At 37.8% G+C, this 506,624-nt stretch overlaps 3 protein-coding genes and 1 long non-coding RNA gene across 12 annotated transcripts; 1 reads left to right on the top strand and 3 right to left on the bottom strand.

The window, feature by feature from the left end:
- The first annotated feature begins 58,100 nt into the window (after positions 1 to 58,100).
- JMJD1C (jumonji domain containing 1C) lies at positions 58,101 to 321,136 on the top strand. Of its 7 annotated transcripts, none has more exons than XM_042961151.1 (27): positions 58,101 to 58,283; positions 124,662 to 124,826; positions 236,994 to 237,107; positions 277,184 to 277,289; positions 279,160 to 279,225; positions 279,866 to 279,990; positions 281,941 to 282,009; positions 282,105 to 282,297; positions 282,415 to 284,102; positions 287,532 to 287,704; positions 287,980 to 290,189; positions 294,693 to 294,894; positions 296,983 to 297,197; positions 298,094 to 298,246; positions 300,489 to 300,578; positions 301,072 to 301,199; positions 301,389 to 301,602; positions 302,127 to 302,341; positions 303,029 to 303,307; positions 306,296 to 306,464; positions 307,022 to 307,112; positions 308,112 to 308,242; positions 308,625 to 308,747; positions 310,811 to 310,950; positions 312,693 to 312,869; positions 320,502 to 320,633; positions 320,941 to 321,136. In XM_042961151.1, exons 1-27 carry the CDS (start codon positions 58,110 to 58,112, stop codon positions 321,028 to 321,030), a joined length of 7,632 nt encoding a protein of 2,543 aa, XP_042817085.1. In that variant the 5' UTR covers positions 58,101 to 58,109; the 3' UTR covers positions 321,031 to 321,136. The 7 variants fall into 7 exon arrangements, with proteins under 7 accessions (XP_042817085.1, XP_042817083.1, XP_042817089.1 ...); XM_042961149.1 differs by having other exon boundaries at positions 281,862 to 282,005; XM_042961152.1 differs by lacking the exon at positions 58,101 to 58,283 and adding an exon at positions 102,765 to 102,784 and having other exon boundaries at positions 281,862 to 282,005.
- Positions 169,906 to 170,157, bottom strand: LOC122232089 (dynein light chain 1, cytoplasmic-like). The gene is given in 1 exon segment (XM_042961162.1): positions 169,906 to 170,157. A coding segment is annotated over 1 exon segment (243 nt). The 5' UTR covers positions 170,149 to 170,157.
- Positions 321,137 to 322,325: 1,189 nt separating the features above from the next.
- On the bottom strand, positions 322,326 to 333,370 carry LOC122231759. The gene is made up of 2 exons (XR_006208994.1): positions 332,710 to 333,370; positions 322,326 to 322,445 (listed from the first exon to the last, which is right to left on the bottom strand). It is a non-coding gene; the product is annotated as an uncharacterized LOC122231759 (long non-coding RNA).
- Positions 333,371 to 336,017: 2,647 nt separating this feature from the next.
- Positions 336,018 to 371,283, bottom strand: NRBF2 (nuclear receptor binding factor 2). Of its 3 annotated transcripts, none has more exons than XM_007095782.3 (4): positions 371,065 to 371,283; positions 352,791 to 352,875; positions 347,791 to 347,831; positions 336,018 to 337,543 (listed from the first exon to the last, which is right to left on the bottom strand). In XM_007095782.3, the coding sequence occupies exons 1-4, from the start codon at positions 371,092 to 371,094 to the stop codon at positions 336,833 to 336,835; spliced, it is 867 nt and encodes a 288-aa protein (XP_007095844.1). In that variant the 5' UTR covers positions 371,095 to 371,283; the 3' UTR covers positions 336,018 to 336,832. The 3 variants fall into 3 exon arrangements, with proteins under 3 accessions (XP_007095844.1, XP_007095845.1, XP_007095846.1); XM_007095783.3 differs by lacking the exon at positions 371,065 to 371,283 and adding an exon at positions 348,301 to 348,361 and having other exon boundaries at positions 352,791 to 352,866; XM_007095784.2 differs by lacking the exon at positions 352,791 to 352,875.
- Positions 371,284 to 506,624: the final 135,341 nt, after the last annotated feature.

Here is a 506,624-nt window from a genome sequence, read left to right as displayed (position 1 = left end):
GCGGTGGGTGTATTGATACCAGTGTTCTAGGCCTTTCACAGCACCTTTCCCATCACAACATCTGCAAGGCCTGTTTTACAAACACACGTCTGAGCCTGCCAGATACACAGAGTGAAAACTGGGCTTAGGATTCCTGCCTTGCCCTGCTATTTCCATTTGTCTTTTTTCAGGGGAGGTTGGGTTACTGCTTACTTACACCTTGAGGTTCTTGTAGATAGCATAATTTCAAGAGATAGAATATAAAAACAGCTTTTGGTGGCGGTACCAAATTGAGAAAATGATCTTCAGGTTTAGTCTTGTCTTTTTTTCCTCCTCCAGTTAAGAAGATGGTGAAAGGTAATTCTAATATTCAGTTGGTACGAAGAATAAAGGATGAAATGTGGGCTTCAAGCCTTTAATTAAAGTCCAAGAAAATAGCTTATTCTTTGACCATGTTGTAATTTATTCTTTTTGTTCCTCAGTTTCCCCATAGTAAAAACAGACAAATTATACTGTAGCCTGCCTCTTGCCTTTCAGAGTGACATGAGGCACTGCTAAATAACATGTTTAGGAAGTTCTCCAAATTGCTTAGAAGAAGATCGGGGACATATATAAGATCCTGACTTCCTTTAAGTTCCAAGGTTCAATAAATTTAGTAGTATTTTGATTATTTAAGAAGTGAGCTCAGAAGCTGCTTTCTACTTTTAGGTTAAGTTCTTTTTCTTATTTACTCATTAAGAATATATATTTTAGTTTCAGGGATCTCATTAATGAAAACTTGTATTTGTTTGGAACCTTTTATTTTTGGCTGTTATTTCAAGCATTCTTTGGGGATCAGGTGTGTCACATAAGCACCAGTTTTCTGGAAAACTCTCTTGCCCAGTAAAACTCAAACTCATTTGAATAGTATTTAAATCCATCCATGAACAGGTCCTGAAATGTTTTTAAAACTTGGAATTTTACTGCCTTCCCAACCCTTTTGGACCCCTACCCTTTCCCTAGTTCTCTTTTGGGAACCAAATTATATTTACATGCCCAGTACCTTTGCCTAGATTTCATTTTTTCTTTAATGATTTACTCTCTATTCTCTACCTATTAGAATTCTTGTTTTTCAGTGTCCTATGCCATGAGGATGTTCTTGATTTTCCCCAGTGAGAATTATTCATAATTTTTCCTAGGCCCCTATGATTTATTAGGTGAATTTCTATTTAATGCCTATTTCATTCTGCTTTATATTATGGCTATGTTTTACTGATGTCTAATCTACTGGATCGTAAAATGTTCGAGGATAGATATTGTATATTAGATATTTTTTGTGTTTTCCAAGTCTCTAGGGTAATTGCCCAATGAAAGTTGGAAAGGTTTGAAAAGTTTGTTAGTACAGTTACTCTCTTAATTATTGAAGCTTTATGAAATTTCAGCCTCATACCATAGAGGTCTCTTAAAGATGTCTTTTTTGCATTCTTGGTTTGGCGGTCATCATTCTGAATATTATTTTACTGCATTGTAATATATGCCTTCAGGGGTTGCTGAGATGTGTAGGACTGTTGGCTGCTCTCTGAAATGTCCCTAGGCTGCTGTGTGTTAAATTTCATTTTGTATGCTTATTGTATCTTCGGCCTCCTTCACATGTCACTTTTTGCTGCTCTCAATCTGGAACAGCCTCCTTCTTTATATATCTCAACATGCCATGTGTTGGAAACCACCTGCCCTGTGTTAAGCACATGTTGTTGAGTCAACCTGTATAACCCAAAAAACATAGGTTTATCCCCATTTGATAACATTGGAAACTGAGGGTTAGAGTACTCAGTGCCAATCACCACGTAGCTCACAGGTGGTAGAACTGGAACTCTAATCCATGCTTCCTGAGTGTTCTTCACATTATACTGTGATAGTTGAGTTGTGTCTAAGGAAGTGGGTCTAAATGGGAGGTGCCCTCTTGGAGGAAGTTGGGAGGCAAATTTTTTGTTGTTGGAATGACTGGGGCTAACCACTAGTATTTAATGGGTGGGGACTAGGGATGCTATACTTTTTGCAGTGCATGGGCTATACTGAACAAAGACTGTTCCCAGTGTCCTGTGTGGTTTACCAATATTCTGCCTGACATTTGTGTATGTAACATTCATAATTATCTGAATCTAGAAACTCCCTTTTACATAAAAACTCCTAGTTTTAACTGAGACTGAACTTTGCAGTCTCTGTTTCCACGTGAAAATGTTGCGTGGAAAGGAAGATTTGTTTTGTTCACAACTTGACCAAGGGTTATTTACAGTTTTGGAAAATTGCATCACAAACAACTTTGTTGTCACATTCACCTGCTAATTACTTTGATATGTCTTCTAGTTCCGTTTTGTTTCAGGATTAACACTGAAATACTTATCTTATTATAAATTATTTTCATTTCCCTTTTACATTTTTATTTAGGGTATAAAGTTTTGTTTGAAGTAGTCTGTAGGAAGATTGTTACTCCTTTCATTTCAGGGTGATAATGCAGAAATTGGAAAATATTTTATGCAGGGGAAACACTTGAGTCTGATATGGTTGAGAATTCTTGGTCTAAATTAAGAGTAAATTAATCTGATGAGGAGTCTCTTATGGACAGTGCCCAGATTTAGTAGTAGGTGTTTCTCATCTCTATATTGGGCCAAATCTTGGATGGTAGAGATCTAGTAGGTGGCCATTAATTAAGTGCTTTATGGTGTGAGGCAAGGCTTTAGAGACTTGGGAGAAAAGGAAATACATTACCTCCGACCTAGAAGCTTTTAAAGTGTTGCCTCATTTGGCATACTTGAGACATTTCTTGTATAGAAAATATAAAATTTTTTTTTTATTTTTTTTTTAACATTTATTTATTTTTGAGACAGAGAGAGACAGAGCATGAACGGGGGAGGGTCAGAGAGAGGGAGACACAGAATCTGAAACAGTCTCCAGGCTCTGAGCTGTCAGCACAGAGCCCGACGTGGGGCTCGAACTCACAGACCCCGAGATCATGACCTGAGCCAAAGTCGGCCGCTTAACCGACTGAGCCACCCAGGCGCCCCTAAAATTATTTCTTTACATACTAAATTGTTTCTTTTATTTTTAACATATATCACTAGTATTCATTTGTTGTGCTGTGGAGTGCCTCCTTCATTGCACTCTGCAAAGACCCTTTGGGTTTTGAAATTTAACATGGTGGGAGGCAGTATATTTAGGTCAAAGGACTTTCTATGAGGAGACTCGTTTCTACTCTCAATAGTGTGATGTATGGCAAGTCATCTGGGTTTTAAATGGGGTTGATAATGTTATGATCAAATGCAACGTGTTTTAAACCTTAAAACTAATTAGACTCTATTAAATAAAGAATTTCTTTCTCTTCAGCATTTCACTTAGTGTTCCTAGGAGATGTATAGAATGTGCATCTTCTACATGTTAAAGGAGTTCATTTATCAGGGGAAAAAAAAGTAAGAAAGTACATAGGAGAGCAGATAGTGAGAGCAGAATTACATGGTACAGAGATAGTATCTAATTTGTGTAATTATTAATGAGTATACCAATGAGACTAAATACTAGGTCACCTTCCCCTCTCTGTTGGGGGAGTATTTTCACATGCTTGAGAATATTTTATTTGGAGGAAGGCTAAAATTACTAAATGAGTCTATGTTAATAGTAGTTTGAAAATAGAGTGAGGGAAAGGATTCTAAAGAGAATGACTTAAAAGATGAAACCTGTTCTTTTTCCATCTCCTGCTAGATGAATATTTCTTTTATCTTAGCCAGTCTGTTTATATTATAGTGTCATGGTGACAACAAAGGTCAAATTTGCCATCTGACATTGAAATGAAATTAAAAAAAAAAGTAATATTGAAAATACAATAATCAGATTGCAGGGGAATAGAAAGATTCTGAAGAAGATGAAAGCAAAATATGTCTGTGATGGCTGGATCTGGGGAACTCACATAGTAAGGAATTGACCATACATGAAGTTCTTATACATTTGAAGTAGCTTTACTTACAACAGTTAGGGATTTATGTAGAAGAACTTTTTTCCCCCTTCAGGTCATTTGTTTGACCTTGTTAAATGGCAGAGAAACACAAAGCTCAAGACTTTTGGAGCACTTTCACTATTCATTTAAAATAGAATAGATTAGGGGCGTCTGGCTGGTTCAGTTGGTTAAGTATCCGTCCAAATCTTGGTTTTTGCTCAGGTCATGATCTCATGGTTTGTGGGTTTGAGCCCCGTGTCAGGCTCTGTGCTGACAGCTCGGAGTTTGGAGCCTGCTTTGGATTCTGTTTCTTTCTCTCTGTCCCTCCCCTGCTTGTCTCTCTGTCTCTCTCTCAAAAATAAATAAATAAACATTAAAAAAAAAAAAAGGACAGATTAAATCATAGTTCCCAGTTTTATTTATTATTTTAATGTTTATTTTTAAGAGACAGAGACAGAGCACAAGTGGGGCAGGGGCAGAAAGAGAGGGAGACACAGAATCTGAAGCAGGCTCCAAGCTCTGAGCTGTCAGCACAGAGCCCACGCGGGGCTCAAACTCAACAGAACACAGATCATGACCTGAGCCGAAGTCCAACGCTCAACTGACTGAGGCACCCAGGTGCCCCTGGTTCGCAGTTTTAAATTTGAGGCAGACCTATGATTTCAAGAATTGTTCAGGTACATACAGGTGTTATGATATAATTTGCAGAAAGCTGAAATATTTGATAATTCTACCATGTGTATTAAGCAGACCTTAAAAGTTTTTTTATTGATGTTTTTGAGTGGTAGCTCAAGGCACATGGAATAAAATTCAAAAAGGCTAAACAGTGAAGTTAGTCTTTTATCACCTGTCTCCAGCCATCTAGTTCCTTTCACAGGTTGTCTCTGTTGGTAGTGTTTTGTTTTGTTTTGTTTTTGTTTTTTGCCAGAGCAAAGTCTAGAAACAGACTCAATTATATATAGGTAACTAGTCTAAGATAAAGGTGGAATTTTATATTAGATGGAACATGATATATTTAGTAAATGATTTTGTGACAGCCAGCCATTTAATAAAAACCAAAGAAAAAGTAATTTATGGAGAAAGAAATGTAAATGTGAAAACTAAAAGTACCATGAAAGTACAAAAAGAAAGCATGTGAAGGTAATAGGATCTTGATAGTGGAATCAGAAACCAAAAAGGCAAATTTCATAGACATGATTACATAAGAATTTAAAAATTCTTCTGCCTCTAAAAACAGTATAAATGGGATTTCAAGACAGATGACAAACTGGGAAAAAATATGTGTAAAACCAGACAAAGGGTTAATAGTCTTACTATACAATGCACTTAAAAAAAATCCCACTAATTAAAAATGTATCTCAAAACTCAGAATCTCTGGTTTCCAGTCTAGCATGTAAGAAGTTGCTTAGGAGTTGCCTCTGTATTCTAACAAGTAAAAAGCTGAACAAATTCAAAAAATCAACTCTTCTTAGATTCTTCAGGGAAGTGAAGTCACAGAGTAAACTGCCGTCCCCAAATTGGAGCAACAAGAAGGCACAGAGAATCACAACTTACCAGACCAGAAACCTCTGCAGCAACCTTGGCCAGGGTAGGACCACCTAAACTGTAACTGATGAATCTGGAGGCATAGTGTGGACAACTCTGAGAGTTGAAAACTGCAGGAGAATCTAGTCACGGGAGACCCCCACACTTTGGTGAATTTTACCTTCAGGAGCTCTTACCAGGTGCTCACAGTTAATATTGGAGAAAAATACCCAGTGTTTCCAGCAGGAGGAGGGGAAAAGGAACTATTTCAACATTCACCAGAGAATTCTGCTTTTCTTAAGAAGACAGGCCCTCAAGAGAAACTATTTCATCAGAGCCTAACCTTAGTGGGGGAAGGCAATTCTCAACATCAGCCAGCTCTAGCCTTCCACCCGGGAGAAGGGAAAACACCATTTGGAGCTCATTTAGCCATGTAGGGAGAGAGAAATGCGTTACTCCAGCTATCCTGTCCCATCCCTGGGGAGTGAAAAGGTAGGGACTAAAAAGCATTGGTGAAGTTCATGGCCCAGAGCTACCAGCTCACTGAGAAACTGAGCCCTAATCATAGGACTGTAGGATGCCTCCCCCTAACAACCACATACCATACCACTACATTACTGAAGACCTGTTTACCAAACTTCTTTAGCCTAGTGCATCATGCCTGCCTTTCAACAAAAAATTACAAGGCATGCTAAAAGACAAAAAATACAGTTTGAAGAGACTGAGCAATTATGAGAACTAGAGTCAGATATGGAAGGAATGTTGGAATTACCAGATGAGGAATTTAAAAAAACAACTATGATTAATATGCTCAGGATTTTAATGGAAAAAGTAGACAACATGCAAGAATAAATGGATATTGTAAGCAGAGAGGTGGAAAATCTAAGACTAAAATATTAGGTCAAAAATACTGTAACAGAAACAAAGAATGTCTTTGATGGGCTCATTATTGGACTGGACACGGCCGAGGAAAGAATCTCTGAACTGAAGGATGTGACAATAGAACATTTCAAAATTGAAGAGTAAAGAGGCAAAAAAAATGAGAAAAGCAGAACAGAACATGCAAAAACTGTGGACACCTACGAAAGCATACATGTAATGTGAATACTAGATGGAGAAAAAAGAAAAGAGAAGCAATATTTGAGGCAAGAATGACTGAGAATTTCCTCTAATTGAAATCAGACAGACACTGGATCACAGAACCAGGAAGCTTAGAGAGTACCAAGCAGGATAAATGTCAAAAAAAAACCCCTCCTATGCCTAGGCAGAATATATTCAAACTTCAGAAAATCAACGATAAAGAGAATAATCTTGAAAGAAGCCAGAGGAAAAAAACACCTTACCTATAGAAGAGCAAGGGTAAGGATCACATTCTTTTAACCTTTCAACCTTGCAGAAAGTATGGAAGCAAAAAAGTTGAGTAGAATGTTTAAAATATTGAGGGAAAACCCCCACCAACTTTGAGTTCGGAACCTTGTGAAATTTCTTCAAAAGTGAAGGAGAAATACTTTCTCAAACAGAAATTAGCAGAATTTGTTACTAATAGCCCTGCCTTGCATGAAATGTTAAAAGAAGTCTTTAGAGAAGAGGAAATGGTACATATCAGAAGCTGATCTACATAAATAAAGGAAGAGCTTTGGAGAAAAAATAAGTGAAGGTAGAATAGAAACTTTTATTTATACTTAATTGATTTAATAGTTTTTGGTTCAAAATGATAGCAGTAGATTCAGTTTGTGTGTATGTGTGTGTGTGTATGCTTAATGTATGCTTATGTATAAGTGAAATGAATGAAGGTAATGATATAAGGGATGGGAGAAAAGAATTAGGAATATTTTTATTCTAAGGTATTTGCGCTGTGAAGGAGTACAGTATTATTTGAAAGTGGATTTAGATAACTTGTAAATATATACAGGCCTACCTTAGAGGTATTGTAGGTTTGGTTCCAGACTGCTATAACAAAGCAAATATCAAAAAGTGATTTTTTTTATTTCCTGGTGCATGTAATCATTGTGTTTAAACCATACTGTGGTCTATTAGTGTGCAGTACCATTATTCCTAAAAATATATACATACCTTAATTACAAACTACTTTATTGCTAAAAAATGTTACCATCTGAGCTTTCCATGAGTTGTAATCCGTGATCACCGTAACAAATATATTAACAGTGGAAGTATTTGAAATGTTAAGAGGATTACCAAAATGTGACAGAGAGACGCAGAGTAAGTAAATGCTGTTGGAAAAATGGTACCCATAGACTGGCTCAAAATACAGTTGCTATGAAACTTTAATTTGCAAAAAACACAGTATCTGTGAAGTACAGTAAAGCAAAGCACAATAAAACGGGATTTACCTGTGTTGCAAAGTCTAGAGTAATCAGTAAAGTTAAAAGAAAGTATCATTGGTAAGAGCGGAAAGGGAATATAAAGTATTCAAATTCACAAAAGGCAAAAAAAGTATGGAAGTCAAAAGTGAGAACTAAGACAAGGGCAACAAGTAGAAAACAGTAACAAATATGGGGCGCCTGGGTGGCTCAGTCGGTTGGGCGGCCGACTACAGATCAGGTCATGATCTTGCAGTCGGTGAGTTCGAGCCCCACATCAGGCTCTGTGCTGACAGCTCAGAGCCTGGAGCCTGCTTCCGATTCTGTGTCTCCCTCTCTCTCTGCCCCTTCCCTGCTTGCTCTCTGTCTCTCTCTCTCAAAAATAATAAACATTAAAAAAATTTTTTTTAGAAACAGTAGCAAATATGTGTAGAAGTTCATCTATAACAATTCCCTCTAAATACATCATTTAAAAGACAGATTATTAGGGTGGATCAAAAACAAGACCCCAGTATATGTTGCCTACCAGAAACTCACTTTAAAAACACATGTAGATTGGGGTGTTTGCATGGCTCAGTTTGTTGAGCATCTGACTTCGGCTCAGGTCATGATCTCACAGTTGGTGGGTTTGAGCCCTGCCTCAGGCTCTGTGCAACATCCCAGAGCTTGGAGCCTGCTTCGGCTTCTGTGTCTCCCTCTCTCTCTGCCCCTCTCCTGCTCACACTCTGTGTGTCTCTCAAGGATAAATAAACATTAAAAATTTTTTTTGTAAAGAAAAATATGTATAGATTAAAAGTAGAGGGATAGGGGCGCCTGGGTGGCTCAGTCGGTTAAGCGTCTGACTTCAGCTCAGGTCATGATCTCACGGTTTGTGAGTTCAAGCCCCGCGTCGGGCTCTGTGCTGACAGCTCAGAGCCTGGAACCTGCTTCAGATTCTGTGTCTCCCTCTCTCTCTGCTCCTCCCTGCTCACTCTCTCTCTCTCTCTATTAAAAATAAATAAATGCATAAAAAAATAAATAAAAGTAAAGGGATAGAGGAAGGTAACAGCATACTACCACTAATCAAAAGAAAGTGAGAATAGGTATATTAATTTCAGACAGAAATTGAGAGTGAGGACAGTTACTAGGAATAAAAAGGGGCATTACATATGATAAAGTGGTCAGTACTCCAAAAAGATGTAACGATCCTTAATATGTATAAACCTAACAGAGTGTCAAAATATGTGAGGAAAACTGATAGAGCAGCAAGTATAAATAGATAAATCCACTATTATTGGAGACTTTAATACTCCTCTGTCAGAATTGGACAGATCCAGCAGGCAGAAAATCAGTAAAGACCTAGTTGAATCCAACAGAACTATCAATCAACTGGATGTAATTGACATCTATAGACTCCTTTATCCAATAGCAGCAAATTACATATTCTTCTCATGCTCACATGAACATTCATCAAGATGGACACCATTCTGGTTATAAAACACACCTTAACAAGCTTAAAAGAACAGATAATACAATATCTGTTCACAGACCACGATGAAATTAAACTAGAAATTAATAACATGAACAGAGTTGTAAAGTTCCCATATATCTGGAGATTAAAGAGCATAAGGTCTAAAAAACAGATGGGTCAAGGAAGAAATCTCAAGAGAAATTGAAAAATATTTTGAATTAAATGAAAATGAGTTTTATAGTTTACCAACAAAAGCAGTGCTTAGAAGGAAATTTATAGCATGGAATGAATACGTTAGAAAACAAGAAAGTTCTAAAATTAGCCATTTAAGCTTCCATTTTAGGAACTAGAAGAACAAATTAAATCTCAAGTAAGCAGATGTGAAGAAACAGTAAGAACTAAAGCAGAAATCAGTTAAATTGAAAACAGGAAATAAGAGAAAATCAAACCCAAAAGCTGGTTCTTGGAAGAGATCAATAAAATCAATAAGTCTCTAGGCAGGCTAACTAAGAAAAAGAGGAGGACACACATTAGTGATCAGATGTGAAAGAGGGGACATCACCACAGATCCCATCAATATTACTATGATAAACAATTCCATGAAGAACTCTATGCCTACAGATTTGATATCCTAGGTGAAGTGAATCTACTGTTTGAAAGTCACAATCTGCCAAAACTCACACCAGAAGAAATAAAGTCTGAATCAACCTATATCTGTTTAAAATTTTGAATCAATTAATAAATACCCTTTTAAAACAACGCGTCAGGCCCAGACAGGTTCATTGGTGAAGTCTATCAAGCATTTAATACCAATAGTATCTATACAGTCTCCCAGAAGATAGGAGAGAGAATAATTTCTATTTAGCATAGTCAGTATTTACCCTAATACTAAAACCAGACAAAGACATTATAAGGAAACTGCAGACCAGTATCTCATGAAATTGGGGGGAAAAAAACCTCAACAAAATATTAGCCAGTTAAATCCAACAATGTGTAAAAAGAATTATACATTACAACTAAGTGGAATTTATGTCAGGTATGCAAAGCTGGTTCGGCTTTTGAAAATCAGTTAGTGTAATCCATTATATCAGTAGGCTAAAGAAGAAAAATTACATGATCATAACAAAATCCAACACCCATTTGTGATTAAAAAACTCTGTAAAGTGGGAATGGAGGGGGGGAACTTTCTCAACTTGATAAAGAACATTTACAGAAAACTTGCAGCTAACAGTTGATGGTGAGAAACTAGAAGCTCTGAGGCACTATTGCTTTTCAAGCTCATATTGGAAGTCAGAGCTAATGCAGTAAGGTTAGAAAAGGGAAAAAAACTATATGAATTGGGAGAGAGGAAATAAAACTGTCTTTGTTCTTGGTTTCGTTTCTACATGATCATTTATGCAGAACATCTGTAAGAATTGGCAAAAAAATTCCCTGAGAATTGGCAAAAGAATTCCCTGATTATGAGGGATTATAGTAATATTGTAGGATGTACTAAAGGTAATTGCTTTCATATAAATTTGAAATTGAAAGCTCAGTACCATTTATGTTAATACTTCCAACCCCAAGTGAAATACTTAGGTATGAACCTAGCAAATTACATATGAGATCTGCAAGAGGAAAACTAAACTGTGAGTGAATCAAAGAACTAAATGAGAGATATTCCATGCTCATGGTTAGGAAGACTCAATATTGTCAGGATGTCAGTTCTTCCCAACTTGATCTGTAGATTCCATACAATCCATATCAAAATCTCAGCAGGTAATTTTGTGCATGTTGGCAAACTGATCCTAAAGTTAATATATCATGGTGCCTGGGTGGCTCTGTCGGTTAAGCGTCTGACAATTGATTTCAGCTCAGTTCATGATCTCACAGTGAGGTCGAGCCCCTACTTGGGATTCTCTCTTTGCCCCCTCCCCAGTTCACGCACATGCATGCATTCCTTCTCTCTCAAAATAAATAAGTAAATTAAAAAAAAAAAAAAAAAGCTTATATGCCAAGTCAAAAGCCCCTCAAAAGGCAACTCTGTTTTGAAGAAGGACAGTTAGAGCACTGACACCTCACTTCAAGATGTACTGTGAAGCTATGTTAACGCGTTGTGGTCTTGGCAAAAGCATACACAAGTAGATCAATGGAATAGAAGAGAAAGTTCAGAAATAGATCCATGTAATTATAGTTAACCGACCTTTGACAGAAAGGAACAAAGACAATGTATTTGAGCTAATAGTCCTGTCAACAAATAGTGCTTGTATAACTTGACATCCACATGCAAAGAAATAAATCAAGACTTAGATGCCTTTCACAAAAATTAAATAAAAATGTGTCATAAACCTAAATGTAAATTGCATATCTCTAAAACTCCTAGAAGATAACATAGGAGAAAACCTAGGTGACCTTGGATATACCAGTCATTTTTTTTAGATATAAAATCAAAGGCATTATCCATAAAAGAAATCATTGATAAATGGGAATTCATAAAATAAAAAAAAAAACTTCTGGGGGCGCCTGGGTGGCTCAGTCAGTTAAGCGGCCGACTTCGGCTCAGGTCATGATCTCATGGTCTGTGAGTTCGAGCCCCGCGTCGGGCTCTGTGCTGACAGCTCAGAGCCTGGAGCCTGCTTCGGATTCTGTGTCTCCCTCTCTCTCTGACCCTCCCCCGTTCATGCTCTGTCTCTGTCTCAAAAATAAATAAACATTAAAAAAAAAAAAAAAAAAAAACTTCTGCTCTGTGAAAGACACTTTCAAGAGAATGAGAAGATACGTCATAAATGGGAGAAAATATTTGGAAAAGATATATCTGATAAAAGACTGTTGTCCAAAATATACAAAGAACTCTTAAAATTCAGAAAAAGAAAACAAAACCTCATTGAAAAATGGGCAAAAATGGTGAACAGACACATCCCCAAATAAGATACACAGATGGCAAGTAAGCATATGAAAAGATGTTCAACGTCACATGTCAAATCATTAGGGAATTGTACATTAAAATGAGATGTTACTACACACTTAATAGAGTGGCCAGAATCCAAAACGTTAACACCAGCAAATACTGGCAAGAATGTGGAACAACAGGAGCTTTCATTCATTGCTGGTGGGAATGCAGAATGGTACAGCCACTTTGGAAGAAAGTTTGACAGTTTCTTAAAAAACTAAACATACTCTTAGTCCAGCACATCCACCAATCACACTCCTTGGTATTTACCTAAAGGAACTGAAAACTTACGTCCACTCAAAAACCTGCATATGGATGTTTAGAGCATCTTTATTCATAGTTGCTTAAACTTGGAGACGACTAACATGTTCTTCCGTAGGTCAGTGGATATATTTTGGTATACCCAAACAATGGAATATTATTCAGGGTCAAAAGGAAATGAGCTATCAAGCCATGAAAAGACATGGAGGGAACTTGAATGCATATTACTTACTAATTAAAAAAAAAGCCAATCTGAAGAGGCTAGATACCGTATGAATCCATCTCCATGACATCCTGGAAAAGGCAAAACTATGTGGACAGTAGAAAGATTTGTGGTTGTCAGGAGTTAGGAGCAAACTAGGAAATGAATAGACAGAGCACAGAGGATTTTTAGGGCAGTGAAAATATTCTGTAAATACTATGCTGGTATAAACATGACCTGTAGATAATCTGTGGATTTGGGGTGATAATGATATGTCAGTGTAGGTTTTATCAATTGTAACAAACGTACCACTCTGAAGGGGGATGTTAATAGTGGGAAAAGTATGTTTGTGGGGACGGTAGTTATATAGGAACTCTCTGTCCTCCTCCCTCCAATTATGTGAGCCTAAAACTGCTCTAAAAAATGGTTTATTAATGAGAAATCTAAGTAGAAAAAATGTACAAGGACTATCAACAGGCAATTTACAAAATCAGTACAAATGGCCAGGACAAAACTGTAATCCTAACTAATTTAGAGATACACATGGTCCAAATTCAGGACTGGGTCTTATTCAAGAAGCATAGTTCAGCACCAGAAGTTATTAAAAACGTAAATCCATTTGTCCTCAAAGAACATTAAAGGGAATTTAATTCATAACCAGATTAATAATTCTTGCAGGATCTTTTCTCCTCCCCATTTCTTTTACAGCCCTGAATCTTTTCACAGGTCAGGCTCTAAAGCTTTTTTCTCAAATGCCAGGTAACAAGGTCACTCCCCCCTAAACATTTCTTTCTTGTTTCCTTTATTATGTTGATCAACTTTGTATCAGCAAGTCATTCCTTTTTAGAAAGGGAAAAATAAGTGGGGGGGAGGAGGGCTGTGGATGTTCATATGTTAATAAATTTTTCCAGGTTACACTAAGAAAATACTTTTGGTTTCACTGATTATTAAGGAAATCCAGATAAAAATTTTCCTCCTTACTGCCACATTAGCAAGCATTAGAGTGTTACTGCTTTCTGTTGGTGAGGGCGTGTGGTACTCCCAAGTCCCTGTTGAAATTTTTGAGGGAGAAATTGCACACGTTTACCTGTTTGTAGACACCAGACCTTGAATATTGAGGCCCACCTCCAAGAACTTATCCTGGGCCTTTTGGTTTGCCTGGGTGTGAGGTGGCCCATCCAGTATGTGTTTAAAAGCTATTTTCATTTTCTCTGTTATATTCTCAAAAGCGATTTCCATATCATATATCTCAAAGTTGTTTGTAGAACCTGTCTTCAAATCACCTGTAATGCTTCTGAAAAGAACAGATTCTCGGTTCGATCCCAGACCAACTAAATCAGAATCTCTGGGTAGGGCCCAGGAATCTTTTTAAACAAGCTCACCATAATTAGATATAAAAGTAACTGGGTAAATAATCACAGCCCTTCTTTCAGACTCTAAAGTTTGTGAACTGCTGCTCTGATAAAGCTTCAGTCTCATCTAGTTTTAACCCTGGAAGGACTTGACCAGAATACTTGTCCATCTTTAATTCTTTGTGTTTCTATTGTATTGTCCTTACTTTGAAATTCTTTTAGGGGCGCCTGGGTGGCTCGGTCGGTTAAGCGTCCGACTTCGGCTCAGGTCATGATCTCACGGTCCATGGGTTCGAGCCCCGCGTCGGGCTCTGTGCCGACAGCTCAGAGCCTGGAGCCTGTTTCAGATTCTGTGTCTCCCTCTCTCTGTGACCCTCCCCCATTCATGCTCTGTCTCTCTCTGTCTCAAAAATAAATAAACGTTAAAAAAAAATTAAAAAAAAAAGAAATTCTTTTATATCATTTACCATTCTTCTTTTATTATTATTATTTTATTCTTGGTTCTAAGAAAACATGTTACCCCTTAGTGCAAGGAAACTCGATCCTTTTTTTTTTTACACCTCTTTCCAGATACTCTGTGCTCTTCTTCCTTCTCTCTGTCCCTACTACTTTTCCTTCTTTATTTCATTCAGTGTTTTTGCGATTTATCCAGTTGTTACTTGTGACTGTCATTCGTGGATTCCCACTACTATGTAATATTCCAATATGTGTGTGTGTGTGTATGTAAATATATAAATATATTTAAATAAATATTATATTTAAATAAAAATGTATTTAAATAAATATATAAGTATATATAAATATTCCAATGTGTGTGTGTATATATAAATACACACAACAATGTATTTTTCTTTCTTTATTATGTTTATTTATTTTTGAGAGGGGCAGACACAGAGTGTAAGCCGGGAAGGGGCAGAGAGAGAGAGAGAGAGAGAGAGAGACACACAGAATCCAAAACAGGCTCCAGGCCCTGAGCTGTCAGCACAGAGCCTGATGTGGGGCTCAAACTCATGAACCGCCAGATCATGACCTGAGCCGAAGCTGGATGCTTAACTGACGGAGCCACCCAGGTGCCCCTACAACAATGTATTTTTCATTCTGTGTAAGGATATTCTGGAGGTTTGAAAAAAAAATTTTTTTTTCCTGTAGCTGTCTTTCTTTGTCAAGGTTTACCTAAGGTATGTGATTTTGAAAGCATCATGTTTCAAAAATTATAGACATTTTTAGGATTATCATCCTTTTTACTAGATTTTAAGCTTCTTGAAAGCAGAGATTGTATCTTATACATCCTTACCAGCATTGCCAACACTACATAAAATAGATAATAAATGTTTCATTGAATTGAATTTTGTTTTTTACTGTTCATGCAATACCCTCTTGAAAACTTAGCTTTCTACAAGTTATTTATGTATTTATTTATTTATTTTTAACGTTTATTCACCTCTTGAGATACAGAGAGAGAGCATGAGCGGGGAAGGGGCAGAGAAAGGAAGACACAGAATCTGAAGCAGGCTCCAGGCTTTGGCTGTCAGCACAGAGCCGGATGAGGGGCTCAAACCCACAGACTGTGAGATCATGAGCTGAAGCCGGACGCTTAATCGACTGAGCCACCCAGGCTCCCCACTTTCTACAAGTTTTAAATCTCATGAGAGAACTATTGATAAGCTACCTAGGCATGTTATAATACATGAAAATTGCATAAAAATATCTCAGTAACCTGATCAAAATGAATGCATGAGCAGGACAAATGTAGAAAATTCTTAGGTTTTTTTTTTTTTTTTTTTTTAGTTTATTTATCTATTTTAAGAGAGAAAGAGCTAGAGCAAGAGTGCTCGGGAGGGGCAGAGAAAGAGGGAGAGAGAGAGGGTCCCATCCAGGCTCTGCCATCAGTGCAGAGTCAGAGGTGGGGCTCTATCCCACGAACTTGAGATCATGACCTGAGCCGAAACCAAGAGTCAGATGCTTAAATGACTGAGCCACCCAAGTGCCCCCCCAAAATTTAGTTCTTGTTTGACAGTTTTAAATTGGCATATCCTTGAGAAATCTTTTGAAATATTATTACTTTAGTTTCTCTTTCTGAAGATGGAAATAATCTCTAGTAAGTTGTATAATATTTAGTGTTTACAAGAAGCTTTCATTTAAAAATTTTTTAATTGTTTTTGAAAGAGAGAGAGACAGAGTGTGAGCAGGGGAAGGTCAGAGAAAGAGGGAGACACAGAATCTGAAGCAGGCTCCAGGCTCTGAGCTATTAGCAAAGAGCCTGATGTGGGGCCAGAACTCATGAACCGCAAGATCATGACCTGAACCAAAGTCAGGTGCTTAACTGACTAAGCCATCCAGGCGCTCCAAGAAGCTTTCATTTTAGAGGTCTGGAGTAACATGAGTAATAAAAAATTCTAGCATAAAAAGAGAAAATCGGCTGTAATTTTAAACATTGAGTGTTTAGCTTTATGATAGGTTTTTATTATAGTACTTGTACTATTGTAATAAAAAAACTGTATAGTTTTTTTTGTTGTTGTTTTGTTTTACTTAGAGAGAGAGAGAGAGCATGAGCAGGTGAGGGGCTGAGCGAGAGGCACACAGAATCCGAAGCAGGCTCCAGGCTCTGAGCTGTCAGCACAGAGCCCGACGCGGGGCACGAACTCAAAAGCTGTGAGATCATGACCTGAGCAGAAGTCGGATGCTTAACCGACTGAACCACCCAGGCACCCCAAAAAACCTCTATTGTTAATAGGGTCATATTGGTACTACCTTGAAACGATTCTTGAGAGAAGTTCTCTCGTTCTATTTACTCACCTGTCCTGGGCCTGACACAGTGGCTTTAGTTCACATCAAGAACTACACCAAAGAACGTGGGATTTATGAATCAAGCTCCATTTCTCATTAAATGATTAGACCTGGACAAGTCCATTGATCTCACATGACTTCTGTTTCCTCATCTGCAAAAAAAATGTAATACCTTAGACTGCTGGTCTCTATAGGGTTTTAGGGTAATACTTTGGACTGTTTATCTTCACAGGGTGATTAAGAAGGTTAACTCTTCACAGGGTATTAAGAGAATTATTGTAAGAAAATGCATGAAATCTCTTCATAAACTGAACACTGAAATGGGTATAATAGATACTATTTATTTTGAGATTAGTAAAAATCCAGCACAAATATTCAAGACAGCCTTTTGTAGCAGAACACTGAATTTGAGAGAAGCATACTGTCATGTGTGGGGAAAAGAACGTATATGTAGATAATGACTACAGCCCAGGATAATGTGCCAGGCAAAAACCTTTACTAATTTGCAGAGATTCATAGGAAAGAGAGAGATTTCTCTGGAAGAAAAGAATCAGATGCTTTCAAAAATGATGTTTTGGTAGTCTTGTGCTAGTAGAAGAGAGAAAAGAGAACACAGGCAGGAAATCTAGGAAGTGCAGTGTAATGCTGGAAATCGAGTTAAAGTACTGTATTGGAGAAGCAGATCCTGAAGAATGTAGCTATCAATGCCGTGCTGTCCCAGAAGCTATGAGGAACCCTTGCAAGGACTTTAAGCAGGGGAGTATTGTTGGTAGATTGGCCTTTGTGATCTTTCATCAGGATGAAGGATAGATTTGAGGAAATACTAAAGGCAGGGTAATCAGTCACAAGGGGGCTGGCTACAGTGGTCCTGACTCTTCTTGCCAAGGGTACGCCTCTTTGCTGGGTTGCTCCTTCAAGTATATGCATGAGATTGTTCAGAACAGTTAGACTTCCCATGTTGGGGCAGTTTCAGGAATTGTTTCTGGCTAGAGAGACTGGTATCCTTCCAAATCTAGCATTTGGGGTATGGAAAATTGTGGTGTGTGTAGGGCTTTTGTTTTCTTTTGTTTTTGAGTTTTTATTTTTTCCTTTGGTCTCTTGGCTTTTTCCTAACCCTTTCCTTTCTCCTACACTGGCCAGCTTGGGCCTTCTCTCCATGTCATCCCTATAGGAAGGCGCCTACTCACCCTCTCTGTCTGCCTGGAGCATGCATCCAAGGCCAGAGCTCAGGACCGCCGGGTTGTGGAGCTGGGAAGGGGCTTTTAAGAAATAATAAAAGGAAAAATAAAGTCTTTGGCAGTTTCCACCTACTCAGGTCCTCAAAGGCTGCAAGGTTTTGATGATGTAGATTCATTAGGAATGTCTCCTTGCCAGTCAAGGCCAAGCTCCAGGTCTGCTCAGAGCAGAGGCCCCACAGTACCCAGGTTGCCACCACCCCAGGGGCCCTGTTTTACAAAGGCCCAGGCCTGAGGCGCAGAAATCTGGGGCAGCCACCATCGAGAACCTGGGGAAAAAATGATCAGGGGTTTAACCAAGGGCTTAATCTGGGGTCTGCAAATTAGGTGATCCTGGATAGAATTCAGGAGGCCATGAATTTAGAAGGTGAAAAATTGCATTTTTTTGGACTAAGCTTCTTCTAAAATTTAGCTTATCCTTCAGTTATGAATGTAGGAAACAAAGCACCACAGTAATTTTAGTAGTACTTTTCACTTTTTGCCAATAGAAATCACACATTTTTCTATAACATTAAAGTTGTTGCAAATATCTTGTGCTATTGCTTACACCATGTATCATTACTCTGGAATTATAGTAGTAATGAGATCTGCTATGAGGTCTTATTATTTAAGGAGTTGATAAAGAAATACACATAGTGTTAATAAATCACTTTTTTTTTTTACTATTTTGATAACTATATTTCAGTACAATTGGTTTATTTTGTAATTCCATCCTTTAAAACTTCTTTTTAAACTAAATCATTATTTTGAATCCAAGCTTCATCAGCCTACTAAAGGAGCCTATGGCACAAAAAGGTTAAGAATGCTTGGTGAACTGGGCTCCTGGGTGGCCCAGTCGGTTAAGCATCTGACTCTTGATTTCAGCTCAGGTTTCGTCTCACAGTTTATGATTTCGAGTCCCACATTGGGCTCTGTGCTGACAGTGCGGAGGCTGCTTGGGATTCTCTCTCTCTCCCTCTCTCTCTGCCCCTCCTCCCATCACAATAAATAAATAAATTAAAAAAAAAAAAAAAAAGCTTGGTCAACCGAGAGAGTGGCTCTTCCAGAGTGTACTTTGCCATTTTTGGCAAGTTTGAGTCACTGTTTACTTATCTAGAATAAAGTGGTCAAATAAATGATCTATAACATCTCTTCTGACTCCACAATTCCCCTTTTAATTTCCCCTTTTCAAGTCAGCATTTTCCATAGCCTTCCCCAGCTCACTAAATTGTACTTGTGGCTTTTCCCTTCACTAAACCCAACATCTTCTCTTGTCTTGTCTTCCCTATCCCACTAAATGACATCACTCCATCCAGTTTCTCAACTCAGAAACATAAGATTTATCCTTTTTCTTTTTTTCTCACCTACTACACCCAGCATACCGCCAAGTCTTGTCAGATGTGCTTCCTAACCTTTTGAATCTGTCTGCATCTTTCTATCTCAACCACCTTTCTCAGCTGCAAGTGCCCTATTTCTGTTCTTGACCTGTTACAGTCTGTTTTCTGCATAACGACCAGAGTGGCCTTTTTAGTCCACAAATGATAGGACTTTGTTAACTGCTTAGAACCCGCTCCGGTGCCTCTCCTTGCACTTGAATTAAAATCCCTGTGTGAGCTGGCCCCTGCTAGTCTTCCCGCTTTGTCTTGTAACACTCTCCTCCTGGCCTACTAAGCTTAGCTACCCTGGCCTTTTTTTCTGTTCCTATAAATATGCCATCTTACTTTCTGTCATAGGGTCTTTTGCATTTGCTGTTCCCTGCTCCAGAATGTGAGCAACTCTTTTCCCTGGATTGGTTTCTTAATGCTATTCAGATTCCAGGGTGCCTCCTTCATTTATCATCCCAGTAGCCTGGATCATCATTCCGATTCTCTGCAGTTCTGCTGCTGTTCTTATTTTCTGTATCCTCCTCTACTTAGGATGTAAAGTCTATTAGAGCAGGAATATTGTGTGTTCTGATTTCGCTGTTATATTCCCAATGTCTGCAATAAATATTTACTGAAATAATTTGGACTACATTAAGTCTTTAACATTTTAATTTTTTTAATGTTTATTTTTGAGAGAGAGAGAGATCATGAGCAGGGGAGAGGGAGAGGCAGAGAGAGAGAGGGAGACAGAGAATCCGAAGCAGGCTCTCCAGGCTCTGTGCTGACAGCAGAGACCCCGATATGGGGCTCGAGCTCATGAATTGTGAGATCATGACCTGAGCTGAAGTCAGACGCTTAACTGACTGAGACAGCCAGGTGCACCAAGTCTTAATGAATGAGTATTTGGGACTACACTAAGTGCTGTGACACTATTCAGACTAGACAGGGTTTCAAAATTCAAGGAGTTAAGGAAATCTTGAAGAATGAGAAAATGTGTCCAAAGCAAGTAAAATGGGCAATAAGAAAGAGTTTAGAGTTATCGTTGGTTTGATAATGTCATCATATTGCAAATAAAAATAACTTCTAAAGATCCCAAAATGAGTCCTAAATTATTTTATTAAGGGGTTGGGGGATGGGGAAGATGTGAGGGTAGCTATATAACATCCTTTAGGATTTTGAGTGGATAACTAGCCGTAAAAGCACAGAAGTAATAATTTTATACACTGGGTGTGATACTATATACTTCTTGTCCACAGGCTGCCCATAGTATTTTGTGGAACATGCCCCCAACCAAAATCAGCCATAATATAATGATCATTTTAGAGTGTCATGGTAGAATGTGCCTTGCAGCGCTCAAGTGGAACTAGCAAGGAAGTACAATGGGGAAAACAGCACTTGTGGGACACAAGCATGTGCACACTGGTGGAGTGAGATTCTTCTAAATCTGTCAGAATGATCCAGATCCCAGAGAGGGGGGCTAGGATGGAAACTTCAGTGACCTACTAAGCAACTGCGGGTAAGTGTTCAGTAGTTGAACAGAAAGTAAGTCAGTCAGCAAGTAGCCAGGAGAATCAGGGGAAAAAAAAAAATGGAAGAAACCAGGTAATTGAGAGAAAGAATTGCCCAGGATTCACAGCAAAGAATAAATGTTGAGTCAATGCCAGCTGCCTTTGGTCCGCTCATCCCACTGAGAGCTAATCTCAGAGTTTCCTAGGCCAGCTAGTGATAATAGAAAGCAGCTGGTGGATGATTGTGAGATGTGGAGGGAAGGAGGTACCAGAGTGAGGGTGGAGCAAACATATTTCTGGAGTAGAAACATTTGTTTGACAGACAATCAGATATTGTTTGAGCCATCCCAGAGCATTGAGGTCTCCGCAAAGTTTTACACAAAAGATCTCTTAAGTTGTTTTTCTATTGTGAATCCCGTATTACTCATATTACAAAAATATTTTTCCTCAAGGCCTTATTAATAATATGCTTCCCCATTTTTAACCAAAAGATTATAATTAGAACAGCATATGCTATCCATACTGAATTGATGTTAAGTTCATCTAAAGGCAAAAAAAAAAAAAAAAAACCTACAGTTTTTAGCTACCTTGTATGTATGCATTTTTAGTTAAATGGTTGTTTCATTTAGATTTTTATGTGGACTTCAGATTGGGAGCTTTGGAACTTGGCCATTGAAACCCTAAGTTTATCTCTCAGGTCCTTTGATGTCAAATCTTTGTTACTTAGAGCAGTGCCATTTTGCACTCTGGTTACTTTGCTCTAAGTTACTTTGGTTACTTTGCTCTAAGACTTAGTTTCTCCATCTGCAAAATGAATTTAACAATATTATCTCCTTCAATGAGTTATGTTGAGGATCAATTACATGAGCTAATGCCTTTAATCACTGGCATATTGCTTGATAGCATAGGATGACCTTAATAATTATTAGCCATTATTCTATTTTTATAAGTGTTACTGCTGTTTAGAGCAATGCAGCTCCATTTCCTGGAATTGTATTGTAGGTCTTGGATTCAAAGTTTGATCTTTTTATCCATAAGAATTGATTCTCTTTCCTTAACTCCAAGAAAAATGGAGTTGAGCAAAGGATTTACTATATTGGCAGTTGTGGGTGGAGGGAGAATTAAAGACCTGGCAGGTTTTTTTAAAGCCTCCAGCCTATACAAAAACCCAGCTGTTCTTCATTCACTGAGCACAGGATGAGAGGAAACAGGCTTCAACTTTAATCATAAAGGATTACTGAGGTGACATGATGAGCTGCTGGTGATATTTTAGAGGTCACCTTATGTCAAAGTAAGGAGAGGGATAAAAATTGCAAATTGGCAAAATTTGTAAAAATGCTTCTGACCTTAAATGTCTTTCATGCCTTCCCTTTTACTGCAACATATTTCATCATTGGAATCAATATGAAGATGACTGTACATAAATGAATAAAGTGTATTTCCTTGGTTAGCGATGGGCATGTTATTTTAATATAGGAACAAAAATATTTCCCTTTGAAGTTATAATTTAGTCTTACTAGTTTTAGAAAAAGATTATCAGTGGTGAATTTAAATATAAAAATGTAGTCTTTCCCCTCTCCCTGCCTCCCTCTCTCTTTCCCCTTTTCCTCCCCAGTACCACTGCTGGTTTGTTCTCATGGTGATCTTGCTGGAGATTTAGTAAAACAGTCACCTGGCAGAAATAGTGGTACTATTCTTTATAAAATGATTTTTTTTTGCCTTGAAAATAATCTTATATTTAGTACCTTCTAAGAGTTAAGTATAGGGAGAAAGAGCTGGAAAATGTGTGACACAGTACTGTAATTTTTTTACTTTAAAATAAAAGCACAATTACCATTAGTACCTTTGGTTCAGTCTTTTTCAATGAGTCACTTCTTTGTCTTATGCAATACCTTTGTAGGTAGTGTAAAATTTACTGATAGTATACAGTTAAATTTCATGCCTCTCAGATTTTTATAACTAACGTGTTATAAACATTCATAACATCCAATAAAGTGGTATTGAAGTGAGCTGATAATACGGGCTCATGTGTCCTGATTAAGCTACAGTGTCCAGCAGGTCTAGGAGCCAAGACCTCAGTTCAGACTCTGACCCTACCTCTTATTGACAGAAAATCTTGGGCAAGTTACTTAGTTTTGTTAGTCTTTTCATCTTCATGCGTAAGATGGGAATTAATGAAATCTATTTCATAGGAGTGTATTGATTCATATGTGCTATAAATTCTGAAGTGCCAGCTGAGGGGATAAGTGTTGTTTATTTTTAAGATACATTACGTTAACCAGGTTGGTGGTTCTCTACCAAGCCACCTTTGATAGTTAAATATTCATTTGTTGTGGACAGTTCCAAAATAACACATGAAATATATGCCTGGCATTTCAGTGGGTTATTTTTTTTTATCCCTAGTTAAACCTTAAAATATGACTAAGCCTACTCTACTTAATATGTTTAAATAGTCCAAGAAGAGGACTACTAAATGTTAAGTAGTAGAGTTCAAAAGGATGATAGCATTGTAATAGGTAAAAGTGATTGTAAATACCACGTGAAACAATTTAAAATACAGGGTAGAGTTTCACTTAAGACAAATGAGTCCACTTAATAGTTTTTCTGAGGTATTTAACACGTCTCCTTCTATCTTATTAATTTGCTCTTTAAATACTTTCATAAACTATATTTCAGAAGTTTGAATGTATAAATTTTTAGTGAACAGGGCTTGAGATTTTACCCTGAATTTGTTTTGAATGGATTTGATTTTTCCATTTTCTTTCTTTCTTTTTTTTTTTTTTTTTTAGTATTTGCATGTGTAACCTGCCTTTCAGCTCGCTGAAAGGATATCCTTTAGCATTTCTGAATTGCTGTTTTTCCATGATATATTTACTATAGAGACTATTCTAAATTTAGGTCTTTTTCAATTGACATGAAAGCCAAAATTGACATTAGTACATTGGTGTTTAATCAGTCTTGCCGATAGATTTTACATAAGTTTATAAGTCCTCTTGTCTACTTTTTTATAGATTAAAAATTAAAAGTTAATAGCTTAAGACTTTTAACAAACTTGAATAATAATACATCTTTTTATCTGTTTCATGCAGGTGTCTCATAATAGCTGGGCATTGTTTTTCCCAGGCGTGTGTGTTTGTGTGTGTTTATCACTCTATTTCTTAATAGTTATCTGCACTTAATACTTTTTCTTTAAACTTTAAAAAAAAAAAAACTTTCCTTTTTAATGTTTGTTTACTTTTGAGTGAGTGAGAGAGAGAGAGAGAGAGAGAGAGAGAGAGAGAGAGAGAGTGTGTGCCCACACAAGCGGGGGAGGGGCAGAGAGAGAGGGAGACACAGAATCCCAAGCAGGCTCCAGGCTCTGAGCTGTCAGCACAGAACTCAACATGGGGTCGAACTCACAGACTGTGAGATCATGACCTGAACAGAAGTCAGACGCTTAACTGACTGAGCCACCCAGGCACCCTTATACTTTTATCTTTTAAAAATCTAGTTCCTTTGCTTGAATTGAGATCAAAATGAGATCTGTAGTAGTCTGTCTCTTAAAGTTTTTTGATCTCTAAATTTTGCCTCCTCCTGCCCTCTTTCCCTTTTGCTTTTTGTTGAAGAAATTAGGTTATTTATTCTGTAGAGTTTCCCTCAGTCTTGATTTTGTTGACTGTATACCCATGGTCATTTAACACGTTCTTTTCCTCTACTATAAATCGGTAGTAGATTTAGAGGCTTGATCAAATTCAGGTTTGACTATTTTGGCACAACTGTCTCAAAAGTTGTATTTTGTCTTTCCATTAAGAGTGTTTAATGTCTGGTAGCAACTATTGATGGTGATTACATAGATCTGTTAATTCACTAGATATTGTAAAATGACGATATTCTTTTTTAAATCATTTCTAACTCACATTTAATAACTAAAATATTTTTTTTAATTTTTAATGTTTATTTATTTTTGAGAGATACAGTCAGAGTGCAAGGGGGGTAGGACAGAGAGAGGGAGACACAGAATCCAAAGCAGGCTCCAGGCTCTGAGCTGTCAGCACAGAGCCTGATGTGGGGCTTGAACTCACAAACCATGAGATCATGACCCGAGCCGAAGTTGGATGCTTAACCGACTGAGCCACCCAGGCGCCCCAATAACTAAAATATTTTTAAATAAATTTTTCCTTTTCAACAATTTATTACCCTAAAGTAAAATTTAAATGTGAAGGATAATGCTTAAGTATTTCCCTTTATTTATCAATTTTCAAATGAATGAATTGGTTCCTTTGGATCCTCCAAATATGATAAATGAATTAACTTTAGATTAATATTAAATTTAATAAAAACATACATTAATATTAATACACTAATATTAACTTGTGGATTTAAAGATATTTAATGTTTCATTCCATTACTCCACTGGTGCTCAAATTGACCAGTGAAAGTTTTTTCAATTTGGCTATTATATCCTCTTGACAGGACCCTAGTATTCCTTGATTGCTTTTTTGATTTTGGTGTAAGATATCCCAGGATCATCTTGTAAATGTGTTGACCCAGACCAAGATTCAGCCATTTGCTTAAAGAACTTTGGTATGTAGAGAGACCACAGTCTAGGTGCTAGGGGTGCTCATTGCTATTTGGATTTTCGATGAACAGAATTTTTTGTTTGTTTTTTATTTTTTTAGAGAGAGAGAGACTGCAAGAGTGGGAAAGAGGGACGGAGGGAGGCGTAGGGAGAGAGAATCTCAAGCAGGCTCCAAGTTTAGTGTTGAGCCTGACAGTCCCTCAACCCTGAGATTGTGACCTTAGCTGAAATCAAGAGTTGGACACTCAACTGACTGAGCTACCCAGGTGCCCCACTTTGTTTTTGTTTTTGTTTTTGTTTTTTTAATGCATAGGCACTGTGCTTGGTAATTGGACAAATAGATCTAAAGCATGATCCCTGTCTTTGTTAATAATTAAATGATGACGTTAAAAATGCTGAAATGTTTGGCTTTTGGTATGGAAGCGTTATAGGGAAAGGGGAGGTCAAGGAAGGCTTCCTTAAGGCGATAGCACTTGATCTTAGCTTTGAGGAATATAGTGAAGCAGCGATAATTTCAAGGGTTGTTTATTTAGGTCATGTATTTGATATGCCTTGTCTTCCCACCAGTGACCTGACCAGGATGAGGCTCAGTTTCCTCTGCTATAAATTTGACACTTATCAGCATATACTTTGTCTTTTTCCAAGTTTTCTCTGTCAGCAATAATATAGCAATACTGCAAGACACTGTGTGTCTACTCTTGTGCATTTGTCATGTAATTTGATAGGACAAGATTCTTAGAAGGGAAGTTACAGAATCCAAGAGTATGTACATTTTAACCTTTGTTATAGATACTGTGAAATCACTAACAGAAAATTTTATAACAATTTACAGCTTTTACCAGCAGTATACTCGTGCCCATTTCTTCACACCTATGATGGTAAAATCTTAAAACTAAATTTTTTTCATTTTTTCAGTATCAGTTGTTTTGATTCCTTCCCAGAATATCAAAGGAAGTTCACTTAAATATGTTTCCTTATAATGGAACTTGCTAATATTTTATTATGAATTAATAACTTTTTATATTTTGTAAAGTAACTCAAAGTTAAATACCCAGTAATCATATACCCTGTTTCCCACCAGCTACAGGAAGAAAAGGCTTTCTGATTTCTCTCTCTCATTTTTTTTTTTGTTTTGTATTTTGGAATATGATCTGGAGATCTGGATTGGAAAGAAAACATTCTTTTTTCAATTGATTGATTGATTGATTGATTGAGTGGGAGAGAGGCAGAGAGAGAATCCCATGCAGGCCCTTCACTGTCAGTGTAGAGCTGGAAGCAGGGCTCGATCTTACTAACCATCAGATCATGACCTGAGCCAAAATCAAGAGTTGGACGCTTAACCACCTGAGCCACCCAGATGCCCTGGAAAGAAAACCATTCTTGAAGTAGTTTGGGAGCCTTCTGATTTTATCAGCCTCTTTCTCCCTTTATGTGACTTTATTAGCTCAGTTTGTGGTGGCCACTTTTGTGGTCTGTGAAAATGGCTAACCCATAAATTAATTTACGTGGGAAAATAGAACATCGGTGCTCTTTTAGGTGCTGTTGAATTTATTATCTTAATCTTTGTTAATAATGTATTAATAATACATTAATAATCAAAATGTATAATTTTGTTTGTCTACTTAAAAATAGACTGTGGTTCTTACATATGTGTCAATCCAGATTTTAATAGTATTGTATTTGTTTTAATTTTTCTGCTATAAATATATAATTCTGTCAGGTCTCCATACCCAGATAATTTTTTGGAATTATGAATGATACTGAAAAAAATGAAAGATCAAGGAAGAATAAACAAAAGAAGGCAAGGAAGTTGGAGAAAGAAATCCAGAAAATTTAAACTCTTTCCCTTTAGTCAGAACCTCACAGCTCAAAGTGAATACTTTAGGATGGGTGTCATTCAGACAGAATGGTGGTAGGTTATTTGTCTGATTTTCAATTGCTTTGATTCTCCCTCCCCAACTTCATTTTGGATTTCCCACTTTGAGTTTGATATGTAAAAGTATAATTTGTTTTCTTTTTCTTACATTTTTAATGATTTGTTTTTATAAATTAGCTTTTTAAAAATGATCTTTTAAGTCTTTGTCATATATTAAAAGTTTTTCTTTAAATGTTTAATTTTATCAGACTTAATTCCTATTAGAAGGAACCTTTTTATTTTGAGATTCAGCTTACCTTTCAAAGAAAAAGTGATAATTCTATGTTTTTTAAAAAATAATTTCTCTATAAGGGCAAGGAATTTCTACTAGATTGAATGTTATTTTTCTTTTTTAACTGAGAATGAATTATCTTTTGTGGTGACAAATAACTGTTTCTGAGGCTGGCAAGAAAGCTCCCTGTTGGGACTCACAGAAGTGTTGTGGCAGCTATCTGATCCAGCTGCTTAGAAAACGCTCTCAAGGTTGCCTTATTTGTCTGGAAAGAGTCTGGAGCTCAAACTTGCTTTTTCCCCTGAGGAGGATTGTAGCTCTAAGCTGTTATGGGAACAACTATGAAAGATTCTGTGGTGACAGTATAAAATAGAGCAGAACCAAGGCATAAATTCAAATTTGTATTCCAAAGCAAATTTTCAGACACAGTAATGAAGGGGCTCTTTACAGGTTGGCTTGCACAATATTTATATTCATGTTCACTTTCTTAGGAGACCAAGAGAAAAGAGAGGAAAGAAAAGGAAGCCTCTCCTTTTCTTATTCTTTCCTATTTATTCTAACAGTCCACAACCAAGCTGATTGCTGTATGAGAGTCACTGTGTAAAAAACAGGAGAGTCAAGAGTATCGGTGCAGATGCCTCCTCCTTCCTCCTCCTCCTCCTCCTCTTCTTTCTTCTTCTTCTTCTTCTTCTTCTTCTTCTTCTTCTTCTTCTTCTTCCTCCTCCTCCTCCTCCTCCTCCTCCTCCTCCTCCTCCTCCTCCTCCTCTTCTTCTTCTTCTTCTTCTTCTTCTTCTTCTTCTTCTTCTTTTAATGTTTATTTATTTTTGAGAGAAAGCTTGTGGGAGGAGCAGGGAAAGAGGGAGACAGAGGATCCAAAGCAGGCTCTGTCTATGCTGACAGCAAAGAGCCTGAAGCAGGGCTTGAACTCACAAACCATGAGATCATGACTTGAGCTGAAATCAAATGCTTAACTGACGGAGCCACCCAGGCGCCCCAGTGCATTTTCCTTCTTATTAAAAAATAAAATTGTAGATCTTTGTATAATACTTTAGTGAATATTAATTACCTTATGTTAAAATATTCTATATTAAAGTACATCATGAAATTATTTTGTATCAGATAAGTGGAACAGAGAAAAGGGTCAGTAATTAAAAATGATTGGGGATCAGGAGAAAAAGTATTGATGACAAAAGCTAGATGAGAAAGGCAAGAGAAAGAAGGAAGTAGAGGAGTAAAGGAGAAGAACAATTCCAGTTTTCTCCATCTAATGAGTCAGTTCCTCTCTGCCAACTTTGGGGCTGTTCTGTGGAGAGGCCCACACACTAAGCTGTGTGACTTTGGGGCAAAGTAACTTAATAGCTCTGTGTCTCCGTTTTCTTATCTCTAAGGTTGCTAAACTAGTGCTTCATCTGTAAATTGCTCAGTAAGAGTACCTGGCAGGTGATAAGTACTCACTAAATGTTAGCTAATATTATTACCATCACTATTGTCGTTATCCGTACCTTCTGTATTCCTGTATTCAGCAAAAATATTTATGAAGCTACCTTATTGGAAGTTGGTGATTAAACAAGAGGAGGTTCCCTGCCCAAATGAAGCTTCCATTCTTGTTAATGAGACCAATGCAAACTAGTAAATAAGTAATTATAGGTTGTGCTAAGGGCTCTGAAGGAAATAAGTAGAAGGGTGAGAAACGAAGTGTAACTGGGGAGGTCACTTTAGGTGAGGGTATCTGAGAAGGTCTTCTGGAAGAGGCCTGAAGATTGACAACGAGCCCATTAGGTCAAGAGCCTGGGAAAGTGCATTCCAGCAAAGGGAGCTGCACATGCAAGCTTGAGGGTTGGAGGCACCTCTGCACATCTGAGGGTAAATAAGTAAACAAGTGTGCCTGGACCACAGAAAGCAGAGAAGGGGGTCTGAGAGGGCCCGGAGCCCCATCCTGCTTTTTTTCCTCAGCAGGCTCTTGCTCAGCTGTTCAGTGCCTCTTCCTGGTGAACTCTCAGTGCTCCCTGAGGCCCCGAGGGAAGGTCACCCCTGTGGATGCACTGGAGCTTGAGTTAGAGGACCTCCAAAGCCATCTCTTTCAGCCTGGTCGGGAAGCCAGTTATGTATTAAAAGCCCTAAAATTTCAGTGCTGAACTTCCTTAAACTCAATCAATTATTACTGGTTGTTTCAGAAAAGACATTGTTTGGCTTTAGTTTTTTTTTATTTTAATTTTTGTTCTTTTTGGTTGTGCTGTCCGTGGCTTCTCATAATTACCGTGTTAAATTTATTAAGTTTTACAATAACTTTAACTTAAAGTTGTATTTTGTGAAAAGAAGACATGAGTAGGTAAAAACTGAAAAACAATAGGAGAATAGAGTAGGAGGGAGTGAATGCGTGGGTGTGGTTTTAGTTGGGAAAGACATGAGCATTTCTAAATGCCCATAGTAAGGTCATTTGAGGGGGAAACATTAAAGTTATAAGAAGAAATAGAATAAGCTAACTTGCTGCAACAACTTATTTATTCTCTATCCATCTTCCATGCTGCAGTGGATTAATCATTTTAAACACAAATCTGATTCTTAGACTTCCCTGCTTCAAGTCCTTAAATACCTCCCCTTGCTCTTAGTCCAAAACCCACACTTCATAACGGTGCTTCATACTAGGTCATGGCCACTTGGTCGCTGCCTACGGGTCCCCCCTCAGCTCTCGCTGCCCGGTTTCTCTCAGCTTATACTTCCTCTGCCCCTAAACATCCACTACCCCAATCCCCTACCCCTACCCCTACCCCTACCCCAGGCTTTTGTCATGTTGTACAGAATTTCCCTCAGTTCCTCAAATATGCCATGGTCTCAAGCTCTGTTTTTTACATTTTGCCCGAAACACTTTACTTTTCTCTTTCTTTGGCTGACTTTCATTTATTCCTCAGGCTTCATCAATCCTATCATTTCTTTCTGCTCACTGCTCTGACTCCAGGCCCGGATTAGTTGCTCCTTCTGTGTGCCGCCATTCATCTGTCCATTTAATATCTTCTCTTGGATTTCTCATACCTTAATACCAAATGGTAAAGGTCTTTTTACTCGTTTGTGTGTCTTCTACATACAGACAAACTCTGTGAAAGTAGAGAACATGTCTTTTCCTGTTCACTTTTGGATCCCCATGCTAGTCACCAGTGCCTGGCATATGGTAGGGCCTTGACAGATGTTGTTGAATAAATTAATAGATTTAATTTTTAGTTAAAATGAGAAAAACTTTGATCCACTTATATAACACTTCTACTTAACAGTCTGTGCCAGGCATTGTGTTAAGTGCTATGGGGGATTCAAGGGTCCCGGTCATTGTTTTCAAAACACTCTGGTCCAGTTCTAGAAGTAAAGTTAGTGCACAGTGATGCTTGTCCAAATACAGGTTCTTGTAATTTGGATTTTGAGAAGTTTGTATATATTTGTAATACCACTTTGTCAATTGTGAGAATTTTTTTGTAGGATAAGATGTCACTCCTCATTATTCTACATTTAACTGTCACAGGATCAAAAAGAGAAAAACATTGGCCTTGAGAAGGGGAGAGCAAATACCTTCTTTTTTTTTTCCTGCTACTATTTTGTTCCATTTGAATAAAGATTTGTGAGGTAAGATAAGGTTGTAAGAACAACTTGCATTATTTGAGGATAACCCAAAACAAGGGAATTTTAAAAGAACAACTACAGAAAGGGGAGAGCACAGAGGTATTTCAGGAAGGACCTTGAACACTAGGACCTTTATACTAGGGGTGCCTGGGTACCTCAGTGGGTTAAGTGTCCAACTCTTGATTTCAGCTCAGGTTGTGTTCTTGCAGTTCGTGGGTTCAAGCCCTGCATCAGGCTCTGTGTTGACAGTGTGGAGCCTGCTTGGGATTCTCTCTCTCTCTCTCTCTCTCTCTCTCTCTCTCTCTCCCCCTCTCCCTCTCTCTCTACCCCTTCCCTGCTTGCGTTCTCTCTCTCTTAAAATAAATAAGTAAACTTTAACAAAAAGTCTTTGTACTAACATTTCCTTTTAACAACAACAAAAGTTACAAATACGTATCATTTACTGAGTATTTACTCTGTGCCTGGCCCTTTGTGAGTCGTTTTACATGAATTATTTCACTTAATCCTCATGGGGCTAGTGTTTTTATTGTCCCTTTAGAGAATATACTTCTGTTCCTAGAGTTTTCTTAATTTGTGCAAAGAAGAGATAATTCTGAGCAGTTTTTTTTTTTTTTTTTTTTTTTTTTTTTTTTAAAAACAAACCTATCATGTTAGATCTTAACTCATCTTCCAAAGAATGAGGGTAGAGGAGAGCAGCATGAACCCTAGCTTTACCTCCGGGCCTTGTAGCAGTGGGGCCAGGAAAACGGAGGAAAAGTCGTTTCCTTTTCTTTTCCTGTATTTTTACCACGAGTCTGGGTCTTGTAGGAAATGTGTCGTTATTATCTTCAAATCAAAGGTCAATACAAATTAAGTGTATGGGGCTTTTTAGATATATTAGTTGGAATGGGTGTTTTCTTTATTCTTGCCATCATATATACATTATATATATCAACATAAGTTACAAATAAATATAAAAATAAGATTGTTGTTGCTTTCGTTGTTTTGATCCAGATCTTATTATTATGTTTGTCAACACAAAATCTTAAGTTCTTCAACTACAAATTCTTCTATCACAAAGGCCACTACTGAGGCTCAAATAAGTGTTGTGCTTGTTCTGAGGAGAGGGGACTAAATACTAGGGAAAAGGTATTGTTCATTTAGAAAAGTTGGATGCACTAAAAGTTATATATTCAAAAATTGTTGAGTGAAGAAGAAAAGGCAGTACCATGTCGAAAGGTAAGGATTGATTCAGTATTTTGAAGTGATGTTTCCAAGGGTCATTTATTCCAATACAGAGAGTGTGAACTCTGGTTTAGGAGACTTGCGATCTCATCCTGATTATGTCACTTACTAGCAGTATGACGTAGGAATGTTGTTCTTTCTTAGCCTCCGTTTTCTCATCTTAAAAATTGGCGGTAATAATATTTCTAAAGAATATTGTTATGACTAAATGAAGTGATACATATTAAATGCTTATCACAGACTTAATAGATTTCACATGCTGATAAGTCTAAGCCATTCCTTTACTGAAGTATTGTGTTCATGATTGGCAACATAATGTGTCTGGTTTAAATGGAAGCTATAATTAAAATTTGCAATCCAAATGCCTAAGGGGAAAATTTTAAATGAATCATAGTTTTAAAAAATGTATTAAGAATTACATCTTTCTGGTTTCTGCAGAGAATCAAGTAAGTGTAAAATAGACACCAGCAGCAATCTTATTTGCAAGTATTTCAAGATACTAAAATGCATTGTGGGTAGATAATTCATCTTTTTTGTGAAGTTTTCAAGGAAATAGCCCCAAAAAGGGGGGGGAGGGGAGAGAAAACATGGCTGTTATTATAACGTTAGAATTAAAAGAACTTCTCGCATAATCTAGAGCAACTAGGGGCAATTTTGCCCCTCAGGGGTCATTCGATAATGTCTTCAGACATTGTCACAAAGGGGTAGGGGGTTAAAGAGTTGAGAGGGGAAGGTGCTGCTCACATCTAGTAGGTCAAAGCTAGGGATGCTGGTGAAACATCCTGTGAATGCCCAGGACAGCGCCTCCTCCAAAGAAGAATTACTTGTCTCAAAATGTTAGTAAAGGCTTAGACATCAGCTTACCTGGGAGCTATTAGGGTGTGTTTTGTGGTGAATATTTTGTAGAAATTACTGGATTGTTTTAATGTTTCATGCTTTATCTGTAACTGAAAATAGTGGTTTATCCTCTTTACATAGTGTTAGTTTTTATGGGGGAATTAAACTAGTAAATTTCTTTTTTTATTATTTTTTTATTTAAAGAAATTTTTTTAATGTTTGTTTATTTTTGAGAGAGACAGAGATAGAATGCGAGTGAGTTGGGGGCAGAGGGAGTGGTAGACACAGAATCCGAAGCAGGCTCTAGGCTCCAAGCTGTCAGCACAGAGCCTGACACGGGGCTCGAACTCACGAGCTGTGAGATCATGACCTGAGCCAAAGTCGGTCGCTTAACCAACTGAGCCACCCAGGTGCCCCTAAACTAGTAAGTTTCTTAGGTAATCACTTCATTGTTTTCATGAGGAATAATAAGAAACAATCCAGTTGACCCATTTTAAAGATGATTTTCATTGACTTATAGTTCTTTTATATTAGATTTTATGATTACTGTAATTTGAGTTCCTTTATGAAAATAGTTATATGGACTAGAGATAAGATTTTACAAAATGATCATAGTTGGATTAGATCAACTGTGTATGGCAATTAGGAATTTAAAAATTTTTTTTAATTGGAAGCATTTCACTAATTTCAGAGAATAAACAAATGGGCAGTTACTGACCTTTCTTGGCAATATCCAATACTTACTGAATTCTTCCTTTGTGTCACTCTGTTCTAAGCTTGTGACATGTATTCACTCATTGGATCTTCACAACCATTTCTTTATATGCAAACTATTATAATTTCCATTTACAGATGAGAAATTGGGGCACAGAGAGATCAAGTTACTTGTACAGGGTCATACAACTAGTAAATGGTGGAGCTGGGATTAGACTTTAGACAATTTAGCTTAAGGTTGCTCACTTAACCACTATGTTACATTATACTACTGTCAACAAAGAGTATTAAAATATTTTTCGATTAATTCCATCTCTCTAGATCAGTAGAGAGAACATACAGGGGTTAGGGACTCCCACCCCTGCACATTTGAAAATCTGCTCTCTATAGAGAGAGCCTGGGTAGCTCAGTTTGTTAAGCGCCTAACTCTTGATCTTGGCTCTGGTCCTAATCTCAAGTTGGTGAGATCAAGCCCCGCCCGCATTGGGCTCTGCACTGACAGCACAGAGCCTGCTTGAGATTCTCCCCCTCCCTTCTCTGCCCCTTTCTTGCTCTTGCATGTACACACACTTTCTCTCAACATAGATAAACATTAAAAAAAAAAAAAAAAGAAAATCCACTATAATTTTTGATTCCCAAAAAACTTAAGTACTAATAGCCTACTCTTGATTGGAAGCCTTACTGATAACATGAATAGGCAATTACCACATATTTTGTATGTTATATGTATTATATACCATACTCTTACAGTGAAGTAAGCTAAGGAAAAGAAAATGTTTTAAAGAAAACCATAAGGAAGGCAAAATACATTTACAATACTATATTTATTGAAGAAAAAAAAATCCGTGTGGACCTGCACGGTTCAAACCTGCATTGTTCGAGGGTCAGTTGTATAGCCAAAACTAAATTGAAAGACATAATTTAAAAATGTACTTGTGGCATTGGAATGTACTGTATCAGTTTATATGTTCTAGATTAGGATGTGAAAGAATGGAAATTTGGAGTTTTTCATCTCCATGCAGTTTCTAGTGTCTTTAATCCAAAAGACACCTAGGATTCTTTCTCTGATTTCAGTTTTTCTTTTCCACATGTCTTTCCAGTTCCTTTTTGTCTCTTCCTCTCCTATGTTTTACTACTTTTTTAGGTTTTGTTTGTCCACTGAATTTTATCTTTGTTCTATCCTTAAAATGGTTTGATAAACCAGAAGTTAGCTACCAGTGGGAGAGTCTGCATTATGCAAATGGAGGTCTTGGTTGTTTTATTACTTCATTTTTTTTTTATAATTTTATTTTTTTTAATTTACATCCAAATTAGTTAGCATATATATTACTTCATTTTTTTTTAAGTTTTGTTTGTCCACTGATTTTTACTTTTGTTCTGTCCCTAAAGTGGTCTTAATAAACTAGAGATTAATTTATTCTTCTTTAAATCTTTTTTTTTAATGTTTATTTATTTTTGAGACAATGCAAGAGACAGAGCACAAGCAGCAGAGGGGCAGACAGAGGGAAACACCGAATCTGAAGCAGGCTCCAGGCTCTGAGCTGTCAGCCCAGAGCCCAACGTGGGGCTCGAACTCACGAACCGTGAGATCATGACCTGAGCCGAAGTCAGATGCTCAACCGACTGAGCCACTCAGGCGCCCCAAGATTAATTTATTTCTAAAAGAATTGTTTATGCTACTAAGTGAGCTCATGGGAAAGGTCTAAAAATGTACTGATTGGCAGGAGAAAATATCAGAAATAGAGAGTTAATAAAACATGAATGGATGATCTGTAATTGGCTAGTTTATTTCAGAAATGTCTTAAGTGAAACTTCTAAGTGAGCTATCAAAGCCACAGAATTAAGGACTATTTGTTCAGTTTGAGTACTCATATTTTTATTTTTAATTTTAATTTTAATTTTTAAGTTTATTTTGAGAGACAGCACAAGCGGGGAAGAGGCAGAGAGACAGGGAGAGAGAATCCCAAGCAGGCTCCATGTTGTCAGTGTACAGCCCGACCCAGGGCTCGATCCCACAAACAGTGAGATCATGACCTGAGCTGAAATCAGGAGTCAGGTGCTTAACCGTCCAACTTTGGCTCAGGTCATGATCTCACCTTTCATGAGTTCAAGCCCTGTGCTGGGCTCTGTGCTAACAGCTCAGAGCCTGGAGTCTGCTTTGGATTCTGTGTCTTCCTCTCTTTCTGCCCATCCCCTGCTTGCATTCTTTGCCTTTCTCTTTCTTTCACAAACAAACATTAAAAAATTTTTTTTAATCTTAATTTTTTTTCAAATCCTAAAATACGAATTACCTAAAGTAACACTGAAAACTATTCTATTCTACAGCTTTTTTAAAAAAAACATTTTTTTTTAATGTTTATTTTTGACAGAGAGAGAGAGCATGAGCAGGGGAGGGGCAGAGAGAGAGGGAGACACAGAAACCGAGGCAGGCTCCAGGCTCCGAGCTGTCAGCACAGAGCCCCATTCGGGGCTCAGACTCACAGACCGCAAGATCATGACTTGAGCCCAAAGTTGGACGCTCAACCGACTGAGCCACTCAGGCCCCCCCCACCTTTTTTTTTTTTTAACGTTCTTTATTTTACTTTTGAGAGAGACAGAGTGCGAGCTGGGGAGGGGCAGAGAGAGAGGAAGACACAGAATCTAAAGCAGGCTCCAGGCTCTGAGCTGTCCCCTACGCGGGGCTCGAACCCACAAACCGTGAGATCATGACCTGAGCTGAAGTTGGCTGCTTAACCGACTGAGCCACCCAGGTGCCCCTACAGCTATTTTTTAATGTGTCAGCATATGAATGGCATTTGTAAAATTTATAAATGTGAGCCTCTGTTGTTCTGATGAGTCTACAGTGTGGTCATAGTAAACATAATTTATCTAACATATAAATATGAATTATGGGCTGGATGATGAAAATGCTTACCATTTCCGCCCCTGAAAATTAATATCCTGTGATGAATGAAAGTAAGGAAAGGACTGTTAAGGCTCACAAAAAGGGACTTTTTGTGTGTGTGTGTGTGTGTATATATATGTGTGTGTGTGTATACATACATACGCACACATACACTGGTGCCCATGGTGGTCCTGGGCTTTCTCATTTTCCATCTATCCATTTTTTATTGCGTGATACATCAGGAATCTAGGGCAAGAAACCCACTTTGAACCAGAAACATTATCAGAAATGGTGCCTCTGCATATAGGCATTCAAACTATCTGTGAGCAGTAATTATTATTGTTAGGTAATAATATTTTAAAATTGTCAATAACTGCACTGAGGGAAGCTTGAGTGCATCCATTCCATAACTCTGTGTTCACGGCTCTCAGTGCTAGTGTACTAGGCTTTTGAGTGGTCCTGGCTTATAAAACTACATGTTAGGCTGTTTCTGAAGGATTCATTATTGCCCACATTGAATATACCCAGTTAGGGGTTGATCTTGCTTCAGAAGATGGGCTCTGTGTGTCTTTTACATCTTTTTTTTTTAAATTTTTTAAAAAAATGTTTACTTATTTTTGAGAGAGAGATAGAGGCAGAACATGAGCAGGGGAGGGGCAGAGAGAGAGGGAGACACAGAATCTGAAGCAGGCTCCAGGCTCTGAGCTGTCAGCACAGGGCCTGACGCGGGGCTCGATCTCACAGACCATGAGATCATCACTCAAGCCAAAGTCAGATGCTTAAAACTGACCAGGCCACCCACGTGCCCTGTGTCTTTTACTTCTTGATTAAATTTGATTCCTTCCCAACTGGATCACAACTTGCATATTGGCCATAGAAAATTGCTGAATGTTTGGACAACCTCTAGAATAAAACTAAATACTGTAGTTTAAAAAATACTATTTGAAAAAATACTATTTGTTGAGATGATTTTTTTACTTGTCAAAGAAACAGATATTCGTTCTTCCATAGTACTTTTCCACAGTCCTGTGTTTGGAAGATCCAGAAAAGTAGGAAGAAGAACGACCACAAAATCTGGTAATCCTACTTGAAAGAAACCATGGATCTTGTTTAGGCCTTTTTTTTTTTTTTTTCTTTTCAAGTTTTTATTTAAATTCTAGTTAACATATATGGAAAAATTGGCTTCAGGTATAGAATTTAGTGATTCATCACTTATATATAACACCCAGTGCTCATCACAGTAAGTGTTCTTCTTAATCCCCATCACCTATGTTGCTCATTCCCTGACAACCTCCCCTCCAGCAACCCTCAGTTTGTTCTCTGTAGTTAAGAGTCTCTTATGGTTTGCTTCCCTCTCTTTTTTTTTTTCTCCTATATGTTCATCTGTTTTGTTTCTTAAATTCCACATGAGTGAAATCCTATGGTATTTGTCTTTCACTGACTGACTTATTCCACTTAGCATAATACACTCTAGCCCTATCTACTTTGTTGCAAATGGCAAGATTTCATTCGATGGCTAATACTCCATTGTGTATACATACCACATCTTTTTAAAAAATGTTAAAGTTAAAAAAAAATTTTTTTAGTGTTTATTTTTGAGAGATAGAGACATCGAATACAAAGCAGACTCCAGGCACTGAGCTGTCAGCACAGAGCCCAACGTGGGGCTCAAACTCATGAACTGCAAGGTGTTGACCTGAGCTGAAGTCAAACGCTTAACTGACTGAGCCACCCAGGCGCCCTTTTTAAATTGTTTTTGTTTTTTTTTTTAATGTTTATTCATTTTTGAGAGACAGAGAACGCAAGTGGGGAAGTGACACAGAGAGAGGGAAACACAGAATTTGGAGGCTCCGGGCTCTGAGCTGACAGCACAGAGCCCAACGCTGGGCTTGAACTCACGAACCACAAGATCATGACCTGAGCCAAAGTCAGACATTTAACCGACTGAACCACCTACGTGCCCCTTTATGCGTTCATCAGTCTATGGACTGTTGGGCTTTCTGTATTTTTATAGTTGATAATCCTGCTATAAACATTGAGGTGCATGTGCCCCTTTGAATCAGTATTTTTGTATCCTTTGGGTAAATACTTAGTAGTGCAATTGCTGGGTCATAGGGTAGTTCTATTTTTAACATTTTGAGGAACCTCCAAACTTTTCCAGAGTGGCTGCACCAGTTTGCATTCCCATCAATGGTGTAAAAGGGTAATATCCTCCGCATCCTCACCAACATCTATTGTTTCCTGTGTTGTTAATTTTTGCCATTCTGACAAGTGTGAGGTGGTATCTCCTTGTGGCTTTGATTTGTATTTCCCTGATGAAGAGTGATGTTGAGCGTCTTTTCATGTGTTTTTTAGCCATCAGAATGTCTTCTTTGGAAAAGTGTCTGTTATGTTTTCTACCCATTTCTTCACTGTTTTGTTTTTTGGGTGTTGGTTTTATAGGTTCTTTATAGATTTTGGATATTAACCCTTATCAGATACATCATTTGCAAATATCTTCTCCCATTCTATGGGCTGCCTTAATGTTTTGTTGTTGTTTCCTTCGTTGTGCAGAAGCCTTTTATTTTGATGCAGTCCCAATAGTTCATTTTTGCTTTTGTTTTTCTTTGCCTTTGTTTCTCTTGCCTTTGGAGATGAAAAAAAAAAAAAAAATCTCTTCTTTTTTTGTTACTGGAATCCTCTTTTTCTTAATACCCCAGAGTAGAAAACTGTGGTTCATCTTTGGTTTGTTACAGTTAGTAAATCCTAGTAGCTCTGTTTCTGCTCTGGCTGTTAATTTGTTCAGCCCCTCAACTCCTGATTGACTCCTTTTCACAGTCTTTGTCTTAGGCATTAAAAGTCTTCTCTATATAGTCATTCTGTTTCTATTATCTTTCCTCTTTTATTCTTCACATTATTTGGTTTATTTCTTTAAAAACCAAGTGTGATCATGCCAGTAGACTTAAAAATATACCGTGTCTCTAAATGCTTTAAAGAGAAAGTATGGACAACATATTATAGCATATATAATGTGCTAGAAGCATAGGAAACATAGTGGCTTCATTTATAGTGGCTTCTGACTAGGTACTTTGTACGCGACTTATACAAGTTGATTATCCCCTACATGCAACCCATATTTCCAAACACCAGTGTCATCTTTTGTGCTATTTCTTCTGCCTTGAAATCTTTTTTCTTTTTACTTTCCCCCAGAAATGCTTCTTTCAGAACAACTTGGATGTCATCTTCCTTGGGAAGCATTCTTAAACTGTTCCAGATACAATTCCTTATGCAGGTGTTCCAGGAGGAACTAATTATACTGCTTTATAACCCTTGCCATGTCCTCTTATACTTAGTTGTATGTATCATGTACATTTCTGCTCTCTCAGGCAGTTAAGGGAGGTATAGATACCCTGTATTTTGGAATCACAAGATGCTTTTGACTTTTAGAAACTAATTCTGGGGAAGTAAATTTTGTTTCTCACCTATGACTTTCTCTATTGCTTGAGATATTTTATAATGTTGCCTTTACAGTTTATCTGCCATATGCCTATAGTATTCTCATTGTTTTCCTATATACATCCATGCTTTATGCCAAAGATATCCAGAAGATTTGCAAGACGTTTTTAGGGCAGGGGTGCCTGGGTGGCTCAGTGGGTTAAGAGTCTGACTTCGGCTCAGGTCATGATCTCATGGTTTGTAAGTTTGAGCCCTGCATCGGGCTCTCTGCTGTCAGTGAGGAGCCCCCTTAAGATCCTCTGTCTCCCTCTCTTTCTGCCCCTCCCCCCACTCACATTCTCTTTCTCTCAGAAATAAATAAACATTAAAAAAGAAATTTTTTGGGGCAGTGTTTTGAAATAAAAAAAAAAAAAGTCCAGGACACAACCTCCAAATTGCTTTGATTTTCTTGATGCTACTGATTGTCAGTTTCTGAAAGAAGCCCTATTTTTGTTAAAATTACTTAGTACATCTTTTCAGTGTTAAAAGTTTTCAGTACTTCACATTAGCAGTCAGGAATCTGTCCAAAGAATTCTGAATATATTTATTTCCATAGAAGTTTATTCCATAGAAGTCTGTTTATTTCCATAGAACTCTGCAAGATAATACAACTTAAATGTTAGTAAGAAGGACAAAAAGAAATTGATATTAATAAATAGATATCATAACTTTGGAAGGTGCTAGATCACCTGTTCATTATTTTGAGAATTTATAAATAGAAAGAGTCAATAATTCATACAGTCTTTCCTGTGTAAACTGTATTGCAGGGCAACCAAATAGTTAATTAGGGAAAGTCCTTTTTAGAAGAATTTCAGGTAATAAATGCAGATGGAATGTTAGAATTAGCAAATCCCATTCAGGCAACCCCTAAGTAAATAATGGAGAATGACCACTGAGTAAATAAGACTGGCAACATTTGAATACAATATCCAATATGAATATCACTTTAAGTAGGACAACCAGACATCTTATGAGTCTTAATGTGATGGATTGGGAACATAGATGTATCACCCATGGAGTATTCTTGGCAAAAGACATGAATCATGTCCCTAGATCTTACTAAATTTACAGGAAATATGGGGAATGGAGGAATAAGTCAACACCAGGAGGAAACAGCTAAATTAGGATGTGATAAATTCTACAGGACAAATGACTTGTTGTTACAGATTAAATGAGATTTAAAGAGACGTGTTAATCAGATACAGTGTGTAGTTCTTGCTTTTGTTCTTGGTTTAGAAAAGCCAACAGTAGAAATTTCATTTTTGAGATGATTGAAATGTGGACATAAAGTACATATTAAATGATTTTGAGGCATTATTGCTAATTTTGTCAGATGTGATAATGGCATTGTAGTGTCAAAGTAAAATCTTTAGAGTGGCTCAGTTGGTTGAGCATCTGACTCTTGATTTCAGCTCAGGTCATGATACCAGCATTGTGGGATTGAGCCCTGTGTCGGGCTCTGAGCTGAGTGTGGAACCTGCTTGGGATTCTTTCTTTCTCTCTGCCTGTCTCTAAAAAACAAACAAACAAACAAAAAGGTCTTTAAATGATAGTGATACATTCTTTACTACATATGGGTGAAATGATATGATGTCTGGGATTTGCTGTAAAAATACTCCATTCCCTGCTCCCCAAAAGAGAGAAAAGTTGTAGGATGGGAGAACTGAGATAATGAGACATTTATGAGTTGCATGGGCATTTGTTCTACAGTTATCTCCTTATGTGAATGTTTGAAAATTTTTAGACCAAAAGTTGAAAAAATCAAAAATGTGTAGCATGGTTTCTAGCAGTCTACATAGGAAGAAAACTGGGTCAGTAACGTAGTGTCTATATGATGAAAACAAACACCTGCTGGGAAAAAGCATGACTCTTCCTATTAAGACCAAAAAAAAGTTTTCCTTGATAGTGTTCTTGAGGACACGATGTAATATATTGTTAAAAGCATTTTAAATTATATTCCTTCTATAAATTGAGTTTTTGTCGTTGTTGTTTTTTGGTAGCATTCCAAAATGGCTAAATGGCTAGTGGAATACAATCCATGGTTAATTCCAGTGAAACCAGCTTTATGGCAAACCATTCTGATACATTCTAGAAACCTTACTTCAAGCTGTGTAGGGTTCCCCAAGGAGAATTCATAAGAGGTCTTATTCCTGTCTTTTCAAAGCTTAGAGAAACACGGGCACCTGGCTGGCTCAGTTGGTAGAGTGTGTGGCCCTTGATCTCCTGGTCATGAGTTTGAGCCCCATGTTAGGGGTAGAGCTTACTTTTAAAAATTAAAAATAGGGGTGCCTGGGTGGCTCAGTTGGTTAAGGGTTTGACTTTGGCTCAGGTCATGATCTCACAGTTTGTGAGTTCAAGCCCCACATAGGGTTTTGTGTTGACAGCTCAGAGCCTGGAGCCTGCTTCAGATTCTGTGTCTCCCTCTCTCTCTACCCCTCCCCCTCTCGCACTCTATTGCTCTCTCTTTCTCTCAAAAATAAATAAACATAAATAAAAAATAAAAACTACAAAAATAAAATAAGAGCTTAGAGAAACATAAAAACTTCCTATCCCATCATCTCTCCTTCGTTCCATTTCTGTCATGACTTTTTTATGTAACCCACCATTGCAAAATTAGTTAATATAATAGATAAAAGGGAATTTTCCTTATGCCTGTTTCTTTCTTTCTTTTTTTAATGTTTATTTTTGAGAGAGAGACACACACAGAGTGCGAGCAGGGGAGGGCAGGAAGGGGCAGAGAGAGAGAGAGAGAGGGAGACACTGAATCTGAAGCAGGCTCCAGGCTCTGAGCTGTCAGCGCAGAGCCTGATGTGGGGCTCAAACTCACAACCTGATCATAACCTGAGCCGAAGCTGGACGCTTAAGTGACCGTGCCACCCAGGTGCCCCATCCTTATAGCTGTTTCTGTTGGCAAAGAAAATCTTACTGAATTTTGTTTTCTCTGGTTTGTCTCAAAAACAAGTCTTTTAAAGTAAAAGTGTTATATTAAAATAGGCATTTAAAATACCATAGCCATTTACTCCCTCAGAGATTTTGATATTAAATTCCCCTCCAGCCTCTCAGAGAATCTGTGTTAAGAGTAACTAGATGGACTGTATAAAGTATCCTGCAGACAGTTCTCCATAAACATTGTTTCACATGGAGCTTTTCCTGAGTATTGAGCAGCAGTGAATTTGAGATTATATTTCCTGGCAAGTGTCTGAAATACAGATCTTCTGTGTTATTGATTAAATATGAACCATTATTCACTGAAGCTCTGTTAAAGTGCACATTCTTCTCTGAAAATAGGAATGACTAACAAGAACAGTACATTAACTCTAATATGACATGAGCCAAAGGAGTACCCAGGTAAAGCCAAGATTCTCCAAAGAATAATTTTAATTACTGGATTAGTTTTCTAATGCTCTGTAACAGATTGTGACAGTTAGCAGTTTCAAACAACACAGATTTATTATCTCACAATTTCCATGGATCATGAGTCTGGGCACAGTTTAAGCTGAGTCCTCTGCTTAGGGCCTCACAGGCTACAAATCAAAGTGTTGGCCAGGGCTGAAGTGTCATCCAGGCTCTGGATCTTCCAAGCTCACGTGGTTATTGGCTGAATTCATTTCCTTTTAGTGGTACAACTCAGGGCAGCTTGCTTTTCCAAGGCCACAGGAAAGTCTCTTATCTCTCGACTCTCTTTAAAGGACTCCGCTTTATTAGGTAGGCATGTCCAGGAAAATCTCCTCTGATTAATATAATGCCAATTAGGGGCCTTAATTGCATTTGCAAAATTTTTTCACCTTTGCCATTTAAAATAACATAATCATGGGAGTGATAGCCCATTTCCTTTGCCCTGTTCCATTGGTTAGAAACAAGTTATAAGCCCCACCCACACTCAAAGAGAGAGGATTATACTTGGGCATGGGGCCTTGGGGGTTGCATTTCAGTATCCTGCCTACCAAGATTATACTATTGCCTGTTAAAAAATATTTTAAGTATCTTATTTTGTTTGTTATTACACAGATGACATTATGAAACTTAAAGTAGAATAGAAAAAAGTCACCCCATAATCCTGCCAGCCAGTGTATCAAAATGTTTTCCTTTGGCTGTGTGCATGCATAATTTTTACAAAGTATTATGGAGCAGAGATACAGTTTTCCATTGCTTTTCACTTAGCAAAGGCATTTGTCTGATTGCTCACATAATGTTTATATGTACCATATTTAAGGGATGGGATTGCTTCAGGTGAACATATCTAGATTATTGAAATTGCTGCGGGTGAATGAATCTGTATTAGGCTAATAAAGGTATAAGTCACAAACAGTAGAAATCATTATTCTGTGAGCTTTGATAAACACACATATTTGTGTAACTCCCATCACAATCAAGATAAAGAATATTATTGGGATGCCTGGGTGGCTCCATTGGTTAAGCATCCATCCGACTTCAGCTCAGGTCATGATCTCACCATCTGTTGAGTTCAAGCCCCGCATCAGACTCTGTGCTGACAGCTCAGAGCCTGGAGCCTGCCTCGGATTCTGTGTCTCCCTCTCTCTCTGACCCTCCCCTGTTCATGCTCTGTCTCTCTCTGTCTCAAAAATAAATAAACATTAAAAAAAAAATTAAAAAAAAAAGATAAAGAATATTATCTTGTGCCCTTTGGTAGACAAGCCCTCCTCCCACAGTGCAGCCTTCAGTCAATGTATTCTTACTATTTCTTCAGTGTCATATGAGTGGAATCACACACCTTGTATACCTTTGGGTTTGGTTGCTTTCACTTAATATAATGTTGTGCAGTAAAGGCATAGCATTCCTGTGACACAATAAGAAATACATATTTGGTCTGTGTCCCTGGTTCCTGGTACAGAGCTCCTAAAATCCTTGCAATTTCCTGAAAGGAACATCTTTTATACCTTTATACCACGTGAGTTTTACTACCTTTTTAAACCTTTATACCACGTGAGCTTATGCTAATAAAGTTACTTTTGATAGGCCCCTAGACAGCTTCAGGATGGTAGTTGGTTGTCACATGGTTACTAACCCTGTGATTAGAGGGTTGGCACTTGCAGCCCCACACCTGAACCTTCATGGAGGGGAGAATGGTTGGAAATTGAGTTCAGTCACCAGCGGCCAATGATTTAATCAGCTGTGCCCACATAAAACCCTTGAAACAATGGGGTTTGGAGAGCTTCAGAGTTGCTGAACATATCCACTTGCTGGTAGGGTGGCATAGTCCGACTCTGTGAGAGAGAAGCTCCTGTTCCTAGGACCCATTTGGACCTTCCCTGTGTACCTTCTCATCTAGGTGTTCATTTGTCTTCTTTAATAAACTGGTAATAGTGAATAAAGTGGTCTTTGGAATATGATGAGCTGTTCTAGCAAATAACTGAAATTGAAAGAGAGATATGGTTTTGGGAACCCACCACCTTGTAGCCAGGTCAAACAGAAGTATGTGGACCTGGAGATCCAATACTTAGGACTGACATCTGAAGTGAGGGCAGTCTTGTGGGACGGAGCCCAAAAGCCCAAGGAGTCTGATGCTGACTGAGTAGTTATTATTAGAATTAAAATGAATTGTAAGATATCTGGTGGCATCTGTAGAGTTAGAGAATTTCTTGGTGTGAGGGAGAAAACTGACACATTTTATGTCACAGAAGTGTTGTTTTGAGTAAAAATACCTTAGTTACTCAAAGAATAGGCAACCGTGAGCTGCCTAAGGTTTGGCCCTTGCCATCTCCTGGAAGGTAACCTCTAAGTCCTTGGGATATCTTGCCTGAGAAGAGTGTCTTTGTTTACTTGAGGGCCTTTGGCCACCCCACGTTGCCTGTGCCGACAATGTGGCTGACAGTGTGGTAGGAGGCTTTGTGTGGTGTGGTATCAGCTTGACCTCTGGAGGAGTTGCAGGCTAAGGTCACCTATGCAGATGGTCAGACCTGCCTGTGCGTCAGACCCCTGACAAAAATGCTTGACACCAGGCCTCGGGGAGGTTTCCCTGGTTGCCAGTACTCCATGTGTGCTGTCACATTTCTTGCTGGGAGAAATAAGTGCTGTCTCTACAACTCTACTGGGAGAGGACAAGTGAAAGTTTGGTGTCTCCTGGACCCAGCCCTATACCCCTCTTCCCTTTACTGATTTTAATCTTTTTTTTTTTTTTTTTGCTATAATAAACTGACCATGAATAAAATGGCCCTTTTGAATTTCATGAGTCCTTCTAGTGAATCATTAAACTTGAGGGTGGCTTTGGGTTTAATGATGCTGAACTGTAGAGGTTCATCCATATTACTGCAAGCATCAATACTTAGTTGTTTTTTTTGTTGACTAGCATTCGAAGTTTGTTCATTCTCCATTTGCGCTGGTTGTTTCCATCTATTGGCAATTATAAATAAAACTGCTATAAACATTTGGGTACAGGTTTTTAAAAAAATGTTTGTAATGTTTATTTATTTATGAGAGAGAGAGAGAGCATGAGCAGGGGAGGGGCAGGGACAGAGGGAGACAGAGAATTTGAAGCAGGCTCCGAGCTGTCCGCACAGAGCCTGACTCAGGGCTTGAACTCTTGAACTGTGAGATCATGACCTGAGCCAAAGTCGGATGCTTAACTGAGCCACCCAGGAGCTCCCAAGTACAGATTTTTGTGTGAACATAGGTTTTTATTTCACTTGGATAAATAACTAATAGTCAGATTGCTTGGTTATATGAAGGGTGTCTAACTTTACTAGAAACTACTAAATTGGCTTGCAAAGTGGTTGTACCATTTGCACTCCTCCCAGCTACCACTGTGTGAGAATTCCAGCTTCTCTTCATACTCCTCAATAGTTGGTATTGCCAGTTTTATTTTTCTTTTAATTGTAGCCATCATGATGGATGTAATAGTATCTCACACAAATAGTTGTACTTTGCATTTCCCATAATGTTAAGTGTCTTTACATGTGTTTATTATGCCATTCACATAGCTTATTTAATGAAGTGTCTGTCTAAATCTTTTGCCCGTTAAAATTTTTTTTTAAGGTTTATTCATTTTTCAGAGACAGAGAGAGAAAAAGCGTGATTGGGGGAGGGGCAGAGAGAGAGGGAGACACAGAATCCAAAGCAGGCTCTAGGCTCCGAGCCCTCAGCACAGAGCCCAACGCCGGGCTCGAGCTCACAGACCTTGAGATCATGACCTGAGCTGAAGTCGGACACTTAACTGATTGAGCCATCCAGGTGCCCCTAAAATTTTTTTTTTATTACAGAGTTTTGAGAGCTCTCTAAATATTCTGGATACCAATCTTTTATCAAATAAGTATTTTGCAAATATTTTCTCCCAATCTATAACCTTTGGAGAGGAGTTTTTAATTTTAATAATGTTTAATTTTTAATTTTATAAATTTTGTGGATGTTTAAAAATCTTAAAAAATTTTTTTATGTTTTCATCTAAAACTTTTTTAGTTTTATATTTTACATTTAGGCCTTTCATTTTGAGTTAATTCAGTAAATGCAATTTGAGTTAATAATGGTGTGAGATATGGGTCAGGGTTCATTTTGGGGGACATATGGATGTCTGATTGTTCTGAAACCACTTGCTGAAGAGGCTCTTCTTTCTCCACTGAATTGCATTTTTACTTTTGTTAAAAATCAATTACCGATATATGTATGAGTCTATTTCTGGACTCTATTTTGTTCTATTTATCTATTTTTGCTGATGTCATGCTAAGTTGATTAATGTATTTTTATAAGTATAGTCCTCAGATAAGATAGTATGAGTCTTCTGATTTTTTTCAAAATTGTTTTTGGCTGTTCCAGTCCCTTTGACTCACTTTGCTGATTTTATAAAAAAAAAATTTTTTTTTTACATTTATTTGAGAGACCGAGCACCAGTGGGAGAGGGGCAGAGAGAATGAGACACAGAATCTGAAGCAGGCTCCAGGCTCCAAGCTGTCAGCACACAGCCCGATGCGGGGCTCAAACTCACAAACTGTGAGATCATGACCTGAGACAAAATCAGACACTTAACCGACTGAGCCACCCAGGTACCCTTTACTTTGCTGATTTTAGAATCAACTCATTGATGTCAATATAAAAAGCTTTTGCTTTTCTTTTGATTGACATTGCTTTGAATTTTTTAAAAAATGTTTTTATTTATTCTTGAGGGAGAGAGAGACAGAACGTGTGACTGGGAGAGGGACAGAGAAAGAAGGAGACACAGAATCTGAAGCAGGCTCCAGGTTCTGAGCTGTCAGCACAGAGCCTGATGTAGGGCTCGAACTCATGAGCCGTGAGATCATGACCTGAGCTGAAGTCATAACTCTTAACTGACTGAGCCACCCAGGCACCCCTGATTGAAATTACTTTGCATTTGTAGATCAATTTGGGGAGAACAAGTCTCCAATAAATGCTCATGATATATTGCTCTGCTTATTTAGGTCTTTTTCATCTGTACTTTGTAGTTTTTCAGCATAAATATCTTGCATAAATTTTATTACATTTATACATATTTTTATGTTTTTTGGCTCTTTTGTAAATGGTATTGTTTTTTAAGTTTGGATTTTCAACTTCTGTTCCTAGTATATCGAGATATAATTGTTGCTTGCTTAATGATCTTATAGTTTGCAACCTTGCTAAACTCACTTATTAGTTCCAGGAGCTTTTTTTTAAAGATTCTTTGTCATTTTCTACATCCAGTCATGCCATTTGCAATCCGTATGCCTTTTATTTCTTTTATTTCTTGTCTTACTGCACTTTCTAAATCTTGAGTGTGTTATTGAATAGGAGTGGTGACAGCTGATGTCCTGAATCTTTGGGGGAAAACATTTAGTGTTTTATTATTTGATAGGATGTTAGCAGTAAGTTTTTAGTAAATGCACGTTATCAGGTTGTATAAGTGCCCTTCTATTCCTAATGTGCTGAGAACTTTGCCATGAATAAAGGTTGGATTTTCGTAAATGCTTATTTTTTTTGCATTTGTTGATGCCATCATATTTTTCTTCTTTAGTTTGCTGACCTGGTGAATTACACTGATTTCATCTTTCAGTGTTGAATCAACTTGTATTCCTGGGATAAATCCTTATTGGTTTTGGTATTTTATCTTTCTCCTAAGTTACTGAATTTGAATTTGGTTTGCTAACATTTTGTTGAGGATTTTTGCATCTGTGAGGGATAATGATCTATAGTTGCTTTTTCTTGTGATTTCTTTGTCTCATTTTGTTGTCAGGGTAATGCTGGCCTCATAAAATGAGTTGGAAACTGTTCCCTTCTATACTGTTTAAGTTGATTTTTTTCCCCCACTCTTTTTCCTGGTTAGTTTCAGCTTTATGATCTCTGTTGACCTACCTTAAAGTTCATTGATTCTTTCCTCAACTGTCAAGTCTGTTGCTGAACCTGCCAAAGGCTTTTAAAAATTTTGTTACTGCATTTCTCATAGTCTTTATCATTTCAAATTGTCTCTTATAGGTTTTTCTGTTCAACTCTTATAGTTTCTATCTCTGATGTTTGCCACCTTGCTCATACCTATGGTTTACCTGTTCCATTTGATCCATTATTATTAGTAGTAGTTACTTTAATTAATTGGCTGGCTGAAAGTTCCAGCATTTCAGTTACGGCTTCGTCTGCTTCTTTTGACTGTTTTGTCACCTGACAATGATTTGTTTGCTCTTGAGATTTTGCATAGCTTATAATTTGGACAGGGAGGGGATGTTACCAAATTATTTACTTGAAGGAATGATGCAACTGAAAGAACTTCAGATGTTTTCATACAACTCATAGAAAAGGTAATGGTAACCTCAACATGCGTGCACTGCCTTCAAGACCACGGAAATCACCCCTATGGCCAAGCTTATACTTTTTGTTTGAATGCGAGCCGTCGTTTGCAGGATAGGAGAGACTGAAGTATATAGTATTTATGTTAAGAAATGTGTATGACTCTTGTTATATTGAGTTGTTCCTATGCAGGGTTGAATTAGTCTTACTTGATTAGGGTTTTGTTTGTTTGTTTGTTTGTTTTTTCCTGCTCTGGTTACATTCAGTGCATCATCAATTTTAAATACTTAATGGCATCACTTTGTGCTTAAGGGTGGGGGATGATTTGTTGAAAAGTTTTTACCTTTAGTCTTAGGCAGGCTTTGTTTCCCTAATAATTTCCCTTTTCCTAATAGTCCCACTTTTTCCCCACTACCAGTAGACCTCTATTGTTTGGGGCCAGGATATTTCCTGTCCCTCCATCAGAGGTGGATATTATCATCTAATTTTGAAAGAATTATAAAAATTTGAATTATAAAACTACTAGAAGAAAATACAGAAGAATACCTACATATTTTCTTTTTTTTTAATAATTCTTTTTTTTTAATGTTTTATTTATTTTTAAGAGAGAGAGAGAGAGAGAATGAGCAGGGGAGAGACAGGGAGACACAGAATCTGAATCAGGCTACAGGCTCTGAGCTGTCAGCACAGAGCCCAATGCAGGGCTTAAACAGATGAACAGTGAGATCCTGACCTGAGCAAAAGTCGGATGCTTGACCAATTGAGCCACCCAGGCTCCCCTACTTACATATTTTCTAAGCATGACTTAAGGTTGAAATGTAAAGCTACTAGCATGTTTGTATAAAAAATTAAAACTGGTGAATATCAAAACCAAATTACCCGGGGGGGGGGGGGATAAACATTCATGCAAATGTAGATATAGAAGCAAATGAAACAGTTAATTTTTTTTAAGTTTGAGAGAGAGAGAGAGAGAGAGAGAGAGGGAGAGAGAGAGAGAGAGAGAGGGAGAGAGAGAGAGAGAGCATGAGCGAGCTCATGTGCTTGCATGTGAGCAGGGGAGGGGCTGAGAAAAAGGCAGAGGGAGAGTCCCAAGCAGGCTTCATGCTGGCAGCCACACGTGGGGCTGGAACCCATGAATTGCAAGATCATGACCTGAGCTGAAACCGAGAATTGAGCTTTCAACTGACCTAGCTACCCAAGCACCCCAAAAGAGTTGATTTTAAGATAATTTTCACAGTCATAATAGTTGAAAAGAAGGACTTTTATGTATTATAAACAAAGAATATAAAGGCATACAAGGTAAAGGTTTCACATATAAAGGTTATTTGTAATACAGAGAATCTCAGGAATTCCTCCATTTGAAGTTATTTCTGACAGATTATTTTAATGTGATAGCTTTAAGAGCAAATTTGGAGAGCAGACAGAAGAAAGCAATGCTACAGTGTTGTTTAAAATTGTTTCATTGGGAAGTCCTTTGGCCTTTACTCTTGGTATGTATGTATTAGTGTATATATATATATGTGTGTGTGTATATATGTGTATATATATATACGTGTATATATATATATGTGTATATATATATATATATATATATATATACATATGTATTTATATATCTTCTGTGAGACCTTTGAGAGAGAACCTTTCTGGCTAAACATGATTGTTTTCCTGATGCAAGATTACATTCGTCTGTACTTTAATATTTTTCAGCTTTGAAACTAGCATGTGACAGGAGAGGATATTTGCTATTTGATGAATTATTCAGAAGTCTTAGATGTAAGCTTTTAGGAACTTTCAAGATTATATCGGCCTCTATGTGCTATATATTATTTAAAAAAATTTTTTTAATGTTTATTTATTTTTGAGACAGAGAGAGACAGAGCATGAATGGAGGAGGGGCAGAGAGAGAGGGAGACATAGAATCCGAAGCAGGCTCCAGGCTCTGAGCTGTCAGAACAGAGCCCGACGTGGGGCTCGAACTCACGGACTGTGAGATCATGACCTGAGCCGAAGTCGGATGCTTAACTGACTGAGCCACCCAGGTGCCACTATGTGCTGTATATTGTTATTCCTAGAGCAGCAAAATGGTTTGCCCAAGGTTAGTGGTAGAAGTAACCTAGACTTGTTTGACTCCTGTTCTTTGATTATACTGTGGTGTGTGATTGCTGATTTCTAATTTGATACATCTGGGATATACATTGTAAACATCCATTTGTAAACGGCTGTATGGAATGGGAATTGACCAGTTTTAACCTAAGTATTTGTGCACTTTGTGAATAGTGAAGCTGGTTAGCCTTTTGAGTATTTCTCTTGGCCATTTGATTTTAGGTAATATAAAAATGTGCCCTGGAGTAACAGAATGTTTGGGGGGATGTTGATTTCAATTTTAAGTTTGTAGTTAAGGTCTTTTTTTGAGGTCTGTTTTTCAGTTGTAATTTTTAAGAGAGAATTCTAAGGCCTCTTCTCCTGTGAGCTCCTGTGAACATAGGCCTTGGAATTGGAACACTATTTTATACACACTCTTTAATTGAATAAATAATTTGTAGTAGTGAAGCACATGTGGAGCCAGAAGACAATATTTTCCTTTATATGGAGTAATTTATTTTTACTGCATATTTATATTTTGTAGTATGTTATAAATCTTATTATATGTAACCATGTGGCCTTTTCTAGAATGTGCCAAAGAAAAGAATGACTAAAGATTCCCCATATTTTACTGCTAAGTCTTGTTTTGTTTGGTTTCTTTGAAGCCAGATGCCATTAATTTGAGAAATGTGCCTCCGAGCTGTGTGTTCTTGATCATAGAGTTCCTTCATTATGTAGAATCTAGTTGCATCTGTGGGGAAGAACATCGATGGAGTATAGGTAGCATGCTGAGGTTTTGAGTATTACTTTTTAGCTTAGATTTTACTTTGAATTCCCCTCATTTATAGCTTTGAATGTATGTAGAGTAGCTCTTTAACTTAATTAATTTTCATGGACATGAACAGAAGCATTCTTTAGGACTTTTAGCTCTGCTACAACTAATGTGGCAATAATGAAACCTACCCTGTTTATACATAAGAGCACTAATATAACAGTTGAAGAGGAAAAATGCAGACTGCCATCTAGCATGTTTTAATAGTAGTTAATAGTTGAAGCATTTATGAGAGGGATGATGAACAAACAGTTCTCTGGGACACCCTGGGAAAACCTTGCTGAATGCTCAGTGGCAGCTGTCTGGTTCCCTGTTGCTTGTAGTTCCTCATTCAGCAGATTAGGAAAATTCCAATGTTATGTGTATTCTAAGTTAAAAAAATTTTTATCATTAAAAATCAGATTTCAAGGCTCATTTTTAATAGAAAATGTTGAGAAGTGGCTAGGTCCCTGTGCAGCCAGAATATAAATTGGAAACTGGGTAACAAATGTGCAGAGCATACAGTTAAAAGGCTGAGGGGAGATTGCTCTTTTCCTCTTTCCTTCCTTTACTTCTGCCTTCCGTTCTTCTTTCTCTGTCCTCCTCAGTCCACATGGGATCAAGAGGACAGTGAGGAAATTATGTTTGTATGTTGGCTTCATCAAAGACATTATTTGAGATTGTTCTCTTTAGAATACTAAGAATAGACTGGTGTTTTGGATATGTACTCATAGGATCATTTTTGGGTTTGCATCAAATTGGTAGTTTGGTAACGAAATGAATGTTTTTCTTGTCAACTGTAACTCTTTCTTTGTATGTGTTCTTTAGGAATTATCCCCAAGAACAACCTTGCTTTTCTGGGAAGCTCAAGTTTTATGAAGGCTTTACATTGTACCTCTATAATGAAATGAAATAATGTGTATAAGCCATTATTTTAAAGGCAATGAATAACTGTAGAAAGAATGTAAACTCATATTTATGACTCTTGATATAGAGATTTGAAGTTCTGCTTAACTTGGTTGGATTTAGAAAAAGGTACATTTTGATATATTCATTACTTGATTTGATAGCATTTACTGAGTATCTACTCTGCACAAAGTTTAGTTGATACTGGGGGTATAGTTAGGAAAAAGATACATTGTGCTTGCCCTTATTGGAGCTTATACCCTATCAAGAGACACAGATATAAAGCAATCAATTATACAATTAATGGTATAAGTGCAGTTGTGGTAAAGTACTAAGACAAATAGGGAATGTTTTGAAAATCCATAGTTGGGGGGGGGGGTGGGATTCGACCTAGTCTGGGAATCAGAGATGGCTTTCTTTAGGAAGTGACATTTGAGTTATATTTTCATTAACATAAATATGATCAAGGAATTCAGTTTAAATAAGTGCTTAGGGAAATACTTAAATGGAAATTATTTAAGGTTTAATAATAACCACAGTAACATAAATTTATTTCCATTCTGTTCTTGGTCTTCCACTTGTGTAATTCAGTTGTAATTCTTGGATTCCTTCATTTTATTTTTTTATTCTTATTTTTTATTTTTAGATTTATTTATTTATTTATTCATTTATTAATTATGTAGAAGAAGTACTTTATTAAACACATTACCCTGGCTTCCTTCATCGTAATATTGACTTTCACAGTTCGTAGATGGGCTTGTGTATAAAGTCAGTGACCCCATAATTCAATCCAGTCTTTACATTTGACAATTAATAAAAGCCTCTAAGTTATAATAGATTTGAAAATTATTTGTTAAAATACACTAAACTTATCTTGTATGCCATTCTATTGATGCTTCCTTAAATAAACAAACTGAAGCATTTCTATTGTCTGTTTTTCCACATACACTATGAGCTTCTCAAGGACACAGGACCTATCTCCAAAACTTGCAGGGTGTGAGACACATAACAAGTGCTAAGTAAGTAAATAAGTTATGAATAACTTGTGTTAATAAGGAGGTAGCAATTTGTTGACTGACCTTCATGTTTCTTTTAAGTGACAATTTAGCATAATGCAGGGTGCTTTGGAATCGTAAGGCCTAGTTTTGTAATCATCCTTATGTGTATGCTTAGATGAGTAACTAAACTTCTCTAAACCTCATTTCCTTCATCTTTAAAATAAAGTAAGATTATAGATGTAAAGTACTTAGCATAATGTCTGACACATAGTGTAAGTGTTCCATAAATAGTAAATATTATTATAAGATTCATGCACTCAATTTTTTCTCTCTGTGTTTTTTCTGTTGTCACTTATAGTGACACAGAATACTGGTATTTAGGAGAGCAGATAATTGGCCTTTTCTATAATTACACCAAATCAAAAAGTGAAAAATTTATAGCCGGTAGGCTATTTGCTTACTGAAACTAAGCTTCATGAACTACTAATTATTGATAATTAAGTGGGTAATTATGACCCTTATCATTGCAATGAATATATTTCCTTCCTTTATAAGTCAGCTTTTAAAAAAAATAAAAGAAATAGTTTTTATGAATAAATTTTTATGGTTTTTTAAAAAACAAAATAATCTTGGGGCGCCTGGGTGGTTCAGGTGGTTAAGCATCTGACTCTTGATTTCAACTCAGGTCATGATCTCCCGTTTTGTGAGTTCGAGCCCCACGTAGGGCTCTGTGCTGACAGCGGGGAGTCTGCTTGAGATTCTCTCTCTCTCCTCCCTTCTCTCTGCCCCCTCCCCTGTTTGCATGCTCTGTCTCTCTCTCCTCTCTTTCTTTCTCTGAAAATGAATAAATAAACTTTAAAACAAAACAAAAAAAGACCAAAGTAATTTTGCAATGTATCTTTTATATAAAAATATTTGATGTATGAGGTTTGCTTGAATTGAGGGGGGTGAGTTTACTTAATGTAAACATTACATGGGGGGATGGAAAAAGTAGAAGATCAAGTTTATATTTTTGATTTTTGAGCTTTTCTAAGTAAACCTAGTCATTTTAAACACTTCTGTGTCACTCTTTACCTATATAGTGAGAGGTACTATAACTTGAAGTAAAACGGACTAATGCATTTTTCTGAGGATCTTTATAAAAGTAAAGTATGTAAAGTAACAAAATTCTGAGGTTTCAAATCTGACTTTAAAATTTATTTTAATTCCATATTACTTACAGTTACGAGTTGCTTGCAAAACCGTATCAACACTCCCTGAAACAAAGCAAAAAATGCCAGCAAGCAAACAAAAAATCCTTTAAGGCCTTTTTATTCTACATTAAAAAATATATACACTTCAGTCTTCTCAAAAAGCAGAATATCCACAAATTCGTGATCTTTTTTCTTATAAACCATAGACACTGGCCAGAGTCAGGGACTTCATAGAATACTATTTGGAATGTAGTACTGGGAATATAAGACATTTGATTGAAAAGGTTATGAAACATAGGGCCTTCTGCCCTTGAAATCCTTTGATTGATTTGGTGGATTTACATGTTTTTCAGGGTACTTAAAAGGATAGCACTCAACATGTTATGAGGGTTCTTAGGAGTCCATTTAGAAATTCGCCTATAAAAATGAAATCAGGTGGCAGTTTTATGTAAGGCAACCTGACAATCAGTACTCCAACTACATAATTTAGTGAGTGGGATTTATGTAATAAGAATGTTATTTTCATCTCTTAAGTGACTATTTATATTTTCTCACTTGCTCCTAGAAAGTGAGATTGGGAAGCAAGCAATTTCCATTGGAACAGTTGTGTGGTGCCCAAGATGCCAAAGCAGATCATTGATAATTTGGTATCTGAATGTGATCTTAACTCTTTTTTCCTGCCATGTTAGGTAATTTTCACCAGATTATTTTACAGGCTCCTTAATTCAAGTTGAGATTTTAGACATCTTAGTCTGTAGTTCTCAAGATGTATGTCTGAAATCGAACTGCTCAGTGACATGTATAAGATACGTTTGATTTAGAAGAACTCGAGGATTGGATCAAAGAAGGAGTAATTATTCCAAGTTTGAGATCTTTGTGTGTATAGGTTAAAAGTCTTGTGATTGGACGGGAAGTAAACATAATATATTTTCCTGAATTGTGATTGGCTAAAAACCTTTTCTTTCCACAGTATTTTCTAATAACTGAATCCGGAGCCTTTCCCAGTTTTTATTGTATGACTAGTGAGTTTGAGGTATGTGCTGGTACTGAAAGGACTCAAATTGGCACAGAGACTGTAAATATTAGGGGCAGTGACAGAAGCCCTCCACGGGGCGTTTGGCATTCTTACAACAAAGCTGTAGCGAGGTGTAAATCTCTGAATAGTTCAAACATGTAATTAGTGTCGTTGCAGACGGGAAGGATGAAAGGATGACAGTGTTTTCTTCATTTTTTGTTTAGAATTGTGGACTGTTCTGCAGTGACTGTTTTCAGTGGAAAGTGTTGCTCTGCTTTGCCGCTGTCACTACAGGACTGCTGTTTCGGGCGAAATTCGGGCTAACTCAGGCAGCAGGCGGCATGTGTTCCGAAAAACAGCGCTCTGGAGATGCGGCATTTAACCTGGGGTTTATTTTGTGACCCAGAGTGGAACCGGCACGCCTCACTTTTGGGTCACCTACCCCCTCCATTCTGCGGGAGCGGCTATTAGAGAGGTGAACCTCAAACGCTCTTCCTAGTGCCACGGAAGGGGAGCATTCTTTCTACCACCGCTCCCCTTACTTCTTAGACTGGCTCGTCCCGCGGCCTCCGCGCGGCAGCGTCGTGGGGCACTACTTTCCGAGTGGGGTTGTTCCTCCGACCGTCTCCCGCGGCTCCCTGCCCGCGCCGGCGGAAGGAGACGCGGCGCTCGCAGCCTGCGAGTGGAGGGGGAGGCGGAGTAGTGCTGTCCACGACGAGGTGGCGGCAGTGACCGGGGCTGCCTGACGGCGACTGGTGTGGGGATTTCTGTCAGTTTGTGTGTGTGTGTGTGCGCGCGCGCGCGTGTGTGTGCGCGTGTGTGTGCGCGCGTGCGCGCGCGACTACAGTCAGAGGCTGCGAGTCGGGAGTCGGGAGTCCAGGGGAGTGTTGAGGACTGCCACAGACCGAGGTCGCTGTGCCCTTCTGGGCAGAGCGTCCGGTGCGCCCCCGAATCGACGCTCGCTTGCTCGCGGGGCTGCCGCGGTCCCCCAGTCCTCTCTCCTCCTCAGCATGGGCGGCCGGTAGGAGCGGGGTTTCACCGATTACCTCGCAGTGGAGGAGGCAGCAGCCGCTTCGGCAGTGATGGCTATGGCGGTGGAGACGCGGCTGGAACTGGTGGGGAAGCGGTTCTTGTGCGTGGCGGTCGGCGAAGAGGCTCGGCCAGAGCACGGGGAGAGTGGACGCTGTTGGCGGGGCTGGCGAGCAGGGGTCATCCGAGCTGTGTCACACAGGGACAGCCGAAACCCGGACCTGGCGGTAAGAGAGCGAGTGTCCCTCAGCCTCCTGGCCCACGCCTGCACCACTGGTCCCTGGCGGCAGCAGCACCTTGCGGGGTTACCTCTGGTACCTTGCGCCTCCCAGCAGGCTGGCGGTCACGCCCCTCTTTGGAGCAGTCAGCCGCTTAGCCGTCATCCCCTGCCGGGGTCTCTTCGCAAGTGGCTCCCCCGTGGGAGTGGTGTGTTGTCCAGTGTCCGGAGAGGGAGACCCGGGCTCCTGCCCACGCCCCGCCGGGTCCCTTGGCTGCTGTCTGGGAGAGCGGCGGGGCGGGGGGGGGGGGGGGGTCATGGCCCGCGGTGGCCGCCGGGGAGACCTTACCGAAGGCGGGGCTGTGAGCCGGAGCCGCTGGGGCAGGTGGGGGTGGCGGACAGAATACAAGACCACTCATGGCGGTAGGGGGCCATCTTCACCAGCATCTCTTTCCTTGCAAAAGTCTTAGTAGTGCAGGGGTTGGAGACTTAAAACTTAGGCAGTAAGGCTGCTGAAGGGGAGAGAGAAAAGGAAAAAGACAGATCTTTGGTTTTTCCGGCAGTCCTGGGATTGTGTATGTTTTCGAGGCAAACACTGTGTAGTGGCGACGTCTTGATACAACCTCTTTATACAGATGCTTGCATTTCTAACTGGAAACGATGAAAATGAAAATTTTTGATTTGACGGGTTATAGAAATTAACCCACCCCTTGTTTTCATTTTTTTTTTCCATAGTGTTGTGGTTTTTTAGAAAGTGAATTGTGCTTTAAAAGACATCCTGGGTTTTATACGATTTTAAATAAAGCAAGGAATATTATAAATTAAAATGCTACTCCCTGCCGAACCTGAAGTGTCCTTTGGTTTGCTTTCTTTCTTTTCCTTTCAAATGATCCTGCCAATATTTTCTTTCAGTAGTGTAGGAATGTACACCGTTTCAAGACGGGATATGCTGTGTTAGTGTTCCAAGCACGTTTTCACTTGGGGACAGGTTGGAGGTAAGGGGCGGAGTAGAGGCTAGGCATTGACTGACTAGCCTTTGCAGGGTTGATTTACGACTGCATAATCCATGAAATTTATTGGTAGTGTCCTGCGGTATTTAATTTTTTATTGATAACTTCAAACGGTAATATTTTTCCATTTGTATATCTTCGAATTTACATTTCCAAATTCACTGTCTCTATACATGTGCATACCTATTTTAATATTTACATTGGTCTGTGTTTTTGTAAACCACTGTTTAATGACTGTAGTCAATGGTTCGGTTTTGTAGGGCATGTATTAATGTTGACTTGATTTTACAAAATAGGTTTGTTTCGCCAATAGGTGTTTCTAATAGGAAATAAGCAGGATAATGGTAATTTTGAAGATTTTGGTTATTCTCATTGGAAAGAAGAAAAAGAATCTTTAAAATTTCTGATCTTAGTGATTCTACAGATTGTGTCTATTCAGTAACTTTTTTGTGTGTAAAAGGCAGGTGCTAAATTTATTTTTCCTCCTCTTAACTGTGATATGATTTGGTTTTTATGTGGAAGCTAGTTGGATTATGGTTTAGCATTTTAAAATTATTTCACAGCAAACCTGGAATAATATTTTGTTTTCCACAATATTTTGTTTAAGTAGATGCATGAAAATTAGGAAATATAGTTTTAAATTATGAATATCATTCATGACAGTCAAGTCGTCAAAGTTAAATATACTAAAAACCTTCTTATATGGAAATTTAAATGATGCAAAGAATGGATTTACAAATAATCACGTTTGTAAAAGGCCAGGTATTAAGCTGGGTATTTAAAAATGAGAAATAGAGGCACCTGGGTGGCTCAGCTGGTTAAACATCAGGCTCTTGGTTTCAGCTCAGGTCAGGACCCCATAGTTCATGAGTTTGAGCCCTACATTGGGCTCTGTGCTGACAGCACAGCCTGCTTGGGATTCTCTCTCTCCCTCTCTCTGCCCCTCCCCTGCTCATGCTGTCTCTGTCTGTCTCTCTCAAAATAAATAAAGAAACTTTAAAAATATGTATGAATGATGGGGATCAATTACCTATTACTATTTATTAATTTTGAGTGTCTCTTTTTTTGTTGTTTTTGGATTTTTTTTTTGTTTTGTGACATTGTGTACCTTGGTGGTTATTTCCGCAATATCCATTATCTATTGTGTGGTTTGGCTAAACTATGGGCCATGGCATTCCTTAGATAATCAGGCAGTTAAACTCCTCTGGCTACACTGATGGTTGCAGGCCTTAACTAATTATGTCCAATCAGAATGAAATCAAGTATAGTGGTGTGTGGGTATGACGCTGAAATTGCTACAGCCATTTCCCTGCTTTAAGGTCAACCAGTTTGAGGGCAAAACTGACAAACAGATCAAATTGTTTTCTAAAGCCCAAATACTACTGTTGGATTTTTCATGTATGGGATTTTTCATTTTGGGAGAATACATTTTATTTTGTCTCTTTCTGTTGTTTTTTCTGTGGAACTAAAAGCATTTTAACTGATTGATATACATGGTAATATTCTATTCCATTTTTTTGGAAAGCACATATAAGAAGTATTTTCATGACATTCTTGCCTTGTTTGCTATTTGATATTGAGACATTCAGACTTTTGTCATACTTCAGTGATGATTTTCTGAAATGATGATACATTCTGCTTTGTGTCTTCATGTCTTCAAAGCTTTGAAAAATTGGTTTCAATGTATGTAAGATACACAGATATCTAGGTTCCTAAATAATGGAAAATAAGAAATAACATTTGAATATTTATGTCAGGAAGTATGCTATAAACCCCTTGTAGTTACAAAGAAATTTCAGGAAAGAGGTATTATTAATATTTCAGAAATTAACAAGAAATTAACCTTTATTTTTTAGGCTATATACCATAAATGTTGTATGTTTATTGTTGGCCAGATAAATACCTATAGGAACACTATTCTTTATCCACAGTTCTGAAATTCAAATACTGTAGTTTTGTACCAACAAAATTTTTGTAATGATTCATCAGGAAAACCTGACCAAATGAACTTTTTAAAAAGTAAAACCTAATATGAACTGAATATTCTTATTTTGTAAGAGAAATGTTAATGTGTTTAATTTTAGGATGCTTCTCTAAACTCCACAGGTTTATGTACAACATAGATACTTTTACGTGTAATGTACATATGACATATGGACGGCAGTGTGTCACTATTTAGCTATCACTATATATGCCCTAGTTAACTTTATAAAATTTTGAATTCTAAAATCCATCTAGTTGGAAGGGTTTGGGATAAAGGATTGTTATTTAAAAATTAATATTGATGTTTTTTAATGGTGATTTAGTGATAACAAACATTACTAGTTTCATTTGTTTCAATTTGACAGTGATTCTATTTCTGCCTGATGTTCAGGTAAACAGTTGTTTTCAATGTAGATTTTTTTTTTTTTAGTTTATTTATTTATGCTCAGAAAGAGAGAGAGAGAGAGAGAGCAGGGGAGGGGCAGAGAGAGAGAATCCCAAGCAGGATCTGTACAATCAGAGCAGAGCCCAGTGCAGGGCTTGAACCCACAAACTGTGAGATCATGACCTGAGCCAAAATCAAGAGCTGGATGCTAACAGACTGAGCCACACAGGTGTCTCTTCAGTGTAGATTTTTAACAAACTTACATTTTATTTGATAAAAAATTCTTAATCTGCTAAATCTTTAAGAATTACATAATTTGCCCTTTAAGATGCTTACTGAAATATTAAAAAGTTTCAAAATGTTGAAACATTCTTTGAAATTATTTAATTGGATGGAATCTTTTCATGTAGAAAATTTTATATTCTAGCTATTTTATAAAAGTATTCTAGTAAACCATTGATGAAAGTCTTTATTTTATAATGTAGAACCTATTGATTTAATAATGGAATAAGTGATTAATTAGTAGAAAACAGCTTGTTATCCTTTCACTGTTGGACACAGGGCTTAAAATTCTGAGATATAACAGTCTAGTCCCCATTTCTCAACCATTTGGGACTGGGAGTCATATAGGAATTCATTTATTGAAATTGAGCAGGGTAGATAAATGCTTAAACCTTTTAATAAAAAGTATGAATATGGTAGAATCTGACTTTCGGGATTGATTGGTGGCAGACCCCTTTAGAATTAATAAAAGTTTTGGATTACATATTTCTTAATACATTACAAATTTCGGGTACAGTATTTCATCTGTATTTGTTCAAAACAGCCCAACAAAATAGGTCTTAATAGAACATTTTTTGAAATTAGTTTGAAGAGATAGGAATTGCTTGTAAGTATGTATAGATAAATCCATGTAACTGAACATGTGGAAGATCTTAGGTTTCATTGAAATATTTCTCAAAAGTACTGGATTTATAGTTTATACGTTTCACTTGATTTACAGTTTGGTTCTCAGTTTTCTCATTTATCTAGTGAGTGAATGAAATTAGTCTAGGGGCTCCTGGGTGGCTCAGTCAGTTGAGCATCTGACTTCAGCTCAGGTCATGATCTCACAGTCTGTGGGTTCAAGCCCCGCATCGGGCTCTGTGCTGACAGCTGGGAGCCTGGAGCCTGCTTCCGATTCTGGGTCTCCCTCTCTGTCTCTGCCCCTCCCCTGCTCATGCTCCATCTCTCTCTCTCTCTCAAAAATAAATAAAAAACATTAAAAAAAATTGGTCTAGATTCAGAGTTTTTTCTATTCTGTAATTCCAGAATTATGATATTAATAGTTTTTACCTGGAATGTCCTGGAATAAAATGTTTATTAAGCAGAAATAAATTTCAGATTCCTCCCAAAAGCACTTAATTCTGAGTCAATGAAAGTTTTCATTATGATACACTTTTTGTGTTACATTCCACAAATCTGTTATAAGATAATGTGATTTTGTGTTAAAACAATGTGATTTCTGTTGAGGATTTTTTAAAGTTTATTTTGAGAGAGAGAGAGAGAGAGAATGCGCACATGCAAGCAGGGGAGGGAGTGGGGCAGAGGGTGGGGGGTGGGGTGGGATGCAGAATTCCAAATAGGCTCTGTGCTGTTGTGGGGCTTGAACTGTTGGGGGCTTGATCTCACAAACTGAGATCATGACCTGAGCCAAAATCAAGAGTCAGATGCTTAAGTGATTGACCCACCCAAGCGACCCTAGTATTTCTTTTGGATGGTCAAGATGAGTTTATAAGATTTGAATTTTTATGATTGTAGAAATTGCAGTAGAATAAATATCCCAAAGTTACAATAATAATTGTATAATTATTCAATAATTAATTCAATAATATTTTCAATAATATTGAAATAATTCAATAATATTTTCTCATACACTTGGAATGTTTTATCAGCTTATATTTGATTTTTTGATGAAAGTAGTCTATAGTTCAAATTGATTAAAAGGAGTGAAAAATTACTTCTTTAAATGATTAGTAATTCACAGACTTTCAAAGTAAAAGCAACAACAAAACACAGGCCTCTTCTATTGCTATGATAAATGTTCTTCCTGGGGTGCCTGGCTGGCTCTGTCCACGGTGCATGTGAGTCTTGATTTGGGGTTGTGGGTTTGAGCCCCTCTTTGGGTGTAGAGATTACTTAAAAATAAAATCTTAATAAGATCTCCCTGAACCTTTGCTCTTTTTTAATTTTTATAGCCCCATTATTCAAGTCCTTTTGGGACTTCCTCCTTTTTTGACTAGTTTCTTCCATCTTCTTAATTTAGTGGTAGAGATTCAGTTCTTTGATTACTGTTTTCTTCTGTCTTGTTTTGTTTGTTAACTCGTGTTCTCTTTAGAGAATTTATTGCTACTTCTTTGCATCATGACTCACAGGTCTGCCTGCAGCTTAAGCATTGGAGTTCAATTTGAATCCACCATTTCTGCCTTCTTCTTTGATGTCTTTACATGAATGTCCCACCTTTGAGTATGATATAATGTCTAGTGTTCATTATCTTCATATGGAACGAGTGCCCCTTTTGAGACTTACCTTAAAGTAGTCTCATACTGGCTTTAAAACTGTCATTTACTTTCACCTTTCCACTTAGAATGTAGGTATGAGTTCTGCAAATTTCTTCCTTCAAATTGCAATCTGTTCTCCCTTCTTGTTCCCTCTGTTTTTTCAATCTGTACTGCCAAAGGCTACAACTTTCACTGCCTTATGCATATAGTAAGTGATCTTTTCACTTTCAAGTTTCTTCCTTTTCCAGTCTGTTCTACACACTGTGGACAGATTATCAGACTGAGTTTCCCATTAGCTCACTTAAGTAGTTTTTCTTTTGCTCTTCCAATAAAGTCCAAACTCCATTACCCTAGTGTTTATACCTCCTCAGTCTTGTCCCCTATCTTTTGAAATTTAAAATTCTCTAATCCCTTATGCAAACTGTTGTGGTATTTAGTAAAAGTCTTTTATTGCAATTAAAAAATTTAATAACCAACTATTTATGAAATAATGAAATGTATTTTATGTTTACTTTCAAATTTCATTTGCTGGTAAAGATTCTCATGTCAAACTGATAGGCATATTCTTTTTTTATTAAAATTGGTATTACTTTGGTATTGCATGAACTGAATCAAATGAGAAAATAGACTCCTAATCAAATTATACATAAAGTGTTACTAGTTATTCCACTTGTTTTTGAAAGAATCCAATTTGTTATTCATGAATTTGGAAGTACTACTTTTCTTTGATTTTAAGATATACATTTTCCACATTTTAATGTTTTTGAAATTAAGTCACAGTTTGTAGTTCATGTCAAAAGTGACTTATCACTCATCAGGAATATCAAATGAGATTCTGGTGACTCAGTCGGTTGACCGTCTGACTCTTGATTTCAGTTCAGGTCATGATCCCAGGGTTGTGGAACCGAACCCTACCTTGGGCTCCATGCTAAGCATGGAGCCTGCTTAAGATTCTCTCTCTTTCTCCCTTTGCCCCCCCCCCCCCACCGCTCTCTTTCTCTCTCTTTAAAAGAAAAAGAAAAAAGAATATTAAGTGATGATATACTGGTAGTAGTCTAACTGCAAAGTGTGTGAACTTGTAGAACTTTTCAGTCTTAGTATCCCTTTAAACTCTTAAAAATTATTAAGAATCCCATAGAGCTTTGGTTTTTGTGGGTTATATCTGTTGACATTTACTGTATTAAAAATTAAATTTAGAAGTCAGGACATAGAAATAGATATTCCATTACCTGTCAGAACAGTGCTATTATGCTACATGTAGCCTGTAAAAAATTGCTTGTACACTGATGAGAGAATAAAAGTGGAAAAGGCAAATAATGTCTAAGTATTATTATGAAAAGTTTTAATTTTACTAACCCCTTGAATGGGTTTAATTATAACCCTTGAAAACTTGTAATGAAGATGCCTGTTCATCTGTTTCCTTAGTTAGAATTATTTACATTGGTATAATGGCAGGTGCTTAAAAGTTTTAGTTGAATTTGGCTTCTTCATCATCATTTCAGATGTCTTCTAGTATTTGCTATGTTGCTATATTGCTGTGAACATTATGTATTTTAAATGTAGAAGATTTCCTGTCACATGCCAGAGAATATAAAAACAGTAGAACATGCAGTAGAAACTCACTATTCCTAGAATAGATTTTAGAATTTTTCAAAGCTAGAAGAGGTCTGTGTGACTAATTCATGTGTTGTGAAAGACTGTCACTTACGAGCTGAAACATCTGATCCATCTGTCAAAATTATGAGTTTAAGTATGATTCAGAAAACATCTTTAGGCTCAGAGGAATGTCAGAGAAAGAAGTAGTATGGCAATGTGTGGATAAAGTTATGCATTGCCATTTAATGTAAAATGAATTTATATATATTGAATATAGAATTTATTTCCTCCCTAAATTGTCATTGCTTAGATTGAATACTTTACATCAAGGCAATGTAAGTACTTGGTAAGATATTTAATTTTGAGACAATTTGAAGTTGATAAAGTGTTCCAATATGTTATATGGCACCACTATTAATTTAGTCTTTCTTTTTCAGAGTCACATTGATGAAAATATGTAGATCATATTTTAAAATGTTTCCCTTTTTCCCTTAAATGTGTAATTGCCTTAACTTTCAAAATCTCTTATCATATATTACTACAAAAGTGAATGTTTTAAGGGAAAACATTTTACATTGTTCATATGAATAAAGGAATAAATAATGAATATGAATATAGACTATGTGTGTCCCATCTTTCCATAATGGTTTTGAAATCTAGAAACACACATACATTTTTATGGAAATAAGGATTAATTCCCCTTGAAATATAAAGTTAAAGCTGCAAAAAAGGAAAAAGGTATAAATTTGCTTATAAAGAGGGCTAACATAATATTGCATAAAGTTTGCTTCTGAATTTCTTAGCTTTCAGAGCCAAAATGAGAATTGATTTTCCTTGATAGCATTGGTTTTCAAAGCAGTTTTCACTAAGCCTTGCTTACTGGCTTTTTGGATTGCTTTCTGCTGTCTGTTGGAAAAGTGAATGGCCAGATGGTGCAGGAGAAAAGGAGGAAACTGAAAGGTGCTGAATTTTGGTCCTCAAGCCTTTCAATTAGAACAGCTTTGATTTTATCATTTTTATTTAATAATGACTTTCAGGTCAAAAAAATTAGGTTATGCCGTTCTTTTACCAGGGAAAAGAAAGTATGCTATTTTTAAAGAGAAACTTTTCCTCACAAACAATTCTGAAACTGGTAACTTATACAGGAGAATTAAGTAGCATACAAGTTTTGTTAAAGACAGTGAATATTATTATAGCAAATAAAGAGTTCTTTTTTTAGTAATTAAGGACCAAAGGTATAATTATAAAGTGGCACTTGATGATGATATTTCTGCAAGAGATTAATGAGGTCCAGGTCTATAATGTTTTAGTGATCAGGAGAACCTGGAGAAGAACCTAATATTTATTTAACTTAGTATAATGTTTTTAAGGTTCATCCCTGTTTTAGCAAGAATCATAACGTCATTCATTTTTATGACTGAATAATATTTTTTTGCATGTACATACTCCTTTTTCTTTATCCACTTATCTATTGATGGACATTTAACAACTCAAGTTACACCTTTTGGCTATTGTGAAAAATGCTGCTCTGAACATTGGTGTATAGATACTTGTTCAAATCCATGCTTGTTCAATTCAGAAGAGGTGTTGCTGGATCATATGGTGATTCTATGTGTAGTGCTGTGAGGAACCACCATAGTATTTTCCTCAGCAGCTGCACCATTTTTACATTACCTCCAGCAATGCATGGGAATTCCAATTTCTCAGCATCCTAGTCAGCACTTGCTCTTTTCTGAGCTGTTTTGTGTGTATTTAAATAGCTATCCTAATGGGCATAAAGTGGTATATTATCATGGTTTTGATTGGCATTTCCTTAATGATTAGTGATGTTGAGCACCTTTTCAGGTGCTTATGGCTATTTGTATATCTTCTTTGGAGAATGTTTGATTTTTTGCTCATTTTTGGATTAGGTTGGTTATTTTGTTTTGTTGTGGAGCTCCTTATATATTGTGTATATTAATGCTTTCTCAGAAAGATGATTTGCAATTATTTTCTCTCATTCTGTGGGTTTCTTTTTTGTAGTCTTACACAAAAGGTTTAAATTTTGATGTAGTCCAGTTTATCTTTTTTCTCTTGTTGTCTGATTCTGGCCTCATATCCAATAAGTCACTGCTAGATCCTATGCTGTGAAGCTTTTGTGTGTGGTGTTTCTTTCTTTCTTTTTTTTTTTTTTTTAAGCGTATTGTAATTTATTTATTTAGAGAGTCAACACACATAAGTGGGGGAAGGAGAGCAAGGGAGAGAGAAAGAATTCCAAGCAGACTCTGCAGTGTCAGCACTGAGCCTGACATGGGGTTTGAACTTACTAACCCATGAGATCATGACCTCACCTGAAATCAAGAGTTGGATGCTCAACCGACTGAGCCATCCAGGTGCCCCGTGCTAATGTTTTCTTTATAGTTTTTTTATGTTTATTTATTTATATTTTTCAATGTTTATTTATTTTTGACAGAGAGAGAAAGAGAGAGAGAGAGAGCGAGCATGAGTGGGGGAGGGGCAGAGAGAGAGGGAGACACAGAATCTGAAATAGGCTCCAGGCTCCCAGCTGTCAGCACAGAGCCTGACGCGGGGCTTGAACTCACCGACAGTTAGATCATGACCTGAGCTGAAGTCGGATGTTCAACGGACTGAGCCACCCAGGTGCCCCAAATGTTTATTTTTCAGAGAAAGGGCGTGAGCAGGGGAGGGGCAGAAAGAGATGGAGACACAGAACTCTCGAAGCAGGCCCCAGGGTTTGCATTGTCAGCACAGAGACCAACACAGGGCTCAAACTCAGGAACTGTGAGTGAGATCATGACCTGAGCCAAAGTTGGACACTTAACTGATTGAGCTACCCAGAGACCCCATCTTTTATAGTTTTAATTCTTGTGTTTAGTTCTATATATATATATATATGGTAATATATATATGGTAATATATATATAGTAATATATATATAGCAATATATATATAGTAATATATATATATGTGTATATATACACATGTAAGACAAGGATCCTTCATTCTTCTGAATGTGGTATGGTTTTCCCAGCACTATTTGTTGAAAAGACTGTTCTTTTTTCATTGAGTAGTCTTGACACTCTTGGCAAAAAATCACTTGACAGTATATGTGAGGGTTTATTTCCAGGTTCTCTATTCTATTCCATTGGTCTGTGTGTCTATATTCCAGTACCACACTGTTTTGATTCCTTTATATTTGTAGTAAGTTTAAAATCAGGAAGTATGAGACCTCCAACTTTTGTTCTTCTTACAAGATTCTTTTGGCTCATTGAGTCCTTGAGATTCCATATGACTTTTAGGATTGATTTTTTTTTTTGTTACGGAAAAAAATGGCATTGGGATTTTGATATTGTATCAAATCATAGATCCTTTTGGGTAGTGTCAATATCTTAAAAGTATTAAGTTTTCCAATCCGTGAACACAGAATGTCTTTCCATTATGTCTTTAATTTTTTTTTCAGCAGTATTTTGTAGTTGTCAGTGTACAAGTCTTTTGCCTCTTTAGTTAATTCTTAGTATTTTATACTTTTTGATGCTACTGTAAATGGAATTGTTTTCTTAATTTCTCTTTTGTATTCCTCATTATTAATATATAGAAATGCAGCTGATTTTTATGTGCTGATTTTTTATCCTGCAACTTTTCTGAATTTTATTCTAACAGTTTTTTGTTTGTGTGAAATTCTTAGGAGTGTTCTACATATGTGATCATGTCATCTGTAAACAGATAATCTTCTTTCCAGTTTGGAGGTCTTTTTTTTCTTGTCTAATTTTCCATCTACAACTCTAGTAACACACTCAATAGAAGTGGCAAAAAGTGAGCATCCTTGTCTTATTTTTAATCTTAGAGAAAAAGCTTGCAGTCTTTACTGTTGAGTATGATGTTAGTTGTGGAATGTTCATTTATGGCCTTTATTATGTTGAGGTAGTTTTCTTCTTCCATTCCTAGTTTGTTGAGTGTTTTTGTCATGAAAGGGTATTTAACTTTGTCAGATGCTTTTTCTGTATCAATTGAAATGAGCTTGTGGTTTTTCCTTCCTTCCATTTTTTTTCTTTTTAACTATAGTATATGTTACATTGATTTTTGTATTTCAAATCATCCTTGCATTCCAGGAGTAAAACCCACTTGGTTATGTGTATGGTAGATTTTATTGTGTTTAATTTAAAAAAATTAAAAAAAAATTTTAATGTTTATTTTTGAGAGAGAGAGACAGAGTGTGAGTGGGGGAGGGGGGGAGAGAGAGAGAGAGAGAGAGTGAGTCTCACAGAATCTGAAGCAGGCTCCCGGCTCTGAGCTGTCAGCACAGACTGCGAGATCATGACCTGAGCTGAAGTTGGACACTTAACTGACTGAACCACCCAGGCGTCCCTAATTTAAAATTTTTTAATGTTTATTTTTGAGAGAGAGCACGTGCTCATGAATTGAGTAGGGGAGGAGGATACCAGTCAGGCTTCGCAGTTGTGAGGACAGAGCCCAATGTGGGGCTCAAATCCACGAACCATGAGATCATGACCTGAACCCAAATCAAGAGTTGGACGCTTAACCCGTTGAACCACCCAGATGCCCCATTGTATTTAATTTAAAAATAGTTTTGTAATTGTCATTTTCCCCTTTCTCCCATAGATACTATGGTTTAATTTTGCTTGGAATTGTATACAATTTTATTATAGACAAATTTGGGAGGAATGAATACCTTTCCATTATTGAGTCTGTAGTTCAAATGACGTGGAATATCCCTCTCCCTATTCAGGTTTTCTTTTTTTTTAAGTTCTACAGATTTTCTTCATGTAGGTCTTGTGTTTTTGTAGGTTTATTCTTAGACACTATATATTCTGATTTTTAAATATATGTGGATATGTCCTAAGTCATTAATACATACCTTTGTAAGTCATTGATTTGATTACCCATGCACAATTTTTGGACTACAAATAGTGTCCCCTCTCTATTCCTCTGTGTATATTTTTAGCTTATGTAGAGGTTATATGTAAGAAAATGTTTTAAAAAAAAAGTTGACATAATAATATTACTAGCATCTTATATCTTATCTTGCCTTAGGTTTGTAATAGACTGTTGAAGTTATTTCCTTTACATTACTTTCATTTTATAATTGTAATCAGTGGAAATGTATAGAGTTTTCCTTTTAGATTAGGTGTATAGCAGTTTGTCTTTGAGTAAAATTGCATCACAATTTTCTGTATTCAAAAATGTAGAAAAAAAGTACAGATATTTTGATGGTGGTTATTTACTATACAAAAGAGGTACATATCAGAATACTTTAAATTAAAATTTTTAAACTGTATTTAAATTATTTCATGAGGTATCAATTCCTTGTAGACACTACTTTTTCAAAGTTTTATACTTATGACGTAAAATTACAATCTGTTAAGGATGGCATGTATATGTGTAGACTTTTTATAGGGTTTTTTCTTTAATCTCCTCTGCAATTAGACTCTATTCTCAATTGATTCCTCATATATATTTTAGAAAACTGTTCTGTTTTTCTCTCTCAAGAAATCTTGTTTAAGGAAGGTTAAAACTTAGAGAATAAGGGGTGCACCTGGGTGGCTCAGTTGGTTCAATGTTTTACTGATTTCCACTTGGGTCATGATCTTGTGGTTCATGGGGCCGAGCCCCTCATTGGGCTCTGTGCTGACAATGTGGAGCCTTTTTGGGGTTCTCTCTCTCGCCCTCTCTGTCCTTCTCCTGCTTGCACACACTCTCTCTCTCAAAATAAATAAATAAATAAATATAAACAAAAAAAAAAAGCTTAGAGAATAAGGAAACTGACCGTATGTACCTTGTAATTTTATATTTTATTTTAATCTTTATTTATTTTTGAGAGTGAGAGAATGGGGGAGGAACAGAGAGAGAGGGAGACACAGAATCCAAAGCAGGCTCCAGCCACTGAGCTGTCAGCACAGAGCTGAATGCGGGGCTTGAACTCACAAACTGCAACATCATGACCTGAGCCAAACTTGGGTGCTTACTGACTGAGCCACCCAGGTGCCCCCTGCCCTGTAATTTTTTAATATGTTTTGTTCAAGTTTTAGTATTTTGAACCTTGGCAGAGTTGAGGAAATAGTAAATCAAAATGTATTCATTTTGAACAAATGTCTATACTTTCTGGATTCTTGACTGAGACAATTACTTGTGAAGTTAAAAAAAAAAATTTTTTTTTTTTTCAGTTTATTTACTTTGAGAGAGAGAGAGAGAGAGCAGGGTAGGGACAGAGGAGATAGAAAGAGAATCCCAAGCAGAGTCTGCACTGTTAGCCCAGAGCTGGATGCGGGGCTTGAACTCACTAACCATGAGATTATGACCTGAGCCTAAATCAAGAGTTGGACACTTAACTGACTGAGCCACCCAGGCGCCCCTTTTCATTACTTTTTTTTTTTTTTAAAGTTTATTTATTTTGAGAGAGAGACAGAGAAGGAGAGAGGAGATCCCAAGAAGGCTTCACACTCAGCACCGAGTCCGATGCAGGGCTTGATCTCACAACTGTGATGATATGACCTGGGCTGAAATCAAGAGTCAGATGCTTAACCGACTGAACCATCCAGGCACCCCACTTGTGAAATTTTTATATGTATGAGGAAAACGTTTAGTTATAATAAAATCAAAAAATGCAAAAATAGTGAAGGGATCATAAGTACATTAGATACTAACTTATTGTCTAGTCTTTATTTTTTTTTAATGTTTATTGACTTTTGAGAGAGAGAGAGAGAGAGAGAGAGAGAGAGAGAGAGAGAGCGTGCACATGCGTACAAGCAGCAGATGGGCAGAGAGAGAGAGAGAGAGACACACACACAGAATCCGAAGCAGGCTCTAGGCTCTGAGCTGTCAGTACAGAGCCTGCTCGAACCCACGAACTGCAAGATCATGACCTGAGCCCAAGTTGGATGTTTAACTGAGCCACCCAGGCATCCCTAGTCTATATTATTATAATTTTTTTTACATACATAGGTCAAAAAAAGAGAAATAACCCAGCTTTTTACTGTTAGTCTTATAAAAATTAAAGTTATTTTACTAGCAAAAAATGGGTTATTCAGGAATGGCAGACAGTTGCAATTTGAAACATGCAAGTTGTGGAAAAGCCATAGTCAAGTCCAACAAATGTAAGAAAAGTTATTCTGTGTAAAAGGAGGAAATTGGGAGGGGTTGTTTTGAGCTAACGTCTGTTAGAACAAGATTTCAGTGTGATGACAGTTTCTCATTGGCTGAATTGCCGGGTAGTTGATTTCTTATAGGAGGTACAATGTACATCTTTCCCTGTTGGGGCCTGTAATCAATGATTGTTTCCTCTTCAGGAATCTTCTCTTGGGGTCTGTAATTGACCTCAAATGTATGACTCCCATCTTCTATCCTTATACTCCACTTTAGTGAGATTTTTTTTCTCTTATTTTGTTTTAGAAAATATGACAAAACTTTTATTCAGATTTTGTTCCAGGGAAGTTCTGTATTTCTTTTAATGTTTAATATTTTTGAAAGAGAGAGAGCAAGCAAGCAGGGGAGGGGCAGAGGGAGAGGGAGACACAGAATCTGAAGCAGGCTCCAGGCTCTGAGCTGTCCACGCAGAGCCTGACACGGGGTTCAATGTCACTAACCATGAGATCATGACCTGAGCCGAAGTCGGACACTTAACTGACTGAGCCACCCAGGTGCCCCTTGTGTTGTTTTTTGTTTTTTTTTTTTTTTAAAGCAGTTTTGATCTTGACAAAATTAACAATCAATGGACACTTTTAAAAACTCTTAAATTTTTTTAATGTTTTATTTATTTGAGATAGAAAGCGCACATGTGTGCAAGTAGGGGAGGGACAGAGGAAGAGAGAGAATCCCAAGAAGGCTCCCTACTAACAGCACAGAGCCTGACGTGGGACTCGATCCCATGAACTGTGAGATCATGATGTGAGCCAGAATCAAGAGTCAGACACTTAACTGACAGTCACCTAGGTGCCCCCAAAACCCATAACTTTTCTTTTTAATGGTTATTTATTTTTGAGAGAGAGAGAGAGAGAGAGAAAGTATGAGTGGAGGAGGGGCAGAGAAAAAGGGAGACAGAATCTGAAGCAGATTCCAGGCTCTGAGCTGTCAGCACAGAGCCCAACATGGGACTCAAACCCATAAAGCATGAGATCATGACCTGAGCTGAAGTTGAATGCTCAACTCATTGAGCCACCCAAGTGCCCCAAAAGCCCTTAATTCTTATCTTAATATCTTCCAGGTGAGCTTTTTTCTGTTGTAATAGTACAATAAGCATAGATTTTTTTTTTCTCTTGCACCTTATCCCATGTTGACATATTAGAATTAGATGGACAGTGCACTTATACAGGTGATTCTTTTTAGTTGCAATATTAATGCCACAGAGACACAGAAAGATTTAATCTCTTCAAATTATAATCTATTACCTTTTTATTTCTGTCCCGTAAATTAATGTGTGATATTATCATTCAGGTTAGAGTGCCCTGAAGGTTAGAAGGAAAATGTACAGGCTGGGTAAAATTTGCTCACTTAGTGCTGCAAAAGGAAATGAAAGAGGCTGGAAATATGTTCACTTTGATTACAGGGAAAAAAAGGAGAAGGGTATCGACATCAATCTTGTACCCTTTAAAATTATGTATTTTTTTCTTTTTCTGTTTTGAAGTCTCCTTTTTATTCTGGTGAAAAAGAGGAGGTTTCTGAGAAGCTTTGTAGATATAATGTGGGAATGTAGGGAAAAACTGAGTTGAGGTCAGGAAAGCTATAAACCTTTGAGTGCTTTTGTGATGTGCTGTGCTCTATGGGAGAATCTGTACAAGGTCAGGCTTAAGAAACTTGCTCGTTATGAATGTGACCATTAACACTTAGAGTACCCTATTAATGTTGAGTTTTGGGGAAGATTGATTTTTATTTAAAAGTTTATTGTATCTTGTTTTTCTATTTAAAATGCTTATAAACATTTTGTCCCTAAAGTTCTACCAATCTCTTACAAATAACCTGGAACATAAATGTGATGAAAACCGAGAAACTTGTGTTGCAAAGGAAAGAATTTTCTGGTTTGGAAGGAAATTGGAATCCCTACTTTGTGCAAAAAGTGATCTTTACTGTATCCTTGGCCCCTTGACCATATAAGGTATATGATGTTATCCAAACTGTTCCCAGTTTCTTGACTCTCATCCCTTGAATGCCTTCTAGTAAGCTTTTGGCCCCTCCCCCATTCGTCCAGGAAAACTCCTGTGATCAAGGTCACAAATGACCTGCTACTTTCTAAATCAGATGTCATTTCTCAGTCCTCTTCTTATTTGACCATATAATATGGTTAATCACCCTCTCTTCCTTCAATATTTTATTTTGCTTCTAGGACATTATGATCATGTCATTTTTCTCCTACCTCTTTGCCTCTCTTTAGAAGTTTTCTTTGCTTTTTTCCTCGTTTCTACACTCCATTAAGGGCTCAGTTCTTAGACCATTTTTCTTTTATATGTACACTCTTGTCCCTGTTTATCACATCTGTTCCCATCACCTTAAATACCATGTATATCCTGGTGATTCCGACATTTATACCCTAGTTTGGACCTTTCCCCAGACTCACATTGGAACAATTCATTCATTGTCTCCATTTGGATGTCTAAATGAGCATCTCAATCTTAACATGTCCACAACTGAGCTTCTGATACTAGTCCCCTAAACCTGCACTCTTCTGTGTTTTCACCATGCAATGAGTGACAGCTCCATCTTTCCATTTCTGGTACCCTGAAGTCCACCTTGACTTCTTTCTCTCACATCCCATATCCAAACTGTCAGCACAGTCTTTCTGATTGTACCTTCAAAATACATTCAGAATCACAACACATTTCACCTTGCATTACTACCCCTCTGATCTAAGCCATTGTCATCTTTTGCCCAAATTTTCCCGTTGTTTCTAACTAGTTCCTATATGCTGCTGATAAAAACCAGGTACTTAATCAGCCTCCTAGTTAGTTCTCCTTACCCATGAAATTGCCTGCCTATAGCAAACAGATTATGTCAGTCATATGATCAAATGCTTCCAGAGATACTTAACTTGATTCAGAGGAAAAGCTGAAGGCCTTTTAGTAGCTTGAGAGGCTCTACATTATATTCTGCCCCCATCAGCCCACTTTGACTCTTCTTTCATTACTCTCTGATTTATGTATTCTTTTCCAGCCACAGTGGCCTCCTTGCTGTTTATTGAACATTCCAGGTATTGTCCTCCCTTATGGCCTTTACACTTGTTTCTCTTTTAGCTAGTACTGTTCAGATGTCAATATGCTTGCTTATTGGGCAGAGAAAATCTCAAGCAGGCTCTGTGCTGTCAGCACAGATCCTGACAATGTGGCTTAAACTCATGAACCGTGAGATTGTGACCTGAGCTGAAACCAAGATTCGGATGTTTAACCAACTGAGTCACCCAGGCACTCCTTGATTTTTAGATATGTCAAGTTTGAAGTGTTTATGGTACATTCAAGTGAGGTAGGCAGTTGGTTAAACTATCGTGTCTCTTTGTTCAAGAGAGAGGTCTGCCTGGAGGGTCTGCCTGGGAGTATTCAGTATATAAACAGTATTAAAAAGTATGAGTGTGGATGAGTTGATGCAGAGAGTGAATATAGATACAGACATTTAAGGATTGAGCCCTGGAGTAATGCTTAAAGGTTGGATAGATGAGAAATAAGGGCCAAGGAGGTAAGGAAAACCAAGAGAAAGTGATGTTTAGAAAGCCAGAAGGAAAAAAAAAATGTTTGAAAGTGGAGGGATTGATCTGTTGTGTCAAATGATACTTAATATTTCTCAGAGGGAAAATCTGATAATGAATTATTTTAGTTCATGCACATCTGTGAAAGTACTTTTCCACCATTTAAACAGTTTATTTATTTTAAATAGCTTATTTTTACTGGAAATAGAATTCTAAGCTGACAGGTTTTTTTAAATTTTATTTTATTGCTTTGAAGATGTTGCTCTGTTGTCTTCTTATTTTCAGTGTTTCAGAAAACAAATTACATTCCTTTGTACATAACTTGTACATATAACATGTACATATTCTTTTTTGCTAGCTACATTTAAGATTTTCTCTCATCTCATCAGAGGTTTTAAGCAGTTTGGTTATATGATTGACCTTGGTGTTGATTTCTTCATGTTTCTTGATGCTGAGTTTAAAGAGCTTTTTTTTTTTTTTTTTTTTTTTTTTTGTTAAATTTGAGAGAGCACATGCGAGTTGGGGAGCAGGACAGAGGGGGGGAGAGAGTATCTTAAGCAGGCTCCATGCTCACCATGGAGTCTGACTTTGGGATCAGTCCTACAACCCTGGGATCAATGACCTGAGCCAAAATCAAGAGTTAGATACTCACCTGACTGAGCCACCTGGGTGCCCCTAATTGAGCTGTTTTGATCTACAGGTTTAGTTTCCATCAAATTTGTAAAAGCATTCATCCTTAGTTTTCAGAATTGTTTTTCTCCCTTAGTTCTCTACTTCAGGGATTGCAATTATACATACATTATTCAGCTTTTAAGTTGTGTCACACACAACTCAGTGACACTCTTTTTTCCCCCAGTCTTTTTGTGCTTAATTTCATATAGTTTCTGTTGCTTCTTGTCTTCAATTTCACTAATACTTTCTTTTGTAATATCTCATGTTCTTAGATATCACAGTTATCCTTGTCCTGTATTGGGGATGTATAGATGTCCCCTATTCTTTGAGAGTGTTGAGGTGATTTTAGTTAGAAATTGAGTTTGGTTTCACTTAACCACAATTCCAGGTAAGAGTGGTTAGGTACTTCGTTGTCCCCCGCCATAGGAAGAAGTCTAGAAGTAGATATTCCAGGGTTGATATGGTCACTTAATAAGGATGTTGCTTTTGAAGATAGGGCAGTTCTCTCAGTCTTTTTCTCAGGGTTACAAAGTAGCTGATGCTGTTGCCTTGCTCAGTGTAGCTCTAAATAAGAAGGAAGAGAAAGTGGAAAAGAGCAAAAAGGTTCACATCTGTGTTTGCTCTATTTAAGAATCTTTCTAAGAATTTTCATCTCGGGTCACCTCAAATCTTACACGCTTATATCTTATTTTCCTGAAATCTGTCACATTGCCATTTCCAAGGGGCTGGGAAATGTAGGATAGGCCTTTATTGCCCCTAACAAAAACTCATGTGCTTTTCTTAGGAAAGCAGGGGTGGATGGATATTGGGTATACTGCTTGAAGTTTGTGCCTCAGAAATCATGGTACTTTGGTAAAAGGCTCTTACAGCTATAGGCTGGACCATCTTATTTCTCATAATGATGCACTTCTGAAACAATAAACTCAATATATCATTCTTCTTTTCCCCCATTTTTTTAAATTCTTTTAGCCTATTCTGTAATTAATTTGGTCTTTTAGAATACAATATAATGGTAAACACTTTTAAATGCTTTGTTGAAAGGTTGAGAAGTGATTGTTGTTTGCAAATCAATATGCAGTTAACCCTTGAACAACACAAGGTTTCAACTGTACGGGTCCATGTATACATGAATTTTTTTTTTTTTTATAAATACAGAACAGTATTGTAAATGTATTTTTTCTTCCTTTTGATTTTCTTAACGTTTTTTTTCTTTCTAGCTTAATTTATTGTAGGAATATGGTATGTAATACATATAATGTACAAACTATGTGTTAATCAAATGTTTATGTTATTGGTAAGGCTTCTGATCAATAGTAGACTATCAGTAGTTAAGTTTTTGAGGAGTCGAAAGTTATACATGGATTTTCAACTGTGTGGGGGTTGGCACCCTCACCCTTGTGTTTTTCAAGGGTCAGCTGTACAATTTATTTGAACATAATCTTATATCTGTCTGACTGGGCTACTCTTTTAGGGTTCCCAGACCCAATTCCATTGAGGGAGTGGGGGGGCTCTGCTACACACAACACCTAGCACTTCTTGGTCACCAGTGGGGTGTCTGAGAATTCAATTCAGTTCTGACACTTCTCTACTTGAATAGCATCAGATTCCACAGGTTAAGGGTTCAGTCCTCAAGATTGCTGCTCCACCCCCACATTTTGCATGCCAGTTGCCAACCCCAGGCTGTTACCTGTGCTTCTGACAGATCAACTACAGATTGGCAGTCCCAGCTACCTCCTCCTTAGGTTTGTTTAATTTGCTAGAGCAGCTCACAGAACTAAGGGAAACACTTAAACGTTTACCAGTTTATTAAAGGATATGATAAAGGATACGAATCAACAGCCAGATGGAATACACAGGGCAAGGTCCTAACAAAGGAACTTCTGTCCTTGTGGAGTTTGGGACCTGGCTCAGTGGTACATGAAAGTATTCTGGTTTCCCAAGTCTAAAAAAAAAAAAAAAAGATGTCCTCTTGGATTTTACTGTAGGTTTCATTACATAGTGATGATTGACTGAGTCATTGGTCATTGGCTCATTTAACTTTCTGCCCCTCTTCCCTCCGGGAGGTTTGGGGACTCAGACTGAAAGTTCAGACCTTCTAGTCACATTGTTGGTCCTCCTGGCAATCAGCTCCCACCCTTTGGTGGGATCCAAAAGTCAGACCTTTATTAATGACACACCCATTTCATTTTTATGGCTCCAAATTGTTTTCAGGAATTGTGGATAGAGACCAAATATGTCTGAGAAATGACCAACTATATATTTCTTAGAAATCATTTCTCTGCAGCTACAAATTAGAGGTTCCCATGACCTCCTTCCCTCTTTTAGGTCAATTAATTTGCTAGAGCTGCTCACAGAACTCAGGGAAAATTTGCTTATCTTTCCAGCCAGATGAAGAGTTACATAAGGTGAAGTCTGCGAGGGTCCCAAGTACAGGAGCTTTCATCCCCCCTGATTGAGGTTCATCTCCCTCCCACTGTGGATGTATTTGCTAACCTGGAAGTTCTCTGAACCCTGTACTATCGGGATTTTATGGAAGTTTCCTCATACAGTCATGATCAATCATTAATGCCAATTTTAGCTCCTCTTCCATCTCGGGAGGATGATGGATGGGACTGAATATTTCAAGCTTCTAATCATGGGTTGGATTTTCTGGTTACCAGCCCCATCCATCTAGGAACCCACTCAGAGTTATCTTAATAAAACAAAAGATGCTCCTAGTGCACTTAACCATTTAGGAATTTTTTAAAATTTATTTTTATTTTTATTTTTATTTATTAAGTAGGCTCCATGCCCAGTGCAGAGCCCAACACAGGGCTTGAACTCCTGACCCCAACATCAAGTCCTGAGCTGAGATGAAGAGTCAGACACTGAACTGACTGAGCCCCATCATTTAGGAATTTAAAAGGGTTCTGGGAGAACTGTGCTAGGGATAGAGTCAAAGACAAATATTAGAACAAGAGATTGTCCTTGGTTTTTTATCCCTCAGGAAATTACAAGGGTTTCAGGAGTTCTTTGCCAGGGACCAAGGTCAGAGACTAATAATATTTTCTGTTATCTCAGTCATTTAGAAAAATTTGAGCAAGCCTCTTTAAAATGACCCTAATCTTTATATATAAAAAATTATTTTATATGAGAAATGTTATTGTGTTCTTCATTTCAAAAGTATACATGATCATTTATCTGATAGTGATGTAGTATCCAAAATATATGAAGAATTTCTTTTTTTTTTTTTCTTTCAAAATTTTTACTTAAATTCTAGTTAGTTAACATACAGTGTGATACTGGTTTCAGGAGTAGAATTCAGTGATTCATCACTTACATACAACACCCAGTCCTCATCACTACTAGTGTCCTCCTTAGTACTCATCACCCATCTAGCCCTTCCCACCTCCCTCCGTCAACCCTCAGTTTGTTATCTGTTAAGAGTCTCTTATGGTTTGTTTCCTTCTTTCTCCCTTACCATATGTTCATGTGTTTTGTTTCTTAAATTCCACATATGAGTGAAATCATAGGATATTTGTCTTTCTCTGACTTACTTTGCTTAGCATAATACACTCTAACTCCATGAAAATATATGAAGAATTTCTAAAACTCAATAACAGAATGACAAATGACCCAATGTAAAAAATGGGCTAAAAGACTTGAATAGACATTTCTCTAAAGAAGATGGTTTAGTAATAGCCAATAAGCACGTGAAAAGTCCCAATATCTTTAGTTGTTAGAGAAATGTGAGTCAAAACCACCATGTATTACCACTTCACACTTAGTAGGATAGTTATAGTAAAAACAAAAAACAAAACACCAAAAACCACACACAACCAAAACCCAGAAAATAACAAGTATTGGCAAGGATGTGGAAAAATCGGAACTTTTATATATTGTTGGTAGGAATATAAAAAATGGTGCGGCCAATATGGAAAATTGTTTGGTGGTTCCTCAAAAATTGCTAAAACAATTACCATATGACTCAACAATTCCACTCCTAGATATATCCCAAAGAATTGAATGCTCAGACTCGAACTGACACTTGTATGCCTGTGTTCATTGGAGCATTATTTACGATAGCTATAGAGTAGAAACAAGCTAAATATCCAGCAAAAGATAGATGGATAAATAAATTGTTGTATATAGATTCGGAAAGCCATGAAAAAGGAATGATACTCTGATATACTACAGCATGAATGAACCTTAAAAATATGCTACATGAAATAAGCCATACACCAAGGGACAAGTATTACATGATTTTACTTATATGAAATATTTAGAATAAACAAATTCGTAGAAACAGTATATCAGAGATTACCCCGGGCCAACAGGAGAGCAAAATGGGGAGTTACTGCCTATGAATAAAGAGTTTGTTGTGCTAAAGAAGTCTTGAAAATAGATAGTAATGATGGTTGCACAACAGAGTGAAAGTAATTGTCACTGAATTATACTTAAAAATGGCTAAAGTGACAAATTTTATATTGTCTATATCTCATCACAATAGGAAAAAAAGGCATGAATACCTTTTCACTAAACTGTCCCACTGTAGTATGCAATAGCAAAATCTTATATTTTCTATGACCGGGATTTTAATTACACTCTCAAGTTTCAATGTTTCTTTTTGTGGTTTTCACATTCAGGGGGTCTGTCGTCCATCTGCTCTCTATTTATTGTGGGAGTTGGGTACAACATTTATTCTCATTTGGCTGGTTCATCTGGAGAAAAGTGCTTAGACTAAGTGGAAAATATTTCAGGTAGAGGGAATGCTGTAAGAAAAGTGTGAAAAGGGTAAAATAAATCTATCAGTGTGTTAGGCTGGGCAATTTGCAAGTGTTTCTTTTACAATATTGTTACAATTAAAATTATTTTACAATAAATGGCTTCTCCCTCGCCCATGGTATCCAAAATTCTATTTCATTTTTAACACCTGTCACCTTCTATTTTTTTACCTTTCAAAATATAAAACATAACTATATTGATCTGCTAGGGCTGCCATAACAAAATGCCACAGACTGGGTGACTTAAACAACAGAAATTTACTTTCTTATAGTTCTGGAGGTGAAAAATCCAAAATCATGGTGTTGTTAAGATTAGTTTCTCGTGTGGGCTCTCTTCCTCGATTGCAGATGCATACCTTCTTGCTGTGTCCTCACATTGCCTTTCCTCTGTGCTGATGGTGGTGGGTGTGGAAGGGTCTCTTGTCTCTTCCTCTTTTTAAGGACACCAGAACTGATGGATTAGAGCCCCCCCCCCCCCATATGACCTCATTTAATTACCTCCTTAAATACCCTGTCTCTGAATATGGTCGCATTGGGGGTTAGAGCTTCTTTTTTTTTTTTTAATTAATTAATTAATTTTAATATATGAAATTTATTGTCAAATTGGTTTCCATACAACAGCCAGTGCTCATCCCAAAAGATGCCCTCTTCAATACCCATCACCCATCCTCCCCTCCCTCCCATACCCCCCATCAACCCTCAGTTTGTTCTCAGTTTTTAAGAGTCTTATGCTTTGGCTCTGTCCCACTGGGGGTTAGAGCTTCAACATCATGAATTTTGGAGGACACAGTCAATTCCTAACAATAACACATAGAGGAAAGTGTACAAAGTAGAGATTGTACGGTTTAATTATGTAAAGCAAATGCCTGTGTACCTACTCTCCAGATCAAGGAATAGAACACTGCCGGGACCTCAAAAACTCCACCAGTTTCACTAGTTATCTCCACTCTTCTTTTACTGAGAGATAACTGCCATCCTGGTTTTTATGGCAATAGATTTTTTTTGCTTTTCTCTATAGTTTTGCCATCTAAGTTTGCATCTCTAAGCAGTAAGGATTTGCCACTTTGTTATCTTCTTTTTCATTCTTATTTGTGTCTGCCTTTTTTTCCCCATTAGTCTTATCAGAGGCTTATCAGTTTTGCTAATCTTTTAAAAATGCATGTTTTGTTTTTGTTGATCTTCTTTATTGGATTTTTTTTTGTACTTTATAAATTTCTTCTCTTAATTTTCCTTCCTTCCATTTTCATAGAATGTTTTGTAATTCTCTTTCTAATTTCTTTTATATATGTGTGTGTGTATTTATTTGAGTCCAAGTTAGTTAACATATAGTGTAATAATGATTTCAGGAGTAGAAGTTAGTGATCCATCAGTTATGTATAATACTCAGTGCTCATCCCAACAAATGCCCTCCCTAATGCCCATCACCCATTTAGCCAATCCCCTTCTTGAAATAGATTCTTAATCATTATTTCCCAGCCTTTCTTCTTTTTCAGTATATGTATTTAGGCCTTTAAATTTTCCTCTTAGCAGCTCACTAGCTGCATTCTACAAATTTTGATATGTGGTGCATTTATTGGCACTTGTTTTCAAAGAATACTTTAATTTTCATTGTTCATTGGTTCTGCTAGTTTTTCATGTTACCTTATCTTCTCATGTGCTTGGTTATGTGTAATTGCATGCTGAGCTCTTCATTTGAAAAGTTAGTTGTAGGAATAACTTAATGCCAGGAAGATACTGTCTTTTTCCATAGAGAATTTGTATTTGATTCACTCAAGTGCCTGGTGACAGGAATAATCCAGTAAAGTGTCTTATTCTAAGTTTCATTTGAGATTTTTTGACCCATCTTTATACTCAAAGATAGCCTTCAGACCATGCAAGAAGTGATTTAATTCTGAGTCATTCTTGTCCCCAGGATATAGACCTTCAGAGTTCTAATCCATTTAGGGGAGTTACCATGATTCTTACCTTTGGTGGGTTCTAGATGGTGGACTTTGTTAGATGTGGCCTTAGGGAGACCACCAAGTTAAGTTTGCTACTTGTATTGCTTGGACTTTGAACCTCAGGGCAAAAGTTGCTGATAGTGCTTTATCTATGGGGGTTTTTAACCTCTTCAGGTTCTTAGTTCAATAATTCTATCTTGTTAGCATTAGCAGTTTGCTTTAAAAAACCCAGACTTGAAATATATTTTATGTAGCATTTTAATTAATACAGAGATGGTGATGGTGATATGAATTATACAGGAAGCAGAAACCACTACATGGCATTTTGATTATTTGTTTACATATATGTCCTTTAGTTAGAGGTAGTTTTTACTCTTTATAACTCTGCTCCTGGCTGTGCCTGATAATATAAGTACTTGGAAAATATCGAGTGATTTTAGCATGGCTTTAAAAAATATTATGTAGACAGACTTTCCTTTTAGCCATCAAAGAAAAATGAGATTAACGGTTTAATGGCTTTATTTCTTGTAACACCTTCAGTGTTAATGAATGAACTAGTCTTAATGAATTTAGATGGTATGCTGTGTGCAGTGGGAAATCATGGAGAGATTTGTGAAAAGGTATTTAGTTCTTTTCAAGTGTTGTTAAAGAGAGATTAATTTGAAAACCGTGTGCCAGAAAGATTAGATAGTTTATAGGGATGCATGTTAACGGGTATCCTCCAGTATGGCAGTTTTCAAAGTGTAATCCTTAGATTAGTAATATCAGCATCACTTGGGAACTTATCTTTTTATGATGATAATATTGGAAAATATTTAGCATAGACCTAATATTAGTCTTTCTTTAGAATTAGATTATAATCCTATATAAAGTAATGAAGGTTATTAGAACAAAATTATAAATAGTTGAGTTCATCAAAAAATAAAAACTCGTCTGTATTAGGAAAATGATGTAGTTCTAACTTGACAACACCCGTCTTTAGTCTTTTGTTGAGATTGGATTGTTTAGGGCTCAACTTTTCCTTAACAGTAGTCTCTTTAGAAGTAAGTTACCTGTTTTTCATTTTTTGGAAGGAAATAATTTATATCTATAATATGATAGAAGTTCCCTAGTATGTGGCATTATCACAGGCAGGGTTTTATGATTCATCTCTTTCCTAGTAGCTTTAACATATTTTTGAATGAGAAAAGATTCCTATGTTACATAAAAATATTAACATTAAGCTTCTGAGAAAAAAAAAAACTTCAAAAAGTCACTTGATCATTTAAGTTTTGCTCACTAATTTTCTGAGAGTCTTTTGGCAAAGTGTTTTAATCTAAGATTTAAGACTGTCCATTTGTAATTGGGTAGGCTTATATAAAGGAGCACGTTTCTATATTTAAAAATATATTTCATTTTATGGCTATTGTGTAAAACTTTGGCGGCAATTTGAGTATTTAATGGAGTGCATGGTACTTTGAAGGGGAAAGTACTTCAACTGGGTTTTTTTTTTTTTAAGTTTATTACTTTATTTTGAGAGAGAGCAAGTGAGTGTGAGCACAAGTTGGGGAGGGGCAGAGAGAGGGAGAGAGAATACCAAGCAGGCTCTGTGATGCCGATGCTGGGATTCAATCCCACAAACTGGGAGATCATGACCTGAGCCAAAATCAAGAGTCAGATGCTCAACCAACTGAGCCACCCAGGTGCCTGAGTACTGTAATTTTTATTTTAGCTTTAATATTTCTGTTCTTAAAAAATAGAAAATTCAGTAAAGTAGTACCTCACCTAAATATGTACATTGACAATGCTTCTTGTAATATTTAACTATAATTCTTCAGTAACCTATTGCATTTCATTACTTTCTTTATACAATTGATCAAGTTTCCAGAGTTGCAGAGTATGGAATGTGTTCAAGGTGATTCGTATCAAAAATTTTTTCAAAGTAACTGACACCAGTCTCTGTGATCATAGAAGAATCTGAATGTTCCTATGACAAATTTGGTTTTAACAATAAAACTTCTTGTAAACTCAGTCATCTTAATGTGAATTAGTTGCAAAATCAAACACCCACTGAAATAAGTGGCCTACTATTATAATTTTCATACTTGTAAAAAAATACCTATAAATATTGTTTAAATTATCCTTAAAATTTCATTTGGATATAGAGTGCTATTTCGGAGTATAAAATTAAAAAATTGATTATGTAGTTTTTTTACCAAATGGCAGGTAGTTTTATAAGCATACTTCAAGAACATAAATAAAATGCAAATAGAATTTTATAACCATGTTTTAAATGTATGAATTCTGTTCGGAGAAGCAGATAGACTTTGCTACAATTTAATACAAAGCTAGGGTTATGTTTCATTACTTATGTAAAATAGTGTTCTTTGTTTAGCTTCCTTTAGTGCTTGGAGAATTGTGTAGTTCCATTGATTGCTTCCATGCAATAGAAATCTGACCTTTAGCAGATGTTTGAGAAATTGCCAGCACAGCATGATCAGCCGACTAGACAGTTTTCCCCCTTATTTGACAGACCATTAGTGGTGTAGTAACACCAAAGACATTTTAAACGTTTTTTTGTAATATCAAAAGTTTTCTAAAATCCTAAGAACATATTAAAATATTGACAAAACAAGATAGATTACTTTTCTCAAATCATGGATTACAGTTCAGGTAGTTTTACATTTTCATTTCTAAAAAATACACTAAGAAAATACTGTTGAGTGGAAGATATTGTATTTTGTTATTTAAAATATTTTTGCTTATGACATTGTCATTAAGGGTTGAAGTATGTAATTTTTTTCCTCGATCATATTTTTTTTGTGCAGTTTAAACATTGCAGGTTTTTTCTTATTTTAGTGTTCTTATCTAGTTCTTATTTAATTGTAAGTATCTTTTAAAATATGGACTCTTTTAGAGAGGTTAAATGTATCATGGAGCAGTTATCCTCTCTGCAACTCCTAGCTAGAAGCAAGATGCTGCACTGTTGTGTGTTTAAAGCCTGTTCTCTGAAGGACATTATTTTGACAGGATGTACAAGAGTCAGCTGTGTAGTTGTGGGAGTTCAGCATGAACACTCTAAGCTCTGTTTTCTTGGTTTCATCAACTGAGTGTACAGGAAGGGGGAGAAGAAGTGCCTTGATGTGTGAGAATCAAGTAATGAATTGATAGTATCAACCGTTGCTAGACTGGGTCTTTTCCTGCAGGTGCTGCTGTTCCATAGGGCATTGCAGTTGCTTTTTATTGTGTCACATGAGCAAAAAAAGATTTTATTTGAAGGAAAGTTAAAGTAATATAGTCTTACATAGTTCCGTTTTATGGTTTTGTAACAATTATGTATGCCTTAGGTTTTTAACTGAATTAGTTTTTCTAAAAAGAGGTTTATGATTTGTAGTTAAGTGTTGGTATGTGCTTATATGTCACCTTAAAAAGTAAATAGGTGTTATTTTAAAGTTACAGATTCAATAGATTCGGTATCAGGAATTCCACAATAACTATGCTAAACCAAAACTTAAAAAAAATCAAACATCTGGGGCACCTGGGTGGCTCAGTCAGTTAAGTGTCTGACTTCGGCTCAGGTCATGATCTCATGGTTCCATGGGTTCGAGCCCCGCATCGGGCTCTGTGCTGATAGCTCAGAGCCTGGAGCCTGCTTCAGATTCTGTGTCTCCCTCTCTGTCTGCCTCTCTCCCTTGCTCTCTCTCTAAAAAATAAACATTAAAAAATAAAATATATAGATAGTTCGGCCACTAAAGTTTGTAGGCAAAATTCTAATGAAGTCTATCTCATCTGTCTCTAATACTTGTGATATTACATACTAATATTAAAGTTTTAGTTAAGTCATTTTATGTGAAGAAAAAATAGGTTCTTAAGTGAGATTTGGTAGGTAACCATATTCTTACTTATACTGTTAACATTTACTTATTTTCAAAACCAGTGTAAAAGAGTTGCATTTTAAGAGGAGATTAAGTTGTAGAGTTGGCAACAGCAGGGGAAAATGCATGTAATCAAATTTACTCTTAAAACCTTTTGGAGAAGACTAACTTGTCATTTTACACCTCATCCGACACAGCTGGCTTTTTTGTTTGTTTCAGAATGGAAATTTTTTTTTGTACATTAGATAAAGTGATTTTCTTACACTTACACCTTTCTTGCATCTCTAAATGCTAGACTCATCTTTTGGGCAGGGTGCTCACGTTATGAGAGCCCAGAGAAAGCGGTGAGGAAAGAAGCTCTAGCATTGAAGATCTGGTTAGCCTTGAGATCTCTAAATAGAAACTTCTAAATCAGAAATTCAGAGACTCAGAGTATGCTTCGTTTTAATTTTTTTTTCTTTTTTTATGTTTGTTTATTTATTTTGAGAGAGAGGGAGAGAGAGCGAGCAAGCAGGGGAGGGGCAGAGAGAGAGGGAGACAGAGAATCCCAAGCAGGCTCCGCACTGTCAGCACAGAGCCCAATGAGGGACTCGAACTCACGGCCATGAGATCATGACCTGAGCTAAAATCAACAGTCAGACTCTTAACCAACTGAGCATTAAGTGTTGAGGCGCCCCTCAAATATGCTTTTTAAAAAAAAAATTTAATGTTTATTTAGTTTTGAGACAGAGAAAGACAGAGCATGAACGGGGGAGGGTCAGAGAGAGGGAGACACAGAATCTGAAGCAGACTCCAGGCTCCGAGCTGTGAGCACAGAGCCCAACGCAGGGCTCGAACTCACGGACTGTGAGATCATGACCTGAGCCGAAGTTGGATGCTTAACCGACTGAGCCACCCAGGTGCCCCCTCAAATATGCTTTTTAAAGAGAGAGGAAAAAAAAAAAACTTTCCTAGTGAAGATTTTCTATTAAGTAAAGTTTTATAATTACTGATAGTTTTGGAAGAATATGTAGTATTCAGCTCACATTTTAAGAAATCCAATTATCTTTGTTAAAGTATATACTTTTTAGTCTTTCAGTATTTGTCATTCTTTTACTCTGGTTCTCTTTCAGATATGGATAGAATCAGTCAACCTGTTTTCTTCATTGATGTGGAATTCATTGTGTTTGTAATTTTGAAATCCTCTGATTGCATCACAAAAATTTGTGACTGTCTTCCGTTCAGCTTTTAATTTGACTTGAGGGAGAAAAGTTTTAATGCTTGCTAAAGTTAAAAGAATTGCTTTACTTAGATTTCTTTGCACATCTCCTCTCTCTCTCTCTCTCTCTCTCTCTCTCTCTCTCTCTCTCTCTCTCTCTATCCAGCACATGCACAGACTTGCAAAGATCCTCTGCCATTATCTCCTGGTATCATTTTTTGTCTCCTACCAAAGCAGGAAAAAAGGTTCAGCTTAAGGCAGCTGTGAAGGAAGGACAAGTTTAGCCAACTATTTTACTAAGTAAATGTAAGATCTCCTCCTTGTCAATAGTTGAAACTGTTTACATAAAATTTTTCTACAGTATGAGATTGTGTTTTTATTTTGTAAGTCTCTGCTCAGGAAATTCATTATTAAAAATCTGCATCTTGAACTAGAACATGTCATTTAAAAATTTTATGTAACAGACATAAACTTATTTCATCACTAATAACGTATATTTAAGATGACAAAGCACAAATCAAATAACCTGTTTTGGTATTCACCAAAACTGTTTAAGTCCAAACAATGCTGTCAGATTAAAATATTGAAGAGTACTTGTCTTTTACCTTACTTTCCTGTTAATTTCTTTCAGATAAATACATAAATACGTATCTTGAAAGATGAGACTAAGTATTTGGAAATTATATATCTTTCAGTGTGCCTGATTACAATGGCTTAAGTCTTAAGTTAGCTTTGAACTACTAGTAAGTCTTCAATCACATTTATTTAGCAAGTTTTTTTTGTGATTATTATGTAGATATATGTATCTCTGTGTTGTGGTCTTTTTCTTATTTTTTAAAATTATACAGAATATACACTATTCTTTAATTTAAAAATTAATTAATTTTATCTACTTATGTACCTACCACCCAGATCAAAATACAGAATGCTTCTAACACATCATCCTGTTAACCCTTCCCATTCTGTCTATACTGCTCATTTATTCCACTAATTCTGTCACCATAAATGAGATTTGCCTATTGTTGAACTTCAAATAAATGGAATCATGCAATGGCTTTTTATTTACTTAATTTTATTTTTTATGCAGTAGCTTTTTAAACTCTACTTATATAATCTGTGAAATTCCTGGTATTAGTTTTCAAGGGCTGCCATATAACATTACCGCAAACATGGTGGCTTAAAACAGTAGAAATTTATTTTCTCGATACTGGAGGCCTGGTTTATGAAATCAAGGTGTTCAGGGCCACTCTCTCTTTGAAGACTCTAAAGGACAAGAATTTTTCCTTGCCTTTGAAGGGAAGCAGGACTCTGAGGACACCTGATTTCATAGTTCTCATCTCCAGAAGTGTGAGAAAATAAATTTCTGTTGTTTTAAGCTACCAGGTACTTTTGTGTTCTGTTAATACAGCCCTAGAGAAATAATATATTCATCTGTATTACTAGATTTACCAGAATTTCATTCTTTTTATTGTCATGTAATTTCCTATTATATGAGTATATCACTCTTCAGCTGTCCTTCAAATGATAGGTTTTGGGTTGTTGCCACGTTTTGGCTTTTGAATAAGTTGGATTCACCTGGAAATTTTAGCCATTCCCATGGGTGTCTAATAGGAGCTGTTGTAATTTTAATTTGCATTTCACTGATGAGTAATTTGCTTAGTACCTTTTCATATGTTTATTGATGAGTGTGTGCATTCTCTCTAATTAAGTCTCATGGCCATTTAAAAATTTGGTTTGTCCTTTGTTTAGTAGGAGTACTTTATGTATTCCAGTTATAAATTATTGCTAGCAGGATTTGGGACTAGAGTGAGGCAAATGAAGCACCAAGGGTGAAAATTTAAGGAGGCACCTACTCTTAGGGTTGAGTTTCCTGTGTTCCCAGATTGCATTTCCTCCAAAGCATTCCTGGTGGTCCCTCTCTAATTCAAAACACTGTTAAAATGTTGCCTCATTAGAAAGGTCATTATATCTAAATTAGCACCCCACTCTTCTGCCATTCTGTCATCCTGAACACTTCGTTTTTCTTCATAGCACTTACCACCAACTGACATATACTTATATATACTTATGTATACACTTTCTTATTTTTGGTTTATTGCCCTCCAAAGAAAATATGCTCTATGAAAATTGAGGGTTTTCTTTTTATCCCCTGCTGTTTACCGGTCACTGGAGCAGTGTGTGCATGTAATGAAGCCTTAACAAATACTTGGTAGATCTTAATAAAATAGGGAACTTGAGATGAGCAAGTATCCAAACAAAACAAAACAAAGCATGAGTTCCATTTTAAGCATGCTAAATATACATTGGGGGATAATACAGTTAGATTGAAGTGGTCAGCGATTGGCAAATATTTTCTGTAAAGGTCCAAATAGTAAATGTTTTATGTTTTGTGGCCCTTAAAGACTATGTCACAACTGCTCGACTCTGATATCCATACGAAAAAACATCCATGGGCAATGCAGTTAATGAGAATAGCTATGTTTTAGTAAAAGTTTGTGTGTAAAAGCAGGTGGTTGGCTTATAGACCATATTTTGCTGACCCCTGGACTAGGTAATGGAGAGCTATAAACGTGAGACTTGGAAGCTTGATCTTGATTCAGAAGGTAGTCATGATATGTTTTACGTTAATAAAGTGAAATGACCAAAGAAATTGATCCAAGAAAATTAGTTTGGCAGTAGTAGGTAAGCTGGAAAAAAAAGCAATTAGAGGCAGAGAAAATAATTATGAAACATTTAAGCTTATATAACGCTTACTATATGTGAGGCACTTGTACTGAATGTTTATATATGTTAATTTATTTAATCCTTACAAAACCATGTAAGGTAGATACTGCTATTAATTCCTTTGCACAGATAAGGAAAATACAACATGGAGAAGTTAAATAGTTTATCCAAGTTCACACAAGCGTTAAGTGATAGAGCAGTATTTGAACAAAGACTGCTCCTTATCAGTGTGCTGTTTTATTGCCAACTTACAAAGTAGTTAAGAATTGAACTAGAATGTTGACAGTGAAAAGGGACAGGCCAATAATGATGAATGTGAATAAACTGTGGATTGATTGTGGAGACAAACTAAAATGTAAGTGAAGGAGAATGATTAGACAAAGAAGATTAGGGGGAAAAATTCCCATACATTGCACAAAGAAGACCAGAAATACTATTACTAGTACAAAAGGAATATGAGAAAGAGCACTTACTAGCAAAGGATGATGTGTTTTGTACCTTGTGTGAGATGGGAATGAAACACTATTGCATGAAGCTGTATCACTAAAAATAAACACCTGAATGTTGGATGAAAATATGTCTAGAGATGCAAATCTTGGAGTAGCATTATTTTAACATATTTTGAGTACCTGTTTTATTCAAGACTTTGAATGGGAGATGAAAGAATAAAGATAATAGTTTAAGCAATGTGAGAAGATGATTTCTCTGAAAGACTGGATAAAGAGAACTTAAAGGGCTTGAGTAGAAATACACCTTTATTGGGGCACCTGGTGGCTCAGTCGGTTGAGTGTCTGGCTTGCGGCTCAGGTCATGATCTCACAGCTTGTGAGTTCGAGCCCTGCATTGGGCTCTGTGCTGACAGCTCAGAGCCTGGAGCCTGCTTCGGATTCTGTGTCCCCCTCTCGCTGTGCCCCTCCCTCCCTCATGTTCTGTCTCTCTTTCTCTCAAGAATAAATAAAACATTTTTAAAAATTAAAAAAAAAAGAAATACACCTTTATTAGTAGAGAGATAGGAAGTGAGATAGATAATTAAGTAGGTGGGGGAACATGCTGAATCCAAAGTTATGAAAATCTAAAAGGGGATGATTTTTAAAAATTTTTCTTTTTTAAAAGCACGCATGTGAGAGGAGAGAGGGGTAGAGGAAGAGAGAGAATCCCAAGCAGGCTCCATGCTCAGTGCAGAGCCAGATGTGGAGGTTTGATGCCACAACCCTGGGATCATGACCTGAGCTGAACTCAGGAGTTGGATGCTCAACTGACTGAGTCAGCCAGTTGCCCCTAAAAGGGGGTATTTTTTAATTAGAAAATATTCGTTACAAATATTCCTTCCAGGATTTGAAATTTAAAAATTTTTTTAATTTAAGTTTCTTAAGGAATTAACTAGATAAATTTTAGTATACCCTTGCATTGGTATTAAAATGGTTAGTTGATATGATGAAGATACATTAACCACTGAATCATATAATCTAGTAGATTTGCTCAGAGAAGAAGAAAAGAGAGCAATGAGAAATCTCTCAAATCCAAAAGCTAATGGAGAGATCCACATTTCAAGGTAAGAAACTAAAATGTGCCATGACTTTGAGCAGGCATTATGAAAAATAGACAATCCATTTTATCTTGATACTTGATACTTCTTTAAATGGTACATACAGTTGATTAGTGACAGGATTTACTTATCTTTATCCATTGGTTATACAGTGACCAATAGTTTTTATGTTGTGATCATTGAACTATCTAGCCTATCTGGCTGAAAGTTGACTATTTAAGGACCTGAAATGTTTGGCATTGTTTCATATTGGGAAAACATGGCTCATTCTGACTCACTTTTATCCAGTAGAACTCTAGTTCTCTTGGTTCTGAAAAGGAGGAGGTCTGATCAATATACTCTGAGGCAAATATTATAAAAATTTTTAATAACCAGGGTTTTATAATAAGAAATAAAAATTATATATAATAAAAATCTATATAAAATTACCAGATTGATTCCAGTATATTCTTTAAAATTTTTTTCATCTTATTTTATTTAAAAAAAAAATTTTACTTCCAGTGTAGTTAACATATACAGTGTTATATTAGTTTCTTGTGTACAAAATAGTGAATTCAACAGTTCCATATATTACTTGGTGCTCATCAAGATATGTGGACTCTTAATCTCCTTACCTACTTCACCCATCCTCCCACCCACCTCCCTTCTGGTTACCATCTGTTCTCTGTATTAAGCGTCTGTTCTTTGGTTTGTCTCTTTTTCTTGTGTTCATTTGTTTTATTTCTTAAATTACACATATGAGTGAAATCATGGTAATTTTCTTTCTCTGGCTTTTATTTCGCTTAGCATTATGCTCTCTAGATCCATACATGTTGTTTTAGATGGCAAGATTTCATTATTTTTTATGGTTGAATAATATTCCATTGTGTGTGTTTGCCCACGCATGTGTGCGTGTATACCACATCTGTATCAATTCATCAATCGATAGACTGAGCTGCTTGGCTATTGTAAATAATGCTGCAATAAGCATAGAGGTGTGTGTATCCTTTCAAATTAGCATGTTTGTATTCTTTGGGTAAATAGCCAGTTGTGGATTATTGGATCATAGTGTGGGTAGTTATATTTTTAATTTTTTGAGGAACCTCCATATTGTCTTCCATAGTGGCTGCACCAGTTTTGTATTTCCACCAAAATGAGGGATGCATGAGGGTTCCTTTTTCTCCACATCCTAACCAACACTCTTGTGTTTTTTATTTTAGCCATTCTAACCAGAGTGAGGTGATACCTCATTGTTTTGATTTGTATTTCCCTGATGGTGAGTGACGTTGAGTATCTTTTCATGTGTCTGTTGACCATCTGTGTGTCTTCTTTGGAGAAAGAAGTGTCTATTCGTGTCTTCTGCCCATTTTTTAAATTGGATTATTTGTTTTTTTGTGTGTTGAGTTGTATATGTTCTTTATACATTTCGGATACTAACTTTTTATTGGATATGTCATTTGCAAATACCTTCTCCCATTCAGTAAGTTGTCTTTTAGTTTTGTTAGTTGTTTGCTGTGCAGCAGATTTTTCTTTTTTGTAGTCCCAATAGTTTATTTTTTTAGTAATCTCTACACCCAGCATGGCCTCAAACTCACAACACCGAGAGCAGGAGCCACATGCTTTTCCAACTGAGTCAGCCAGGTGCTCCCCAATAGTTTATTTTTGCTTTTATTTCCTTTGCCTCAGGAGACATTTCTAGAAAGATGTTGTTACAGCCAGTGTCAGAGAAATCACTGCCTGTGCTCTCTTCTGGGATTTTTATGGCTTCAGGTATCACATTGAAGTCCATAATCCATTTTGAGTTTGTTTTTGTGTATGGTGTAAGAAAGTGGTCCAGTTTCATTCTTTTGCATGAAGCTCTCCAATTTTCCCAATACCATTTGTTGAGGAGACTGTCTTTTTCCCATTGCATATTCTTGTCTCCTTTGTCAAAGATTAATTGACCATTGTAAGTGTGGGTTTATTTCTGGGCTTTCTATTGTGTCCCATTGATCTCTGGGTCTGTTTTTGTGCCAGTACCATACTGTTTTGATTACTACAGCTTTGTAATAAAATGTGAAGCCTGGAATTGTGATACTTCCAGCTTTATTTTTCTTTTTCAGGATTGCTTTGGCTATTAGGAATCTTTTGTGGTTCCCTGCAAATTTTAGGATTGTTTGTTCTAGTTCCATAGTAAATGCTGTTGGTATTTTGATAGGGATTGCATTAAATCACTAGATTGCTTTGGGTAGTATGGACATTTTAACAATTGTTCTTTCAATTGTTGAGCATGGAATGTCTTTCCAGAGTACATCCTTCACCTCTGTTGTTAAATTTTTTCCTAGGTGTTTTATTATTTTTGGTGCAATTGTAGATGGTATTGTTTTCTTAATTTCTCTTTCTGCTCTTCATTATTACTATACAGAGATTCTGTACATTGGTTTTGTATCCTGTGATATTACCGAATTCATTTATCATTTCTAGTAGTTTTTTTGGTGGAGTCTTTAGGATTTGCTATATATATATAGTTATATCTGCAAATAGTGAAAGTTTGACTTCTTCCTTACCCATTTGGATGCCTATAAATCCTTTTTCTTGTCTGATTACTGTGGCTAGGACTTCCAGTAATGTGGTGAGAGTGGATATCCTTGTCTTATTCTTGACTTTAGGAGAAAAGCTCTCAATATTTCCCCATTGAGTATGATGTTAGTTGTGGGTTTTTCATATGTGGCCTTTCCTATGTTGAGATATGTTCCTTCTAAACCTACTTTGTTGAGGGTTTTTATCCGGAGTGGATTTGTACTCTGTCAGATACTTTTTTTGCATCTATCCTTTCTTTTGTTGATGTGTTGTATCATGTTGATTGACTTGTGAATACTGAACCAGTCTTGAATCTTGGGAATAAATCCAACTTAATTGTGGTGAATGATTTTCTTTTTCTTTTTCTTTTTTTTTTTTTAAGATTTTATTTTTAACTGATCTCTACACCCAAACGTGGGCCCAGACCCACAACCCTGAGATCAAGAGTTGCATGCTCCACTGACTGAGCCAGCCAGGTGTCCCTCTGAAAGATTTTCTTAGTGTGTTGTGAGATTTCGTTTGCTAATATTTTGTTGAGAATTTTTGCATCTATGTTCATTAGATATACTGGCCTGTAGTTCCCGGTTTTTTTGTGGTAACTTTATGTGGTTTTGGTATCAGGGTAATGCTAACCTCATAGGATGAATTTGGGAGTTTTCCTTGCTCTTCTATTTTTTGGGATAGTTTGAGGAGAATAGGTATTAACCCGTCTTTAAATGTTTGGTAGCATTCACCCGTGAAACCTTCTGGTCCTAGACTTTTGTTTGTTGGGAGTTTTTGATTACTGATTCAATTTTATTGCTGGTAATCAGTCTGTTTGAATTTTCTGTCTCTTGCTTCAGTTTTGGTAAGTTACATGTTTCTAGGAATTTATCCATTTCTTGTAGGTTGTCCAATTTGTTGGCATATAAGTTTTCATAATATTCTCCTACAATCTTTTGTATTTTTGTGGTTTAAGTTGTTATTTCTCCTCTTTCATTTCTGATTTTGTTTTACTGAATTTTGTCTCCTTTTTTGTGATGAGTCTAGCTAGAGGTTTATCAGTTTTGTTGATCTTTTCAAAGAACTAGCTCCTTGTTTTATTGATCTGTTCCATTGTTGTTGTTGTTGTTGTTGTTTTAGTTTCTGTATTATTTATTTGTGCCCTAGTCTTTATTATTTCCTTCCTTGTGCTGGGTGATTTGTTTTGTTTTGTTTTGTTTTGTTTTAGCTCCCTTACATGTAAGGTTAGGTTTTTATTTGGGATTTTTCTTTCTTCTTGAGATAGGCCAGTGTTGCTACAAACTTCTCTCTTAGAACCACTTTTGCTGCATCCCAAAGATTTTGGACTGGTGTGTTTTCATTTTCATTTCTTTCCATGTAATTTTTGATTTCTTCTTTGATTTCTTGGTTGACCCATTCATTGTTTAGTGGCATATTATTTAACCTCCAAATATTTGTGCTCTTTTCAAGTGTGTGTGTGTGTGTGTGTGTGTGTGTGTGTGTGTGTGTGTGTGTGTGTGGTTGACTTCTAGTTTCATAGCATTGTGGTCAGAAAAGATGCATGGTATGACTTTGATCTTTTTGAATTTGTTCAGTCTTGTTTTGTGGCCTAATATGTGATCTGTTCTGGAGAGTATTCCATGTGCATTTGAGAAGAATGTGTATTCTGCTGTTTTCAGATGGAATATTCAGAATATATCTGTTAAATTCATCTGGTTCAGCCACTGTTTACTTGTTGATTTTCTGTTTAGAGGGTGGCTGGCCAGGGAAGATCCACAAAGTGTGCATGGGCGGGGCACGCAGTTTTAACAAAGTATGCACAGGTCTTTTCTGGGACGGGTCCTCCACCACCAGATTGAGATCTCATAAAGCACAGGGCTCTGGAGATGTGTTGGCAAGGTTTGGGCTAGTCTTCCAGGTGAGGGACCTGCAGCTCTGGGACTGAGGCAAGTGTAACTGTAAAGAGCGGATCCACCAAAGTTTGGGGGGCGGGGCTTGGTTTCAGCAAGTTAAGTAATTGAATGTTGGTGTGCTGATTCCTGCAGGTGGCTGTTGTGTTTAATGTTGGGGGGCAGGGGAGGGAAATGGCGCCTACCAGCTCCTTTGTTCCTCGAGGCATCTCCCACTGATTTCTGCCCCTTTGGGACAGGCTTTCAGGTTAGTAAATAACTTTCCCTCCCATATGCTCTAGGCCTTTTTTCAAACTACTGCTTCTATGCTATATCTCTATGGGCTGTTGTACTCTCTTTAATGGTAGGTACTCAGCTTCCTATTGCCTTAATTGCTTTTGTGTCTTTCAGTCCTTACGGAACATGTCTCCCATTTTTTATATGGCCCTTGGTATTTGCAGTGGTTCCCAAGTTCTCCGATACCATCAATTTCTTACCTCTTCACATACTCTTCTTACCTTTAGGAACATTGAACCTTTTTATTTTCTTGGTACATTATTACTTTACAAATGTTAGCTTATGTTAGACTAAGTTGAGATTAATGAAAGATGTGTTGATATAGGAAAGATTCATAGTTGTGTTGAGCTGTGGATGCTTTTTTGTTCATTACCAAGTTCATTTAACAAGTAATTTCCTGGGTACCAGAGCCATGAAGTGCATGTGATAAAATTTGTGCCTGGGTGAAAGCATGTTGTTTTTATGTCATAGACTTTTGGGGTCATTCATAAATGGTTAAAACATACTAAATCAAGAATAGTTAGGCCTATTGCTCCATTGATTTCTTTGGTAGATATTTGACAGTACTTCCAGGCATTCAGAAAGGGGGTTATGAGACTTTTTACTATTTCCAGAGGGTAAGATAGTTCCTTATGTGATTCCCCCTGCCCCCAACCCCTGTTATTCAGACAGTATTTATTGATGACATATTGTGTGCCAGGTACTATGTTCCTAAACATCCCAGCTACAGTTCTGTCAGGCTTAGAGCATTCTGTCTGTGGTATTTTCATATGTAAGAAGATTACAAGTTACAAGTGGTTTCTCGATGGCCATTCTTTTGAAATGCTAACAATACTTATTAAACTTTAGGAATTCCTGAAATTAACATGCATGAGAGGGAACATTTAAAAAAGAAGATATAAAAGTTGTTTCCATGGGTACCTGGGTGGTTCAGTGGGTGGTTGAGCATACAACTTTTGATTTCAGGCTCAGGTCATGATCTCACAGTTCATGGGATCCAGCACCACATCTGCTGTCAGCACAGAGCCTGCTTGGGATTCTCTCCCTCTCCCTCTCCCTCTCCCTCTCCCTCTCCCTCTCCCTCTCCCTCTCCCTCTCCCTCTCCCTCTCCCTCTCCCTCTCCCTCTCCCTCTCCCTCTCCCTCTCCCTCTCCCTCTCCCTCTCCCTCTCCCTCTCCCTCTCCCTCTCCCTCTCCCTCTCCCTCTCCCTCTCCCTCTCCCTCTCCCTCTCCCTCTCCCTCTCCCTCTCCCTCTCCCTCTCCCTCTCCCTCTCCCTCTCCCTCTCCCTCTCCCTCTCCCTCTCCCTCTCCCTCTCCCTCTCCCTCTCCCTCTCCCTCTCCCTCTCCCTCTCCCTCTCCCTCTCCCTCTCCCTCTCCCTCTCCCTCTCCCTCTCCCTCTCCCTCTCCCTCTCCCTCTCCCTCTCCCTCTCCCTCTCCCTCTCCCTCTCCCTCTCCCTCTCCCTCTCCCTCTCCCTCTCCCTCTCCCTCTCCCTCTCCCTCTCCCTCTCCCTCTCCCTCTCCCTCTCCCTCTCCCTCTCCCTCTCCCTCTCCCTCTCCCTCTCCCTCCCCCCTCCCCCCTCCCCCCTCCCCCCTCCCCCCTCCCCCCTCCCCTGCTCATGCTGGCTCTCTCTCTCAAAATAAACATTTTTTAAAAAATAAGTAAATGAAAATTGTTTTTCTAAAATATCAAGATTAGATAAAAAATGTAAAAACTAGATAAACCTGTATCCTACCATACTTATGATAAAATTATAATTTTGATTAGATGGATACCTGATATTTATATTATCATGACGTATAAACACTGTTTTTGGTTGCCTACTTACTATATATTGACTTAATCTGGGGGGAGATATTTTATATATTACATAGTAATAGTCCTGCATTTCCTTTATTTAGTTTCCAATGTACTTGTCACTAATTTAATTACAGAGTCCTCAAATTATGTGAAGTATTTTTAGTACATTCAAGTATGTATATTAGGTATCCTATCCATTTTATCTTCTTTATGTAATCTTTTCTGGTGACTTTATATGTGGACTCTCCAGACCTCTTGTAATCTTGTTTTGCCATCATACTGGTATTTCTTTTTTTTCTTTTTCTTTTTTTTTAAATTGGATTCTTATCCTGTATTCCATGTCTTGGTTTATTCTCTAATATTGGTGGAATATATCATTCATTAATCTCTTTAAAAAGTATTGCCTGCTGGGGCACCTGGCTAGCTCAGTTGGTAGAGTGCAGAGCATACAACTCTTGGCCTCAGGGTCATAAGTTCAAGGCCCATGTTGGGTATGTAGCCTACTTAAAAAAAGAGAAAAAAAAAAAAAAAGATGGCCTGTCTGCACATTTTTTGGTGGCCTGTTCATTTGAAAGGGTCTATATATTTTTTTTTTAAGACTTTATTTTTTCAAGTAATCTCTACATTCAACATCAGGCTTGAATTTACAACCCTGAGGTGAAGAGTCACATGCTGTACCGACTGAGCCAGCCACACTCCCTGAAAGGATCTGTGTTTTAAGCTCAAACTTGACTCATATGTGAGTGGATATAGAATTCTAGATTAGAGATTGGAAGTGACTTTTCCTCAAAATTTTGAAAGCACTCATGTATTGTCTTCCAGATTCTGTTGTTGCTTTGAGAAGTCATGCAACTTTACTTTTTAATCTTTTATATGAAAGAAGTATGTGGGATCTTCTCTTTTAATTGTGCTTTGAAATTATACAATGACATTCCTAGATGTACATCTCTTCATCTGAATGCTTATTAGCTTTTTAGGAGTTACTTTTTAGTTTGGGAACTTTGAGTTTCAGTTCTGGGAAATCTTGAATTGTTTCTTTTTGTTTTTTTTTTTTCCTCTCTCTCTTTTTTCCAGAACTTTTGTTTGGGATATGGGACCCCATTGGTCCCCTTTTTATCATATCTTTTCTCTCCTATATTGTATTTGTTCTGGTTAGTGGGGAAATTTTTACAAGTCTGTATTCTTTTTTTTAATGTTTTTATTTATTTTTGAGAGAGAGAGAAAGAGGCAGAATATGAGTGGGGGAGGGGTAGAGAGAGAGTGAGACACAGAATCCAAAGCAGTCTTCAGGCTCTGAGCTGTAAGTACAGAGCCTGACTTAGAGCTGGAACCCACAAACTGTGAGATCATGACCTGACACAAAGTCAGATGCTTAACCAACCGAGCTACCCAGGCGCCCCTACAACTTTATATTGTAAACCTTCTATTGAGTTTTTTTCATTTCTTCCATCACAGTTTAATTTCCTAAAATGTTTTTGTTTTCCCGCAAAGTTATTTTTTGATAACTTCCTATTTCTGTATTTTGATTGTTACATTTATCTTATTGAGAATATTAATATTAAGGTTTTGTTTTCTTCTCCCTTCAGAATCTTGTCGTCTTCCAGTTACTTTTTTCTCTATGTGTAATTTAGTTCCTGTGTTTTAAATTTGACATTTTCCTCACATGAAATATATGATGATTCTTTCTGACTTCTCAGATTTAGTAGTTTAACACTTAAAAAGTACACTGGGAACTCTGGGCCACATGAGCAAGTTTTGGTAACTGTATTTTATAGTTTGGAGATCATGCTGCTTTTTTAGGAAACATCTAATGTCTGTATATTTAGCTATGTTGTATGTTAAACTGCTCCAGTTTCCCAGAGGTATCTACCAATCTTTTCCTTCTCAAAGTTTGTACCTATTGAGGTAAACAAACAAAACTAGGTGTTGCAGGAGGGGTTTGGTTCTCAGCATATTTCAGAATGTAAACTTCCACTTGATTTTCCTGTCAGTAGTAATCTCTGCCTTCAGTTTGCTTTAATATATGCTCCTCTATTCAGAGACCCTGTAATAACCTTTTTCTAGGAGAAAAACCTCCCTTTTCTACAAAGAGAGAAAGGAGGCAGTTGCTAGCCATGAAGAGATCTGTGTGTCTAGCTGCTGCTTAAACAGACAGTATCATTCTTGGTAGCCCTACTTTCCTGTCAACCAATATTGAGCCATTGTCGGTTTCTGTCTTATAAATTGGAGTGTTTATCAGCTTTCCCAAATTTTGACCTTAGCTTAGCCTTCTTTTATTTCATGAAGTCGACTATCACTACTATTGCTATTATTTTAATATTAGTTGATTCTGCTCATTTTTCCAGTCTGTTGAAATTTTTTGGAATCTTAATTTTATCATCCAGTGTGTTATTTTCCTTTGCATCCTATTGAGTCAGCTAAGTATCTTGATTGAAGTGTGAGGTTAGAGCCCTATGCATTACTTTTGAAGGCATTCAATCAGTTTTACTTTAGTTCTTGGTTAATACTGTAAATTATGTTTTTTTAATCCAGCTATGAGTTTATATATTTTTTCTTTCATTCAAAAGTATATTCAGGATCTTTTTCTACAATATTATAATTTTAAAAATTTAGTGTATTAGTTACACTAGCCTCCCTAAAAAGAAGAACTTTATCAATGAAGAAAAAATTTAGGATCACTGTAGTGAAATAAAATTTGCTCTTGGTGTGACCTTTTTCTTTTTTAGTGCTTATAATCCAACTTGTAAATAACAATTTTTGTACTTTGGATATAGATCAACATAAATGGATTGTCAAGAGCCTTTTCAACTCAAGGGTCTTTCTTTGATAAATAATTTTCTTAAAAAAAAAGTTTCTCCATTTCCCAAACCAGTGCATTTTAGAACTTATTTTCCTATGATGTTTTACATATTACACACATTAGAGTTGCATGTCTAATTCAGACCTGTAGACAGCAGTGTAGGCAAAAACTAATTTAAAAAGTTAGCTAGGTATTCTCTTACTGTCTTCTTTTCTCATTTCAACTTCATTTACTTTTTAACTATGTTTCTTCTACCTTTTCCAGTTTTCTACTCAATTCTCCTTGGTGGAGAAGATGGATGCAAAAGAGGAGGTGTGAGTAGTTCTTTATTCTCTCTGCATCTGTTAACATTACATCATCTTTCCCATGCAGTATTCTTGTTTCTTCTTAGTTCGTCCTCTTACATTTATACAACCAGTAGGCTTGTTTGGTTTTCCTTTGTATTACTTATAAAATTTAGTCTATTCTGCAATATTATAAATAAGGTTTATGATATTAATTCATATATATTAGTTACATTTCCCTCCTTCCATTATTTATATATGTCCTTTAAAATCAGAAAACTCTGTAATAGCCATATTGTTTCTCTCACTCATCAACTTCATTTATTCAGTACACTGACATTTATTAAATTCCCCAGGTATTTTAGGTCCTGAGAAATAAGATATTGATATTACTTTTACTAATAGAATTCATACTTTCATAGGTAATATCTCCCATTTCTTACTAGAATTATCCATATTTATACAATTAAAAACTGTAACTTTGCTTTTTGGCCTCCCATCCACATTGTTGAATACTCTCTTCCTTTTGAGCAGTGTGTGATATTGCAAAAGTAGACTCAGGTTTGAGTTCTGGCTCTGCCAAATGTTAACTGTGTGATATTGGATAAATCACTCAGTCTTTCTGGGTTTTACCTCTCTCAACTATAAAATGTATGTAATATCTACTTTGTTGGGTGAATTGAGAGAATTTAGATGTAAAAATGAAAGAATGTATATACATATATTATGTAAAAATTGAATTTAAGGATCCATACTGTGGTATTTTTATAAGGATTACTGTCTAGATATTTATTGCAATGCTTTTGAAATATGATTGTAAGTCTCTTTGGAAATAAGAACTATATCATATTGATCCTGATCCATTGCAACTAATAAATAGCAATGACTCATACTTTTGGATTGAATTTCCTAAAAAACAGACCTAGAACAAGTGTTAATGTAGTTGCTGTTTCTTTTCATATCTATGTACTGCCTCTTGGTCACAATTCTGATATAACAATGACAAATATGTGTGCACCTGACAGTATAACTTCAAAATACATGAAGCAGAATTTTACAGAAATATATAAATTACATATAGGCAACTTTACAGCCATAGTTGGAAATTTTAACACTCTTCCCAAAGCGTTGGTAGAACAACTACATAAAAAACCAGCAAAGACATTGAAGATTTGAAAAACATCATCATTCATCTTGATTTAATTGACATTTATATAGCACTACATTTCATGCTGTAATAATACATGTTATTTTCAAGTGCGCATGGTATATTCATCAAAAGAGACCATATGCTGGGTCACGAAACAATTCTAAATAAATTTAAAAGGAAATAATACAGGACTATTTTCTTGAACCATAGTGGAGTTAAATAAGAAATTAATAACAGTATGATGGCTAGGGGAAAAATTCAAATGTTTGGGTATTAAACAGTACGCTTGTAGACAATTTGTGGGTCAAAGAAGAAAAGGGAAATTAAACATTTTGAACTGAATGATAATGAAAATGCAGTATATCAGAATGTGTAGTTGCATCTTCAGGGTTGAGAGAGAAATTTATATCTTTAAATGCTTCTATTAGAAAAGAAGGAACCTGGGGCGCCTGGGTGGCTCAGTTGGTTAAGCGTCCGACTTCGGCTCAGGTCATGATCTCACGGTCCGTGAGTTCAAGCCCCGCGTCGGGCTCTGTGCTGACAGCTCAGAGCCTGGAGCCCATTTCAGATTCTGTGTCTCCCTCTCTCTCTACCCCTCCCCTGTTCATACTCTGTCTCTCTCTGTCTCAAAAATAAACGTTAAAAAAAAAAATTAAAAAAAAAAAAAGGAAAGAAGGAACCTAAAAATCAGTGACCCAAGGGTTTACCTTAAGAGAGAAAAAGAAATGCAAATAAAACCCAAACTAAGAACAAGGCAGGAAATAAAAATAAGATTAGATCAATGAAATAGCATATAAATGTGAATAAAACTGCCCTTAGGTGATAATCTTCATCAGATTCTTTCTCCCCTATCCTTTTTTTTTATATAAATTTTTTTCTTAATATCTGTTTATTTTTGAGAGAGAGCGAGTGAGTGCACAAGCTGGGGAGGGGCGGGAGTCGGGGGAGGTAGGCAGAGGATCTGAAGCTGGCTCTGCTCTGACAGCTGTGAGTCTGATGGGCTCAGACCCACAAACCGTGAGATCATGACCTGAGCTGAAGTCAGACCCCCAACTGACTGGGCCACCCAGGTGCTCCTCCCCGCACCCCCCCTTCTTTCAAATCAGCAACATATCCATTTGCTGAGACTGGAGGAATAGGCACTCTCTCACACATTGTCTATTGGAATACAAAATATTACAACCTTGTGTATTGGGAATTTGACAACATCTAGCTAAGTTAAATACTCATTTACTCTTTGATCTAGTAAATCTCCTAGGAATATATCTCAAACATAGATTGGCATAAATACAAAATGGCATGCACAAGGCTATATTCATTGTAGCACTGTCTAAATAGCAAAAGACTGAAAGGACACGGTATTCATCAGTAGGTTTCTGACTGAATAAAGTGTGGTTCATTTACCCAATAGAGTATTGTGTGGGTGTAAAAGCAAATGGGGAGCATCTTCTATGCCATGATGGCCAATACATATTATGCAGCAAAAGTAATAAGATATAGAAAAGTTCATAAAGAATGTTACTGTGTATCTAATTAAATATATGTGTGTGTGTGTACCTTTCTACTTTTATTTATTTTTTAAGAAGTTTTTAAAATTTTATTTTAAGTTTATTTATTTGGAGGGAGAGAGAGAATCCCAAGCAGGCTTCACACTGTCAGCACAGATCCCGATGCAGGGCTTGAACTCAAAAACCATGAGATCATGACCTGAGCCAAAACCAAGAGTTGTACACTTAACCGGCTGAGCCACCCAGCCACCCCGTCTACTTTTATTTTTTAAATTTAGGAATTAATAAAAAAAACTAACCCATTTTAGGGAACAAGGATAGAGGGAATAGCTAAAGTTCTATGAATATACAGTACCTTGATTTCTAGGTATGATTTTGAAACTATGTAAATGTACATAATTCTAAAACAAGTTTTAATCATTAAAAAAAAAAACAACAAAAAAAAACTAGGGATGCCTGGGTGGCTCAGTTGGTTGAGCATCCATCTCTTGATTTTAGCTCAGGTCGTGGTCTCATGGTTCAGGAGACAGAATCCTGCATCGGAATCTGTGGGGAGTGCAGACCCTGCCTGGGATTCTCTCTCTTCTCTCTCTCTGCCCCTTCCCCCGCTTGCTCGCTCTCTCTCAAAATAAATAAACTTAAAAAACTAAAAGTGAAAGCAAAATGAAACAAAGAAGCCTAAGTGGTATAATTATAGGAAGGAACTATTTTAAGTGACTTTAAAACAAGTAATTTGATTATACATGCCTGGTGGATTATACCCTGAAGATATAAGAACAATATAAAAACCTTATATGGTTTTCATTAATCATAGTGTTGGTATTATTATTCCTAAACTGTTGTATGTATATTGTACAACAAGGCAAATGAATTTGTGTTGATGGCATTGTATAACAAGAATTACAGTATGGGAGAAGAAAGACATAGAAATATAAGAACAACACAATTTAAAAAAAATACTATAGAAGTTTTTCAGTATCAAGTCATACTATTATCACTATGTAAGGTCTAGATCGATAAAATGACAAACCCAGGAGTAATGAGCACTCCTTAGAATCCAGACTGTTGTCTCTGAGTAATGCTGATTCCCGTTGAAAAGTACAATGTTCCTTGGGTATGTGGTTGGTTTCAGGTTTGGGTCAGGAGATGGATAAGATGATCCTGGAATATTTTGTTATACCAGAAGCAAGAAAGCTGTTAAAGACTGCTAAGTCCGTGTCTAAAAGACTCAGAAACTAATTGAAGAGTCTCTCATTGGTCAAGATGGGAAAATTTGACACTAATAGAAATAACCAACTGCAGTTAATTTGAAGCATACTACATTTATTTAAATCCAAAAGTTTGTAATGATCCCTCCCCTAAAAAATGTGTTCTCATTGTTTACCATTCTGGGAGGTTAGGATACCAACTCATTTTTTTTCAAAAACTCTTAAAAAACAAGCATTTATTCTTTTCTAAACAAACTACCTTTTGGAAACCAAAGATTTGATGAGAATTTTCACTTAATAGGCACATTACAGATAGTAAATAATGAAGGAATAATAAAAGTAGAATGTCACTTTTTTGTAGCTCTCAATGAAATGTATTTAGGCATTGTTCATCATTGGCTGTTATTATCACAGATACAAGGCAATATGTGTATGCCCCTTAATGAAAAACACAGTACCGTGTATGAGGTTGTCTTCTTTATCAATTCTGAATTTGATTAAGACTCTAACTTCGACAATTACAAAAAATTACATGGACAGAGAAACATGTTTAAAAATGTCACAGGGTTATAGTCCACAAAATACAGATACTTGAAGACTACATGGGACAAGCGACTTCATTTCTTTAACAAAGAAGTTTCAGGAGGAAAAGAGGTAAATGAAACCTTATAGATAAAAAGAAATGTAAATTTCATGTCAATGAGTTGGAATATGTGGTACTACTATGATCTTAATTTGAACAAATGGAAAAGGAAAAAAAGGCCCATGCTGGGAAACTTGAATGCTGACTGATAATGGATTAATAATTTTTTTTTTTTTTTAGTTGAAACAAGATTGACCATGAGATAAACATTGTTGAAGCTGGGTAATGGGCACATGGGAATCCATTATGTTATTGTCTCTACAAAAAATTAGATTTTTCAAAATAGCTTTTCATATATAAGCATACCTCTCAGATATTGTGGGTTCAGTTCTAGATCACTACAATAAAGTAGATACTGCAATACAATGAATCCAATGAAGTTTTTGGTTTCCCAGTGCATATAAAAGTTATGTTTACTTTATAGTCTAGTAAGTGTGTAATAGCATTATGTCTTAAAAAAAAAAAAACAATGTATTGCCTTAATTTTAAAACACTTTATTGCTAAAAAAATGCCTACCATCATGTGAGCTTTTAGGTAGTTATCTTTTTGCTGGTAGAGGGTCTTGCCTTGTTGTTGATGGTTGCTGACTGATAGGTGGTGATTCCTGAAGGTTGGGTGACTGTGGCAATTTCTTAAGGTAATGAAATTTGCTGCATTTATTGACCCTTTCAGGAATGATTTCTCTAACATGTGATATTGTTTGATAACAGTTTACTGATTGTAGAACTTCTTTCAGAATTGAAGTCCTCTCAAACCCTGCTGTTGTTTTCTTAACTAGGTTCATGAATATCCTAAATCCTTTGTTGTCATTTCAGTAATCTTCACAGCTTCTTCACCAGGAGTATATAACAACTCAAGAAACTACTTTGCTTATCCATAAGAAGCAACCCCTCATTCATTCAGTTTTATCAGGAGATTGCAGCAATTCAGTCCCATTGTCAGGTTTCCCTTGTAAGTTCTTTTTGTTTCTGCCACATCTGCAGTTAACTTCTTCAGGTGAAGTCTTGAGCCCCTCAAAGTCATCCATGAGGGTTGGAATCAACTTCTTCTAAACTCCTGTTAATGTTGATATTTTGACCTCTTTCCATAAATCACAGATGTATTTAATGGCATCTAGAATGGTGAATCCTTTCCAGGTTTTCCATTTACTTGTTTAGATTCATGAGAGCAATCATCATCTGTGGCAGCTATAGCCTTATGAAATGTATTTCTTAAATAGTAAGACTTGAAAGTCAAATTGACTCCTGGATTTTATGTTAACAAGTATGAAAACAACATTAATCTGGTGTTTCTCCATTAGAGCTCTTGGATGACCAGGTTCATTGTCAGTGAACAGTAACATTTTGAAGGGAAATTTTTTTCTGAGCAGTAGGTCTCAATGAGTGGGCTTAAAATACAGTAAACCATGTTGTAAACAGATGTGCTATCATCCAGGCTGTTCCATTTATAGAGCACAGGCAAAGTAGATTTAGCATAATTTTTAAGGACCCTAAGATTTTCAGAATGGTAAATGAGCATTGGCTTCAATTTAGTCACTAGCTGCATTAGCCCCTAACACGAATCAGCCTGTTCTTGGAACCTTCTGTAGCTATGAAAGTCTTAGATGGCATCTTTACCAATAGAAGGCTGTTTTGCTTTCATTGAAAATCTGTTGTTTAGTGTAGCCACCTTCCTTAATTATCTTAGCTAGATCATCTTTAAACTTGCCATATTCCTCTACATTAGTTCTTGCTGCTTCCTTTATCTTGTACTTTTTTGTTATGACTACTTAAACCTCACGAACCAACCTCTGCAAGCTTCAAACTTGTCTTCTGCAGTTTCCTCACTTCTCTCAGCCTTAATTAGAGTTGAAGAGAGTTAGGGCCTTGCTCTGGATTAGGCTTTGGCTTAAGGGAATGTTGTAGCTGGTTTGATTTTCTATTCAGACCACTAAAACTTTCTTCATATCTGCAATTAAGGATGTTTTGCTCTATTGTTAATGTGTTCACTGGAGTGGCATTTTTATTAATTTCCTTCAGGAACTTTTCCTTCGCATTCACAACTTGGCTGACTGGCACAGGAGGTCTAGCTTTTGGCCTGTGCTGGTTTTCGGCTTTCTAGCTAAGCTTAATCACTTCAAACTTTTGATTTAAAGTGAGAGGTGAGGGGCGCCTGGGTAGCTCAGTTGGTTAAGTGTCCGACTTCTGCTCAGGTCATGATCTCAGTTTGTGAGTTCGAGCCCCGTGTCAGGCTCTGTGCTGACAGCTCAGAGCCTGGAGCTTGTTTCAGATTCTGTGTCTCCCTCTCTCTCTCTGACCTTTCCCCATTCATGCTTTGTCTCTCTCTGTCTCAAAAATAAATAAACGTTAAAAAATAAAAATAAAGTGAGAGGTGAGTGACGTCTTTTCACTTGAACACTTAGAGGCCATTGCAGGATTATTATTTGGCCTAATTTGAGTATTATTGTGTCTCAGGGAATAGGGGGACCTGAAGAGAGGGAGAGAGATAGGGAAATGGCTGGTTGGTGGAGCACTCAGAACCTACAAGACATTTATTATGTTCGCTGTTTTATATGGTGTGAGTTTGTGGTGCCCCAAAACTGTTAATGCTAGTGACATCAAAGGTCACTTACCACAGATTGCTATAACAAATACAATATTAATGAAAAAGTTAGAAATATTGAGACAATTACCAAAATGTGACAGAGATGTGAAGTGAGCAAATGCTGTTGGAAAAATGACATCAGTAGACTTGTTCTTGGGTTGCCACAAACCTTCACTTTTGCTTTACCAAAAAAAAAAAAAAAGGCAATATCTGTGAAGTACAATAAAGTGAAGTGTAATAAAATGAGGTATATGCCTATATGTATATAAAATTGGAGGCGTTAATCCAGCATACTAAATAATTGACGAATTGTTTATGAATTTATATTTGTAGATTTCACTCTCTTGTGGTAAAGACCCATAGATTAAAAGGTGAGATCAGGGGCTTTTGGGTGGCTCAGTTGGTTAAGCTTCGACTTTGACTCAGGTCATGACCTCGTGGTTCCTGGGTTTGAGCTGACAGCTCAGAGCCTGGAGCCTGCTCTGTCTCCCTTTCTCTGCCCCTCCCCCGCTCATGTTCTGTTTCTCAAAAATAAACATTAATAAAAATAAGTAAATGAAAGGTGAGATCAGTAAATAGTAGTGATTTTCATTTGAAGGACTTTGTGTTATTTATTAAATTCATGAATTACAGTTGACCTAATAAGAATTAAGAGATCAGAGCAATTCCTGTTAATAAGGTTTGATAGAAGGAAACACTCATTCCATGAATTTGATTGCTGAAAAAATGTGTACATTTAGATCCAGTTTTGTAAAGTCTTTCTTCAACTAACAATAGAAATTTTATGAAATGGAGATATAGTATACATTCCAGCTGTCTCCTACCCCCTCCATAACCCCCCAATCCTAGGGTAAGTCCTGAGGTATATTAGAAGACATACTTAATACTTTGTGCTTCAGTGCCCCCTTGTGCCTATTATGAAAAGTCACCATTAATTTCTCATGGAAAATTTGATATACATTCTAAGAGATCCCTGGAAATAGAACATTTGCAAGCTTAGAGATAGGGTTCCATATTCTAAACTTTCTGGGACCCAAGATTTATGTCCTGCTTCTCTGTTAATATATTCTCTTCCCACCAAAGCTGCTTCATTAACAATTATATGGCATTTAGGGAGTGAATAGTATATGTATATTTAATCTTAGTTTTCAGTGTTTTTATTTATTGTTTAGTGATTTTATATGTCTTTCCTCACCCTTACCTCTATTCCCACATTTTCCTTTTAAAAGCAAAAAGGAGGGAAAGCTGAAAGTGGATATGTCAGAGGACTCCCTAACTGGGGTTTTTCCTTCCTTTCTCTCAAGGGAAAAATCCTGGAATCAACCTGTGCCATGATAATATGGTATAATTATAGAAATTTTTGCCCTACCAGCATACTAGGAGGTGGCCTACCTTTGAGATTGCTATTCCATTCTTCTATCTTTTACCCTAAAAAGCATATGAGACTTTATAGGGGCATCTGGGTGGCTCAGTCAGTTAAGTGTCCACCTTCAGCTCAGGTCATGATCTCACAGTCCATGGGTTCGAGCTCCACATGGGGCTCTGTGCTGACAGCTCAGAATCTGCAGCCTGCTTTGGATTCTGTGTCTCCCTCCCTTTCTTTGCCCCTCCCTTGCTCATGCTGTCTCTCTCTCTCAAAAATAAATAAACATTAAAAATTAAAAAGAAAAGAAAGAAAAGGAAGAAAGAAGGAAAAGAAAGGGAAATAAAGAAGATAAAAAAGGTTTGGGGTGCCTGGGTGGCTCAGTCGGTTAAGTGTCCAACTTCAGCTCAGGTCATGATCTTATAGTTTGTGAGTTCAAGCTCTGCATCAGGCTCTGTGCTGACAGCTCAGAGCCTGGAGCCTGCTTTGGATTCTGTGTCTCCCTCTCTCTCTGCCTCTCCCCCACTTACATTCTGTTTCTCTCTCTTTCTCAAAAATAAATAAACATTAAAAAAATTTTTTAAATGCTCCTAGGAATTGGAATTATATTTACATTATGGGAGCTTATGCATTTGACCTCTTTTCTGTAGAAACAGTATATCCTTAGCATAATCTCTAATCATGCCTCAAAAGATCAAAATCAGAATTTGAGATTTTTTCTAAATAAATTATGTTGGGGATTTATTAACAAGCATTTGTAATATTCAGGACTTTGCATTTAACTTGGATTTTTCTTCCTCAGATTGTTTTTTGGTTGCTGTCCCACTCCTTTAAACTCTTTTCGTTGCATCCTCATGCCTTCAGATTTGTAAACTACTCCCCAGGTATCCCTTTTTTCTTATATAGAAAAGCTCTATTTATTGATTTTACTCCCGTGCTTTAAAAGCATTCTCAGAATTTGAGATTCTGGAAGGCTCTTTCCTTCTTGTTTGGTCAGGCTGCTTCACTCCTTCACTTTTTCAAATGTCTAGAAATTACTGTTTTGTCTGTCAAGCCACCTTACGCTAAGAAAGAACTGAACTTGATGGTTTTCCTCCTCCTGAGCCATTCAGCAGTTCTTAGTTTGTTAGGTGGTGCTACTGAAAAAAAGAGAAGTCTAAACTTAGGTGTTTTCATGTGTGTATCATTATTTACATAATTGCCCAAAAGCTGTTAAGTTGCTCAATTTCTCTATGCCTTAGTATTCCCTTCTGTAAAACCTTGCCTGACACATTGTAAGTACTCCCAATGACAGTTTATGCTGCCATTACTGTTGTTATGGACTCAGTATTTCATGTTACAAAATTCTAACCCCCATTGTGATGGTATCTGGGATGGGTGTTTGGGAGATAATTAGGGTTAGGAGGGAGGGGCCTCTCTTGATTGAATTAGTGCCTTAATAAGAGACAGCAGAGAGCTTCTCTGTCTCCCCACTTCCAAGAAGAAAAGGTTATGTGAGCACAAACTGAGAAGACAACTTGTCTGCAACTTAAGGAGAAAGTCCTCTCCATGAACCCACCACACTGGCACCTTGAATTCAGACAGCTTCTGAAACTCTGAGAAAATACATTTCTCTTGTTTAAGCCAACCTGATATATGGTATTTTGTTATGACTGCCCAAGCCGAATAAGACAATCATCATCATCAATGATATTACATTAAATACTATATATAATTTATTCAAAAGATAGCAGTGTGTATATATATGTATATACGGATATATATATCTGTATATATATATATATATATGGATATATATATCCATATATATATTGATTTTGTAATAAAATAGGAACTTTGGTGACAGGTCAGGAATATAATTCTTTTCATTAGATGTAAAGAAGGTAATTGAAACTTAAACATCTTTGAATAGTTTGTAATTCTTGATACATCTTATTGTTCACCAAGTAGTCTTGTAAAAAGTTATTAGGCAAGTGATTCATAGAAAGGAGTTCACATTATGGATATTGAAATCAAAATTTAGTCTCTCTTTTTAATTTTGCTGCTTATATCTTCATATGACCATCATTTCCCATTTTTGCCCTTACCGGCCCCCCCCCCCCCCCCCCCCCCCAGGAATCTAACTTACAGACTCAGTGTGGAAAATCTCAGGGCCATTTTAAGTGTGTGGTCTTTGACCTTTAAGCCGAAAAAGAATCAGCTATTCAAACTTTATATTCAGTAATTTATCATATGCTGTGTATATGCTTTGGGGACTATGCTGCTATGACTGTTAGGCCTCTTATGAGCTATTTCAGTGTTTTCATTGACTCCATCATTTATTAGTTGCTTGGCCTTGGGCAAGTAATTTCTATATTTTAGCTTCCACATTTTGAAAAGTTGTTAATAATAACTATTTACTGGGTATATGTAATGATCAAATAGCTTAATATATGTACCTGGCATATAGTAGGCACTATTCACATGTTAGCTGGGTTTTTTTCTTTTATTGTAGTCATTGGTATTACTTTTGTTACCATTATCAATAATACTAGTAATCTTATAGGTGGTTGTGTGATGATCAAATGATTTAATATAGGTGCCTGGCATGGGAAAAGATATTTGCAAATGACACATCGGACAAAGGGCTAGTATCCAAAATCTATAAAGAGCTCATCAAACTCCACACCAGAAAAACAAATAACCCAGTGAAGAAATGGGCAGAAAACATGAATAGACACTTCTCTAAAGAAGACATCCGGATGGCCAACAGGCACATGAAAAGATGTTCAACGTCACTCCTTATCAGGGAAATACAAATCAAAACCACACTCAGATACCACCTCACGCCAGTCAGAGTGGCCAAAATGAAGAAATCAGGAGACTATAGATGCTGGAGAGGATGTGGAGAAACAGGAACCCTCTTGCACTGTTGGTGGGAATGCAAATTGGTGCAGCCGCTCTGGAAAACAGTATGGAGGTTCCTCAGAAAATTAAAAATAGACCTACCCTATGACCCAGCAATAGCACTGCTAGGAATTTATCCAAGGGATACAGGAGTACTGATGCATAGGGGCACCTGTACCCCAATGTTTATAGCGGCACTCTCAACAATAGCCAAATTATGGAAAGAGCCTAAATGTCCATCAACTGATGAATGGATAAAGAAATTGTGGTTTATATACACAATGGAATACTACGTGGCAATGAGAAAAAATGAAATATGGCCTTTTGTAGCAACATGGATGGAACTGGAGAGTGTGATGCTAAGTGAAATAAGCCATACAGAGAAAGACAGATACCATATGGTTTCACTCTTATGTGGATCCTGAGAAACATAACAGAAACCCATGGGGGAGGGGAAGGAAAAAAAAAAAAAAAGAGGTTAGAGTGGGAGAGAGCCAAAGCATTAGAGACTGTTAAAAACTGAGAACAAACTGAGGGTTGATGGGGGTGGGAGGGAGGGCAGGGTGGGTGATGGGTATTGAGGAGGGCACCTTTTGGGATGAGCACTGGGTGTTGTATGGAAACCAATTTGACAGTAAATTTCATATATTAAAAAATAAAAAAAATAAAAAAAAAAAAAAAAAAAAAAAAAAAAAAAATAATATAGGTGCCTGGCAAAAATTAAACACTGTTGAAATGTTAGATGTTTTTGTTACTGGTATTGCCTTAATTACCATTATCAATAATAGGTTTGAATGCCCCTTGGGAGATGAAAGATTATGCCTGTGATCTCCAGACTTTATAACTTTTAGAACCTAGACTTATATGCCATCATATGTACTTTAATTTCACTTGTTATGATTATCATTCTAGTAATATATTGGTGTGAATACATACTGGATTCCTCTATAGAATTGTACTTACATTTTTAGTTCACCACGGCAAATTTAATATAACTACATAAAATGCAAGATTTAGTTATTAAAAGGTTAAATTACACCTGCTAGGATGACTATAATAAAAAATAAAAAAAGAGAAAATAGCAAGTGTTGGCAAGGATGTGGAGAGATTGGAACCCTCATAGATTGCTGATGGGAGTGCAAAATAGTGCAGCTACTGTGTAGAATAGTTTATTGGTTCTTCAGAAAATTAAACATAGAATTTACCATATGATTCAATAATTCCACGTTTAGATATATACCCCCAAATAGTTGAAAACAGGAAGTCAGGGAAATATGCCAGTTTTCACTGCTACATTATTCATAATGGCCAAAATGTAAAAACAACCCAAGTGTTCATCAGCAGATCAATGAATAAAATGTGGCATATACATGTAATGGAATATTATTCAGCCATAAAAAGGAATGAAGTTCTGATATATGTTATAACATGGATGAACCTTGAAAACATTCTGCTAAGCTAAATATTCCAGACACAAAGGGACAAACAGTGTATGTTTCCATTTATATGAAATATGCAGAATAGGCAAATTCATATATCTGAAAGTAAGATTAGAGGTTACCAAAGGACTGGGGAAGAGGGTAAGGGGATTTATTGCTTAACAGATAAAAAGTTTCTCTTTGTGATGATAAAGTTTTGGGTCTAGATTGTAGTAGGTTCTATAACATTTTGAGTGTAATACCACTGAATTGTATGCTTAAAAAATGCCTGAAATGGCAAGTTTTATGTTATATATATTTCATCACAATAAAAATATTACTTAGTTGAACTTTAGTTTTGTTTGGATAAGCATTTCTAATTAATGATGTGAATGGCAAATAAATGTCCTTTGTTAACATGTTTGAAAGACCTTTCCTCCTCTGTACTTGGGAGTCAGAGAAAGGATGGGTGCTGCTTACCTATTTAAAGATACATAATTCTTTTTTGTTGTTATTATTTTTAAAAATGTTTTTAAATTTACATCCAAGTTAGTTAGCATATAGTGCAACAATGATTTCAGGGGTAGAATCCTTAATGGCCCTTACCCATTTAGCCCGTCCCCCCCCTCACAATTCCTCTAGTAACCCTCTGTTTGTTCTCCATATTTAAGAGTCTCTTATGTTCTGTCCCCCTCTGTTTTTATATTGTTGCTTCCCTTCCTTTGTGTTCGTCTGTTCTGTGTCTTAAAGTGCTCATATGAGTGAAGTCATATATTTGTCTTTCTGTGGCTAATTTCGCTTAGCATAATACCCTCTACTTCCATCCATGTAGTTGCAAATGACAAGATTTCATTCTTTTTGATTGCCGAGTAATACTCCATTGTGTGTGTGTGTGTGTGTGTGTGTGTGTGTGTGTGTGTGTATACACACACACCTACCACATAAATATACATAATTCTTATTGCCCTAAGGTCTCTAGAGAGAATTATGGGGAGCTATGATTTCCAGAGAGCGTGTAGCTACCTTCCTTATATTTAATGGAAAAAGCCAGTAGAACAAAAATCCAGCTTTTTATATCTAGTCACTAACCTCCTTCCCTTGCCCCATATAAAGTAGAATGAGACCTAGGTCAAGGTAAATGCTTCTTAAGCCTCCAAAGGATGTCTGTCCTTTATTCTATTTGCTTCTTTTCATCTTTTGAGGCTTTTTCTAGATTGCTGCTGCAAGGTTTGCAGCCTTGTGCCTATTAAAGGTTTTTGTCTTCACAGACATGGATGGGATTGGGATCTTCCACTCTAGTGTTTGGATCTTTGATGTTTACTATTTAGGACTATTCAGAGATGTTTGTGCTTGCTTCTGAAGTTTTGGCTATGCAGCTGATAGTTAAGTAAGTAAGTGACCTCTGGATAAATGAAGAATATGGTCCGTGCATTCCTGAAACCAGATTACTGTGAAATATATGCCAATTTATAGCACCTACGCTGTGTAGGCCCCTTCTGTATTTTGGGGCTCTCCATGTACTCATAAAGTCAAATGGTGTTGATTTTTATAACTAAAGGAGACTCTAACACCTTCTGAAAATGTTAAGAAAATATAATTTTAAATCTTAATCTTAGGGCAGAATCATTAATTCAGAAGCCACTTCTATTGTTTCAAATTGTTTATACCTTGGATTATACCAGAATGTTTCCCAGGTTTAATTTCAGACTTTTAGTTCATTATTTTTTAAGATCAACCAATTAAAAAAAAAAAAGAGCAACTAGTTTCTTTAGAATAATTCTTAGAATTGTTGATTATTGCTCAATGCACTACTTCTGCTTAAGCTTGGGCTAGTTCATATGGGTGCCTTTTATCTTTTTTTCTTTTTCTTTTTTAAGTTCATTTATTTATTTTGAGAGAGAGCAGGGGAGAGGGGCAGAGGGAGAGAGGGAGAGAGAATCTCAGGCAGGCTGTGCACTGTCAGCACACAGCCTGATGTGGGGCTCGAACTCATGAACCATGAGATCATGACCTGAGTTGAAACCAAGAGTTTAGGGGAGCCTGGGTGGCTCAGTCGGTTGAGCATCCGACTTCAGCTCAGGTCATGATCTCACAGTTCGTGAGTTCAAGCCCCGCATCGGGCTTTGTGCTGACAGCTCAGAGCCTGGAGCCTGCTTTGGATTCTGTGTCTCCCTCTCTCTCTGCCCCTAACCCACTCACATTCTGTCTCTGTCTCTCTCAAAAATAAATAAACATTAAAAAAAAAAAAAGAATCCAAGAGTTTGATGCTCAACCAACTGAGCCGCCCAGGCACCCTTTGGTGCCTATTAATTTTGACCGTTTTAATTTAACAAATGATTTTAATTTTATTTAGTTTTCAGAATCTTTTCCAAACCCTGTAAAACTTAAGTATGATTCTAAGCCATTCATAATAGCATTACTTAAAGTGTGTCAATTTATCATATTTTCTCTATTTGATTACTTTTATATAAAATATCCACTTGCAGTTTGTTTTTTATAATAAATATGCTTTATTTTTTAAAGCGGGAGTTAATTTAATCTGTCATATTATATTTTTAATTTGGTAATCTGATTTTTAACATGTATGAACTTTAGGCCATGGTTAAATGTTTCTGGTTTTGTGAAAGCATAGGACAGTGTTTATGTTCTCAGTGGAAATGTTTTGGAGTTTACTGTACTATATTCTAAACCCCATAAATTTTGTATCGTATTTTAAATTTTTGAGTATTTGGGCAGCAATGACCAGATTTTGGACATTTCCCCCCCCCCCCACATTTGTTATCCACCAAATTCTTTATATAGATTTGTAGATAGGTGAATTTTCTGGAAAAACTAGTCCATTTTTTCCTATATTGCTATTTTATAGAGCAATATTCTGTTAGGTATCTCATAATGAAGATTTTATGGACAAATAAATTGGGGGAAATTTCATGGTGTAAAACGCTTACTAATAATGCACAGGGAACATTGGCATCATTAAAAGCCTTGAGACGACTGACCCTTGATAAAGTGAGACATTTGTGACTTACTAGTTCATGATTGTTCATAGCTTGTTTGGTTTCCCTAATGTTTATTTATATACAAACAAATGACATTTCTATATTGGGGTACCTGAGTGGCTCAGTTGGTTAAGCATCCAACCCTTGATCTGGCTCAGTTGGTAAGATTGAGCCCTGCACTGGGTTCTGTACTAACAGTGCGGAGCCTGCGATTCTCTTCCTCTCTCTCTGCCCCTCTCACACTTGTGCGCGCACACACACACACACACTCTCTCTCAAAATAAATAAACTTTAAAAAGAAAAAAATGAAATGACATTTCTATAATGTAGACTATAATTTGAGGAATGCTAATACATAGTTCAGTGCTTTTATTTTTAACACAAAAGATTCTTTAGAGTCTAGAGGTTTTAGCACATGGTTGGTTGTTGCTTTTGGCAGAACCAACCCTAGGAACTCTTCACAGTTCTCACATGACATCATGTAGGTCACGCTTATTTTTAGGTGCATAAGAAGGTGAGGCTCATCATGCACCACGTTGGTATGATAATATTGATACCAAGGTAAAAATAACTAAATTTGCTTTTATCATTTGATTTAACAGTGACAATAGTGTAATTTTAAATTTCTTTATAAATATAAGTGAAAACAGCATATTGTGAGAGGATACAAGCTTTCTTAGTCATTGGTCATTGTTTTACTTATAGTTCTAGAAAAATAAGGGATTCTCCTAGGAGCTTTCAAAAATTTTGTGATAATTATTGGTAAATTTTAATTCCCAAAGTGTTCCATCATACCAATCTGAATATTTTTTCAAATTGGTACATTAGTAGAGTTTTATATAGCAAATATCTTTACTATTCCTGCTTTATTTCCCAAATTAAGTGTGTAATTTTGCAGATAGATTTTGGCTTATTTGGAGGCCCTAAAATAAAGTGGCAGAGCTGAAAGTACAATTTAGACAAAAATAATAACTCTGAGCTTTAATATGCTATTATTTTGATATATGTAAGTTGAATATAGGTCTCCAGACCAAGGGACCATAATCTATTTGCCACGTTCAAGCAATCAACCCATGCAGGAGAAAAGAGACATTCTTCATTTAGATGATACTTGTGTTTGAAAAGTTTAAAGGTTATGTTAATTTTAATGGGACATATAGCAGAAACTGCATCGCATGACTACTGCTTATACTTTTTTCATCTTGCTAGTGATCCCTTTGACAGTCTGACTGCTTTTTCTTCTGTTGCCTGTTACTGTGCACATATAAAACTGAGAATTTGTGCGTGTTGAGATCTGTTGTAGAAGACATGTATTAAAAGAGATATGTGACAGTCTTTTAATTATCTAGTGACCAGTTCTTAGAAATCACTGTTTTATATCTTGGGCTAAAAACTGCATTTACCACATATTTATTATGAAGTAATTTAAAAAAAATTTTTTTTAACGTTTTATTTATTTTTGAGACAGGGAGAGACAGAGCATGAACAGGGGAGGGTCAGAGAGAGAGACACACAGAATCTGAAACAGGTTCCGGGCTCTGAGCTGTCATCCCAGAGCCCGACGCAGGGCTCGAACTCACGGACCGAGAGATCATGACCTGAGCCGAAGTCGGCCGCTTAACCGACTGAGCCACCCAGGCGCCCCTGAAGTAATTATTATTTTTTTTTTTAACATTTTATTTATTTTTGAGACAGAGAGAGACAGAGCATGAACGGGGGAGGGGCAGAGAGAGAGGGAGACACAGAATCGGAAGCAGGCTCCAGGCTCTGAGCCATCAGCTCAGAGCCCGACGTGGGGCTCGAACTCGTGGACTGTGAGATCGTGACCTGAGCTGAAGTCGGACGCTTAACCGACTGAGCCACCCAGGCGCCCCTAAAGTAATTATTTTTAATGATTATTTTGCTTAGCCTCTTTCTCACATCATATTCACTCATGGTAATTACCCCAATGTCCACAGCTGTTAACTCTTGATGTATGTCTCTCATTTCTGAATTCTTCGTGTTCACAATGATAGGCTCTAATATGCAATCAGAAGTGTGTACTGAGTGAAATTTTCCTTTTCTTTTTCTTCATAATTATGAATGCAACGATTAATTAGTAAGTGAAGCAACTGTATTCATATTGCATGTAGGAACTTTCCTTCCTTCCTCCCCCGCCCCCCCCTTTTGCAAATTAGCCATTTAATTGTACTCATGATATGTTTTACATGGTGCTGGGTAGTCAGAAACATTTACTGAGCACTTTAGTTTGTTAGGCACCATGCTAAGTACTAGAGATGCAAAAAAAAAAAAGGCGAACTAATCCTTGCCCTCAGGGATCTTGTATTTTTAGTTATTAAGACAGGAAAATAAGCAGACAGAAGGACCCAATAGAGGTGAATGAGGAGGGAGTCAATATAAAGTAACATATAAGTAGAGGTGCCTGGGTGGCTCAGTCAGCTAAGCCCCTGACTCTTGATTTCGACACAGGTCAGATCTCACAGTTTGTGAGTTCCAGCCCTGCGTTGAACTCTGCGTTCACTATGTGAAGCCTGCTTCGGATCCTATGTCCCTGTCTTTCTGGCCTTCTCCCGCTCACGCACACTCTCCCTCTCTCTCCCTCTCTCTCAAAAGTACACATTAAAAACATGTAACATATAATTAAACAACCAAGTATGTACAGTGTTTATATAGGTTAGGTTTGCAGATTGATGGAAAGAAACTGTGTCTCCCCAAACCTTACCCTACATACATACCAATACATCATAAGTCTAGATTACTTACTTGGTTAGCCAAGATACAAAATCGTATCTGCATTGGTTCAGAAAATCCAATGTGGGCACTGATCATCCCTGCATGTTCTTGTGAGATATACCAAGAATGGAAAAACCTGACCACTCTTTACCAGGGCCATTTCTTAGAGTTGTGAGCAGCAATGAAGGGTGAGGTAATAACTTCAATAGCAGGCTTGCTTCTACTTATTATAAAAGCTGGGGTGGGGGAGTGCCTGGGTGGCTCAATCAGTCAAACCTCAGACTCTTGATCTCAGCTCAGAACTTGATCCCAGGGTTGTGAGTCCAAGCCATGCATTGGGCACTGCATTGGGCTCCATACTGGGTGTGAAGCCTATTTAAAAAAACTTTTCTTCCTTAGGGATGCCTGGGTGGCTCAGTTGGTTAAGCGTCTGACTCTTCATTCCAGCTCATGATCTCATGGTTTGTAAGTTCAAGCCCCATGTTGGGCCCTGCACTGACAGCACAGAGCCTGCTTGAGATTCTCTCCCTCCCTCTCTCTCTCCCTCCCTCTCTCTCTCTCTCTCTCTCTCCCTCCCTCTCTCTCTCTCTCCCTCCCTCTCTCTCTCTCTCCCTCTCCCTCCCTCTCTCTCTCTCTCCCTCCCTCTCTCTCTCTCTCCCTCCCTCTCTCTCTCTCTCCCTCCCTCCCTCCCTCTCTCCCTCTCTCCCTCCCTCTCTCTCTCCCTCCCTCTCTCCCTCCCTCTCTCTCTCCCTCCCTCTCTCCCTCCCTCTCTCTCTCCCTCCCTCTCTCCCTCCCTCTCTCTCTCTCCCTCTCCCTCCCCCTCTCCCTCTCTCTCCCCCTCTCCCTCCCCCTCTCCCTCCCTCCCCCTCACTCCCTCTCCCTCTCTCTCTGCCCTCCCCCCTCACATATGCATGCAACACTCTCTCAAAATGAAAACTAAAATATAAAAGGGGGAACTCTCCCCTCCCCACACACATACACACACTCACATGATCAGCATTCCTCTCCTATGGCACAACTCTCTGTGTGCACAGGTGTTCATCCTTTGGTGCTTGGCAACCTTTCCATGGGTCTCGGGAGGCATGAGGAGCCAGCACAAGCAGCACACTGGATTTTGCTTTAAGTAATAAGTAGGTTTTGCTTTAAGTAATAAAGTCCTAGGGGGTCTCATGTATTTTGCCAGAATCCATGTAACAATAATAGACTAGCTTATTAGTGTCTGTCTATCTATGTATGTATTGACATTCAAACGCCTCACTGTCCTGATAATATGAAGGTAAGTTGGCTACACAGCAAAGGAAAAGAATTTCATTTCCTTTTGTCCCCAGGGTCCTAGCAGATTCCCAAAAGTCTGTGATACTGTCCATGCAAGATAAACTATGAGTTTAGAAAGTTCACTCCATGCTGAAAATTTTAATTTTATATCAAAGACTTTGCATCTGGAAGAATTTACATTGAATTTATGCCCTTTAGATATGGAAATGTTTAAAACCATGGCTCTTTAGGTTTTTGATGGAAATATTTTGTCAACAAGACCATATTATTGCCCATGTGGGGAAAGCAAAGATACTACCCAGGTTTCCCTGAGCATTGTTTCTGCTTCAGTTTTCTGTAGTTTTCGGCAATGTTTTTTTAATGTTTATTTATTTATTTTGAGAGAGAGAGAACAAGAGGGGGAGGGGCAGAGAGAGAGGGAGACAGAGAATCCCAAGCAGGCTCTGCATTGTCAGTATGGAGCACAGTGCAGGTCTCAATCCCATAACCTTGAGATCTCAACCTGAGCCAGTATCAAGAGTCAGATGCTTAACTGATTGAGCCACTCAGGCGCCCCAATTTTCTGTAGTTTCCAAGAACTCATTTATACCACAATTCAGTAATTAATTACAAGACTCTTGCAAGATTTCAGGTGATAGAGATATTGGTATATAGTTTAAAACTTCTGCGTAGCACCAGGTGGACCTCAGCTCAACCCCTTAGGATGTGTTTTTAGAAGAAGCCACCAGTTTTGTTGGCTTCTTTCTTGTTGGGCTCCTGCTCTGACTTGGCATAGATAACTAGGAATAGATGTTAAGTCCTTGAACAGTATTCCTTTTTCCCAGTTGTAACAGGTAAGCATGTCTAACTAGCTTCCTAATGAGCAGCAACACAAAGACCTCAAAATCAAACATACACCAGTTTGTGTCCATGTTTAAAAGTCAATGATTGCAAGAGTCAGGAGATATTTAATATTATTAAGTACTTCGCATGTATGCAGCGCTGTTCTGGGCACTGTAACAGCTGAACCCTCAGTGAGTTTGCACCCATAATATAATAATAATCTCATTTTATTTGAATATAGGGCAGAATTTGATTATACACTAATATAAACTATATGAAAAATAAGTGCTTGTAGGAGTTCAAAAGTAAGTTTGAGTCAAAGTGGGGGTTATAAACATTCCGGAAGAACTTGGGTGAGGTCTGAAGAACAAACAGGATTTAAACGAGGAGGAAGTGAAACACTTCACATATAAGGGAGCAGAAGATGGGTGGAAGAAGGGTAAGACCAAGAATGCCTCCAACAAAAGTCATAATGTGGTAGAGAAGACAGCTCTATGAAGACATCTTCTTAGGTAGTGAATGGAAAAAGGATGAAAATGGGAGAAGAAAGAGTTGAATGAATGAATGTAAAGAGTCTGCTTTGGTTTTCCAAATACAAACATTCATGTTTCTATTTTAGAGGAAAACCTTTCAGGCTTTCACCATTCAGTATGCTGTTAGTTGTAGGTTTTTCAATATTACCATCATTGTGTTGGAGTAGTTTTTTTCTGTTCCTAGTTGGAGTATTTTTATTATGCAAGAGTATTAAGCTTGTCAAATGCTTTTTCTGTGTCAAGCAAGATGATCATGTAGTATTTTTCCTTCATTCTGGTAATGTATAGTACACTGATAGATTGTCGTATGTTGAGCCATCCTGGCCCTGCTGCTTGTCTTTTTAAGTAATGTTTTATTGGAACAAAGCCAAAGTCATTTGTTTACATATTATTTATGGCTGCTTTTGTACTTATAAAATCAGAGGTAAGTAGGTGTGACAGAGACCAACCATATGATTTGCAAAGCCTAAAATATTTATTATTTCCCAACCTCTGCTTCTAGAATCATCAGTATCCACAGTCTTTTCATATGTCTTTAGTAGATGCCAGTCTGGACTGATTAATATTGTGTAATTTGCTTTTCTTAATAAACTTCTTGATATACAATAAGTAGGGAGTTCTAATGAGGTTAATGAAAATTCGTTAAATAATGATTTTAAGAGAAATGTTAATTCAAATAATGAATTTGTTGATGTCTTTTTTAATTCAACTTCATGGCTTGTATTTTAAAATATCATACTCTGTATCCACAAACTTAGGGAGTTTTATTATTTTTTTTTCTATAGGTGTATGTGGAATTTGATGATCTTGAATGGGATAAACGAGAGTGGGTTAAAGTTTATGAAGATTTTTCAACTTTCTTGGTGGAATACCACTTAATCTGGGCCAGAAGGATCGACCCTAGCCAGACTCAGGGATCAAAGAGCAAACAAATTCAGTGGCCTGCATTGGTAAGATCTATTCCTGTTTCATTAAGCATTTTCAGTTGTTTGTTTTAAAAGAACAGTTACTGAATATAATTTCATATTTATCTTGGTGATTATAGATTATTGCTGAAGAAGCTCTGTAGTATCTGGCAGAAATATCCAAATACAGCTTTTATTTTGTTAAACAATTTTATATGTCTTTTTTGTTAGTACTCTTTTAGCATATTTAGTCTACAGATAGTTTATTCCATCCAATTAGGAGAAATCTATAAATTGCGTCAAAGGTTACTTACTAACAAATAGTTGACTAGTTTGAGTGTCATGGGGAGCAGTTTTGCTGAATGACTATGTATGTGGACGATAAGAGGATACTTTTTATAAAGCATTCAGTAGCATGTAATTTTCCTTGGTTAAATTTAGTAAAAATTGAGTGAATTCTTTGTGGACGATAGCAGATATTTAATGTGAAATTATATGTTCATGTAATAGGTAAAATTCATATCAGGATGTGTTCTATTTAAGAAATAATAGGTTTCACAATATTTTCAGCTAGAGTTTGAAGAGTTTTGTAAAAGAAGCATACTAAGGATACCTGGCTGGCTCAGTCAGAAGAGCAAGTGACTCTTGATCTCAGGGTCGTGAGTTTGAGCCCCATGTTGGGTGTAGCGATTACTAAAAAATACATAAATAAACTTAAAAAACAACAAAAAAGAAAGATACTAACTAAATAAAGTAATTTTATTAAGAAAAAAAACCATATCATGTTTAACCATTTTGCTGTATATGTTCGAATGAAATAATGTTTTTACATTGATATTGACATATTTTTAAAGCCATTGAAATGTCATTCTAGGTATTTGGTATAACTACCATCAGGGTAGATACTTTCATATATTTTTTGACATAAATATTTACAAGAATGGATTTTCTTGTTAATAATTGTAGTGCCTATACATTTTCTCTTTTAGTTAGACCTTATAAGTCTGAAGAGATAAGTGGTTAAAAAGAAAATGTAGGGAGAGAAAGAGAGAATGAAGTGAGTTGTATAATATTTTTAAGAGGAAATACTTACAATATCGAAAGATGAAAAATGATATCCATGAACTATAGTTTTCCATGAACTATAGTTTTGGCCAGATACTTTGAATACTCTAGCAAAGAAGATAATTTTATCTATGAAAGATTTTAAGAAATACTTTTTGCATGAGTATATTGAATTGTTAACATGAAGATTTTAAAGCCATGACTAACATGTTTATTATTTTATGAATTTTTTTTAATGTTTATTTATTTTTGAGAGACAGAGGGAGACAGAGTGTGAGCAGGGGAGGGGCAGAGAGAGAGAGAGAGAGAGAGAGAGAGAGAGAGAGAAAGACACAGAATCTGAAGAGGCTCCAGGCTCTGAGCTGTCAGCACAGAGCCCGTCGCAGGGGTCGGACTCACAAGCCATGAGATCAAGATCTGAGCCGAAGTCGGACACTTAACTGACCAAGCCACACAGGCGCCCCTATGTTCATTTTATAAACTTTAATTCAAAAATTTGTTAAGGGAAGCCTGGGTGGCTCAGTTGGTTAAGTGTCCAACTCTCGATTTCAGCTCAAGTCATGATCTCACGGTTCCTGAGATTCATCCCTGGGCTCTATGCTGACAGTAGAGACCTGTGTGGAATTCTCTCTCTCCATCTCTCTTTGCCCTTTCCCTGCTTGCACTCTCTATCTCTGTAAATAAATAAATAAACCTAAAAAAAAAATTGGTTAAAACTTGACATGTGAATTTTGTATGAAAAGTCTCAAAAGTAGGAAGCAGTAAAAATAATACTAAAAAGTATGCTTCAGTATCGTAAAGAATAAACAACTTTAGAAAACCTTTGCCATGTCTTAGAGACAGTTATTAAAATCAAGGTGAATTCCTAATGTATATTCATAAATTACTGACTTTGGAGAAAATATATCTTAGGAAATATTGTTTAATGATAATTTTTGTCAGGGGCACCTGGCTGGCTTAGTCAGTTAAGTGTCTCACTGTTGATTTTGGCTTAGGTCATGATCTTGTGGTTCATGAGATCAAGCCCCATATTGAGCTCCCTGCTTGGGATTCTCTGTCTGTCTGTCTCTGCCCCTCCCCTGTTCTCATGTGCGCATGCATGCGCGCTCTCTCTCTCTCTCTCAAAATAAACTTTAAAAAATAGTTTTTGTCACTATTTTAGAAATTTATTTTGAAAACCTTTTATTTTCTATTTTTTTTAGTGTTTATTTATTTTTGAGAGTTTGTGCACAAGTGGGGGAGGGGCAGAAAGAGCAGGACAGAGGATCCAAAGCCGGTTCTGCTCTGACAGCAGCCAGTCCAATGCAGGGCTCGGACCCAGGAACCATGAGATTATGACCTGAGCTGAAGTCAGACACAGCCACAGAGCCACTCAGGCGCCTCTTTTGAAAACCTTTTAACCTCACATAAGTAATTAATCATGAGGCCTCTTTTTAAAATTCAGTTCATTTTTTTCTTATGCAAAAAACCCTGCACATTATTTAAAAATTTGGAAAATGCTAAATGGTATAAAATAGAAAATCATAATAATCATTCTGTTTTCATTACCAAATAATAGCCAGCTTACTTCTTTGACATATTTTCTTATAAAGTATTTCCCTGTTCTTTTTGCACCATAGAATTAATGAATTTTTTTAAATTGTGGTAAAATATGCTTAATGTAAAATTTTCCACCCTAATCATTTTTAAGTATAAAAGTTCAGTGGCATTGAATACATTCACTGTGTTGTATGTACAATCATCCATCTATAGAACTTATTCCATCTTACAGAACTGAAACTCTGTACCCATTAAACAGCAACTCCCCATTCCTTCTTCTTCCCAGCTCCTGGCAACTATCATCTTCGTTTCAGTCTCTATGATTTTGAGTACTCAAAGTACTTCAGTATAACCGGAATCATACAGTATTTGTCTTTTTGTGACTGGCTTATTTCACTTAGCATGATGTTTGCACGGTTCATTTATGTTGTAGCCTTTTCAGAATTTCCTTCATTTGTAAGGCTGAATAATATTTCATTGTATGTATGTACCACATTTTATTTATTCATCTGTCTGTTGAGGGACCCTTAGGTTGCTTCCATCTCTCAGCTATTGTGAATAATGGTGCTATGCATATGGGTGTACATACATCTCATTGAGACCATGCTTTCAATTCTTTTGGAATTGCTGAAGAAGTGGAATTGCTGGATCATATGGTAATTCTGTTTTTAAATTTTTTGAGGCACTGCCATACTGTTTTCCACAGCAGCTGTACTATTTTACATTCTTGGCAATACTTGCTGGTTTTAATTTTTGATAATAGCCATCCTAATGGGTGGTACCTTCTTGGGGTTTTGATTACATTTATCTAATGATTAATGATACTGAGCATCTTTTCTTGTGCTTATATGGTATTTGTTTATCTTCCTCGGAGAAATATCTATGTAAATTTTGCCCATTTTTGAATCAGGTTGGTTTTATGTTTAGTTTTAGGAATTCTCTGTATGTTCTGAATATTAATCCCTTGTCAGATGGGATCTGCAAACGTTTTCTTCCATTTTGTGGATTGGCCTTTTACTCTGTAGACATTGTCTTTTGATGCACAGTTTTTCTTAAATAGTCATAAGGTCCAGTTCAGTTTGTCTTTTTTTTTTTTTTTTTGGTCACCTCTGTCTTGGTGTCATATCCAAGCAATCATGTCCAAATCCAACATTGTGAATCTTTTCTTGTATGTTTTCTTCTAGGAGTTTCACTATTTTAGGTTTTACATGTAGTTCTTTGATCCATTCGGAGCTAATTTTTACTTATGGTTTTAGGTGAGTGTTCAACTTCTTTCATTTGTTTGTTGATATCCAGTTTTCCTATTTTTATTTATTGAAAAGACTTTCCTTTTTCCTTTGAATAGTCTTGGCACCTTGTGCAAAAATTATTTGATCATATATGCAAGAGTTTATTTCTGGGCTCTCTGTTGTAGTCCCATCAGTCTGTATATCTGTCTTTATGCCAGTACCGTACTGTTTTGATTACTGTATAGCTTTGTAGTAAGTTTTGAAATCAGGAATTGTGAGTATTCCACCTTTGTTTTTTTTTCAAGACTATTTTGGCTACTTGGTTTCCCTTGAGATTCCATATGAGTTTCAGGATGGATGCTTCTTCAGCCAGAAACTTTGGAATTTTGATATAGATTGCGCTGAACTTATAGATTACTTTGGGTATTATTGACATCTTAACAGCAATAAGCCTTTCAATCCATGACCACAAGATGTGTTTTCTCTGTGTTTTCTTTAAATTCTTTTAGCAGTGTTTTATAGTTTTTACTGTACGAGTCTTTGACTTATGTGGTCAATTCCTAAGTAATTTACTCTTTTTGTGATGCTGTCATAAGTGGAGTCGATTTGATAATTTTGTTTTCACATAGTTCATTATTAGAGTATGGAAACAATTCTTTTTTATGTGCCGATTTTAAATCCTTCTACTTAGCGAGCATCATACTCAGTTATGAAAGACTGCAAGCTTTTCCTCTAAGATGGGGAATAAGACCAGGATGACACTTTTCTGTTCAACATAGCATTGGAAATTCTAGCCAGAGCAGGTAGACAAGAAAAAGAACAAAAAGGCATCTAACTTGGAAAGGAAAAGTAAAGTTATTTGTTTGCAGATGATGTGATCTTATATACAGAAAATCCTAAATAATAAAGATGGTATGCGCCCTCCTGCATATTAAAACTAATAAACAGCAGGATATAAAATCTCTGCTTTCTAATCATAGTTTTAGCTAAGTGTGTATTAAAATTGTAGATCCTGCTTTTTTTTACTTGATATTTGATTCTATACATTTCTGTCACAGGTAGCAGTTGTAACAGTTTTTAATGGCTGCATAATATTTCATTCTAAAATGATCCATTTCCCTAATGTTTGGTATTGTTCCTAATCTTTTTGTGATTATAAGTAACTGATAAATATTATTGTGATAAATATGTAAATCTTTGTTTGCTTCTCTGATTATTTTAAAAATTTAGATTCATAGCAGTAGAATTACTGGTCAGAGGGTATGAACTTGAAAAAAAGATACAGAAATCTCCTGATACTCTTCACAGATTGTTTAAAAGGTGCACTTACTGCCATAGTCCCCAATGTATGAGTGTTTCATCTCACCCCAATCCTGACCCCCCCAACTCACCCCTGCACCCACAAACACTGATTACTTGCTTCAGACCATCTTGTTTTAAAAACCCAAACATTTAAAAAAGGATTTTTACAACTTGAGTGCAGAATTGAATATTATAATTTTTATATCTACTAATTTCATATTTTAAAATACTATTTTATTATTTTAATTTGCATTTCTTTAATGGATGAATACTTTTTCATATTTATTAGCAACTTGTATTTTTGTGATTGTGTTTTTTCAAATATTATTAGGATTTTGTGTCTTTCTAATATTTGTTCTAAGCTTTCTTTATATTATTAGAGATACTATAACCCTTTTTGTATTTGTTTCATGGTTTGCTCGGCTAATTTTAGCAAGTCTTTTTGAATTGTATGTTTATATTTAAAGAAAGTCTATAATGAGATATCTTCCTTAATTTAGATAGTCAGGATGTGTTTTCCTTCTTTTCTTCCTGTTTTCTTTCTTTATTTCAGGAGGTTGTCAAAATTTATAGAATAAGTCATTGAAATGAGAGTGCTTGGTATACTTTAGACAATCATTTTAAGTTTCATAGCCTTCTGCAAACACTCCTTTATGTTTTAGTACATGTAACTGAGATTATTGTTTCTCTACTGTTCATTCAAATGAGGCTTATTTAAGGATATCTATAAGCAGCAGTTATGAATTCAGAGTTTTTAAATTCATTTGGTAGAATAAAATGCTGTATCTACAAATTTGAGAAATTTGAGGGATACATGAGATAGCCGTGGAATTAAACAGCCAGAATTGTCTTTAATTCTCTACAGATTTAATGTTTCTGATTCTGTGTACATGATACTTGATTTCATGTTCTTTTGTACTGAAACATATGTTTGTATTATCTTCTTTGTAGTTGTTTCACCCCTCGTGTGGTACCTGTTAAATATTATATATTGGTTATATTATCTTGCCTACTTACTCTAAGAAATCAGTAGAAACTGGCAATGTACCTGCTGGTTCTTGAAGTCATGACATGACACACACAAAAAAAAAAACCCCTGTTGTCTTATTAGCCTTTTCTAAAGTTTATTTTAAATTTTTAAAAAATTGAAAAAAAGTAAAAATTTAAAAATTAAAGTCAACAAAATATGGGATAGTATGATACCAATTCTCTGGAATTGTCTCTGCATCTTTCCTCTCAGTGTATCAATAGCAAAACATGTATTGGAGTACCCACCGCCTATAAACCTGCTGAAGTGGTATCTTTTTTTGTTTTGTTTTGGCTTGGTCCTCTATGATCAGGGTACCACCTGAGGCTATTCTGATGATGAAAGCCAAAATATCTTACATTTTTATGTAAGTTACTTAATACATTGTTAAATTTCATTTTTAAAAATAAAGTAAGATATTCATGAAATCACATTTATCTGCACCAGGGAAAGAAAGTGTTGGCATTCATAATTGAAATCAGCGAATAACCTACCTAACTGGATTAGGGCCCTGGCTCCATCTCCTTTAGGAAAACCTTCTGTGGGGAGTGGGGCTTCGACCCTAACCCAGCTGGGCTGTAACACTGCTGCATTTTCTAAGGGGCAGAGTTTTCTACTACTTTTCTTCTGGCTCAGCCTTCCAGATCACCCCAACCAGAATTAATCTCACCATCCTGTGTTCCTGTAGAACTTTGTTTGTACCTCTGTTTTAACAGCTAGCACTTCTGCTTTGTATTATACCTATTTGTTTGCATGTCTGTCTTTCCCTACTAGATTGTAAGTTCTTTGAGGACAGGAATCATGTCTTAGTCATCTGTGAATCATTCCTAGACATCTAGCACAGTGCCTTATCCATCTTAGTAAGTGCTCATTTTAAAGTGATGAACTTATTCTACCCCAGCTAGTGAAAAAGAATTTTACTGGGACTTATAGCAAGTTTTCTGGCTATTACTTTATACTCAGATAAAAATTGACAGGAAAGCATAATCAGCCAGTTGTGGCAAAAATATGCAACTAACCAATTTTAAACATGGCAAGTAGTCAAAGACAAATAATAAAAATGTTTATAATAGATACCCTCATTCTAATCAAATACAAGTATGAGATTTTAAATTGTTATGGAGGAGAGGAGGTGATGTAAAATTACCCAAAATAGGTTATTTTCAAGATGTAGAGGGAAAGAACTTATATTATTTGCTTGGTGAAAGTACTTTTCAGTTGTTTTCTGTTCTGAAAGAAACCCTCTCAACGTAGAACAGAATTAACTGCTCTTTGGGACAAAATACCATTACATCTGGCTGTTACATTGCCAAACTTGGTTTTTAGATTAGGACCTCAACCAAAGTTTACTGAAATGTGAAGCTATGCCATACTCCAACTATGAATTGAACTTTGAAATAAATTCATTTAAAGAATATTTGCATATTGATAATTGAGTTTCCAGATTTAGAATGAGTAGTTTTACAGTTCTTTGTGCTTTGGTAAATGATGAAATGGTAATAAAGACCTTATACCTTCATGATTATTATTTCTCTGCAAGGTAAAGCATTTTATGAGATCAAATTAAGTGTAGTAAAGTATCACATTTTTTAAATGATAAAAGCTAATGTTGAGAAAGACTGCAGTGAATGAGCACGCTTACCTTTTCTTGTGGGTCACAAATTACATTATTTTGGGGAACAGTATATTGTAAGAACCATAAGGAAGTTCATACTCTTTGATTCATTAATTCTACTCTTAGGAAATTATTCTAACAAAAAAAAATTTTTTAAGTAATAATTATAGATGTGCTTGGGTGGCTCAGTCAGTTAAGTATCCAACTCTTGATTTCGGCTCAGGTCGTCATGATCTTCCAGTTCGTGAGATCAAGCTCCAGGTTGGGCTCTGCACTGACAGCATAGGACCTGCTTGGGATTTTCTCTCTCCTTCTGTCTACCTCTGCCCCTTCCCTGCTTGTGTGTGTACACACACGTGCGCGCGCGCTCTCTCTCTCTCTCTCTCTCTCTCTCTCTCTCTCTCAAAAAGAAATAAACTTAAAAAGTAAAAATTATATTCAATTCAGTTAATGTTTACCACTTTATGTGAGCCAGATAGTGTGCTAGGCCTGCACATACAAAACTGAAAGCCAGAATGTTACATGCAGAAAGATGTTCATTGTAGTCCTGTGAAAAAAGGAGACAACTTCAGAGCCCAAAAATTAGTGAATATTTTGAAATTAATCAAATATTATGCAGCTTTTAAAAATTAGAATTATGAATACTTCAGAGAAGTGTAGACAAATAACATTCAAGTAAAAAACATCTTGATTATAGCAGTGTCAAAATCACTTATAAAATAATATAAAGTATTTAAAATAATTGTTTGAAAGAGTGGGATTATGTCTGACCTAATTTGTCTTTTCAATAGAAATAGCTATTATTTCCCAAGAAATTGGAAATTTCATATAATGACTTTATCATATATGTTTTATTTTGGAAATGATTTTCTTCAAATGAAGTCTTTCAGTAGATTTGTTTTAGTCTTCTGTTAATATACTTTGACATTTGCTTTTTAAATTTTGTTAATATAGGAGTGCCTGGGTGGCTCAGTCAGTTGAGCGTCCGACTTCAGCTCAGGTCATGATCTTGTGGTCTGTGAATTTGAGCCCCGCGTTGGGCTCTGTGCTGACAGCTCAGAGCCTGGAGCCTGCTTTGAATTCTGTGTCTCCCTCTCTCTCTCTCTGCCCCTCCTGAACTCATGCTCTGTCTGTCTGTCTGTCTGTCTCTCTCTCTCTCTGTCAAAAATAAACATTAAAAAAATAAATAAATTTTGTTAATATAGTTTTTTTAATATTTTTTCTTTATTAGTACAAAGAATTAAAACTTTCTAATAAAAATAACAGTTCAAACAATGACAAAATATAATGAAGCTTATTTAAGGTTTGTTTTTAACTCTGTCTGAATTACTGCTTACTCATAGATTTACATGGCTTGATGTAACTTTAGAGATCTTCTAGTCATAGATTTAGAGAATGTAGTTGCTGAAAAAGAGAACCTTAGCAGTCATCTTAGGAAGGCAGTGTAATATACTAAGAATGCAAGTCTTCATGTTGCATTTCCTTGTTCAAATTCCTACTGTGCCATTTGTGGCTAATAACAGGATGAATTTGGGCTCCTGGGTGGCTGAGTCAGTTAAGCGTCCAACTCTTGATATCAGCTCAGGTCATGATCTCACGATTTGTGGGTTTGAGCTCCATGTTGGGCTCTGCTAATGGTGTGGAGCCTGCTTGGGATTCTCTCTCTCTGTCTCTCTCTCTCTCTGTATCTCTCTCTCTGTCTCTCTCTCTCTCTGTCTCTCTTTCTCTGCCTTCCCCTGCTCATGTTCACTCTCTCAAAATAAATAAGTAAACTTATATACACACACACACACACACACACACACACACACACACACATATTTGTATATATCAGGATGATCTTGAGTTATTTATTCTGTCTTCACTGTATTCTTAATAGTAGCACCTACTATATAACGTTGTTGTGAAGGTTAAGCAACAAAATATATAAATAAAAGCCTTAGTATAGCACTACAGTGAGTTTTGTCAACTGTACAGCTTTAGGGGAATCCCCAGAAAACCACCTTCTCTTACACCAATTGTAAGTTTGAGGGTTTCCCTGTCCCACTCTCAGGGTTGATAGTTCACTAGAAGGACTCCTAGAACTCAGTGAAAACTGTGATACTAGTGCCTACAGTTTATTGCAGAGAAAGGATGAAGATTAAAACCCACCAGTAGAAGAGATGCATAGGCCACAGGGAATAGGAGGGGTTCACAACGGGGGGGTTATGAAGTCACAGAGAGTATTATGTCCTTCCAGCCACAATGTGCAACAATATTCTGACTTTTACCAACCAGAGAAGCCCACCCATGCTTTTGCTGTTCACAGTTTTTAATGGAGCTTAGTTTATATACTGTCTGCATACCTGAGCTTTAGTCTCTATTTTTTCCTGGACATCGGATTGATACCTATAGTTACAACTTCCTCTGGAAGTTGGAGCTGATGATACTGAAATGCCCAAAGGGCCTATCAGAAATCACATTGTTAGACTGTTTAGTAGGCAAACCAAGACTCTTACCAAGCGGGACATTCCAGGTGGCTAGAGATCACCTCTCAGTAGCTGACATCTAGGCCAGATCTCTCTTTGGGAAGGGATGCTTCTTCACCGTACAGGCTAGTCTTTGGCCTGTGCTCTCTTACAGCAAAACAATCATATTTGTCTGGATATCTATACTTATAAATATACTTATAAATAGCATTTATGTGATGGTCATAGCACTAGCAACATTATGAATATGCTCAACATTTGGAGGAGCTAGTGTGGAGTAGGGATAGATATAAATAAATAGTTGATCTGACTTATAAAGCCATTTCATACATTTTCATATTCTTGTACTAACTTACCCATTTACTTCTGTGATTTACTGCTGTTTGTAACTTACGATAAATTTATAACTTGATAAACTTATTTAGCATAGAAATTAGCTGATGGCCAGCTAGATGTAGTTTTTCCTCAGGCCATTCTTTTTCTATCAGCATTGTATCCCGAGAAGGCTTTTTACTCAATCTCCTGATACATATGATTATCATCAGTATTATTTTTAGTTTCATTAGAGAATGATTTTCAGTTTCATTACAGAATAAATTGCAGAGAAATTTGTCTCCTCAACAAAATTGACTCTTGCCCATATACCATTGTCTTAGTTACAGTTGGCCCTTATTCCATTGTTTCTGGGTCCCAAGTCAGATTGGAACAAAGCCAGTTCACTCTGTCTCAGTTCACAAGCTTGTACTAAGACTGGTTTTGACTGTGTGTTGTATATAGTAGGGCCCACCTCTCTCATACGGGGAGGATTCAAGTAGTGTTCAGAATAATTCCTGCCCCTGTTAGGTTATACCGAAGGGTATGCCTTATTTTGGTTGTTTCATGGGGGCAATGGCAGTCATAGTACATTTATGTATATTACAAGTACCCCAGAAGAACTTCCATAGGTTTGGAGGTCCATAAGATCCTCTTAGTTGTGCCCCTTGAGCCTTAGCAGCTAAGATGGAGGGCCATTGTCCCATGGCTACTTTAGCCCGCATCTATATTAAATCAGTCCAGGGGCCCTTTTAGGTCAGAGTACACAGTTCTTTCCCAATGTTCATTCCTAGCCTTATTTGCTGAGTCTGCCTGAACCATTTCACTACAGCCGCATTATCTTCATAGACTGATTCTCCTCCCTTGCTTTCGTCTTAGAAGAGAACTCCTTCTAATCTGCTTATTCTAGTTAGTAGGTCTTTATCTTCTGAGTGCCACTCCTCATTAAAAGCAAATTCATCTTGTCCTACAATGCCTAGATCAGTAGCAATACCTTCTAAAGTCCTTTTCTGTTTTGTGTGCCTGTGTTGTTTAATTTACCATGCATTTCATTACCAATGGAGTAGTTACTCTAAACTCTAAACTCTAATGGAGTTTTTTACTCTAAAATGTTGAGTCCCCCATACTAGGATTAGATGAGTGGTAATCACACCTAGATGTAAATTAGAGTGTGCCATAAAGCCTCCCATAGGCCTTCTTTCTTCCTTGTCTCAGGATGGAGGTGTTTCCCAGGGGGTTTCAGACCCACCATGTGATGCTTATTGCTTTAATCTCATGAGAAACCCATTGTTGTTTGTTTGTTTGTTTTTTATTTTTTGTATTCCGTGTAATAGCTTTCCACCGACAAAAACGATATGGGTTTGTGCATAGTATACTGTAGCATGTTGGATATGCCACTGCTATGTTTTCTGTTATAAACAGGGAACTTCTTTAGCATTTAATCAAGTTATTTTGTGGTCAGTTTGTCAGACATTGTATACCACATAATCCAGTAGCCCAATAGGACCAGTACCCAGAGATTCTATTCCAAATGGTATCCTTTATAATTGATGTAGCCTGAAAAATAAGAGCCAAATGATACTGGCACTTAAAAGTCCTGTTCACAGAGCTATTGTACAAAGAATTTGTCTAACTTTTCTATACTGTTTGAAATTAACTTGTGTGGTTTAGAGCATTCTCTTTGGTTCACTCTTAACCAACTGCCCTTAAAATGGCTTTATATGCCATCTGTTTTATAGTACTAAGTAGGAGAAACCTTCCCCAGACATAATAAATAATTTTTGTAATACTTTCAGGTAAAGGAGATGCAACCACTTTACGTAAAGTCTGTTCAGACACTCCAGTTTTCATCTAAACTTTTACCTTAATCCTATCAACCTTTATATTTCTGTATCCCCTTAATCTACCTGTAGCCTCCATTAGATTTATATACTTAGTGCTTGGGGCTCCCATAGCAAGGAGTCCCAGAATCATCTTTTTTTGGTCTTATTTTACTTACTTAATGCCTCTGATCTTTGGATCCCAGCTGGGGCTTAGCCAGGGGTCTCAGGCATTCTTATCTCTAATCTTGATTAGATTGTAGAAACATCAGCTCAGGAAATTTGAAGTTAAGTTTCGTATAGTCATCTTCCCCCTTTCTGGTTTTTAAGATTTTTCCAAACTTAGAGTGAATAAAGCAGATCTGTTTAGCTCTTGTTAATGTTGGGGAGACTATCAGGGCCTCCTCTCCTAAACTCTGAGAGTGCTGCAATAAGATCTTTGTTTTGACAGTCCTCAGTGTCTGCTTCAGTCATCTCATTTCTTTAAAATGATTTAAAGATTTTCACTCAGCCAGGATGAGTCTCTTGACTCTTCTCTTTCCCTGTTCTCCTACAAATCTTTATTATCTGTTATTTCAGCATAACTTTTCTCTGCAGAAATGGATCTGTGGCTAGTGGTTATAGCTGGATCTGGCCAAACCCAGGCTTGGCTCAGCATCAGGATCTTCCCCAACACTCTCCCTTACTTTCTCTTTAGCTATTAAATATAGCAATAATTAAGAGATTGTATAGTTAGCTCATTTTTAAAATTTTGCATTTTTTTAAATGTATCTAATGAGCTAACTCCTTAGGAGTTAGATCCACCATCTCTAAGTTCCGTTGGTAAATTTCACCTCTGGTAAGTGATCACAGTAGAGTTGTAGTTTCATACCATGGATTGGCCCTGTGGCCACCCAGAAATAAAAGGTTTGTCATTTCCTACCTTCTCATTCTTTTTCTTCCCAAACCACACAGTTCAGCAGGTTAGCATCTGTCTTGCTGATACCAACTGCAGTGAATTTAGCAATCCATACAATTTGAGAAAACCACCTCCACAAGACTGCCCTCACTTCTGACACCATTGCAAGTTCAAGGGTTTCCCAAAACTACCTTCAGGTTTGATAATTTGCTAGAAAAACTCACAGAGCTGACTGAAAATTGCTATGCTCACACCACAGTTTGTTACAGACAAGGAATACAAATTTAAATCTGTCAAGAGAAGAGTCCTAGGGTACAAAGTCCAGTAGGAGTTCAAACATAAAGCTCCGGGTTCATCTCCTATTGAGTCATCGACAGTATTCCCTTTTTTTAGCCACAGTGTGTGGCACCATGCAGAATAATGCCAACCAGGAAGGCTCAAATCAAGCCTTTTGTGTTCATTGTTTTTATTGGGGCTTGATCACATACTGTCCACATGACTGACCTTTAGTCTTCAGCCCCTCCCGGGTTAGTCTTATACCTTTAGTTATCACTTCTCTGGAGGTCACAGCTGATACCGTGTATCCCAGAGCTCCCATCACATATCAGATTGTTAGACTGTCCAGTGGCCAAAGCCTCTAGACAGATAGACATGCCTATTAAGCAAGACATTCCAGATGCATAGAGGTCCCCTCCCAGTAGCCCAGGGTAGAGGCCAGACTCCTCTTTGGATCAGGTTAATTCTTTACCATACAAGCATATATCATATGTAAAACACTTTATAAAAGTCTCTTGTTATGGTGTTATCATTAGTCAGTTTAATGTCCTCTATTTCCCAGCAAGAAAAAAAAGTGGGGGGGGGGGTGTTAGAGTAATTATGTTAGTTGATTTGTTTACATTTATTTTCAATTTAACTAGCACAATGGAAATGGAACCCCAAACTCCTATCTCCAAGATAGTGCTTTTTTTGTGTGTGCAGTAGAACATACATCCTGCTAATTATTGAATCTTACTGAGGAAAATCATGGGAAGAGCATTTATATTTTTCAAAAAATAGGCTAATTTTGGGAAAACTCTCAGAAAGAAAATGACCTAATACTCATTGTACTTTATTTCTGATCACGTAATTTAAAGTTTTGCAGATATAACCAAGACTAACCTGAAAGAAAACTTTGGTCAGGAAGTCCAGAGAGTAAGGAGAGAGACAGACATAGGTATAAAATGAACCAATCAGTGATACAATCAAAGTTTATAAAAAAATGGGAGAAGTGGGAAAGCTCTCTAGCTTGGCAAGGGAGCTAAGGAAAAGCTACACAGAGGAGAGTGATCCTTGATGTGACTTTATATGCTGAATTGATTATTTTCTGACTAGAAAAGGGTAGAAGCCGTTTTATGGGGAAACAGGTCCTGATTGAAAAATTCCAGGGATTTATGCCAATTTGGAACATAGATTGTGATGGAATGGCAGAAGATGAAGTAAAGAAGAACAAGCAGAGACTAGATCATAAATGGCCTTGCGTTACAATGAAGATTTTGGACATTTCCTGGTGTACAGAATGTACAGTCACCGAATCACAACGTGTAGGTTAAACAGTCACTTTTGTATTTTAGATAGATTATTATAGCAAGAGAGTGAAGTGATGGGAAAGAGACTAGGACTTTGTCATTTATCCCTTTGTTTAAAAAATCTAAGTGAGACTTGGATAAATGTACCTGGTGGAATATATGTTTATCTTCATTCCTCCAAAATTTCACCAAAATAACAACAAAAAATAGAAGAGGACAAAGAGAACAGGAGACGACAGTAACAAGGTATTAATAACGTTTTAGAATATACAGTGGATGAGAAGCAGTGACCCACTTAGCAAGATTCAGGAGAACTGAAACATAAATGTCAGCAGAGAATGCTATCAGATCACAGAAAGTTTCAAAAATTGGAGCACCATATGCTTTGCACAGTAGAAGTAATGGATGGGGCTGAAAATGGAGGGATTAATTGAAAGGTGGTAAGAACAGAAGTAGCCTCTCTCAGGACCTTCCCCACACTCCCATCCAGGCAGCCAACCCTTCTCACTGTATGGGAAATGGGGGTGGGAGGGTACATTATCAAGAATCTGAGCACTAGAGGTTTTGGCTTCAAGGACATTTGCATCGGTATTTCTGGTGTGACACGAGAGGACTACCTTAAAATCCTTTTACTAAGTGGTGCATCTTTTCCTTCAGCCCTTTTTCCTACATTCTGCATTTTGAACATTGTTAGCCCCTAGGGAAATGAATAGAGGATTGACTTCTTAGGGAAAGTGAAGGTCCCCAGAGAAAAAAAGCGACAAATACTATTAAGGATCCTCCAACAGAATGGTCATATTTCCACCCATTCAGTCTATGGTGAGACACACCAGAAATCCCACTAAAATTGCAGCAAACCTGCAGTGATTCTCACTAACCCAAGGTCACTCACAAAGCCTTTTCTGTACGTTTTTAGTGCCTCATGCTTAAATGGATAGTCAAGGCTCACCTTGACCAAGGCTCACATCATAGTTTTAAAATAGTATATAAATAATAGATATTAACCTAATGAGATTTATAGTTAACTTTTTGCCTGAATGCGGGCAACAATTATGCACTTAAATGTATTCAGTACAGGCACAAGACCTGATACTGTTATTGAGTAACAATGAATGAATGAATGAATGAATGATACTTTAGTGTGGTTATGAATTGAAAGGTTTTCTTGTTTTAAATGTTAAACATGTTCTTTCAAACTAGTAATGTTAATATATCAGTATTTCTAAAACCACATGAAAAAAGAAGTGAACTCTAGTATTCCAAGTATCCTTAAATTTTTTTCCAGAATTGAGTACCTTTGACAGACCTAAAATTTTTTTTAAGTTTATTTATTTTGAGAGAGACACAGAGTGAGTGGGGGAGGAGCAGAGAGCGAGGGAGACAGAGAAAATCCGAAGCAAGCTCCTTGCTGCCAGCGCAAAGCCCGATGCAAGGGCTCGAACTCCTGAAACTTTGAGATCAGGACCAGAGCTGAAACCAAGAGTCAGACACTTAACCAACTGAGCCACCCAGTCACCCCAGATCTAAGTTTTTTCTAATCCACAATTTGGATTTTGCTTTCCATGTTTGTTGAGTGGGATCAAATTGAGGAGCAGGATATGTTTACTGAGTCATAAATATAAGACATGCCATAAATGAAATTAAGAAGGAGCCAGCAAAGCAATTATATATCAAACCCCAGAGGCATTTCTTCTTTTATCTGTTAATTTGTTTTTCCTAACTTCAGTATGCCAAGTTCTAGGTATACAAGTACCAAGTAATAATGTTTCTTTCTTAAGACATTTAAAAAACTCATTTAATATTAAAATCAGAAAGGTTACATAAAAAGAAACAAAAAATAATTATAATTTTAAGGCAGTAGCTACTGTTAATGTTTGAAACAGTTTAACATTTAAAATCATCAAAAGCAATTTAAAAGTATTTAAAAGAAATGATTTTTTTATACAGATGTGGATTTTTTCCATTTTAAAATCTTATTTTTATGGAGACTTAAATTGGGGGGAAGTTACATATTACTGAATTTGCACAGTTTTTTTCTTTCTGCTTTTTTCCTCCTTTTCTAACCCTAATCCATGATCTGTCTTACATTTTTTTCTGTGTTTTATTTATTTTTAATTGTTTTTAATGTTTATTTATTTACTTTGAGGGGGGAGGGCAGAGAGAGAGGGAGACAAAGAATCCCAAGCAAGATCTACACCCTCACGCAGCGCCAGATGTGGGGCTTAAACTCACAAACTGAGATCATGACCTGAGCTGAGATCGAGAGTCAGATGCTTAACCAGTTGAGCCACCCAGGCGCCCCTTTGTGTTTTAGATTGTTGTCACATTTTATTGTTTAAACCTAAAATGGCAGTTAGTTGCAGTTAACTAGAATTTATTTTTCAGAATGGTAATTTTTCTCAGTAAGGGTATTCATGATGTGGTAGGGCTTTTTGTTCTTGCCATTTTCTTAAGCCACAGTGAATTATTCCTCTCAGGATATAATTTGTGAAAAATATCTATACACTGAAATTATTTTGGAATCATTTACTTGATTATTTGACCTTTCCAATTCTTATATCTATTAATTATTTCTTATATCTGTTAATCTTTTTTGTTATACTTGTTATACTTGCTATGGATTTTCATTTTGTTGCTATTATAATTTGAAGCAGCCAAAAGCAGCTAGCCATGTAAAATAAAGATGGGAGAGTGTTGATTCCATTTTCTTCCTGTCTAGAAATGTAGTCGTCATGTCTACCATTTGTTCTAATTTGAAAAAAAAAAAAAATTTAGCTTTTAATTTTAATTTATAAATGGTTACAAATAACTTAAAATGCAGTAACATCATATATGTGTTGCATGATAATTTCATTCATTACATATTCTTTGCCATTTACTGTGTGCTAAATAAGAATTATGTGAGTACTGTGATCCTTGATTTGGACACGGTTATTTAACTGCGCTTGTGAAAAGTTCTATGAAAATTAAGTACAGATTGGGTCACCTGGTTGGCTCGGTCGGTGGAGCATGCAATTCTTGATCTTGGGGTTATGAGTTCGAGCCCCACAACTGGGCATAAATCTTACCTGAAAATAGATAGGTAAACATCTCTTCTGTTACTGTTTTGAAGTATTTATATTTACCTTCTGAAAACATTATTTGTATTAAGTTTTTATTATTTCATTACATATACTAGTACCAATAATATAACATTATTCAATTTTTGAAGTCTTAATTTCCAGGCATTTTTTTCAGTGTTTTGTATCTTTTATTTGAGGTAGATACTTTTATTATCCTTGTTTTGCAGATGAGTAAACTGAGACATGTAGTTATGTAACTTACTGAGGACAGAAGCAACTATGTATTAGAAAGTGGGGGAAGGGAGAGAGAATCCCAAGCAGGTTCAGCACTGTCAGCACAGAGCCTGACACAGGGCTCAAACGCACTAACCGTGAGATCGTGACCTGAGCTGAAACCAAGAGTTGGACACTTAACCAACTAAGTCACCCAGGCGCCCCTGGAAAGTTTAAATAATTGTGAGTTACATAAGGTTAAAAGTGATAATTTTCTCTTATTCTCATCTATGTATTTCTCATAGATATCTGCCGTTAACCAGTTGTTACGTGTTCTTTTAGATTTTCCTACCCCACTTTTCTTCTTCTTTTTTTGGTAAACATGTAAATTTTTTCAAAAAAATCTTTTAAAACTAAATAGAAAACTTATTATTCATGTACTACTTTATGAATTAAATGTGATTTTGAATATCTTAAGTTGAAGTAGATGTATGAACCATGAAAGAACCTGTCAAACCATTGTAATATCTTCTAAACTGGGTAAATTCAAAGATGATTGTGCTAATCTTGGGCTCAACTACAGATTTCTAGGAATGTAATTATTAGCAAGTTTTTTTCTGTTCTTCAGGGAAGGTTTAGAGGTAAAACATATCAAAGTAATTCACTTTCAGAGTGAAAAAGGAAGTGCTTACCTTTTCTGGTGAAGAAATAATTACAGATTTGGGAATATTTTTATCATTGGAAATGGTTCTGTCTCCCACTTTTTAGTGAGTAAAGCCAGTAAATCTCTGGTATTCTGACATATGTCGTGTTTGCAGACAAATGTTGTCTTCTGTTTTGTAATCTGTGAAGTGTAGTGGTAAGGAATATGTATGTAGTGGCGGTATGTGTGGGTTTGGATAAAATCTTCTGCAACCCTTTTGTTATGATATAGCACTGCTATGCACTATAATATAGATTGTGTAAATCTGATACTATTATAATTTTAAATGTGAGATAAATGGTTTTTAAGCTTAGTTTTTTTTTTCTTATTGAAGTGCAAGGAGTCCTCATTTAAATATAGTGTATTTAAAGAACATATGAGTAATTTTGGAGTACCAGATGAGTTTTATTTTAGAAAATAGTGATGCATGTAGCCTATTTCTGCTAAATTATGGTTTTATTGGGCTTTAAATGAGCTAGTCTTGAAACTTCATCATCGTGTGGTCCAAATAAAGCTGGGTCTGCTTGCCTCTTAATGTGGTACCCATATCATTATTTAAATATGAGCATATAGTATCTTTTTTAAAGAAGTTACTGGAGAAGATAGGACAGAATGTGGGACAAAACTACCAGGTCTTTGCATATCTTTGTCTCCAACCGAGAGCTACTCTCACACAGCTGTTCCTCGAAAAATCTTTTTTGCCTTTTCTTACACCTTTGATCTTTTTTATCTTTTCCACAAAGTGCAGGAATCTTTCTTTTTGCGGAGTAGCTCTATACACTTTCTTATGTAAATCAATTTAAGCTTCATTTCAAGGTTTTTGTAAAAGGTATGAGGGCAATAGGGATTCTTATGGCAATGGAACAAATTCCACATCATGGTTGTGGTGGTGGTTACATGAATATACACTAAGGATACAGTCGAATAGATTGTGTGCACATGTGCACACACATATACACACGGCTATGAGTGCATGTAAAACTGGTGAAATGGGATTTGTAGTTTGTACCGCTATCAATTTCCTGGTTTTGACATTGTCCCATAGCTATACTAATGCATCTGTTAGGGGAAACTAGGTAACTATGTACTTGTTTCCTTTTTTGCATTTTCCTGTGAATCTATGATTATTTCAAAATAAAAGGAAAAAGTAAGTAGATCAACTGGATGACAACACGTGAGAAAAATCAAAGAAACACTTGCTTTTTTTAATTTGTTTTTTAAATAAGATCTGCACCCTCGACAAAGTATTGAAAGGCATTTACTTTTCATTAAAGTAGATTAAGCTTTAAAAAATAAAGATTATTGATAAATACAAACAGCTAAAAGATATAGGAAGTGATAAAAATGATAGAATAAACTAAAAATTCAAATAGAAAATACTCTGAAAAAGAAATAAATGTAAAAGATAACTAAAATAGTGGTTGTTTTTAAAACTGGATGGAAAATGAGGGACACCTGGCTGGATTAGTCAGTGAAATGACCAACTTTGGCTCAGGTCATGATCTCACAGTTCATAAGTTTGAACCCCACACCAGGCTACTTGCTAACAGTGTGGAGCCTGCCTGGTATTCTCTGTCTCCGTCTCTCTTTGTCCATCCCCCATGTGTGTATGTGCTCTCTCTGTCTCTCCCTCTCAGAAATAAATAAATAAACTTCAAATAAAAAGCTAGAGGAAAAGTGACATATACAAGTTTATGTAAAAGTCAGTGTTAAACATGCTCAATTGTAATAAAATACAATTAAATTTAGAGATCTAAAAATACATAAAAATTTAAAAAATGGTTGAAATAAAGAAATGATTAATAAGAAAGATCCAGCTAGTTAAGCACAGTAAATAATAAAATTAAAAATTTTAAAGTTAAATGGAGAAAAGATGTCAAAACAATGAAAAACAGTTTCAAAGCAAGGAAATTAAAAAGTTAAAATTTCACTGGCATAAAAGAAAATGAAAATCTGTTGATCACCTTTCTCCCATCTCTCAGTGACATGAGGGAAGTCTTTAATCTTTAAGCCATTTGTTGCGGTTGTGGTTGTACAACTGATTATATTATACCTTATGTTAATTATATTTATGTTTATAGTTAAGTTCCTGATTACTATAAAATGTTAATGAGGTAATAGATTTAGCAATAATTCCCAAAGTTATTTGGTTCCCAAAAGACAATTATTATGAATATTTTCCAAGTGAGAATCTAATTTTTCACCTCCTTTGCTTAAATTACTTTAGCATTTTCTCATTAATCTTATTAGGAAAAAGATCAAATTTCCCCATTTATAAGATTTTATATGATCTTGCTCTTCTAGCTTTATGAACTACCCAGGTACCCCTACCCCTTGCCCCATTTGTTCTTCATTGATCATCCCTATGATTTCAGGTTCTAGGAAAATAGCATATTTTCTCCTGCCTCATGCCTTTGCATATACTGTTCTCTATGCTTAGAACACTTTTACTACTTAACTCAATTCGTACCTTAAATATTACTTCATGTCTTCATGGAAGGGCTCTCTAAACCCAGGGTTTAAATTGAGGAAAGTACTGCAAGGGGCAAAAAAAAATAAATAAACTGAGTAAAGTACTTAGTAAATTTTCCTAATTTGATTTTTCACAGTATAATTTTATATATTTTATGTGACTATTTGGTGAATGTCACCCTTTCTTACTGGAATCTATATCCAGTGAAGACAGGGTCATATTTGTTTACTATCAGAATTGTAAATTCTCTCCTCGGTTAGTGGAATTCTGAATTAGACTTAATGTAGACTTCATCACACTTTCCTCTTCCTATCTATAATCTTTTTTCAGTTTGTTGATGTTTCTCAGTATTGCATTTCCTCTGATCTGACTTCTAGTCTACTTATTCTTTTCAGTGGTATTTAATAAGCTTTTTTTTTTCATTTTTTTTTTCATTTATTTATTTTTGAGAAACAGAGTGAGACAAAGCGTGAGCGGGGGAGGGGCAGAGAGACAACGAGACACAGAATCTGAAGCAGGCTCCAGGCTCTGAGCAAAGGTCAGCACAGAGCCTGATGCTGGGCTCGAACCACCAACTGTGAGATATGACCTGAGCCGAAGTTGGGTGCTCAACCGACTGAGACTCCCAGGACCCCTATATTTAATAAGCCTTTATCCATCCATTGTGTTTTCAGAATCTTTCAATAAATCTGGCTTTTTTATATTTAGAAGTTTTATCTGGTTCTTTTCCAATTCTGCTTGCCTTTTTTAAAAAAAAATCTGTTTTCTACACATATTTCTAAACTTGTCTTTCATTTGTTTAAACATACAGTACTCATGATTATTCTGTATTAACTTGTGTCTATTAATTATCATGTCTGAATTTTTTCCTTTTTGTCTCTGCTGGTTCTCAGTAATGTTACCTTATTTTCTTGTTTTCAGTTACCTTTTTATTCTTTACACCACTCCCTCCTTTTCCAGACTGAGATGGTTGGGGGAGTTGTGTGAGGATGTTTTGAGGCGTAGAATGAAGGTAGCTTTCTCCAGAGAGGAGAGGCTGACATATATTTAGGCTGGCACCATCATGATAGCCTTAGATCTCTTTACATTTAAAGCTTGAAGGTTTTTTTGTATCATTAAGGTGATGTGAATGAATCCATATGAGAGCTAGTTTGTAGTTACAACTCACAAAGAATTTTTTCTAAACTACATTTGCTTACTGCCAACCTACCTTTCTTTGCAGACCCAAGAAAGTGAAAAGAATGGAGTGAGTCTATTCTTATCTCAAGGTATGCTTAGTTAGCCCTTTATGGTTCCAGGTTTCTGAGGGGCGAGTCTCTTGTTAGCCTTCTTGCTTTGAGCTGACTGTGGCATTCAAGTGTTGTTACTCTTTTCCCAAAATCTCAAGTTTGCCTCCATTCAGCAGATGCTCTTAGGGTAAGGCATCTGTGTGTGTGTGTGTGTGTGTGTGTGTGTGTGTGTGTGTGTATATATATACGTATATATGTATATATATATATATATATATACACATACATACGTATATATATACATATACATATATATATATATATATGTAGTTTCTATTTTTTAATATGAGCATTTAGAAGTAAGTGAAATTAGTATTTCCTACGAATTGCAGACCCCAAATTAGTGTTGTCCTGATTTAATCTATGAACTATTCACATGTAGATTATAATTGTAAATTTTATGTAATTTTTTTAATGTTTATTTTTGAGGGAGAGGGAGAGAGAGACAGAGTGTGAGCAGGGGAGGGGCAGATAGAGAAGGAGACACAGAATCCAAAGCAGGGTCCTGGCTCTGAGCTATCATCAGCCCAGAGCCTAATGCAGGACTGGAACCCACGAACCGTGAGATCATGACCTCGGCTGAAGTTGGACGCTTAACTGACTGAGCCACCCAGGTGCCCCTGTTTGTGAGTTTTAAAAGCAGTTTCTTATATAGAACCCTTCAATAAATTCATGGCATATGTTGGTGCTATTACTATGCACCTACTATGCAGCTATTACTATGCTATTACTATGCCTTTACTTGACTTTGTAAAATAAAAAGTTCTGAAACAATTGTTGGTAGATTTGGGGTTTTATTTTTGTTTTTTTATTTGTTAATCATAAGTAAAATGGTGGAATAATTTTCAAGTTAGTGCATCAGGTTAGATAATAAGGTTTTAAAACATATGGAAAAGAAACATAAGCACTTATTACAGAAAAGATTAAGTATTCATTTGTGAAATTTCATTGAAACAAATGGAGAAATCTTTTCAGATATATAATGAATAAAAATCATTCTTTTTGCATGATTTTTTTGGTGGAAATTTTTATTGACATTGTAAGATATTTATGATATAGAAGTAATAAGTGCTTCCCTTGTTCGTTATAAGCCATGTTTTGTATTTTTGGGGGACAAAATGTTAAGGGTTCTTAAAACCATGTACTTTTATTTTTAAGTTTATTTATTTATGTTGAGTGAGAGAGCAAGTATTAATACTTTACCCAAGTATTAGAGCACAGTATCTTGAATATCATTAACATGTAGTATATGACAACACAAATACATTATTGATAACTTTTTGCTCCATACCAGAGCAAAATCACCTTTGTATCATCTGAGTGAATCTTTACAACATCCTTTTCATGTACATTTTGCACGTGAGGTAACTGAAGTTTATGATGTAAGCAATTTGTTTATGTATTTGCAGTTTTTGAGTGGCAGACCTAAGATTAAAACCTAGACTATCCTGACCCATCCTAGAAATCATCCTAGTAAATGAATAACACCTAGAAAACATCCTAGAAATGTATAACACCTATTGATTACATAAAGCTTCTTGTTAATCATATTTTAAGCTCTGGGTCAGTCTTAGTCCACAAAGTTTGTACATCTCCATACTTTCATGATCTGTGGAGATGACTCAAATTCTTATGGATGGTACCTATGTAGGATATGTCTCTTGGTCAAATGCCGAGACTTTGGTACCTTAATGATACTTGGAGGTTTTCTTAACTTTGTTATCATTAGTAAGCAGTGTTTGCATTTCCATGCTTGAAAAATAGGTAATACTTAGTAAGTTTTAGATCTTAATTTTGTATTTAATAAAACTTTAAATATTTGTTTTTATTATACTGATTTCAGGATAAATGCCTTGGGCTCAAATTAACAGATAGAATTTGCCTATTGAAATTATTTTTACAAGAAGACAAAGTTGAAGGTGACATGAATCCAGGCTTCATTATAGCTCAAACAATAGAAAGTTTTTTGTTTCTGTCCCTTGACTGAATTTAAAAGCAGAAGAAAAATCCCATGGCACAGTTTCTGGGGTTTTTATTTTAGATTTTATTATTTTTTTCATTATTTATTTATTTTTAGATGTTTACTTACTTATTTTGAGAGAGAGCGAGCAGGAGAGAGGTAAAGAGAGAGAAAATCTTTTTTTTTAATTTCTTTTTTCAGTTTTTATTTATTTATTTTCAAAGAGAGAGCAAACAGGATAGGGGCAAAGAGGGAATCCCATGCAGGCTCCACACTGTCAGCACAGAGCCGGATGCCCTGCTCAAAGTCACAAACCATGAGATCATGACCTGAGCCGAAATCCAGAGCTGGACGCTTGACTGACTGAGCCACTCAGGTGCCACGTGTTTCTGGGTTTTAATGTTGCTGGTTCTTTGTTTTGCTACTTTGTGCCATGAGGAAGTAAAAGTTGTGATATGGTATTATCTATTTATGAAATGTGTTTTCTCTGTTCAGTTGTATGTTTTTAGCCACTCTACCTAAATAGCTGCTGTGCTGAAAAATTTGGAAGTACCTGATACAAATTTAGTAACTATCATTTATATATTAAGTATAGGCAGGTTAAGCTTTGAAGTTGCCATACTTTAAAGAGGCATTTTGGGATCTCACTAAGGTTAATGTTATACTGGCGATAGGGAAGCAACCTCAGCTAACTCCCAATGAGTCTTGCTTCTCATTTACAGTTGTAGAAATCATTAACATTTTCTTAATATGTTTCACCTCAGCACTCCTGATGGCCTTGAAACCTAAATTTGTGAGTGTATTACATATTACATTTCATTGTAGGACTTTTATTGAGCCTTATATTTCACATTTTGTTTTTATTCTTAGTACTTAAAAGATATTAACAATTGAATATAACAATGCTATCTCATATTAGTAAGAAAAGATGTGGAGTTCTACATATGGTTTTCTGCTTTTTTTTTTTTTTTTTTGCAAAAAAATGGTAACACAGGTGAGAAAAGTCAATACACATGCTTGTATTTATTTATTTACACATCAAGGAACTTGACAAGGAGGCGAAAGAAACCAATAATCCTGGTTACCTTTGTGTGTGTATTTCAAATGGGGATATTTGGGGAATAGAAATAGATACAGGAAAAGGGGGAAAAGGAATGGAATATTCTCTGTATATTGTTTTAAGTATTTTGAGAACTATTTGAAAGTATAGTCTATTAAAAACCTTTTTTTTAAAAAAGCTTTTTTATATTTATTTTTGAAGGAGAGAGAGAGACAGTGTGAGCGGAGGAGGGGCAGAGACATAGGGAGACAGAATCTGAAGCAGGCTCCAGGCTCTGACCTGTCAGCATAAATCCTGATGCGAGGCTCAAACTTACAAGGCGTGAGAGCATGACCTGAGCTGAAGTCGGAGCTTAACTGACTGAGCCACCCAAGTGCCCCTAAAAATCTTTTTCAAGCTACTTGCTGACTTCTGTGCCTTTCCTTAGCTGCAATTAGAAAACTTACTTCCTTTGTTTATGATTGAATGTTCATATATGAAAAAAAACAGTTAAATCAGAGATGGCATAAAAAGAGAAGTTACACACTTGTATAAAAATGTAATTTTCACTTGTTCCTTTTATTTCTATATTGTGGAATTGTAAAAGTTGATTGAAAATGTCACCCGCAGGAGCCAGCTTTACTATTGGCATGATAATATAGTTGGTGCGTCCTCTCATGAAGAAACACCTAAATCCTGAAATTTTTGGACGTACCTCTTTTCACCAAGACTAAAGTTCTCAGTAGCAGATGAATTTTAAATTCGTTTTTTAAATTGCATCTTAATTGAGTTAAATTATGATGTGAAGTAGAAGGGATAATATACTGTGACACTGAGTGATACTCTAAGGTAATTAAAAATAGCAAAGTAGAAGGAAATACAAATAGACTGTTGTTTATCACAGGCTTTAATGCCTCCTCTTCATTTGATTTCTTTTTTATTTTTCCTCTTCCATGGTTTGATTTTAGTTGTTTTTCAGCTACTCAAAGAAATTTTATAAGTGGTATATAATCCCACTTTTTTTTTTTAAGTTGATTTTTGAAAGAGAGCATGTGTGTGAGCAAGGGAAGGACAGAGAGACAGAGAGAGAGAGAGAGAGAGAGAGAGAGAATCCCAAGCAGACTCCCCTGTCAGTCCAATACAGGACTCCATCTCACAAAGGATGAGATCATGACCTAAGGTGAAATTAAGAGTCAGTTGCTTAACTGACTGAGCCACCCACATGCCCCTACAATCCCACTTTTTAAAAATGGCATATAATTCCTGATTTTAAAGTAATATCCATTCTAGGACTTTTGAAAGACAAAGCAAGTTGTAAGGAGTAAAGTAAGTTATTTTTAATATTTTGTGGAAAATAACTATTAAAGAATTGGATACATTTTCTTTTAATCTGTATGTACTTCCCCCCCTCCTTTATGTAAAAGTAAATAGCTTCACTTTTATAAGTACTTGAGTACAATTTCTGAAAAAATTGTTGGATTATTAAAAGGCTTATATACAATAAAATTTATTTTTTTCACGTATAGTTTGTGAATTTTGGCAAATTTACAGACACCTGTAAACAACACGACAATAAGTATATAGAATGGTTTCCTCACTCTCAAAATTTCCTTGCACTGCTCCTTTTTTCCTATTCTTGACCTCTGGCAACCACTGAACTGTTCTTCATTTATAGTTTTTGCTTTTTTTCAGAACATCATGTAATATATAAATGTAATCGTATAATATGTAATTCTTTCAGGCTGGCTTCTTTCATTTAGCATCATACTTTTGACATTCATTCGTACTATTTCATGTTAGTAGTTTGTTGCTTTTATTAAGGAATATTCCATTATATAGGTGTATCATAGTTTATGCATTCACCCATTGATAACTTTGGTTGTTTCTTATTTGGGGGAATTGTAAATAATGCTCCTGAAGACATTCATACACACATTTTTGTATGAATGTAAATTAAAAAAACTTTTTTTTAACATTTATTTATTATTGAGAGACAGAGCGTGAACAGGGGAGGGGCAGAGAGAGAGGGAGACACAGAATCAGAAGCAGGCTCCAGGCTCCGAGCTGTCAGCACAGAGCCCGACGCAGGGCTCGAACTCACAAACCGCGAGATCATGTCGGACGCTTAACCGACTGAGTCACCCAGGCGACCCGAAAATTTTTATATCACTTGGGCAAATACCTAAGAAGAAGATTGCTGGGTCATAGGGTAAGATGATGTTTAATTTCATAAATAACTGCCAAACTCTTGTCCAGAGCAGTTGTTCTATGTTGAATTCCTACGCGAAGTGTTTGAGAGTTCCAGTTGCTTTTTTCTTCACTACGTATTGTCAGAGTTGGGTTTTGGTGATTTTAGAAATCCTGTCCAGTGTACAGTGGTCTATCATTGTGGTTTAATTTGTTTTTACCTTATAGTAATAATGGGTGTTGAGCTCTATTAATTGGCTTATGTACTGTATATTTTCTTTGGAGAAGTCTCTGTTCAAATCATTTGCCCATTAAAAAAATTTTATTTGGGGGGGGCACATGGGTGGCTCAGTCAGTTGAGCGTCCAGTTTCAGCTCAGGTCATGATTTCATGGTTTGTGGGTTCGAGCCCCACGTTGGGCTCTGCGCTAGCAACTAGGAGCCTGCTCCGAATTCTGGGTCTTCCTCTGTCTCTCTCTACTCCTCCCCCACTTGTGCTCTCTTTCAAATATAAATAAACTTTAAAATATTTTGAGAGTTGAGAGAGTTGTTTTCTTTTAAAACCTTTGGATATAAGTCCCTTTTCAGATATGTGACTTACAAATATTTTCTCCTGGTTTGCAGCAACAGGTTTTAATTTTTGTGAAGTCCAGTTTACCAGATTTTTGTTTTTAATTGATCAGAAATTTGGTATCATATCTAAGAACTGTGCTTAACTCCGTGTCATGAAGTTTTCTTCCTTTGTTTTCCTTTAAATATTTTATAGTTTTAGATTTTCCATTCGAGAGAGAGAGAATTGAGATACTGATCGAAGTACGGCAGAGATAAAAACTATACATATTGATAAAATACTTATGCTTAATATATTATGTATGTATGTTTATGCTCTATTAATGACAGTAGAAAAACTAGTGAAATCACCAGCCAAACTCAGCGGTACATCATTAGCCCATATATTAAGTTAAAATTTGTAATTTGTAAATATATACTCTTTTTTTCCTGCTTCAACTCCAGTCATTAAATCAGCCTGGAATGTTATTTCTTAATTCTTCTATTATCTTCTCATCCTATGTATATGCAAGTTTTATTTCTTTTAATTTTTAATTTACTTTTATTACTTTTTTATTGACCTATAGTTGACATACAATGTTATGAGTTTCAGGTACGCAGCCTAGTGATCCAACAATTTTTCACGTTATGTAATGCTTACCACAGTAAGTGTAGTTACCTTCTGTTACCATAAAGTTACATTACAATTTTTATTGACTGTATTCCCTATGTGTACTTTTCATCCCCATGACTTAGTATTTTATAACTAGAAGTTTGTACTTCTTAATCCCCCTCACCTATTTTGTCCATTACCCCACCCGCTTCTCCTCTGGCAACCACCCATTTGTTCTCTGTATTTATGAGTCTCTTTCTGTTTTTGTTTGTTTTGTTTTTTAGATTCCACATATGAGTGAAATAATATGGTAGTTGTCTTTATGACTTATTTCACCTAGCATAAGATCCTCTAGGTCCATCCATGTTGTCAAGATTGGCAAGGTTTTTTTTTTTTTATGGCCGAATAACATTCCTGTGCGTGTGCGCGCGTGCGTGTGTGTGTATACCACGTTTTCTTCATCCATTCTTATATCAGTGGTCACTTAGGTAATTTTCAAATCTTGGCTGTTGTAAGTAATGTTGTAAGACATAGGGATGCATATATCTTTTTTTTTTTTTTTTAGTGCGCTTTTTTTTTTTTTTTTTTTGAGGTGGTCGAAATATCCAGCAGTGGAATTAATGGATTGTATAGTATTTCTGTTTTTAATTTTTTGAGGAACCTGCATCCTCTTTTCGTTGGTGGCTGCACCAGTTTACATTACCATGTTCATATGGTCAATTAATCTATGACAAAAGAGACAAGAATATACAATGGACAGAGGATAAGTCTCATCAATAAATGGTGTTGGGAAAACTTGGCAGCTACATGAAAAGGATGAAACTGGACCACTTTCTTACATCATACACAAAAATAAACTCAATGTATTAAAGAGCTAAATGTAAGACCTTAAGCCATAAAACTCCTGAAAGGAAACATAGGTAGTAATCTCTTTGACATTGGCCGTAGTAACATTTTTTTTTGGATAGTTCCCCTCAGGCAAGGGAAACAAAAGCAAAAATAAATTACTGGGATTACATCAAACTGCAAGTGTTTTTTTTTTTTTTGTTTTTGTTTTTGTGGTTTTTTTTGAGAGAGAGAACATACATGGAACAGAGGTAGAGGGAGAGAGAGAGAATCCCACGCAGGCTCCATGCTGTCAGCACAGAACCCAATGCGAGGCTCAATCCCACAAACTGTGAGATCATGACCTAAGCTGAAACCAAGAGTTGGATGCTTAACCGGTTGAGCCACCCTGCAAGTCTTATTTCCTAATAAGTTTAGTTGGGATTCTATTTTCTGATCACTCATATTTTTTTTTAATCCTTTGCCTAAGAATGAGAAAGGGTTTAGAGAAAAATACAAGGATAAAGCTGGTATATAGTTGCTTGCAGTATGAAATTTCCTAAAATATCTGTACTTGTTTTAGTGTGATTGGCCTCCTTCACCAAATATATATTAGAACAGAGGTTGGCAAACTTTTCTTTATAGGACTAGACCATATTAAGACACTTTGATGTGGAATTAAGTTAACAGAAACTTTGCAGACTTAAGTGTGTATTGACTCAGTTCAATTCAAATATAGATAAGCCAAATGGATCTTTGAGGGATATCCAGTACAGATTTAAAGTCTCGGGTGTCTTTAATTTTATTGCCAAATCTGACTCTTTCAGTCTTTTCTTCCTATTCAGGAAAACACAATTACAGCAGGTTTTCATAAGATCCAGTTAACACTAGACAGTTGTATTGCTGCATCATACTATCGTTGTTCTAGGTTAATTATTAGGCCAGAACAAAAATGGATTGATTTTAGACATGGTAGTGACCTTAAATTTAAGGCGGTAGGAAAGTGTCTAGGGAGATCAGAAAATACTGTGTTCCTTGTTTGTTTTTTTAAGTTTTGTTTTTGTTTTTGTTGAGAGAGGGAAAGAGAGAGACAGAGACAGAGTGTGAGTGGGGGAGGGGCAGAGAGAGAGGGAGAGGGAGACACAGAATCCAAAGCAGGCTCCAGGCTCTGAGCTGTCCGCACAGAGCCTGATGTGGGGCTCGAACTCCCGAGCCACAAGATCATGACCTGAGCCGAAGTCAGATGCTTAACTGACTGAGCCACCCAGGCACCCCAAAAATTCTGTGTTCCTTGAGCTATTCAGTGTATTACATTTAATACAAACCAAAAAAAGTAATTTTTTACCTTCATAAAATTTAACATATTTAATATGTAAAAACAGTAATAACATTTCATAATTTGCCTATAAAATATATCCTAGCCACCATAATGCCAAATATTTTAGCATAGTTATTTTGTAACTATGCTAAAAATTATCCTCCTTGCTGAAGGTGACACACTTTCTCTGAGAACTGCTTCTTTCCACTTTCCCTTTGGAGAACCCCAGTGGCTTACTTGGGAACTGCAGAATCCTTCATTATTCTTTTTCCATACTTCATGATTGTTTCAAGGATGAATACCTACTCTATATAGTACTAAACCCAATAACAGGTAAAGCTGGAACGAGTGACCCTCTTTGAATAGGTACAGATACAAAAGTTCTTAAGTTTTAGTTTGTCTCTAGAGATAGAATAAAGCCTCAGATGTATAAAGGGAAGCATCATTGAGAAAGATCAAGAGAATGGTTTTAATTTTTAACAACTTTCTAGGTTTCGGTATAGCCTTGTGATACCCAAATTTGCTTTTTGGTTTCTGAGATACCTGTGAAACCTTACAATTCTGCTTTTTGTTCTCAAGCTTCTTTTTTGTTGTTTGTAATCAAAAATACTTTGTGTTATATATACTACACAAACTCATTCCCATTCTTCAAGTGACTGGCCAGAAGAAACAAACTAGTTCTTAAAACATCTGAATCAAATAAGGAAAAAGTTCACAGTACCTCAAAATGGAAGTGAAGAATTACAGTCTTTTGAGTTCAAAAGATCAAGAGAGAACTGAATGATTTATGGAATGGTTGAATTCTTCAGGACTCCGATCAGAGCTATCTCCTGTCAAGGTTAGGTTAGGTCAGGTACCCTAATGGCACTCTTGGCACCTCTGTCTTATTGCAGTTGTTTCAGGATATGGAAATTATTTTTACTTTTATTTTTTCTATAGCCTCTTAGGAAAATATCATAATTAGATTACATGTGATACACCTGGTTGACTTTTTTCTGAAACAAAACCCTACCTATTTAACTTGCAGATTTGCTTTCTGTACCTAGGCACTGTTTTGTTAAACTCTTATCTTTTGAAAATAGTACCAAACTAATCCCAGATCCTCCAAGTTCTCTTCTAACCCCTTATTTTCACATATTCTCTTCATTTTCACTGTATTCATTCTGTCTGTTTCACTTAAAATCTTACTATCTTTTATGTAGGTACAAGGAAAGACTGAGAAGTAGATGAGAACTGTTAGGAAGGTGTAGAGGTTAGACGCCAGAGAATAGTTACTCTTTAGCTCCCCTCGCCCAATTTCATCATTCTTTGCAAATAACATCATCTTTATTTTATCTTATGAGCCTATCCCACAATGGTTGGCATTTGGTGGGTATTCAGTAAATACCTTTTTGTTGTTTGTTTTGACATTCAAAATGTGTCCTTTATTTTTATTCTTACAGATGCATAAATCACATTAAGTAAAATTCACTCCATTTAATTGTGTAATTGGATAAGTTTTCGCATAAAATGTTTTCATCACCCGAAAAAGTTCCCCTCATGACACTTGTTATCAGTCAACTTACCAGACACCCAGATCATAGCAAGCACTGATATGATTTCTGTCCTTTTTGTTTTGTGTTTTCTAAAATTTACATATACATATATAAAACCTTTTGTGTTTGGCTTCTTCCATTTAGCTTTTGAGATTTACACACACACACACACACACACACACACACACACACACATATAAAAATATAATATTTATGTATATGTAAGCAATTCCTTTATATTGCTAGAAGTATTCCAATGTATGGATGCACCACAGATTGTTTATCCGTTCACCAAATAATGGACATTTGGGTTGTGTGCGTTTTTGATTGTTACAAATAAAGTCGCTGTAAACATTCCAGTACAAGTCTGTGCATGGATGTATTTTCATTTCTTTGGATAGATACCTAGGAGTAGAATTGCTGGGTTGTATGAATGCATATTTAACTTTGTAACAAGTTGACAAACTGCCAAACTGTAGTTGATGATGAGCATTTTATATGTTTATTTATTTTTCATGTATCTTTTTTTGTAAAATATCTGATTAAATCTATGCTGTTTTTTTTTTTAATGTTTATTTAGTTTTGAGAGAGAGAGGGAGAGAGAGACACAGAGTGCGAGCAGAGGAGGGTCAAGATAGAGAGGGAGACAGAATCCCAAAGCAGGCTCCAGGCTCTGAGCTGTCAGCATGGAGCCCCACATGGGGCCTGAACTCAGAAACAGTGAGATCATAAGCTGAGCTAAAGTCACACCCTTAACCAACTGAGCTACCCAGGTGCTCCACTTTGTTATTTTTGAAATAAACTTTTTATATTTTAGTAATTTAAAGTGGTAGAGAAGTTGTAAGTTAGGAAAAATAATGTTCTTATTTTTTATTTTATTAAAAATTTTTAAATATTTATTTATTTATTTATTTATTTATTGAGAGACAGAGTATGTGAGCGGGTGAGGGAAGAGAGAGAGGGGGAGACACAGAATCTGAAGCAGGCTTCAGGCTCTGAACTGTCAGCACAGAACCCAACGTGGGGTCTGAACTCAGAAGCCAAGCCATGAGATTATGACCTGAGCTGAAATGTGAATGCTTAACCCACTGAACCATCCAGGCACCCCAGGAAAAATAATTTTACCTTATACCCCTCACTCAATTTCCCTCATTGTTAACATCTGACAATACCATGATGTGTTTGTCAAAATTAAGAAATGACTTTGAGGGGCTCCTGGGTGGCTCATTCGGTTTAGCATGCGACTTCAGCTCAGGTCATGATCTCTCATGGTTTGTGAATTAGAGCCCCGCGTGGGGCTCTGTGCTGACAGCCCAGAGCCTGGAGCCTGCTTCGGATACTGTGTGCCCCTCTCTCTCCACACCACCCCTGCTTGTGCTCTGTCTTTAAAAAATGAATAAACATTAAAATAACAAAGATGCCATTGATACCTTATTGCTAACTTGACTTTGTTTAGATTTCACCAGTTTTTACATTGATGTCCTATCTGTGTTTTAGTCCAGGATACTGCATTGCATTTAGTTGTCAAGTTTCCCCAGTCTCCTGTGGTTTTTGACAGTTTTTTTCAGAGTTATGGACTAAATGTGTGTATCCCCCAAGATTCATATTTTGAAATCCTGACCTCTAGAGTGATGGTAGGAGGTGGAGCCTTTCAGAGGTAATTAGGTTTTAGGTTAGCCTCCATCCTATTGACTGGGGTTAATGCTCTTATAAAAACAGCCCTGAGAACCTCCCTTCCCCCTTCACCACATGAGGACATAGTAAAAAGGCACCATCTTTGAACAGGAGTAGGCCTTCACACACTGAATCTGTCCACATCTTGATCTTGGACTCTTCAGCCTCCTGAGGAGTGAGAAATAAATTTCTGTGACTTATTTATCAATTTATTTATTTATTTAAAAAAATTTCTTTAACGTTTATTTATTTTTGAGAGAGAGAGAGAGAGAGAGAGAGAGAGAGAGAGAGAGAGAGAGAATATGAACTAGCAGGGGAGGGGCAGAGAGAGAGGGAGACATGGAATCTGAAACAGGCTCCAGGCTCTGAGCTGTTAGCACAGAGCCCGACGCGGGGCTTAAACTGACAAACCATGAGATCATGACCTGAACTGAAGTTAGTCGCCTGACCAACCAAGCCACCCAGGCACCCCAATTTATCAGTTTATTTAAACTAAAAGGAAAACCAAAAACAGTTCACCCATTTTTCCCACCCTTCACTCCTACATCTGTCATTCACCAATCTTTTCATTGTGTATGTGGTCTTGTTGGATTTTTTTTAGATTCCATATAAGAGAATATACAAAATTCGTCTTTTTTCTTACGTCACTTGCCATAATGACCTTGAGATCTGTCCAAGTTGTTGCAAATGGCAGGATTTTATTCTTTATGGCCAAATAATATTCCATTGTGTGTGTTTGTGTATACACACGTATATACACTACAGTTTCTTTATTCATCCATCAGTGGACACAGGTTTTTTCTGTATCTTAGCTGTTGTAAATAATGCTGCCGTGAACAAGGGTTACATATATCTTCTCAAGCTAGTATTTTTCTTCAGAAAAATAACCCAAAAGTCGCATTGCTGGATCATATGGTAGTTCTATTTTTAATGTTTTGAGGAACCTCCATACTGCTTTTCGTAGTGGCTACAGAAATTTACATCCCCACAAATAGTATACAATTCATGCTTTTTCTTCACATCCTCACCAACGCTTGTTATTTCTAGTCTTTTTGATAATAATCATTCTCATAGGCATGAGGTAATATCTCACTGTGGTTTTGGTTTGTGCTTCCCTGTTAATGATGTAGGGCATCTTTTTATGTACTTGTTGGCCATCTGTTTGTCTCCTTTAGAAAAATGTCTGTTCTGATCTTGATTGGGAGTTTTTTGTTTTTTAATGTATTGGGGGTTTTTTGTTTTGTTTTGGTGTTTTCCTATTGAATTGTATGGGTTTTTAATATATTTTGGATATTAGCCCCATATCAGATATATGATTTGCAGATATTTTCTCCCACATAGTATGTTGTCTTTTCATTTTGGTAATGGTTGTTTTTTGCTGAACAGAAGCTTTTTACATTTTTTTTTAGGTTTATTTATTTATTTTTGAGAGAGACAGAGACAGCATGAGTGGGGGAGGAGCAGAGAGAGAAGGGAGAGAGAGAGGATGCCAAACAAGTTCTGCACTGCCAGCTCAGAGCCTGACGTGGGGCTCAAACCCATGAAACCATGAGACCATGACCTGAGCCAAAACCAAGAGTCAGATGCTTAACCAACTGAGCCACCCAGGCGCCCCCAGAAGCTTTTTAGTTTTATATAGTACCACTTGTTTATTTTTGCTTTTGTTGCTTTTGCTTTTGATACCACACTCAAAAAATCATCTCCAAGATCTGTGTCAAGGAGATTTTTGCCTATGTTAGAAGTTATGGTTTCAGGTCTTACATTCAAGTTTTTGATCCATTTTGAGTTATTTTTGTGTATGGTAGAAAGGCATGGTCCAGTTTCATTCTTTAGCATGTGACCAATTTTCCCACACCATTTACTGCAGAGACTGTCCTTTCCTTGTTGTATATTTTTAGCTCTTTTGTCATAAATTAATTGGCCCATATATGCATGGGTTTATTTCTGTTGCTTTAAAGCTTACCAAGAGTACAGTATTTTTGTTATAGCAGCCTAATAAACGGACACTTAGCCTTATACCTCGTTTTTCATGACTTGACAGTTTTGAATTACTGATTTTGCATATTTTTGTTGTTGAGTTGTCTTAACTGAGTTTGAAAAGACCTGTTAGTATTCTATGTCTATTTTGATTTTTTAAATTATATCCTTTTCATTTTCTTAATTTCTTGCAGAGAGCAGATGTTTTATGTTAGATGAAGTCTAATTTATTTTTTCAGAGATTTTGTTTTTAAGTAATCTCAACACTCAGCATGGGGCTCAAACTCACAACCCTGAGAGCAAGAGTCACTCACTCTACTAACCGAGCCAACTAGGTGCCCCTAATTTTGTGTATGGTACAAGAGAAGGGTAGACATTTTTCTGTTCTTGGCATATGAATGTCTAGTTGCTCCAGTACCATTTATTGAAAAGACCTATCATTTTTCTATTGAATTTCTTTGGAATATTTATTGAAAATCAGTTGATACATATGACTTGCTCTATATTTGGATTCTCAATTCTGTTCCATTAACAATAAATGTCTTGGAGCAGCTGGGTGGCTTAGTCGGTTAAGTGTCCGACTCTTGGTTTCAGCTCAGATCATGATCTCATGGTTGGTTAGATTGAGCTCTGTACCAGGCTCTGTGCTGAATTGTGTGGAGTCTGCTTGGGATTCTCCCTCTCTCTCTGCTCCTTCCTTATTCGCACATGCTCTCTTCTCTCTCTCTCTCTCTCTCTCTCAAACTCAATAAATGTTTTTAAAAAATAATGTCTTGATTTGAAGACAATAGTATGAATTCTGTACTACTCAGTAATCTTATCCTGGCATACCATATCTCCTTTTTATGTTGTTATTTTACTCACCTCATTTTTGTTTTATGGTCTTTTTTCCCCCATATTACCTATGTTCTACATAATTGAGAGTTAAAAATAGTTTATGTTTACTTTAAAAACAATAACACTCTGGGGTGCCTGGGTGGCTTAGTCAGTTAAGCCTCTGACTCTTGATTTTGGCTCAGGTCATAATCTCCTCAGGCTCTGCACTGACAGCACAGAGTCTGCTTGGGAATCTCTCTCTCCCCTCTCTGCCCCTCCCCACTGATGCATGTGTGCACGCTCTCTCTCTCAAAACAAATAAATAAACATTAAAAAAATTACTAAAAAATATATTTTTAAAAATAACACTCCAGGACCAATTCTGTACCTTATGAAGTATGTTTATCAGTGCGAATATAGTTTCTCCAGTAGTAGCATGTTGTACAGCTGTTGTAGTATAATATCACAGTCAGCAAATTGACATTGATACAGTTGCCAACTTTTTCAAATTTCATGTGTGTGTGTGTGTGTGTATGTGTGTTAGTGTTGTATGCAATTTCATCACTTGTGTAGATTCCTATGACTACCGCCACAGTCAAGATTCAGGGAAGTACCATTGCAAGGGTTCCACGTTCATGCTTTTATAGCCATGATGACCCTTCTCCCCAACCCCTGGACAACACTAATCTATTTTCCATCTTTTTTTATTTTATTATTTTTTTTAATGTTTATTTTTGAGAGAGAGAGAGAGACAGAGCATGAGCATGGGAGGGGCAAAGAGAGAGGGAGACACAGGATCCAAAGTAGGCTTCAGGCCCTGAGCTGTTAGCACAGAGCCTGGTGTGGGGCTTGAACTCACAAACAGTGAAATCATGACCTGAACTGAAGTCGGACGCTTAACTGACTGAGCCATCCAGGTGCCCCTCTTTTTTCCATTATTATAATTTTGTCTTTTAAGATTATTGTATAAATGGAGTGATACTGTATCTTTTTGAGAATGCCTTTTCACTCAGCATAATTCCCTTAAGTTTCATTACAGTTGTGGGCCTCAATAATTTGTTCCAATTTGTTGTTGAGTAATATTCCCATGGGATAGATGTACCCAGTTTATTTAATCATTCATCTGTTGAAGGACATTTGGATGGTGTCTGGTTATTTACTCTTAGGAATAAAGCTGCTGTGAACATTCACGTACAGATTTTTGTGTTAATATAAGTTATCTTTTTGGGGGGATCAGTGCCTGAGAATGCAGTTGGGAGTCATATGGCAAGCATATGTTTAGTTTTGTAAGAAATTACCATATTCTTACCCTGAGTGGCTATACCATTTTTTATTATCAGTAATGTATGAGTGATTTAGTTTTTTTCATCCTTGCCAGTATTTGAAGTCATCAGTGTACTTTTATATTAGCCATTCTGGTGTGTATGAAGTATCTCACTGTATTTTAGTTTGTATTTCTCTAATGGCTAATGATGTCGAACATCTTTTAATGTGCTTATTTGCCATCTTAATGTATCATCTTCAGTAAAATGTCCATATCTTTTGCCATTGCATTGTATGGGTTTTCTTTGTTTGTTTTGCTTTTTACTGATGTACACTTGTATTCATTGTTATGGAAGTGATTGCATCTGCTGTTAGGTACTACTAAAATTTCATTTTGGTTAATCACTTGTCTCAGCAAGATGGAGTCCATTCTTTTCCTGTCAATCTTGATGCCTGCTTTTGTCATTTGTATCCATATATGTTTGGCTTTATTTGGAGGCTTTTTCTTTTTTTCCTCTGTTAGTCCCCCATATTACTATTCTTATACAAACTTCATTACTGTGGTTTTGCTTGGGGTTTGGGGATTTTTTTTTTTTTTTTTTGGAAGTTTATTTATTTATTTATTTTAGTTCTTTGAAGGTTTTTGGTTTTATTTTAAATTTTTTTCCTTTCTTTTGTGTCTTTTTTTCTCATACTGTTTTGTTACTATGGCTTTATCACATGACTTGGTATCTGGTGGGACAAAATATTGTGCTGCTTCTTGTCCTTTTGTTCTCACATATACATTTAGAATCTTGTCAAGTAGGGAAGGTATTTTGAAGCAACTCTACTATTGAAAACAACTGTAAAAGATGAATCAAAATAAAAATAAAGAGCTTATCTTATAAGATACCACAGTCTCCAAGGCTGTGAAGAATTACAGAGCCAAAGCCCTGGGGTGAAAAGAAAACCAGTCCACTGAGAAGGACATTTGAGACCTTCTTTCCCCCTGATGGTGTACAGATTCCAGAAAAGGCCACTGAGAGGTTGAGAAGCTAAGCAGTTGTTTTGACATACTTACTGGACTAGGGAGACAAAAGTTGGAGCTCAGGACCTCTAAGGACAGAGCTGTTTGCTAAACAAACCTCTCTGGTTTTATGCTAAAACCTCAAGGAGCTGTACTCTACATCAGGGTTTCTCAGTTTTACTACTGTTGACAGTTTGAACCAGGTAATTCTTTGTTGTCAGGAACTGTCCTGTGAACTGAAGGATGTTTGGAAGCATCGCTGGCCTGTAGACTCAATAGATGCCAGGACCCACTGTGACAATCAAAAGTATCTCCATATATTGCCAAATGTCCCCCGGTTAGCAAAAATCACCCCTATTTAGGGAAGATAGCCCTAAAAGTATACTTGAATAAACTAGGCCTTACAGGGATTAAAGCCCATTTTGAATTGAAGCACCTAGTGCTCATCACAAGTGCCCTCCTTAATACCCATCACCTATCTAACCTATCCCCCGCCCACCTCCTTAACCACAGCTTACTCTCTGTGGTAAGTGTGTCTTGTGGTTTGTTTCCCTTTCTCCCCTCCCACCCCCCACTTCCCATATGATCATCTTATTTGTTTCTTAAACTCCACATATGAGTAAAATCATATGGTATTTGTCTTTCTCTGTTTGACTTATCTTGCTTAGCATCATACCTTCTAGTTCCATCCACGTCATTGCAAATGGCAAGATTTCATTCTTTTTGATGGTTGAGTAATATTCCATTGTATGTGTATACTACATCTTCCTTATTCATTTGTCGATGGATATTTGGGTTCTTTCCATAGTTTGTCTATTGTTGAAAATGCTATAAACATTGAGGTGCATGAATCCCTTCAAATCTGTATTTTTGTATCCTCTGGGTAAATAGCTAATAGTGTAGTTGCTGGATTGTAGGGCAGTTCTATTTTTAGTTTTTTGAGGAATTTCCATACTGTTCTCCAAAGTAGCTATACCAGTTGGCATTCCCACCAAAAGTGCAAGAGGGTTTCCCCTTCCTCCACATCCTCGCCAACACCTGTTGTTTCTTGTGTTGTTAATTTTAGCTGTTCTGATAGGTGTGAAGTGGTATCTCATCATGGTTTTGATTTGTATTTCTCTGATGATGAGTGATGTTGAGCATCTTTTCATGAGTCTGTTAGCCATCTGGATGTCTTCCTTGAAAAAGTGTCTATTCATGTCTTCTGCCCATTTTTCAACTGGGTTATTTGGTTTTTTTGGGAAGGGGGTTGTTGAGTTTGATAAGTCCTTTGTAGGTTTCAGATACTAACCCTTTATCAGATATGTCATTGACATTTCTATATCTTCTGCCATTCCATAGGCTGCCTTTTAGTTTGGTTGATTGTTTCCTTTGCTGTGCAGAAGCTTTTTATATTGATGATTTCTAGATATTTTAATAATGCTTCTTTAAAAAGTTTTACTTTAAAAATGATTCCAAAAATTAGAAGAGGAAGGAAAGCTTCCAAACTTACTGTGCAAAGCCAGCATTACCCTGGATACCAAAACTACAAAAAAAGAGAACTACAGGCCAGTAACTCTCATGAACGAACAGAGATGCAGAAATCTTCAACAAAACGTTAGCAAACTGAATCCAATAATACATTTAAAAAAAATCATTCACTCTGATTAAGTGGGATTTATTCCTGATGCAAGGATGGTTCATTATTTGCAAATCAATCAACATGATACAGCACATCACCAAGAGAAAGGATAAAAACCATATGATCATTTCAATAGATGCAGTAAAAGCATTTGACAGAGTACAATATCTACTCATGATAAAAAACCCTCAACAAAGTAGGTTTAGAGGGAACATACCTCAACATGATAAAAGCCATATATGAAATACCCACAGCTAAGTTCATATTCAATGGCAAAAGACTGAGCTTTTCCCCTAAGGTTAGGAACAAGACACAGATGTCTACTCTGACCAGTTTTATTCAACATGTTACTGGAAGTCCTGGCTACAGCAACCAGACAAGGAATACCTTCCATATTGGTAAGGAATAAGTCAAACTTTCAACTATTTGCAGATGATATGATAATATACATAGGAAACCCTAAAGACTTCACCAAAAAACTGCTAGAACTGAACAGTGAATTCAGTAAGGTCTCAGGGTACAAAATCAATGTACAGAAATGCATTGCATGTCTATACACTACTAAGGAGAGGGCAAAAAGAGAAATTAAGCAACAGTCCCATTTATAGTTGCACTAAAAATAATAAAATGTCTAGGAATAAACTTAACAAGGAGGTGAGAGACCTGTACTCTGAAAACCATACAACACTGATAAAAGAAATTGAAGACCGGGATGTCTGAAGGGGCTCAGTTGGTTAAGCATCTGACTTCAGCTCAGATCATGATCTAATGGTTTGTGAGTTCGAGTCCCTCATTGGGCTCTCTGCTGTCAGCCCAGAGCCTACTTTGGATCTTCTCTTTCCCTGTCTCTCTGCCCCTCCACTGCTCGTGCTCTTGCTCTCTCTCTCTCTCTCTCTCTCTCTCTCTCTCTCTCTCTGTCTCTTCCCCCACCTCAAAATAAATGAATAAACTAAAGAAAGAAATTGAAGTCCACACAGATGGAAAGACATTCCTTATGCTCATGAGTTGAAAGAAAAAATATTGTTAAAATGTCCATACTATCTAAAACAATCTATAGATTTAATGTAATCCCTATCAGTATACCAATAGCATTTTTCACAGAACTAGAAAAAACTACCCTAAACTTTTTATGGAACCACAAAAGACCCTGAATAGCCAAAGCAGTCTTGAAAAAGAAAAACAAAACTGGAGGTATCACAATTCAAAACTTCACAGAGAGAAAGCACAAGTTAGGGAGGGGCAGAGTGGGAAAGAGAGAGGATCTCAAGCAGGCTCTGCACTGCCAGCACAGAGCCTGACACGAGGTTCAGCCCCATGAACTGTGAGATCATGACCTCAGCCAAAGTCAGATGCTTAACTGACTGAGCCACCCAGGCAACACTGAACTTCACATTTTAATTACAGATCTGTATTAATCAAAAGAGTATGGTACTGGTACAGAAATAGACATAGCAATCAATGGGACAGAAATAGGAAGCCCAGAAATAAACCCACACTTATCACGTGGTCAATTAACCCTTAACAAAGTACGCAAGAATATGCAGTGGGAAAAAGTCTCTTCAACAAATGGTATTGGAAAAACTGGAGAGCTGCATGCAAAAGAATGAAACTTGACCACTTTCTCACACCATACACAAAAATAAATTCCAAATGCATTAAGGACCTAAATATGAGACCAGAAACCATAAAAATCTAAAACACAGTAATGTCTCTGACACTGGCCATAACAACATTTTTCTAGACGTGTCACCTGAAACAAGAGAAACAAAAGCAAAAACTATTATTGGGACTACATCTAATTAAAAAAACTTCTGCACAGCAAATGATACAACTAGCAAAACTAAAAAATGGAAGATATTTGCAAATGACATTTATAAAGGGTTAATATCCAAAATATGTAAGAAATTTATACAACTCAACACCCAAAACCATATAATCCAATTAAAAAATGGGGAGAAGACATAAACAGAGATTTCTCCAAAGGAGACATCCAGATGGCCAATAGACACATGAAAAGATGCTCAGCATCACTCATCATCAGGGAAATGCAAATCGAAACAACCATGAGATATCACTTCACACTGGTAAGAATGGCTAAAATCAAAAACACAATAAACAAGTGTTGGTTATGATGTGGAGAAAAAGGAACCCTCTTGCCCTGTTGGGAATGCAAACTGGTATAGCCACTGTGTAAGACAGTATGGAGGTCCTTAAAAAAGTAAAAATAGAATTACCGTATGATTCAGTAATTACACTACTGAGTATTTACCCAAAGAAAACAAAAAAGATAAATTGGAAAAAGTATACACACTCTTGTGTTTACTGCAGCATTTTTTTACAGTAGCCAAATCAGGGAAGCAGCCCAAGTTGCACTGATGGATGAATGGATAAAGAAGTGATATATGTATACAATGGAATATTGTTCAACCATAAAAAGAATGAAATCTTGCCATTTGCAACAATATGGATGGATTTAGAGTGTATAATGCTAATCAAAATAAACCAGTCAGAGAAAGACACATTCCACATGATTTCACTCATGTGTGGAATTTAAGAAACAAAAGAAACAAAGGAAAAAGAGAAACCAAGAGACAAACTCTTAACTATAGTGAACAAATGCATGGTTACCAGAGGGGAGTCAGGTGGTGGGATGGGTGAACTAAATGAATGGGATTAAGAGCACACTTACCTTGATCACTGAGTAATGTATAGAATTATTGAATTTCTGTATTGTACACCAGAAACTAGTATAACACTGTATGTTTATACTGGGATTAAAAAACAAAAAAACAAAAAAAACCTTGGGGCTCCTGGGTGGCTCAATCAGTTGAGCATCCGACTTCACCTCAGGTCATGACCTTGTGGTTTGTGAGTTTAAGCCCTGCATTGGACTTGTCAGTGCAGAGCCGGCTTTGGATCCTCTGTACCCCTCTCTCTCTGCCTCTCCCTGTTCATGTTCTCTCTCTCAAAAATGAATAAACATTTATTTAAAAAAAAAACTTTTACTTTCTAATAGATGCAATTAATTAAATGAAATTAAATTTTTACTTCTGTATCTAACAACCTGACAAAATTTTCTTAACTTTCAACATGGAGGATATATCCATCTGCAAATAATGACAGTATTTCTTTTTTAGTCTCTTGTGTTTTTAATATTTCTTTTTCTCTTTTTTCTTTCAATAATTTTGGACTACCATTTTATATTGAATAGATGTGATTGTGGGCTTCTTTATCATCATTAAAGTTGGTCTTTGTTGGGGCGCCTGGGTGGCGCAGTTGGTTAAGCGTCCGACTTCAGCCAGGTCACGATCTCGCGGTCCGTGAGTTCGAGCCCCGCGTCAGGCTCTGGGCTGATGGCTCGGAGCCTGGAGCCTGTTTCCGATTCTGTGTCTCCCTCTCCCTCTGCCCCTCCCCCGTTCATGCTCTGTCTCTCTCTGTCCCCCCCCCCAAAAAAAAAAAAAAAAAGTTGAAAAAAAAATAAAGTTGGTCTTTGCTGTAGATGTTCTTTATCAAGTTAAGGAAATTCTCTTTTCATTTTGCCTGATTCTTTTTATCATGAGTATGTGCTGAGTTGTATGGAATACTGCATCTGTTGACTGTATTTTTCCATGTATTAAAAAAAATTATATGTAATACTGTTTTCCTCCAACAAATTTATTAATTTTTTGAAAGGAATTTATTTTCAGAAGAAAAAACATAGGGCAGAGATGAATGGAATGGAAAATAAATACAAGATATTTTGCTAATATTTTAATAGCTACAACAAATTAGTACAGAGAATGCCCTGTACAAAACAACACAAAGTTTCAAAGATTGAAGTGTTCCTTTAATCAAGGTTGAAGATTTCAGGAACTGGTGTTGGGAGTTTAGGCTGTGGTCCTTGTTTTTGGATGGATCACTGGGTCTAGAATAGTCTATGCTTTTTTGTTTTAATTTTTTTTTAATGTTTATTTATTTTTGAGACAATGCCAGAGACAGAGTGCAAGCAGCGGAGGGGCAGACAGAGGGAGACACAGAATCTGAAACAGCCTCCAGGCTCTGAGCTGTCAGCCCAGAGCCCGACGCGGGGCTCGAACTCACGAACCATGAGATCATGACCTGAGCCGAAGTTGGACGCTTAACCGACTGAGCCACTCAGGTGCCCCTAGAATAGTCTATACTTTTAACCAGTTTTAAGAAAGACTATTTGGCCTTGATAGAAGTAGATGAAGTATTGGGTTTCATGGGTGAGGTAACTACCAAAGTTCCTCCCAACAATGTAGTGCCAGGTGGGGTTGAATTCTTATTACACTATTTCTTAATAGCCATATTTCTTAATATGGGCCACAATGCCCTTTTCTATATCATATTTCTTCAGTGTCTCAGGAACATACCTTACAGAGTCCTGTTTCATCTCCTCCAACATATTGGCGATTTTTAATCATGGTTTTTCATTATTATGGTAGAGCAAGGACTGGCATATGCCTACAGTCCCTTGGAAGAGGGCCTGACAATGCCCAGACCATGAGACCCACTGTTGCTGTTGAAGCCGTGGTGCATGTCTCACTATTGTACTATATTGAGTGACATTTATAACATTTTCTAAGAGTACTACCCCTAGATTTCTTGGGTTAACCCAAATCAGTTTTAATGAATGATCTTTTTTCATATTGTTGGCCTTAGATTGCCATTAACTTTTTTCAGGAATTTTTGCATCTGTAGTCCTGAGATTGGCCGGTAATTTTTCTCTTATATATGTTGTTGGCTTGCTTTTTGTCTGAAGGTTATGCAAGACTCAAAAGATGAACTGAGAAATACTCTCCCCTTTTATTCTGGAAGATGTTTTAAGGATTGGAATTAAGTTTCTTGAAAGCATGGTAGAACTTAACTGTAAAGCCCTTTCAGCATTCAGGCTGAAGGAAAATCATTCCAGATAAAGGCATGTAAGTGCAGGAAGGAATGAAGAGTGTCAGAGGAGTTATAGATAATATAAAGATATTTTATAAAATACAAAATTGAGGTAAATACAAATATAAAATGTAGGTAAATTTTAAAGTATTGCCTTTAAGAAACTATTTACTGTGATCTATAGAGTTTAAATCATAAAAGTAAAACATATGACAATAATAGCACAGTGGGTGACAAGGAAGGTTAATGGGATTAAACTGCTATAAGTTGCATTATTTTTAAAATTATTAAACTGCTAATTATGGTAGGTAAAAATAATTCAGGAATTTTTTTCAATCTATTAAGGTAAACACTAAAATACTTATTAAAATTGTATAACTTAAAAGTGAATAAAATAGGAAGTAAAATAGGAAAAAAAATGGAACAATAAAACATCTGTTTAATCGAAAATGCATTTAAAAACAGGTAAGCTGAGGGGCGCATGGGTGGCTGAGTTGGTTGAGTGTCCAACTTCTGCTCAGGTCATGATCTCATGTCTCATGAGTTTGAGCCCCACATTGGGTTCTCTACTGTCAGCCCAGAGCCCCCTTTAGATCCTCTGTCTTAATGCTCTCTCTGCCTTTGCATTGCTTGCTCGCTCTCTTTCTCTCTCTCTCTCTCTCTCAAAAATAAATAAACATTAAAAAAGAAGTAAACAGAGCAGATGGGACAAATAGGTAACAAATAATCAGATGGTAGACCTTCACCCATTTATACTAGTCATTGTATTACATTGAAATGGATTAAGCAGTTCAGTTAAAATCCAGTGATAGGCAGACAAAATAAAAAACAAAACCCAACTCTGTGCTGTTTATTAGAGCTATACTTAAAATATAAAAGAGATTGAAAATAATACAGTGGAAAAAGGTAAACTGTTCAAAGGCATCATTAAAAGTTGATATAATTATAGAACTATTCTACAAATACTCAAAGTAAGAATTATTACTAGAGATTTAGAGAAACATTACAATGTTAAAATGCTCAATTCAATAAGAAGATATAAGAACTCTAAATCTATATGCTTTCATTAAGATTAGCTTCAAATTCGCTAATACAGAGACTTAAAAACCTAAAAGGATATAGATAAAAATCCATGGTCACTCATGGCTTGTGAGTTCAAGCCCCGCATCGGGCTCTGTGCTGTCAGCTCAGAGCCTGGGGCCTATTTTCTTCTCTCTCCCCTCCCCTGCTCATGCCCACGCTCGCTCGCTCTCTCTCTCTCTCTCTCTCTCAAAAATAAACATTAAAAAAATTAAAACAAAAACAAAGATTGCAAGCGTTTTTAAATTATAAAATTTACTTTAGTATGAAATGATTAAATGTAGAGCCGTACAGTATTTGTGTTAAAAAGAACCAGAAAAAGTTTAAGTTCAACTGCCTCTTTAGACAGATGAAGAAACTATCCTGCTATGGTATTTCCTCTGTACTCCTCTGCATTATGATTTTTCTCATATGAGAAAGTTATCATAGGTGTAAGGTAATTATCATAGGTAAGGTAATTATCATAGGTAAGGTAATTATTCTTAGGGATTTTAGAAGAGACAGAGAGGGTGCCAAAGTCACATTAGTTAAATATGGCCAAAGGCACCTTTCTTTCAGGAACATTAGGGTGGCTGGTTCTCTTACTAGTTTCTCTTGCTTATTAATTTTAAGAACTGTTAAAGCTTCTGCACAAATTAGGACATACGCATTCTAGGTTTATATGACTTTTTCTTTCTGTTTTTCTTTTTTGGAGTTTTTTTTTTTTTTTTTTTTTATTAGAGGCTGAAGTGAGTTTCCACCAAGGTGTCTCCAGGAAGCAGAGAGGCTACCCTCCCTCTACCCCTCAAAATAAACCCGGATAGCAGAATACTTTGAGTATAAAGAGCCTGAGGGAGAGCTGTAAAAATGAGTCACAGAGGAGTCCACAGCACCACTGTGCTTGGTGTACTGTTCAGACAGGCTTTAAAGCATACTGTAGGACTCTTGGCCCAACTTCCAAGAGGAAGGAGTTAAGAATAGAAGCACCAGGGAGGTAGCAGAGGATAAGTACTAATTAGCTGCCCTTTCCCTTCATTCCATCTAGTTGCAGAAAAGACAAATCTTTCCATTTAACCTTTATATCTTGTATTTTTTACATTGTCTTGTAAATTGAGACAATGGTATCTTCCTTTGCTAAAGTAGAAAAATATAGTAGAGAATGTAGTTCATCTCCTTGAAATAAGAGGGAACTAGAAATATGGTAGATAAATTTTATAATATACTTACTTTAGTGGTTTTAAATAGCAAGTGGAACTTTAAGGCATCCAAAGTTAATTCTCCCCATTATACTAAATAGTCACCTGTTCACTGTAGATCTTCTTACCAGTTCTTTGTTAAAATAGTGAAACCAACTAAGACAATTTTAAGCAGAAAAAGGACTTCGGTAAAGAACTTTGGAACACAGGTTCCCAGCAAGATCTGAGACCATGCTTGCAGACTGTGCAGGAACCAATATAGACAGGAAATCAGATCACAAAAGTGGTTCTGTGCTGGACAGAGGCACTATAGCAATACCATTAATGCTTATATAGCCATACATCTTGGTTTTTCTTGGTAATAATTGATGGTTCATTTCAGTCTCAGAAATGTCCCAGTTTGGACAATAAATTACATCATCACTATTCTGATGTTGGAACATTACTGCCTCTGGAAAGCAGATGAAGATACTCCTACTTCTTGGGATACCTGGGTGGCTCAGTCAGTTGAGCACCCAACTTCGGCCCAGGTCATGATCTCACAGCTCATGAGTTCGAGCCTGTGTTGGGCTCTGTTCTGACAGCTTGGATTCTGTGTCTACCTCTCTTTCTGCCCCTCCCCTGCTCTGGCTTTCTCTCTCTCTCTCTCTTTCTCTCTCTCTCTCTCTCTCTTTTCTCTCTCTCTCTCTCTCTCTCTCTCTCTCTCTCAAAATAAACAAAACAACAAAAAAAGATACTTTTACTTCCAGTACCCTTGCCAGCATTGACTTTACTTGTCCTTTGCTTCTTCCTACAGGCTTTCGATTCAAATTCTGGGGCAGATTTGTCTGAACGATAGACTTAGTTGCTAAGGAGTCTGGAAATGTATTGGCATTTTCCAGTTTCTATAGGTGAGAGACTGCCTGAAAAGGTAGGGGTTTCTCCCAAAATAAGAGTTTCATAAGCTAGACATTCAAAGAATGCAGATATTGAGTGTATTATGTTTCAGTGATTGTCCCATTTTACTTTGTCCCATTTTTTACATACCTTTCCTTTGGTATGTTCATTGCTGTCCTCTTACTGTGGGGCTGTCTAGATCTGTTAAGCAGTTATCAAAGTGAGTTATGTATCTGTTCAAAGAGAATGTTACTGAAAGTATAAACTAGTTTTTTTGTTCTTAATTTTTTTTCCTATAAGCAAGGAGACTCCACTGGGATGAAGGAAATAATATTTGCCCATTCTCATGTCTTAATTATGTGAAAATATAACTGGTCCCACTATAAAAGATAGAGAATTTAGCTTAATAAAAAGCTAAAACATCAAAAGATTATTTCTTCAAATTTTTTAAGTTTATGGAGTTCATGTAGCATATGTAGTCAACTCTTAAGCATCTCTAAAATTATGCCATTACATCTGGGTCTATCTTGGCAATAGATACTTAAATTGTATCTGAATAACCTTTAGAAAAACTCTAGGGGCGCCTGGGTGGCTCAGTCGGTTAAGTGTCCGACTTTGGCTCAGGTCATGATCTCACGATCCGTGAGTTCGAGCCCCGCGTTGGGCTCTGTGCTGACAGCTCAGAGCCTGGAGCCCGTTTCAGATTCTGTGTCTCCCTCTCTCTCTGCCCCTCCCCTGTTCATGCTCTGTCTCTCTCTGTCTCAAAAATAAATAAACGTTAAAAAAAAAAAATTAAAAAACAAAAAAGAAAAACTCTAAACTCCCAATCATATTTATATCTGTTTTAAAGAGCTCCAAATAAGCTTTTTAGAAATAGTATTTCTGGGGGCGTGTGGGTGGCTCCATTGTGACTCTTCATTTTGGCTCAGGTCACGATCTCAGAGTTTGTGAGTCTGAGCCCTGCATTGGGATCTATGCTGCCAATGTGGAGCCTGCTTGGGATTCTCCTTCTCCCTCCCCCTCTCCCTCCCCCTCTCCCTCCCCCTCTCCCTCCCCCTCTCCCTCCCCCTCTCCCTCCCCCTCTCCCTCCCCCTCTCCCTCCCCCTCTCCCTCCCCCTCTCCCTCCCCCTCTCCCTCCCCCTCTCCCTCCCCCTCTCCCTCCCCCTCTCCCCCTCCCCTCCCTTCCCCTCCCTCCCTCCCCCTCCCCTCCCTTCCCCCTCTCCCTCCCTCTATCTCTTTGCCCCTTCCTGGCACTGTTCATTTCTTTTGGTTTTGAATTTTTGCCTGGATAGAAAGAACACTTGGGTTAGTTGTAAGATAACATGTACTTTATAAACCTTATGAGTTTATATATCTTTTAAACTCTATCAGTTTGTACCAGTTTCATTGGAAGTTGTTATGATTAAGTAAAATAATGAATGTGTAGATTTGTTTTTTAGATTATCGAATACTTTTTAAATGGGAAGTATTTCCTTACTTAGTAATAAAACCTGCAGAATGTCACTAAGTATACTTTATGTCTAGGAAAACAGGGCAGATGCCTCTGGCTCATCTGCTTTCTGTTCCTCCTGTAGCTAAATGAATGAAGCAAAGCAGGAAAGAGACTTGAATAAAGGATGGCCCAGGGAACAGCTTTGCCACTGTAAGGGGAATACTATAAGAAAGAAGGTGGGGGCACCTGACTGGCTTAATAGGTAGAGCATGTGACTCTTGATTTCAGGTTGTGAATTCACAACCCCACGCTGGCTGTAGAACTTACTAAAACAAACAAACAAACAAACAAACAAACAAACAAAAAAAGATAGTGGATTTTCTACGACTTTACAAAGCATCTCAGAAGGATATGAAAACTAAGGGGTTAGGATCTAATGCAGTGGTCACTAATTAGGAATTCGTTTTTCTAAGGTCCTCTTAGCATTCTTCTGTTGTGGGGCTCTTCTTGTGTGAATTCTCAAGGCCTCCTGACAGGATTTGTGTAAAACCAAGGAATCATGGTAACATCTTGATGATCACATTAAAACGCATTGTGCTGAGAACTTTTATGGTATTTGTCCTTTGTATTCTAACCATTATGACTCAAATTGAATTTTTCATTCTTTTCCTTTTTTTTTTTTTTTTTGTGCCCTAGATTTTATTAAATATCGCAGGAAGTAGCTCTAGGAATAAGATTCTTTCAGATTTCTTCCTCACATACATGCCTTCTACTTCCTTCCCCCCAGCAACACATACAGTTGTTTTTTCCTCCATGTTTCTTTACTGGGAAGAGCAGTGCTTCAGAACTTTTCAGTTCTAGATGAGGTTTAAAATATAAGCAAAGTAAACATTACTGAGGTTAAAAAATTTTAGAGGCAGGGTGCCTGGATAGCTCAGTCGGTTAAGCACCTGACTCTTGGTTTCTGCTCAAGTCATGATCTCAGGGTTGGTGAGTTCAAGCCCCACATCGGGCTCTGCACTGACAGCATGGACCCTGCTTGGGATTCTCTCTTTGCCTGTCTCTCTCTGTACCTTCTTGCCTTATGCTCTCTCTCAAGAAAAAAAAAAATTTTTTTTTTTCAAATTTAGAAGCATATGTGCAATACCATAATATCTTACCTGATCTTACAAATGAAGTTGAGGGGAGCCTGGGGGGCTCAGTCAGTTAAGCATTTGAGTTCGACTCAGGTCATGATCTCATGGTCGTGAGTTTGAGTCCTGCATTGAGTGAGCTTGAGCCCCATTTGCATGAACCCCACCTCTCTCTCTCCCTCCTTGTCTCTCTCTCTCTGCCCTTCACTCACTTGTGCCTTCTCTCTTGAAAGAAAGAAAGAAAGAAAGAAAGAAAGAAAGAAAGAAAGAAAGAAAGAAAGAAAGAAAGAAATCTTTAAAGAAAATCAAGTTGAAAGGCATTATATAGTAGTAACTTGTAAACTTGGTAAGTACATAGTTACGTAAACCCAGATGCCTAGATTTGATTCTACTCTTATATGCTTACTAAAGACGTTAACATGGTTTAGATATTTCTATCCATTATTTTTCCAAACAATTATAATGGTTCAAATTGCATGTCACGATCAAAATGCCAGGTTTCAAGAGGAATTGTATTTAGAATTAAGTGTCCTTTTAACTGAATATTAAGTAGAATATTTGGTTTTATACAGTACTGTAAAGGCCTTTCTTGTATTTCATTGTTCTCACAACTAGATAATCATCATTTTTGGATAAGTATCCAGTTGGTTGTCTTATAAATTTTATTTTCAAGGTTGAAGCTACCTAGAACAACAGTCTCTGATAGCAACATTAGAGGCACTTTCTCAGACTGCTGTACTGACCTTATCCTCTGTGAGGTAGTGTCTCCATTTTTCTGGGTCAGTTCTTTTTGTGAAGGACTAGAACTCCTTAGCCTAGGGAACAAGACTTGAAAACAAAAGAAACCACAGTTTTAAAAAAAGATCCTGGATTGTATGCTTAGCATATATAATTATAGGTTATAGTAACCTGTGTTAATTACTATTTTTATGCAGGAAATATAAAATTGATACAATTTAATTCATTAAAGTGGTGAAAGCTAAGTTAAATTTTTTTCCTTATTCTAAAAAGAGGAAAGTCTGTCTTTTTTTAAAAAAAAAACAAAACTTGTTTGAACACAAATTTATATTCAGAAGGAATAGCAAAGACCATGTTTCATTTCTCCTTTATTAAAACTTTTGATGCCAATAAATCAAATTTAATGGTACTGAAAAAGTGGTATATGTTTAACAGTAATGGAATATGTTTATTACCTTTTATTGGGTCAGCATCTAATGTATTCTGTGGCTATACTTTTATATCAGTATTGTCTGTGAAGGCTTTTTAAGGGTGCTGTGAATCACTGAAGTTCCTTCCTTTGCTTTTTATCAGTTACAAAATAGGCTCTCATTTTCATACATTTTTTAATTAAAAGAAATTTTTTTTAAAGTTTATTTATTTTTGAGAGAGAGACAGCGTGCAAGTGGGGGAGGGGCAGAGAGAGAGAGGGAGACACAGAATCTGAAGCAGGCTCCAGATTCTGAGCTGTCAGCGTAAGGCCGGATGTGGAGCTCAAACTCACAAGCTGTGAGACCCTGACTGGAGCTGAAGGTAGCTGCTTAATCGACTGAGCCACCCAGGCGCCCCTTAACACATTTTTTTAGTTGTCTTGAGGAATGGCTTTGTGAGTTCATTTTGGTATTTGACTTTAGAAAATTTTGTCTATCTTTATAAATTAATTTTGCTGAAAAAAGTTGTACTTAAATATCTAAAATTCAACTGAGAAAAGACATCAAGGTGAAGTGACCTTTATGCTTCATTTGCAAGAATTGAAAAACTCTGAGAAAAAATTGTGAGTGCTCAAATGAAAAGATTGTCAAGAAACATTTCCTCATTTTTAGAGCAGGGTAATTGTATTCTTAATACTCTTAAGTTTCTGCCTCCTAATTGGTGATACAACTAAGTGGGAAATTTTTGCAGGGCGGATGGTAGTAGCATTTTTATTCATTGAGATTTGTCCTTAGGAGAAATTTCTAATAGCAGTATTTTGCCTTTCACATATGCAGGAAAGGGAGTACAGATACTGTGTTTTAGCTTTAAAAACTGTGTAATGTGAATCATTATTTCAAAAAAATTTGTCCTACCTTTTAAGGTCAGTAGTTTATCAGTTTCTGTATAGATGGTAAATGCTAAGGTTCCTAAACCTTGTGAAATGTAATTAAAATATGTGTTTCTACATATTGTCTGTTTAGATTTCTTAAATGTAACCAAAATCAGTGCCTCAAATTAATTAAATTAAAACAACCTCTTTTTAGCAAGTTAAAATCTATCAAAACTGGATTAAACATTTTGATATGATTCTATTGTTTAGCCATTTATTAGATTGTGTTTCATGGTAAGCACATGTTATGTATTTGGAATAGAAAAATGCAAAAGTATGCATCTATGCCCTCAGGAGATACACAGTTTAGAAGGGAAAACATTTAGTTTTAGGTGAAAATTATTCCTATATTTATGTACTTTTGTATATATGTGTGTGTTGACTTTCAATTTTGTAAAGAAAAAATTATATCTAATATGAAACAGCCATGACATTAAGTCTTTACCAATAAAAATATAGAAATAAAGCCAACTCTTAATGTTATACCTTTCCACAAATATAATATTAAGTCATTTATGAAAATGTCCATATAGGTATTTGTAATAAATTTGGAGCAGAAACTTTTCTTTTCCTATAAGTATTTCATTTTATTTTTTATTATGAAAATTTTTGAATATACACAAAAGCAAAAGCTATCAGAGTACTTTTTCCTTAAGCCCCTCAAATCTGTTTGTTTATTGGTGTTTGCCTAGATATCTCAGCATTTTCATTACTTTCTTAAAAATTTCAGAATGCTTTAAAAAAAACAACAACAACTTGGTTTAAAGATCATGGACAGCAAAATAAAAATCGGAAACCTGGAATCTCTAGTGGATCTTTCCTTAATTTTGTGATTAAGACCAAATCATTTACCTTTTGTAAGCTTTTTGAGCTGTGTGTGTGTGTGTGTGTGTGTGAGCTTCTTAGAATATATAGCTAGCCCAAAATTTATTCTTGTAAGGCACTAAAAGACTTTAGGTACCTGGGGGAAAAATATATACACACATACATGTAGACATATTTATATATTTATTTATATCTGTCTGTCTTCTGGCAATGAAGTAGCTTTCCATTTGTTCCACCCTTTTACAAATTAGGTTACAGTTGATGAAACTGTAGTTGTATAGGCTTATGTAAATTCATGAAACATGGTAGTGGCATGAAGATGAAGCATCTTTTTGTAGACATGTGTCTTCGCTCTAGATATTACTGTATTCTTATAAAGTTTGTCCTTTTTCAGGTTGGATGCTCCCTGGTTCTTTTAAGGAATCACTACATAAGTTAGTACAGTGATTCCTAACTAATCAATTGCTGTTGTGTTTAGGTTTTTTTTTCTAATTTTTTTTAACCTTTATTTTTGAGAGAGAGAGAGAGAGAGAGAGAGAAAGAGAGGGAGTGTGAGGGGAGTAGGGGCAGAGAGGGAGACATAGAATCCAAAGTGGGCTCCAGGCTCTGGGCTGTCAGCACAGAGCCCAATGCAAGGGCTCAAACTCACGAACTATGAGATCGTGACCGGAGCTGAAGTTGGACGCTTAACTGACTGAGCCATCCAGGCACCCCAGTGTTTAATTCTCTTTAAACAGAACTTTCAATGGGTTGTTACACTTCTTTGAAACCTTCAGATTTCTACCTAGTGCCTTCTCTGTCAATTACAGACTTCTTTTCTTAGTTGTCATTCATTCGTGTAACCCGTTGTTCTCTCATATGATCATTCACTGTACGAAATAATGTTGCTTTAGTTGCACCAGAATGTATAATACATCTTTGCCTTCTTATATATTGCTGTTATTATTGAAAATAATTTTTTGTAATTCAGTAAATAGCTATAGTGTAACTAACTTAGCAGTTAACATGTACAAGCTACATGGGATGAGCACACTTACAGTGTGTTAATCTACATCGAATACATACTGAAGTGATGGGGACAGCTGTAATATATGGCTCTAAAAACTTGGAAATATGATAGTTCTCTGAGATGTAAACTAATATAATTCATCCTAACAAGGATTATACTTAACGGTCTCTGGAATCAGCAAAATATTTTATGTAAATTAACTTATTTGTTATGTAAATGAACTGTCAAAAAAATACTCTAGGGATTTAGGAGATAGGCCTAAAATGAAATCAGAATTTACTAAGTAGATATGTTATCTAATGAGTTATACTTGCTCCTATTTAGAGATTGGAAGAGAAAAAACTGTTCAGCTTAGGTTATAATAGAATCAGACAGGGGAAATACAAAGAGCCAAAGTTGACATTGCCCATCCAAGTACTGTCTGCCGTAAATGATATCCTATGTTACTGTTGTGGCTGATTATCCCCCTATTTTACATCATTCATGTTTATCAAGTAAAAAATTTTTATTATAATTTGCTTTCTTAAGTAGCTTTTCTTTTTTTTTTTTATGTTTATTTATTTTACTTTGAGAGAGATAATGAGAGAGGAAGGGAGAATCAGGGCTTAATTTCACAAGGCATAAGATAATGATCTGAGCCATGATCCATCACTTAACTGACTAAGCCACCCAAACACCCTAGGCTTTTCTTTTTTTAATGTTTATTTATTTTGAGAGAGAAAATCCCAAGCAGGCTCCATGCTCAGATTGGAGCCCAATGAGCCTGACTCAGGGCTGGATCTCATAACAGTGAGATCATGACCTGAGCTGAAATCAAGAGTCAGATACTTAACCAAGTGAGCCATTCAGGCACCCCTCTTAAGTAACTTTTCTAAGGAAGAGATCATACTATTGCTTATCCATGTATTCCATAGTAACTGAGAGCTAATGTTAATCATTTTTAAATAATAAATTTACATTGTTTTATATGTAACTGTTAACAAGCTTAATTAATGTCTGTCCCTAGGTAGTCTCAGTGTGCTTATAAGAACACATTTGAGTTTGTAACACTGAGAATTATCTGTGCATTTTGGTCAGTTTGCTGGGATAAAGACCTATGAAGGCTCAGGTAGATAGCCAGCTTGTGTTACGTGGTAAAAATAAGTGTTTGGTTTGCAACCCTAAAATTTGTACAGAACCACAGAAGATCCCAAATAGCAAAAGCAATCTTGAAAAAGCAAAGCAAAGCTAGAGGCATCACAATTCTGGACTTCAGGTTACATTGCAAAGCTATAGTAATAAAAACAGTATGATCCTGACACAAAAATAGACCCATAGAACAGAATAGAAAACTGAGAAATAAACCCATAATTATATGGTCAGTTAATCCTCGACAAAGCAGGAAAGAATATCTGATGGAAAAAAAGACAACCTCTTCAACATATGGTGCTGGGAAAACTGGACTATCTTCTTATACCACATGCAACAGTAAATCCAAAATGGATTAGAGGTGCCTGGGTGGCTTAGTTGGTTAAGCATCTGAGTTCAGCTCAGGTCATGATCTCATGGTTTGTGAGTGGGTTCAAGCCCCTCATGGGACTGTCTGCTCTCTGCACAGAGCCCACTTTGGATCCTCTATCCCCCCTCTCTCACTGCCTCTCCCCCACGCATGTGTGTGCACCGTCTCCCTCCCTTCCCCCCCCCCCCCAAATAACATAAACACTTGAAAAAGTGGAATAAACACCTAAATGTGAGGGGTGTCTGGCTGGCCTAGTTGGAAGAGCATATGACTCTTGATCTCAGGGTTTGAATCCCACATTGTGTGTAGAGATTACTTAAAAAAAAATAATAAAAATTAAAAAATTAAAAAAAAAGACCTACTAAATGTGAGACATGAAACCATAGAAATCCTAGAAGAGAATATAGGAAAACTTCTTTGGCATTGACCCTAGCAACTTTTTTCTAGATATGTCTCCTGAGGAAGGGAAACAAAAGTAAAAATAAACTATTGGGACTACATCAAAATAAAAAAATTCTGCACAGTGAAGGAAACAATCAGTAAAACTAAAAAGCAACCTACAGAATGGGAGAAGGTATTTGCCAATGACATAGCCAATAAAGGCTTAGTATCCAAAATAATAAAGAACTTAAAAATCTCAACAGAAAACAAAGAATCCAATTAAAAATGAACAGAAGACTGACTTTGGCTCAGGTCATGATCTCGCAGTTCATGAGTTCAAGCCCTGCATCTCGGGCTTTGTGCTGACAGCTCAGAGCCTGAAGCCTGCCTCAGATTCAGTGTCTTCCTCTCTCTCATTTCCTCCCCTACTCACCCCTTGATTTTGGCTTAGGTCATGTTCTTGTGGTTTGTGAGTTCGAGTCCCATGTCAGGCTCTGTGCTAACATCACAGAGCCTGCCTTAGCTTCTCTCTACCCCACCTCATCCCCCACCCCTCAAAAATAAATTAAAAATATTTAAAAAATCTTTTTAAATGAATATACTAGATGGTGTTACTTGAGGACATACAAAATAGTTTATTTGAAAATTAAATATGTATAACATGGTTCATCTTATGTAGTAAGCTTAATAAAATGGAGATGTTATTGTCTAGATGATAAAAGCATTTATTCATTACTTTTGATTAATTTATATTATTTATAAAAATTTTCAAAAAGGAAAAAGGCTATCTATTATCTCATTTTATATAACATCTAAGTATGCCAAGATATACGAGAGGTTATTTTTATTTTATTTTTGTTCCTAACCTTTTTATACTCAGTGTGATTTCTGTTTTATGAATGAATAATATTTTTTTTCCAACTTGTGCTTCAGGACACACAAGTGCAATCTCTAGGCTTAGTTTGTGTGGCCAGCATGCTTCCCCGTGTTTGGCTCTGACACCTGTCCTTCATGAGTAGGAGTACAATTTTCTGATTATCCTTTCTTTTTACTCTCATCACAACCCTACTTAGGTCTTACCCAAGTAGCCATTTCTGTCCTGTTCTTCCATCAGTATTATCTAATTTTCATATCCATTAAATTTTCACATATATAAAATATATTTTTCAAAACCCTTTTCTCCATTAGGAATCTCATACCATTTTTTTTGACTGGGTATGGAAACACATCATATATTCTGTTCTGAACTGTGCTGTAACAAATATAGAAATTTTTAACTGTTTCAATAAATGTAAAGGTGAGGAAACACCTAAAGTAAAAAAAAAAAAAAGAAAAGGAAAGAAAAATCACAAAAAACTAAAGTATCCTGACTTTAGGTTCTTGTAATTTGTAGTTTAGAATCTAGCAACTTAAAAATTTTTTTTAAACGTTTATTCATTTTTGTGAGACAGAGACCCAGCATGAGTGGGAGAGGGGCAGAGAGAAAGGGAAACAATCTGAAGCAGGCTGTAAGCTGTCAGCACAGAGCCCAATGCAGGCCTTGAAGTCACAAGCCCTGAGATCATGACCTGAAGTTAACTGACTGAGCCACCCAGGTGCCCCGAGAATCTAGCAACTTTAAAATCTTCATACTAAGTAGTGGGAGTTCCTTCCCCTATGCTATTTTCTATGGCTTCTTCCCGGAATACTGTTGACTTTGGCATATACCTCCTAAGTAAGAGATTGGAGGGAGGTTTCTTCTTACAGAAATTACAGTTTTTCAGAGAAGAAATACTCTGACCCTTAGGAACCCTTCACTACAACAGTCAGCATTTACCTAGTCATTTTTAGTGAGGCGGACACCCACTCATTTTCCAGCCAGAGTTTTCATTTCTCTTTAATATAAATTAATAGTGAAGAGTGCTCAATACTTGAAAAGAGCTTCCCAACATGAGGGCATACAAACACAGGGGGAAAAAATGATACCCAAGAAATTGCAAGGAATAGTTATGAAAACTTAAGGGGAAAAAATCTAATATACTCAAGAGATGAGAAAATATTTTATCATTAAAAAGAATGTTCACATTCTTACAAAGATGTTCAAGTTGTGTGACTGTTGGCTCCCTTACCCAAGATCAGCTTCAGTAGTCTTATAAAGAAAACTAAAGGTTTAGAACATATAGCGAGAAACTTCTAAGATGGTGGAAGAGTTTTGAATGGGTGTATGGGCTGGGAGTTTTGTTTGAGGGCTAGAAGCAACTTACTTTGGCTTTGTGAAGAAAAATTGGAAATGAACTATTGGAGTTCTGCTCTTGCTTCTCCCCATTAAACCCAAATTGCCTAATCATTCCATATCTGCAGTGTCTCAGAACCCTTGTCCTGGTATCCTCAGGAAATGAAATCAGGATGGTGTTCTTTGCCTCTTAGGGGATGAGAGAGAGAGATGGACTGTTGCTTCCCTACCTCATGCCCACCACATTCCTAGTACTGATAAATTATAGTCTGAAGAGAGTCTCCCTTGCATGACATTTTTTCCTGTGAACAAAGAGTGAAGCTCCCTTCCTAAGGAATTGGTTTTTGTTTTTTGTTTTCTTTAGATTTTATTTTTTAAGTAGTCTCTATATCCAGTGTTCAACGTAACTTGAACTTACAAAGCCAGAATCAAGAGTCACATGCATGGGGCACCTGGGTGGCTCAGTTGGTTGGGCGTCCAACTTCAGCTTAGGTCATGATCTCGTTGGAGTTCTGGCCCCACTGTGGGCTCTGTGCTGACAGCTTGGAGCCTGGAGCCTGTTTCGGATTCTGTGTCTCCCTGTCTCTTTCTGCTCCTCCCCCACTCACACTCTGTCTCTCTCTCTCTCAAAAATAAATAAACATTAAAAAAAAAAAAAAGAGTCACATGCTCTGCAGACCAAGCCAGCCAGGTGACCCGCAAGGAATTGTTTTTTGAAAAAAAGAAGAGAGATTAACTGTAGTTTTCTGCTGCCTAAAACTCTTTACTTTAGGTGTTTGCCACTTCAACATCCTGAGCTCACTGGGGCTGACAAGTGGTCTGGCATTGTCCCATATGCATTGTTTGAGTGAGTTTTCTTAGAAGAAAATGAGCACACAGGCCAAAATAATAAGATATTTCAAAGAAAAAAATAGTGTACTCAGTTACAGATTCAATTCATAGTAGAAATACAAAAATAGATTGAGAATATAAAATTATCCTAATACTTATGCTAAAAAAATTGGGGAAGAAAGATTAATAATATAAAATAAGAAAATATAAGAGAGGAAAAGTTATTCAATATAAGAAACATAATAGCTGACATGAATACAAACAATAGGATAAATAACAGAATAAATCCTTTGAAGAGCAAAAGTATTAACATCCAGATGATAGGAATCTGAGGAGGGAGAAAAAAGTGATCAGAAAATACGTGAAGGAATAAAGGGGATAGAGTTTGGTATTTTTAAAAATTTGAAGGAAAGAGCTTGGAATTTTTTTATACATCCAAACTGTCATTCAGATATAAAGACAAATGCTGAAAAAGATAGATGAAGTAAAGGTAATAAAACACGTTGGTAAAGTTTTGTTTTCTTCCTTAAAAAAAAAAGTAGCTAATACCAAAGAATAGAGATATGTTCATACTAATCCTAAAATAAAAGCCTAGTTAGTTCTTTTTATTTTTATTTTTTTAACGTTTATTTTTAAGACAGAGAGAGACAGAGGATGAACAGGGGAGGGGCAGAGAGAGAGGGAGACACAGAATCTGAAACAGGCTCAAGCTCTGAGCAGTCAGCACAGAGCCCGACGTGGGGCTCGAACTCATGGACCGCGAGATCATGACCTGAGCCGAAGCTGGACGCTTAACCGACTGAGCCACCCAGGCGTCCCTAGTTAGTTCTTTTTAAACTACGTTGAAGGAATATTTAAAAATTTATTTCAGTTTCATACCTAACTTTTATATATTATAAAAAATTATGTGTTGATGTCCCAACAATATCAAAGTGGTGTAAAAATTTTTAGATGTATATTCTTAGTTCCTGTAGTTTATGGACGAGTAACAGGCTATTCGAACAGGCAAACTGTCAGCAGAAACAGATGCAAGTAATGGCAGAAATGAAGTAAGTGGCAAACCAAGACAGTAAAACACTATTATAAATTTACTCAATATTTACAAGGATTTAAAGGAAAACATGAATATAGAAGAAATCTAAGATATATAAAAAAGAACCAGGTAAACATTTATAGATAAAAAATACAGTAATTAAAAAAATTCTTTGAGGGGCGCCTGGGTGGCTCAGTCGGTTGAGCGGCCGACTTCAGCTCAGGTCATGATCTTGCGGTCCGTGAGTTCAAGCCCTGCGTCGGGCTCTGTGCTGACAGCTCAGAGCCTGGAGCCTGTTTCAGATTCTGTGTCTCCCTCTCTCTGCCCCTCCCCCGTTCATGCTCTGTCTCTCTCTGTCTCAAAAATAAATAAACGTTAAAAAAAAATTAAAAAAAAAATTCTTTGGATGGGCTTTACAGCATATTAAACATAGCAAAAGAAAAGATCAATGACCTTAATGTAACAACAGAAACTATTTCATAGTATATTTACAAGAACTTTTAATGTGATATCAGTTCTTCACCAAATTCGTTTAGAGATATAATGCAATTCTGATTAAAAAACCTAGTAGAATTTTTCTTGACAGTTGATAAAGAGACTTTAGGTTTTATTTGGAAAAATGAAGACTAAGAATAATCAAGATACTTTTTGGAAGAATATCCAGATGTGGACGGTCATTTTTCCTACCAAGTATCAGGACTGCTGTGAAGCTTGAGTTATTAAAACTGTGTGGCTTTTGTCACAGGAATAGACAGATTGACCAGTGCAGTAGACTAGATTTCTCCAAAACAAAATAGGGCGTGTTGTGGAATTTTGATTTCTGCAATGTTCAGTAAAGGTTGATAAAGCTGACTTTTTCATGGTTAATTTTTCTTTATCTTAATGTGCCTTTAATTTCTACAAATTAAGTAACATACAGACAGAAAAATGGGGTAAGAAACAAGAGGGAGAATAAATGACTAGACATTTCACAAAAATACTGCATGGCTAATAATCACATTAAGAGGTATTCAGCATCATTATTGATCAGGAAAATGCACATTAAGTGATAACTATTTCACAGAAACATTTTTGACACAGATTTTAAAATGACAATACCAAGTGTTTGGGAGAATGTAAATCCTTGGGATCTCTTTTACTTTCCTGGTGGGAGTGTAAAATGATGGAATAATTTGCTAAAATAGTTTGGTATTATCTTCTAAAATTGACTATTCACATAGCTTTTGTTTTGTGAATGGTTGTTATATTAAAAATAAAATAATAAGACTAAGAGCCAGGGATAAAGCACATTATCAGAAATTTGATTTTTATATTTTTATATTGTCAGAAGAGCACATTTCCTAAAATCTAATCCCCCCCCCGCCCCGCTCTTCATCCCTAAAAGAATTTTGTAGTCTTTTTTTCTTTCATTTCTATAACATTCTTAGGTTTCTTTTTTAAATGCAGGACATAGCTTTTCTCTTTATCGTATACTCAGTAAGTGGCAAAACTACTATTCAAATACCTTGTCAGTTTAGCACCAGAAGTTTATTTGTACTCCTTGTGGCCAACCAAACTGTTGTTAAGAGAATGCTTATGCTAGTAAGAAAAGCACTTAGAAAGCAGTCATCATTTTTATTATACTCATTTGAGGAGAAAATATTCTTGACTTTTCTTTTCTGCAATTTGAGTTTCTAGGTTTTCAATCTTGTAAGCTATTCTGAAATGCTGCAAGATAGAAAAGTTGGTGTGAAGAAAAATAAATTATTGTCTCAGATTTTAAGTAAGTGATTAATTAGCAGGAGAAGTAAGTATAAGAATGAGAAAAGAGAAAACTCAGGAATTAACAGTATTGCTAGATACTATATAAGGCATTTAGAAAAGTCTTCCTGCAAAATCATTTACTTCACATTTCACTTCTTACAAACTTTTTTTTTTTTCCCCATAGGCTCCATGCTTGGAGCCCAACATGAAGCTAGAACTCATGACCCTGAGATCAAGCCCCGAGCTGGGATCAAGAGTCAGATGCTTAACCAACTGAGCCACCTGAGTGCCCCGACTTCTTACAACTTTTGAAATATATATCTCATATAACACAGGTTTTTCTTTTTAAAAGCTTGTACTTTGAGTATATTCAGTTCAGTTCTTTTAAGAAGATATTTTTATTTAGATTTCTTTATAGAGTTAAAAAAATGTTTTAGCTCCGATTAGGTTAATTCTTTCTTTCTTTTTTTTTTTTTTTAGGGTTAAAAATTTTAGTACATTATAACTAGATTCCATAAAACACTGACACTAAGCTAATTACAATTATACACAAGTATACAAATAAGTTGTAAAAACAATATTTAACAAAAGTCGTCAGACAAAAAGAGTACCTGCTCCATGATTCAAACACAGGCAAATTTAATTTATAAAAGTCTCGAAAGTCAGTATAGTGCTTATCTTTGCAGAAAGAGGAAAGAGAGGTAAGAAAAGATAAAGAGACACTACTGGGTTCTTTAAGCTGCTAGTAGTTCTCTATTTTTGACTGAGATTTTTATTACCTAGATTTGTTTTGTGTTAATTCATCAAGCTCTACAATTATTATGTGTGAAGTTCTCTGTATGTATATATTAATTCAGTAAAACTTTTAAAAGTTCTAAGTTCATCAAAAAGAAAATACAGAAAAATAAACATAGAACAAATGGGACAAATGGAAAATTCAAAGGAAAATTATAGGGAGATGTAAATATAATATAGTAGTAATTCCATTAAATGTAACTGTACTAAATTCATCAGTTAGAACCAAGCTTGTTACACTTTATTAAGTAGTAAAACATGTTTGTACAAGACACACATCTAAAATAGCTAAGGAAAAAATGTAAGTGAAAGTAAAAGAATGGAAAAACAAGTCAAAAAGTAATAAAAAAAAATCTAGGATATGTTAGATCTTAAGGCAGAAAGCATTATTAGAGTGATATATACTACAAAATTACAACATTCAGTTCATGAGAAAGAAAGAAATATCCTGATAAGATTAGATTATATTTAAAGCAAATACTGAGAAAACTACAAGGAGAAATAGAAGAATCGACAACAATTCTTTGAGTGACAAAAGATAAAGCAATAAAATAAAAACAATATAAACAACACAAGTGACAGCTCTAAAGTACTGGATATATGTTGAGAGAGCATTACACCCAAGGATTGCAGAGTATATATTCATTTCAAGCATATATAGTACCTTTATAAAAATAATCCTCATGATATTATTCAGCACAAAGTTGGGAATGATAATGGATGACCACATAGGGTAACTTTTTTTTAACAATGCTTTTTAGAAGCTATAGATGAAATGAATATTTGTATGTTAATTTCTAGTTTATAGGACATGGTAGATATTCAATAATTGTTGAATCATTTTTTTATTTTAATGCTGCATTTATACATGCCTATATTTGTGTTTTCTTCTGTGCTGACAATGAGATACGAATCTTGATGTGTAATCAGTAAAATTTTTAATCTACTTAACTTGAACTTCTAGTGATTATTTTATGATCTTTATGGGTTGAAGTATGTATTCTCTTCTGGACCTCAAAATCAGATTTTATATGTCTTTTATTTCTGTTCACATTGTTTCAGGGGTTTGACATTACAGGGTGCACAGGATAGGCTTAATGTTTAGATTTTCTGGAGTAAATTAGTGAGAGATTGGAAATAGTCCTTATTATGAGCAATTTTGTTTGCTTTTTATTTTGTTAAAGAATTGAACTTAACTTGGTTTTTAATAGATATATGGTTTAATTCAGATTTTTTTCAAATTGAAGGAAAAATGAGGTGGATTAAAAAAAGCCTGCAGCAAATAAGAATAATGTAATATGCCACTGTGTTCATACAGGGCAGCTGCGTCATCTTAATGGTTTGCCACGTCTGCTCTAGATTTTTTGACTGAAATAAAAGTGTTCCTCAGATACTTCTTAATTTATTTCTCCTCTTTCTCTGCAGGTAATCACTATCCAAATTTGTTGTTTCTTATTGTATGTGCTTATATCCTGTGACTACATACATAGATATTCATAATAATATGTGGTATTATTTTTGCATATTTTAAACTTGACATACTAGGGGTACCTGGGTGGCTCAGTCGGTTAAGCGGCCGACTTCGGCTCAGGTCATGATCTCAAGGTTTGTGGGTTCGAGCCCCACATCGGGCTCTGTGCTGACTGCTCAGAACCTGGAGCCTGTTTCAGATTCTGTGTCTCACTCTCTCTGACCCTCCCCCATTCATGCTCTGTCTCTCTCTGTCTCAAAAATAAATAAATGTTAAAAAAAAATTTTTAAATAAATAAATAAATAAACTTGACATACTATATGTCATTTTGTAATTTGCTTTTTTCATTTAACTTTGTTTAACTTACATATAGTATTCAGTTATATGATTCTTCAAATTTATTTATCCATACCCTGAGAAATAACATTTAGGTTGTTTCTTACTTCTCTATAAGAAATAATGTTGTAGTGCACGTTTTTGTGCTTATCTCCATGACGTACAGTAAGACCTTTTTGAGGGTATATTTCTGGAAGTGTAATTGTTGAGTTTAGGGCATACTTACCTCATTAGACATTGCCAAATGGCTCTCCAGAGGCAAAGTGCTCTCCATATATTTTCCCATCAGCTCTTATTGAGAGTTCCTGTTTTTTTCACATCTTTTTAACATTTAATGTCAGTCTTTGTAATTGCTGATGTCGTAAAATACCATCTTAATGTTTGCATTTGTGCTTCTTTGATAACTAAGAAAGCTTAATATCTTTTCATACATTTGTTGACCCTGTAGGCTTCTTCTTTTTGCAGTAACTTGTCCAATATTTTTTGTCCATTGTTCAGTAGGAGGATGTTGCTTTTAAAAGATTGATTTGTAGGATTTCTTTATATATTCTAGATACTAATCCTTTATTGATTCTACACTACATATGTCATCTCCCAGTAGCTCATTTTTTCATACGTGATTATAAGGTTTAGTGAATAAAAGCTTCAGATTTTAGAGTAGTAAATTTTGTGTATTTTATGAGGCAAGGATCAAAATTTTTCCATGTAGTATATTAATTTTCTAAGCAACATTTTTTTTTTCAAAATATTAAGTCATCCCTTTCTACAGATATTCAGTGCAGTCTCTTTTAAATACCAAGTTTTCTTAATGAATAAGTCTCTTTCTGATTTCTCTAATCTGTGCCAATTGTATTTCTTGGACTTATAGAACCCTGTCTTCAATATTGTAATTTTATTATAAGTCTTGTTACCTGATAAAGCATGTGCTCATATTTTGTTGTCTTTAAGTTCTATCATGGCTATCCTTGGCAGTTTGCACGTTTAGCTTGATATGTAGAAAAAAGAATTCCTTTGACATTTTTTATTGGAATCATATTAAATGTGTATATTAATTGAGGGGAGTGTTTGTTTTACCATATTGAATCATTTCCTCCATGAATGGTGTATATGTCTATTTATCTAGGATCTTGTCTTATGCTTTTAGATAGAGTTTATAGTTTTTTTTCATAAAAGTCTTGATAATCTTTTGATAACTAATTCCTGTACTCTTCTAGTAGTTACTGCTATTGCAAGTAAAATCTTTTTATGCTGTACTTTATAATAGATGCTAATATATAGAAATATGATTTTTTTTAAGTTTTTAAAATTTATTTTGAGAGAGAGAGAGAGAGAGAGAGAACATGGGGGAGGGGCAGAGAGGAAGTGGAGGGAAAGAGAGAATCCCAGGCAGGTTCCGTGCTGTCAGTGCAGAGCTTGATGCAGGGCCTGAGCTCACAGCCTGCAAGATTGTAACCTGAGCGAAAATCAAGAGTCATATGCTTAACTGACTGAGCCACCCACGCGCCCCAGAAATATGATTAAATTTTGTGTAACCAGGAGACTTTCTGAACTCTTTCAAGTGTTACAATGGTTTGACTATAAATTATGTTGGATTTTTTGCCTACTGATCATTTTACTCTTCTTCTCCAAGGATTATACTTTTTTCAAAACTTATTTTTCTTGTCTGCTATGTTCACTAAAACCTACAGGTCAGTGTTGGATACAAACAGTCATCGCAGGCATCTTTGTGCCATTTGTAGTAGGCATTATTATATCATTCCTTTTTTTTTTTAATGTTTATTTATTTATTTTGAGAAAAAGAGAGCATGTGTGAGTGAGGGAGGGACAGAGAAAGGGAAAGAGAGAATCCCTTCGCTGCACTGACAGCAAAGAGCCACATGTGGGGCTCGAACCCATGAACCACATGATCATGACCTGAGCGAAAACCAAGAGTCAGGTGTTTAACTGACTAAGCCACCCAGGCTTCCCCATCATTATATCATTCTTGATGGTAAAATGGAATACTAACTTCTATGATGAAAAGGTTTGCAGTAGCTTTTAAAATTAAAATATAGGCTGGGCACCTGGGGTGGCTCAGTCGGTTAAGCCTCCAACTTCGGCTCAGGTCATGATCTCAACATTCACGAGTTTGAGCTTCGCGTCGGGCTGAGCTGTGCAGACAGGTCAGAGCCTGGATCCTGCTTCGGATTCTGTGTCTCCCTCTCTCTCTCTGCCCCTCCCTACCAATGCTCTCTCTCTCTTTCTCTTTCTCTCTCAAAATTAAACATTAAAAAAATTTTTTTAATAAATTAAAATATACTGTGTCAGCATTGATTTCTCAACCTTGTTCATGTCATGGCATACATAGAAAATGTCAAATCTGTATATAACACATTAAAATAAGCTAAGGCAGCTTCTTGTAATTGGGGTTCGCATTGCCTTAGGCCTCATCCACCTGCCTCAAAGGCTAAATAGAGCAAAATCAGCGCTTCTACCCTGATAGGTATTGCAGGCATTGCAGTTGGAAATCTGTCCTCTAATCTTGTACCACTAAAGTGCTGTTAGCCCTAGATTTTACATAGATTTATTTGATTTATTTATTAGTGTAAAACTCCTTGTTTCTTTTATTGCTTAAAAGTTGTTGTTTGTTGTTCATAAATGATTAAGCTTCATCAAATGCTTTTTTTTTAATCTAATGAGATAGTTATATAGTTTTCTCTTTTAATATATATTTTTTGAGAGAGTGTGCAAGTGTGCACACTTGTGCATACCATCAGGAGAGGGGCAGAGGAAGGAGAGAGAGAATGTTAATATCTTAATATGGTGAATTACATTCATAGAATAGCCTGCATTCTTAGGAGAAGTCTGCCTTGAGCATTTCTAGATCAATTTAACAGAAAAGTTTTTATTTATGTGACTCATCTTGTTGCAAGCTCAGGAAAATAAACATTATTTTTTTAATTGTGAAATGCACTATAAAAATAAAAACATGTATAAACATTTTTATGTAATATTTTATTTACATAAATTTATGTAATTGAATGACCAACTCTTTAATTGCCCCCGAGGTTAAAAAGTAGAGCATTACCAGTGCACCTCAGTTGCATTTCTTCCTCCTTCCTCACCTCAAAGGGGGTAACTAGTATCATGACTTCTGTGTTACCATTCCTTTGCTTTTATTTATAGCTTTAGAACCCAAATATGTATCTATAAACAGTTATTATTTAGTTTTCAAAAGTTGAGTAAGAATACAGATTTAACTCTGTATAGAGCATATTATTGCTACCATTGGCTAAAAGGCTTTCAGAAGCAGATATAAGCAGAACAGTTTCTAGGTCATTGTGTGTCTTCACAGTCTCTTTTGGGGGAGATCGTAATGACTCACTCATAAAGTGAATAGTGTTGAGTGGTGAGTCCTCTTTACCACCATTGAGGCATCTGGTGGGCCCTTACTAATACAGATACTATATAGAGTGAAATCAGAGGGAATGGGCTACTATCTGCCTCATAATTCTAAACTCACTATGGTTTACCCCAAGTTCAGAGGAGTAAGTCAAAGCAGAAGAGTTTTTAGCATGAAATGCATGTTTTCCATTGATAATATATCCAGCACAACACGGAGGAGAGAGCATGAGTTTCATTACCACATAATCTAGACATGTCAAGTATATATTAGACTTAAAACCAGGAATTCTATCCTCAGACTACAGAAAGTTATTTAGGCAGAGAGGATCTCATTGATAATAGATCTCAACAATCTATTTCTTTTTCTTTTAATGTTTATTTTTGAGAGAAAGAGTGCCCATATGCGTACCTGCACACAGTGAGGAAGGGGCAGAGATAGAGGTGGACGGAGGGACCGGAATGGGCTCTGTACTGACAGCAGAGAGCTCAATGCGGAGCTCAAACTCCCAAACCATGAGATCATGACCTGAGCTGAAGTCAGACACTTAACTAACTGAAGTCACAGTATGCGAGTGTGGATTGCTGTGTTTTTTTGTTTTTTTTTTTTTTTTTTTTTTGTTAAAGATTTTTTTTTTTTTTTGAGGGGAGGGTGCCTGGGTGACTCAGTCGGTTGAGCCTTCAACTTCAGCTCAGGTCATGATCTCGCAGTTTCTGGGTTTGAGCACTGCATCAGGCTCTGTGCTGATAGCTTGGAGCCTGGAGCCTGCTTCAGATCCTGTGTCTCCCTCTCTCTCTGCCCCTCCCTCCTCTCTCTCTCTCTCTCTCTCTCTCTCAAAAACAAGTAAATATTAAAAAAAAAAAATTTAAGTAAATAAAGATTTTATTTTTAAGTAATCTCTATACCCAACATGGGGTTCGAATTTACAACCCCGAGATTAAGTGTCGCACTCTCTACCTACTGAGCCAGCCAGGTATCCCCTAGATTCTTGCTACCTTTGCTCATAAAGGTTGCCTTATTCTCCTTTGTGTGCTGGCTCACTTGTTTTCTTTATTCCTGTCTTTCTTTTTCTTCATTTATTTTGTCATTTTGGTGGACATACATCCTGAATAGCTTTTTGAGTTTGGATGCTTGAGAGAGATATTTTTTGGCCTTTTTCTTTTTTCTTCTTTCTGTTTTTTGTTGTTGTTGTTGCTATTTGTTTTTTAAGATTTTGTTTTTAAGTAATCTACACCCAGCATGGGGCTTGAACTCATGTCCCCAAGATCCAGTTGCATGCTCTACTGATTGAGCCAGCCAGACCCCCCTAGTCTTTCTTGATAATAGTTTGTCTAGGTATTTAATTCTAGCTTCAAAATAAGCTTTTTTCACTATTTTGAAGATACACCATTTTATTTAAAAGCTTCCATGCCAGCTGTTGAGACTATGCCCCTTTTTTTTTTCTTAAAAACTTTTAATATTTATTTATTTTGAGAGAGAGGGGGACAGACCATGAGTTGGGGAGGGGCAGAGAGGCTGAGCCCTCAGCACAGAACCTGAAGCAGGGCTCGAACTCATGAACTGTGAAATCATGACCGGAGCTTAAGATGGACGCTTAACAGACTGAGCCACCCAGGAGTCACCTTTTTTTTTCTTTCGGGAAGCTCGTAGAATTTTGTCTTCTCCCCAAAGTTTCTGAAGTTCTACTGCGAGGTTTCTTTTTATCTGTTTATTTTCATCCATTGTGTTTAGACCCTTTTAATCTGGTAGTTTACTTTCTCAAATCTGGGAGATTGTTTTTGGTTTGTTTTGTTCTACCCCCTTTGATTATAGCTTTCCCTTCTTTGTTTTTGTTCCCGCCTAAAATGGACATTGGCCCTTCATTTTTCTTCTGGTTCTCTAATTTTCTCTCCTGTTTTTCATTTCTCTGTTTTTATTCTACTTTCAATTTCTAATTTCCTAAGAAGTAAATTTCCTCAACTTTCCTTTCATTATGTTGTTGTTTCTTTATTTTGAAAGAGAGAACCCATGAGTGGGGGAGGGGCACAGAGAGAGAGAGAGAAAGAAAGGGAGAAAGAGAATCCCAAGCAGGCGCCATGCTCAGTGTGGAGCCCAACTTGGCACTTGATCTCATGACTCAGATCGTGACCCTAGCTGAAATCATGAGTCAGACACTTAACTGACTGAGCCACCTAGGTGCTCCTCAACTTTCCTTTTAAGATTCCAACTGATTTTCTTTTACAGCATCTTGTTTTTGTTTCGTGGACGAGATATCTTATTCTGAGAATATAAATTTTGGTTTTGTTCATGTTTTAGTCTCTGTTCCTAGCTTCTATTTCTTACATGTTATGCTTTCCCTTTCATCTGTCTATTTATTTATAGACTCTGTCTTTTAGAGGCTTTCCAAAGATAACCAAATATCACTGACTGGCTGCTCGTGATTGAGAAGGAAACCAAAATGCTGATTGGAAGTTTCAAGTGCATGGATAGGGTTTGTCTGTTTTAGGATTTATTGGATGGTGATCTGGGAAGACTGTTTATGGGCCAAATTCGTGTGGTAGGATTTTGAGTTATCATTTCTCAGATTGGTTACTTTCCCCAGGGAAGAGTCACTGTTCTGCATGCATGGTAAGGATCTGAGTGTAAGGATTCTGGGTTCCAATTGGAGAAGAAGGCTGGATTCTCTGACTTTAGATATTAATATGTATAGTCACTTAATTTTCCTGTTTTGGTTTGGACAAGATGATGAAACCCTGAACTGAGTTTGTGTTCTTTATCCAGAGACCCTCTGTTTTAAACTTTTTAGAGAAAAAACCTTTCAAGACAGCATATCTCCCTAGGCATGGAGGGGATTGAGGGATCTGATTTTATTTTCTTCTTAAATGGCTCTCACTGACATGCTTCTTGCTTTATTAGCCCTGTACTCCCTTTACCCTTAGTTCCATTGTTACCTGATACTGCCCATTTTTGAAAATTCTATGGTGTGAAATAGATTGGTTTTCACCTTCTTTCTATCTCAGCCTGGAACTTAGCTTTCTCTAGTCATTTACCATTGGTCCATTTCCACTCTAACTTTCAAAATGTCATTGATTTTTCTACCTCTTACCTATCCTTTTTTTCCTATCCTTCTAAAGTATATTTCCTTCTAAGGGAGTTCCCTGATGTAGTTTTTAGTGGAATTTCAGGAGGGACTGAAATTAAATTCATGTATATCATTCTCCATCTTAACCCGGAAACCTAAACCTACTTTTTAATTGTCCTACTTATTTTTAGTATGTACAGTATTTATGTTGAAGCATTGAAATATCCTGTAAAGGATAATATCTAGGTGTTCCATATATTAAAAAAAATAATAAAACATTAAGATATTAATTCTTTTTGTGACTGTCAACATTCCTACTTCCCTTTTGGAATAGGAACTAGATAAAAAGAAAGGACATACTAGGAAAAGTCAAATGAATCTGTCAAATTATTCAATGTGAATGCCAACCACTATAAAATATTGAAATAAAAATTACGTATTTTATACTTTCTTTTCAGATGCAGCTACTAAGAGGTAATGTCAGAAAAATGTATTTTAATTAAATTACTTATGGTGCTGTAAACTTTGATTACAAGCATAGCAGTATGCCTTTGAGAAAGACCCTCTAGTAAATTAAATTCAGTTAATTCAGGGATACATAAGCCATGAAAAATGAAGAGCAAATGATTGACCACACTGAATAATGATCTTTACATATGTATTGGAAAGTACTCTTGTTTTACATGGTAGTAAAACTACCCACAAAATTTATCTTATTGTGGTGCTTACTTGAAAATTTGGAAAACAGAAAAATGTCTTTCTGTTAGCTTAGCAATGCATCTGGTGTTATTAATAGGTTATTGATATTTAAAATTCTTATACTTCCTCTATAGGCTTAATGATGGGGACACTTAAAAGTCATTGCTCATGAGGGGTGTCTGGCTGGCTCAGTTGGTAGACCATGCGACTATTAATCTCGAGGTTGTGAGTTTGAGCCCTGTGTTGGGTAGAGATTACTTAAAATCTTAAGCGGCGCCTAGGTGGCTCAGTTGGTTGAGTGTCTGACTTCGGCTCAGATCACAGTCTCTCAGTTCGTGGGTTCAAGCCCTGCATTGGGCTCTGTGCTGACAGCTCAGAGCCTGGAGCCTGCTTCGGATTCTGTGTCTCCCTCTCTCTCTGCCCCTCCCCTGCTCATGCTCTGTCTCTCTCTCAAATAAATAAACGTTAAAAAAAATTTTTTTTGTAAGTTAAATCTTAAAAAAAAGGTCATTGTACTTGAATATATATTTTCAAAGTATTTTGGATGTCTTTAAGATTAAAAAAAAAAACATGGAGTAGGTAAGTCAAGTTACATAGTTTTTCAAAGAGTAGTCTTATGTCACATACAACTAACTAGTCCCTATGAAGTTTGGGGATCTAAATCATAGAAAAAGATCTAAAAAATTATGTCAAAGTCAAGGCAGAACTTAGTCCTTAGTGCATCATGTGTACTTTTAAAATTATTTATTTTACTATTTACTGTGAAGAGACACTTAACAGTTTTTATGTACCACTATATTCATGTTGTTCTGTTGAATTAAACTTAGAACTTATACAGTATCCATTACTTAAAAACATGTTGCTCTGCATATCAGAGCTTGACTAAGATAGTCTCAGTCTTCTTGAAGAATAAAAGGGAAGAAGGAGCAAATTGTTGTGTGACCAAGTCCTTTTTTTTTTTCTTTCTGCCATAAAACATCCTACCCAAAAGCCCTGTTTCAGTGGAGGCTAGAATTGTTTAGTGTGAGTTTTACTCAGGATATAGTGACTCATTGTGAGATTTTGCTCAGAAGAAAGAACTCTGTGGTGATAGCATATACATTGCTCACTTTTTTTCCTGAGTTCCCTGTAGTTTCACTAGAACTTTATTTTGTGAAGTATGTTAAGTGATAAAACACCTGCTATATTAGTTTGGCAGGGCTTCCATAACATAATACCAGAGACTGAGTGGCTTAAACAATGGAAATCTATATTCTCAACAGTTCTTGTGACTAGAAGTCCAGGATCAGTGTGTCAGCAGAGTTGGTTCCTTCTGAGGGCTGTGAGGAAAGGATCTGTGCCAGGCATCTCTCTTTGACTTATAAGTGACTATCTTCTTCCTGTGTCTTCACATCATCTGCGCTCTGGACCTGTGCCCAAATTTCCTCCTCTTATGAGGACGCTAGCCTCACTGGACTATCTCCCACCCTGATGATCTCATTTTTAACTTAATTACCTCTGTAAAAAAAAAAAAAAACAAAAAACCTGTCTTCGAAATGTCCTATTTGGAGGCACTGGAAATGAAGACTTTAAACATAGGAATTTAAAAAATGTTTTTTAATGTTTGTTTATTTATTTATTTATTAAATATTTTTTAATGTTTATTCACTTTTTAAGAGACAGAGACAGAGTGTGAGCAGGGCAGGGGCAGAGAGAGAGGGAGACACAGAATTCGAAACAGGCTCCAGGCTCAGCTGTCAGCACAGAGCCTGACGCGGGGATTGAACTCACAAGCTGTGAGATCATGACCTGAGCTGAAGTCGGATGCTTACCCGACTGAGCCACCCAGCTGCCCCAAATGTTTATTTATTTTTGAGAGAGAGACGGAACACAAGCAGGGGAGGGCAGGGAGAGAGGGAGACAGAATCCAAAGCAGGCTCTAGGCTCCAAACTGTCAGCACAGAGCCCAATATAGGGCTCAAACTCACAAACCATGAAATCATGACCTGAGCCAAAGTCGGATGCTTAACTGGCTAAACCACCCAGGCACCCCTAAACATATGAATTTTTTAGAGGGGATACAATTCAGTCCATAACACATGCTATTATAAAAATGTCTCTTCAAAATAGAGGATATATCTTGAGAAGTGAAATAATTTATTAAAATGTGCTTGGATATTATTATAATCAATGAGAGCTTAGTTTGCCTATTATCAGAAACCTGTTTTTTGGTTTTTTTTTTAATAAAATCTATTCATTTATTTTGAATGAGAGAATCCCAAGCAGGCTGACAGCATGGAGCCAGATGCAGGGCTCCCAACTCAAGAACTGAAGTGAACAACCATGAAACCACGACCTGAGCCAAAATCAAGAGTCAGGCGCTCTACCAACTAAGCCACGCAGAAGCCCCTACAAGCATGGTTTTGAAAGGGAAGCAGCAATGAAATCTCAGCACCAGTTCTGGGAAGAGCCAACTCCCCGTTAGATAGATCCTCTTAGAGGCAGCTTGATAATCACTTTTTTGTTACAGGAACTCAAGCCAAGTACTAGATTCACTCAATAATAGTCCCAATACTAAACACTTTACAAATGCTTAAATAGATGATATTTTGCACTTATCTTTACCTAGATACCTTTCTTTATAGGATACTGAAATCTTTCTTGTTTTAAGATTTTATTTTTAAGTAATCTCTATACCCAGTGTGAGGCTTAAACCCACAACCCCGAGATCAAGAGTTCTATGCTCCACTGACTAAGTGGCGCCCCCCCCGCCCCCAGTCTTTATCTTTAGTTAGGTATGCTGAGCTGCTAAGGTTAATTGTTAATTGGAGTATAAGAAAAGCTATTATTTGAGAATTTGAATAGATTTCTTACCATGTTTGAGTCCTAACTGTGGCTTAGCTTTCTGTGTAAATTTTTTTTAACGTTTATTTATTTTTGACAGAAAGAGAACATGTGTGGGCACACAAGCGAGTGGGGGAGAGACAGAACCTACAACAGGCTGCATACTTTCAGCACAGAGCCCAATGTAGGGCTCAAATTCACGAACCTTGAGATCATGACCTGAGCTGAAATCAAGAGTCAGATGCTTAACTGACTGAGCCACCCAGGCACCTCTTGATAGCATCTTTTTGAAAAAGGTGTGGGAAACGGCCACTCATTCATTGATGGAATAAGATATAGAGATAACAGCTTTTATGGAGAACAGTTCTAGTTATATACTCAACTCATTTTTTTTCCCTAGAAATTTGTTCTACAGCGTACATGGGTTTGTAGGAAATGACTTATGTGGGGGTTTCTTCCTGTGTTTATAATAGCAAGAGATTGGGAGCAGCCTAAATATCTATTAAATAAATTATGAGGAGTGCCTGGTTAATCAGTTGGCTCTTGACTTTGGCTCAGGTCATGATCTCATGGTTCATGAGTTTGAGCCCCATGTCAGGCTCTTTGCTGACAGTGCACAGCCTGCTTGGGATTCTCCCTCTCTCTCTGCCGTTCCCTCTCTGGCACTCTTTCTCTCTCTCTCTCTCTCTCTCTCTTTCTCTCTCTCGTTCAAAAAATAAATAAATAAACTTAAAAAAAATTATGATCCATCCATCTAGAGGAATGGAATGCAGCCAGCCATTAAAAAGAATGAAGTCGCTTGGTATATACCGATAGGGAACAGGATGACTTCCAGAACTTCTTAGTTTTATTTCATTTTTTATTGTTTTTTATTCGAATTCCAGTATAGTTAACATACAGTGTTATATTGGTTTCAGGTATACAATATAGTGATTCAACTATTCTGTATATTACTAGTGCTCATCATAAGTGTACTGAGAGTAGCTTTTTAAAAAATGCAGTACAAGGTATATACAGTTTTTTAAACCATTTGTTTTATATGTGGTCTCTATATTGTGTATACGTGTATGCATGCCTGAATATACATACAGTATCTATGAAAGAATTTGTGATAAAACTTGTTGCATCTGAGCTAAAGAAATTGGATGTGCTTACCTGGACTGAAAGGGTAACTGGTGTTTCCCTGAATATATTTTAATATTGTGTACCCTGTGTGTTTCTGAGAGATAATGATTCTCAAGCATTTTCCTTTATTGCTCTTCCTATAAATTTATGCTTTAGTGGCTATTAAGGAAATTTGCTGAGGTCTTTAAATTGAATATGCAGCCCTTGTAGATGGTACTTTCTTAATGTTTTTTTTTTCCTTAGGTCTCAGTTTTCACCCTGAAAGCAGTGCTGTGCTGTTTAAATGATCTACCTTTAACATTTAGAAAAGAAAACTAGTTGACCAAAGGTTTTGTGCATGTAAGAGGGATGGTTCTGTAAAATTCCCTTCCTGTGATGAAACATTTTCCTCTTTTCAAATTCTCCAAACTATTATCATTTCCTAAAGTAGTAAATTTGAAAGATGTACAAAGTTGTTTTATGTCTAGACAAAGAAGGATAGCCTCCCATTCCCTGTGGCACAAATATTTCATCAGTAATTTTGTTGTGCTTTTAATCACAGTGCTGACCTATTATTTTAGGAGGTAGTTTGTGGCTCTGAAACCAAACATCTATTTGAGATAGAGTCCCTAACCTTGGCCTCATTAGTAATATAATTACCATAGCTTTCCAACTGTATTGAATTAGCATATTACCTTAGATATTTGATTGGATGTTATAGTCACTGAAGTGTGATAAGGCCTAGTAGAGTAGACATTTAAGAAATACATTTGTTTAATGTATACTTCTCTGTTTCTTTAGACAATGCAGTTTATCAGCAATTCTAATAATACATACCCATTAATTCAGACATTCCACTTCTAGGAATTTATTGTACAGTCTACATGTATTTGTTAGAAATAAAGGATCATCATTGTTACTGTAAGTGACATAATTCAGAGGCTTAATCATCCACAGAAAACTGAAAATTCAAGAAGACTGGGTTCTTTGAGAGGCTTTCTCTGTGTTTCTTAGGGAGATGACTTTTAGGATGGTCTTGAAGTTTGACCACAAAGATAAGGGCATTCATGCAGAGCCTCTTGGAATTCATAGGAATTGACCTTGTTATCTGCAAATCATTTTATTTTTATATTTTTCTAAAGATTGTAAATTAATATTTTATTTAAAAATTATGGGCAGCAGTAACAGAGTAGGTATGTATTTATAGGGTATTTAAAACAGGTGAGTTATTTATTTTAAAGCGGACTTACCAATATACTGTAATACAAAATCCAGTTTTTGTGTTTAAGGTACAATAATTGAAATATATTAAGTTCTAAACTTTTTCCAAATTGCACATTTTCTAGAATGGTTCTTGACATTATAGGCTGTCTGTAATGTTTATTTAATCTGTAAATCATTGATTTATGATTTTGAAAGATTATAACAAATACAGCATTCTGTCTTTTTTTGTTATAATGTGTGGAAAGAACACTTCAAATATGTAAATATTTGGAAATAATATGTTTGAGGTTAAAATGTATTCACCAAAAGATATTTTGAAGCCCTAACCCCTGGTACTTACAAATGTGCCCTAGTTGAAAATTGAGTCTTTGCAGATGTAGTCAAGTTAAGGGGAGGTTATTAGGGTGGGCCTAAATCCTCTACAGCTAGCGTTCCTTTAAGGGAGAAAGGGAGGCAGATACACAGACAGAGATTGGAGTGATGCAGCTGTATGGCAAACAACACAAAATTGCCAGCAAACCACCTACACAGAGAGAGACAAGGAAGAAACTCCCTTACAGGTTTCAAAGGGAGCAGTAACCCTGCAGACACCTTGCTTTCAGATGTCTTCTTTCTTTCTTTCTCTTCCTTCCTTCCTTTCTTTCCTTTCTTTCTTTCTTTCTTTCTTTCTTTCTGTCTTTCTTTCTTTCTTCTTTTCTTTCTTTTCTTTCTTTCTTTTTTAATGTTTTTATTTTTGAGAGAGAGTGAGCGAGTACAAGCAGGGGAGGAGCAGAGAGAGGAGACAGAGGATACGAAGCAGGCTCTGTGCTGACAGCAGAGACTGATGCGGGGGCTCGAGCTCATAAACCATGAGATCATGACCTGAGCCGAAAAGTCAGACACTTCTTACTTCTGACTTCTTACTTCTAGAACTATGAGCCAGTAAAGTTCTGTTGTTTTAAGCCACCCACAGTACTTGATTGCAGCAGTCCTAAGAAACGATAAAACACAAGTTTAAAATAATTTTGTTTTTATACTTTATATCATATTCTAATGTCTCATTTTTAACCTTTCCTTGTTTCTTGTTTTCTCACCTTTTCATATTTCCTTATTTCCTTTGCCTTTTTTGGTCATATACAGTTGACCCTTGAACAGTTTGAGAGTTGGGGCACTGACACCTTCCCGTGCACACAGTCAAAAATCTGCATGTAACCTTGGATTCCCCCAGAACCTGACTTCTAATAGCTGACTGTTGACCAGAAGCCTTAATAACATAAACAGTTGATTAATACATATTTTCTATGTTATATGATATAAACTGTATTTTTATGATAAAGTAGGCTAGAGAAAATACTATTTAAAAATTTAGAAGGACGAGAAAGTACATTTATAATACTGTACTGTATTTATTGAAAAAAAATCCATGTATAAGTGGACTCACGCAGTTCAAACCCATGTTGTTCAAGGGTCAGGTATAATCTCATTCTCTTCTCTAGCTGAGGTTGTAATTGAAGTCCTTTTATCCAAGCTTATCTATCAGGGCTATAAACTGAACCTTTTTTTTCTTCAGACACTGAAGTCTGTAATACCTGGGCTTGATGAAACCCTGAATCAGTCACCAAAGATATTGCAGAGTGTGCCTTTATGGTCTGGTCCCTAATGGTCTTAGTGAGAACCTTAGACTATGTAGTTGTAGAGCAGTATAATGGACTTTCAAAAGTCATCTTGTCCAACTTTTTCATTTTGTGAATAGGAGAAAATTTTAACTGTCTCATTTCTTTCTTTATTGTGCTCTCATTTTCTTTTTTTTTTTTTTTAATGTTTATTTTTGAGAGAGAGAGGGGCACAGGGTGTGAGCAGGGGAGGGGCAGAGAGAAAGGGCGACACAGAATCTGAAGCAGGCTCCAGGCTCTGAGCACAGAACCCGACGCGGGGCTCAAACCCACGACCTGTGAGATCATGACCTGAGCCGAAGTCAGACACCCAAACGCCCCAATTGTGCTGTCATTTTCTAAAATGGCCTGGCTAAATAAGTTCTTGGTGTTAATATAATTTTTCTTCTGGGCTTTTGAAAATCAAAATGTTAATGAAGAGACAGGTGTCTGTGAAGTTGATGCATTTAAAAGTTAACATTATTTGTTGTGTGTAAAAGTGTACTTTGTACATAGTATACACAATTTGTTCAAAATTACTAATCTGGCTTTAACGTTTCTGTGAGGATAACTTTGTGCTCTATTTATAGCTGAAATACTAGCTCTAACCAACCAAACTTTTTTTCCCCCACTAAACCCAGGAATGACTTAAACCCAGTAATAGTTGAATTTTTATACCAGAAGCATATTATTTCATAGGTGAGAAAATTAAATAAGCTTCATTTAGACGTGAGTTGTAGTGCTGTTGGCCTTGATTTCAATATTAGTGATTTATTAAGGTGTCTTGAAGCAGAAAAACACATAAAAGAAAGCTGTGTATTGATAGGTTGATACAGATGTGACTCAGCAACTTGCAGGAAGCTACTCATACTTCTTCATTAGGAGCTGTGTGGCTCAATATTTGGTAATTCAGTGTTTATGGTAACTTTATAGAACATAACTACTGCAACTATACTTATCAATTGTACTTATTGACTAAAATATTACAAAATTTGTCCTCTGACACTTGGAGCTAAATTGTAAATTTTTGCATGTAAGGAACCTTGGTCATAAAAGTTAACTCAAAATTAAGTTCCTGTTTTCTTACAGCTGATTTTTTTAATGTTTATTTATTTTGGAGTGCCTGCGTGGCTCAGTCAGTTAAGCATCCAACTTAGGCTCAGGTCATGATCTCATGGTTCATGACTTCAAGCCCCACCTTGGGCTCTGTGCTGACAGCTTGGACCCTAGAGCTTGTTTCAGATTCAGTGTCTCCCTCTCTCTCTCTGCCCCTCCTCTGCTTATGCTCTGTTTCTCTCTGCCTCAAAAATAAACATTAAAAAAAATTTTAAATAAATGTTTATTTATTTTTGAGACAGAGAGTGCATGCTCAAATGGGGGAGGGGACAGAGGATCTGAAGCTGGTTCTGCTCTGACAGCAGAGTGGGGCTCGAACCCACAAACTGCAAGATCATGACCTGAGCCAAAGTCAGCTACTTAACCGACTGAACCACCAGGGCAACCCTAAAGCTCATTTTTTCTTGATCAACAGGCTAACTAGTGAGCCTGTATGCATTCAGAGCAAGAAAAGAAGCTATGAAAAGACAACTCATGAGCTTGAAACGGTTGATTTCTTTTTTTTTTTTTTTTTTTTAATGTTTATTTTTGAGAAAGAGAGACAGAGACAGAGTGTGAACAGGGGATGGGCAGAGAGAGAGGGAGACAGAGAATCCAAAGCAGGCTCCAGGTTCTGAGATGTCAGCACAGAGCCCAAAGTGAGGCTCAAACTCACTAACCACAAAATCATGACCTGAGTGGAAGTTGCCCTTAACTGACTAAGCCACCCAGGCAACGCTTAATTTCTTTTTTTTTTTTTAAGTTTATTTATTTTGAGAAAGAGAGGATGCGCTCAAGTGGGGGAAGGGGCAGAGAGAGAGAGAGAGAGAGAGAGAGAGAGAGAGACAGACAGACAGACAGAATCCTAAGCAGGCTCTATACCACCAATACAGAGTCCAGTGCAGGGCTGGAACTCATGAACTGAGAGATCATGACCTGAGCCAAAGTCAGATGCTTAACTGACTGAGTTACCCAGGCGCCCTGAAATACTTAATTTCTTATTCAAGTTTTCATTTTATAGGGGCCCCTCAGTGGCTCAGTCGGTTAAGCATCCATCTCTTGATTTTGGGTCAGGTCATGGTCCCATGGTTCTTAAGATCAAGCCCCACATCAGGCTCTGTGATGACAGTGCAGATCCTGCTTGGGATTCTCTCTCTCCCTCTCTTTGTCTCTCTGCCTCTCCCCCACTCATGTTCTCTTTCTCTTTTTCTCAAAATAAGTAAGTAAACTTAAAAAAATAAACAAGTTTTTATTTTATAATACTTATAGGTACCCTCAGAATTCTTCTAAATGCTAACCAACTAAATACTAACTAGTGTACTAACTTCATAAGATTTTTTTTTTTACTGTTTGAGGGAGAATTCCTTAACTGCTATTTCCCCTTTTTAATTTAGTGGTCTCAAGATGATTGTGACACTACTTTACATAGTAGGCTCATATAATAAAACAACATGCTGGCTATAACAGTTTAGATCTACATTTTCTTTTCTTTCTTTTTTTATTTTAAGTTTATTTATTTTGAGAGATAGAGTGTGTGTGCAGTCAGGGATGGGCAGAGAGAGGGAGAGAGAGAATCCCAAGCAGGCTTCAGAGTCAAGGAAAGAATAAGTTTCTAAGAACATTAATGTGAAATGCTTATGAGTTAAGTAGAATTGAGTACTGAAAAGAGACAGGGATTTGGCAATAAATGGGACATTACTTTGAGAGCAGTTTGAAGAGAATGCAGAAATAGAAAGGTAGATTATATTGGTTTATCAAACTAGCATAACTTGAAGATTTTATTTTGAAGCCCTATTTTAATGTCAAGGAGTGTGTTATGTAAAGTGTTTTCCATAAAGGATGACAAGTAAATGTTACATATTGCCAGCTATGTTGTAGCCCTGTGAGAGTGGTAGCAGTAACCATAAAAAAAAAAGACCCGAAAGAAACAGCAGAGGTCTTCACATTGGAATATGGCTAGGAAAGTAGTGATTGTTGTATATTCACCCCCACTTGGAATGAAAGCTCTGTGAGAGCTGGAGATGTTAGTTTGGTTCTACACAGTGCTTATCCCCTAGATATTTGTGGTCAAAAGATTACAAAAAATGAAAGATTAAAAAAAATTTTTAAGTAACAATAGTGGAAATGATTATGGTTGGGGGTTAGAATACATGATCCTGCTGGAAAAGAGAACTTGGCTAAGGGGCACCTGGGTGGCTCAGTGGGCTAGGCATCAGGTCATGATCTTATGGTTTGTGAGTTTGAGCCCTGCATCAGACTCTGCACTGACAGTGCAGGACCTGCTTGGGATTCTCTCTTTCCCCCTCTTGCGGTTCCTTCCCCACTTGTGCTGCCTCTCTGTCTCTGTCTCTGTCTCTGTCTCTGTCTCTCTCTCTCTCTCTCTCAAAATAAATAAATTAAAAAAAATTTTTTTAATAAAATAAGACAATTTGACTAGGTTGGCGGTATGACTCTGCAGAAGAGAGTAAGAATGGTGGCTGATCTTATATTATCATGTTAATAATGAGGGACTATAAAGTGGATTTGGCATTAGAATGTAGGATATTAGTATGACATGATGATGTTTGTCCTGTCTTAATTACTCCCACAGACTTAAATAGATCCTAGGGTCATTCAGTCTGTGGGAATGACCAGTAAGATGACTTTTAAACAGTTTCTTAAAACAAGTTTGTAGGAGTCCTGGGGCACCTGGCTGGCTAAGTTGGAAGAACATGCGACTCTTAATCTAGGGGTTGTGAGTTCAAGCCCCACAATGGGTGTAGAGATTACTTAAATAAACTTAAAAAATAAAACAAGTTAGTAGGAGTGCAATTAAAATATAGAATGGAAATGTAAATATTTTATGTCTATATATATTTTCCCTTCGATTTCATCTTTTCCCCTTTCCCACAAAAAAAGAAAGAAAAGAAATGTTAAGTTAAAAGATTAGTCTTTAGGGGCGCCTGGGTGGCTCAGTCGGTTAAGCATCCGACTTCAGCTCAGGTCGTGATCTCGCGGTCCGTGAGTTCGAGCCCCGTGTCGGGCTCTGGGCTAACAGCTCAGAGCCTGGAGCCTGCTTCAGATTCTGTGTCTCCCTCTCTCTCTGCCTCTTCCCCCGTTCGCTCTCTGTCTCTCTCTGCCTTTCAAAAATGAATAAATGTTAAAAAAAAAAAACAAAACTTAAAAAAAAAAGATTAGTCTTTAAAAGTAGGCTTTATTCTAAGAAAAGAGTAACATAGGTAATGCAAAAGTTGTAATTCTGATTTGGTTTTTCTTAATAAATAGCTACGAGTATTTGGAAAAGATCCTACAGATATATAACTGATATATTTAATACTCTTCTCAACACTGCCTCCAAAAAAAGCACACGTTATACTGATTCTTCACCTTGTTAATATTCTTTTCATGAGTTCATCACATATATTTCTACAGGCATTCCTCATTTTTCATTTTTGTCTTTTTGTTGTAAAATCAATTCCAACCCTGTTTTATATTAACATCAAAGTCGCAAGAATTTTGTAATAGTGTATATGTTAATCGTTTTCATAAATAAGTATCAGGGAAATCATGCACATTAGAGATGTATTGTCATTTTGTTTGTGTCTTGCCAGTAGGATACAGTATTTCCCAGTAGTATAACCTCAGGAGCTTTTGTTCAGTTTTAAGTGTTTTCTGAAATTTCATAAATTTCCAGAGTTCCCCTAACATTCTAATTCATACCTGTATTCCTTCCTTTAAGGATATTTTGTCATTGTTGGCCTAAACATGCTTGTATTGCTTCCTAGAACATTTATATAATTTATGTAATTTTAGAGTATTATCCTGTTTGTCATCTCTTTGTTTGAAAAAGGCTATATTATATATGTTTGATTTTGTGCATCTACTGTTAATCTTCCTTCTAGATATTTTTCTGTGATTTTTATACTCATGTTTTTTATAATTTTTTAAAATTTTGTAAGTAACAAGGGCATGTGGGTGGCTCACTCACTTGAGCATCCGACTCTTGATTTGTGCTCAGGTCATGATCCCAGGGTCATGGGATTGAGCCCAGTGTCTGGCTCTGTGAAGAGCATTGAGCTAAGATTCTCTCTCTCCCCCCACCTCTGCTCTTCTCCCCTACTTGTTCACACTGTCTCTCCCTCTAAAATAAAATAATAAAATAAAATTTAAAATATTATAAGTAACAGAGACAGTCATCTTAGAATTTTGCTCTGGGGGCACCTGGGTGGCTCAGTTGGCTGAGCAGCTAACTCTTGGTTTTGGCTCAGATCCCAGGGTCATGGGATCAAACTCTGCATTGGGTTCTTTGCTGTGCATGGAGCCCACTCAGGATTCTCTCTCTTTCTCTCTCTCTGCCCCTCTGCCTCACTTGTGCTCTCTGTAATGTAAAAAAATGTTAAAGAAAAAAAGAATGCTCTGTAATCAGGTTTTTGAATAATAAATGACATTTTGAGAATGCCATAATTTTAAAATATTTGTGACATCTGATTTTATATTTAGGTAATATTATAGTAAGTATTGCTATATTGAAAGCTATGTTAAATTTTTTTTAAGATTTTATTTCATTTTTTAATTTTTATTTAATATGAAATTTATTGTCAGATTGGTTTCCATGCAACACCCAGTGCTCATCCCAACAGGTGCCCTCCTCAATACCCACCACCCACCCTCCCCTCCCTTCTACCCCCCACCCTCCCCCCCACCCCCCATCAACCCTCAGTTCTCAGTTTTTTTAAGAGTCTCTTATGTTTTGCCTCCCTCCCTCTCTAACCTTTTTTTTTCCTTCCCTTCCCCCATGGTCTTCTGTTAAGTTTCTCAGGATCCACATAAAAGTGAAAACGTATGGTATCTGTCTTTCTCTGTATGACTTATTTCACTTAGCATAACACTCTCCAGCTCCACCCACATCGCTACGAAAGGCCATATTTCATTCTTTCTCATTGCCAAGTAGTATTCCATTGTGTATATAAACCACAGTTTCTTTATCCACTCATCAGTTGGTGGATATTTAGGCTCTTTCCATAATTTGGCTATTGTTGAAAGTGCTGCTGCCATAAACATTGGGGTACAAGTGCCCCTATGCATCAGCACTCCTGTATCCCTTGGGTAGATTCCTAGCAGTGCTATTGCTGGGTCATAAGGTAGATCTATTTTTAATTTTTTGAGGAACCTCCACACTTTTCCAGAGCAGCTACACCAGTTTGCATTCCCACCAACAGTGCAAGAGGGTTCCCGTTTCTCCACATCCTCACGAGCATCTATAGTCTCCTGATTTGTTCATTTTAGCCACTCTGACTGGCATGAAGTGATATCTCAGTGTGGTTTTGATTTGTATTTCCCTGATGAGGAGCTATGTTGAGCATCTTTTTATGTGCCTGTTGGCCATCTGGATGTCTTCTTTAGAGAAGTGTCTATTTGTGTTTTCTGCCCATTTCTTCACTGGATTATTTGTTTTTCGGGTGTAGAGTTTGGTGAGTTCTTTATAGATTTTGGATACTAGCCCTTTGTCTGATATGTCATTTGCAAATATCCTTTCCCATTCTGTTGGTTGCCTTTTAGTTTTGTTGATTGTTTCCTTTGCGGTACAGAAGCTTTTTATCTTCATGAGGTCCCAATAGTTCATTTTTGCTTTTAATTACCTTGCCTTTGGGGATATGTCAAATAAGAAATTGCTGCAGCTGAGGTCAGAGAGGTTTTTTCCTGCTTTCTCCTCTAGGGCTTTGATGGTTTCCTGTCTCATATTCAGGTCCTTTATCCATTTTGAGTTTATCTTTGTGAATGGTGTAAGAAAGTGGTCTAGTTTCATCCTTCTGCATGTTGCTGTCCAGTTCTCCCAGCACCATTTGTTAAAGAGACTGTCTTTTTTCCATTGGATATTCTTTCCTGCTTTGTCAAAGATTAGTTGTCCATGTGGGCCCAATTCTGGAGTCTATTCTATTCCATTGGTGTATGTGTCTGTTTTTATGCCAATACTATGCTGTCTTGATGATTACAGCTTGGTAGTAGAGGCTAAAGTCTGGGGTTGTGATGCCTCCTGCTTTGGTCTTCTTTTTCAAAATTACATTGGCTATTCGGGGTCTTTTGTGGTTCCATATGAATTTTAGGATTGCTTGTTCTAGCTTCAAGAAGAATGCTGGTGCAATTTTGATTGGGATTGCCTTGAATGTGTAGATAGCTTTGGGTAGTATTGACATTTTGACAATATTTATTCTTCCAATCCATGAGCAGGGAATGTCTTTCCATTTCTTTATATCTTCTTCAGTTGCCTTCATAAGCTTTCCATAGTTTTCAGCATACAGATCTTTTACATCTTTGGTTAGATTTATTCCTAGGTATTTTATGCTTCTTGGTGCAATTGTGAATGGGATCAGTTTCTTTATTTGTCTTTCTGTTGCTTCATTGTTAGTGTATGAGAATGCAACTGATTTCTGTACATTGATTTTGTATCCTGCAACTTTGCTGAATTCATGTATCAGTCCTAGCAGACTTTTGGTGGAGTCTATCGGATTTTCCAAGTATAGTATCATGTCATCTGCAAAAAGTGAAAGCTTGACTTCATCTTTGCCAATTTTGATGCCTTTGATTTCCTTTTGTTGTCTGATTGCTGATTCTCGCACTTCCAACACTATGTTAAACAACAGTGGTGAGAGTGGACATCCCAGTTGTGTTCCTGATGTCAGAGGGAAAGCTCTCAGTTTTTCCCCGTTGAGGATGATATTAGCTGTGGGCTTTTCATAAATGGCTTTTATGATGTTTAAGTATGTTCCTTCTATCCTGACTTTCTTGAGGGTTTTTATTAAGAAAGGATGCACATTTATTTATTTTTGAGAGACAGAGTGTGGGTGGGGAGGGGCAGAGAGAGGGAGACACAATCTGAAGCAGCCTCCAGGCTCTGAGCTGTCAGCACAGAGCCTGTTGTGGGGCTCGAACTCATGAACTGTAAGATCATGACCCGAGCCAAAGTCAGACGCTTAACCGACTGAGCCACCCAGGCGCCCTAAGATTTTATTTTTAAGTAATCTTCTACACCCAACATAGGGCTCGAACTCAACGATCCTCAGATCAAGATTTCATACTCTTCCAACAAAATGGGCCAGGCACCCCCTAAAAATTTTGTTTCTAAAAGATTCAGCCAGTAGCCTACGAACTTTAATATCAGCTGCAATAATATTTACTTTAGAATTAAGGAATTTGTACAGTCTCTTTCTTGGAGTTTTATTATGACAAGATTTAATTTATAAATACATAAATTTAAGCTATAAATAAATATGCAAATACCATCCATCAAGTAGCTTTAGTCATGAAAAGCAGGTCACTGCTCATTGTCTTAATTTATAAGCCAGAGCACTCCTGCTATTGCTACAAGAGAAAAGAAATACTTATTTCTAAAAGTTGTTACTATCTATCAGTTGTTTTTTCTGTTTTAATTAACATTTCTAGCCATGAATCTACATCCGTGGGTTTTGTTTCTTCAAGTCATAAATAATTTTTATCATGTGCCTACAAAATGGATATTAGAAAGTAAATTGTTCTCCAGGAGAAAAAATTTTTAGTTTTCTCTTATGACATTCTTCCATGAATAAACCAAATGAAAGCCTTTTGACATGACTATCAAAAAAATGAACTGAGAAGAAGTACAGTAATTTAAACATAAGTAATTGTGAAGTTTTTGATAGGTGAGCTGAAGTTTACTAGTGTTGTATAAGAAATTACCCTGATATAATGTATTTTTTATGCACACTAACTGGCAAAGTCTCTAAGAAGCTCTGCAACAAAAAGATCCACAGATCATATTAAAATACTGGAATTACAGAACTGTTAAATTAGTTTTAAAATATATAGCAACAAGTAAGGGGACTAAGAGAATGAGAAGACAGGCCACAGACTGGAAGAAAGTATTTTCAGAAGTACATGTCTAATTAAAGACTATCATCAAAGTCTATCAAAGTCGGGGCGCCTGGGTGGCGCAGTCGGTTAAGCGTCCGACTTCAGCCAGGTCACGATCTCGCGGTCCGTGAGTTCGAGCCCCGCGTCGGGCTCTGGGCTGATGGCTCGGAGCCTGGAGCCTGTTTCCGATTCTGTGTCTCCCTCTTTCTCTGCCCCTCCCCCGTTCATGCTCTGTCTCTCTCTGTCCCAAAAATAAATAAAAAACGTTAAAAAAAATATTAAAAAAAAAAAAAAGTCTATCAAAGTCATTAAAGACTATCATCAAAAATATACAAAGAATTCTTTTTTTTAATGTTTATTTATTTTGGGGGGAGAGAGAAAGCACGCTCTGGGGTGATCACAGGAGCGGGGGGGGGGGGTGGTGGAGGGGGAGGAAGGACAGAGAGAGAGGAGAGGAGACACAGAATCCGAAGCAGGATCCAGGCTCTGAGTTGTCAGCACAGAGCCTGACACAGGGCTCAAATTCACGAGCCGTGAGATCATGACCTGAGCCGAAGTCGGAAACTTAACAGACTTAAGCCATCCAGGCACCCCTACAAAGTGCTCTTAAAACTCAACAAGAAAACAAACAGTTGATCAAAAAATTGGCCTGAACAGAACCTTTCTCCAAAGAAGATTTATAAATGGCAAACATGCACGTGAAAAGGTGTTCAACATCAGAGTCACTGGAGAATTGCAAATTTAAATAAGGAAATACCACTACACACCTCCTAGAATGGGAAACACTGAAACTACTAACACCACCAAATGCTGACAAGGATATGGAGCAAAAGAAACTCTGATTCATTGCTGGTGGGAATGTACGGTGGGTATAGACACTTTGAGAGACAGTGTGGCAGTTTCGTACAAAATTTGAACATACTCTTACCATTTAATGCAGCAGTAGTGCTCCTTGGTATTTACTCACATTAGCTAAAAACTTACGTTCATACAAAAACCTGCGTGAGAAGTTTACAGCAGTTTTATTTACAGTTACCAAAACTTGGAAGCATTCAAGATGTCCTTCAGTTAGGTGAATGTATAAATAAACTGGGATACATCCAGATGATGGAATATTATTGAGCACTAGTAACAGATGAACTATGAAGCCATGAAAAGACATAGAGGAACCTTAAATGCATGTTACTAAATGAAAGAAGCCAATCTGAAAAGGCTATATACTATATGATTCTAGCTATGTAACTTTCTGGCATCAGCAAAAGTATGGAGACAGTAAAAAGATTGGGGGGAGGGAGGGAGAGATGAATAGGCAGAGCACAAACAATTTTTAGGGCAGTAAAACTATTCTGTGATACTCTAATATGATTATGAATCATACATTTGTCAAAACCCATACATTTTTAGAATATACCACACCAAGAGTGAGCCCTAATATAAGCCGTGGACTTTGGGTGATAATGATGTGTCAATATAGGGTTCACTAGTTGTAATAATAAATTCACTCTGTTTCAGGATATTGATAATGGCGAAATTTGTACATGTGCAGCAGTAGGGGCTATATGGGAACTCTCTAGTTTTCTGCTCAGTTTTGCTATGAACCTAAAACTGCTCCTATAAATAAAATCTATTAAAATTTTTGAAAACAGGGGCACCTGGCTGGCTCAGTTGGTAGAGCATGCCACTCTTGACCTTGGGGTCATGAGTTCAGGCCCCCATGTTGGGTATAGAGTTTACTTAAAATATGTATACATATGTATAAAATTTTGAAAAGAAAGAAGGAGAAAGATACGAGGTTGAGGAACACATTGAGAATAGGGTGCAGATGAGATGAAAGGATCATAATTCTGAGTCTTAACCAAGCGTTTTTGTCCTGTATATGCCACACAGCCTTCCCAGCTGATAACATAACTAAAGATCAGAGTTACATATGAGCCTGGAACTCAGCCAAGGGAAGGGGCCTGGAATCAATACATGCTTATTTTTGCAGGAGTAAGTAAGCCTTGCCGCAAGTATTACTCACCAAAGCCTTGCTGAGCAGCCATTCCTTAAATCTTTTACATATTTGGCAGAAGACATGTAAGGCCATAATGAGAATTACCAATGAATGAGCATTTAGGGGTGACATAGCTATCATTATATAGGTGACATCTGAGTTTAATGATTAGAATTACTTGCTGTTTCTGTGTATTCTCTTTCTGTCTGTTCTCTTTCTGTGTCTACTGTGCTACACAGGGTGCTTGCTGTCTATACCAACCACATCTTATGAGTTTCATCCTTCCCATTTTTATTGTTGTTAGGTAGATTAGAATTGGATTTTATCCCAAAAACACAACATATTTTTACAGCCATTTATTATATCATATACCTCCTACCCATAAATAAAATTTTTACATAATAATGATTTTAGCCTCTAAAATTCTTTTGATAAATGTTGAAAACTCTTATTTTCTTGAAGTATGTCTGCAATTTTTTATACCATGGTGTCCTATATAAACAAACACCTTCTGCATAAGTGCTTTCTTTTTGAGATACTACGGCTGTTATAAAGTAGCTCATTCTATTACTGGGCACCTAAAATTGTTATAAAGCTTTTTCTAACTTTTTTTTTCTTTTTTCTTTTGTTTTTTCTTTTGTTTTGTTTTGTTTTGTTTTGTTTTTTTGAGAGAAAGAAGAGAGACAGAGTGTGAGCATGGGAGGGGCAGAGAGAGAGGGAGACAGGATCTGAAGCAGGCTCCAGGCTCCAAGCTGTCAGCACAGAGCCTGACATGGGGCTCGAACTCATGAACTGTGAGATCATGACCTGAGCCAGAGTTGGACGCCCAACTGACTGAGCCACCCAGACACCCCAGCTTTTTCTAACATTGGACCAAAATCTGGTTATATGTTATATTTACATATGTTATATCTAGTTAATGTTGCCTCCATTAGTGGACCTCATTTATCCTATAGGCACCATTTCTTAGATCTGTTGGATCAGAGGCTCATTTGAAAACCTTACAGAAACTATCAATTAACCCTTTTTTCTAGGAAGAAAATGCTTATATGCATAAATTTTTATAAATAATTTCAAGGATTTTCTGGACTCCTTGAAGGTCTTTACTTGTCTTTCTTTTCTTTCTTTCTTTTCTTTCTTTTCTTTTCTTTCTTTCTTTCTTTCTTTCTTTCTTTCTTTCTTTCTTTCTCTTCTTTCTTTCTCTTCTTTCTTTCTTTCTTTCTCTTCTTTCTCTGTTCTAAACCCAGGTTAAGATCCTCTACTCTAGAACAAGTTATGTTATAGGGCTGACTCAGTCAGTAGAGCATGCGACTCTTGATCTCAGGGTCGTGAGTTCAAACCCTGCATTGGGTGTGGAGCCTACTTAAAAAAAATCTTGGGGTGCCTGGGTGGCTTGGTCAATTAAGCGTCCTACTTCGCCTCAGATCATTACCTCATGGTTTGTGAGTTTGAGCCCCACATTGGACTCTCTGCTGTGAACACAGAGGCTGCTTTGGATCCTCTGTCCCCCTCTCTGTCCATCCCTCCCCAAACTTGCGCTCTCTCTCTCTCTCTCTCAAAAATAAACATTAAAAAAAGTTTTTTTTAAAAAAAGAACAAGATATGTTAAGTTTTTCCTATATATTAAAGTATAGTAAATACCTCAGGTTAAACATTCTCAGTTCCTTTAACCAGTATTAGTATGACTTGATTATAGACAGAGCTTCACTATGCAGATTTCCTGCTTTTGTTTATATTCTAATGTCAATGTTTTTCTGAATGGGATGCTTTTCATTTTCATGTGAAGTGATCTCAATATACTGGGACTGTTACTTAACATATTTGGAACACTCTATAACAGCATTTTTAGCATTCACACCGCAGTACATTCTTGCCTCATAATGAGTTTCTGTTTAGCCTCATCTTTACATCATCCAAAACCTGTGGGACAGTGCTTAACACATTGTAGATATTCCCCTGAATATTTGTTGAATGAATAAAACTTCCTAATCCTTTTTTGCATCAAAAGCTGCCAAGCAAGTTTTACCACATATTATACTAATGTGTGCTTGTGAGGGATGGGGTGGGAGTATATGTTGCACCATACTTAAGTAGTAGCTTTTTGGAACCTAAACCTGGAGATTTAACATTTACTCTTGTTAAATGTCATCGTGTAAGAGCAGTTCCTTTGTTATCTAGATAGATGCCAGGGAAAATAAAATATTGATAATTTTACTTTTCTGTGTATAATACCATGCTCTTTGGTATAGGTAGCACATTATAGGTGCTTCACAGACATTTGCTAACTAAATGAATAATGAATGGCCATGAACTTATAGTTATCAAAGCTTGTACTTTGAGAGCTTGATTCACTAGTAGTAAATGTTTTATGCTTTTATATGTCAAAATGAACATTTTGAATGTATTTTTTCACAGATGAGCATCTTAATTATAACTTCATGTATACTTTCTAGATGTCAGGGTAGGACACTTAACCTTAGTTTCCACCCTTACTCCATCCCCTAAAATAGCTACAATCAATTATATGTGATAGAAAAGTTTATGGTTCAATTTTGGTCCTTTAACTCCTTGGGCCACAGTCTTGAGCCAACTCATTCTGAGTTCATAGTTCATGTGACCTGGGAAATTTTTTTTGCTGCTTCACAGGCGGTTTTAATCAGCTTTGAAATCTTTTGTTGAATGATTAACCACACTTCTGGCTCTTCATATCTTCTCTGGAGGAACTTCCTCTTTGTTCCTCCTACTATGAGTAGAAAGTAGGGAACAATGATTGGAAACCTCATCTTTTTTAAGCATCAAGAGGAAACTACCTTTGTGGTTATATTGTTTACTATTTGGACAGTGTTTTCTCTTTCTGTGTAATCTAGGGAAGCAGCAGTGCCACTTTCTAAGCCTGCTGCTTTAACTGCTTGATATTTTTAGGAAGCGAAGACATCTTTAAATAGTTATCTCTCTGCATAATAGGAATGAGCTTAGCCTCTGCTAGCCCTAGGTTATTTGATTTTGAAAACCTGATGAGTGAAATTGATCTCTCCGTGGCTCAAATATCCCCACATTGAGAATGAACAGCTTTCCAATGTAAGCTATTTAAAGATCCTGTGCTTCCTGAGAAGGTAGGAGGTTAAGTTAGCAAAGTGACAAGGAGACTGATCTGTCATGAGAATGTCTAAGACCTGACTGGGGCATTCTGTCCTGAGATATAGTCACAGTAGGCCAGGTGTTTTCAACCAAGATTCATGGCCTCCCAAAGCTGACTGAACCTCAGATAGCATTTTAAAACTAAGGATTCCTGGGCCTGTTCTGTGTTCTTTGTGATGTTCAGTCAGGTGCAGCCACAAGAGAAGACACAAGAGAGGCACAGGGAAACAAAGTTTATTACACTTATAGGTCATAGAGAAACAAAGTCACTGCATGCCAGAAGGGAGTAGGCTCAACCAAGTAGGTGTGGAGCCAAGAGGGAGTACAAAGATCTGTGGGTTAGTACCTTTGTTGGTGGTCTGCATGGAATAAACAAAAAAGAGCAAGGGTATTTTATTGGTATATTTGAATGTTCTTACTAGGTCAGAGGCAAGGGCAACAAGGGGATCTTGTGGGCCAGGGGCACCTGGTCACCTGGGCAGGGTACTTAGAGCTTGTTTGTGGGAATGTTGAGGCAGCAGGGGAAAGATTTGAAAAATATTTTTTAAAGTATTTTAAAAGTATAGTACCCCATTTTCAGAGTTTTTGATTCAGTAGGTCATCAGGGTTAAAACTTAGGAATATATATTCTTAGGTTCCAGATGATCTTGGAAACCCCTGAAATTGTGATGCAAAATTAGGTATTTTCATGTTTCTGGGTAAACTATAGCTTTCTTGAGACTCTTAAGAGTTCCTCAACTCCAAAAAGGTTAAGGACACATGCTTTAAGTCACTGGTTCTCAAATTACACAGTGCTTCAGAATTACTCAAAGACTTGTCACAACACAGATTGCTACACCCCACCCCTAGAATTTCTGGTTCAAGTAGTGTGGGATGGAGCCTGATAATGTGCATTTTTAGCTAATTGTTATTGCTGATGCTGTTGGACAGGGAGCTACCCATTGAGAACCTCTATCCTAGAACTTGGCTGACACCACTCCGTGCCTTCAACATCAAGCTCTGGGAGGAAAGTGTACCTTTCAGAATTTCTCACCAATTCAAATAGTAACAAACATAATGAAGCATAACAAAGCTCAATCCAGTTCACCACCTTAAGAGAATAGTAAAGAAAACTCCTTCCTGGCAAAGGAAGCAGCAGTGGAAAGTACACAGGCATTTTTAGTTGACCTATTAATTGATAAACTGGTTTCATAAACAATTGCTTTTCTTTTTTTATTTTTCATTTTTTAATGTTTATTTTTGAGAGAGAGAGAGAGAGTGTGTGTGTGTGTGTGTGTGTGTGTGTGTGTGTGTGTGTGTGTGAAAGTGGGGGAGGAGCAGAGAGAGGAAGACCTAAGGTCTGAAGCTGCTGACAGCAGAGAGCCAGATGCAGGATTCCAACTCAGGAACCCTCAGGTACGGACCTGACCCAAGTTGGATGCTTAACCAACTGAGCCACCCAGGCACCCCAACAATTGCTTTTCTGTGTGGCATTTTTTCTACGAGAGTAGAAAACTGCATAGTTCCATGATCACTTAAAATATTTTTTTTCCTTTAACTAAGTAATGTAGCTTTTAAAGTATGCTTATGTTCTCCAAGGCCAAGTAGAATAGAACTCAAAGTTAAAACATTAAAATATAAATTGACCTGTGATAGGAAGCAGGAAATATAACCCTAAGGATTCCTGAAAGTAGGAAAACTTGTTCTATTTTAAAAATCTCCTGTAGCAGGTGGTCCAAGTTGTCAATGCAGGGAAGCTTTCAAATCCCCAAGGAAAAAGCAACTGTTTGAAAAGCTATAAAGCACTACTAAATCCACAGGAGTCCAAAAGAAGTTTATTTGAGTAGACTGCTTCCAGGCTATCTGAAACTTTGAAGAAAACTAAGGCCCTGGAAGGAATCTTTATTATCCATGAAGAGTCTAATTTTGAAACTTTCCTCTCTCTACAGAGATAAACTTAAGCCAGGCTTCTGGGCATCATTAATGAGTCTCAACTTTTTTATTTCCCAGTTTTTCTTGGGATTTTTGTTGCCTCATCCTTTAGAGGGAAGGAAAGTCCTTAGTGAGACAGGAACTGACCTGAATTAAGAAAACTTAGAGCTTTAGAGGGGAGGGTCTTTGTTTAAAGGAAGTGTATAGAAATTACATTAGTAATTGACCTGAAATTACATTAGAAATTGACCTCGGGGCGCCTGGGTGGCGCAGTCGGTTAAGCGTCCGACTTCAGCCAGGTCACGATCTCGCGGTCTGTGAGTTCGAGCCCCGCGTCAGGCTCTGGGCTGATGGCTCGGAGCCTGGAGCCTGTTTCCGATTCTGTGTCTCCCTCTCTCTCTGCCCCTCCCCCGTTCATGCTCTGTCTCTCTCTGTCCCAAAAATAAATAAAAAACGTTGAAAAAAAAATTAAAAAAAAAAAAAAGAAATTGACCTGATATTACATTATGGGTTTTCATTTTCTTTGTATTCATTTGCAATATAACTTTCATTCCAGTTTTAGTATATGTGCTGTTAAAATGAGCGCGCAATATAACTTTAAATTGTACTATAACACAACATAAAAGAAGAAAAGTTCATTTTAAAGTTTATTTTTATTTATTTTGAAAGAGAGACAGAAAGCAAGCCAGGGAGGGGCAGAGAGAGAGAGACAGAATCCCAAGCAGGCTCTGTGCTGTCGGCCCAGAGCCTGATGTGGGGCTCAAACACATGAACTGTGAGATCATGACCTGAGCCCAAGAGTCGGACACTTAACCAACTGAGCCACCAATGCACCCCAGAGGAAAAGTTCATTTTGTCTTATTTATTTTTATTTTTATTTTTTTTAAATGTTTATTTATTTTTGAGACAGAGAGAGACAGAGCATGAATGGGGGAGGGTCAGAGAGAGAGGGAGACACAGAATCCAAAGTAGGCTCCAGGCTCTGAGCTGTCAGCACAGAACTCAACATGGGGTCGAACTCACGGACCATGAGATCATGACCTGAGCCGAAGTCGGACGCTCAACCGACTGAGCCACCCAGGCGCCCCTATTTTTATTTTTTTAATGTTTATTTATTTTGGAAAGGGAGGCAGAGCACAAGTGTGGGAGGGGAAGAAAGAGAGGGAGACACAGAATCTGAAGCAAGCTCCAGGCTCTGAGCTGTCTGCACAGAGCCCGATGCGGGGCTCCAACCCACCAACTATGACATCATGACCTGAGACAAAGTCAGAAGCCCAACCAACTGAGCCACCCAGGCGCCCCAAGAAAAGTTCATTTTAAATGAATCATTAATTTGTTGGTAATTGAAAGAAACCACTTCAGTACAAAAGTCTTTATGTCAACTTTTCTCTTCCATTTTAGTTTTAAAAATTTTTTTAAATAGTATTTTTTTAAAGTTTTTTAACATTCATTTATTTTTGAGAGACAGAGTGAGACACAGCACGAGTGGGAGAAGGGCAGAGCGAGGGGGGCATACAGAATCCAAAGCAGGCTCCAGGCTTTGAGCTGTCAGCACAGAGCTCAGCGTGGGGCTTGAACTCACGGACCGCGAGATCATGACCTGAGCCGAAGTCGGACACTCAACCAACTGAGCCACCCAGGTGCCCCTAGTTTTTCAACTTTACATAGCAGTATTTTGATATATTATGACTGTCTAAATGTTGGCATAAGTTATCAATAGTTAAACATGATTGAAACTTTGGTAATTTTTGTATTAACCATATTTTGAATCTAAATGGTGCTTCGTATACATGATCATCACCACCTAAAATGCATTACTTTAAAAAAAATTTTTTTTAATGTTAATTAGTGTTTGAGAGACAGCGGGAGCAGGGGAGGGACACAGAGAAAAGGAGACACAGAATCTGAAGGAGGCTCCACGTTCTGAACTGTCAGCACAGAGCCCAACATGGGGCTTGAACTCATCAATGGCAAGATCATGACCTGAGGCGAAGTCTGACACTTAACCTACTGAGCCACCCAGGTGCCTCCTAAAATGCATTAATTTTTTAAATAAGTAAAATAATTACAATATCATACTTAATGGAAATTGTGAATCCCCCTTATTAGTTGAAAAATCCAGCTTCCAGATTGTTGCTGACATCATCAGATGATGTTTTTGACAAACAAGGAGGTAATGGGGAAATAATTGTAGAGCCTTGTTGACTTGTGCTGCACAAGAAACAGATGTTTGCCAGATGGAAATGAACAAAACTAGTAAAGAAATAGATATTCTATTCAAGTTTCCAAGAGTACAAACAGTGAAATGATTAAGAAAAATCGGAAAATACATTTTAAATTCGTTTTTGAACAAAAAATGGCCAGGTAATCAGACATATGCAAACATAAGTGCATATGTACTACTTTCTGAAGATGGTATGTATGACAGGACTGAAGACTATAAGTCATATTTTAATTTAACTTTTAATTTCTTCCGTGATTTTGTGATTAACCATTTTAACACATACTTTGCATTAATGGTTGGGTTGATTTAATTTTGTAATATTTTAATTCCCACAAAATTACATTTGCTTTTTTATCATAAGAGATAAAGGGTCTGTGGATTACAGAAATTCCATGTCACAGAAGTCTCCCATGGAGTTTTATATCTGCCCAGTGGTACAAACCTTGGTTATTAATTTATTCTGAAATAGCAGAAGTTACTATTTACTTTTAATTCTGCCACCTTTTCTAAATACATGAACATTCAGCAGTATTTGTTTTATGCTTTTATATATGCAAAAGTAGCAGTGTTTATGAAAAGTTTGACTTAATCTTATCTTCACCTTGCTCATAAACATGAAGTGGCTTAAATAACATAGTATTAGAATTTTAGAATTGGAGAGAATCTTTAGTGTTTTATAAATCATTCCTTGCCAAAGCCATAAAGTGGATCCTTCAGTGATAGACTTGTCAAGTGTTTGTCCCAGGTTTTTCTTAACTGCTTCTAGTTTTTAGAAGCTTACTACTTCGTAAGTAAGTCTGTTTTGGTATGGTAATATTTAATTATTGGAAATTTGTTTATTCTTTGTGCTGAGCTAGCATTGGCTTTCAAAATTTTACTTATAAGGTCCTTCCTTTCCAGATTGCCTAGCCCTTTATTTTATTTTATTTTATTTTATTTTTATTTTTATTTTTATTTTTATTTTTATTTTTATTTTTATTTTTCAGTTTATTTATTTATTTACAGAGAGACAGACAATGCAAGTGGGGGAGGGGGAAGAGAGAGGGAGAGAGAGAATCCCAAGCAGGCTCTGAGCTGCTGGTGGAAAGCTAGACTTGGGGCTCAAACCCATGAAACCATGAGATCATAACCTGAGCTGAAACCAAGCGTCAGACACTTAACTGACTGAGCCACCCAGGTGCTCCTAGCCCTTTAAGTGATTGTGAATAATTATTATTTGTCCTTCTCCTTTTCTCCAAGCAAGACATTCTCCATTCCTTTCAATGATCCTAATAATCCATGATTTTTTTTATTTATTTAAAAAAAATTTTTTTAATATTTGTTTATTTTTGAGAGAGAGGCAGGGACAGAGTGTGAGCAGGGGAGGGGCAGAGAGAGAGAGAGAGAGACATACAGAATCCAAAGCAGGCTCCAGGCTCTGACCTGTCAGCACACAGCCCGACTTGGGGCTCGAACTCATGGACCGCAAGATCATGACCTAAGCTGAACTAAGACACTTAACCGTTACGACTGACCCACCCAGGCACCCCCTAATAATCCATGATTTTTAAATGTCTTTGACACATCTTAGTTTGTAATTGTTTCTCTTATATTGTGATGCCCAAACTGAACAAGATATTCAGAGATAGTATGACCAATGTAAGATCTAAGGGATTATTGTGTCTCTTTTTGAATCATTCTGTCATTTGTTAATTTGCTAATAAAGATAGTCAGCATGTGATAGTGTGCAAGACAAAAGATGAAGGTTAGACAGAGTACAGGTACAGGTTAAACATTCAGGTTAGAAACAGTACTATTATTTAGTATTTCTTTAACCAGTTTCAAATGCATCAAAAACTGTCATCCAGCCCATATTTCATTGACTTTACCTTGATGAAAGTAGCCTTTGTTTTTATTAGAAGACAAATTATTCTCAGTGAGTATATTTGGCTCTTAGTAATCACTGTGTATTAGTTTTTTTCATGATTCTAATTTTCCATCTTGGAGTTTTGCTGGAGTTGCTAGCATGTAGTTTGTTCCTGAATTGCCCCCTCTTTTATAAATATCAGTAGATGCCTATGTCCATACTATCTTGATAATGCCTTGATTTATTTTCAGAGACTACCAGAAACAGCTCTGAGTTTATATCCATCAAGTCAGTATGCTAACATGTAATTTATTTGAACCCATCTAAACTTGGATCGTTAGTTAATGAAAGCACGATGATGTTTCTATTCTTTGTAATAATAGAAGAGTGAAAAAAAGGACTTAATATCCAACACTAAGAAAATGCATAATAAAATTAAATGTTCATTTACTTGATTAAGTTTTTATTAGGTAGCTATTTAAATAATGTCAATGTAGTAAAATGAAAAGAGTTTCAAGATACAATTTATAAGCTGCTCCTTTTAAATTGTATCTTGGTGGTGCCTGGGTGGCTCAGTCTGTTCAGCATCCGACTTTGGCTCAGTTCATGATCTCATAGGTCATGGGTTCAAGCCCCATGTCAGGCTGTGCTGACAGCTCAGAGCCTGGAGCCTGCTTTGGATTCTGTGTCTCCCTCTCTCTCTGCCCCTCCCTCCCTTGCCCTCTCTCTCTGTCTCAAAAATAAATTTAAAAAAGTTTTTAATTATATCTTAAAACTTGGTAACAAATATACTTATGAAAAAATGGCTGAAAGTGCAATTACTTTTGAACTGGCTGAGAAAAATTGTTAAAACCAGGGGATCCTTTTTACGCATTTATTTTGTTTTCCAAATTATCTCTAATGTAATTATGTGATTTACTAATTTAGTTTGTTTTTTTTTTTTTTTTTTTTGAGACAGAGAGAGACAGAGCATGAGCAGGGAAGGGGCAGAGAGAGAGGGAGACACAGAATCGGAAGCAGGCTCCAGGCTCTGAGCCATCAGCACAGAGCCCGATGCGGGGCTTGAACTCACAGACTGTGAGATCATGACCTGAGCTGAAGTCGGACACTCAACCGACTGAGCCACCCAGGTGCCCCACTAATTCAGTTTCTTAAAAAGAATCCTCTACTATCCTTTATGGCTTAATTTATTTTTAGTCTCCAGTTTATACTTGCCATATTGAAAATCATTTTCTCGACAGAAAGTAGAGTAACAAAATAGGAATTAAATTAAACTTTCCTTTTATTTTTAACCATTAATGGTTTATGATCTTCCCAAGTGTTCTTTTTATGAACACAGCTTTAAAAACCTCTTCATGTTGAGTTGCTTTTTTTTCTTAATCCTGCTTATTTCTCCTTTCTGAAAGGTGGCATATGTGTTATTAAGGCATATTAGAAATATGTAAATTCTTAATGTTCTACCCTTTTTTCCTTGGGTGGTATATGATTTTGTAGTTTGTTATAGACTGGTTTCATTTTCCTCCATTTTATGTTCAAAGTTTAAAGTTTTATTCAGCAGATAGCAAAACACCTTCCTCTGTGCCGCTTCATGCCAACAAGCATGAAAACAGTACAGTTTTTACACCATCTTAGAAAGTAAAAATCATTCAGCTATGAATTAGGAAATCCACGTTCTAGTCCCAGGGCTTCTATAAACAAGGTTGGTTGGCTTTTTGTGAGAGAAAGAGTGCATGTGTATGTGCATGCAAGTGGGGGAGAGGGGCAGAGAGAGAGAGGTGAAAGAGAATCCCAAGCAGGCTCCATGCTGTCAGTCCAAAGCCCAGAGCCTGATGCAGGGCTTGATGTTAGGAGCCATGAGGTCATGACCTGAGCCAAAACCAGAGTACAACACTTAACTGACTGAGCCACCCAGGTACTCCAGACACTTGAATGCCCATTTCTTCATCTGTAAAAATTAGATTATTACTCTCAGGGCACCTGGGTGGCTCAGTTGGTTAAGCATCCAACTCTTGATTTCGGCTCAGGTCATGATCTTACAGTTTTTGGGTTTAAGCCCCATGTCAGGCTCTGCACTGGTAGCAGAGAGCCTGCTTGGAATTCTCTTTCTCCTCTCTGCCCCTCCCCCTATCACGTGCACATGCTCACTCCCTCTCTCAAATTAAACTTTCAAAAATTAGACTGTTATTCTCTCAAGTTCCATTTCCCTTTTTAAAAGCCCCCCCCCAATTATTCAGTTTTCTAATTCACTTTTTCTCCGCCTATGACGTGAAAATCCATCTTTATCTTACACAAAATTCTCCTACTTCACTGATGTTACTTAGGGATTTTCTAAACTATCCACTGATACTGTTTATTCATGCTCCAGTTTCACACTGTTGTATTAATTAGAGCATTCAAATATGGTATGTTATTAGGGATAGTTCCCTGTCATTGATTTTTTTTTCTCTTCTTTCTCTCTTTTTACAACTTTTCTGATTATATTTACTTTTCCAGAAAATTGATTTTTTAGTTCCAAATCTTATTGGCACTTTTATTGAGTTCATATTAAAGTTATAGAAGAACGTATAGAAAAATTACATTTTCGTTAGAGACAGTTTTAAAGGAAAATATCAGGTATACAGAATAGTATATGAGCAAAGGAAACAAACTAAATTATCAAACAGGATCATTTTATTAATTAATTTTGAGGTATCGACATCTCAATTAAGTAGTGCTAGTACTTACACTGGTTTGGAAAGAAGTATGAATAACTTAGGAATGGTTAAGCATTTAGTTCTACTCATATTTGGCTTTATGTGGTGACAGGATATAAGTATGACAGTGTCCTAACAACAGTATGAAATACAAGTCTAAAAATACAGTCTGGAATTACTCACTTATTTGTAGAACGAAAAATTGATTATCTTAATGGCACATACCTGCAAAGTTACAGAGACAGAAGAGGAAATGGAACCTCATAATACTGGGAGGAAAGAAGTCTGTCTAATCAGGGAGATTCTGAAAGAGAAAACCTAGAAATGACAAACTCAAAACTACTGTAGAGTGGATGGCTTATTCAGAAAGCTTAGAAGGATAAAAACAAAACAAAGGAAACTGAATTCAGCCATATGCATATTGAAAAATATACAGACTATTTGTGTAGACTTTTTATGTTTTAGTATCCTCAACAGTGAGTTTTCTTTGTTCAACTATATGTGATTAAAATTTACCAAGGTTTAAAGAATGGACACATTTAAAAAATATTTTTTTTAAATGTTTTTATTTTTGAAGGAGAGAGAGAGCCTGAGTGGGGGAAGAGCAGAGAGAGAGGGAGACATAGAATTTGAAGCAGGCTCCAGGCTCTGAGCTGTCAGCACAGAGCCCGACGCGGGGCTCGAACTCCCGAACTATGAGATCATGATCTGAGCCGAAGTCGGGCGCTCAACCCACTGAGCCACCCAGGTGCCCCAAGAATGGACACATTTTGTTGCACTCCCCTCCTCTCATGACTGGGTCCATTATGAAAGATATACTGAAGAAAGGAGGGAAAGGAGCACTAATTCTCCAATTATTAAGTTCTTAACAAGGCTGTAATTTTTTATTTCTATGATAATTATCTGTTTCCTACCAGAAGTGTGGAATATGGGGCGTCTGGGTGCCTCAGTTGGTTAAACATTGGACTTAGACTCATGTCAGGATCTCACAGTTCCTGGGTTTGAGCCCTGCGCCAGGCTCTGTGCTGACCAGCTTGGAGCCTGGAGCCTGCCTCAGATTCTGTCTCTCTGCCCCTCCCCTGCACGTGCTTGGTGTCTGTCTGTCTGTCTCTCTTTCTCTCTCTCTCTCAAAAATAAATAAACATTAAAAAAATTTTTTTGAAAAAGTGTGAAATGTGCGCTAGGATAGAATTTGTTTGTCTTTTCCTCACCATTGTTTCCTTGGGGTCAAGCATAGTGCTTGGCAAGCAAAAGATACCCCATACCTGTTGGTTGAATGACTGTGCTGCATGATTGAAGGAGGGAAAAGAGTTTAAAAAATCAGCAAGAGTAGGCCAGTATCATCTGGAAATCGTTGTAGAACTCACAGTCTGTTGAAAGGAGGAAACAGTGCTACATAATCTTTGCAGTCCCAGGAAGTTCTGCATGGATTCATTTTTGTAAAGAAGTTAATCCTTTGAACATTACCACAATGCAGTAGTTATGTGTTTGATTATATATTTTCATATATTACAGGACAATAGGGCATATTGAAAGATATTTTCCTGAATCTAGTCAGCCTTCATGTAAGGCCATATCATGTTGAAATTCTCTGAACTACTATTATTCATCTTTCTTACCTTTATGTCTACTAAAATATTTACAATGCTAGGCTATTGAACTTAGAGGCTCTTGGTTTTTTTGAAAATCTATACTTAGAGAAATCCACTTGTTTCCTTAGACTTCTACATCTATAAAGATGAGGGATTTATTTCTTTCATGACCCAAGATAAATGGAACCAAAATGCTCATTTATTTTAACTCTTAATTACACATGTAATTAAGGTTCTTACATTATTGGAAAGAACAGATTTTCTTTAGCTAGCCATACCGTGTTGCTTTCCTTTTAGCTTCTGTTTACTTTCTCACCTCTGTTGATTTATTCAGCTTGTAACCTAGAAACCAGCTAAAAAGGAAGGAAGTCAGACATGTGTATTTCTGGGCAGTAACTGGAGTAGTTTCCTCTTCCTCTAGCCTGGTTTAGCTGCCAGAGAAAACTTTTTGCCCCCCATCTTCATCCAACCAAAAAAAAAAAAAAAAAGGCAGGTGGGGAGGGGGAGAAATGAAAGAAAAGAAAAATTAGCAATAACTGTTCAGCTTACTACCTTAATCCATTAAGATATAACCCATAAGAACAACCAATCTAAAGGCCCAAAACGCTGCTCTCCTCAAAATGGTGCTTTTTGCTGTCTGAAAGGTGGCATCTACCATCCCTAAGGAGTTCTAAGAACAAGAGAAAAATTAAGGAGATTTGATGTAAAAGCTGAGCAATTTATTATATGCTTGCTACCAAGTATGTTCTCTATATTGTTATTTCACTGTTTTTATTTGTGTTAGAAATACTAATACTCTGTTACCAGAGTACCAGACCAAACTCACATTCATATGTTTTTAAAAATATTTAAAAACATTTTTTAAACTGTATGTCAAGCCCAATTTATTAAATAGATATTAAAAAGATATTTATGGCTTTCAACTAGTTGCATCTTTGTGCCCCGCTCATTTGCATTGAAAGTTGACTTATAGTATTTCTTTATCCTAATGGAGAAGTATTTAATTCAGCCATGATATAGTATGAAATAAAAATGGTTTTTCTTTACGAATGTTACTTATTTTTATTTTTAAAAAATTATTGCATTTGGGGCACCAGGGTGGCTCAGTTGATTAAGCTTACGACTTCAGCTCAGGTCGTGGATCTCACTGCTTGTGAGTTCAAGTCCCACGTCGGGCTCTGGGCTGACAGCTCAGAGCCTGGAGCTTGCTTTGCATTCTGTGTCTCCCTCTCTCTCTCTGTCCGTCCCTTGCTTGCACTCTGACACACTCTCTCTGTCTCTCAAAAATAAATAAACATGTAAAAAAATATTGCATTTTATGTCACTAGAGTATATAAATATCGTGGCAGGTGGATTGTTAGCTAACTGTAGTTCTATGTGCTGTTTGATTCTGTAGGGGGACGGATAGTACTTGAGGAGCAAAGACAGCTGTTTCTAAGTATACGTTATATACAGTCAAACCTGAATTTACGTGAGCTTGTAAGATGAATCCTATGAAGTATTAAACTCATTCTCTAATGAACAAGAAATTGTAGAAATGTAGTGTGAAATGTATTTAAAATGTGATGTTTTATAATATAATAGCCTGAATTAAACATTTGATGTTTCTTGTGTTATTGGAGGGTCAGAATAAAACTGTCATATTTATCCAGTTGTTGTGGGCTTTTTTGTAAATGACATTGTGAATTCTTTTCATGTATGTTTTATATTCATGTGTGAAGTGATTATGAATGAATTATTGGAAAGGTGTGTATGATGTAATATGCAGTTGATTTATTAAAAAAAAAACTGTTCTAGGGGCACCTGCATGGCTCAGTAGGTTAAGCGTCTGACTTCAGCTCAGGTCATGATCTCACTGTTTGAGCCCTGAATTGGGCTCTGTGCTGACAGCTCAGAGCCTGGAGCCTGCTTTGGATTCTGTGTCTCATTCTCTCTGCCCCTCCCCAACTTGCACTCTGTCTCTTAAAAATAAATAAATGTAAAAAACAAAACAAAACAAAACTTTGTTCTAAAGTTGTATTTTAGTACTATTAGTCTTTTAAAGTTGTATCTTACTAATATTTTTAGAATAATCATTATCCATCTCTTTTATCCTTAAAACAACAAAAAAAGGTTGAGAGTTTTGTAGGTACAGTCAGTCATATACCATATACTAAATTGAAAATATCTTTTCAGTAGTGAACCTGATGTTTTCTGTGAAATGAAACTGGTACATCTGGAATAGGTGTAGAGAGTCAGGGCATTGGCTGGTGGTGGGAAGTTTTTTTCTTTCTTTCTCTCTCTCTCTCTCTCTCTCTCTCTCTCTCTCTCTCTCTCTCAGAGAATTCCAAGTAGGTTTTGCACTGTCAGCATAGAGCCTGACTTGAGGCTCGAACCCAGGACCTGAGCCCAGATCAAGAGGTGGATGCTCAATCCAACTGACTGAGCCACCTAGGTGCCCTGGGAAGTTGTTCTCTTAATATGATTTGATGAACTGGTTGGATATGCTGTATGAAAAAAAATGTCAATTTTTAGGTTTATTAAAATTGAGGGGTGCCTGGCTGATTCACTCAGTGTAGCATGTGGCTCTTGGTTGTTAAGTTCAAGCTCCATGTTGAGTGTGAAGATTACTTAAAAATAAAATTTTTTTAACTTCTTTTTTAAATGTTTATTTTTGAGAGAGAGAGAGAGAGCAGGGGAGGGGCAGAGAGGCAGGGGGCCAGTGGGGACAGAGGTTCAGAAGCAGGCTCTGTGCTGATAGCAGAGAGCCCTATGCAGGGTTTAAACTCACTGAGATCCTGACCTAAACCGAAGTTGGACGCTTAACCGACTGAGCCATACAGATGCCCCCAAAATAAAATCTTTAAATAAAATTGGGAGATATCTGTGTTTGATATCTACAAGATATCAAATTTATAATAAAAGAACATTCACGTCATTTAAAAATAAGTGTTTTCTTATACTCACAGATATTTAACATTCTTTTTTCAAATTCAGTGTGTATATTATACCCACAGCACACTTCTGAATCTAGGCTTACCTCATTTCTGGTACTGAGTAGCCATGTGTATCTAGTGGCCACCATATTGGACAATATAATTCGAGATTAGAAAGAAGTTAAGAGCATATGTTAGGTAACACATCAGAAAAATATATTTTATGCTTTCAACTTACAGATTTTTATAACTGTGAATTGTCTAGATTAATTGTTTTCCTAAAGAAAAAAAATGTTACAGGAGTATCTTTTTAAATCTGCTAAAATAAATATTACCAGTTTTCCTTTCAAGTGTTGTTGTCATTTGATTTCATTTAGACTGTTAATCCAAAAATGTTTATAACTCTTTTTCCTGAGAATTTTTTATGGCACTATATATTTAAGGACAAATGATTAAACTAAAAATAGGTACTCTAAAACAAAGTATTTTCAGTGGTTTAATGTTATGCTTCATTTTTGCCAACTTGAGAGATGTTTACATATTATTTGTTTTCTGCACTTTCTCACCTTGGTAAATCTGGAAAGCAAAAACTTTGTATTTGCATTTGCTTTACTGAAAGAGACAGTAAACTTGAGGTCTCCGTCTCACCACTAGTCTGTCTTTGTCTGTTGTTAAAATTATGAGCCAGTCTCTATGGCCGCAGCCAAATGAGTAATCACCAGTAATGTGACTCGTGCTGGAAGTGACTCCATCAGCACCTGTGACGGGGGATTAGTTACAGTTTACAGAGCACCGCCCCTTCCCTTCTCTCAGTGTGCCCTAAGCCAAGTAGTCTTTCTCATTTGGGTGTCTGCACTGTTGGAAGCTACTGCAGTGTGTTTCCACGCAGACAGAGTACAGTGGGAAAGGCTTTCTCTAGCTGATGGATGGCTGTTCTCTCTATTTGGAGTATCTCACTGGTTATGTAAGCGACCTCGGGAGAAATTATCCTGACCCAGATCGGAGGATGCAGTAGTGCTTCAGCTGCAGGATTTCTTAGTCGTTAACACCACAGTGCTGATGACAAAGAGCGAGTTGTAATCCTCATCGCTGCCAGGGCTGAGCCAGAGCAGACAGAAAATCGTCATTTGCTCGTCGGAGACTTGTTAGGTTACAGCTCTGCTTCGTTCTGTGGTCTTGGCTTTTCTTCCTATACAATGACGACGCTGCAAGTGAGCTCAGAAATGCTTGGTTTGAGAGCCATTTGCCTGTGATTTTTGAAGACTAAAGAAGTATTTAGGCTAGATAAAAAATCCTGCTCAAGAGTGAAATGGAAATGTCAGCTACTTCTTGACCTTTAGAGCGGTGTCGTGGATTTCTGAGATTTAAAGATACTTAAAAATTTTAAAGAACAAAGTACGGTTTGTATTTTTCTGCTTCCTTTTTTCTTTTGTCTTAATTTACATTTGGTTTTACTTCTCAGCCTTAGGAATTAAGGTCACTGCCTTTTATTGATCGAGCCTTAGTGTTCTTAGTTTTAAGAAATTTTAACTATCTCGTTTGTTTAGAAGGAATTATTGTGTGTGTAGTAATTTCATAACACTGTAAAAAGATTAAAAACTAGAGTTTGTTTAAAGTATTAGAGCAGAAATGTTTCAGATTAGCATTTTTAGAATATAGTGTTTTAAGGGAAGTGAGGGTGTTTGTTTTGTGAGGGTTTTTTGTGTGGTGTATTCCAGTCCCCACCCCCAACTTGTTTTCTAACAGTATCGTGTTTTTCAATAGACCTGCTTGGGTGGGAATTTGGACTTTGTTCTTTCAAGTCACTCCAGTCTTTGTGTGTGTGTGTGTGTGTGTGTGTGTGTATAGACTAAACCTTGACTTCTAAAATGTTGCTTAGTTTTCTGCTTCCTTATTTTCCCTTAGTAAAGCTTATATCAGATTTTTGTAGTTAATGAGCATGATTTTTTTTTAACTTGGAAAAGGAATTGTTAAATGTTAACTGGAGATTGTTAGAAACTCAGACTGCAGACATAAACTCCATGAATTTCTAGTTAAACGTTAAATGTGAGCTTTAACGTGGTTTGTTTGAGCAGCTGAGTTATGTTTGAGAGCTGTAGCTGATTTATTTTAAAAATGTTTTTTTGAGGAGGGCTCATCTGTTCTCCTCTTCCTCATGTGAATGGAATGTGGTGCAGCATGGAGCCCCAAACAGGATACAGTTGTTCTAAGCATTCTTCCTATAGCGTGGTGTAGGCCCTACTAGAAATGCAGGCTCTCAACTAAGTATTTATTTTAGCTTTAGACTATTTTTAAAGTATCGTTAACACAGACAAAGAGACCTTAAAGGAACTCTTAATCCATTAATAAAATTACAAAAGTTTTTTTTCCAATTATGATTATTCGATTTTAAATTAGTAATTTTTATTTAAATTTTCAAAGGCTTTTTTCAGCATTCGAATAATAGTCTTTTTGTGATTAGGGCCATATTCTGTGACTTTCATCAGATGGTAGCTCATTGCTTCCCCTTGGGCTGTGGAAGTTCCTCATAGAATGATATATCTTTAGAGTCTTGAATTAGTTATGTATGAGTTCTAGTTTCTTTACATTCCAGTACACCTAGACCCATGAAATATTTACTACAGAATCATCTTAAAAGCTGTAGGATCCATTCACTTTATTTAAATATTTTTTTATTTTTTAAACTAATAGGTCTTTGAAATGTGTTTGACTTGGATACAAATACTAATAATGGTTACATCGTTGATTTCCACTTTAAAAAAAATCAGTGTTTTTTAACTACTTAATTACATATGTCGTTTGTCTTTAATTTTTCCATAAAGTAGTAAAAATCACACATTTTCAGGGTTGTTTATTTAATACATATTGGAACATTTCTTTCAAAGTACTGTAAAAGTGTTTATCAGCACTTGCTTGGAACATATTTGTAGCTTAAATATAATTTGTACATTTTAAAATTTGCAAGTTGTGGCCCTATTTAATACTATTTTAAGAAGCATGTATACACTTGACCTCCATTTGTACATGAGTATTATCAAAATAGACCTTTATAAACTAATTTTTTTAACATTTCTGGTAGCTAAATTCTCCCAATGGCTTTCAATTAGTTACCTTAAGAGAATTTTTTTTATTTTAGCCTAGAAACTAAACTTAGTAATTTAAATCATGATTAGTTGGCCTGTTAAAATTTACCCTTAGCACTCTGACCTACCTTAAATAGCTGAGTTCTGAGAGATTTTCTTCACAAGAATGTTTTTCATATTATAAAATGACTAGGTCTCATAGGAAATGCAAACCACCTGTATTATTTGCGTAAGAAAGAGGCACTCAGACAGGAGTTTACTTCTTTTTCAAATCCTACTTAATTGAATTGTACCTTTAGCCACTTAGATAATAGCTTTTGTGGACCTTTTTGTTAACCTTCCCGAGTTGACCTGACATGGTACTGTTTGAAAAGAAATAGAGCATTTGAATAAAGTTCAAGGATTAAATCAAGTCTTGAAAAGGTGCCAGTGTTTTCTAGTTTACTAAAAACTAAACCGAGATATAATATGAAAAATATTACGTATTTCATGTCAATCACATAGTGGTAGGCATTTTAAAGTCTAAATAAGATAAATGCTCTTGAATTGCTTACAAAACTTCAGTCACTTGTTAGGTAAAATAATAGGATTTTATGAAATAATCTTAGGAATTTAGTCTTGATAAATGGAAACTTGCTAGATGGCCACAGTAGCAGGAGATAGCTAAATAATGGGAGAATGTCTGTTTTGAAATGTAATTTCTCACCCAGATAAGAATACTCCTGATACATATGTAGTACTTAAAAGGTTAGCCTTAGGACTGACTGGGGAGGAAAGAACTTATTACTGTGGTTCGATTTTCTAATTATAAATACTGAAAATAAGTGGGAATGTAAGAGGGCTTTTTTCATGTTATTTTAATTTTGGAAGGAAGATATTATTTCTAAGTTCATGGTATCGTGTAGAAATTAAGTTTTCTTTAAAACGCTTATTTTTCCCCCATGTGTTTAACAGTTACAGACTCCTCAATGAATCAAATCGAAAGCTTTAAAAGGAATTTCTTAAATACAGAAATTAACTCCTTAAGAGCCACTCTGAACTAAAGATCTTGAAAACTTTTTCCCCAGAGTGCATATTAGTTGTGATTAGCAGGATGTTAGATTTCTTTAAGACCTAGTAAGAGAAGGGGAAACACAATGGCTTTGAATCTCCTGGGCATTTTTACTGTCTGTGGCCAAAAGCTTTGGTTTGCATCCAAACCAAAGTTGGCTTCTAACAAGAAAGATTTCTCCATGTTCTATAGGTAATTTATAAACTAAGTTGGTTAATTCCATTTTCCAAACTTTGATTCTTTTATAATAGTAAAGCCATTATATGTTAAGTTTTTACAAAAGTACCGAGGATATGACACTTGGGTTTTTATTCAAGCTGCTTCTGCTTCGAAAGTGTGACAGTAATTAAAAAAATGCATACATAGTGCGTTTGTTTCCTTCCTTCCTCTTCCGCCTCCCTCACTCCCACCCTACCCCAAGATATAGGTTAAAAACTCCTTTATGTAAAAGATGAGCCAGTGTTCTTTAAAATAATCAAATCACCATGGATCCTCTATTTTTGGTTTGTTTGTGCCTTCCTTTGATTTTTAAAGTACTAGAGTCTGGACTGAGAGGTGGATTTTGTGTAATACTTCTTACCTCCCTCTTTTCCTGCTTCCCTTCCCCCACGCTGCTCTCACTGAAGCAGCTGGATTTTTATTTGTGCTTGGGGCAGGGGCAGGGGCGGGGGTGGGTAGTACACGGGGTGGAGTTAAAAGACCAGATGCATCCTGATCATTTAAAATCCTTGATGTGAATGAGCTAGGAAAAAAATAACTATAAACTGTACCTGCTCTGTTTTTATAAAGATTAATACTTAATACTTTTTAAAAAGAGAGTTGGAGAATGCTCTTCTACCAAGTTTATTATTTGAGAAGCAATTTCTTTTTTTATCTTAGAAATTTTTATACACCACGTATATTTGATTTTTAAAATAAACAACCTCTACATCTACTTCATTCCTTTCAAATACAAAATATTGTATGGATAAAAGCATTTAGATTATAATATAAAAACTAATGTTAATTGGTATCCTAAAACCATTGTAATAATGACATTTATACGTTGTATTCATATATACCCTTCGTATTTGAATATAAAACCCAGAAAATAACCATTATAAATTTTTTTTCTTTTACCAGACTTTCAAACCCCTGGTTGAAAAAAGTATACCCAGTTCAATCACTGCGGTAGAATTCCTTGTAGATAAACAACTGGATTTTTTAACTGAAGATAGTGCCTTTCAACCCTACCAGGTAAGAAATTTTAGGTTGCTTTTAAAAGTTAGCTAATCTTTAAACTTCACTGGTAATGTAGATATTCTTTTAAATAGTCAGTTTGAACTAACATGTAGTGTGCAAGAAACCCAGTGCTTTCAATAAATTTTAATTATAGGATTAAATTATAGGTTAATTTATCCAGTCAACAGATTTATATACCGAGAACTTAACTATGAGCCAGGCAGCATTCTGTCACTGGGAATACACAAGTGAGCAAAATTAAGTCCCTACCATTATAAATAATGTTCATTGTTAGAAAATAACTGGTTAGATATTAGTATAAATTACCTTTTCTCCAAGCTCTAAAGATTAAGAATTGGGTCAATTAATGTAATTAAATGAGATTAATGTTTATGCATATAGTAATAGTAGTTCTTTTTCTTTTTAACTGAGAAGTTTCCATTAGACTGTCATTAATTGAATTGTTCATTTTCTAAATTTTAGTTCCCAGTTACGGTCTGAATACAAATACATTTAATTGGAAAAATATTTTCTAGTAGACCTTAAGATAGAAATCATGTGAAGAAACTCCTATCAAAAATAGACTAAGTGAGTTTTAAAATTTCTAGTGAAGTTGTCGGTTAGTTTCTTAAGGTATAAGTAAAAATGAACAGCAGTTTGTTTTCTTTATATATTTGGATTTCAGATTGAATTAAATCTCTTTCATGCATTTTTTACTTAAGTGATTAAAATAATATAATTGCATTGAAAGAAAGGATGAGTGAACTAGCTTGACTTTTTTTTTTTTTTAATGGAGCTGAAAGTCAGTACTCCTATTTCATTTCAGAATAGTTACTGTTTTCCGAAAATAAAATATAGAGGCATCGTTTCCATGGAAAGAACAAGAGCTGAGTTAATGAGCAGTGATTTGTTGTGTGTGGAGTTATAATACTTAGGGAATTAGAGTAGTTATGTGCATCTTCTGTTAGATCTACCAGAATGGGATGATAGTTCCTGAGTTAAATGTTATTTTGAAGTCTACAAAGATATTTGTCCTTTCACATTATTTTTCTTATTTCATTAAATGACCTAGTTTTTGTACTGTTAGCTTTTTTGTTCTTTGTTTACAGTATTTATAGCTAAAAATTCATAGCAAGTTCCGGTATAATATTGGAGGTGTTGAGCTTTTCCCTTGGGTTTTATTTTGTTTTGTTTATAATTGTGAATGCCATTTAGCTTAACTCTAGGCCTTATTATAATTTCATTTCTAACAGTCTTTTAGTGGGAATTAGACTGGATGAGTCTAGTAAAATCAAAGGAACCTCCCAGCCCTTAATGTTTTAATTTTGTGGTTGCTGATTAGCAGCACTTTGGAAGTTTCAGCTTGGATTTGATTTAGAGAAGTGAAATCATTATGTAGAAATTACTTTTAAAAATAAACTCTTTTGCCAGGTGGCCTAAAGCTCCACAACATGTTTATTAAAATTATAATCATTGAAAGAATGTGCTAACATTTTATAGGGGTTTTGGGGTGACTTTTTGTTTTTTACATGTTAAGCTTTTAGATTCTGATGAATTACATAATTTTATTTAAAAAACAAACCACAAGAGCTAAAGTCTGATTTGATTTGGTGAACTATATGATTGTCTTTGTTAGTAAGCTGTTTGTATTGCTCTGCTAGTATAGGCCAGTTGATCTCTAACCTAGAAGAATACTGTGTCTTCTAAAGGTGAGGTGATTTCTCTTGACCTTTTTAACCATTTGTCTTTCACAAACCTGAGTTCTCAGTTTTAAAAAATCAGAAGGAATTATACTAACAGCACTTGATTCAGGGATCCAGCATACCTTAATTTTAGAATTTCTTAGGAGTTTTAAAAGTAATAGCTGATCTATAATAGAGCTATTTTATGTGTATTTTAATAGATTTAGTGTCTTATTAATCTGGTTAAAAAAAATGTAAGGATATTTTCTCTAATATGTAAATGATAGACACCTATTGTAACATTTTGAATGAAAATGTACTCCACATACCTAAGATGGCTCAGTCTAGTTTTTCAAATTTATTTATTTAGATGAGTTTGTGAAATATAGCTAGCTACATTCACAATAAAGGAAACAATTTTAGAGTTCATGTAATTAGAGTGGCTTTATCCCAGAATGCTTTTCTCTAACCACTTGTCCAAACAGTACATTAAATTCCTTGGCATCTTAAACATGGCAGCTGTTACTGGCATAGATTTTGTAAATAGTGTCTTGACATATCTTAACTTTAGGGTAACCTTATATAAGTCAAAGGGAGTTTGGGGGAAAATTGAACACGTTTTTTAAATGTTCTCCTTATTTTTTTCTCATTTCTTTAAATCGCATGAGGCAATTTCTTCTGAATCTAGATGTTAATTACCCTTTATAGACTTCTTAAGTGTGATGGAGGAAAACCTTCCTTAGAAATGGCCTTTGTGTATGGAGTGATGAGTACACATAACTTTTGTTCTAAAAATTCTCACAAATGTTTTTATAGTGGGAATTCCCACCTACCATCTTTCTCCTTGCATTCTCAGCATTTTATTCTGTAGTAGTACGCTCCCTTTAATTTCCTTTATATAGTTGTACAGCCCTATTTTTTGATATATCAGGAAAGTAACATTGTTTAAGGTAGTGGTTAGGAAACCAAGATGAATATAGATCATTTCACTTTTAGGTCACTGGTTTGAATCCTACACTTAACCTCTGATTTCAGTGCATTGAGTATCACAAGCCACGTATTAAAGTTGATCTGGTCACTTTTTTGGGTGGCATGTAGTTGGGGAATTGGGGTACAATTGTAGTTTTCACTCTTTTGGAAAGAAACTTGAATGAGGAGAAAAACCAAACCAATATCTTCTAAATAATATAATCTATGCATATTAATTAGGTCACTGTAGCAGCATGGTATTGTTAATTCTGTTTTTTTTCCTTCCTTATGCACACAAATGAGTTTCTGCTTCCTCCTTTCAGATTTCCTGATCATGCCTGGCTGCAGTTAACTTTCTTTGAAGTAGAGGGGGAAGGGAAAAGAGAGGAAGTAGGAGGGAACTCTGCACATTCTACTCTGTCTTTCAACTGGCTGGGAAGAAGGAGGAAAAAATCAAATTATTGATTCTGAAAGATGCCTTTCATAGTTTGGGGTTTTGTTTTTGTTTTGTTAATTGCTATTATTTTTGTGTGGTATGGTTGCTTTTCTTTGGAGGGTGATTACAGAAAATTTTAAAAAACATTAAAATTTGAAGTTTTTTATCAAGTTCATGTAAAAAAGTTTGATAATGAAATATGAACATTGAACTCTTAGCATGATTTTGAAATCATCTTGTTCAGAATTTTGGCTTCTGGCCATGCACACACCTGCAGTTTTCAGGTTGGTTGCTTCATAGAGGATATAGAAGAGATTATTTCTTACCTGAAAATTGTACATGACTCATCTCAACAAATCTGGGTTGGTCTGGCTTGTTAGTCCAGTATTTTCTAGGGATCACGATTCTCTTTGTTTTTAAATGTAATAAAGGGATAATACCAAGGGCACTGCTTTAAAACCATTAGAGATTTGAAGCAGAATGTGCTTGTTCAACTTTGTACCCTATGTTTGTCTTCTTGTGTATTAAAATTCATTGTAGTAATGAGGTATTTTTCCTACTATAAGGTAGATTCATCACAGACCTGAAGGAAAGATCCTTTTTGAAATTCTGGGTCATAATAAAGTGATAAAAGTTTAGGGATAGGACTATTAATGCTGCAGTTTCTGTCATCATAGAATGTACACATTGAATTGCTTTACTAAATATTAGATATAGTACTACTGTGCTGTGAATTGCTGGTTGAAGAAAAAGGGAACAGGTGGAGCAAACCTCAGTATTTTCTTAGTACCTGGGCTAAAAATTGCTTAAAGACTTGAACAGAGAAGAGTCTTAAAATATTTAGTTAATGAATGTGTCTGGACTGTGTCACATCTGTGTATCTGTCATTTCTGTATTGCTCAGTGAAAAGGTTGTTATCCCTGTTTGAGTCCATTTTGACCCATAAGTTTTACATCATTGACGATACAAATTTATTGGCTCTGGTTTCAGAATATCCCTAAGGTAGCTGTTGCCCAACACATCTGGTTTACTAAAAATAGCTCAAATGATTGCCTAGGATAAATTACCAGTAGTTTGGGAGTGGAATGTAGCAGAGACCTGTATTTTTTCCTTATAAACTTTTGTTATTGTCCTATGGACTTTGGAACTGCTTTACAACCAAGATGAGATAATATTAGTGAGGTAAAATTTAGTCCTCAGTCAGCTAAGGTGAACAATAACTGCTGCTTTAGTTGTTACTAGCCAGATGTTATATTTTGTTGAATTAAACACTTGACATAAATGAGCTACTGACAAAATTTTGAAAATCTTGTTGGTAGTAATTCATTTCATGAGCAGATTTATTCCCCAGGGTACTGTGGTGGTACTGATAGTTTACAGAAGGAAGTAAACAGAACTTCATGTTAGTATTACTTTGGTGGGTAGAGAAAAAAAATATTTTTTAAACTTTTCTTTACCCTCACTTCAATTTATAGTGTAGGTCTATCATTTTAAGACTAACATCCCTATAGAGGAAATGGTATTTTTGCCGGGTACAGGATTTATTAGTATAGTTATATAAATGTTTCTTTCCCAGAATTCCTCTCTGATTTGTTCTCTTCCTGGTATCAAATTACTGCTTCCCATTAATTTAATGAACTAAAAGAAAAAAAATAAATGGACTTCCAGATACTGCCCAACAAACTGTTGTTGTCGTTGTTACTGTTTTAAAGAAAGAAATTAGGTTTTTTCATGATAACTGAACTTTCTATTAAGAGATATGTTTTATAGAAATTTATAAGAAACACTGGAAAGCATGCCTTTTAGAATATGGTAGTGGAACACACACATACGCACCCAGCCCCCAAGAATGAGAGCATCTACAGTGTAGTTGAGAGAGGGAGAAACCAGCCCAGAGCAGAGAGAGAGGCTAAAACTCTTTGTGTTCCACTGACTATTGACTCACTTGATACTTCCCCAGAAAGGAGTCTTTAAATGGAAATTTTATGCTTAGACTCTACTTCCCTTTGACTTACCCTTAAAATTTTTTGATGTCTGATCTTGGAAATATCCCAGCTGACTTCATTCATTTAACAGTTATTTAAATTCTGTGGTTTCCCTGTGCACAGCATCCTGCTAGGTGCTTAATGGTTTAAAAAATTGATATACTAAGTCCTAGTACTTTTTTTCAAGGTGTTTATAATTCACAGCAAGAACTTATATTAAAAATAGACTCGATTTAAGGAGCCAAAAATACATAGTAAAGACTAGGAAAACGAAGAAAAGAGAAATCAGTAGAGCTTGAAATAGTTAAAGTCTCATGAAGGAAGTAGAATTTGAGTGGGATTCACTTGAAGGGAGATGGAAGTGAAAAATAAGAACAGTAAGGCCAGACATTTGGCAGGATGGATAGCATGATCCATCAGTAAGGAAAGGAGGTAGATGCAGAAGACAGAGGATCAGCCCAGCTGGAGAAGAGCATTTGACTTTGAATAGTAGACCTCACACTACATTAATAAGTATTGTGGGGTCAGATAAAAGAGGAAAAGGGTTGTTAAGTACAGTTATTAGTGAATTTTATCTTGTAGGCCAAATGAATCATTGGAAGCTTTGAAGCAAGAGAGTAACAAAATTTTCTACATTAACAGTGGCATCTGGTTATTATACGCATCAGAAGCAGCTAATTGATTGGGTCTTCATTTAGAGTCTTTTGTCCTAGACAGTCAGTATAGCATAATGGTTAAGAAAGAGTTTTGAAGTCAGTTCATGCAGACATGGTTTCAAATCCTAGCTTTGCCATTTGCTAGCTATGTGACATTGGGAAAGTCTAAAGCATTCTAAATAAATGGTTTCTTCATGTATAAGATAAAGCTGTTCTCTACCTCAGAGTTGTTAGAAAGATTAAATGAAATGACATATTTAGGAGTTATTACTACATACAAATTGCTCAGGAGAAGGTACCTATTTAGACATGTTCTTTATTTCTCTTTATAGATGGTATCTAGATATTTGAAACTCCTTTCTCTTATGATACATAACCATTGGATATTTGTCTTCCACCATCTGCACCTCTTTTAACAATCTGTCTTATTTGTTGTCTCTGGATCTCTTACCGTTTCTTTCTACATCTGATTGTAGATAAACTTGTTAGCTGTCTGTACAAGCCATGGTCAGCTTGTAACAACATATCTTTGTAGTAGTGTTTCTTCTCTATGCCCCCCCACACCATTTAGATAAGATTCTATGGTGACTTAAAAGTATTATTTTAAGAAAATGGTTTTAGAAAAGATACAGAACCCTCGTGTGATACTACCCCTCCAAAAAACTCTCTTACCTTTTTTTTTTTTCCACAGGGAAAGTCTTAAGCTCCATTTGCTGCTGATAGTTATTTTTATCTCAAAAAGCATAAGTGTTATTCAGGAAGTTACAGAATTGTTTTTCTTTATTTGGCTCTGGTGAGAAGCCATGTGGACACAGTACTATGTTTTGGAAGCCCTCTAAGCATTGAATAAGTTGTTAGACTATATGACCTTTGAAGTTCCTTCTCAACACTAACAGTTCTGTGAACTTGCTCAAGGTGAAAAAAACAACCATTTCTGACCAACATTAACCTAAACAAGTTTATCGCTGACTAATTATTTTAGTTTCAGGGGTAGGAGACATTCGACTTAACTCCAGGTTTATCTCAAAAGAGAAAACTAATGAGTCAGACAGTGCCAGATGCAAATCAAAATTATACAGGATTAGAATAACAGAATTGTGTGTATTAATGGTACTTATTGAGAGAACTTTTAGCCTATATTTTTCTATATCTGTTTCTGATTTATATTTTGACAGAAAGAAGTTGAACACATTCTCAATTAGTCCCTGAGTTTTTTTATGCATCTCCCTTTTCACTCCCTTTGCATTCATATTAACATTTGATTGAAATTTAGAGGTGCTTTGTTGCCATAAAGTCAGTGAAAACGAGAACTGTGAGATTGTGGAATATATATTCTGCCAAGAGTGTAAAAAAAAAATACAGGATCATAGCCCTAGCTGTGAACTGACTGTTGGTGGATTTTTGGCGTGGTAGGATCAGCATCTGTGGGCAGGCATTGGCCTGGGGGTGGTCTAGAAGACAGGCCAAAGCAGGAAGCTGCTATTGTGTAGTACTTGGCTTTATTCCATTTCTAGGCAAAAGTGACAGCTTGCAATAGTGGAGCCAAGCTGAAGCCTAGAAAGTAGGATGGACTACAAGAAAAGGGGAACCAGTAGCTAAAACAGTCCACTGAACTTCCTCATTTAAGTAGGCTTTTTTAAAATTTAAAGTTGGTACATAATGTTTTAATATTCAGTAGTTTTTCACTACATTCTGTTTAAAAGTACTTTTATGTCCCACCTACCTGATTTTTATATCACCATAATTTCAAAAGTAATTATAAAATATGCTTCTTAAAGTCCCACAAATCAGGTATGTTGATTTATCTAAATGCATTTCTGCTGCCATTAAAAAGGGAGTTCTTCATTTGTGAAAATTGGTTGCAAAACTTGGTGTGTTGAAAATGTATCCATGGAGTCCAGGAACATGTTATTTTGACTGAAATTTGGCGCAAGTATGAGCTGTTCTGCAATATTCAGATTAAAAACATTTATAAGTCACAGTCTGCAATAGTTCTCTCTTGGTCCCAAATCTGCTATGATCATATGCTGAAAAATCTGCCAGTCTCTTTGTAATTTTTTTGTGACTGCTGTTATGAATTTAAAGTATGTAAAATTATGCTTCTAGACACCAGATTCAAAGGATCCTAAGCCGTCACTAGTTACCATTGAGAAAGATTTTCTAGTTTCTTTCTGCCAGTCAAAATAGGTTGATATTATTTATTCCTTTTACCCAGTTGCAAGTTCTTACTAAGGCATAGCCATATTATTTTAAAATCTCAAAATTTTATTTTAGTGTGTTAATATTTTACATTTGTAAAGTTCAAAAATTTGCAAAATGTTTCCATGTGCATTATTTTTGTAAGTCCTTATGTTATCTTTATGAGGAAAACATTGTATTATCTTAATTGTGTGTAATGTTTTCAGGGTACATATATTAATTTATTTAATTCGTAACAAGTCTATGAGAAGCCTAACTTACAAATGCATAGGTGGCAAAGTAGAATCCCACTTAAACTAGCTTAAATAAAAAGGGGGTGGGGGTGTTAAAAAGATACAACAGGCAGTGTCATGGATATCTGTAGCAGGAAAGTACAGCTGAACCTTATTTGGAATGGAATTAGGAACTAGAAAGTCAGGAACTCAAGTCACATATTCCTTCTTCCCCTCTTCCTCAGTGTCCTTTCTGCAGACAGGTTTCTTCTGCTTACTCATAGGTTTTGCTTCTCATAATAGTAGTTTCCATGTGACTTGTGTGTGTCATTGTCAATTTGCCCACCTGCCCCCCACCCCCAAGACCTTTTAGAACTAATATTTGTGTTTCTTTGTAAAAGTAGAGATAGAGTGTAGGAGAATGAAAGTCCGAAAGGGGAAGGTGGAAGGATTATGAGGAAGGGAGAGAATATATGATAGCAATTTTTATAGGCAAAGAAAGTGAGGTTTAAGGAAGTTGTGACTTGGCATCGCAGTTCACACAGTAGCTAGCATCATTGTTTGTCACTTTGTTATTTTTCTTAGAGTTGACATCCTTCCTAAATAATAAGATTAAATTTTTTCTTAATTTTATTGTGTGCACAATTTCCCTAGACTTTTCAAACACTGGCGTCTAGCTGTACTCCAGATCTGTGCATCATTTTCAGATTCACTCCTTCTGTAGATAGAGAACCCAAACAGCTATTCAAGATATTTTGCACTCTCCCTATTTTCTCAGCTGCTCAGTTTTCCCTCTTGTGTGTACAGGTGTCCTGAAGTCCTAGATTTACTCAAGATTAAAATTGGAAAGTAATGGAGTCCTTGGGGCACCTGCCTGGCTCAGTGATTACAGCATGTGACTCTTGATCTTGGGGTTGTGATTTCGAGCCCCATCTTTGGTGTAGAGATTACTTTTTATTTTTTTAATTTTTTAAAGTATATTTATTTATTTTGAGAGAGAGATGGAAACAGAGAATCCCAAGCAGGCGCTGCACTAACAGTACCCTGATGTGGGACTCGAACTCCTGAACTGGGAGGTCATGACCTCAGCTGGAGTCAGATGCTTAAAGACTGAACCACCCAGGTGGCCCTCTTAATAGCTATCCTTGTGGGTATGAAGTTCTTTGCCTATTTTTTGAATTGAGTTGTTGGTTTGTTGTTGAGGCCAGGAGTTTTATCAGTCCCTTATCAGATATAGATTGTTTGCATACATTTTCTCCCATTCTTGTGTTGTCTTTTCTCTCTCAAAAGTGTTTTTTGATGTACAAAGTTTTTAATTTTGATGAAGCCCAACTTGCCTATTTTTTTCCTGTTGCCTGTACTTTTACTATTCTATACAAGAAATGTTTACCAACTCCAACATCATAACAAATTTCTCCTAAGAATTTTGAGGTTTTAGTTGTTACATTTAGGTCTTTGACTCCTTCTTAATTAATTTTTTTTATAGGACATAAGGTAAAGGTCCAACTTAGTTCTTTTGCATGTGGATATCTAAGTTTCCCGGAACCATTTACTGAAAAGAATGGTCTTTTTCCCGTTGGACGGTCTTCGCACCCTTGTTGAAAACCAGTTGACCATTGATTCTAAAATTTTATTTCTGGGCTCTCTGTTCTATTTCCTTAGTCTATATGTCTGTCCTTACACTGTTGATAACTTGAGGTACACACTGTTGATTACTGGAGGTACCACTTTTTTTCACTTTTCTACAACTACTTAATTTGTCCAAGTGATTGTTTAACCCTAAAGATAAATTATAATTAAAGTATATTATTCTGCTGAACTGGTGAAATTTTCTGACACACCTAATCAGTCTTAAGATATAGTCATTCATTTATTGCTGTTTGCCAGTCACTTGGCTAGTACTAGGAATTTAAGACAGATAAAATACTTTGTTCTCTTTGAAGTCGGGGGAGAGACATAATTATAGCTACATGCTGAAGGTTCTAAAATTGAGGCACATTCATAGCGTCTGTGCTGTGGAATCAACTGATGCAGTAATACCAGAGTTTTGCCTGTTTCTTTTTCTTGCTTTTATTTTATTTATTTTTTTCAGAAGGCAAGGGTTTAGAAGATGGGAAAGAGATATGTAAAGCTAATAGTATTATTTCTCAATAGAGTACTGTATTAGGATTCTCTAGCAAAACAAAACCAATAGAGTGTGTGTGTGTGTGTGTGTGTGTGTGTGTGTGTGTGTGTGTGTGTACGTACGTGCACACACCCCAAACATGTGTAGAGAGAAAGGAAGTAGAGGGAGGAGTTCTAAGGAATTGATTCATGTAATTGTGGGGGCTGGCAAGTCTGAAATCCACAGGGCAGGCCAGCAGTCTGGAAATTCTGGCAAGATTGATTTTGAATCTAAAGGCAGTATGGAGGCAGAATTCTTTCCTCTTTAAAAAACCTCCTTCTTGCTTTCTTATAAGGCTTTCAACTGATTGGATTGGGCCGACACATATTATGGAGGGTAATATGCTTAACTCAAATTCTACCGATTGAAACGTTGATCACATTTGAAAAATACCTTCACAGCAACATGTAGACTGTGGCATCATAGCCTAGCCAAAGTAACACACAATATTAACTGTCACAGGTATTGCTGATACTTGATTCTTTGCTTTGTAATGAATTATAGGATGGTAGGCATCTTTGGCTTTGGTACAGTTAAGTGTCTTTAGCATCTCTGTTATGCTAATAGAAGAAAAACTTCCTCACACATCCTTTCCTCTTTATTTCAAACTATTAGGGTGTAGATTAAGAAAACTGGAAAGGTTAGAAACCTTCAAAACAGTCTTGTCAAATCAGCTTAGAAGTGGTCTGCAGACAGTGGCCGACCAGCCACTGCCAACACCCTAAAATGTGAGAAGAAAGTATCTGTCAGTCCTTTTTTTTTTTTTTTAAAGTATCCATTTTTTTTTAATGTTTATTTATTTTTGAAAGACAGAGCATGAGCAGGGGCGGGGTAGAGAGAAGGAAACAATCTGAAGCGGGCCCTGGGCTCTGAGCTGTCAGCACAGAGCCTGACTCGGGGCTAAACTCAACGAGCCGTGAGATCATGACCTGAGCTGAAGTCGGACGCTTAACCAACTGAGCCACCCAGGCACCCTCTGTCATTCCTTTCTGAATGTTACCATAGTTCTGCTTCTTGAGTCTCAAGAGTGTGATGTTTTCTCATGGCTATCAGTGGTTCCCCTACCAACCCAGTTTCATTCTAGATCAAATTCTTGTATCACTCACATTCTCTTGAGATCTTTATACCTAGTCATTTGATAGAGGTTATTAATCATAAATGGGTCCTGTTTTTCCATCAGATTTGCACTTAAATAGGGATACCTATAGTAACAGATCTTAAAAATCCAATGTTTTCCTAGATGTTCTTTGCCTGTGTGTCAGGTACCCTATAAGGGAATAACATGATATTATTACCAATTAATAACTCCTCTCCCCACTGCCATTCATGGAATAGCCATGTCTGGAAATAGAAAAATTCTGTATAACAGGGGTGAATAAAAAATCTGAATAGGTAAAGCCTCCTCATGTATGTAATAGACCTCAAACTTATAGGTCTTTAAGGCATTATCCAGTATGTAGACTTTAAAAACACAATACCTAGAGCACCTGGGAAGGATAGTTTTTTAATCTTGTTTCTCCCACATCCACTTCTGTTTTCAAGGAATTAAGTTCTATCACATGTTAATGATTCCTTCCAATACTTAACAAAGTTCATTGTTGAGAATTTTTCTTAATGTTTATTGCATACACATTATGTCAGTCGAGCAAACTTGGCATTAGTTGGTATCATCTAAATAGCATGTTGTTTGTGTTATGAAGGATTATGAGACTCTGCTCTGGCCAAGGGTGTAGTTAATTAATGATGCTCACTACCAGTGCTGTAAAGGAGCAGACAGAACTACTGGTTTGTTTTTATTGGTCTTGATCACTTCCTCTTTCCCATTCTGTCTTATTCTACACATAGCCATAAGTATACATATTTGTACCAAAATTTTTTATGAATTCGATGTCGATCATGGTACAACTTGGGTAACTCTGCCTTTTGCCCCTAAACTCCATGGACATTACTGTATCTGATTTAGTGCCAATATATATATTTGTTGAGAGAGAGAGAGAGACAGAGACAGAGACAGAAGAGCAGAAGGAGAGGGACACAAGATTCCAAGTGGGCTCTGTGCTGATAGCTGAGAGCCCAATGCAGGACTTGAACTCATGAACTGTTAGATCATGCCCTGAGCTGAAGTCAGAGGCTTAACTGACTGAGCCACCCAGGCACCCCTAGTGCCAGTAATAGTTTACAGTGAATCAAATTTAAAAATAAAGAGGGAAAATCAGCATACATCAATTAATAAGCTGCCAAAGTTTTGAAATTTTGTTTTTAAGATTACAATGTAGTCGTTTGCATATATACACATATCTAAAATGTATCTTATTAGGGAATTTTGGCCCTTTGGTGTGGAAGAAAACATTTACATCTATTAAAGTATCAGAATTTGGTAGTAGAACAACAGGCGAATTTGGACTCAGATCCCAACTCTGCTTCTAATTATGAAATGTTGGGCAAAGCATGTAGCCACTTAAGAATTTATTTTTCATATATGAAATTAGATATGTAATACCTGCCTCATGATAGTGTTGCCATTGTCTATGAGATAGTGTATATGGAAGTACATTATGCCCTATAGAATTGGGGATAAAGAGAATAAATATGCTAGAAGTTCAAAAATAAATATGTCTGGTTGGGTAAATCTCAGTTCATGATATGTGTACTTTCAAGAGACTCATTAGAAGAAGTAACTTTTTGGGGCACCTCTGTGGCGGAGTTGGATAAGTGCCTACTTTGGCTCAGGTCATGATCTCGTGGTTTGTGAGTTCAAGTCCCGCGTTGGGCTCTGTGCTGACAGCTCAGAACCTGGAGCCTGCTTCAGATTCTGTCTCCCTCTCTCTCTGCCCTTTCCCCTGCTCGCACTCTTTCTCCCTCTCTGACAAATAAATAAACATTAAAAAAATTGGGGGGGAAGAAGTAGCAACTTCTTAAAACCCTAAGCAGACAAAATAAATCTCATTCACAGACTTTACAACTTTACCAGTGGGTCGTATATTTGGAGAATTTCCTGTATTTTCCCAGTTTTACTTTCTTTTCTTTTCTTTTTTAATATCTAATTTATTTTGAGAGAGAGAGCACGAGCAGGGAAGGGGCAGAAAGAGAGGGAGAAAGAGAATCCCAGGTAGGCTCCAACACATGACTCGATCCCATGACTTTGGGATACCATGACCTGAACCGAAATCAAGAGTCCAACGCTTAACTAAGTCACCCAGGCGCCCCTTCGAGTTTTCTTTTCATTTTTTTCAGCCAAGATACTTCTGTGGTATATTATTTTAGCCATTCTTACCAACACTTTAACTCCCTTATGCCTTTGTCTTTCTGCCACATCTGCCTTTTAATTTCTGATCCTAGAATAGTCCTCTACCATTTATTTTCTTCATTTTTACACCCTAAAAATGCACTACCCATTATTGATAGCCACTAGTCACATGTGACTATTTGAATTTAAATTAAGTAAAAGTAAACTTAAAATTTTGTCTGTTAGACCAGCCACTTTTCAAGTACTCAAATAGCCATATGTGGGACAATACAAATATATAACATTTCCATTATTACAGAAAATTCTGTTGGAAAGCCTTGCCCCAAATGCTTAAAAGCTTTAAGACTTAAGCAGGAGAAAAATACCCCCATGTATTTTGGTGTCATTGTATTGTGTCTGATCTCAGCTGATCCTTTGGTACCAGTTGGCATCCTTTTCTATGTTCCTTGAGTTTGCATTTCCTAAAGTAGTTATTTTAAATTATCACTGTTCTACTTAGCTTCCTCCTTTTCTCTTAATAGAAGACCTTTCTCCTGCAGCACAGTGGAAATGTAGGTTACAAGCAGGAACCCCCTTAACTTCCTGCCCTCAAACCTGTTTTTGCACCTTGCCTTACCTCCATTTTTCTCCTATCAGAAATGTGTTCCCCTTTTCTATAACTGATGCAGTTTTACAAATATTTATTGGGCACCTGCTATGTCCCAGGCACTATTTCTGATAGTTAAAGTACAACCATGAGCAAAACAAAAAAATTTTCCTGCTTTCATATAGCTTACCTTGTAGTGAGAAGAAATAGCAGGCAAAGTAAGTATTTTAGTGTATTAGGAGACTGTAAGTGCTATAGAGGAAAATAAAACCTGATAGGAAGTATTAGCTGGAACAGAAAAATAGATTCTAAAATGAAAGCATTCATAGAATAACAAGAAGACAACTATATAGAGATGAATAGGAAATGAAATAAGAAAGATAGATTAAGTAGGGTTTTTTAGGCTATTATACTTTGGTTTTTGTTCTTATTAAAACTGAAGTGGAAGCTTTTGGAGGGTATTTAGCAGAAGTGTGATACGATAAAACTTTTTTCTCAGATAATTTAAAACATACAGACATAGAAGAGTAAAATGAATTCCCATGTACCTGTCATCCACTTTTAACAATTACCAATAAATGGCCAAAATTGTTTCCTCTTACTGTTCCTCATACATTTTTTTTTTTTAAGATTTTATTTTGGGGCATGCCTGGGTGCCTCAGTCTGTTAAGTGTCTGACTCTTGATTTCGGCTCAGGTCATGATCCCAGCCAGGCTCATGGGATCCAGCCCACATTTGGCTCCGTGCTGAGTATGGAGCCTGCTTAAGATTCTCTCTTTCCTCCCTCCCTCTCTCACTCACGCAGTCATTAAATCAACAAACAAACAAATAAATAAATAAATAAGATTTTATTTTTTTAAGTAATCTTTACATCAACATGGGGCTCAAACTTAACAACCCTGAGATCAAGAGTCATGCTGTATTGAGCAAGCCAGGCACCTCCTCATGTATTATTTTATTTGTTATTTTTTTCTTATGTATTATTTTAAAGCAAATTCCATATATCATATTATTTTCATCCCTAAATGCGTATACATATATAAACAAGAAAGTTTTATATATATATAGTTGATTCTAATTCACAGTTGACATTCTAAATTGTTACAAGTTCTCAACAACATCAGGAATGATAGACTATCATGATGCATATATATAAAATAATTTTTATTAAATCAATTATATTTAATGTTAATATTAAAATAATTATTTATAAATAAGACTTATTTATAAACAAATAAATTGTCATCTCAGTAGATGTCATTGAGCAGGTAAAACCCATATATTCTACTCTCTGCTGTGCTAAGTTTCAGCACTCAGACCTTGTCATTCTTCCCAGTCCTTCTGTATCCTGGCTAAATGGCATGACATATCGACCCTGTTTTGTCACTCAAAAAGACACCTGGGAATTTTTATGTTCTGCATTTGCCCTTATTTATTGGCCTTCAAATATTTTTGATTCTGCTGTAGCATCACTGTGTCCATGCTATCCTCATCTTAATTGTCAGGCTTTCATTCTCATCTTGCTGGTCTACTACAGAGCTCTCCTACTCACCTAATCCTTAGTCTTCCTACTCACCTAATCCCCTGTCCTCACTCGGTTCATACCAGTGTACTTACACGTCTCCACATAGGCCATACTGTGTCATCTGTATGTGCCTGCACCTACATTTCCTTCTTTTTGAAAGTCCTTTCCTGATCTCCCAGAGCCTGGCAGGTGTCCTTGAATTTTTAAAGTTCCAAAGTTCTAGGTGTCCATGCTTTTCTCAAGTCCCAACTCAAATATCTCCTCTTCTGTGATACCTTTCCCAATACACCTAGCTAGATTCTTCCCCACTATCTTTGTCTCTCCTCTGTAGCATATGTAAAATTCTGTTTAATCTGTATTGCAGTGAATTGTGTTAGTCCCTGTTCCTACAGACTTGTTAAGATCATCAAGGGCCTAAACTCATATGTGTTGCCAGTTTCTTCACATAGTAATTAATAGACACCTGGTGTTCAAAATCTTATCGAATGAAATCTATTCCTAAAAATTTTGCTCATAGGGAGCCTCTTAGTCCCACCATAATTCCAACAAGCTGTCTAATCTGATTTCCTCTACCACAGAACAGGAGAATCCAAAAGGAGGATTTTTAACGTGGGATGATGGTAGTAGATTGGGAACCTGAGAGCACACGAGGGTACAAAAGAAACTAAAAAATAGTTACACTCAAATTTTGTCTTTTTGGAATGCTTTGATAGAGAGGGAACAACGCTTTACATCAATTAAGAATTATGAGTGAGTCAGTCAGAATAATCAATGATGGTGATAACCATGAATACTGATGACAAGCTTAAATTGTATTTAGTATGCTATTTAGTGAAGGAACTATAGAAATACTTTCAGAATTAGTATTTTTGATAAATTTTCTTATTTCTCTCAGTTACCTTTTAAAACTTCCCTTTTTGTAGACAAACCATATTGTTTAACACACTTTGTTATGTTCTCATCCCTTTTTTCTTTTTTTTTAATGTTTTTGTTTATTTTTGAAAGAAAGAGACACAGAGAGCGGGGGGAGGGGCAGAGTCTGAAGCAGGCTCCAGGCTCTGAGCTGTCAGCACAGAGCCTGATGTGGGGCTCGAACTCACAAACTGAGATCATGACCTGAACCGCAGTCAGATGCTCAACCGACTGAGTCACCCAAGTGCCCCCCTTGCCTTTTCTGATTAGATTTTTAGATGAGCTAAACTTCTCCTTTTAGGAATAGCAAAACAATGATTGCTAATCATTGTGAAGTACATGGTGCCATACTGTCTTCCTTAGCAGTACTAGGTAATTAAGATGTTCTGTGTATGATCCCTAAGAGTTGTAGTTTTAACTCCTTCTTTTTTTCTGAATAACTTAACACATTTCTCATATATTTGCATTTACTCTACCAGATCCTAATGAAGAGAACAGATAGATTTAAATAGGGGTCATATGATAAAAGATAAGTCACTTGGCAGATCTAAGTCTGTTAAGGTATAAGATTTGTTGATGTTACCAGTTTGCACTGGATTTCTGAGAAGAGAAGTATAGTACACTAGTTCTCCAAGTTCATACTTTTATCATCTCCGTAGCTGGAAATGGTGGAAATTGGAAATAGTGAAAGTCAGCCCCAAGTAGTACGCGGTGTGATACTAATTTTGAAATTATACTTTCATTTTATACTTTTTAAATATTTTATTAAAGTTAATGTTCACCATGTACAATCAGGATAGTTATTGGCACAATTGTATATATACTCCAGCTCAGTATTAGTTGGTACCTAGGAATTATTTTTAGTAGAATACTACTTATTTAAAAATACTAAGCCAGCATATAATTTTATGTCCTCCTTAGGTTGAACTCCCTCTCCTACCAGGAAGGGGGAATACAAGGTAGAGTGAGACTGCCATAGGGGAGTACTCATTCAGAGCAAGGAAGTTGGTGGTTTTTTGGTCTCATTTTTTTTTTTTAAACAGGGGCTGTTCTGAACGAGCATTTTCAGTTGCTGCTTTGGAAAACATTAAACAGTTCCTAGGCCTTCTTGAGTTTGTTCAGTTGTAAGTTTGAGGAAGCTGCAGTTAGTAAATTGTGGTTGGCAGATGCTGTAAGCAGGTGACTCAGTAGGTTGAACTCATGATGACTCAACTGTGTTAAAACCATGCTGATAAATAGCTTGAAAGAAAAATCACCTTCCAAACTTTTGAACTGCCATAAAAAGTTCAAAACTATTATTAAAGGTATCACAAAGAATATTAACATGTGGCTTTAGAAGGAAACACCTTTTCCTTCAAGTGGTTTTAAAAGTTTAATTGTTCTGATTTTTGCTCTGTAGTAATTCTGAGCAGACTTTACACCAGTGACACTTAGCAACTTGTAGTTAAAAATGCAGAAGTATTGCAGGTCTGCATAAAATTTAAGCAAGAGAATATTTCTTTGAAAGCTTGATTTCAGCTGGGAGATTAGCAGAGAAACCCAAATGGTGTTTATTTTTTTAGATTTTAGGTTTAAGTAATCCACACCTAATATGGGGCTTGAGACCATAACCCTGAGATCTAACGTCACATGCTCCACCAACTGAGCCAGCCAGGCACACCCTTTAATTAATATAATAAAAATAATTTAGTTAGCTTTTTATTTAACATTGATATAATTGAACAAAATGAGGCAAGATATGTAGTCATTTTCTTATGATTTGATGTAATAGGACATGTATGTTAATATAGTATGTCCCATTCTAAAATCCTTTTTGATGGTTTAATAAATTAATTATATCTGATAAATCATATTCTATATTTTGCTGTTTATGATATCCATTCCAAATCTTACAATACCATATTCCTGTGAACTGATCCTTTTTTTAAAAAATTTTTTTAATATTTATTTTTATAAATATTTAATAATAAATATTTAATATTTATTTTTGAGACAGAGAGAGACAGAGCGTGAGCAGGGGAGGGGCAGAGAGAGAGAGAGGGAGACACAGAATCTGAAACAGGCTCCAGGCTCTGAGCAGTCAGCACAGACGCGGGGCTCGAACTCACAGACTGCGAGATCATGACCTGAGCTGAAGTCAGACGCTTACCTGACTGAGCCACCCAGGCGTCCCTATTTTTTTTTTAATGTTTATTTATTTTTGAGAGACAGACAGACAGTGTGAGTGAGGGAGGGGTGGAGAGAGGGAGAAATAAAACATGAAGCAGGCTCCAGACTCTGAGCTGTCAGTACAGAGCCCAGTGTGGTGTTCAAACCCACAAACCATGATATCATGACCTGAGCCGAAGTTATACTCTTAACCAACTAAGCCACCCAGGCACCCCTGAACTGATCTGTATTTAAAATAAATAATTTGGTTTGTTGGGGTTTCTTTCACTTTTTGTGAGTATATTACTAATAAAGTTACTGGAAACCCAGCAGAGAGCATTCAAAATTTTGATTCTACAAGTAGATGGTTTAGGAAAAGTTTGAGCGGGAGGAGCTTTGACATTAGTCAGACCCTTGCAGAATTTGCCTTCAGCCATGTGATTAAGGGCAAATTATCTAGTCTTTGAGTATGTTTCCTCATCTGTAAAATGGAGAGCATGTCGAACTAGCGAAGGGTTTGTTACATTTAAATGAAATCATTTTTATTTATTTATTTTTTTTTATTTTATTTATTTATTTTTTTACCATTTATTTATTTTTGAGACAGAGAGAGACAGAGCATGAACGGGGGAGGGGCAGAGAGAGAGGGAGACACAGAATCGGAAGCAGGCTCCAGGCTCTGGGCCATCAGCCCAGAGCCTGACGCAGGGCTCTAACTCACGGACCGCAAGATCGTGACCTGAGCCGAAGTCGGAAGCTCAACCGACTGAGCCACCCAGGTGCCCCTGAAATTAACATTTCTATCAGTTCTGTCAGTTACAAAATGTTTTTGTTGATTTTACTGATGAGTATAAATAATTTACACTTAAATAGATATTTTTTAAAGGTTGAAAATAGATTTGCCCCATAAATCATACACAGTTAATTTGCATATAGTTAAGTTATATTGAACCTAAGGATGCTACTCAGCTAGGATGATTGAAGACTGGTAATGCCAACAGTCCACAGAGTCTTTAAATTTTGATTTTGTAATGTTTTGACAGGTAACAGTTGTGAGTGTCATACTATCTTCATTTTGCTTAAATTTGAGTTAAGTTGCAAAACCTATCATTGGAGGTGCTTTTTTTCAGGAGTGGCCATATAGAGATAAACTTTGTATGGCCCAGGGTACATAAAATAAGTAATTTTTCTATGAATAATTGAGAACTGAAGAAATTTAGTTTTTTCTTCATTACATGGGTTTTCTTAAATTGATATGTTGTCTAAATACTTAAAATAGGCATTTAATTCTCTGGCACAGGATCTGAAATGCCACATCCAGTTTTTTACGATGCATATAAAATATTTTATTTTACATGGGTACTGTCTAAATTACCTTATTTAAAAAGTCGTTTATTTGCACGTGTTCTTGTTTTTTCCCCCTGAACACTCACCAAATGCATTGTAAAGTGTTTCTTTTTGTACCACAGCCTCTCAATTATTGAGGGAAAAAAAGTATTTCCTCTAGCTCAGTGAAATTTAAATTTTATGACTTAATATTTATCAAAAATGTATTATAAAATTAAAGATTTTTATTTTTATAAATATCTTTTGTAAGACATTCAGTTGAACCTATTTGGTATAATCAGTGACTTGTTAATAGAATTGCATTTAAAAAAACCCATTCTTTTTGTAGGCCTTTAACTATTTTTAGAAACAAATTATGTTTTATTTTATTTTAAAATTTATTTATTTATTTTGAAAGGCAGTACAAGCAGGGGAGGGGCAGAGAGAGAGGGAGAGAGAGAATCCCAAGCAGGCTCCACACTGACAATGCAGAGCCGCACATGGGGCTTGAACCCACAAGCCATGAGATCATGACCTGAGCTGAAGTCAGATGCTCTATCAGCTGAGCCACACAGGTGCCCCAGTAACAGATTTCAAATAGCAGTGTTTTTAAGTTTCTGATTTTAGTAATTTAAAAAAATTATCTAAGGAGTTTTATCTTAATCGGGAGATTAAGAGAATGCAAAGAGTATTTTCAAGTATATCAATATCAACAAAATGTCTGAGCTAGCTAAGTTTCTATGGAATGTACTCATTGTCCTTAACTATCAGATTTTATTGTATTTGTTATTGAAACTAAGTTTCTTCAGTTGGAACCTTAATGTATAACAAAGGAAATTATTAATATGAACAAATTGTTGACATTCTTTTGCATTTTAAAATTAATTTCTTTTATCACGACACATATCTATTTATTTTATTTTATTTTTTATATGAAATTTGTCAATTGGTTTCCATATAACACCCAGTACTCATCCCAACAGGTGTCCTCCTCAATGCCCATCACCCACTTTCCCCTCCTCCCCACCCCCCCATCAACCCTCAGTTTATTCTCAGTGTTTAAGAGTCTCTTATGGTTTGCCTCCTTCCCCCTCTGTAACTTTTTTTTTTTCCTCCTTCTCCTCCCCCTTGGTCTTCTGTTGAGTTTCTCAGGATCCACATATGAGTGAAAATATATGGTATCTGTCTTTCTCTGCCTGACTTATTTCACTTAGCGTAACACTCTCCAGTTCCATCCACGTTGCTACAAATGGCCAGATTTCATTCTTTCTCATTGCCAAGTAGTATTCCTTTGTGTATATAAACTACATTTTCTTTATTCATTTGTCAGTTGATGGACATTTAGGCTCTTTCCATCATTTGGCTATTGTTGAAAGTGCTGCTATAAACATTGGGGTACAAGTGCCCCTATGCATCAGCACTCCTGTATCCCTTGGGTAAATTCCTAGCAGTGCTATTGCTGGGTCATAGGGTAGGTCTATTTTTAATTTTTTGAGGAACCTCCACACTGTTTTCCAGAATGGCTGCACCAGTTTGCATTCCCACGAGCAGTGCAAGAAGGTTCCTGTTTCTCCACATCCTCTCCAGCATCTATAGTCTCCTGATTTGTTCATTTTAGCCACTATGACTGGTGTGAGGTGGTATCTGAGTGCAGTTTTGATTTGTATTTCCCTGATAAGGAGCAACGTTGAACATCTTTTCTCGTGCCTGTTGGCCATCTGCTTGTCTTCTTTAGAAAAGTGTCTAATCATGTCTTCTGCCCATTTCTTCACTGAGTTATTTGTTTTTCGGGTGTGGAGTTTGTTGAGTTCTTCATAGATTTTGGATACTAGCCCTTTGTCCGATATGTCATTTGCAAATATCTTTTCCCATTCCATCGGTTGCCTTTTAGTTTTGTTGATTGTTTCCTTTGCAGTGCAGAAGCTTTTTATCTTGATGAAGTCCAAATAGTTCATTTTTGCTTTTAATTCCCTTGCCTTTGGAGATGTGTCAAGTAAGAAATTGCTTCGGCTGAGGTCAGAGAGGTTTTTTCCTGTTTTCTCCTCTAGGGTTTTGATGGTTTCCTGTCTCACATTTAGGTCTTTCATCCATTTTGAGTTTATTTTTGTGTATGGTGTAAGAAGTGGTCTAATTTCATTCTTCTGCATGTTGCTGTCCAGTTCTCCCAGCACCATTTGTTAAAGAGACTGTCTTTTTTCCTTTGGATACTCTTTCCTGCTTTGTCAAAAATTAGTTGGCCATACGTTTGTGGGCCCAGTTCTGGAGTCTCTATTCTATTCCATTGGTCTATGTGTCTGTTTTTGTGCCAGTACATGCTGTCGTGATGATTACAGCTTGGTAGTAGAGGCTAAAGTCTGGGGTTGTGATGCCTCCTGCTTTGGTCTTCTTCTTCAAAATTACTTTGGCTATTCGGGGTCTTTTGTGGTTCCATACAAATTTTAGGATTGCTGGGGCACCTGGATGGCTCAGTCGGTTGAGCGTCCGACTTTGGCTCAGGTCATGATCTCGGTGTCCATGAGTTTGAGCCCCTCATCGGGCTCTGTGCTGACAGCTTAGAGCCTGGAGCCTGCTTCGGATTCTGTCTGTCTGTCTGTCTGTCTTTCTCTCTGTCAAAAATGAATAAACTTTAAAAATTAAAAACAAATTTTAGGATTGCTTGTTCTAGCTTGGAGAAGAAAGCTGGTGCAATTTTGATTGGGATTGCATTGAATGTGTAAATTACTTTGGGTAGTATTGACATTTTAACAGTACTTATTCTTCCAATCCATGAGCATGGAATGCTTTCCATTTCTTTGTATCTTCTTCAGTTTCCTTCATAAGCTTTCTGTAGTTTTCAGCATACAGATCTTTTACATCTTTGGATAGGTTTATTCCTAGGTATTATATTTGTTACTCAAAGTTTCTTCAGTTGGAACTTTAATGTATAACAAAGGGAGTTATTAATATGAGCAAGTTGTTGACATTCTTTTGCATTTTAAAATTAATTTTATTTTTAATAAACAATATAATAAATTAATTGTCTTTTTACTATACATACATATATTTTTTTTTAATTTTATTTTTAAGCACTCTCTATACCCAGTGTGGGGCTCGAACTCACAACCATGAAATCAAGAGTCTTATAATAGGGGCACCTGGGTCACTCAGTCAGTTAAGCAATCTGACTCTTGATTTTGGCTCAGGTCATAATCTCTCAGTTTGTGGGTTCAAGCACATCAGGGTCTGCACTTACTGAACAGGGCCTGCTTGGAATTCTGACTCCCTCTCTGTCTGCCCCTCCTCACTTGCTCTTTATCTCTCTCTCAAAATAAATTAATAAAAGAGTCTTATAATAGATTTTGATAGTAATGAAACATGACAGTAATTCTGTAATGTTTTATTTTTATATTTATATTTATTTTATATTATATTATATATATTATATATTTTATAATATATATTATATTTATATTTATTTTAAAACATAGACTCTTCTTGTCCATGTGTTATTGTTATTTGTTCATTTATTTTCTTAGATTCCTCTAAAGTTAATTGTGTGGAAGAGTATGTATGAATGATCTCATGTTTTACAAAATCTCAAACTATAATGACAAGGATTGGGGGGAAATGGTGTTCACAGAATAGGTTGTTTAAACCTTATGCAAATTTTTGATGAGGACAAACCTAAGTAATAATCTTATAACATTTTATTTCTTTCTTTTTAAATGTTTATTTATTTATTTTGAGAGAGAAAGAGTGTGTGAGCGCCAGCAGGGAAGGGGCAGAGAGAGAGAATCCCAAGCAGGCTCCCCACTGTCAGCACAGAGCCTGACAGGGGGCTTGACCTCACAAACCATGAGATCATGACCTGAGCTGAAATCAGAGTTGGACACTTACCTGACTGAGCTATCCAGCACTCTTGTAACAGTTTATTTCTAATAAAGTTAGTTAAATATAGTACTTTGCATTTAAGAAAAGGGGGAAAGTTGCTTGAAAAATAAGAATGTGTAAGGAAGAATTGAGATTGCTGAATTAAGGAATCAAGGCAAAAGAAGATTGGGGCAGTCTAATCAATATGAACTTGTAAGTCAGCATGTGGTCACATTAGAAACTAAGAGAAGAAAGTGAAATGGATGAGTATTGTATCTAGTACGATGTTCAGCTTTATTCGTGTACGTAGCATTCAACTACTTCATAGTGGGTAGTGCAAAAAAAAAAAAAAAAGGACATGTGAACCAGCATTACTTCTATGTTATATACTAACATCATTCACCTATGTTTCCAAGTCCCTTCAAGCCTATTTGAGTTATAGAAAACAATATTGCTTCAGAATAGGATGTGTAATCAAACTGCCTTTCAGAAAAGGCAGGTTTTTTTTCTCTTACGATTAGTGTTTATGTATGTCTTAATTTTGCTTTGTTAACCCCAGTGTCATAAATTTTTTTAACTTTAACAATCTGATCAACCAAAATATTAGAATATATTTAAATTTTGTGTTTCCTGAATAATAGTGAAATAGAACTTTTTTCAGGGTTTTTCTCATATATATATTTTTAAACAAATTTTTTAATGTTATTTTTGAGAAGGAGCAAGCAGGGGAGGGGCAGAGAGAGGGAGACACAGAATCTGAAGCAGGCTCCAGGCTCAGAGCTGTCAGCACAGAGCCCAATGTGAGACTCAAACCCATGAACCATGAGGTCGTGACCTGAGCTGAAGTCACATGCTCAACCGACTGAGCCTCCTGGCAGGGGCCCCTCTGCAATTAATTAATCTTGAATAATTTAGGAAAGTAATGGTTCTTGAAAATGTTGTATTACTCCCTTTCTGGTTGGAAAAGTAGTGAGAAAAAAGAATGTTATTGTGATTGTATTTGTAATCTTTTAATCCAAGATACGATATTTTTAAAGCTGTATCCATTTACCTAAGTGAGTATTCTTTGGGGAAATATTTTAATTCCAAGTTATAAATTCAAACCAATAATGATAGAAAATTATATTAAAATACTTATTTTCATGAATTTTGTTTCCCTGGTGTGTTTATTGTGATTTGAGATGTGTCTTTTAGTTAGACATGAAGTCTGAAGCTTGGTTCTATTTTATTTAGTCTGTTTTTATCAGTATTAATATTATAAGCAGTGTTTTTGTCAGGGAAAATGATTTTACTCTTTACCCAGAGAAATATATTTGATAAATAACATAAGTTATCATTATGCCATGAAGAGTTTGAAAACAGTAGTAATGCTCAGGGTGCCTGGCTGGCTCAGTCAGTAAGGTATGGAACTCTTGATTTTGGGGTTGTGAGTTCGAACCCCATGTTGGGCATAGAGTTTACTAAAGAAAAAAGTAAAATAAAAAAAATTTTTTAAGAAAGAGAAACAGTAATGCTCAGTTCAGCATATTTTATTTATACAGATTAATTGGACACATTTTTAACTATAAAGAATTAACCAAAACTATGGCAACCTTTTCTGAATTGGGATTCTGTTAAGTGTTCAGTTTAGGTTTTACTTTTTTTCTTTTGTATTGATAATTTTTGGTGAAAGTCTTCAGACCAAAGTCAGTTTTGCAAATCAGAATGTGTCAAAATTAGCTAATGAAGGGCATAATTTAAAATGTTCAGTGGAACACTGAAGTTAGAACATTCACTGTAGTTAGAACATTTCTCACTTTAAATGATATTTATAGTAACATTTGAGTTCCCCAGAATTATGGATTGTCATATATTTGAACAGAGGAGATATTTTTTAAGTAAATAGTAAATGAACTTTGAAATTCATTCAGTGATGAAGATCTATATAATGAAAATAATATTAGAATGTTGTTTCACGTTATCATATTTCAGTTGGTACAAAACTGGGAAGTCATTAAGACCACAGAAACATCATAGAACTATAACTATACATGAAATTAAAATGTCTTAAGACTTTTTAAAGATTTAGAATGTTTTCACTGCTTTATAGTTTCTGGCAATATATACTTCTCTTAAATTAATTTTAACCATTTCCTTTGTAGTTATTAATGAATTAAGTAATGGTAAATAGTACCAAGTGAAAGTTTCAAGGGGAGATTCCTAAACTTTTGGATTGGTCTGTAATGACTCTTTGCTTACAGTGGCAGAAAGCTTCAAGGTAGATTTTTGAGGATGATTCTTCTCTCCCCTGTCCCCCACCCTCTCTCAGTTAAAACTCAAGGATCAAGCTACATAAAGGTTGTTTTTTTTTTTTTCCCCCAAGTGTAATTTGGGAGAGAGTAAGAGCAGTAGAGGGTTAGGGGTAAAGAGAGAGAGGGGAAGAGAGAATATCCCAAGCAGGTTCCATGCTGTGAATGTGGAACCCAACCTGATTGCCAGTTCCACAATCTGAGATTAGGACCTGAGCCACCAAAACCAAGAGTTGGACACTTAACTGACTGAGCCACCCAGGTGCCCAGGGATTAGTTTGTTGTTGTTGTTGTTTTTTTAATGTTTGTTTGTTTATTTATTTATTTATTTATTTATTTATTTATTTATTTATTTTGAGAGAAAGTGAGAGTGATGGGGGGAGGAGCAGAGGGAGAGGGAAAGAGAGAATCCCAAGCAGGCTCGGTGCTGTCAGTGCAGATCCCTGCAGGCTGAGTCCCACGAATCCTGAGGTCATGACCTGAGCTGAAATCAAGAGTAGGAAGCTTAATCAACTGAGCCACCCAGGTGCCCCATACGGGTTTTATAGATAAAGGTAAATTATGTTATTGTTGCAGAAGGCCAAATATAGTTGTTGTATTTTTTTTTTTAACATTCATTCACTTCATAAAATTGCTTTTCTGAAACAAGGAGCCATGAGATGTGGTGAATACAGGCACACATCAGAGATATTGCAGGTTCGGTTCCAGACCACTGCAATAAACTGAATATTGCAATAAAGCAAGTCAAGTGATTTTTATGGTTTCCCAGTGCATATAAAAGTTATGTTTACACTATACTGTAATCTATTTAAAGTGTGTAATAGCATTATGTCTAAAAAAGGCCAACATACATAGCTTAATTAAAAAATATTTTGCTAAAAATTGCTAGCCATCATGTTCACTTTTAGCTGGTTGTAATCTTTTTGCTTGTGGAAGGTCTAGCCCCAGTTTTGTTGGCTGCTGACTGAGCACAGTGGTAGCTGTTGAAGGTTGGGGTGGCTGTGGCAATTTCTTTAAATAAGACAACAGTGACTTTTGCCATATTAATTGGCTGTGTTTTATCACTAATTTCTCTGTAGCATGTAATGCTATTGGATAGTATTTTACCCGACTGTGTTTTATCACTATTTTCTCTGTAGCATGTAATGCTGTTGGATAGTATTTTACCCACAGTAAAACTTATTTTAAAATTGGAATCAGTCCTCTCAAACCCTGCAGCTGCTTTATCAATTAAGTTTATATAATATTCTGAATCCTTTGTTGTCATTTCAACAGTCGTCAGAGCTTCTTTACCAAAAGTAGATCCCTCTCAAGAAATCTCCTCATTCATTCAAGTTTTATCATGAAATTACAGTAATTCAGTCACATCTTCAAGTTTCACTTCTAATTCTAGTTTTCTTGGTATTTCTGCCACATCCGTAGTTACTTCTGTCACCGGTCTTGAACCCCTCAAATTTATCCATGAGAATTAGAATCAGCTTCTTTTGAATTTCTGTGGATGTTGATATTTTGACCTCTTGCCATAAATCACTAATGTTCTTCATGGCATCTAGAAAGGTGAATGCTTTCCAGAAGGTTTTCCATTTACTTTGTCTAGATTCACCAAAGCAATCACTACCTATGGCAGCTATAGCCTTACAAGATCTATTTCTCAAAGAATAAGATTTCAAAGTTGAAATGACTCCTTGATCTATGTGTTGCAGAATAGACGTTGTATTCGCAAGCATGAAAACAACATTAACGTACATCTCCATCAGATCTCTTGGGTAGCCAGGTGCATTATCAGTGAGCAGTAATATTTTGAAAGAAATCTTTTTTCTCAGCCATAGTTTTCAACAGTGCACCTAAAATAACAGTAGACCGTGTAAACCTATGTGCTGTCATCCAGGCTTTGTTCCATTTATGGAACATAAGCATGGTAGATTTAACGTAATCCTTAAGGACCTAGAATTTTCAGAATGGTAAATGAGCATTGGCTTTAATTTAAAGTCATCAGCAAGACACCTGGGTGGCTCAGTTGGTTAAGTGTCTGACTTAGCTCAGGTCATGATCTTGAGGTTTGTGAGTTCAAGCCCTGTGTCGGGCTCTGTGCTGACAGCTTGGAACCTGGAGCCTGCTTCAGATTCTGTCTCCCTCTCTCTCTGTACCTCCTCTGTTCTCTCTCTCTCTCTCTCTCTCTCTCTCTCTCTCTCTCTCTCTAAGAATAAGTAAATATTTAAATACATAAAGTCACCAGCTGCATTAGCCCCTAAAAAGAGTCAGCCCATTCTTGGAACATTTGAAGTCAGGCATTGACTTCTCTCTAGCTATGAAAGTTCTAGATGGGATCTCCAATAGAAGGCTGTTTCACCTACATTGAAAATCTGTTGTTTATTGTAGCACCTTCATTCATTATCTTTTAACAAAGTCTTCTGGATAACTTGCTGCAGCTTCTACATCAGCACTTGTTGCTTGACCTTGCACGGTTATGTTATGGAGAGGGTTTCTCCCCTTAAAGCTCATGAACCATCCTCTGCTAGCTTTAAACTTTTCTTCTGCAACTTCCTCACCTCTCTCAGCCTTCAGGGAATTGAAGAGAGTTAGGACCATGCCCTGGATTAGGTTTTAGTTGAAGAGAATGTTGTGGCTGGTTTGACCTTCTGTCCAAACTACTAAAACTTTTCCCATATCAGCAATAAGACTATTTTGCTGTCTTAATCATTCGTGTTTTCGCTGGAGTAGCACTTTTTTTTTAAAGTTTATTTATTTTGAGGAGGGGGGGAGCAGGGGAGGGGCAGAGAGAGAATCCCAAGCAGTCTCTGTGCTATCAGCACAGAGCCTGACACAGGGCTCAATTCCATGAACTGTGAGATCATGACCTGACCTGCAATCAAGAGTTGGACGCTTAATGGACTGAGCCACTGAGGCGCCCCTAGAGTAGCACTTTAAATTTCCTTCAGAATTTATCCTTTGCATTCACAACTTGGCTAATTGTTTGGCATAAGAGGCTACCTTTCAGCCTGTCTCAGTTTTCGTCATGCCTTCCTCACTAAGCTTAATCATTTCTGGCTTTTGATTTGAAGTGAGAGATGTGTGACCTCTTTTCACTTGAACCTTAGAGGCCATTGTAGGGTTATTAATTGGCCTGATTTCAGTATTGTTGTGTCTTAGGGAATATGGAGGCCAGAGGAGAAGGAAAGAAAAAGGGAGTGGCTGGTTGGTGGAACAGTCAGAACACACGCATTTATCAATTGCATTCGCTGTCAAAATGGGCATGGTTCATGGTGCCATAAAAGTTACAATAGTAACATCAAAGATCACTGAACACAGATCACCATAACAAATATAATATTAATGAAAAATAAATATTCTGAGAATTACCAAAATGTTTTGCAGAGACACGAGGTGAGCAAATGCTGTTGGAAAATTACACCAGTGTGGACTTAGTCAAGACAGGGCTATCACAGATCTTCAATTTCTTAAAAAAAAAAAAAAAAAAAAAAAAAAAAAAAAAAAAAGGCAGTATTCCTGAAGCACAATAAAATGAGGCATGCATGTAAAACAATCTAGAAAGATTAGTAGGTTATTTTAACCTGGACAATGTCAGAAAGGAGGTTTTCTAGAAGGGTGATACGTTTATTTTCATAGTAATGTATTGACAAGATTGTTAAGACTATGGCAAAAAGACTTTAGAAGAAAGAAACAGTATAAACGTAAGCCCTTAAGATGAGTAGAAGAAAGAGTCTATTTTTTGTTTTATGTGCTTGTAATCATAACCTAAGCCCCACTTACGGATTCATTGCTGACCTCAGGTTTGCTCACTGATTTCTACAAGAAGTCAATGCCTTTGATTGTGTTTGGCAAGAATTTATTAAGGCCACCCAAGCTATTTGCAACAGGTCATTGCTTCTAATGCTTGCTTTTTTAGAAGTGAGGCTTAATTTTCATTGAAGTTGTTTTCTCAAAAAAGAAATCACACAAATTAAGGATCAGGGTTCAGTGAATTATATATTTCTGGTTCAGGTACCAGCTTATTTCTGATTCATGTACATTGTGGTCTTGCATAGTGTTTCTGTTTTTTTGTTTTTGTTTTTTGTTTGTTTTTGGTTTTTTAGTGTTGATATATGTCTCCAACATTCTTGACTCTAAAATATTGATATTTTAGGGCACCTGGGTGGCCGAACATCCGACTCAGCTCAGGTCATGATCTCCTGGTTTGTGAGTTCAAGCCCCACATCAGGCTTACTGCTGTCAGTGCACAGAGACAGTTCAGATCCTCTGTCCCCTTCTCTCTGCCCCTCCCCCACTTGCACTCACTCTCAAAACTAAATATTTAAAATATTGATGTTTTATTTATATACAGGTAATCAAGTAGCTCCTAAATTATTATAATTTAAACTTCTGCCTAAAGCTTATAATTTTAGTAATGATAATAAATCCCAAAGATTCAACGTCTTATCATATAATGTGTTGTAAAGAGTTTAGTCACCAAAATTGATTCACATTTATGTTTTGGAAACATTTTAGAAGTAACAGCATTATTTTTATTCAGAAAATACCAGGTAAACTATTTGAAAGCAATTGATCATTTCTCTCAGAAGTATATGGAGACAATTTTGTGGCAAGATGAAGTAACATTTTCTTCCTCTTCAGCCCTAATGGTTTTCTTTTTCAGAGTATCCTATAGTTAGTGCTTGGAGGACATAAAAGAAACAAAGAATTTTTCTCCATATATGTATCCCTCTTTGGGTCCTCCCCTCCTCTGTGTTTTGTTTTGTTTTGTTTTTCAGTGAGTATCTATGTTCCTTATAAATAAGATTAAGTTAATCTCCCCATACAGAAACAGTTATATTACCTCCTCATTGAGAAAACACTCAGTTTTCAATGTTTATTTTTTTTTAACGTTTCCTCATTTTTGAGAAACAGAGACAGAGCGCAGTTGCGGTGGGAGGAGTGCAGAGAGAGAGCGGGAGACACAGAATCCAAAGCAGGCTCCAGGTTCTGAGGTGTTAGCCCAAAGCCTGATGCAGGGCTTGAACTCACAAACCACAAGATCATGACCTTGGTAAGTCAGTTGCTTAACCGACTAAGCCGCCCAGGCACCCTCAATCTTTTTTTTTTTTTTTAATAAAGATTTATTTCTTTATTTTGAGAGAGACAGACAGCACGAGTGGGGGAGGGACAAAGAGGGAGGGAGAGAGAATCCCAAGCACACTCTGTGCTGTCAGCACAGAGCCTGACATGGGACTTGAACTCAAAAAATTGTGAGATCATGACCTGAGCTGAAACCAAGAGTTGGATGCTTAACCAACTGAGCCACCAAAGTGCCCCCAATCTTTTCTCTTTTTTAATGCATATTTATTTTTGAAAGAGAGAGAGAACAGGGAATGTGTGCTGCACACAAGCAGGGAGAAGTAGAGAGAGAGGGAGACAGAGGATCTGAAGCAGGCTGTGTGCTACTAACACACAGCCCGATGTGGGGTTTGAACTCCCAAACCGTGAGATCACAACCTGAGTTGGATGCTTAATCAACTGAGCCACCCAGGCACATCTCAGTTTTCAATCTTAACTTCTAACCAGAGATTTAAAAAATTTATACCTCATATGTTTATAGTCCTGTAAACTACCATTGTGATTACAACTCAAAGCTCCAGTTGTGTTTACATTTCTTATTTTATGAAAAGGATGAAACATTTAGCTCTAGGATCCTATGCAGTTAGTAGAACCTTCTGGATATTAGATAATTTGTTATTCTCTTGTGATTAAGTGATGATGCTGTGAAATGGATGGAATTGAAAACATGAAAAATGTGGGGGGAAACCACAGTGGTGTTTTCATTTTATGCCTGGACAAACTTAAAATGACTTCCTATTGACATGCTGGATATCGTCTTAAATGACTAGAAGGCATCACTTACCTTTAGGCCACAATGTCTGATGAAGATACTTATAGAAAAGTTAGTTTTGAGAAGAAACATAATACACCAAAATATTTCTAATTTTCTGTAAGTTGTTGACTGAAATTGTTTTGTTTGGATCAGTGTAGGGTGAAAGCCGTTCATCATTTTTTTTTTTTGTTTGTTTTTGTTTCTAAATAAAAATAAAACTAATGCTGAGAATATTGTTTAAAAAACATATTTAAAAGTTATCAAATATTGAAATGTTGGGGACTGCTGTTTGTCTTGGTACAACAGAATCATTTTTAACCAATAAAAATACACCTAAATGTCACTTAAACTTTCTGAACGTTACTCCCATTTCCAGAACTGTTTTCCCATTGGTGGCTATTAATTGAAAATAGAATTTAGGAGTGCTTGGGTGGCTCAGTCAGTTAAGCATTAGACTTTGGCTGAGGTCATGATCTCCCAGTCAGTGGGTTTGAGGCCTGTGTCTGACTCAGAGCCTAGAGCCTGCTTAAGATTCTGTGTCTCCCTCTCTGTCTGCCCTTCCCCCACTCATGCTCTGTATCTCTCTCTTTCTCAAAAATAAACAAACATTTATTTTTAAATTAAAAAAGAAAAGGAACTAGAAGTTAATTGTAGTGACGATTTACCTCATTTTTTTGAGAAATTAATAGAAATTAGATTTTTTGATTTCAGGACATAATTTAGAATGAACGTATCACATTATTTCCTTGATTATATGAGTGAAGAAAGAATTGTGTGGATAATAGAAAACAGTCCATTCTCTCTGTCATTTGAATCTTTATGATTTTAGTTTTTTTAATGTTTATTTATTTTTGAGAGAGAGTGTGCAAGCTCACAAGCGGGGGAGGGGCAGAGAGAGGGGAAAACACAGAATTGGAAGCCTGATGTGGGGCTTGAACCCTGAACTGTGAGATCATGACCTGAGCCAAAGTCAGACACTCAACCAACTGAGCCACCCAAGCACCCCTATGATTTTGTTTTTGAAAGATAGATATTATGTTTATTTGATTTAAATCATAGTCTAGATTCTAGGCTTCTGAATTAACCAAAATAAACCAGGAATTATGAAAATATGTATACACAGGACTTAATTATCTATGGATTTTAATTATGTAAAACTTTTAAATCTGTATGTCTTAACATATATGTACAGAAATTTTAAAATCTCTGGTATTCTTAACAAATCAGACATGTGAAGCATAGGATTAATGTTGGAACACTATCTTTAGGAAAATTTTCTCTTTTCAGTGCACATACCTGTTTTTACCCTCCTGTGAAGTCCACAGATGTGGATGGTACCAATCTTTGTATTTAATGAGTATAATTCCCATTGTCCTAAGAGAATTAAACTTTATCTTTCAAAGTAGGTGATTTTTCTACTCTGAAACCAGATATGTTGTTATATTTGGAACACTAAACATGGCACAGGAATATATCAGGGAAACTTCATTTATTTGTGAAAGCTTTAAAAAATGACTTACCTCAGTATATTTTTTCTTTAATTATTAATGAGAAGGATTTGGTCACTGAGTTATTTTCCTGTTATCGTGTGTGTGTGTGTGTGTGTGTGTGTGTGTGTGTGTGTGTGTGTGTAAAATGCAGCCATTTATGGAAATAGAGTTTACAGTCAATTTACCATCAAATTGCATTGCCTTGATTAGAAGTTTCTAATCTTGCTTTGTACCAGTAATTTATTCTTATTTTAAATCCTGGGTAGGCAGACTACTACCACATGCCAAATCCATCCAGACACCTGTTTCTATAAGGCCTTTTCTTTTCTTTTCTTTTTTTGCTGGTAAAATATTTAGGTCTTTTACATTTTTAAACAGGAAAAGAGTGAAAGGAAGAATAATATGTCATGGCACGTGAATGTTCTGTGACATTCAAGCTTCACAGAATGTCAGTAAATAAAGGTTAGAAAACAGCCTTACTCTTTCATTTGTGTATTGTTCATGGTATTGTTTGGCAGCTTGTGGTGCTACAGTAGTAGAGTGGAGTCCTTGCATTGGAGATAGTATGACCCTCAAAGCCTAATCTACTTTTACTCTCTGGCCAAGTTAGGAAAAGTTTGCCAACCCTTGGTTTAAATCATGAAAATATGTGGAGGCTTTCATTGATAGATTTAGTTAAACTGCAGATGGTTTAGGCAACTCTGCTTTTTCTTTTTTAAGATCTTTGTAGTAGTTCTCAGACTAAGTAGATTTCCTGTTCCAGTAAATCCTTACTAACAAAGTGGATTCTTTTATAAGTTATACAAGAATTGTTGTGATAGCAGTGGATGTCACTCTTGACCTATGTGGACTTAACATTCATGTTTTTTAACTGTTGGCTAGCAACCCCAGGGATCTAAGGACCGGCAATTATTTGTAGTTTTGCTGAAGCATGAATTTAAATGATGACTGTGGGAAAATGGCATGGCAATGAATGTTCAGTTACTTTACCTGACATTCAACATACAGGTAGTTGCTTTTATGAATAACTCTTATAAAATACAATCAAGTGTCATTTTTTTTTTATGGGGAAGTGTGTGTAATATGGGATTTAAGAGGTTACTACAAAGGTCAAGGATTTTATTGTAGGGGAAAAAATCATTCCATTACTAAGCCACATATCAGTATCAGTTTGAAAGCAGGTATTAGGTCATTCTGTAACAGAAATTGTCCAAAGGGAGAGAAACTTAGTTTTGTGATATTGTATTCTAAAATGAAAGTGCTATTCTAGACATCGGTTAGGACTTTAGAGCAAATCTGTTATAATTAAGCCAATCCGCTCAGTCACCTAGATAGAAACTAACAGCTGGTATATTCTCTGATTCAAGCCTCTGTTGGCTGTTCTGTCAGTAGTTCCATCCAGAGTGTATGTGACATAAAGAAAATATTTGTTGAATCAGTAAGGAGCACTGTGTTATGGTAAGATAAATCATTTCCTTATTATCTTAGAAAATTTGTTCACATATATTTTGAACACTGTCATAATATTCCTGTTCTTAAACCTAGTCAGGCATATCTGAATATCTTAGTCCTGTGATCTTATTTTTTATGCTATTATAATTATAACAATGTAAATTAAATATAAATTATAATTTTTTTCCTTTGAACTGGAATGAAGTAGAGAATTGGTTCAAAAATAAGGGTAGTACAGTAGTCTTAATGTCAAAGTACAGATTCTAACCTGATTTTAAATTTTTTTATATTTTGAGGAATACTTTTTTTAAAAAAAATATTCCATCATATTCTTCTCTACACAAGAAAAAAAATCTGTTTTTTTTTTTTTTTTTATTACCTCAGATAGTAATTTAGGGCAGTGTTTACCTAGAAATATACCATTTCAGAGTCTGTAGGTCATGATGAAGTCATATTGCCAAAATATTCTCTTTTATGCTTTCTGATTGTAAGACTGCATCAGTTTGGGTCACCTGGGTGGCTCAGTCGGTTAAGCGTCCGACTTCAGCTCAGGTCATGATCTTACACTCCGTGAGTTCACGCCCCGCATCAGGCTCTGTGCTGACAGCTCGGAGCCTGGAGCCTGCTTCGGATTCTGTGACTCCTTCTCTCTCTGCCCTTCCGCCTCTCACTCTGTCTCTCTCTCTCTCAAAAATAAATAAACATTAAAAAAAAATTAAAAAAAAAAACTGCATCAGTTTAACATCCAAAGTCTCCCCTCTTAGATAAGTGTTAGACTGTTGCTACCTATGAATTTCACATAACTAATGTGAGGGGGGGGTTACAGAAAGATAACTTCCACCTGACTCTGTTCAATTCTTCACTTGACCCATTCTGACTTCATAAGATAAAGTTGCCTTTTACTTCTTACATATAATGTGAAGAAATATATCAAATTTTGAAAGGCAGTTATAGTAAACAGTCTTATTCATTCCTTTTCATTGTACTAACTCAGGGGAGAAAGAGTAGGTGAAAAGAGCCTGAGCTCTCTAGAGTTACAGAAGTAGATTAAAATGCTGTATCTCTCCATCATATCCTGATTATATGACCATGGACCTCTCTGGGTATATAACATGTAAATGGGCATAATAATTTAGACCTCAGAAAAGTGTTGTAAAAGTTGATTTGTATGGAAGCACCTAGTATGGTAGCATGGTATCTGCCATGGTAAACATGCAATCATGTTAGCTATTGTTATTTATAGTCAGGTACCCCACTGATGTTTAATTAGAGCAAGCTTCTGCTCTCTTTGCAAACAGAGGAACAGCACACAAATGAACCGTAAAGGTCCAGAACCTAATCACTTAAGGCATTGTTTAGAACTTTCCTGTGTTTTCTATATAAGCTTCTAGTTAAAACAAATCTTGTTGATCTGGTTAAGTCATTTGCTGGAGGTTATAATTCATAGAATAATATATTGGATAGAATTTATGGAGGAGAGGAGATTCACAGAGGGTGCTGTTGCTTCACTCTCTGGGTGATTTGTTTTGGGGAAATTAAAGAATACATATTATTTTAGTTAGTCAATATAAAAATTATGTGTATAGGTAACTTAATTACTAAAAAGTGAAGTACTGTGTAATTTTTTAAAATCTCATACCAACTCAGGGCACAGCTGAAGTTCTTTATTAACCAGTTGTATTCCAAAAGATTCTGAATAATCATATTAATAATTAATACTAATTACAGATCCTTAGTTTCAGTTCTCTGCGAGTTTGCCTTATAGACTGTATCTGATTTTTAGCACTTTCACAAAATTGTTCAAGTCAATAAATGGAAAAAAAAAAAAAACCACCTTGTTTGGCTACCTGGTAGTGGCTCTTGTAAGATTTGATCCTTTGTCCTTTAAAATGGGAATGATGACTACAATAGAAATACCTGTAACTTAGCACAATTCAAAAAGGAGTACTCCAGCAACAATAGGACTGTCATAACTGGACAGTATGTTGGGATAATTTTCTTGGATTTTAACTAATTTAGTAATACATGTCATCCAATACCATAGATAATTAAGAATTAGATGTCTTAAGAAAGCTAATTGTAGTTATTTTTTAAAAAATCTTATTGTAAAAACACATTCATTAAGATGGAAAGAGACAGATATTAGTGACTGCTTTATAGATGAGGAAATTGGTCCATAGAAATTTGATCTATAAGGTCATTTCAGTAAATAGATTCAAGTTGTCAGTTTTTAATGGTGTGTTTTTCTCACTAGAAATGGGTCATTGTTGAGGAGATATTTGTATGTTTAATGATCCTGGAAATATAGCCTGTTATCTTAATGTTTTAAATAAAATATAAATAAATATTGAGCAATTTATATATCCCAGTAGGTGTGTTTTTTTTTTTTTAAGTAAACTCTACACCTAATGTGGGGCTTGAACTTGTGACCCCGAGATCAAGAGTCACATGCTGTACTGACTGAGCCAGCCTGGCCCCCCTACGCCTAGTAGTTTTAAACTGTGAAGTTTCATGGGTTTCTTTCTTTTTTTTTTTTTAAATGTTTCTTTATTTTTGAAAGAGAGAGAGAGAGAGACAGCATGAGCAGGGGAAGGAAGGACAGAGAGAGAGGGAGACACAGAATCGGAAGCAGGCTTGAGGCTCTGAGCTGTCAGCACAGAGCCTCACTGGGTGGGGTGAGGGGGCTCGAACTCACAAACTGCGAGATCATGACCTGAGCCAAAGTCAGATGCTCAACCGACTGAGCCACCCAGGCACCCCTCTTTTCTTTTTAAATGTTTATTTACTTATTTTTGAGAGAGAGAAAGAGAGGGAGACACAGAATCCTTAGCAGTCTTCAGGTTCTGAGCTGTCAGCACAGAGCCCAACACGGGGCTGAAACTCATGAACTGTGAGATCATCACCTAAGCTGAAGTCAGATGCTTAACTGACTAAGCCACCCCAGCGCCCAAAACCGTGAAGTTTCAATACAGGAAACTGGTTTTTTAGACCATACCCATGACTGTCTGTGAAGTATTGCCAGTGTTGCTTTAACAGCAGTTTATACCCCTTCTACCCCAAAGTATGAAAGATTGGAAGTAGTAGACCATAGTAAACTTAAAATAAGTCAGCAGTGGGGCATCTGAGTGGCTCAGTTGGTTACGCGTCTGACTTTGGCTCAGGTCAAGATCTTACGGTTCATGAGTTCAAGCCCCACGTCAGGCTTGAGCTGACAGCTCAGAGCCTGGAGCCTGCTTCAGATTCTGTGTCTCCCTCTGTCTGCACCTCCCTTGCTTGCACTCTGTCTCTTGCTCTGTCTCAAAAATAAATAAACATTAAAAATTAAAAAAGAAGTCAGCAGTGACACCCAGGTGATTGTGTAGTGTTTTTCTAGACAAGTGCCCATCTTTTTTCCAATTAAATGTCTAGAATAAGGGAAGAGTGGTTATAATAAAGACAGGTGTTTAGAGAAGATTCATAGCTGTGGAAACAAAACCAGAATGCACATGTTTGAAGAACTATAAGGTAGGGAAGTGATTAGACTTGTTTGTTGACTTTGAAGAGTTAAGCTTGGATCTGTGTGTGGAAGCTAAAGTAAGGAAGACTTTGAAAGAACTTGATAGTTGTCAGAGCTATCTGGAAATGGTAATGGTTTTCCTTGGGAGATAGAATGTTTCCTTTGTTTTGTTGTCATAGAATAGACTGTCACCTGGTGTGCATCAAGAGGTTTAGAGTCTGAACTTTTCCATGGTATTTTCTGTTCCTAAAATAAAGAGGGTAAGTAAGTGTGCAGTGTATTATTAAAGGGGTGTGGAAAAAAGGGATTGCTAGAAAGTTTCTTTACAAAAAAGAAGACCTGTCATGGACATTCCACCCCCTCCCCCAAAATGACAGATTTTATCTACATTTTGTATGATACTTTTCCACTCTAGTATTTCCTTCTGTAAAGTAGCATTTCAGTTTATTTGCGAAGGAATATAGTTGATAACTTTGAAGGCCTGTATTTCTTCCTCTTGGTTGGTATTCACTAGGTATAAATGAAATATCAGAGTATTTGCCACACTATTATTGCAAAAATACATACGCGATAGCCCCTTAAGGTCATCATGAGATGAGAAGAAAAAGCTTTATTTAGATAAACTTTAGACTAGAAGACTGAAGTGTGACCTGCTTGATTAGGGGTCCTTCTTTGTACTCTTCAGCTACTTTTCGACTTTTCCAAATTGCCACATTATTTTTATTCACCAGATAGAATTCCCTTCACTCTGCTCCCTTCTGTTCACTGGTTTCCATGATCTGCCAGTCCACTTTCATAAGGGCCGCCAATTGACAGTGCTGCTTTGTTGTTCTTCCCAGCTCTACTCTAGGGCTCCTGCCGCTGACCTCAAATGCAGGAGCAGCAGAGGTGCTTTGAGAGAGAGAGAACAGAATGTCAAAGAGTCCAGCGGGGGACCAACAGATTGTGGGAAACCATGTGACTGTGTGATTCACATCTCCAAGGAGAGAGAACCGGTTGTTTCTGTGTCTAGATCCACCCTGTTATGAGGATAATACCATCAATAATGTAATTTTAATTGCCTGGATGCTTTGACACTGGGTTTTAGCAGTGAAGTTACTGGTCAGATGAGTTTGAGTAGAACTGAATTTGATGGCATTTAAATCAAGAGAGTGGATAATGACTTTTGTAGTTTAAAACATTTTAGGCATTATGGGAAGAGGGTAATTCATCTATGTATATATGTATTGTCACTAAAATATTCAACTCGATTCTTTTGCTACCAGCCTTAGATGACCTGATGCTATTTGGTTTGTATATTGCTTCTCATCCTGAAACCCTTAAAAATGTGACTTATCTAAGGCCACACTTAAAGTTAGAAAACACATTAGTAAATTTCAAATTTGGTCTAGGATTGTTGTCAAGGATCAAATCTTACATAGGTTAATTTCTTATGCTCTGCTGTTATGTAATTGCTAATGAACTATAACTTATGAATTTGTGTTTTTACATACATTTAGATGAAGGAATTTTCTTCAATCCTTAGAAAATATAGGAGGGAGAGTTCGTAATATTAACGTTAGGACAGCGTAACATGGACCTTTCTTTTAATCTGTAATTCTAGGACGACATAGACAGCCTAAACCCAGTTCTCAGGGACAACCCGCAACTTCAGGAAGAAGTGAAAGTCTGGGTAAAGGAACAAAAGGTTCAGGAGATTTTTATGCAAGGTAACTATTTTGAAGTTCTGCATTAAATTTTTTTGGAACTGGGCAGTTTTTCATGTTTGGTTTTGGTTGTTCAATTACATGCAATATAAATAGAAGACCCAGTTTAGTATTTTGAGTTCTGTCCAGTCGAGGGAAAATAGCAAAATCATAATTTCAGTAGAAAGCTCATAACTTCACCAGCTTACTAGCTCATCTGAGTTAAATGACTGGCATGAAATTATAACCACACAGGTGTTTTGTTGATAGGAAAATTTCCATATTACAGAATAAAGTTAGGTGTGTCCTTCCTGGAGAAGGAAGCATTGTTTGAGTAAAGGATTGCCCAAAGCCACAAATGATTTCCTTTGAAGAATGCTGTTAGTATCTGATAAAAGTGGCCTATTTCAGTTCACCTTCCTCAGCAATGACCATCATACTAGTTTTAGTTTTGTTTCTTTTTTTAGTAAGTTATAAATTTGTCTATAACATGTGACTTTCAAACCAGTGGGGTTTTATAATTCTTAGTGATTTCTTTTTCTATTTGTAAAATCATATAAGCTTTTTGTGACATTGAATTGAAACTAGGACAGTATGGCATGAAGTATTGATATTTTGTTGAATGGTTTTAAAAAGGAATTTTGTTTTTAAATACCCATATTTATCTCAACCCTCAACTTCCATGTCATTTAACTTCAGTTATAATAGAGATCATCTCTAAGGTGTGGCTACTCTGCTTTGTATGGGTACTTATAGAGCAGATCATCTATGTATTAAATTCTTCTTAGGCTAAATATTCTTTAAAACTTACTATAGAGAATATGAAAAAATGCATAGAAATAGTATATTTCAGCAAACTTCCATGTGCCTATCTTCCAGCCCTAACAGCTATAAAACCTTGGTTGGTCCTGCCCCATCCACGCTCCTGTTTCCTTCCATCAAATTCAGTCATCGCCGAATTCTTTAAACAAAGCCAGCATACCATTATTATGCCCCCCCCAAAATTAATAGTTCTTTAATATTAAATACTGGATACTCAAGTTCAAATTTTCACTTATTTTGTAAATGTCTCAAATGACTTTTAACAGGTTTGATTGATTTTTATTATTTTATTTATTTATATATTTTAGATCAGGGGATCCAAAAAATGTCCACAATTTAATGGGTTGATGTGTCCCATCTCTTTTCCTCTTTTCCTTGCAATTTATTGAAGATGCCAGGCTAATATATTTTAGCAACTTTTGTTTTCTTACCCTATTTATAGAGGTGAAAAATTGAGGCAGTATAGTCCCTGTTCAACCTAAGCAGAATTATTTGAGGCTGACTCTAAATTGTGTTTTGTGGTAGGAATAAGACAGTTAAAAATTGAAAATTGTGCTAATAGAAATTGAAAATTGATCATACTTATTCTGTAAGCTGTTGCTATATTACATTCTTAGAGTCTTATTCTTCCACAGTTAGAAAAGACTAGAGTTTGTATAATCGATTATCATGGCTCCGAATATATTTAATTTATAGGTCAAGTGGAACATTTTCTATACATTTGTTAATTGACTTATATTTCAGGCCAACATTAGCATAGTTTTGTTTTGAAACTGGCAAATAAATATTAAACCATTAATTGGTATGTTAAATGGCTTATAACTGTATGCCCAGGAATTAAAAATCAATTCATTCCTAGATCTCTCACCTAAATGTTTTATTTGACCTGTCAACTTCATATTCTTAATTTTTATAAGAGGCAAAATAATGAGAATTAAAGAAGATTAAGCACTTACACATTTTGAAAGCGTTTGTAAATTGTCCATGTATAATGCTGTCATCAAGGTGTATCAGTTTCCATCCGATCCCTCACAGTTCTTGTTAAACTTTTAAATATTTGATACCATTTTAGTACCTGAATTGAAGAAATTTTTATCTCCCATTATTCTCTTCTGTGGACTGACTTTTGTTTTAATAGGTAAATGTGAATATATGCAGATATATATTATTATTATTTAATCCTTCCCTTTAAAAAGTGAGTTTAATCTAAAAGTACACCATAGTTCTTTATTTAGAATGCCTTTTAGTGCCATATTTATAATTCACTTAATAATCTCTGTATGTTGCAAGACTTTGGCAGCTTTTTCTAGCTGTCAACAGAAGAATTAAAATTTGTAGTTGTTATGTAGAGTTTTGGCAACTAGAAAACTCAAGATAATGGAATCCCAAATTACCTTTTCATTTCAGCCACATAGTCCTGTACCCCACACCTATTAAGTAGCTTTGTAGCCTTATGACTTTCTAGATGACTATAACTTTACATTTTATATTGTCCTTTTATTAACTCATGATGCCAGAAATAGTCTTTCTGACTTAAAGTATTTTATTTCCATTGAGTTAGAACATATATGTGTAGTAGAGTGTGTGTAATGATAACTTCACAGTGATCTGGCGCTAAGGTATATGTAGTCACTTCTAATACATTTTTTAAAAACCAATATTTGAAAATGATATTACTCATCTATCACAAAGCTCCTGTTTCTCCTAAAAGGTATTCTTCAATGAAAATGTCTCCATTTAAGATACCCCTATTTCTTGTGTGTGTGTGTTTTTTTAAGGTCCTTATTCCTTAAATGGATACAGAGTGAGAGTATATAGACAAGACTCTGCCACCCAGTGGTTTACTGGCATAATTACTCATCATGATCTCTTCACTCGCACCATGATCGTTATGAATGATCAGGTAACTAGTCCAACTAATAATACTTTTGAAGAGAGATACTTACAATTCAGATAGTCCATGCCTCCCAAAAAATGGTTCAATAAGTTTGCAGTAAATAATTTTCATCTCTTAAGTTTTTTCTGTAGTAATATACTTCTAATAAGTTTAAGTGTATCTGATGTTTATTAGAGGTCACTTTAGGTCACAGTGAGATAGTAATACCAAATTTATTTCAACACTGATCAAATAAGTCTCTGAAATAGAAGCATCAAACTCTTTTGAGTATTCTTTTTTTTTAATCCTTTCATCAGCTAATATTTTCTTTCTTAAAATCTATTTTTCTATCTCCAGTAATAAATGTATTTCCCAAATGATTGCTTTTCACTAATGAAAACTAATGCACACCATTGTAGTTCTTTTCAAGTCAAGTTTCATAGTTGGTATGCTCCCTTAAGTATTAAGGATATAAATTTCATATGAAGTTTTTAAAATTTTTTTATCTTATTATTTTTTTAATGTTTATTTATTTTTAAGAGAGAGAGAGACAGTGTGAGTGGGAGATGGGCAGAGAGAGAGGGAGACATAGAAACAGAAGCAGGTTCCAGGCTCTGAGCTGTCAGCACGGAGCCTGACGCGGGGCTCAAACCCACGGACCGCGAGATCATGACCTGAGCCAAAGTCGGACGCTTAACCGACTGAGCCACCCAGGCACCCCTCATATGAAGTTTTAAAGAACAGTCTGAAAGTCTTGATTTCAAATCTTTCAAAGCTGTAGCTAAAAAAAAAAATATATTTACACCTTGCTACCTGAGTGGATTGTGGAGGGTTTCTGAATAATTGAGTACCCCTTTAGAAACAGTTCAAATGCTTTGCTTAAAATTTTAGCCAAATTGCTGAATAAATTATATTGGTTAATTGTATTTATTTGTTTTTCCTAAAATGGTGGCAAACTTTCATTTCTTAATGGAACATAGAATTGCCTTTAGTTTTTAAAATAGTTACTTGTTTAACATGTCTTTTTAAAAAATTATTACCATTTGTATTCATTTACACAATTTTTGTCATTTTCTTCTTAAGTTCTACTTTCCTAGTTTTATTTTATAGCTGCTTTTTGGAAATTCCTTTTTTTTTTTTCATTAAAATATTTATTTTAATGTTTATTTATTTTTGAGAGAGAGAGTGCGCAAGCAGGGGAGGGGCAGAGAGAAGGGGAGACACAGAATCTGAAACAGGCTCTAGGCTCCTAGCTGTCAGCGCAGAGCCCAATGTGAGGCTCAAACTCAGACTGAGATCATGACCTGAGCTGAAGTCAGACGCTTAACCAATTGAGCCACTCAGGTACCCCTTAACTTTTAAATTTTTTCAAAGTTTATTTATTTATTTTGAGAGCAACAGAGGGAGTGGGGGAGGGGTAGAGAAAGAGGGAGACAGAGAAATTCTAAGCAGGCTCCGTGCTGACAGCACAGAGCCCAGTGCAGGGCTTGAACCCATAAAACCATGAGATGGTGACCTGAGATGAAACCAAGAGGCAGATGCCCAACCAACTGAGCTATCCAGGCGCCCCTAGAAATTCCTATTTTTAAAATACATTTTATGATTTGGCATTATACTCCTAATTGATTCTTAGCCTTGCTTTTTTTAAGATATACTTGCAATAAATATATTTGCTTTTAAATTTTTGGTTAGCAGAAGAAACAGTAGGTTTCAGAATGTTAAACAAGCTAATATTATGTTTGATGACTAAAACTGATTTATTGCAAGTCTGACAGTATCTTATGAATTAAGTATCCCAAACTGATTTTTAAACATTTTCTACTCAGTAGTTATACCTAATATTATATCGACTAGCTGATTGGATTTAATTTTTGTTCTTGTTTTGTGTTGTGGATTAGGTACTAGAACCACAGAATGTCGATCCTTCTATGGTTCAAATGACCTTTCTAGATGATGTTGTTCACTCTTTGTTAAAAGGTGAAAATATTGGCATCACATCACGGCGAAGGTCTCGCGCCAGTCAAAATAGCAACGCTGTTCACGTATGTATGTTGTTAATGATGTATTATTATATACATATTTTTCCTTAGATTACTTAGGATCAGGTAATAAATAATCATTGTTCAATCGGTTATTTTTAGGGTCATTATACACGTGCCCAAGCAAATAGTCCCAGACCAGCAATGAACTCCCAAGCTGCTGTACCAAAACAGAATACACACCAGCAACAGCAACAAAGAAATATTCGTCCAAGTAAGAGGAAGGGCTCAGATAGCAGTATACCAGATGAAGAGAAGATGAAGGAGGAAAAGTATGAGTATATAGCACGAGGAGGTAGGACTCAATTTTTTTAAGGGAATGAGAACAAATAAAACAAAAATACACTTAAAAGGTACTTATTTAATATTTTAGTTATGCAAAATAAAACTGTTCCTTTTTTTTATCTTACAGAAAATGCTAAAGGGAAAAACAAACAGTTGATGAATAAAAGAAGGAAACCTGAGGAAGATGAAAAGAAACTAAATATGAAAAGACTACGAACCGACAATGTTTCAGACTTTTCTGAGAGCAGTGACTCAGAAAATTCAAATAAGAGAATAATAAATAATTCCTCAGATCAGAAGCCAGAGAATGAGTTGAAAAATAAAAACACTTCAAAGGTAAATGGAGAAGAAGGAAAATCCCAGAATAATGAGAAGGTAGGAGAAGAGACACTAATAATAGACAGCCAGCCTCCCTGGGATCAAATACAGGAAGATAAAAAACATGAAGAAGCAGAGAAGCAGAAGTCTGTTGACACTCAGCTTCAAGACAAAATGATTATTCGTTCATCAGAGCAGGCCACACTTTCTGATCATAATCCTAACGATTTACTTCTTCAAGAATGCAATATGGAAAAAACACATACAGTGGAATCATTACCAAAGGAGAAATTTGTGTCCAGACCACCCACACCAAAATGTGTTATTGATATTACGAATGACACTAATTCAGAAAAGGTGGCTCAGGAAACCTCCAGTACCTTTGGCCTTCAGACACTTCAGAAAATGGATCCTAATGTTAGTGATTCAAAACATTCTATTGCAAATGCAAAATACTTGGAAACAGCAAAACAAGATTCCGACCAGAGCTGGGTCAGTGATGTAGTTAAAGTAGATTTAACCCAATCAAATGTTAGGAGTGCTTCCTCAGGAAATGATCACCTGAATATGGAAAAAGAGAAAAACCAGTATGTCTCTTATATGTCTTCTCTGAGTGCAGTTTCTGTCACAGAAGATAAGCTGCATAAGCGAAGCCCACCCCCAGAGACAGTAAAATCTAAACTTAATACTTCAGTAGATATTCACAAGACAAAATCAAATCCCTCACCTGAAGTTCTTAAACCTAAAATTACCCATTCTCCTGATTCTGTAAAGTCTAAGGCCAATTATGTGAACAGCCAAGCTGCTGGTGAGAGAAGACTGGCAAACAAGATAGAACATGAGTTATCAAGATGCAATTTTCATTCAGTTCCTACTCGAGGCAGTACCTTAGAAGCTACAAAGAGCCCTCTTATCATTGATAAAAATGAGCATTTCACAGTTTACAGAGATCCTGCACTTGTTGGGTCAGAAACAGGAACTAATCACATTTCACCTTTCTTAAACCAGCATCCCTTTCCTCTTCATTCTTCATCCCACAGAACCTGTTTAAATCCAGGTACCCATCACCCTGCCTTAACTCCTGCACCTCACTTACTTGCGGGATCATCTAGTCAAACTCCAATACCTACCATTAACACTCACCCTCTGACTAGTGGTCCACACCATTCTGTTCATCACCCTCATTTACTTCCTACTGTGTTACCTGGAGTGCCTGCTGCCTCCTTACTTGGTGGCCACCCACGACTAGAGACTGCTCACGCCAGCAGCTTGAGCCACTTAGCATTAGCACACCAGCAACAGCAACAGTTATTACAGCATCAGTCCCCTCATCTTCTTGGACAAGCCCATCCTTCTGCTTCATATAATCAGCTTGGACTTTATCCAATTATTTGGCAATATCCAAATGGAACACATGCATACTCAGGACTTGGTCTACCTTCTTCTAAGTGGGTTCACCCAGAAAATGCAGTTAATGCTGAATCTTCTTTAAGGAGGGTAAGTTACATTGTGGTTTGGCACACATCAATATATGTGTATTAATCAACATGTATACAAGTGCGTTTCCAATATCCCATTAATTTTTTGTCTTATTATAAAATATGTTAGAATCTTTCAAGCACTAATTTTTCCAATCATAGTGAAACTTTTGATACTTAGTAACTTTGGAACCATGGAAGCTGATATCTCAGAAAAGCCTACATACTTTTAAAAGCCAATTTAAAGAAGTAAAACTTTTAGATTGGTTCTGACATATCTATTATGAAGAATGAATGTCTTGATAACTTATTATGGTACATATCTATAATTATGCTCAGCTAAATTACAAGTACAATTTGTGGATTAAAATTTATGTAAAGTTATATGTAAAAAAATATATATATATATATAAATTATATATAAATTGGATATATATCTTAAATTATTCTCAAGACAAATTTTTATGTTTCCCAGCTAGATATAATATTGATGGTATGTTACAGGCTGTGACTCTCTGAGGCTCTTATTCTCAGAAGGGTGCCTAAGTTGGAGACTTCTGATATTTGGGAGTAAAGTTGGGACTGAAGTCCTGCCAACATCAAATGTGAGGAGTTTTGCTGAAGGTGGTGGTATAGAGAGCTCCTATTCCCTCATGGGCTAATGTGGTTTCTCTAGCCACATTTATTTTCATGCTAAGAAGTGATTGTTGAGGGCATTACCATCCACAGTATCAAAAAGAATGAGAATGGGTGTCTTAAACTCCACCAGACAACTTAGTCCTTGTCCTTGGTGCAGCTCAAGTTGCTCTTCAACTGTCTCCCCAGAATTTTTCTAAAACTTGATTGATGGATTGATTGATTAAAATCAATTAACATTAAATTTACCGTCCTAATCATTTTTAAGCGTACAGTTCAATAGTGTTAACTTTATTCACATTGTTGTGCAACAGATCTCTAAAACATTTTCATCTTGCAAAACTGAAACTTTATACCCGTTAAACACTAATTCCCTTTCCTCTTCCCCCTATTCTTTGGCCAACCACCTTTCTACTTTGTTTCTATGATTCTGACTGCTTTAGATACTCCAGTTGATGCAGTCATACAGTATTTGTCCTCTTGTGGCTGCTTTCATGTAGCATATCTTTGAAGTTCATCCATGTTGTAGCATGTAACATGATTTTCTTTTTTTTTAAGCTGTGTAATATTCCATTATATGTATATTCCACATTTTCTCTATGCATTTGTCAGTGGACTTATGGGTAACTTCTACCCCTTGACTATAATGGATAGTGCTGCAATGAACTTCTGTATTTTTGACATCTTTCACAAGTTAGGCAAGAGGGGGTGATGATTTGGAAGGTAATGCTAGTGAGCTTCTCACTTAGGGATAATACTGCTTACGTAGAGCCTTGGTAATAAATGCAAGGGTGGTGTTCCTCATGCCAAGTCTGTCAGAGGAATTGTTATATTCTGGGTAGCAGTGGTGACATAGATTATGGTAGTAAGTCCTTCCTTGATTCCTAAGTTGTGATTGTTTACCTTGTTGGTAAAGGGACATCAGCTAGCAGTTAGAGTTCTGACAGTTTTAAAGGATATTTCTTGTGGTTTAATCCCATAATAAATAATCAACTCCTTTGGACTCCATTTCTGTGTGAGTTTTGGTCTTCTTTAATGAAGTCACTAGTGAACTCCACAATTTATTCTGCACCAACATCCCCACATTTGATGTTGGCAGGATCTCATTTCTAGAAGAATTTTGCTTATGTTGATCTGATCCATAAGCTTCCCATTTCCATTCTTGATGGTGCTATTGAACTTGTGGCAGGTAGAATCTTACTGGAATGTATAAATTAAGTAGTTGAAGTCAATGAAGAGTCACTAATTACTACAGTATCCTCTTTACCATTATTGAAAGCAGGCCTGGTGACCCTAGTGCCTAATGCACCCACATTTTACTCTGACCGTTCACTCTCATGTGTCACAAATGTAGATGCAGCTGATACTGGACAAAGACAGACTAGAACACATGGGAACTGAGAGCTGGCAAATCATTTTGAGTCTTCCATAATTTCCCAACCCTGAAAAATCAGTCTAAGTAACTGTTAGAAGTGGCTTGGGTAGTATTTTTCTCTCAGTTGTGTCAATCTAGCCTCCGTATATATATATAAGGGCATAAAATGTCTTCTTAACTGGTCACAAACTTGTTAAACTAAAAACAAGCATATCACATTTTCATTTGTTATGTAAAGTTATAAAGCAGTGAATTTAAGTAACATTTTGAACAAAAATGAAGATCTCTTAATCCTAATATTGTGAGTAGCAGTGAAGAAACAACTAGGAAATAATTTTTGTTGGTAATTTATAGTCAAAAATTTAACATTGCCATAAGTGATTGTAGCTTAAAATTTCTGGATAGTGTAAAACTGAGGCCTTTTAAACATATCTGCATGATCTTTATGCATATGTGCATGTGTGTCTAGTGTGTATATATGTATTTTTTCTGTTATGTGAGGTTTATGCTTTATAATGTATATTTTTAATCCAAATAATTTTACAGCAGCATGTTTTTGTTATGATATCATACTGCTTTTGCATTATCACTTTGAGATGTAAAATATACTCTCTTTGTTAAAACCAAAGGGGATTTTCCCAATATCTCAGTGAAGTATAACTCCACAAAGTATGTTCTGGAAGAATGTCAGTGTGTATGTGTGTATGAATGTCAGTATAGAACGAATCCTTACACATGTAATTAGAGAGTTTTAAGTATCAACATAGAGATCAGTATCACCAAATATTCAGTATGAGAAAGGCAGCATATTGATATATAAAAGATTAATTTTGTTGTACTTCCACACTTCCAAGTTTAATGGTCCAACAGTGCTTATAGCTTGTAGTGGAAACAAAGTACAAGTGGCTTTCAAAATGTAATATTCTGCCAATTCTAAGTAAATTGATGCATTGAAAAAGTTTGTTATTTTTGACAACAGAAATTGGCAAATGAACTTGATATTCTATTTCTGGTGACATGTACTTCAGTAATAACAAATTCTGTTTTTTGTATTAGCAGTATATATTTTTATGGTATTAGAATGTTAGGAAATCTGATGAACTAGGTTCTGTACATTTAGAAGTTAAAAGACAATGCTTTCAAGATCTGCATTCAATATAAAAAAAATAACAAATGTTTGGAAATTACTATGATGATACTGATTGATTTTCCTACATCACATGGAAAAATCCATATAATTATGTTATTTATTTGTCTGAATAGTTCTTGTAAGATATATTTAGAAAAGGTCATTTATGCTTCATAAATATACATTAAAGTCCTGCTGTGATAACTGTGTTTAGCTTTTTATAGTAATTGAAGTCATATATATATATATATGTATATATATGTATATATGTATATATATGTATATATGTATATATTTTTTTTTAATAGAATTCTCCCAGTCCCTGGTTACATCAGCCCACCCCTGTGACCTCAGCAGATGGTGTTGGATTACTTAGTCACATTCCTGTCAGACCTTCCAGTGCAGAGCCTCATCGGTCTCTTAAAATTACAGCACATTCCAGTCCACCATTGACAAAAAGTTTAATAGATCACCATAAAGAGTAAGTTCACCAATGCTTAAAACTTACGAGTACCTCGTCTTTCATAGTTTTTCTTAATTTGATTTCTAAACAGATAATTTTAAGTTAAGAAACATCTTAAAACTAGGCTTTGAGTAAGTACTATTGTTTCCATTTTGATATACTTTCTAATGTACTCTGTATTATTAAAGTACATGCAAAGTCATGTTTTCCTTTCATAATATTATGCAGAAGCTATCTTCATATCATACCAGAAAAAGTTGTTACAGAAACCTTTATGTGTATTTTCTTTACAGAGAACTGGAGAGGAAAGCTTTCATTGAACCATTACGTTCTGTTGCATCCACATCAGCAAAAAATGACCTAGATCTGAATAGGTCACAGACTGGAAAAGATGGTCTATTGCATAGACATTTTGTGGATCCTGTATTGAATCAATTACAGAGACAACCCCAGGAGACTGGAGAGAGATTACACAAATATAAGGAGGAACACCGTCGAATCCTTCAAGAAAGTATTGATGTTGCTCCCTTTACAACTAAAATCAAGGGGCTTGAGGGTGAGAGAGATAGTTATTCCAGAGTAGCATTGTCATCTTCTAGCCCTAAAAGCCATGTCATTGTCAAACAAGACAAGGATGTAGAATGTTCAGTATCCGATCTTTATAAAATGAAGCACTCAGTGCCTCAGAGTTTGCCCCAAAGTAACTATTTCACTACATTGTCTAATAGTGTGGTCAATGAACCACCAAGGTCCTATCCATCCAAAGAGGTTTCACATATTTACACTGAAAAACAGAGTAATACCCTTGCTGCAACAGCTAATCCTCAAACTCTGACTTCATTTATATCATCTCTTTCAAAGCCTCCACCCTTAATTAAACACCAACCAGAAAGTGAAGGTTTAGTAGGCAAGATACCAGAACATCTTCCCCATCAAATTGCTTCTCACTCGGTAACAACCTTCAGAAATGATTGTAGGAGTCCTACCCATTTGACAGTTTCTTCTACAAATGCACTCCGGAGCATGCCTGCTTTACATAGAGCACCAGTATTTCACCCACCAATCCATCACAGCCTGGAAAGAAAGGAAAGCAACTATAGTAGTCTTTCCCCTCCAACTTTAACCCCAGTGATGCCTGTAAATGCTGGTGGGAAAGTTCAAGAATCACAAAAGCCTCCAACTCTAATTCCAGAGCCGAAAGACTCTCAGGCCAATTTTAAGAGTTCTTCTGAACAGAGTTTGTCAGAAATGTGGAAATCTAATAATAACCTCAGCAAAGAGAAAGCTGAATGGCATGTGGAGAAAAGCAGTGGAAAGTCACAGGCTGCTATGGCATCTGTCATTGTTCGTCCACCATCTAGTACAAAACTTGAGAGTGTGCCAGCAATGCAGTTAGCTTCCAAAGATCGAGTTAGTGAAAGATCTTCAACTGGGGCAAATCAAACAGATTGTCTCAAACCAGCAGAAGCTGGGGAGACTGGAAGAATCATTCTGCCAAGTGTGAATTCAGACAGTGCTCACATAAAATCTGAAAAAAATGTCCAGGCTGTCTCACAGGGCAGTGTTCCCAGTTCAGTCATGTCTGCCGTAAATACAGTGTGTAATACCAAAACGGATGTATTCACATCTGCTGCCACTACCACCAGTGTTTCCAGCTGGGGGGGTTCAGAAATAATTTACTCTTTATCGAATACCATTTTGGCCTCTAAATCCTTAGAATGTACCTCTTCAAAAAGTGTCAGTCATTCAGTGGCTCAGATACAAGAATGCAGGGTCAGCACCACAGCTCCAGTTACACCAGCCAGTAGTAAGACAGGAAGTGCTGTTCAGCCCAACTCTGGGTTCTCAGGCACAACTGATTTTATCCATTTAAAAAAGCACAAGGCAGCATTGGCTGCAGCTCAGTACAAAAGTAGTAATGTCAGCGAGACTGAGCCTAATGCTGTGAAAAATCAGACATCTTCAGCCTCCCTTCTCTCGGATAGCACTGTAGCCTGTAGTACAATAAACAAAGCAAACTCTGTAGGAAATGGGCAAGCATCCCAGACAAGTCAACCTAACTACCATACTAAACTGAAAAAGGCCTGGCTTACTAGACACTCAGAGGAAGATAAAAATACTAATAAAATGGAAAATTCAGGGAATTCTGTATCAGAAATTATCAAGCCATGTTCTGTCAATTTAATAGCCTCTACATCCAATGACATACAAAATAGTGTAGATAGTAAGATGATAGTTGATAAATACATAAAAGATGATAAAGTCACTAGGAGAAAAGCCAAAAGAACTTACGAATCTGGCTCTGAAAGTGGAGACTCAGATGAAAGTGAAAGCAAGTCAGAGCAAAGGACTAAGAGGCAACCTAAGCCAACTTACAAAAAGAAGCAAAATGACTTGCAGAAGAGAAAAGGTGAAATAGAAGAAGATTTAAAACCCAATGGGGTTCTCAGCAGGAGTGCCAAAGAAAAAAGTAAATTGAAATTGCAGAGCAACAGTAATAGTGGTAAGTTAATTACTTTTTTATCTCAGGCAAAATGGGCTGCATGTTCTTGCAATAATGGTGTAGGTTCTGTCAAGATGAGTGAGCACAGGGGCATCTTTTGACTTTTATTTGTCTGCCCTAGGATAATGTATGTGCTCGTAGACCTCATTTCTGCATTTCCCAAGTACCCTATAAAAGAAAATGAGAGAAGACCTATCTCTCCATTTTTAAAAGACTTGTAGAAATATGTTCTACCTAGCACTCTGACGAAAACCGATTTAGTAGTTACTCAGAATTTTGACCATTTCTAAGTACTGTCAAGTGGATTCCTAAAATTAGCTATTTACCTTTAACATGATGTGGTTGTGAAAAAAATCCTAGTCACATGTACTTCCTTTAAGTCACATTTTTAGAAGAATACTACTTCAATTAGTGTGGATACGCCCTGTATCCCTTCTCTCATCTGGTAACAAAATTGAAAGCTTTTTGAAATTACCTTCTATTTAACTAATATTGCCACTCAGTCAAAAAGTTCTTTATTTTGGGTAAAAGTTAAATAAAAGGGGATTCTGGTTTTGTGTGCTCATTTCTACATTCAAGAAAAATTTCTGTAAGTAAAAGTTTCAAAACTGATTGTATTTCATTTGTGGCCTTAGTAAGGCAAAATAAGTGTAATGTTCACTCCAAAGTGTTTCTGTAGGTTTTTAACTCTAGAAGTAGTTTTTCTCAGTTTGCTTATTTCTTTTTAGGTATGTTGCACAATGCAGAAAGCACTTAATAGTTTCACTATATCCATGTATTCATCCACATACAATATATGAAATATCTGACAGTGTGGACATTCAAGAAGTACTTTGGATGCTTGAAGGCTTGTATTTGGGCCTTTTCACTGAATGAGGTTTTTTCACATGCCTGTGTGGAAACCAGAGGCAAAGTGAAGGACAGAAAAACAGGAGGATGGAATCCTAGAAAAGGACAGTCAGAAAGTGAAAGAACGAAGCTCTACTAGAGACAGAAAGGCTGACAGACTGAAATGCAAATATAGTCAGAAGAAAGAGAGGGAGATTGACATCGGAGGATACAATATACATGCCATTTATTTGAGTATTGGATTGTGTACTGTGTTGCCTTTTCTTTTCTCATGTGTTTTGCTTCCCCAGTGAATTCTTAAGGAGGCATAGTGTGGTCAATAATTGTTTCTTTTCTGTTTCACGTGACATTTCCTTTGGTGTTGGGTATACAGATAGATACTTGAGTTAAATTTACAGAAAACAGAGATAGGAATCTTCCAACTTTTAACACTTAGAAAACTCTTGTGAAGTTAAGTTTATAAAATTAACTCTTAAGTACATATTCTAGTTCATGTTGACAGTGAATGTACAGGTTCCCAAGTAAGAGTTCAATGACAGACTGGAATCAGCATCCCACCCCCTTCCAAGTTGTGCTGCTTAGTCAAATCTCCTTAGTAACTAACATTTAGCCTCAGAGAGGGTATTCTAAGCCCCATCTATTGTCAAGTCCAAAATAATATTGACTGTTCATTGCCATCTGTTAATTATGGGCAGAGTTGTTCTGCCTTTGTTCTGGCTGTCTAGAAAAGTTCTCTAAATTGGGAGTTCATAAATCTAACTTCCATATTTGAGTGGATCATCTACCTCATGAATTAAATATGACCTTTATCTAATGGTTATTGGGGTTGTCATCAGTCATAGTCAAAAAGAGTGAGTTAAGTCAGTACTTAGAGAGTGTAATGTGATTACATACACTGTTACACATGTGTAAGTTATATACACATAACTCCTATAATAGTGTGTTTCTTAGTACCTTCTAAAGCCAGGTACAAGAGATTTTATCTATTGCTTTGGAATGTCTTTGTATCTGCTGTCTTTCCATACTGCTAATTAAAAGTTGGTTGTTTTTCTGTGACTAATTTCTTATATAATTTTATGAACTGAAATTACCCATCAAATTTAAATATGTCCAAAGTCCTATGATACACAAAACCAGACTATATAATCAGAATTAATTGCTATATCTCAAAAAAAAATTTTTTTAAGTGATGGACTATCAAAGATTAAAGGTTAGCATGTATTTGTTTCCTATTTTCTTCCTCCATAGTTTTCTGTTGGCTAGAGCAGCTGATTGAGTATTTGCTAATAAATTGAGAACTAAGGATGAAAATGTTCTTATGGCATAAAAGAATACTAGGTATTTTTTGTTGATTTAAATGTGTTATTCTCAAAGTTTAGATTTTAGGTATTGGCAATAAATTAGATGTATAGATTTGAAAGATAAAGTTATTTTATTATGTGAATACTTTTATAATAAAATTCATAAAAGGAGTCCGCTACCATTGTGTGTCGCCTAGTTTAGAAACAAAAATCACAATATCACAAACTGTCTCTATGACCTGGGACTTTGTGTCTTTGTAATTCATCCATTCATTTAAATTAAAAATAGCTTCAGATTGTCTATTTTGTGTCACAGAATTGAAATTTGCTTTGAAATGTCCAGTTCTATAAATACTGTTTAAATTGTTCATAGTGGTATGGTTATCCATACTCTCTGAACTGTTCCATTACCTGTAATGTAAAAGCATATTGGTTAATAGTTGTTTTCTAGTCAAAATAGAAATACATTGAATTTAGTTTATTCTAAGTGTAACAGAAAAAAAAAGTAAATAAATGATTGGAATCACGTGTGCCAAGTAAAAATCTATGAGCAGTGTACCATTCTTGTTCATTCTGACTTCTAAAAGCTCTGAATTTTTTATACTGTCTATAGGGGAAATCTGCTTTATGTGCAGTGGAGGAGATAGCAAACTCTTCATACGAGCCTTATGGAAACATTTTTATTCCATAAGTGGTGTGTGCATATAATATGTCTTTCTTTAGTGGATTAAGCCACATGGCTTGTCCTAAGTTAGAGACAGAAGAGGGGAGAGCAGGTAGTTTAAAGAACCAGGCAACAATCCTAGAAGTGCTTAATAACTGGAAGCAGATTTTAAATGAGGCATCCCGAAGCTTAAACTCTGTACTTCCTATGTTAAGATGTGCTATCTTGCTGTCATTGTACTCCTCACACTGTCAACAGGTAAGTAATAGTGGGAGCTCAAGGCCAGAGATCTGCTACATATTTCTGCAAGAATTAGATCGTCTCCGGAGAATAGTTGTACTGCCTCTTTTCCACACATCAGAGTGATTAGAAAGCACAGGGTAGGAAATATCTTTGAACATGACAGAAATAGCAAACTATGTAAATCTCATACCTGACATACAGATGTAAGTACACTTTTAAGAGTCTGATATTTGGGAGCACCTGGGTGGCTCAGTTAAGTGTCCGACTTCGGTTCAGGTCATGATCTCACGGTTTGTGAGTTCGAGCCCTGTGTCACGCTCTGTGCTCAGAGCTCAGAGCCTGGAGCCCACTTTGGATTCTGTGTCTCCCTTTCTCTGCTCTTCCCCAGCTCATGCTCTGTCTCTCTCTCTCTCCTTCAAAAATAAACATTCAAAAAAAATTTTTTTTAAAAAAGGAGTCTGATATTTGCTTGTCCCAACATAGGTTGTTTTAAAAAGAATATGCTTTAAATTTTTTAATAGGCAAAGTTTAATTTATGTATAATATTTTGAGTTCTGCTCTGTAGATGACAGATTATCTACTTGATACTTGAGCCAGTGTTACAACAATTAAGTTGAAGTTAGTAAACATGATGGTGCAGTGATGTAGAGCATAGTAAATAATTTCTTCAAATGTTAATCATTTGAAGTTTTTTTTTTTTCCTTTAGATTTCCCTGATGCCTTTTCTACCATCAAAAAAGACCATCAAGTTAATACTGGCTTTTTTCTTTATTTTCTTCATCCCTTTTATTTTCTAAAAGATACTGCTTCCATCAGTATATTGAATCAAATGGAGGACATCATAATGAGGGAGAGATACTAAGAGACAGCTTATTAGCCCCTCTTCTCTCAAATAATGGTTATATAAAATTACCTCTTATCTTTAATGGACCACACTTACCTTGGAGAATCATATTAAATATTTCAAAACAATATAAGTATGTTGGAATTAGTCTGTAGTTTCTGAAAGCACTAACTTTTGGTCTTCAGATTCTTCCTGAAATATCTTGATCTTGAAATAACTTTCTCCTACATATACCAAATCCCTGTGTAGAAGGGCTATATTTTTAGCTATAGATTCACATAGAAATGAATGATTCCTGTGTTTGCTATTGTACAAATATAAATATTTAATACATAAAAATTTCAATCAGCTGGAAGATTTACTCAGCTCTGCATTTCCAGTATACTGACATAAGAATTCATTTGATTAATAGAATAGTAAGTAAATAGAAATGCTGCTGTGGACTTTTAGTTATTAATGAGGACCTAGAAGTATAATGTCTGCTTCTTTTTTACAGTCTTAATATGTTGTGACAGTTGTATACTTGTCTTGAACTTTATCTCAAGGAGTGTACTTTTTTAAAAAGTTGTAATCTTGCTAATAATTTCCTACTGGTTTTACAGCTGGCATCCCTCGTTCGGTATTAAAAGATTGGCGTAAAGTCAAGAAGCTGAAGCAAACTGGGGAATCCTTTTTACAGGATGACTCCTGCTGTGAGATAGGGCCTAATTTGCAAAAGTGCCGAGAATGTAGACTTATTCGGAGTAAAAAAGGAGAAGAACCAACCCACTCCCCGGTGTTTTGTAGATTTTACTACTTTAGACGGTGAGTAGAAATATGTAATTGGGGAAAATATGTCTATAGGATATTGGGAATTATACTGCCATTCTGAGGGTCTCTTTTAGAGGTGGGAGTGAGTCTTTTGAGTTTGTTTCTGAAACATCAGAAGAGAGTGTTAAACTTTTTTGTGATAAATTTAATAATATCTAACCATGTGACTAAATTCATATTCTCTTGTTACTTGTGGTCATATGGCCTTTCTCTTCTGAGATCTTTATTTTTCCTTAATGAGAAAATAGTATTTTCTAGAAAATGATAGGAAGCAGCAATTTGTTTGGTTTAAGGAATTTTTAAATGGTTATATACTTTGACCATTTATATTAGTTAGCAATCACAAATTGTCTATAAATCTAGGTAAACAATCTAGGTATCAAACCAAAGTCATTCCATTACATGGACTACCCACATGTTTTGTTAAACATGTAGCTATAAAAATATGAGTTATAAAATTAGAAAAAGGGTTTGTCAGTACCATATCATACTACCATATCACTTTTCACAGGTAGAATCAGTCATTCCTGAGATTCAGCTCTTTCTCTTGCTTCCTATATGACTTTATTAACTATAGTAGGATTATATAGCTCATCCTATCTCATATGCATAATGCTAATTATAGTGGTACCTACTTCAGAGAGATTTCATGATTAAATGAGATAAAGTACAAAAGGTCCTTAGTCGTACCAAGCACATATGAATGTGTATGAATATAAGCTGCAAATATTTTCCTAATCATCAACTTCCTAAGAAGTTAAGAAACACTTTGCTCTGGCAAATACACCTCTGCTGGTGGCCCAGTGGAGACCCCAAGAACATGTATTGTTAGGAACAGAACCAAGTTCTATTTCTTACTTTTACTTCATGGTTTTTCCAGCCAACAATCCCCAAAGGATCAACAACTTTAAAGAATAGTTGTAGAAAGTAGGGCACATGGAATTGCAGTAAAAAAGAAAAAGAAAACAGAAGGAAAGTAGATTTGAAGGAAAGAAATTTTCAGGTAGAGATAATAACACAAAGCTGAAATAAGATAATAGATTATAACAAAGGGAGAAATCTGGTTCAAAAAAGGATGATGGATTATAATGAAGGGAAAATTTGGTTTAAAAAAAAAAAACGTTTAGGTAATAAAAGAATGAGAAAAGGGCCTGGGAAAAGGAATGTTGTTGGTGTTGTCCATTTGAAAAATAGAGAATGAGTTGTAATGAATTTCTGATATCCCCCAGTTGAGAGTAAATAGAGTAAGTACTGTGATTCTGAAGAATAACTACCAACCCGGAAGAAAATGGCAATTTTGCTTTCCATTTACCCTAAACTTTTCTGAATTGAGTAGTTAAGTAAATTGGATGGCAAGCTGAGAGGAACTAAGTATACTTGGTTGGGTTCCTAATAAACTTTTAAGAGTTTCATCCTTTCCTCTAAATCATAAATAAATAAAGTGTCATTTTAATTAATGAAAACTATGTATGTATATACTTGGTATTTTTTAAATCCTCCCAGTGAAAGTCTTAAGGTGATTTAGGGCATTTTCAGTATTAGAGGTTCTTGATTTAGATTATGTATAAAGTAAAAGAATTGCTCTAGGCAACATTTGGCCAACATTTTAACTCTTGTCCTCATCGAACACTCAGACACAATTTTCATTTGACTGAAATAAATAGTTAAGTATAACTGATAGGAAAAATCTTATTTCTTGAAATAACCTAAAATTGGTGCTGCTTATCATTGCCATTTGTGTAACACTATGGGAGTCATTTAAGTTTGTTAAATTTAATTAATAATGAAAAGTGTGTGTGTATATGAAGGACTACCCTATTTTCTTGTTTTTTTTTTTTAAACAAATGTAATTTACATGTTTATAATACAAAAAATGTAAATTAATTATAAATTTACAACTTTATAAAACTGGACTGGTGTCTTGGGGTGCCTGGGTGACTCAATCTGTGCTGACAGCTCAGAGCCTGCTTGGGATCCTCTCTCTGCCTCTCCTGTACTCGCACTCTCTTTCTCAAAATAAATAAGTAAACATTAAAAAAAAACTGGACTGGTGTCTAATCCTTTTATGTTTTAATATTTCAGATTGTCATTTAGTAAAAATGGAGTGGTTAGAATAGATGGTTTCTCTTCTCCTGACCAATATGACGATGAAGCTATGAGCTTATGGACACATGAAAATTATGAAGATGATGAACTAGACGTAGAAACTTCAAAATACATCTTGGATATAATAGGTGATAAGTTCTGTCAGTTAGTAACATCTGAAAAAACAGCTTTGTCCTGGGTGAAAAAGGATGGTAAGGAAGTTAAATACTTAGAATATACAACTGTACAAATTTGATTTTAAGAATTTCTCTTTGACGTATATTTAATAGGAACAGTCCCTTATTTTATCTAGTGTTACTGACATTTTAATTTGATAACACTTTTTTTATGTACAAAGGCACCTATGTGTACTTAAATCAACATCTTTTCCAACTGAATGTATTAACAATTCATGAAGTCACAATAGCACTATGCTGTTTCTGCCATTATGACATAAGTTAGCATGGTAAGGATACTTCAGATGTGGAATGGGGAAATTTCAGCATTTGCCAGCATAAGACACAGTCCATACCATTTATTTTTAATCTGCTGTGGTTCATCACAGGTTTTAGAATCAGATAGATTTATATTTGAATCTCAACTTTATTTCCTGCTTTTAACTGTATGACTGTAAGATGGGAGTAACTACCTCATAGCTTTGTTTAGAAAGTAATTATATTTACATATGTAAAGCACCTAATATATGAGTTACGCTAAATCTTCCGTTCTCCTAAATCAGTGGTTTGTCCCCCAAGGGATGTTTGGTAATGACTGGAGACATTTTTGGTTGCATGACTGAAAGGTCAGGAGTGGATGGTAGAGTACTAACATCTAATGTGTGGATGCTGCTGAACTTCCTACATTGCACAGAATAGTCCCTCATAACAGAGAATTATTCAGTCAAAAATCTTAAAAGTGCTAAGGTTGAGAAACTCCATTAGATGTAAGTCTTCTGAAGAGAATTACTGATTCAAGAAATCTGTTGATCTTTAGTTATATCCTTCAGAGTTCTTGGTTTGCCATAAAATTTTTGTGTTTGTGTATTTCAGCAAAAATTGTGTGGAAAGGAGCATACTTGCCTTTAAATTTTTATTTCTCTGTGTTTCAGCCAAAATCGCCTGGAAAAGAGCAGTGAGAGGAGTCCGGGAAATGTGTGATGCATGTGAAGCAACATTGTTTAACATTCATTGGGTCTGCCAGAAATGTGGATTTGTGGTCTGCTTAGATTGCTACAAGGCAAAGGAAAGGAAGAGTTCTAGAGGTTGGTTTATAACTTTCTGTAAATTGAAATTTTTATAATGTTCATTTTCTTTAGGATCATTCATCTGGAAATGATATGTGTGTGAGGTTCCCCCCCCCCCAATACATTAAAGAAGTTTGGTAAATTTATTAATGTCCAGATTTCCTAGAATAAAAACTGCGTCTACATCTTTTTATCCTGATTAGTAGATCCACCCACTCCTTTCAGCAGGTAGTTTTTTAATGTAGCCCAATTTAGGATAGGCTTTGCTCCCTTCAGACTCCAGTGTGTAGGAGCCTGAAGCCTATTCTAAGACCTGTTAATTACACAGTCGTGCACATAAGTCACAATTGAATATTTAACTCGTGTGAACTGATTTTTCTGAGTAATTGGTCCATAAAGTTCAGATCAAAATGTTCAAGAATATGCTTCCACTAGTATCAATTTGTCCCGTAGTTCTTAGAGAATGAAGAAGTCTTTATTATATTTAACAGTAGTCTTTGAAGCTATTATTTTAGATGAAATGTCACTAAAACAGTGTTCTACTTGTTGATACAGTTAAAGATAATATAAAATTTAAAAAGAAGTAACTAAATTCACGTTTTCTCATGATAAAAGTGTTTTTAGAAAAAGCTTATCCAAGGCAGTTTTAGAAGTAGCTACCTCATATTGGTAACCTGAAATTTTTAGTTATTTGTTTGGGATAAAGTCTTCATGAAATGAGAGGATTTGAATTGTGGAAGTATTAGAAGTAAAGTCATGTTTAGTGATAAAAAACTGTTTAATGTCTAAAAATGATATATGTCATTTTCATATCCAACAAACTCTTTCAGAATACTTAACTCGATAAACCATGATTTAGCTATCAGTATCTTTTCCACTGATAAAATTACTAGAGCCTTTTTCTTAGACACCCAGCACATAAACAAAAAGACCCCTAGAGTGGGGACACATTTCCAAACATCACAGCTGGGTGTTTCTGTGACATGCAAAAGATACATAAATATAAGTAAAATGTGAGGCTATAATAAGGAATGCAGTCTGGGCAGTTACCTATCTTCAAAACTATACAAATATATTTGGATATTTTTAGTTAAAAAATTAGCTCCACTGTTATAAAACTTCATCACATGCATTTTATATTCTTTTTTCTTGTTTCCATATTACTTTTATTTTCCCTTTGCCCAAGTAAAGAAATTAATTTATCATATTTTTCTATACTGTTTGCATGTATATGAGCATGTATCATTTTTGGAATAAGATAGGGTATGTATAATAAACCTTAGTAGTTGCATTGCTATTGACATTCACAGTGCTGTTAGTTTTAAAAGTATAGTCATTGTATCTTTTTTTTAACCTCTATGCCTTCAGTTATATATTCTGTTATCTATATATTTCTATTTCACTGTCAAATATTGTGATAAACTCCTATTGGCTAGGTTATAGCTTTATATAACAGTAATTAGCATAATATTCAGTGCCTTGATCTCAAGGAAATCTTTTTCTATAAATTTGATGACATACACAGTTACTTATGATGTGGCTCTGTGAGCTTCAGTATATATCATAAAGCTCATTAAAGTCAGCATAAAAAAATCTAGAACTATTGTTTGATGAAGTTTCAGACTAAATAAAATTCAAATCCAGTCTAAAACTGGTTTTCTTTAAAAACTTTCCAACTTTCCCCTCCAGAACCTACACAATAACTTGTAAATGCTTTCTTCTAACAGCTTATATTTTAGACAAGGAAGATAGAGGTAACTAATACGTTAATGACAATAAAGAATGGTAATTTCAGAAAAGGATAAATAACATTATATCAGTTTTGTATCTTGTTTTTATAAAATTCTCGGAATGGTGGAACTTAGTCTTTTAAAAACCAACCAAACCAGGGGCGCCTGGGTGGCTCAGTCGGTTAAGCGGCCGACTTCGGCTCAGGTCATGATCTCGCGGTCCGTGAGTTCGAGCCCCATGTCGGGCTCTGTGCTGACCGCTCAGAGCCTGGAGCCTGTTTCGGATTCTGTGTCTCCCTCTCTCTGACCCTCCCCTGTTCATGCTCTGTCTCTCCCTGTCTCAAAAACAAATAAAACGTTAAAAAAAATTTAAAAAAATGATTATTATTAAAAAAAAAAAAAAACAACCAAACCAATTTGAGACCTGCTGTTGGTATTTTATATAATTGTTAAGCTCTTTATATATGTTATCAATTTTATAATTATAAAACCATGACGGATATAAAAGTATGTATGTTATAATCATACAGATAAAGAACTGTATGCTTGGATGAAGTGTGTGAAGGGACAGCCTCATGATCACAAACATTTAATGCCAACTCAAATTATACCCGGTTCTGGTAAGTATAAATGTACATTATTTACTTAGTAGTGTAACAGCTCTTTCTTGGTCTAGATTATTTAGGAGTGCGTAGAAATATAATAGAATGGAGAGGTAAGGTTTTTCTAATCTTGAATTGTTTTTGTTCAGTTCTTAGAATCTGGTGTGTAATAAACCTAATGAGGCCAGCCCAGACCCAGTGATGAAGAAAGTCAGAGGAACCATTGTAGAGGGGGAAACTAGAGTGTGGCAGAAAAGCTTACTAGATTTATGATGAAAGGTTATTTTCCTTTTTTTTTTTTGAGCATACTGAGTTTTCAAGAATAGAGGTGAGAGAAAAGAATAGAGAACATGAATTTGGTTGAATAATCAAACCTGAAAGAGATGGAAGAATTGAAGGAAAAAATGGGAAGCAAGGTGAAAGGACATAAGAAAACCTGCACAAGAAAAGACTGGAAAAAATTTTATTGTCTTAACTATCTTTTTATTAACGACTCTTATATATTTTGTAGTTTTGACAGATCTTCTAGATGCGATGCACACTCTTAGAGAAAAATATGGTATTAAATCCCATTGTCATTGTACTAACAAACAGAATATACAGGTTGGAAATTTTCCTGCAGTCAATGGTGTATCTCAAGTAAGTAAAACTTTCTAATTATTCAAATGAAATGCATAGTTAAATTAATCATCTTTGCTATTTGAAATCAGTTTAGGACTTGTGTTTTGTAAATTATGTTTTTTATGTTACTGTATAAATATTACTACTTTTAACTCTGAATAATTGAAGAGGTAGTATTTTTAAAGTTTAATTGTTCTACCCTTATAGGTTTTACAGAATGTTCTTAATCACAGTAATAAAATTTCTCTGTGCATGCCTGAGTCTCAGCAGCAGAATAACCCTCAGAAGTCTGAGAGTAATGGCAACAGCAGCCCAGGGAGTGACGTAAGCACAGACAGCAAGTTAACTCCTCCAGAATCCCAGTCACCACTGCACTGGTTAGCAGATCTTGCAGAGCAAAAGTCCAGAGAGGAAAAAAAAGGTAAATGAAGTTATCTAAGTATATAATAGATGAGTATAATATAACCAACAATGTACTATGCTACATTATGATATTCGCTTAGAACAGTTTACATTTGTGTTTTGCTTGCATTATGTATGGCTTGGATACAGTAAAACATTTGTTTTCTATTGTTAGGAACTCACCTCCCTGTGATTGTATCAAAAGTAGTTAGAATCATTTGTGGATGAGCATATCATTAAAGCCACCAGGGCAGTAGATTTGTAACTTAAACTATACTTTCTCCCTGTTTTAGCTATAGCATTTTTCATTTGTGACAGGTGCAAACTCAGCTACATGTCTAAGATATTGAGGAAGGCCTTTTCATATTCAAACTGTTTGACTCCATTTTGAAGGATCTAACCCATCCTCTGGTGTGTGTTCAGGTGAATAAATCACTAGTGCTACACTTTTTATCTCTCACTATCAAATGTAGGGTCCCAGTTTTGTCTGTACTTTAGCAGCATGATTAGTTTTATTTGAATTTTGTAAATGTTGTATTTCAGAAAACAAAGAATTTGCCCTTGAAAATCAAATTAAAGAAGAGAGAGAACACGACAATCCTGATTCTCCAAGTAGCAGAACATCACCTCCTGTGTCCCAGAATAATGAACAAGGCTCAACCTTACGAGATTTACTGACCACAACAGCTGGCAAGCTCCGTGTGGGTTCTACAGATGCTGGCATTGCCTTTGCCCCAGTGTATTCGATGGGAACCCCAGTGAGTGAGATGCCAGATTTTTGGTTTTCATATGGACCTTAAATTTAGATGATTTGGGGATTTGGCTGTGAATTACACAACAAATAGATGCAAATGAAATAAAATACACCAATTACCAGACATACTCCCAATTGCATTATAAATCTCGTAGCTTAAAAGTTGGAGATTTTAGGTTTTTTCCCATGTGAAAAAGGTTGAGGGAGGGGCGTTTCATGCCAGAAGAGCCCTAAGATAACTCCTTCAGAATTTGAAAACCATGTATCTATCCAGTAGGGGAAATAAACCACATGGAAGTTAATGTTTTGTTACTTAAAATATTTAGTAATCCATTTTTGTTTTAATTATGCACCAGAAGAAAATAAAAACCAGTAATTGCATAGGTAGGCACAAATTTTTAGTGATCTTTAAAAGTATATGGGAAATTCCACCTATCTGTCTTGTCTGCCCTAGTCCTAAAATAATGTAAAAGGCCACAGTTGCAGTTTTTGCAGACCTGGCAGATTCTCACATGGAAGACCACCAGACTTCTGGTTCATACCTGTTAGGAACAGCGTAGGGACTACAGATCCCTATTTGCTGACATGATTAGATATTCCTGAAGGCAGATAAAATGTTAATGTTCGTTGTTAGTGAAAGTTTAAAAATGTATATATGTTTCCTCTCAAAATACAACTTTTCCCCTAATAGAGTGGTAAAAGTGGAAGAACTATGCCAAACATTCTTGATGACATAATTGCTTCAGTTGTTGAAAACAAAATTCCACCAAATAAAGCCTCTAAGATAAATGTAAAACCAGAGCTGAAAGAAGAGCCTAGAGAGTGCAGAAATTCGTCCACGGAGGAAAACAGTATGTTGTACAATGACGTGCCACATTCTTGGATCTGCGAGAAGCATATTCTGTGGCTTCAGGATTATAAAAATATTAATAATTGGAAGCTTTTCAGAGAGTGTTGGAAACATGGACAAGTGAGTATTTTATGCTGATTAGGGAAACTGAAACTGGTTGGATAAGAAGAAAGGGGAAAGATAGTACTTACTGGATTTGGAAGTCAGATCTCGAAAACAAAAAGGTTACCAGAATTACTGGTTCTGAATTTATATTCTTTGGTCAGATTTATATGAATTAACAGGGAAGCACGGGTTGTTTGATGTTTCATTTTTTTAGCTATCAGTCAACAGATTTTTAATAAAGCCATATATTTACCAAATTTGGCAGTGCCTTTTTTTACATTTGTACTTTGATCCAGTTAACAGATACGTATCTATTATTAAAGTGTTAATACTAGAAGCACTTTCCTTGGACTAATGAAAAGTGTAGATGTTTTTGCCTTTAATGTTTATCCGTAGAGCATTTATTGATGTGTTAGTTCATCAGATCTTGAATGACAAACGCCATTATTTAATTCTGTTCAAATAAAAATGATTTTCCCTTTGACCAAAGTTTTGATAGAATGTTTGGCACTCATGTGAGATGGCAGTTTATTACATTAATGTGAACAAAAATTGTGAACAAAATTGAGAATTTGCATGACTTACTATTGTCATGTTGTTTTTTCTTGCTTTCTGGAAAACATTCTTTGCTATTTTATTTTACTTTCTTCATTGAGCAGGTAGTTATTGAGTACCTAATAAAACCTGGTCTTTTTGCTGGCCATTAAAGATATATAAAATGAGTAAGTTATATAAAAATAAGTACATGAGCAAACTATTTTAGTGCAAAGTTTCTTAATCTTTTTAAGTCACTAAACCTTTTCACATTGTGAAGAAAGCTTGTTTCCTTTCTCCCCAGAAAAAAATCATACCCATTCATTGCACATACACAATATTTAGTTCCCCCTCCTTTCTTTCTTTTTTTTCTTTTTTTTCTTTTTTTTCTTTTTTTTCTGGTTGGCTCTCCTTGAAGCCCTGATGCCATTGGTGGGTCATAATTTAGACCTTTTGATTTTCTGTGTGCTTGAACAGTCAACGGAAATATTTTAATAAATACATTAAATATGCTAAGGACCATTTTAAGGTACTCTAAAAAAACCAAAAGAGGGAATGATTAGGCTAGAGTACTAATTCAAAAGGGGTAGTCTGAATTGATGTCTCAGGGGTTAAGTGAAAATTTTCTGGATGTGAACAAGATACTGGAAATAATCAAAAGCATCAGGTGCTTGGGAAACTGTTAAGTAGTTTTGTTTGCCTGGAACACAGATAAGAGTTCTGTGGGATAATGGTGAGGAAATGGTAATTAGAGTTATGATTATGAAGGGCCTTAATCACACTAAGGAGTTTGAATTTTATTCTGTAGCTGTTGGTTTTATTTGAGGAATCAAAGTAATCAGATTGACATTTTAAAATTAACTGACAGCAAAGCAGATTGAAAGTTGTATTAGGGGAAAATAAGACTAGAGACAAGGAGTCAAATTAGGTAGGTTTCCATTATTTCAAGAAGGTGATGATGATGGTACGTACCCTAGGAATCTGCTTCAGAAGATTCTAATACACTAGTTGATTTGCCTCTGTCATTTTTTTTTTTTTTTTTTTTTTTTAAACAATATGGTTACCATTAGAAAGAGTGGCATTGGGCTGGTTAGGAGTATTCCTGGATAGCCATAATAGGGGCTGGGAATTAATACATAAATTGCCAATAATAGTTAATTATCTAATAGCTGATAAGATTTTTTTTTTTAAGTTCACTTATTTGAGAGAGACAGTGTTTTGTGCACGTACGTGTGAGGAGAGGAGGGGCAGAGGGAGGGGGAGAGAATATCTAGCAGGCTCCATGCTGTCAATGTGTGGAGCCCAGTGTGTGGGGCTCGATCTCATGAACCGTGAGATCATGACCTGAGCCGAAACCAAGAGTCAGTTATTCAACCTACTGACCTATCTAGCCGCCCCTAACTGAACCTATTTTTAAATGTTGGATGTACATCATTACTCCCTTGAAAGGAGGTTTAATGGAATAGTCACCCAAGTAGTTAACTAGACTCAAGGATGGTTTTTGTTGTTTTTCTTTTCTTTTGAGATACCTTTTCTGATAACCCAAGCCAAAGGTTATTATGCTCTATGGTTCCCCAAATTTTAATTGTCTTAATGAAGTTTAAGATTACTTACTATATATTATATTTTACAAGAGATTCTCAAATCACAACTTTCTTTGTTCTCCATATCCCAGATTTTTGCTTCTTTTATAATAAAGGAATTAAAAAAAAAAAAAACACCTTAAGAACAGTACATCAGACTATCTTAAAGGTTTTTGTTTTGTTTTTTGTGTGTTTGTTTTTTGTTTTGTTTTTTACATCAGCATTGGAGTCTTAGAAGCTATAAATCTTCAGTTGTTAGTTTTAGGATTAAATAGCCTTGAGGGAATTCAAATTCATATGATTTCAAAGGAGAGACTTACTTTTAAGGAATCAGCCATTAAGCTTGAAATTTAATGTTATGCCTGGTTATTTAATGTTTTTATTTATCATGATCCTTGTGGAGGTAAAGAACCTCCTGTGTGTTTTAAGTGATACAAATTATGTTTTAATCTCAATGACTGTATGTATTTTATTGTAAAATCTTATTATGTATGTTAGATACATACAAATGTGTAAGTAGCTTGTGTTCTATCTTCAAAAATTAGTCTATAGATAAAGCAACCAAAAATCCATATTTATACTGCCCAGAACAAAAATTTTTAGTATAGCTTTTTGGACTTCTTTCCTAAAAATTACTACACATTTTAATTTTCAAAAATGGCAGTGTACTTTATATGGCATTCTCCCATTATCTTTTCTCTTTGACAGTATATTGTAAACATCTTTCCAGGTCAGGGACTATTTTTAATAGTCTCTTTTATTCTCACAGTTTGTCATTAGTCCTGCAACTTAAGCTGTTATCCATTTGTTGTATGTGCATATAAAATCAAATTTTGAGTGTCCTTATATACCTTTTAACTTATTTATTGATCTATCTATTTATAAGCCTGCAGTGGTTTCTGGTGTGCATAAGAAAATGAACATTAGCTTGTGGAAGGCGGAGTCAATTAGTCTTGATTTTGGAGACCACCAAGCTGATCTCTTGAACTGCAAAGACAGCATTATTTCAAATGCCAATGTTAAGGAATTCTGGGATGGTTTTGAAGAAGTTTCAAGTATGTTGTTTTTTTGTTTGTTTTACTGTTTTCTGAAACATACTCCTCCAATAATGATAAATTGCAAATATGACTTAACAGATTTTTAATCTTTGAAACTTCTATATTACTTTGGCTAATAAAAAAAGAAACAAATACTTAGAAACAAGAGACTGAGTCTTATTCCTGGCTCCACCCCTAATTTCCTTTGACCATACATAAGTTATTCATACCATGTTTCCTTATATGGCGAGTATTTTTGGCAACCCCATAAACCTTTGAGAGTTATGTATGTAAAACACTTAGAAATTAAAAGTAAAAATGTAAGACTGATTTCAATAACAATTGTAAAATTTTTTAAAGAATATTTTTGCACTATTATAAGTACCTATATACTTAAGGAATAAAATTCCTAAAACTATGTAAGTACAAAGAAATTAAAGGCAGTGAGCAAGCATTCATTAAATACCTACCGTACAATTGAATCATTCATTTTACATCTCTTCCTTCCTCTCCAAACATTAATAACAATGAAAAGGCAGAGATTATCTTTTAGTAATAAATTGCATTCTTTATAGAACGGCAAAAAATGAAAAGTGGAGAAACAGTTGTTTTAAAATTGAAAGATTGCCCTTCAGGAGAAGACTTCAAGACTATGATGCCAGCAAGGTATAGATTTTAAAACTTGTTTTTTTTAACCCCTGGGTTTTTGAAATTGAGCTGAGATTATCCCCAGAAGTAGGATAAGGAACTGTATATTTGACCTGTAGGCATTTTCTTTGCCAATTAAAAGCAAAACCCAATCTCTGTAGCCTCAGCAGGATAAAGTCTTTATGTTAGGAAGTAAAGGAAAGAATGCTAATGTCAAAGGACATGGAATTCTTTTTGGGACCTCCATTCTGTGGGTGCTTTATGTACATATTTATCTGTCTGCCTATCCATCTATCTATCTACGTGTCTATTTTGAGAGACCGAGCAAGAGTGGGAGAGAGGTACAGAGAGAGGGAGAGAGAGAATCCCAAGTAGGCTCATGCTGTCAGTGCAGAACACCATGCAGGGCCTGATCCCACAAACCACAAGATCATGACCTGAGCTGAAATCAAGAGTCTGACACTTAACTGATTGAGACACCCAGGCACCCATTCATGCTTTTAATTTTCTAAGACTAGAGAAGCAGAACTGCAATTTTAGTCATTGTCACTTCTGTTTGATGCTTGCTTGCCCTTGTGTTACGCATTCATTTAAACTGAATGAAGTCAGGGGTGCCTTCTTTCTCAGATGTTTAAAAAAAATTTTAACTGAATGAGGTCAAGGAAAGTGTTACCTGTCAAAGTCCTTAGAGAAAGGTTGTATTAACTTTTGAACAACTTGAAAATTATGAAAGCACTGAAGAATGTAAATCTGTAGGGGCACCTGGGTTGCTCAGTTAGTTTGTCAACTTTGCTCAAGTTATGATCTCACGGTTTGTGAGGTTGAGCCCCACGTTGAGCCCCGCATTGTGCTCTGTGCTGATAGCTCAGAGCCTGGAGCCTGCTTCAGATTCTGTGTCTCCCTCTCTCTGCCCCTCTCCTATTCGCACTCTGTCTCTCTCTCTCAAAAAATGTAAACATTAGAAATTTTAAGAAAAGAATGTAAATCTGTGTTCAAGTCAGTGTTATTATTCTTCAGATATGAAGATCTTTTAAAAAGCCTGCCATTGCCAGAATATTGTAATCCAGAAGGAAAATTCAACTTGGCCTCTCATTTGCCAGGATTTTTTGTGCGCCCTGATCTAGGACCCAGGTTGTGCAGTGCCTATGGTAGGTATATATTTACATTTCCATGAATTTGGAATTACATGAAATTTTAACTTCTGTCCAAAGATAATTGTCAAATTATTTTTAGGTACTACTAAATCTGTTTTCTAGTAATCCATTGAAATCTTTTTTTCCTCTCAAATAGTATATTGGAAATTAATAGCCAATATAGTTAAGTACTTATGAATTCCTTGCAAAATATTTACATTTTCTATTAATTTGATTTTTATGGGAATTTCTTGCATTGTGGCTTTTGGGAAGCAGGTTTTGAAACAAGGAGACTATAGCTCAAATTACAATTAACAAATGTTCCTCATAGAGCCGATTTTGGGGAGAATATTTAGGATGTGTGTTCGGTCAAGTAAAAGTTCTTTTTTATACACAGGTGTAGCTGCTGCTAAAGATCATGACATAGGAACAACAAATCTCCATGTTGAAGTCTCTGATGTTGTAAACATTCTAGTCTATGTTGGCATAGCCAAAGGAAATGGCATTCTTTCAAAAGCAGGTAAAGAAACTTGAATAGTGGTCTTTGGGATGACAGTTAAATAACCACACACACTAGGACTTATTGTCCAGAATGTCAGCCTCTCAGTAAACAGCAAAGATTGCAAAAAGAATTGCAGCAGATAGATATTCTGATCTTTATTACTTTAAGAGTGGTTGATTTGCCTGTCTTTTTTTGATATAATAGGAATTTTAGTTTTAAAAATGAGTATTATTATTTGACCTTTGCTATCTTTAAATGTTCTGTTTGTGAAAATAAACCATTAGGCTCACTTATAAACATTTATTGGATATTAGAAACTGGGCACTGGGTGTCTGAAGATGAATAAGATGTGGTTTGTGCCTCAAGCATTCTTCATTTTTTCCTCTCTACTATCAGGGAAGGAATCTTTTCTCCTAAGTAGAAATAAGCTCTCTACCCAGTGTATAGGTTTTAGGTTCCATCCTCTGGATTTCTTTCTGAAACCTCGTTCCACCTGCTGTCCTCTTCTTTATACTTTCCCTCCTGACTGGTTTATTTTCTTTGGAGTAGGAGTACACTCTAGACTATTTCTTCTTTAGCAAAAGGAAACGTCCGTCAAATCTTGTCTTCCTCACTGCCATCCTATCACTCCTGCCCTCATAACAGATTCTTTGCTGTCCCTGTCAACTGCCATTCACATTTCAGCTCAGTGCGGGTTGGCCTTGTACCTGCTGCCCTGCTGAAATTACTATTGCTGCGGCCCTCACAACATTCACAGTTTAAGTGGTTTTAGTGGTTTCTTTCTGGTCTTAATACTTACCCTCTGTAATAAATGGCACTGTTAATCACTGCGTCTTCTTCAAATGCTGCCTTTGGCTTCTAGAGTACTAGTCCCCTAGTTCTTAACACTTATGGAATCACAGGCTTTTCTAGGGTCCGAGAATTTTATTTATTTATTTTTTATCTTTTCTAGTTTGCATTTACTTCATGCGAAATTCTACACATTACCCACCTACCACATACTTCACCAGTTCTATATCTGGAGCCAAGGATGTATCTAAACTTAGTGACTAGGTGCTGAAAACATGGGGGTTCGTTTGTAGTATTCACTCTGTTTTTCTGTGTATTTGACAGCTTCCATAAAACACAACCTAAATTCCCCCAAAACTAGAAAATCCTTTTTACACTCTTTTTTAGCTTCTTAGATTGACCCTTGATTATAATAGATAAAAACTCTTTGCCCCCGAGCCCCCCCCCCCTCCAGGATTTGAGTTGGGCATACTTGGGTTATAGTCTTAGCTCTAATACAGAAATGTGTGACTTATGGTTCAGATTACTGTTCTTTTTAAAGCCTCTGATGCTACATAGTTAATTAACTCTTTTGTGCCTCATTGTACTTCATTCAAATCAACCCCTCTAGCATTTATTTTCCAATACAGAGGTTATACCTGCATTTCTCTTTAACTAGTCTGTCATGTCATTTAAGGAAATGCTGAGACTGTTATTTATCTTTATTCTTGCACAACTTCAATCCCTCATTTGTAGCATAGTATTTGGTCTTTTGAGAAAACATCCATTTTAATCCTTTGGCTGTCTTTATCTGAAGCTTTTGCCACTGTTTATAGATGATCCCAAAGAAAAGGAGTGTTTTTTTAAAAAGGAATGTTTAGGGTTAATGCTTAAAACACATCAAGAAATACTGACCTACTGAAAGCATACGCTTTTTCCTCCACCTGTAATGGCTCTCCTGCCTCCTATCTCCTCCTGGGCATATTCCTTCATATAGTTGTCTCCCCCTAGAGGCCTTTATTAAAAAAGATAAGCTTTCTCTACCCCAATAATCCCCCTCCTCCTTTTTTTTTTAATTCATAGAACAGTGAAGTTTAATGTCAGAAAACAAATGATCTGGGAAAGTTACTGTTACTCTCCCCCTCCTTAGGGTCAGTGTTTTCTGTTTTCTAACAGTATAACTGTGTGTGTACCTCCTCTCTTAAGAGTCCTATCTAGTCAGGCACGGTGCTGCTCTCGTAGGTCAGTTCTAGGACACTTGGCTCCCTGGTGCTCTTTAGTGACTAATTTGAAAATATTCTCCTATGTTTCAGGAGTACTCAAGAAATTGGAGGAAGAAGATTTGGATGATGTTTTAAGAAAACGATTGAAGGACTCAAGTGAAATACCTGGTGCTCTGTGGCATATTTATGCAGGGAAAGACATTGACAAGATAAGGGAATTTCTTCAAAAGGTATAATTTGGGTTACGAATAGTTTACTTCTTCACCTTGAGCAAGGACTTAGTAATTCTTTCTAAGTTTATTTATGTTTAAAGAGGAGAGAGAGAGCATGAGTGTGAGTGAGGGAGGGGGAATCCCAAGCAGGCTCCCTGCTGTCAGTGCGGAGCCCAACACGGGACTCGATCTCACAAACTGTGAGATCATGAGCCAAAATCAAGAACTAGTCACTTAACCGACTGAGCCCCTCAGGTGCCCCAAGGACTTGTTGATTTTCTTTCTTTTTTTTTTTTTTTAGTGTTTGTTTGTTTGTTTGTTTGTTTGTTTGTTTTGAGAGAGAGAATCCCAAGCAGGTTCCACGCTGTTAGCACAAAGCCCAGTGCAGGGCTTGAACTCCTGAACTGTGAGATCATAACCTGAACTGAAATCCAGAGTCGAACACTTAACCAACTGAGCCACCCAGGCGCCCCTAGAAATTTTTAACGTAACTTCATTTATCATTCAGCAACATAAGATCATTAAATAATTTTTGCTTCGAAAGAGGACAGGATTTCTTGTTGCTGTTGAAAGTCAGAAACTCCTTTCTCTTACTCCTTTTAAAGCCCATTTCATGTTGAGATATTTGAATGGCAAACTTCTTCTCAGTTGCTAGTGCTCCCCTATCTCCTTTATAGTAAAGAACTAATCTGTTGATGAGTCAGATGTTTCCCTTGGTGAAAAGTAGTAAAAAGTACAGGATACAAAAACTAATATGTCACAGAAACATCTAAAGAAGGTAGGATCTTTATTTTAGTAAAAGTATCCCTTGAAATTGGTTTTTCAAAGATTAAAAGTTTAGTAATATAAAGGTATTTACCTTTGTACATATATATTTTTTAATGTTTTTTATTTATTTTTGAGAGACACAGACAAAGCATGAGTGGGGGAGGGGCAGAGAGAGAAGGAGACACAGAATCCAAAGCAGGCTCCAGGCTCTGAGCCATCAGCACAGAGCCTGACATGGGCTGGAACCCACGAGCCATGAGATCATGACCTGAGCCGAAGTCAGACGCATAACTGACTGAGACACCCAGGCGCCCCTGTACTTACCTTTCTAAAAAGATCAGGATCAGGAAGTGTTTAAGAAGTCCATACATATGGATGGTTTGGCTCTTGGAAAAAAAGCTACTAAACTGAGCTTTCCCTAATCTCTGTGCTGTACTCTTGAAATAACAGTAAAGAAACCAAATGGATAGAATCTTCATGGGGCAAGGAGGAGCTGAGAAGGTGATAGTATAGGGGTACTTGGGTGTCTCGGCCAGTTAAGCATCTGAGTCTTGACACTTGATTTGTGCTCAGGTCATGATCTCGTGGTTTGGGAGATCAAACCCCAAACCCCTCAGGGCTCTGTGCTGACCCTGTGGAGCCTGCTTGGGATTCTCTCCCTTTCTCTTTCTCTGCCCCTCCCCCACACTCACTCACTCTCTGTCTTTCTCAAAATAAACACATTTTTTTTAAAAGGTGGTAGTATGATTCGCTTTACTAACAGAACCTCTTTGTGCAATATTGTTGTAATGTCCTTTGGCTTTTCAAATTGTCGTAGAATATTATTACCTTAAGTGCACACATTCCATAAGATTTTAAGAACAAAAGATGGTTAAGATTATTAGAACAAGAGATGGTTATTGTAAAAGAAAATTGAAATTTAACTGAACGGGATTTATCATTTCCCTTACTTAAAACTGAGGTATATATTCTACTTTTAATCCATATTGCAGATTTCAAAAGAACAAGGCCTTGAAGTTCTACCAGAACATGATCCAATACGTGACCAAAGCTGGTATGTGAACAGAAAGCTCCGCCAAAGACTGCTTGAGGAATATGGAGTCAGAACTTGCACTCTCATTCAGTTCCTCGGTGATGCCATTGTCTTACCAGCAGGAGCACTTCATCAGGTGCGTACAAACTTATTTCCAACACGTCTATTTACTGAAAGAACCAATTTTGAAAAATGAATTGTTCTGGTAAGTAAGAGAATGACCCGCACCAGTTTGCTTTCCTTAAGAAATTACCAAGATAGCTTTCCCGTGCTTGAAGAGATCTGACGTAGTTAAATGGTTTGAGAACTGAAATTATTTTAACATGAGCCAGATTTCCATTTTTGTATTGTTTCTGGTTTAGTGGATGTAAATCTAATTTTTAAGTCTTTTTAAGGGGAAAATGAGATACTATATATTCGGTTCCTGGTAGTGAGACTTAACACTTAAGTTATTAATAAGACTTAGGAGATCACACATTTTCCAAGGCACCAAATTGAGCAGAATGAAGTATTGACTAGACCGTTCGGAAATTCAGGCTTTTGTGTAACTCCCCCCTTGTCAGGTTGCTAACATAGTGATAATGTTTCCAAAGAAAGATAGTACGTAATTTTCATAGCTACTGATCCACAAAATTTAGAAACTAAAACACCTTATCTTTGCTTCTGTGGCTTGACTATGTGGCACTTGGCAAAATGGCATAGTGGGCTTGGAGGATTGTATTAAAAGCATACAGTGGATTCCTATAGACTGGAGCCACTGTGGACCAGCTTAGCCTTCATAGTAACAAAGTGTGTAGGGGAAACCCAAGAACCCAAAAAGCTAGTTTGCCCCAGAGTGGGTTCACCACCTTTCCCACCACCTGGTTATTAAGATATTATACATATCTCATATGTGTACTTTTACATAAGACATGGGAAATTTTCCACATTTTGTATAACCATATATGTGCAATAACTGCCTATGTAGTGTTGTGACATTGTTATATAATACCACAAATACTCCATAAATGATAATAGTTACTTAGTTTTTAATATGTCAAGCTCAGAGTTAGATTTATCATTCTTAAATATCAAATGGCATTTATGATAGTAAAACACAAACATAATACACCTGTTTCACCACAATAACTTCCTGGAGGAAAAAATATATTAAATGTGTTGATTAAATTAATACATTATTTATATTAAATTGTTTTATTGTCCCATGGTCAGTGATCAGAGTTGTTTCATTTTTGATTCAGCTTTATTTTTTCATTAATTTTTCTTAAGTTTTTTATTCATTTATTTGTTTTGCGAGAGAGATTGTGAGTAGGGGAGGAGCAGAGAGAGAGAGGGAGAGAATCCCAAGCTCGAACCCACTGGCCATGAGATCATGACCTGAGCAGAAACCAAGAGTCACTCAACCGACTGAGCCACCCAGGTGTCCCTATGGTTAAAGTTTAAATGGGATTCACCCCACATCCCCCTTTTTTTTTTTTTTTTTTTGCCTTCTAGTCTCTTATCAGAAAAGAGCTAATCAGTAACAAAAAAATAAAATATCCTCAATGAAGCAGTCTTTTTAAGAGAATAGTGCAGTGAATCTTTTTGTAAATAGAATTCTTTGATAATATGAAACAAGTTCCCCTGAAAATCCTTACATATTTAACTTTATCTAGTATCTACTTTCTTCAAGTTAATAAAACTGGACAGTGTAGTTTTTTAAATCGAGGTATAATTTTATATATGTGCATTCTATAAGTTTTGAGAACTATATAGTGAGGTAACAACACAACAAAATAGTGAACACTTCCATGACTCCTAAAAATTCCCTCCTGCCCCTTATTAGTCAACTTTTCCAACCTGACTTTCCAACAACCACTTGTTTCCTCCTATAATTCTGCCTGTATTAGAATGTCCTATGATATGTTGCCCTTAGAATCTGACTTTTCTTACTCAACATGTAATACATTTGAGATTTATCCATGTTGTGCGTATCAGTATTTGGTTTCTTTTGATTACTGGGTAGTTGTTCTGTGTATAAATATAATGTTTTTTTTTTTTTAATCCACTAACCAATTAAAGAATATTTGGGTGGTTTCCATCAGGGGACAGTGATAAGTCAGTACTTATTGTCAGTTTTGTTTGCAAGCATTTGAATACATGTGCATTGGTATCTCGTACTTTTAATTTACATTTTCTTAACCAGGTATGTTTAGCATCTTTTCATGTGCTTATTTGCTATCATGTTTATATCCATTTTGGTAAATGTGTGTTCAAATATTTTGTACATTTTCGCAGTTGGTTTTTTTTTCTTTTTTTAAAAAAATTTTTTAATGTTTATTTTTGAGAGAGAGAGTGTGAGTGGGGAAGGGGCAGAGAGAGAGAGGGAGACACGGAATCTGAAACAGGCTCTAGGCTCTGAGCTGTCAGCAACCGAGTTCGACTCAGGGCTCGAACTCAGTAATGGCGAGATAATGACCTAGGCTGAAGTCAGATGCTTAACCTACTGATCCACCCGGGCACCCCCTTAATGGTGTCTTATAAAGAGAAGTGTTTTAATTTTGATGAAGTTCAGGTGATCAGTTTTTTTCTTTTATGTATCATACTTTTATTATTGTTGTAATTCCAAAATTTTTGTGTAGCCCAAGATCACAAATATTTTCTTATATGTTTTCTTCTATAAGCTTTATTGTTGTTAGTCTTAAATTTAGGTCTGTGACTAGTTTTTAGTTAATTTTTGTACATAGTGCAAAGTATTGGACCGAGGTTTTTTGTTTTTTGTTTGCATATGGACATATCAGTTCTATTATCTGTTGAAAGGACTATTTTCAAATAATTTTTATGTTGAAATGTAATACATTTATATGATTTTTAAGAATTCAAACAGTACAAAGGGTTCACAGTAAAAATTCAGTCTTTTTCTCACCTTTGCCCCCAGCTCCTCTCCTTCAAAGGTAACCAGTGTTACCACAGAGATTCTATGCCATGTACATGTCTCTCTGCTGCTGCTTTTTTGGGGGAAAAAACCATGTTTTCTCAAAATACTAGGCAGAGTGATACTGTTAAAAAGTTTTGTTCATATAACACTCCACTCAAAGCTTCCCCAGGCCATAAATGATCTTTATTTGTATCCTGTCCATGCTGTCATGTATACACACACACACACACACACACACACACACACACACACACACACACAATTTCACTGCCTTCCTCCCCTACTTCTCTCCTCCTTACTTCTCTCTGACCACCCTGCCTGCCATTGCTACGGTTTTCACATACACCATACATGTTTGTACCCCAGGGCCTTTGTACTTGCTAATCCTTTGGCCTGGAATTCTTTTTTCAGATATCTGTTGTAAGACTTCCTTCTTAACATTCTTTACAGGCTTTATTTTGCTCAAATGTCACCTTCCTCACCCTAGTTTTTTTTTGTTTTTTTTTTTTTAATTTTTAAAAAATGTTTATTACTTGAGAGAGACAGAGACAGAAAGCAAACAGGGGAGGGGCAGAGAGAGAGGGAGACACAGAATCCAAAGCAGGCTCCAGGCTCTAGACTCTGAACTGCCAGCAAAGAGCCCAACGTGGGGCATGAACCCAGAGACCGCGAGAAAATGACCTGAGCTGAAGTCGGCCGCTTAACCAACTGAGCCACCCAGGCATCCCACTCACCCTAGTTTTAAACTGCAAATTGTGTCTCCCAGTTCCCTGTCATCTCCCCTGCTTTATTTTCCTCCATTTTGGTCATCACCTTCTAATATTATTCATAATTTACTTAATTTATTTATTGTCTTTTAATCCACACTAGAATAGAAGGTTCTTGAGGACAGAGCTTTCTGTTTTTCATTGCTGTCTCCCATGTTTAGGATAATATATTTAAATATTTGTAAGTCCTGACAGCTTGAAAATATGTTCTCATATACAACATATTTTCACACAAGTACAGATGAAAACAAAGTTATGACTTTCCACAATTTATATATATTGTGCTCTTTGTACAAACATGTCAATTTTAGCCTCATTCTGTATGTGTCTTCTCTGGCCACTTCAGAAAGTTTACTTAGGTTGGAATATAACTTCCACTTATGACTGTACACATAAGTACATAGAAAAACATGCTCTCTTTTGAGCTAGGTAGAAATATCACTTAGATTCTAGAGAGCAGATTTCATCATAGATTTCTAGAGTATAAAAGATATCCCACTCTGGTACACTGAAACTGCATGGATAACCTAGACTGGCAGATTCTATTCTGAGCTTCGCCGCTAGCTCGCTGAGTGCTCTAGGACAGCTCCGCGGCAGATTTTGGCATAGAATCGCCAGCTATAAGCACAACAATTTCTGTCTTCTTTTCCTTATGTGGTGTGATAATGACAGCATGGTTATTTGTACTCTGTTGAAAGGGTGCTGTCCATGACTCACAAGTGATGATAACGTGGTTTTGAGAGAAAATTAAAAGGAAAAAAACCGTTCACCATATTAACTTGGATTTGAGATGTATTACCATTTACAACTCATTTAGTCCTTAGAGGTCCTGAAAACTTTTCGTTGATGACTTCACTTCCAACAGACTACAGGTAGCCCTTAAAATAAACCCAAACTCTAATTAGTGGTTCTTGTGCTTTAAAAATACATCAGAATTTCCTCAAGGGCTTAATCAAACACAGATTGCTAGACCCCACCCCTAGAATTTCTGATTCAGTGGGTCCAAGGGGGGACCTGAAATTTTGCATTTCTAATGAGTTCCCAGGTGATGCTGATGATACTCTCTGAGGACCACGCCTCGAAAACCAGGCAGATAAGAAGCCCTTCCAAATCCAGGGCATCTATCAAAACATGGCTTTGACCAAATGATCCATTGTATCCTTTGGTTTGTCATCAGTGAGCACTTTGAGAGGCCTAGCTGAGGGAAAGTATCATTGCCACAACTCTCCATATGTATTAACTACTCAGGGCACCTGGTGGCTCAGTCGGTTGAGCATCCAGCTCAGGTCATGATCTCACAGTTTGTGGGTTCGAGCCCTGCATCAGGCTCTGTGCTGACCGCTTGCTCAGAGCCTGGAGCCTGTTTCAGATTCTGTGTCTCTTTCTCTCTCTGCCCCTCCCCTGCTCACACTTTGTCTCACTTTGTTTCTCAAAAATAAATAAATTAAAAAAATTAAAAAAAAAAAAAAAAAAAAGAACTTCCCTCTTCAGTTAGTTGCCGGCTTATCTTCACTGGCAAACATGACTGAATCTGTGAAAGTCTGATATATCATTAGATGGGGCAGGTGGACCTTCACCTCCAGGATTTCCTTGGTCTTAGCTCTAGTACCCTGACGTTCATAGTGACCTTTATTTTAAAAGAAACCCCCCCCCTTTTTTTTTCCTTTTTTAAAGCCACAGTGGTGTTGGGTGGCTCAGTTGGTTAAGTATCTGACTCTTGATTTCGGTTCAGGTCATGATCTTACAGGATCAAGCCCTATGTTGGGCTCTGTCTGCTTAGGATTCTCTCTCCCTTCTCTTTCTCCCTCTCTCTGCCCCTCCGCTGCTCACACATGTGCACTCACTTTCTCTCTCAAAATAAAAAAAACTTTATTAAAAAAAAAAGTCACAAAATCTTCAGTGATAAATTTGTCTTTAACTATTTATCTTCATTGATTGTGTTTGGCCATTTGTAGTGAGTTTATAATATTGCTACTTGTGAATTCTCTGCATTCATAATGCTAAAAGGACTTTGGCAAAATCTTTAACTCTGAAGTTCTCACAAGTCACTTGTGTATATGGCAATCAGTGGCAAGATAATAACCTGTGAACACAAAGAGTTACACTTTTTTAACATTACCTGTTTATGATTATAATTGGTCCTGAAGGCAAGTATGAATAAGACAGTTTGTCAAGAAGGTGAGAAATTTGACTCAAAGATGGCCCAGAATTAATAAGTGGAACGAAGAGTTCAAATGTGTTCTTGACTCTTCACACTAACTGTAAGCCTTTATGTAAAATGTATCAAGTTGAGGTCATTAGAAAACCTAACAGCATTTTTTTTTTTTTTTTTAGTTTATTTTTTGAGAGAGTGAGTGAACACGAGCAGGGGAGGGGCAAAGAGAGGGAGACAGAATCCCAAGCAGGTTCTTTGCTATCACAGATGTGGGGCTCTAACTCACGAACTGTGAGATCATGACCCAAGCCGAAATCAGATGCTTAACCGACTGAGCCACCCAGGAGCCCAGAAAACGTAATAGTATTTATAAGCAATAATAAATGTCATGGTCCTAAAAATGATTTTAAAACAACCATAAACTGGTAAAACCAACAGAATCAACTTTTTCAGAACTCTGGAATTTAATCCAAATTTACATCAACCAGTAATCTACATCTACATCTACAAGTAGATGCAGACATGCTAAAAGGTACACGGCAGAACTTTTGAAGGCCTAATCCCCACAGTACATTCAGATAAGTGAAAGGACATTTGGAGAGTGTATGCTGGACTGAGTTTAATATAGGACCGAGTTAATATAGGACTATAAAGCATCTGTTAGACAAAATGTTACAGGAGCTGGGTTCCTGTTGGCTTGCCATTTGTTGGCTGATTTATCTTGGAACAGGCACTGAACTTCTTATCCATCATTTCCTGTTCTGTGAAATAGAGCATCTGTTCTAGAGACACATGGTGAAGATCCAGCGAGACTATATAGCAGTGCTGAAAATGTGAGGCATCACTGTGTTCGTCCTACAGAAGAACCAACAACCTAGTGACTAACGGAAGAGAATGTTTATATATGCTACCAAGTTATCAGTAGAGGCACAGTGCTTGACTTAACTCTGCAGACTTGAGCAGGTGGACATTATTCCCAGAGGAGAAATTCCAGCACTTTTGGAATCCATCACTCTATCACATTTTTTCACAGTTCTCTATCCCCACTTACTATCTTACTTTTCACACCTCCCAATTAGACTTATTTTCATCTTTTAAAAATTAGAATTAATTTAAATGTTTAGTTTTCAGTTATTTCTCCTTTCCCAGGAATTTTATGATGTCTTTAAATATCACTGTAAGACCTAGAACATCACAAAAATCTGGACTGGATCAGCTTTGTTCTCTCTCTGTCATTATACTAAGCATTAATAATAATAAAAAAAATAACAATTCCAAGAAATAGTGAAGTACCAAGTCAGTTTGTACATGGTGTATAAATAACATAAACTTGGCTTTTTGTGAAAACCATTTTAGTCAGGGGAGACATCAGTTGTAGTAATATCACCACTAGAGACTGAATGTATCTTTAGTTGTTTAATTTGAAAGGCAAAAATAAAATCCTAGGATAATTCTAAAACTGTCATGAGCAATAGATCTGTCTAGAACTGGATTTCTTCCCAGTTTTTCACAAACTAATTTCATTTCTTATGCTTTAACCCACTCTCTGGTGTAAAAATTAACAGTGAAATGACCCAGATGCTGAAAGCCAGAGGAGCGACATCAGATTGTTTGCACCAAACAGGGAAGCAGATCCTATCAGCTGCGCTCTTTTTTTTTTTTTAAGTAACACCAAGAAATCCACCATGACCAAATTGGTAATTTAGAATCTAATTATTAGCCTCTCTGAAGGATTTCTGGAAAAGTTCTTTTCATCACTTAAAAATACTACATTTACACAGTCCCTCCACATGAAAGCTTTTCAGTGATAGAACTCTCATAAAAGCGTGGTGTTCTGCTTTGAAATGCATTTGATGTTCAGGAGAAAATAAGTTCTCTGGTATTCCTGCCTCCTAAAATTTTTATTTTACTGTTTTGTTTCGGGGATAGGTACAGAATTTTCACAGCTGTATTCAGGTAACTGAAGACTTTGTGTCTCCAGAACATCTTGTACAGTCATTTCATTTAACACAGGAACTGAGACTCTTGAAGGAGGAAATCAATTACGATGATAAACTACAGGTAGGAGATGAATTTTCTACCTGACTCCTGTTCTTATGTGCCTTTTATATTCAGAAATACGATATGTGCATAACCGCTTAGGCAGTCATTGTCCTTGTTTGTCACATTAGGATAACAACCACAGCTTAATAACAGTATGCATTTAACTGTATGATTTTCAGTGGCCCTTATTTTAACTTTCAGTTTAACATTTTTTTAACTTTGACATTTATTTTATTTTGAGTGTATCTTTCCCTCATTAAGAAAAAAAAAAAAGCTTTAATTTATCTCCAGCTTAAGTGATTAGAAATATCAAAATCTCTTTCAGGTTAAAAATATATTGTATCATGCAGTTAAGGAAATGGTGAGAGCTTTGAAGATACATGAAGACGAAGTAGAGGATATGGAAGAAAATTAGGTGTGGTCCAGTTTGATACTTTTAGGCCATTGAACTGTAATTACTTTCGAACGATGATAAGTATGCACATTGACTTAAGCTTCATAAAACCATCAGTGCCAAGAAATTCTCTTTTGTAGCAATTACTTGTTACTGATACCGCAGCAGTATAGCATAAGTCACAGTTCCTGTGATGCAATGTTAGTTATGAAAACAAGCTAAATTTAAAAAGCAGCACTTCATGGCTGTTTTTGTATTATAGTGTATATGATGTTTGTGAAAATGCCAGATTTAAAATGATGTATTTATTTTTGACAAAAAAAACCCACAAAATTCTACGCTATATTGTTGATCAAGTGTAAATGTGACCTTGTACAGTTTACTAAAATAACGGATATTTTTCACTACATTGAGACAGTTACTGTGAGAATAGGACACAAACACCAGCTATTGCCTGCATTTGGGAAATTGCTGAATCGCACAGCATTCATGTCATAATCAGAAATTACTGCCAAATAATTGTAAAATTTGTAAAATATGAAGTATATAAAGTAGATACTAAATACGGACACTTCAATATTTTGTTGAAGCTATTGACTGTACAATTTAACATTTTCAAAAGGTGTAATTTATTTAAAATTGTCTCATTTTGGTAAAATTTATGTGAACTTTTAAAGCTAAATATTAAACTTAATATGCTATGTAAATATATACATATATACATTTAATGATGTATTTTTTTAAAACATTGGCTTGCTTTTATTTGTTAAAAGTGCAAGTGTTACATATGGCTTTGTACATTAAAGTTGAAAGGGGTTTTACATTTTCCATTAAAAGGACTTTATCAAAAAATGGCGTGTTCCAGAGTTCTTCCTTTTATGATGTGCATACTACCAAGGATTCATCATCATGATGACTACTAAGCATTTTCTTACAATGTTCTCTTCTAGGACATTTTTCCTTTGTTTTATAAGTTTTGTGCTTTTCTTTAGACTTTATGGGCCATCACAAGTGCCTCAACTCATTTGTCCTATGGCACAACTGAAAAAAGGGATACCGGTAACTACTATTTGTTATTTATGAACACATTTTCACTGAAAGAAGAATGCATATGTGAATTTTTAAAGCCATGATTATGCGCGTATGTGATCAGTTTCAAGTAAGTGTGTTTCACCACAGAGCTAGCTGATAAGATAGTTTTGGGGGTGGGAGGAAGACAGGGGACACAGTGGCCTACAGTCAGCCAGTCTAGGTCGAATATGAGTTCTGCTACTTACTGTGTGACCCTGGTAAGTTGCTTTAATTCGGAGTCTTCGTTTTAATAGCTATTACCAGTTGGTTACTCTGAGGCTCACATAGACCTATCCATTTGAATGTTCCTGGAAATACGTCATCCTCCACTGACACCTGCAGGATACTGAACGGGACAGCCTTTTCTTCTCATTTGAAAGCACATAGTTAAAAAGAAAAAAGTAGTAAGTAGCCCAAGTTGTGACCATGCAAGTTGCTTTGTTTATATCTACCATCGTTAATTTTTTTTAATGTTAATTTGTATTTTTGAGAGAGGGTGTGCAAGTGGGGGAAGGACAGAGAGAGAAGACAGATCCAAAGCAGGCTCCAGGCTCTGAGCTATCAGCACAGAACCCAATGCTGGGCTCAAACTCCTGAACCGCAGGATCATGACTGAGCCACCCAGGTGCCCCTATGTGTACCATCTTTTAACTCCCTGTGGGCTATGATGTCACCTACTCCAGGCAATATTCAGCCAGGAGTATGAGGTTACGGGTCACATTAATGTCCCACGTGACACAGGGGTTAATGGGATGGGTGACGACTACTTGGCTAGAAACACTGGGCTGAGGAATCGTTCAAATGATAATGTGAATCTTCTATTTTTTTAAACATGTTTCAGTTCATTTAAATGGTATTTGCTGCTTAACACTTTCAAAAGTCCCATCTGATTTAATTTTGATGTGAAATTAATTTCAAGCCCAAGATATTAATTCTAGAGTAGACTGCCTGCTGCTCCCTAAAGTCTGCCAAGAACCTAAAGTCTTGTGACTTTTTTCCAAAAGGTTTCAAAAGGTTTTGCTGCTTTTGCTGTTGTTTGAGCCACCTTTTAACCGTACTACAACCCCTACAAGAGAGGCTGAAACTAAGGCAGATCAAGCCTGGCAGTGTGGCTTCTTTCAAAACAAACTCATCTGATACAAGTATTCTATCCATGGTCTGAATTCCATGCTAGTGACCTAATTCTTGGTAAGGCAGGGTGGAGAGAGTGGACTATAACGCTCTCATCATTAAAGACGTGACTTTTTGGAATGCTGTGCGTTGTTTTACCGGTCACATCCCTGGTGGAGCGATTCCTCTGCCCATTTAGCTTGTTTCCTTCATCCTTTTGGTTAGCTCAGATGCTTCTCACATATGAAACCATCTGAGCATGTCCGTTTCCTCCAGACAGTGATGGAGTACATAATAAATGTGTAAAATAATCTTCAAAGAGACTATACAGGGAAACTTGTGCTGAATATTTAGATCCCTCCCATTTTACTTTAATTTGGACTTGAATTTGAATTCTTTTTCCTGACTAATGATTTACATGAGTCCAAACCCATTTCCCTTCTGCCCAGCACATTCTGGGATTGGAACACCCATAAAATGTGTCGTTCTTGATGCTTCCCTTTGATAGATGGAATATGGGTTTGGTGATATCTGTGTAAGATTAGTGAGCTTCAGAAGAAAAATGTGCTCTCATACCTTTGTTCTGTGTGTGTACATATACAGTGATGTAAATTTGGCATTTTTTTTTTTTTTTTTTTAACATTTATTGTTGAGAGAGCACAAGCAGGGGAGGGGCAGAGAGAGAGGAAGACACAGAATCTGAAGCAGGCTTCAGTCTCTGAGCTGTCAGCACAGAGCCCGACCCCGCGAAATGCAAGATCATGACCTGAGCCACCCAGGTGCTGCCCCTCCCCTGTTTTTTTTGTTTTGTTTTTTGGGGGTTTGTTTTTGCTTTTGTTTTTTTGTTTGTTTGTTTTTTAGCATCTTCTATTCCTAAATGCCAACCTATCAAAGATCATCTCCCAGATCAGATCAGGAATGCTGGCCATGGAAGAGGGGGAAAAAAAGAAAATTACTTAATTACCATTCTACAGCTATTCAGTATACCGTGCACTATGAATCCTGGGATGTAGCAAATGGCCAAGATTCAGACTCAAGTTATGACATACCTGGTTTCACAGTAATTAACCTTGATAGTGACACCTTCCAACCGAGTAGTATGTAGTTTGGCTCTCACAGAAATCTGGTTCTTTTAATGAAAGCAAAGTTCCTTTCAAACAAAAATGAAATGTTGGCGAGCCCCAGGTCACTGGCTGCACACAAAGTGGGTTCCCTTTCCTGACTGGAGAGATTTTCACAGCTGACTTAAGCTGTTCACTCAGTTGTCTGTAAATGAGCCAACCAGCTGCCCTTAAGCCTGGAGGATTGCCTGCCTTTTCTGTCTTGTCTTACGAAAAAGACCTCAGCCCTGGGGTCAGTGGAGGGGCAAATCAAGAATGGTGTGTTGTATGTGTGGGTCACAGCTGGACTCCCATTTTGAGAGGAGGTACCTTCCCAGGACAAATGAGCCCAACAATGCGCTCCTGTCCCCTGGTCTTTGACCCCAGGTTTGACAGATGATGAAACGATTTGGGGGGCTGGGTCGGTGAACAAACCAAAATGAAGAAGTGCAAAACAAGGTGGAGAGCCAGCATGGTCCTCTGCCAACATAGGATGGTAACTGATTCAGAGGTCCTACCAAGCTAGTAAAGAATACAGGGGCGGCGGCGGGGAGTACAAGATCAATGCTGATGTTTTGTTAGCAAACTTTTTTCCAATCAGTTCCTAAAAACCCCTGCACTATGCTGGTGAAAACCACAGGACTTTTAAAGGAGGAAAAACAAGGATTTGGGCATAACATTGAAAAACTTATCAGTGACACGTTTTAAAAAGTGAGGCAGGAGCACCTGGATGGCTCAGTCAGTTGGGTGTCCGACTTCAGCTCAGGTCATGACCTCATGGTTGGTGAGTTCAAGCCCCGCATTGGGCTCTGTGCTGACAGCTTGGAGCCTGGAGCCCCCCCACCCCACCCCACCCCCCCACACTCGCTCTCGCGCTCTCTCTTGTGTCTCAAAAATAAATATGAAAAAAAATGTTTTTAAAGTGAGGCAGCAGTGTCTTAACATGTTAAATATTTAAGAATAGGTTAACACTGTAAAATAAATGGCACTTTGCCCTAAAGAAGAAAGAGTAGAAATTTGCATTGGAAATGGGCATCGGAAGGGTTGCTGCTTGGTGAGAAATACTGTGCCGTGTTGGAAGAAGGGTTGTGTGGAATTAGAGGGGAAGGTGTAATACCAGGTGTGGATGGATGGAAAGGTGTGGCTCAGCACCAGCATGAAGGTTCAGATGATGAAGTTTTCTGCGTTCACTTAAGTTTTTCTTGCAGGCAAAATTGCCCCTTAAACATAAAGTTCACATCGTGCTCAAATTGTTCCCTATAAATTTATGTTGGGACAGATTTGCAAGCAGCAGACAGGGAAGAGTATGGAGCCTGAATAAAGGCTCGAGTTCACCCAAAGCAGGTACTATGCCATTCTAACTTTTAAACTAAATATTTCTAGCAGTGTTGTAAACCCACAGATTCACCACTACATAACCACAAAAAGACAATGAAAAATAGCATTTAAAAATAGCCAAAGATGGGGGCACTTGGCTGGCTCAGTTGTTAGAACATGCAACTCTTAATCTCAGTGTCTTGAGTTTGAGCCCCACGTGGGGTTTTAGAGATTACTTTTATTTTTTTTAATTTTAGAGAGAGCATACGTGAGCAGGGGAGAGGGACAAATGGGGAGAGAGAATCAAGCAGGTTCTGCACCCAGCACGGCAGCACAGAGGCCAACGCAGGTTTCAATCCCCTGGGATCGTGACCTCATCCAAAATCAAGAGTCGGATGCTCAACTGACTGAGCCACCCAGGCACTTCTAAAAAAAATGTTTAAAATAAATAATAGATTAAAAACAAATAGTCAAAGTCCAAGTCTCTCTGTCTTGAATTGTGAGCCTGTTCATTCTGTCACCAGTCTTCCAATAATATGAGCCTCTCTTCAAAAATTCAACAAATACCTCAAGTATTCTATACAACTTTTTTTTAAAAATTGTGAAATTCTAACTTCACTATAGTTAACATAGCGTTCTGTTTCAGGCGTACAGTAGAGTGATCCGACAGTTCTATAATTCAGTTCTCATCACAATAAGTTTCACCCTCACCTGTTTCACCCATCCTCCCACCCACCTCCCCTCTGGTAACTGTCACTTTTCTATAGTCAAGAGTCTTTTTTGGTTTGTCTCTTTTTTCTTTGTTGATTAATTCCACATGAGTGAAATCATGCTATTTTTCTTTGACTTACTTTACTTAGATTTATACTCCCTTGATTCATCTGTGTAGTCGCAAATGGCAAGATTTCATTCCTTTTTATGGCTGAGTAATAGTCCATTGTATACATACACCACATCTTTATCCATCATCTATCCATGCAACTTGGGCTGCTTCTGTAATTTGGCTATTGTAAATAATGCTGCAGTAAACATAGGGGCACATATATCTTTTCAAATTAGTGTTTTTGTACTTTGGAGGTAAATACCCAGTAGTGGAATTACTGGATCATATGGTAGTTCTATTTTTAATATTTTGAGGAACCTCCATACTGTTTTCCACAGTGGCCATATTAGTTTGCATTCCTACCAACAGTGCAAGAGGGTTCCTTTCTCTCCACATCCTTGCCAACTCTTGTTGTTTCTTGTGTTTTTTATTTTAGCCATTCTTTGCAATATGATGGGAGGTGATATCTGACTGTGGTTTTGATTTGCTTTTCCCTGACGATGAATGATGTTGAGCATCTTTTCATGTGTCTGTTGTCCATCTTATGTTTTCGTTAGAGAAATGTCCGTTCAGGTCTTCTGCTCATTTTGTAATTGGATTATTTGCTTTTCTCATGTTGGGTTGTGTAAATTCTTTATATATTTTGGATACTAACCCTTTATTGAATATGTCATTTACAATGTCTTTTCCCATTCAGTTAGCCTAGTTTTGTTAGTTGTTTCCTATACTGTGCAGAAGATTTTTATTTTGTTGTAGTCCCAATAGTTTGTTTGCTTTTGTTTCCCTTGCCTCAGGAGATCTATCTAGAAAAATGTGGTTATGGTTATAGGGGCACCTGGGTGGCTCAGTCGGTTGTGCATCTGACTTCGGCTCAGGTCATGATCTCACAGTTTGTGGGTTCGAGCCCCACATCAGGCTCTGTGCTGACCACTTGCTCAGAGCCTGGAGCCTGCTTCGGATTCTGTGTCTCTTTCTCTCTCTGCCCCTCTCCTTCTCTCTCTGCCCCTCCCCCACTCACACTTTGTCTCACTCTGTTTCTCAAAAATAAATAAATGTAAAAAAAATTTTTTTTTTAAGAAAAATGTGGTTACAGCCAGTGTCAGAGACATTACTGTCTGTGTTCTCTTCTAAGATTTTTATGGTTTCAGGTGTCACATTTAGGTCCTTAGTCCATTTTGAGTTTATTTTGTGTATGGTGTAGGAAAGTTTCATTCTTTTGCATCGAGCTGTCCAGTTTTCCCAACACCATTTGCTGAGGAGACTTTTTCTCGTTGCATATTTTTGCCTCCTTTGTCAAAGATTAATTGACCATTTAATCCTGAGTTTATTTTTGGGCTCTCTGTTCTGTCCCATTGATCTATGTGTCTATTGTGCCAGTACCATACTGATTACTACAGCTTTGTAGTATTTCTTGAAATCTGGATTGTGATACCTTCAGCTTTGTTCTTCTTTTTCAAGATTGCTTTGGCTCTTCGGGGTCTTTCGTGGTTCCCTGTAAGTTGTAGGATTTTTTGTTCTAGTTCTATGGAAAATGCTGTTGGTATTTTGATAAGGATTGCATTAAGTCTGTAGGTTACTTTGAGTAGTATGGACATTTTAACAATATTTGTTTTTCCAGTCCATGAGCATGGAATATCTTTCCATTTGTTTGAATCATCTTCAGTGTCTTTCATTAGGGTCTTATAGTTTTCACAGTACAGGTCTTTGACGTTTTTGGTTAAGCATATTCTAGGTATTATTATTTTTGGTGATATTGTAAATGGGATTATTAATTTGTCTTTCTGCTACTTCATTATTAGGGTATAGAAATTTCTGTATATTGATTTTTGTATCTTGTGACCTTATTGAATTCATTTATTAGGTTCTGGTACCTTTTTTGTTAGAGTTTTTAGGGTGTTCTATATGTAATATCATGTCATCTGCAAATAGTGAAACTTTTATTTCTTCCTTACCAATTTAGATGCATTTTATTCCTTTGTCTTGTCTGGTTACTGTGGCTAGGATTTCCAGTTCTATGATGAATAAAAGTTTAATGAGAGTGGACATCCTTGTCTTGTTCCAGACCTTAGGGGAAAAGCTCTCAGGTTTTCACCATTAAGGATGATGTTAGCTGTCGGTTTTTCATATATGGCCTTTATTATGTTGAGGTATGTTCCCTCTAAACCTACTTTGTTGAGGATTTTCATCATGAGTGGATGTTGTTCTCTGTCAAATACTTTTTCTGCATCAATTGAAATGGTTATATGTTTCATCCTTTCTCTTGTTGATGTTATTTACCACATTGATTTGTGAATATTTAACCACCCTTGCATCCTGGGAACAAATTCCACTTGATCATGGTGAGTGATTTTTTTTAATGTATTGTTGAATTTGGGTTGCTAAATTTTGTTGAGGACTTTAGCATCTGTGTTCATGAGAGAGACTGGCCTGTAGTTCTCTTTTTGTAGTGTTTTTATAGTATCAGGGTAATGTGGGCCTTATAAAATGAATTTGGAAGATTTCATTTTTCCTCTTCTATTTTTTGGAATAGTTTGAGAAGAATACATATTCACTCTTCATTAAATATTTGGTAGAATTCACCTGTAAAGCCATCTGATTCAATTTCATTGTTGGTAATTGGTCTGTTCACTTTCTTCCTGATTCAGTTTTGGGAAGTTATGTTATTTCTAGACATTTACCCATTTCTTCTAGGTTGTCCAATTTGTTGGCATATAATTTTTTGTACTCTTTTATAATCCTTTGTATTTCTGTAGTGTTATTTCTCCTCTTTCTTTTTTTCCCCAAGTGTTTATTTATTTTGAGAGAGAGCGTGCAAACAGGGGAGGGGCAAAGAGAAAGGGGGAGAGAGAGAATCCTAAGCAAGCTCTGTGCTGTCAGCACAGAGCCTGACATGGGGCTCAATCTCCAGATGGTGATATCTTGAGTCAAGCCCAAATCAAGAGTCACATGCTCAACCAACTGAACCACCTAGGTGCCCCTCTCCTCTTTCATTTCTGATTTTGAGTCTCTCCTCTCTCTCTCCTCTCTTTCTCTCTCTTTAGTGGTCTGGCTAAAGTTTTATCAATTTTGTTGATCTTTTGAAAGAACCAGATCCTGATTTTTTTGATCTTTTTGGATTTTGTTTTTGTTTTTTTTAGTTTCTATTTTGCTTATTCCTGCTCTCATCTTTATTATTTCCTTCCTGCTTTTGGGTTTTGTTCTTTTTCTAGCTCCTTTAGATGTAAGATTGGGTTGAGATTTTTCTTCTTGAGGCAGATCTGTATTTCTATAAACTTCCCACTTAGAACCACTTTTGCTACATCCCAAAGATGTTGGACTGCTGTATTTTGGTTTCTATTTTGTCTCCGTGTATTTTTTAATTTCCTCTTTGATTTCTTGGTTGACCCATTCATTGCTTAGTAGCATGTTATTTAACCTCTATGTATCTGTGTTCTCTCCAGAATTTTTCTTGTGGTTGATTTTTAGTTTCATAGTGTTATGGTTGGAAAAGATGCATGGTATGACTCTGATCTTTTTGAGTTTGTTGAGACTTGTTTTGTGGTCTAATAGGTGATGAGACTTCCATATGCATTTGAAAAGAATGTGTATTCTGTTTTAGGATGGAATATTCTGAATGTATCTGTCAGATCCATCTGGTCCAATGTGTCATTCAAAGCCACTATGTCCCTGTTGGTTTTCTGTTTGGATGATCTATCCATTGATGTAAGTGGGGTTTATTAAACTCCCTTACTATTAATGTGTTATTATCAATTACCTCCTTTATTTTTATTATCTGCTTCATATGCTTGGCTGCCCTCATGTTAGGTGCATAAATATTTACTATTATATCTTCTTGTTGGATTGTTTCACTTATGTCCGTCTTTGTCTCTTCTTATAGTCTTTGTTTTAAAGTCTATTTTGTCTGATATAAGAATTGCTCCGTTGGCTTTTTTCTTCACTTCCATTGGCATAATAAATGCTTTTCCATCCCTTCACTTTCAATCTGCATGTGCCTTAAGTCTGAAATGAGTCTCTCATAGGCAACATATAAATAGATCTTGTTTTTTATCCATTCCATCACGCTGTCTTTTGATTGGAGCATTTAGTGCGTCTACATTCAAAGTAATTTTTGATAGGCATGAACTTATTGCCATTTTGTTACTTGTTTCATGGTTTTTATAGTTCTTCTCTGTTCCTTTCTTCTCTTGATCTGTTCTAAGTGTGCTGGCCTTTAGTGATACGCTTGGATTCCTTTCTTTTTATTTTTTGTATATCTGTTACTCGTTTTTAATTTGTGGCTTCCATTAGGTTCATATGTAACATCTTATGCATATAGCAGTCCATATTAAGCTGACAGTCACCTAAGTTTGAACCCATTCTTTACTCATACCACCCTCATGTTTCAAATGTTTGCTGTCATACTTTACATCCTTTTATTTTGTGAATCCCTTAACTGATTTTTATAGATAAAATTTTACTGCTTTTATGCTACTTCCTCCTACCTATCGTCTTTCCTTTCTACCCAAAGAGTCCCCATTAACATTTCTTGTAGGGCTGGTTTAGTGGTCATTAATTCCTTTAACTTTTGTTAGTCTGGGAATCTCTATCCCTCCTTCCATTCTGAATGATGGCCTTGCTGGATAGAGAATTCTTGGCTGCATTTTTTTTCTTTCAACATTTTGAATACATCATGCCACTCCCTCCTGGCCTGAAAAGTTTGTTGAAAAATCAGATAACCTTATGGGCTTGTAACTGTTTTCTTTTGCTGCTTTTAAAGTTCTCCCCTTATCACTACTTTTTACTATTTTAATTACTATGTGTCTCAGTGTGGAGCTCCTTAGGTTGACAAGTGTGCTTAAAATCCTCCCATTCTGCTGTCTTCCCCAGAAGTGTCCATCAACTCTAAAGAATGGAACAAAGGTCCTTCTGGAATTTACATTACCCAAAAGTGTTGGTTTATTTTTTATTTTAGAGAGTATGTATACACCTGCACAAGTGAACGGGGGAGGGGCAGGGAGAGGGAGAGGGAGAATCTCAAGCAGGCTCTTCACCATCAGCACAGAGCCTGACATGGGGCTCAAATTTATGAAACAGGAGATCATGACCTGAGCCAAAATCAACAGATGCTTAACCAAGCTACCCAGGCAGCCCTCAAAGTGTTGGCTTTTTAAATAAATGAAAACTACCTAAAGATGAAAATGGGTCTATGACCCTTGTCCCACTCAATTTCTTGCTGCATCCATATTTAGTTTTAACCCTGAAACTAAAGGGTTTGGGGGCAGAGGTTAACATCTGTTTCAAATAGGCCCCTCCCTGTGAGCAGCTATTTTCTCATAAGAACAGGGTATTCATCTGATCTAAAGCCAACAAAAGGGGCACCTGGGTGACTCAGTCGGTTAAGCATCCGACTTCAGCTAGGTTATGATCTCACAGTTTGTGAGTTCACGCCCCACATCGGGCTCTGTGCTGACAGCTCTGAGCCTGGAGCCTGCTTTGGATTCTGTGTCTCTCTCTGCCCCTCCTCTGCTCACACACTCTCTTTCAAAAATGAATAAACATTAAAAAAAATTTTTGTAAGCCAACAAAAGATGTACGGTGGCAACAGAGAGGCTCTGGGTCTTCATAATAACCCTCAGCAGCAAAATTTTTCTTTGGGGAACCAACTTCAAGGGAGCATAGAGCTAAAAGTCTGGTTCCTCAAACCAAGAACCCCTTTTTCAGACTACAACCTTTCTTTCTAGAAAGTATCCTTTGCCTTTGGGAACCCCTTCTGAGACTTTAGTACTTCAATCCTACTATGCTCCCTAATCATCTAACCTGTCTTACATCTTTTGTACATCTTGGACTGTTGATACTAAAGACATTCTCACTTGGGGGCACCTGAGTGGCTGTTGGTTAAGCATCTGACTTTGGCTCAGGTCACGATCTCACAGTTCATGAGTTGAAGCCCTGCATCGGGCTCTCTGCTGTCAGCACAGAGCCCCCTTCAGATCCTCTGTCCCCCTCTCTCTCTCTGCCCCTCCCCTGCTTTCTCCCTCTCAAAAATAAACATTAATGGGAAAAAAAACCTATATTTTCATTTGTATCCTTGATTCCTTCACTTTTTGTCCTTATGTCACACCAAGAACCCAACCCTCTTTTCCCAATTTAACATCTACAACGGAGAAGCAAGCTAAGAACCACAAAAATTGAGCCAGGCTTCTCTGAGATCCTTTTGGCTCCTGAGCAATCCTAATCTTGGGAGCATATTCCAAATATTTTCCACTCCTCAAGACCAGGACCTGATCCCAGCCCCCTCACCATTAGGAAATGAGCAATCTGTGTGAGCCTCCACCAGATTTCCTCACGTGTCTTGCCAGGATTTGACTGTGACCAAGCTTACAGTTCCTCTTTCCCATTTCGGACTCCATACTGTTCATGCTGTTCCCTACGGAGGAAGCCATTTCCCCATCCTCTGGTCACGTTCCATCTTCCATGAAGGCTGCACCAGCTACCTTACAGGTTTAGTGGCAGAAGAGGGTGTTTGTTAAATATCTGATTTAAATTGAGGCTTTCTTTCCCTTTTTGCCTATGCATATCTACAAACGACTTGAATAAGAGAATACTATTAGAAGAGTATTTAAATATGAGGTATTTACTAGTGACCAGTTAAGGAGTTCCTAACTGCAGCCCACACTGCCCTTTTGACCCAACAAGAACCAGAAAAGTTCCTCACCGTCCCCTAGATGGCACTGCTTGCTCAGCAGTGACTTTTCAAGGACACTATTCCAACTGTGGCAAAATAGGCGAATCTTGAAGAGGCTCTCCTTTTTCAAACTATACCATTTGCTCCCGCAGAGGTCTCCAATTCAGCTATGCTGGGATTATGACAAAATATAGTAATGATCACTTTTGATGTTTACATTTATAGTCTACTGGTCTAGAATGATCCAACAATAGCTACTGTTGTTACAGTTCATGAAAGCCTGGACTCTTCACGTATATTATAAACATCCTATGGCCAACTGCCTCACACTTGTATTCTTCACCATCTAAAACAACACTTTAATCACAACCCTGCACGAATGAAAAGGGACACCACAGGAAATGGAGACAGGCTTTTCACAATGGAGTGTAAGGACCAACAACCTTCAGCAGGTGGTCCCCAACTTGTCCTTGGGAAGTACCTGAAGAGGAATGGGAACGTCCGGGTCACTCGCCACAGTAGGAGAACTCATCCCCCTGTGGCCCCGTAACAACAGCCCAGGACTGTCAAACCACTTCACTCTTGGCTCGTCTCCAAGCTGGTAGAAAACTGCAGGTAGGTCATGACCTTCTGGACCTCAATTTGTTTCATTATGAGGTAATAGGTCTTAAAGGCTTTAAAAATTGACATCCAAAATACATGAAATAGTACCTACAAAGGGTTAAAAGCAGATAATGTACTTAACATTTTGAATGGATTTAGAGACAAAATATTTTCATTTCAATAACCTTGATAAAACATGAGGGATAAACAATGGCTTTGAAGAAACGATCTTGGAAATAGTTTCTTGTTCTCTTTTCTCTTACGCATGGTTTCCAGGAACTAGAGGTTACCTGTGGTTACCATGGCAGGACAGCTAAGACTTACCACGTACCACTTAATTTCTGAAAGAAATGTTTATCATTCTGCAAAAGCCAAACCTGAGCACCTTCCGGGCCTTCTAACATCCAGCTAGCCATCTGGGTTCAATAGTGAGAGGCCACCAACTAAGTAAGTTAGTACAGGAGCCCACTCAGCTTCCCGTACAAGTGTAATGCATTGCCATTTAGTGGAAACAGGCTATTCCTAAATCCCATGCGGTGCCTTAAGCCAAACAGAAGACACAAGAACACCTGGAAACCCCAGAGGAGATGGCCATGTGTTTTTATTTAATTAGTCAGTGGAAGACACCGCTAGGATGCCCCAGAGGTGCCAAGTTGTGTTGGTCAAAAGACAACAGATGTTAAGATTCAAACACAAAATTTAACCAGATTGAAGAGTAAATTAACTGGTGTAGGAGCTTCAGAACAAGTGAAGAAGTCCATTAAGCATGTACTTTTCGGAGATGGTCAGAATGGGGTTCTGATAAGCATGGGCCACACTGCTGATGGAGAAAGAGGGAAGGGAGCAAGGGAGACACTGCTGGTGGAAAAGGAGCAGGGCTTACAAAGGGCTCCTGTCAAAATACAACCAGGCTCATTTTATTTATTTTGAGAGCGCACAAGCAGGGGCGGCACAGAGAGAGATGCGGGGGGGGGGGGGGGGGGGGGGGGGAAGGGAGAGAGAATCCCAAGCAGGCTCTGCATTGCCAGTGCAGAGCCCAACGTGGGGTTCAAACTCACTAGCCACAAGATCATGACCTGAGCCAAAAGCAAGAATCCGACACTTACCTGACTGAGCCAAAGAGGTGCCCTACCAACCTCATTTTTCAGAGACAAATATCAAGACTCATAAGTTTATCTGAGGCACAAACTTTTAAATCTGAAGTTTGATAAATCAGAGTCTGGGATATTCCAACACTGAGATGGACAAACTGACATAACATTTTATTGTATTTTGAGAGAGGACGCAAGTGAGCAAAGGGCAGAGGGGGGGGGGGGGGGAGAGAGAATCCGACGAGGGACAGAGAGGGAGAGAGAGAGAGAAGTGGGGCTCACCCGATGTGGGTGATAAAACCACGGTTTATGGGATCATGACCTGAGCCAAAGTCAGATGCCTAAGCGACAGCCACCCAGGCGCCCCCAAACTGACATAACTTTTAACAGAGAATAGAAGTCTTACTCGTAAGAAGCTAGCTTATTTTTGGTTTCATCTGCAAGATGAGACCTGAACAAATGGGGCCTTGGCACAGTCACCTGGACTCCTCCTACTTCTGCTAGTTTCATCACCCCATGTGTGAGCCCCATCCCACCCTCAACCCAGCAGTCCCTGACCCAGTCTCTAAGGCAGTGTGGCGCGCTGGTCCATCTGTCTGTCCCTCCCACAATCGCACACAATAAGCCAAGTCCATGCTTTAAACACCCCCGTGGTCTGTACCCAGACGTTTCACTTTCACCCCACCCCCACTCCTACTGCAGCGGTGGGACCGCGCCCGCGTGGTGCTCCCCAACCACCGTGCCCTGGCTGGTGGCAGGGACCCCGGGGATAGCCGCCTGCAACTGAGCACCGTCCAGGCGGCCAGGCACACATTTAAACCTCAGGACCTTCCTTATGCTCTTTCACCTCAGTTGTCGGGGAAACAGACTGCAACAACGGAGAACAACTTTAACATACCAGAGTCGTTTGTCATTGGCTGAATCTCTTCAAATTCATCTTCAGGATTTACAACAGAGAAGCCATACAAAACGTGCCTTTAAACTACCAACACATTTGGGGCGACTGGGCAGTTCAGTCGGTTGAGCGTCTGGCTCCGGCTCAGGTCATGATCTCACAGTTCGTGGGTTCGAGCCCCACGTTGGGCTCTGTGCTGACAGCTCAGAGCCTGGAGCCTGCTTCGGATTCCGAGTCTCCCTCTCTCTGCCCCTTCCCCGCTCATGCTCTGTCTCTGTCTCTCGAAAATGAATAAACATTAAAAAAAAAATTTTAAACTACCAACACATTCAACAAAGGTATAAAACACAATTACTTTATTGATCTCTTACAATCAAACACTGTCAACTACCATTACTTCCACTCATGCATCAGTAAAGGATATTTCCTTAGTATTTTCAAATGATACATTTAAACGATAAACAAAAAAGTTAGAACTTAAAATGCACCCTGATTAATTATGTAAACCGGTAATTTTTTTTTTAAAAAGCATAACTAACAATTTGGTTCCTTTCTTCATAAAATGGAAATTTAAATATTTCTCCTGATAGTCTTGAGGTTCTCATTATGTCGTGAGTAGTGCAAAGTGTGGCACAGTTTCATCAAGAAAGGTGTGTCTCACACGCCTTATTCAACAAACGAAATGTGCATAACAAAATGCATACAGTCAATGCATGATAGAAAGCATGTTTCAAACACAAGGTGGCCCCTCGGGCCACCATATTATTTAGGTTTTTGCATTATCATTTATGGCATTATAGATTAATTATACATAACATACTTTTATACATTTTAACCCTGAAGATAAGAAAAATAACTGTTGCTTGAAAAAGTTATTCCAGGTAGCCATTTGGTTTGTATCAGGAGAAAGTGAACCTCCGAGAGTCTAGTGTCTGCCAAGTCTGGAATCAGCTGGAGTCAGTCAATCGGACATGACAAACTTCACAGTGACTGTTTCCCAAGTCCCGGCGACGCTTCTTCCCGCAGTGCGCCAGACGACGAAGCATCTCTGGAATCACCCTTGCGTGTGGTTTTCCCTTTTTTTTTTCTGGATCAACTACTATTCTATTATTTTGTCCTTTCTTCTCAGCTCCTTTATGGCCTTTCATTTTAATTATTCATAAATCCTTTCAGAATATCCTCAGAGAGCTCCATAAGGGGAAGTTCTGGAGACGGAAAATCCAAGGGAGGAAGGTTGGGTATGGGGATATCCTTGGCTTTGCCGGTATTCGCTGAAAACTTCTGCCAGGTGGGAGAGGCTGTGGCAGTTTCCGAATGTGGTGGCAAGCTCCACAACTCTGACTTTTCTACAAAATCGGCATCCACATCCAGCTCCTTTTCTCCTGGGCCTTTTAGAAGTCTGGCCTTTTCAGCCTTTAGTTGTTTGTTTTCTTTCCTTAACCTTTCGTTCTCAGCCACGAGGAATTCGACGTGCCTCTCCAAATCTGCGATCTTGGTAGCCTGCTCCTCTATGATTGTCTTGTCATCCTTGGGGGCTTTGCTTCCAATGCACGGCTCTGCCGGCTCCCTCTTCTGCTGAAGTAAAAACAGCAGTGTGTCTGGATCCCTGTCAAAGACCCCCTGGATTTCAGGCAGATGTTTCTCCGTGGAAGGGCTGTATTTCTCAGAGAGAAGGGGGCTCTGGCCCTCTGCATCCTCAGAAGGGGGTTTGTGCGGGGCCTGGAGCTGGGCGGCCGCATCCTTGTCTGTGCTCTGCTGGGCTTTCAGTCTCTCTTCCCGCTTGGCCCTTTTCCACCTCTCCTGGATGAGGAGGAGCTGTTTCATGTGGCTGTCCCTTTGCAATTCCAGTGACAGATGAGCCTATCACACAGAAGGAAAGGTGTCATTTAACATTTAAGTCTCTTTAGTAATCTCCAATGAATATAATCCCAAGATCCTCCTTTCTAAATAACTTTATAACACTTAAAATTTACATACTATGTTTGCAATTCAGTAGAACCCCTGATTTTGTTAAAGACAACTGGGTCTTTAAAGACAACAGTCATGGCCCCACCACAAAAAGAGGGTGCGTGCGGGCCACACAGGCGACTAGGGAGGTCTGCGCTTCTGAGCCCGACATCTCCCATGTGAGGCCACTCCTCCAAGACCAAGATGTAGCTGAACTCCCTAATACATAAAGAGAATCAGCCAAAATAAGAAGACCAAGGCACACATTCTAAATGAAAGAACAAAAGACAAATCCTTAGAAAAACAACTCAATGAAACAAAGATAAGCAATCTACCCCATAAACAGTTCAAAGTAAATAAAGATGCTCACCAAACTTGGGAGAAGAATCAACATAAAACTTCAACAGAGAGACAAAAAATATCTCCATAATATAAGAAATTATCAATCAGAACAGAAGAATACAATAAAAGAAATGAAAATACATTATACAGAACAGAGTAGATGATACAGAAGAACAGATCAGCAATCTTCAGGACAGGGTAGCAGAAATCACCCAAAGTAAACACCAAAAGAAAAAAATTGGGGGATGAGGATAGTTATTTAAGGAAAATATCAAGACTAAGAAAATTCACATGAAGAAATAACAGCTGAAAACTTCCCTAACATGGGGAAGAAAACACACATCAGGTCCAGGAATCAAATAGAGCCCCAAACAAAATTAACCCAAAGAGATCCATACCAAGACACATTATAATTGTCAAAAATTAAAGACAATCTTAAAAGCAGCAAGAGAAAAACAACTAGTTATGTATACGGGGATCCCCAAAAGATTAACAGTTGTTTATATATATATATGTTTATATATATATTTGGAAACAGCAAGATTCTATTCTGGGAAAATGAATTTTTGGTATTCTCCTTCCTCATCTTTGTAACAACATCTAATTTTTAGGGCTGTTCTCTGGATATCATTTCTTTCTTTCTAAATTTATTCTGAAAGAGAGATTGCAAGTGGGGGAGGGGCAGAAGAGACAGGGAGGGAGAGAGTCCCAAGCAGGCCCCCACATTGTCAGTGCAAAGTCCATTGTGGGGCTAGAACTCACACACGAGATCATGACCTGAGTCGAAATCCAGAGTTGGATGTTTAACAGACAGGGTCACCCAGGCACCCCATGAATGTCATTTCTGTAGAGATCTGTGCACTCTGGTTTCGACGAAACTTATATAACCTCAAGTATAAAATAACATATTGGGTTTTGTTATTAATTATATAAATCAGTAATTTTATTTTCACCATCAAAAGGATCATGTTCTGTCAACAGCAGTATAAAATATGCTATCTGTCTGGCCAACAAAAACATGAAGCCCCCATACGAACTGGGTGGCAAGGGAAAAGTACAACATGGGAAACAGCAATTTCAGAAACAAAAACACTTTTCCAACATACACACGTTCCAAAAAAAGGCCTCTGTAAAGTGTACAAATGGTAGAAGAAAATGTAACAAGTGGAGAGCCTGGGTGGTTCAGTCGGTTAAGTGTCCGACTTCGGCTCAGGTCATGATCTCACCTTTCCCAAGTTCAAGCCCTGCATCGGGCTCTGTGCTGACAGCTCAGATTCTGTGAGATTCCCTCTCTCTCTGCCCCTCCCCCTGCTCGCACTCTGTCTCGAAAGAAGAAGAAGAAGAAGAAGAAGAAGAAGAAGAAGAAGAAGAAGAAGAAAAAGAAAAAAGAGAAAGGGAAGGGAGGGAAAGAGAAAGGAAGGAAGGAAGGGAGGGAGGGAGGGAGGGAGGGAGGAAGAAAAGCAAGAAAAAATACAACAAGTACCACACACTGGTAAAGAACTGAACATATCTGCTGTTCTTTGGCAACTAAGCCAAGTGCAACGGCTAGAAGGAAGCAATCACTGACAGGTTTTCACAATCTCATATTTAATTCTCCACTTTCCTGAGCAGCAGCACAGCCTGGAGAAGTGTCACTGAAGACAGAGACAGAAAAACACTGCAGGAGTTGACCACAAATCACATGGTACACACTTTAGGGAACTGCAAGAATCCTGTATAAAACTGTGTGTTTCTGACCACCACAATGAAGATATCACAAACGTGGAATGATTCATTTTTTCCGAAGGTCTTAGGTCTTCTAACATCATGACCGTGCTGCACACTAAACAATACCAGAGTCGTAACAAATACCAACTATGCCAATTACAGAATTTGGAAGGAAATGGAGAACGTGTTCTATTTTTCAGGTGCTCTGTTTCAGACCAATTAAAGCCCCCGGTCACTGACACTGTCTTTCTTAAAAGCGTGAAGGGCTCTGGCCTTTTAAGATTAATGCTTCTGGCTGGTGCCTGTGTCTGTGTGAAGCAAGCCTCCAAGCTCCTGGATTCAGGGCTCCTGGTGACCCAGCGCCAGCGGTAGGAGCTCCTGGCAGGGAGAAGAGGGAAAGGGGTGGCTCTCTCCCAACCCTCCCACAGCAAGCAGGGTAGGATGCCTGCGACCCCTGTGCAGCTGTGACCAGGCACCAGTGCTGGGGGCACACGCAGTCCACTGCATTCCTTGATTAGAAGACCCAGGATACTAAAGATGCCAACTCTCCCCAAATCGATACACAGGCTTAATGCAATTCCAGCTACATCACAGAAAGATGCCAGTTACAGAAGGGGGGAAGGCTAGGCCTCTGGTGATAGTGTTACAGGAGGTGAATCCTCTGCCAACTATTGGCTGGTTTCTAAGCAAAAAGTCTGTAGGCCAAGAATGGCACAAAATATTCAAAGTGCTGAAAGGAAAAAACTTACAACCAAACATACCTAGCAAGCTTACCACTCAGAATTGAAGGAGAGATCAAAGAGTTTCCCAGACAAACTAAAGCTAAAGGAGTTCATCACCGCTAAACCAGCTCTACAAGAAGCATTAAAGGGAATTCTTTAAGCAGAAAATAAAAGGCCAAAAGTAGAAACAAGAAAATACCTGAAAGAAAAATCTCTCATTAGTAAGGCAAAACATACAGAAAAGGAAGTAGATCGACCAGGACAAAGCTGGTATGAGGGTCAAAAGACATAAGTACTAAAATCAACAAAATCTCCAATAATTAGTTAAGGGTCTCATTAAATAAAAAGGCATAAAACAGATGTCAAAAACATAAAACGTGTGGGTGTGCGCACACGAAGGTGATAAGGTGACTAAAGATGTAGTGCCTGTAGAATGCATGCCTACTTAAATGACCAACTTAAAACAGACTGCAATATATGCATGTTATTATATATAAATCTCATGGCGACCACAAACCAAACCCTTACCACACACGTAGGAGCCCAAACATAACACTAAAGAAAATAATCAAATACAAGGGAAGAGAGTAATAGAAAAAAAAGGAACAGGAACTACAAAGACAAGAAAACAATTTTTAAAATGGCAATAAATACATACCTATCGATAATTACTTTAAATGTAAAGACTCCAATCAAAATGCTCCAATCAAAACAGGTAGGGTGGCTGAATAGATTAAAAAAAAAAAAAAAAGGGCCTATGTAAATATTCCCTACAAGAGACTCACTTCCAATCTAAAGACACATACAGACTAAAAGTGGAGTAATGGTTGGGAATGCAAGCTGGTGCAGCCACTCTGGAAAACAGTATGGAGGTTCCTCAAAAAACTAAAAATAGAACTACCCTAGGACCCAGCAATTGCACTACTAGGCATTTATCCATGGGATACAGGTGTGCTGTTTCGAAGGGACACATGCACCCCCATGTTTATAGCAGCACTATCAACAATAGCCAAAGTATGGAAAGAGCCCAAATGTCCATCTATGGATGAATGGATAAAGAAGATGTGGTGTATATATGTACAATGGAGTATTATTCGGCAATCAAAAAGAATGAAATCTTGCCATTTGCAACTACGTGGATGGAACTGGAGGGTATTATGCTAAGTGAAATTAGTCAGTCAGAGAAAGACAAAAATCATATGACTTCACTCATATTTTAAGAGACAAAACAGATGAACATAAGGGAAGGGAAACAAAAATAATATAAACACAGGGAGGGGGATAAAACAGAAGAGACTCATAAATATGGAGAACAAACTGAGGGTTTACTGGAGGGGTTGTGGGAGGGGGGATGGGCTAAATGGGTAAGGGGCACTAAGGAATCTCCTCCTGAAATCATTGTTGCACTGTATGCTAATTTGGATGTAAATTTTAAAAAATAAAAAATAAAATTAAAAAATAAATAAAAGTGGAGTAATGGAAAAAGATATTCTATCCAAACAGAACAAAATAAAAGCTGGGGTAGCAACACCTATATCAGGGAACATACGCTTTAAAACAAAAGCTGTAATAAGAGACAAAGAAGGACACTACACAATGTTAAAGGGATCACTCCAACAAGAAGAAAATATTTGGAAATATTTATGCAGCCAACAAAGGAGCACCTGAATACATAAAGCAAATAGTAACAAATGCAAAGGAAGAAACTGACAATAATAAACAACAGGGAACTTTTAAGGCCCCACTTACACAACAGATAGATCATCCACACATAATAGTAGTAAGGAAACACTGTCCTTAAAAGACACATTAGACCAGATGGACTTAACAGATATATATAGAACAATCCATCCAAATACAGAATACACATTCTTCTCAAGTGCACACAGGACTGCCTCCAGGATAAATCACTCAGGTGATGATCAGGCTCAGGTCATGATCTCGCGGTTTTGTGAGTTCAAACCCCGCATTGGGCTCTGTGCTGACAGCTCGGAGACTGGAGCCCACTTTGGATTCTGTGTCTCCCTCTCTCTCTGCCCCTCCCCTGCTTGCGCTCTGTCTCTCAAAAATAAATAAATGTTTAAAACCCATCATACTCAATGATTAGAAGCTGAAAGTTTTCCCTCTAAGATCAGGAACAAGATAAGGACTATCAACTCTTGCCATTTATTCAATATAATACCAAAGTCATACCCAATAATCAGATTTAAAAAAAAAAAAGAAAAGGTATGCAAATTGGTTAAGGAAGAAATAAAACTATCTGCCGATGACAGAATACTATATACAGACAACCCATAAGAAGCCACCAAAAAACCACCAGAATAAATGATTTCAGTAAAGTTTCAGGATACAAAATATACAGTAATCCATCACATTTCTATACACTAATATCAAAATAGCATTAAGTGAAATTAAGACAACAATCGTATCTACAATTACCTCAAGTAGAATGAAATACCTAAAAATAAATTTATAACCAAAGTGGCCTATGGTATGAAAACTAAAACACAGATGAAAAAAATAAAGATTACACAAATAAATGGAAAGACATACTACTGAAATGTCCATGTCACCCAAAGCAATCTACAGATTCAGTGCAATCCCTACTAAAATACCAATGACACTTTCCACTGAACTAGAACAAATAATCCCAAAATGTATATGGAAACACAAAAGTCCCAAATAACCAAAGCAATCTTGAGAAAGAACAAACCTGGAGGTACTATGCTCCCAGATTTTACTGCAAAATAAAAGTATATTAAGTATGTATGTATGTGTGTATACACACACACACACACACACACACACACACACACACACACACAAGTATATTACAAAAGCTATGTAATCAAAACAGTATGGCATGGCACAAAAACAGACATATACATCAATGGAACAGAGTAGAAGTCACAAAAATAAATGCACATAGAGTCAATCCATGACAAAGGAGAGAAGAATATACAATGGGGAAAGACAGTCTCTTCAATAAATGGTGTTGGTAAAACTGGTGTTTGCACTACATGCAAAAGAATTAAATTGGACCACTTTCTTACATCATATACAAAAATAAACTCAATGAATTGAAGACCTAACTGTGAGACCTGAAACTATAAAACTCCTGGAAGAAAACATAAGCAGTAAGCTCTTTCACACTGGTCTTAGTGATTTTTTTTTATCTGTCTCTTCAAGAACAAAAGTAAAAATAAATGGGACTGTATCAAAATATAAAGCTTTTGCAGTGAAGGAAACCATCAACGAAATGAAAAGGGAACCTACTTTTCATAAGGGACAATGTATTCACAAATGAAGTATCCACTAAGGGGTTATCATCCAAATTATATAAAGCACTCATAAAAGTCATTATGAGAAAAACAATCGGTTTTTAAAAATGGGCACAGGATCTGAGTACACATTTTTCCAAACACATACAGATGGCCAACAGATACATGAGAAGATGTTCAACATCACGAACCATTAGAGAAATGCAAATAAAAAAACACAATGAAATATTATCTCACACCTGTAAGAATGGCTGCTATGAAAAGTCAAGAAATAACAAATACTCGCAGGACGTGGTGAAAAAGGAACCCTTATGCACTGTTGGTGGGAATGTTAAGTTGGCGTTGCCACTACGGAAGCCAGTATGGTGGGTTCTCAAAAATTTAAAAATATAACAACCCTACAATCCAGTTATTCCACTACTAGGTATTTACCCAAAGAAACTAAATACACTAATTCGAAAAGATATCCACACCTCTGTGTTCACTGCAACATTATTTACAATAGCCAAGATACAGAAACAATCTGTATCTGTGGGTAGACGAATGGATTAAAAAAGATGTGGTACAAGGGGCGCCTGGGTGGGTCAGTAGGTTCAGCATCAGGTCATGATCTCAAAGTTCTTGGCTTTGAGCCCTGACGTCAGGCTCTATGCTGACAGTTCAGAACCTACTTCGGATTCTGTGTCTCCCTCTCTCTCTGAGCCTCCCCCACCACTCACGCTGCCTCTATCTCTCTCAAAAATAAACATTAAAAAAAAAAAAAAAAAAAAAGATGAAGTATATATAAATAGTAGCGTATTATCATCCAGGCATAAGAATGAGACCTTACCACCTGTGACAACATGGATGGACCTAGAGGATCTTACACTAAGTAAAATAAGTCAGAGAAAGACAAATATCTTATGATTTTACTTGTATGTGAAATCTAAAAAACAAATGAACAGAAACAGACTCATAAATACTGAGAATTGGTGGCTGCCACGGGAGTGGGGGGAGGGGTGTGGATTGATGGATGAAACAGGTGAAAGGGATTAAGAGGTACAAATGTCCAGGTATAAAACAAGTAAGCCATGGAGATGAAAAGGACAGTAGAAGGAATATGGCTAATAATATTGTAAGAACACTGTATGGTGAGAGATTGGAACTATTCTTATGGTCAGCACTGCATAATGTACAGAATCGTCAAATCACAATGTTGTGCACCTGAAATTAATGTAACATTGTATTATCAACTGAACTTAAAAATGACAGAATGAATGGCAGTTGAGGAACAGAGAGGCTCAGGAACTTGCCCAAGGTCACACAGCCAAAAAGGCAAAGCAGAGGTGTGGACCAACCAGGGCAGTCCAGCCCCAGTGAGGTGGTTTTAAAACACGTCTGAAAAAAATAAAATAAAATAAAATAAAAAATAAAAAAATAAAACATGTCTGTAACTTTTTGAACAGTCCTATCAAGAGATGGAGTCTAATTCCCCTCCCCTCGAACTGGGCGGGCCTCTGTGGTCAATTCAAGGAACAAGGCAGATGGAGGGACAATGCTGTGGAACTTCCACTATCTGTTGGCTTCTCCTCAACCACCATGTGGGCAGATTAGAGAGAGACGAGAGAGGATGAGGATGAGGATGAGGAGAGATGCCTCGCTGCCTGAGGAGCCCTAGCAGTTTCAGACCCAGCATCAGAGCCCTCCCAGCCCAGCACCAGACAGAGAAGACACCTCTGTGATGACACCACCAGCTACCACCATTGACCGCATGACAGCCCTCGACCCCTGAGAACTGCCCAGCTGAGCCTGAGCCCCATCAACCTGATTTGTGAGCAAAAAAAAAAAAAGACTTTATTATAACGTGACAACCTTGGTGATCTCCTTCCACTTAATGATCAGTCAACCATCATCATGCCATACAGCTAGGAAACTTATCTATGTGTGCGTGTGGAATAGTAACTGTGCTGCAAGAACGTGGGAGATGTTTTTGGGCCACCACCATCACCGCCTAAGTACTCACACCGTGTAGGATGTCGTGTGCAAGGCTTGTGTGCAAAGAACAGTCTACCTTCACATGGGCGTCGTGATTAAGTTTTCTTACCATTTTACAAGTTTGCTTTCAAAGAATTACACTACCATAAGGTATGCCTCTCTCTCATAATTGGGAGAAACTGCATATTGGCCTATCATCACACATAAGTGAGTTTTTAAAAATGTTAATAATGTTTCCAATACTGTATTATGGATGACTGTAATACTGTAGACCATAAACCCTTTATAAGGACTCATACAGTGGTGTGGAGGTTAGGCTACTGTGAAACAAGAGTATGGATTACACCAGGCTGCCATAAAGCAATCACACTGCTACGACTTCATCAGTGCATGAACTGTTATACCTGCACATAAACGAGTTTTTCACTTTCATTTTAGATGTCTAGTGTTAGTAATACATATTAATTTCTACAGTCTTGTATTCTGTAAGACAGTACTGATATAGGTGGTAACAGACAATTCATCTCATAAACAGACAACATAAACTTATTTTATCGACAAATACAGGATAGTACTTTAAATGTTTTCCTTGTTATATTAGTATTTCCTTTTTTCTAGCTTACATTCATGCAAGAATACAGTATATAATCACCTAACATACAAAATATATGTAATCAACTGTTTATGTTATCATTAAGGCTTCTGCTCAACAGTAGGCTATTGTAGTTAAGTTTGGGAGAAGGGGTATAAAAATTACAGGCAGATTTTCAACTGTACAGGAGGCTTGCATCCCTAAGACCCACGTTATTCAACAGTTGACTATTCAACATTTTCTAAGCTGAATGTGTTTTTTGTCAGTGAGTATTTGTGGAAACTTTCTGTTAACAATTTTCTACTTGTAAAATTAACATTCACTATAGATAGAGTATGTGAAACAAACTTTTTAATATTTGGTTTAAAATATTGCCTGGCAATATGTGAACCATCCTATGTACTTTTTAAATTTTTTAAAATGTTTTCATTTATTTTTGAAAGTAGGGACAGAGAGAGAGATAGAGCAGAGGAGGAGCCGGGGATTGGGGAGGGGACAGGATTCAAAGCAGTCTCTATGCTAACAGCAGAAAGCCCAATGTGGGGCTCGAACTCACAGAACTGCAAGATCATGAATTGAGCCAAAGTCAGACGCTTAACCGACTAAGCCACCCAGGCACCCCCACACTGGGTACTTTAAAAATTTTCTAAATGAGAAAAACACTGGCCTAAAAAAAAACGACAATGCAATTTAATAGAATTCTATCTGATACGATTTTTAAAAACTTAAATGCCATCTGTATTCAGCTTGAAATTAGAAAACTTTCTGCTTTAGGGATGTATACTACAACTAGCTAAAATCCCTTATTAAGGGGCTCAGAAGGCTCAGTGCATGTATGTATTATGTGGCCAACATGAGCAGTTCTACACTGTCAAAAGGAAGTGCAGGAAATAAAACACAACTTTCAGATTTTCTTGGTTCAGTTTGAGGAAGTGGCATTTTCTCCCTGCCACTGACATCCCCTCACAGAAAAGATCTCCTTAATTCAACTAGACAAACATTTACTGAGTATCTCCTAAGTACCCTGCCACTTGCATAATCAGAAAATCATCTTTGGATGAAGGCATTTTCAAAACCTAGGTACACCCTCCCCTAACACGGAAGCCATTGGTGAAACAAATATAAAGGTACCAGAACTGTTTAGGAATTCAGGAAAAGACAAATTCAGATTTAAATTATTTTTGGCAAGCAAAGGGAAGTCCAATTGGTCGACCCTTGGCCAGGCCTGCTTACTTTCTGTGAGCTAAGCTAATACTGAAATGAGTTAATGATCAGGAAAGACCCTAGAAGTCTCTAAGGAAAACACTCGATCTGAGATCTAGAAGTAACTAATAGAAAACAGAACAGAAGTTTCTGCATGCCATCTCTGGGATGTCGACAGTAGTTCACTGAGTTTTAATTTCTGAAGTACTCCTATCTTTTCCATTTTATGTATTTTTGACTACAGTGTTTTGAGAAGGGCATACTTTATTTTACACACAATTCAAGTATCCACAAGAAAATCCTTCTAACCCTTATGCAAATATTAAGAAATTGTCTCACCTGCTCAGACTGTGTGAGCTTCATGGCTTCAGAAAGATATGCTGGTTAAAAAAAAAAAAGGCACATTAATGAGTGTCATAATTTTGTAATCAACAGGTCAAAGGAAGAATTTCAATACTCCTATGACAAAAAAGAACTGGTTTTAGAAGCAATTCCAAGCAATTCTGCTACATAATTATCTTCCCAAAATCAAACAAGGTGGGGATTTTAAGAAGATAGGATTTTTTTTTCCCTTAAGTTGTATTTATTTATTTTGAGAGAGACAGAGACAGTGCAACTGCGGAAAGAGCAGAGGGAGGGGGAGAGTGAGAGAATCCCAAGCAGGATCCACACTGCCAGCACAAAGCCTGACATGGGGCTTGAACCCACGAAGCTGCAGGAACATAACCTGAGCCAAAACCAAGAGTCGGATGCTTAACTGACTGAGCCACCCAAGCCTCCCAAGAAGACAGGATTCTTAACTTCTCCAAGAAGTCAGTGGTAATCAACTGTAGATATTCTCTACCCCACCTTGAAGGAGTCTGCTCTTCAAAATCCTTGTAGATTTCACAATTAAGAAAGTAAAGATGGCCTAATAAAAAAATAGGATTAGGGAGGATTAAAACTAAGCAAAAACCTTATCAAAACCTTATTATTATGATCACAAAAATGTCAAGAGATTGATTACAGGTGTCTTTTTAACCACATGAATACTTGGACTAAATCATTTTGGCCTCCTTCAAAACTACTTTTATTGAATTATTTCTGAGCTATCCCATCAACCTAACCTACCATGCATGAATCAGGTAGTTAAAAGCCATTAAGAACTTGTTGACATATTTATTGTAAGTTGTTGTCTTTTATTAAGACCTTAAATAGTCCTAATAAATAATAAACTTAAGCTTCTCTTTGACCTTAGGATCAGTTCCTGGGTGACTTAATTTACTTGAATTTAAATAACAGTCCCTGTAAAAATACATTTTTCCTCTCTGCTAAAAAGCTTAAAGCCAAATTCTCCTTCTATCAAATAAGCAAGAACTCATGGTACACTTTGTGAACAATATTTCCAGGCACTCCTCATTTTATCTTTCTAAGGATTCCTCATCTGCTTATTTTTAATTACATTTTGTATTTTGTTGTATTCCTCTGGAAGACCTTTTATATACTGCCTGGAACGAAAGAGAGTATAAACAAGTATCATAATAGATCATACACAATCTCTATTTCTTATTTCTTATTATCAACGTCTCAGTATCTCTCATCCCTACATTAAGTTCTTTTTGCCTTTTTGCAGATCTTACAGGGCAATGTTTCTGTCATCTTAAAGCCAAATATTTTAATGATTTTGAGTTCATGACTTAGAACTGTTGCCTGCTAGGTTATACCATAATCTTTAAGATACGGATTAACTGGATGGTCCTTCCCCAACAGTAAAACAGAGTTGGCTATATAGCCTTTGCTCTAGTCATACTTAAATTTTTTCCTCAACTTTTGTGTCTTTTATTCCTATAGTAAGTCTATATAACTGCATACAGACTATTTCTTTGTCTTTTTCTTCATGTTTAAGGCTGTTGAGACACTCTTATCTATTGCAGCAATACAGTGTGGATGAACTTCCCTATTATTTCCACATACCATCGTCTCCCCATCTGAACTACAGTTTGCTGTAAATTCACTTTTTAAACAAAGGGAACAGTTTCATAAAACCAGTCTTAAACCAACTGGACAGCCTTTGTAGAACCTTGCAACTATAACATGACAGTAGAGAATACCCAAGGACATGAGTTTCCAAAGCCAAAAAAAAATCAAGAGTCACACTGCCACTTAAAGTATTTCCCATGTTTTAATTTACAATTTGGGTCTTAAGGGGGCATCTAGCTGGTTCACTTGGTAGAGTGTGTGACTTTTGATCTTGGAGTTGTGAGTTCAAGCCTCACACTGGGTATAGAGATTACTTAAAAAAAAAAAAAAAGTAAAAATAAATAAATAAATAATATTTGGGTCTTAATAAAAGAAAAAAATTTCATCTGATTACATAGTCATGAATTTGTTCCAGAGTCACAACCGAATATCTCACACACACAGCAAAATATTGCCTCTGAATGACAAAGACTGATCTGCTCAGAATCATTTTCATGCTGCCATAGCTTCATAGGAAGGTCCGGGTCAAGATAGGTTTCAACCAAGTATATGTAGACACTGTGAACTCTGAGGTCTGCTCATCTTCTAAACTGCTGGAGTTCTAAGCACTATAAATGGCTATTATCAACTTCACATTTAAGCTTTTGCTCTTTTTGCTGTTTGTCAAAGAAAAGAAACCCACTTAGGCAAGTGGACTGTGTAAGACTATGAGCAAGAATTCTATCCAGCTATAGCTGCTAATCAAGGTTTCTGAGCAACAGATTTTTCTGACAATCCTGGAGTCAAGCCATGTCAGGTGTAGAGCTTACTTAAAAAAAAAAAAAAAACCCATCAGAAGATCACAAAGTATAGAGGCTATGAGTTTAGCTATGTAATCTCAGGGTAAATGTTTATGTCCCAGAATCTCCTCTGATCTTTCATAGTTTGATAAGAGGCACCTCCTTTGCCCTTAAGTTCTCTATTTCAGGCTTTCCTTTTTATCAGTCATTCTCAGATGATGACCTTCCCTATCATATTTTTTTTAATGTTTATTTCTTTTCGAGAGAGCAAGCAAACAGGGGAGGGGCAAAGAGGGAAGGAGACACAGAATTGGAAGCAGGTTCCAGGCTCCCAGGTGTCAGAACAGAGCCCAACATGGGCTTGAACCCACAAACCGTGAGATCATGACCTGAGCTGAAGTTGGACACTTAACCAACTTAGCCACCCAGGCGCCCTTCCCTATCATATTTCTAAAATAAATCCCTTCAGAATATATTTACACCCATACCTCCCAGAGCATCTCTGCTATAAGCCCCAGATATAAGTCAATTTAGAAAATACTAAGCTTATTCCAACCACGTCAATTTTCAAATTAGCATTACATTCACAACTCCACTCTAAAAAACACAAGGCTATTTTTAACCCAGTCTAAACTCCAAATCAAATCAGCTCAGTGGGATTAACTGATCACACTTGAGTTCTATCTCCCTAATTAAAACTAATGGGATCCAAAAGGCTGCCTTTATCTTTTCTACCCCTGAGAATGTCACACAGATTGTAGATACTGAGAAAGTGGGGAAAGGCGTGTAAAGCCCAATATTGGTTTTAATTCCTCAAAGACAGGGACGCAGATTAGGAATGAAAGAAACGTTTCTCCCTTTTATATATTCAGAACCTCCTAACGCTCAATGCACGACATATACTGATCATTCCATTGTGATATATTTTATATACATGTAACCACAAAGACTCTGGGTTATTTAACCAGAGGTATTACTTCACTGGGGCATTCACCCACAACACTATTGTTGTTTTTTAAATAGTGTAATATATTTTCTTTTTTTTTTTTTTAAGCTTGTTTATTTATTTTGAGAGAGACAACACGTGAGCAGAGGAGGGGCAGAGAAAGAGAGAGAGTGAGAGAATCCCAAGCAGGCTCCACAGCACAGAGCCTGATGTGTGGCTTGAACTTATGAACTGTGAGATCATGACCTGAACAGAAATCAAGTGCCACTTAACTGACTGAGCCACTCAGGCAACCCAGTACACTGACTTTTCTGTATAGTGACTATAACAATTTCATTCATAACAAAATATGGTTTATGAAAGATTTAAAGAGTACTAGCTGCCAAGTTTAATGTTGCATAAAGCTCCCCATAAAACTCCCTATAAAAATTCACAAAGACTTATGGGGTATGCACTCAGCCCTACAGCTGAAGGAGTACACTTCAGTGGCAAAACTCATTCTTTAAAAATAAGACTTGAGGGGTGCATGGGTGGCTTAGTTAAACGTCTGACTTTGGCTCAGGTCATGATCTCGCAGTTCATGGGTTCGAGCCCTGTGTGAGGCTCTGTTCTGTGCCTCCCCTCTCTCTCTGCCCCTCCCCCTCCTCGCTTGTGCTTTGTCTCAAAAATAAACATTAAAAAAATTTTTTTAAATAAGACTCGAATTTTTTTCTAAAAATCATGGACATGTAGGCAAAAATCACTAACATAAAAGGACTTATTCAAACCAGCGTCCACTGTGTGGTATTTCAGCAGTAAGGCAACACTGGAGGGGTATATTCTGCCAAGAAAGAACATGGCTTTAATCACTGCAGTGGCCTAGAAGAAAAAGAAAGTGTTTTCCTCTAACAGAAAGACTATAAGATTTGTTCTAAGAAAGGTGGCCTATTTTTAATGCAGCATAAGTAAAACACTCCCTCCTCAAAGCTTTTAGGTTAATTAGCCAACTGAAACCAGTCTGTACAAAACAGACCCCAAAAATCTATTTGAGTTCAGCATATGCTAGACTGTGGGACTGATTGGGATAAAATTAGGTGTTTGATAAGAAGTCATTAATTCTAAATTTCATACCTAAAAGCAAGCTATCATCAGCATGACACCATAGGCATGAATGTACAGATGAAATATTCAGAAGGAAACTAAGGAAGACCACAGAAGAGTATTATCAGCATCTTAGAAATCCAGTGAAAATTAAATGGTTAGAATTAAGTTGGTTATTACTTTCATAACCCAAAATGGCTAACTAACTGAAATCCATTTTCCATAGTAACTAAGATGTATACTGACAGATATCTTGCAATCACTTCTATCTTTAGGGTTCTCCAGGTTCAGAAAGCTGTGTCCAGGAGTCATTTTGCATATACAACCAGTATTGCATATACAACCTTCATGGTTTAGAAAGACAAGGTTAGGAAGAACTGGGAAATCCAAGATACTCACTTGAAAAATAGTCCAAACTGACATTCTGGTAGGTCAATACTGTCAACCTTGTATATGCAGGCCAACAGCACATCATTACTATTGTGACTTTCATTCTGAATAAACTGTTGAGAGATACTGGAGAAAAGAAACTGCCCTCCAGTTTAGACTTGGTATTTCTTTAAAAGAATACTCACCTGAAGCCTTTTTGTGACAAGAAATAGCCTCTTCGTATTTTCCTGCAGCTAATAAACGATCTGCTCGTCTGCTCTGTTGATGAGCCTAGAAGACAAACATTCCTAAGTTCCTCCAAATTATATAAAAAGACACGACTTAAAATTTTTTGACAAGATAAATAATGCCTTTTTTTGCCACCCAGCAAACCATTACAGATGTATCTATGAGAAATCTAACAGGTAGCATCTGAGGACTGGCATCTTTTCTCAACTCTACCAATAAACTATCAAGTTTAACACCAGCGCTGAGCTCCTTCAATGAGTCACATTCTTCCATTCTTCAGAGATTAACCAAGAGTTACAATCACAGATTGTATATTTATTTACTTGACTTTTAACAACCTCCTTTCAAAACAAAAGCTATCTTGTAGATCCTTTCACTAGTTTGTATAGTTTATAAACTACAATAAGGAAATTATAAAATAGTAAAATTCAAGCTATTAACTCATTCTTTCCTTTCAACATTAAAGTTACTATTTAAGATAAAAATCTGTATACTGTACAGCTAAAGAATTATACCAATATTTAATATTACAGTGATTTTTTTTTCAGGTAACACTGACCAAAACAACAAACTCAGATGTGAAACCAAATGGCTCAAGTGCCCCCAAATGTAAAGGTAAATGGATTAATAAGTAGTCACTGGCCTCTTTACATGTGTGCTACACTTTAAGAATTACTACAACATGGGACACCTGGTGGCCAGTCGGTTAAGTATCCAACTTCGGCTCAGGGCATGATCTCATGGTTCATGAGTTCGAGTCCACACCAGGCTCTGTGCTTACAGCTCAGAGCCTGCAGCCTGCTTTGGATTCTATGTCTCTCTCTCTCTCTCTCTCTCTCTCTCTCTCTCTCTCTCTGTCTCTCTCTCTCCTCCTGTCCCTCCCCCACTCATGCTCGCTTGCACTCTCTCAAAAACAGATAAACATTTAAAAAAATTAAAAAAGAAAAAAAGAATTACTACAACTTTATGAATGTGATTCCCTTTCTTACATGAGGATGTGCAGCAGACATATCTGACCTAAGGTTCCACAGTTAGCAGACAAGGAGCAAGTCAGAAATGATCAAAGTCAATTTTTCTAACTAGGTAGTTTTCCTCACTAACAAACTCACAGATGATTTAGAAACGCTGCTTTAAAAAAAGTAAAAAGCATCGTACACCCATCTTCATAGCAGCATCAATCACAACAGTCAAAAAAAGGTGGAAGCAACCCAAATGTCTCTATATATTTATATATGTATATACATACATATATAATAGAATTATTATTAAACCTTGAAAAAGAAGGAAATTCTGATGCATGCTACAACATGAACTCTGAGGACATTATGTTAACAATAAAATATAAAAGGGGCACCTGGGTGGCTCAGTCGGTTAAGCATCACTCTTGATTTTGGCTCAGGTCATGATCTCAGTTTAGGAGTACAAGCCCCGCATTGAACTTGTGCTGACAGAGTGGTGCCTTCTTGAGATTCTCTCTCCCTCTCTCTGCCCCTCCCCTGCTCACATTCTCCCACCCCCCACAAAATAAATTTTAAAAAATTAAAATAAATAAGCCAGTTACAAAAAGACAAATACTATATGATCTCACTTATATGGATATCTAAAGTAGTGAAACTCATAAAAACAGAAAGTGAAATGGTGGTTGCCAGGGGGTGGAGAGAAAAGTGAGTTAAGGTGGAGAGTTTCAATTTTACAAGGTGAAAGGTTCTGGGGACCTGTTGCACAAATGAATATACTTGCTACTAAACTGTGTACTTAAAAATGAGAAAGGATAAATTTTACGCTATGTGTATTACCTCAATTTTTAAATCTTTATTTATTGTTATTTTTTTTTTAGTAACCTTAACTTAAATGTGGGGCTTGAACTCGGGACCAGAGATCAAGAGCTGCATGCTCTTCCGACTGAGCCAGCCAGGCGCCCCTTTACCTCAATTTTTTAACAAAGCAAAAAGCAAATCTGTTCTGTCAGGTGTAAAGTGATTTATCTTGAATGCTTTTCAAAAACTGTGCCACAGATGTCTCATAAAAATACTTCAGAGAATCACTTTTGCAACAGAGTAGAAATATTCTGGGCATGTTTGCAAATCACACTCAATGTAAAACAGAGGTGAAGACAAAAGTAGAAATCAGCAATGCATGCTTGTTTACATTTTCCCTTCTATTTGTCAGGAAGACACAACACTATTTAAAAGCAAGACCATCCATTTCAACTGTTTCAGAGGCTGTTTACTCTTCAAATAATAACTAAACAAGCTTTGTCCCTAAGTCTCAATTTATTCCTGAAAATAATGACGGGTAAAAGAAATGGCTAGGGGCTTAAAATACTTTTAACTGAGCATAAAATACGTCCTGAACACAGGAGTATCTTTTGGTACCTAGAAATGACACAGATCTTTTGGGAAGAGAATATACACGAAGAAAACTAAGTTATAATCAACATGATTTCTCTATGTGTTCTGATAATATAGTTAAAGCAAATGGCAATCAACAAGGTTCTAGGTGTGTGGGGGGGGGAACCCACAAAGGAAGGGGTGAATTTGCACGTGCCTTAACCTTTCTGAGGTTTGAAAGAAGCCCTACATAAGAGACAAAACTCAAATTCCAAAGTATCTCCTAACTGTGGACGGCAAAGTACAGATCCAGCCTTACCACGAAGCCAGGGCTCTGGGCACAAGTCTTGGCTCTCCCACTAACCAGCTAAATTATTTCATCCTTCAGGGTCTGTTTACAGGTAATGAACCTGTAAGACGACAGACATGGACTATATCGGTGCTACTCAAGTTTTAGTGGAATACAAATCACCTGGGGATCTGGTTAAAATGCAGACTCTGATTCAGTAGGTCTAGAACAGGGGGTCGAGATTCTACCCACATGTAGCTGAAGCTGCTGGCTCTGGGATACCCTTTGCAAAGCAGGAAGAGATGTTCTCTGAGGTTGCCTCTTCTATGCCTCTGATGATATTAACCACTTTCTACGTTGTACTATGAAGGACAACTCCCTAAATAAACTTCAAGCTCCATAATAACAGAATAAATTATTAAATACCAAAGAAACACACAAAAAGTTCTCAAGTGGTGAGAATAGGATCTCATACCTGTCCTGACTTCCCTAAAACCTTCCCATGTAAAGTTCAAGCTCTGATCACTCTGCCAATTCAAGAGTTACATCTCATTTAAAAATACACACCTACTCTAGGTTATCTGGCACCACAGCAATCAAATTCCCTATTTAAAAAAAATGCAGGGGTGCCAGGGTGGCTCAGTCAGTTGAGCGGCAGGCTCTTAATTTCGCCTCAGGTCATGATCTCCCGGTTTGTGGGATCGGTTTGTGGGATCCGCACTGACAGCACAGAGAAGCCTACCTGGGATTCTCTCTCCCTCTCTCTCTGCCCCTCCCTGCCCTCCAAATAAATAAACTTCAAAAAAATAATAATAATAATAAAATACAGTTACTACTAAGCTCCTGTTACACACCCAGCAAGCAGAGTCTCTGTACAGAGCTTGACTGCCTAGATTCAAATCTTAGCTTGAACACTTATTAGACACATGAAACTGGCTTTCTTAACTTTCTGCCTGAGTTTTCCCATCTCTAAAATGAGAGTACAGTGAAAATTAGTTAAAAGACAATAAAAGCTATGGCAATCCCTGCCATTAAGTTCACAATATATAGTTGGGGAGACTAGACTAAATTGTTTTGTTTTTTTCCCCTAACTGAAGATACTATAGGAAAATTATCTTGGTAATATTTCTTATTTTTATGATTATTTTTAATACCTCTTATTTTTAAAACAAAATTTAAAGATCTCTAATTTAGGGGCACCTGGGTGGCTCAGTCGGTTAAGCATCCAACTTTGGCTCAGGTCATGATCTCATGTTCGTGAGTTCAAGCCACATGTTGGGCTCTGTGCTGGTAAGCTCAGAGCCTGGAGCCTGCTTCAGATTCTGTGTCTCTCTCCCTCAAAAATAAACAAACATTTAAAACAAATCTCTAGTTTAAAACTGATCTCTTTAAATACTGCTCTTGGTAGAATCACAGCCATTAAATGTTAAGTCCATAACTATGTTTCTTCAGTAACTCAAAACAGCAACAAAAAGCAACTGAAATGGAAAATGTTGGTGAGAGATTCTAAAAGCAGTTTGGGCACTCATATACATATATATATCTATCTACGTAGATCTCTCTCTCTCTCTCTCTCTCTCTATATATATATATATATATATCTTTAATTTTTTTAAGGGGGGGGAAGAGGGAGGGAGAGGGAGAGAGAGAAAATCTTACGTGGGATCCACAGTGAGGGTGGGTCCCAACAAGGGGCTCATCCCACCATGACTGTGGGATCATGACCCAAGCTGATATCAAGAGTCTAATGCTCAACTGACTGAGCCACCCAGGTGCCCCTGGGCACTCATATATTTTAATTCTGTTAACACGTTTTTCTTTTGCCAAGTATTTCAAGATGCAGTAAGATTTATGGAAAAGGCTTTATCTTAATATTGCATATTCATTCAGAAAGGATAAAAGACACTCCAGGTCTTTGAGTGGTTTCACTAACAATTCAATTTAATGTTTAAGAATGCATCTATTTTGAGTACTGACCAAATTAAGCTTTTTTTTTTTTTTTTTTCTTAAATAAAGTATCAATACTGACCAGGAAACTGTTAGACAGAAAAGGCAATGTAACACTCTTCAAGAGCGTAAACTCCATTAACTCATTTTCATCTCCCTAGCTGGTAAATAAATGAGCTCAATTTTTTGTCTGTTTTAACCCTCTGGATTTCTTATAAAAATGTATAAATCTTTCATAAAAATCCGTGTTTTCTAAACTAACAAACAAAACAGAAACAGACTCATAAATACAGGGAAGAGGGTGGGTTGACAGATGAAGTAAAGAGGACTAAGAAATAAAAACTTCCACTTATAAGTCACAGAGATGAAAAGTGCAGCATAGGGTATAAAGTCCATAATATTCTAATAACATTGTATGGTGACAGATGGTGACTAATTATGGTGAGCACTGAGTAATGTATACAACTGTCAAAACACTATGTTGTACACCTAATACTAATATATAACACTATGTCAACTATACTTAAAAATAAAAAAAAAAAATGGTGTTTTCTTTTCTGTCCTAATTATCTTTTATCATTCTAATAGGTCACAGTTAACTAATCATTAGTAGCTGTGTCCCATAGGATATACATATTTTTTAATTCAGGTATAGTTGACATATAAAACATTTATTTAGTTTCAGGTGTACATGATTTGATATTTGTATATATTGCAAAACAATTACGACAGTAAGTCTTTTAACATCATACACCATACACTGTTACAAAAAAATTTTTTCTTCTGCTCAAGACTTTTAAGGTCTACTGTCTTAGCAACTTTCAAATATGTAATTCAGTATTATTAACTATAGTCACCATGTTATATATTGCATCCCAGGACTTATTCATAACTGCAAGTTTGTACCTTCTGGCCTCCTTCATCCATTTTAACCTTAGTCACCATGGCAACTACCAATCTATGAGTTTGGGTTTTTGTTTTGTTTTGCCTTTTAAGTTCCATCTGTAAGTGAAATCACTTAAATTTGTCTTTCTCTGACTTTTTCAAATAGCATAATGCCCTCTATCTCCATTTATGTTTCATAAGTGGAAAGACTCTGGGTTTTTTTGTGGCTAAATAATATTCATTATATAAATACCACATCTTTATCCATTCATCCATCAATGGACACTTATTTTCATATCTTGGTTGTTACAAATAGTCTGTATATCTTTTCAAGTTAGTGTTTTTGTTTTCTTCAAATACCCAGAAGTGGAACTGCTGGATCATATGGTATCTCTATTTTTCTTTTTTTTTTTTTTTTTTTTTTTTTTAATTTTTTACTGTTCACTCATTTTTGAGAGAGAGTGAGAGCACAAGCAGGGGAGGGGCAGAGAGAGGGAGACACAGAATCCAAAGCAGGCTCGAGACTCTGAGCCATCAGCACAGAGCCTGACGTGGGGCTTGAACCCACAAACCACAAGATCACGACCTTAGCTGAAGTTGGACACTTAACTGACTGAGCCACCCAGGTGCCCCATGATGTCTATTTTTCATTTTTTGAGGAACCTCCATACTGTTTTTCATAGTGCCTGCACCAATTTGCATTCCCACCAATAGTGCACAAGGGTTCTCTTTTCTCCACATCGCAGCCAACACTTGTTATTTCTAGTCTTCTTGATACTAGCCATTCTAACATGGGTGAGATGAGGGGTGCCTGGGTGGCTCAGTCAGTTAGGCATCCGACTTCGGCTCAGGTCATGATCTCACTGTTTAGGTCATGATCTCACTGTTTGTGAGTTTGTGAGCCCACATCAGGCTCTGTGCTGACAGCTCAGAACCTGGAAGCCTGCTTTGGATTCTGTGTCTCCCTCTCTCTCTGCCCCTCCTCCCCCTTTCAAAAATAAACACTAACATGGGTGAGATGATATCTCATGTGGCTTTGATATGCATTCCCCTGATGATCAGTGATTATTAAGGATCTTTTCACGTACCAGTTAGCCATGTGGATGTCTCCTTTGGAAAAATGTCTTTTCAGATTCTCTGTCCATTTTTTAATTGGACTGTTTGTTCTTTTTGCTATTGAGTTGTATGAATTCATTATGTATTTTGTTGGACACTAACCCCTTATCAGATGCATGATTTGCAAATATTTTCTCCCATTCAGCAGGTTGCCTTTTCACTTTTCATTTTGTTAATGATTCCCTTTGCTGTGCAGCTTATTAGTTTGATGTTCCACAAAATTATATTTTCTTGATATTCTTTGTTGATTTTCTTATTTTCTTTACTTCTTTATCAACAACTGTTGGTAAGCAGTTATATCATAGCTATATCATAGCTCCCAATGACCCCTGCCTTCCGGTATTCATACCCGTATGTAATCTCTTCCCCTCTAATGTGCACTAAACCTAGTGACCTGCATCTAAGGAATAGAATACAGCAAAGGGGAGGGGATGTTGCTCCTCTGATTAGGTTACAAAAGACACTGGCTTCCATCTTGGTAGCATTCACTCCCCCCTTGCTCACTTTTTTAAAATGTTGATTTGATAGAGAAAGAGAGCTGGGGAGAGGTGGGAGGGGCAGAGAGAGAGAAACAGAGAGAGGGAGGGAGGGAGGGAGAGAGAGAATCCCAAGCAGTCTCCACACCTGTCAGCACAGAGCTGACAAGGGGCTCAATCTCAGGAACCTTGAGATCATAACCTGAGAGGAGATCAAGAGTCAGGAGGCTTAGGGTACTGAGCCACCCAGGTGCCCCTCCCTTACTCACTTTAATAAAGCCAAGGGTCATGTTGCAGGCTGCCCTACCAAAAAGCTCTCAGGGAAGGAACTGAGAGGGTAGTCTGCCAACAGCCAGCAAGGAACTGAATCCAAAAGCTGATTCAAAAGTCCTCAAGGAACTGAATTCTACCATCAGCCATGTGAGTGAGCTTGGAAGCAGCTCCTGCCCCAGTGGAGCCTTCAAATGGGACCACAGCCCCAGATGACACCTTGATGGCAGTCTTATGAGAAATCCTGAAGGAGGACCCAGCTAAGCCATATCGTTATTCCTGCCTCACAGAACCTATGAGAAAACAAATGTGTGCTGTTTTAAGCTCCTAAATTTTGGAATAAGTTGCTGTATAACTCATATCTCATATACTAATAGTATGGCATCTTTGTCTTTTATTGTAAGCTGCCTCAAATTCTATTTAGAAATAATTTTTTTTTTTTTTTTTTTTTAAAGTAAGCTCTATTCCCAACATAGGGCTTGAACTCACAATCCCAAGATCAAGAGTTGTGTGCTCTACTGACTGAGCCAGCCAGATGCCCCTAGAAATAGATAATGTTTAAATAGGGAAAGCAGTGACTGGCCAATCCTCGTAAGACTGTGATACCCTATCACTGAGTATTAGATTTCATGATACTATAATCTCATATTTAAGTACTTTCTGGCATTTAGAGTTTATTAATAAACTGATGTAATTTTGCTTTGAGAACCTCTTGAATTCTCATGGAGATGAGCAAGCTAAGCATTGTCTTACCCTCCAGCTGTAGACAATTACAAAGCTGGATACAATATATAAAAACATTTTATACTGAACAAAAAAATAACAGAAGGCTACAACTTTAAGAAAAGGAAAAAGTGCAAGGTGAGGCTTTCTTTCTGAGAGCACTTTCCAAAATGCAGTGCAGAAAAACAAAACCCAAGCAGAAGGTGGTATCTACTTGGGGAAAAGAAATGAAGAGTAGAGCAAAAAGGTTGGAATTTGAGGAGGGTCCAGGATTGGAAAGAATTACACTGAAGACGACAACCTAAAAATATGCATACAAAAAGTCCTTTCGGGTCTGTAGCCAACGTCTAAGCTGCACATGCACCAGGTTATAATTCCAGGAGGCCTAGCAGACACTCTAAGCAGACAATTCACAAGCTACACGATGTTGGGAAGACAGGCTGTAGTTTAGACCTGAAGAGTATAGTGATGCTGGTGAACACCGGAGACTTTCAGTTGAGAATCCAGAGAGGTCAGCCCCAGGAGTAAGAATCACACTCTAGGCATTATGGGTAAAACTAAAATAGACCCACCCTAATAAGGCCTAAAACCAAGTTTAGATGGATCACGGTGATCTGCCAGTATTTTAACCGCCAACCAGAACAAAACACTCTTTAGAGAAGATGCTAACTTCAGTCTCTACAACATATCATCCACAATGCATGAAATATTAAAATAACCTTACTAAGCATGTGAAGTAGGAAAAAGTGATTGATAATAAAGACAAAGACAATGAAAACAGATCCAGAGGTAATCCATGTTGAAATTAACACCATGGAACTCAAAGCAACTATGCTTAAGATGTTAAAGAAAATACAGAAAGAGGATACAATAGATGAAAAGAAAACTAGAGACATGGGATGAAAGTTCTGTAAGAATTGGGGACTTTGTCCTATTCACTGTTAAGTCCTTGAGGTCCAGAACAGTACCTGACAAGAAGGTAGTTACTCGTAATATTTGTTGGTTAGTTGGAGGAGGGAATGAATGGTAAGTTGCAGGGAAGAATGGAAGAAGTCATGTTTACAGCTGGTAACAGGGGCGCCTGGGTGGCTCAGACGGTTATGCATCTGATTCAGCTCAGGTCATGATCTTATGGTTCATGAGTTTGAGCCCCGCATCAGGCTCTGTGCTGACTGCTCAGAGCCTGGAGCCTGCTTTGGATTTTGTGTCTCCCTCTGTCTCTGCCCCTCCCTCACTCATACCCTGTCTCCGCCCCTCTCTCTCTTAAAAACAAACATTAAAAAAATAAAAAATAAAAATAAAAGTTGGTAACAAAACCAAAGACTGGAAAATGCTGACAGAACATTACTGTATTTCAGAAAAATATCAGAATCAAATTCTGCATCAAAATTTAAAATAACTATATATATGGATATACATATATACAGAAAAAGAGTTGGTCTTTGATACATTTACTTCATTCACTATTTCATCCACCCAATCTCTAGGACATTTTAATCAGAATTTTCCTACTCCCTCTCAAGTAAAAATGAAAGCACAAGGGGCACCTGGGTGGTTCAGTCAGTTAAGCATTCGACTTAGTTTCGGCTCAGGTCATGATCTCACAGTCTGTGAATTGGAGCCCTGCATGGGGCTCTGCACTGACAGTGTGGAGCCTACTTGGGATACTCTCTCTCTCCCTCTATCTTTCTCTCTCAAATAAACTTAAATTTTTTTTTAAGTTTTAAAAAAAATGAAAGCACGCTACTACAAAATGTTCTAAAACCTTTACAAAAAGTAAAACAGTAACGTCTTACTGTGTGCCCTGTACAGATTCCTCCCTTGCTGAATCCTCCTCAGAAGAGCCAACCCTTTACACACATCCCACTGGTCTCTGTGAACTGCTCTTCTTCCAGGCAATCAATGATTCTTGCGGAAACTGCCATATTCTTAATTACCTCATCCCCTGGACACTAAAGAATTCATTCCACTGCATTTTCAAACTTAGGGACAGAGAATATGTCAAGAAAGTGTTAAGTGGTTCTAACTACTGTGACATTCAGGAATTAACTAAGTCTGCAGAGACATAAAGCAGTCAAGCCTGAAGTGGCAGAGGGAGAATCTGATCATCTTTAAGCCTCAGGTCCCATACTTTCTTAGACCTACCTGCAATGTAGCCCTGCCCTTCCTGCACCATTCTTTGGATTCCAATCAATTACCCTTTCAATAAATTATCCCTTTTGGCATAAACTAATCTTAAGTGGCTCTCATCACCTGCAACCAATGAAAATCCTAGCTAAAACTAGATCACTTAATGACTGCAGCCACCAAGAAGTACCTTCTACTTCCACATGCTAACTGCTTCAGAAATAGATTGGGGCGCCTGAGTGGCTCAGTCCGTTAAGCGTCCAACTTCAGCTCAGGTCATGATCTCACGGTTCGTGAGCTCGAGCTCCAGCCCCATGAGTTGGAGCCCCATGAGTTCGAGTCCCGTCCGTGTCTGGCTCTGTGCTGACAGCGGGGAGCCTGGAGCTTCTGATTCTATGTATCCCTCTCTCTCTCTGCCCCTCTCCTGCTTACTCTCTCTCTCTCAAAAATGAATAAACTTCAAAAAAATTTTATTTAAATACAGATTAAATATTGTCTTTTTTTCCCCAAAGGAAAACAGTGTTACTTTCTATTACTTTCCATTTAATTATTTCCGTGTCCCTGGGGAAAGCTGTGTATGTAAAGATGACAAGAAAAGGAACACCATACCAAACACAGTATCAAAAAGCCAGAGGAAAATATAATGTACTCTTGAACCTTGTGGTAGGGTCTTCAATAGAGAGCAACGGAGAAGTCGCATTCACTCTCCCTTCCACCATCAATTCACTGTAAGTGGCAAGTGCAAGTGGTATCTCCTAAGTACTGAATTGACCTCGGTCAAACTAATGTAATGCAATCACACTTAAGATAACTGCTCAAGTGTTAGAGAAGGCCAAGACCTGTTTTTGATTTTAAGTCTAAGGATCAACTTCTCCCACATGCAGCTCTGCTGCATCTTTTTTTCTACCTCATTTTCAGTTGCTTTTTTTCAGAACTGCCGCCATCTGCTGTGAAGGCAAATTACAGGATACAATCCACCAATGAGTTCTGAAATCAATTTAGTGGGTCAAAACCATCATTAAAAAAAAATTTTTTTTTTTTTAACATTTATTTGTTTTTGAGAGACAGAGACAGAGCACAAGCAGGGGAGGGGCAGAGAGAGAGGGAGACACAGAATCGGAGGCAGGCTCCAGGCTCAGAGATGTCAGCCCAGAGCCCGATGCAGGTCTGGAACTCAGGAAGTGAGATCATGACCTGAGTCAAAGTCAGACGCTTAACCGACTGAGCCACCCAGGCGTCCCAAAACCAGCATTTTAAAAAATCTTAGTAAATATTAGAGTGCATGATACACAGTATTATAAATATATATATACATACTCTATATATGTGCATATACACACAGACATACATTTATGGCATCATAATGTTTCAGTTTCAGTTTTTGTTTTGGGTGAAATTTATGAGGGCCCTTGCATTTTACACAATCCCAAGAGACATATGCATAATGTGACAGCTCTACATAGTATATACATATGTATGTGTGTACTGATCATTATGTAAAAATCTCTAATTGTGGATCCCAGTCAAAACATGGGCAAACACTGATCTAATAGTAAGACCAATATTTTAATGAGAACCTTGCTTTCAAATCCCACTGTCACCACTTATTCTGCATGTCAATGTCTTCATTAGTAAAATGGGGAAATAACAGTTACTAAGAAGATAAATAACACAGGTGACCCTTTAACAACATGGATTTGAACTGCATGGTCCACTTATATATGGATTTTTTTCAATAAATACAGTGCAGTACTATAAAGTATTCTCCTTATGACTTTAGTATTTTCTTTTCTCTAGTTTATTGTTAATACAGTACATAATATGTATAACATATAAATACGTGTTACTGTTTATGTTATTGGTAAGACTTCCAGTCAACAGTAGACTATTAGTAAAGTCTTTGGGGAGCTGGGAAAACTGAACAACATGAGGAATGAAAGTGAACCACTTTCTTTCATCATACACAAAAATAAATTCAAAATGGATGAGGGATGGCTGGGTGGCTCAGCCAGTTAAGTGTCCAACTCTTTTTTTTTTAATTTTCTTTTTAATGTTTATTTTTTTATGTTATATTTACTTTTATTTTTAAATTCCTACTGTAGGGTTTTTCTTTTTTTTTAATTTACATCCAAATTAGCATACAGTGCAACAATGATTTCAGGAGGAGATTCCTTAGTGCCCCTTACCCATTTACCCCATTCCCCCTCCCACAACCCCTCCAGTTTGTTCTCAGTTTGTTCTCCATATTTATGAGTCTCTTCTGTTTTGTCCCCCTCCCTGTTTTTATATTATTTTTGTCTCCCTTCCCTTATGTTCATCTGTTTTGTCTCTTAAAGTCCTGATATGAGTGAAGTCATGTGATTTTTGTCTTTCTCTAATTTCACTTAGCATAATACCCTCCAGTTCCATCCACGTAGTTGCAAATGGCAAGATTTCATTCTTTTTGATTGCCGAGTAATACTCCATTGTATATATATACCACATCTTCTTTATCCATTCATCCATCAACGGACATTTGGGCTCTTTCCATACTTTGGCTATTGTTGATAGTGTGTGCATGCATGCACAATGGGGGGAGGGGGAGGGGGAGGGGGAGGGGGAGGGGGAGGGGGAGGGGGAGGGGGAGGGGGAGGGGGAGGGGGAGGGGGAGGGGGGAGGGGGAGGGGGAGGGGGAGGGGGAGGGGGAGGGGGAGAGGGAGGGGGAGGGGGAGGGGGAGAGGGAGAGGGAGAGGGAGAGGGAGAGGGAGAGGGAGAGGGAGAGGGAGAGGGAGAGGGAGAGGGAATCTCTGTCAGTGCAAAGCACAACACAGGGCTCAAACTCAAACTGTGAGATCATGACCTGAGCTGAAGTCAGATGCTCAACTGACTGAGCCACCCAGGCGCCCCAAGTGTCCAACTCCTGATCTCAGCTCAGGTCTTGATCAGGGGCAGAATTCAGGCCCGACGTGGGACTTCGTGCTGGGTGTGGACCTACTTAAAAAAATAAAAAAATAATCAGGGCACCTGCATGGTTCAGGTGGTTAAGCATCCGACTTCAGCTCAAGTCATGATTTCGTGGTTCATGAGTTCAAGCCCCATGTCAGGCTCTGTACTGACAGCTCAGAGCCTGGAGCCTGCTTCAGATCTGTGTCTCCTTCTCTCTCTCCCCTCCCCTATGCTCTATCTCTCTCTCTCTCTCTCTATCACACACTCACTCGCTCAAAACTAAACATTAAAAGATTAAATTTAAAAATAAATAAAACCAAGATGGATGAAAGACCTAAATGTGAGACAAGAGATAGTGAAAATCCCAGAGAACACAGGCAAGAATCTCTTTGACATCTACCATAGTAACTTCTTACTAAACACATCTCCAGAAGCAAGAGAAAAGCAAAAATGAACTATTGTGACTTCAAGATAAAAAGCTTCTGCCCAGGGAAGGAAACAATCAACAAAACTAAAAGGCAACCTCTGCAATTGGAGAAGATATTTGCAAATGGCGTATTCGATAAAGGGTTAAGATCCAAAATATATAAAGAACTTATAAAACTCAATACCTAAAAAACAAATAATCCAGTTTTAAGAAATACGCAGATGACATGAATAGATATTTTCCCAAAGACATACAGATGACTAACAGAAACATGAAAAGATGCTCAATTTCAATAACCAGGAAAATACAAATCAAAACTATAATGAGTATCAGGCCACACCTGTCAGAATGACTAAAATTAACAACACAGGAAACAACAGATGTTTGTGAGGATGTGGAGAAAAGAGAACCCTCTTGCACTGGTGGTGGGAATGCAAACTGACAATAGCCAAATTATGGAAAGAACCCAAATATCCATCGACTGATGGGTAAAGAAGATGTGGTGTATATGTGTATGTATGTATACACACACACACACTGGAATATCGTGTATATATATTATCCAGCCATCAAAAGGAATGAAATCTCGTCGATGTGGAAGGAGCTAGAATGTATTATGCTAAGTGAAAGAAGCCAGAGAAAAGCAAATACCATATGATTTCACTCATATGTGGAATTTAAGAAACAAAACACATGAACATAGGAGAAAGAAAGAAAGAAAGAAAGAAAGAAAGAAAGAAAGAAAGAAAGAAAGAAAGAAAGAAACCATAAAAGAGACTCTTAACTATAGAGAACAAATTGAGGGTTGCTGAAAGGGAGGTGGGAGGGGGATGGGCGAAATGGGTGCCAGGTATTACGGAAGGTACTTGTGATTGAGAGCTAGGTGTTATATGTAAGTGATATCACTAAATTCTACTCCTGAAACTATTATTAGGTGATACTGGAATTTAAATAAAAATGTGAAACATTTAATAAATAAAGGCTGTTAGGGTCATGGAAACAAATATTTAAATTTATGTAAATACTGGTAATACAATGGAGGCATATTTAAATTATGTTCTCATTTATTGTCATGATTTCGTGTCATGAGTTCCGGCCCCACATTGGGCCCACTGCTGTCAGCCTGTCAGCACAGAGCTAGCTTCGAATCCTGTCCCCCTCTCCTGCCCCTCCCCCACTTGTGCTCTCTCAAAAATAAATATTTTTAAAAAAGGGTCAAGTGTATATATAAAGTGCCTGATGCCAATCCCAGCACTTAGTAATTGTTGTGTAAGTCTTAGTGCTCTACCACCTTTCCCTAGTCCTTCCATTGAGCCCCACCTAACTTGTGACAGGATGAACTTTACTTGAAATTTTTCAGGGCAACAAGGAAGTGGTTCAAAACAGCCTCGTTTTTACCTTAAAGATTTTACCGCCAACATAATTAAGATATGATAATTACAAAGAATTCAGGTATGTAAAAGGCCATTCTTTGAAACATGATATTGGATTCCTTGTCTTAGATGAGAACTGACCACTCCAGAGAGAAGCTCAGTTACTCAACAAACATTCTCGGCACCCTTAATACAGCCAAAAACATACAACTGTGGCCACAGTCACATGGACCCTGTTCTCAGAGTCTGCAGAGTAGGTAAGCAAAGCATGAGCAACAGTCATGTGTAAATTAGTCTGACATCACTTCCCAAATAGGCAGTAAACAAATTAAAGAACTACAAATTATGTCACACAAGTTTTGACATTTGCTACCAGCACAGCACCCACTTTGCCAAAATTAAATGGAAAGAAAGGCCTAAATACACACCAAGTAACTTTACAAGTTACAATTTGTCCATATTAAAAGTTCACAAAAAGAAATAAAAAACTGATGAAACAAAACTTATTCAGTCCAAAGACTAGCTATTCCCAACGATGGAAATATGATTTAGTTTATTTTTCGTTTGTCCAATTTCAAAAACAAGAGAACTAGAATACAATGTCTGTATTACATATGAAAATGACTATTTTGGGGCACCTGGGTGGCTTAGGTCATGATCTCACAGTTCGTGAGTTTAAGCCCTGCAACTGGCTCTCTGCTGTCAGCACAGAGCCTGCTTCGGATCCTGTCTCTCTCTCTGCCCCTCGCCCCCCTCAAAAATAAACATTTAAAAAATAAATTTAAAAAATGACTAAGTTGAACCAGTCTTTTCTGTATCTTAAAAATCTACTACCAGCAGTTAAGCCTATACGGCCTTTACTCCAAACATAACATAAGAGAATCAACATTAAAGCAGAGACACTAAATGACACAGAATCCACAGTTCAATATAAGGAACATATTGAAATGAAAATGGTGAGTACTGTACATTAATTCAGAAGTACTGCTAGAAAAGGTCATGATACTAAAATAAGTTGTGACCCACTGATCTAAGTCATTACTTAATTTCTCTCAGTCTAGGCTTGTTTCTCTGTAGAACTGCGAAGCAGTTCTTCCTAAATTCCAAGGATGCTCTGAGAACACATATTTATAAATCTAGGTACTGTAATAAGTCCTTATACAACAAATCTGGACTACACTATAATGTCATTAGAAAAAGCCTGTATAAACTACTGGGATTTTCAAAGGTACTCATTAAATCCCAGTATTGAGAACTATTTCTCAGGTTCAGTCAACTTGATACTAAGTTGTTTAACTGACATAAAAAAAGTGATCACCTTCAAAAAACAAAAACAAACAAACAAAAACAGTCTTTTAAAACTGAGTGACAAATTCCGAGGCCTGCCACTGGTACTTATTTACAAGTACAATTCCAATGATTCAAGTTAAATGTTAATCTCTGTTCAACTGTTCTCTTTTAACGGCTCGGCTACAACTCAGATCTTTCAAATCTCAAATGGTTTCAGAGTTCAAGATGCCAAATTTCTGATACTTGTCCACATACATTTTATCCTAGCCTGCTTAGCGAGGCTCTTTCCAAAATTCTCCTCTATAAAAATACTATTGTCACCATTGAACTAATTTTTCCTAAACTGGTGATTCTGCTGCCCCATCTACAACTCACCCAGCTGCCGTCTTCTCACAAGCTACCATACACTAGTGGGGCACTTGGCTCAGTATATACTGCAGCCTCTGGCCAAATAAAGTGAAGCTAACTGGAACTGAACCAATGGTCATTTTGCAAGGACACTTGAACTTTGAAGCACTCTGTAAACTGCTGGTTATTTCTAATAATATTCCTGTGAAGTTGCAGTATTGAGCCACCCATTCTATTTCACTGTAAACTATATGTGACCTTAAAAACAAAAAGTGCAAGATGTGTCCCTGGTTTTTAAAAACTCACAAATCTAGTCCAATTCTTTTTAAGTGTAAACAACTCTTACCAGTGGGGGTGGGCTTAACTTAAAACTAGGAGGCGCTTCTCAGAGCAGCTAACCTGGCACCAGTCATTTGGGAAAAACAGCTTTAGGTCCTAGAATCTTAGGCTTTTCAAGCTCAGCAAATCCAAACCTCATTTTACAAACGAGATTTTAAATTAAGAGCTTATGGTCTGATTACTATAATAGCTAACTCTTACACTGTACTAGGGACAAGGTACTGTTTACACCTATTTACTCCTTTAATCCTCACAACAAACCAGGAAAGAGGGTGAGGTCAACAAATGTACCCAAGGTCACACAGCTATTAAGTGTCAAAGCCAGAACTGATACCGAAGCGGTAGAGCTCCAGAATCCATAGTCTTAAGCCACCGTGCTCCATTGCTTCTCTATAGAATGGTTTAAATGAAGCCGGGGGTCTTTCACGACACTAGGATTCAGAGTTCCAACCTGAGAAGCGAATTCTCCACACACCCCTTTCCCCAATGCCAACATCGCCCACCAGCGCAAGTGAACGGCATGCAAACCTGTGCCTGTACAAGTTCCTCCTGTCTGGCTACAACCTTAAGGAATCTTAAGTAACCAAAATAGGTATCCTCTAGGAAACCAAAAGATGCAGTGGTCAGTCAGAAAAGAACTCGTGCTTCTCGTTTCTGTTTTAATGAGATCATCAGAAATGCCTAGAGTAATAAGTAAATGGCCTATGAGCGCTTTTTCTGAAGGGGCAAACATCTACCGTATTTTCACGATGCCTAAAGTGATGAAACGGAGCTAAAATCAGGGACGGCCCTGTTTTCTTCCAGCTGTCTCCAACTTATTCGAGAAGGGTGATCCTCAGTTTATGCATCTGAATGTAGGCGAGAAATGAATGGGTGGAGGAAGAGAAGGGGGTGAGAGGGGGTATTACTCCAACTCTCCACCGTAATGAAGCTGAGACTTCAGACCCTATGTATTAGAAGTTAAAACCAGTATTTCACACCACTGCTGCGCTGGCCGGCTTCAGTGCCCCTCCAGGCTGCAGAGAGGTGGTTACGTGGCGCGTTGAAGCACTTCCTCTAGCCTGAAGAGTAGGTGGCTTTCCCGGCTGGTGGAAGCCCCTCACTCAATGCACTGCAGCAGGGTACGCTTCGGGGAGCCGGGAAATGAGACGTGATAGCTTCCCGGGGATGCCAGAGGGAGCAACGTCTGGGGCGCCTAGCGCGTCGCCGATGTGGGACCACGCCTGCCCCCCTCCTCCACCCCTCAGGACCACCCCCCGCCAAACCCGCCTCCCGGCCTCGAGGGTCAGCAGCACGCTGGAGACGCGACAGGACTCCTGAAGCAAAGGCTCCCGAGGGCGGACACGACCCTCAGCGGACTACTCACCAGATTGAGGGGTCCTTCCATTACTTCCATAGACCCCGGGGTAAACGGCGGCCTGAGGAAGGGGAGCGAGGGCGCCGGAGCACATGGAGGGAAACAGTAGTAAGCAGGGCGACGGAGCGGCGGCGGCGGCAGCTGCCCCTCTCCGCGCCCCGGGAGCCAGCAGTGGGCGCAGAGGGAGCAACAACCGCACCACTTCCTCCTCCGGTGGCGCGCCGCGGACCCGCCCCCCGCGCCGCGGCCACGCATGCGTCATGGCGTCACACGTGGCTGGTTCAAGGTGGGAGTGGGTGGGGCTCAGGGAAGGCGGGGCCGGACTGGTGTACACTCGCTCGCGGGCTATCTTTCCTCTCGCGAGAGGGGTATCTTCAGCTGCTTGAAGTCTTCTCTGACGTCACGCGGGGGTGGGCAGCCTTGTTGAAACTTGAGTAAAATGGCTGAGTTGTGCTTTTGGCCTCTCAGGTTTTCTTCCAGCATGATTTTTTTTCCCCCAAATCCCTCAGATTGCTACGCCTTCTCTTACTCTCCAGTCCTCACCTTTATTCGTGTACCTGATTGATATTTTTCAAAAATCAGATTTGAGAGGTGCCTGTGTGGCTCAGTGCGTTAAGCCTGCGGCTGCAGCTCAGGTTATGATCTCGCGGTCTGTGAGTCAGAGCCCCTCTTTGGGCTCTCTGCTGTCAGCACAGAGCCCGCTTTGTAGCCTCTGTACCCCTCTTGGTGCCTCTCCCTCACTTGCTCTCTCTCAAAAGTAAATAAATGTTAAAAAAAAAAAAAAAGCAAAAGCAAAAATCAGATTTGAGCAACGCTAAGCCAGGCCCTGGACTGGGGAAACATAATTACCGGCTCAGCCCTCAAGGTGCTGGCAAACTAATAAAATAATATGGATTACAAATAGCCAAATATAATACTTGATTAAGTTAACAATTGTGCGCTAAACCACTGTGCTAGGTTCTTTCTGTCAAGGAATTCACTGACAAAAAAATTAGTTGTGATTTATGCTGTAAAGGGAACAGACAGGGAGCTGTGATAGAGGCACCATGAGTTGCACAGCTTCAAAAAAATGAATTTGATCAAGAGTCATGTGAGCTTGGAAGAGGACCCCAAGCTTCAGTTGAGACCACAGCCCTGGTGTACACATTGATTGCAGCCTTGTGAGATCCTGGGCAGAGGACTCACTGAAGCCATGCCCAAACTCCTGACCCATGGAAATTGTGAGATAATGGATGTGTGTTGTTTTAAGCCAGTAAGTTTGAGATAATCTGTTATATGGCAAAGAATCCTATTACAGACTCCTTTGAGGCAGTAAAATCCAGAGGCAGAACTTTTCTTGATAAACCATAAATGTGGGTAGTAAATTCATGTTACTGCACTAATAACTAGTGGATGGTTAGTGGACAGTTTTAATACCTCTAAAGGAAACTTCAGTGGCAGATGGACAAGGAAGGAAGGAGAGTATGAGGTGTTCAAGCACTCACCAGTGTTTGAGAGAAACTTCAGATCAGCAAAAGAGAGGACATGATGGATATACACAGCCAAGTGGTGAGACAGACATTGTATCCACCAGCCCTGTTCTCTGCCACTTGCTGTCATGCTGTTGACCTGACCAGTCATAGGCTATGAAGAGCACTGGGGACATGGCCACGTCATCAAAGGAAAAGGTCGCAGGCCTGCAAAGACTTTAGAGCTATCCCAGCTGATTCCTTTGAAATTTGGGAAACAGCAGCTGCACTTGAAGCTTGCCAATGGCTGTTTTCACTACTTGCAGGTATGTATTCCTTCAGACACATGGACGACTTCTTTGCCTATTGGGAAAAACCCATTTATCTCCTGAGACCATCAGTGGAGGGTTATAGAAATCCTCAGGCTCTCCTGACTGGGAACATAGTGGACATGCCTATTACTGAGTCAGATGAGAAGAGCTCACACTAGGTCTTTGCTGCAACTCGCAAGATGGGGCCAGAGGCTTTTGGAAGAACATTTAAAAGCTGCAAAGCTTTCTGCTTTCTGTGGCTCACCTGGAAAATATATTTCATGTTAAAGAATCCATTCCTAAATGGCCCACCACTGACAGACTTGCCACATTGGAGAGGTTCCAGAATTTACCACAAGACTCAATTTCAGATATTCCTTATATATTACCTGCTCTTTGGGGCGCCTGGGTGGCTCAGTCGGTTAAGCGTCCGACTTCGGCTCAGGTCAGGATCTCACCGTCTGTGGGTTCGAGCCCCGCATCGGGCTCTGGGCTGATGGCTCAGAGCCTGGAGCCCGTTTCAGATTCTGTGTCTCCCTCTCTCTCTGCCCCTCCCCCGTTCATGCTCTGTCTCTCTCTGTCTCAAAAATAAATAAAAATGTTAAAAAAAATTAATATATTACCTGCTCTAATCTCATACCCATCTATTTTTTTTTATTTTTTTATTTTTTATTTATTTTTTTTAACATTTATTTATTTTTGAGACAGAGAGAGACAGAGCATGAACGGGGGAGGGTCAGAGAGAGAGGGAGACACAGAATCCGAAACGGGCTCCAGGCTCTGAGCAGCCAGCACAGAGCCCGACGCGGGGCTCAAACTCACGGACTGCGAGATCGTGACCTGAGCCGAAGTCGGACGCTTAACCGACTGAGCCACCCAGCGCCCCTCATACCCATCTATAACATCATGATAGTTCAGTCTCTTCTTGAATGCTTACTGCTCCAATCAAAGCAGATGGGTTTTTTAAAATCTTTTGTTTTAATGTTTATTTATTTTTAAGAGAGAGAGCATGCACACACATGAGTAGGGGGAGGAGAGAGAGGAGGACAGAGGATTTGAAGTGGGCTCTATGCTGACATCAGAAAGCCCAATGTAGGGCTCGAACTCACAAACTGAGATCATGACCTGAGCTGAAGTCGGAAACTTAACCAGCTGAGCCACCCAGGCACACCTGTTGTCACCTCGATTGATGACCTCAAAAGTTTGTGTAGTTATAAGCCTTTGGTGTGCTCATTTACAGGAGTAGAGGACAGCAGACCCTTCTGGTCTCCTGCTCCATCTTCTCTACCTTTGTTGTTTCTGCTCAGCACAGGAACTCCATGGAAAAGGGCATCAGGATAAGGTTAGTATCAGGAAGCTTCACATGGTCCTTGAGGTGCCGGGGGGACCCCTCTGATTGTATCGTGGAAAAGGGAGTCCAATATGCCTCCCACACCTGCTTCGTTTATAGACTGCCCAGTGAATCCACCCAAAGCACAGTCTCTTCTGTAGTCAGGAAACCTACAGGGCCACCAAAGGGGCAATAACAAGGGTAGCAGCAGGGGCAGCAGCAACAGTGCTGGGCACAAGGCAGCAACCAAGTCTGCAGGCCGAGGACAGATCATCAACACAGCAATGTCAGGAGCAGCCAGCAAGGGCCCAGGAGGGTGAGGAGCCAGCATGGTTATGGCAGAACCACTGACGTGCCCTCAATGGGTATTTAAGTGGTTGTGGCAGGTGCTTCTCACACGTCCTTGAAAGGTACTTCCAGACGTGATGGCAAGTCCCAACTAGATGGGGAATTGTTCTGTATCCAAGCAGGGCGGCAGGTAGATGGGTGCTTACTGTTGTAATTTCCCTATTTTCCTATGTCTGAGGACATATAAAGCGATCTTATAATCACTGACAGCCGGGTGGCAGTTGTGATGAAGTTGCATTGCCTTAGAAAACCTTTGACCAGAGGGGAACCTGGGTGGCTCAGTCGGTTGCGTGTCTGACTTCAGCTCAGGTCATTATCTCACAGTTCTGTGCTGACAGCTGAGAGAGTCTGCTTTGGATTTTGTGTGTCTCTCTCTCTTTGGATTCATTCTGTCTCTGCCCCTCCCTCACTTGTGCTCTGTCTCTCAAAAATAAATAAATGTAAAAAAAAAAAATGTTTTTAAAGAAAACCTTTAACCAGAGGCATGCCACTCTTGATCTTAGGGTCGTGAGTTCAAGCCCCACACTGGGCACGGAACCTACTTAAAAAAAGAAGAGGATGGGGTGCCTGGGTGGCTCGGTCGGTTAAGCGGCGACTTCGGCTCAGGTCATGATCTCGCGGTCCGTGAGTTCGAGCCCCACGTCAGGCTCTGTGCTGACAGCTCAGAGCCTGGAGCCTGTTTCAGATTCTGTGTGTCCCTCCCCTGTTCATGCTCTGTCTCTCTCTGTCTCAAAAATAAATAAAACGTTAAAAAAAAAAAAAAGAGGAGAAAAGAAAACTTTTAACCAAATTGCTTTCATTTATGTTTACCTTTTTATGTATGAACAAGAGTGATATGGGACAAAAATATGTCTTAGTCTGAAGAACCAACCTCTTCCACTATACATAAAATCAAAATTTAAGTAATTGAAACAATGGCTAAATTTCAGAGAAAACCACTTGGCTGGAACAGTTAGCATGTAAGTGGATAACCCTCTTACCTGTATTGCTTGGTATGAGGACTTACCTTCCTGCTTCGTCATTCCTTGATTTGAAAGGAGCCACCAAATTCTTCCCCTTTCCAGATTCATCATGAACAAAAGTAGGACTGCCTTCAACTTTAAATGAAAACTAACTATAGTTTTAGATGTCTGTTTTTAAGACTGAGCTTGATGTTGAACAGAGGGTGAACACTATCTTGCTTCAAGTTGATTCAAGTGCTTCTTGAAGATTTAAATTTCTTTTTCCTGAAACTTTTTTAATCCCCATTTCTCAAAAGCAATGGGTTTAACTTTGTAGAACACTTTGCAGGGTTCCAAGCACTTACATGTACAGTTGCTCATTCAATTCCAACAGGCTCAAATTAGTGACTTGCCCAATGTCATAAAATTGCTAAGTAGCCCAACTAGGTCTGAAATCTGGGTCTGTCTGGCTCTAAGCCCAGTACTCTTTCCGCTACAAGCCGCTGAATATCTACTGGATTGACATTGAATGTTGGTAATAGCAGAAATAGACCGTTAGGGTAACCCACTGTAATTACACAGGTTATTTTGGGTTTTCCTAAATTCACAGTCCTGAGTACCCAGCCAGTCAAGCTAAAAAGGGAGTTTCTATTGTTAGTGGCTCTGTTTTCCTCCAGGGTATTTGCCAAGAACTATTCACAAACCAGACTGGGCAGGAACAGGCTCTGTGAGGGAGGGGGAGGGTAGCTGTGAAGTAGCAGGCTCTAACTCCTCGGTCTCTGAGCCAAGCTGTCCAGTTGCTTCAGCGTGAGCCAGGATGAAGAGAGCCAAGTTAGGCAGGAGTCAGGCATTCTATTCAACAAAGTTCAACAGAGGAGAGGCCAAGGAAAGTAGAATTTCAGGGCAGGTTTCTTACCCAGTAAGCTGACACCTGGGAAAAGTCAGTCAAATAAAGGCAGAAAGGCAGTAATTCAACCAACTTTGTATTAGGTTAGTGTTTGTCAAACAAGGGAGCAGAAGAGAACTCTCCAGAATCCCAAAATGTCCTTGGACTATGTGTCTGCTGGTGCACCAGCAGGGCTCCTTTGTTTCCATCTAGAAAAAATAACTTCTGTGTTTATTTGTGGTGGCATGAAGGAAACCCTTTTCATATATATATATGTATATACTTGTGCCTGTGTGTGTGTGTGTATGTGTGTGTGTGTATATATACACACACGATTTTTAATTTGTTTTTAATGTAGTCTCTACACCCAATGTTGGACTTGAACTTGCAACCTGGAGATTAAGACTTGCATGCTTTACAGACTGAGCCAGCTAGGCACTCCCCCCTATATATTTTTTATAAGCACTTCAGAACACTGAGACATGTATAATCAAATCCTCTTCAACCATTATAGTCACCACCCCCAATTACACTGACCTCAAACTTCCATTTCTACCTCTTGCTCTGACCCTTTGTGGCAAAGTGCTGATTCATGTGGACTTAGTTTCAAACTGAGGGGTCACACATTGAGAAGGGATTAAGGGAATCATGAGATATTGGAAGATGATAAGGTTTGGTTACTCTTAAATAAATATAGATGAGGGGAGACTTAGAAACTGAAAGGTAGAGAAGAAATGATTGAAGTCATAAGGCAGAAGTTTAGAGAATTTTCTTCCTTAAGTTTCTAGGAAAGATTTGCCTCAAGTTTCCTTTTAAAAAGTATTTTCCAAGGTTGTCAAAATTCTCAAGTCCATTGTTAACCTATTTAGTGCCTCTGTGTCCATGCTTCCTGCTGCCATTCTACCTAAGCAGCACTAGCACAGGAGACCTTTGATTGACAGTTCTGAGAAGACATGTAAGGGCTTCAGGGAAGGAAGGGGTCATAGCAAAGTGGTACAGACAAAATAAGAATTTTACCACTAATTGGATATTTTACCTCTCACTTTCACTGTACTCTTTACTTCTGAGATGGTCTTTCCACAAGTCATTGTACTTTCCCCACCCTTCAAGGAACTGGAAAACCCTCTTAGAATCCTGTAGCAAATGATTCTAAAACAAACAAACAGTAAAAAGGCAGGGGAGATGGGGGTGGAGAGAGGGAGAGGATGGGGGGGGGGGGGAGGGAGAGAAAGAGAAAAGAGGAGGAAGAGGAAGACAGAAGAAGACAGGAAGAAAGGGAAAGAAAGAGAGAAACGGAGAGAGAGAGAAGAGGGAGGGAGGAGGAGGAGAAGGAGGAAGGGGAAGGAAGGAAAGTATGACAAATACATTGTACTTTCTATCCTGACATGTTTACATCATATGCTGTTGACATTCAGTCCAGAAGCAACCGTGGGGAGAATGGTAAACCTCAGATGTTAGGACCTTGGGACTACGGCCAGAGAATTTTCATTGCGTACCCGGAGGCTGGCCAGTCTTCAGCCTTGACCAGACACTTAGGTTATTCCGTGCCGAATTCTCTCTCACCAGTTCTAAAACCTGAGGGACTCTGATTGGCTTCCATGGCTTGACTGCCATGTTCATCACACTATTCTTTTCCAGTTTGGGTGTTGGGGGAAGGGAGAAAAATAATCGGGGAAATAAACCAATTGGAGAATTTTTGGTCACAGTGGTGAAATAATTTACAGAACTCTTTTAAATTCTTCAATTATGACAGAGTAAATATCCTACTCAATTGAATCGTAATTATTGTCTGTGTTTAATAGGAAGTATATTTTAGGAGATCCAGTGGCTCAATCAGCGCACAGCGCACGGTACTTACATAGGAAGTACATTTTGTAATTGTATAAACAAAGCCTTTTTTGCATAGATGCACTGTTTGTATCACATATGAAAATGTTCAAATATAATAGTATCACGAACACCAGTATATACAAACTCTGTATTTGGCAGTTAACATTTTACCATATTTTCTCCATCTATTGTTAGCTAAAAAATTTTTAAGTAAATTATAAATAATATTTTACTTTCCTCTAATTACTTTAGTATTCATCTCTAAAAAATAAGAGCATTTTCCCTACTTTATAATACTTTAGTTGTACATAACAAAATTAACATCAATTCCTTAACATCAACCTATACCATAGTCAGATTTCCCCAACTGCCCGCAAAATGCCAGAATTATAGCAGGTCAAGATCCCATCAGAGTCCACATTTTGCATATAATAGTTATGTCTCTTAATTCTCTTAATTTCCTTTTGATCTAGATAAATCCTGACTTTTTTTTTTCTTTCGTGACATTTACTTTTTGAGAGTCTTGGCCAGTTGTCCACTCTCCTACTCTATTTTTATTTTTATTTTTTTTATTAAAAAAAATTTTTTTTGACATTTATTATTTTTGAGAGACAGAGAGAGACAGAGTGTGAGTGGTGAAGGGGCAGAGAGAGAGGGAGACACAGGATCTGAAGCAGGCTCCAGGCTCTGAGATGTCAGCACAGAGCCTGACATTGGGCTCAAACCCATGGACCATGAGATCATAACCTGAGCCAAAGCTGAATGCTTAACCAACTGAGCCACCCTGGCACCCCTATCTCCTACTCTGTTTTTAATCATTGATTACACTTTTTAAAATCATTGTGGGGGTGCCGGGGTGGCTCAGTTTGTTGTGCGACCGACTTTGGCTCAGGTCATGATCTCATGGTTTGTGAGTTCAAGCCCCGCTTTGGGCTCTGTGCTGACAGCTCAGAGCCTGGAGCCTGCTTCTGATTGTGTTTCCCTCTCTCTGCCTCTCCCCCACTCATGCTCTGTCTCTCTGTCTCAGAAATAAATAAACATAAAAAAATAAACCATTGTGTGTGCGTGTGTATATGTATATATGTGTGTGTGTATATATATATATATATATTTTTTTTTTTTAATAGACTCCACATCCAACGTGGGGCTTGAACTCACAACCTTGAGATCAAGAGTTGCACACTCTACTGACTGAGCCAGCCAGGCACCCCTAGATATATATATTAAATGTACTTTCTTCGTATATTCACTTATAAGAAGCCTTAAAGTAAGTAATATAAAGAACATCAAATTTTGATTTTATGACCATGAATCTTGTGCCACCTATTTTAATTGTTACTCTTTTTGTTGCAAATAGCAGAAACCAGCCTTGACTAGACCAAATCAAATGGAGAATTTAATAGAACTTATTAGTTATGAATTGCATTTTCCTGCATATAATACAAAGTCCCAGAATAAAAATGACTTAAGATAGAAGTCTGTAAAAGAACTCGAGAGAAGAGCAGTCTAGGCTTGGCATAGAAGATCTATAACAGGGGCCCAAGCTCTCTCTCCACTACACGTGCAGTCACACAGTTTTCATCTCAAGATTGACTCTCAACCTGTTACCTCTTCCTTTGCTTGGAAGGAGTAGTGCCTCCTCAGGGACCATTCTCATTAACAACTTACACCTCTCCCCTTTCTTGTGGACCTCAGTGAAGATTTGAGTCAATTATAATCCTTAGTTCATGACCATACATCATTAGTAATCCATGCAGGGCACTTTTTTATTTATTTGTAACTGATGTATTTGGAATATAATAAACACCCATGAACCCACCACTACTACAAAACAAAGCTAATATGAACATTCTTGTCCATATATTTTGGAGCAGATATGCATGCATTTCTGCTGAGGATATACATAGGGCGAGGATTGCTGGGTATGAAGAGCAGACCTAGGCCGGCTGACTAGTGACTATGTCCCCAACATGGCCACAGAAAGAAGTTCCTGCTCAAACCTCAGACCACACATCCTCCCCTTGAGTAACTTATGTTTTCTAAGAAAGCAGGCTACCGATTGATGCATTCTTCCTAAGTCTGAGGTGGGAGGAAGGGGAGTGTGAGAGGCGTGGAAAGTGTGAGTAGAAGAAGGAGGGCTTCTCTCAGGTAGGGGCCAGAGGCAGGAGCCCTCAACCCTGTCCAGGCTTAGAATGACCTGGGAGCATTTTACCCCTACCCAAACCAATTAATCAGAGTCTCTGGGGATGGTGTTTGGTGCTAGGTGTTTATATAGCACAGCAAGGCTGACAGCCAATGGTTAATAGGTGACCAGTGAGAAATGTTCTGTATACACCGAGGCCAAACATGTTAGAGATCCTCAGACACAGTGGTTCTTAAACTTCAGGTGCATCAGAATCTCCTGGAAGACTTGTTCAAACACAGATTGCTGAACCCCACCCCCAGAGTTTCTGATTCAGTAGGTCTGTGACCACCAGGCCCAACATTTGCATTTTTAACAAGTTCCAGGTGAAGCTGATAATTGCTGATCTGGGACCACACCTTGGCAGCCATTGTGCTATCCTTCCCCAGCCAATCGGCTGAGGCCATGACCCTTCCCCAGCCAATCGGCTAAGGTCATGATCCCTATAAAACCTTTGTGCTTTTGATAACCCTCTCCCCCCTCTCCCCCCTCTCCCCCCTCTCCCCCCTCTCCCCCCTCTCCCCCCTCTCCCCCCTCTCCCCCCTCTCCCCCCTCTCCCCCCTCTCCCCCCTCTCCCCCCACACTCTCACTCTCCCCCTCTCCCCCTCTCCCCCTCTCCCCCTCTCCCCCACACTCTCACTCTCCCCCTCTCCCCCACTCTCACTCTCACTCTCATCTCATCTCATCTCACCACTGGTCGGTGCAGGTAGGGGGTTGAGCTCCAGCTAGCTCAAATAAAGGCCCTTTGCTTTTGCATCGGACTCGGCTCCCTAGTGGTCTTTGGGGGATCATGAATTCTGGGCATAACAGGTATGTGTATGTTCAGATTTAGTAGATAAAGCCGGTTTTCCAAAATGCTTATGCCAATTTACACTAACACTGACAGTGAATGAAAATGCCATTTGCTTTAAATTGCTGTCAATACATTGTATTTTTTGTCTTTATCATTTTAACCATCTGTTGATGTGTAGTTTTTCTTACTGTTCACCTCTTTCAAAGTTGATTTGTGCTCCCATTACTTTATCCTGGTAAGGGATATTCTCCTGACATCTCTGTTAATTTTTTGATCACCACATCTAATGACTTTTCTTCAATTTATGCCCTTCACCTCTCAGTAACATTTGATATCACTAGCCACCACTTTCTTCTGGAAACTCTGTTTCATTGACTTCCATGACTTTGCATTACCCTGGAAAGTACACCTTTAGCCACAATTCCAGAATCCAGTACTCCCTGAAAACAGAAAGTTTTTATATTAATTATTTGGTGGCAAAACCCATTCTGACCTATTATGAGACTATTTACTCCTTCTTTATCCCACTCATGTTTACATGATTCATTGAGGATTTGTTAATGCAAATATTTATTATGAGATACTGCCCCAGTCTCTGTTCTGTAATATGCAGTATAAGCACCATATGAACTTTTGAAAATTCAGAAAATTCTGAATTTTGAAGTATATTTGACTCTTATTTTTCTATTTTTGATTTTAGAGCATGCATGTGATTGGGGGAGAGGGGCAGAGGGAGAGAGAGAGAATCTTAAGCAGGCTCCACGCTTAGTGCAGAGCCTGACTTGGGGCTTGATCCCAGGACCCTGGGATCATGAGACCTGAGCTGGAATCAAGAGTCAGATGCTCAATTGACTGAGCCACTCAGCCACCCTAGATCTTTGGGTAAAATTTTGTGGGCTATTGTAGAAAAAGCATAGCCCTTGGAGTCAGATAAACGTGTTGATTCCACTTCATCCAACCTCTTAATTCAACCTCTTGAAATACCAGTTTTGTTTTTTTAATCTCATCTCTACACCAGGGGCCGAAATAACTAGCTGATAAGGCTGTGAACATCCTTACTTGTATGACTCATACAGCTAAAACTCAATATATTGAAGACTGAGCTCACCATCCTCCCTGCCCCTGACCACGTGTTTCTTTGTTCCTTATCTCAGGGTGTGGCACCAGCTTCCCACCCATTTGCCCAACTCAGAAACCCGGCACCATCCTCCATTTAGTCCTCCTTTCCCAGTCCATTAGCAAGTCCTGTCAATTCTACATCATGAGGGGTTCTCAATTCTGCATATTTCTCTCCATTCCCACTACCAGCTTGCCTATCTCATTATAAGAGACTTCTAGGTTGTCTTCCTGTCTCCAGTGCTGCCACTTTTCAGTTTACTGTCCATGCTAAAGCCAAAGTGATCAGTGCAAATTTGATTATGGCACTCTCCTGCTTACAGCTATTGCCTTCCTACTGCCCTAAGATAAAGCCCCAGTTCTATCATGATGTTCAAGGTCTTCCCAAGTTGTCTGCTTATCTCTCTCTAGATTAATGGGGAAACTACCTTTAGTTCCCTACCTTGCCATATCCTTTCTTGTGCCCTGATCTTCTTTTTTTTAATTCTTCACAATGTTGCCAATTTAAATGCTTTTATTTTAAAGATTTTTTTTAATGTTTATTTATTTTTGAGAGGCAGTGATAGAGCATGAGCAGGGGAGAGGCAGAAAGAGAGAGGGGGAGACACAGAATCCGAAGCAGGCTCCAGGCTCTGAGCTGTCAGCACAGAGCCTGACACAGGGCTCAAATCCACAAACCATGAGATCATGACCTGGGCCGAAGTCAGACGCCTAACTGGCTGAGCCAACCAGGCACCCGAAGCAGGCTCCAGGCTCTGAGCTGTCAGCACAGAGCCTGACACAGGGCTCAAATCCACAAACCATGAGATCATGACCTGGGCCGAAGTCAGACGCCTAACTGGCTGAGCCAACCAGGCACCCCTAAATGCTTTTAAAAAAGATGTTTATTTATTTTCAGAGAAAGAGAGCATGAGTGAGCAGAGGAGGTGCAGAGAGAGGGAGATAGAATCCCAAGCAGGCTCCACGCTGTCAACCCAGAGCCCAGCGCAGGGCTTGAACCCACAAACTGTGAGATCATGACCCAAGTTGAAGTCAGACACTTAACCGACTGAGCCACCAAAGCACCTCCCTCACCCTGGTCTTTGACTATGCTTTATCTGTAGTTTGAAGCATGCTTCTCCCACACTTTTACCTGGGATCGTTTTCATGCAAACTTAAGATTTTACTTTGAATGAGACTTGCTTCAGAAAAATTAGTCTGTTTTGGACTGAACTGTGTTTTTCCAAAATTAATATGTTGGAGCCCCAACCCTCGATGTAACTCTCTGTGGGAGAGGGTCGTGAAGGAGGGAATGAAGGTTAAATGAGGTCATAAGAGTGGGATCCTAATCCTGGAAGACTAGGATCCTCCTAAGAAGAAGAGACACCAGGGAAAAGCCCATGTGAGGACCCAGTGAGAAGGTAGCCATCTATAAGCCAAGGAGATAGAGACCTTAAGAGAAACCGATTCTGCCAAACTTGATCCTGGGCTTTTAGCCCCCAGAACTGAGAAAATAAATTTCTGTTGTATAAGCTACTTCATCTGTGGTGTTTTGCTCTGACAGCCTTAGCAGACTAATACATAATCCTTCCTCTGTCTTCTCATGGATGCTATCATTCTTCCATCAGAATCTTCATCATGTGCCATTGTAATTATCTTTGTTTTCCACATCTCTGTATGTCCTTTTAGATTGGAAGCTACGTGCCCCCCCACCCCCACCCCAGGGCAGGGATTTCTCTTTTATTGTTTGCCTTGTAGCCTAGCTCCTCACATAATAGCTAGCATATCATAGGCACATAATAAGTATTTTTGAATGAATAAATTAATTAATAGAATAACATGTAAATGTTCTTGTGTGGTTAACAATACGTATTAACACTCAGTGTTTGTTGCTTCTTTCTGTTTCTCCTGTTTCTAATTGCTTCTTCCTATCACAAGCTCCTTTACCCACCCAATAAATGTTACTGCAGTTGGAGTCTACTGCTTATTTATTTTTTAAATGTTTATTTTTGAGAGAGAGTGTGTGAGCAGGGGAGGGGCAGAGAGAGAAGAGAACAGAGGATCTGAAGCGGGCTCTGTGCTTGAGAACAGAGAGCCAGATGTGGGGCTCAAACTCACAAATCATGACCTGAGCCAAAGTCGGACACTTAACCAACTGAGCCACCCAGGTGCCCCAAGTCTACTATTTAAATTTAGACATGCCCACGCAAGTCTGAAGATCTTATAGGACAAACCCACCAGCTGTGTCTATGTATGAGATATTGTGTGTCTCCTGAGAATCCAGCATGACACATTTGACCTAGGAGTAACAAGCCTTTGTCTGTGGGGAGAAGTGACCCAAAGTGTAGTGTGAAGTCTGTTAGTAGGAGAGCCTGCCAGCCTGGTTCCATTCTAATACAGGCCATCTCCAAAAGGGAGTGTACTATTTGGCTAGGGCTGACATAACAAAGTACAACAGACTTGGTGACTTAAACAACAGAAATTTATTTTCTCTAAATTCTGGAGGCTATTCTTTGAGGGACACCTGTCATGTTGCATTGGGGTCCTCCTAAGTCATGTCTACACTGCCATTGAATGTTGCAGTTTGAGTACCACACCAGGGACAAGAGCCAGAGAAGTGGCATATTGCCTAGCAGAGGCGATAGGACCACTCACAGGAGAAGGAAGCCACAGCGGTAGCCAGCAAAGAAGAACTAACCAGAAAAGGGGAAATGGAAGTTCTCAAGAACTCCAGAAACACTTGAGGGAAACTCTGAAGAGAGAGTTGTGTCCTATTCTAACAGGAAAAAGCTGCTGTGATACGTTACTTTGGCATTTTCCAAGACTATGTTCTGAGCCCTCTACCCTAAACTCCCTTTAGACGGTGCACAATTTCATTTTTTAAAAAAATTTTCTTAATGTTTCTTTATTTCTGAGAGAGGGAGAGAAAGCATGAGCAGGGGAGGAGCAGAGAGAGGGAAACACAGAATCCAAAGAAGGCTCCAGGCTCTGAGCTGTCAGTATAGAGCCAGATGCGGGGCTTGAACTCACAAACTGTGAAATCATGACATGAGCTGAAGTCTGAGGCTTACCCAACTGAGCCACCCAGGCACCCCTAGACAGTGCGCAGTTTCAAATTGTGATGATCACCTTTTCAAAGGTTCTAATGAAAAGTACTCCCTTATTATCCTCAACCTATTTCCTATACCTGGATATTCTACCTGTACTTTATTTCTAGCTTCTGGCTTTCCTGTTTTAGTTCATAAGCCAAACATTCTTTCATCTTTGATCTTCTGGTTTTGTCACTTCCAAGATCCCAAAAGTTAATCATAAAGATTCTACCTCTCTAACTTTTCTGAAGGATGCTTTCTTTTATTCATGATTTCTCACTGGTTCTACTAAATAGCTTTCAAACTTTTCATATTAAATGGCTTCTAAATTTTCTTGGCATTCCAATCAATCCCTCATAAATTATGATGATAATGATGATGATGAGGCTTTGGCCACAATAAGCCTCACTCTTCTCAGCTTTAGTCATAGCTAGACTTACAGCAGGACCTGAGAAAAATTGAGAAATATTGGAATAAGCAGGCAGTGAGGCACTATATAGCAATGAAAATGAATAGCAGCCTACACATTGTCATGGATGACTTTCAACCAGGGTTGAGTAAAAGAAGTCAAACAAGAACATGTGTGATATAGTTCTACTTATTGATCAAATCATAAACAAGAACAAACAATGTTGTTCCGGGTACATAATTTGGGAAAACTGGAGAGGAAACATGTTAAACTCAAAGTTTAGGAGAATGGCTGTCTCTAGGGTGGAAGGAGGGACATGTGGTGGGTAGTTTTATCTATATCTATATCTATATCTATATCTATATCTATATCTATATCTATATCCATATCTATCTTGACATATTGCCATGACAATATGGGGAACTGATCTGTATCTCAACAGAGTGGTGGGTAGTGGGTGCTTACTGTTATAATTTTTCCCACTTTACCATCTCTGAAATTAGGTGATCATACAATCACTGTCAGCCAGGTAGCAGTTCTGATGAAGGTGTATTGCCTTGGAAATACATTAATAGGTATGAAGACTCATCTTCCTGCTGCACCATTCCTTGTCCTGAAGGGGAATTCAAGTCTTTCCCCATTTTCAACTTCACAGAATGAAGTTTCATAGCATGATACTTCTTTAACTTTAAATGGAAAGGAACTATAGATTTGTTTAAGACTGAGCATGATGTTATATGGATGGTAAGCATCATCTTGATTCAAGTGCAAAATCCTTGACCCTAGAGTCAGTCTTAATTACCTCTATTATTCCCCCCTCCACCTATAGTGGCTCACCTAGTATTTTGTGTGTAGGATAGTAGGTGAAATTCTTAAATAAATTTCAATACAGCTGAAACATGCTAAACAGTTAAATGAAAACTAAAATGTGCATTTAGTGGTCTATACCTGTAGTTTCATGTCAAGACCTCTCAAATCAGAATATATCCACTCCCAGAGGTGTTTTATGGTGTGTTCCAGAGATTCTCAGAGTAGAATACTTCATTCATCATCCTGCATTGTCAATATTACTTGTGAATAAGTAATTGAAAAAATTATTTTATTTGTACTTCAGACTTTAAAAAACTAATTAACTTGTTCCAACTGATGCAGCCTGCTTGGGTCCAAGGACCCAGAGTGGGTCTTGCAGGACCAGACAAGAGGGTCCTTGGCTTTACACAGGATGGAAATCAAACATGAGCCAAGAGGAAGTGAGAAAAGAGTTTACTGAAGATATAGAAAGAGAGCAGGTACAGAGTGTCTGGGAGACTCAGAAAGAAAAGGAGAAAGTCTTATCTTTTACTGGGGTCTGGGGATTTTATCAAGGACTGTGGTCTAGTGCAGGTGTCTTCTCAGGCATCTGGGAACTGGTAGAACAAAGACAATTGCTCAGGTGTCCTCCATAAGTCACTTTTGCCCTGGAGCCAGAGTTCTTGGTGTCAAGGTGTATGGGGTCAGTGGTCTCGGAAGGCATTCATGAGGATCTCACTCTGTCACTCCTATTATGCTGAAACACTCCAAAGAAATCATTAACTCCTTGACCTGTACAAGGAGGGCATACATTAAGGTATATGTGAGGTGGTGATGTAGGTCCTAGCAAGAACAGAGGCTGGAAAAAAAAAGTCTTTTATGGAGGTCCCTTCAGTTTCCCTGTCTCACAACCTCTTGTACACAAACCATAAGAAAATTAATAGGTAATAGCAAACTCCAAAATGCTCAGAAATAACTGAATGGATTTGGATTTGGTTTTGTAATTCTGGCAGAATGAGTAACTTTGGTTTTGTTTTGTGCTATTTTATTTAGTTATTTTCCATTTTATAGTCATTAAAGGAGATATATTCTTTGCAATAAGCAATGACGAGGGCATCCCCAGAACAGGGCTACCCAGGGCTAGCATTCAAGGCTTGGAGTTGTTAAAAAACTGAAACCCAACACAGTAAATTTGAATATGTAATTGGCTTTATTCGTTGATTCATGAAGTGAGCAGCATCCATCTAGCAAGTAGAAAGAAGCTCTGAGGAACCATACAGAATGGAAGGTGTTTATAGGCAGAAGGGGGCAGGGACAAGAATGTCATAAAGAAAAGAAAGGATCATTTCAGGCAAGGTCACCTTCCTTGGGGAAAGGGTGGAGATATACTCTGCAGATTAACTCACAAGTGTTGACCAGGAAATTCCAGACTGATTGGTGTAAAATTCCATTCCTGGGAGAGGCTAAAACTGCAATTAAGTTAGGTATTAAGTCTTGGTTTGCTGGTACCCAGCTCCGCAGAAGTGACTCCATTTTGGGCCTGCTGTTTCTTTTTTAACAGAATGTAGACTTTTACACTTGTCTCCAAATGAAATTACTCTTACCACCCCCAGAGATACAGAAAAGACTGAGAACAGAAGGCATTTATCACACAATTTGAAATGTGTATCCCTTCCTGGTTGCCATCCTTATAGTGCACTATGAATTAATATGTTTTATGAATCTTCCAATTATCTTTTGAATGACATGGTTCAGTTTGTTAGATGTGAATCTTTATGCCCCAACTTTATACCAGTTTTTAGCATGTCTTCATCATTCAATATGGTGAGGCTTGGACCTCTCTGTCTCTCACACACACAAGGAGCCTATAGAACTACTGATTGTCTCATTTTGTTCACTATTGAATGAACACAACCTATGAAGCATTTTTTTGTCAGATTTACCTGGGATGTCTGTTCCCTATTTCTCACCAGCTTCACCTTGAGTGAGAACTGGGGTCAAACAAAACAAAACAAAACAAAACCAACCTTCCAAAGCAGCATTTCTCTAAACCCCATCTCTGAGGAAACTCAAATTCTTTCCAAATAGGTCTAGAAATCCCCAGTGCCTCAAGTGTGTAAGTGTGTCCCATGCATTGAGTTCTTTTGTCTTCTCTGCTTAGGCTAAGATACTAGAAAGCAAATAAAGGATGATGTGGATTCTATGACAACTACTATTTATTGAATGTTTGCTATGTGTCAAGGCTACACAAGTCACAAGGAGAGGAGCAACCTGGAAATGGCAGCAGACATTCCCCTGTTCTTTGTAGAGACTCTGGGGAAGAAGAAGTCTTATTGCTCATTGACATCTGATTAAAACTTAGTCTTAAGCGGGAGCCTGGGTGGCTCAGTCGGTTAAGTGTCTGACTCTTGATTTCAGCTCAGGTCATGATCTTGATGAGGGAGCATGTGAGGCGGGGTGAGGGGCAAAGCACAAGCTAGCACACCACTACCTCCCATCCCCCATCTCCCGTGGGATATGGTGATATTTTTTGGACACTCCCAGCTACCCCAAAACAGAAAAGGACAAAAACAAAAACAAAAACAAACGGTTAAACTGATAAGTTTCCACCAGTTTACCAGAAAAAGGCAATCCCTTTGTAGCCTAAAGTCCAGGAACTCCCTACTATCTTAATGTTACTGCTTTGCTAGAGGGAAAAACAACCTTAGCTTGGCAATAGCTAGGCCTCCAGTAAGTCTTTAGCATATGAAAGTCTCTTTGGAAACTCTCTCTTGACTTTATCTCTCCTGACCCAACAAAACAGTCACTCCCCCAACAATCCCAGTGCAGCTCTTTCTGCCCACGGCCCTGTCCCTGTGCTTTAATAAAATCACTTTTTTGCACCAAAGACATCTTATAGAATTCTTTCTTGGCCATCAGCTCTGAACTCCACAAACCCCCATTACCCAAACTTTATCAATCTCATGGTCTGTGAGATTGAGCCCTGTGTTGGGCTCTGTGCTCATAGCACAAAGCCTGCTTGGGATTCTCTCTCTGTCCCTCCCTGGTTTGTATTCTGCATTTTCTCTCTCTCTCAAAATAAACATTAAAACAAAACAAAACAAAACAAACAAACAAACAAACAAAAAACCTTGGTCTTAAGATCCTTAAAACCTTGAGAAGACTGGAAACCAGAAAACATTGTAATTTCAAAGTTTTGGATGATTCTCCATGTTTGAAGTTGTAGAAACCTGAAGTCACTTTTGTGGCTAACTACCTCCTAATCTGGAAAAGTCTTCTAATAGGTGGTTAGTCCTAAAATGAGAAGTAAAAACCTTTGTTGACATAGTGACATTTTGAGGAACTTCACTTCACAAGGCAGTTGCACAGCTGCCTTGGGAGTGACCATGGTTTTAAAATGCTTTTTGTGGGGAAAGGTGGATTGCTTCTGGGAGATTAGTAACTTTTCAGGGGATTGCCTTTTAGCTGAGAGGCCAGGAGCACACCAGTCAAACGCCTATATTGGTACTACCTTGCATAGAACCTTCTCTTGTTACTCTCCAAAGTGATGGCTTCTCCCTTTCTCTCCTCTTCAGGCTTTCTGCACCCCTGGCACCCCCTCACTCTTAACTGATGACCTTGCTTCAAACTTTACCAGGAATATTAATGAAAATAGAGTTAATCAGTTGCAAGTAATTCCTTTAAACCTCTTCCTTTTTTTTTTTTTTAATTTTTTTTTCAACGTTTTTTATTTTATTTTTGGGACAGAGAGAGACAGAGCATGAACGGGGGAGGGTCAGAGAGAGAGGGAGACACAGAATCGGAAACAGGCTCCAGGATCCGAGCCATCAGCCCAGAGCCTGACGTGGGGCTCGAACTCACGGACCGCGAGATCGTGACCTGGCTGAAGTCGGACGCTTAACCGACTGCGCCACCCAGGCGCCCCTAAACCTCTTCCTTTAACCAAATCTGCCAATTTGCCTTCAGCTGTACCCTCTCTGTCTTCCTTCTCTGTGTCCACAGATCCTGAACTATCATATCACGATTCTTATCTAATCCTAATCAAAGCCCCACTGTGGCCCCTATGTAAAGTCCTGCCTCAAACAGACTCCAAAACTTCATAAATATTCCGAGTTTGCCCTGCCCCCCACTCTAAGACACTTAGACTATGCAGGTGGAGACTCCCTTAATTTGGTGAAGACAAACTTACCAACAGGCAGCACTTCCTCAAGAGAGCTGGATGGCTGGGCTCCCCTCTCACCGCAGGCACTCGCCTTCTAGAATTAGCCTTTGTCTTCTGCATTATTATTCTCTTTCTCTCTACTGGATCAGCACCCAATCCCACCCATCCTTAAATGCCCATCTCTTCCCACTGTGCATCCTCTTGGCTTCCTGTACTTGGAGAGATATACATACCAAAGCATCTAGCAATAGTACCATAGTGCACATACTGTTCTTTTCCTTTCACTGAACTACAGATCCTGGAAGGCTTGGAACTTTTGGAAGACTTTAGGAAGTCCTGAAAGACGTCTTTTGTCTCACTTTTCTAACCTTCCATTCTCTCTTTAATCCATTCTAAGGTGGCTGCTGCCCCTTCCAGTGAAATGGCTACCTCAAAGTCACCAGAAATCTCCACTTGCTAAATCTAAATGTTGCAGGGCCATCTATAACCGGGGTACAGGGGTGCTAGAACACCTGGCTCCAGGGGTCCCACACAGACAGGGTTCAGCCACCCACCACTGACAAAATCCAAAGGCAGAGAGATGAGTGGTGGGGAAACAAGAAAGGAATTTATTTCAGTGAGGCCCAGGAAGACAGCAGACTAGCATCTCAAAGACTGTCTCCAAAGTGCCCAAAATACTTCTAGGTTTATCTAAGGAAAATGTGGAACAAAGGTCAGGGAATACGTGCCGGTGGGCAGTGAAAGTCAGGCCGATCATTGACTTGGGGTCAATCACAGGTGGGCAGGAGCTCGCCGGTCAGGGTAGTCCCTGTTCTAGAAGCAGTAGATTCAGTTCCTGTCAGAGGATGCTGTGCCTGCAAGGTCTTTTATGTGAGTTAAGAGATAAGCTGGAAGGAAGAACTTATCCAATTAGAAGGTATAGACTGAAGTAAAAATGGAGGTAGTTGAAGTCCTCTTTCAAGTCCTCATCCTATTTCTTCTTGGCAGCCCTTGACACAGCAAACACTCTCTCCCTCTCACACTTTATCGCCTTGTAGAAAAGAATTTGCTGCACAGTGCATGAAGCATGGGCCACAAGGACCCTCACTGGCACCTGCTCCTCCCAAGGACCTCCAAGGAGTTCTAGCCAGGTGTTCACAGAATCAGGTAATTTTGTTCAATTTGCAAAATGCTTTCACTGCAATCAGTCAAGACCACTGTCTCTTTTCATTCCGATCTCCACTTCATCATATTTCTCCCTGCATTAAGGATCCAGCTCAGGGGATTTGAGTTGCAAACACATTTAGTTTGGGTTTAGTCACACCAGTGTAGTGGTACCAGTATGGCGGGACCTCTGGGAATATTCATTCAGCCCACTTTGCCAATCCCTCACCCAGAGTTGTGACATGAAAATGAGGACCTGGGGTCTTATCATGGCATCAACATGTCCTATGGCACCTTCTCTGTAAGTACATAGGATGTAGGGGATAATGTTTGAAACAGATTGAGCCGGAAGCTAATCTGTGAAAAAAAAAACTTCCCATCTTCACACACATATATTTGTAAGCAAGGGAATTGGATTCTCTTTGACAGTTTATGCAATTAGAAGTCCTCTCCTATCAGGTATGCGCTTCATCATACAGCACATGCATTAAAAACGCACTGTGCTTTTACAAATGGCAATCATGCGGGGCACCTAGGTGGCTCAGTCAGTTAGGCATCCGACTTCAGCTCAGCTCACGATTTCGGTGAGTTTGAGACCCACATAGGGCTCTGTGCTGACAGTTCAGAGCCTGGAGCCTGCTTCTGATTCTGTGTCTCCCTCTCTCTGCCCCTCCCCCTCTTGCACTCTCTCTCTCTCAAAAATAAATAAACATTAAACAAATGGGAATCATGCAAAACAATTTATCAGAAGCAAACTATAGGGCAGGAACCTGAACAGCACTGCAGTGAGTATACACGTGTGTAAAGTTGAGTGTTTTATGCATCTTGTCATGTTGGATTACATTTTAATGTGCTTGTCACTTCTTGTCCTTCAAAATCGAGTGGTTCCAGATGAAATGGAAATGGCCCCGAAATTGGCACCAAGAGATTGAAGTGGTTGGAAGAAACTCGTGTTTCAGACACAAAATTCCTATACGTTGTCATCTATAAGTATGTAGAATAAAAGAGATTTGATTTCACAATTGCATTGCTCTATGCAATGTCACAGCAATTTACAATTTATTTGAATTGCTTTTGTGTATATGTTCATTTTAGATCTTTATTTTTTGGTACTAGTGATTATTTCACTATTCAACTATGATGAGGTAGTACTGAAAAAAAGAAAGGGAAGGTAGAAGGTTTAAAATGCCAAAAAAAATTTTTTTTATTACATCACAACGGAAACTAAAGGCCCTGGTATTCAGAATCATGAAGATTAGGGAAAGATTCATGATAGCTGACAGAAGGGATAAAAGCAATTATGATCATCAAGACATTTGAAACAAGAAACAGAAAACAGAGGATGAAAGTAATAGTAAAGGAAAAAAAAACCGTGTACAGTCAATAGAATGCACAAAAACAGAAGCTTTGATGAATTTATTGATTTTGATAATTCCCATGATCTTTTTTTAAAGTTTATTTATTTATTTGAGAGAGATAGAGACATCGTGACTGGGGGAGGGACAGAAAGAGAGGGACAGAGAGAGAATCGCAAGCAAGTTCCATGCTGACAGCACAGAGCCTGACACGGGGCTCAAACTCACAAAACTGTGAGATCATGACTTGAGCTGAAACCAAAAGTCAGACGCTTAACTGACTGAGCCATCCAGGTGTCCCGATAATTGTCATGATCTTTCATTGTGGTCTGTTATAAGGAGCAATGATTTCAGTCAACATTGAATAATGAAAGAGTTAAGTATTTCCAAATTTTGGTCTAATAATATTCACAGAGAATTCAACAGAACAGATCATGGGAAAACATATACTTTTTAAAAAAACATATACTTCTCAAATGTATACATTTTATTTATATTCAAAAACGGACAGTTATGAGAACCTGGCTAGCCTATTCTAAAACTAAAGGTTGCATTTATTATTTTGTTTATAAACTGTTTTCAACAAGACAGATTATATAAGATGGGTTTTTGGCCTGGATAAATGCACTAAGAAGTTTAAAAAGTCCAGAAAAACTGAGGGCTTTCCCCCTAAGGTCAGGAACAAGACAGGGATGTCCACTCTCACCACTGTTATTCAACATAGGATTGGAAGTCTTAGCCTCTGCAAATAGACAACACAAAGAAATAAAAGGCATCCAGATCAGCCAGGAGGGGTCAAACTTTCACTCTTCACAGATGACATGATACTCTATATAGAAAACCCAAAAGATTCCACCAAAAAAACTGCTAGAACTGATCCATGAATTCAGCAAAGTTGCAGGATATAAAGTCAATGCACAGAAATTGGTTGCATTCCTATACACCAATAATGAAGCAACAGAGAAATCAAGGAATCTATCCCATTTACAATTGCACCAAAAACCATAAAATACCTAGGAATAAATCTAACCAAAGAGATGAAAAATCTTTACACTGAAAACTATAGAAAACTTATGAAAGAAATTGAAGAAGATACACAAAAAATGGAAAAATATGCTATGATCCTGGATAGGAAGAACAAATATTGTTAAAACGTCGATACTACCCAAAGAAGTCTACATTTTCAATGCAATACCTATCAAAATAACACCACAGAGCTAGAACAAACATTCCTAAAATTTGTATGGAACCAGAAAAGATCCTGAATAGCCAAAGCAATCTTGAAAAAAAAAACCAAAGCTGGAGGCATCACAATCCCAGACTTCAAGTTGTATTACAAAGCTATAATCATCAAGACGGTATGGTACTGGCACAAAAACAGACACTCTGATCAATGGAACAAACAGAGAACCCAGAAATGGACCACAAACGTATGACCAACTAATCTTTGACAAAGCAGGAAAGAATATCCCGTGGAATAAAGACAATTTTTTCAGCAAATGGTGCTGGGAAAACTGGACAGCAAGTTCATTGCAGAAAAATGAACTTGGACCACTTTCTTACACCATACACAAAAATAAACTCAAAACGGATGAAAGACCTAATTATAAGACAGGAAGCCATCAAAATCCTCAAGGAGAAAGCAGGCAAAAACCTCTTTGACCTCAGCAGCAGCAACTTCTTATGCAACACATCTCTGCAGGCAAGGGAAACAAAAGCAAAAAGGAACTATTGGGACCTCATCAAGATAAAAAGCTCTGACAGTGAAAGAAACAATCAGCAAAACTAAAAGACAACTGACAGAATGGGAGAAGATACTTGCAAACAACATACCAGATAAAGGGTTAGTATTCAAAATCTATAAAGAACTTATCAAACTCAACACCCAAAAAACAAATAATCCAGTGAAGAAATGGGCAAAAGACATGAATAGACACTTCTCCAAAGAAGACATCCAGATGGCCAACCAATACATGAAAAAATGCTCAACATCAATCATCATCAGGGAAATACAAATCAAAACCACAATGAGAGACCACCGTACACCTGTCAAAATGGCTAACATTAACAACTCAGGCAACAACAGATGTAGACAAGGATGTGGAGAAGGAAAATCTCTTTTGCATTGCTGCTGGGAATGCAAGCTGGTGCAGCCACTCTGGAAAACAGTATGGAGGTTCCTGAAAAAACTAAAAATAGAACTACCCTACAACCCAGCAATTGCACGACTAGGCATTTATCCAAGGGCTACAGGTGTGCTGTTTTGAAGGGACACATGCACCCCCATGATTATAGCAGCACTATCAACAATAGCCAAAGTATGGAAAGAGCCCAAATGTCCATCAATGGATGAAGGGATAAAGAAGATGTGGTGTGTGTGTATATATATATATATATATATACACACACACACACATATATATACTCACACACACACACACACACATATACGTATATATATATATACACACATATATATACAATGGAGTATTACTCGGCAATCGAAAAGAATGAAATCTTGCCATTTGCAACTATGTGGGTGAAACTAGAGGCTATTATGCTAAGTGAAATTAGTCAGAAAAAGACAAAAATCATATGACTTCACTCATATGAGGACTTTAAGAGACAAAATAGATGAACATAAGGGAGGGGAAACAAAAATAATATAAAAACAGGGAGGGGGACAAAACAGAAGAGACTCTTAAATATGAAGAACAAACAGACGGTTACTGGAGGGGTTGTGGGAGGTTATGGTCTAAACGGGTAAGGGGCATTAAGGAATCTCCTCCTGAAATCATTGTTGCACTATATGCTAACTAACTTGGATGTAAATTTAAAAAATAAATTAAATTAAAATAAAAAAATAAAAGAAGTTTAAAAAGTCCAGTGTATCCCACAGAGCATAAGAGCATAAGGACACCACGTTTACTTGAAATACCAGTTGACCCTTAAACAACAAAGGTTTAAATTGCATAGGTCCAGTTATTCATGGAATTTTTTTTTTTATAAATACAGCATTGTAAGTGTATTTTCTCTTCCTTATGAGTTTCTTAATAACATTTTCTTTTCTTTAGCTTATTGTAAAAATACAATATATATTACAGTTACAAAATACGTGTTAATTGGCTATACGCTATTTGTAAGGCTTCTGGTCAATGTTAGGCTATCAGGAGTTAAGTTTTTAGGGAGACAAAAGTTATATGCAAATTTTTGTTTGCAACAAAAAGTTTTTCAAGGATCAACTGTATATGTAAGTCTAACAAAAATGTACTAAACCAGCTTCTTGAAAAATAAACAGGAAAAACATTCTGAAATATTTAGAATGCCATAACAGTAGCAGCCGTTATTACATTTTTTAAATAAAAATGGCTTCAGAGATCATAGTGAAAACATTGTTTTCTTCAAACAAAGTTAATTTCATGGGAATCACTGACCTAATTGCTGAATTCTATTTTTGCATAAGGACTTGGAAAAAAAATGTCAAAATAAAAGAACAAATGTGACTTATCTAAAACCTATTAAAGACTAATAATAATGTGTATTTAAAAAAGTGTATAGGGGCTCCTGGGTGTCTCAGTTGGTTAATCGTCCGACTTCAACTCAGGTATCTCAAGGTTTGTGAGTTTGAGCCCGTGTTGGGCTCTGTGCTGACAGCTCAGAGCCTGGAGCCTGCTTCAGATTCTGTGTCTTCCTCTCTCTCTGCCCCTCCCCAGCTTGTGCTCTCTCTCTCTCTCTCTCAAATAAATAAATGTTTAAAAACATTTTTTTTAAAAAGGTGTGTAGATTAATGAGTGAGTCAAATAAATAAACCAGATATCAAATACTACCCTATTATTTAAAGTTTATATATGAGAGAGGCCCTGGGGGTCCCTCAGTTGATTGAGCATTTGACTCTTGATTTCAGCTCAGGTCATGATCCCAGGGTTGTGGGACTGAGCTGAGCCTGAGCTGGCTTAAGATTCTCTCTCTTTTCCTGTGCTCCTCTCCCCTGATCGCACCGTCTCAAAAATCCATCCATCCATCCATCCATCCATCTATCCATATGTACATACTTAAGGGGCACTTGGGTGGCTCAGTCGGTTAAGCATCTGACTTTGACTCAGGTCATGATCTCACAGTTTGTGAGTTCCATCCCCACATTGGGCTCTGTGGGGACAGCAGAGAGAGCCTACTTCAGATCTCCCTCTCTCTCTGCCCCTCCCCCCTCTCAAAAATAAATAAATATTAAAAAGTAAGTAAATAAAGTCTATATATGGGAGTGACAAATGCTTGCAGATGGTGATTGTTGTATTCTACATTCAAGTGTATTCTATACTTAACAGACTGAGACCCCCCAGGTGCCTTGCAGATAGAAAATTTAATTAAATTAATTAATTTTGAGAGAAAGAGGGTGCAAGTAAGTGAGGGGCTGAGAGAGGGAGGGAGAGAGAGAGAGAAGCAGGCTCACCCAAAGCGAGGCTCAAGCTCACAACCGTGAGATCATGACCTAAGCCAAAATCAGATGCCTAACCGAAGGAGCCACCCAGGCACCCTTTTTTTTTTTTTTTTTTAAACAGAGCATTTTATTTTTATTTTATTTTATTTTTTTGTTTATTTTTGTTTATTTTTATTTATTTATTTATTTGTTTTCAATATATGAAATTTATTGTCAAATTGGTTTCCATACAACACCCAGTGCTCATCCCAAAAGGTGCCCTCCTCAATACCCATCACCCACCCTCCCCTCCCTCCCACCCCCCATCAACCCTTAGTTTGTTCTCAGTTTTTAACAGTCTCTTATGCTTTGGCTCTCTCCCACTCTAACCTCTTTTTTTTTTTTCCTTCCCCTCCCCCATGGGTTTCTGTTAAGTTTCTCAGGATCCACATAAGAGTGAAACCATATGGTATCTGTCTTTCTCTGTATGGCTTATTTCACTTAGCATCACACTCTCCAGTTCCATCTATGTTGCTACAAAGGGCCATATTTCGTTCTTTCTCATTGCCATGTAGTACTCCATTGTGTATATAAACCACAATTTCTTTATCCATTCATCAGTTGATGGACATTTAGGCTCTTTCCACAATTTGGCTATTGTTGAGAGTGCTGCTATAAACATTGGGGTACAAGTGCCTCTATGCATCAGTACTCCTGTATCTCTTGGGTAAATTCCTAGCAGTGCTATTGCTGGGTCATAGGGTAGGTCTATTTTTAATTTTCTGAGGAACCTCCACACTGCTTTCCAGAGTGACTGCACCAATTTGCATTCCCACCAACAGTGCAAGAGGGTTCCCGTTTCTCCACATCCTCTCCAGCATCTATAGTCTCCTGATCTGTTCATTTTGGCCAGTCTGACTGGCGTGAGGTGATATCTGAGTGTGGTTTTGATTTGTATTTCCCTGATGAGGAGCGACGTTGAGCATCTTTTCATGTGCCTGTTGGCCATCCGGATGTCTTCTTTAGAGAAGTGTCTATTCATGTTTTTAAACAGAGCATTTTAAACAAATATGCCACCTCAGCTTTTTCTTTAAGAGATCTAAGTGTAATGAGATTATCTGCCATTATAAAGCTATTCTAAGCCTTGCAATATGGATATAACAATGTTTCAAGGATTCCAAAACATATTTTTCAAAGACCCAGAAGAGAAAGCTTAACACAACCAGATGCAAAAGGGTTTATTAAAAATGTTGATTAAATTAGGCGATGTTGTTTTAATTGCAATTTGGAAAAATGTTTTGGAATATTCCAGAAGCACAAGTGAGAAATTATAGACTTCTGATTTGGCCTTACATAAAGTATATTTCTTATGTCATTTTAAATTTATTGATATATGAAATAATGGAGAGAAAATTCAGAGGAAAAGGTGATGGAATGTGAAACAAAAGTGATAGATTAATTATCCTGATATTGAGAAGCAAATTGTAACAAAATGTTTGCAGATTAAAACCAAAGCCACAAAACATTAAGAGGAAAAGATACATTTTGAGTAGAAGTAATGAATAAATTTGTGGATTGTTTGGAAATCCCACTAATGAAGAGAAGTAAATCATATAAGCACATTGGGAAAAGACTTACATTTCTTGCTAATTTACATGGAAAACTGACATTGATGAAACTAATGTCAAACTTCTAATACGACACTATGAGAACATCAATGACAACTAGAGGAATAAAACTTACAGAAGAAAACTTAAAATGTGCTACTACCCCATAATTTGTGAAACAAACCTGACAGAGGCTTTCTAAACTTGACATCACTTCTAAAAATGTACATGGCATTACAAACTATGACTCGTGACGTTTTTTAATTTATAAAAATTAATAATAAAACAAATCCAATCAACAATGCTAGAGGAAAGGTTGAATTCTTTCTATTCAAACTACAGATAATTACATTATAAAGCCATAGTCCTATGAATAATCAGTATGAAGCCAAACTATGTAGGATAAAAAACTAGTATGAGATTATTTTTTTCTCATTCTAAATAAGTATTCACCTACTACCCAATTTTGTTTTCATAATTTTGCTGCGTCAAACTTAAAGCAGATTCCTCTCCAGTACTAAAGTTCTCAGGCTCCACAAATGTGTTATCTGCCCGCATAGCTTTGGTTTCCATGATTCTACTGCCCTGGTTTCCTTCTAACTCCCCCAACCACCCCTACTCCTTTTTCTAAGAGGTGTTGTGCCCCAGGACTCTGGGATGGGACTTCTGCTTGCTCTGTGCACAGTTTCTCCAGTGGTGCTCACACTTGTAACCCAGCCTTTTCTATCCCCTGAACTCCACATGGACTATTTGCCTATGTGTCAATCTGGATGTCTAACAAGCATCTCAAACAGAACACATCTCAAACAGAACTCTCTCTCTCTCTTTTCTTTTAAATGTTTATCTATTTATTTTTGGGAGAGAGAGAGAGAGAACAAGTGAGGGGGGGGGGCAGAGAGAGAGAGAGACAGAATCCCAAGCAGGCTCCAGGCTCTGAGTTATCAACACAGAGCCCAATGAGGGGCTCAAACTCACAAACTGTGAGATCATGACCTGAGCTGAAGTTGGATGCTTAACTGATGGAGCCATTTAGGCACACCCCCTGAAACAAAACTCTTGACACACACAATAGCAAATAAACAAAAACTATTCCTCCCTCAGATTTACCAACACTGGAAATGGCACTAACAACCACCCAATTGTTTATGTCAAAACCACCAGCTATTGGGGCACCTGGGTGGCTCAGTTGGTTAGATGTCCGACTTCAGCTCTGGTCATGATCTCAAGGTTTGTGGGTTTGAGCCCCACGTTGGGCTCTGTGCTGACAGCTCAGAGCCTGGACACTGCTTCAGATTCTGTGTCTCCCTCTGCTCTGTCCCTCCCCTGCTCATGCTTTGTCTCTCTCTCTCTCAAAAATAAATAAACATTAAAAAAAAAACCCACTAGCCATCATCCTTGATTACTCCCTCTCTTTTACCCCTCGATTCCAGTCCATTACCAAATCATGTCGACTCTTCTCCCAGGCCTGTCCTTGAGCCATCCATTTCTCTCTGTTTCTGAGGCTAACATCTTAGGCCAATCCCTCATCATCCTCTTCTTGTACACCTGGAAACAGACTCCCAACTGGTCTCCTTGCCTCTCCTTTCAAAGTCCATTTTCCCCAGCCACGGTGGCTAACCAAAGTTAAATAATGGCCTTCCCTTGCTCGACAACCCCCATGTTAATGCCTCTGTCACACTAATAATAAAGTCTAAGTCTTTACTTTGGCCAGAAGGCCCTATGTGGTTTGACCTCTGTCCACTTTTCCAAAGCCATCTTTCACTACACTCCTCACTAAATGTATCTAGTCCCAGCAGGCTTTCTGCTTCTTGAGCCCTCCACACTTGTTGCATCACTGTAGTGAACGTGGATCTGGGGTTCCTTCTGCTCAGAATGTTTCTACCCCATGGCTCTGAAAGAGTAGCTTCTTAGCAAGCCCTTCCCTAATCACTCATTCCAGTGGTTGTCCATTTAGGTGGCACCAATCTTAGGAGGTGTTTAGGAAAGGTGTGGGACATCTTTATTTGTCACAGTAATTGGGGGTGGGAGGGGATGCTGGGGATGCCAGATATCTGGCAATGTAGAGTTGAGTCCTCTCAGTGAAAGACTAGCCTACGTTATGCATGACTTGGAATATCCCACTTGTCATGTAGGGGGGAAAACTGTTTATGAGTATATGTACCAAGAACCCACTCCATAGTCCCAAAGATATCTAATGACTAAATATTTTTTGCCTAGTTGTAACATCCACTAAAATATAAAATTTGTAGGGATACAATGAAATTACCATGTAAAGTGATGAAAGATAATCTATCGTTTTGTTTGAGGCATTACCCAGAGTTGTTGCCTGTTTGGTAAATCATGTCACTAAGGAAAATGCTAGTGATACTTGGGTCACTCCTAATACTCCCATCATTGTTGGGCATTTGTGGCTTTTGCATTCGTGGAGACTCAATGTATGAATGCAAACATCTGGCCACCTCATTATGTTTTCAGTTTTCAATAGTTTACGTATTGGAATGCATATTTTATTAAAAAATTATGTCCTCTTATTTTCTCCTCTTTATTAGAGCTAGACATATACACATATTTATTTATGTCAATATGTACAGATAAATTATGTGTGAAGTAGACTGTATCACCTAAGAATTTTATTTCAGAATCATAAATGCTCTTATATTTGTTATGGATAGAGGATATTGGGTTTGATAGGATTGAAAAATATTGAATTAATCCAAAGTAGTTCCCCAGTCTCTTCCTATCACATTAACTTGTTTTATTTCCAACATAGCAATTATCACTAGCTAATAGCTTCCTGTTTTTTTAATGTTTATTTATTTTTGAGACAGAGAGAGACAGAACATGAGCAGGGGAAAGGCAGAGAGAGAGGGAAACACAGAATTCGAAGCACGCTCCAGCCTCTGAACTGTCAGCACAGAGCCCTATGTGGGGCTCAAACCCACAGGCTGTGAGATCATGACCTGAGCCGAAGTCAGACGCTCAACCAACTGAGCCACCCAGGAGCCCTGTTAGCTAATAGGTTCTTATTAATTAATTGATTGATTTGATTGTTATCTGCTCACCCATTCTAGAATGTAAGCTCTCTGAGAGTATCAATTTTATCTGTCTTATTAAATGTTTTATTCTCAGTGCCTAGAACAAGTGTCACAAACAAAGTTGCCTCAACAAATGTTATTCAAAGGATGGATGGATGGATGGATGGATGGATGGATGGATAGGATGGCAATAGTGTCTGTTTCCTGTTCAGCCCCTGAAGTTGGATTTGAGTCTCTCTAGTTTAAGCAGTGATGATCAGAAACTGACAGGAAGGCTAAATGGGATTCTGAGTATGGGTTAAAAACATTTATGGAAGATTTTGGGAGATTCTGGATGCAGATAGAGCTGTTTCAGGGCTTAGGTGAGAAGATGTGGTACAGAACTGGGGAGAAAACTATTCTTCCCTCTGCACTGCCCCTAGTGTTCCTATGGCCCTTGGAGGACTGGTAGCTTTCATGGCTTCCAAAAAGTGTTGGCAAGGTATCTGTGGTTTTAGGAGAGGCCAGTGATGTTGGCAAGTTGGGCTGGAGCAAGAGGTGATGGAACACCATTAAGTGTCTAGAACTACCATCTGGTTTGTAGGCACAAGTGGGGCTTCCCTTTGGGGAGTTCCAGAAATCACTTGTGTTGGGTGCAGGTAAGTCCTGCCTGAGTAGGTAGGGATGGGGAGGGTATATTTAGAGTCATGACCATCTGGACACCAAAATTAACTTTGACCTCTTTTTGAGTTTATGGGCTAATGGCACACACAAGATAGAGATCACATATAGATCACATTTTAAATTGTCTTGATCTTTGATATAATCTGTAAATGTAGTTATATAAGAGACAGTATTGAGCTACATGCTTACTGTGTTCTCTCTTTCTCTTGTCCTTAATTTGGAACCACCATGTGCAGTTGTGAATGTCAAGGCCCCCCAGCTGAGGTATCCTGTGGGAATTGAAATCCAGTCCTTGCCTCACTTGCCAAACCTCATGCCCTAGCTCCCTTTGCCTAGAGGAGAAGTACTTTTTCTTAACTGACACACAAATACTATCTGCTTACCAGGCCTTGGGACTGTGGCCCACCTAAAAGGACATTTTTTATTTGCATGACATGTTTGCACCAACTGGGGAGTTCCTGCCTTAATTCTTCTGTCAGTTTGCTCCTTCTTACCTTGGAGTCTCTACAGTGATGCCTTCCAGCACAGCGAAGGCCAAAGTGGTAACTGTGCCACCGGCACGTGCTAACAGAGGCCTGGTATATTGTGAGCTTCCTGCATGGGCTCCAGAGCCAGCTCTGCACTTACTAGCCATGTGACCGTGGATAAGTGCCTTAATTTTCCCAATTGAAAACAGGGATGATAATAATAACACTCCCCTATTAGAGCTGTGAGCCTTGAAATGAATTAACATACGTAAAGGGTGATGTCTGACCTCCAGTAACCCTGGAGGGGTTACTGCCTTAGCTGTTAAGGTCTTCCTTATTCTTCCTCTTCCTTTGAGATATTTACAAAAACCGGTGCTGCCCACATGACCCCTGTCACAGCAGCCAACCTTGGATATCGAGGCTGTGATGCACCATGCTCTTGCCTAGCAAGGCCTCGACTGTCAACACAGCTGACACCAGCCCGGAAAGGCTCAGCCACAGCTGGGGCCACTGAGGCCTGTAACCAGGGCGCCATCTTTGGCAGGGTCTTCATCTCTGTTGCTGTAGTGTTCCCACACTCTGGGCTCTGTACGAACAGACTCCAGGGACATAGGGTGATGGTAGGGGGGAGGGTCAAAGAACAATATTTTTTCTTTCTTTTCTCTTCTCTCTCTCTCTCTCTCTTTTTTTAGGTAGGCTTCAGGCCCAACATGGGGCTCAAACTCACAACCCCAAGATCAAGAGTTGCATGCTCTTCTAACTGAGCCAGTCAGGGGCCCCCCAAAAACAATTTTTTTAAGTGGGAGCTAGCTACCAGGGCGTCTGGGTGGCTCAGTCGGTTAAGTGTCCGACTTCAGCTCAGGTCATGATCCCATGGTTTGTGAGTTCGAGCCCTGCATGGGGCTCTGTGCTGTCAGCGCAGAGCCCACTTAGGATCTGCTGTCCCCCTTATGCTGCCCCTCCCACCTCTCTTTTTCAAAAATAAATAAACATTTTAAAAATATATTAAGAAAAAGAAGGGAGTTACTGGACTATGTTTGATGCCGGGGATGATTCAGTTGGGAGGGAGAGGATGAGGACATAGAAGAGAAAGAGAATAATTCATGGAGGGGTTGGGATCTGGCCACGCTGGGCCTCACAGAAGAGAAGAGGCCTTCTGTCCCCCTGCCCCCCTTATTGTAACAGGAAGGAAGAAGGCAAGGATGAATGCAGATACTGGAAGTTTCAGAGATTCAGTGATGGGAAGATGAGGGTCTGGTAACAACCCCTGATGTCCGATGGCTTCTATTTTGTCACTGAAGCAAGAGGGTATTTTCTTGGCTCAGCAGCCCCCCATCAGTCTGTGAGCAAGCCTTCACAGGAGCAGTGTGGCATGGTGGTCCCACAGGTAGGCCTTGCAGTCAGGCAGACCGGAATTTGTTCTTTTGTGCCTCAGGTGCACAGAATGGAATTCATCCTGGTCCTAATGATATACTTTCACCTCTGGTCCAGGCTGGTGCTTCACCACTTGCTCCTCCGTGTGACCTTGGACAAGTAACTCGTTGCTCTGGGCCTTCATTTCCCCAAATGCAAATCTCACCAACTACTATTTAACAAAGAATTGAGAAGTCCCAGTCAATACGATTTAAAGAAAAATATTTTCCCATTGGATCACTGAGCAAAACCCAACTGCTGTATTAAGAGAGACAGCTTTCTTATTCCAGGACAGAGCAAATGAACAAAAAGCACAGTAAGAATACAGAAAACCTAGAAATCTTCCTTCCACTTTTCACGTCAAGGTGTGCATAGAATATAATAATTCTGTGTAAACTCTGGGGTAAGGTAATGATGCAGACCTGTCCAGGAGGATCTGACTAGACCCTAGGCCCCAGACACTGCCGATTCTGAGAGCTGAAGGGGATCAACAGCATCCTTTGCCTGTAACCCTTTTATGGCATACCTGTTGGGAAGCTCTTAGAAGAGAAGAGGTCAGTAAGGGCCAGACAACTGAGAAAGGTTTCATGGAAGAGGTGACGGTAGAACTTGGCTTTGAAAGGTGGTAGGTTGGAGGGACAGTACTGATGGGAAAAGACATTCCAGCAGAGGAAATGACATGAACCAGAGCGGAGCAGTGAGGGCGAATGCTGGATTTGTGGTCTCTGGAGAGGGGTGAAGGCAGTGACAGATGATGACAGTAGGGGGTCTAGGTTGAAATATAGTGGGGTTTTTTGTGGGTTAGACCCAGAATAGAGAAATCCTAGAAATGATCACATTCAGGCTCAGGGAAGAAGGAGGTGAATATTTTTAAAAAGTCTATGTGTCGTGGAGAGTGAGGAAACAGACACTTCTGTATAATGCTGGTGCAATGTAAATGGTATGACCTCTTTGGGGAAATGTTGGAAGAATCTATCCAAATTACAAATGTACATGTCCTTTGACCCAGAATTCCACTCCAAGGAATTTATTCTACACATAGAGGTATATATCTTGTATATCAGTATGTACAAGTTTATATACTGTCCCATTTTTGTAGTAGCAAAGGTTGAAAACAAGATTTGGAAACAATGTGAATATCCACTAACAGGGGGCTCATTGAATAAATTATAGGACATCTATACATCAGAATACTATATAGTTATAAAAAGAACAAGAGAGCTCTATGTACTTCATGTTTTCAAATATATATTAAATGGGAGCGCCTGGGTGGCTCAGTCGGTTGAGCGTCCGACTTGGGCTCAGGTCATGATCTCGCAGTCTGTGAGTTCAAGCCCCGCATTGCTCTGTGCTGACAGCTCAGAGCCTGGAGCCTGCTTCGGATTCTGTGTCTCCCTCGCTCTCTGCCCCTCCCCCACTCATGCTCTGTTTCTCTCTGTCTCAAAAATAAACGTTAAAAAATTTTTTAAATTTTTTAAAAAAGTGCAAAAAGCAAGGTACAGAATACAATGTTTAAAGTGCTGATGCAGGTGCAAAAAGCAAGGGAGAGAAAAGATTTGTGCACGGGTCTGTATGTGTGTGTGTGTATTTATGCATAAAATAAAGGATACATAAAAAATTAACATTCGCTGCTTCTGAGTCAGGAAACTGGTTGCTAAGGGACAAGAGTGGGAAGAAAACTTTTTATAGCATATCTTATTCTTCTTCCAAAAATTTGAACTCAAGTGGATTCTTTATATATTTAAAAATAAATTAAAATCAAGAAAATCCCTCAGACTACTTAAAAAAAAAAAAGGTACAGCATCCATGATCTTAGATGCTCTAAGCATGTAAGCATCCTAAGAGAAAAAAAAAGCTTTGATTAGTTTATTTCTTTTAAATTTTTTTTTAACGTTTATTTTTTTTTTTGAGACAGAGAGAGACAGAGCATGAACTGGGGAGGGTCAGAGAGAGGGAGACACAGAATCTGAAACAGGCTCCAGGCTCTGAGCTGTCAGCACAGAGCCCGACGCGGGGCTCGAACTCACGAACCGCAAGATCATGACCTGAGCCAAAGTCGGCCGCCCAACCAACTGAGCCACCCAGGCGCCCCTATTTCTTTTAAATCAGGCCTTTGTTTATTCTACTTTTATGAGTCTTCCGGATTCCTGTTTTCATATTAAATATTCCAACAATGGCCACTTGGTTCCACTTTAATTCAAAATCTCTTAATATCATCTGCACTTAATTAGTCATCCCAAAACATTTGTGCTTATTTTGTATATGGATTTAAAGAGATTGTATCATTCAAGCTTCAGACTGAATTACACTATGTGTGAACCTCGGAATTGTTCACATCGTTTGATTTTATCCTTTTCACATAGGTGCTCAATAAAGACGGAACGATAATGCTATCCCCATGTGTATTAGCAAACACTCCTCTTGACCTTGGTGGAACTAACAAGTCCATTCATTGTTTTCCTCCCTTGAAAAAGAAATTGAAAATTGCCAAATGCACATTTTCCCCAGTTCTAAGTCTATGTCTAACCACACCCTGTCTGGACATAAAAATGCAGCCTCATTCGAGTTGGTTATTGGTAAGTACTTCCAGACACTAGCGAGCAGCTTCCTGTCCCCTGATCCCTATCCCCAAAATGAGAAGAAGAAACTTTGGTAGAAAGTTCAAGTATTCTTAATCAGTAATTGGGTCAACAAAGCAGATGTTCCTGAAGCAATACTCTTGATCTGTATGTGGTCGAATCCCTCGGTAACAAAGGAAAAAGCAAATTTCTCATAAAATGGTGTGCTATCTCCATGGGAGGGCCCTGGCCAAATTCCATTATAAAGGAGTGCTAGACACAGCCTGCATTCTTGTTGTAATAAATATTGCTTGAAATATTTAAACTCTCTGGGCCATGGAATTTTGTGTTAAAAATAGTTGTTCTTGTTATAGTTGTGGCTGTGTTTTAACAGACTGGTACATTCACTGTAACTTCATGTCGCTGCCCACCCAGACTGTGTACAGGTTCCGAAAGCAGTAAAACACGGTCTCCACCAGTTTGCTACTAATTGAAAAGAATACTGGAGGTGGATGGGCCAAAGGGAAAAGATGGGTCATCTCTCCTTTCTACCAATGGGCAGACAAAGCTGGGGCTTTTTGTAAGCCAAGGGGAAGTTTTCAATGGCCTAAAAATAACCTTTCAAAGTTTACATAATCTACACGTCCAAGTAGCATTATGCACTGGGAAAGCAAATAAAGTATCGGAACAAATGCTGCAAAAGCTTTTTGCCTCCTTGACCACTATCAACCACAATGTAGGTTTTCCATGATTTTCTTTTAGCCATTGACACTCATTCTCATCTATTTTAACAGGAATGTCACAGAACATGCTCTCATCAAGCTAATGTAGCACATCAAGCATCATGAAAAATTGCTCTGGCATGTGCAGAGGATCTAATATCCCAGTTTTCAGTACCAAAGCCAGGTGCGCAACACTGTTCCCTTCCTCCCACCAGGCATCCTGAATAAGTTTTACTTCTTAAACGCAGAGGCGGCAATAAGAACCTTTGAGCGTTTGCGGTCGGTTCCCATGTAGTTTCCAAATATGTCCTCTAGGTGTCTCCAGTGACCAGTATTGGTGGAGATTTCCGCGTAAGGGGGCCAGCGGCGCCGGGACGATTTCAGCCTGCAGGAGCAAGTTCTGCAATCGCTTCTTTAGAGCATTTTGATGGTCTCGAATGAAGTATTTTGGATTCCATGTTTGTTTTTCGTGCAATAAATACTTCTAAATATTGAAAAAACTTTGTGTATTCATCTTAGGTAAAGTACTGTTCTCCTGTTTCTACACCGTGATTACTCAGGAAACTTTCTCCTAATGTAAGTGGTTTAAATTGTTAAAAACAAAAACAAAAACAAAAACAAAAACACCCAAAAAACAAAAACAAAACAACTAAACAAACCCTAAGTGGCTAAAGCAAACACATTTCTTGGGGTGTAGTGGGGGGAGATTAGGAGATAAAATGTGTAATTATTGAAAATTGTGAATTTAGTCTACCTCATGCAAATTAGTTGGCACAAAAGATAGTCTGAGTAAACTCTGCAGTGGGCTTAGGTTGTCAGGCTGTGAGCTCCAACCTGTTCCTTTATTATTGTAAATTTGGGTTTGGAGAGAATTCTAAATATGTATCGAGTAGGAAGGTCATGTTGTTCTCAACCTAAGGGAAATAATTTGAGGAGGGGATTGTGATTTGGAATTTGACAGATAAATGTGGATAGGGTCAATGTATATTGAGCTAGGGAGGTTTTATTTGCAAGATTCCATGATCCTTAGTGTAAGATACTGATGACCCAGCAGAGGTTCGCAACATCTAAAAATGTCACTTTCAAATAAGTTTACTTCAAATATTTTTCAAATGTTTTTACATTCAAAATAAGTAAGCAAGACAATTAATTTGCAATTATAATGAAAAGATCACACTAAAGCACCCCTTTTCATGAAATCATTTCCTTTTGTTCCTTTGTCCTTAGAGCTACAGAATATCAAAGCATTTCTTTTTTAAAGCTTTTTTATTTGGAAATAGTTTTCAAACTTACAAAAAAGTTTGCAAATGTAAAAAGAGTTGCAAGGAACACTCAGAACTTTTATTCAGATTCACTTATATTTAATGTTTATGCCATTACTTAGTCATTTGTGCTCCTTTACTTCTCCCTATTTTTTTTCTCGACCTTTTAAGGGTAAGTTACAAACATCATGGCCTTTTACGCCTAAATTCTTCAGTGGGTATTTCCTAAGCATGACTCCCATGCAGTCATTTACTTCTTAAAAATTTTTTAAAATTATGTTTATTTATTTTTGAGAGGCAGAGAGAGACACAGCACGAGCGGGGGAGGGGCAGAGAGAGAGGGAGACAGAATCCCAAGCAGGTTCCAGGCCCTGAGCCACAGAGCCCGATGTGGGGCTTGAACTCACTAATTGCAAGATCCTGACCTAAGTCCAAGTCGGATGCTCAACTGACTGAGCCACGCAGGTACCCTAATTCTTAAATTTATATTGATACAGGGCTTTCCTTTCAGGTGCTATCCATGCTCCAATTTTATCAGTAATCTAGTAATGTCCCTTTATAGTATTTTTCTTCTTCAGTGGATCCAATCTAGGGTTAGGTATTGCATTTAGTTGTCAAGGGTCTCCAGCCTCCTCTCATCTGGAGCAAATCCCACTACCTTTCCTTGATCTCTTATGGTATTGACAGTTTTTAAAGAGGGGCACCTGGGTGGCCCAGTCAGTTGGGCATTGGGCTCTTGATCTTAGCTCAGGTCATGGTCTCACGGTTCATGAGATCAAGCCCTCCATCAGGCTCTGTGCTGACAGTCTGGAGCCTGCTTGGGATTCTTTCTCTTCCTCTCTATCTGCTCGTCCCCTGATTGTTCTCTGTCTCTCTAAACAAACAAACAAACAAACAGTTTTGCAACAACAAAAAAAATAAAAAGACAGAATATAGTTGCTCCCCCCACTTTTAAAAATGAATATAACATTTCTCATTTTGTGTTTACCTGATGTTTCCTTGTGATTAGATTGAGATTGTGCATTCTCAACCAGATTACTGCCTAGGTGATGTATCCTGTCTGAATATTGCTTCTGGAAGCACATAGTGTCCATCTGTCTTGTGATACTAATTTTGATACCCTGGTCAAGATCTTGCCTGATTTTTGCATTATACAATTTACTTTTTCTCTTTCTCTTGTAACTGACAGGATTATACAGATATCCCACATCTAACTAAAAATTTCCTCCAAGATGTAACATTCATTGACAATTCTTTCTTAGTTGGATTTTAACCATTAATAGTTGCAAAATGGTAATTTTCTTTTTAAAAATGTTTTCTTTATTTATTTTTGGGGGGGCAGTGAAAGGGAGAGAGACAATCACAAGCAGGCTCTGCACTGTCAGCGCAGAGCCCGATTTAGGGCTCAATTTCACGATCTGCAAGATCATGTTCTCAGCCAAGATCAAGAGTCAGATGCTTAATTGACTGTGCCAGCCAGGCACCCCACAAAATGATAATTTTCTAAATCCAGTACCACCTCCGTATTTACTATTTGGTCCTCTGCATTCTACTGTAAACTAGAGACCCTGACTTTTATCGATCATCTATCATTATAATCATCATTCTTATCTATGTATTTTTGGAATGGACACACGAATTCTGATTTATTCAGTGGTTTAAAATTCACAATTGACGCTGAGACATTGATACTCAAATTGTTCCAGATTTGGCCAGGAGTAGTCCATTCAAGCCAGTCGTGGTATCCTTTTAACATGTTTTCATCTCTGTTTTGGGTACCTTCTTACTTTCTGGCACAGCAAGATACCCCAGAGTCTTTTGGATCTATCCTGTTCTGTCTCTGGAATCAGACGTTTCTCTGAGAACTCCTAGCTCCTCTTAGTGGGGAGTTGTATTAGGGACCAAAATCTAGGTATGTTTGTTGCTACTTGGAGCATCTTTTCCTTTTGGACCTTTTAGCGTATAGAGCTAAGACATACATACATTTATACATGCATATGTATACACATATACATGTATATGTTTATAATATACACATACACACAGATATGCATATAAACATACATATTTTAGAAATCATAGTTCATACTAGTTCCTCCAACTCCAGCACAGTTATACAGGATTCTTTCTGGCTTTCTGTCATTTCATATTTGTATGTTCCTTCTTCCACAATGAGAATATGGCTCTCAATAATATCAACCCATATACTCATTTTCAAAGCATTTTTTTCAACTTTTCATATATGGCTCCACACACAGACAAATTTTTTTTTTTTGGTAGTTTCAAGTTTTTATTTAAATCCTAGTTAGTTAACATACAGTGTAATATTTGTTTCAGGTGTGGAGTTTAGTGATTCATCCTCTACATACAACACTCAGTGCTCATCCCGATAAGTGCTCTCCTTAATACCCATCCCTGACCACCTCCCCTCCAGCAATCCTCGGTTTGTTCTCTATACTTAAAAGTCTGTTTTATGGTTTGCCTCTCTCTTTTGTTTCTCCCTATGATCATCTATTTTGTTTCTTAAATTCTACATAAGTGAATTCATAGAGTATTTGTCTTTTTTACTGACTTATTTTGCTTGGCTGAATACTCTGTAGCTCTATCCACGTCATTGCAAATGGCAAGATTTCATTCTTTTTGATGGCTGAGTAAGATTCCACTGTGTGTGTGTGTGTGTGTGTGTGTGTGTGTGTGTGTATATCACATCTTTATCCATTCATCAGTTGATGGACACTTGGGTTCTTTCTATAATTTGGCTATTATAGATAATGCTGCTCTAAACATTAGGGTGCATTTGCCTCTTCAAATCAGAATTTTTGCATCCTTTGGGTAAATACCTAGTAGTGCTGGTATTGTAGGGTAGTTCTATTTTTTAACTTTGATTCTGTTTTTCAGAGTGGCTGCACCAGTTTGCATTCCCATCAACAGTGTAAGAGTGTTCCCCATTCTCTGCATCTTCACCAACATCTGTCGTTTTCTGTGTTGTTCATTTTAGCCATTCTGAACAGGTGTGAGGTGATATCTCCTTGTGGTTTTGATTTGTATTTCCCTGATGATGAGTAATGTTAAGCGTCTTTTCGTGTACCTGCTAGCCATCTGAATGTCTTCTTGGAAAAATGTCTATTCATATGTCTTCTGTCCATTTAAAAAAAAAATTTTTTTTAACGTTTATTTATTTTTGAGACAGAGACAGAGCATGAACGGGGGAGGGGCAGAGAGAGAGGGAGACACAGAATCGGAAGCAGGCTCCAGGCTCTGAGCCATCAGCCCAGAGCCCGACGCGGGGCTTGAACTCACAGACCGCGAGATCGTGACCTGAGCTGAAGTTGGACGCTTAACCGATTGAGCCACCCAGGCGCCCCGAATTCTGTCCATTTTTAAACCAGACTATTTGTTTTCTGGGTGTTGAGTTTTATAAGTCCTTTATATATTTTGGATAGTAACCCTTTATCAGATATGCCATTTGCAAATATCTTCTCCCATTCTGCCAGTTGCCTTTTAGTTTTGTTGATTGTTTCCTTTGCTGTGCAGAAGCTTTTTATTTTGATGAAGTCCCAATAGTTTATTTTTGCTTTTGTTTCCTTTGCTTCAGGATATGTATCTAGAAAGAAGTTGCTATGGCGATGTCAAAGAGGTTACTGCCTGTATTCTCCTCTTGGATTTTGATGGTTCCCTGTCTCACATTTAGATCTTCCATCTATTTGAATTTATTTCTGTGTATAGTGGAAGAAAGTGGTTCAGTTTCATTGTGGTTTAAATTTGCAGAAGACCATTATTTTTCTAAAGCTCGTTATGTATCCTATAAAGAATAATGCCAAGACAAATTTCTAACCATTGAACAAAACTGTAAAAAATAGAAAACTCTGAATTTTTTTTCTTTCCACATTAAGGACTTTGCAAATCTGTAGTACCAGTTCTCATATGATTTTTTAAATTGGAAGTAGGTTGAGTGGGACAAATACTTTGAGTTAGAGAGAGACAAACTAGCCAGCTGCCCTATACTAAATAGGACAGGAAAGGTGGGATTTTAAGTTTCCTGTCCCATGTGACTCAGTGTCCTTTAATATGTTTTCTTTTATAATGTGGGGCATGAAGAAGATGAGAGGAGGCTGAGGCAAAAAGTAAGCCAGGGACCGTAGTTAGAGAGAACTGGTACTTGGCAGTGGTTACAAGAATGGAGCCCACTGGTTCTGGTTTCTGCAAATCAGTTTTAGAACTATACTTAGACAGGCCTGGCTCTCAGTCTAGCTGGCTTTTTGGTCTTGGGTCATAAAAGAACTTCTTGAAAAGAAAAGGCTGTATCGTTGTTGAAAGTGACTTCCTCTTTGCATTAAAAAAATTTTTTTTTAATGTTTATTTTTTTGAGAGACATAGAGAGAGCACAAATTGGGGAGGGGCAGAGAGAGGAGACACAGAATCTGAAGCAGGCTCCAGGCTCCGAGCTGTCAGCACAGAGCCCGACACGGGACTCGAACTCACAAACTGTGAGATCATGACCTGAGCTGAAGTCAGACGCTTAACCAACTGAGCCACCCAGGTGCCTCTCTCTTTGAATTTTTAAAATGAGCATAGGCTGTTTTCAATTTAGTATACTGTGGAAACAATCTCTCTGAAGGTTGATAGCTGATTAAAAGTATCACCAATAGTCTTTCAGCCCTTAAGATTCTATCATCCTATGAATGAAGAGGTAACTGTACCACTTACTGGGTTAGTTTTGCTATTGTCTAATTAAAGTGCAGACATTCCTGGAGTGATATTGCCTTCACAGAGCAGTCTCCTCCAGACTTTCATCTATAACTACTCAGGTCTTCTGACCTTTCTGTTCTTGTAACCCTTCTGATTCCCTGGCTACTCTCCATGTTGCAGGGAGACACCGGAGAGGAGTCACTGCAATTCCAATTTGACCTATTCTAGACTCAGTAAAAGGTAGGACCTACAAATTCTCTCTTCTTTTGATGGTCACTCCCTTTCTGTGCACACACCTCCTTTTCCCTTGATTCCAGAATTCTAGTCTTTCCTGCTTCTCTAATGCCTCTTCTTCCTCTCACTCCCCACATACCAACTTGCTTCTAAACTGTGACTGATGGACAGCATTCCCCAGTGTGGCATCTAATCTTTCTTAAATTTCACAAGACTTGAATTGATACTGAAGATCTCCATCCCCTACCCCTCAGAAAGAATGCTTTGTTTTAGATTCTTCAGGACAGGGCTCCATCTGCCTTCAAGAGAAACATAAAATACTCCATGAGTTTGAGATAAGGCAAGAGAGCTAAAGACAACCCCACCCAGCTTCCACCAAGTCGGGCTGTAGGAACAGTTTTCATTCATTCATTCATTCATTCATTATTTATTGAGCACAAACCACGTGCCAGGCAGGAGATGGACAATAAATAGTAGGTAAGTAAGTATAAAAGTAAATGAATTAAAAACAAGGTAACAAAAGTCTGTGATAAATCTTATGGAGGAAATAAATAGAATGACGATATAAAATATAACTGGAGTAGAGGTTTCATTTCTTAGTCTTTACAAAAGGAAAAAAAAAACCCATAAAGATGGAGATTATAGACCAGAAAGGGGGCCTCCTGTCACCTGATCCTTCTCTATTATTTCCATCAGTGCCTTCAATGCACTCTTTAATTTTTTTATTAAAATTTTTTTTCAATGTTTATTTACTTTTGAGATACAGAGAGAGACAGGGTGTGAGTAGGGAAGTGGCAGAGAGAGAGGGAGACACAGAATTCAAAGCAGGCTCCAGGCTCTGAGCTGTCAGCACAGAGCCCGACACAGGGCTCAAACCCACCAACCATGAGATCATGACGTGGGCCAAAGTCGGACGCCCAACCGACTGAGCCACCCAGACGCCCCTTCAATGCACCCTTTTAATCAGCCATGTCTCATTTTCCTGAGAAAGTCTGCCTTTACCTCTGTCCCTGTGGCATTGCACTTTTTGGATCTCTTATCCTTTCCTCTAATCCACACTGTCATTCTAGATCTTATTCCTCCTTTTGTTTACTCGTTCACTGACAAAGCCCTCCATGATTGTGCCAATTCTTTCTTCCTTCTCTTAGTTCTGTAGTACTTGAAAGTTTATCACACAATTTTAATTATATATTGTCTTAATGTATTTGACATTCTCATCTACTTCAGCTTTGTCGCTCTGATCTGTTAGGTCTTAAAGTCAGGGATGGTATCTCCTATTTGCTTGGGTGCTCAGCAACTATTGGGCATACAAAAAGTGTTAATACTTACAAGCCTTATACTTAGCCAATATTGATTGGCAGAAGAGAATATTAGGCTGTTGCAGGCTAGAGGAAGAGCTATTTTACGGCCGGCAGGGTCTTGTGGTACACCTCAAATTGTGCTACATAGCAGGTTGCCCTTCTTCCTACATTGGCTGGCATTGTACTGACTTACCCAGCTGCAAAAAAGCCTTCTTCCAAAATGCAGCACCTGCCAATGACTTCTCCACTCACTTCCTGGCAGGTTATAGACCAAAACCCCAGACAAACCACAATTTGTTTTATTTAATTGTATCACTAGTCTTCACTGTTTCTCTTATCCCCCTCGCCTCCCTCCTGCATAGATAATCCAGATCTCTAGAGCAAAATTGGCTTACATAAAAATGTAGTTATTACTCCTTGGGAAGTTGGAAGAGAAGGAGAATACTGTTTACTATCTTGTTTTACCGTGATAAGAAGTAACGTTATCTGAAATAGGAGCCTCCACAGGCAAAGTTGTATTTTCCCATAGGTCGTAACATTTGGGTAATAGAGATATAGCTATTGTTGAGATGCAGACATCAGTTATTTGAAAGGCAGCATTTTAGGTAGCGTGGGATGATAAACCATTTATCAAATCTAGGTACATTCTTTACTCACTGGAAGTATTATTTGCATTAGACTTTAAAGATAAGTTAGAGGAGTGCCTGGGTGGCTCAGTCGGTTAAGCATCCGACTTGGGCTCAGGAAATGATCTCAGGGTTTGTGAGTTTGAGCCCCGCGTTGGGCTCTGTGCTGACAGCTCAGAGCCTGGAGCCTGCTAAGGATTCTGTGTCTCCCTCACTTTTTGCTCCCCCTCCCCCTCCCCCCGCACTCTCTCTCTTTCTCTCTCTCAACAATAAATAAACATTAAAAAAAAAGACAAGTTAGAAAGTGATACCTATATAAGCATCATATTATTTCAGCTTTTCCTTGTTCACTCATTCACCGACAAAGCATTTCATCGTTGCTCCAATTTCTTGTTCCTTCTGTGAATTCACTAGCACTTGAGATCTCTCCCAGTTTAAAAAATAGAGTCCTATTTCTTTGATATAGATTCTTAAATTTGGCATTCGTAGTCTTAATTTATTGGATATTGCTTCATTGAATCCATTTATTTGTGGGATTTTACGTAATTTCATACTCTGTCCAAATGAGAATATTTCGTTTCTGTGCTCTGAGCACAGCTGTGGTGGATAATAATGTAGAGCTTATTAAAGGGGAACACATGTCCTGCTCAAGTGAGTTCCTGCTCAGTTAAGTTTTCTTATAATAAATATTTGTATTTATGTATATATTTATATATTGAATCTGTGCTTACAATTGGAAACTTGGTTTTTTATCTCATTTCCCGGAAAACAAAACAAGGCAAGTTTAAGTGATTAAATGCTAGGGCATGAGAGGGGAAAGTTACAGATTGTCTGTGGTTACTATTGAAAACATTCTGAAATAGTGCCTGATGTATTAGAGGCTTGTTTGTTTCCTTCTTAAAAAGAGCTTGGATGTGAATGGACCCAATAGTGGAAGGGGCTCCTGCAAGACTAGCGTTTCCAGCGTGGAATTTGTGAGTGGGTGGGAAATGCTTAATTGCTATTTACCTGCCGACCGCTGCCTTTGACATACATGATGAGCCAGCGTCATTTGACTGTCACCTCCTTAGGAGGCAGGATTCTTCAGCCCACACTCTGCTCAGCACTGACTTCATCTCTGTGCATGCTTTGTGTCTGTATTTTTTGCCCAGACTGTGCATTTTGAGGGAAGCACCAACCCAAGACAGGCTCTTCAGCTTTGTCATTGTAGGGAGACCAACAGAGCCTCCCACACAGCGACACCCTCAAAGGGAGGCAGGGGTGCCAGTTCCTTTGAAGAAGCATTTCTTAAACAAAAGGGATTCCCCTATGTGCTGGTATGCCTGACAGTTCTTCCTTTCTTCCTTTCCCACCACACTAGGCAGAACTCACAGATGGGTGGCTATTTGTACTTATTAGGCCATATGTTGCCAAATAAATAAATAAATGAATAAATCAATAAATAAAAAAATAAATGCTGTAGACCTCTAGGCTCTGGCTTCAACTCCTTAAAAGTTCAAGTTGCAAGGGTGCAATTACAAATTTGTAAACAAGCCAAATGTGTTTTAGAAATAAAATAGATGGGTACCCAATATAACAGCTCTGGCTAGTGCCTGGGTTAGTATTAGTTAATTCACATATACCACAAGTCCAAGTTTATTCTCTAAAACATGATAGAGCCTCATAGTCAAAACAAGAGATCCCAGTTAGGAAGCCCGGACTCTTGTCTTCTACATAGTGAGTATCTTCTGTAACTCTCAGCAGATTTGTGTTGCTGGAGAACTGCACCATCGAAGTCTTCTGTTAAGAATGGACCTGAACTACCAGATCAGTATCAAAATAAACTCATTCTCTGCAGGACTCCTGGGAAGGGAACAGCCCATGGCCAGCCCAGAACTCCAGGCACCTGTGTTCTAGATGAGACTACTCTGGCCCCACAACAGTCCTACAATCTGACCCATAACCCCAAATCCAGGTGGGAGCTAACTCAGTCGTCGAGGGGGTGCGATGCCAAGGGGAGGCGTTCCTTGCTGTATCAGCCCACGTTCTGCTGGCTCCCTTCTCCTGACAGAAGCTTCGCTGAGCACAAGGAAGACAATGGGAGCCCAACCCTTGCCCACAACAGTTCCCACCTGTCGCGCAAGGTGCTAGATGAGAGTCCCCCAGGGCCTGGGTGGAAGCTGGTGCTGCCTGGACAGGCCCAGACACTTAGCTTGGGAAAAGGTGTACTCATTCTGGGGGCTTTCCATTAGTTGTCTAAACTGTGCAGCTCTCCAACTGGATCTTCTCTATTTGTTTTTTTCCTCCCTTTGGGGCACATATTCTCCACCTTGATGGCCAACTCACCAGCAAATTCACAACGTCCTTACATAGTTCCCTTCACAAAAGCTTTAGATTCCCAAGCAGCCTAACAAATTAGTAGTGTGCTTCCCCCACCCCCAACTTCTCAGAAAATCCCTTTGCAAACATTTCTCTAGTTACTGCTGTGTCCCTTGCCTCCCCCCTCCCCCTTTTTTCCTGATGGACTTTCCTGGTCCACAGATGCTTTTTACAAGTGATGGCAGATATTCAGCAGGTGTGTCATCCAAGTTGGGCAGGACACCTTTACCTCCTTTCCCACAGCCGACCCTGGGAGCCTAGGGAATTTGACCAGTCTTCCATGCTCTGCTGGAAGATGAGAGGAAATCAGTGTTTTACTCCCAGGATTCTGTTCCTCTTTCTCCAGTTTGGGCCCGGTTGCTGATTTAGGTGCACAGAAAGGATAATTTGTAGAATTGCTTTTGGTAGACCGGAAGAAAGGAGATAGAGCCAAGGCTCAGCCTGTGGTTACGTGACAATCCGCCGGCTGAGGGAGTCGGCAACATGCCCAGAGGTGGTGAGGAAACTGCAACTCCTTCCATGGAGATAAAAACCAGAATTCCCCTGGGTCAAACTCCAAGCAGAAGAATTGGGAAGAACCCGAGAAAAGCAAGATGGCGCCCTTGTCTAAATATAGTAGAGCGTGCAGCAGCGATAGTTAAAGCAGTCTTTGGAGTTATCAGGGGAGCTATTCATGCATTTAGGTTTGCGCTGAGCACCTAAACACGTGGGAGGGAGTCTGGATCAGTTTGGCCATCTCTGCATTTTTACACCACCTTTCCACCAGAGAACCCAGATGCTCAGACTGCACCCAGTTGGATGACTTTCCCCCTCCCAAAAACCTGGCAGGGGCCCAGGCTAAACATGATGGCAATGTTTGAGCAAGAGACGCTCCACCCCTGCCCAGGTCCCGCCTTCACCCCTCCTTCCCCTCCCAGCTAAAAGCAGCTAGGCCCCTCATGGGATCCAGTGAACATTATCAGCTTCTGATAATGAGATCTTGGGCTCCAATAAGGAAAGAAGGAGATGGAGATTAGCTCTCAAACACTATTCGTAGCCCTGTCTGGCGGCCTCTGCACTTTCATTGACTGCTTCCTGATGCTGGGAGGAAAACCCTGGGCAGGGACGGCTCGCCTACCTGGCACGGCAGTGTGGGGAAAGGCAGATGAGGGTGTGTTCCTTTCATTACACTGTCCAAAGGGTGGCGGGGAGCAGGAAGAGCTGGCCACCTGGCATGACTGGCACTAACCCTGCTTGGAGGTTCCCACCAAGTCTGGGGGCACAATCTGCCAGCATTTCCAAAGCTTCGCGATTTTTGTCCTATCAGGGCGCAAGTGACCCTGTAGTGTACTTATCAGTTTCTAAAATCATCTGCCTAATTTTGAAACAAAAATGTCTCCTTTAGCCCGGTCCTAAGCAATGATATCCATGAAATCACCGATTTGATGTTTTCTAATATACTTTCAAGTAAATATGTAACTGCCAAAATAAAAAAGAAAATAAATACAAAGTTTAAAAATAAAATGAAAAGTGCTGATTTGTGAAGCACCTGAAAACTATTTGGAGTAACACATCTTAGGAAACTGACCAGGATATGTTGGCTTTGGAGGATAGGATATACTCAGTAAGAATGTTGTGTTGTGTTAATATGAGAAGATTGACACTGAATTGATTCCATCCTCCTCTTCCTTTTTTTAAAAAAAAAAAAATCTTTTTTTAACGTTTATTTATTTTTTTTTGAGACAGAGAGAGACAGAGCATGAACAGGGGAGGGTCAGAGAGAGGGAGACACAGAATCTGAAACAGGCTCCAGGCTCTGAGCAGTCAGCACAGAGCCCGACTTGGGGCTCGAACTCACATACCGAACTCACATACCGCGAGATCGTGACCTGAGCCGAAGTCGGACGCTTAACCGACTGAGCCACCCAGGCGCCCCGTCCTTTTTTTTTTTTTTTTTTTTTTAATGTTTATTTATTTATTTTGAGAAAGGGGTGGGGAGGGGCGGAGAGAGAGGAAGAGAGAGAGAATCCCAGGCAGGCTCAGCACTGTCAGCGCAGAGCTGGACCCAGGCTCGAACTCACAAACTGTGAGATCATGACCTGAGCCAAAATCAAGAGCTGGATGTTCAACCATCTGAGCTACCCAGGCACTCCCTCCCCCCACCACAGTTTTCTAACATGAGACTCAAGATTCCATTCTTCTTGTAGAGGAGGAGGAGGAGGAGGGGGAAGAGGAGAAGGAGAAGACAAAAGGAAAAGGAGGAAAAGTACACGTTTGGTAATTAGGAGGCTAAGTAGTTGTAAAACATGGATCTCAGTTGATGAAGCTAAGGTAAGAAAACATTTTGATAATCATACAGACCAATACTTTTTGCTCATAGCACTACTTATATTGCAATTCTGCAATGGTGTAGCAAGCAGGCTGGACAATCCTGAAGTAACCCAAGTCTTCAAAGTCCTGATGGCCTAGCACACACTAGTTTCCTTTTCCCTCACCCAAAGACTGCTGTAGGTTAAGCGGGTTCTCTGAGCCATCTCCCTTCCAAGGATGACTCACAGATCCAATCCTGTGGCTTTGCAATCTCAGGACGCGGTCACCAGAGTTGCCAAGAAGAGGAAAAGCACCTGGAGAGTCATCCAGGGACATTTCACTGCCCAAGCCCCAAAATGACCTGTGTGGGTCCCCTGGCCCTATGTAGCAACCAGAGAGGATGGGACGTTTTTTCCTCTGGGAGTCTGGAAAAAGGAGAAGAACACGCTATGGATGAATACTGGAAATCTCTACCATACGTAAGAAGAATACAACTCTTGAAACCTGATAGTCTGTCTTACCACTCACCAGTTACGTGTTCCTTCATACATGACACTGACATGAGGATGGCCACTTTGTGGCTTTGCTGGGAGGTTCGATAAGGTATCACATATTAAGTTCCCAGGGTTTTACTGCCTTTATCTGGTTAATCTGGACAAAAATGTGTGGTGTGATAGAGATTTCAAGTTTGCTTCAGGGAGTTGGATGCTGAACTAGGACTGAATTCCAAGCCTTAGGGTGCGGCTGCTGCTGTGAGACATAGTGTGTCCCTTTGTGCATCCCTGCCACCCAGCAAACGATAGTTCTCATTTCCTCCCCTCCCTGACAAGACTGAAGGAGCCAGTATTAGGTTCTGAGTTCTATTTAGAGCAACAACAACTTTTTAAAACACTGTGGTAAAAAATACATAACATTAAATTTACCATCATAACCATTTTCAAGTGTAGAGTTCAACAGTGTTAAGTATATTCCCACTGTTGGGGAACGGCTCTCCAGAACTTTCTCATCTTGAAAAACTGAAGCTCTATACCCATTAAACAACAAGTTCCCACCTCCCCTCTGTCCCCAGCCCCCGGAAACCACCATTCCACTTTCCATGTCTATCAATTTGACTGCTTTGGATACCTCATATAAGGGGAACAATAACAACAATTTTTAGTTAAAAACCGTGGTTAGAAAACAACAGATCCCCGTGGATAACAAACGTACCCCTCTTTCACTACAAATACAATTTTTGAAACTGAGAAAGGGAATAACGAGATCTGTGACACTGGTAGACTTGATGGATCTAATGTCTCCTCTGGTGGCTGTAAAGCAATTAACAAAACACAACCGTGGAAGTTAAAATCCTTATATTTCCTCATAAAATTCACTTCTTGTGCTTAATCTGTTACCCTCAGTAGTGAAGTTTGAGAGTCATCAATATGACAGTACAGCAATATTGCCTCATCAGTCATGATTTACTTAATGTTTTCTGAATTTAGTAATATTTGATTAAAATTTAATGTGAACATATCATATCATGCCATATATATTATTGCATCCATTAATCAGGTAACTATAGTAATGAAATGCCGGAAGGTTGGATGAAAAAGGAGCCAAAGTCTTGATATATGTTTGACATAATTCTGTGAGTGATTAACCAAAAAAGAAAAAAGTCAGTCATACAAAGCTTCATTAATATATATTACTTTTACAATCATCTATGTATCATCAGATATTTTTAACCTTTGTTAAGCTGGATTTTTAATTTACTTAAAGACACTGAATATTAATAACCATGAAAGATATACATTGTTCCATTGAAGCACAAGTTGACAGAATGATTCATAGTTTATTCTAGTTTTTTTTTTTTTTTGTATAACGATGTGTGTTAAAACATTATCTAAGTTATTTAATCAGTTTATCATGGGGAGAAATAGCACATATTCAGCATATGGCTGTGCAAAATGCTAATTTCAATATCATATCATATTCCTATCATCTTCAGCTTCCATGGTTATTGACCATAGCAGGTAATCAGTGTGATGATGCATAATTTATGTCTGACACAGGCTGGTTTTTGTGTATAAAAGTTCTCTTTTTCCTATTAAAACGTTGAAATTAGTCATAACTTGTTTCTTTTAATGCTTCTATTTTAATAAACTAATAAATGACCAACTGCTATGTCAACATCTAACTGCCCTGGTCTTCAAAATAGTTAAAGAAAGAATAGTTAAATAGTTAAGGGAAGGATTTGCCCTTGGAGAAAACATGAATAGAATAGAAAGTTCTTTGCAAGATGGTTTAATTTTGACTTAGTGGAAGAATGATTATTTAAACACAGTTTTCCTCTTAGTTGTTTCCTTTGTAAAATTCTGTCAAAGCACACTCTGTTCACTCATTCATTCATCATGTTTTTTTATCGAACACTTCTCTTGACAGGCATTGTGCTAGGCTCAGGGATACGACATGAAATGATACGGTCCCTGGTTCCCGGCAGCTCACCATCTAGGGATGAGCAGAAGCTCACACAAATGCAAGCAGAGATGAGCTCCAAGACGGAGCCTGAACAGTGATGTGGGACACAGAGAGGAGTGTTGGAGGTTAGCCTGGGGGTGTCTGGAAAGTTTCTCAGGGGCTACAGTTGCCTTGTGTGGAGGCTTGAGATGTAAATTAAGAGTTTTCCAAACAAACATCACAGCATTGCCTATGATGCACATCGTAATCTGTTTTAATGCTTATTCAATAATAAAATGGTTTTCTTTCTTTCTTTCTTTCTTTCTTTCTTTCTTTCTTTCCTTTCTTTCTTTTTTTAAAGAGTTTTCCAAACAAACATATGGGGGTGGGACTGTGGGTGAGGGGTGAGGATGGGCAGATTCTGAGAAGAACGGACAGCCATATGCAAAGGCTCAGAGGCAGAGAAAGCATTTTCAGGAAGAAGCGAAATTCACAAACCTGCCTCTATCTAGTTAATGTATACTGAACAATCTGGTATGATAGAGATGTCAAGATTGACTCAGGGCGCTGCATGTGGAGCTATGACTTCTTTTGAAGCCCTAAAGAACTGCAGCTCATAAACTACTATCCAGGAAATGAACTTTAATTTTCCCCTTAAATGTTCAAACAAAGTAATTGTAGATGGAATCAGGGAGCCTCAGACCATGATATACATTGTAGCTAAATTCTACCTTACTAGGGAACCCATCCTAAGAAAGTAGAGGTTAAGAAGGGCTTTAAAAAGAATGGATATCTGGACTCCAGGGGTGTTGGAATCATTTCTAGGATAAGAGTGATTCAGAATAAGGAGGTAATACAGTTAGGAAAGAAGGAAAGTGATATCCGGAAGGGAAGATCAAACCTGCCTGTTGTATGTATCCGAAATGCTTGACCCTGTCCTTGGGAGTGGGAAGTCGCTCCCAGTTGGAGATGAATGCTTTTCATGGTTGGATGGGTCTGGTCCATGGTGAGGTCAAACATCACTTTCAGTGACTTGTTGCAACATTCATGATTAATGTTGATTTATTACTCGATCACTGTGTTATGTAAATAGGCGGCAGTTTTTGTGTGTGTCTTGGTGTGATGCTGGTTTAATTGAGTTTGGGGCTGGAGGGTGGAGGAGGTGGGAGGTTCTAGGGTTAATACTGTTAGCTTCTTCCTCAGTAGCAAACTCTTCTCATGATGGATGAAATAGCCAAACTGTTAATGGAATTCCATATGGAAGAGAGGGGTTTTATTATGGCAATTTTCTGACAGTAACGGACAAAGCTCTATAAACTAAAGAAAGTTAGTTATAAATGTTACCATGAATCAAAAACTGCAACAAAGCATATGCTAATTATCTGACTCCTTAACCAAACTAAATTTTTAATTTTATTTTAATGAATAGTGAGCTTATTTAGTGAAACACAGACATACATGGATACACGGACACACACACAGGCATGCGTGCAGAGACAATTTATACTAGAAGTAGCAACCTTATATATTTTCCAAATGATTGAAGTTTATGCCAAATGAAAATGGAAAACCCCACATTTATTATACGATTTCTATAATGAAAATGGAATTATTGTATAATCAGAAAAAAAATAATTAAACCCAGATTGTACTAGTATTTGATCTAGAAGCTTCTGTTGGGAATGTGAAACTCAAAGTGGAGACAACTTTCATATCCATGAAAGAGACACTTATCTCTAGATTTTACTTGGTACCAAGAACTACAAGTGATGAGAAAAAGAATCTCTACTCTAAGATTTGGAGATTCTGAATCAATACCTGAGTTTCTGATGACCGAGGTATCTGTACTACCAATCTGCCTTGCCCCTGCAGAGCTGCCGATACAGAGTGTGGGAGGTGAGCGGGACAAAGACTCTTCAATTGTGATCAGATAGCTGTTCACAGAAAGGTCTTCCCAGAGTTTGCTGTATAGAAAGCACAACCCACACATCATCATTATTCATTCTTCCAGCTTAAGAGGCTTGTTTTTCTGCAGATGTACCCTTCCTGTTTGGCATTTGTAACTGTGGACTGTTGTTCAGTTGAGGAAAATGCGTCATCTAAATATGAACTGAGATTTCGAGCTGATTCATGAACACCTTTTGTTGAGTGAGACATAAAGAGGAGTATCGTTGCCCAGAGTGAGGTATGCAGCCTGGCAGAATTTTACTACGATGTGGTAAAGGGATAAGGGAGTGGGGCTGGTGCGGTCAAGGCAGCCCCTCTCTCAGAAAAAGTAAAATATGAGTGATAAGAAAATTTTTAGGGAAAATAAAGAGACAACACCCTTTAGCTTCCATTTTGCTCTATCTTTCTTTGGAGGCTTTTCCCACAGAGAGAGTATGTTATTTTTTAAAGCAACTCCCCGATTCATTCCTTGAAGCAAATTAGCCTTCCTCCTACACTTTGATTCAGACATTTGTTTTAGGGAATGTTGCATCTACTGAGGCAGTAGAGAGAGGGGAATGACAGACTCAGTCAAAATGACAGGAGGGGATCTTGTAATTACAGGGGATATATTCATTCATTCTTTATTGAGCGCCCATTGTTAGCTAGGCAGTGTGTGCAATAAATGTTTGTGGAATTGATTTCTTGCCACTTCCATGACACCTCAAACTTCCTGTGTCAGATGCTGAAGTATGACCCGAGCCAATTTGGTCTGGGGATTCGGAGTCCAGGACTTTGTGACCACTAGAAATCGTAGAGATAACAACAGCACCTCGAGGAATACAATATTTTTATCAGGCTGTACATCTGCTCGAAGTTGGTCTGTTAGCTATTATCAGAGCAAATGAGATCATTCTAGTAGAGGACATATATATTTTCTATCTTAGGTCTTTTACTGTTTCCACAGTGGATCATCATCATCTAAGTTCGCATCTGCATTTCACCAACTAAGAGGAAAAAATACCACCACCTTATTTCCTAACCAATGTATTATAGAAATGATCAAATAGGTCAAAGTTCCGGGTCTAATTCCTAGCTACTTCTCAACTCTGTGACCTTGGATAAGTCACTCCTTTGAATCTCAGCTTCCTCAAATAAGAAATGAATAGAGATTAATGGATATGGAATGAGATAATGATCATAAAAATCATTTTAAACCTTTGGTGCCCTATGCAAATGCACTGTACAGTACATTTTAAAAGGTTAGCTTAAAATCAATTAAGTCAAAGGCAGGGAACAACTTTGGGGTAGGTAAAATTTATTTTGTTGTATTGAACCCCTTAATCCTTTTCCACTTAATTAGAATGTCCTGGATGCTAAATTCCTAGATGAAATTAATTGCTAGTTAGTGCCCAAAATTCCACCTCAAAATGTGATTATCCCTGTTCCAGTGTAAGTATACTTGAACTATACATTGGTCATGTACACTTTAGTATAACTGAGAAGAGATTAAGAAGTTTATTTTAAGAAGGGAGGAAGGCTGAACACTCCTAATGGGAAGCTGAAGGGTTAGAAAAGATGTCCACATTCCCCTAAACTGTAATTCTGAAATCTTCAAACTACAGAACTTTTTGGTAACTCATTTAGCACTAAAACTTGTCCTGAATGGATATGAGACTATTTAGATTCTTTATTTTTCCCACTTAGTATGATTGGATGTTCAAATGCTTTGCTGTAGAATGTAAACGGATTTGACTAGAAAAGGGTTTTCCTGAGACCCTGATGAGGATATAATGCAGCATATAGAATATTACACAAAATCTGAAAAAGTTTAAATTCCAAAAAACACTGGGGCCCAATGATTTCACTGAACCTATACAAATATTTTGTACTGCCCAGATTACTTCCATATTATTGTCTTTTTAAAAGACTGAGTCCTTTTAAAAACTTGCCTATTGGCAAGAGAAATAAGCCAAACTTCACATAAAATTAATGACCTGATGGAGTTTAAAGAACATAGGATTAGCTTCAGAATTGCCCCATTTTACCTACTTACATCTATTTACTTCTATTGGCCTTTCTATTACATATCCTTAGTCTTCGGGCTTCTCTACTGTCTGTGTGTTCCAATTCACAGTTTTTGTTTTGTTTTGTTTGTTTTGTTTTTTACCCTTCTAAAATTTGGTTTTTTACATTCTAAACTTGTGTCATTGGGTCTGCCTGGATTGACAGCTTCATAATGACAATGTCACTGGACAGATCATGGGCCTCTAATTCTGATGTAGTGAACTAGGAAGTGACCCTCACTGGGAGCTGCCTGGCCCCACAGTTAGTTCCTAAACACCACTAATCGGCATTAAGGGCACTGGAGGAAGTGTTTAGTGCCTTACTGCCTTGCTTCCAAAGTGTGGTCCCTGGAACAGCATAGGCTTCACCTGGGAGTTTGTGAGAAATGCAGTCTCAAGCCTTACCCCAGACCTTCTGAACCAGAATCTGCATTTCAATAAGATCTCAGGCTATGCTCATTCATATTAAAGTCAGAGAAATCCTGCTCTAGACCAGTGTCCCCACTAAGCCTAGCATGATTGCAAGCTGCTTGCTGTAGGGGTTAATTTCCACAAAGAAGGTTATAAATATTTGAAACTGGCAGCTTAAAGTAAAATAAATTTCTATACTAATGTATTTTTATGAGAAATTTGCCTCAAAGTCTTTTTCTCAGGATAATCAGGCAAGTAAGACATTTAAGAAAATTCTTTTTTTTTAAAAGTTCTATTTTCAGGGGGCCTTGGTGGTTCAGTTGGTTAAGTGTCCAACTTTGGCTCAGGTTATGATCTCGCGGCTCATGAGTTCAAGCCTCGCATAGGGCTCACTGCTGTCAGCCAGGAGCCTGCTTCAGATCTTCTGTCTCCCTCTCTCTCTCTGCTCTTCCCCTGCTCTCACTTTCTCTCTCTCTCTCTAAAATAAATAAACATTAAAAAAATTAAAGTTCTATTTTCAGTGTCAACTACTCTTCTGTTCATTTTTGAACAGTAGAATTCTGCTTCTCGTGACATCACACTTGCAGGTATTGAGGAAGATCAATGATTAGGTTTTACTTTTTAATACCCAATTCACCCAAACCTGCATGTATATATAACATCCTACCTGTTCTTAAAAGGGTTTTCAGGAGGCATATAGTAGTCCTTCCCTCTCCTCTGCTTTGTAATTACAGTTTGCCCAGAGGTAATCATAAGGAATATTTTTAAATAATAGCTTATTTTAGAAAAATTTACACTTCCCCTGATTTATAAAGCACATTGATAAAAAACGTCTTAGTGTATCTCACAACTAGTATGTTTTAAAATCTCGAGATTAATATATATATTTTTCTCAACATTTACCATAGACACTTTAGCTAAATCATAGGTTACTGCTCAGGTGGTATATTTTGTAAGCAAGCCAGCAAACCCTAATTCATCAACTGTTCATTGTTATTTGCGGGTACAGTCTTGGGCTTTGTGATATGAGAACATAAAGGTCCAGAAGGTCTGGTGCCTTTCCTCAGGGAACTTATGGTCTACAACATGAACCAAAATGACGGTGTCATGAAGAGTCTCATAGTTGTTATAAAAGCATAAACAGGCCACCGGGAGACTTTGGAGAAAAGAGAGAACACATCTGGTTTGGGGGTGGGTTGGAGGCACATCTAGAAAGTCTTTCATAAGCATGAAGTTTGACCACACAAACTTATTATTTATTTATTTATTTACTTATTTATTTATTTAATTTTTGAGAGGGAGAGCACAAGAAGCGGAAGGGAAGAGAGAGGGGGAGACAGAGGATCCGAAGGGGGCTCTGTGCTGACAGCCGAAAGCCCCATGTGGGGCTCGAAATCACAAGCTGTGAGATCATGACCTGAACCTAAGTCAGATGCTTAACCAACTGAGACACCCAGGTGCCCCAAATGCTTAATTTTTTTATGATTAAAAATAGAAGAAAATCCAGCCTTGTCTGCATGGTTGCTACTGTTTTCTTCGTTGTCTCCTACTTTGTCCTTATCCCTTCCCAGATGAGCACTGGAAAAGGGGAGGGAAGGCTAGAGAGAGCACTGTTTCCTGGTGGCTTTTTCTCCATGACTCCAAAGACCCCAAATGCTGGTGTGCCTAATCGCTCTCCTGACTGGCCTGAGTGATTTGTGTACCATGGAGACACAGTCTTTGCCACCTGGTGGCTTTCTTCTGGCCTCTGCCGTGCTGGAAGTCGGAGGTTCCCTGTAGCACAGTGCCAGTGTTGGTCTTCAAAGATGGAAGTCTCAACTTTCAAGAAAGGAGATGAAAAGAAAGGAAGCGGGGGCGTGGGAGGACGCTGCAGACCCCCAGAAAAAGGTCAAAGGCCACCGACCTACGACAACTTCAAATGGGGCAGCTATGAAAATAAGACTTTTCATAGCCTCTCAGTTGCTGAAGACCTATGATATATATCCTATTTATCATATAGATCAACAGAATATCTTTGCTTGCCAGAATAGTGACTAAATTTAGTCCCCCTAGTATGGGTCAAGGAGTCAGGAAACCTGACTTCCGGCTTGATACAAGCCATTGCCCAGCTGACATTAATGTCTCTGTCCATCCCTCTTGTTGATGGCTTTTACACACAAATAATAACTCCTAAGGATAACACATCTAGAAGTTTTCTGAACTCTCTGGCCAAAGCTTTCTCGTTAAACCCAATGCAATAAGACTATGTCTGAGAGTGAAATATGAAAATCTGGTGATAGAAAGGAAGCAGAACTCCTCACCAGCGAGGCTGCTTCCAGTTTATCATGGAATTCTGGAATGGCTGGTATCTGTACAAGTGTTGTGTTTTTGTTAGTCATGGAGAAAAAGACCCATGAAAATATTTGTTGATGCCAATCTTAAAAGGCAGTTGTTTGTATGACTCAGGAAAGTAAATTTGCAAAACTGTTAAATAATATACTTAGATAATCCCATTTTTAAACATTTTAAATGAAAACAGATTTGGGAATGTAAGATTTATATTTTCACAACGGATTAGAAATCCAAAGTCTAAACTGTTTGACTAGAAATTGCGAGTCGCAATAAAACCAATTCTCACCAAAACCTGACCTATTGGGCTTTGGCTACGCAGTATAATTATATATTTATACACCCCAGAATCCTGCCTGACAATTGAACATTCAGAGTAGAAGCACAGAAATCAGATTGGAAGCTAATAGAGAGTTCCTTTCTCTTTGCAAAAGTTTGCTGGGTCAGGCAGTGTGGGAAATTCTACAAGGCTCACACTCTCTTCTTATTCCAAGGAGAAGTAAATGGCTTGAGAGCCCCTTGGGCATTCTTTGGGAGGAGTGTGGTCACAGACTTTCAAAAACTGGGCTTTTTTTCACCATGAACTTATTTGTTAGTCCTCTTCCAGTCTGTAAATACACCCCTCCCCCTGTTTCCTTGAATAAATCATGAGCTAAAAAGCTGTTTATGGCAAGATACTTAACTCATATAAGATGAAAAAAAAAAAAAAGAAACTATGTGAGGCATTCAGTAAGCATAATGAGACAGTGGAGCTTCTAGACAAGTCACTAAGCCTTCCTATACCTCAATTTATCCATCTGTGAAATGGGGATAATAATACACATTCTCCTAATTATTCTGTCAGGAGACTATTCTGTCTCCTAATAATTCTGTCAGGAGACTATTTTTGTGGGGGACCAAGAAATGAAGGCCCTTCCCAGATGAATGCTGTGTGTTCATCACACAAACACTGGATTGAAGGTCTTCACAGCAGGTGCTTGGACAGTTCTGGGGAAACATCAGTGAGAAGATACCCTAAACTATCTGAGCAAAACAGAGGCAGGGCAGAATGTCCTTTGGCCAGGCTGTATGGATGTGTGCCTGATTCTTAGGGAGAGGGGCTGTGATTCAGAAGTAACTGTGATTGTCTGAAAATGATCCCCATGGTCCAGTGGCAGACCTGCTGTAGGGTTCATGGGGCAGAGTGTGACCCTGTGGGGCAGGTGACCCTGCCTATGGGGGCAGGCATTAGTGCTCCCACCCATAGCAGAGGCCACAGCTCTCACTTGGGCCTTTGGGACTTTCAGGAATGTCCCCCATGGCCATAGGGAGCTGGAGTGGAGCATGTCTTAGTCCAGGATGCTGTAACAAATAGTATAGTCTGAAGAGCTTGAACAACATTTACTTCTCATGGTGTGGAAGCTGGAAGTCCAAGATCAAGGGGCTGGCAGATTTGGTTTCTGGTTTGGACCCTCTCCCTGCCTTGCAGACAACTCTCTCACTGTGTTGTCACATGGTGGGGACTGACAGTATGAGATCTTGTCTCTTTCCCCACTTCTTCTTCTTCTTCTTCTTCTTCTTCTTTGGTGCAAAAAGGTGATTTTATTAAAGTGTGGGGATAGGACCCATGGGCAGAAAGAGCTGCCTCATCTCTTTCTCTTCTTATAAGGGCACCAATTCCATTATGAGGACCCCTCCCTCATGGTATCATTTAAGCATAATTACCTCTTGAAGGCCTCATCTCCAAATCCCATCACACTGGGGATGAGAACTTCAACATACGAATTCTGGGGGGGTGGTGGGCATACACATTCAAGTCCATAACAGGAGGGAAATGGTGGGTGACCCTCAGAGCTAAGAGCTCGTGAGATTCTCTTGGGAGGTTCCTCTCATGAGAAGTCATTGTGGGTGAACTTCCCAGGGAATGGTGATGGTGCCGAAAGAATGAATGAGTTAAGAGCTGGAGAAAGACTATGCTTAATGTTATGGTGGCTTGCTACAGTTACTACTGCTGTCATTACCACCACTGCCATTGCTGTGACCACGGCTTCTACCACTACTGCTTCTAATGCTACAGCCACTGCTACTGTTATTATTACAACCACTGCTATTGCTCCTTCTGCTGCTACTATTACTACTACAAATATGATGGTGACGATGACGGTGATGATGACGGTGATGGTGATGATGATGATGATGTTGGTGATGATGATGGTGATGGTGATGATGATGATGGTGATGATGATGATCGTCTCTTCAACGATGATGATGGTCGTCTCTTCAGGCACAAGGAAACACATTCTCTGTAGTCGTAGTTGTTGTAGTACTGAACTTGAACCACAGCTGTGAAAAATAGGAGAAACAAAAATCAAACCAACATGTAAGAACTTGACTTACAGAATTATATCAGATATCTTACTGGAAATGATATGTGAAGCTCAGTCAGTACTTTCATGGTTGACACCCTTAATCGTGGCCTTTTTAAAATTAATTACTCTTAAAATATTCAAAATGGATTCTTGATTTTTCCTGATTATCCTTTTTTTTTGTGTGTGGGTGGAGTACCTACCTTTTTGTTGTATCTTTACTGCAACATACGTTTTCATCTATGTGAGAATATTGTTTTGATCCGTTTTTTGGATTGTCTGAAATGGCTGACTGGGTTTACATACAATTTGAAGAGTATGGTTGTTCTGATTTGACTCTGATTCCCTTGGCGGGTTGCAGTTGAGGAGTAACTAGAACTCGTGCCTCGGCAGACTGAGAAACAGATATGCTATTCAGAGGTAAAGCCAGCTGAGCTAGAATGACAAACATCCAGAAGTATGGAAAATTTCATTAACAGTCTGATGCTCTGAATTCAGACATGAAAAAAAAAAGGAAAATTAGCATTAATTGTATAGACCCCAGATGACACTGATTCTCTGAAAACAATTTTAAATGTTTGTAGTTCCAATAGACCCATAGTGTTGTCTTCCGTGTAGCCAGATGCCCTCCTAACTGATATTATCTGCAGGAAGACATGACCGTATTCCCACAGTGCTGGCAAGGCACTTACCAAACCATATTGGAATCAGTCTTTTTTTTTTTTTTTTTTTAATAATTTTTTAAATGTTTTATTTATTTCTGAGAGATAGAGGGAGACAGAATGTGAGCTGCGGAGGGGCAGAGAGAGAGGGAGGCACAGAATCTGAACGAGGCTCCAGGCTCCAAGCTATCAGCACATAGCCTGACACAGGGCTCAAACTCACGAACCGTGAGATCATGACCTGAGCCGAAGTCGGACGCTTAACCGACTGAGCCACTCAGGTACCCCTGGAACCAGGGAATTTCTGTTTGTCTCTCCCATTGGTCAGGAATCTCCTTGGGTCCAAAGATGATCACCTCTGCATCTTTGGCATTGTAGCACCTCCAGGCAAAAAGCTAAGGTTCTGTAAACATTGGGTGAATGAATGCTCACTTCTATACTCTATTATCGCCTATATTCGCTTGGGTCTCATTGTAATTAAGATGCTCTGAATGAGTAATATTTAGGACATTAAATAGACAGATTTGGTGATTCATTGGATGTGGGAAGAAAGAAAGAGAGAGAGAGCATGAGATCCATGAATCTAAGATGACTCCTAAGCGTCTGGACCAGACAATTAAAAGCAGTCTGAGTGACACTCATCTAAACAGGAAATAAGGTGAGTAGTATTTTGGGGAAAAAAACAATGAAGTTTATTATTTCCATTAGCAGATAAGAAAACTGAAGCTTAGAGAGTTAAATACCGTATCTGAAATCAAACAACCAACAAGTGGCAGAGCAAAGATTCAAGCTTCGGCAGTTACACAACTGCCCTGACATCTATTATTAGAATGTTTCTTAATCTTGGGCTCTGCCTACCTGCCCACGGGGAGCCATGCATTTCAGCCAAAGCAGGATGAATGCAGAGACCAAAAATGTCTATCTCTCTAACACCGCGAGCACCTGTGAGCACAACCAGAAGCTGGACCAGCACACAGCCAGGCACGCCAATATCATTGGTAGTAGGTCTTTTCAAACATCATCATCTTCCTTCCAAGGAAAACATTTTGAGAAATTATTCCTAAATATCAAAGTGAGCAAAACCTTATGTAGTAAAGATATGTGTTAAAAGTATTAGTATTATATTAGTAAAGAAAATGGAAATATCCCATGTATGTATCCGTGTATGGGTGTATGTTTGTGGCTTACTTTCTAATTTTATCATCAATTTTTCTTAATTAATTTTATACAGGAGAATTTCACATTATAAGGTAAGAATTTATAAGTACTTAAAAGACTTCCTGAACTAAAGGCAACCCAAAGAATTTGTACAGCAACAGCTGTCATTGTATTATTTTTATCTGTAAACTATGTTATTTAATGTTACTTAATTCAAAGGACTGAATGAGTTAATATATTCAAAATGCTCAGAACAATTTCTGACACACAGTAGAAACTTTATAAACATTAGCTATTACTATGGACAACAGCTTTGGTTTCCCTTCTTCACAACTATCTATTGGATACCTACTCTGTCCAAGCACATAGGGACTCAAAATCCTGCTGTGCTTAAAATAGCCTTTTCAGGAAAATAAAGGTTCAAAAAAATGTATTCTTTAAATTTATGGTAAGAAGAGGGTTTTAAAAATTGTTAACATTAGATGAAAAAATGCTTTTTTTTTAAGGTAAAATTTCTTATGTGGCATAAGCCAATCACATATCGTAACTGGATAAAATTCACTTCAAATGTATATGTAATAACATATATATCTTTAACAGGCTGTGAATCACATATTTATTTAAACAATTGAAAACTCTACAAATCTTTGCATTTAAGATATTACTTTTTAATATCCTTGCATTAAAATGAAAATGATTACTTTTTAATATTACTGGAAACCACCCTATCCCCAATTGTAAAGATATATTTCTTGTGTGATTTTATTATATGCTTAATAATAGTACCTGAGAGCTCAGATTTCTTTTGAATAAAATTGATTGGAAACAATATCTACCCTAAAGCATCTTTAATGTCATTATAGATGGGTAGGAGTAAATTAAGCGGTATTTAGGCACCAAAGTCTTTAATTTCATTGCATTTGAGTAGGAGTAAGACATTATGAGGTCCAATTAAAAAAGTCGCTAATGTTTTTACATCTGAGTAGGAGTAAATTAAACAAAATCACTCCTGAGCTGCTAATATCATTTTAATTGAATGTCATTCAGTTTCTAACTGCTGTTACAACACTACGGATAATGAGGCTGTTTCTACAAAGCATCTGAGACTCTAGGGCTGTGGCTGCTGAAAATAAAGTTATAGGTTAGGAGATGACAAGGCAAACACTGGGATGTGGGAAAAGAAGGCAGCCAACACGTTGAGAGAGGTGACATCCTGTTTGATGAGATGACCTACATATATTTAAACTACTGGATCAAGGAGTCTGAAAAGCTACTGGTTGCAATTTGGATTGTTATTCTTGCAGAACTGGCATTGGAAAACTACATCTTCCCTGATGCTGCGATTTATAGATTCTGAAAGCTAGACGCACTAATCCCATTGATTTAGCCACTATGAATTATTCATAGAGTTCTATTCAATAGAAAATCTGAAGTTGAGACAATAGTTAAGAAAGGCATTGAAAATAATAGAGTGATAACTTTAAGGCAGTCTGAGTAATATAAACATTAAATAAAGTTTCTTCTGTACCTAAGGTTATTGTTTGAGACCTTGAAAGATTTTAATAGTTGGAGGAGGAAAAATCTTAAAAGGAAATCCAAGTTTGGTATAGAAGCCAGATAGCATTATTACTATTATTATTATTTACAATAATGTTTACAAAGTGTTGATTGGGGAGCAGAAGATTTATTAATGAAAACTGCTATTAATCCTTTAAAAATTTAAAAAATTTTGTCAAAGAATGTTTGTATACATACTACATTTGTACATTTAAATATACATTTACAAGTCAAAGGTTTATAACATAAAACACCTGTTCCCTATCACTTTCCATTCAAAATGATTTTCAATTGGCCAGCTGTTTCTTTTGCCATTTTCCCTCATATTTCTAAATATTAACCTATATTGTTATTATTTTTTATTTTTTATATTGTTATTTCTTGATTTTCAACTTCAGAAATTGCCATTGACTTTGAATAACGCAAGATGAGGAATCAGCACACTTTCACACACTCTTTCTCCCACACTCCTCCTAACATATGCACATCAGAGTTTCTGTTAAATCCATATCTGCTGTTTGATTTTTATAACCATGTAAATAAAACATGTAGCGTACTAATATTGCATTTCCTTAAAGTTTTTTAAAAAAGTATTCCTGGGAGAAGGATAGCCTTTAAAAAATCTATTTAGTTTTCTAAGAATCTGTTACTAATTCTTTTCCAGACACTTCACTAGATCCAAGTACTTCTTGGTGGGGTCAAATGTGTATAATCTCTCAGTTCCACTTTTTTTCCCCTATGAAACTCTCTCTCCTGCAGGGCATCGGTGTGGCTCAGTTGGTTGAGCGCCTGACTTCAGCTCAGGTCATGGTCTTGCAGTTCATGAGTTCAAGCTCTGCATTGGGCTTGCTGCTCTCAGCGCACAGCCCGCTTTGGCTTCTGCCCTCCCACCTTCCCTCTGTCCCAACCCTGCTCGTGCTCTCTCTCTCAAAAATAAATAAAACATTAAAAAATTAAAAACCAACAACAACCCAAAACAGAAAGAAAAAACGATCTCCTCTAGACCCTTCTGCCATTTGCTCTCATCTGGCCTGGCTACCTAGGCCTATGCTCAGCTGTTACTTCAGAAATTGTCTTCACAACCCTGACATACCCTTTATTATGATGATTTTATTTTTATTTTTTATTTTATTATTATTATTTTTTTAACCTTTATTTATTTTTGAGAGACACAGAGAGATAGGGCGTGAGCAGGGGAGGGGCAGGGAGAGAGGGAGACACGGAATCTGAAACAGGCTCCAGGCTCTGAGCTGTCAGCACAGAGCCCCAGTGGGGCTCACAAACCACGAGATCATGACCTGAGCCCAAGCCGGACGCTCAACTGACTGAGCCACCCAGGTGCCCCCCTGACATACTCATTTGCCTGATGCAGTAGAGACCAGTAGTTGCCTTTAATTATCCACTTTCCCCCTCTTTCATAAAAGCAAAATTAGGAGAATTTTTAGCTGGTAACATGGCTGCTGGTATTAGAAATGAACTCTCTATTTCCAGGCCACTTTTATTCTAGGCAGGGCCATATGGCTGTATTCTGGCCGATGGGATGTAAGTGGGCATGTTATATATAACAAATTCTGGGAACTTGCCTTCAGAAACAATTTGTATTCTTTTCCCTTCTGTGAAACTTCTTCCATTTTGTTACTTAGTACAAGATGTTGCCTTGAACTAAAAGGATGAGTTCCTGCCAAGGGATATCAGAGTGGAAGGCCACTGAGGACAGTATAGTAAAACTCATACCTCAAGTTTTTTCAGTATGAGAAAAATTAATGTCTGTCTAGTTTAAATCTTTCCCTTTTTCTTCACAATTTTTTATTGAGATGGAATTCCCATAAAATTCACCCTTTTAAAATTAAATTCAGTCGTTTTTAGTGTGTTCACAAGATTGTAAAACTCACCACTATCTAATTCAGATCATTTGTACCACCCCAAAAAGAAATTCCATACCCATCAGCCACTCTCAAACCCCTCTCCCTTCCTCTCCAGCGAACACTAACTTCCTTTCTGTTGCTACGGATATGTCCATTCTGGACAATTTCACATATATGGAATCATACAATATTTGTCATTTTGTGTCTGATTTCTTTTATGTAGCATAATATTTTCAAGGTTCATCCATGTTGAGCATGTATCAGTACTTTATCGCATTTTGTGGTTGAATAATATTCCATTATAATGGACATATAGAGTTTATACATCCATTCATCAGCAGACGGACATTGGGATTTTCTCCCTTTTGGGTATAATGAATTATATAGCTATGAACATATTGGTATATATGTCTTTCTGTGAACACACATTTCAGTTCTTTCAGGGATACACCGAGAGGTGAGATTGCTGGGTCATATGGTAAGTAACTCTATGTTTAACTTCTTGGGAATCTGTCAACCTGTTTTCCACACTGGCTGAATCACTGTACATTCCTACTGCAATGTTTGAGAGTTCTTCTAATGAATTTTTCATTTCAGTAGTTGTGTGCTTTTCAACTCCAGAATTTCTATCTTTTAAAAATCATTTCTATCCTGTTATTAATATCCTCTATTTGATTCTTATTCTAAAGAATAAACTTTCCTTTAGTTCTTTAGACATGGTTTTCTTTAGCCCTTTGAATATATTAAAAAAAACTGATTTAATGTCTTTGTCCAGTACGTCCAGTGCTTGGGTTTCTTCAGAATTAATTTCTACTGATTGCTTCTTTTTCTGTCTGTGGGTCATACTTTCTTATTTATTTGAATACCTCATGTTTTTGGTGAAAACTAGACATTTTGAATAATATAATGTGGTGACTCTGGAAATCAGATTCTATTTCCCTCTTAGGATTTGTTGTTGTTGTTGTGCCTAGTAGTTGTGCTTATTTGTTTGGTTAGTGACTTTACTCAACTATTTCTGTAAAGTCTGTATCCTTTTTCCTGTAAGGCCACTGTAATCTCTATTCTGTTAGTTCAGTGGTCAGCTAAAAATTAGACAGTTTTTCTTAACTGCCTAAAATTGAAAAACCTCCCAATTTTTGCAGAAGAGCTCAGTGTGTATGTTAGGACATGCCTTCAACACTCAGCCAGGCGTTTGCAAAACTGCTTTAGCCTTTCCTTTCTGTTTGCACTAAACCATGAGTTCAGCCAGAGGTAAGAGCTTAAGATCTTCTTTGGTCTTTTCTGAGCATGCACATAGCCTTGGGTGTATACATAGCTTTCTAGATTTCCAGGAGTATATGGAAGCATGTCAAAGCCCATATGAAAATCTCATTCCCCAGTCTTTCCTCCTAATATTTTAGAATGGCCTCTTGTTTGCCTTGTTATCCTTTGCCTCAGGCAGTGGCAACTAAATCAGACCAGATACAGATTTTCCTTGACTTATGATGGGGTTGTGTCCAGATAAACCCATTGTAACTTGAAAATCTTGTAGATTGAAAATGCATTTAAGTCACCTAACCTACCAAACATCCTAGCTTAGCCTGGCCTACCTTAAATGTGCTCAGAACACTTATATTAGGCTATAGTTGGGCAAAATCATCTAACACAGTTTTATGATATGTATTGAATAGCTCCTGTAATTTATTGAATACTGTACTTTTTCACTGAAAGTGAAAAACAGAATGGTCATAAGGGTACAGAATGATTATGAGTAGATTGGCTGTTCATCATCATGACTGCATGATTGACTGGGAGCCCAGCATCACCAGAGTATTGCAGTGCATATTGTTAGCCCAGGAAAAGATCAAAATTCAGAATCTGAGGTATGTTTTTTTACTGAATGTGTGTCACTTTTGTACCATCGTAAAGTCAAAACATTGTAAATCAAACCATCCTAAGTTGGGAACGATCTGTATAAAGAATAATCACAAATGTCCTTTGGTAGATCAGGTCATCGTTCCCGGTTCTTTAAATGCTTTCTATAGGAGGAGTACACATTATCCACTCTGCCATGAGACTTGGCAAAGCCTCCAAGTTAAATAGGTGGAGTAAACACCCTGGTCCTATTGACATTAGGATTGGTCACCTGACTTGATTTGGCAAATGGGAAGTTAGCAGGTCTGATGAAAACAGAGGCTTTAAATAAGTGTACATACTTTGGCGTGGCCTCTTGTACCTCTGCCATCTGTCTGGGACACAAGCATGTCCTGAGATGACGCTTGTCCCAGAATGAGAGGTGTGGAACAGACTGGTCCCACGTAAGCCTGACGCGGAGCTTCCCCTGATGATCTGCAGGCCCACACGGGAGAAATTGGGGCTTGTAGTTTAAACCACTAGGTTTTCTTTGATTGTTTGGAATGTTATGATATAAATACAGTCACCAATATAAGACTTGCACAAATAAGTCAAGGAAATTCTCAAAATCTCAATTGAAAATGAACGAAAAACCAAGAACAGACTAATCTCTCTCTTTCTCTCTCTCTCTCTCTAGCTCTATCTAGTTCTCTCTCTATTGCTCTTGCTTGCACTACATGGAAAAGTATTCAAGCTTAGTAATAAACACATTCAGATTAAAATATCAATGATATATTCCTCAACTTATCAACTTCCTACTGTAATACTCTAGCTGTAAAAATACTCTAGTAAAAAAAACTACTCCATTCTTTTTTCTTGCAATAACCAATTACTTGGTCTTCTCTGATCCATTCTGATTGTTCAATAATCTATTCTCCACATTGCAGCAAGAGGGTACTTTTCAGAATTCAATCTGAATTTTCAGGATTCAGATCATGTCACCTTCATGCTAACCCCCTGGTTATATCTTAATCTTATCTCAAATTACTCATAGTGTTCTATTCATTTCCTATATAGTGCATTTATCTGTAATTATGTTTCAATTTGCATAATTATTTGTTCAGTATCTATCTCTTATACCAAATCACACACTCCAAGAGATCAGAAACTAGGTTTGTTTTTGCTGTCAGTGCGTACCTGGAGAGATATTTTGTCTAATTAATTAATGAACACTTTTATTTTGCAATTGATTGAGACTGACTAAACAAGGTTAACACTTCGTGTTGGCAAAGCTACAATAAAGGGGAGCCAGGCTGGCTCAGTCAGTACAGCATATGACTCTTAATCTTGGGGTTGTGAGTTTGAGCTGCTTGTTGGGGACAGAGATTACTTTATTTATTTATTTATTTATTTCATGTTTAGTTTTGAGAAAGAGAGTGTATACACACACATGTGCACGTGAGTGGGGAGGGTCAGAGAGAGGGAGATAGAGAACCAGAAGCAGACTCCATGCTGTCAGTGCAAAGCCCCATGTGGGGCTCGAACCTAAGAACTTACCTGTGAGATCATCATCTGAGCTGAAATCTGAGCTGAAATCATCAGCTGAGCATCATCACCTGGAGCTTAATCTGTTTTAATAATCAAAGAGGCACTCTGGAATTATGAATGCTGGAACAATGTATATTATAGCAAAAATTAAAGGAAAACAAATGTCCATCAACAAATGGCTACATAAGTTATGGTATGTGACAAGAGATTATGCAGCCATGGAAAACTGCTCATGATAATGTCCAGTGAAACACAAAAGGAAGATGCCAAATAAAATATTAAAAGTATGTATAATATGCAAAATTAAATAAAATAATATAAATATGTGTACAAACAACTAAAAAAGACATCAACTCTTGACAAGATGAAATTTAAGAATGAATTTTGGGGGCACCTGAGTGGTTCAGCCAGTTAAGTCTGACTCCTGATTTTGGCTCAGGTCATGATCTCATGTGAGTTCGTGAGTTCGAGCCCTGTCTACTTTGGATTCTCTTTCTTCCTCTCTTTCCACCCCTCATGCCTCCCTCTCTCTCAAAATAAATAAATAAATAAATAAATAAAGCTTTTTAAAAAAGAATAAATTTTTTAATTTTATTTTTACTTTTTTATCAGTTTACTTTTTTTTTTTTTTAACAAAAGCATATAGTTTTATTCAGTTGTTAGCTTTTAAACCCTTTCAGGCAGTCTTTTTCATTATTTTGTTTAGTTTTTCTAGTTGTCCTCAGATGGAAAAGTGATCCGTATTACATCGTAGAAACCAAAGTTTGAAAATCATTTGTGTTTTCTAGATACACTATTTTTTCCATGTAAAAACCCTACTACATTATAAATATCCAATTTTTAAAGTTTACTCTTTTCGGGACAACACTAATCATGTTAGAAAGTTAATTACTGCAAGACCATTCACTAGATGACAGTTTTAGTTATCTCTGTCTTACGGATATATTTGATCATCTTGATTGTCCTTACTCCTTTCAAAATTCTCCACCAGCCATATGTGTATACAAGTGAGACTCATGTTAAACGCTTTTATAGTGGCTAAGTCTATCTAGTTTTTAAAAACTTTTTAATGTTTATTTATTTTGGAGAGAGACAGAGACAGAGTGTGAGCAAAGAGGGGCAGAGAGAGGGAGACACAGAATCCGAAGCAGTCTCCGGGCTCTGAGCTGTCAGCACAGAGCCCGATGAGGGGCTTGCACTCACGAACCGTGAGATCATGACCTAAGCCAAAGACAGATGCTCAACCGACTGAGTCACCCAGGCGCCCCTATCCATTTTAACTAGTTAAAAAAAAATAGTTTTGCCATTAGATGAGATTTTATTTATAAATGTGTAATCATCCTGGGAATGCAAGCTGGTGCAGCCACTTTGGAAAACAGTATGGAGGTTCCTCAAAAAACTAAAAATAGAGCTACCCTACGACCCAGCAATTGCACTACTAGGCATTTATCTAAGGGATACAGGTGTGCTGTTCTGAGGGGACACATGCACTCCAATGTTTATAGCAGCACTATCAACAATAGCCAAAGTATGGAAAGAGCCCAAATGTCCATCGACGGATGACTGGATAAAGAAGATGTGGTATATCTATACAATGGAGTATTATTCGGCAATCAAAAAGAATGAAATCTTGCCATTTGCAACTACGTGGATGGAACTGGAGGGTGTTGTGCTAGGTGAAATTAGTCAGAGAAAGACAAAAATCACATGACTTCACTCATATGAGGACTTTAAGAGATAAAACAGATGAACATAAGGGAAGGGAAGCAAAAATAATATAAAAACAGGGAGGGGGACAAAACAGAAGAGACTCATAAATATGGAGAACAAACTGAGGGGTTTACTGGAGGGGTTGTGGGAGGGGGGGATGGTCTAAATAGGTAAGGGGCACTAAGGAATCTCCTCCTGAAATCATTGTTGCACTATATGCTAACTGATTTGGATGTAAATTAAAAAAAATAAAAAATAAAACAAGTAAAAAAAAATAAATGTGTAATCATTCAATTCATTAGCTACATTGTATGCATTTTAAAATAAAAGCTAAACTATAAGGGCACCTGGGTGGCTCAGTCGGTTGAACGTCTGACTTCAGCTCAGGTCATGATCTCAAAGTCCATGAGTTCGAGCCCCGCATTGGGCTCTGTGCTGACAGCTCAGAGCCTGGAGCCTGTTTCAGATTCTGTGTCTCCTTCTCTCTGCCCCTTCCCTGCTCATGCTCTGTCTCTCTCTGTCTCTCAAAAATGAATAAACATTAAAAAATTTTTTTTAAAAAGCTAAACTATAAAATCTGCTTTAAAGTGCATTAAATATGAAAGCAAAGCCACAATACACTCAATAAGCATTGGATAAGCACCTATACTACATGCCTGGCAGTGTTCTGAGAAGTGAACTTACAGCAGTGAAAAAAACAAAGTAACAACCACAACAAAACCCAACATCAACAACCAAAAAACAAAGCAAACTCAAGCATCTTTGCAAAATAAAAGTTTTCCTTTAGGCCGAATTCAGCAATCCTTATTCTTCTTAATTTGTTGAGCTTTGTTTTTCTTTGTGTGTTTGTCACATCCTACAAGCTCATTCCCAATCTTAGATATGCATAGAATACTATGCACAAATGGGTCAAACACTGTGGACTACGCTCTTCTCCCAGCCTTGGACGAACTGTGAAGTAGATTCTGTAACTTTTATCATCAATCTCAGAGAATAAAAGCCTTCTCAGAATCTTGTCCCAAGAAGAGGCTCATTTCAGTCATTGATTCGTCCAGATGGTGTCATAATGAACATCTAGAGCCTCATTCAAAGTTAAATTGTGACCTTAGCCTCCTTCAGGTCAGCAAGCATGTGGCTGGAGGTGGAATTTGGTTGGATTCTTCATCTCTACATGTTCTCTTCCTGCTCTCCCCCTCACTGGATTGTTTCTGGCTCCTTCAGGGTTGAATAAGGAGCTCCAAAGAGAGGTGAGATGAAACATCTCCAATGACTTGGCACATACATAATTTAGTGATGGTGCCTACTGGGTATGAAATAGTCCCAATGTAGGTTTCTTTCTTCCTTAGTTGATGCTCAAATGGGTTCCTTGCAAGATATGCATGTGTGGAAACCCTGTTTATACTTCCCATGGCATGAGAAAGTATTTTTCTGACTGGTCACTCAGAATTCTTTTCTCAACGCCTAGACTTCCTATGGTCCACCTCCCCAATTTGGTCACTTCACTCCTTGAGGAAGTCCTTTCAAACACAGTTCAATCCAGCCATGTGCTCATGCATTTTTATTCTGCCATTAGTGTAGGTATAGTTTTCTTCCAATGCAATCATGCAGTCCATTTGCTCCCTAGTCTCCAGGAGACACATTGGGCTGGTTCTGTTGAATTTCCCCTTTCTCTTGGACTTGACTAAGCAGAAGGTCTTCCATCCCTCCCCTCATCAGTGGAGAACACCAACAAATCTCCAAATAAATCCTCCTCTTCCTTTATAACTTCAATCCTTTTATATCCTTAGGTAGGGGGAATTCCTTCCCCCACAAACTATTTTTAGCTACCCCTTTGGCCAGTCCTTCCTAGAAGGTCCAACATTCAATTTGCAATGCCATGAGATTTGGCACTTACTGGCCATTAGGCCTTATACAAAATTAAGGCAGAAATTGTCTTGTGTTAACATCCTGTTGCACTGACTAGAAAATGTTTGAATTCTGGCACAGTGGGGAAAAAAACACTGCTAGTTCTAAAGACTAACTACATCAGGTTCTTCTGCTTCCTTCTTCTTTTTTTTAATCTTACAAGGGGAATGTCTTACTTCTTCTCAGAAAAGATAGATTTTTACTTAAAAAAAAAAAAACCTAATGGACATCTTTGATTTGAAAAGGTCATTCACATAGTTCTGCAAGAAGAAGGTGAAACAAAGGGTGTGTGATGTGTTGTGCTCAATAGGTGAGGGGAATCTTGAATTTCCCAGGAAAAGGGATGAAGGGGCCTGGAAAGAGAACTCAGTGGGGGAGGTGTGAAGTGGTTCGGTGAAGGAAGCCTATTGGGAGGTCATGGCTCAAGGAGAAAGGGATGACAGGGATGGTCAAGGGAATTTCAATACAAAGATGCTTACCATTAACTGCTGAAGTGTTTAGTGCCAGTCCTCTTTTGTAAGTAGGCTACAAGGAGGAACCTCGTCTTAAAAGGTGGCTTTGGAAGTTAAAGCAAAAAAGATCTTGTGTAATGTTTGGGATGATGTGAAATACAGGAAACAAGACTCTCTAGTGAGACCAAGTGGGAGTAGGAAATTAAGTGGGAATTGACCAGGAGAGGTTAGCCTTGGGGAAGGCACTAATCTTCCCATAGTATGGGATGGAAGGACTGGGGTACTTAAACAATTTTTCCATTATAGGGGCACCGGGGTGTCTCAGTCAGTTAAACCTCTGACTTTGGCTTAGGTCATGGTCTTACAGTTCGTGAGTTTGAGCCCTGCATCTGGTTCTCTGCTCTCAGCTCAGAGACTGCTTGGATCCTCTGTCCCCCTCTCTCTCTGCCCCTCCCCTGCTTGTGCTCTCTCTCTCTCTCTCAAAAATAAATAAACATTAACCATTTTTATCATTATAGAAACTTTGAAAAACACTTTGTTCCTGTCACTCAGTTTCAAAAGCCAAAGAGGCATTTTTATTTTTAATATTTAAGAAAAATGTGAGTTCATTAAGGACATAGGACTTGGTGCAAAAGCAGGGAGTCCTCGTCTGTGATAACCATTGCAAAATGGGTGATTGGGCGGCTTCTTATGTTCTAGGAATAGTGGTAGGGTCAGTCCATTCACATATCAGTGACTTTTCTTTTTTTAGATTTTTAAAAAAATTTTATTCATTGGGGTGCCTGGGTGGCTCAGTTGGTTAAGCGGCCGACTTCGGCTCAGGTCATGATCTCGCGGTCCGTGAGTTCGAGCCCCGCATCAGGCTCTGTGCTGACAGCTCAGAGCCTGGAGCCGTTTCGGATTCTGTGTCTCCCTCTCTCTGCCCCTTCCCTGTTCATGCTCTGTCTCTCTCTGTCTCAAAAATAAATAAACGTTAAAAAAAAATTAAAAAAAAATTTTATTCATTTATTTTGAGAGAGAAAGATTGCGAGCAGGGGTGGGGCAGAGAGAAAGGAAGAGAGAGAGAGAGAGAGAGAGAGAGAGAGAGAGTGAGAGAGAGTCCCAAGCAGGCTCCACACTGCCAGTGCAGAGCCCATCGTGGGGCTCAAACCCTGCGAACCACGAGATCATGACCTGAGCCAAAACCAAGAGTTGGATGTTTTAACCAGCTGAGCTACCCAGGTGCCCCAATCAGTGACTTTTTAAACAGGAGATCTATCACACCTAAGAGACTTCTCCCAAGCAGAAGTAATTCCAACATCCTTTAATTTTCACTGAGTACTACAATTTATTTGAGAAAGACGTGTTTTCGTTCATTTTGTCAGATGTATTTGAGTTCTGTGGAAATGCTCATTTGGCAAGGCATTGTATAGAGTACACAGTAGTCTTAGAAAGTTGCTCTATTTTCTCCAGGTGCATAGATTCCTGGAAAGTCACTGTAACAGGATGATGTCAGTATCCTAAAACTGGTTGAAACAAACAAACAAAAAGTACATTTGTTATCTTGCATATCAGGAAGTCCGGGGGCAGAATAGTTCCAGGGTTAATTCAGTGGTTCTGAATGTTATCAAAGCTCCAGGCTCTTTTCATCTTTCCACTGTGCTATGGCCAGTGTTTTGATTTTCCTTATCTTGGCCCTTCAGGTTTACAGTATAACTGCTGCAGATCCAGACATCACATCCTCACATGGGAGCCCCCATAGGAAAGAGAGGAAGAATTTTTCCTTTCTAACGTCTTTGTGGAGAAGACAACCATTCATAGACATCCCCAGCAAATTTCCCCCACAGCCAGTTGTCTGAGGTTGAGTCGCATTTTCATGCCTTGCTGCAAAGAAGGCTGGGAAAGTTAAGTGTTTTAAAATGCATCTTAGGAAGTAGGCTCTGTGTAAGGAAAATGTAGGTTGGACGTGATTATTGGTAGGCTACCACTGATGTCTGCCACCAATATTTAGGAAGTAAATATGATTAAATAGCGGTATTTATTTCTATTGCATGCTAATATTCTTAGCACCTATGGTGTGCAAGAAATGTCAACACGGTGCCCTTAAATCTACTGCAAGAGCAGCAAGTCCCCATTAATGCATGGTAGAGCTTTTTTTTTAAGATTTAAAAAAATATTTATTTTATTTTTTTTGAGAGAGAAAGCACAAGCAGGGGAAGGACAGAAAGAAGGAGAGAATCCCAAACAGGCTCCATGATGTCAGAGCAGAGACAAATGGGGGACTCGAGCTCATGAACAACGAGATCATGACCTAGGCTGAAATCAAGAGCTGGATGCTTAACCAACTGAGCCACCCAGGTGCCCCAAGTTTTTTTGTTTTTTTTTTTTAACGTTCGTTTATTTTTGAGAAAGGGACAGGGTGTGAACTGCAAGAGAGGGAGAAGGTGTGAGCTGCGGAGGGGCAGAGAGAGAGGGAGACAGAGAATCCCAAGGAGACTCTGCGATATTAGTGCAGAGCCCCACTTGGGGCTCAATCACATGAACTGTGAGATCATGACCTGAGTCGAAATCCAGAGGCCCACACGTAACCGCCTGAGCCACCCAGGTGCCCCTGCACGGTAGTTTTTATGACTGTATCAGGGAAGGTCAAGGTGTAGAGAAAAGAATCCAAGGCTAGAAGTCAGAGAAATGAGGATTTAGACCTGGCTTTGCCCCTTCCTAGCCTGACACCAGTGCAAGTAATCTTTCGAAGTGTTGGTGTTCTTAATCTATAGTTATCTGTGGAATGGAGGTGTTTTGGTTGTCTTGAAGTGAATTCCCTTCATTTCAATAAGACCTCCTCAATTTTTTTTTTCATTGCTTGCCATCTTGGTAGGTCTGTGTCCTGCCCAGCTCTGGCCGAAAGGTGGGCAGAGGATCCCAGCTTGGCCGACTAAAACCTTCCTTTGATTCTGAATCTGTTTGCAGCTACTGCCTTCTTTCCTGGTTCCATTTTAGAGAGAAATGTCTCAGATATTTTTTTTTCCTCTTCTCCCATTTTCTCTTGACCTTCTCCCATTGGTTTTTTGCTCCCACTACATTATCTGAACAGCACTTCATTGTTGCCAGCCCCTAACATGTTGCCAAATTCAATAGTTAATTCTGTCTTACTTGACCTGTCACCCTAATTTGGCACAGAGTCTCTTGAAACATTTTCCTTGCTTGGTTTTTAGGATACAAGTCCCTTCTGGTTTACTTCCTGTTCCCTTACTCTTCCTTTGCTGAATCTCCTTTACGTCTCTAACCTGTCAATACTTATGCCTCTTCTTACTCCCTGGGTGAATTCATCCAGTCCTATGGTTTTAGATGCCACTTACAGAGGGACAATCCTCAAATTAATAGCTCCAGTTGGACCCTTCCCCTAAATTTTGGATTTATTTATTAAAAAAAATTTTTTAATGTTTATTTATTTCTGAGACAGAGCATGAGTGGGGGAGGGGCAGAGAGAGAGGGAGACACAGAATCAGAAGCAGGCTCCAGGCTCCGAGCTGTCAGCACAGAGCCTGACGTGGGGCTCGAACTCACGAACTGCGAGTTCATGACCTGAGCCGAAGTCGGTTGCTCAACTGACTGAGCCACCCAGGTGCCCCTAAATTCTTGATTTATATATCCAACTACGGCTCAGGATGCACAGTTGAATGTTTAATAACCATCTTGAATTAATCTATCCCAAATAAAATTCCTAATTCCCATCCCAATTTCCATGTCCACTACCTGCCATATAACCTGTTCCACCTCATCATGATTAATAAAAATTCTGTCCTCCCTTATTGTCATCTGACATTATCTTATTATAAAGACAATCTCTTGTTGTCTTCTTGCATTTTTTTCCCTACTAGGTGGATCTTTAAAATTTAGAAAAATTTGATTAGTTAAAAAAGCTCTTTAGAATTTTGATCAGAACTACATTGATTATATAATATAGTTCGAAGAAAATAAGCATTCTTACAATAATGAGTCTTCTCTATCCCATTCACAAACCCGACACTGCTTGCTGTTGGAAGGCATTTCATTTTGATGATCAAATTACTTATCGAATAAATATTCCTTAATACAAACACTGGATTTTACTATATTAGTGATTGAAATTTTGTTTGAATAGGGAATAGTATTCCATTTGTCTTTTTAAAGAGCTTCTAAATGAAAATTACCATAATGGCTGTTACTGTACTTTTTAAACAAGCAAGCATGTCTTCAATGAGTGTATTTTGCTTCCTTTATATTTAAATAATACTTCCTCATAATGTCAGTACTTTTTCATGCACCGTTGGCTCCTCTTCCTATTTTTTTGCCTACCTCTAGTTAAATTCCATGTCTCAGGGAACCATTCTGGAATATTACTAAATCTTTCTTTCATTTCCATTTTTGGTGCTACTAACCTAACCCAAGCACTTGTTTTTTGCAAGCTTGGCTTAAACAATTATCATTATAGTTTTCTAGTTGGTCCCCCACTTTCTTTTTTTTTCAGGCTGCTATCTTGTCCCCTCACTTTCTTATAGTCTTTATTTGTCCTTAATACTACTGACATGTTGCTTTTTATTCTTTTTTTAGGTTTTTATTTAAGTTCCAGTTAGTTAACATACAGTGTAATATTAGTTTCAGGTGGATAATATAGTGATACCACACTTCTCACTTCTGTACAACACCTGGTGCTCACCACAAGTGCACTCCTTAATCCCTATCATTTACTTAACCCATCCTCCCACCCACCTCCTCTTTGATAACCATTAGTTTGTTCTCTATAGTTGAGTCTGTTTCTTGGTTTGCCTCTCTCCTCTTTTTCCCCCTTTGCTAGTTTGTCTTGTTTCTTAAATTCCACATATGAGTGAAATCATATATTTGTCTTTCACTGACTTATTTTGCTTGGAATTATACACTCTAGCTCCATCCATGTCATTGCAAATGGCAAGATTTCATTCTTTTTGATGGCTAATATTCTTTTGTGTGTGTGTGTGTGTGTACCACGTCTTTAAATTTTTTTTAATGTTTATTTATTTTTGAGAGAGAGAGAGAGAGACAGTGAGAGAGGGAGAGGGGCAGAGAGAGAGGGAGACACAGAATCTGAAGCAGGCTCCAGGCTCTGAGCTGTCAGCACAGAGCCTGATGCGGGGCTTGAACTCACAGTCTGAGAGATCATGACCTGAGCCGAAGTCAGATGCTTAACTGACTGAGCCACCCAGGTGTCCCTATATACCACATCTTTATTCATTCATCAGTCAATGGATATTTGGGCTGCTTCCATAATTTGGCTATTATAGATGATGTTGCTATAAACATCAGGATGCATGTATCCCTTTCAATTAGTATTTTTGTATTCTTTGAGTAAATACCTAATAGTGTGATTGCTGGATCATAGGGTAGTTCTATTTTTAACTTTCGAGGAAACTTCATACTATTTTCCAGACTGGCTGCAACCAGTTTGCATTCCCACCGACAATGCAAGAGCGTTCCCCTTTCTCCTCATCTTCACCAACACCTGTTATTTCTTGTGTTGTTGATGTAGCCATTCTGACAGGTGTGAGGTGATATCTCATTGTGTTTTGATTTGTATTTTCCTGATGATGAGTGATGTTGCGCATCTTTTCATGTGCCTGTTAGCCATCTGGATGTCTTCTTTGTAAAAATGTCTATTCATATCCTTTGCCCATTTTAAATAGGATTATTCTTTTGGGGGGTGTTTGAGATTTAGAAGTTCTTTATATTTTTTGGATACTATTCCTTTATTAGGTATGCCATTTGCAAGTATTTTCTCCCATTCTGTAGGTTGCCTTTCAATTTTGTTGATTATTTCCTTCATTGTGCAGAAGCTTTTTTTTTGATGAAGTCTCAATAGTTTATTTTTGTTTTTTGTTTCCCTTACCTCAGGAAACATATCTAGAAAGAAACATATCTAGAAAGAAGTTGCTATGGCCCATGTCAAAGAGGTTACTGCCTGTGTCCTACTCTAGGATTTTAATGGTTTCCTGTCTCACATTTAGGTCTTTAATGACATGCTGATTTTTAAATACTAATTTATATTGATGTGCCCCTTCTCACTAAGCTGTCAGTCATCCAACAGCATGGAACCCTAGCATCCATTTTCCACATCTAGAGTTAAACAAATACACCAAGATGACAATACTCCAAAGACGGAGCTGTAGAAAATGGAAAATAACTTGGGTGCTTGATGATATTGTTGAGCCCCGGGTCAGTTTAGCCAGAAACCTAGACTTCTTGCTATTCAAAACAACAATTTTCATTACCAAATGGAGCTGGAATTTACTGATATATGTGGCTAAAACCATCCTGAGTGATATAGGTCTCACACTGATACTGGTTGATGGCCAAGACTGCATGGAAAGAGCTTTCCTTGGTAGGTTCCTAGTGTGAATTAGGAGAACCTGGTAATCAACTCATGGTTCTCATGGGCAATAAGAAGATGAACAGTGGGGTTTAATAACTGTAGCAAGGAAACCTGTAGCCAGGAAGCCTCCAGGTCATACAAGCCAGGACTGGGTCATGGGTATGAGAAACAGGATGATCGTGATTGCAATGGTGTTGGGCAGTCAACTCTAAAGGCCACAACATTTGTATATAATTGAACAGATAGTGATATGAATTGTTTTGTTGGATTTTTTATTTTAAGGCTCTTAAAATGTCTGATTCATAATTTCATAGGCTTTCAAGCTGAAAACTCAGTGCGGTCGCTCCCCAGTATGGCGGTTCACTCATTGAAATCACCTGAAGAACTTAAAAAACAAACAACAACTGAGCAAACTCCCTTCCTCCCCAAAGATTCTGATTTATAGATCTGATATAGGGTCTAGGAATCTGTGTTTACAAAACATTTCTCAGGGCTTGGCAATTACTCCTTTGAAGATTATCTAGTCCAGTCCTCTTTTTTGCATATTAGGCAAACTTTTAACCACGGGAGGTTCAAGTGACATGGGTGCTTTTCCTACTTTTCCAGCTTTTCCTAAGCAGGTACCAGAGAACACATCATCCAGCTACCAGCTATATCATCCAACTAAAACTTTCTCTGGTGTCTGAGAGTCACCCTTAGAGAGCCTCAATAATGGATTCTATTCAGTTAAGAACAGCGCTTGCTTTTCTTATCTTTTGCCTCTTTCTCTTACAAAGAGGAGAGTAAACAATATCAGCTTAATTGCTTAATTAAGGGATCTGGTTAGACAGAATCTAGTGAAAGCAGGTTTCATTTAAATCAGAACAATAATGACTTAAGTTTTCTGCTGGAGGAAGACAGAGAGTGAGGAAATTGCTTTTATCTATACAAATTGAATTTATCTCAGCAGCTTCCTCTTAGTTCCTCAAGAAGGAAATATAAGATTTTGCTAACTTAAAAAGTCTCATAATTACTTATTTGGAACTAAGGTCATGTGGTTGTCATGCTTGATTGTGTAAATAGTGTGTCTTTTTTTTTTTAACCTCCCAAATCATTGGCAGCATTTAAGAAAAAGAATTCTATATACCTTCCTGTAATATTTATATTATTTTCCAATTTAAAAATTCCTTTTCCATCACAATAAAAGATTGTTTAAACTTATCAAAATCACTTTGATTTTACACCTACAATCAGGATCCTAACATCTCGATTTTCGACACTTATAAATGCTTTAATAGATACATGGACAGTAATTTAGTTTGACTTAAATGTAATAATCGAGCCCATTTATCTAGGCTGACAAGATTTCACTTCCTAATGATCTTTTATTGTAAATTTATTTGATTTCCTTTAATATATTATCTCATTTCTCATCGCCTTTCCTTTAGAAAAAATATGAATAATTTTGTATGGAATTATGAAGACTTGGCCTTGAGCTGACAGCAGCTCTGAGAAGCACTGAATATCTCCATCCTCAGAACAAATTACATAGTTTGATAACAAAGTCCTGAGAAGAAAGCAACATTAGTTTATCAAGAAGTTCTTCTAAAAGATGCCAAGAATTGTACTTCTAGGGGCTCTTGCTTTCCTTGCAAGAAGGGGAACCAAAATAATTAGGCCAAGCTGACTCCTTTTCTACATTTCCAACTGTCTATTTGAGCTCTGAGTATCCCACAAGCAACTCACATTCAACATTTGGTTTTAAAGCCAAACTTACCTTCTTTTCTCCAAAATGGCCTCTCCTTCTAAATTTGTATTCACATTACATTTACATTAATGTCACCATCCATTCAGTCAGTCAACCTGAAAGTTTCCAAGATATTTCAGAGACCTCTCACTCTCCAAAATAGTCATCTGGCACAATGCCTTGACTACCACAAATTCCAAATGGTTCTCAAAACTGTCCCTACTTCTCCATTCCTTCTGCTGTTGTCCTCTTGATTCTGGTCTGGACAGTAACTACAACCTCCTCCTTGGTTTCTCTGCCTCCGACCTCACCTCACACCACCCACCACCTGTGCTAGTGCAACACTGATCCTGAGGGGAATACCAGTTAGACTTAGCTCCTTATCTGAATACTCTTTTTTTTTTTTAAGCTTATTTATTTTGAGAGAGAGGGAAAGCACAAATGGGGAAGGGACAGAGAATGAGAGGGAGAGAGAGAGAGAGAGAGAGAGAGAGAGAGAGAGAAGAATCCCAAGCAGACTCCACACTGTCAGTGCAGAACCCAATGCGGGGCTCAAACTCACAAACTATGAAGCCATGACCTGAGCTGAAATCGAGAGTCAAACGCTTAACCGACTGAGCTTCCCAGGCATCCCTCTGAATAATCTTCACTGGCTCCCTATTGCCTGCAGGACTAACTTCACAGTCCTCAACAAGCCGTTTGAGCCCTCCAAGGACCTCATTCAGCCTAGTTCTCTGGCTTCATCTTGTGTCACTCTTTCCCTAGATCTGCTCTCCTACCTCAAACTCCTCTCCATCTTTAAAGAATAAACTCAGACACCCCCTCCTCTGATGATGCCCAGCACAGGTAGCCTTGGTCTCCACTGCACTTTTAAGTCCCCTGCTTGCCTCTAAGGTACTGTTGACTCAATGCTGTGATCATTCACTTATGTCTCTCTCTCACCAGACTGTAAGATCCTCAAGAGGAAGTACTGTATCCCATTCATTATTTTCTCTCTTCCTAGATGTTTGGCATACTAATCACATAATGGATATTCATTGAATGAAGAGTTGAATGACTGAATAAGCTCCAAAGGGCTGTTTAAATTATTTCCTTTGGCTGGATGTCTTACTGTTGTCTCTGTGAAGCATAACTAGAATTTGGTATTTGTTACAATTATATTTGTTGAAATGGTATTTGATCTGTCACAACTCCATAGTAGAAAGATATGCCAAAATAAGATGGCAATTTACAAACTTGTAGTTGTAGTATAAACATAGGCTATTTGCAATTTTAATACTTTTTAAAAGATCTTATTGCAAAACTATATTTTCTTTCCCTTTCCTGCCTCACCCCTTTTGTAAACACCCTACACATGTTTGTTTGTTTATGTTGTATAGAAGCCTTCTGTATTGGTTTCCCCTCAGGTTTATTGAGATGTAATTGACAAATAACACTGTGTAAATTTAAGGTGTACAATGTGATGAGTTGGTATGCATACATATTATGAAATGACTATCACAGTAAGGTTAGTTTATACATCTAGCGTCTCACATCTGTGTGTGTGTGTGTGTGTGTGTGTGTGTGTGTGTGTAGAACATTTAAGATCTACTCTCTTAGCAAATTTTAAGTATTCAATATACGGTATTGTTAACAACCATATTGGGTTTTGCAACAACCCTTCCTTTCTGCAGAATTGGGTTGGTAAGCATCACATCCACTACGCCCAGGATGTGAAGCAACTTGAACAAACATATGCAATCAAAATGCTGTAGGTATTTTTGTGAACGGAAAGAGAGCACTACTAAAATCTGCTTCTTTGTTTATATCCCATCTTGTTTAAAACAGACTTAAAACAGTTGATTGTGTTTAATACAGTATACACTCTTACTAAAGGAGAAAATACCCTGGATTTATAAGTAATTTTTTTTTTTTTTTACAATGTAGGGCAAACAGGAAAAAAGTCTAAAAACTACTTGCCCCTCATCAAGAAGCAACTTAATTTTATTTACAGTTATACTGTAACCTTTTCCAGATCCACTTGATATTCAGCTGAGTTTGGAGATTACATAATACACACTTAAGATTTGAGTAGGAAGCTTGAGAGATTTCCATTTATGGCAAATAAAATCCTTATTTTCTTTTGTTTTTCAACCTCTAGGGTTGTCTTAAGGAAACCTTAAATTTGAAAAACCAAAAGCAAAATTAATTAAGTGTTATATTATAAATTATAGAGCAAAATAATTATATACTTGAGAGATCCTAAAGCTTCAATATGGTTGTTTTGTATTTTTTAATTAAAATTTTTATTTTTTTTTCACTATCAATTTAAATATAAGATTTAAATAATTTAAATAATCCATAGTAGGGCATTGCATATTACAAAAGCCCGGGGAATAACTAATATGGCAATAAAACTAATTTTTCTTCTTTTAAAAAAATCAGCTCTTGGTTTCAGAGGGAAGATGGATGATGATTTTATTAAAAATATTTTTATTATCTTGGTATTCAAGGCCCTCCACAGTGTAACCCTGAGCAAACCTTCTTTGCTATCAGCACACCTGCTCTTGGAAGAACTCATCATTGCATTCTTGATGACTCCACAGGATCCTACCCACCCCTCCCTCAGAGCACTTCATCCCTCAATTAGAGCTTTTTTAAAAAAAATTTCTTCTTTAATATTTATGCAGTTTTGACAGACAGAGTGCGAGTGGGGGAAGTGCAGAGAGAGAGGGAAGACACAGAATCTGACGCATGCTCCAGGCTCTGAGCTGTCAGCACAGAGCCTGATGGGAGGCTCAAACTCATGAGTCACGAGATCATGACCTGAGCCGAAGTCAGACACTTAACTGACTGAGCCACCCAGGCACCCCTAGAGTTTTTTTTAACTTTACTTATTTATTTTGAGACAGAGAGGGAGAGAGAGAGAGAGAGAATGAATGAGTGGGAGAGGGACAGAGAGAGAGAGGGAGACAGAGAATCCCAAGCAGGCTCCAAGCTATCAGTGCAGAGCCCCTCGTGGGGCTCAACCCCCCAAACTCTGAAATCATGACCTGAGCCAAAACCAAGAGTCAGACACTCAACTGACTCACCCACCCAGGTGTCCCTCAATTAGAGTTTTCTAAATGCCACTTGATTGTCCAGCTAGGCTGTAAGCTTCTTAAAATTCTTTTTTCCCTCTTTTTGTTGATATATACATGAAATGTACTAATACAGTGAAACCTTGGTTTACGAGCATAACTCACATGCTTGCAATGCAAAGCACTCGCATATCAAAGTAAATTTCAAGAACCATTGGCTCAGTTGTGATCATGTGACGATCAGCATCACGTACTACTCATATTGGAAGACATTGCTCATTGTTATCAACTTAAAATTTATTAGAAATGTTTGCTTATCTTGGAGAACACTGGCAGACCAAGTTACTCACAATCCAAGGTTTTACTGTATTTAGTGTGCAGCCTCATGGTTTTTTACATTTCCACCCAGATCAAGCTACAGAGCATTTCTAGCATCCCAGGATGCACCTTTGAGCCCCTTCTTATTCAGTACCCCACCCCCACTCTTCTGACTTCCATCACAATGGATTTTTTTGGCTTGTGCTTAAACTTCATAAGAATGGAATAATATTGGGTGTACTCTTTTGTGTCTGATTTCTTTCTCTCAGCATTATACCTTTCAGATATATCCATGTAGTTGAATGAAGCAATAATTTATTCTTGCTATTGTTGTATAATATTCCATTATAGGAATGTTCTAAACATACTGCAATTTATTTATCTGTTCTACTGTTAATGGGTATTTTGGTTCTTTCTAAGTTATTGCTATTATGAGAAAGCTGCCACAGACATTTTTGTACATTTCTTTGGGTAGATATATGCTCTCATTTCTCTTAGGCACATATACCGAAGTGGCTGTGTTGGGTCATAGCATGGGCATTTATTTGGCTTTAGTAGTTTAGTAAATATTGAGAAATAACTTTCCAATTTGTACCAGGCTTTTGCAGGGCTAACAGTTTCTGTCATCTTTATATCCTCAGGGCCTAATATTTGGCACATAGTAGGTGTCCAGCAAACACTTATTGAATGACCAGATGCTGAGAGGTAGCAGTAGGCATTCTTTGGTTGTAAACAACAGAACTTCCACCCCGTTTTCCCAGATTACCTTCTCTTCTGTGTGAAGCCATCACCTTGCATAGCTCACAACTATCTTCAAAATCTCTTGCAGGTACATTTGCTTGGTCATATATGAACCCTATGTGCAAGAGAATCTGGGAAATATAGTTTCAATTTCCAGCCTCTATAATACAAGAAGTATGATGGAGGGCTTAGAGACAATATAGGAGGATGAGCCATTATGCAGATTCTGATACAGAAATTAAAGGGTGGGCTGGAAAACAAAGTAAAAAAAGACAGAAGCTGGAGCAGCTTTGGGGGTCTAGATGACAGAAACCAACTGACATTTCTTTTAGGGATATTGTTCTTCCTTTTATGATAGAGATTCAGAGTCTTGGAAAGGTGTGTCCAGGCAGCAAAGATCAGGTCACATGCCCATTTCCTGGGTAGGAGAGGACTGGGCTGACAGTCCCACCAAAATAGCATATAATAGTGAAGCAGTTCTCCAAAAGGAAATGGGATGCTATTGCCAAGAGGAAGGGAAACGTACTTTGGGGAAAAAACCCCACAGATTCCCACTACAGGTTAAAAAAAAAAAAGGAATTAGAGTTTGAATATCAAACTATGTTTCACCCGTTCTGCCTGAGAACCAATATCCCCATGAATTATAGTAGTTAGAGACAAAGGGGATTTAGAGAGGTCACTGTATGGGGTCAGGTATATCATGCGATAACTTACATACTAGAAACTTACCTTTTTTAGATGGAGAGCACTGCAATCAAGATATGGAATATTTCCTTCCCTCCAAAATTCCCCATGTCCCTTTGCGATCAATTCTCTCCCTCATCCCTAGTCCCAGCCCTTGGCAGCCACTGATTTGATTTCTGCACCTATGGTTTTGCCTTGTCCAGAGTGTCCTATAAATGGAAATATATAGTTTTGAGTCTGACTTCTTTCACTTAACCAGAGATCGATTTGTTCAATGGTTTTCAATCTCTTTTCCCCTCTGCTAGGAACATTTTTTTAGCCCCTAAACAAACTTTTGTGCAGAAACTTAATATTTGAGACAGATAGAAATGGATTGCTTTCATGAATGATGGTGAGGAGCCCAAGTGCAATGTGTCTTTGGATGAAGCGAGGACCTTGTAATTTGCTCACAGAGTTTTATTTTCCCCTCGTATTCCATAGTTACAATCCATTGAGAATGGCTGTGCTTTTTTCAAGGTAGGTTTCTTGTTGCGGAAATGTTTACAGACCATTTCCATGGAGGAAGACATGGCCTGGGAAAACTATCAGAAATGCTAAAAAATGTCTAGTCCTTAAACTTTTGTCAAAGCATGAGTTCTTACTTAGTTGATTTTCTTGCGAAAAATGTCCAGTTCAGGTCCACTAGGAGTCAGTTACCATTTCTTCCATCTTTTTTAACCTGCTTCTTATTAATGCCACTGTTAACCATTAGAATGGCAAGTGTCCATGTATCACCCATCCAAACAAACGTGAAGGGAAGACTATGCAAGATCCAGCTTCCAGACCCATGCTGTCCCAAGGGGCAGTCATTAGCCGCACAGAGCTACCGAGTATTTGAAAAGTAGCTAGTCCAAATTAAGACGTGTCATACGTGTAAAGTATACACTGGATTTGTAGACTTTGTAAAAAAAAGAATATAAAAATATCTTGTTAGTAGTTTTTATATTGAATTTTGAAATGGTATCTTCAAGCTATTGGGTTAATGAACATTATTAAAATGAATTTTCCTTCTGTCTTGTTACTTTTTAAGGTGTGACTACAAGGAAATTGAAAATTACGAGTGCAGCTCATGTTTGTGGCTTGCATTATATTTCTATGGCACAGCACTGACGTGACAGATTGCTGATTATACATTTTGCATAAAAGACCCCAAGAAAGACCCCAAATCTATACTTCTCCAGGCTGGATCTCAGAGATCAGGAGACACTCAGGCCACTTCCAGTTTTGTGAACTTCCTAGTCAGTTTAAAACTGGGAAATGTCAAAAGTGACATAAATGGTTTTATATTTTCATGGTGCAAAAAACATTTTTTAATGTTTATTCATTTTTGAGAGACAGAGAGAGGGTATGAGTGGGGAAGGGGCAGAGAGAGGGAGACACAGAATCTGAAACAGGCTCCAGGCTCTGAGCTGTCAGCACAGAGCCCGACGCGGGGCTCGAACTCACAAACTGTGTGATCCTGACCTGAGCCGAAGTCAGACGCTCAACCGACTGAGCCACCCAGGCGCCCCATGGTGCAAAATTTTATACTTAATAAATCAACACTTTTAATATAAAAATACATCACAATGTCACATAACTGTGCCAGCCCTAAGATAAATTTAGGATTTATAAGAAAGAGAGCAATGGAGGTAACATGGTCAACTGGACCACAATTTGGTCAATTGCAGCATAGTTTGAAAGCTAGTAAAGGAACTTCTTCCCACTTCTTGATTTCTGTAAGTTGCATGTATAATCTTCCTTGGAGATGACTTCAGAAGGCTAAATTGTGAATGTGAGGCCTGGGCCCAATGGTCTGCCTGCCACCACCCCACCCCACCCCAGTGGTGACAGGCCCTGTCATCCGTCTTTCTCAGACATCTGCCACTTGTTCCTTCGATGTGCCAGGCTGTCCACCACACACTTTGCAATATTGATCTGAAGACTTGCAAAATCTGCAAAAAGCAAAAAAAGGTGTCATTGTTAGAAAGTAAAAGAACAACTACTAATTCTCCCCCAAACTCCTCTCAGCAGTGATGTCCTTGGAGGGAATCAGGTGATAGAAGTTTGGGGCAGAAAGGAAAATAAATGATAGAGGAAGGGAGTGACAAGAAATAAATCCCCTGTTGCTTGTCTACATACAGCTCAACTGTCCTCACCTGTATGGCATCCAGACTCATCCACAAAGCTCTTTTCCAGGAACTGATTGTTTGCCTCTGTGTATGCTAGACTGCCCCAAATTGGAGGCATTTAAAAAACTATCTGGAGGAGCAGGAGGAAAGCTATAGCTAGTGCCTTCCATGAGAGCACCACCTCCCAACTACAAATTACTCACTTTAAACCCTGCATTAGGTGGATGCTGCTTTGCCAACTGGGCTCTCAGGTTTTTATTCTTCTCCATGTATATGCCGTTTACGCCTGTAAAGTTGGGTTTTGTTTTGTGACTACGTGAATCGGAGCTAAGGGAGTTTCTTTTTTTTTCTGTGACTGGAGCCACAGTGAAGCATTCCAGCACTTTATACACTTCTGTGCTGTGTGGGCAGAAAACAAGGCAGAGGGAGCTCTTGAATGCACTTTTCACCTGGTTTAAACAAGAGCTTTGATTTCTCCTTCCTCTTAATCGTTATTGGGCTTGAAGTGAAAGCAGGATTCATGGAGTTGTTAAGAAAAACTGTTACAGGATCCTTGGCTTTTAACACTCCGGTTATGGCTGAAACAATCACCCAGGACTCCTGGAATGTGGATGGTAGAAATACTGGTGGTCTTTCAGTGTAGGCAGGTTTTCTATTCTTTTCTGACACACCTCTGTATGTTGGCTAATGATAAAAGCCAGTGAGATATTTTCTTCACAAAAGCAGAGCTGGTTGGAAAAGCCTTCTCAGACATTTATTCACCCAACATTTCCTGATCTTCTACTGTGTGTTTGTGCACAGACAAAACAAGTGGGGAGGCATGAGAAAAAGGACAAATGTGACCCAGCTCCCAGGTGGCCCCCAGCTACACCTTGAAGGACAGGTAGCTGTTAGCCAGATGACAAAAGCAAGCAGGTAGGATTTTTAAAAATAGACTTTATTTTTGATTTTATTGTTTTTAGTTTCAAGTTTTCATTTAAATTCCAGTTAGTTAACATACTATGTAATATTAGTTTCAGGTGTAGAATTTAGTGATTCATCACTTACAACACCCAGTGCTCATCACAAAAAGTGCCCTCCTTAATGCCCACCCCCCAAGTAGCCCACGCCCTGCCCACCTCCCCTTAAAATAGATTTTATTTTTTAGAGCAGTTTTTGGTTCACAGCAAAAGTGAACGTAAGGGAGAGAGATTTCCCATATGCCCCTTACCCTCCTTCCACACATAAACCTCCTCCATTATCAACATCTCCCACCAGAGTGGTGGATTTGTTACAACTGATGAACCTATATTGATACATCATTATCATACAGAGCCCATGGTTTACGTTAAGGATCACTTTTGGTGTTGTACATTCTGTGGGTTTGGACAAATGTGTAATGCAATGTACTCATCATTACAGTGTCATAGAGTGGTCTTGTTGCTCTAAAATTCCTCTGTGCCCTCCCGTCTCCCTCCACATCCCTGCCTGCCCCTGGCAACCAGTGATTCCTTCACTGTCTCCACAGTTTTGCATTTTCCAGAATGTCATGTATAGTTGAGATCACACAGTATACAGCTTTTTCAGATTGGCTTCTTTCATGTAATAATACTCATTTAAGGTTCCTCTGTGTCTTTTCATAGCTTGATAACCCATTTCCCTTTAGCACTGAATAGTATTCCATTGTCTGCATGGACCGCAGTTTATCCATTCACCTCCTGAAGGACATCTTGGTTTCCTCCAAGTTTTGGCAAGGATCGGTATTTTAAGTACAGAGAGTAGAACTTGTAAAGGCACACGGGAATGAGTGCAAGGCCCTTTGTGGCATACAGAATGTGGGGAGATGTTGCATGGGCAATGACAGAGAAGGCTCATCCTTCATTTGGAGCATCATTCCAGAGCCACAATGTGGATCTTATTACACTGGTGGCATTTCCATCATTATAATATGTCATCTTGTAGATCTTGCCTGGAAACAGACATAGGAATGTCCAACTTACACATGATTCGCAAGTTTATTTGGTTAATATTATAATCTTTCCTAAAAACCAAAAAGCTTCTATGGGGTGATTTTAAGTTATGGGTTACGTTATGAAAGTGAAGTCAAGGGATATAGTAACTTGTGGGTTTGAGTACAGTTTGACCTTCTTATGACTCAAAAAATCATGTGGTTTTGGTTTTTGGTGAGAGCTCCATTGCATATTTTGGGCAGGGGCCTGACTTTGTAGGTTGTTGTTGGTGGTGGTGGCAATCTAATGTAGCTGAATGCTGATGAATCTCTCTTCATTTAGACATAAACTAACAAATGAGTCACTCTAAAAACATAGTGTACAGCCTCGTTAGCAGGAAAACAATTACTGTTCCTGTTCAATACTTTATGAACTAAGTGGGGTTTATATGACAGATGTAATTATCCCAATAGCATGTCAGTGAGCAATCCAATCAATATTTCACTTGAATAATCTAAAGGCACCTCTTTTCCCCCTGACAGACTTTATTTCATCTCTTAATGTAACAAACATTGGTTGATCTTGTAATATTCTCTCTTGAATACACTTCTGTCATTGATGAACTCCATCGGTATCTGTCCTTAAGAGACTCAAGTCTTCATAGCTTGGAGACATAACATTTTATTTCATTTGTGAAAGCACTTCCAAAAGTATAAAGTGTTACATTAATGCTAGATATCATTATTCTACTTTTTGTTCCCTCCCCTTTTTTAGGATAATGAAGCAGCTTGATATGGGGATCTGTCTTTTGCTATTGAACTATTAAGAAATCATGTTATAATGATATTCAATCCTTTGACTCAAACTTAGAGATGAATTTTAAATAAATAATTCTGCAGAATTAAGAAGTGTCCTTGCCTCACTCCTTAGTCATTGTGGTGCTGTTTTCAACAGGAGAGGAAACTCAATTAAAATAAGCAATCAATGTGGAAATCTAACTATATAACATTATGGAAATTTACATTAAGAAAATATCTTATTGGCTTTAATAATCAGCCAATACACAGAGGTGCATTAGAAAATACATTTAAATATTTAACAAGATGGAAATGCTTTAGTAACCAACTGTATGAGGAAATATTATGCTAACATTAATATGATAGTTGGGGAGGTTGTTACAGAAAGATGGAAACATGCTTACAATAGAGCATGTGAAAAAGCAGAATGTGGATTGGCCCATGTACACAAACAAAAAAATGAATGAGCCTGTGGAAACAAAACTATGGCATTAGAATTTGGAGATGGTTAGGGAGATGAAATTTATCATGCTATTCTTTTACTGAAATGTTTCTTTTTCTTTTCTTTTCTTTTTAAAATTGTGTCTGTGGGTTTTCAAAAATATTTTTAAGCTTATTTATTTATTTTGAGAGAAAGAGAGAGCAGGGGAGGTGCAGAGAGAGAGAGAGAGAGAGAGGGAGAGAGAGAATCCCAAGCATGCTTTGTGTTGTCAGCACAGAGCCTGACGTGGGGCTCAATCTCATGAACTGTCAGATTATGACCTGAGCAAAAACTAAGAGTTGGGACGCTTAACCCACTGAGCCACTCAGGTGCCCCTGAAATGTTTCTTAATATTGATGTGCTACCTTGTCAATGACTTTAAAATTAAAGCCTTGTAGTCCTTCAGTTCAAAGAGTGTCAGAAAATTTCATATTATGGCAAACTTGAAAAGAAACTATTTCTCATAGGACCACCAAAGGCATCATCACATTCAAAGTGTATTTGTTAGATATTCTTGGTTTGTGGCTAAGGGTTATTAATACTTGCCCTCTAGTGGCTTAAAGTTGGAAACAGACAATTTTGGTTTTGTTTTTGTTGCTATTGCTGATGTCGTTATTTTTGAAGATAATAATACATAAATTACATAAGGTAAAACACTTATAAAGTTACAGGGTGGAGTGTGCCCAAAGAGCATAATGTGGTCAGCCAGTCTTAAACCAGCCCTTTGTAGCTCATAGCTATTTGTAAGGTTCAGGAGGGCAGAGAGGCATGGGAGTTGCAAGTCTGGGCTTTGCAATGGAAAGAACTAGATAATCTGAGGTTCTGCCACACACCAGCTTGGGCATGTTCATTACTTTGTTTTCCTCATCTACTAAGTGGGGATAATAATACTGCTACTTCATAATGTTCTTTGGATGATGATGTGTAATGTGTAATGTAGCACAAGTGTATGACCTGTAAAGTACTATTGTCATTACTATTTTCCAGGAATGATTCTGGTGCTATAGGTGTTGATCTTTGTGCTGAGGATGGAAAAAAAAATGCAAGAAAAATTGGCCTTTGAAGAGATTCCCAACTGCTTAGGAGACAAGATATATTTTCATGCAATAATTGTAAAAATACACAGTAAGCAAATGCTAAGGGGGTTAAAAACTATATATCATTGCTCCTACGACAGATTTATCATGTTTCATATCCATTTATTGGGATGCATCTAATAATTGATAGCAACTTATTTATTAATTGGTAGCATCTTTTCATTTTTTAGTGGTGTATAAAATAACTGTGTATCTTGCAACTGATGGGGTCTCAGATTCAATGAAATATGGTAGCTGGTAATAATATGTAGTAACATTTAAAATATTTACCACAGGCTAGATAAAGAGCGGAATGGGTAATAAACATCATCATAATACTTACATAATCTTAACATAATCCTTAGGAGAAGTTCTGTGAATTTGGAAAATGGGAAAATCACTGGAGAAATCAATGACTCTCAAGGCAGGGAAGTTATAAAGGACTCCCAAGGCCAGACTTGAGGTAGGTTGCTAAATGAGGAGAGTTGATTTAAATCAGCCCTAAGAAGAGGGGTAGGTATTCCAGGAAGGGAGATGCTGCCCATGTGATATCCTGCTTGGAAAAGTTGTGGTACAGCTACCTGTGTGGCCACTCTGGCTATTCACTTATTAAAACCTCTCCCATCTTTACTGTATTCCTTTAAAGGTAAAACCTGGCACAGCTTTTCTTTAGTCTGATTTCTTTTATTTATTTTTTATTTTTTGAGGGAGAGAGAGAGAGAGAGAGAAAGCGCAACGGCATGAGCAGGGGAGGGGCAGAGAGAGAGGGAGAGAGAATCCCAAACAGACTCCAGCACAGAGCCTGACCCAGGGCTCTATCTCGCCAACCTTGAGATCATGACCTGAGTTGAAACCAAGATTCAGATGCTTACCCGACTGAGTCACCCAGGCATCCCTCTTTAGCCTGATTTCTTATCCATTTTGCTTTTGAATTTTAATTGCTTAAAGCAGAGTTTTCCAACCTTGGCACTATTGACATTTTGGGGGCAAGATAACTCTTTGTTGTGGGAGGTTTTGCTGTGCACGTGGGAAATTTAGCATCATTCCTGGCCTCTGCTCAGCAGACACTAGTAACACCTTCCTGTTGGGACAAACAAAAATGTCTCTTCTATCTTGCTCTGAAGTCTGGCTAGTAGACCATAACGATGCCATTGTGTGTAAGTCAAACAAGCACTGCTCACTTGCTGGTTTGCTATCAATTCTGAAGTGTGATGGGTGGATGGGGATTAGTGCCTGGGGAGCATATTTTTTTCTTTTTATTCTGAAATAATTTTATGTTCCTTTATATCTTCTCCCAATTTCCTCTAGTGCTGACATCTTACATAACTGTGATACATTTATCAAAACTAAGATCTTAGCAATGATTGATACAATATTATTAACTGAACTATGAACTTTATTTGGATTTGCTCAGTTTCCCCACAAACCTCCATTTTCTGAGCCAGGGTTTAATCCAGATCGCTCAATGCATTTAGAGAGAGCACAGGTTTTTTTTTAAATGGAAAGAATAAAACGTATTCCTGGAAAATTGCCGATTCTCAGATGACGACAGCGAGCAGAATTTTCTAAGCAGACCTATCCGCGTTAGCACCCACTGAGCTAAAAAATTCCCTTATTTCTGCTTCAAGTAGAAAGTGGAATCAACACTCGCCAAGGCAGAAACAGCTATGACAGTTCACATTTTCTAAATCTCTGAAAAAATAGCCTAAAGATGGCTTTCATCTTGACTCTCAGTCTAAATCTTCCTCATTTCACAGTTTTTCTATGAATGACAAATGCTAATGGGGTGAACCAAAAGTATAGTCCCAAATTGCTGTTTCATATTTAGGGCAAGCTGAATGGTTCTTTTCCAATTTTTCTCGACAAATACGACATGAACACAAAGTGACATGGAAAAGCTGTAATCTATTGAACTTGGTAAATGTGAGTTGTAAGTAATTGCGTTTCCTTCTTAGTCCCATTTGCTGTTCAACCATTTCTCATTATATGATCCCTTAAAGTCAACCTGATTCAGGAGCAGATCAATACTAGGGAAACCCTTTTGTCTTCTTTTAGGGCATAAAATTTAAAAGATGCTTAAGTCAATATTCCTTTTAATAATGTGTCTTACGGAAATGCCCGGGTTCCCTCTTCTTGTTATATAATTAATTGAGCTGCCTGCCACCCACAAGGTATAGTCATTCCCTCCCATAATTCTCCTTTGGCCTAATTGCCATTCTGTTTTCGGTTCTATTTGTCTTTAGATATTTCTTTTCTCCCCAACAGTGTTGGGCATGCTTTGTACTTAGTTTTATCTTTCTGTGCTTTTGCTTCTAAATGTCAGCATAATTTTTCTGCCTTATAATATTGGAGATGTCATAACCATCCATCAGCCCAATAGAAGAGCAGAAAAGATTAGATATCATTTATCTGTATTGGTTGTTCATTGTAATGACCCAGTGGACAACATGAACAGATAATCTGTTGCTTTGATGAAAACTAATTATTCTTAAGCATGACAGCATCGAAATAGCTTTTGTGACATTGTTTTTAAAAATGACGGTTACCTAGTCATTATTAGTGTAAGCAGACATTCAGTTGTGTTCTCTGATGATTTCCCTACTTAAGCAACAGGACAGTTTGGACCTTTTATTACGGCTTTATGAGAAAAATTGAACTAGAATTTAAGAAATTTAAAATTTCAACTGACATTCAAATAGAGGGGCTATCCAATAAACATTTCTTAATGTGAGATAATTTACTATTTCCTACAGAAAAGTAAAAGTACAACTAGCAGATATTTTTTCTAGGAGGGGTTAATATAGCTTGATTTTTATTTTGCTGCTGGTGATTGTACTAACTATGGGATTTGGAAGATAAAGTTAAGATTCATTTCTGTTGGAATTTCCTAAGTGAAAAGCATGGTTCTATGATTTACTCTTTAAATAATACAATTTATATGCACAAATAGGTGAAGAGGTTTTATTTTATGTGCACTTAGGTGTAAACTGAAAAAACCCAGTATGTTGATGTATCTTTATGTTTTTACATTTTTTTAATGTTTATTTTTGAGAGAGAGAGCACAAGCGAGGGAGGGAAAGAGAGAGAGGGAGACAGAGAATCCCAAGCAAGCCCCATGCTGTGAGCGCAGAACCCAATGCGGGGCTCAAACGGCAATCTGTGAGATCATGACCTGAGCCGAAATCGGATGCTCAACCAACCAAGACACCTAGGTGCCCCGATGCATTTATATTTTTATATATTGTTCCTAAAATGCTTTTGAAACTTCATCAATATTATATTAGTACCACTAATAACCAAACCAAAATTTCTATATTATTGGTGGCCAGAGCAGAAAAGCACTTTCAGTACAGCATGCCTTAAGTTGAGAACAGAAGCAAACTTCATGTGCCAAATGTTGCCCTTCGTTGTAACAGCTTTGTTAAAGCTTTAAGCTTTGGGGATGACTGAGATGATGACAGAAACCATGGCTAATATATTGAAATACACTAAGTTATAATTGCACAAGTAACACTTACTGTAAAAAGCTATTGCTGTAAAAACATTTGAACAATGCTAAAGTCGGTAGAATAAAAATACAAGTGTCCTCTTACCTTCTGCTTATTCTGGTTTCTTCAATTCCATTCTCTTCTTCAGAGGGTTGCTTAACACTTTGGTGCATATTGTTCCAGGCTCTTTTCCATGCATTTATGTACGAGTGCACACACACTCATACATATACACACATACACACACACACACACACACACACACCTGTAAGACTGTGTTATGGATATTCTACAGACTTCTCTGCAATTTGTATTTTTCACCTAAAAATATGTGGTTGTTTTGTTTTGTTTTGTTTTAATTTTAGAGAGAAAGAGCATGAGCAGGGGGCGTTTGGGGCAGAGGGAGAGGGAGAGAGAGAGAGAAATTTAAGCAGGCTCCATTCTCAGTGTGAACCCAGTGTGAGGCTCGATCCCACAACCCTGCGATCATGACCAGAACTGAAACGAAGAGTCGGACTGTCAACCAGCTGAGCCACCCAGGCACCCCTAAAAATACGTTTTAAGTATCCTTTCACATATGTATATATAGCTCTTAAAAAAACTGGTCATACTTATTTTTAACTATTGTATCATTTTATGAAGTAATGTTTGCTCTTTCACATTATCCTCTGTTTCAGGAAGTCTCCTTCAGATGCAGATAAACTGGAGGAAAACCTCAATAGGAGCTTCAGCTAGTTAAATGGCTGACTTGGGTTGACCCCTTCTGGCTGTATCCAAAGAAGGAGCTCATTCCATGGTTAGGGTGGATGTGAGCCCCTGATTCGGCATAAGTACAGGTGGGAAATCTGGCTCTGACACATGAGGAAATCACCTTTCTAGGCTTAAATTTCCCCATTTGAAAACAGGAGCTGCGGTGGAGGGCTGTGTGTGAAGGGAGAAGGCTGAGTGGGTGAGGTGGACAGGCCTGGAAAATGGAAGCTAAGGGACAAACCTAACTATGATCTCAAGACACGAAGGCAGAGATTACACACAAGTTTTTTGTTACATCCTCTATTTCTATCTTCTGAGTGAAAAGCTTCTTTTTACAGGGCGGGAGTAATTCTTCTGGGATTAGTTATAATTGTGGGCTCATGAGAGACATCTAAAATTTTAAGTATGGACACTCAGGTCTATTTTTACCGAATTGGGCATATGCCTTTGTCCTTGAAAACACTGCTTGGAATGGCCTTGGTCATCACCAAGGTATGATAATGCTAACCAACAGGGAGAGCAACAGACAGCCTGCTCCTCTTGTAGCCACCTAAGAAAGCTGTATTGGAAGACTTACTTGTTATTACAACTTGTTATCACAGCCCTTTAAAGATGATTCAAGATACACCCCCAACTATCATTTGAAACCTGTTAGTTGACTTTGGAATTTACCCTGTCCAGATGATGCTTATCAACAGGTGTTCTTTTACCACATTTACTTTTAGAACGATGTGTTCAAACATCATAAAAACAATAATAATAATAATAGCAGCTAACATTAATGAGCACTTACTATGTGTTAGGCACTGTTTAAAGCACTTTCAAAGTCACTCACAGCAACCCTACAAATAGTTTACAGATGGGAAGCAGAGACTCGGAAAGGATAAGTAATCTGTCCAAAGGCATAGAGTTGCAACTTAGGGATGCTACTGGCATGCAAATTCTTTTTCAAGGGAAAAAAGTAAAGTCAGGAGTTAACTGACTAGCTACATGGTTATAAAACGACAAAAAATTTAACCTGAAGGGGGGGACAGATTTGGCCACATGCAGATGGTAAGTGCCTCTCCCTTATTACAACAACACCGTAAGCAAGGTTGACTTGCGAGTGGTCCGTTTCTCAGGCACACTCATGGTGCTGTCTATTGTAGTGGGTCCTTTAAAAAATATGTAAACAAAGCAGTTCCTTATATTCTTTCTGCTGCTATAGATCATTCACACTGACTTTTGCAAAGCTCTTGCTCTGGTAGACAGGCCCTGGTGTTGGAATCTGCAAAGTTGATGATTAGCCGAAACAGTCTGGACTGCAGCCACGGGACATCTTGTAGCACAATCAAGAGCCACTTCATCATGCCTGGTGACAGGAGTTTTCCCGTTCAGTTTCCATCAGGAGCAAGGAGCCAGGGCACAGCTCAGCAGCTAATTAGACAAGGCAACGTACAAGGCTAGTACATGCCAACTTCAATGGGCTGGAGTGGTGGATCTGTCAAACGAATCTGTCTTGGCCTCTGTGCTTTATATCCATTACTGTACCTGGTTGAACATTAACACTTGGAAATCTGCTGATTTTCTCCAATATCCTGGCCCATGCAGAGAAGGAGTTGAAAAGGAACTGTATGTCTTTAAGGTAGTTCCATGCTTCATTATCCTGAAAAGCATCAATCTTCAACTCATTGTTCAAGAAGCATCACAAGATGTGGAGATGTGGAGAGGATGGGTGGAAATGCAGTGTATGGACTTTTTAGTCTTTCTGCAATGATTTCCTCTCTTCCCTGTGATGTTTGTTTTGAAAAAAGTTAAAGAGTTTTTAAAAAATGAAAAAAGTTTCCCAGTTGAGACAAAAGCCTCAAAAGTTGAGAAATTCCAAGTGTTTCCTTCTCTCTTGCTTCAATATCTCTTAAAAGATTGAGGTTAAAAAAAAAATCTTAGGAGTGTGTGTGTGTGTGTGTGTGTGTGTGTATTTTTAATGAGTTATCAAAATATAAAGACAGATACTCCCAAAATATTTGAAACAAGTATGTGGACTATAAAGGTAATTTCAACAAATCTTTAAACATGCAGCAGCAGCAACAATAAAAAGCTAAGTATTTTATATCAGGTTGGGATATATATCACTTAACAGTTAACCCTACACAGTCTTACAGTAAGATGTCATTTATGTGTGTGTATGTGTTTTCATCAGAAAACCTTGTCAGCCTCTACTCCTTGTGGCAGAAGCAGAAGACGTTGAAGCTAGGAGACATGCGGAGTCATCTTGTTCAATTCTGTCACTTCACAGATGAGAAAACCATAGGGGACATACCCACAAGAATCCCAGCTTGGACATGCCCACTGCCACTGTCTTTCCTGCTGGGGACCCACTGCTTTTTCTACAACACCATGCTGTCGTTCACTGGGAATTTAGGGGTAGGACCCCTTTTCATAAGCTGAGATACTGAGGGTCAAATTCGCCTCAGAATCTTGAGGGCTAGAAACAGGGACCACTCCACCTTTCCACTTTGTTTGCTTATAGAAAATATTTCCTTGTGTATGTCTGAAAGTGAGGCACTGTCATCTTCTGACTAATTTCTGGGAAAAAAATGTATTCAGAGGTAACTCATGATGTGCTGTGTAAATTTGTATACTGCTCTTCTGTGTAGCACAGTGGACCTGTTAAATCATAGAATGAAGAACAATGTGGTTCAATAGGAGACCCTGATTTACTGCTAAGTAAATAATAATAATAATAATAATGACAACTATAATAAAGTTGTTAGTTGTCTCTGTAGCTATGGAGCTATGTGATAATGCCATCCAAGGGTAGACCCCAAAACCTGTGAGTATGACTGAAAAGGATAGGCTTCTTTTTGCTTATATTCAACTTGGTGAAGAAATTCTCCAATCACATAAGAGTATTGTAGAATTGCTAATAGCTAAAAACACACACCACATTGAATGGCAAAACTGGAGACTTTGGTCCTAGATCTAGTTTCCTGACCATGTAGCTAGGTTTCTAACCATCCCCAAACATGGAATCTCTTTGAGTCTCAGTTCCTTCAGATGTAAAATGAGTGGATTAACATGAGTTTATGTCTAAGGGTATTTTGATGTTTAATGTTGAATGATTGTCTGATTTTAACAGTTGCAGTGTTACTGCTATGAAATATTCTTTGCTGTCACTTTTTAGTTGATTTGTTCCTGCGTGTCAATGTGGGCCAATTGGCACTGCTTCATCTCATGTCCGCAGATGTGATTCCTCAAACGGGCAGAATTTTTTGAATAAAAAAGAGACTATATACATAGATAAGAGCTCATCAGTTGTCGTAACTGAGAAAAAAATGTCTCGAAAATGTCTCAATATATATATTAAGCATTAACTTCATGGAGGAAAGAAACTCTTCCTTTGCTGATCCCAAAGTTTTGTGTTGAATTTAGGTTTAGCCCAAAGCGATGGCTGGGAGTGAAGGGCTGTGTGTGAAGGGAGAGGGCTGAGTGGGTGAGGTGAACAGGCCTGGAAAACAGAAGCTAAGGGACAAATCTAACTATTATCTCAAGACCTGAAGGCAGAGGTTACACACAAGCTTTTTGTTTTATTTTTTTGCTTGCTTTTTGGCCTACGTGGTACTACTTGGAACGGTGTTTCTTTAAAAGACCAAAAAACAAACAACAACTACAAAAAACCAGACTAATTGCCAATGGGAAAAGTCCAGATTTCTGGCTTCTCTTGAAACATCAGTTTGGCAGCCTTGGGTCCTGAATCCCAGCCTGTCAGCGACTGGCCGGGTGTGTGCCGTGGCTACTATTCCTAGATGGACTTACTGTGCTTGTGTTTTCCGCAGTCCCCACCACTCCCCACTGCCATCACTGAGGCCTGGCATAGTTGCCATTTACCATTGCCCTTAGAGTGTTATTTTCATGTAGCAGAGTTAAGGTAAAAACAATCAATTTCTTATATCTGTCTCCATTAAAAGTGGGAAAAGAAAACTAGCTTGAGTGCGATGTGTGATTCTTATACCCAGTCTGCTTTCCATGTTGATGTTATCTGTCTTTCTCCTGCAAATAACTCAGTTTTCCAGCCCTGTCCTAACTTAAGCTCTGTTCTTGACTTAAACAGCAAAGAAAAAAAAAATCCGGCTAAACTGGAGAAGCACAAAGCATAAAAAATTAGCCAAATCCTCTCCCTACCCTATTAAATGTATAATTTGATTGTTATTCCTTAATGAGTTTGAAGCAATCAGGGCTAGAATTTTGAGGTTCTTCCTGATTTTGTAGCTGGGGTTAAGGACGAGAGTGTGGGACGACACGGGTAAGACACTGATGTGGGAGATTCTTCCTCTGGCCTCTCTTGCCCAGAAGCCAACTCACCAAGTATGCCAAGGAATGCCCCTGTGGTGAATTTGCCAGAGCAGCTACTGTCTATATAAGTCAACTTGCTCTAATTATTTGTGGTTCCCAGTTTAACCTGGAAATCTCTCCATAGAAATACTTGGGGTTTGAGGTTTGCTGTCTCAGATTCTGAGGGCACTGGGAAAACCTGGAACGATTGTTGCAACAATCTTCATCAGTTACTTTTTTAGGTTAGATGAATAGCTGGTCTGGAGTGATTGTTTCACTCCAGATGGAATACTCGAATGGTAACTCTAAATATTCAAGTCTTGAGCTATGCTTTTGTTCTTGCATGACTTTCTTAGTCTCACCTTTTATGCTCCTCAATTCTCTAATTAATGAGATTATGAAAATTTCAAAGGAACTACACAAGTGTGGCACCACCAAAATGCTAGTAGAGACATGAAATTGAATTATGAAATTGGGAATAAAGACAAGTCATAGCACTTAAATTCAAAGTGCAATTTTTATCTCTTTTATTTTCAGCTGCTCATTTATTCCCTCAAGAGAAAACAAAATCCAGAGATATCAGGGGTGAAATTGTTAGATGACTAGAAATTAGCTTGTTTTCTGGGACTCTTCTACAGACATGGAAACGGTCTTTGTGTGTGTGTGTGTGTGTGTGTGTGTGTGTACGCACACGCGCGTGCTGGTGGGAACTTGATGGAGGATTTAGGTAGGAAAATATCAAGCCCAAGACTCAGATAAACATGCCGACATTTCAGTGCTCACCCAGTGCTTAGCCCTCTTTGGTTGGGAAACAACATGAGAACAGGCTTTGTTTTTATATTCCAGTTCATTACTGGTGGGACCTTAGCCAACAAGAAAATGCTGTCAGAACAGCTTCAGAATTCAGACAAAGAATCACGTCAGTTCTTATTTTAGACAAACTGGTTCAGCCATTCCTCCTTCAGAGAAGTAGGGTGGGTTTCCCCGGTGAGCCTAATTGAAGGGACTTGCTTCCACTTGAAAGATGTGGTAAACATCTGGCAAAGTAAGGGGAGTTTGGAACTATGTAGAAATCTTGGAAGAGACCGGGAGCCAGAGGCATAACTAACTAGATTCAGGGCCAGGGTCACCGGTTTCATGCCTGACTCCTCCATTCATTTGACTTTGACCTTGGATGTAACTTGGTTATGTGTTTCCCCTCTGTTGAATGGGAATGATGAGATGATGAGTCACATTTACCACTGGGACAATTAATTGTGAACAACTAAAAAGCACTTTACAAATAAGGGCTTCCACAGGGGCCCAATTATGCTCAAATAGCCAGAAAAATTTTGGTGGTGTACAAATTTCTAGGCAGTAACAATAAACTATAGATTTTGCTGCTTAAGAAAACACGCCCTTCCATAATTTTAGGACAGTTGCAAGCTTTTATTATCAAAGGACATTTCATAGAAGAATATGGAGTGTAGAAGCAGTAGTTAAGACCAAAGATATTGAAAGGGATTTTCTTCCATTCGTTAACTCAACACATATTTATTCAGCTTTTTCTATGATTTATGGACTGGGTTGGAAATAACAATTAAACACAGAAGCTCTTGCCTTATGAAGCTCCCTGTCTAGTGGAGATGCAAAAAAGGAAAATGGTAGTAGTAAATTCTGGTCCTAGAGGTATGGGTAAGTAACCTCTGTGTCTTAATTTTTACATCTTAATTTTTAGAGATCATACCCATCCCTAGCATTCACTCTAAGATTAAATGAGTATTTCATATAAACTAGTTAGCACAGTGTCTGAAAACAGTGAGTATTTATGGTAATAGGGAATATCTTTATTGCAAATGTCTTTTTTAAAAATTAGATCTTTATATAATTAATCATTGGAGGAATTATTTTTAACTGTTGGAAGACTTCCATAGATAGAGGTGGGTTTGAAAAGAAAATGAAGAATTAGACATTTCAATAGCCTCACATACGATTATAACTTCATTCCCAATGACAAAGAGGCATCATGGTAGGCTTCAAAAACACAAATAGGAGTGCTCAGGTGGCTCAGGCAGACAGGCGTCTGTCTTGGGCTCAGGTCATGATCTTGCAGTTTGTGGGTTCGAGCTCTGCAGGGGGGCTCTGCACTGACCGTGGAACTCTCTTGGGATTCTCTCTCTCTCTCTCTCTCTCTCTCTCTCTCTCTCTTTGCCCCTTCCCCACTTGTGCTCTCTCTCAAAATAAATAAATAAACTTTAAAAAATTAAAATGATTAAAAAAACAAATAAACAAGAAATGGAAGAAAGGAGAACAAGATTCTAGAGTTGGCTATGCTGCAACTTTACTGTGAAATCTTGGAAAACTCAACTTTATGGGCTTCAGTTTCTTCATCTATAAAATGGGTTGGTAGTCATAATTGTGGTCTATTTCAATCCTAAATTTGATGACTCTATTTTTGAACAGTAGCAGTCAACAAAATGCAGTGCCACTGCTAATTTCTTTTCAGTGGGGGCTAAGACATGAGCCTGTGCTAGTAAGCATTATTTGCATGCATAGGAGAAGAATAATAGTATAAATGAGGAAAAAATATTCTAGACTTAATCCTTAATAGAAGGATATATATATATATATATATATACACACACACATATATATTTAGTACGTTTGTGCTTACTCCCACATATATATCACTGTTGCAGATTACCGTGGATAATGTTGCTTAAATTGGTAAGCAAATCAGACTAGTGATTAAGAGTATGCCTGAGCAAAGTGGTAAGTAGGCATAGAAATCCTAAGTGGCTGAAAAATGAACCTTTTCTTTTTTTAAGTTATTTGGTTATTTTGAGAGAGAGAGGGCACAGATGAGCATGAGTGGGGGAGGGCAGAAAGAGAGGAAGAGAGAGAATTCCAAGTAGGCTCCAAGCTGCCAGCTGTGGACCCAACGTGAGGCTCAAACCCACAAACTGTGATGACCTGAGCTGAAATCAAGAGTCAGTTTAACCAACTGAGTCACCACGGCGCCTCTGAAAATTAACCTTTAAAGAAAGTCAAGACCCTCTGCAGTCCTTAGATAAGATAAACCAGGGTTTCTCACAGTGCTGTTTCTGAACCCGCAGCATGAGCAACACCTGGGAACTTGTTAGAAATGCAAATGTTCAGACCACACCGCAGACCTATTAAATAAAGAACTCTGAGTGTGGAGCCCAGCAACCTGTTTAAAAAACCCTCCAACGATTCTGATGAATACTCACATCTGAGACTCACTGAATAGACTCTTGTCCAGATAAGTGGTAAAAACAGAGTAAGGAGATACCAAGAGAAAATTAAGTTTGTGACTAATTGATGCATTTATGTATTTATTAAGCATCTATGAGGTGTAAAGCACTTTGCTTGATTCTGTAAGGAGATACCAAGATTTACTCTGAAATAAAATGGAACAATGTCATGATTGACAGCATGGAGCCTAGTGAAAGAAAGATAATCAAAAGTTACAATCTGAAACAGATTGCCTCTCCTCTTCCTCCGGCCAGTGATGAAACCCTGGACACACCATCTCCAATCCCTGGATTATAGTTTCTTCTGCTGAATCAGAATCAGGGATTCTCATCCAGGAATTAGGAGGTGGTGGGCATATCAGAATTATCCTGAAGATTTTACTCAAAATAAGAAAGCTCTCCCTCACCTTGTCTTTAAGAAAGTATTGTACCTTTCCCATGGGCTGGGGTAGGGAAAACAAAGAAAAATCAAAATGAAAGATAACTAGACTAGATGCTCTGGAAATGACTCTGACCAGGATCAGGAAAACAAATTGGGTGGAGAATTACCGGTGAAGGATTTTAAAGGGTATGTGGAGTAATCTGGGGAGTGAGGCCATTTATAGATTGAGAATAAACCCTATAGTTCTCAAGAACCGAGAAATAGCCTCTCAGGGACCAGGTGCTTTGGCTTGGTGGTAACATGAATGAGAGCTGAGTACACAGAGTACTTTTCTTCCAAGGATTTGATCTCTATTGTTTCTTTCATTTTCTTGGCCTCTCCGTGAGATAGGCGTGGGTGGGTGCTATTTCCCCATCTCCTTGTAAACAGAAACACCAGGAAAACCTGTACCTTTGATTGGAGCAAGCTCCATCAGTCAACAAGTATTTACGAAGTATCTGACATTATTTCCTGGCATCCCTTTTTTCAAAGGAATGTTGTAGGGATGTCCCTTCATTTGGTGCAATATAGAAGGAGGCTCAATGAATTAAGGGAAAATTAAGGTTTTATTGCTTGTCTAATATCGCTGAGAGGGATAGTAGGGACACAGGCTTGGGTACTTGTTCTACTAAGCACAGTTTATCACCATGACTCATTCCTGCCCTTGAAGGCTGCTCTTTCTGCAGCTTGCTAATGACCGACTGTGAGGTTGGAGTGTGGTAAGGTGAGACCTCCATTAACCAGGAAAGGTGGTTAAATCAAGTTTCTTACCAACCAAAGTTTAAAATAAAAAAAAATTATATATCCAGGAATAATATATTAGTGCAAACAGTTTTAGAACAGGGATAGGAGACCTTTGTCTCAGCCTTGCCTCTGCCATCCGGTGGCACCATGACGTTTGACTCAACCTTTCTCATCCATAAAATGAAAGGGTAGTTCCAAATAATCTTTATGGCTCCTTTGTGCACGCTTTTGAGATTTTATACTTTATTTCTGATGGGCAGAAGCATCAACGTCCCAACATTAATTTGTATCCAGGCCTGCAGCAATAAATTGAGAAAATGAGAGAAAATGACCCAGTGTGATCTGAAAATAAGCAAAAAACTTCGTGTTACTTTTTGGAGAAAAATGTGGTATCAGCTTGTTTTAATATATTTCAGTATATTTGGTGTAGGTTCATTTTGATTTACTTGCAAAGTAATGTATATTTAAAACATTTGCAAATCCAGTTATCTCCGAGTGATAAGACAGCAGGTGATTTTAGTTTTGCTCTTTATTGTTTGTTACAACTATGTAATGAACATATATTACTTATGTATTAAGAAAAATAGGTAACAAAAAATGAACATTGTGGAAATAGAACCAAAGAGGTTAAAAGCTGAAAAAGTCCATGGGTCTAGTCCAAGCCACTCATTTTCAAATTGAAAAACTGAGGACCAGAGAGATAAGGGACTTGCTCAAACTCTCTGAACCTGTTGGAAGCAGTCTTGGGACAACTGATCAAGTTTCTAGTTTCTTAGCTCTGTACTCTTTTACCATAGCATACTTCATCGTATTTTTCCATTTTCTTCGTAGAAAAAAAAAAAAAGGAGACCACCAATAATAATTGGACATTCTCGTTATTTCGATTCTGCTTAAGACTTGGTAAGCCCCATGGAGTTGATCTGTTGGAACCCAGCCTTTACCAAAAGACCGTGGCCAAAATTCATGTGTTGTGTGGTATGTCAAGAGTGGCCATTGTTTTGGTGTTGTGTGTCTCTGCTTTGCTGTGCACGTTGCGGGAGGTGTTTCACATAAAATTCCCTCCAGATCATCATAGAGATCACCAGGAACACATTCAGGAAACTAAAGAGGGCTGAGGAACACGGCAGAAATGAGCCAAGGAGCACAAAGGCCAAGGAGGCGAAGAGAGCAATGCCCTAAGCTTGTTACCCCAGTGATGTAAGCACACAAGACGCTCATTCGCAGGTAGCAGTGCCTGTGTGCAAAGACCCAACAGTCTCTTTACATAGGCCTCGTTCATTCTGATGATTTCAGGGAAAAAAAGAGGGACTTATCTTTGTCAGTTTGGAGTTAACTGATCTGTATAAATGATCTAACTGCATTATTACTCCAAATGAGAGTTTCTTCTGGGTAATGAATGACAAACAAATGTTCTACAGAATGAAGAATGTTAGCAAGTGGATATGATGGGGACTATCTGTATATGGAAACCAAGTTAGGTGAACACTTTTGGCTTAAACTGTAAATAAGTTTCCTCAAAAACAAGCCTATCTGCCCCCCCCCATCTTCATATATAATTTCTACTAATAAATATTTCTTATGCTTTACATCTTTGTGGAAAAATTGCCTCCCACACAAGCCCCACCTTCCAGCCAGGTCCAAGCCTCTCTCTACCAATGTTATCATTATACTCGGGACTCCAGCTGCCTTTGGTTATGAGTATTTCATGCAAATCTGAACCAAAGAGAGCAAAACATAAAAAGCTGCCATTTTTTCCTTCCCATTTCCCCAAGTTAAATAACAGTTTATTCTGCAAGCTTTCAAATCACTCCCACAAAATCAGCAATCCAATACAATCGACACATTCATGCTAATCCACCCAGAAGTAAATACACTGTGGTAAAATTGTGACATTTGCAAAGACCATGGCTCCCCAATTACTGAAGAATTAACTAGGGATATAATGCAGGAGGGCCAAGTGTGATTCAGTGTGGAGAGAAGCAGCTTTGCCATTCTGTGTCTAATCCTCAAGAGGAAACTTTCTATACATTCGAGAACTTAAAAGGGAAGTGTGGATAACTTTGACATTCCCTTTCAATAAAAAGGTTGCATTGCATTTTCTTGGTTTCAACCTAAGGACTGCCACAGGGCCCCTAAGGGATACTGGCTTGGGATTTTTTTTTTTTTTTTCTGGATGTAGCCACTACTAGAATAGACACAAACCTTTGCAGGAATGTTTGTCATGAAAGCACAGTCCATTGGGTCCAATAGTTGTTGGATGTCTGTAGAAAGAAAAGAGAATTTAGCTATAGCTCTGCTTTCCTTGTGTCTTGGGATGGGAGTAGGAAACGCTGGATTTGAACCCAAGATTTGCCCTATTACTAATAATGGCACTGGGAAGAACCATTTGTTAATTGCTGTACAAATTACTGGAGTTTTTATATGCATTTTTGCCTTATGTTGACCCTGTGAGGCAACAGAGTTACTGGTTAGTCACTCCTGTTTTATAGATGAGGAAGCTGAGGATCAGAGATGTTGTTAAGGTGTTATCTAGCAGCAGCCACTTCCCTCATACAGCAAACAAGCCCAGGCAGAAGTCCAGAAAAGGTAGCTGTTTCACCTGGCATCACACAGCAAGTCTGATGCTGGACAGGGTATAATTGGTCTGGAATTTCCAGTCCATTGCTTAGGTCACTAGACCATGTCATCTACATGTGTCCAGCCTGGCCTGGGAGGTGAGCCACCTCACATATTATCCCCTAGGCCAGGAAATTGTTGCTGGGCTCTGACTGGGTCAAAGCGAGCATGGCAGTCATAGACAGGTAGTTGGGAGAGGAAATAAAACACTAATGATGTTCTTTGCATTTATAAGAGCATCTCCCGTCCCTATAAATGGACAGCTTGGTTAGACTACTCTGTAGTCATAATAAATAAAGACTTGCCACCACTTTAATCTCTGATCCCAGGCCACCCACAGCTTTTAGGAAAATGCCTGACTGAGCAGACAGCTTCACAGACTCTAGACTGTGTCTGATCAGGAGGGGAAGAACATTCCGGAGGTGTGGGCCCTCTGGAAGAAGGCTAGTCTGCTTCCAGACAACTCCTAGATTGCATGCAGGCAGTTTTGCCTAGAGAGCATTGAACATCCCAACACCATAGTGGGGAGTCAAGAGAAACATTTTTCTTTGACTGGGCACTTGAGTGTAATAAAGTAAGTTTTATTGAGCACATACTACATGCAGGACTAAAATCAAATATTTAACAAATGCTAATAATGGTGCAAAACATTACATGCTGAATCTTCTTCTCCCAAGATATGAGCTTCATCAAAAAAAAAAAAATTAAATTGTAGTGGGGAAAGAAATCAAGTTTTTTGAAGACAGGGAGAGAAGAGGATGAAGGAATTGTGGTCAATGGTTGTTATGCTTGTTAAAAGCACCATTTATAAACTTGAACTCACTTGGTTTAGAAACAGAAAGTGCATTTTCTGCAATTTGTTCATAAAATGATGGTTCTTTTGTATGTTCCGGGTTATGAAATCCAAAAGTGAAAATTTCAGGAAGATATGGAACAAAGAGCTTCTCCCAGAACAATCTTTAGAAATATGTGTCTTTTTCTGATTTTTTTGTTGCTACTTTACTCCAAGAACTTAGATTATAAATATATTTTCTTTTTTTTTCTTTTTTAAAAATGTTTATTTATTTTTGAGAGACAGAGTGTGAGTGGGGGAGGGGCAGAGAGAAAGGGAGACAGAATCTGAAGGAGGGTCCAGGCTCTGAGTCTCAGCACAGAGACTGACACGGGGCTGGAACTCACAAACCGCGAGATCATGACCTGAGCCGAAGTCAGATGCTTAACCAACTGAGCCACCCAGGTGCCCCCTAAATATATTTTCTTTTTTAGAGTTACTAAGTAACTTTAACAAAGATTGTTGTGAGTAAAAAATGTGGTTGTTAGCAAAACCAGACAAAAACCCAACAGAACTACACATATACATACAAAACACACTGAGAATCCCCCACATTCATCGAATTAAAGTCATTCTGTTATTTTCCTGCATTTGATATTTAGTTTTCCTTTGCATAAGCATTGATTATCTAATGACTTACTAATTTTTATGGTGTTTCCCCCCCAATAAATTAGTTTCTATTTGACCTGAAGTACCTATTGCCTTCAGTTGCCTTCAGGGGGACCTCTGTGTCCTTGGTTGGCTTTAAACCTCGCATCTCCCCAGCAGGGAGGAACTCAGCAGGGGGAGCCTTACCTTCTTTAGTTTCCACCTGTGGACACATGCCAGCATCTGCCCTCACGTTCCCCTCTGAGGCTGGAGGAGGGTGCAGGAGGAAGGACAGGAGGAATTGGAACTCCACACTGGGAAGGGAGTTTAAACATTCGGTTTCTGCTGCCCATTAATGAAAGATGTCTGATAATTGGTAGATATGGAAAATAGGGGATTCTTTTCAAAATGAAGGATAAAATAATTTAAATATAAAAGATAAAGAAAACCAAAGCTGTTACAATTTACTGAGTTAAAAACTTTAAAACAGGGGCGTCTGGGTGGCTCAGTCGGTTGAGCAGCCGACTTCGGCTCAGGTCATGATCTCACAGTCCGTGAGTTCGAGCCCCGCGTCGGGCTCTGTGCTGACAGCTCAGAGCCTGGAGCCTGTTTCGGATTCTGTGTCTCCCTCTCTCTGACCCTCCCCCGTTCATGCTCTGTCTCTCTGTGTCTCAAAAATAAATAAACGTTAAAAAAAATTTAAAAAAAAAACTTTAAAACAGGTGCAAGTGTATTTTACCCCTCTCTGTGTCTGCTCCCTTGTCAATTAATATTGAGTAAACACTTCCTAGTATGTGCCAGGCCCAAGGCCTTATACTGGGGCTTTGGAAATGAATGACACAATCTTTGCAGTATCTGGGCCAGCCATTTCTCACATGTTGTTTCATTTTTATTTTCAATAATGCTCTAAGATACATATCTTTACCCCCATTTCACAGATCAAGGAACAGCCTTGGAAAGTGTAAGCAACTTACCCAAGGTCATGTAATGAGTGAATGGAGAGCTTGAAATGGCTTGATGATCCCAAAGTCCCTGCTCGGTCACCCGGGTTATAGTCCCTGCTCTGTGGCTGGTTATAAGCTCTTGAAGCATCTGATGCAAGATGGTAAGATTTCAGAAGAGCTCCAGAAAAGGGTGGTGGAGTGTAAGAAGTATGAGAACATCCAAGTAGGAGTGGAAAGGGAGAGCAAGCCTGTGAAAGAGGCAGGCAAAGGCTGAACTAAACAAAACAGGGTGACTGGGGTGTGTATTTGTGTGTGTGTGTGTGTGGCAGCAGGCGTGGGGATCTGAGGGAGGTTGGGGAGTGATGGGGGTGGGATGAGGGCATGGGGATCTGAGGGAAGTGGAGGGGTGGGATGGGTGGGGGAGGGGGGATCTAAGAGACATGGGGTGGGGGGAGGCTGGCTAAGCAGGCAGTGCAGGCCAGTTTGAGTAGGGGCTTGAAAGCCAGACCAAGGGGTTTGAATCTGAAGCTAAGTTTTGAATCTGAGATTAAACCCTCTAGCTATTGGAGGATGGCAGAGATTGAATTTTGGTGGGAAAAATCCATTCCCAATGCAGCCATACCATAGAGAGAAATGAGATATTCACTGACTATTTCAAGATCCATCTATAATCATTCATTCTTAGATTCTTCTACAGTTTCAAGGTGATTGTTCTATTCAGGACTTAATGTGACTTATACATGCCTAAGAACTCCCCTTGAGAAGGACTTCAAAGATCTCATATATGGACCTCCTCTTGGTTGAATCTAGAAAAAGGAACCAGAAAATAAAGTCACTTAAGCAGATCTTTGCTGAGGACATATAATGTGCAAAACATTGTTCTAGGCATGGTTGGGAACAAGACATAATGCAAAAAAAAAAAAAAAATGTGCCTAGCAATACAGGGAAATCCTGAGACAGGATGTCATAGCCATGCCCTGAAATACTTTCTGTTGGTTTGACTTGATCTGGACAGTGGTCCATGAGACAAGGCAGAATTGACAAGAATCAGACTGTCATGGAAGTGGAAGGGCACCGAGCAAGGGCATCTGTTTAAGTTGGGGCCAATGCAAAGAGGTGCATGAAACCTTCTGGTAAATTTGAAGTTGTCTCTGTTTTACAGAAAAAGAAGTGGTAAAGGTGAAGATGACCATGATGAAGAAGATGATGGTATTGATGATGACTGGGAGACGATGGGTCTGACTCGTTCCTGCTTTTCTCATTTGAACACGAAAGGCCTGAAAATCGATGGTATCTGAAAGACATTAAGCCAGTTGCAAACTGATATTTCACTTACCACAAATCTTTTTTCATGTTAATAAACTTTGGCTAGTAGGATTCCTTGGGGCAGGGAGTGTATATCCTGAAAAGAAATATTGAGAAATTAGAGAAACATTCTTATTGCTAATGACTTGGTCAACTGAGAGTGGGTAATAGGCCTCATTTCTGTTTGTTATTAGGCATAACATGTTTTATTCCTTAGTGTAGAAAATATGAGCTTTTGATATCACTGCTTAGTATAATTGACTCTCTGAGCCCTGTTTGAACTTAGTGATTCATCATTTTTCAAATTAGCAGGGACACGGGTAGGGTAATCTGAGGCTGTAATCAGTAAAACCTTCCGAATGCTTTCCATAATAATGGATTAGGCTGTCATTTGTTGTATCTCTTATTTCTGTTACTGTGTGAGCTTAGGATGTCAATTTAAGCTCATTAGTTTAATTTTTGAGATGTTTCTCCTTGCTTCTGACAGCCATAAGAAGCATGTCCACTTGATGCATGCTGCCTTATTTGTTGAATTTGGCAGCAGTGTCCCCCCACCCCTTGTAAAAGACAAGATACTCAAGTGTCAAGCGCTTACTGGGTCATCTATCTTCCTCCGCCTTCCACCCACTGGGCTGGACCACATGCACCCACTGTTTGGGCCCCTTCTCTGCTCTCTTTTTGCCATTATGCTGTTGTCAATTCCACCGTGTATTCAGTGATTAATCATCATTTGGAAGGTTCTGCTGGGAGCCAACAGAAAGGGGAGTATTCCTGCAGGTGGTTTCTCTCTGATTAGTCAAAAGTGCCAATGACCTGCTGCTGGGGCTTTCTCGTAAGGAGGGGAAGATGGTGTGTTCTTTTTCTTTTGTGGAAATGCGTTTGAGTTTTATAAACCTGGGAAATAAACTTAATTGTACAAACATTAGAACAGGTCTTTTAAAAGTGTTCCCTAGAGACACTGTTTTCAGTTAAACCACATTTAGACTCACAACTCGCTTACCTCTCACTCTGAGGTTTTCGTATTTTTTTTTTTTTAACCTTAGGGCATGAGGGTACACGTTTATCAACTTAAGTGCCTAAAAATAACTCCAAGGGAGATGAGAGATCTCATGGTTTACCAGCAATTACTTCTCACTGAGGCAATGTATTTAATATTTTTACCTTTGACAGTCACAAAGATGGATAATGTTGGTATTTAACTTGGCTCATATTACTCTTTTATATTATTTATTTAGGAAAAGAATCTCTGATGATGAAGGTTTCCATTATACGGTTTAATGATGGCTACTTCTCTTAAAAGAATAAGAAGCATCTAGAAGGATGGATATGCTGGAAGATTTTCCGAAGAGGCTCAGGCTCTTGTCAAAGCGGGGGTGCCTGGTGAGGTGTGGCCAGGAAGTCAGTGTGGCTCTGGGAGGTGAAGGCAAGGGGATCAGGGAGAGTGGGGAGGAGCGAGGGAATGCGTTCTGCCTACTTCCAGCTGGACCAGTCCCTCCACCAATTCCCATGCATGTGATTTCTAAGTGAGTAGGCAAGGTTTCCAGAAAGAGGAAGGACCATCTGTGGACAGAGAGAAAGAGTATGAGTGTACACAAACTTTTTTCACTTCTCATGAGTGTAAGAAGGATAAGTAGGCTCAGAGAGGTGTACTTATTTCAGAAGTCTTATTCCCGTGGGCAAATTCAGAGATCCCAGATACTGTTCTGCGGATTTATTCATTATTTTCATCCTCTCCCAATGCAGAGTTTCTCCCAACTGACGTGTGGATAAAAGAGACTAAACATGTCAAGATTCCAGAACCAAATATTGGTGTCTGGTATTTACTTTGAGTAGCAAATTATCTCCTCCTTCCCAGGCTCCCTCCTCTTTGCTGGGGATTCAGGTTTTTGCTCGGATCTTTGCTCTTTTTGGTCTGAGACTGAGCATGGCATTTGGAGCCCAGGAATGATCCCTATGTGGGTGGAGGAAACAGTGGTCACTGGAAGCATCCTGCTGGTGTGCATGGTTGGCGTGTGTGTGAGAAGTAGGGAAGGGATCCCTCCCCCAGGACAGCTGCCTCTTGGGCAAGGAGCTTGGACAAGTATTGGGGTGATTTGCAATTCACCAGTTAGTCTTTAACAGGCCAGTTCCCTGGGGACTGGGAGCAGCTGTTGCCTGACAGGGAGATGGGCAAGAGTGACAGCTGAGTGGCCAGCCTGGGAGGTGGCTGGGAGTCCTGTGGTGGAGGAAGGGCTCTTGCAGAAGATGGCTCAAGAATAAGGGACCCACATGGATGTGTGAGGAGCAGGGGTGGATGTAGAGAGCAGTCCAAAGCCCTTTCCTGGGCAGCATCAGCAAAGCACTGAAGGCAAGCCCCAGTGTCCCCTCCTGACCTTCTGGCTTTCTGCCCACCACCCCCACATCTAATCCTGCTCTAGGAGCCTTTTCCCACCCTCTGGTGTAAGAGACTGATGAGGGCTGGAGTGTAATCTGTTCCAGGTGAAGATTGCTTTTGAATGGACATCATGACCGTGAGCAATGGCTCCCAAAGTGTGGTCCCTGGGCCAGCAGAGTTAGCATTACTTGGAAATTTGTTAGGCAAATTCCTAGGCCCTACCACATACCTACTGAGGCAGAAACTCTGGGAGTTAGGACCCAGCAATCCAGTTTAACAAGCCCTCCAGGTGATTCTGATGTGTGCTAAAGTCTGAGAATCACCGACCTACAGTGACTGCACTATGACCAGTGGTATTTGGTGCATTTGCCGGTGAATTGAGGCAAAAGAACGCTAGGGAGAACAGGGCCTCAGGAGCCGCATCTTCTCACCCCTCCCAAGAGACAACCTACACTACGTGCAACTAAAGCCATCCTACCCATGGGTCCTAAGTTGCTGAATTCAACAGAGTAAAAATAGCCTTTAGAATTAATTAGCCAGAGTATTTCAAACTTTGGACAAATAAACTGTTGAAACACTTGAGCAGATGTGGCTTCCCTTTCTTGTTCCTACTGCTCAAGTTAAGCTTTCCAGTTATTCTCCTGGAGTGGAACCATTGCTTTTCAGGGAGTGATTCTCCAAGGTCTGGGTGAGAGAGAAAGGGGATCTGTATTTATTAAGATCTGGCAAGCAAATTGTGCTAATAAAGAACATTGGGATAGGGGCACTTGGCTGGCTCAGTCGGTTGAGTGTCCAACTTCGGCTCAGGTCATGGTCTCACAGTCCATGGGTTCGAGCCCCGTGTCAGGCTCTGTTCTGACAGCTCAGAGCCTGAAGCCTGCTTCAGATTGTGTCTCCCTCTCTCTCTGCTCCTTCCCCACTCACACTCTGTCTCTCTCTCTCAAAATAAAATAAAAACATAAAAAAAAAAGAAAAGAAAAGAACATTGGGATATAGGGAATTTCCCAGTGGTTGGCAAACTCTATCTCCAATGCAGGCCCCTGCCTCAGGAATGGCACCAAGGACCATTTCATGGAAGAGAATGGGACCTTAAGAAAGTTAGGATTGTGTCCAGAGCAGTGGTCAGTACAGCACAGTAGGTCCTTGGTAGTTTCTTATTGAATTGAAAACCTCCTCAACTTCATTTCAAGAGCCTGTTTGTGACTCTTCATTCATACGTTTATCTCAACCCTCTTGAACCTAATTTTAATTTTGGTTTATATAGGATCTTGCAGTAACATGTCCCAGATGAGGTAATGAATTTACTACCCACAGTGTAATGGAATGTGTCCCTTTATTTATCCTAAAACGACCTCTTCCAAGTTTCAAGGGTTCTTATCTGAAATCTTAACTCTTAGATTTGGCTGTTGATGGCTTCCGACTTGGTCTGAGATACTCTCTTTGTGATTGTGCAAAGATGAGTCAGTAGTGCAGATCAGTCCTGCCACACCACACCAGGCTCAGAGAGAAACTCTTCAAGGAGAGCAATGCCATCTGACGCCATTCCAGGGCCTAGCTCACCTCTGCTAGAGTCAGTGGTCATCTCCATAATGTAGTTTAGGAACTCACAAAGACCCCACCACACCCCTCCGGAATCTGTTCTACCAGCTTCAAGTTCTACCCGAAAACACACTGCTTTGGGCAAAGTGTTTCCTTTTCAAGTATTTTCTCCTACTGATTTAACTTCCATAAAGTTAGGGAGCATGCCTCAGTCATTTTTTGTTAGCCCTTTCTGCCTGTCAGAGAGTCTGAAATAATAGGCTTGCCATAACTCTTTGTGTTTGTACATGCACATATTCTTAGAGAGGGAAAATGAGTTATTCATTTACTCCTTACTATGAATGGGATGTGAGGGTGGAGACAAATGATTGAGGCATGCTCCTTGCCTTCGTGAAAGTTAAATCTAGTAGGAGAGCATACTTGTAAAGGAGTTGCTCTACCCAGAGAAATGAGTTTCCAACGGTAAAAGTTTAGGCATTTTTGATCTTGCCAACTGGTCCAGCCACACAGGAGTCATCTTCCTTCCTCACTCTCCTGCGTGGTGTCTAGAAGGGACCTCAATTTAGAGAAAAAGTTCTGTCCATTCTCTGAAAACCAGGGAGAGCAGGACAGCATGAGTATTCTGGTGACAGGGGAAAAAGAAAAAGAAAAAGAAAAAGAAAAGGATACACTGAAATAACAGCTAACATTTACTGAGTGTTTACTATGTGCCAGGAATTCTTAAATGCATTTAATAGGTGTCAGCTCACTTGATTCTCATAATAACTCCAGGAAGTAAACACTCTTCGTATCCCAGTCTTAGAGAAGGGAAAATCAAGGTGCAGAAAAGTTAAGTGACTTGCTAAAAGAGACCCAGCTAGTAAGTGGAAAAGCTAGAATTCAAACCTAGACAGTTAGATTTCAAAGCCTGGCTCTGAAACAATGTGCTGTACTGCCTCCCTGCAGAGGAAAAGGGACACAGAAAGGCAAAATCAGGGCCAAAGGCTACCTACCTCTACTCCAGCATTTCCTGAGCATGAGCCTACCTTGCCTGTAGTACAGTTCCAGGGAACCAAGATTGGATACTGCTAGGATGCTGGGAGAAAAGGCATAGACAGAACACTGCTTTATCAGGTAGGGGAGGGAAAGGCTTATTTAGAGGGAGATCAGAAGCCCCCTAATTATTTGATCAGTTCTTTCTGGAAAGCACTTAGTTGCTATGGTAATGAGTACTCTATAAATATTAATAGAATAAGGCCAAACAGAATATTACCCCATTAACGCAGAGGCTCACAGAATTAGCCTTGAACATCATGGTCTAATGATGGACCACTCTGTCATTTTGTTCTAAATCCCACTGAACACATGTGCTAGCTCCGGACCTCATAGTGATTAGTAACAAAGGTCTGGAGTAAATACCGTCATGTTGCTTTTGAAGCTCAGCCCATCTCTTCTCAAGTGCTGTGCACATCATATATTTTCACAGTTTCAGTGTTTTTAGTGGAATATAATAGAAACAACTGTTATTCTGATTACTTGACATTATATTTAGTAACAGCTCATGGGATTTTAGCATTGAAGGACTACAGATAGATTCATCCAATTTAGAGCAGGAAAGGATCTTAGCGATTGGTTAGACTGGGAGTCTCAAACTCAAATGCCTACAGAGTCAAGGCAGGTAAGGTAAATGAGAGAAGCCGGCTGCACACAAGATAGTTGCAAATGGCAGGCATTGCGGCATGCCTGTCGCTTGAAATCTTATTAAAAAAATTTTTTTGGGGGTGCCTGGGTGGCTCAGTCGGTTAAGCATCCGACTTCAGCTCAGGTCATGATCTCACAGTCTGTGAGTTCGAGCCCCGCGTCGGGCTCTGTGCTGACAGCGTAGACCTTGGAGCCTGCTTCTGATTCTGTGTCTCCTTCTCTCTCTCTACCCCTCCCCCGCTCATGCTCTGTCTCTCTCTCTCTGTCAAAAATAAATAAACATTAAAAAATTTTTTTTAACGTTTATCTACTTTTTTTTTTAACGTTTTTTATTTATTTTTGGGACAGAGAGAGACAGAGCATGAACAGGGAAGGGGCAGAGAGAGAGAGAGACACAGAATCGGAAACAGGCTCCAGGCTCCGAGCCATCAGCCCAGAGCCTGACGCGGGGCTCGAACTCACGGACCGCGAGACCGTGACCTGGCTGAAGTCGGACGCTTAACCGACTGCGCCACCCAGGCGCCTCATGTTTATCTACTTTTGAAGTGTAGTGGGAGAGGGGCAGAGAGAGAGGGAGACACAGAATCCGAAGCAGGCTCCAGGCTCTGAGCTCAGCACAGAGTCCGATGCGGGGCTCAAACTCACAAGTGAGATCATGACCTGAGCTAAAGCTGGACACTTAGCTGACTGAGCTACCTAGGCGTCCTGAAATCTTATTTTAGATGCAGTGTATTTGTTTACTCATTTCCCCTCCATTTCTGGATTTCAGGTGATACAAAGAAATGCAATAAAAAAAATAGGATGAGGGGAAATAACCATAAGAAAAATAAAACTAAGGATAAAGTTAATGAACATAATGATTTTAAAGTTCCGTATAGCTCCTAGATGCATATCACAAATCCTGAGCTTCCTAGCAGCCAGTGTAAAGAAAGGAACAGAACCAAATAGTTAGAAGCCCAGATTACATATGATTCTGAAGCCTAAAGACACCCTGTGGGCTCCCTTCTTTAAACTCTGCCCTTCTTTCCTTCTCTCTTGGTCCTCCTCCCCTTTAATAATTCCTCCTGAGCTACTTTTGTAAACAACTTTCCCCATACGGATCCCTTGGTGTTCATCCTAGCCTGCTTACCCACAGCTGAGGCTTCAACAGTCATCCGGCAAATGTTGAGCACTCACACTTTCCCCCACTCGCTCAACGCTCTCTTCTAACTTCTAGATCTACCTGTCCAAATCCAGTCGCCTAGTACAGATCTCATCACAGACATCCCTCATGTCATCACACCCCAAACTGAATTTATCACCTTCCTCTGCTCTCTACTCTTCATGCCTTTTTCTCTTAGACCAGCCGCTCACCCTTGTCTAGTAAATTACACCTCCAGCTCTAGCTGACAGGTTGCCCTGAGTAGACATCTGGGATTCATGTTTGAACCTTTCCTTCTCTCTGTCTGTACGTGGTTGAAGAGACCTGCTAGTCTTGCATCTTCTGTATCACTCAAATCTCTAGAGCCTTCATATAAAGCCACGTCCCTTAGCAGGGAGCATGCGAAGTGTCTTGCCTACCTCCTTCTGCCTCAGTCACTTGGAAATGACCGGTCATATGGAGAAAGGCTCCGGATGAGCTACACATGGTCTCCTTCACAAGGACCAGTCCTCTGCTAGGAGCATTTCTTCCACCGTGTCTTCTGTTACATGACTATTTTTAGTTACCCAGAATCCTTCGCCTCTTTCAGAAAGCCCTTCCTGAACTTTCTTCCCCAGGTTTAGTATAGGAACCTTCCTCTATACTCCAACAGCAGACATTCTTGACCTGGCATCCAGGGACCCCTGCATAATTCCAAGAAACTTTGATTAAGGAATCTTATGGCTTATGAAACTCCAGGTGTAAATGAATTCAAGGACCAGAGGCTTAAATAAGCATTCTAGAGTTGACTTCTCTATTTGTCTTCTTTGATTTTCTCTCTATTGAATTCTTTCCAGGCATGTTTTCCCATGTGGTAGATCCTCACAGCTTCATACCTATCTTAGAAAAAGAAATCCACAAATCTGCCTTTTTCCTTTTAAAAATTTCCCATTTCTCTTCCAATAAAGATGAAAATCCTTAACATGGTGTGCCATGCCCTACATAATAGCCTCTTCCTACTTCTCCAACCTCATTTGTCAATCTTTTGTTGTTCCATTTTTTTTTCTTGAGAGTGAGGATGCAAGTGAGCCAGGGGCAGAGAGAGGGAGGGGAAAGAGAGAGAGAATATCCCATGTAGGGCAGAGAGAGAGAGAGAAAAAGAGAGAAGCAGGGCTCACCCAAAGCAAGGCTTGTGTTTACCTGAAGTAGTGCTCGATCATGTCCTGAGCCAAAGTCAGATGCTTAACCCACTGAGCCACCTAGGTGCCCTGTTGTTCCTTTGAAGTAAAGTACCTTCTTTCTGGCTGCTTTTGAGATTTTTCTCTGTGCCATTGTTTTTCACAGATTTCATACAATATACTTAAGGTTTTGCTGGTTTGTTTTGGTATTTAACCTTCCTGGTGCTTCTTGAGTCGATCCTTTTAAGTCTTGTGTCAATTCTGAATACTCCTTGGCTGATTTCTTCACACATTTCTTCTGCTCTGTTCTCTCTCCTCACCTTCTAGGACTCAATGACACGTAAGTTAGAACGTTTCATTCTGTCCCATGTGACTCAGGCTTTTATGTAGATTCAATGCTTTTCTTTTCTGTCCTTCATTCCTGATATTTCCTCCTGACCTGTCTTATTCACTTCTCTTCATTTTTGTCAAGTTTTCTGTTTAAAACATCTGAGGAGTTTTTAATTTCAGTTACTGTATTCTCAGTCCTGGAATGTCTATTTTGTTATTTTTTTGGTAGATTCCAGTTCTCTGCTAAAATTCTCCATCCTGACCTCTGTTTTACTAAATATATCAATCAGGGTTGTTTAAAAATCCCTATCTGATAATGCTGAGTAGGCATCATCAACAGAGTCTATTTTGTTGTCTATATATATATGTTTTCTCTTGGTCCTGTCGATGCATCTGATAACTTTTGATTGAATGCTGAACATTTTTAATGAAAATCCCTCCAGAGAAGATTTAGTTTCTGACAGACATTTAGAGTAGGAGTAGCTTGCATCAACCCAATTAGGAATTGAACTGGTTCTAGGCTAGGTTTCTGTCTTCATGAGGTCCAGTCAATTCCCCAATTGCCCTTATTCCTAAAAAAAAAAAAAAAATAGTCCTATAGGAGTCTAATCTGAGAGCCTGAGATAATTACCAGACACCTTCTCCTCAGTGTCCCTGAAATTTTTATCTGCCCTCCATCCTGAGCCTATTAATTGCTGTGTTTAGCTCCCTAGACTCTTCTCTGCTGCTTTCTGCCTAGCCTCTGTGTCTCTGAGTCCAGTCAGCTTCTGAGTCAACAAATGAATGCCTCAAGGGTAAGAGTGGTTCAAACAATCAGTCTCAGCCTATCTTCTCTAGGCTTCTTTTTTTATCTTGGTCCCTTACATCCTGGATGACTTAGTGGCCATGAACCTCAATTTCTGTCCCCTGGTCCCGTGAGACTATCACAATCTCCTTCTGTCCCACTGCTTTCTGCTTGGCTCTCAGAGCCTCTGCCTGAGCTGCGCCAATGGGCAAACCAGCAGATGTTTAGAGGACAAAGAAAGGTAGAAGTGGGGCTTATCTCAAAAACATCCCTTTTCTCTGGGATCTTGGTCCCTCAAGTCTGCTGCTGTTCTGCTCTCCAACTGCCTTCAAACAGTTGTGTGTTCATACAGCTCTTCTAGTTGTTCCTATGGGCTGTGTATGTCTGCTCAGTTGATCTTTGTTTATGGGGAAACACCCTAAAAGCCAAGGAACCTGATCAGATTCATTCAACAGCAACAACATTAACAATGTTTCAGGGCTGTTTGCTTCCAAGATCGTTAATCTCCCTGGGCTCTTTGTGAGAGGAAATGCTTTTTATAATTATGGCACCACTGCATACATTTTTAGGAGGAGTGTTTTTTTTTTGGGGGGGGGGGATTCTCATCCCTAACTAAGTGATTAACTAACTAGCCTCACCAGTTAACATTTGTGGGGCACTAACTACAGGCCAGGGAACTTTTTAGGAGTTCTACATATGCTATTTCATTTATTCCCCACAATAACTTTGAGAGGGGAGTTCTTTTATTATTCCTGTTTTTTTAGATGAGAAAACCAGTGTGCAGAGATGTTGGGTGATTTTGTAAGATAACTCTCCTCATACCTGGCAAAGCCAGAGTTTTAACCCAAAAAGTGAATCCAGAGTCCCTGTTCCCGATCACCAAATTATTTGCCTTTTTCCAATGACCAAATTATTACCTTTGCAGTGACGGCAAACGCAAATGAGAAATCCTGAAAGTATTTTGAGTAATAACAATGTCTTAAGAATAAGTTTATGAAATCAGCATAAGAGATAAATCTTACTTAGATGCATAAACTTGGTTATGTCTGTTCTTATAAGCTAAATTTTTAATGGAAACACCCATATACCACACATATATATGTATACACACATATGTATCAATGTATAAACCCTGTAGTGTCTCTACATAATGATTAATTTGTGGTGAATTTGCTAGATAGAATCAAATTTCTATTCTATTATTTGTCAAAAGGTAACAAGGAAATATAGTCATTTAGATGTAACATTCAGGTCCTCTTAGTTTATTAAAATCATGACTCTGAGAAGAAACACCATACTTTGATTTCTTAGCATATGTGACTCACATACTTTTCTCATTACTTAGCGGAGTTTTTTTCCCTAGTGTGTGTTGCTTCAAAATCATAATTTGCCATCTCAGGATGGTACGAGTTCTCTTGAAAGCTGTTGTCCTTCTCATAGATGAATCAAAGCACTGCAATCTTCTAATAGTAGCTGTCTATTTCCATAGTTTAAGTTCAATCTTTAGCATGAGTTAAGTTTTAGGCAGTGAATCATATCTAGAATTTTCTGGGACTATATTGGTTTCAAACAGTCTAGTCCATTGTCTTCAGAAAAGTCAACCATATTTTCGAATTTGGGGTCTAGAAAATTTGGTGACCATACTTTTAAATCTGTTTTTCCAACTTCTTGTAGAAGACTTCTCTCCATGAGAAATCCACCCTGTTCATATCTTAGTAGCTAAGTACCTAAAAAGGTACTATATTTGTTGTTAAGTATTTCCCAGGTTAAGAGTTAGAACTGGTTTTGTTTTTGTCTTTAGCCTCTAAGTGGAACTGAGTCATCATATATTAAAGTAGCTTTGTTTATAGGAACTGTTTCTTCAAGGAAACAAATTTCTTCTTTCATTTTTATAGTTCAGGTAAATGTGGGGTTTGTATTTCGCCCAAGATGGAGTCAATTATTGTATATCAATTATCTATTCCTGTGTATCAAATTGCCCGAAAACTTAGTGGCTTAAAACAACAAGCAATTATTGTCTCAAGGTTTCTGTGGGTCAGGTATTTGGAAGTGGCTTGGCTTGATGGTACTGGTTCAGGGTTTCTTTCGAGGGGAGAGTCAAAGTATTGTCGCACCAGTCATCTGAAGTCTGGATTGGGGCCAGATGGTTCAATTCTAAGATGGCTGATAGTGGCAAGTAAGTGTGGGCTATAAGCAAGTGATTTAATTCTTTACTGAATGGACCTCTCCATAAGGCTACTAAAGTGTCCCCATGACACAGTGTCTGGCTTCTCCCAGATAGAATGAGTAAAGCAGGAACTCAAACATCTTTCATAGATTTAGCCTTAGAAGTAAAAAAACTTCATTTCCACAATATCTTATTAGATATGGAAGCCAGCTCTATTCACTGTTGGGGAGGACTACACAAGGGCATGAACACCAAGAGATGGGATTCATTGGGGGCATCTTGGAGACCGGCTTCCACAGTTATTCATTTAACATTTCCTATGGAGTATTCACTCGTTACTCTGAAAGATTGGAAGAAATACCAAGTGCAATCCTGCCTTCCTGTGCCCTTAAAGTCTACAGAAAACACTAGAAATAAAAGACAATGCATACTAAATAAATAATGTTCATTTCAGGCAATGGTATCTCTTGAGAGGTGCCCCTACTTAGAAAGTCAGGGAAGGCTTTCAAGGGTACATGTGGTACGTGCTGGAAAGAGGGATAGGGCTGAAAAGTTTGGATGAGCAATTGAAAATCCATTCTTAAAACAAAATACCAAACTATACCAGGTAGGGTTCTTTGGTTCAAGCAAAGATGACAACTCTGGCCAACTCAAGAAAGAAAAAGTGAGTCATCAGGAGAATGCTAGGGTTTCTTCTAGGAGCCAAGGTTAGATGAATAGCAAGGTCTATAGAAAGCAAGAGCCACAGCAGCTGAGGATCTTGGTGAGGATGCATAGACAAGTTCTCCAGGATGAGAGACTGAATGAGTCTGCTTCATTGACCTTCCTTCTGAGTGTCCAGAAGAGAGTCTGATTGGTCTAGCTTGTATCATGTGGTCACTCTAGTGGAGGAGATGAGAGAGCCTATGATTAGTTGTCTCCCAGAATCACAAGGAGTGAGGAAGGGCTGATTCCTCCAAGGAAGGGAGAATGGGTGGACAGACCTCTTTCTAAAACCAAATAGTTCTCTGTTTTTGAAAATTTGTCTTTGCATTTTATTTTTATTTTTTATTAAAAACTTTTAATGTCTATTTATTTTTGAAGGAATGATATAGACTTAGTGTGAGAAGGGAAGAGACAGAGAAAGAGGGAGACACAAGATCTGAAGCAGGCTCCAGGCTCTGAGCTGTCAGCACAGAGCCTAACGTGGGGCTCGAACTCATGAACTGTGAGATCATGACCTGACCGAAGTTGGACACTTAACCCATTGAGCCACCCAAGGACCCCTGTCTTTGCATTTTAAGGAAAATGGAAGTCTCATTAAGTCTCAAACATTATTCTACTTATTTTTAATTTCTTTATGTTGACGGTGTTGTTGGGGGTGATGCTACATTTCAGAGGGAAAATAGCAGAACAATTGCCTTAGGCATTAAATTTTTCCCCCCAGAAAAAGCACCCAATTTATTTTGGGTTTCTGGTGTGTTTGGGTTTCTAATTAGTTTGCCTGAGATTTTCCAGAATGCTGTCCTCTGGAAATGACCAGTTATCCTTTCCTGCCAGAAGCAAAAAGGTATTAAGAATTTCCCAACAATTTTTTTCATGGTATTTCTCAATCTTTTTTTCTAGTACTTACCAGTTTATAATTCTTATTTATTATTATCTATAATGATTAATCTGTTTACATATTTGAAACCTCTGTCCTCCTTCACTGCCAAAATCGTTACTAGCACTTATTATAAAACAAGATTTCTCAACCTTGGCACTATTGAAATTTTGAACAGAATAATGCTTTGCTTTAGGGGTTTGTGCTGTGCATTCCTGTGCATTGCAGGATGTTTACCAGTGTCCTGGGCCTCTTCTCACTAAATGCCAGCAGTACTTTCCTAGTCGTGACACTCAAAAAATGTCTCCCGGTATCTTCTGGGGGGCAAAATCATCCTCAGCTGAGAACCCTTCATGTATATATAATTTATGCATAAAGAAATGCATTAATTAATTAACAGACTCACTCAGAAGTGTGATGGTATTTCCAAATCCTTGAATCCTTGGCATTTTCTAATCCTCGAGTGAATGTTGCCCATTCATTTATTCTGATTCATTCATTCACTCATCTCTCCATTTACCAAACATTTATCATGGGCTGGCTGTTGAAAGAGATCAGGGATAACTTCCCTCAGCACATACACACAAAAACCCAAAAAGGGGCACTTGGGTGGCTCAGTCTGTTAAACATCCAACTCTTGATCTCAGTTCAGGTCTTGACCTCAGGGTTGTGAGTTCAAGCCCCACATTGGGCTCCTCCCTGGGCATGAAGCCTACTTAAAACAAACAAACAAACAAACAAACAAAGAAAAAGAAACCAAAAACCAAAAACCAACAACCCTGAAATACAATGCTCAGGGGACCTGTTCTAGGCATTACGAGGTCAAGGTTGACAAAAATATGAATTACCCTCAGTTTATTGTGCTCCTGAGAGGATGGTAATTCAAGCAACACATTTTGGGTCAAGCTTGCTCTGCCCTACAATGCCCTCCTTGTTCTTCCCTGCTTTTCTGCATGTCATCTATCCTTCACAACCAGTTCAGATCTGCCTTCTGGAAGCCTGTGCAGAGAGAGTCCAGGCTCAAAGTTCTCTGCCCGTAGCTTCCTTAATTCATCTGATATTGATCATTTGTCCTTTGTATCTACCATACTGCCTTGGTGTTTTATAACCAAGTCTTATAAATATGTCTCGGCTTCCTAAATAAATGGAAGAAGTTTATTACAATGGAAAAATCCTTAGATATTAATGTAGTTCCAATCCTACTTCTGCCATCAGTCTAGATTTGTGACCCTAGGCAGGTTGCTTAATTGCTGAGATTCACTTAATGTATAAAATGAAGATGGTATTACCTGTTCTTCAAATACTTTATAAGAATGTTGAAGGTGTTGGGGCGCCTGGGTGGCTCAGGCGGTTAAGCGTCTGACTTCGGCTCAGGTCATGATCTCATGGTCTGTGAGTTCGAGCCCCTCGTTGGGCTCTGTGCTGGCAGCTCAGAGCCTGGAGCCTGCTTCGGATTCTGTGTCTCCCTCTCTCTCTGCCCTTCCTCTACTTGCTCTCTCTCTCTCAAAAATAAACATTAAAAAAAAATAAAAAAAAGAATGTTGAAGGTGTTGAGTCAAATAATGGATATCGGTTTATTTTGTAAAGCACTATACAATTGTAATATGCTGGCCTTATCCATATTAAGAATAATAATACAAACGTCTTTAAAAAATTTGTTTTAATGTTTTTATTTATTTTTGAGACAGAGAGAGACAGAGCATGAGCAGGGGAGGGGCAGAGAGAGAGGGAGACACAGAATCCGAAGCAGGCTCCAGGCTCTGAGCTGTCAGCACAGAGCCTGACTCAGGGCTCGAACCCACAGACTGTGAGATCATGACCTGAGCTGAAGTCGGACGTTTAACCGACTGAGCCACCCAGGTGCCCCAATAATACAAACGTCTTGAGGCAGGGACTGTATTTGACATATCTTCGTGTCTCTATAGCCTACCATATGGCTGCCTATCTAGTAGGGAGCTCCATGATGATGGTGATGCCTCGTGATGCCGTTACGGTGTCTGTGAAGTGTGGATCTTATTCATTACATAAACTTGTTACCTCTGATTTTAGACTAGTCAATAAATAGTTGTAGAGTCAAATTGAATTTCAGATAATCACCCAAGATGTCTGTATTATTGCTCATGCATATGCATTCTGGCAGCTTCTGAAGCTATGCATTGTAAATATTCTATAGGAAACATATTTTAAGGACCTAATGGTGTCTTATGGATTTTTATTGAGAACTTTAAAGAATATTTTATTTTATACAAGAACACATCAAATAAGGTGGAAATGTTGATAAAATTTCACTGTGAAGTGTATTAAGACTGAAAGCAATGAATTTTCAGCACTTGAATAGATTCTTATGTTTTGTTTTGTTTTGTTTTATTATAAAGGAAGTGACAAATCCTCTAGAACATAGTAAGAGATTAATCTATCTGAAAGACTCATCTTTTCCAACTATTGCCCGAGTTTTAAAAATTGTTTTAACCAGTGTATAAACTCAATTGACTAAAATTTGTTATTGCAAAAGTCACAGTTGGTCTTGCCTTCCTGATATTGGCTATTTTGTGGTAATGTTAAAATTGAACACCATAGTAACAAATTTGTTTTACTAAAAATATTGAGATAACACAAATAAGACATTAAGCAAACTCATGCATTAGCTGAGTTGACCTTTCTTGAAAAATAAATACTGAGGAAATATTTTAAGGGGGTTCCTTTTTTCCCCTCAACTTAGGGTTCACTTCCATTCAAATACTGCTTTTGTTTAAAAAGAATTAGGTTAATATCTGTTAAATGTGGCAGTAAAATTTTACTACATATAATTAAGTTGTAAAACCAAATGGACTTTATTGGTATAATTTCCAATACAAGCTTTTATTTTTTTAATGAAAAAAAAATAGCTATCTTATTGTACTAAATATTATACTGGTTACTGCACTGGTTACAGAGCCTTGAAAATATTTATAGTTTGCTTTTCTAAAATGGAAAATTCAGAATGAAGTGTTTTTTAAGTCCATAAAAAAGTGATGTATTTTTAAAAAGTGTATGTAATTAGTGTGGTACTGAACGTTTTCTCCATATAAATTCAGATTCAGAGGACCGTTGCTGATTATCTTCTGTGGGCCAAAGATAGTGCTAGGTTCTTCCTCATATGCAGTCACTTAATCTTCACTCTTTAGAGATGATGTTATCCTCATTGGGGAGAAGGAGAACCTAGGATGAAGAATGGGAGAACAATGGGAGAAGGAGAACAATGGGATGAAGAAACTTGACTAAGTTATGAGTGTTAAAAAGTGTCAAAACTGGGACACACACATGGATTTCCTTATTGTGACGTCAGTGTTCTCACAATGAATGTATGCAGGATGATGTGAACCCAGGTGCCATTGTGGTAGTATTGTAACCTTCCCACGTCTAATGTGCCACCATGTGTTGACCTCAGGCAGGACCAGTAGTCTATCTATAATCTCTAAACTTCTTTAAAGTTTTCCTGAACTTGGCAAAATTACAGTTACTCATGGTATTCTTTCAGTTATTCTTTCATTCATTCATGTGCTTCTGTTTACAAACGCAAACCCATCTGGTTCTGTCAAAAGGTCCAATTAAAAGGAGGCAGTTTCACAAGACTAAACCTAATTCATGATCAGAAATGAGTGGAAAACATTTTTTTACAGTAACCAACAATTCTTTGTTTCTTTGTTAAAACTGGCTAAGTCTGCAATATAAAACATGCTGGGAGTTCTTAGACAAGGTTAGGGATAGGGAAGGGGTCTTAGGACAGAATGATGAACCAGCTCTAGGGTGACACCATCATTTCAAAACCAAGGGGAGCAGGTAAAATCTAGTCCAAGGAATTAGACCCAATGGTTCTCATCCAAGAGTCATGGCTTTGACAGAGCTTCTTGACCAGGGCAAGGCTCAGAATCTAGTGGGTGTCCCAGTGGGATGAGGGAAGTTATGGTAGGTATTCTTAATTGCTTATCCACTATGTATTCTGTCTTTCTTACAAATGATGACAGAAATTGATACTTGTCTCTAATGAACATTTCCCCATCTTCCAGAATTAGAATTCCCAAATATTAGCTGGGTACATGGCCACCCAGAATTTATTTCCTAGCCTCCCTCTCAGTTAAATATGGATATGTGACTAATGAGATGAAAGTAGAGTGATACATCAAATGTTCAGGAAGTATCTTTAAAGTCTCCAGGCTTTCTTCCTTCTAGCTAGTTGGACAATAGATGTGATGGCTGGAGTAGGAAAGGCCATTATAGACCATGAAGTGTGTTATGGCCTGAAAATTTGTGTACCCCCTTCCCGAATTCATATGTTGAAGCCCTAACTCCCAATGTGAAGGTATTAGGAGGTGGGGCCTCCTAATTTGGGAGGTAATTAGGTTTAGATGATCTTATGAGGGTGGATCCCCCATACTAGGATTAGTGTTCTTATAAGAAGAGGAAGAAAAAGCTGAGCTCACTTGCTCTGTCTGTCTGTCTGTCTGTCTCTGTCTCTCTTTGCACACACAAGGAAATCATGTGAACACTGAGAGGTGATGGGTATCTGCAAGCCAGTAGTAGCATCCTCACCAAGAAATGAATCTGCTAGCACATTGATTTTGGGCTTCCCAGCTTCCAGAACTGTGAGAAACAGATGGCTGTTGTTTAAGCCACCCAGTCAATGGTAATCTGTTATAGTATGGTGAACTGATTGAGACAATGTGCAAGTCCCATGATGAGGATGGTAGAACCACAAGGTAAAAGGAACCTGAGACCTGGTAGTTGTGAGGCCACCAAACCAGTCCTGGATTGCCTACATTAATATGAATTTAATCTAACTAATACACTCACAGAAGCTCTATATTATTGGGGGGTGGCAATATATCCAACAATAAAACTATGCTTCCTAGCCTTCCATGAAGTTATGTATGACAATATGTATAAGTTCTGGCTTGAAACAAAGTGGAAATTATGAAGGAATTCTGAAAAGCTTCCTTAAAAGAAGTACAGAGGGCTGGAGAAAGTTCCTTGTGACTTCTCTCCTTCCTTCTGACTGCTTGAAATGTGGATGTGGTGGATGGTGGTCTAGGGACTATTTTGGACTATGAGAGCCCTTAAGAAGCAGAATGACAGGTATGTTTCTTCTTCTTTTTCCAAAGTTTCTTGATGACTTTGTGAAACCAACTTATCAGTAGGGTCACTTGCTTTTGGACTTCTTTTACACAAAGAAACAAATCTTTTGGTTTTAAGCCTCTGTGTTTTCTATTAGGTGCAGCCAAATCTAATCCTATCTGACAGAGAGGTTCATTAGAGTTAACAAGAAGGTACAGGAAACATGGGTCAACCTCAGAAACCTGGATCTGGGGGCCTGTGTCTCAGCTCTAAGTGGAAAACTGCAGTGGAAGTAGCAAATTCCTGGCAACAAGCTGGGTGACTGGTCAAGTTCAATGTTAGTGCTCTGGACCAACTGAATGGTGTAGACCATTTGAACCCTGATCATTGGTGGATAAAAGTGCTAGTGTGATTCTAGACCAGGTATTCCCTGGGCTGGGCACACTAGGTAGGTCTGCAAAGGTCAGGTGTTCAGTGCCTGACATGGGCTGGGCAGAAGCAGAAGCAGAAGCAAGCAGGGGCTGACATCGCCCATACCTCCTTTAGACATGGTTAAGGCAGAACCAATATGCTGATTTCTCTTATTGGGGCTATTAGCAGCTGGATGACTGTCTCTAATATCCAGGCTTGTGAGACTTAACTTTGCTTCTCTCCCTCTGTCATGTGTGGGCCAGCTGTATTCTTACTGGTCCTCATTTCCCCTGCATTGAGCTCATTTACTCTCTGGGGATTAATTTGACTGTGACTACTCTGGACTCCAAAGTGTGGGAAAACTGGAGACATAAACAACAGAAACATTAATGCTACAGGGGCAGAGAGTAGCATCTTTCCTTCATTTAACATCATGTAAGACCCAACAGACAGTTTTGTTGCTGGTAACATTTCATAGTCAGAGACACTTTTAGGCAGTGACTCAGGGAGGCAGCCAGAATCCTGAGCTCATAAGGGAACTACTGGCCCAGAGCTTTTACGATCAAAGATGTCAGGTGGGTAGAAGAACGCTGTGAAATATAAAGTGCCCTACAGATTACTATAATTGTATTAATGGAGATAATAGCAACAAGATCACCCCTTTCCCCACTGTTACTGACATCATGAGGTACGGACCCCCTTCAACATGCCCAGAGATAACAGGTTGCTCTTTTGTTAATTTCTCCCCATCAAGGCTATCCTTGGGATTCATTTTAACCAAAGTTATTGTAGATTTTAAAAAGTTGGAGGAATAAGAACATTTAGAATAACTTGCTTCAGAACCTATTTATTTTGGGGGATGATCTGCTCAGAATACCATTGTGAACAAAAATAACAGTTCAGTACACCTTCAAAATTAACCATGCAAATGATCGGTTATACTAAGTGTGTGTTCAACATGTTAATCATGTACCCAATTTATATACTAATCACATATCCCAGTTACTATTATTTACACCATTTCCAAAAGGGTGTTCTACTGTTAATAGATGTTATGTGAAGAAATGGTTGTAGAATAATTTTGAGAACATTGAGTTAAACAAAGTTGAGCTGCAAAATGGTTAATGGGCGTGTGAGTTCAGGGAGATGGAACTGTCCAAGGTACACACCCTGAAGTGAAGGTCTTCATTGCCCCTTGTAAGGAGTTTTCTGGAATAGGTAATAATGTTCTCTGCCCCCATCAGTCAGAGAACAGGCCTCCATCCTAGGCTTCTCTGTTCAAATGATTCATCCTGAGATGTTCATTGGGGGAATGACACAGTCAAAGGAGGAGATGAGGTGACTCATGGTTCCAGGTTGTTCTGTGCCTAACATCCTTGGTTTTGCAGGCTTCCATGTTCCCTGGGAGGTCCTTCACGTCCCTCTATGACCCTCAGTTCTCCTTCAGACAGGCAGGGTTTGGCTGGCAACCAAGAACATTGACTAATGCAGAACTGAAACGAGTTTCTTTATCACCAGGCTCTCAGAACATTTAATGTGCTAGTTTGCATTGTGATTCTCTAAAAGGTGCTTTGCTCCAGAAGCTCTGCCTTCACACTCCTTTCCATCTTCCCCACAACATCTTTTAGGGTTGGTGTTCCATGGAGCACCCGGATGGAAATGCTAATTTAGTAAGTCAGTACTTAGCTAAATCAGAAGACACCTTGGTGGTACGGAAGAGCTCATTTAACTGAAGAAGATTTTCTTCCTGCTCTATAAGATATCCAGGATCTCATAGATTATGCTCTTATCATGGATTCATACTGAATCTTTCTCTAGAGGACCATCATTGGCCTCATGTACACTGCCTCCTCTATATATCCTCTGTGCTGGCAGTGAGACCCTGGGACTGCAGTGGATGTTGTGAAACACTTTGGAGGAGCCAAACTACATCTTATTTTCATCCAACCCATTACATTTGCTTAATGACTTAGGTCAACTGGTAAGCAATGAGGTCATTCATAATTAATTTTGCTGTTCATTATAGCCAATTATTTTAACCACTGGATCATTTGTATTTTTATACAATCTGCAGTCTTTCAGGAACATACAAAAGCTAATGGGTTGTATAATGTGCTATCCCTGATCCATGATTAACATACAGTTTAATGAGTACAATTCTAAGAACTCACTTGAAACTTTAGGATCCGCTTCTTCTGCAAAAGAAGGTTCTGGAAAGAAAAGTTGGTAACAGTAATGGGTTTTGAATGTTTTAAGTGGAAAGTTATTCTCACATCAATGAGACTCTCCTTTTAAGCGAAAGCAACCCCTTTGCACACAGCCATGCTGCGATGTTAGTGAGTAGGGGTGGCACTAGGAGCTTAATAACAATGCCAATTTCTGGTTTCTGGTTCGAGATATCCTGATTCAGTAGGTCCAGGGTGCATGAGGCATAGGCTTTTCCAACAATGTTCCAGGAAGTTTTGACACTGGGGTGGTGGCTCACACTTTAGGAAATATTCAACATGTTCTTTTGAGGTTTGAGTGTGCAGGGAACTGGCTTTCCCAGCTGAGGAATATGGAGGCCAAGGCATGGTTCAGGGTCACCTGAGCATAGTGTCTGTCTCTGGTTTCTCTCTCTGGAGGAGCAGGTGACCTCACTAAGGCTGAGCCAGGAGATCCCAATATTTGTGAACATTTCCTGAATCCAGGCATACAGATTGTTAGCGGGAAGTTTTGTCTGGAATTCTCTGTGTGGAAGACTATGGCAAAGCAAAAACTGGGTCTTCCAAGTTCTGGAAAATCTTACTTTCTGTGATGCTGTCTCCAACACTTGGCAGTGGTCCCTCTTTACCAGAAGCTGTACTGAGGAATGCTGGACCTGCTCCTGTCTCTGTGGCTACTATATTTCTAATAATTTCCTGTATCCTTGGCTAAGTATACCAAGCACTTAATCCAGTCTGATAGGCAGGTGAATGTGTGTGTGCCTGAAATGCTAGGGAGTCAAATAATGGATGGCTTTTATCTTACTCCAGTTCTCAACCACGTTGAAGTGCCAGGGGAAAGGTGACAAGATCATTTATTCAGTCCCTTAACAATTTCCAAGTATTTGGCTATGCTTCTTACCAGTGACTGAGCAGTTACTCAACCTTTGAAATTTTCTCAGCTGAAAGATAGCACAATAATAGTATTTCCCTTTTAGGGCTCTTGGTAAGATTAAATGAGATAAAGCATGTAAAGTATTTAACGTGATTCCAGACATATGGGACTCAAAAAATGTTAACCATCTCTTTTCCTCCTCTTCTCTCTCTCACCTCACCGTTCTCCCTCTCTACCCTCTACTCCTTTCTCCTAAGTGACAGGCAGCTTTAGAATTTCTATTTAGAAAGAAGTATTAGGTTTTGCAACTAGGTTGGAGGGTGAAGAGGAGAGGGCTGAAAAGTTGTTTTAAGATTGAGTTTGCCAAGTGCAGTTTCCCTTGGATTATGTGTTTATTTGGGGTGGCTGAGGACGGAACAGTATGAAATCCAGAAACTGTCTCTTGGCTCCACCAGGTACTATGCCAAGGGCCTGGGGAGAGACAAAGCAATGGAGACATTCTCTTTTCTAGAGGAATATGATCTAGGGAGACAGCTGTGGTTTGATTAGTTACTCTCTATATAAGGCAACTTGAGAGACATTTGTGGTTTGGTTAGCTACACTCTATATAAGGCAAATTATATTGCTTATGTTAGAACAGAGGTACCTTGGCCATAGGAGCACAGAGGAAGGAGCAATTAATTCTTGGACAATGTGTTATGGCTATATTCAGAATCAGAAAAAAGAATGCTGGTCCACTAAAAATAACAACACATCATGTGTATAGTGCATCAAGTAGATTATTAGGGAGAATGTAAGCAAAGACAATACTGTATATATCAAAGTACATCTACAGGATCTGGAAAAAAGTGGTAGTTGGAAGGATCTGAAGAGCTTCTCCCCTAGGGCACAGTTCTGATTTCATGCACAAACCTTGTTAAGAGAGTTCTGCTCTTATGCAGAAGTAGTGAAGGTGAGAAATACCAGGGGAAACCAGCGTTTGCCTTTAGTCATAGGCAATAAATTGTGTGGAAAATGCCAATTTCAAAATTCCTCCTTTCTACATGATTCAATGTGAGTAAGACAGAATCATTGTTGTTGGCTATAAAATCCATCTCAAAGACTCAAAAATCATTAATGTCCAATAATACTGACTTGTTTTCTGTTGAATCTGAGTCTCGCAGGTCCTATAAGTCTTCCCTTTGGCAGAAAATTCAATAATTTGTTATCACTGAAGGTAAAGTAGTCTCAAAAATGTTTAGTTAGGTTTTGGCGATGTACACCTTTAGTCGATAAAATGTTGGTTCTATCCTCATAGTTCTTTATGGAGAATTAATTAAGTTTCTTGTTCCTAAAATTTACAACTTGACTTTGTTTCTTTTAGAAGTCTGGTGGGAATTCTCATTTATTTTTGGTCTTCACTTTATGGAAACATTTTCTATGTTAAGAATTGCAGAATGGAGAACCATAGGCCAAGAAGGCTATGATACCACAAGTTTTTCTAGCAACTATTATTATTATTTTTTAATGAAAATAAGATTGGCAACATCAAAACCTGACAGAATTTTTAAGTTTTCATTTGGGGAAAAAAAAGTACTGATTTTCGGACACCATGCTCATATCTCAAACTATTCTTTTTAAAAAAATGTTTGTTTATTTTGAGAGAGAGAGAGAGAGAGAGAGCAAGGGAGGACAGAGAGAGAAGGAGAAAGAGAATCCCAAGTAGGT

This window comes from Panthera tigris, chromosome D2, assembly GCF_018350195.1.
Source record: "Panthera tigris isolate Pti1 chromosome D2, P.tigris_Pti1_mat1.1, whole genome shotgun sequence".
In the NCBI taxonomy this organism is placed as follows: domain Eukaryota; kingdom Metazoa; phylum Chordata; class Mammalia; order Carnivora; family Felidae; genus Panthera; species Panthera tigris.
The sequence above is the reverse complement of the archived record's forward strand: the minus strand, read 5'-3'. Positions and strand labels throughout refer to the sequence as shown.

Bases quoted from the DNA above. Each gene is read 5' to 3' on its own strand.
- JMJD1C (XM_042961149.1), top strand. From the start codon at position 58,110: ATGGCTATGGCGGTGGAGACGCGGCTGGAACTGGTGGGGAAGCGGTTC. The intron at 279,226-279,865 runs GTAAATGTGAAT...TGTTTTTTTAAG, and splicing joins ACTGACTTTTGTTTTAATAG to GTCCTTATTCCTTAAATGGA. The intron at 308,748-310,810 runs GTAAAGAAACTT...CCTATGTTTCAG, and splicing joins TGGCATTCTTTCAAAAGCAG to GAGTACTCAAGAAATTGGAG.
- NRBF2 (XM_007095782.3), bottom strand. From the start codon at position 371,094: ATGGAAGTAATGGAAGGACCCCTCAATCTG. The intron at 347,832-352,790 runs GTGAGTATTCTT...TTTTTTAACCAG, and splicing joins TTGTCACAAAAAGGCTTCAG to CATATCTTTCTGAAGCCATG. The intron at 337,544-347,790 runs GTGAGACAATTT...TCTGTGTGATAG, and splicing joins AGCTCACACAGTCTGAGCAG to GCTCATCTGTCACTGGAATT.